This window comes from Procambarus clarkii, chromosome 46 (assembly GCF_040958095.1).
Source record: "Procambarus clarkii isolate CNS0578487 chromosome 46, FALCON_Pclarkii_2.0, whole genome shotgun sequence".
Classification (NCBI taxonomy): Eukaryota; Metazoa; Arthropoda; class Malacostraca; order Decapoda; family Cambaridae; genus Procambarus; species Procambarus clarkii.
In genome coordinates this window covers 26,615,393-27,123,880 of record NC_091195.1, presented here as the reverse complement: position 1 = coordinate 27,123,880, position 508,488 = coordinate 26,615,393, and the positions used below count along the sequence as shown (strand labels likewise).

The 508,488-nt window shown below is 47.9% G+C and overlaps 8 protein-coding genes and 1 pseudogene across 18 annotated transcripts; 4 read left to right on the top strand and 5 right to left on the bottom strand.

Annotated features, from left to right (window-relative positions):
• The first annotated feature begins 22,539 nt into the window (after window positions 1-22,539).
• On the top strand, window positions 22,540-53,119 carry LOC123770551 (mitoferrin-1). The gene is made up of 4 exons (XM_045762563.2): window positions 22,540-22,999; window positions 41,213-41,435; window positions 43,393-43,449; window positions 49,772-53,119. The coding sequence occupies exons 1-4, from the start codon at window positions 22,883-22,885 to the stop codon at window positions 50,512-50,514; spliced, it is 1,140 nt and encodes a 379-aa protein (XP_045618519.2). The 5' UTR covers window positions 22,540-22,882; the 3' UTR covers window positions 50,515-53,119.
• Window positions 53,120-53,624: 505 nt separating this feature from the next.
• LOC123770616 (17S U2 SnRNP complex component HTATSF1-like) lies at window positions 53,625-81,129 on the bottom strand. The gene is made up of 3 exons (XM_069301603.1): window positions 81,049-81,129; window positions 80,643-80,964; window positions 53,625-53,860 (listed from the first exon to the last, which is right to left on the bottom strand). The coding sequence occupies exons 1-3, from the start codon at window positions 81,127-81,129 to the stop codon at window positions 53,625-53,627; spliced, it is 639 nt and encodes a 212-aa protein (XP_069157704.1).
• Window positions 65,629-185,775, top strand: LOC123770553 (zinc finger protein 76). Of its 6 annotated transcripts, none has more exons than XM_045762565.2 (11): window positions 65,629-65,772; window positions 82,569-82,664; window positions 86,516-86,614; window positions 96,173-96,351; window positions 108,783-108,978; window positions 129,251-129,334; window positions 130,161-130,279; window positions 135,282-135,413; window positions 148,156-148,347; window positions 164,024-164,242; window positions 182,614-184,195. In XM_045762565.2, the coding sequence occupies exons 2-11, from the start codon at window positions 82,583-82,585 to the stop codon at window positions 182,833-182,835; spliced, it is 1,524 nt and encodes a 507-aa protein (XP_045618521.2). In that variant the 5' UTR covers window positions 65,629-65,772; window positions 82,569-82,582; the 3' UTR covers window positions 182,836-184,195. The 6 variants fall into 6 exon arrangements, with proteins under 6 accessions (XP_045618521.2, XP_045618525.2, XP_069157956.1 ...); XM_045762569.2 differs by lacking the exon at window positions 65,629-65,772 and adding an exon at window positions 65,808-66,080 and having other exon boundaries at window positions 182,617-185,775; XM_069301855.1 differs by lacking the exon at window positions 65,629-65,772 and adding an exon at window positions 65,828-65,971 and having other exon boundaries at window positions 182,617-185,775.
• Window positions 185,776-196,995: 11,220 nt separating this feature from the next.
• On the bottom strand, window positions 196,996-373,805 carry nes (lysophosphatidylcholine acyltransferase 3 protein nessy). 3 transcript variants are annotated; one of them, XR_011222190.1, is made up of 12 exons: window positions 373,473-373,805; window positions 360,565-360,672; window positions 359,981-360,103; window positions 355,902-356,017; window positions 332,029-332,169; window positions 310,090-310,230; window positions 297,811-297,919; window positions 244,800-244,944; window positions 230,207-230,354; window positions 222,334-222,482; window positions 203,672-209,107; window positions 196,996-203,617 (listed from the first exon to the last, which is right to left on the bottom strand). XR_011222190.1 is itself a non-coding variant. In XM_045762571.2 (11 exons), the coding sequence occupies exons 1-11, from the start codon at window positions 373,573-373,575 to the stop codon at window positions 208,966-208,968; spliced, it is 1,425 nt and encodes a 474-aa protein (XP_045618527.2). In that variant the 5' UTR covers window positions 373,576-373,805; the 3' UTR covers window positions 196,996-208,965. The 3 variants fall into 3 exon arrangements, 2 of the variants coding, with proteins under 2 accessions (XP_045618527.2, XP_045618526.2); XM_045762571.2 differs by having other exon boundaries at window positions 196,996-209,107; XM_045762570.2 differs by lacking the exon at window positions 244,800-244,944 and adding an exon at window positions 267,030-267,174 and having other exon boundaries at window positions 196,996-209,107; window positions 373,473-373,636.
• Window positions 305,268-305,386, top strand: LOC123770639 (5S ribosomal RNA; annotated as a pseudogene).
• Window positions 373,806-375,183: 1,378 nt separating the features above from the next.
• Window positions 375,184-375,927, bottom strand: LOC123770617 (serine-aspartate repeat-containing protein C-like). The gene has a single exon (XM_045762656.1). It carries the CDS (start codon window positions 375,925-375,927, stop codon window positions 375,184-375,186), a length of 744 nt encoding a protein of 247 aa, XP_045618612.1.
• Window positions 375,928-378,174: 2,247 nt separating this feature from the next.
• Window positions 378,175-380,335, top strand: LOC123770635 (uncharacterized). Of its 2 annotated transcripts, none has more exons than XR_011222150.1 (2): window positions 378,175-379,111; window positions 379,303-380,335. XR_011222150.1 is itself a non-coding variant. In XM_045762677.2 (2 exons), exon 1 carries the CDS (start codon window positions 378,204-378,206, stop codon window positions 378,963-378,965), a length of 762 nt encoding a protein of 253 aa, XP_045618633.1. In that variant the 5' UTR covers window positions 378,175-378,203; the 3' UTR covers window positions 378,966-378,967; window positions 379,022-379,223. The 2 variants fall into 2 exon arrangements, 1 of the variants encoding a protein (XP_045618633.1); XM_045762677.2 differs by lacking the exon at window positions 379,303-380,335 and having other exon boundaries at window positions 378,175-378,967; window positions 379,022-379,223.
• Window positions 380,336-382,531: 2,196 nt separating this feature from the next.
• On the bottom strand, window positions 382,532-387,672 carry LOC123770618 (trophinin-like). Its single transcript, XM_069301602.1, has 2 exons — window positions 387,603-387,672; window positions 382,532-384,078 (listed from the first exon to the last, which is right to left on the bottom strand). Exons 1-2 carry the CDS (start codon window positions 387,670-387,672, stop codon window positions 382,532-382,534), a joined length of 1,617 nt encoding a protein of 538 aa, XP_069157703.1.
• Window positions 387,673-398,211: 10,539 nt separating this feature from the next.
• LOC123770555 (uncharacterized) lies at window positions 398,212-420,610 on the bottom strand. 3 transcript variants are annotated; one of them, XM_069301852.1, is made up of 4 exons: window positions 420,421-420,610; window positions 404,526-404,820; window positions 401,769-401,987; window positions 398,212-399,540 (listed from the first exon to the last, which is right to left on the bottom strand). In XM_069301852.1, exons 1-4 carry the CDS (start codon window positions 420,588-420,590, stop codon window positions 398,848-398,850), a joined length of 1,377 nt encoding a protein of 458 aa, XP_069157953.1. In that variant the 5' UTR covers window positions 420,591-420,610; the 3' UTR covers window positions 398,212-398,847. The 3 variants fall into 3 exon arrangements, with proteins under 3 accessions (XP_069157953.1, XP_069157954.1, XP_045618528.1); XM_069301853.1 differs by having other exon boundaries at window positions 420,439-420,610; XM_045762572.2 differs by lacking the exon at window positions 420,421-420,610 and adding an exon at window positions 409,968-410,090.
• Window positions 420,611-508,488: the final 87,878 nt, after the last annotated feature.

Here is a 508,488-nt window from a genome sequence, read left to right as displayed (position 1 = left end):
TACCCTAACCAACTTAACCTAACCTAACTTAACATACCCTAACCTAACCTGCCCTAACCTAACCTGCCCTAACCTAACCTGCCCTACCCTAACCTACCCTAACCAACTTAACCTAACCTAACTTAACATACCCTAACCTAACCTGCCCTAACCTAACCTGCCCTACCCTAACCTTCCCTAACCTAACCTATCCTAACCAACTTAACCTAACCTAACCTACCCTAACCTAACCTGCCCTAACCTAACCAACCGTTGCATAGAAAACTTGGCTTTTTTTAGCCTCTTCTTTTCATTGTACTTTGTAATGTGAACGTTCGGGACCACAGCGTACAAAATGCGACCCATTAGTCGAACTACTGACCCACACCAGGATGCTGCCCACAACAGTTAGCTAACTCCTGGGTACCTATTTACTGCTAGGTGAACAGGTGGATTAGGAGAAAGAAAATGCTCCCAACCACTTCTGTCCCTCCCAGGATCCCTGATTGTGAGTCCAGAATGAAGCCAACTGTACTACGAGACCCGTATGAACTGTAGTATAGAGGAACTTGCCGTTCCCATAGATGCCACTTGAGTACAGGAAAAGTTCCATTGGGTAGCAGCTATAGTTGGTTGCCCCGGGATCCTTCCCTATTAAGGCTGGCACAGTAGCGCTGTTGATACTCCCTTAGTCGGGTGTACCCCTGGCTTTGTCTGTGTCTCACAATGTTGATACTCCCTTACTGTGGGTGTACCCCTGGCTTTGTCTGTGTCTCACAATGTTGATACTGCCTTACTGTGGGTGTACCCCTGGCTTTGTCTGTGTCTCACAATGTTGATACTGCCTTACTGTGGGTGTACCCCTGGCTTTGTCTGTGTCTCACAATGTTGATACTCCCTTACTGTGGGTGTACCCCTGGCTTTGTCTGTGTCTCACAATGTTGATACTGCCTTACTCTGGTGTACCCCTGGCTTTGTCTGTGTCTCACAATGTTGATACTGCCTTACTCTGGGTGTACCCCTGGCTTTGTCTGTGTCTCACAATGTTGATACTGCCTTACTGTGGGTGTACCCCTGGCTTTGTCTGTGTCTCACAATGTTGATACTCCCTTATTCTGGGTGTACCCCTGGCTTTGTCTGTGTCTCACAATGTTGATACTCCCTTACTGTGGGTGTACCCCTGGCTTTGTCTGTGTCTCACAATGTTGATACTGCCTTACTCTGGGTGTACCCCTGGCTTTGTCTGTGTCTCACAATGTTGATACTGCCTTACTCTGGTGTACCCCTGGCTTTGTCTGTGTCTCACAATGTTGATACTGCCTTACTCTGGTGTACCCCTGGCTTTGTCTGTGTCTCACAATGTTGATACTGCCTTACTCTGGGTGTACCCCTGGCTTTGTCTGTGTCTCACAATGTTGATACTGCCTTACTGTGGGTGTACCCCTGGCTTTGTCTGTGTCTCACAATGTTGATACTGCCTTACTGTGGGTGTACCCCTGGCTTTGTCTGTGTCTCACAATGTTGATACTGCCTTACTGTGGGTGTACCCCTGGCTTTGTCTGTGTCTCACAATGTTGATACTGCCTTACTCTGGTGTACCCCTGGCTTTGTCTGTGTCTCACAATGTTGATACTGCCTTACTCTGGGTGTACCCCTGGCTTTGTCTGTGTCTCACAATGTTGATACTGCCTTACTGTGGGTGTACCCCTGGCTTTGTCTGTGTCTCACAATGTTGATACTGCCTTACTGTGGGTGTACCCCAGGCTTTGTCTGTGTCTCACAATGTTGATACTGCCTTACTGTGGGTGTACCCCTGGCTTTGTCTGTGTCTCACAATGTTGATACTGCCTTACTCTGGTGTACCCCTGGCTTTGTCTGTGTCTCACAATGTTGATACTGCCTTACTCTGGGTGTACCCCTGGCTTTGTCTGTGTCTCACAATGTTGATACTGCCTTACTGTGGGTGTACCCCTGGCTTTGTCTGTGTCTCACAATGTTGATACTGCCTTACTGTGGGTGTACCCCTGGCTTTGTCTGTGTCTCACAATGTTGATACTGCCTTACTCTGGTGTACCCCTGGCTTTGTCTGTGTCTCACAATGTTGATACTGCCTTACTCTGGGTGTACCCCTGGCTTTGTCTGTGTCTCAATGTTGATACTGCCTTACTGTGGGTGTACCCCTGGCTTTGTCTGTGTCTCACAATGTTGATACTGCCTTACTGTGGGTGTACCCCTGGCTTTGTCTGTCTCACAATGTTGATACTGCCTTACTGTGGGTGTACCCCTGGCTTTGTCTGTGTCTCACAATGTTGATACTGCCTTACTGTGGGTGTACCCCTGGCTTTGTCTGTGTCTCACAATGTTGATACTGCCTTACTCTGGTGTACCCCTGGCTTTGTCTGTGTCTCACAATGTTGATACTGCCTTACTCTGGTGTACCCCTGGCTTTGTCTGTGTCTCACAATGTTGATACTCCCTTACTGTGGGTGTACCCCTGGCTTTGTCTGTGTCTCACAATGTTGATACTGCCTTACTCTGGGTGTACCCCTGGCTTTGTCTGTGTCTCACAATGTTGATACTCCCTTACTGTGGGTGTACCCCTGGCTTTGTCTGTGTCTCACAATGTTGATACTGCCTTACTCTGGTGTACCCCTGGCTTAGTCTGTGTCTCACAATGTTGATACTGCCTTACTCTGGTGTACCCCTGGCTTTGTCTGTGTCTCTCAATGTTGATACTGCCTTACTGTGGGTGTACCCCTGGCTTTGTCTGTGTCTCACAATGTTGATACTGCCTTACTGTGGGTGTACCCCTGGCTTTGTCTGTGTCTCACAATGTTGATACTGCCTTACTGTGGGTGTACCCCTGGCTTTGTCTGTGTCTCACAATGTTGATACTGCCTTACTCTGGGTGTACCCCTGGCTTTGTCTGTGTCTCACAATGTTGATACTGCCTTACTCTGGGTGTACCCCTGGCTTTGTCTGTGTCTCACAATGTTGATACTCCCTTACTGTGGGTGTACCCCTGGCTTTGTCTGTGTCTCACAATGTTGATACTGCCTTACTGTGGGTGTACCCCTGGCTTTGTCTGTGTCTCACAATGTTGATACTGCCTTACTCTGGGTGTACCCCTGGCTTTGTCTGTGTCTCACAATGTTGATACTGCCTTACTCTGGGTGTACCCCTGGCTTTGTCTGTGTCTCACAATGTTGATACTGCCTTACTCTGGGTGTACCCCTGGCTTTGTCTGTGTCTCACAATGTTGATACTGCCTTACTGTGGGTGTACCCCTGGCTTTGTCTGTGTCTCACAATGTTGATACTGCCTTACTCTGGTGTACCCCTGGCTTTGTCTGTGTCTCACAATGTTGATACTCCCTTTCTCTGGTGTACCCCTGGCTTTGTCTGTGTCTCACAATGTTGATACTGCCTTACTCTGGTGTACCCCTGGCTTTGTCTGTGTCTCACAATGTTGATACTGCCTTACTCTGGGTGTACCCCTGGCTTGTCTGTGTCTCACAATGTTGATACTGCCTTACTCTGGTGTACCCCTGGCTTTGTCTGTGTCTCACAATGTTGATACTGCCTTACTCTGGGTGTACCCCTGGCTTTGTCTGTGTCTCACAATGTTGATACTGCCTTACTCTGGTGTACCCCTGGCTTTGTCTGTGTCTCACAATACAAGTTATAACTTTCAGTGTACCTGAGAGTAATTGTAAGCAATCTACCTCATTTTTTATTCGTTTCGTGTTTGTCTTCTATAGTCTTGTATGTATTTATATTTATTCCCCCTTTTATATCAAAATTTGTTTATTTTTGTAATTGCCTTTTTGCCTGTTTTCCTACAACCAGCCCTCTTGTGCAAACAAGTATAAACCCAGAATTAAATCTCTTATCCACTATCTATGACAATCATCACTTTAATATCAAAATTGCAGATATTTTACAGCACATGATGTAAACAATGTATTAACACATAATCACAATATCTCTGTAATTAACATGAATGTAAGATCTCTTAGCAAACACTTTGATGATGTTAGTGCCTTTATTCAGACTGTTGACAACAAATTCTCTTTTGTTATACTTACTCAAACGTGGTTGAAAGAGGATACTACTCAACTCTTTAACATGCCTAACTACTCGGCAATTCACAACTGTCGACCAATTCAGAGAGGTGGTGGCACTGCTCTTTACTACCACCAAGAACTAACATGCTTAAAAGTAATTAGAACTAGAGACTGCCGTGGGGAGTATATCTTCGCCAGTTTCAGAGTCAAGGGTGCCGAGTCTGTCCTCACTGTGGGAGCAGTCTATATTCCTAACACTGATGTGTCCGAATTCAACTCTAATCTTAGAAATCTAATACTAGATAACAGACTGAACAAAAACCATCTAATTATCGCAGGGGACTTTAATATTGACCTCTGCGAGCCTGAACACCCTAACTGCTGTTAGCTTCCTCAACTGTATGAATCCTGCTTCCTCATACTACCTACCTCATACTAGTCTCCGTGGTGTAGTGGTAAGACACTCGCCTGGCGTTCCGCGAGCGCTTTGTCATGGGTTCGTATCCTGGCCGGGGAGGATTTACTGGGCGCAAATCCTTAACTGTAGCCTCTGTTTAACTCGACAGTAAAATGTGTACTTGGTTGTAACAAGGATTCTTCGCGGCGGGGATCGTATTCCAGGGACCATAGGATTAAGGACTTGCCCGAAACGCTACGCGTACTAGTGGCTCTACAAGAATGTAACAACTCTTCTATATATCTCAAAAATACCCTTAATCACTAGACCTACTAGAATCACTGATAGTACTGCCACGACTCTTGATCACATCTGGACCAACATAACCTCTCCGCTTACTTCAGGGATAATCACTGATAGCACTATGTGCTGTTTCTACCATGTTCCCCCTTTTTTTATCTTTTCTTTTTTTTCTTTCAGCGCAATTTATACTTTAAGCTCAATTACTATTAAGTTTTAGTCTAAGTGGGTTTTTCCCCACCTCACCTTGCCCGAACGCTATGCATACTAGTGGCTTTAGGTATTGTATGTACTACCTCTATCTTTAAATCGAACAGAATGTTTATACTGTAACTCTGCAACTATGTATGTACTTTGCTAAATAAATTATTATTATTATTACTATGGGGGGGATACCACCTCTGGTGTAATTATAGGGACCCAATAGCCTCAGAGAAGGGAACACAGAGCATTCAGAGAAAACTTGCCATTTAACTCTAAATACGTAAGAGTGTTCGCTTCTCCTACCACCCCCCTTTTTTATGGTGTACACTTTATTATGCAAGGTTATACAGTTACATATCTGATTTTATATAAAAAATGAACACTGAGAGGACACAAGAAAAAGTTCGCTTCCTAGAGGCTGTAGATTTCCTCGAACTCCTCCGACGCCGGGCAGGAACCGAGGATGCAGCGAGCATTCCCCCTCTGGATCGCGACACTGAGGTGCTGAAAGAGAAAACTTGCCTGCTCTATGGTCTCTTGTGGTGTCAATGAGCTTAGAACCAAGATCCTTAAGAAACCTTCTTGCACTCTCTCCCCATGGGCCTAGGGTCTCAGACCCTATTGGAACGAAGTTGTACCGATGATCTAATTGCCTGTACTTGGCTGACTTGTCTCTTTCTCTGTGTGTCGCCACGGCTCGTGCTTGGCCGGCAGAGAGGTTGATGTATGTGGTTGCCAGGGTGGATACGCAAGTATAGTCCCATGCCAACTGTCTGCCACCCTTCCACGGATGCAGTGTGATTCCGTCTGCTCGGCCGGCAAAGCTAACAGAGTCACGGTTCAGTAGGTTGCAGGGCTCTCTCTCCGCTGGACACTGAGCAGAGGCAAGGCTTCTTTTGATGATGTCATTGACTTCGTCGTGTCTAGTGTGCCAACCACCAGATTTTCCACAGTGCAGGCCATGCAGTCCATATTCGTCAGCATCTGCCTCACCGCAAATACACCTATGAACAGTGTGGATAGGGGCAGCAAGACGGAGAGTGACTGCAATACGGAGCTCCTGCGGATCAAGACGTGTGCCTGTCGCAGACATAGGGACTGCCAAAAGGAAGTCCCCTGCATGGGGAGCCTGCACAGCTGTGAGGCGTGCACGATCACTGGGGGTTGTTGCTGCCTCCAGCAAAGCTGTGGCTTCTTTGTCTACAATGGGGCTGTCCCAACTGGATTGTTTCTTGGCTTTCGGCATGGCTGGTCTGAGTGCTGGGTCTGTCATGGCACCCCATTTCGTGTCGCATTCCGTGTAGTGGGGGTCCTGTATCCCCGCTACATCACTCAGGGTGTCAGGTAGAATTTCCTTAACCAGGTCATCTGATGCTGAGGAGGAAGACAGGAAGGCTGGGACAGTAATTTGGGTGGCAGTGCGGACACCCAAGCCACCGAGCCTAACAGGAAGAGTGGCTTCTTTCCACTGGCATTCGTTGAAGGAGAGGTTAACAACTTTTTCCAGCATGGTCTTCAGTAAGAGATCATACTCTTCAAGCTTTCGGCTGTCGTAAGATGGGGCGCACCTCAGAAAGTAGGTTAGCCTCGGAAGGGATAGGCATTTGGTGAGGAGATAAAAAGCATCGTGGGCATCGATGTCACCTATTCTGTCTTCCATCCTCCTAAGGTCTGCGATTTTCTTGTCAAGGATCTCCTCAATGGCGTTAGACCCGAGGGGGGCTCCAAGGAGGGTGCTGTTCTCGGCCCTAATGACATGGGCTCCAGGCAAGGCAGACCTTATTCTAGCTACGATGTCTGGGTTGGAAGAGACTACTTTACACTTGGAAGGGTTCAGGACAAGACCCAGGCTTACTTCTTGCTCCCTTATTTTCCTGATATCTGACAAGAGGTGGTCTACGGTGCCAGCTATAGTGCCATCATCCAAAAACCAGATGTTGAACTCGCTGGACAAGCTTTCGGTGATTTCTTTTTAAGACTAAGCAGAAAAGAAGGGGAGCAAGAGGATCACCTTGCTGAACACCTTCACATGATCTGATTTCGTGTTCACCAAAGAGCAGTTTTGACTCACCACTGTAGCACGATAGTATGAACGGGTAGAGGGGCCGGAAATGGCGATGTACGGCACAAAGTACTGCATCTCTTCTGACCATGTTGAAGGCATTCTTAAAGTCCAGTTTGAGCAGGGCCTTTTCATCAGAAATGTTGGTGATGTATGCTCGTGCTGCATGGGCAGCCGCTTCACAGCCTTGGGGGATTCCAAATCCTAGCTGGATTGGTTTCAGCAATTCAGCCGCTTGCTGGCTGACAACCCTCGTAGCAGCCTTGGCAATCAGGCGTCGGAGAGTGTTGCCAACAGCAGTTGGCCTGATTTCCTCGTCCTTCTTTTTGAGAGCACAGAGGGAGGCACCAAAAAAGAGAGGCCTGATGACCTCAGGTATATCACCAGCCAGGCACGCGTTGACGAACCTTGTGAGTTCCATAAGAAGATCTTGTGCAGCATCACCAACCACAGGATTTAACATTTGCTTGATATGTTGAGGTTTTAATCCCGTAAAGCCGCCTGCTGACCCAGGTGGAAAAGAAAGGGCTGCTTTGTAGACCTCAGATTCACCAACAGTTAATGGGTCTGAAATGGTGTTGGCTGATGGAGGAACGATGTTGTCGCCTTGAGGGGCTCTGGGTGGGTGCTTGCTTTGCAGGGCCCGTGCTGTGGCTGAGTTTCGAGGAGCAATTTTCTCGTCACTGGTGAGGACTCTAATAGCACTTGCGGTATTTCCCTCTTCAATTTTCTTGGTGATTTGTGCTCTGATTTTGTACGTTTCCGGTATGTTGTTGTTACCATTTCTGCGGTGGATGTGTTTTGCTCGCAGAGGCAGGCGAACTAGGTTGTCCCCCCTTGGGTATTCATTTATCGCCCTTAGAACCGAGGAAGCAAGTGATTTGTCCCTCCTTGGAGGGATGGTGAGGCATACATTGCCAAACAGAAGGACATTATGCCACGCTTGAATGTTTTCCGGGGCATCATTGACCCTTTTCAGAAGATTACAGAGTTTGACTGCTGCATTAGGGCGGGCTGCTTTTGGGATGTGTGGTAATGTTCTAGCAGACGTCGCTATGATCGCTTGGGTGAGGTTTTCAGATGAGATTAGGTTAATGGGAGTCTCTTCTTTAACTGTCAATGGCAGCTGGCCATTGCTTCCCTTTGGAAGCTGGTGGGAACCACTGCATCTTTCCTCGTTGACGGTGTGAAAGCGGATAACACCACCGTTGGAGTTTATGGCGGTGTTTTTGTTGCATACTCGGCAAAAACCTCTTTTAGGAGCAGTTGTTGGCACCTCAAGGCTTGTGGAGTCCTGCCCGACCGCTGGGACTCCTGCCATTTCAACTCGGTTGGGAGAGTTAAACTGTGCATTGTTCTATAGAGGGTGACAAACACAATGGGTCATTATTATTAATAATGATGGGTCATTAATATTAATAATATTATTATTATTAAAAATAATTAATAATAAAAACACACAAACATTATTATTATTATTATTATTATTATTATTATTATACTACAGACCATTACCCCACATTTCTCCTAACCAACATTAACAAACCACCTCTAGAGACAAGGGAGATAAGCTTTAGGCTGCACAATAACACTGTTATAGGCAATTTTATAACTGCTGCTGATAATGTCAACTGGGAGTCCGAGTTAGGTAACATAGGGGACATCAACCTAGCAGTGCAATCTTTTCTTCAAAAAACTCTCAGCCTTTATAACACCCACTGTCCTTTGCTAACAAAACAAGTCACAACTAAAAGGCTAAACAATCCTTGGTTTATAAAGGGGATACTTAAATCTATTAATAAAAAACATGACCTTGAGAAGAAGTATAGGTTAGGAATCGTCTCCAAAGAATTTTTAAAGAATTACTCATCATTACTATCTAAAATAATTAAAAGAGCCAAAACTAAATACTACGAAGATAAATTTACCCAAATAAAGAGCAACATTAAGAAAACATGGAACACAATTTCACAAATATTGGGATCAAAGAAGATTTTAAATAACAAACCATCACTCCTGTCCAATAACGATGGTCAGCTTACAGCCACTGATACTGTTATTGAGTTCAATAGGTTCTTCTCTTCCATTGGGTCATCCCTTGCAAATGATATTCCATCTTCCAGTACTGATGTTAAGGACTATCTTACAGGTAACTATCCACAGTCTCTGTACCTAACGCCTGCAAATTCCACTGATGTTAATGAGATAATCCTTTCCTTTAAAACTAAGTCTAGTGTTCCTGAGGAGATACCAACTCTTATTTACAAAAAAGCCTCCAGATCTTTAGCCCCTGCATAGAATGCAGGGGCTAAAGCATTGCTTTAGCCCCTGCATTGCTAAAGCAATGCTAAAGCATTGCTTTAGCATTGCTTCTTGAAGAGCAATTTAGCATTGCTCTTCAAGAAGTCACTTGAACTCCAAACCTTTCCAGATATTCCAAAAAAAAGTGAGAGTAACCCCGATCCACAAATGTGGTGATCTCACTGATGTCAACAACTTCAGACCTATATCAATTCTGCCAAACTTGTCAAAAATATTTGAAAAACTAATCTACAAGCAGCTTTACTCTTATCTAGCCAAACACAATATATTTAGCTTTTGTCAATATGGCTTCAGACCCAAAAAAGCACTAACGATGCACTTATTTGTATGATTAACTTGATACATGCAGCTCTTGATAAAAATGAGTTCCCTGTTGATTTATTTGTGGACCTGCGTAAGGCTTTTGACACTGTCAACCACCAAAACCTTCTTAAAATACATCATTATGGAGTCAGAGGACACTCCCTGCAATACTTTAAGTCTTACCTTACTGACAGGTTCCAGTATGTTTCTGTGAATAATTCAATTTCTCCCACACTACCCATCAACATTGGTGTTCCCCAGGGCAGCATACTTGACCCTCTCCTCTTTTTCATCTTCATTAATGACCTTCCAAATGCCTCCCAACACCTCAAACCAATTCTATTTGCTGACGACACAACCTTCATTTACTCCAGTCCTGACCCCCTTGCTCTAAATGTCACAGTGAATACTGAGCTAAATAAAGTCCATCACTGGCTAACTGCCAAGAAACTCACCCTCAATATTGACAAAACATTCTATATTTTGTTTGGCAATAAATCCTCAAATCAAATAAATCTCAGCATAAACAATACCCAAATTTGTAACAAAGTAGATGGCAAATTCCTGGGCGTTCTCATTGACCACAAGCTGAATTTCCAGGGACACATTCTAAATATATCAAAAAAAGTTTCAAAAACTGTTGGCATTCTTTCTAAGATCAGATATTATGTACCTCGCCCTGCCCTGGTGACACTCTATTACTCTCTCATCTATCCTTATCTCAACTACGGTATTTGTGCTTGGAGTTCTACTACCCAAAATAATTTACGTCCTCTAATTACTCAACACAAAGCTGCTATTAGGACAATATCCAACTCTGGCCCCAGACAGCACTCGGTACCCCTACTCAAATCTCTGAATATGTTAGATATTAAGTCACTGCACATTCTCTCATGTGTATTATACATATATAAAACACAGAACTCTAATGTTAGTCATGACCTCAAAAGCTTCCTAGAAGGTTGTAACAGTTCCCATGAGCACCACACCAGAAACAAATACCTATTTGATATTCCAAGAGTACGAATGTCAACCCATGTCTACTATTTTAAACAATGCTGTTTGTTGACCAAATTGTATTTTTGCTTTTTTTCTGCCATGTTCCCCCCTTTTTTCATTTTTTCTCAACACAATTTATACTTTAATCTCAATTAGTATTAAGTTTTAATCTTGGTGTTTTTCCTTTTTCCTTTTTGAACGCTTTGCGTAATAGTGGCTTTAGGCATTGTAGTGAAAGTGTTGTTATATTATTGTACCTGGATGGATGCTCGCTTGACTGTTTCGTTTGGCTGCTCGCTTGAGTGTTTTGTTGTTGTAAGATCAGCTGTGTCGTACCTGTGTATAGGTTAGTTGAATGTAACTCCTAGTTTAATTTCTATTTGTTCTAGCGTTAGTCATGTGTAGTTTGCTTGTTATTATATATAGCTTAAGCACTGTTTATTCATTATAAGTATTGTATATTATATGGCTTGTGTTTATTGTAGGATGTAACTGTACTGTAATTATTTGTTCAATAAAGCCACATGTCTGGCAATGCTTCTCCTTTACCTCAATTTTTGGAGCAAATAATTCAGTCAGTGAACATGGAGCGGTTACTACGGCCCGAGCGGTTTGCTACTGACCCAAACGCCACCAACGCCGCTCAGGAATGGCGTCACTGGCTCAAGACGTTCCAAAACTTCACTCTAGCAGTAGAAGAAAATACTCCCACCGAGGACGAGCTGCGTCTCTTAATAAACTACGTTGCTCCACGTGTGTTCAACTACATACCTGACTGCACTATGCACTATGATGCTGCTGAAAAATCCCTAACAGAATTGTTTGTGAAGCCCAAGAATGAAGCATTCGCAAGGTATGTGCGTGCAACACGACGCCAAGAACCCGGTGAGTCGCTTAACCAGTTTCTTCAGGCATTAATGCATCTTTTGTGGTTACACTCGACATCCTCGCAGTCCATGTCCAGCTAGAGAAGCTCTGTGTATGAAGTGCAAGAAAAAGGGTCATTATGCTAAGGTCTGCCGATCTCTGAAACAGACTTAACAGCGCTACAAACACCCAACATTCCGCTGCTATGCTCGCTACTTTAGCTGGGACTTCGCCTTCATGCCTCAATAAATCAGTGTTTAGCTCTAAGATCAATGGTATTCCAGTCAGTGCCCTGATTGACACTGGTAGCTCTGAGAACTTTATTCATAAGAATATTGCCGAGCAGAGATGGTTACTCGTCTATCCTGACACTGGGGCAGTTCCTATGGCTACTGTATCGTTCTCTTCAAAATTCCTGGGGCAGTGTTCTGAAGACTTAGAATTGCAAGGAGAAACTTACCATGGTGTGAATCTCAAAGTGTTACCCGATTTGTGTGCTGATGTGATTTTAGGCCAAAACTTTTTACAAAATCATTCTGTGCTCGAGATGGCTTTTGGAGGAGACAGACCTCACCTTAGAATATGTGGATTAGCTGCCATCAAAGTTCCGGCTCCATCTCTCTTCAGTAATTTAGCACCAGACTGCAAGCCGATTGCTGTAAAATCCAGACGCTATTCTGAAGCTGACAAGTTGTTTATTGAATCTGAGACCGCTCGGATGCTACGTGAAGAGATAATTAGACCCAGTCATTCTCCATGGAGAGCCCAGATATTAGTAACTAAAGGAGAACATCACAAGAAAGGAATGGTTGCAGATTATTCACAAACAATCAACCGATTCACGGGGCTGGATGCCTACCCCTTACCACATATAGATGAGATTGTAAATAATGTTGCTAGATTTGAAGTATACAGCACGCTAGACTTGAGAAGTGCTTACCATCAAGTGGGTTTAACAGAGGAAGAGAAACCCTATACAGCCTTGGAAGCTTGTGGGAAGCTTTTTGAATTTAATCGTATCCCTTTTGGGGTCACTAATGGAGTGGCCAGTTTTCAAAGAGTAATTGATGGCATCCTCGAGAAAGAAGGAGTGGAGGGCACCTTCGCTTACGTAGATGATGTCTGTGTGTGTGGAGATTCTGAAGAAGACCCATAATAAAAATCTGAAACATTTTATGGACGTTGCAAGAAGGTATAACCTGACCCTGAATCTTGAAAAGTGTAGTTTTCGACTCCGGTCTATAAAGCTGTTGGGATATCTTATACAAGAAGGAGAAATTAGACCAGACCCGGAACGCCTCGAGCCACTGTTAAAACTTCCACTACCAAGTAACACAAGTTCTCTACGCAGAACAATGGGAATGCTTGCACATTACTCCCGTGGGGTGCTGGTGTTGTCTGAGAAGATCCGTCCTCTCTCTCATGCCAATGGTTTTCCCTTATCTGCTGCCGCTGCGAAAGCTTTTGAAGGATTGAAACAAGACATTGCTGAGGCAGTGGTTCGAGCAATCGACCCAACAGCTCCTTTCGCTGTGGAAACCGATGCTTCAGATCATGCTATTGCCGCTGCCCTAACCCAGAATGAACAACCAGTAGCGTTCTTCTCCCGAACACTTTCAAATAGTGAACAAAGGCACTCATCAGTGGAGAAGGAAGCGTATGCCATTGCGGAAGCCCTAAGGAAGTGGCGACACTATCTCCTTGGACGCCATTTTCGGCTTGTAACTGACCAGCGTAGTGTTGCTTTTATGTTTAACTCTAAATCAGCTGGTAAGATTAACAATGACAAAATTGCTAGATGGCGAGTCGAACTCTCCTGTTACCACTACGACACTGTATATCGCCCAGGTAAACAGAACATACCCGCTGATGCAGTCTCACGTGTATGTGGTGCCACCAGTGTGGATGAACTAAAGGAATTACATGACAATCTGTGTCACCCTGGAGTGTCTCGTATGGCTCATTTTGTCCGATGTCGAAATCTGCCTTATTCTGTGGAAGAAGTTCCATTTCTGATAGAAATGGATTCTGATTAATTCTGATAGAATTTACCTACTTAAAATTATCTGTTAGATTAAGGACCTGCCCGAAACGCTGCGTGTATTAGTGGCTTTACAAGAGTGCAATTACTGTACTATGCTATGTATTCTCACAAACCCATTGTACCTTCTTGTATGTAATAAATAAATAAATAAATAACTAAATAAATAAATAAGTGAAGAAGATGACTAATTCTTGCTCTGCATGCTCTGAACTTAAACCTCGGTTTTGCAAGTTTGATTCTGGGCATTTGATTAAAGCTACTCAGCCATTTGAAAGACTCAACATAGATTTTAAAGTACCACTTCCATCACATTCAAGGAATAAATATGTCCTTACTGTTGTAGATGAATTCTCTAGATTCCCTTTTGCATTCCCTTGTTCAGATATGACTACTGGTACAGTAATTCAGCGCCTGGTGGAGTTGTTTGCAATCTTTGGTATGCCTGCATATATACACTCTGATAGGGGAACTTCCTTTATGTCTGAGGAGTTGAAAGATTTTCTACTAAAAAAAGGGGGTAACAACTAGCCGTATGACTCCTTACAACCCTAGAGGAAATGGCCAGGCTGAGAAGTACAATGGGATTATTTGGAAGACAGTGCTGCTAGCTCTTAGGACGAGAGGCTTAGATGTATCCCAATGGGAAGTTGTTCTTCCTGATGCACTTCACTCTATTCGATCACTGTTGTGTACCTCTACCAATTGTATACCACATGAACGATTCTTCCAGCATACAAGAAGGTCTACTTCTGGGCGAACACCACCTACGTGGCTTGCTTGCAGAGGCCCTGTCCTCCTAAATCGTCAGGTGCGGCAAAGCAAAAATGTTCCTCTAGTTGATGAAGTTGAGGTCGTAGATGTGAATCCGGAACATGCCCATGTCAAGTTCCCGGATGGCAGGATTACCACTGTATCATTAAGACACCTCGCACCCATGGCCACGGAGGGCTGCGAGAGTTTGGACCCCAATCTCAACATTCAACAGCAACACCCACCGATTGCGAAAGCTGGGGTAAACCCCAACCCGCCTCATCCTGAACTACCTCATCCTGAACTACCTCGTTCCGAACCACCTAACCTAGAAACACCTAATAGGGAACCTATTAGGTGTTTCTAGGGAAACACTCGAGGGAGTGTTACGTCTCTGACGTAACACTCCCTCGAGAAGGTGGTATGCAGGAACCGACTGGAACACTAGAGGCTTCAACTTTGCAGGAGTCCCTTCGACGATCTGGAAGGACGCGCAGTACCCATACTCATCTTCGGGACTATGTTACTTAAAGCTAGATGGGGTGAATGTAGTAAAAGTGTTATTGTATTATTGTACCCGGATGGATGCTCGCTTGACTGTTTCATTTGGATGCTCGCTTGACGGTTTCGTTTGGATGCTCGCTTGACTGTTTTGTTGTTGTAAGATCAGCTGTGTCGTGCCTGTGTACAGGTTGCCCTACACTGGGACCAGGGCACAGCTGCCCCACACTGGGACCAGGGCACAGCTGCCCCACACTGGGACCAGGGCACAGCTGCCCCACACTGGGACCAGGGCATAGCTGCCCCACACTGGGACCAGGGCACAGCTGCCCCACACTGGGACCAGGGCACAGCTGCCCCACACTGGGACCAGGGCACAGCTGCCCCACACTGGGACCAGGGCACAGCTGCCCCACACTGGGACCAGGGCATAGCTGCCCCACACTGGGACCAGGGCACAGCTGCCACACACTGGGACCAGGGCACAGCTGCCCCACACTGGGACCAGGGCACAGCTGCCCCACACTGGGACCAGGGCACAGATGCCCCACACTGGGACCAGGGCACAGCTGCCCCACACTGGGACCAGGGCACAGCTGCCCCACACTGGGACCAGGGCACAGCTGCCCCACACTGGGACCAGGGCACAGCTGCCACACACTGGGACCAGAGCACAGCTGCCCCACACTGGGACCAGGGCACAGCTGCCCCACACTGGGACCAGGGCACAGCTGCCACACACTGGGACCAGGGCACAGCTGCCCCACACTGGGACCAGGGCACAGCTGCCACACACTGGGACCAGGGCACAGCTGCCCTACACTGGGACCAGGGCACAGCTGCCCCACACTGGGACCAGGGCACAGCTGCCCCACACTGGGACCAGGGCACAGCTGCCACACACTGGGACCAGGGCACAGCTGCCCTACACTGGGACCAGGGCACAGCTGCCCCACACTGGGACCAGGGTACAGCTGCCCCACACTGGGACCAGGGCACAGCTGCCCCACACTGGGACCAGGGCACAGCTGCCCCACACTGGGACCAGGGCACAGCTGCCCCACACTGGGACCAGGGCACAGCTGCCCCACACTGGGACCAGGGCATAGCTGCCACACACTGGGACCAGGGCACAGCTGCCCCACACTGGGACCAGGGCACAGCTGCCCCACACTGGGACCAGGGCACAGCTGCCCCACACTGGGACCAGGGCACAGCTGCCCCACACTGGGACCAGGGCATAGCTGCCCCACACTGGGACCAGGGCACAGCTGCCCCACACTGGGACCAGGGCACAGCTGCCCCACACTGGGACCAGGGCACAGCTGCCCCACACTGGGACCAGGGCACAGCTGCCCCACACTGGGACCAGGGCACAGCTGCCACACACTGGGACCAGGGCACAGCTGCCCCACACTGGGACCAGGGCACAGCTGCCCCACACTGGGACCAGGGCACAGCTGCCACACACTGGGACCAGGGCACAGCTGCCCCACACTGGGACCAGGGCACAGCTGCCACACACTGGGACCAGGGCACAGCTGCCACACACTGGGACCAGAGCACAGCTGCCCCACACTGGGACCAGGGCACAGCTGCCACACACTGGGACCAGGGCACAGCTGCCCCACACTGGGACCAGGGCACAGCTGCCACACACTGGGACCAGAGCACAGCTGCCCCACACTGGGACAGCTATGTGCCGGGGGGTGACCAACCACACCTGCCAGGGTGACCAACCACACCTGCCAGGGTGACCAACCACACCTGCCAGGATGACCAACCACACCTGCCAGGGTGACCAACCACACCTGCCAGGATGACCAACCACACCTGCCAGGGTGACCAACCACACCTGCCAGGGTGACTAACCACACCTGCCAGGGTGACCAACCACACCTGCCAGGGTGACCAACCACACCTGCCAGGGTGACCAACCACACCTGCCAGGGTGACCAACCACACCTGCCAGGGTGACCAACCACACCTGCCAGGGTGACCAACCACACCTGCCAGGGTGACCAACCACACCTGCCAGGGTGACCAACCACACCTGCCAGGGTGACCAACCACACCTGCCAGGGTGACCAACCACACCTGCCAGGGTGACCAACCACACTTAAAAATAAAGATATATTATTTACTCGAGTAAACAATTTTACAAAAATAAGGACATTAATTAGATGACAATTAATGAAGAAAGACATTTATAGTCAATAAAATTGAAGACTAGAGGTAAACACAAAAAAATTATTATTTCAGTTAGGAAATGTGAGTGAAATTTGACAAATAATATTACGTATATTCGTCTCTCATTTGACTGGAAGGGAGAATTACAACTCTGAATTACTTTTGGTGAGGTCTTTCCTCAATTTGGGATTTGATTTGTATAGCATTTCTGCTGTAGTTGAGTCTCACTCTAGGAATATCAGAGAGATATTTGTTTCTGGTGAGGTGAGTGTGAGATCTGTTACAACCCGCTGTAGGACAATCCACCATTCACTGAATGTTGCACAACAGGTAGGAGCGACAGCAGATAAAGCTAACAAACGCTAGGAATAATCAAGCGTACCTATGACTTTAAGGGTCATTTGCATATATCTCTGGTGCGGGGCTTAGATTATTGTTGTCAAGCATGGAGACGTCGTCTTGAGAAGGTCATAGCTGCTCTGGAGAAGGTGCAACACCGGGCAACAAAAATCATTCCAGAGCTAAGTCAACTCCCGTATCAGGACCCTGGATTCACGAAGCAGTTACGCAAGGACTTACGAACCTGTACATCTTTTCTCAATCTTTGGCGGCTTTGTTTACAATTACTGAACAGTTAATGAGCTCCGAAGCACCAGGAGGCTGTTTATAACAATAACAACAGTTGAATGGGAAGTTTTCATGCTTGTAAACAGTTTAATAAATGTAACCAAAGCCGTCAAAGATTGAGGAAAGATGTACACGTTCGTAAGTACTTGCGTAACTGCTTCGTGAATCTGGCCCCAGGAACGGTTGAGGGCCACAGGGCTAACTACACTACAAACCAGGCATGACAGGGCGGATCTCATTGAAACTTTTAAAACTGAACAGTTTGGATGATGTTGACCCAGACAACTTCTTCAGAAAGTGAGATGTAACACAAACAAGGCAGCAACGAGTTCAAACTCAACAAACCACAATTGTTGGACTGAGAACAAGAGATGCTTGTTCACCCACAGGGTTAGTAACTTATGGAACCGCCTACCCGCCGACGCCGTAAATGCCAAAACTCTGCTGAACGGTTAAAGTATAACTGGAAAAGATCATCAGGGCAAATGGAAGGACCTTCGACAAGCCGCCGGCTTCCTGTCCTCGTCGAGGCCACTAGAGTGTTATTGTGGCTATCAGGTAATATTCTGGTAAATAACATGTCCAAATGGCTCCCTTTTATTTATTTATTTATTTATTTATTTATTTATATACAAGAAGGTACATTGGGTTTACGAGAGTACATAGCATGATGTGTTTACATTCTTGTAAAGCCACTAGTCCGCGCAGCGTTACGGGCAGGTCCTTAATCTAACAGATAATATTAAGTTCGTAATTTCCAGCAAAATGTATGAAATGTTAACAGATACATTGTAAGAAAATTTGAGAGAGAGATTAGTAGGTATATTAAAGTACAATAGAGCACATTGAAAGCTTTGATTGAAAGCACTGATAGCTTGATTGATAATATGACAAAGATTAGTAGGCACGTTAAGCACACTGATAGCACATATGAGATGACAACAATGTTTAATGGTAAAGTTGTAACGCTTAGTTATATGTATTGAGGAGTTGCGTAGCACACAATATGTGCTCAATATAACAACCACGATAAAGATGATATCAGTGAATACAATGGTAAACTTATATGGCTCAGGTACACATTTTTTTTTTTTTTTTTTGAGATATATAGAAGAGTTGTTACATTCTTGTAGAGCCACTAGTACGCGTAGCGTTTCGGGCAGGTCCCTGGAATACGATCCCCGCCACGAAGAATCGTTGTTACAACCAAGTACACATTTTACTGTTGCGTTAAACAGAGGCTACAGTTAAGGATTTGCTCCCAGTAAATCCTCCCCGGCCAGGATACGAACCCCTGACAAAGCGCTCGCGGAACGCCAGGCGAGTGTCTTACCACTACACCACGGAGACTGTTTGTGCTACCCACTCCCCACATATTGGGGGAGTGGGTAGCACTAGATACAGATACAGCGGATACAGATTATAAACTCCCACTGGACAGCGAGCGAGTTTAAAGCACGAGGTAGGAAACTATGGAGATGAAATTAGGTACTTTTGGTTTTATTTTTGAATAAGGCAAAAGTTGGACAGCTTTTCAATTCGTTAGGGAGTGAATTCCATAGACTAGGTCCCTTTACTTGCATAGAGTGTTTACACAGATTAAGTTTGACTCTGGGGAAATCAAAGAGATATTTATGTGTGGTGATTATGTGTTCTATTACATCTGTCCAGGAAGTGCTTCAGAACAGGGTTTGCACTTAAGAATAGGATTTTATAAGTGTAATTGACACAAGAGAATGTGTGGAGTCAATTTATGGTTAGCATGTTTAGGGATTTAAACAGAGAAGCTGAGTGCTGTCTGAAAGCAGAGTTTGTTATTGTTTTGAGTGATGATGGGCTTGAAGTGGTTTGCAGTGGTTGAACCTCATGCACAGATACCGTATGTAAGATAGGGATAGATAAGTGCATAATATAGTGAGAGGAGAGCAGAGTAAGATACATAATTCTGATCTTAGAGAATATACCAACTGTTTTAGAGACTTTCTTAGTTATGTGTTGTATGTGGGTGCTGAAGTTGAGTCTCTTGTCCAAGTATAGGCCAAGGAACTTTCCATCATTTTTATTGTTGATGTTAACATTGTCTATCTACTTATTGCTCCTACACCAGCTTACATGGTGGGAGTACACAGTGAGTACACAGTGAGTACACAGTGTGAGTACAGTGTGAGTACACAGTGTTAGTTCACAGTGTGAGTACAGTGTGAGTACACAGTGTGAGTTCACAGTGTGAGTACAGTGTGAGTACACAGTGAGTTCACAGTGTGAGTACAGTGTGAGTACACAGTGTGAGTACAGTGTGAGTACACAGTGTGAGTTCACAGTGTGAGTACAGTGTGAGTACACAGTGTGAGTACAAGAATGTACACAGGACTCTCCAGTACACAGTGTGAGTACAAGAATGTACACAGGACTCTCCAGTACACATGTGAGTGTAAGAATGTACACAGGACTGACCAGTACACAGTGTGAGTACAAGAATGTACACAGGACTGTCCAGTACACAGTGAGTGTAAGAATGTACACAGGACTGGCCAGTACACAGTGTGAGTGTAAGAATGTACACAGGACTCTCCAGTACACAGTGTGAGTGTAAGAATGTACACAGGACTGTCCAGTACACAGTGTGAGTGTAAGAATGTACACAGGACTCTCCAGTACACAGTGTGAGTACAAGAATGTACACAGGACTCTCCAGTACACAGTGTGAGTACAAGAATGTACACAGGACTCTCCAGTACACAGTGTGAGTACAAGAATGTACACAGGACTCTCCAGTACACAGTGTGAGTACAAGAATGTACACAGGACTGGCCAGTACACAGTGTGAGTGTAAGAATGTACACAGGACTCTCCAGTACACAGTGTGAGTGTAAGAATGTACACAGGACTGACCAGTACACAGTGTGAGTGTAAGAATGTACACAGGACTGACCAGTACACAGTGTGAGTACAAGAATGTACACAGGACTGTCCAGTACACAGTGAGTATAAGAATGTACGCAGGACTCTCCAGTACACAGTGAGTGTAAGAATGTACACAGGACTCTCCAGTACACAGTGTGAGTGTAAGAATGTACACAGGACTGGCCAGTACACAGTGTGAGTGTAAGAATGTACACAGGACTCTCCAGTACACAGTGTGAGTGTAAGAATGTACACAGGACTGACCAGTACACAGTGTGAGTGTAAGAATGTACACAGGACTCTCCAGTACACAGTGTGAGTGTAAGAATGTACACAGGACTGACCAGTACACAGTGTGAGTGTAAGAATGTACACAGGACTGGCCAGTACACAGTGTGAGTACAAGAATGTACACAGGACTCTCCAGTACACAGTGTGAGTACAAGAATGTACACAGGACTGGCCAGTACACAGTGTGAGTGTAAGAATGTACACAGGACTCTCCAGTACACAGTGTGAGTACAAGAATGTACACAGGACTCTCCAGTACACATGTGAGTGTAAGAATGTACACAGGACTGACCAGTACACAGTGTGAGTACAAGAATGTACACAGGACTGTCCAGTACACAGTGAGTATAAGAATGTACACAGGACTCTCCAGTACACAGTGAGTGTAAGAATGTACACAGGACTCTCCAGTACACAGTGTGAGTGTAAGAATGTACACAGGACTGGCCAGTACACAGTGTGAGTGTAAGAATGTACACAGGACTCTCCAGTACACAGTGTGAGTGTAAGAATGTACACAGGACTGACCAGTACACAGTGAGTGTAAGAATGTACACAGGACTCTCCAGTACACAGTGTGAGTGTAAGAATGTACACAGGACTCTCCAGTACACAGTGTGAGTGTAAGAATGTACACAGGACTGTCCAGTACACAGTGTGAGTGTAAGAATGTACACAGGACTCTCCAGTACACAGTGTGAGTACAAGAATGTACACAGGACTCTCCAGTACACATGTGAGTGTAAGAATGTACACAGGACTGACCAGTACACAGTGTGAGTACAAGAATGTACACAGGACTGTCCAGTACACAGTGAGTGTAAGAATGTACACAGGACTGTCCAGTACACAGTGTGAGTGTAAGAATGTACACAGGACTGACCAGTACACAGTGTGAGTGTAAGAATGTACACAGGACTCTCCAGTACACAGTAAGTGTAAGAATGTACACAGGACTCTCCAGTACACAGTGTGAGTGTAAGAATGTACACAGGACTCTCCAGTACACAGTAAGTGTAAGAATGTACACAGGACTCTCCAGTACACAGTGTGAGTGTAAGAATGTACACAGGACTCTCCAGTACACAGTGTGAGTGTAAAGGAATGTACACAGGACTGTCCAGGGGCTTCCCAGAACCACATTTACTTAAAACATAAAAAAAACAGGAAAGATTTGCCAGAACCAATATGATCAATGCATCACAAGTTAACAACAACTAGGAATTGTGATTATATCTACATAATTAATTAATTATTATTAGGTAAAAGATTTATATAGTTAGTATTAATTGTTATTAATAGATAGTAATTAATTATATAATTCAAGAATTTGGAAACTCGAATGTGTTGTGATCGTATTGTTGATAAATACATATACAGTATAAATATATATATCGGTAAGTTTTATATTGCGGCTTATAGAAGAGTAAGAACACTGTGTCATTATTGTGATTTTGATGAAGTTTATTAAAGTTGAATACATGTAATATAATTGTTATATATTATAGAGGAGGTCCGTCTGGCAGCCCAGGGCAGGAGCTACGTATGTTTCTCTTGTAAACAAATATATTTTTTTTTAGTTTTATATCGGTATTTCTTATGTTTAGATATACACTTCTTTCTATATATTTTATATAAATGTTTATTGTTGAATCCAGTTATTAGAATGTATTAGGATAATGTAGATATGTAAATGAGTTGTGAAGAAAGAGACGAGGCGCCAACATTGGGGTGACAGTTGCCAGATGTATCTGCGGTGATGGCGAACTATGTACCTGGGGAATAACACCTCGATAACCTCTTCCTTGAGGCCAGGCCGCACCTCTCCCACACCTTACACCAGCAGTAGCACTCCGGGCGGGGTTACAGGGGACGTGAAGGGTTAGAGAGAGAGAGAGAGGTGCGGACGGCCGAGGTTCAATATGCAGGCGGCGGCGTAGTGGCAGCAGCGGCGACAGTGGCGGCGGCTCTCCCTCTCTCTCTCTCTCTCTCTCACTCACTCTCTGCCTCTCACTCTGACTCTCACAGTGGTGGAGGTGTGAGTGAGAGCGCCGCCAGCAGCAGCAGCAGTAGGGGATGGAGTTCGAGGACTACGAGAGCCTGCCGGTGGGCAGTGTCGGGGTGCACATGACGGCGGGCGCCCTGGCCGGGGTCATGGAGCACTGCCTCATGTTCCCCATCGACTCCGTCAAGGTGCGTCCCTCTAGCCTCCTGGGGGCCAGGGGTCGCCTGGGGGGCACAGACACCACCTCCAGGGGGCCCAGGACGCCGGGCCCAGGACGCCGGGCCCAGGACGCCTGGGGGCCCATAACCACCTCCTCTAGCCTCCTGGGGGCCCACAGCCACCACCTTCAGCCTCCTGGGGTCGCCTGGGGGCCACAGTCACCTCCTCCAGCCTCCTGGGGGCCACAGTCACCTCCTCCAGCCTCCAGGGGTCACCTGGGGGCCACAACCACCACCTCCAGCAGCAGCAGCAGCCTGGGGTTACCCGTGGGGGCCCTGGGGACCTTCTCCTCCAGCCTGGGGTCACTCTGGGCCCCTGGGGACGCCTCGCCACCACCCCTCGGAGGGCCCTCGCCAGGTCTCGCCTCCCCAGCAGGTTATGTCCTGCCTGGAGGCCCTCCAGGTGCCCCAAGTGTGTCATGTGAAGGCCCTCCAGGTGCCCCAAGTGTGTCGTGTGAAGGCCCTTCAGGTGCCCCAAGTGTGTCATGTGAAGGCCCTCCAGGTGCCCCAAGTGTGTCATGTGAAGGCCCTCCAGGTGCCCCAAGTGTGTCATGTGAAGGCCCTCCAGGTGCCCCAAGTGTGTCGTGCCTGGAGGCCCTCCAGATGCCCCAAGTGTGTCGTGGCTGGAGGCCCTCCAGATGCCCCAAGTGTGTCGTGGCTGGAGGCCCTCCAGATGCCCCAGGTGTGTCGTGGCTGGAGGCCCTCCAGATGCCCCAGGTGTGTCGTGTGAAGGCCCTCCAGGTGCCCCAAGTGTGTCTTGTGAAGGCCCTCCAGGTGCCCCAAGTGTGTCTTGTGAAGGCCCTCCAGGTGCCCCGAGTGTGTCGTGCCTGGAGGCCCTCCAGATGCCCCAGGTGTGTCGTGTGAAGGCCCTCCAGATGCCCCAGGTGTGTCGTGGCTGGAGGCCCTCCAGATGCCCCAGGTGTGTCGTGGCTGGAGGCCCTCCAGATGCCCCAAGTGTGTCGTGGCTGGAGGCCCTCCAGATGCCCCAAGTGTGTCGTGGCTGGAGGCCCTCCAGATGCCCCAGGTGTGTCGTGGCTGGAGGCCCTCCAGATGCCCCAGGTGTGTCGTGGCTGGAGGCCCTCCAGATGCCCCAAGTGTGTCGTGGCTGGAGGCCCTCCAGATGCCCCAGGTGTGTCGTGCCTGGAGGCCCTCCAGATGCCCCAAGTGTGTCGTGGCTGGAGGCCCTCCAGATGCCCCAGGTGTGTCGTGGCTGGAGGCCCTCCAGATGCCCCAGGTGTGTCGTGTGAAGGCCCTCCAGGTGCCCCAAGTGTGTCGTGTGAAGGCCCTCCAGGTGCCCCGAGTGTGTCGTGCCTGGAGGCCCTTCAGGTGCCCCGAGTGTGTCGTGGCTGGAGGCCCTCCAGATTCCCCAAGTGTGTCGTGGCTGGAGGCCCTCCAGATTCCCCAAGTGTGTCGTGGCTGGAGGCCCTCCAGATGCCCCAGGTGTGTCGTGGCTGGAGGCCCTCCAGATGCCCCAGGTGTGTCGTGGCTGGAGGCCCTCCAGATGCCCCAGGTGTGTCGTGTGAAGGCCCTCCAGGTGCCCCAAGTGTGTCGTGTGAAGGCCCTCCAGGTGCCCCAAGTGTGTCGTGTGAAGGCCCTCCAGGTGCCCCAAGTGTGTCGTGTGAAGGCCCTCCAGGTGCCCCGAGTGTGTCGTGCCTGGAGGCCCTCCAGATGCCCCAATTGTGTCGTGGCTGGAGGCCCTCCAGATGCCCCAGGTGTGTCGTGGCTGGAGGCCCTCCAGGTGCCCCAAGTGTGTCGTGGCTGGAGGCCCTCCAGATGCCCCAGGTGTGTCGTGTGAAGGCCCTCCAAGCCCCCCAAGTGTGTCCCACACCCGCATAGTAAAGGTGGCTTCCCCCACACCTGCAGTTGTATTCGGGAATTCAATATTGCAACATTAACTTCAGTGTGTTTTGGAAAGTTTGTTTTTGATCCAAATATGCGAAGTGATCTCTGACAGATTTTGACCACATAGGCCTATGGTTGTGGAGGCAGAGGAGCAGGCTTGCCTGGTGCTTGAGAGGTTGCTGCAGGCTTGCAGCCCCAGGTGTGTGTGGACATGTGTGTAACATATGGCTCTCGCTACCATACAGCAGGCTTGCAGCCCCAGGTGTGTGTGGACATGTGTGTAACATATGGCTCTCGCTACCATACAGCAGGCTTGCAGCCCCAGGTGTGTGTGGACATGTGTGTAACATATGGCTCTCGCTACCATACAGCAGGCTTGCAATCACAGGTGTGTGTGGACATGTGTGCAACATATGGCTCTCGCTACCATACAGCAGGCTTGCAATCCCAGGTGTGAGTGGACATGTGTGCAACATATGGCTCTCGCTACCATACAGCAGGCTTGCAGCCCCAGGTGTGTGTGGACATGTGTGTAACATATGGCTCTCGCTACCATACAGCAGGCTTGCAACCCCAGGTGTGTGTGGACATGTGTGCAACATATGGCTCTCGCTACCATACAGCAGGCTTGCAATCCCAGGTGTGTGTGGACATGTGTGCAACATATGGCTCTCGCTACCATACAGCAGGCTTGCAGCCCCAGGTGTGTGTGGACATGTGTGTAACATATGGCTCTCGCTACCATACAGCAGGCTTGCAGCCCCAGGTGTGTGTGGACATGTGTGCAACATACGGCTCTCGCTACCATACAGCAGGCTTGCAATCCCAGGTGTGTGTGGACATGTGTGCAACATATGGCTCTCGCTACCATACAGCAGGCTTGCAGCCCCAGGTGTGTGTGGACATGTGTGCAACATATGGCTCTCACTACCCTGCAGCTGTTGCATCCTGCAGCCTGGATTAGGCGGGATATGTTGCACAAAATGTTGTGTGTGTGTGCATGACAGGCTTGCAGGCGGGGACAGTGTCATGTCATGTCATGCTGGACACACGATGACGCGCTGATGGACTCTTACCCCTTCCCTGTCTTACCTAACATGACCCACCACCACCCCTACCCCCTACCCTTGCCTCCCACCACCTACCACCACCACCCCTACCCCATAACCCCACCCCTACCCCCCTCCCTACCCTCCACCACCCCTACCCATAACCCCACCCCTACCCACCTCCCTACCCTTCACCACCCCTACCCCCCTCCCTACCCTTCACCACCCCTACCCCCCTCCCTACCCCTCTCCCTACCCTCCACCACCCCTACCCTCACCCTTACCACCACCACCACCCTCACCCATTACACCACCCTTACCACCCCCCTACACCTCTACCATCACCCACACCCCTACCACCACCACTACCCTCACCCATTACACCACCCCTACCATCACCCCACACTCCTACCACCACCCCACACCCCTACCACCACCCCACACTCCTACCACCACCCCACACCCCTACCACCACCCCACACCCCTACCACCACCACCCCACACCCCTACCACAACAACCCACACCCCTACCACCACCACCCACACCCCTATCACCACCACCCACACCCCTATCACCATCACCCACACCCCTATCACCATCACCCACACCCCTATCACCATCACCCACACCCCTATCACCATCACCCACACCCCTATCACCATCACCCACACCCCTATCACCATCATCCCTACCCCTCTACCCTTACCACCACCCCTACCCACACCACCCCTACCACCACCACCCCTACCCACACCACCCCTACCCACACCACCCCTACCCACACCACCCCTACCCACACCACCCCTACCACCACCACCCCTACCACCACCACCCCTACCCACACCACCCCTACCCACACCACCCCTACCACCACCACCCCTACCCACACCCCCGAACTCCAAATGAGACCCGAGACAGCCTAAGACAACTCCTAAGCTAACCATATAAAGAATGCCTGGGAGGATCCACCACACAGGTTCGAACTGTCATCATGGCTCCAAGGGAGATTTTTCTAATACAGTATGAAGAATTTTAACAATTAGAGAATTAACTGTTGAATTGGCTTGTATGCCCCATAGTGAGGTGTGGTCAACAATGACCCCTATCCATGCTGGAGATTAAAGTGTGGCACGTCGACAGTTGTCAGCTGTAAATGTGTACTCGATAAGTCTGGCCGCTGTGTTTAGCTTTGTTACTGATATATTATCGGTAACTTTCCTATGATATCTGATATATTATCTCTCCAATCTGTGAATTGCCCCATGGGCTGTGTGTCCACCTGTGAAGTGCCCCATGCCTGTGTATGTGGGCTATGAAGTGCCCCATGCCTGTGTGTGTGTGTATGTGGGCTATGAAGTGCCCCATGCCTGTGTGTGTGTGTATGTGGGCTATGAAGTGCCCCATGCCTGTGTGTGTGTGTGTGTGTGTGGGCTATGAAGTGCCCCATGCCTGTGTGTGTGTGGGCTATGAAGTGCCCCATGCCTGTGTGTGTGTGGGCTATGAAGTGCCCCATGCCTGTGTGTGTGTGTATGTGGGCTATGAAGTGCCCCATGCCTGTGTGTGTGTGTGTATGTGGGCTATGAAGTGCCCCATGCCTGTGTGTGTGTGTGTGTGGGCTATGAAGTGCCCCATGCCTGTGTGTGTGTGTGTGTGGGCTATGAAGTGCCCCATGTACTCACCTAATTGTGCTTGTGAAGGTTGAGCTTTGTCTCTTTGGTCCCGGGTTGTGTCATGGTCATGGGCTGTGTAATTACCTAAGTAATTACCTAAGTGTAGTTACAGGATGAGAGCTACGCTCGTGGTGTCCCGTCTTCCCAGCACTCTTTGTCATATAATGCTTTGAAACTACTGACGGTCTTGGCCTCCACCACCTTCTCACTTAACTTGTTCCAACCGTCTACCACTCTATTTGCGAAGGTGAATTTTCTTATATTTCTTCGGCATCTGTGTTTAGCTAGTTTAAATCTATGACCTCTTGTTCTTGAAATTCCAGGTCTCAGGAAGTCTTCCCTGTCGATTTTATCAATTCCTGTAACTATTTTGTATGTAGTGATCATATCACCTCTTTTTCTTCTGTCTTCTAGTTTTGGCATATTTAATGCTTCTAACCTCTCCTCGTAGCTCTTGCCCTTCAGTTCTGGGAGCCACTTAGTAGCATGTCTTTGCACCTTTTCCAGTTTGTTGATGTGCTTCTTAAGATATGGGCACCACACAACAGCTGCATATTCTAGCTTTGGCCTAACAAAAGTCATGAACAATTTCTTTAGTATATCGCCATCCATGTATTTAAATGCAATTCTGAAGTTAGAAAGCATAGCATAGGCTCCTTGCACAATATTCTTTATGTGGTCCTCAGGTGATAGTTTTCTATCTAGAACCACTCCTAGATCTCTTTCTTTATCAGAATTCTTTAAAGATTTCTCACATAATATATAGGTTGTGTGGGGTCTATGTTCTCCTATTCCACATTCCATAACATGACATTTATTAACATTAAATTCCATTTGCCAAGTGGTGCTCCATATACTTATTTTGTCCAGGTCTTCTTGAAGGGCATGACAGTCATCTAAATTTCTTATCCTTCCTATTATCTTAGCATCATCAGCAAACATGTTCATATAATTCTGTATACCAACTGGTAGATCATTTATGTACACAATAAACATCACTGGTGCAAGAACTGAACCCTGTGGTACTCCACTTGTGACATTTCTCCATTCTGATACATTGCCTCTGATTACTGCCCTCATTTTTCTATCAGTCAGAAAATTTTTCATCCATGATAGAAGCTTACCTGTCACCCCTCCAATATTTTCCAGTTTCCAGAACAACCTCTTATGTGGAACTCTGTCGAAAGCCTTTTTTAGGTCCAGATAGATGCAGTCAACCCAACCATCTCTTTCCTGTAATATCTCTGTGGCTCGATCATAGAAACTGAGTAAATTCGATACACAGGATCTTCCAGATCGAAAACCATACTGTCTGTCTGATATTATATCATTTCTCTCTAGGTGTTCTACCCATTTAGTTTTGATTAGTTTTTCCAATACTTTCACTATTACACTTGTCAATGATACAGGTCTATAATTGAGGGGGTCTTCCCTGCTGCCACTTTTGTAGATTGGAACTATGTTAGCCTGTTTCCACCCGTCTGCTACGATTCCTGTACACAGGGATGCCTGAAAGATCAGGTGAAGTGGAATGCTGAGCTCAGATGCACATTCTCTCAGAACCCATGGTGAAACGCCATCTGGGCCAGCTGCTTTGTTCTTACCGAGCTCCTTGAGCATTTTTTCCACTTCGTCTCTAGACACCTCTATGTGTTCTATGTTGTTCTCTGGAATTCTTATTGTATCTGGTTCCCTAAAGATTTCATTTTGTACAAACACACTTTGGAACTTTTCGTTTAGTGTTTCACACATTTCCTTTGTGTGTGTGTGTCACCAATCTGTGAAGTGCCCCATGGGCTGTGTGTGTGTGTCCAAGCGGTGAAGTGCCCCATGGGCTGTGTGTGTGTGTGTCCAAGCGGTGAAGTGCCCCATGGGCTGTGTGTGTGTCCAAGCGGTGAAGTGCCCCATGGGCTGTGTGTGTGTGTGTCCAAGCGGTGAAGTGCCCCATGGGCTGTGTGTGTGTGTGTCCAAGCGGTGAAGTGCCCCATGGGCTGTGTGTGTGTGTGTCCAAGCGGTGAAGTGCCCCATGGGCTGTGTGTGTGTGTGTCCAAGCGGTGAAGTGCCCCATGGGCTGTGTGTGTGTGTGTCCAAGCGGTGAAGTGCCCCATGGGCTGTGAGTGTGTGTGTGTCCAAGCGGTGAAGTGCCCCATGGGCTGTGTGTGTGTGTGTGTGTCCAAGCGGTGAAGTGCCCCATGGGCTGTGTGTGTGTGTGTGTGTCCAAGCGGTGAAGTGCCCCATGGGCTGTGTGTGTGTGTGTCCAAGCGGTGAAGTGCCCCATGGGCTGTGTGTGTGTGTGTCCAAGCGGTGAAGTGCCCCATGGGCTGTGTGTGTGTGTGTCCAAGCAGTGAAGTGCCCCATGGGCTGTGTGTGTGGCCAAGTGGTGAAGTGCCCCATGGGCTGTGTGTGTGGCCAAGTGGTGAAGTGCCCCATGGGCTGTGTGTGTGTGTGTCCAAGCGGTGAAGTGCCCCATGGGCTGTGTGTGTGGCCAAGTGGTGAAGTGCCCCATGGGCTGTGTGTGTGTGTGTCCAAGTGGTGAAGTGCCCCATGGGCTAATGTGTGGCCAAGTGGTGAAGTGCCCCATGGGCTGTGTGTGTGGCCAAGTGGTAAAGTGCAGCATGGGCTGTGTGTGTGTCCAAGTGGTGAAGTGCCCCATGGGCTGTGTGTGTGGCCAAGTGGTGAAGTGCCCCATGGGCTGTGAGTGTGTCCAAGTGGTGAAGTGCCCCATGGGCTGTGTGTGTGGCCAAGTGGTGAAGTGCCCCATGGGCTGTGTGTGTGTCCAAGTGGTGAAGTGCCCCATGGGCTGTGTGTGTGGCCAAGTGGTAAAGTGCCCCATGGGCTGTGTGTGTGTCCAAGTGGTGAAGTGCCCCATGGGCTGTGTGTGTGGCCAAGTGGTGAAGTGCCCCATGGGCTGTGTGTGTGTCCAAGTGGTGAAGTGCCCCATGGGCTGTGTGTGTGGCCAAGTGGTAAAGTGCAGCATGGGCTGTGTGTGTGTCCAAGTGGTGAAGTGCCCTATGGGCTGTGTGTATGGCCAAGTGGTGAAGTGCCCCATGGGCTGTGTGTATGTACTCACATAATTGTGCTTGTGGGGGTCATGCTTCAGTTCTTTGGTCCTGCCTCTTTGCCGTCAATCTACTGGTGTACAGATTCCTGAGCCTGTCTTACCTGGATCTTACCTGAAGAGGATCTCTGGAAGTTCCTCTACTCCCTGAGCCTGGACTGAGGCAAGGCTCGACTTGTGATAATGTGGTCCAGCAGGCTGTATTGGGCTCTATCATATCTTCAATTGAAACAGTGTATGGAGTCTGCATCCACCACATCACTTCCCAATTCATTCCATTTGTTAATTACTTCCGACATTGAAAAAGTTCTTTATAATGTCTGTGGCACATTTGGTTACTCAATTTTCACCTGTATTCACCTAGTTATGCTTGCGGTGGGCTGAGCTCTGCTCTTTTGGCCCACCTATCAACTGTCAATCCACTGTTATTAACTACTAAATTTTGTTTTTTCTCCCACACACACATACACACCACCCAGGAAGCAGCCCATAACAGCTGTCTAACTCCCAGGTACCTGTTTACTGCTAGGTAACAGAGGCGTCATTTGAAACTGCCCATTTGTCTCTGCCTTGTCCGGGAATCAAACCCGGGCCACAGGATTACGAGTGCCGCACGCTGTTCACTCGGCTACCAGACCCCTGTACTGTGACCACTTGTGTTCCCTTGTACATTTACTCCCTGTGGTAAATAATGTCTTTATTCAACATGGAAGGGGGGGTACATAAGTTAAATGTACCTTATCAATTTCCTAGAGAATTTTATATGTGGTGATCATGTCTACCCGAACTCTTCTGTCTTTCACTGACATAATGTCCAATTCACGCAGCCTTTGTTTGTAACTCATTCTGCACAGTTTTGGGATTAGTCTAGTGGCATACCTTTTGAGTGTGTGTGCGCGCCCAAGCAGTAAAGTGTCCATGTGTGTATCATGGACATGAAGTGTCCCTGTGTGTATCCATGCAGTTGACACATGCCCATGGGGGACACAATGTTTATACAGTGTCAAAGTGCTCAGCGAAGTGTGTATGGGCCTCCCTACATGTAGAAACAGTGAAGTGCTTTTGGCCTGGTGTGTGTGTAATTACATAGGTGTAGTTACAGGATGAGCTGTGCTCGTGGTGTCCCGTCTTCACAGCACTGTCATGTAATTACCTAAGTGTAGTTACAGGATGAGAGCTACGCTCGTGGTGTCCCATCTTCCCAGCACTCTTTGCCATACAGCGCTTTGAAACCTACTAACGGTCTTGGCCTCCACCACCACCTCACTTAACTTGTTCCAACCGTCTACCTACTCTGTTTGCGAAAGTGAATTTTCGTATTTCTTCGGCATCTGTGTTTAGTTAGTTTAAATCTATGACCTCTTGTTCTTGAAGTTCCAGGTCTTGGGAAATCTTCCTTATCAATTTTAGCTATTCCTGTTACTATTTTGTACCTAGTGATCATATCACCTCTTTTTCTTCTGTCTTCTAGTTTTGTCATATTTAATGCCTCTTAACCTCTCCTCGTAGCTCTTGCCCTTCAGTTCTGGGAGCCACTTAGTAGCATGTCTTTGCACCTTTTCCAGTTTGTTGATGTGCTTCTTAAGATATGGGCACCACACAACCGCTGCATATTCTAGCTTTGGCCTAATAAAAGTCGTGAACAATTTCTTTAGTATTTCGCCATCCATGTATTTCAAAGCAATTCTGAAGTTAGAAAGCGTAGCATGTGTGTCCAAGCAGTGATGTACCCCCATGGGCTGTGTGTGTGTGTCCGTCCAAACAGTGAAGAGTCTCATGAGCCTGTGTGTAATTACCTAAGTGTAGTTGCAAGATGGGAGCTACATTCATGGTGTACCATCTTCCCATTTTCGTCTTGATTGTTCCAACCATCTACCATTGTTTGCAAAAGTGAATTTTCTAATTTTGGGGGGGGGGGGCAACTTTGTTTCCATAGCTTAATTTTGTGACCTCTTTTCTTGAAGTTCCAGGTTTCAATGAATCATCTCTAGATTTTGTCAATTCTCATTAATATTTTGTATGTAATGATCATATCACCTCTATTTCTTCTGTCTTCTTGTTTTGGCATATTTAACGCCTCTCTTCGTTGCTCTTGTCTTTCAGTTCCAGAAGCCTATTTTATTATATATCTTTGCACCTCTACAGTAAATGTGCTTCTTGAGATATGGACACCTTACAACTGCTGCATGTTTCATTTTTGGTCTCACAAAAGTCATGAATAGTTTCTTCAGGGTTTCACCATTTATGTATCATTAATTAATAACACTTTCGCGCTATCCTGGACGCGCCGGCGCGTCCGGTTTTGTCTAACGTAAACGCATAGTGGACATAAAGTTATGTCTTCTTTTAAAATATTTGTATAAAATTCAATTTTAATCCGATTTCATTGGGGTTTGTTTCAAACGACACGCCATGAAGTTCTCTTTCTCACCGCTAGGCCGCCTGGCGCGTCGGCCTACCCGGTCACGTGACGGGCCCATTGTTTTCGTGTCACGTGTCGTGAGTCGATCACGCTCCCCTCGCGCGCCAAACTCGAGCATTTTTACCCGTTTCCGTGTGGATTATACCCAATTACTTCATCAAAAATGGATCAAGGTCAAGGCCCAAGCACTTCTACGCCCAAGGAAGCCTCCAGGTCATCGAGAGTGGACAAAATAACCCAAATTTTTAAGAAGTGGAGCGGAGTGAAGCTCACACCAACGAAAATTCCAGGCCTTGTGGAGGATTTATCAGAAGCTGAAGGTGATGTAGAGGTATTGGAGGAAGATTTTGGAACCCACAACGATTATAGTGTACCTAGAGCTAGTTCCTGTTCTGGGGTTCCAGTTTTCCGGGTCGTTGACAAGGTCCTTTCTTTTAGTCTGTGGTCTTGTTTTTGTTAGGGCACATGGCATCCGCCTCCCGGATCCTTCCCTCTTTTCCTTATCTGTGGTGAGGTAGCTCCTGGGAGCCAATGGGGCTCCCCCCAGGAAACCAGCGTTGAATGTAATGAAACACCTTTTTCCGGGTGAGTCTAGGAGGCTCCTCAGCGTCCCTCCCTCCCTCCCGATCAGCGGTGTTTTCTCGCTTTTTTACATCCAGCCTAAGAACTGAAAGTTGGGTCGCCAGCAGGTGGGTCTAGGCTGGGGCTCCCCCTACCCCCCTCCCGGGGAGGGGGGGTTACGCAGACAGTGGCGCAGCAACATGATAATGTCATGCTAGTTTGGTAATTTTCGTTTGGGGGAGTTCTGTCCACTTGTTCGGCCTTCGGTAGGAATAGTTTTAGCAGAATAGGGGTTTGTTTTGGGAAGCTGACCTTTCTGTGTGCCTGTCCTGGTCGATGGCAGACATAGAATGCTCCCAACCACAGGGGGTCTCTGTAGGCCACTGTTCCTTATGCCTCTCTAGAGGGGGCCAGGTTCGGTTGTTCAACGTCCTCCCAGCGAGCATAAGAAATATTGCCGGAACAACCGTGGACATCTTCAAGAGAAAACTGGACGGTTTTCTAAGAGAAGTTCCGGATCAGCCGGGCTGTGGTGGGTACGTGGCCCTGCGGGCCGCTCCAAGCAACAGCCTGGTGGACCAAACTCTCACAAGTCGAGCCTGGCCTCGGGCTGGGCTTGGGGAGTAGAAGAACTCCCAGAACCCCATCAACCAGGTATCAACCAGGTTCTGGCTCGTGGTCCCCGGTAGGCAAGAACTCCATGCATTGACTGATGCCAGAAAGATATACATATCCATTCAACCTGGATAGCTCCAGGGAGCCTCGGGGACACGCCCAGAAAATGGCGTTTTATTACTTTAAATGTTTTTTTTTTTTTTTTTTTTTTTTTCAAAATGTTTTATTTATTTTATATTCTACAAAAACACGTCAATGGTTTGCAACACCTCAGCAGTCACCCCTTTACATCCCAACATCTTTAATTAAACAAAACAAAAAATTTATTTGCATCGTCGGAGGCGTCCTGAAAATGTGTGAGAAGCAGTGGGAACGCACCAGTGTGGTTTTCTCGTTATTGAAACGAGCGTTTGCCAATCGAGACAAATTGTTGGCAATCGTCGCGTTCATAATTCAAAATGCTCGTAAATTAAGGCGCTCGTCACTCGAGGTTCCACTGTATATACATGTTATATATAACTGTTTACACTTTTGTGCACCTTAATGAACCACAACGCTGGCTGGTGAGGGGTTATAATTTCATAACCATGATCCGAAGTCTGCCTAGCACCATATACATCTTGCACCAAGTTGTTGGTACACGCAATGAACCTATTTTATTTTTCTTCATATCTTTATTGATATTGCCTAGTTTTTTCAAATGCAATGCTGTACTGGACTGTCAATAGTGATATTTTCATCAAAGAACATGTACATGATAGGTATGCACAGATTTATTTGTCATTAATGTGTACACAATACTATATTCTTTGAAGAATTAAACAGTTTTTGTTGTAATTACGGTATATACATCTGTCATATATAGCTACTATATCTATATTTTCATAAACCATAACAAACCACACTGCTATTATCAGATTCCTGTCACTACGAATCATTTTCCACAAGATTATTTTCTAACGGAACATGACATATTGCATGATGCGTAGATGCACAGATCTGTGTGATCTGAATGTCTGCCTCCTGTTGTGAACATCATAGATGTCTGTTCACTTCATGCGGGACCAAAGAGCCAGAGCTCAACCCCCGCAAACACAACTAGGTGAGTACTTATATCTGAACCTTGTATATAGTTTTTATTACAGTCAGGGGGTCACTATCATCACAAAATAATTAGCAATTACTTATTTCATTCATCATTATTAGGTGGTGCTGTGATGTGAGCTGCTCCTACATGTGCCAGCCTTGGTGTCACTGGCAGTACTGAGGCTCTCTGTCTGGAGGGATGCAGACAGTTTTTCTCCAAGATGGCGTCTGTTTACTGGAGGCCTGTATAACAGGAGCCTCGTGTACCCGTGGGAGTTTTGAATCGTTTCATTAGACCTAAAAATAAGTTTTCTTGGTGGGCCCACCACCTGTTAAGAGATATCTCGCTATGCGCAGTTCAGGGGTTAATGAATTTAATGGGAAAGACTTGTTAGGCAAGGAAGTAAATGTGATGTATGGCTAGTTTTGTGAGATATATGATGGAGTCAGAAATTTTTATTCCAGAACAGAGATACAAAACTAGGAAACAGGATTGACTTAAACCCATTGGCAGTAATTGGGATTGGCAGTAATCAGAGGCAAGGTATCAGACTGAAGTGTTTTAAGAATTTTGATGAAAGAAAGATCTAGGGATGGTTCTAGATAAAAAAAAAAAATTGCATAAAGATGAGACAAAGATCAATGTGTGAGTAGCGTATGCTGTGGTTTCCAACTTCTAAATTGCTTTTAACCACTGTCCTGCCCAAACCTTCATATCACAGGCGAAGCTTGTTTGCTACCTATAATATGACGTTTGTTAGTATATCAGGTTCAAAATTCCCGCGGGTATATGGGGCTCGAATCCTGTTCCTCAGGATTCCAATAAACTGACACCATCTTGGAAAAAAAATTGTCTGCATCCCTCATGGCTGTGAGAGCCTCGGTACTGCCAGAGTGACTAAGGCATGTAGACCAAGTACCAGTTGTGCTGGTCGAGGCCTGGCTGTGAGAGCCTCGGTACTGCCAGAGTGACTAAGGCATGTAGACCAAGTACCAGTTGTGCTGGTCGAGGCCTGGCTGTGAGAGCCTCAGTACTGCCAGAGTGACTAAGGCATGTAGACCAAGTACCAGTTGTGCTGGTCGAGGCCTGGCTGTGAGAGCCTCGGTACTGCCAGAGTGACTAAGGCATGTAGACCAAGTACCAGTTGTGCTGGTCGAGGCCTGGCTGCGAGAGCCTCAGTACTGCCAGAGTGACTAAGGCATGTAGACCAAGTACAAGCTGTGCAAGTCGGGGCTATAGCACCACTTAATAATGTATAAAATAAGCAACTGCAATGATAGCTACATAGATGATCATAACTAATAACCACTATATATAAGGTTTAGATATCAGTGAACACACATCTATGTTATTCACAACGGGAGGCAGACATTCAGAGCACACGGCCGAGGTTTTGTGCATCTGTGCAACCTCTTGTTCCTTTAGGAAATATTTATGTGGAAAATGATTTGTATTCTTGATTTAGTGACAGGACTCTGATAGTAATAGCAATGTGTATAGTATATTTCTGGGTATTTTGCTGCATCAGGTGCCATCGTATGCTGAAGTCAGCTGGTAATAGAGTGTAGCTCTATGCTGTATTAAGATTTTTACCACGCCTACCAGAATTACTTGGCGGTTTGTTATTTCTAAACACACACACAGCTATATATGATGTGTGTACTGTATATATATAGTGTAATAACAAAAACACTTCTATTGTTCTAAGAATAGAATGTGTCACTAAATATGAGCACCCTATTTTTAAGCATGGCGATGTTCTACACAATTAACTATATAAATACCTCAAATTATAAAGTATTGAATAATATTACTACAAAAAACTAGATAAAAAGTCAACATTGAGAGTGATTGAAATCATTGTGTAAGGATATCTTTGCAGCACTTGCCGATACCGAGCAGCTGTGGTGATAAGCTGACCTTGGGTCGTGGTTGTCAGATCATAACTTGCCATACAGGCTTATTTCTTCATTATGGTGTAATATCTTGAGGTTATCTTGAGATGATTTCGGGGCTTTAGTGTCCCCGCGGCCCGGTCCTCGACCAGGCCTCCACCCCCAGGACGCAGCCCGTGACAGCTGACTAACACCCAGGTACCTATTTTACTGCTAGGTAACAGGGGCATAGGGTGAAAGAAACTCTGCCCATCGTTTCTCGCCGGCGCCTGGGATCGAACCCAGGACCACAGGATCACAAGTCCAGCGTGCTGTCCGCTCGGCCGACCGGCTCCCTGTACAAAAATGTTGTTGTATAAAATGTGTGTGTAGTGTAATAACAGCAAAAACTGTGTTTTATTCTTCTAAGACTTGAATGAGTCACTAAATATGAGCACCATATATTTAAGCGTAGCTGAGCTCCACACATTTAACCATAGATATTCCAAAAATTACATACTCTTTAATAATATTATTGCAAAAAGATAAACTAGATTAAAAAAGCATTCGGAAACAATGAAATAATTTTACAAATTATTTTTGCAGCAACTAACGCTCCACACTGGTGAAAGTGTGGCCGAGTGACTCACCATTCAGCACCCATAAATTGCTAAACTTCTCTGTTCCATCATGGCCAAAGTAAATCATGTGCATCCTGTACAATATATTTATTTTTTTGTTCCCATGATCAGATAATGCATTTTAACGACATTAGAAGATGAAAAATTGGAGGGAATAATTTTTTCCAACTACCATGAGAATCACATGTAACTAAGGAGCAATACATTGGTTGAATACTGTACCTGGATGGCCAAATATTAAAGAAATCATTCATAACCTATTGTGAGACTAAAGTTGGAATATGCAGCAGTTGTATGGTGCCCATATCTCAAGAAGCACAACATCAAACTAGAAAAGGTTCAAAGACATGCAACTAAATGGCTTGACGACAGCCAGGACACCACTGACCGGGGCAGTCACACATTCCTGGGGAGCCCGGACACCACTGACCGGGGCAGTGTAAACATTCCTGGGGAGCCCGGACACCACTGACCGGGGCAGTCACACATTCCTGGTGAGCCCGGACACCACTGACCGGGGCAGTCACACATTCCTGGGGAGCCCGGACACCACTGACCGGGGCGGTGTAAACATTCCTGGGGAGCCCGGACACTGCTGACCGGGGTGGTCAAACATTCCCGGGGAGCCCGGACACCACTGACCAGGGTGGTCAAACATTCCTGGGGAGCCCGGACACCACTGACCGGGGTGGTCAAACATTCCTGAGGAGCCTGGACACCACTGACCGGGGTGGTCAAACATTCCCGGGGAGCCCGGACACCGCTGACCGGGGTGGTCAAACATTCCTGGTGAGCCCGGACACCACTGACCGGGGCGGTCAAACATTCCTGGGGAGCCTGGACACCACTGACCGGGGTGGTCAAACATTCCTGTGGAGCCCGGACACCACTGACCGGGGTGGTCAAACATTCCTGGGGAGCCTGGACACCACTGACCGGGGTGGTCAAACATCCCTGGGGAGACGGACACCACTGACCGGGGCGGTCAAACATTCCTGGGGAGCCTGGACACCACTGACCGGGGCGGTGTAAACATTCCTGGGGAGCCCGGACACCACTGACCGGGGTGGTGTAAACATTCCTGGGGAGCCTGGACACCACTGACCGGGGCGGTGTAAACATTCCTGGGGAGCCTGGACACCACTGACCGGGGCGGTCAAACATTCCTGAGGAGCCCGGACACCACTGACCGGGGCGGTCAAACATTCCTGAGGAGCCCGGACACCACTGACCGGGGCGGTGTAAACATTCCTGGGGAGCCCGGACACCACTGACCGGGGCGGTGTAAACATTCCTGGGGAGCCTGGACACCACTGACCGGGGTGGTGTAAACATTCCTGGGGAGACGGACACCACTGACCGGGGTGGTCAAACATTCCTGGGGAGCCCGGACACCACTGACCGGGGTGGTCAAACATTCCTGGGGAGCCCGGACACCACTGACCGGGGTGGTCAAACATTCCTGGGGAGCCCGGACACCACTGACCGGGGCGGTGTAAACATTCCTGGGGAGCCCGGACACCACTGACCGGGGTGGTCAAACATTCCTGGGGAGCCCGGACACCACTGACCGGGGTGGTGTAAACATTCCTGGGGAGCCCGGACACCACTGACCGGGGCGATGTAAACATTCCTGGGGAGACGGACACCACTGACCGGGACGGTGTAAACATTCCTGGGGAGACGGACACCACTGACCGGGGTGGTCACACATTCCTGGGGAGCCTGGACACCACTGACCGGGGCGGTGTAAACATTCCTGGGGAGCGTGGACACCACTGACCGGGGTGGTCACACATTCCTGGGGAGCCCGGACACCACTGACCGGGGCGGTGTAAACATTCCTGGGGAGCCCGGACACCACTGACCGGGGCGGTGTAAACATTCCTGGGGAGACGGACACCACTGACCGGGGCGGTGTAAACATTCCTGGGCAGACGGACACCACTGACCGGGACGGTGTAAACATTCCTGGGGAGCCCGGACACCACTGACCGGGGCGGTGTAAACATTCCTGGGGAGCCCGGACACCACTGACCGGGGCGGTGTAAACATTCCTGGGGAGCCCGGACACCACTGACCGGGGCGGTGTAAACATTCCTGGGGAGCCCGGACACCACTGACCGGGGCGGTGTAAACATTCCTGGGGAGCCCGGACACCACTGACCGGGGCGGTCAAACATTCCTGGGGAGCCTGGACACCACTGACCGGGGCGGTGTAAACATTCCTGGGGAGCCCGGACACCACTGACCGGGGCGGTCAAACATTCCTGGGGAGCCTGGACACCACTGACCGGGGCGGTGTAAACATTCCTGGGGAGCCTGGAACTTGTACATTTGGGAGCGTGCAGAGAGGTTGGACCATCCAAGTGTTAACGTGTAAGAAAGCACAGGGTATTTGGTCTCTCTGTTTCAATCAAATGATAATAGTTCATGTTCATTATAACAATTACACGTAGTAAAACCTGCTTCCTGTTTGTTTAATTTGTTTGGATTTATCTTAGTCAGGACTGAAGCAGTTAGGGGTATTTCCTTTCATTTACTGCCTCTGTTCACTTGGCAGTAAATAGGTACCTGTGAGTTAAAGAACTGTTGTTGGGTTGTATTCTGAGGGGGTCGGTAGTTTGACTACCAACCTTGGGGAAGTGGGGCCTCGTTACAAGCCTAAAGTACATTTGTCCCTGACAAAATGAATTATTGAATTAAGGCATGGGAATTGGCTTCCAGTAAGGTCGTTGGCAAGGGTGGGAGAGCTTATGATGCGGTTGGTACATTTCCTGATTAATTGAAGCTCTTAGCCTCACCACCAGAAATGAGGTACATTTACTGCTTGAGTTATTGCCTCTTCTCCAGCATGGATATGCACTTTGTGGCATTGTCAGAGTTGGTGGTGGGTGATTGCACCCGGAACTTATCATCTCATAATTTGTTGCTACTGTATTTTTCCCTACCATCTCCCCCATTCAGGGCCATCTTAGCAGCATTGGGGAGCCCTGGACAAAGGAATGCACTGGGATGTACCTATCCACTTGATGTGTCCCATCCATAGTTGTGCGCAAATTATTTATATTATAAATATCATTTAAAAAAAAAAGATTGAATCCCAGGCCTTTCCAGCAGGAGGTCAGCTAATTATCCACTCTGCCAAGAGATCTCTCATAAACAATATGGTAGCATGTTGGGTCCCATAGAATCATGGGGCGCTGGCCAACCTCCCAGTGTGCCTATACGTTAAAGACGGCACTGCCCCATCTCCTTCCACCCACAGAAGTGAGACATGACGTAATACTGATAAATTTGTTAATATTTCTAAAATTAAAGCCTTTTTAAGGTCGGTTTGTCAGTTGCCTAAATGTTTTTCAGACTCGGATGCAGAGTTTGGCTCCATCTCCAGAGGCTACGTATCGATCGATTCGAGAGGGTTTGGTGAAGATGGTCAATTCGGAAGGATTGTTAAGACCGATGGGTGGCGTAAATGCTGTCATTCTTGGAGCTGGTCCTGCCCATGCATTTTATTTCTCGGCATATGAAGGAATTAAATCTACCTTTGGCTCCAATAATTCGCTCCACAACCATATTGTCAATGGTAAGTCATTTGTATGTATCCTATTTGTATGCTTCTCTAAGAATGGTTGACCATTAATCCTGTAGTCTGCCTACTTTTTCAAAACATTAAGATGGCCTATGTGTCTCTTTTTCTGTGGTGGCTCCTCAGTAGCTTCCCTGTGCTCAGCATAGGGAAACTACTTTCTGTGTTTCAGGAGAGTTTTATGGCTGTGAAGCTGGGTGGACAGCGCTTCGGATTCGTAGTCCTGAGGTTCCGGGTTCGATCACCGGTGAAGGCGGAGATAAGTGGGCAAAATGTTTCTTTCACCCTGATGCCCCTGTTACCTAGCAGTAAATAGGTACCTGGGAGTTAGACAGCTGCTACGAGCTGCTTCCTGGGGGTGGAGGCCTGGTCGAGGACCGGGCCGCGGGGACACAGCCCCGAAACCATCTCAAAATAACCTCGAGAATCCTTCCCCGTGTGCGTTTCCGGGTTCGAGTAGTTCCCAGCAGCATTGGATATACATCTTTAGTGACAAAAACTCCCACACAGGGAATAGCTCAACTAACAGCTGAAGCATAATATGAGATTTGCTTGATGCATGTGCCTGATGAGGAGGGTCAGAAAGGTTATCTCGAGATGATTTCGGGGCTTAGCGTCCCCGCGGCCCGGTCCTCGACCAGGCCTCCTTTGTTACACAGCCCCAGGAAGCAGCCCATAGCAGCTGTCTAATTCCCAGGTACCTATTTTTTTTTTTTTTTTTACTGCTAGGTAGTGGGCATCGGGATGGAAAAACTCTGCCCAATTTGTTTCCGCCTCCACCGGGAATCGAACTCCTAATCTCGGGACCACAAATCCGAAGCGCTGTCCACTCAGCTGTCAGGCCCCCTCAAGAAAGAGAACGCAGAGAACTGTGCAGGAGAAGGAAAAAATCACGAAAAGCTTAAACAGTCACAACTATCACAAGAAAGGAAAATAAATGTAAATAGGGAGATCAAAGAAAGAGCAAACGTTGAAGCGATCATACGAGTCTGAGGACATGGAATTGGAACAGAAGACTACAAAAGAGATAATAAAAAGCCACTCCAAGCAACAGCCTGGTGGCCCAAACACTCACAAGTCGAGCCTGGCCTCGGGCTGGGCTTGGGGAGTAGAAGAACTCCCAGAACCCCATCAAGCAGGTATCAACCAGGTATCCAAAATATTTGTTCATATGCAAAATCAAAATCAAAAACCTCCACCAGTATTGGACCTTTAATTACTGTACAAACTGAAAGTACATACACAGAGGACAACAAAGAAATTAGTGAAATTCTAAGAAGCCAGTATGAGGCTATGTTTAGCACACCAATAAACAACATGAAAGTTGATGATCCAGACAGCTTCTTTTTGAATGATATCCAAGCTGCAGAAAATATAATGGATATTAACACAAACTCCAAAGACTTCGAAAGAAATTGACAACGTGGCCATGCACTCAGCCCCTGGTCCTGACTCATTGAATTCAATATTCATAAAGAAGTGTAAAGTACCAGTAGCGCGGGTGCTTAGTGTAATATGGAGAAAGAGCCTGGATACGGGGAGATACAAGCAGCACTTAAATCTGCAGATACAGCTCCTCTGCACTAGGGAGGTAGTAAAGCTTTGGAAAAAATTATAGACTAGTTGCACTAACATCACACAATAAAAGTTTTTGTGGTGCAGACGACTGCAGCCCCCCCTCCCCCATGGAGCAGACGACTGAGCCCCCCCCCATGGAGCAGACGACTGCGCCCCCCCCCCCCCCCTCCCCTGTGGTGCAGACTCGTCTCTGAACCAGGCGGTTCGTTAACCAAGAATACAGTGCATTAATTGGTATCTTCTCCAAATTGTTGCATGCTCTCGTGTTTGGGGGGAAAGTTGTCATCTTTCACGTACTTACTTACTGTTTGTCTTAATTTTAGGAAGATAAATGTTGTTTATCATACGAGTTAATTCATCAATTTTGTTTTCACAGCTGGTGCTGGTTGTGGGGCAACACTCTTCCATGATGCTGTTATGGTACCTGCAGATGGTAGGAACAATTGTTGTATATTTGTGTATATGATATTGTATTTATAATGCAACTACTGTATTATTAAGATATTTCAATCTATCCTCTTTAGCAATGATGCTAAATTATTGAATGATTGTTGAAGTGCTGCGTTATGTGTTGGTAACCGAAGTGCTTCGGTTTGTGTTGACCAGCTTTGGAATGCTTGTCAATTTCGGTGATAGTTCAGAGCATTGAACTACTAAAAACATACTGGAATGAACGATATGAAAGAAAACGAGGAATAGAACCAGTGAAGAGCTGGGGTTACCTTACCTTTAGGTTACCTTGAGGTGCTTCCGGGGCTTAGCGTCCCCGCAGCTCGGTCGTCGACCAGGCCTCCTGGTTGCTGGACTGATCAACGAGGCTGCTTGCAACCTGACGTATGAGTCACAGCCTGGTTGATCGGGTATCCTTTGGAGGTGCTTATCCAGTTCTCTCTTGAACACTGAGGGGTCTGCCAATTATGTCCCTTTATGCCCCAGTGAAGTTGGGTGCCATAGGCACAATCAGAGAACACTGTATAAACATCAGAGGTCCACGGTTGTTTAACATCCTTCAAGCGACTACAAGAAATATTGCAAGAACAACCATGAACATCTTCAAGAGAAAACTATCTAGTTTTCTCTTCGAGTGCCGGACCAACCGGGTTGTGGTGAATATGTGGATCTGCAGGCCGCTCCAAGCAACAGCCTGTTGGACCAAACTCTCACATGTCAAGCTTGGCCTCGGGCTAGGCTTGGGGAGTAGAAGAGCTCCCAGAACCCCATCAACGAGGTAACCCTCCCCCAGGATCCCCTGGACTACGTCCGGGGGTCCTGGGGGTGCCTTCCCGAAGGGATTGTGCCAAGGCTCGGGGTTCCACTCGTAATTACCTAAGTGTAATTACCTAAGTGTAGTTACAGGATGAGAGCTACGCTCGTGGTGTCCCGTCTTCCCAGCACTCTTTGTCATATAACGCTTTGAAACTACTGACGGTCTTGGCCTCCACCACCTTCTCACTTAACTTGTTCCAACCGTCTACCACTCTATTTGCGAAGGTGAATTTTCTTATATTTCTTCGGCATCTGTGTTTAGCTAGTTTAAATCTATGACCTCTTGTTCTTGAAATTCCAGGTCTCAGGAAGTCTTCCCTGTCGATTTTATCAATTCCTGTTACTATTTTGTATGTAGTGATCATATCACCTCTTTTTCTTCTGTCTTCTAGTTTTGGCATATTTAATGCTTCTAACCTCTCCTCGTAGCTCTTGCCCTTCAGTTCTGGGAGCCACTTAGTAGCATGTCTTTGCACCTTTTTCAGTTTTTTGATGTGCTTCTTAAGATATGGGCACCACACAACAGCTGCATATTCTAGCTTTGGCCTAACAAAAGTCATGAACAATTTCTTTAGTATATCGCCATCCATGTATTTAAATGCAATTCTGAAGTTAGAAAGCATAGCATAGGCTCCTTGCACAATATTCTTTATGTGGTCCTCAGGTGATAGTTTTCTATCTAGAACCACTCCTAGATCTCTTTCTTTATCAGAATTCTTTAAAGATTTCTCACATAATATATAGGTTGTGTGGGGTCTATGTTCTCCTATTCCACATTCCATAACATGACATTTATTAACATTAAATTCCATTTGCCAAGTGGTGCTCCATATACTTATTTTGTCCAGGTCTTCTTGAAGGGCATGACAGTCATCTAAATTTCTTATCCTTCCTATTATCTTAGCATCATCAGCAAACATGTTCATATAATTCTGTATACCAACTGGTAGATCATTTATGTACACAATAAACATCACTGGTGCAAGAACTGAACCCTGTGGTACTCCACTTGTGACATTTCTCCATTCTGATACATTGCCTCTGATTACTGCCCTCATTTTTCTATCAGTCAGAAAATTTTTCATCCATGATAGAAGCTTACCTGTCACCCCTCCAATATTTTCCAGTTTCCAGAACAACCTCTTATGTGGAACTCTGTCGAAAGCCTTTTTTAGGTCCAGATAGATGCAGTCAACCCAACCATCTCTTTCCTGTAATATCTCTGTGGCTCGATCATAGAAACTGAGTAAATTCGATACACAGGATCTTCCAGATCGAAAACCATACTGTCTGTCTGATATTATATCATTTCTCTCTAGGTGTTCTACCCATTTAGTTTTGATTAGTTTTTCCAATACTTTCACTATTACACTTGTCAATGATACAGGTCTATAATTGAGGGGGTCTTCCCTGCTGCCACTTTTGTAGATTGGAACTATGTTAGCCTGTTTCCACCCGTCTGCTACGATTCCTGTACACAGGGATGCCTGAAAGATCAGGTGAAGTGGAATGCTGAGCTCAGATGCACATTCTCTCAGAACCCATGGTGAAACGCCATCTGGGCCAGCTGCTTTGTTCTTACCGAGCTCCTTGAGCATTTTTTCCACTTCGTCTCTAGACACCTTTATGTGTTCTATGTTGTTCTCTGGAATTCTTATTGTATCTGGTTCCCTAAAGATTTCATTTTGTACAAACACACTTTGGAACTTTTCGTTTAGTGTTTCACACATTTCCTTTTCATCTTCCGTGAATCTATTTCCCATTTTCAACCTCTGAATATTATCCTTTACCTGCAATTTGTTGTTTATGAATTTATAGAATAGACCTGGTTCTGTTTTACATTTGTCCGCAATCCCTTTTTCAAAATTTCTTTCTGCCTCTCTCCTCACTGCCGTGTAGTTGTTTCTCGCATCTTTGTATCGCTGGTATGTTTGGGGGTTCGGCCTCTTCCTGTATTGATTCCATTTTTGTGTCTTTCGGTCTCTAGCCCTCTCGCAATTTCTATTGAACCAATCCTGTTTCCTAGTTCTGCATCTCTGTTTTGGTATAAATTTTTTTGTGCCTTTATCATATATTTCACAAAACTTGCCATACATCTCATTCACTTCCTTGCCTAGCATCAAGTCTGTCCAATTATACTCACTAAAAAAATTTCTAAGGTCACCATAATGTCCTCTCCTGAAGTCTGGTTTTTCAACTGCTTCAACCTCCTTATTTTCTTCCAGCTTATAACGCATTGCATACTTTATTCCCAAAAAGACATGGTCACTTTTACCCAAGGGAGGAAGGTACTGAATGTCAAATATCTCTTCCTCCTTCCTGGTAAATATCAAATCTAGCATGGAGGGAACGTCCCCTTCCCTCATCCTCGTAGCTTGTTTAACATGTTGATACAAGAATGTTTCCAGGATGAGGTCTACAAATTTACAGGTCCAAAAATCTTCTGTTTTAGCTTCATATGCTTCCCAGTCTATGGATTTCAAGTTGAAGTCACCGACTATCAACAGTCGTGATCTATCGTTATCCGCTCTCGCTATAATCTCTCTCATTATTGTTATAAGACCTTCACGTTTACTATCTAGCTCCTCCTTTGACCATGTGCTGCTTGGCGGTGGACTATATGCATTTATCATCATTAGTTTATCATCCTCATAGCAGATCTCTAGTGCTATTATGTCAACTTCTTGTGGATTGGCAATCATTATTTCCTTCACCTTTAGGTGTTCTTTTACCAGCACAGCAACGCCACCGCCTTTCCTAATTTTTCTGTCCCGTCTCCAAATTGAGTAGCCCCTTGGGAATATGACCTCATTTAAAATTACATCTTCAAGTTTTGTCTCCGTGAGTGCAACAATGTCTGGTGTCTGCAGCTGTATTACATCACTTAACTCCAGTATCTTCGATCTCACTCCATCTATGTTGGTGTATGCAATCTTCAGGAACTTGTTCCCCCTCTCCTTATTCTTCACTCCCCCTCTCTCTATTGATTTTGTTCGTTTGCCTTTATGTACCACTTTACTGGTTTGCCTACCCCTATCACTTTGTAGAAAAAAGAATTTATTTCTTCTTCATTCCTGCTCTCATTTAAATGTTTTGCCTCGGCGAGGTTCAGTTTCAGCTTCTCTCTATCTTCTTTTGAAAGATCTCGTCTTAACGACCACCCTTTCCCATCCTCATCCCTTTGCAATTTTCTAGCATTCCTTAGTACTTCTTCCATCTGTTTGGCACCGTTTAGGGTGATCCTCAAAGGTCGATCTTTCCCTTTTACGTACCTGCCTATTCTCCTGTAGTCGCACACATTCTCTCTGTTTGTAAGACCTTCCACGAGGCCAACAATTTTATCTACTACTTTAGCTTCTTCTACAGCTCTTTCTGACCTAGATGTTATCGCCTTTTCTTTGCAGCCAAAAATGATCAGGGACTTACTCCGATCAACTGTGTTTTGCACCAACTTCGGGTTAGATGCCAATTCTTTCCTCACTTCTAGCCTAATGTTTGTTTTATCTTGGTTGCTGCAGTGTTTGACTTCCTTTACTGCTTCTTCTATTTTTTCCTTCTCCTTGGCCATTTGTGCATAAGTGAGTTGCATATCTTTCTTGCACTGTTCTATTCCCTGTGTAACTTCCTCCATCTGTGCTGACAAAAGCTGTTTCTCCTGTTGAATTTCCTTGCCTAACCTATTGTAGTCATTTATGTTTAAATTTACTTTAACTTCTTCCAAAGCTATTTTTAAGAGTTTATTTTCTTCTTCCATGGCTTTGCAATTTGTTTCCAATTGATTCTTATCCTTGCGCAAGTCTTTCACTAAACCCTCAAGACATAAAACTTTGCTATTCAAATGGTCATTACTTTCTTTCAATTTACTAATTATTTCTACATGAGAGTTCACTATAGTATCTAAATTTACCAACTTGTTATGTAGACTACTAATATCAATGCTTTCTTCATTGAATCCCTCAAAATCAAGCTCTGTTTTGTTTTTCCCCTTGCCAGTGGCCATCTTGAATGTTCTTCTCTGCACTGTAAACACTAGGGCAACTTTTTCTCATCCGATTTTTCACTTCCCTTAGCACTTTCCTGTTATCTCACCTATTTTTCAAGAGCACTATACCTTTATGTTCTCTGGGACACCACTCACTACCATCAACCCGTACTACAATACTTAGGATTGTTGAAATATGCTGGAGCTCCTCTCAGTGCAGGGGTTTCTGCTCTTTCGGTCTTTGTGATGGTTTTGTCCATCTGCAGCCATCTCCTTTTCTGGCGAAGAATGAGACTGCTGCTTTCTGAGGGGTCCCTGGGTTGTTGATGCTTGATTGGTTAGGCCAGGGGTGCATCATGTTTTGTGTCTGGTTGCGGCTCTTCGCCGTTATTTTCGCGCCACAGCTTCTGTGTCCAGGGACGTGCTTTAGGGTTGATTCGGTTTCCCTTCTTCCCTGTTCGCGGATGCGGGTCTTCCAGGTCGTCCACAGAGTTATTAAGGCTACCCAGCCTGCAGTTTATCCCCGTGCCCATGACGTTCGTAGGTTCGCTACTCTTGCTGCCGTCTTTGGCAACATGTCCTGGACTGACATTCGGGCGCGGGGATTTTAGCAGTCAATCAGGGTCCTGGCTGCCCGTTACCTCGTGAACGTTCCTGGGCCCAGTCTGGCTTGTATCACTTTGGGTCGGCGATTGCAGCCAATTTTCTTGACCTCGAGTTGAGGAGTGAGCAGCGACCGCCTCCCGGGTAAGTCCCTATTATACTTTTCCTCTGTTGGTAGTTAGCTCCGGGGAGCCAAAGGGGCTCCCCCCCAGAAAACCAGCGTTGAATGTAATGAAACGCTATTTTCTGGGCAATACTCGGAGGCTCCCCAGCATCCCTCCCTCCAGTCAGCGGGTTTTCGTGTGTTTTGACATCCAACCTCAGAACTGATGTGTGGATAGCTGGCGTGAGGGGTCTGGGGGTTCCTCCTTCCCCCTCCCGGGAAGGGGGGGGGGGTAGCTGCGCAGACAGCAGCGCGGTGACTTGTGACTGTCATGCTTGTTTCTTTTAGGGGAGTTCTATCACTTGTTCGACTTTTGGTAGCAATATTTTCACCAGAATAGGGGTTTGTTTTGGGATGCTTACCTTTCTGGGTGCCTGACCCGGTCAATGGCAGACATAAAATGTTTCCAACCACACGGGGGTATCTATAGGCCATTGCTCCCAATGCCTCTCTGAGGGGGGCCAGGTTTTGGCTTGTGGTCCCGGGTAGGCCCACAGAACTCCATGCACATGACTGATGCCAAAGTCTGACATTAGCATATGAGCCTAGTAAGCTCCGGGGAGCCTCCGGGTCTCACTCAGAAAATGGCGTTTCATTACATTCGACGCTTTTTTTTTTTTTCTTCAAATTTCTTTTGTCAGATAAGCATCTCTAGTATTTACTCGAGCAGATTCCTTGACCTTCAATATTCAATCTAGAAAATGTCATTTTAAAAGTTACAAATTATTATTTTCATTTCAGTTATCAAGCAAAGGATGCAGATGTACAATAGCCCATACAGATCGTGTTTTGACTGTTTGCGAAAGCTTTACCGAAGCGAGGGTGTGAAAGCATTCTACCGTTCATTTACAACGCAACTTCTGATGAATCTTCCCTTCCACGCTATTCACATTGTCACTTACGAAAAGTTCCAGAGCGTCATGAACCCGGAGAGGGAATACAACCCTAAAGCTCACATGGTAGCAGGAGCCGTGGCGGGAGCTGTGGCAGCGGCGGTCACAACACCGTTGGATATGTGTAAAACGGTTCTTAATACGCAGGAAACTTCTGCCCTGGTCCAGCTGCAGCAGTCACGAGTAATTGGCATTATGGGAGCCTTCCGAACCATCTACTTGATAAATGGGTTTCCGGGGTTCTTCAAGGGAATACATGCTCGTATTCTGTACCAGATGCCAGGAACGGCAATATCTTGGAGTGTGTATGAATTGTTTAAACACCATATGATGGTACAAACCAGAAATGACAGCCCATCACCACATTGGAACAGTGATCTAATTAAGGATAGTGTAATAAGAGACCTTGAAAGTGATGGAGAATCCTTAAGTAAAAGTCTTAGTGATAACGATGGGAAAGTTATTGTTCAAGAAAGGCTTTTAACGCTCGGCACAACGACCAATAAAACTGTTGAGCGTTTGAGAACTCTTCATATGCCTTCATTGACTGCAAATTGTGCAGCAGCGGACGATAACTGGTTGGGCAAGTAGTAATATTGTTGGCATTGGAAGTGAGAGAATATATTTCCATAGAATGTGCAGTTTGTGCCTTCCGTTTGAATATTATCTGGCAGGGAGAGGTGTGTGAAGCTGTTAATAAGTTAGCAAATGGAAGAGAGAGTGTAGCAAAACCTTGGTAAGCACGCATTGAGTCACGATAACATGGCCGAAGGGTTGATACCCGATCCACAACTGAAAATTAAGAAACGGCGGCATTTTGGTCTATCCTGGACCACTATTAAGTTGATTACACAACTTGATAATGGTTCAGGATGGACCGAAACATAGTCGTTTCTTCGTTTTCAGTCGTAGGTCGCGTTTCAAACTTTGGTAATGCATAGTTCTTTGGCCTCCATATATTAAGCTTAACAGCATAGGTAGCAAGTGGGTCCAGTTCTCATTAATAATATAAAACAAACGTTTAAATACAAAGTAATAAAATTTAAGGCTCGCCCTTGCTGGTGATATAACAAGTTATTATACAGTATTATCACTTACAAGTGCATAGCACAAATGGCTTAAAGTAATATGAAGTCTCACTGTGTGAAATGCTTTTTTTTTTCATTCACTTCACTTATAAAAGCATTTCACTTGCTGTTTTGAATGGAAGTATAGCGTAAATCTAGGCACAGATATGACACAAACTCGAGTAAAAGTCGTCGATGAGAATGGCATTAGACTTGAGTGGTGTACATTATATGCATGCTGTATCATCCAGCCTATCTGTACCTGGCTTGCAGTATGTAGTGTTGACCATACAGGACCATACCAGTATAATACTGTGCACTCAGTTTTGTATTATGCCGTATTCATTGCACAGGTCTTTTATTTTGGTCTTCATTTACTGTATTTGTAAAGTTTGCCAATTCTCTCTTTTTTTCTTCTCACTCGCTCTCTTTTTTTTTCCCCAAACTCACTGTGTATTGTTTAAATATAGACCTAATGTTATTTTGCTTACTGATGCAGATTACCAGGGTTTTGTTATATGGTAGTGAGCCGTCCTCTCAATGTGCAACCAACATACAAAGTCCATCAGCCTATTCTAACCAAAAATGCACGAACCCAAGCCACCTACTTAGCCTAACCAACTGATGCATAGAAAACGTAGATTTTTTTGTGAGCCGCTACTTTTTATAGTATATACATTGCGTTTGTTACGTTGGTTACCGTAATGTGCGGTGTACATTATGGTAAGATAACGTAACGCCGTACTGTATGGTAACCGTACATTGTTGTACTAGTTGAGAGGACGAGTTGTGATGGTTAAAATGAACTCCTTCATTTAATGTAGTCTAGTCAGAGTTTATGTGAGGACATAAATGTATTTGAGCTATTTGACGTCCAAGATTGTGGCGGTGATTTTAACCATTTTACGATTGAAGAGCGAGGCGTAAGAGACTGATAAAGTGTTACTCGTTGAAAACTATTGTGATCCAGTCTACCTAAGATATATATACAGGATTTCATACAAGCTTATAGAATGTAAATATTTTTATAGAAAGATGCGTTTGTGGGCAACACCCGTAGAATATTTCCAGGAGGTGCTTTATTCATGTGATAATTGCTAATTAAAAAGTTTTCGTGTAAAATTGGTTTAACTCGGTTGTGGAAACGTCAATACTTCTGCATCAAGTCTGGAAATGCCTGTTGTTTCACATGCGTGATATAATGATTTGTCTATGATTTTGTGTCATTGTCTTCTGTTGTCAACTTTGAATTGTTTAATACATGTATAAGTAAGTAATCTAGTACTAGGAAAAGGTTAAACCTCGTTTGGCATGATTATACCATAGGTAAGCTATCATTAGAAGCCAGATTAAAATGAAGAGTATAACAATCCGTTTTAGTCGACTTGGGAAATATGGGCTTATTTCTTTATCTCCTCCTCTTCTTCATATATAGGCTCTATGAAATAGTGTCTTATCATTTTTTGTGGTTTTATTTTTTTGGTTTGTAGGTTTAAGCGACCCTTCCATCCAGCTTTGTCATTGTTAACTTTGTTATGGGGATTTCTTTGTTGGAGCATGATGAGTGTAGTTGTAAGGTCAGATATAGAGGCGTCCCCAGAGTGTAATTGCATGTAGATCAGTAGGTTTTGGAACTGCCTCTAATTCAAAATGTAATTTGTACTGTATATTCTCTTAGATAATCCAAAGTGATTAGCAATTGCTAACTAGTGTAATTACAGCATTGTAGTGGATCACCTCTTGTCTTCACTCGGTCCTGTTGTTGTATAGTACACGTTTACAGCTGAAATCTTGCGGTACCTATGATCACCCCAGTAATTATAATAATTACTAATTTACCAACTCCTTTTAAACATAATATTCTACCCTTTTCTATTGCCATTAGGATCTTTGGTGTTCTTCCTTAGTTTGCCGTTTGTCAATTATGTTCCGATTGTGACGTCCAAACCTTTGTAGATTACATTATTGGTTTTGGGGCCTCCCTGAACCACCTATTGGGTAGAGTCACCAGTATCCTGCCAGCTAGTGTAAGTTAGTGGTGCTCAAAGCAGATTTAAAGTGTAGAACTACCGGGTAAATACCTTTTATGGAGTCACCAATGATGTGTATACATGCATGGCCCCCAAAAATAGATGTTTATCCATAAAATGGGAGAACAATGATGCCTGTAGTACCCTGCATGCTCAGTCACACCTGGCTGGCAAAGGACTGGCACTTTGATCTAGCCAGACATGGCCAATGGTCGATCATTCATTCCCTGGGAACCACCAAGCTCTAAGATCCGATATAGTGCTGCACTGGCGAGTCGGTGGTCATTTTTGGGGGGCCTATTCCACCTTATTGCCTTGGCTGATCCCCTTGTTCAGTGGCTCTCTACCTTTGAATTGTAGGCTGTTAAGGTCTAATGTTAACATGCTGTATAACATGGTGTGGTGTTGTGCCTTTTCAATTGATTTAGAGTTGGTGGCAGTGTACCATTGCTCATATTTTAAGTATATAACATATAAACTCTTCAATTTGACTTAAAAATGATAATTCTTTAGACTTGGGTCTTTGGTGAGGAATTGGTATTCATGGAAAATATAACATTCTAATTTTGATTCCAATGTATTCTTTTTTTTTTATATTGGTATGTTAATGGAGTATATTTGAAGAGTTGGTGGCAATTTTGTGGTTGTGTTGTGTCAAATGATGGAGCACTGTAGGTACTTCAGTAGGCCAATGGCTGGATACTGGAGACTTTGCCGTACTTTTCATGTACTCGGTGTCCCTTATCTGGCCTTCTCTGCCATCTTGTTCTTTCCATACATCCTCTACATTTATTTTATCATCTTCATTAAATCTTCGTTCCATGGGGTTATCTCCCATAACTTAAAGAAAGATGAGAGTATATTGCTTTGAAGTCTCTTATTTAGGAGCATTACATTTCTGCTTTTAATAATCCATCATAGGAAGGGAGTTGCCTGGGCTCTCAATGTGTTCAGTATTCTACTCCTGTCCCTACCTCCTGCCACACTCGAAGGGGCCTGACAGCCTGAGTGGACAGTGCTTCGGATTTGTAGTTCTGAGGTTCTGGGTTCGATCCCCGGTGGAGGAGGCAATAAATGGGCAGAGTTTCTTTTAATCTGATACCCCTGTTCACCTAGCAGTAAAACTAGGTACCTGGTAGTTAGACAGCTGCTTCCTGGGGGTGTGTAACAAAAAAAGGAGATCTGGTTGAGGACCGAGCCGCGGGGACGCTAAGCCCCCAAATCGTCTTGGGGGCTTATCTAAGCCCCCAAATCGTCTTGGGGGCTTATCTAAGCCCCCAAATCGTCTTGGGGGGGCTTATCTAAGCCCCCAAATCGTCTCAAGATAACCTAACATTTTCAAGGCAAGTCCAACTATGCCACCTTACTCATGCCTTCAGAAACTAACTCCCTAGTCTTTCTAACATTTTGTTTTTAATCTTTTGATGCCTGCTAGTTGTACTAGGAAGTACTGTAGTGGTAAGGCATGGCAATATGTACTGTGACTCCAATCCAGCTTTGCTCTAAACATCCATCTCTCTCTCTTAGCCATCACTTCCCATTGTACCTCTTGAGTCATATATTCATCTGTAAACACTTTGGTGAAGCTGCTTCATGTCTTCTGATTTTGGCATCCTTAATGATAATTACTAATTAATATATAATGATAATTATATATTATTAATAAGAGAATTAATAATAATAATAATAAGATAATTAATAAGAATGATAATTAATTGTTGAGCTATACGGCCTTCTGGCCTTGACATTTTCTTGTGAGAATTGCTAGTATCACAACATTGTTCCATCCATATTTATTTACAAATTGAGCAGGACATAACAAAGCCTTGCATTACACTATCACTCATTTCTTTGTAACTTCTATCTTAAACCATTTATTTGAATGTCCTCATAATACATTCCATACTACTTTGGTAAAGGTTTCAGCTCTGAATGTCACGTACAACCATTATGATTTTGTTACGTTGGGGGGGGGGGGGGAATAAGTGACTGGAAAGATGTATGCATCTTTTGCCTTGTCGGCAGCCTTCTGCCTCCCCGTAAAGTGCCACCACTGTATAGTCATACTGGCTTAGCACTTTCTCCTCGTAGTTACCCTACCTTATCCCCCCCCCTTCCCTTCCCCATTAATAAACATAGTTGGCACCATTATAATGTGAACACACAGGGTGATCCCCCCTCAATGCTGTATGCTAAGTAACCTTTCACATCTCCCCCTCCCCCACCCCCCACCCTCCCACCTTCCCCCCCCCCCCCCCCCAAGGTCCTGTGTTTACCCTGGGGCCTATACGTCCCATCATATCCCAGTGTTGTAATTTCTTCCCGAACGCTATTTACAGTTGTCATCTTAAGTGCATGAAATTTAGGATCCTGTTACCTGTAATTTTTTTTTTTTTCATTAGCTATGTATTTTTTGTTTTGAACGTGAAAAGGTAATGGTGTGGGATAATTATTTAGCAGTATAAAATGTAATTGTTGTGCTCATTACTTGTTGTAATGTGATCATTCTATGCATCCAGTGTTTATGATAAAGGGTAAGCCCGACCATGCTGCTGCTGTTGTCTCGCTCTCTATGATTGTATACTGTATCTGTTGTATCTTTTTGGCAACAGATGTACCATTTTTCATAGTGTGTGTATATATATATATATACATCGACTGTTTATGTACAGTATGTGTTATATATAATAACCATGCAGATATGCATATATATATATATATATATATATATATATATATATATATATATATATATATATATATATATAATATAAAATGCTGGTATACTGTATGTAATATATACCCTAGTAGGATTACAGTGTACAATAAGATTTATATATCATGCAATATGACCACGATGAATTGAGACGGTGAGAACTTTTGTGATTTACTAATCCCCATTTCCAGGGGGAACAGTTGAGGAAATAGTACCGTGATATTTATAGATATTATTGTTCATCTTGAATCGTATTTGATCAGGTACACAGGTCATTGAAAGAAATATAATAGGCCACATAAGGAATAGTCCGTTTTAATTAAAACTCGTGCTGAAGACTGGGTATGTTAAACAAATTAAACTGTTTAGTTTTATGCCATACTGAGTCTTGTTGTTTTGAAAATAAAAAGATCATTTAATGAACAGTGGCCTGATTAATCTTAAATGTGTAGGCCTGGTTTAAATACTTCTAATGCTCCTCAATTGTGATCAGTAAATCACTAAAGTGCTTCGAACACAATTTCCTTACAGTAAACGGCCATCTTTCGCGTACTGTATGTTTATTGCACTTTTATCGCATATAGTTTCTGTGTGTGTGTGTGTAGTGGAACATTACGTGTGATTCTAATGTGCACATCGACAAATGTATCATCATATTGGGATTTGAACTTGTATAAGGAGTTTTCCTTCACAACTTTCGTCCCGAGTGCATTCTCCTCCTGCTTTACTCTCCCTGAAGTGGTTTATCCTTGTATTGTGTTGAGCTGCATGTGCTCCCGCATGCTAGTTTGTTCTATCAAGCCATCTCTGTGGCCAGTCTTGCTTGTGTGTGTGGAATTAATATTGGTCAATTACCTGTATGTGTTGCAGGCGATGAGTCACAATAACTTGGCTAAAGTATGTTGACCAGACCACACACTAGAAGGTGAAGGGACGACGACGTTTCGGTCCGTCCTGGACCATTCTCAAGTCGACTTGAGAATGCTCCAGGATGGACCGGAACGTCGTCGTCCCTTCACCTTCTAGTGTGTGGTCTGGTCAACCTGTATGTGTTCCTTGAAGCTGGACAAGAGGCGAGGGTCATGGTGTGCCACCGGTGTATTTAATCTATCTTAAAACTCACTACCACTGAACTACTACCTGTGCTGTTTGTTCTATTTCATCTCAAGTATGTATCTGGCTTCTTATTGTGTTTATGGTTCAGTGACTCGGTCTGATTGTCTGTAATTTTATCTATTACATACATGATTGCTTCTATTTTTTTGTCTCGTTTCTCTCACTCGTGTAGCTACTATGTTCCACGTGTGTGTGCGCACGCACACACACACAAACACACACACACACACACACGTGTGCATTTGCACATTAATTTTCTATACAAAGCGCAGCATTTAATATCGGAGAGAGCAGGTAAATGTTGTACACCAGATAAGAGGTAACGTAGCAAACAGGTTATGTATACAGAGCCGGTTTTAATTTCTAGACTATATATTTTTTGTATGCTTTGGCATATTACGTATTGGTTCTTTTGTTTCTTTTATAAAGCATTAATGTTTAAAACTGCTTGAGCTTATATTGATTTACACTAAACTAATTTGTGTAGTGTATGTAAGTTTTCTTTAAGGTATTATATTTTTCATGTATTGGAGGCTATATTGGCTTGAGAAGAATGCCCATTTCAACCTGCATCACTGATTGCCGTCAGTTTACACAGGAAAAGAATGCAAATTTCAGCAAAACACGGCCCTACTCAAGCTTGGTGTTATTACCATTCTAAGCTATAACATTAGATCTTGTAGAGGCCATTTGAGAATTTGCTGTGTAGATACTGCCTCCTGTTATGTTAGCCACACAGTGTTGTGTGTTTTAGTTGGACGTGTGGATCTCCTCCTGCACTCGATAACAAACTGATATGTTGCTTCAGTATCTCGTGTGAGGTGGAAAGCTTTTGGTCATTCGGATTTGATCATATCTGCGTGCATTTGTATTACATTTCAATCTCAAATGTATTGAATAGTTGAACGTTTGGTATTATTATATCTGGGATAATTGGTAATGTGAATTGAGTGTTGCGAAAAACTGTTGAAAAGAGAGCGTAGGATTTGCAAGTCAGGAATAGGTTCAAGGAGATATTTTTAGAGGTTTTAAAATTCTAAGATTGTTGAACATTACAGAGCTTATGAACAGGGACAGTTTTAGCAAGCTGGTGCAATTAAATTCGTTTTAGGTTGGTGAATTAGGAAAATGTTTGATGTGTACCTTGGAAAACACTCATTCCTTGCATCTCAGGGAGCACTCATTCCTGTAGAGGTTGGTACCTTGTAGATTCTCCAGACATTCCAACTGTATTAGTGGCAAATGCTGTATGAAAATAGTCTTTGTATTGGTGTGTTTAAAAAACTATTATTGGGTTATACTACCATTACTCAATTGCCACTTGTGCGAACAAACTGGAATGCATAGACAGAATGAGGCACGTGAGAATTTTCAGGTGAAAGTAGGTAAAAAAAATATGCAAATTAAATTAAAACTTGTTTAGTGAGCAATCAATGTGGACAAGACAGCGCACTGAGCCACTTATATAGTTCTTGCAGCACTGCTTCACAGTTGGTAAACTGTCAGTCTACTGTTTGTATTTTTTTATGGTAAACTGTGGGTGGGTAAATAGCCATGAATTATCCGAGGAGGACCACTATCGGGATAGATTTTTGTCATATGTTTAGAACACGTGACAACGTTACGGAAGATTGAATCACTTGGTGCAGGATTGTGAGTGTGTGGAGTGTCAGTAATGACTGAAAGGGATCATCGGATGAAGGAAATCAAAGTACTGTAAAACATTTTCAGTAATATATAAATTGGGTTAATTCATGTACAGATAATTTTTCTTCGGTGTTTGAATTAACGTCATAAATGTTAATATTGATTGATTCATCTCTCTAACTTTCATAGCTCTAAAAGTTTCAAAAATAAAATGTTACACAATTATGTATGGTGATAGCAGTGTGTTATGTGGATAGAATGTTGAAGTGAAGCCACGCTAGACAGTGCCGTGTCGGCTATCAAAGATAGAATGTTGAAGTGAAGCCACGCTAGACAGTGCCGTGTCGGCTATCAAAGATAGAATGTTGAAGTGAAGCCACGCTAGACAGTGCCGTGTCGGCTATCAAAGATAGAATGTTGAAGTGAAGCCACGCTAGACAGTGCCGTGTCGGCTATCAAAGATAGAATGTTGAAGTGAAGCCACGCTAGACAGTGCCGTGTCGGCTATCAAAAACAAAGGCAGCATTTACATAAGATTCTTCAATACCTGTGGAGAAGCTTCAAGCCCAGGGAGGTTTAATCTTTTCCAGTATTGTTGTTAATCTCACATGTACAGAAATATTTAATGAGAAATATATTTACATTTTATAGAAATTGTTTTTTATTCCCTTTTGACGACATTCAGGCAAAATGTGAAACTTTGAGTGGTAAGGTTAATAAAATCAAAGGTATAAGTTGAGTCCGCTTCGAATTCGAATTGAATGCCTGCCACAGCTACTTGACCACTACGACATAATTCAAATTCGAAGTATTTATTCAGGTAAAGTACATATATACAAGGTGAGATACAAACTGATGCATTTATAGATAGAGCTAGTACATACAATGCCTAAAGCCACTATTACGCAAAGCGTTTCGGGCAGGAAAAACACTAAAACTAAAACTTAATACTAATTGAGATTAAAGTATAACAGAAGTGAGGGTTATCTTGAGATGATTTCGGGGCTTTAGTGTCCCCGCGGCCCGGTCCTCGACCAGGCCTCCACCCCCAGGAAGCAGCCCGTGACAGCTGACTAACACCCAGGTACCTATTTTACTGCTAGGTAACAGGGGCATAGGGTGGAAAAAAAACTCTGCCCATTGTTTCTCGCCGGCGCCTGGGATCGAACCCAGGACCACAGGATCACAAGTCCAGTGTGCTGTCCGCATGGCCGACCGGCTCCCTACAGGGTACAGAAGAGAAGGGTACAGGAGAGGAGGGTAAAGGAGGGAGGTCAGGGTACAGCAGGGTACACGAGTGAGGCAGGAGTGCGTCAGGGTACAGCAGGGTACACGAGTGAGGCAGGAGTGCGTCACGGTACAGCAGGGTACACGAGTGAGGCAGGAGTGCGTCAGGGTACAGCAGGGTACACGAGTGAGGCAGGAGTGCGTCACGGTACAGCAGGGTACACGAGTGAGGCAGGAGTGCGTCAGGGTACAGCAGGAGTGCGTCAGGGTACAGCAGGGTACACGAGTGAGGCAGGAGTGCGTCAGGGTACAGCAGGGTACACGAGTGAGGCAGGAGTGTGTCAGGGTACACGAGTGAGGCAGGAGTGCGTCAGGGTACAGCGCGGTACACGAGTGAGGCAGGAGTGCGCCAGGGTACAGCAGGGTACACGAGTGAGGCAGGAGTGCGTCAGGGTACAGCAGGGTACAGGAGTGAGGCCGGGGAGCGTCAGGGTACAGCAGTGTACAGGAGTGAGGCAGGAGTGCGTCAGGGTACAGCAGTGTACAGGAGTGAGGCCGGAGTGCGTCAGGGTACAGCAGGATACACGAGTGAGGCCTGGGAGCGCTAGGGTACAGGATCGAGGCCGGGGAGCGCCAGGGTACAGCAAGGTACAGGAGCGAGGCCGGGGAGCGCCAGGGTACAGCAAGGTACAGGAGCGAGGCCGGGGAGCGCCAGGGTACAGCAGGGTACACGAGTGAGGCCTGGGAGCGCCAGGGTACAGGATCGAGGCCGGGGAGCGCCAGGGTACAGCAAGGTACAGGAGCGAGGCCGGGGAGCGCCAGGGTACAGCAAGGTACAGGAGCGAGGCCGGGGAGCGCCAGGGTACAGCAGGGTACACGAGTGAGGCCGGAGTGCGCCAGGGTACAGCAGGGTACACGAGTGAGGCCTGGGAGCGCCAGGGTACAGGATCGAGGCCGGGGAGCGCCAGGGTACAGGAGCGAGGCCGGGGAGCGCCAGGGTACAGCAGGGTATACGAGTGAGGCCGGAGTGCGCCAGGGTACAGCAGGGTACACGAGTGAGGCAGAAGTGCGCCAGGGTACAGCAGGGTACACGAGTGAGGCCTGGGAGCGCCAGGGTACAGGATCGAGGCCGGGGAGCGCCAGGGTACAGGAGCGAGGCCGGGGAGCGCCAGGGTACAGGAGCGAGGCCGGGGAGCGCCAGGGTACAGCAAGGTACAGGAGCGAGGCCGGGGAGCGCCAGGGTACAGCAGGGTACACGAGTGAAGCCGGAGTGCGCCAGGGTACAGCAGGGTACACGAGTGAGGCAGGAGTGCGCCAGGGTACAGCAGGGTACACGAGTGAGGCCTGGGAGCGCCAGGGTACAGGATCGAGGCCGGGGAGCGCCAGGGTACAGCAAGGTACAGGATCGAGGCCGGTGAGCGCCAGGGTACAGCAAGGTACAGGAGCGAGGCCGAAGAGCGTCAGGGTACAGCAGGGTACACGAGTGAGGCCGGAGTGCGCCAGGGTACAGCAGGGTACACGAGTGAGGCAGGAGTGCGACAGGGTACAGCAGGGTACACGAGTGAGGCCTGGGAGCGCCAGGGTACAGGATCGAGGCCGGGGAGCGCCAGGGTACAGCAAGGTACAGGAGCGAGGCCTGGGAGCGCCAGGGTACAGCAAGGTACAGGAGCGAGGCCGGGGAGCGCCAGGGTACAGCAAGGTACAGGAGCGAGGCCGGGGAGCGTCAGGGTACAGCAGGGTACACGAGTGAGGCCGGAGTGCGCCAGGGTACAGCAGGGTACACGAGTGAGGCAGGAGTGCGACAGGGTACAGCAGGGTACAGGAGCGAGGCCTGGGAGCGCCAGGGTACAGCAAAGTACAGGAGCGAGGCCGGGGAGCGCCAGGGTACAGCAAGGTACAGGAGCGAGGCCGGGGAGCGCCAGGGTACAGCAAGGCACAGGAGCGAGGCCGGAGTGCGCCAGGGTACAGCAGGGTACAGGATCGAGGCCGGGGAGCGCCAGGGTACAGCAAGGTACAGGAGCGAGGCCTGGGAGCGCCAGGGTACAGCAAAGTACAGGAGCGAGGCCGGGGAGCGCCAGGGTACAGCAAGGTACAGGAGCGAGGCCGGGGAGCGCCAGGGTACAGCAAGGCACAGGAGCGAGGCCGGGGAGCGCCAGGGTACAGCAAGGTGCAGGAGCGAGGCCAGGGAACAACAAGGTACAGCAGGGTACAGGAGTGAGGCCGGGGAGCGCAAGGGTACAGCAAGGTGCAGCAGGGTACATGATTGAGGCCGGGATGCGCCAGGGTACAGGAGCGAGGCCGGGGTTGCGAGGGTACAGAAGCGAGGCCGGGGTGTGAGGGTACAGCAAGGTACAGGAACGAGGCCCGGGTGCGCCAAGGTACAGTAGGGTACAGGAGTGAAGTCGAGGAGCGCCAAGGTACAGCAGGGTACAGGAGCGAACCGGGGAGCGCCAGGGTACAGCAAGGTACAAGATCGAGACCGGGGAGCGCCAGGGTACAGCAAGGTACAGCAGGGTACATGAGGTGAGGCCGGTGAGCGCTAGGGTACAGCAAGGTACAGCAGGGTACAGGAGCGAGGCTGGGGATCGCCAGGCTACAGCAGGGTACATGAGCGAGGCTGGGGGTGCACCAGGGTACAGGAGCAAGGCTACGGGTGCGAGGGTACAGGAGCGAGGCCGGGGAGCGCCAAGGAACAGCAGGATACAGGAGCGTGGCCGGGGAGCGCCAGGGTACAGCAAGGTAGTGCAGGGTACAGGAGCGAGGCCGAGGTGCACCAAGATACAGCAGGGTACAGGAGTAGCGCCGGGGTGCGCCAAGGTACAGCAGGGTACAGGAGCGAGGCTGGGGAGCGCCAGGGTACAGCAAGGTACAGGAGCATGGCCGGGGAGCGCCAGGGTACAGCAAGGTACAAGAGCAAGGCCGGGGAGCGCCAGGGTACAGCAAGGTACAGGAGCGAGGCCGGGGAGCGTCAAGGTACAGGAGCATAGCCGGGGAGCGCCAGGGTACAGCAAAGTACAGGAGTGAGGCTCAGGAGCGCCAAGGTACAGCAAGGTACAGGAGTGAGGCCGAGGTGCGCCAAGGTACTGCAAGGTACAGGGGCATGGCCGGGGAGCGCCAGGGTACAGCAAGGTACAGGAGGAAGGCCGGGGAGCGCCAGGGTACAGCAAGGTACAGGAGCGAGGCCGAGGAGCGCAAAGGTACAGCAGGGTAAAGGAGCTAGGCCGGGGAGCGCCAGGGTACAGGAGCTAGGCCGGGGAGCGCCAGGGTACAGCAGGGTACAGGAGCGAGGCCGGAGAGCACCAGAGTACAGGAGAAAGGCCGAGGAGCGCCAGGGTACAGCAGGGTACACTAACAAGGCCGGGGTGCGCCAGGGTACAGCAAGATACAGGAGCGAGGCCGGGGAACAGCAAGGTATAGCAGGTTACAGGAGCGAGGCCGGGGAGTACCAGGGTACAGGAGCGAGGCCGGTTAGCGCCAGGGTACAGGAGCTAGGCCGGTTAGCACCAGGGTACAGCAAGGTACAGCAGGGTACATGAGCGAGGCCGGGGTGCGCCAAGGTTCAGGAGCGAGGCAGGGGGTACGAGGGTACAGGAGCGAGGCAGGGGTGCGAGGGTACAGCAAGGTACAGGAGCATGGCCGGGGAGCGCCAAGGTACAGCAGGGTACAGGAGCGAGGCCGTGGAACGCCAGGGTACAGTAAAGTACAGGATCGAGGCCGGGGAGCGCCAAGGTACAGCAGGGTACCGGAGCGAGGCCGGGGAGAGCCAGGGTACAGCAAGGTACAGCAGGGTACAGGAGCAAGGCCGGTGAGCGCCAAGGTACAGGAGCGAGGCTGGGGAGCGCCAAGGTACAGGAGCGAGGCCGGGGAGAGCCAGGGTACAGCAAGGTACAGCAGGGTACAGGAGCGAGGCCGGGGAGCGTCAAGGTACAGGAGCGAGGCCGGGGTGCGTCAAGGTACAGGAGCGAGGCCGGGGAGCGCCAGGGTACAGCAAAGTACAGGAGCGAGGCCGGTTAGCGCCAGGGTATAGGAGCGAGGCCGGTGAGCGCCAGGGTACAGGAGCGAGGCCGGTTAGCGCCAGGGTACAGGAGCGAGGCCGGTGTGCGCCAGGGTACAGCAAGGTACAGTAGGGTACAGGAGCGAGGCCGGGGAGCGCCAGGGTACAGTAGCAAGGCTTGGGAGCGTAAAGGTACAGCAGGGTACAGGAGCGACGCCGGGGGTGCGCCAAGGTACAGCAGGGTACAGGAGCGAGGCTGGGGGTGCCCCAAGGTACAGGAGGGTACAGGAACGAGGCCGGGGAGCGCCAAGGTACAGCAGGGTACAGGAGCAAGGCCGGGGAGCGCCAAGGTACAGCAGGGTACAGGAGCGAAGCCGGGGTGCGCCAAGGTACAGGACGGTACAGCAGGCTACAGGAGCGAGGCCAGAGTACAGGAGCAACACCAGGGGAGCGAGGCTACAGCAAGGTACAGTAGCGAGGCCAGGCTACAGGAGCAACACCAGGGGAGTGAGGCAGGCTACAGGAGCGAGGCCAGGGAGCTACAGGAGCAACACCAGGGAGCGAGGCAGGGTACAGGAGCTACAGCAGGGTACAGGAGCGAGGCCAGGGAGCTACAGCAGGGTACAGGAGCTACAGCAGGGTACAGGAGCTACAGCAGGGTACAGGAGCTACAGCAGGGTACAGGAGCTACAGCAGGGTACAGGAGCAACACCAGGGGAGCGAGGCTACAGGAGCGAGGCCAGGCTACAGCAGGGTACAGGAGCGAGGCCAGGCTACAGCAGGGTACAGGAGCGAGGCCAGGCAACAGCAGGGTACAGGAGCGAGGCCAGGCTACAGCAGGGTACAGGAGCGAGGCCAGGCTACAGCAGGGTACAGGAGCGAGGCCAGGCTACAGCAGGGTACAGGAGCGAGGCCAGGCTACAGCAGGGTACAGGAGCGAGGCCAGGCTACAGCAGGGTACAGGAGCGAGGCCAGGCTACAGCAGGGTACAGGAGCGAGGCCAGGCTACAGCAGGGTACAGGAGCGAGGCCAGGCTACAGCAGGGTACAGGAGCGAGGCCAGGGAGCTACAGGAGCAACACCAGGGGAGCGAGGCTACAGCAGGCTACAGGAGCGAGGCCAGGCTACAGGAGCAACACCAGGGGAGCGAGGCTACAGCAGGGTACAGGAGCGAGGCCAGGCTACAGGAGCAACACCAGGGGAGCGAGGCTACAGCAGGGTACAGGAGCGAGGCAGGGTACAAGAGCTACAGCAGGGTACAGGAGCGAGGCCAGGGGAGCGAGGCAGGGTACAGGAGCAACACCAGGGGAGCGAGGCTACAGCAGGGTACAGGAGCGAGGCAGGGTACAAGAGCTACAGCAGGGTACAGGAGCGAGGCCAGGGGAGCGAGGCTACAGCAGGGTACAGGAGCGAGGCAGGGTACAAGAGCTACAGCAGGGTACAGGAGCGAGGCCAGGGGAGCGAGGCTACAGCAGGGTACAGGAGCGAGGCTACAGCAGGGTACAGGAGCGAGGCAGGGTACAAGAGCTACAGCAGGGTACAGGAGCGAGGCCAGGGGAGCGAGGCTACAGCAGGGTACAGGAGCGAGGCAGGGTACAAGAGCTACAGCAGGGTACAGGAGCGAGGCAGGGTACAAGAGCTACAGCAGGGTACAGGAGCGAGGCCAGGGGAGCGAGGCCAGGGAGCTACAGGAGCAACACCAGGGGAGCGAGGCTACAGCAGGGTACAGGAGCGAGGCCAGGCTACAGGAGCAACACCAGGGGAGCGAGGCTACAGCAGGGTACAGGAGCGAGGCAGGGTACAAGAGCTACAGCAGGGTACAGGAGCGAGGCCAGGGGAGCGAGGCAGGGTACAGGAGCAACACCAGGGGAGCGAGGCTACAGCAGGCTACAGGAGCGAGGCCAGGCTACAGGAGCGAGCCAGGCTACAGGAGCGAGCCAGGCTACAGGAGCGAGGCCAGGCTACAGGAGCGAGGCCAGGCTACAGGAGCGAACCAGGCTACAGGAGCGAGGCCAGGCTACAGGAGCGAGGCCAGGCCACACCGGCCGGCCAGGTGAGTCATGGGTAATATTTCCCAAGATGCCCGGCCTGGCCGCCAATATTCCAATGTGGCCAGAGTGGAGGCGTGAGGAGAGGCCGGGAGGGCGGCCTAGGCCGGCCCCAGGCCACCCTAGGCCGCCCTAGGCCGCCCTAGGCCGCCCTGGCCAACACACTCCTCACTATCACACCAAAACTGGCCCAAAATGGCGGAGGTGTAGTGGTGTAGTGAGTTATGTTGGCGTGACCCGCTTCTCTTGGCCGCTCCTCCTGCTGTAGGCTACAGTGCTGTAGGCTACAGGCGCGGGCTACAGTGTGTGGCGGGTGTGTAGTGTTAGCAGTGTTGTAGGGGGGTGGCCAGGTGTGTGGCAGAGCGGGGCCAGTGTTGCTGCTTGGACGTCAGGTGTGGATGTGGCCGCATAGGCCTACAGCAGCCTATCGGCATGTGTCATGTGTTGGATACATGGTTACAGTAGCCTCACGGTACATGTGTCATGTGTTGGATACATGGTTACAGTAGCCTCACGGTACATGTGTCATGTGTTGGATACATGGCTACAGTAGCCTCCCAGTACATGTGTCATGTGTTGGATATATGGCTACAGTAGCCTCCCAGTACATGTGTCATGTGTTGGATACATGGCTACAGTAGCCTCCTAGCACATGTGTCAGTGTTGGATACATGGCTACAGTAGCCTCCTAGCACATGTGTCAGTGTTGGATACATGGCTACAGTAGCCTCCTAGCACATGTGTCAGTGTTGGATACATGGTTACAGTAGCCTCACGGTACATGTGTCATGTGTTGGATACATGGCTACAGTAGCCTCCCAGTACATGTGTCATGTGTTGGATATATGGCTACAGTAGCCTCCCAGTACATGTGTCATGTGTTGGATACATGGCTACAGTAGCCTCCCAGTACATGTGTCAGTGTTGGATACATGGCTACAGTAGCCTCCCAGTACATGTGTCATGTGTTGGATATATGGCTACAGTAGCCTCCCAGTACATGTGTCATGTGTTGGATACATGGCTACAGTAGCCTCCCAGTACATGTGTCATGTGTTGGATACATGGCTACAGTAGCCTCCCAGTACATGTGTCATGTGTTGGATACATGGCTACAGTAGCCTCCCAGTACATGTGTCATGTGTTGGATACATGGCTACAGTAGCCTCCCAGCACATGTCATGTGTTGGATACATGGCTACAGTAGCCTCCCAGTACATGTGTCGATATGTGGCAGTGTTGGCCACAGGCCTACAGTAGCCTCCCAGTACATGAGTGTTGACTACATAGGCCTACAGCAAGCTGACAGTGCATATGTTGTGCGAATGTTGACTACATAGGCCTACATCAACCTCACAGTTCAAGTGTTGTGTGTGTGTGTGTGTTGGCCACATAGGCCTACATGAGCCTCGGTGCATGTGACAGGCCTACATGAGCCCCGGTGCATGTGACAGGCCTACATGAGCCTCGGTGCATGTGACAGGCCTACATGAGCCTCGGTGCATGTGACAGGCCTACATGAGCCTCGGTGCATGTGACAGGCCTACATGAGCCTCGGTGCATGTGACAGGCCTACATGAGCCTCGGTGCATGTGACAGGCCTACCTGCAGATCACTTGCATCTCATATAACCTAACCCATGACGTGTGTGACCCATTAACGTATACAGCTAACCTAACTCAAGTTTAATGCTCTTAACTAGTTTATTGTAGTCTAATTACTTTATTGTAGTCTAATAACTATTGTAGTCCAAATACAGTACTTTATTGTAGTCTAATAACTATTGTAGTCCAAATACTGTACAGTACTTTATTGTAGTCTAATAACTATTGTGGTCTAAATACAGTACTTTATTGTAGTCTAATTACTTTATTATTCACAAATCTTAGAAATCTTTGAACATGTTAAATATCAAGTCTCTGCACCTACTCTCAGGTGTTCTCTATATCTATAAAAACTCTGAATTACAATGTCAGGTCTGACTTTAAGCACTTCCTAGAAGTCTGTAATAGGACTCGTGTTCACCACACAAGAAACCTTAATTTACCTGAATTTACCAAATATCTCTGATGTTCCTTGAGTAATTACCTAAGTGTAGTTACAGGATGAGAGCTACGCTCGTGGTGTCCCGTCTTCCCAGCACTCTTTGTCGTATAACGCTTTGAAACTACTGACGGTCTTGGCCTCCACCACCTTCTCCCCTAACTTGTTCCAACCGTCTACCACTCTATTTGCGAAAATGAATTTTCTTATATTTCTTCGGCATCTGTGTTTAGCTAGTTTAAATCTATGACCTCTTGTTCTTAAAGTTCCAGGTCTCAGGAAATCTTCCCTATCGATTTTATCAATTCCTGTTACTATTTTGTATGTAGTGATCATATCACCTCTTTTTCTTCTGTCTTCAAGTTTTGGCATATTTAATGCCTCTTAACCTCTCCTCGTAGCTCTTGCCCTTCAGTTCTGGGAGCCACTTAGTAGCGTGTCTTTGCACCTTTTCCAGTTTGTTGATGTGCTTCTTAAGATATGGGCACCACACAACCGTTGCATATTCTAGCTTTGGCCTAACAAAAGTCGTGAACAATTTCTTTAGTATATCGCCGATATACTAAAGAAAATGTTCACGAATCGAGTGAACAATTGTTTAGGTCGAGTGAAACTCGACCTAAGCAGAAATGCTATGCAGATCAAGGGTCCAAAATTGTGGAATGACCTTCCAAATGTTATTAAAAGCTGTATGTCTTCCAACTAGTGTTAAAAAAGAGAGACTGAGAAATATTTACTTAATATCATGTAATTAATATCCTTTAATCTATACCAATCCAATCCAATCCAAGAGCCAATCACACTCTCATCATTTATAGTAATATCTGTATGTTAGTTTTGTGTTATTCTGATCCTAAATTTGTATCTACAGTACTAAAAATTATGTCCTTTCTTCATTTAATGTCATCTAATTTCTTGCATTTCTTTGATCATGTTTTTATTCATATGCTTTATAATCCTTGTTTATTTTTTAAGTATTGACCCCATTAAACTTAAATTATACTGTATTACTCTGTTGTGTTATATTCAAAGAACATAACAGAACATAGAGTAATGTTCCGATAAAATATTATGAGACAGAGTCCAGCTGCTTTTCAAAATTACACTTTGTATTTCCATTATCATTAATGTAAATAAACTACAGTACACTGCAGTACTATACTATTGCTACAACTACTGACTCCATAATGTAATAGTCTATGCCTGTCATCCCTAATTACCTAAGTGTAGTTACAGGATGAGAGCTTTGCTCGTGGTGTCCCGTCTTCCCAGTACTCATTGTCGTATAACGCTTTGAAACTTCTGACGGTTTTGGCCTCCACCGCCTTCTCACTTAACTTCTTCCAACCGTTTGCCACACTGTTTGCAAAAGAATACTTTGAAATATTTTTTTGGTACCTTTGTTTCCATAGCTTGAATCTGTATCCTCTTGTTCTTGAAGTTGCTGGTTTCAGGAATGCCTCTTTGTCAATTTGGTCGATTCCTGTTATTATTTTGTAAGTGGTGATCATATCGCCTCTTTTTCTTCTACCTTCTAGTTTTGGCATATTTAATGCCTCTAGTCTTTCCTCATAATTCTTGTTTTTCAGTTCCAAAAGCTATTTTATAGCATGCCTTTGCACCTTTTCCAGTTTATTGAAGTGGTTTTTGAGATCCTCACTCCTCAAGTTTAAGTGTCACCTTTTTTATATTCATTTGTTATTTTCCATGAATGATTTAACTTTGTTAGCTTACTTCTCCTTTAATATTAAGTGTTTTACCTCCTCACACCTATAGTTAAATTTTTTCTGTATTTTTAAGTTTTGCCCGAATTGCTTTGAGTAATAATAGCTTCATTAGTTTGTGTAACTCCCGTCCTTACAATTGTACATTACTCTTATGTCCTCTGTACACACATTCTATAGAATAAGCATTATTATTATTATTGTAGTCTAGTTTATTGTAGTCGAATTACTTTATTGTACAGTAGTCTAGTTTATTGTAGTTGAATTACTTTATTGTAGTCTAGTTTATTGTAGTTGAATTACTTTATTGTACAGTAGTCTAGTTTATTGTAGTCGAATTACTTTATTGTACAGTAGTCTAGTTTATTGTAGTTGAATTACTTTATTGTACAGTAGTCTAGTTTATTGTAGTTGAATTACTTTATTGTAGTCTAGTTTATTGTAGTTAAATTATTTTATTGTAGTCTAGTTTATGGTAGTCTAATTTATTTATTTATTTATTTATGTATTTATTTAGTTATTTATTTAGAAGGTACATTGGGGGTTAAGAGAGTACATAGTAATAATGATGATTTGACATTCTTGTAAAGCCACGAGCACACACAGCTTTTCGGGCAAATCCTTAATTTAACAGATAATTTTAAGTAGATAATTTCCAGTAAAATTGACAAAAAATGTTTACAGGTACATTGTAAGAAATTTTGATACAATAAACAAAGATTAGATTAATACACAATAATAACAATACACTATAATGACAAGGATTACTAGGTACATTAGGGTAAAATTTCAGGGTTATCAATTGGTTCATTGTAGCACAATTTGAGGATCATTTCAAGGAATAATGCAGTAGAATATGTGCTCAATATAACAACCATGATATTTTTTTTTTTTTTTTTTTTTTTTTTTTTTAGATATATACAAGAGTTGTTACATTCTTGTAGAGCCACTAGTACGCGTAGCGTTTCGGGCAGGTCCCTGGAATACGATCCCCGCCGCGAAGAATCGTTGTTACAACCAAGACTGTTGTTACAACCATTTTACTGTTGCGTTAAACAGAGGCTACAGTTAAGGAATTGCGCTCAGTAAATCCTCCCCGGCCAGGATACGAACCCATGACATAGCGCTCGCGGAACGCCAGGCGAGTGTCTTACCACTACACCACGGAGACTGGTCAGATGATATCAAAGATTACAAGGGTAAAGTTATATGGCTTAGGTACATATATTGGGGGATTGGGTAGCACTAGATACAGTGCGATTTAAAGTACGAGGTAGGAAACTATGAAGATTAAATTAGGTACTTTTTGGTTTTATTTTTGAATAAGGCAAAAGTTGGACAGCTTTTCAATTCGTTAGGGAGTGAGTTCCATAGACTAGGTCCCTTTATTTACATTGTTTACGCAAATTCAATTTGACTCTTGGGGATATCAAAGAGAGATTTATGTCTGGTGTGGTGAGTATGGGTTCTATTACATCTGTCCAGGAAGAGTTTTAGAACAGGGTTTGCACCTAAGAAAAGGGTTTTGTAATAATGTAATTGGCACAAGAGAATGTGTAGAGTGAATTTATGTTTAGCATGTTTAGGGATTTAAACAGGGGGAGCTGTGTGTTGTCTGAAAGCAGAGTTTGTTATTTAATTACTGTACTTTACATTAATTACTGTATTGTATTCTACTTTGTGGTCAAGTCTTAGCACTTTTATAGCACTTTGCACTATATTGTATTATTACACACACAAAGACTTATTATACAGTACAGCCAATGTAGCCATGGAGAATCTTACACGTAAGAATTGGTGGGTAACCAGCTGGGGTTGTAACATACAGTATATGGCGTTCCTGGAGCCTCGCAGAAAACGTTAAGACACATATGGGTCCAGTAACACTGTGGGGTCTATGTCCTCGGCTCATAATTGTTAGACTCAGATTCAATTCTCAGGCACGTTTCCTTTCACCTGGTGCAACTGTTCACCTAGCAGTAACTACCACTAGGTACCTAGTTGTTAGGGAGCTGTTGTGGGGCAGTGTTATCCTAGGGTAGGGGGGGGCAGAAGACTTTAATATGAGCCTGAATACAAGCTTCGTATTTCCGATAACAGGGATTAAAATAGGCTTGCGTGTTTCAGTTTAAGCTCATTTTCTAACTTGAAAGTGCATAATCATACATTCTAGTCTGTGGACATAACACTAACAAGACCCAATATAACCTCCCCCCCCCCAAAAAAAAAAAAAAAAATGGATGAATTATTCAGTAATGTTGGCATACAAGAAAAGTAAAAATTTAATCCCCTATGAGAATTTATGGTTGAAAGAACCAGTATTTTGTCCAGCTGTGTATTAGGCCTATATTACCACCTCCTGAACAACATTTAATATGCAATCCCTTTGTCTTCAATATACTGTACAGTATTATGTTCTCGTGTATGTATATTTTATGAATATAATATTACGGTACTACATAAATTGCAACTAGCCAAAGATTGAGAATCTTTACATGAAATGACCTAGCAAGTACTCTCCCCCTGGTGTGATATATTAATAAAGGCCAATGAAATGCTACTTTTTTTTTTTTACATTTAAATAGCGATGTTTTCTCTAACATTTAGGTAATTGTCAATGCTGTGTTGCTGTATCTAATATACAGTAGGTCTGTGTCCTTGGCTCACATTTGAGGCACCTGGGCTCACTTCTCGTGCAGGACAAAGCTGTTGGGGACGTTTCCTCTCATCTGATGCCTCTGTTCACCTAGCAGTAAATAGGTACCAAGGAGTCCTGAGGATGGTCAGTAGTTGACCTAGGGTGACCTCAGTGAGCCTCGGGTACAGACTTCTTCCTGTCTCAGACAAACTGGAATTAAAAATATACAAAATACGTAAGATTCATTATTGTAAATGTAGCTGCAAATGTAACAATTATAATAATAATAAATTATAATATTGTACTGTAATTATTCATTTTGTCAGGACAGGAATCCTGTGTATATATACATTAGGCTTATATCAAGGTCCTCCCATGGTTGAACTACAACCCCACAATGACCTGACTAACTCCCAAGTGTCTATTTTTTGCTAGGTGAACAGAGGCATTAGGTGACAGGAAATGTTCCCAACCATTTCTATCCTACCTGGGATTAAAAATTATGAATTGAGAAGGAATCATAAAGTACTGTACTACCAAGACCACAGTACTCATTCTAGGTTACTGGAGGTTACCAGGATAAGGGTTCCTGGCTCCAGTCAATTAGGTTTGAAATATATCGCAGAAAATAGAACTTGGAACAATAGATATAAACGACAAGTTCAGAGTCTCATAATAGCCTGGGTAAATACTGGCTTGGAAGTACTGTACTGTACTGTGGTTCATCTATACAACAAATTACTGGGAAACATGATAGACTTGGGATCAATTGAGTATTTCATGCATAAGTTAGACACACATACAGTAGTATGTTATATATTTGGGTGGATGTAATAATAATAAATAATTGTGTCGGGGACAGGAAGCCAGAGTGTGTTCATACACATTAAGCTTATATCGATCCCCTACTTTCCCCCTCCCCCCCCAGGGTGGAATTACTGGCCCCGCCCAGGATGTAACCTCACAACAAGCTGACTAACTCCCGAGTGCCTATTTACTGCTAGGTGACCCGGGGCATTATGTGAGGGGAAAGGAACCAACCATTTCTGTCCTACCCGGGATTAACCCCTAAGCTGCTCGAGGCTATTTGGCCTTCAGTACCCACAGGTGCAAAACAAAAATAAAAATTAAAAATTATTTCGTCTTATAAAAATGTTCATTTGTGTTCCCTGATCACGGGAAAAGTGATAAAAAAATCGTAAGTGGCATATTTTGGCCGCAATATGGTGAGGAAGTCTGGCAAAAAAGATGTGTTGACAGAGCAGGCGCCAGATGAGGTCTGCTCCGCCCCAGCTGTCAGGCGGGAGTTGCCACAAAGATATTATTACCTAATTATTTCAATGTCTCTGATTGATTTTGTCTAAGTTTTTTGCAGTAATATTATTCAATAGTGTGTAGTGTGATATATTTATATAATAAAATGTGTGAATCATCGCTATACTCAAAATTATGTTGTGCATATAAGTGATTCAATTATTATGTTCATAAAACAATAAACAAATAGTTTTGCGGTTATTACACTATATACACATGTTATATATAAGTATCTGCATGTTTTGTTTACTATAACGAACCACTAAATTGGTACTGTATTGTGAGTCAAAAAGCAACAAGGAGTGGTCACCACACATTATTCTTATCAAGATAATCTTTCTTGATTATCTTTCTTGATAATCTTTCTTGGTTATCTTATCAAGATAAGATAACACACCTGCCAGCCAGCCACTCACCACCACTCCCTCCTTCGCAAACACCTTCCTCCCACCATACTGTTTTTACATTTATTCACTATATACAGACGTTTTATATATAAGTAATCTGCACATTTTGTTCACCATAGCAAACTACCAAGCTGGTATAGTCTGTGCAGACAGCAACAGGTGGCCACACAGATTCGGCAGACGAAGCTACAGCCCTCCCTCCCTCAACATTACTCCTCCCACAGCACAGCACAAATTATCATAACAATCCTGCTATTATCAGAATCCTGGTCATTTATATCAGTCAGGGGTCTTCTGTAATACTAGCATCACTAAATAATACCAGTTACATATATTTTTTACATGTTTAGGCGATGCTGTCGTCTCAAGCTGAACAGCAGTGCTGTGAGCTCATGCTGCGTGCACCAGCCTTGGTGGCTCACTCAATACAGAGGCTCTCACACCCGAGGATGTCGCCCACGATTTAAAAAAAAAAACGGCCTCTGTTTATAAGAGCCCTGAGGAAGGCGATGTAAACCCCATGTATCCGTGGGCCGTTTAAATCTTGAGTAGTACTCGAAAACTGCATATGCAGTGATGCACACTTTTGCGTCAGTTACTCAAAACTTCATTTGCAGTGTTGCGCAGTTTAAGGGTCAAAACCCGGAATTCTCGATTTTGAGTCGAGAACAAACCCGACTGTACTACTAGGACCCTTAAAATATAAATGAGAGGTGCTTTGTTTGGGCCCCTAGGCTTTTTCAGTTTCCTTTATTCTTATGTTATGTTCTCGTAAACAGTATGTTATTGATCTGCCAAATGCCATCCAACTTAAGCCAATACTATTTGCTGATGACTTTTTTTTGAGATATATACAAGAGTTGTTACATTCTTGTAGAGCCACTAGTACGCGTAGCGTTTCGGGCAGGTCCCTGGAATACGATCCCCGCCGCGAAGAATCGTTTTTTTCATCCAAGAACACATTTTACTGTTGCGTTAAACAGAGGCTACAGTTAAGGATTTGCGCCCAGTAAATCCTCCCTGGCCAGGATACGAACCCATGACATAGCGCTCGCGGAACGCCAGGCGAGTGTCTTACCACTACACCACGGAGACTCTATATCTGTCATCTTCTCAAACACAAGAATAAAACCAGAGTTGAATGTAATGAAACGCCATTTTATGGGCAAGCCCCGGAGGCTCCCTGAAGCTATCCAAACTGATATGTGCTGTATTAGTTTGGGGTCATCAGTTACAGGAATCCTTTTGCCTACCAGGAACCATGCGCCAGAACCTGGCCCCCCCTCAGAGAGGTGTAGATCAATGGCCTATGAGCACTTTACATTTAACAATGTCATAATAATTGCCATTGACCGGGGAAGGCACCCAGAAAAATTGGCGAAACAAAGCAGACCATAATCTGGTGAAAATTGTGACCTACGTCGGAAAAGAGCCAAAGAACTCCCCAAAAAAGAACACAAATTCCCAACAATTCATACAACTAGCACTCTTGTGCATTAACGCTACAACCTGAGACCTGGAACTTCAAGAACAAGAGGTCATAGATTTAAACTAACGAAACAAGGCTGCCGGAGAAATATACGAAAATTCATTTTTGTAAACAGAGTGGTAGACGGTTAGAACAAGTTAAGTGAGAAGGTGGTGGAGGCCAAAACCGTCAGTAATTTCAAAGCATTATATGACAAAGAGTGTTGGGGAGACGGGACACCACGAGCGTAGCTCTCATCCTGTAATTACACTTAGGTAATTACACTTAGGTAATTACACCTCACCCTCACAAAGGGATTAGAGGAAGCCAGCAGCCCACCACCCCAGTTCTTGAATGATGTAGACCGGAGGGAGGGTGTCAGGGAACCTCTGGGGCTTGCCCAAAAAATGCCGTTTCATTATATTCAAAGCTGTTTTTTTGTGGGGAGCCCCGTTGGTTCCCTGAAGCTACATACCCACATATAAGTAAAAAACAGGGACTTACCCAAGAGGCAGCAGCACCACAAATTTCAAGGCGAAATAGAGACTGTTGGCTGTGACAGGCTCCCCAATGCAACACAAGGCCATAGAGGGCCCAGGGTGTTCACGAGATATCTAGCGGCCAGGACCCTGTTTGACCTCCAAAACCCAGCGCTCGAATGTCGACCCATGACATATTACCAAAGACAACTGCAAGAACATCATACTTCCTCACATCATGGGCTCGAGGGTAGACTGCAGGCTGGCTAGACTTAATTACACCATGGACAACCTGAGACACTCCGAGTCCTGGAACAGGAAACCATGGAAACCGGAACCACTCAGAGCGTGTCCAACGTTACTGAACCAGTGGCCTACAGGTAGCGACCCAAAGCCACCACCGGACACAGCACATGAAGCACCTGCGGCCTAACCAACCAAGCCTCCACAACCAACGGACCCCTTCGGAACCCAGCCATCTCATTCTTTGCCAGAAATGGAAGAGAAGGCTGCAAACGAACAAAACGACCACAATGACCTAACGAACAGAACCCCTTCTCCCCAGCACTGGAGAAAAGCATGAAGCTCTCCGCCCTGACCCCCAGAGGCTAAAGGTAACAAAAATAAGGTTTCCCAAAGCATTCACAAACTGAAGGGGCCACAACAAACTGAAGAAAGAAATGAAAGAACCCAGTCCAAAGACCAAGACGGCTCAGGCAGCGCATGAGCAGGCCAGAGGTGAAAAAATGCATGAGAGAGCTTACGGAACGGAGCAGAAGTGACATCCACCCCGAACGCAAGCTGCAGTGGCTCTGTCAATGCCGCACAATGAGAACCGACAGTATTTAGCATAAGACGCCGATCCAGTAAAAGCCAAGAGAGAAAGGACAAGACAACCTTAACCGATAGATGAAATCGTATGAAGGGAAAGGAAATCGTGAAAAGACCGCGTAGAAACTTCATACTGTCGCTGAGATGAAAACCGTAGGTAGGACACCTGGTTGATACCTGGTTGATGGGGTTCTGGGAGTTCTTCTACTCCCTAAGCCCGGCCCGAGGCCAGGCTTGACTTGTGAAAGTTTGGTCCACTAGGCTGTTGCTTGGATCGGCCCGCAGGCCCACATACCAACCACAGCCCGGTTGGTCCGGCACTCCTTGGAGGAATAAATCTAGTTTCCTCTTGAAAATGTCCACGGTTGTTCCGGCAATATTTCTTATGCTTGCTGGGAGGGTGTTGAACAACCGTGGATCTCTGATGTTTATACAGTGTTCTCTGATTGTGCCTATGGCACCCCTGCTCTTCACTGGTTCTATTCTGCATTTTCTTCCATATCGTTCACTCCAGTACGTTGTTATTTTATTGTGTAGATTTGGTACTTGGCCCTCCAGTATCTTCCAGGTGTATATTATTTAGTCTCTCTCGTCTTCTTTCTAGTGAGTACATTTGGAGGGCTTTGAGATGATCCCAATAATTTAGGTGCTTTATCGCATCTATGCGTGCCGTATATGTTCTCTGTATTCCCTCTATTTCAGCAATCTCTCCTGCTCTGAAGGGGGAAGTGAGTACTGAGCAGTACTCAAGACGGGACAACACAAGTGACTTGAAGAGTACAACCATTGTGATGGGATCCCTGGATTTGAAAGTTCTCGTAATCCATCCTATCATTTTTCTGGCTGCTGCAATATTTGCTTGGTTATGCTCCCTAAACGTTAGGTCGTCAGACATTATTATTCCCAAATCCTTTACATGCTGTTTTCCTACTATGGGTACATTTGATTGTGTTTTATACCCTGTATTATGTTTAAGGTCCTCATTTTTACCATCTTGAGGTTATCTTTAGATGATTTCGGGGCTTTTTTTAGTGTCCCCGTGGCCCGGTCCTCGACCAGGCCTCCACCCCCAGGAAGCAGCCCGTGACAGCTGACTAACACCCAGGTACCTATTTTACTGCTAGGTAACAGGGGCATAGGGTGAAAGAAAGTCTGCCCATTGTTTCTCGCCGGCGCCTGGGATCGAACCCAGGACCACAGGATCACAAGTACAGCGTGCTGTCCGCTCAGCCGACCGGCTCCCAAGGAGCCTAGGAGCCCCTCCCTCCGAAGGAAGGGGTTTTCAACCCCTTCCTTCCCACTTCCACGCCCACCACCCAGAGCCCACTTCCACACCCACCACCCCTGAAGAAAAGGTGGAGTCCAGGGAAAAAGCTTCCAAGAAGGAAGTCTGCTGGGTCGACCCAGAAGCCTCGGCATGAAAATTGAGCTCAACTACCTCAGCGCCTGAATCGGAAAAGGCAGCCACCGAAGCCACCCGAGCCTCATCCCAAGCTAAATCCCGCCCCGACTCCAAAACCCTCAGACACTTGGGAGCCAGAAGCAGGGACAAACCACGCCCTCCTGGGAAGGAAGCAGAGAAGCAGACGGAACAAAGGTTGAAGTGACCAACACCTCCAAATCCTGGTCCCTAAAACCCATGCGGGTCAGCTCCGGGACCTCCAACTGGGCAAGCAACCAGGCCTGTTGCATTAAGGAGAATCGAGCATGCAACGCAGTTGCTGCATGATCCCTGATATCAACAGAAAAGGAATGAGTAAATTGCAGTACAAGCAGGGAACAAGTCCCACCAGACTCTGGGTCGTAAGTGTCCCCGATCCAACAGGCAGAATGACGGAAGCAGTATGGATGATCATCTCCCTGAGGCAGGGGCGATGAACAACCTTCAACTTCACACAAGGCGAGAGTGGACTCAAAAGAAGTATCCATGTTACCACCGAGCCCACATGAGTTTTCCAGGGCCTGTAGGGTAAATAAGCCCTATGGGCCAGCTTAGCCGGTAGAACCTTGTCAGATAGCAGGCAAACTGACCACCAGTAGCAGCTATGAAGTCTCGGGAGCAACAGAGGGGGACCAGCATCACAACCTAGGCTAGCCTAATAAGAAGCTAGGCAGACCTCCTCCATACACAAAAGGCAAAAATGTCAGAAAAGAAAACCAAAACCTCCGAAGACACACAACAAACAGACTGGCAGTCAGAGAGAAACATCGGCTGCAGCGTTAAAGTAAAGCTAGCTGTGCCAGCCGCAGTGCGCCCCTCCCATCCAACAACACTTTCCTACCCGGGGCAAGACTGAAAGCCCAAGACCCCCAACGTACCCCAAAGGCAAAGACAACATCATGTAACGGAAGTCCTCAAATGGGGAGTGATTCCCAAACACCCCAGGGAAGATACCCTGACACGTAAGGCCAGTACTCACGGAGCACCTAGGGAAGATCACCCTAGGCACATGCTGTTCCTGTACACTAAGACACCTGGCCACCACACCACACACAGCTGGAACAGCCACACAGGACAAAAATCCAGAACGGGAACTTGAGGCCAGAGGTGGTGGACTACTGGCTTCCCCTCTCCCCTATGGGATGGGATGGGAGGGGGGTGTAGCACCAACGAACAGGGGTGCTAGTTGGATGAAGTGTTGTTTGTTTTCTTTCTGGGGGGAGTTGTTTTGTTCTTATTGGAAATAGGTCACAATTTTCACCAGATTATGGTCTGTTTTGCTTCTCCTATCTTTCTGGATGCCTTTCCCGGTCGATGCCAATTATTAGGACATACTTTAAATGTAAAGTGCTCTCAGGCCATTGCTCCCTCTGAGGGGGCCAGGTTTTGGCTCGTGGTCCCTGGTAGGCAAAAGGACTCCTTTCTGTGATTGATGACCCCAAACTAATATAGCACTATATCAATTCGGATAGCTTCAGGGAGCCGAAGGGGCTCCCCACAGAAACGTGGGGCCGCCCCTACACTTTGTACAAAATTGTAATGGGATTCGACAAAATTGATACGGAAGAATTCCTGAGATCTGGTACTTCAAGAACAAGAGGTCATAGGTTTAAAATAACTAAAGATAGCTGCCGAAGAAATAATAGAAAGTTTTCTTTTGCAAACAGAGTGGTAGACGGTTTTAACAAGTTAAGTGAGAAGGTGGTGGAGGCCAAAACTGTCAGTAGTTTCAAAGCGTTATATGACAGAGTATTGGGAAGACGAGACATCATGAATATAGCTGTCATCTTGTAACTACACTTGGGTAATTACACTTACTGGGTAGGTAGGTATATACACATACACACACAAGCTGCCTGTTCCCAACAAAATTAATTATTGTAGCAGTTGTTATATGGGACAACAGTTATATTTTGTAGCTCTAGGGGTGTTTGGGTGTGGATCAGTGGAGGGTGGGCCAACTAATATTGGTATTCTTACAATTGCTGCATTAATGTTTTGTGGAAGATTCGTTATGAGGACAAAGTTACTGGGCTTGTCCCCCTCAATGCCAATGCTGACTTTGCGAGTACTGTATTTTGTAAAATTTTGAAACTCCTCTTCCAACGATTTGTAAGTGCTTGGCTGCAGGGATGGGCAGCATGATGGTTGTGCTTGTAGCCTGGAGGTGTTGGGGTCGGCCAGAGCAGCAAACTCTGCCTCAGAGGCTGGCTCTTCCTCTGAGGATGACTCTACCTCGGAGGCTGGCTCTGCCTCAGCAGAGGCGAATTAGTCAGAGTATAACACACTGGAGGAGGGTTATCTTGAGATGATTTCGGGGCTTTTTGGTGTCCCCGCGGCCGGTCCTCGACCAGGCCTCCACCCCCAGGAAGCAGCCCGTGACAGCTGACTAACACCCAGGTACCTATTTTACTGCTAGGTAAGAGGGGCATAGGGTGAAAGAAACTCTGCCCATTGTTTCTCGCCGGCGCCTGGGATCGAACCCAGGACCACAGGATCACAAGTCCAGCGTGCTGTCCGCTCGGCCGACAGGGTTGGTCGGGTTCTGCTTCGACCTTATCAGGAATGGGATCTTGGTTGGCCTTCTCCTCAGAGGGATCCTGGTCGGCCTCCTCCTTGGAGGGATCTTGGTCGGCCTCCTCCTCGGAGGGATCCTGGTCGGCCTCCTCCTCGGAGGGCTCCTGGTCGGCCTCCTCCTCCTCCTCCTTGTAGGGATCCTGGTCAGCTTCCTCCTCGGAGGGATCCTGGTCGGCTTCCTCCTCGGAGGGATCTGGGTCGGCCTCTTCCTCGAAGGGATCCTCGTCGGCCTCCTCCTCGGAAGGATCCTGGTCGACCTCCTCCTCAGAGGGCTCCTAGTCAGCCTCCTCGAAGGGATCTAGGTCGGCCTGCTCAGAAGGATCTGGGTCGGCCTCTCTAAAGGTGGGATGCAAGGTTACAGTACCAGGAATATAACAGAGAGGTGACTGATTTGCGATCTTATCTGGGTTCGAGCCCTGGTCAGGAGATTGTCTGTTCATCAATCCTTAACGGTTTGCCCCTGTTCACCCAGCCACAATTAGGGGGTTGGTTGGTTGTTAACTGTTTAATGGAGCATGTTCTTGGGAAAACTTGTAAGGTAATGCAGGCGATGAGTCACAATAACATGGCTAAAGTATGTTGACCAGACCACACACTAGAAGGTGAAGGGACGACGACGTTTCGGTCCGTCCTGGACCATTCTCAAGTCGATTGTGACTTGAGAATGGTCCAGGATGGACCGAAATGTCGTCGTCCCTTCACCTTCTAGTGTGTGGTCTGGTCAACATAATTGTAAGGTAATGCTTAGCATGAGCCATGGGAAGGAAAAGCTCTCAGCCTGCAACAGGAATTGCATAGCCCACTTGGGGTGGATGAGGGGAAGGAATGATACATTCTGTGGGAATAGCCTCAGGTTGGCAGGCTGCTAGTGTGTCTGTGGTTGAAGAGCTTGAATGGTCTCTAGAAAAAAGAACACTTCAGTTTTGTCGTATTGCAATATTACTACAGTACTTTATTTATGATAGTTCCCCTATGAGGCAGACATCTACTAATTAATGCATTTTTCATGTTATGACAGTTAAGTGTAAATATTAAGACATGTGAGAAAGTGCTAAAATAGTTATTTCGGTCTGTGGTAGTTAATTATCGTTCAGTATTATGGTGGCTGCTTTTGTACACAGGTAAAACAAACATTCTATACTATGGTGGCTGCATTTGTACTGAGGTATAACAAACAATCTATACTATGGTGGCTGCATTTGTACTGAGGTATAACAAACAATCTATACTATAGTGGCTGCTTTTGTACACAGAGGTAAAACAAACATTCTATACTATGGTGGCTGCATTTGTACTGAGGTATAACAAACAATCTATACTATGGTGGCTGCATTTGTACTGAGGTATAACAAACATTCTATACTATAGTGGCTGCATTTGTACTGAGGTATAACAAACAATCTATACTATGGTGGCTGCATTTGTACTGAGGTATAACAAACAATCTATACTATAGTGGCTGCATTTGTACTGAGGTATAACAAACAATCTATACTATGGTGGCTGCATTTGTACTGAGGTATAACAAACAATCTATACTATGGTGGCTGCATTTGTACTGAGGTATAACAAACAATCTATACTATGGTGGCTGCATTTGTACTGAGGTATAACAAACAATCTATACTATGGTGGCTGCATTTGTACTGAGGTATAACAAACAATCTATACTATAGTGGCTGCATTTGTACTGAGGTATAACAAACAATCTATACTATGGTGGCTGCATTTGTACTGAGGTATAACAAACAATCTATACTATGGTGGCTGCATTTGTACTGAGGTATAACAAACATTCTATACTATAGTGGCTGCTTTTGTACAGATAGGTAAAACAAAGTTCATTGACGTGTGTGTTATAATAATTATTTCTTTGCAGTTTGGAGAGGTGACATGAACAGATCCGTTGTAACCATGTCCCACCACATAAAAGAGGAGGTGGTGGAGTTTATGGATGACGGCTCCGAGCATGCGAGTAAGCCACATTCTTCTCATAACATACACTAAACCTTTCTGTTCATCTGGCAGAATGTCTGTATCTGAAAGAGATCTCATTCTCAGCTTTTCTGGCCATTTCCTTCTCCCTTTTACTCACAGATAATTATATTTTCTTTTAACTCTTGTATAAATAAATAAATAAATTAAATATGGTATACAGTATGTGTGTATGTACAGTATGTGTGTGTATATGTATATACAGTGTCTGTGTGTAATTACCTAAGTGTAGTTACAGGATGAGAGCTACGCTCGTGGTGTCTGTCTTCCCAGTACTCTTTGTCGTATAATGCTTTGAAATTACTGATGGTTTTGGCTTCCATCGCCTTCTCACTTAGTTTGTTCCAACTGGCTACCACTCTGTTTTCAATAGAAAATTTTCTAATGGTTTTTTGGCATCTGTTTCCTTAGCTTGAATCTGTGTCCTCTTGTTCGTGAAGTTGCTGGTTTCAGGAATTTATCTTTGTCAATATGGTCGGTTCCTGTTATTATTTTGTAAGTGGTGATCATATCACCTCTTTATCTTCTATCTTTTAGTTTTAGCATATTTAACACCTCTAGTCTCTCCTCGTGACTCATGTTTCTCAGTGCTGGAAGCCATTTTGTAGCATGTTGCACCTTTTCCAGTTTGTTTTTATGCTTCTTGAGATTTGGGCTCCACACAACTGCTGCATATTCCAATTTTGGTCTCACAAAAGTCATGAACAGTTTCTTTAGTATTTTACCATCCATATAATTAAAATCAAGTTTGAAGTTGGAAAGTGACGCATACGTTCCTCTCACAATGTTATTTGTGTGTTCTGGCTACAGCCTACTATCCAAAACCACCCCGAGGTCTCATTCTTTATTCGAGTTCTGTAATTCCTTTCCACATAATTTGTAAAGTGTGTGTGGTCTATTTTCTCCAATTCCACATTCCATAACATGGCATTTATTCACATTGAATTCCATTTGCCACTTGACACTCCAAGCACTTATTTTATCTACATACATCAATTTGAAGAGCATTACAATTGTCTGTGTCTCCTATCTTCCCCAGTATCTTGGCATCATCCACAAACATGTTCACATAATTTTGTATTCTTTCTGGTAGATCATTTATGTAGACGATGAACCTTACTGGTGCAAGAACTGAACCATGTGGTACTCCGCTAGTAACACTTCTCCAGTTAGATACGTTGTCTCTGATTACTGCCCTCATCTGTCTGTCAGGTTAGAAAATTTTTCATCCATGTCAGAAATCTCCCTGTCACCCCTCCAGCATGTTCCAGTTTCCAGAACAGCCTCTTGTGTGAGACTCTATATTAAAAGCTTTTTCTGGGAGGAGCCCCTTTGGCTCCCTGGAGCCATTCGGGCTGATATGAATGTATTGGACCTTGGCGTCAGTCAAGCGAATGGAGTTCTAGGCCTACTAGGACCTCGAGCATCCTGAGATGTTTCAGAGAGGACCACCTGGCCCTCTCAGAGAGGTACGAGGAGCAATGGCCTAGTGAAACCCCTGTGTGGTTGGAAGCATTCTATGCCATCGACCAGTTCAGGTACCCAGAAAGGTAAGCGCCCCAAAACAAACCCCTATTCTGGTTAAAAGATTGCTACTGAAAGTCAAACTGTTGGACAGGACTCCCCAAATGAAAGTGAGCAAACGAGCATGACGTCGCTACGTTATGCACGTACTACATGTCATGACAGCGGCATGACAGTCATTACATCATGCTGCTGTCTGCACAGCTTCCCCTTCTCCCTCCCGGGGATGGAGAGCCATAGACTGCTATGCCAGCTATCCACACCTCCGTTTTGTGTCTGATGTGATTCTTGGCGATCATGAGGCGCTGGAGGAGCTGCTGCAGCTTGCGTTCGGGGTAGATGTTACTTATGCTCTGGTCGTAGAATTCAACTAATCTTGTGAGGCATAACTTGCCATCCCTGAACCCGTGCTGATGTTGTGTTACAAAGTTCTTTCGCTCCAGATGTTCCACTAGCTTTTTTTGCACTATCTTCTCCATCAACTTGCATGGGATGCAAGTTAGGGACACTGGCCTGTAGTTTAGTGCCTCCCTGCCTATCCACCTTTTTGTATATTGGGACTCCATTAGCAGTCTTCCAAATTTTTGGTAGCTCCTGTTACCAGTGATTTGTTATACACTATGGAGAGTTAGAGGCTCAGTGCTTCTACACCTTCCTTTAGTATCCATGGTGAGATTTCTTCCGGGCCTATAGCCTTTGTCACGTCCAACTCTTGCAAAAGCTTCCTTGCCTCCCCACTGATAATCCTAAACTCCTCTAGCGGTGCCTGGTTATCTATTCCCTCTCTTATCTCTGGAACATCTCCTTGCTTTAATGTGAAGACCCCCTGGAATTTCTTATTGAGTACCTCACACACTTATCGTTTGTAGTGAATCTGTCTGCCCCTATCCTCAGTTTCATTACCTTATCCTTCACTGTTGTTTTCCTCCTGATGTGGCTGTGCAGGAAGGAGTCCTTGTCTTGCTTGCTTTGTCATTTTCATATTGCCTTTCTGCCTCTCTTCTCACCCTGATGTATTCATTCCTGGCACTCTGGTATTTTTCTCTGCTCTCTAGTGTCCTATTATTCGTATAGTTTCTCCATGCCCTTGTACTTAGTTGCTTTGCTAGCTTACATCTCTGATTAAACCATGGATTTCTTGTCTGCAATTCATTTTTTTCTTTTGGACTGGGACGAACTTGTCTGTTGCCACCTTACACTTCTGTGTGATGAAGTCCATCATGTCTTGGGGCCTTCTTTCCTCCAAGCTTTGCTTCCCAAGTTGTATATATTAGACCGTGGCAACAGTCAATCATGGAGTTCGAGGCCTACCCCGGGACCACTACACAGAACCTGGCCCCCTCCGAGGGGCACGAGGAGTAATGGCCTATAGATACTCCCATGTGGTTAGAAGCAGTCTGTCTGCCATCTACCAGGTCAGGTACCCAGAATTGTAGGAATTCCCAAACAAATTACAGCTGGTTAAAAATTGCAAACCGAAAGCCGAATGAGCAGGCAGAACTCCCCAATCAGAAAACAAGCATGATGTCACCACAGCCGCCATGCAGCTACCCCCCCCCCCCCACTCTTGGAGGGGGAAGGGGAAGCTCCAGACCTCCCGTGCCGGGAGGTTGGAAGGTTTATCATGGTGACTTGGACATGCCTGGCATCTTGCTTTTGTCTGGTGGTGCAGAGCCTGCAGCTTTCTCGACAGTCTCTTGGAAAAAAATGGAAATTCTCAAGGCTTGAAGGTTTGAAGACCTGGAAGAAAACTATGCTGTAATCTCGAAAAACTCTTCGAGTGCACTCTGCAGTAAATTGTTGATCATTCCTTGTACAGTTTCAGAGAAATTTGTTAGTCAGAGGTGTTATTCAGCTGAATACATTATTATTGTTATTCAATGAATACAGTTTGTATTCACTGACAAACAGGACAGATTAATTGGAAGTTATCTCATTTTGTGAATTTTTCCTTGGCTGCAGCAGGTGTGAATGGTGTTCTGCCTTGACTTCACATTGTTTATCTTGTTCACTTATTATCCTGCGTATGTATTCTATTTAATAATTTGCTGCTATCTTTCTAACCATTTATTACAGTCCACATTGTTTGCTGTTGCCCAGTACGCTTTTAGATATTATCTAAGGGCAGCATGTTTTATGGTATTTAGATAAAATTGTGCATAATTTGAATAAATTGATGAGAAATATTAATGTAGTATTTTTATCTTGAATGTTACAGGAGCTACCTCGTATTTAGAGGAGCTGCCTCGTATGGGACACTGGGCCTCCTGTGGTGTCCTTTATTCTCATGTTTATGTTTATGTGCAGGTGTGGTGGTTGTGGAGGAAGGCGGCGGAGCGGTGACTCTGGAGCTGCCAGACGGAACACAAGCCATTGTACATAATGCCATAACAGACGAAGCTCAAGGTATTGACTCATTGTGTATATTGTACCTTAAAGTTGTATATTCTGTACGTTCAATATATATAAATGTTGATGCTGTACTGTACAATATTGAGTCAAGGGCTAGTTATTATTGCTATGGGATTCAGGTTATTGATAGAGGTTATAGGTCGAGCCTGGCCCCAGACCGGGCTCGGGGAGTAGATGAACTCGCGAACACTTTCCACGTCCAGGTATAATTATTATAAAGTAATTTAGTCATTTTGTTCTATTATGTTCTAGTACTGTTCAGGGAGTCAGTACTGCATATTGTACAGCAAGAGAATAATGGCTTGTTACAAAGCTGTACTGGTGACAGGGACTTGTTTCCCCTGTCATGTATACCCAGTAGCAATATTAATCTGACCGTGCTTAACTATGTTGTCGGGGTTATACTGGGAGGGTGGGGGGGTGGCACAGGCTACCGAGTCACTTGTAATTTGTAAACCTCGTTCTGGAGACATTCTTGTATCAACACATTTTTGCACAATATACAGTATGATGAAGGCACACAAACATTCATACCAAAACAGACATGCAGACCTAGGAAACAGGGTTGGTTCAACAGAAATCACGAGAAGGCCAGAGATCAAAAGACACAAGCATGGAATCATTATAGAAAGAGGCCAAACCCCCAAACATACCAGCGATACAAAGATGCAAGAAACAACTGCACGTCAGTAAGGAGAGAGGCAAAGAGGGACTTTGAGAATGGTATAGCAGACAAATATAAATCAGATCCAGGCCTTTTCTATAAATTTGTTAAAAGTAAGCTGCAGGTAAAGGAATAATATTCAGAGGTTAAAAATGGGGGACAGATACATGGAAAATGAAAAGGAAATGTGTGAAACATTAAACGAAAAGTTCCAAAGTGTGTTTGTACAAAATGAGATCTTCAGAGAACCAGACACAATAAGAATTCCACAGAACAACATAGAGCGTATAGAGGTGTCTAGAGATGAAGTGGAAAATATGCTAAAGGAGCTAAGTAAGAATAAAGCAGTTGGCCCAGATGGAGTTTCACCATCGGTTCTGAGAGAATGTGCATCTGAGTTCAGCATTCCACTTCACCTGATCTTTCAGGCATCCCTGTGTACAGGAGTCGTAGCAGACGTGTGGAAACAGGCTAACATAGTTCCAATCTACAAAAGTGGCAGCAGGGAAGACCCCCTCAATTATAGACCTGTATCATTGACAAGTGTAATAGTGAAAGTATTGGAAAAACTAATCAAAACTAAATGGGTAGAACACCTGGAGAGAAATGATATAATATCAGACAGACAGTATGGTTTTCGATCTGGAAGATCCTGTGTATCGAATTTACTTAGTTTGTATGATCGAGCCACAGAGATTTTACAGGAAAGAGATGGTTGGGTTGACTGCATCTATCTGAACCTAAAAAAGGCTTTTGACAGAGTTCCACATAAGAGGTTGTTCTGGAAACTGGAAAATATTTGAGGGGTGACAGGTGAGCTTCTAACATGGATGAAAAATTTCCTGACTGATAGAAAAATGAGGGTAGTAATCGGAGGCAATGTATCGGACATAGTAGGAAAACAGCATGTCAAGGATTTGGGAATAATGATGTCCGACGACCTAACAGTTTAGGGAGCATAACCAAGCAAGTATTGCGTCAGCCAGAAAAATGATATGATGGATTACGAGAACCTTCAAGTCCAGAGATCCCATCACAATGGTTGTACTCTTCAAATCACTTGTGTTGTCCCTGTCTTGAGTACTGCTCAGTACTCACTTCCCCCTTCAAAGCAGGAGAGATTGCTGAAATTGAGGGAATACAGAGAACATATACTGGCACGCATAGACGAGATAAAGCACCTAAATTATTGGGATCGTCTCAAAGCTCTCCAAATGTACTCACTAGAAAGGAGACAGAGAGAGATACCAAATAATATACACATGGAAAATACTGGAGGGACAGGTCCCAAACCTGCACAGTAAAATAACAACGTACTGGAGTGAACGACATGGAAGAAAATGCAGAATAGAACCAGTGAAGAGCAGAGGTGCCATGGGCACAATCAGAGAACACTGTATGAACATTAGAGGTCCACGGTTGTTCAGCGTCCTACCAGCGAGCATCAGAAATATTACAGGAACAACTGTGGACATCTTCAAGAGGAAACTAGATTGTTTCCTTCAAGGAGTAGCCGGACCAACCGGGCAGTGGTGGGCATGTGGGCCTGCGGGCTGCTCCAAGCAACAGCCTGGTGGACCAAACTCTCACAAGTCAAGTCTGGCCTCGGGCCGGGCTTGGGGAGTAGAAGAACTCCCAGAACCCCATCAACCTGGTATCAACCAGGAGAAATGTCACAAGTGGGGTACCACAGGGTTTCAGTTCTTGCACCAGTGATGTTTATTGTCTACATAAATGATCTACCAGTTGGTATACAAAATTATATGAACATGTTTGCTCATGATGCTAAGATAATGGGAAGGATAAGAAACTTAGATGATTGTCATGCCCTTCAAGATGACCTGGACAAAATAAGTATATGGAGCACCATTTGACAAATGAATTTAATGTTAATAAATGCCATGTTATGGAATGTGGAATAGGAGACCATAGACCCCATGCAACCTATATATTATGTGAGAAATCTTTAAAGAATTCTGATAAAGAAAGAGATCTAGGGGTGGTTCTAGATAGAAAACTATCACCTGAGGACCACATAAAGAACGTTGTGCGAGGAGCCTATGCCGCGCTTTCTAACTTCAGAATTGCTTTTAAATACATGGATGGCGATATACTAAAGAAATTGTTCACGACTTTTGTTAGGCCAAAGCTAGAATATGCAGCGGTTGTGTGGTACCCATATCTTAAGAAGCACATCAACAAACTGGAAAAGGTGCAAAGAATATGCTACTAATAGGCTCCCAGAACTGAAGGGCAAGAGCTATGAGGAGAGGTTAGAGGCATTAAATATGCCAAAACTAGAAGACAAGAAAAAGAGGTGATATGATCACTACGTACAAAATAGTAACAGGAATTGATAAAATCGATAGGGAAGATTTCCTGAGACCTGGAACTTCAAGAACAAGAGGTCATAGATTTAAAACTAGCTAAACACAGGTGCCGAAGAAATATAAGAAAATTCACTTTCGCAAACAGAGTGGTAGACAGTTGGAACAAGTTAGGTGAGAAGGTGGTGGAGGCCAAGACCAGTCAGTAGTTTCAAAGCGTTATATGAAAAAAGAGGTGCTGGGAAGACGGGACACCACGAGCATAGCTCTCTTCCTGTAACTACTCTTATGTAATTACACTTAGGTAATTACATAAAGCAGGCCACAAGAATGAGGGAAGGAGATGTACCGTCATTACTGGATCTAGTATTCACCAGGAAAGTAGAAGAGATATTTGACATCCAGTACCTTCCTCCCTTGGGAAAGAGTGATTACGTCCTGTTAGACATTAAATATGCTTTAAGATATCATCTAGAAGAAAATGGGGACATTGAAAGAGTCGATAAACTCGATTTCAAGAGAGGACACTATGGGGAACTTCAAAAATTTCTAATGAGTGTAATTGGACAGACTTATTGCTAGGCAGGAAAGTAAATGAAATGTATGCTAAATTTTGCAAAATATACGATGAAGGCACATAAACATTCATACCTAAACAGAAATGCAGGGTCAGAAAACAGGATTGGGTCAACAGAAATTGCGAGAGGGCCAGAGACCAAAAGACACAAAAATGGTTTCAGTATAGGAAGAGGCCAAATCCCCAAACATACCAGCGATACAAAGATGCGAGAAACAACTACACGGCAGTAAAGGAGAGAGGCAAGAAGAAATTTTGAAAAAGGGATAGCAAACAAATGTAAAACAGAACCAGGCCTATTTTACAAATTCATAAACAACAAATTGCAGGTAAGGGATAATATCCGGAGGTTGAAAATGGGAAACAGATTCACGGAAAATGAAAAGGAAATGTGTGAAACATTAAATGAAAAGTTCCAAAGTGTGTTTGTACAAAATGAAATCTTCAGAGAACCAGACACAATTAGAATTCCAGAGAACAACATAGAGCGGATAGAGGTGTCTAGAGATGAAGTGGAAAATATGCTCAAGGAGCTAAGTAAGAATAAAGCAGTTGGCCCAGATGGAGTTTCACCATGGGTTCTGAGAGAATGTGCACCTGAGCTCAGCATTCCACTTCACCTGATCTTTCAGGCATCCCTGTGTACAGGAGTCGTAGCAGACATGTAGAAAAAGGCTAACATAGTTATGTTAGTAACATATTTACAAAAGTGGCAGCAGGGAAGACCCCTCACAATTATAGACCTGTATCATTGACAAGTGTAATAGTCAAAATATTGGAAAAAATAATTAAAATTAAATGGGTAGAACACCTGGAGAAAAACGATATAATATCAGACAGACAGTATGGTTTTCGATCTGGAAGATCCTGTGTAACGAATTTACTCAGTTTCTATGATTGAGCCACAGAGATTTTACAGGAAAGAGATGGTTGGGTTGACTGCATCTATCTGGACCTAACAAATGCTTTTTGACAGAATTCCACATAAGAGGTTGTTCTGGAAACTGGAACATATTGGAGGGGTGACAGGTAAGCTTCTAACATGGATGAAAAACTTTTTAACTGATAGAAAAATGAGGGCCGTAATCAGAGGCAATGTATCGGACTGAAGGAATGTCACAAGTGGAGTACCATAAAGTTCAGTTCTTGCACCGGTAATCTTTATTGTCTACATAAACAATCTACCTGATGAAATACAGAATTATATGAATATGTTTGCTGATGATGCTAAGATAATAGGGAAGATAAGACACCTAGAAGATTGTCATGCCCTTCAAGAAGACCTGGATAAAATAAGTATATGGACCACCACTTGGCAAATGGAATTTAATGTTAATAAATGCCATGTTATGGAATGTTGAATTGGAGAACATAGTCCCCACACAACCTATAAATTATGTGAGAAATCTTTAAATACTTGTGATAAAGAAAGAGATCTAGGGGTGGTTCTCGATAGAAAACTATCACCTGAGGACCACATAAAGAATGTTGTGCGAGGAGCCTATGCTACGCTTTTTAACTTCAGAATTGCTTCTAAATACATGGATGGCGAAATACTAAAGAAATTGTTCACAACATTTGTTAGGCCAAAGCTAGAATATGCAGCGGTTGTGTGGTGCCCATATCTTAAGAAGCACATCAACAAACTGGAAAAGGTGCAAAGACATGCCACAAAGTGGCTCCCAGAACTGAAGGGCAAGAGCCACGAGGAGAAGTTAGAGGCATTAAATATGCCAAAACTAGAAGACAGAAGAAAAAGAGGTGATATGATCACTACATACAAAATAGTAACAGCAATTGATAGGGAAGATTTCCTGAGACCTGGAACTTCAAGAACAAGAGGTCATAGATTTAAACTAACTAAACAAAGATGCCGAAGAAACATAAGAAAATTCACTTTCGCAAACAGAGTGGTAGACGGTTGGAACAAGTTAAGTTAGAAGGTGGTGGAGGCCAAAACCATCAGTAGTTTCAAGTGTTATACGACAAAGAGTGCTGGGGAGACGGGACACCACGAGCATAGCTCTCATCCTGTAACTACACTTAGGTAATTACTCGGCGGTTGCTCGAGCAGTTGTGCAGGAGTTTGAGCTTCGCAGTGCTGGTCTACCCGCTGGTTTGGGTTTGACTTCGGCGTCTCTTTTGGTTCCTTCGGGGATACCCATTCTGCTTCTCTCACGATCATACCCTAGAGTTCATACTCCGGGAGTCTTGCATCGGTTGCTACATCGCCAGCTTCCTCTTCTAGATTTTTTGGGTTCAGTGCCGTGGCACCTACCCGAGCCCTCACTTGATATGATTATGGACGCGTCGTCTCTCAGCTGGGGCTTTGTGACCAGTGCTCACCAGGCCGGCCAGGGGTGATGGGGTCCATCCTTCTGTCGGGCTCAGAGTACGGTGCGGGAGTTTGCTGGGGTTTGGCTCTGGAGAGTTCGGGTAGCTCAGGGTTCGACCATCCCGCTCCATTCGGACTGTTCTCTGGTGGTTCATTGCCTGAACTGCGGGGGTTCGATGTGGTCCTTGCCTCTTTGGGGCTGGTTGCTTCGAGTGGCTCGTCTGCTGGCTTCTCGGGGTTTAGTTTTCCATGTGGTTCATTTTTGGGGGTGTCCAACGTTGAGGCGGACGGTACGTTTCATTTCCCTGTCCACGGAATGGACGGTTAATACCGACTCCTTCTGTTGGCTCTGCCGGATGTACGGACTACCAGACGTGGACCTCTTTGCGTCAGTGTAGTTTTGGTGTCTCCCAATCTATGTGGCACCCTTCCCCAACTGTGAGGCTATCGCGGTGACACCTTTCAGGAGGACTAGTCGAGGTGGGGGTTCCTTGTACCTCTTTACCCCGGTCCACCTGTTGCTTTGGGTTCTGGTTTGGTTGGAGTCCTACCAAGGGAAAGTAGTTCTCATGGCCCCTTGGTGGCCAGCCCAGTCTTGGTTCCAGACGCTGCTTGCTCGGTGTGTGAATCTGGGATGCATTTGGGGTGGATGTCTCTTCTGCCCCATTCCGTAAGTTTTCTTATGCTTTGTTTCACCTCCGGCCTGCTCATGCGCCGCCTCTGTTTCTTGGGGGGGGGGGGGTTTCTGCTCCTTCGGTCCTGGTGGTTGGTTTGTTCGGTTGCAGCCTTCTCCTTCATTTTTGCAAAAGAACAAGACGGCCGCTTTCTGGAGGGGTCCTTGGGTCATTGATGCTTGGCTGGTCAGGTAGGGGGAGCATCATGTGTTGTATCCTGTTGTAGCTCTTTGCCATTATCTGCACACTTTGGCTTGGGATGCACTTTGGGTTGATCCGGTTTCCCATGTTCCCTGTTCCAAGGCTGGGGTCTCCCAGGTCGTCTACAGGGTTATTATACAGGGTGCGGGAATTTATGAGGTCGAACATGGTCCTGGCCGCCCGTTATTTGATTAATGTTTCTACCATGGGCGTTTCTGTTTTGCTTTGGGTCGCAGGTTGCAGCCAGTTGTCTTGACTTCACATTGAGGAGTATGTAGCGGCCACCTCCTGTTAAGACCCTATTTTCCTTGTCTTTGGGTATGCTGCTTCCTGGCAACCCTCCGTCCCTCTGGTCGGCGGATTTTCGCATTGTTTGATGCTTAGCTACCGAACTAGAGTGCTATGTAGCTGGCGCTGGGAGTTCTGGAGCACCACCTTTCCCCTCTCGGGGAGGAAGGGCTGCGTAAATGAGCAGCATGGCGATAGAGTGTGACGTTTACTTGTTTCCTTGGGATTGGAAGGTGTTCTGCCTCTCTTTTCGGTTTTTAGTTGTATTTTTCTTACACTGTGGGAGTTTGTTTTGTTATGCCTACCCTTCTGGGTGCCTAACCGGTCGATGGCAGATAAGGAACATCCCCCCCAACCACAGGGGGGTTCTCCAGGGCCATTGCTCCCTGAAACCTCTCTGAGGGGGGCCAGGTTCTGAACCATTCAGCCTACCGTCACCCCCCTGATAGGCTGAATGCCATAGACTAATTCCCCTGTCTAATAGGTGACTAACACCCCCAAGTCCGGGTCCCTATTACCAAAGTGGGGTAGCTACGAGGCATCCAGAAAGGCAACCAACTTCGCGCGTTGCAGCAACCTAAATCACACATGCAACGCTGAAGTTGCTTGCACCTGAATATCAATATCAGTGGACTTGGTGAATTGGAGTAGAAGCAAGGAACACCACTTGTAGTACTTCGAGTCAAAGGTGTCATTGACTCAACAGGCAGCATGGCGGAGGCAAAGTCAGTGAATGTCACTCTGAGACAAGGGGACAGAGCAGAGACTCAGAGGTCTCCTCCATTAGACCAATGAGCCCCAATGGGAGTTTCCAGGACCCTTAGGCTGACTGCTAAGGGAAGCGCAGGCAAGGTACTGCTAACCAGTTATCCCAGAGCCACCAAGCAAGCAAACTAAAAACTGAACCCCTGCTTCATGTGCAATCACGGGGACCTAGCGGAGAGCCACCAATATCGTACAAATGGTCCTACAGCCACACCAGGCAGACCCCTGCCAGGCAAAACAAAACAAAACAAACAAGAAAAACCCCGCAAAAGCACAAAGTCTCCAGGGGGAACAGAACCGGTCGCTCTGCATACATCAGACAGCTGCAGAGTACCTTGTGTCCCAGCCAGCAACAATACTACCTCCTACCCAAGGTCAAACAAGAGTAAGAGCAACCCCAGCTAAACCCCAAGGGCGGGCAATCACCGAGCAGCAAAAGAACTGAATGGAGGTAGTCTCCCGAAACCTTGTGTCCCAGCCAGCAACAATACTACCTCCTACCCAAGGTCAAACAAGAGTAAGAGCAACCCCAGCTAAACCCCAAGGGCGGGCAATCACCGAGCAGCAAAAGAACTGAATGGAGGTAGTCTCCCGAACGGCCTAAGGAAGATAACCTTAAACCCCAAGGGCAGTACAGTACTTACAGGGCACCTAGGGAAGGTAACCCAAGGCGCATGCAGCCCTAGTACTTTTGTGTTACTCCTGGCTCACGCACCACCACTCAGAAGAACAACACCGCTATGGACAACACTGCTCAAAAGAACGGAACCAGAGTCGATCGACCGCCACCAAGCACAACAGCCTGTGTACTGGGCTTGGGTAGCTGGTGCGGGAGGTCTGGGACCTCCCCTTCCCCCTCCCGGGGAGGGGGAAGTTGTGCAGACAGCGGTGCAGTGGCTGTGGTGACTTTATGCTTGTTTGCTTGTTTTTATTTGAGGAGTTCTGTTTGCTAGTTCGGCTTTTGGTTTGCAATTTTTAACCAGCTGTAGTTTTTTTTTTGGAATTCCTACCTTTCTGGGTACCTGACCTGGTGGATGGCAGACATAGAATGCTTCCAATTACAAGGGGGTGTCTATAGACCATTGCTCCTCGATCCTCTCTGATGGGGGCCAGGTTCTGGCTCTGGTTCCTGGTTAGGTTATCTTGAGGTTATCTTGAGATGATTTCGGGGCTTTAGTGTCCCCGCGGCCCGGTCCTCGACCAGGCCTCCACCCCCAGGAAGCAGCCCGTGACAGCTGACTAACACCCAGGTACCTATTTTACTGCTAGGTAACAGGGGCATAGGGTGAAAAAAACTCTGCCCATTGTTTCTCGCCGGCGCCCGGGATCAAACCCGGGACCACAGGATCACAAGTCCAGCGTGCTGTCCGCTCGGCCGACCGGCTCCTATAGGTAGGCCTATAACTCCATCAGTTGACTGTTGCCACGGACTAATATATGCACCTCAGCCCAGTATAGCTCCAGGGGCCGAAGGGGCTCTCCACAGAAAGTGCAAGATTTCACTTCCCTGTAGTCGGTGATATCACCCATCAATAATTATCTTGGGAATCGTAGTTTGATCGACACATCTAATCTAGTTTTAAGTTTGCCTCTGTGAACAATACCTAAACAAACTGCACATTTGACTTGAATCTCTTAACTTATCTCCATGTTCAAGTTCATTTTAATTACGAGATGGCACCTCATACATGAAATTTCAGCATATATTAAATCTCTTATAGATGATATGGAAGGAGTTGCCATTCAGTTGGATGACGGCAGAATTGGGTACCTGTACGGTGATACTTTGTTGCAAGCCGTGTCTGATGACCAGGACCAGCCTCTTCCCAACAACAGTGGCAAATTCCTCTGTTGCTTCCCAGACTGTGAGAAGTCCTATTCTTCTTTACATCACCTGAAGGTACGTGTGGCCTTGTATGACTTGGTCTTATTGTATAAGGATTTAGTACACACTATATGACTTACCTGGCATAAGTCATATAGTGGGTGTGCACATATACAGTGTGTGCATATAGTAATTACCTAAGTGTAGTTACAGGATGAGAGCTGCGCTCGTGGTGTTCCATGGTTTTGGCCTCCACCACCACCTCGCTTAACTTGTTCCAACTGTTTGCAACAGTGAACTTTCTAATTTTTTGGCATAGTTTCCTTAGTTTGAACCTATGCCCTTTTGTGCTTGAAGTTGCAATTTTGAAACATTATTCGATGTCAGTTTTGTCGAGTCTTGTTACTATTTTGTACGTAGTGATATCACCTCTTTTTCTTTTATCTTCTCACTTTGGTATATTTAATACCAGTAACCTCTCCTCTCAACTCTTGTTTTTAAATTTGGGAAGCCATTTAGTTGCATGTCTATCTTTTCCAGTTTACTGATGTACTTCTCGAGATATGAGCACCATGTAACTGCTGCAGATTTCAACTTTGGTCTTACAGAGGTCATGAACAATTTCTTCAATATTTCACCATCCAAGTACTGTATTTTGGAAGTGATTCTACAGTTGGCAAGTGTAGCATATGGTCCTTGCATAATGTTTTTACGTCCTCAGGTAACAGTTTTCTATCCAAAGCCACCTCTAGAAGGCTTTCTTCATCAGAATTCTTTAAAGCTTTTCTTATAATTTGTAGGTTGTGTGTTTGGCTTATTTTCTCCTATTCCACATTCCATAATATGGCATTTATTCACATTAAATTCTGTTTGCCAGGTGTTGCTTCATCCACTTATTTTGTCCGGGTCTTCTTGAGGGTCATAATAATCATCTAAGATTCTTATCTTAGCAGCTTAAACATTATCACCAAACACGTTCATAACCAGTAATTCTGTATTCCTTCTGGCAGATTGTTTATATGTACAATGAACATTACTGGTGCTAGAATTGAACCCTGTGGAACTTCACTTGTAACATTTCTCCAGTCTGATACATTGCCTCTGATTAATGCCCTCATTTTTGTGTCGGAAAATTTTCATCCATGTCATAGGTCTCGTCACCCCTCAAGTATGTTCCAGTCTCCAGAACAACTTCATATGTGGGACTGTTGAAAGCCTTTTTCAGGTTTAGATAACTGGAGTCAACCCACCCATCACCTTGTAAAATCTGTGACACTCTTATAGAAACTAACCAGATTTGTTACACAGGCTCTTTCTGTTCAAAAACAATACTGTCTGTGTTATTAAACAATTTCTCTCCAGGTGTTCTAAGCATTTGGGCTTAATAATTTTTTCTAATGTTTTTACTACTACACTTGTCAGTGATACATGTTTATAATTAAGATACTCTTCCCAGCTTCTGTTTTCGTTGATTGGAACTATGTTAGCCTTTTTCCATATGTTTGCCAAGAGTTCTGAACGCAAAAATGACTGAAAAATCAATTGAATTGGAATGTTGAGCCCAAATGCACATTCTCTCAGAGCCCAAGGTAAAACTCCGTTTGGGCATGCATCGGCTCCTGCATCGCCTCCTTCCTCCTTGGGCTTTTCAGGGTTTGGTCTCTTGGTGCCTTCCTCCACCTGTGCTCAATCCTTTTACAGATGCCTCAGCTCTCAGTTGGGGCTTTGTCACCTGTGATCATCAGACTGGTCAGGGGCATTGGCCTTCCCTCCTTCATTGGGTGCATGGTACTCTGCGGGAGTTTGCAGCCCTGTGGCATGCACTGTAGAGGTCTCGGATTTCTTGGGGCTCCGTTATCCGGTTCTACTTAGACGGTTCTCCTGTGATTCACTGTCTTTATTGGGGGTTTACTTTGCTCCCCGTCTCTTTGGAGCTGGATACTACGTATAACTCTTCTTCTGGTTTTTTGGAGTTTAGCTCTCCGTGTCATTCATGTCTAGGGTGTGTCCAACGTCCTTGCCATGGATTCCATCCTGTCTCCACAGTGTGGACCAGCTATGCTGCTTGCCTCCTTCGGCTCTGCAAGATGTTTGGATCCCCAGATGTGGACCTCTTCCCATCGGCATGGTCTTGGCGTCTTCCTTTGTATGTGGTGCCATTCATCGACTACGAGGCCCTTGCAGTGGACTCTTTTCAGCAGGACTGGTCAAGGTGGGGGATTCCTGTACCTATACCCACCGGTCCAGCTGTTGCTCCGGGTTTTAGCTTGGCTCAGATCCTATCGAGGGAGGGTGATTTTCCTGGCCCATTGGTGGCCGGGCCAGCTATGGTTTCAGGCGCTGCTTGCTCGGTGACTGAACATGGGCATTTCTGGCTCTCTGGCTCTTTCAGCAGGTTAGGCTGGTGAGGTACCTCGCTGGTTCGACTTTCTCCTCCGCAATATGCGTCTGGTCTTTCTGACGTGTGTATCACCATTCGTATGGTGATCAGGTGGCTTCTTTGATAGTATCCCACCTGCGGTCTTCTTCTCAGCAACTGTATATGGTTTCTTGGTGGGCTTTCCTCCATTTTCTTACTTTTGTGGGGTTTCAACTTGTGTCGGACAAAGTTGTTTTGTCCTTTCTTGGCTTTTTCTGAATTGGCAGCTCATGCCGAATACTGTTTCTTCTTATCGTGTGGCGTTGGCGGAGTCGCTGCAGCTTGCATTGGGGGTGGATGTCATTTCCGTCCTGTTTTGCAGCTTTCTCGTGCATTTCTGTGAAGAGCCCCGTCAGCTCATTAAAACTATCTGAACTTTTATGTGCTGTATAAGTTTGGGGTCATCAGTCACGGGAGTTCTTATGCCTACCGGGGACCACGAGCCAGAACCTGGTCCCCTTAGAGAGGCGCAGGAAGCAATGGCTTATGAGCACTTTACATTTAAAGTATATCATAATTGCCATCGACCAGGAAAGGACCCAGAAAGGTAGGCGAATCAAAAAAGACCACTGTCTGGTTAACCTGTGCAATCTACATCCCAAAAGACCAAAATAATTCCTCTAGAAAGAAACCAAAGAAGCAACGCTTCATGCGACTAACACTAGCTAAACACAGATGCCGAAGAAATATAAGAAAATTTACTTTCGCAAACAGAGTGGTAGACGGTTGGAACAAGTTAGGTGAGAAGGTGGTGGAGGCCAAGACCGTCAATAGTTTCAAAGCGTTATATGACAAAGAGTGTTGGGAAGACGGGACACCACGAGCGTAGCTCTCATCCTGTAACTACACTTCTGCTCGTTACAATACTCCCCTACAGGGAGGGGGGGGGGGGAACCGCAGCCCACCACTCCAGTTGCTGAACTGATGTGCTGGTGGTCACATCAATCATCTCTGGCCTCAAGTTCCTGTTCTGGAATTTTGCCCTGTGTGGCTGCTCCAGCTGTGTGTTGGTGTGGTGACCAGGTGTCTTAGTGTACAGGAGCAGCATGTGCCTAGGGAGATCTTCCCTAGGTGCTCTGTGAGTACTGCCCTTGTGTGTCAGGGTTATCTTCCCCTGGGGCGTTCAGGAATCACTCCCCCATTTGAAGACTTCGTTATATGATGATGTTTTCGCCCTTGGAGTACGTCAGAGGGTCTTGAGCTTTGTCTTGCCGCAGGTAGGGGAGTGTTATTGGCTGGGTGGTGCACACCGCGGCTGCCACAGCTAGCGGCCAATGTTTCTCTCTGACTGCCAGTTTGTTTGTGGTGTGTGTCTTTGAGGGGTTTTGCTTTCATTTTCTTTTCATTCACTGGCATTTTTGCGTTGTTTTTGACAGAGGTGGTCTGCTTAGCTTCTTATTAGGCAAGCCTAGGTTGTGTTGGTAGTGCTACTCTGTTTCCCCCGAGGTTTCATAACTGCTACGGGTGGTCAGTTTGCTTGCTACCTGACAGGGTTCTACCGGCTCAGCTTGCTCCGGTTCCTGGGCTTCCTGTAGCGTTAATTCATCCTATGGGCCCTGGAAAACCCCTGTCGGCTCGGTTGTACAATGGCTACCTTTTCGGAACCTGCTCTCACCTTGTGTAAAGTCGAAGGTTGTTCGTTGCCCCTGCTTCAGGGAAATGATCATCCTTACTGCCTCCGTCACGCTGCCTGTTGGGTCGGGACACCACTGACCCAGAGTCTTGCGGTCCTTGTTCCCTGCTTGTTCTTTACCTTATCTGTTGATCTCAAGGATCAAGCAGCAGCTGTGTTTCATGCTCGATTCTCCTTACTGCAATGAGCCAAGTAGGTTGCCCAGCTGGAGATCGCAGAGCTGCCCCACTTGGGTTTTAGGGACCAGGATTTGAGGGGGCATTGGTTACTTACCTTACCTTGAGGTTACCTTGAGGTTACCTTGAGGTGCTTCCGGGACTTAGCGTCCTCGCGTCCCGGTCGTCGACCAGGCCTCCTGGTTGCCGGACTGATCAACCAGGCTGTTGGACACGGCTGCTCGCAGCCTGACGTATGAGTCACAGCCTGGTTGATCAGGTATCGTTTGGAGGTGCTTATCCAGTTACTTCGAACTTGATTCCTTCTGCACCCTTGCTTCCTTCCCAGGTGGGTATGGTTCACCCGTACATCTAAGGCTTTTGAAGTTGGGATGGGGTTTAGCTCTGGATGAGGCTCGGGCTTCTTTGGGGGTGATTCGGGCACAGAGATAGTTGAGTCCGGCTTTTTCACCGAGGCTTCTGGGTCAACCCAGCAGATTTCCTTCTTGGAAGCTTTTTCTCTGGATGCTGCCTTTTTTCAGGGGTGGTGGGCGTGGAAGAGGACTCTGCCCTGGGGCCTGTGACGGGGGTTTCTAGGGCTCGAGGGGAGTCCTCTTGGAGTGTTTAGGCTCCTTTTGGCCCAGCTTGGCTCCTTGTGCCTTCTGGGCAGTGGATGGGGTTTTCGTTCCCTCCCCTTTCCTTTTTTGAATTAGTTTTACCATATTTGCCGTCGTGATTCATGCACCCTCACGTCTGGTGAATCCATCTTTTGCTTGGATGTTTTGTCCTGGGGGGAAAAAAACTATTAATATAACAACTTTTTCATTTGGTTCGTCATACAATTATTGTAAGTTATTTTCCGGTGCTTTTCGTAACCCTTCTTCCCTTCTTCTAACTTCCCGTAACTGCTCTTCCCTTCTTTCAGAGCAGCAGTTTCGTTGTTTATATTTTTGGCAAGAATTTTGCTCTATAGTTTGAGTTGCCACAACTGGCTGCTAGGGCGGTGCTCCGGATGTGATGTATCATCCCATAGCTGCAGTTTGTTGTTATCCACTCATTGCATGTGGCAGCCGGGCGGCTGAATGTTTATCATTTGTTTTCCTGCTTTTTTAGAGAGTTTTTCATTTAGTTAATGCGCTCATATTCTTACTGGTGACTGTTGTTCACTTTTGTGTGACATGTGTCATGTGTTTCTATGTTTGCAGCCTTCACCTCGTCACTGCCTCTGGCATTCCCTTTACTTACTGCCTTTGGACAAGTTCTTATTCATGTCTCTGTGGCTCCTTTGGATTCTCTGTTACCACCTGTCCCCCATTATGGGTGTACGAATCGTATTGATTCATCCATCCTCTCCTACCCTGTCCATTCCCATGGAGACTGGTGGGGTAGTGGTCATGCCTCTCAGTCTTGTGTTCCCGGGACAGTCTTGTGTTGTGTACGAGACTGTGGTACTTCTGTATATTATTACCTCAGTCTTGTGTTCCCGGGGCAGTCTTGTCTTGTGTACGAGACTGTGGTACTTCTGTATATTATTACCTCAGTCTTGTGTTCCCGGGGCAGTCTTGTGTTGTGTACGAGACTGTGGTACCTCTGTATATTATTACCTCAGTCTTGTGTTCCCGGGACAGTCTTGTCTTGTGTACGAGACTGTGGTACCTCTGTATATTATTACCTCAGTCTTGTGTTCCCGGGACAGTCTTGTCTTGTGTACGAGACTGTGGTACTTCTGTATATTATTACCTCAGTCTTGTCTTGTGTACGAGACTGTGGTACTTCTGTATATTATTACCTCAGTCTTGTGTTCCCGGGACAGTCTTGTCTTGTGTACGAGACTGTGGTACTTCTGTATATTATTACCTCAGTCTTGTCTTGTGTACGAGACTGTGGTACTTCTGTATATTATTACCTCAGTCTTGTGTTCCCGGGACAGTCTTGTCTTGTGTACGAGACTGTGGTACTTCTGTATATTATTACCACAGTCTTGTGTTCCCGGGACAGTCTTGTCTTGTGTACGAGACTGTGGTACTTCTGTATATTATTACCACAGTCTTGTGTTCCCGGGACAGTCTTGTCTTGTGTACGAGACTGTGGTACCTCTGTATTGTCTTACCTTAGTCTTGTGTTTCAGTCTGGGGTCATTGGCTTGTTTTTCTGGGGGGAGCCCCGTCGGCTCCCCGGAGCTTTACCGGCTGATATGCTAATGTCAGACTTTGGCATCAGTCATGTGTATGGAGTTCTAGGGCCTACCGGGGACCACGGCCAGAACCTGGCCCCCTCAGAGAGGCAAGGGGAGCAATGGCCTATAGAAACCCCCGTGTGGTTGGAAGCATTCTATGTCTGCCATCGACCGGGTCAAGCATCCAGAAAGGTAAGCATTCCAAAACAAACCCCTATTCTGGTGAAAATTGCTACCTAAGCCGAACTAGTGGATAGAACTCTTCAACAGAAAACAAGGAAACTAGTATGACGTCATACGTCACCGCGCCGCTGTCTGCGCAGCTCCCCCCTCCCCAGGAGGGGGAAGGGGGAGCCCCAGACCTCCCACGCCGGCTATCCACCCACCAGTTCTTCGGCTGATGCTATAGGCAATGGTTATGTGCTCCGGCTCCAGTGGTTGTTTCAGCACTGTACCTAGAGTGTGGTGTCTGTTTTCTAGGTGGTGCGTGAGCCGGGAGTGATTCTTCAGTACTCGGGCTGCATGCGCCTAGGGTTCCCTTCCCTAGGTGCCCTGTAAGTACTGCCCTTGGGGCTTGGGGCCACCTTCCACAAGTTCCTTGGGTCCTGCCCCTGCTTGGCCGTTTACTGCTTGGTTTTCGGCCGCTCTTTGTGTGCTCGGGGGTTCTGTCTCCCTTGTTCGCCTTAGAGTAAGGGGCAGTGTTTGCACTGGTGGGGCGCGGGGTACTGTGCAGCTTGTCTTTACCAATCATTGCGGCCGGCTCTGTTCCGCTTGGGTACGCTGTCCTCTTGCGGGGTTTTCTTTTTCTTTTGTTTATTTACCTGGTGGGGGGGTCTGCCTTCGTTCTTGCCCCTTGTGTCCCTTGTGTTCTGAGTATTTTCTGGTGGTGCCCCCTGCTAGGTCCCCGTGAGTGTACACGTCCCGGGGGTTCAGCTCTTAGAAAGTTGTTTGGTAGCTTTGGGTGCCGGTTAGCAGTACCCTGCCTGGGACTACCTGAGCGCGAGTCCTCTTAAAGTAAACGCTCGGGACCCTGGGAAACCCCTGGGGGCGCGCGGGTCCGATGGATGTGACCCCAGAGCCCCCCCCTCGCTTCCAGCGAGTTTGAGGGTTGCTCTCACCTTTTGTCTCTGGGTGACTCTCTGTTTTGCCTCCGTCTGCTGCCTGTGGGGTCGGTGACACCTTCGACCCGGAGTCCTGCGAGTTTGGTTGCTCGTTGTGGCTCGGTTACCCAGTTGTGCTAACACAGCGGGTGCGGGCAGCAGGGGCGTTGCACTTGAGCCTTGGTGGTGGCAACGTTCTCGTGGTTTCCTCCCCGGGAGCCCCGGGGCTGCCCCGTTGTAGTTCGTTTTGGGACTTGGGGGTGTTGGCTGCTTCGGTTCCATCCACGCCCCCTTGTCTTTTCCCCTGGTTCACCCTGCCTGCATCCGGTTCCTTACGGTCTGTTGGTTCGGGGCGGGGTTTTTGGTGGTGTTGAGACTCGGGCAGTCTCGGGGGAATTCCCCTTCCGGGGTAGTGACGGGGGCATTTGGGCCTGTTCCTCCAGCCGTGTTGTATGAGTCTGCCAGTGGGCTCCCTTCCTTAGTGTTTTCACGGCTGCCCCGGTTTTCTGGTACGGCCGGGGCTTTGGGGGCACGGCTCGGCCCCGGGGCCTGTCGTGTAGGTTCCCGGGGCTGGGGAGGGGCTGACTTGGGGGGGGCCTTGGCCCCGTTAGACCCCGTGGGGGTTTTTATCCCCCTCTAGGCGGGGCTTGTGGTTACGCGGAGTGGGGTCTTTCCTCCCCACTCGCCGTACGTGCTGTTGGACGTCGGCCCCTCCCCGGGCTCGGTTCCTTGGCCTTTGAGTCGGTTGGTTCCGTCCTGTGGGTGGATGTTTCCTCTCCCCCCCCTTTTTGGGACGGTGTTTTTGTCATGTTTCCCCGTTCGGTGGGGTTCTGCGTGACTTCTGATCTCGGGTGCGCCTGCGCCTTCGTGTGCCTTCGGGACTAGTGTTGGCTTCTGTGTTCTCGAGGGTACGGGAAGGTTTTTCGCTACTTCCCGCATTTTTGGAACGTCTGTCGGCTCCTCGTACTTGTCGCCCTGTTGGGCTACTTGTCGCCCTGTTGGGCTACTTGTCGCCCTGTTGGGCTACTTGTCGCCCGGTTGGGCTACTTGTCGCCCGGTTGGGCTACTTGTCGCCCGGTTGGGCTACTTGTCGCCCGGTTGGGCTACTTGTCGCCCGGTTGGGCTACTTGTCGCCCGGTTGGGCTACTTGTCGCCCGGTTGGGCTACTTGTCGCCCGGTTGGGCTACTTGTCGCCCGGTTGGGCTGCTTGTCGCCCGGTTGGGCTGCTTGTCGCCCGGTTGGGCTGCTTGTCGCCCGGTTGGGCTGCTTGTCGCCCGGTTGGGCTACTTGTTGCCCGGTTGGATTCCTTTTGGGGCTCTTTGCTTCTTTGGCCGGTTTTCTTGTTCCTGCTTCCTCTTTTGGCTTCTTTTTCTCGTGCAGTAGTCCTGGCTGGCGCCTTCCCGCAGGGAGGGTGTGCGGTTCGGCCAGCGTGTTATGCGCATGCGCCGTGGAGTTTGTTTTGGTCTGGGCGGTGTTTCAGTGCTGGGGTTTTGCGCCCTTTTTTGCTACAGTGCTTCGCCTCTCGTTCTTCTCCCTGGCTGCGGTATGTGCCCCTTCGCGCCGGGGGTGTCCTGGTTCCCTGTTGTGGGGAGGACACCGCGGTTTTCCCTGTCATGGGTGTGGACCGCCTCCTTCGCCTCTCCCTGTTCTCCTGCGGGTCCGGCAGGGTCCGGCTCTGGCGTCTTCACCTGGCGGTGCTCTCAAGTTCTTCTGGGCACGGTTGAGTCGTGTCAAGTTCGTGCCACCATTCGCCAGGTGCGTTACTGCAGTCTGGCGTCTTTTGGCCGGGCGCTGGATGCGGCGGTGTTTCTATACCTGTCTTTATTTAGGTATATTTTGTACGACTGAGACCGTTCGCACACCAGTGACTGTCCCTTATCACCCCTTCCTGTCCCCCCTCATGTGCATGTCCAACCCATGCTGGTGTCATTCAGGGGACCCTCCCTTTTTAATGTTGTGAGGTGTGGGGGTTGTAGGGTTGGTTCTGTACTCACCTGGTGAGGCTCCTGGCTGTGCTTGCAGGATTTGAGCTCTGGCTCTTGGGTCCTGCCTATCTGGTGGAACTTGCGGGATAGTACCAGTGGAGTGCAGTGGTGCTATTGGCACTTTTGGGGGATACTGTATTACCATCAGTGGTCTGTGCTTGTTACACGACCTACTTGCGAGCATAAGCCTTCTTGCTGGTTCGTCCGTGGATTTCCGGGGCGCACTGGCCTGTTTTCGTATGGCAGTTCCGGCCCGTCCTGGTTGTGGGGGTATGTGGGCCGGTAGACTGCTCCTAGCAGCTGCCTGGTGGGCCATCCTCTGGCCGGTCTGGCCTAGCCTTGGACCGGGCTTCAGGTGTAAAAGAGCTCCCTGTACCTCATCCAGCAGGTATCGAGCGGGGTTTCTCCGCCGTCGGTCGCCTGGTGCAGGTTTCTGGGCCTGCAAGGTTTTTGTAGTGTCTCCGTTGGCCCTGTCTGGGGTCTGCCTGCTCCGTTCTCTGCCTTTGCAGAGGGGAGTTGCTATTTACAAGTTGCTGCTGCTGCTGCACGTGTGCATTGGTACCGTGTTTCACGGTGGCGTGTCCTTGTTCCTGTGTCCGGTTGTGGAGTGGCACTTTGCTGCCGTTTTGTGCCTGGGGATTGCGTGCGGTTTTTGTCCCTGCTCTGATTGTCCACCCCTGGTTGTTCTCCTGGGGTTTTTTGTGCTTCTGCTCTTTCTTCCTGCCTCCTCTGCAGCAGGGATGTTCTGCGTGTCTTCTTAGGCGTTGGTCAGCCTGTGTCCTGTGATGTGCTTATTTGTCTCGGTCTATTGCAGTTGTTCGTACCCCTTGGTTCGGGTCCTGTTCTGGCGGCGACCCTTCCGCCTTCTTTGGTTTTCCTGCCCTGCCGGTTGTTGTTTTTTTTTTTTTTTTTTTTTTTTTGGGGGGGGGGGGGTTCTTGCGATGTCTCGCGTCGGACCCGTCGTTTCTGAACTCCAGGCAGGCTTGCATGCTTTGGGGAGTTTTTCTGTTCGGCAGACGTTCCATCTCCTTGTGCCGCCTGGGTTTCGGTGGTCGCGCCCGAGATCTTCTCGCGGCTCCGCCTTTTTCCTGGGCTCGGGGGGGCCTTGTCAGGGCTGCTTAAGTTCTGCCTTGTGGTCTTGCCTCCGGTTGGTGGTCGGGTGGCTTCGTGGTAGGTGTCCCACCTGCGTGCTTCTCTTGGCGGCAGTATGGGGTATTTTGGCGGTCCTTCCTTTTCCTGTCCCTTCTTAGGTGGTTACTCTTGTTGGCTTGGTTTACTCTCGGCTTGGTTTTCTAGTGGGGGTTGGGGGCCGTCGTCTTGCCACATACTGTCGCCTCTTTTCGTGCGGCGCAGGCGGAGCCGCTTCAGCTTGCTTTCGGTCTTGGTGTTGCTTCTGCACCGTTAGTCAGCTGTCTTGTGCGTCGTTTCACCTCCGGCCTGTTCGTGCGCCGCTTGCACCATCCTGGTCTCTGGTCAGCGTGCTCTGTCTTCTCCTCGGTTGGTAGTGCCCCTTCGGTTCCGGTGTGTTTTTTCGTCGGCTCTTTCCTTTGGGCCTTTGCCTCTGGGGGTCGGTTTGCTGAGTTTTCTTGCTCCTTCGGTTTTAGCGTTTTGGTTGTTTGATGGCAGCAGTCTCCATCTTTTCTGGCGCGGGGTGGGGCTGCTGCATTCTGGAGGGGTCCAGGGTTTGTTGGTGCTTCGTTGGTCGGGCCGGGGGTGTCGTTTGTGTGTTCAGTGGCGGCCCTCCGCTGTTGTTTGCGTGCCACGGCGTTTGGGTCCGGAGCGCGTTTTGCGTTGATCCGGTTCTGTTCTTCCCGGTTCGCGGGTGATGGTGTCCCAGGTGGTCAGCCGTGTTCTTGCGGCTAAGCTGCCTGTGTTCTTCCCTCCTGCCTGTGGCGTTCGTGGCTTCGCTGCTCTCGCTGCCATCTGGGCGACGTGGCCTTGCAGTCTTTCGGGCATGGATTTTTGGTGTTCGTGCAGGGGCCTTGCTGCTCGTGGTTCTCGTGTTGTTCCCAGGATTTTCGGGGCTGTGGCGCCTTGGGTTGGCATTTGCTGCCAGTTGTCTCGCCTCCTTGGGGGGTGCGTGGTGTCCGCCTCCCGGTTTTGTCCCTTTGACCTTCCTCTGTGGGTAGTTAGCTCCGGGGAGCCGACGGGGCTCCCCCCAGAAAACCAGCGTTGAATGTAATGAAACGCCATTTTCTGGGTGAGACCCGGAGGCTCCCCGGCAACCCTCCCTCCCTCCGGTCGGCGTTTTTCGCGTGTTTTGACATCCAGCCTCAGAACTGGTGGGTGGATAGCCGGCGTGGGAGGTCTGGGGCTCCCCCTTCCCCCTCCTGGGGAGGGGGGAGCTGCGCAGACAGCGGCGCGGTGACGTATGACGTCATACTAGTTTCCTTGTTTTCTGTTGAAGAGTTCTATCCACTAGTTCGGCTTAGGTAGCAATTTTCACCAGAATAGGGGTTTGTTTTGGAATGCTTACCTTTCTGGATGCTTGACCCGGTCGATGGCAGACATAGAATGCTTCCAACCACACGGGGGTTTCTATAGGCCATTGCTCCCCTTGCCTCTCTGAGGGGGCCAGGTTCTGGCTCGTGGTCCCCGGTAGGCCCTAGAACTCCATACACATGACTGATGCCAAAGTCTGACATTAGCATATCAGCCGGTAAAGCTCCGGGGAGCCTCCGGGTCTCACCCAGAAAATGGCGTTTCATTACATTCAACGCTGGTTTTTTTATTTTACTATGGCCACCGATTTTGTGCCTGGCGACCTTGCCCTGTAATCTGGCCCGGCTCCCAATCCTACGGCCCTCGGTATCCCCGGCTGTTGACAATGCCACCCAAAACAAGTACTATACAGTATTTCTTTACTCTCAATGCTTGACTATAGTGAAGGAACAACAGGGGAGAAATGATGAGGATTTCAGGATTTATACATATTTGATTTATAAAATATTTTACAAAAATGATAAATATGACTAACAAAGCCGCCATTAAATCATTCATTTTTCATTAATTAAAATTGAATTACATTTGCTAATTAGACTCACCAACGAAACCACACCGGTCAGCGGCCGCACGCTTGCGATGTGTGCAAAAAATGTTTTACAACTGGATATGCGCTCAAGTCTCATTTACGCACTCACACTGGAGAGAAACCCTACCAGTGTCCAGAAGAACAGTGTGGAAAATGTTTCAAAACCTCCGGTGATCTCCAGAAACACGTTCGAACACACACAGGTAAGGTTAGCTGTAATATAATTACAGTAATAGGATGTATTTATTTTCTCTGAGCAACAATATTATTTATTGATTTTGAACTTTCATCATGGAATTAAATAATGTATGCACATAGGCGGTACTCGCTCACTGCTAACAGGCATGTTCGGTAACATTAACCCTTGCACTGAGCATAACATCGTGTGATGTTGGACTGGAGGTACTCATTACATGTGATGTTTTAGACACTTTGCAACAATTGAAAGTCCTCTTGGTACACAGTGTTCCCAATTGGTATTTGAAGCCTCCAGTAAACATCTGTCATGTTACGTTATGTCAACATGTTACAAAAAATGTTAATTTTTCTTTTTAATATATTGTCATGTTAAAAAAGTGACCATTTTGGCACATTGTTCCTATGTTCAGTGTAAGGATTTAACAATAGAGGAATACAAAAACCTTACTTCGGATACTATTTTTCTGGGCACAATGATAACCCGTGTAACCCTTGTTTAATGCAAGGGTTAAGTGTTAAATTATGAAAAAAATGTAGTTTGACAATTCCTAGAGTTTTAGCTACATCACACTGTAGATTTACATGGTAGTGGTCAGAATTTCCCAAATTTAAAATTAATCTGTGCTTGATAGTGCTTAGCTCTTCTGGAAAGGGCCACCTTTCAGTAGCTCTTTGGTGCTTATAAATTTACACAGTAAAATAACAACATATTGTAGTTAACGATATGGAAGGAAATGCAGAATATAAACGTCAAAGAGCAGAGGTGCCATAGGCACAATCAGAGAACATTGTATGAACATCAGAGGTAGAAGTTCTCAAGGAAAAACTGAACACTTTTCTGCCAGAAGTGCTGGATCAACCAGGCTGTAGTAGATATGTGGGCCTGCAGGCTGTTCCAGGCAACAGCCTGTTGGACCAAGCTGTCTAACAGTAGTAGAACAACTCCCAAAACCCCATCCAGGTACAATACCTGCTTGATGGGGTTCTGGGAGTTGTTCTTCTCCGCAAGAGAGTTTGGTTCACCAGGCTGTTGCTTGGAGCGGCTCGCAGGCCCACATATCCACCACAGCCCGGTTGGTCCGACACTCCTTGAAGAAAACTATCTAATTTTCTCCAGATTTCCACGGGTGTTCCGGCAATATTTCTTATGCTTGCTGGGAGGATGTTGAACAACTGTGGACCTCTGATGTTTATGCAGTGTTCCCTGATTGTACCTATGGCACCTCTGCTCTTCACTGGTTCTATTCTGCATTTTCCTCGATATCATTCACTCCAGTGTGTTGTTATTTTACTGTGTAGATTTGGGACTTTGCCCTCCAGTATTTTCCGCGTATATAATATTTGATATCTCTCTCATCTCCTTTCTAGTGAGTACATTTGGAGAGCTTTGAGATGATCCCAATAATTTAGGTGCTTTATTGCATTTATGTATGCCGTATATGTTATCTGTATTCCCTTTATTTCAGCCATCTCTGCTGCTCTGAAGGGGGAAGTGAGTACTGGGCAGTATTCAATACGGGACAGCACAAGTGATTTGAAGAGTACAACCATTGTGTTGGGATCCCTTGATTTGAAAGTTCTTGTAATCCATCCTATCATTTTTCTAGCTGACGCAATATTTGCTTGGTTATGCTCCCTAAATGTTAGGTCGTCAGACATCATTACAGTATTCCCAAATCCTTTACATGCTGTTTTCATACTATGGGTAGATTTGACTGTGTTTTGTACCCTGTATTATGTTTAAGGTCCTCATTTTTACCGTACCTGAGTACCTGGACTTTATCACTGTTAAACATCATGTTATTGTCTGCTGCCCAGTTGAAACCTTTATTAATATCTGCTTGTAGTTTTTCAATGTCATCAACAGGGGTAATTTTTATACTGATTTTTGTGTCATCCGCAAAGGATGATATGAAGCTGTGACTTGTATTTGAGTCTATATCTGATATGAGAATAAGGAAAAGCAGTGGTTCAAGGACTGTACACTGAGGTACAGAGCTTTTAACTGCGCTTGGACTCCATTTTATATGGCAGACAGTTACTCTTTGTGTTCTGTTCGACAGAAAACCGAGTATCCAGCGTCCTACTTTACCAGTTATTCCCACTGACCTCATTTTGTGTGCTATCACTTCATAGTCACCTTTATCGAATACCTTTGCAAAGTCCGTGGATACCACATCTGCATTCTGTTTATCTTCTAATGCCTCAGGTGATTTTGTCGTAATGGTCAAGTAGCTGTGAGAGGCATGATCTTCCCGCTCTAAATTCATGTTGGCCTGGGTTGTGGGAGTCATTGGTTTCCATGAATCTAGTGACCTGACTACTGATCACTCTCTCAAATACTTTTATTATGTGGGACGTTAGTGCAACTGGTCTATAATTCTTTGCCAATGCTTTGCTCCCTCCCTTGTGTAGAGGGACTATGTCTGCTGCTTTAAGCACATCTGGTATCTGCCCCATGTCCAAGCTCTTTCTCCACACTATACTGAGTGCTTGCTCTACTGGCACCTTGCATTTCTATAAAAATTTAATTCCATGAGTCTGGCCCCGGGGACAGATTAGCTTGGAGCCAGGGCCTGGACCGGATTAGCTGGCAGCCATCCCAATGCAGGCTCTAAGATCCACACTGACCTGCCATGGGCCAGGACCATATTCTGGATATCTCTATGAAGTGAAGGAAGCTTGGGGATTAGGGATCCCCAAAGCTTAGGAAACCAGCCATGTAGTTAGGGGAGACAAACAAAACTTGATGGAAAGAAATGAACCTTGCAGAAAGCAAGGCAAACAATAGTTTGCCACTGGTGGACATTCTTCTCTCTGATGTGACCACCAGGTGACCAGTTTCTGTGAAGGTATCCTCATCATCTCCATGAGCTATCTACCTGGTATCTTCCACACTTCAGGTAACACACCATGCTCTAACGAATCATGAGCTCCCACCTGAGACTAAGGATGAGATTTTGCCTCCCTTAGTAGAAGCATAGGGAAGTTTGGGAATACAAGATCTGGGAATACCTGCCAGTAGGTGTAGGTAGACGAGCAACTGCTTGCACAACATTTGTCAAACATGAATACGAACTATGTACAGTACACACTTGTCTAGCACTAGTCCAGCAACTGGACGTTGATCAGTCCAGCAAGGTGGAGGTCTGGGCGATGACCGGGCCATGGGGATGCTCCCCTGAAACCAACACAAGGTAAACACTATCTGCTAGTTAGCACTATTACTCCTTCGACCACTAATAGTTAGCACTATTACGACCGGGAGCCGGTCGGCCGAGCGGACAGCACGCTGGACTTGTGATCCTGTGGTCCCGGGTTCGATCCCGGGCGCTGGCGAGAAACAATGGGCAGAGTTTCTTTCACCCTATGCCCCTGTTACCTAGCAGTAAAATAGGTACCTGGGTGTTAGTCATCTGTCATGGGCTGCGCTGGTCGAGGACCGGGTCACGGGGACACTAAAGCCCCGAAATCATCTCAAGATAACCTCAAGATAACGTCACCACCAGATGGCACCCTTGGTGACCTGAAGGTCCCTGCAAGCCATCCCAGTCATCCACACATCTTCTTAGCTAATTGTTGATTGTTCTTTGGACTCTATGCACCGCTGGGGCTCGTGCCTGGGTTTGTTCCCTTGCAACCTCATGTTAGTGTAATTTTTCATGCCAGACTGTTATGTGTGCCGGGTCACTTGTTTGGCTTGGCTGCTTTTTGCCAGAGTTACCTCTTTCTGAGGGGCGTCGCGGAGACTCCCTGAAGTTATTCGAACTAATATGTGCTATATTAGTTTGGGGTCATCTCTCACAGGAGTTCTTATGCCTACCAGGGGACCACGAGCCAGAACCTGGTCCCCTCAGAGAGGCGCAGGGAGCAATAACCTATGAGCACTTTACATTTAAAGTATATCATAATTGTCATTGATCAGGAAGGTAGGCGAATTAAACTGTTGGAGCAGCTCCCAGACTACTGGAGCAGCTCCCAGACTGCTGGAGCAGCTCCCAGACTGCTGGAGCAGCTCCCAGACTGCTGGAGCAGCTCCCAGACTGCTGGAGCAGCTCCCAGACTGCTGGAGCAGCTCCCAGACTGCTGGAGCAGCTCCCAGACTGCTGGAGCAGCTCCCAGACTGCTGGAGCAGCTCCCAGACTGCTGGAGCAGCTCCCAGACTGCTGGAGCAGCTCCCAGACTGCTGGAGCAGCTCCCAGACTGCTGGAGCAGCTCCCAGACTGCTGGAGCATTTAAAGTATATGATAATTGTCATTGATCAGGAAGGTAGGCGAATTAAAACAGACTACTGGTTACACTATGCAATCTACATCCCAAAAGATGACAATAACTCCCATAGAAAGAAACTAAACCAGCAACCCTTCATGCGACTAGCACTTCTGCTCGTTAGCGCAAAGCCGACATCCTACCACTCCAGTTCTTGAACGGATGTGCTGGTGGTCAGATCAGACACCTCTGGCCTCAAGTTCCTGTTCTAGATTTTTACACTGTGTGTGTGTGTGTGTGTTCCAGGTGTGTATGGTGTGGTGGCCAGGTGTCTTAGTGTACAGAAGCAGCATGCACCTAGAGTGACCAGCACCGTGTGTGTGTGTGTGTGTTCCAGGTGTGTATGGTGTGGTGGCCAGGTGTCTTAGTGTACAGAAGCAGCATGCACCTAGAGTGACCATCCCTAGGTGCTCCGTGAGTACTGCCCTTGCATGTCAGGGTTATCTTCCCTGGAGGCATTCAGAAATCACTCCTTGTTTGACTACTTCATCGCTTGTTATCTTCGCCCTTGAGGTACGACAGGGGGTCTAGGGCATTCTGTCTTACCCTGGGTACCTGCTTGATACCTGCTTGATGAGGTTCTGGAAGTTCTTCTTCTCCCGAAGCCTGGCCCAAGGCCGTGCTTGACTTGTGAGAACTTGGTCCAACAGGCTGTTGCTTGGAGCGTCCTGCAGGCCCACATATCCACCACAGCCCCGTTGGTCTGGTAATTCTTGAAGAAAACTATCTAGTTTTCTCTTGAAGATGTACACGGTTATTCCGGCAATATTTCTTACACTTGCTGGGAGTATGTTGAACAACCGTGGACCTCTGATGTTTATACAGTGGTCTCAAAGTGTGTGTATGGCACCCCTGCTCCTCACTGGTTCTATTCTGCATTTTCTTCCATTTTGTTCACTTCAGTATGTTGTTATTTTACTATGTAGATTTGGAACCTGGCCCTCCATAGCATAGGGAAGTAGGAGGTATGGAAGACATATCCAGAAGTTAGGAGACAATGACGTTTCTGTCCGTCCTGGGCTATTATCAAGTCGATTGTGATGGGAGTGAGGGAGGCACGGGCTTTTAATAAGGCAAGAGTGAGGTAAAGAGCAGTAAAGAGGAGGTAATTCCTAGAAGAAGGTCAAGAGCATGGCAAAAGGTAAGAACAAGAAGAAAGGTACTGGATGGGATGGGTGTAATAATCGTGTGACAGAAGAATGGAATGTAAGAATAAGAAGAGAAAGAAAAAGAGAGAGAAAATGGGGGTAAGCTTATGTTAGGTCACGTTTGTTAAAAAGGTTAGAGCACTTGAGTTTGTAGTGTGAAAAGGAAGAGTCAACAGCAACAAAGCCAGGACTTAGGTTGATGCTGGGTAGGCTGTGTATCACAGCCGAGTCAACAAGACGATGTCTATAAAGAGTAAAGGAAGGGAAGATTATTTTAGAAGACCAATCAGTAGGATGATTAAAATCCCTAACATGACAGAAGAGAGCATTGTGTGTGTCTGCAGGCTTAACATTTCCTTTGTGTTCCTTAAGTCTGGCATTTAGTGTATGGGCCAGTTATCCCAGTGTATTGGAGATGACAAGACGAACTGGTAATAGAGTAGACACCAGCAGCATTAGAAGCAGAAGGAGCAGTGTGAACCAGATTACTACGCAGTGTGTGTTAGTTTGTTGAAAGGCGAGCTTTATGTCAAGAGGCCAAAGGGTATTAGTGAGATTTTTGAGTTCAGATATGAAGGCAAGGCAGTGCACAGTGCTAATAGTGTTGGAAACAGGTTTGGGATGTAAGAAATTTTGTTGAGCTTGAGAAAAAGGCACAGTTAATAAAATGTAAGGGGTAACCAAGGCAAGAGAGAGATTTGAAAATTATGGAAATTACAGAATCAAGAAACTCAGGGCCACTGATGCATAGAGTGAGGAGGAAGAGATAGACAAGGACACTTTTCTTAACAGGAGGAGGATGGTAGGAAAAGAAGTGACTGTACATACCACTTTAAATGTACATTCATAGTGGTATGTTCATAGTAGGTTTGTGGTAGACAGTGAAAGAGAACTCGGACACAGCTGTGAACATGAACATCAAGAAAAGGGAGGAGGTAATTAGATTCCCATTCAACTTTGAAATGGATAGAAAAAGCCAGATTGTAAAGAGAGGAGAGGAAAGGTTGGAAAAGACTAAGGTCATGAGACCATAAAGCAAAAATGTCATCAACATAGCGAAGCCTGAATGAGGGACAAGTATCAATAGTGGGAAGAAGAACGGTTTTGAAGTATTCCATATAGAGATTGGTAAGAACAGGGGAGAGAGAGGAACCCATAGCGACACCAAAAGTTTGAGAGAGGGATTTTCTGTTGGAGAATGAGTTAAGAGTCAACACAGAATCTGATGAGTTCGAGGAAAATGTCATTGGTAAGTGGGAGAGGAAGAAGGCCCTCAGTTGCCTTCTGACTAAGGAAAGAGAGAACGTCATGAAGGGAAACATTAGTAAACAGAGTCGACATCAAGACTAAGCCTCTTACGGGAGGGCTGCAGGCGTAGGCTTTCTCTGAAGTCCTGAGAGTGATGAAGGTGAGCAGGAGAAAAAGTGCCAAGATAAAGAGTCAGAGTTTTAGCAAGCCCGGAGGTAAGAGGATAGCCAACAGAGCCCCTTGAAGAATGATAAGAAATTATGCTTGCTGACTTCCAGTATGCTACTGATGTTATCCTGTTTACATGAGCTTCTGGTGTTAGTGTTGAGATTATGTTTACTCCCAGGTCTTTTTCTCTTATTGTTTCTTATAATTGCCTTCCCCCTTATGGTACAGTTCAGTACAGGTCTCCTATCTTCATGTCCATTTTCATTGGACTGAATTCCAGAAGCTATTTATCTACCCACTCTTTGAAGTTTGAAGTTTGTACCTCCTTGCAGTACCAGGCTCGTTGCCAAGCCTGGCTCCGGGCCGGGTTTGGGGAGTAAAAGAACTCCCAGAATCTCTTCCAGGTACCTTACAACCTTCTTCAGTTCTTATTCTCATTAACTTTGTATCATCTGCAAACCTCAACATGTACGATGCCACTCCCTCTGCGAGGTCATTTACATAAATTAAAAACAGCAATGGTTCCAGGACACCCCACTGTGGAATACCACTTTCTATGCCTCTCCAGCCCAAGAAATCCTTTCTGCCTATGACCTTTTGTTTCCTGTCTGTAAATACCCATTCCAGGGCCTTTCCTGTTATTTCTGCTTGCCTCTAAATCTTGTATATTAGTCTTTGTGAAGAACTGTATCAAACGTTTTTAGGCAGTCTAGGAAGATGCAGTCTACCCATCCTTTCTTTTCTTGTGTTATTTTAGTTCTTTTGTTTATAGGGTGCATGACAGCTGGGTGGACAGGGCTTCGGATTCACAGTCCTGAGGTTCTGGGTTCGATCCCCGGTGGAGGCGGAGACAAATGGGCAAAATGTTTCTTTCACCCTGATGCCCATGTTACCTAGCAGTAAATAGGTACCTGGGAGTTAGACAGCTGCTACGGGCTGCTTCCTGGGGGTGTAAGCCTGGTCGAGGACCGGGCTGCGGGAACATTAAGCCCCGAAATCATCTCAAGACACCCTCAAGATATAGGGTGGTTGAGTTTAGTCTGCATGCTGTCTTTTCATGGGCTCCTTCTGTCTGGATATTTGCAGTGCTGTGTGTTTTCTTTGGCATTTTGTCCCTTGGCAAATATTTAGTCTCATGGTTTCTGGCACTCTACTCAAGGGCTTGCAGCTCGTTGTCTGCTCGTTGCTAAAGCAGCGCCGGATTTGGTGTGGTGTTGGGGCCATTAATCTAATAGTTTGTCTTTAGCTTCCCGCAGAGCTGTTCTTTTGTCCTCTTGTTTCCCCGTGGTCTGACCATCTTGTTTCCATGGTGAGATAGCTTTTTTTTTTTAACATACTGAGGTTTGGGGTGGGGTGGGGGGGGGGGGCCTTCCAGAAAGCACATTGAGTGTAATGACAGACCTCTTTTGGATGGGTGTTGGTATCATCCTGTTCTGTGGTACACTTCTTGTGTGCCTTGGTTAGGAGTGTTTTGTCCTGTTGCCAATCTATGCCTTAGTCAGCATTTTATGTGAGCTATGTCTTTGAGGTTGTGTGCTTGGGCTTGGGTGATTTGCCTTGGCTTTCCTGGTATTGGTCGTTAGGGATGGTGTCCTTGGCCAAGGGAGTTGTGTTAGTTTGATGCTTTCTGGATTGCAGTTTTTCACTCCAAGTTCATGCTCGGTATGTATATTCTTCTCTATGTATACATTATTTTGCATTTCTCTGGTGTCTGTCCCTGTGGGTCTCTCCTTTGGTATTTTGCTTGACTGTGTCACATTGCTTGTAGTTCCTGGAACTTGTTATTTTGGGCTCTGTGTGCTATTGGTTCTTGGGTGTTTCTGTGGGGAAGACCCGTCGGTTCCCTGGAGCTAATGGACTGATATTAGCTAATATTATTACAGGGTTTCAGTCATATGGAGTTGTCATGCCTACCAAGTGTCACTAGCCAGAACAAGGTCCCCTCATAGAGGCGAACGGAGCAATGGCCTATGAAATTCTCAAGTATGGAAGTATTCATGTCTGCCATCGACCGGGGTTGAGCACCCAGAAAGGGAGGCGCTTCAAAACAGTCTCCTCCTGGTAGAAAAATTGCAATTTGAGACCGAACAGAGGCTAGAAACTTCCCCAAAGAAAAACAAACTAACGAGTGACACATCATTACACCGCACATCACTTGTTCGCACTGACCCCCATCCAAAGGGGATGGGGGGGGGGGGTTCACAGCCCACCAAGCCTGCAGCCAAACCATTAGTTTATCAGCTTAAGCTAAGCGGGGTGGAAGTCTGCTCTGGTCTCGGTTGCCTGATTGGCCTCACCCTGCTGGTGTTCCTGCTGTGCATTAGTGGTGGCCAGGAGTTCTGTACCAAGGGCTGCATGCACTTAGGGCTCCATTCCCTAGGCACCCTGGGAGTACATCCTTTGGAGTTTAGAGTTAACTTCTCTGGGTCCTTTGGGACCCTATTCCCATAGAGGTAGCAGCTGCTGGGCTTTCTGCCTTGCCCTTGGGGTCAGCTTAAGTCTTGGTACAGGCATACCTCAGAATAAGAGTTTAATCCGTTCCTGGAGACGCCTCGTCTTCCGAAAACTCGCATTCCGAAGTTAATTTCCCCATAAGAAATAAAGGGAAATGAATTAATCCGTTCCTGACTACCCCAAAAACCCCACATCAAACTAAATTTTTATACCTAATTTACCTAATTCATCTAAATAAACCTACAAAACTGTGTTCCAGTTATTACTTACCTTGCTGTCGAGTGCTGTAGGCGTATGGAAGATGGTGAGGAGGGGGGAGGAGGAGAGGAGTTACTGTTTGGAAGGGGAGTCCCCTTCCATAATCACATCACATAACCCCATGCCTTGTAACACTATGGATACCACTTCTCTTTCTAAATTTTTCAAACCAGCCCCTGCTTGCCTTAAACTCTTTCTTATCTGCATCACTCGTTGCAGGGGTATTCTTTAGAAGGTCTTCGTGCAACACCCTGGCTTTCTCACAAATAATGGCCTCCGAAACACTATCACCCCTCAACTCCTTGTCGTGTATCCAAATTAATAACAACTTTTCCACTTCTTCAAGTATTTGTGGTCTTTGTGCCGTTAATGTTCTTACTCCTTTTGCCACTTTAGCACCCATAATCTTATTTTTCTTCTTAAGTATAGTGCATATTGTTGATGTGGCTTTGTTGTACTGCCTACAAAGTTCAACAACATGTGTACTGTTCTCATGCTTCCGAATGATCTCTTGTTTCTCCTCTATTGTCATCCTCACATGAGCTTTCTGGCCTTTATCCTTACCACTGGCTTTCTTGGGACCCATGGTGAGATAAATAATAACAAATTGTATAGACAAATCACCAAAAATCCAACAAAACACTGAAAATTTGCGAGAGGAATTGATGTGGGGGTAGTCACTGAGCGCGAGACAATAATAAACTGAGGGGCGGCAGGGCGGAGGGGCGACGATCGCCGAACCACCACGCGCTAGGTCGGCTGTACGCGTATCAACAAACTCGCGTCCAAACTCGCCTCCCGAAGTAACCATCGCCTTCCGAGACAAATTTTTGGAGTAAATACACCTCGCCTTCCGAAAACCTCGCATACAGGGACAATCGCATTCCGAGGTACCACTGTACTTTCATTTAGCCCTGGGTAGGGAGTGGTTGTTGCTAGTTGGGGCACACAGTGCTGCCCAGCTTGCATAATCGCTGAGGCCGTGCCTCTTCTCTCCTTGGGTTGTGGTGCTTCCTCAGGGTTCTCTTTCCTATTTTTAGTTTTCTTTTGCCCGTTGGGAGGCTGCTGGGGTGCCTATTAGATAATACCAAGATTAAGTAGGGCAGTCCTCTTCTGGGCCTCCGAGGTTGGTCGCTCCTTGTGTCCCTTATTGTTCAGTTGGTGGTACCTGTTCTCGGGGTGGCCAAGGGTGTGGGTTCGATATTTTTTGTGTGTGTCGTTGTGGTCTGCCTGTGTGATTGACTGTTGGGGTCCTCATGGTCCCTGTGTCAAACCCTGCAATTGTCCATAATGCCTTTTACCAAGTCGGGGTGTTTCAGTGGATGACATCAGTGGCTGTGATTCTTTCGGTCACTGGTTCGAGTCACGTCAGAGATCCAGTTGAATTTCTGGGGGGAGCCCCTACGGCTCCCCAGAGCTTACTAGGCTGATATGCTAATGTCAGACTTTGGCAGCAGTCATGTGTATGGAGTTCTTATGGGCCTACCGAGGACCACGAGCCAGAACCTGGCCCCCTCTAGAGAGGCAAGGGGAGCAATGGCCTATAGAAACCCACGTGTAATTGGAAGCATTCTATGTCTGCCATCGACCGGGTTAGGCACCCAGAAAGGTAGGCGTCTCAAAACAAACCCCTATTCTGGTGAAAATTGCAACCAAATGCTGAATGAATGGATAGAACTCCCCAAACAAAAAAATGAGCAAACTAGTATGATGTCATCCGTCATCGCGCCGCTGTCTGCGCAGCCCCCCCTCCCCGGGAGGGGGAAAGGGCAGCCCCAGACCTACCGCGCCGGCAATCCACACCCAAGTTCTTGAGGCTGATGCTATCGGCTTGGTTGTGTGCTCTGGCTCCAGTCTTTTTGCGGTGCTGTGCCTTGTGTGTGGCTGCTGTACTCCAGGGGTGCGAGAGCCAGGAGTTATTCCTCAGTACTCGGGCTGCATGCGCCTAGGGTTCCCTTCCCTAGGTGCCTTGTAAGTAATGCCCTTGGAGCTTGGGGTTACCTTCCACAAGTTCATCGGGGTCTGCCTGTGTATGTCCGTTTTACTGCTCGGTTTCTCGGCCGCTCTTTGGGTACTTGGGGGTTTTGTCTCCCCTAGTTAACTTTAGTTTACGAGGCAGTTTTCTCACTGGTAGGGGCGCAGGGTGCTAGTTGCTAGGGCAGCTAGTTGTCACCTATTACAGCGGCTGGCTCTGTTCCTTGGGGTACGTTGTCCTCTTGCGGGGTTTTGTTTTTCTTTTTCTTTTTGCCTGGTGGGGGGTTTTGCCCTATTTGCCCCTGATACTTGGCCTCCCCCCTGATACTTGGTGGTGCCCCCTGTTTGGTCCCCGTGAGTGTATACGTCCCTGGGGTTCAGCTTTAGACAGTTTGTTTGGTAGCTTTGGGCACCGGTTAGCAGTACCTTGGCTGGGTTTACCCGAGCAAGAGTCCTCTTCAAGTAAATGCTCAGGACCCTGGGAATTCCCTAGGGGGCGCGTGGGTCCGATGGATGTGACCCCGGGGTCCCCCCTCGCTTCGTGCGAGTTTGAGGGTTGTTCAATCCCCTTGTCTCAGGGCGACCCTCACTGTTTTTGCCTCCATCATGCAGCCTGTTGGGTCTGTGGCACTTTCGATCCTGAGTCCTGTGAGTATTGTTGCTTGCTGGTGACTCAATTTACCCAATCTATGGATGATCATCTTCGGGTACAGGCTGCACAGGCGTTGCATTCTAGGTTTTGGTTGTTGCAATGCACTAGGTTGGTTGCTCACCTGGATGCCCCGAGGCTGCCCTGTTTTATTTATAGGGACCCGGACTTGGGGGTGGGGGTTGCTTCGACCCTGGTTCAGTCCGCACCTCCTGATCCTTTCCCTCCTGTTGTTTGTTCTGGTCCCCCTCCCCTGCTTCCATCCCCGAAACGTCTGAGGGTTTCGGAGTCGGGGCAGGGGTTAGTTGGTCTCGAGACTCGGGCAGCCTTGGGGGATGCCCCTTCCGGTGTGGCGACGGAGGCATTCGAGTCTCCTCCCCCGGCTAAAGCCTCTGGGTCTGACCAGTGGGCCTCATTCTATCAGGCTTCTACTGCTGCGCCGGCCTTGTCTAGTGGGGTCGGTGCTTGGGGGGAGGACTCTACCCCGGGTCATGCGGAAGAGGACCCTGGGGCTGGGGAGGGGCAGACTTGGGAGCCTTGGGCCCCACTGGACCCCGCCTGGATTTTTCTACCCTCTGAGCAGGGCTTACTGTTACAAGGAGTGGGGTTTTCTTTTCCCCCTCTGCGTACGAGTTGGATTGGTGTCTGCCCCTCCCCTGGTTCGGTTCCGTGTTTCCCCGGGTGCTTCGGTTCCGTCTTTTCGGAGGTTTTCTGCTTATTGCATCTAACTTGCTGTAGTGCGGGCGGCCCTTGCGGCAAATCTCCTGCGTGACCCGGATTATGCCTCGGCAATGGATCCCTCGGCTTTCATGTTTGGGACTTCGTTCCCTTTCTGGCTCGGTTATGAAGTTCCAGAGTCGTCCTGGCTGGCAGACTGTCCTGTCTTTGCCTTGGAGGCTGGCACTCCTTCTGCCGTTCCCACACGCTTGAGTGGCGGGAGGCTTCGACGGTGCTTCAGGTTTTCCTGGGGGGGGCGACCTTGAGCACCTCAATGAGTGCTTGTGTGCTCCCGCCCTTTCCTGGGATGTTGGTGTCGTTCAGCTCCATGTGCAGGTTCCCTCCCTTTTGGCGGCGCAGGTGGAGGAGGACTTGCGCTCTCGGGGCCTTTTGGTTGCGGCCTTGCGCTTCTTTTCCCTCTTGGAGCTGTCTTCTGACTGGCTCACGGAGGATGTGGGGGCGCTTGGGGCTGTTCCTGGGGCTGTTCCTGGGTCTGGCGCCTTGGTGGCTCGCTCATCGGCTGCCTTGCTGAAGCTTTTCACGCCAATCTTACGGGATGCAGTGGCTCTGTTTTATGCCTCCCAGCTCGCGTGTCGGCAGACGGTGCTTGCCTCCTCTGTGGAATCCGCTTGTGCTTTGGCTCTTAGGAGGTCTTCCCCTTTTTGCCCTCTCTTGTTTGAGGCTTCAGCCGTTGCGCAGTATATTCAGGCGGCTTCGGCTTCTTGCCATTCTATGTCGGACTTGCTGGTTCTCCGGGGGTCCCATGGTGGGCCTTCCTGGAAGGGTGGTGCCAAGGCTTGGGGTTCCTCTCGTCGTGGTAGGCCACTAGTGTCGGGTTCGGGTTCGGCTCCTCCTTCGGACCCGCCTTTGTCTGGTTGCCATTGACGGGGCGATAAGGGGAAGGCTTGCATTGTTCGCTCACGCCTGGTCACATGATTTGTGGGCGTTTCGGGTCGTTTTGCACAGCCTCTGGTGGTGTTGGGTGGCCCCTCCCCCTGTGGGGGGTTCGGGGATGGCGGGGCAGGCTTCTTTCCCTGCGCTCTGTCAGGTCATCTTGGTGTGGGTTCGCTTGGGGGTGTGGTCGAAACGACGACATCCTCGGATCGGTTTCCCGTCTGTTTCCAGTCCCGAAACGGGACTGTGCGGACCTGCAGTTCATTCTGGACTTGTCCCATCTGAACCCCTGGGTTCATTGCCCCGCCTTTCGGATGACCACGCTGTTTCAGGTTCGGCTCCTGTTGGAGCCGGGCACTTGGATGGTGTTCCTGCACCTCCGGAACGCTTATTGGCACATCCCGATTCATCCGGGGTTCAGGGACTGGCTCGGTTTTGTTGTGGCGCTTCGTGCTTACCGCTTTCTTTGTCTTCCGTTCGGGTTGAACCTGGCATATCGCATTTTCACACGCCTCTCGCGGGTCGTGGTGACCCGTCTGCGTCTGTTAGGTGTTCGGGTGTTGGCCTACCTCGACGACTGGCTGGTCTGGGCTCCCAGCCAGTCCGCTTGTCTGCTAGCCAGGGATCTGGTTCTTTCTCAGCTCGCTGGGTTCGGGTTCTTGGTGAACTGGAGGAAGTCCTATCTGGTTCCCTTCCAGGTTCATACTCCAGGAGAGGTTGGGACTCTCGGACCGCTTCCTTGTCTCTTCCTCCGGAGTCTCTTCTGCGGCTGCGGTCCCGCTTGTGCCTGTTTCTGGGGGGCTTCCGGGTCACCCGGCAGTTGCTTGAGGGTCTGTGCAGGAGCCTGAACTTCACGATGCTGGTCTACCCGCCGGGTCGGATTTGGCTTCGTCGGCTGTTCTGGTTCCTTCGGGGACATCCCTTCTGCCTCTTCGTGATGGCTTGGTTCGGACCCCGAGTTGCTATGCGTCGGTTGCTGCCTCACCAGCTTCCTCTTCTGTTTTTTGGGGGTTCAGTGCCTTAGGTGCCTACCCGAGCCCTCGCTCGATGTGTTCACGGATGCGTCATCTCTCGGCTGGGGCTTTGTGACCAGTGCTCACCAGGCCAGCCAGGGTCGGTGGGGTCAGCCCTTCCGTCGAGCCCACAGCATTGTGTGGGAGTTCGCGGCGGTGTGGTTTGCTCTTTGGAGGATTCGAGTCGCCCACGGGACGACGATCCGGCTCCATTCGGACTGCTCCCCGGTGGTTCATTGTCTGAACCGGGGAGGTTCGATGCGGTCCTTGGCTCTTTGGCGCTGGTCACATCGGGTGACTCGTCTGCTGAGTTCTCGGGGGTTTGGCTCTCACGGCAGTTCACGTGCGGGGAGTGTCCAACGTCTTGGCCGACAGCGTGTCTCGTTTCATTCCCCTCTCCACGGAATGGACGGTCGACACTAATTCTTTCCATTGGCTTTGCCAGACGTTCGGACGCCTCGAGGTGGTCCTCTTCGTGTCGGCGTGGTCGCGGCGCCTTCCCCTGTTTGTGGCGCCCTTTCCCGACTGCGAGGCCGTCGGAGTCGACGCCTTCAGTTGGCAGAGCCGCTTCAGCTTGCTTTCGGTATTGATGTCACGTCTGCGCCGTTTTGCAAGCTGTCTCCGCCGTTGTTTCACCTCCGGCCTGCTCATGTGCCGCCTGAGCAGTCCTGGTCATTAGACAGAGTGCTCTCTTTTCTTTCTTCTCCTCATTTTGTTATGGCCCGTTTGGTTCCGGATTGTTTTTCGAAGGCTCTTTTTCCTGTTGGCATTGGCCTCTGGGGGTCGGGTGGGTGAGCTTCATGCTCTGCTCCGGCGCAGAGGTTTCTGCTCCTTCGGTCGGGGTGGTCGGCTTGTTCGACTGCACCCTTCTCCTTTTCTGGCGAAGAATGAGACTGCTGCGTTCTGGAGGGGTCCCTGGGTTGTTGATGCTTGGTTGGTTCGGCCGGGGTGCATCATGTTTTGTGTTCGGTTGCGGCTCTCCGCCGTTATTTGCGCGCCACAGCTTCTGTGTCTGTGGATGCGCTTTGGGTTGATCCGGTTTCCCTTCTTCCCTGTTTGAGGGTGTGGGTCTCTCAGGTCATCCGCAGGATTATTAAGGCTAGCCAGCCTGCGGTCTATCCCCGTGCCCTTGACGTCTGCAAGTTCGCGGCTCTTGCCGCTGTCTTTGGCAATATGTCCTGGGCTGACATTCGGGTGCGGGGATTTTGGCGGTCGAACAGGGTCCTGGCTGCTCGTTACCTTGTAAACATTCCTGGGCCCGGTCGGGTCTGGGTCGGCGGATGCAGCCAGTTGTCTCGACTTCGGGTTGAGGAGTGAGCAGCAACTGCCTCCCGGGTAAGTCCCTATTCATTTCCTCTGTGGGTAGTTAGCTCCCGGGAGCCATAGGGGTTTTCCCCAGAAAACCAGCGTTGAATGTGGTAAAATGCCATTTTCTGGGTGAGTTCCGGAGGCTCCCCGGAATCCCTCTCTCCCTCCGGTCGGCGTTTTTTTCGCATGTTTTAGATCCAGCCTCAGAATTGGGGGTGTGGATTGCTGACGTGGTAGGTCTGGGGCTGCCCCTCCCACCTCCCTGGGAGGGGGGGCTGCGCAGACAGCAGCACGATGACGGATGATGTCATACTAGTTTGCTCGTTTTTGTTTGGGGAGTTCTATCCACTCGTTCGGCTTTTGGTTGCAATTTTTACCATAATAGGGGTTTGTTTTGGAACGCCTACCTTTCTGGGTGCTTAACCCAGTCGATGGCAGACATAGAATGCTTCCAATTACACGGGGGTTTCTATAGGCCATTGCTCCCCTTGCCTCTCTAGAGAAGGCCAGGTTCTGGCTCGTGGTTTCCAGTAAGTCCATACACATGACTGAAGGCAAAGTCTGACATTAGCATATTAGCCTAGTAAGCTCCGGGGAGCCTCCGGGACTCACCCAGCAAATGCCGTTTCATTACATTCAACGCTGCTTTTTTGGTGAGGTTGTTATGGTACTGTGTACAACTGGGCGTGAGCCCTGCTAATGCAGGTTCAAACCCAGGTCGGATCATACAGTTCTTTTTAGTAATTTCAAAGCGTTATATGACAAAGATTGTTGGGAAGACGGGACACCACGAGAGTAGCTCTCATCCTGTAACTGCACTTAGGTAATTACACTTAGGTAATTACACTTAGGTAATTACACTTAGGTAATTACACTTAGGTAATTACACTTAGGTAATTACTTCACAGGGGCCAGTTTGCCCGGAAACTATTCGGAGATACAACTGGTTTTGGCAGCACCAGTGCCTGGGCTTACTGTAGGGACACATCCTCCTGCAGGCCCTGGAAATCCTTGTCAGGGGTTTAGTTGGTCAATGGACGTGTTCTCTGAGCTCCATCTCGCCTTGTGCAAGTTTGGGGGTAGTTCGTTGCCCCTGTCTCAGGATGATGATCACCTGTTCTGCCTCCGTCATGCTGTTTGTTGGGTCGCCGACACCTTCGACCCAGTGTGTTGCCACACTTGTGCGCCATTTATACAGTACTCCAATTTACTCATTCTGCTGTCGCTGAGGTTAGGGGTCAAGCAGCATGCGCGTTGCATGCTAGATTTAGGTTGGTTGCCCACTCGAATGCCCTGGGGCTGCGCCGTTTTGGTAATAGGGACCCAGACTTGGTGGCGTTGGTCACTTTGACCTTGGTTCAGTCCACGCCCCTTCATCCTTTCCTTGTTGGTGTTGTTCACCGTTCTCCTTTCTCCCCTGCTGCTGGCTCCCAAACATCTGAGGGTTTCGTGGTTGGGGCAGGGTTTAGCTGGGGATAAGACTCAGGTGGCTCCAGGAGGTTGCTCCATTCGGTGTAGGGACGGAGGTGCAGAAACCGCCAATTGCAGTAGACGCTTTTCCGTGATTGGTTGAGATGGGGTTACCTGTACCTCTTTTTCCTCCTGGTTCAACTGTTGCTTCGGGGTTCTGGCTCAGCTCGAGTCCTGTCGGGGGAGGGTTCTCCTTCTGGCTCTATGGTGGCCGGCCCAGCCTTGGTTTCAGGCGCTGCTTGCTCGGTGTCTGAACCTGGTGCATTTTCCTGCGGCTCCGCCTCTTTTAGCGAATTCTCTAATAGTGTCCCACCTGCGGTCTTCTTCTCGGTGGTAGTATGAAGTCTCTTGGCGGTCATTTCACCATTTCCATTTCCTTTCACGTAGGTTGTCTTCGGTCTTAGGTCATGTAGTGTTGACTTTTCTTTCTTGTCTCTTTCAGGACGGGCATCTTATACCAAATATTGTCACCTCGTATCGTGCGGCATTGGCGGAGCCACTCCACTTGCATTTGGGGTGGATGTCATTTCGGCTCTGTTTTGCAAGCTTTCTTGTGCCTTTTTCCACCTCTGGCCTGCTTGTGTCCCGCCTGAGCCGTCCTGGTTCTTGGACTGGGTGCTCTCCTTTCTCTCTTCCCCTCGGTTTGTGGTGGCCCCTTTGGTCCAAGGCTATTTCCAGAAAGCTGTGTTCTTGTTGGCTTTAGCTTCTGGAGGTCGGGTTGGAAAGTTTCATGCTCTCCTCCGGCGCTGAGGCTTTTGCTCTTTTGGTCCGGGTGAACGTTTTGTTCACTTACAGCTGTCTCCTTCTTTTCTGGCGAAGAACGAGACGACAGGGTTCCAGAGGGGTCCGTGGGTTATTGATGCTTGGTTGGTCTGTCACAATGGCGGCAGAAACTCAGAAACCGGGTGCAATTCTTGAAACTTAGAAACCGGGTGCAATTCTTGAAACTTAGAAACCGGGTGCAATTCTTGAAACTTGTCTACACCAGCAAGTATGCACTGGGAAGCTATTGTGGGCCCCTTTGAAATGAATATTTAATTACATTTTATACTTGATTTACCCCCTCTCACATTCCCCATAGCTCTATGACTTTACCTTTATTTTCTGGGGCCTAGGCAGGTGCAAGCCTCGGATCCTAGACAATTTCTGCCTGTACTGTAGTTAGTAGTAGTTTTGGGAAGATGTCTGGAAATTTTGGGAATGGGGTCTGATGAGTCATTTATTAGGACCAATTCAATTGTTCCTTTATATAAATGATCTCCCATAGAGAAAAGACTTTTCCATCAATATTTTCTGATGACACAAATTATGAGGATGGTCAGAGGAAGTTGCTAGAAACAGGAAGATTTTGGCAGAATGCAAGAATGATTTAACAAGTGGCAGCTAGACTTAAACTCCATTAGGTACACAGTAGCTAGAAGTGGAAAGTTACTTGGGGTTTTGATATATCAGAAACCTGAATGAGATGTCATTCAGAGCTCTGGATATCACATACGTCAGAAAATTTATGGGAAATGCACTGCCAGCGTGGAGACCATATCTCGTTCGCAAAGCAAGGCTCGAGAACATCCAGAGATATGTCATCAGACTTGTTCCAGAGCAATGATGTATAAGCTTAGTAGGATTGCTGGAAGATAGAAGAAATGAGAGACATGATCATTGTACACAAAATACTGAGTTGAATTTACAGGGAAAAAAAAGAAGAGATAATGATATGCTGTATTAAATTAAAAGGGGAGCACAAATGACGGGACATAGATGAAAGTTGAGTATCCAGATGAGCAAAAGACACATTAGGAAGAATGTTTTTAGTGTCAGAATAGAAAGAAATGAAATGAAGTGCTGTACTTACCTAGTTGTGCTTGTGAGGGTTGAGCTCTGGCTCTTGGACCTGCCTCTCAACTGTCAATCAATCAACAGTTTTTGTTTTTCTGTCTGCTGTGGCAGACTTCTTGTGTAGCTTCATATTTAAATTGCTACAGAACTGAAGGGTTTGGGAAGTTGTACACAAGTCATTTGAAACTTAATAGGTGGCATCCAAGAGCTGAAGCTCCAGACCCCTGCATGCATTGTTGTTAAGTACTCACCTAACAACAGTGAACAAATCCACAAGGGCCGTGACGAGGATTCGAACCTGCGTCCGGGAGCCATCCCAGACACTGCCTTAATCGACTGAGCTACGACAGGGTTAAAAGGGTTGAAACCGAAGTTCTACTGAACTTACTGGATCCCTGTAGCCTCTCCGAGGCACAAACCAGGCTTTTACACAACCCCCTTTCCCCCTGCACCCCGAGCTATGTCAATAGGCCGTTCGTATGCATAATATGTTCTCTGTGTCTAACAACAATGTTTGGAGAAATGGGATAAAATACCTTCCCATAGCATGTGCCATTTGTGCCACAGATTTAAAACAATGTCCAGGTGTGTATTGGTCACGTTTGTGTTCAAGTACTTACTGGTACTTAGTACTTAAGTACCAGTTTTCAGGTAATTGCAATTTCATAATTGTTGGTACAGGTACTTGATACAAGCCTATAATCAATACTATTGGTTAATTATTGGATTTCACAGCAGGATGGTTGGTGATATTGGAGTCCATTTGAGGGACACTATTAAGCGGGTGGTAGTCACCAAGTTAGGACTTTTAACACATGTCATATAATAAAAAAAAAAAAAAAGTATTACATGTCAACAATGTGTGTTGCAGGAGAACGCCCGTTCAAGTGCGGCATGTGTGACAAGTCCTTCACGACATCAAATATAAGGAAAGTGCATATGAGAGTTCACACTGGTGAGTATTCTCTCGTAAAACTTGCTTTCTTAATGTATCAGTATATCTAATAAATTTATTTATAAATAAATAAATACTTAGATAAATAAGTATTTATCAGTATGCCCCCTGCTTCATTTTGGGGCAGATTTTGATGATAGGTGTACGGGTAGAGTATACTGCTGGTATATTCTACATGTTTAACACTACGAGTTTCTTAATGAGAGCAATAACATGCAACAAGTATGAGTGTCTTAATGGATGGAATTGCTTTCATTAATTTGCATTGCTCTACTGTATCAAGCTGTGGAAACACTGGCATCACCTCCTTCCTCATCAACATTTGCCAATTGTGTTAGAAGATCGCTGTCTTCTAACACAAAAGTTGACATGACTTCGTATAATGTGCCGATAATATATCAATCGTGAGGTGGATTTATACTGGCTGGCAGGTAGGGCCAAAACTTGCCAAGAGGTAGAATGAGACTACTGCTCCCCTGGTGAGCCAGGCTGACATTGCTTCGGTCAGGTACGGTCGGTGGCACTGATTGTCTGTCCATTTCTGGAGATAAGGTGAGGGATGGAGAGGAGAGTGAATGGGGTGAGGGGAGGAGGAGAGGGGAGAGGATGGGGTGAGGGGAGGAGGAGAGGGGAGAGGGTGCAGCAAGAAAGGGGTCATTTACACTTGGATATGAAGTACAGTACAGTGTTCATAATAATAATAATATTGACATGTGCTGGCATAGGAGAATCACTTGCATTTATTTCAAACTCACACAAGTTTATTGTAAACAACTGTCTACAAATCACATACAATAATACATAACTGATGCATTGTTTTGAACAGGTGAGAAGCCATATGAATGCAAATATGATGGATGTGGAAGGAAATTTGCTTCAGCAACAAATTACAGGAATCATTGTAGAATTCATACTGGAGAGAAACCATACGTGTGCTCTGTTGAGGTGAGTATTATAACTACAGTACATATCCATGAGTGAGATACCTTATGAGTTTGCCATTTATAATTCTGTATATTGTGATGCAGGTCTTGACCCCCAACCAGTCAGCCCAACAAAATCGCTAATTACCACTCCGACATACCCTGCCTTAACACTTTCGAGCTCCCTGGAGTAAACTGTGTACTTTCTGGGTTTGCGCCGTTCATTTCGGGCGACCGCGTGGCGACACTAAAATGTTTATCATCTTTTCGGTCTGCTCACCTTAACACTTTCGCGCGCCCGGCGAAGGTAAAAAAAAAAGCGGTATGTGCGCCGTGGCGTTTTTGTCGCTTAAGAGTAAAAACAAAAATGTGTATACTCTTTACTCTCCTGACCTTAGTTCTCGAGCTATGTATTTCATTTTGGTACCAACGTGTTCGCAATCAAATTCTCTAGAAGGACATCAGTAAAAAAAGTCACGAAACGTATAGGGATACCAGCACCAAATAAATAACTACGAAGATGACTCGCCGTGAGCGCCCAACAGCAACAAAATGTTTTTACTCTTGGGATTGTTATCACCTCCACACTTGTCCTACAGCGTTAATTTTGGTATCAATGGACTCGCAATGAAATTCCCAACACGGTGATATGAATATAAATGTAGAATAATGATCGCGGCCCACCCGCAAGAGTGTGGGAAGTGGTGAAATTGTTACCCGGTATTCGGTGACGGGACGACACATGTGCGATACGGCGCTTTGAAAGTTTATACTTATTTACCTGGTTGATACCTGGTTGATGGGGTTCTGGGAGTTCTTCTACTCCCCAAGCCCGGCCCGAGGCCAGGCTCGACTTATGAGAGTTTGGTCCACCAGGCTGTTGCTTGGAGCGGCCCGCAGGCCCACATACCCACCACAGCCCGGTTGGTCCGGCACTCCTTGGAGGAATAAATCTAGTTTCCTCTTGAAAATGTCCACGGTTGTTCCGGCAATATTTCTTATGCTTGCTGGGAGGACGTTGAACAACCGCGGACCTCTGATGTTTATACAGTGTTCTCTGATTGTGCCTATGGCACCTCTGCTCTTCACTGGTTCTATTCTACATTTTCTTCCATGTCGTTCACTCCAGTACGTTGTTATTTTACTGTGTAGATTTGGTACTTGGCCCTCCAGTATCTTCCAGGTGTATATTATTTGATATCTCTCTCGTCTTCTTTCTAGTGAGTACATTTGAAGGGCTTTGAGACGATCCCAATAATTTAGGTGCTTTATTGCGTCTATGCGTGCCGTATATGTTCTATGCCATCGTATATGCCAATTTCACTGTCCTGACATTATTATTCTATGTACGTCATTCATTTTTGTGTCAATGTGTTCGCAATAGAATGTTCTATGAGCCCGTAGGTAAAAAAGATCAACAAAGCGTAAGATAGAATAGCGCCAAATATAAAACAACGCTGGAACATATCAGTGAGCGTCAAACACACACGAAATGTTTTTACTTTTGTTATGTTTGTCAAGTTTATACTTGTTGCACACAGTTATTTTTGGTTGTACATTGATCGGAATAAAATTCCCTAAACAGACATATGCATATAATACATGATATGGGGGAAGCATTACCAGTATAAACGGCTAAAGTCACCCACCTGCAACCCGTTTGGGACACTCATGCAGACACACGCTACACCCAAAAAAAAATCCCATTTGGGACACTCATGCAGACACACGCTACACCCAAAAAAAATCAATGAAGGTTCGAGTCTACTTATGGCAGTTTATGTGATACAGTGTTCATTCTGGTATCAAAATACTCGTTTCAGTTTGTAGTTCATGCGATTTTCAGAATCAACTGAATCGCTGGAGGTTCAACATTTGAGTCAGTCATCTGACAAAACCGTCTCGTCAAATGGCAGTGTGCCAGACATCTCGGGTTCTGATTCGGTTGCTGCTTCAGCTTGAGGTGTTGAAGTGAACAAGGGCCGCCTCACACCAGATGGTCCAGGAGTTTGCATGGCATCAGCATAGGCAGGACCTGTGTCATCATTTATGTCTGGAGCGTGCCGCAAGTGTTGAGATACTGTTGCTGTTTGAGGCCAATCTTCCGTGTCCCAGCACAATAGGGCCCAATTTGCCACCTCGTGGAACTGTATCAATGTTAGCTTTTTTTGATCAGTTGTGTTGTATTTGTACAAAACAAAGGCATTATGCAAAGCCATTTGCAGGAAATAAAACGTTATCTTTTAGGTCCACTTGTGAGTTTTCCGGGTAAAATGGTAATACCATTTGATCGATGTGGTCCACACCTTTCATGAACTTATTGTACCATGCAGCCTAGTGGTGAGAAAGAGAGCCTCATGGCGCGCAGTTTGAAACAAACCCAAAGTAAATCGGATTAAAATTGAATTTTATACAAATATTTTTTTCAGGACATCATTTTATGTCCACATCGCGGAAGTGGGTAGGCGGATCAGGACTCCGGGCGGAGTCCTGATCCACACAAAGTGTTAATATTCCATGTATGTATTTAAATTTGGTATCAATTTGCTCGCAAGAGAATGCTCTAGAGGAATGTATATGTAAAATTTTACCAAACCCGACATAAGACCCGCACCAAATAAAAAACTATGGCAATCGTTAGCTGTGAGCATTAAACCGCGCTGAAATGTTTATGATCTTTTCATGTTTGTCAACCCTAGAATTGTTCTGTGTCATTAATTTTGGTATCACTGTGACCGCAATAAAATTCCCTACACGGACATATGCATATAAATGTAGAATCATGATCGCGGCCCACCCGCAAGAGTGTGGGAAGTGGCTGAAGTGTTACCTCTTATGGCACACCTGACGGCAGATAGGTGAAACACCTATTGAAATGTGTATACTCTTTCACTGTCCTGACCTTAATTTTCGATGTGCGTACTTAATTTTTGTACCAATGTGTTCGCAATAGAATGTTCTAGAAGAACATAAGTATAAAATGTCACACAAGGACACGTTAGACTGGCACCAAATAAAAAACTACGTCGATTACACTCGTCGTGTCAACAATACAATGGTCTTACCACCATGATGCCGTTCTCCTAAATAGGCTATGTGGCTATTAGAGAAAACAAAAATTTAATGGCAAACATGTTTATACTATCCCCAAGTCGATCGGATAAGAATTGGATTTTATAGAAATATTTTTTTCAAATGCTACTTGAGGTGCATTCAAGAGAAAAAAAATATGTCCTGCTCAAGCGACATATGGGTGTGAAAGTGCTAAATTGTGAGCAATCTAAAGACGCTCATTTTGAAACCACTACCATATTGATCGGATAAAATTTTAATTTTTAACAAATATTTTAATGAACGACTCGGGACTTCGTCGCTAGAGTAGAATCAAGAGAAAAATGAACGACGAGAAATTTAGTCGCTAGAGCTCGAAAGTGAGTTGTAATGAGTTGTCACTGTTTCTCTAGAGACTGATGGGGCCTTGCTCCCCTTCCCTTGGTGTTAATGTTCCTGTTTGATACCTGCTGGATGGGATTCTGGGAGTTCTTCTACTCCCCAAGCCCAGCCCGCGGCCAGGTTTGTCTTGTGAGAGCTTGGTCCAACAAGCTGTTGCTTGGGGCAGCCTGCAGGCCCATATATCCATTACAACACGGTTGGTCTGGCACTCCTTGAAGAAAACTACTAGTATCTAGTTTTCTCTTACAGATGTCCACGGTTGTTCTGGCAATATTTCTTGTACTCGCTGGGAGGATGTTGAACAACCGTGGACCTCTGATGTTTATACAGTGTTCTAGTGTTCTCTGATTGTGCCTATGGCACCTCTGCTCTTCACTGGTTCTATTCTGCATTTTCTTCCATATTCACTCCAGTATGTTATTATTTTAGTATGTAAATTTCGGACCTGTCTACAGTATTTTCCACGTGTATATTATTTAATATCTCTCTCGTCTCCTTTCTAGTGAGAACATTTGGCGAGCTTTGAGACGATCCCAATAATTTAAGTGCTGTATCACTGTCTATGTATGTCGTATATGTTCTCTGTACTCCCTCTATTTCAGCAATCTCTCCTGCTCTGAAGTGGAAAGTGAGTATTGAGCAGTACCCAAGACGGGACAGTACAAGTGATTTGAAGAGTACAACCATTGTGATGGGATTCCTGGATTTGAACGTTCTTGTAATCCATCCTATCATTTTTCTAGCTGACACAATATATGCTTGGTTATGCTCCCTTTGCATAACCAAGTTGATTTGTTACACAGGATTTTCCTGTTCAAAAACCATACTGTCTGTCCTTTATTATGTCATTACTCTCCAGGTGTTCTAGCCATTTGGCTTTTAAATGTTTTTCTAATATTTTGACTACCACGCTTTGTAATGATACGAGCTTATAATTTAGAGTATCTTCTTTGTGACCATTCTTGTAGATTGGAACAATGTTTACCATTTTACAAATATCTGCTAAGATTTGTGTGGACAAAGATGTCTGGAATATCAGTTGAAGTTGAATGCCTAGTTCAGTTGCACATTCTCTCAGCACCCAGAGTGAAACTTCATCTGTCCCAACAGCTTTATTTCTTCCTAGCCCCTTGAGTAAATTTTCCACTTCGTCTTGAGACACCTCTATGAACTGAATGAGCTCACGCTAGTCTTGTGAGACTTGTTCATTTGTTTGCATCGTTTGTGGAGTTCGTTTGGCAGTTTTGAGGCTTCAGTTCTGTTCAACCAGAGGAGGACCCCCCAAACGCCCCCCCCCCCAAAAAAAAAATGTTGTGGTGTATACAGTATAGACATTGCATATTGCATAATTATAACCCAATAAAACAACAACAGTACTAAGGTGTGGAGAATGGGCACTACACAACAGAACAACACTTTTGTGTTGTTTTGGCCTTGGTTGATGTTGATCATCCTTAGTCTATGCTTCCTGTCCCTGTCAACAGGAATTAAATATTGATTTATTTATATTGTGATTTATTGACTTATTATACAGCATTTGCAAATAATAATAAGAGATCTTTGGCCTGCAGAACTGTGGTAAAAGGTTCACGGAGTACTCGTCCCTATACAAGCACCACATGGTTCACAACCAGCAGAAGAAGTACTTCTGCACGCAGTGCGGCAGGTTTTATCGACAGCTCTCAACTTTTGCGGTTCATAAGGTAAGATTTCGCCAGTGTATGATGTGTCACAATACCTGTGGAGGGCTGTAAAATATATTTACTTAGCACTGTAGTTGTTCGTGTAAAAGGTATGCAAACTCATTATAATCAGCACATGCTGTGAGTGTTCCTGTTCTCTCTACAGTACTGACCGAGTGTGTACTCGTGCCGAGAGTTCGGTAGTTTCTGTGTTTGCTGGAATTGTTTAACAGTAGAACTTGGCAATTTACTGAGGTCTCATTTTGCGCTGGGTTACCACTGGTTGTTTGTTCCCGTTGCATCTCGTCAATGGCGAGAGGTTTGCTGTGGAGCCCTCGTCCGAGGCTGCTGCCATGATGTGTGTGGCTTTCCTGGGCATTCCTCGGTCTTGGTTCACATCGGTGGACACCTTTTGTTTTTGACACTCCACTTGTTGGCTTGGTGGTTATTTTCTTCCCCCCTTTTGTGAGGTCTGTTGTACATGGCCCTCGCTATTGGGTGAGGCCCCTTGATGGGTGGCAGTTAATCAGGCAGATGCCGCACGACGCTACACACCATCTCGTTTTCATGTTCTGTAGCCATGATCCAACTGGGATTGAAACCCATGCCGTGGGTTTGAAGCCTTTACTGATTTATGAGGAGGAAGAATGCTTGGTGATGTATACTTGTTCTTATTTTTACTAGCTCTCTACACTGTACTTTCCTCTACTTTTCCCAAAGAGGGGAAATCTTGGCTTAGTAAGTTTCTGCAGCGACAGTGTAAATCAGCTCAGTTTTTTAACTTTTGATGCTGGCTTGGGTTCCATCTTTTTGGCAGGCCGGTGTATATGTTTCTCGGCCTCTAGACCAAAGAAAGAGTTCTGGTGCACCGTTTACTCAGGTGCCTACGGTTCTCCCATTGTGTTTATCAGCTCGGCTGCAATGACTTTCTCGCAGCTTGCCCCAGTAACAGTGTACCCCTTCCCCCAGTAACAGTGTACCCCCTTCCCCCAGTAACAGTGTACCCCCTTCCCCCAGTAACAGTGTACCACCTTCCCCCAGTAACATGTACCACCTTCCCCCAGTAACAGTGTACCCCCTTCCCCAAGTAACAGTGTAAACCCCCTTCCCCCAGTAACAGTGTACCCCCTTCCCCCAGTAACAGTGTACCCCCTTCCCCCAGTAACAGTGGACCCCTTCCCCCAGTAAGTGTACCCCCCTTCCCCAGTAACAGTGTACCCCCCCTTCCCCCCAGTAACAGTGTACCCCCCTTCCCCCAGTAACAGTGTACCCCCCCTTCCCTCAGTAAACAGTGTACCCCCTTCCCCCAGTAAACAGTGTACCCCCTTCCCCCAGTAACAGTGTACCCCCTTCCCCCAGTAACATGTACCGCCCATTCCCCCAGTAACAGTGTACCCCCTTCCCCCAGTAACAGTGTACCCCCTTCCCCAGTAACAGTGTACCCCCTTCCCCCAGTAACAGTGTACCCCCTTCCCCCAGTAACAGTGTACCCCCCCTTCCCCCAGTAACAGTGTACCCCCCTTCCCCCAGTAAAAGTGTACCCCCTTCCCCCAGTAACAGTGGTAACCCCCCTTCCCTCAGTAACAGTGTACCCCCTTCCCCCAGTAACAGTGTACCCCCTTCCCCCAGTAACAGTGTACCCCCTTCCCCCAGTAACAGTGTACCCCCTTCCCCCAGTAACAGTGTACCCCCTTCCCCCAGTAACAGTGTACCCCCTTCCCCCAGTAACAGTGTACCCCCTTCCCCCAGTAACAGTGTACCCCCTTCCCCCAGTAACAGTGTACCCCCTTCCCCCAGTAACAGTGTACCCCCTTCCCCCAGTAACAGTGTACCCCCTTCCCCCAGTAACAGTGTACCCCCCTTCCCCCAGTAACAGTGTACCCCCTTCCCCCAGTAACAGTGTACCCCCTTCCCCCAGTAACAGTGTACCCCCTTCCCCCAGTAACAGTGTACCCCCTTCCCCCAGTAACAGTGTACCCCCTTCCCCAGTAACAGTGTACCCCCTTCCCCCAGTAACAGTGTACCACCTTCCCCAGTAACAGTGTACCCCCCTTCCCCCAGTAACAGTGTACCCCCCTTCCCCCAGTAACAGTGTACCCCCTTCCCCCAGTAACAGTGTACCCCCCTTCCCCCAGTAACAGTGTACCCCCTTCCCCCAGTAACAGTGTACCCCCTTCCCCCAGTAACAGTGTACCCCCCTTCCCCCAGTAACAGTGTACCCCCTTCCCCCAGTAACAGTGTACCCCCCTTCCCCCAGTAACAGTGTACCCCCTTCCCCCAGTAACAGTGTACCCCCTTCCCCCAGTAACAGTGTACCCCCTTCCCCCAGTAACAGTGTACCCCCTTCCCCCAGTAACAGTGTACCACCTTCCCCCAGTAACAGTGTACCCCCTTCCCCCAGTAACAGTGTACCCCCTTCCCCCAGTAACAGTGTACCCCCTTCCCCCAGTAACAGTGTACCCCCTTCCCCCAGTAACAGTGTACCCCCTTCCCCCAGTAACAGTGTACCCCCTTCCCCCAGTAACAGTGTACCCCCTTCCCCCAGTAACAGTGTACCCCCTTCCCCAGTAACAGTGTACCCCCTTCCCCCAGTAACAGTGTACCACCCTTCCCCCAGTAACAGTGTACCCCCCTTCCCCCAGTAACAGTGTACCCCCTTCCCCAGTAACAGTGTACCCCCTTCCCCCAGTAACAGTGTACCCCCTTCCCCCAGTAACAGTGTACCCCCTTCCCCAGTAACAGTGTACCACCCTTCCCCCAGTAACAGTGTACCCCCCTTCCCCCAGTAACAGTGTACCCCCCTTCCCCCAGTAACAGTGTACCCCCTTCCCCCAGTAACAGTGTACCCCCTTCCCCCAGTAACAGTGTACCCCCCTTCCCCCAGTAACAGTGTACCCCCCTTCCCCCAGTAACAGTGTACCACCTTCCCCCAGTAACAGTGTACCCCCTTCCCCCAGTAACAGTGTACCACCCTTCCCCCAGTAACAGTGTACCCCCTTCCCCCAGTAACAGTGTACCCCCTTCCCCCAGTAACAGTGTACCCCCTTCCCCCAGTAACAGTGTACCCCCTTCCCCCAGTAACAGTGTACCCCCTTCCCCCAGTAACAGTGTACCCCCTTCCCCCAGTAACAGTGTACCCCCTTCCCCCAGTAACAGTGTACCCCCTTCCCCCAGTAACAGTGTACCCCCTTCCCCCAGTAACAGTGTACCACCCTTCCCCCAGTAACAGTGTACCCCCCTTCCCCCAGTAACAGTGTACCCCCTTTCCCCAGTAACAGTGTACCCCCTTCCCCCAGTAACAGTGTACCACCTTCCCCCAGTAACAGTGTACCCCCTTCCCCCAGTAACAGTGTACCACCCTTCCCCCAGTAACAGTGTACCACCCTTCCCCCAGTAACAGTGTACCCCCCTTCCCCCAGTAACAGTGTACCCCCTTCCCCCAGTAACAGTGTACCCCCCTTCCCCCAGTAACAGTGTACCCCCTTCCCCCAGTAACAGTGTACCCCCCTTCCCCCAGTAACAGTGTACCACCCTTCCCCCAGTAACAGTGTACCCCCCTTCCCCCAGTAACAGTGTACCACCCTTCCCCCAGTAACAGTGTACCCCCTTCCCCAGTAACAGTGTACCACCTTCCCCCAGTAACAGTGTACCCCCTTCCCCCAGTAACAGTGTACCACCCTTCCCCCAGTAACAGTGTACCCCCTTCCCCCAGTAACAGTGTACCCCCTTCCCCCAGTAACAGTGTACCCCCTTCCCCCAGTAACAGTGTACCCCCTTCCCCCAGTAACAGTGTACCACCCTTCCCCCAGTAACAGTGTACCCCCTTCCCCCAGTAACAGTGTACCCCCTTCCCCCAGTAACAGTGTACCCCCTTCCCCCAGTAACAGTGTACCCCCTTCCCCCAGTAACAGTGTACCCCCCTTCCCCCAGTAACAGTGTACCCCCTTCCCCCAGTAACAGTGTACCCCCTTCCCCCAGTAACAGTGTACCCCCTTCCCCCAGTAACAGTGTACCCCCTTCCCCCAGTAACAGTGTACCCCCTTCCCCCAGTAACAGTGTACCCCCCTTCCCCCAGTAACAGTGTACCCCCTTCCCCCAGTAACAGTGTACCCCCCTTCCCCCAGTAACAGTGTACCCCCTTCCCCCAGTAACAGTGTACCCCCTTCCCCCAGTAACAGTGTACCCCCTTCCCCCAGTAACAGTGTACCCCCCTTCCCCCAGTAACAGTGTACCCCCCTTCCCCCAGTAACAGTGTACCCCCTTCCCCCAGTAACAGTGTACCCCCTTCCCCCAGTAACAGTGTACCCCCTTCCCCCAGTAACAGTGTACCCCCCTTCCCCCAGTAACAGTGTACCCCCCTTCCCCCAGTAACAGTGTACCCCCTTCCCCCAGTAACAGTGTACCCCCCTTCCCCAGTAACAGTGTACCCCCTTCCCCCAGTAACAGTGTACCCCCTTCCCCCAGTAACAGTGTACCCCCCTTCCCCCAGTAACAGTGTACCCCCTTCCCCCAGTAACAGTGTACCCCCTTCCCCCAGTAACAGTGTACCCCCTTCCCCCAGTAACAGTGTACCCCCTTCCCCCAGTAACAGTGTACCCCCCTTCCCCCAGTAACAGTGTACCCCCTTCCCCCAGTAACAGTGTACCCCCCTTCCCCCAGTAACAGTGTACCCCCCTTCCCCCAGTAACAGTGTACCCCCTTCCCCCAGTAACAGTGTACCCCCTTCCCCCAGTAACAGTGTACCCCCTTCCCCCAGTAACAGTGTACCCCCTTCCCCCAGTAACAGTGTACCCCCTTCCCCCAGTAACAGTGTACCCCCTTCCCCCAGTAACAGTGTACCCCCCTTCCCCCAGTAACAGTGTACCCCCCTTCCCCCAGTAACAGTGTACCCCCTTCCCCCAGTAACAGTGTACCCCCTTCCCCCAGTAACAGTGTACCCCCTTCCCCCAGTAACAGTGTACCCCCTTCCCCCAGTAACAGTGTACCCCCTTCCCCCAGTAACAGTGTACCCCCCTTCCCCCAGTAACAGTGTACCCCCTTCCCCCAGTAACAGTGTACCCCCCTTCCCCCAGTAACAGTGTACCCCCCTTCCCCCAGTAACAGTGTACCCCCTTCCCCCAGTAACAGTGTACCACCTTCCCCCAGTAACAGTGTACCCCCTTCCCCCAGTAACAGTGTACCCCCTTCCCCTAGTAACAGTGTACCCCCTTCCCCCAGTAACAGTGTACTCCCCTTCCCCCAGTAACAGTGTACCCCCCTTCCCCCAGTAACAGTGTACCCCCTTCCCCCAGTAACAGTGTACCACCTTCCCCCAGTAACAGTGTACCCCCTTCCCCCAGTAACAGTGTACCCCCCTTCCCCCAGTAACAGTGTACCCCCCTTCCCCCAGTAACAGTGTACCCCCTTCCCCCAGTAACAGTGTACCACCTTGCCCCAGTAACAGTGTACCCCCTTCCCCCAGTAACAGTGTACCCCCCTTCCCCTAGTAACAGTGTACCCCCTTCCCCCAGTAACAGTGTACCCCCCTTCCCCCAGTAACAGTGTACCACCTTCCCCCAGTAACAGTGTACCCCCTTCCCCCAGTAACAGTGTACCCCCTTCCCCCAGTAACAGTGTACCACCTTCCCCCAGTAACAGTGTACCACCTTCCCCCAGTAACAGTGTACCCCCCTTCCCCCAGTAACAGTGTACCCCCTTCCCCCAGTAACAGTGTACCCCCCTTCCCCCAGTAACAGTGTACCCCCTTCCCCCAGTAACAGTGTACCCCCTTCCCCCAGTAACAGTGTACCCCCCTTCCCCCAGTAACAGTGTACCACCTTCCCCCAGTAACAGTGTACCACCCTTCCCCCAGTAACAGTGTACCCCCCTTCCCCCAGTAACAGTGTACCCCCTTCCCCCAGTAACAGTGTACCCCCTTCCCCCAGTAACAGTGTACCCCCCTTCCCCCAGTAACAGTGTACCCCCCTTCCCCCAGTAACAGTGTACCCCCCTTCCCCCAGTAACAGTGTACCCCCTTCCCCCAGTAACAGTGTACCCCCCTTCCCCCAGTAACAGTGTACCCCCTTCCCCCAGTAACAGTGTACCCCCCTTCCCCCAGTAACAGTGTACCCCCTTCCCCCAGTAACAGTGTACCCCCTTCCCCCAGTAACAGTGTACCCCCCTTCCCCCAGTAACAGTGTACCCCCTTCCCCCAGTAACAGTGTACCCCCCTTCCCCCAGTAACAGTGTACCCCCTTCCCCCAGTAACAGTGTACCCCCCTTCCCCCAGTAACAGTGTACCCCCTTCCCCCAGTAACAGTGTACCCCCTTCCCCCAGTAACAGTGTACCCCCTTCCCCCAGTAACAGTGTACCCCCTTCCCCCAGTAACAGTGTACCACCCTTCCCCCAGTAACAGTGTACCACCCTTCCCCCAGTAACAGTGTACCCCCCTTCCCCCAGTAACAGTGTACCCCCCTTCCCCCAGTAACAGTGTACCCCCTTCCCCCAGTAACAGTGTACCCCCCTTCCCCCAGTAACATCATGGGGGGGGGTTATCTCATGATTCCTTCATGTTTATTGTCTTGCTCACTCCCCCCTCCCCCCCCCTTCCCCCCCCCCTCCCCCCCCTCTCCCCCCCTCCTTTCTGGTGTTTCAGGGACCTGTTCAATTATTTGCTACTCTACTCTGTAACATCATTTGTAATTTGCTGGCCAATGTTCTCATGGCTATCTTGTCCATTTGAAGGGTGGCCCACTCTTTTCCTGTTCCCGAGATACTCTCAACCCTCGCGTCATCCTGGACCATGTCACGTGCTGTATATGCATAGTATCCATTTGTGTATCTGCAGGTATCCATTTGAGTATCTACAAGTATCCATTTGAGTATCTGCAAGTATCCATTTGAGTATCTACAAGTATCCATTTGTGTATCTGCAAGTGGATCTCTGCTAGTTGCTCCTGTATGTAACTCCATTTCCATATTGCAGTTATTTTATGATTGACATATTTTGTTGAGATTGGATCCTATGAGATTTCTTTTAGCTTTTCCTTCTGTCCCAGATGCCCTTTCCTGTATTCTGCAGTCTGGAGATCTTTGTTTACAGTTTTCTCCTCTTAGCCTCCGTGTGGCTGCTTCATTCCATGTTTCAGGCCCTCTTCTCTCATTTTCCTTGCACATTTCCCTTCCAGTGGCTTCTTCCCTGAGGGAAAGAACCCTCTTCCAGAGGATCTGCTTTAGGTTTCACTGGCAGTGTGGTTGGCACTTGGTGGACATTTTAGTGTTGTATTTGTATCATAGCTGAAGGCAGCAATATAAGGTTGTTTGGGATGCCTGCTGGCACTTTGTCTTGTCTCCAGTATCAATGGTAAGGTCTTTTCTCACTTGACTCTTCTGGGTTCACAACTTAATGCCTAATTTTATGGCCTTAATTACAATTTGGAGCCACTCTTACTTGCTTTTGGGCATGGATTTCTACTCGGCTTTCTTTCTTAAGTTGATTTAGGTCATCTTTCATATCTCTAACTAATGCATCACCAAATCTTTTCTTGATTATTGGATTAGGTCTTTTCACTGTTCTCCTTACCTTGGTTCTGGGTGTCTTTGTCTCTCGAGAACTGTTTCTGCTAGGAGGCCTTATTAGCAATGACTTTGGGAAGATGGATCTGGGGGCTTCATGCTCATCATTGGCACCAAAAGCTTTGTGATTTTGGTTCCAGGCACGAAGAATAAGGCACCACATTATTCCTCTCCGGCATTTTTTGTTTCTTGCCGAGAATGGGATGCCTGCCTTTAGGAGGGTGCCGCTGTTGGTTGCCTTTTGGTTTGTCTGTTCAGGGGGTTCTTATACTCTTTGTTATATAGCAACGGTGTATCATTATTTGCACGAAGCACACGAGTGTGCCTTGTTCTTCATTGTGGAGTCAATATGTCTGGTGTTCTCAGCCAGCTGTCTTGGGTAATCTGGAGGGTTACATTTTCCTGCCAGATGTTTGTATCTGTCCTGCATGATGTACGTACGTGGGCTGCATTGGTGGCTTTATTTTTATAACATGCTCATAGTTAATATCAGGGCTCAGGGATCACCTGTATACTTGTCGATGATTCTGATGATCGACGTCCCCGTGGCCCCGGTCTCTGACCAGGCCTCCTGGTTGGTGGTCTGGTCAACTAGGCTGTTTAGTTCGGCTGCCTGCAGCCTGACTTATAAGTCACAGCCCGGTTGATCAGGTATTTTTTGGAGGTATTTGTCAAGTTCTCTTCTGAACACTCCAAGAAGTTGGTCAGTAATGCCCCTTATGTGTAGGGGAAGAGTGCTGAAAAGTCTTGGGCCCTTGATGTTGATTGAGTTCTCTCTGTGTGTCTGTTTGATACCTATTGCACCTCTGCTTTTCAATGGGGCTATTTTACACATCTTGCCATGCTTTCTGGTCACATGTGGTGTTATTACTGTGTGCAAATTTGGAACCAGTCCTTCTAATATTTTCTATTTATATTATTATGCATCTCTCCTTCCTGTGCTTTAGGGAATACAGATTTAAAATGTTTAACTGTCCCAGTAATTTAGATACTTTATTGAGTGGAATTTTAGTAGTAAAAGATCTTTGTATGCTCTTCAGGTCAGCAATTTTTCCAACTTAGAATGGGGGCTGTTCCTGTGCAATTATATTCAACTCTAGAGAGCACTAATGTCTTAAAAAATATCATCATTTGGGTAATGCCCCCAAATACGAGTCCCTAAAACCCAGCAGGGCAGCTCCGGGGCCTCCAATCGGGCAGCCAACCTGGCCCGTTGCAAGAAAGAGAAGCGATCATGCAACGTGGCCGCCGCTTGATCCCTAAGATCATCAGATAAGGGATGAGTAAATTTGAGCACAAGCGGGGAACAATTCCCGCAAGACTCCGGGTCTTGCGGATTGTCTCCCTATAGTAGGGGCGACGAACAACCTTCAACTTTGCACAAGGCGAGAGTGGACTTGTAAGAAGTATCCATTGAACGATTGAGCCCACAGTTGTTTCCCAGGTCCCGTAGAGTGAATAAGCCCTACCAGAAGCCCAGGAACTTGGGGTCAGCTATGCCTGTAAACCTCGGTTTACTGGTAAACCGGTAAACAGGCACCTAGCAGGTGCCTGTTAAAGCAGGCACCTCGGGGGGTAACAGAGGACCACCACCACACAACTTAGGCCAAGCCTAATAAGGAGGTAGGCAGGCCTCCACTGCAACAACTTTTACCTTGCCTCTACCTTGTGATGGTTTCGGGGCTCAGCATTCCTGCGGCCCGGTCATCGTCCAGGCCTCCTGGCTGCTGGACTGGTCAACCAGGCTGTTGGACGTGGCTGCTCGCAGCCTGACGTATGAGTCACAGCCTGGTTAATCAGGTGCAACAGGCGAAATGCCAGAATGAAAACCAAAGAAAAAAACTCTCACAAGTAAACAAGCAGCCAGAGAGCAGCATTGGCTGCCACGTGATAGTAATGCATGCTGTGCCAGCCGCAGTGAACCCCACCAGCAACACACATCCCCCAACCCGGGGCAAGACGGTCACCCCATGACCCCTGGCCCACCCCATAGGCAAGGACAACCCCAAGTGAGGAAGCTCTCTACGGGGATGTGATTCCCGAACGCCCAGGGAAGATGACCTTGATCACGCAAGGGCAGTACTCTCAGAGAGCTGATCCTGTGGTCCCGGGTTCGATCCCGGGCGCCGGCGAGAAACAATGGGCAGAGTTTCTTTCACCCTATGCCCCTGTTACCTAGCAGTAAAATAGGTACCTGGGTGTTAGTCAGCTGTCACGAGCTGCTTCCTGGGGGTGGAGGCCTGGTCGAGGACCGGGCCGCGGGGACACTAAAGCCCCGAAATCATCTCAAGATAACCTATTCTCAAGATTCTCAAGAGCCTAGAAGAGGTGTCTCTAGATGTATGCAGCTCCAGTACCCTGCATAACTCTAGGCCAGACTCACTATCACAAATAAGTGCAATAACAAAAACTACAAAGACTTAACTAAGAACACGTCCTGCTAGATCAAACACACCTCGGCTACTGTTGCTGCTGCGCTCTCCTCCTCACACAGGCGCTTGTCTCACTCAGAATAGCCAGACATGTCTGACAAAAATTCTTAACACACACTACATATGGAATTAATCACCCCCAAACAGGTTTGAACAAAATGTAATACCTTGTACAATCAAGAAGAAAACTCAGTAATAATGGATTTCATAAAGAGAAAATAATACATTATATAATATAATGCAAAATTGGCGAGAGTGACATGCACCACCAGACTCATCTCCTCACATGTCCTGCACAGGTCCACTTATCAGGCACGCACCTGACCACTCCCATACAGTATACAATAAGATACATTATACTATAATTTTTAATATGCTTTTAAGGCAATGTTATAATATAACATAAGACGTATTCAAAGAAAAACACAGTATGCACATTCCACTATAAAGTGGCACCTCAACTTACTACTGCCCCTATTTACGAATTTTTCAAGTAACAACGTAAATATCGTCGGAAAATGCGACTTGACTTACAACCTTTGCCTCGACTAGCGACTTTGCTGATACGCGTATGGGTCGACCGATCGTGAGGTTCCTGGTGGCACCGCTGACCCCGCCTCAATTTACCAGAGCCGCCCACTTAGTGACGATCGTGCTTGTAAAGAATTTCATTATTTTTGTCCTTTTTTTGTTTTTTGAACATAAAAGTAATTATAATGTATCACGCCATGGGTCCCAAGAAAGTCAGTGGTAAGGTTCAACCTAAGAAAACACATATGAGGATCTTCTTCTTGAGGTTATCTTGAGATGATTTCGGGGCTTTTTAGTGTCCCCGCGGCCCGGTCCTCGACCAGGCCTCCACCCCCAGGAAGCAGCCCGTGACAGCTGACTAACACCCAGGTACCTATTTACTGCTAGGTAACAGGGGCATTCAGGGTGAAAGAAACTCTGCCCAATGTTTCTTGCCGGCGCCTGGGATCGAACCCAGGACCACAGGATCACAAGTCTAGCGTGCTGTCCGCTCGGCCGACCGGCTCCCGGTTGACCACATGATGACCACAGGATGACCACAGAGGAAAAACAAGAGATCATTCATAAACATGAAAATGGTATGAAGGTTGTTGATGTAGAGTAGAGTATGTCCCTTCCTCACTTATTAAGAAAATGTGTGCAATATGGGAGCAATTGCAAAGTTTTGCTGAAAGGTATCACCCAAATCAAGCTGTAGCAGGCCGTTGTGTTATACTTTATAGACGGTGAGGAGGAGGGGAGGTGTTAGTCTTTGGAATGGACTTCCCCTTCCATTATATCATCAGGCAGTGATGACTTTTCTGGTGTACTCTCTCTCCTACGTTTTGCCTGCATACCACTAGGACCTGGTTGTGGCTCACTGCTTGTTTTTCTCACTAAAAACCTGTCTAGCGACACTTGTTTTCCCCATTTTGTAACACATGTCTGAGGTGTGTTACAAAATGGGGAAAACAAGTGTCGCTAGACAGGTTTTTAGTGAGACAAACAAGCAGTGAGCCACAACCAGGTCCTAGTGGTATGCAGGCAAAACGTAGGAGAGAGAGTACACCAGAAAAGTCATCACTGCCTGATGATATAATGGAAGGGGAAGTCCATTCCAAAGACTAACACCTCCCCTCCTCCTCACCGTCTTCCATATGCCAACAAGAGTCCTCTTTCAAGGTAAGATATACATACAGTACTGTATTGTAGCTAGTACAAAATGAGCATTATTCGGTATGAAATGTATTTTTAAGTTAATATTTTTGGAGGTGTGGAACTGATTAATTCAATTTACATTATTTCTTATGGGAAAATCCATTTCGACTCGCGACCCGTCTTGGGGAACAGAATAAATTCGTAAGTCGAGGCCCCACTGTATATGACAACTGAGGTGGGATGATTATAATATTCTGCATATATAATTATCAGTGAGAATCAGGTAGTTACCTGGTCTATAACTACCGGTTTGCAGCTCTTTCCGTGGTGTTTTTTAATATGTCTCTGACACTTTGGGGCTTGGAATTTTTGGTGCCCCATCTGAGTGCTAGCGGCCCGGTCCACCTGAGTGCCTGCGGGCCGGTCCGCACCAGGCTTGTGTGTTTTTGAGGCGGGGTTATTCGTCACTGTTTCTCTCGTTCCTGTGTAGTGGAGGCCAGGTTTGTGCTTCTGGTCTCCAGTAGGCTGACAATGACTTGCAAGAGCCTGGCAGGGACTGAATTGTGTGGAGCTCACCAGGCAGCAATCACCATGGAGCCACCAGAAAGAAACATTTCATTACAATCAATGATGTTTCTGTGTTTTTGTAAGATAAGATAAGCAGTCTCCGTGGTGTAGTGGTAAGACACTCGCCTGGCGTTCCGCGAGCGCTATGTCATGGGTTCGTATCCTGGCCGGGGGAGGATTTACTGGGCGCAATTCCTTAACTGTAGCCTCTGTTTAACGCAACAGTAAAATGTGTACTTGGATGAAAAAACGATTCTTCGCGGCAGGGGATCGTATTCCAGGGACCATAGGATTAAGGACTTGCCCGAAACGCTACGCGTACTAGTGGCTGTACAAGAATGTAACAACTCTTGTATATATCACACACAAAAAAAAAAAAAAAAAAAAAAATTAAGTAATGTTTTGCTGCAAAATGTGAACATGCAAAATGTTCACAAAGATTTCTCTCTACCTGCTGTTTTTCTACATCATTTTCAGCTCTGTGTTCTATTTAATAAAGTAATTTACAGTTGTTGTATAATGGCATCATCTCTTCCACCAGCGTACTGTGCACAACATTATAGAGAATGATGATGGTCAAGTGTTGTGGATGGGCGGAGGACTAGAAATGGACTTGTTAGCGGAGGATCAAGATGGCACCGTTGTAAATTCTCACATAGCTTCAGCAAGTACGTCGGCGAACACGAGAACTGTGCACATTTCACCTGGAATGGTGATCAAAAAGGAGGAGCAGGTTAGAATAAGGACATTGTGTTAAAAATATTTTGGATATGAGTGTTTCCTTCAGATCTGTTAAGTTCTAATAAAAAAGGGTATCCATGGTAAAGATACTTTATATAGAATCCTGCCATAGTAGGCCAGCAAGAGGATTAGGGCCTTTGCCAGAATATCCTTGCAAAAAAAGAAAAAAAAACAGCGTTGAATGTAATGAAATGCCATTTTCTGGGCGAGTCCCGGAGGCTCCGTGGAGCTATCCAGGTTGATAGGGATAGTCCTAACTTTTGGCATCAGTCGATGTGGGTGGAGTTCTAAGCCTACCGGGGACCACGGCCAGAACCTGGCCCCCCCCTCAGAGAGGCACGAGGAGCAATGGCCCATAGAAATACACATCTGATTTTGGAGCATTCTATGTCTGCCATTGAACAGGACAGGCACGCAGAAAGGTAAGTACCTCAAAACAAACCCCTATTCTGGTAAAACCAACAAAAATAACGAAACAAGTGGACAGAACTCCCCCAAGGGAAAACGAGCAAACAAGCATGACATCACACGAGCCATGCCGCATATTTGCGCAGTTCTCCCTCCCCGGAAGGGGGAAGGGGGAGCCTCAGAACCCTCGCGCTAGCGATCCACACTGCCAATTCCGAGGCTGGATATCAAAATACGTGAAAACCACCAACCGGAGGGAGGGAGGGTTGCCGGGGAGCCTCCGGGACTCACCCAGAAAATGGCGTTTCATTACGTTCAACGCTGGTTTTTTGGGGGAGCCCCCGTCGGCTCCCCAAAGCTACTTCACCAATGACTAAGGAAGAAAGGGGACTTACCCGGGAGGCAGTCGGTGCTCCTCACTTCAACTCAAAGTCGAAACAGGCTGCAGCCGCTGACCCAAAGCAACACAGGCCCGACTAGGCCCAGGAACGTTCACGATGTAGCGTGCAGCCAGGACCTTGTTCAACCTCTAAAAATGTCCCGACTCGAAAAAAATGCCCGAATGTCAGCCCAGGACATGTTCCCAAAAATGGCAGCAAGAGCAGCGAACTTACGAACGTCATGGGCGCGGGGATAGACCACAGGCTGGCTAGACTTAATAACCCTGCGGACGACCTGAGAGACCTGTACCCTCAAACAAGGACGAAGGGAAACAGGATCAACACAAAGTGCGTCCACGGACACAGAAGCCGTGGTGCGCAAATAACGGCGGAGGGCCGCAACCGGACACAAAACATGATGCAACCACAGCCTGACAAACCCAGCATCAACAACCCAAGGACCCCTCCGGAAAGCAGCAATCTCATTCTTCGCCAGAAAAGAAGAAGACGGCTGCAGACAAACAAACCCTATCTACATGACTGAAAGAGCAGAAACCCCCTGTGCCGGAGGAGAGCATGAAGCTCCCCGACCCGACCCCCAGAGACCAATGCCAACAAGAAAGAGCCTTCAGCAACAATACTGAACTGAAGGGGCTACAACAAACCGAGGAGAAGAGAGATAAGAGAGCACTCTGTCCTCATCCGGAGATGAAACAACGCCCGAGACAGCTTGCGAAACGGCGCAGAAGTAACATCTATACCGAAAGCAAGCTGAAGCGGCTCCACCAGCACCACATGATACTGTCGCCTAGTATTCGGCGTAATATGACGGTCCTGGAACAACCACGAGATAAAGGACAACAGCACCCGAACCAAAAGCGAAGTACGACAACAAAGAGTCAAAAAGAAACGGAAGAACCGCCAGGAAACTTCATACTGTCGTCAAGACGAAGCCCGCAAGTGGGACACCATCAACAAAGCCACCTGATCACCATACAACTGGTGATAAACTCGAGTTAAAAATACCAAATGCAAAGACTCTAGGAGAGGAGCTAACCAGTCTCGTAACGAACCGGGCCGATCTTAAGAGGCGGAGCCATAGAAAAACCTCCGGGTTCGGACACTGGGCAAACAGCGCCTGAAACCACGGCTGGGCCGGCCATCATGGGGCCAAGAGGACAACTCGCCCCTGGTTAGTCTCCAAGTGAGCCAGGACCTTGAGTAACAGCTGAACGGGAGGAAAAAGGTACAGGAACCTCCAGCTCGACCAGTCCTGCTGAAAGTCGCTGATCCCGACAGCCTCGCGGTCGGAGATGGGTGCCACATATACCAGAAGATGCCTCGACCACGCCAACGCAAAGAGGTCCACCTCCAGATGCCCGAACGTCTGGCAGAGCCAACTGAATGAGTCGGCGGCGACCGTACATTCCGTGGACAGGGGAACGAACCGGGACAGGCCGTCCGCTAAAACGTTTGACACCCCCCAGACGTGAACCACCAGGAGAGCCAAACCCCGAGAATTCAGCAGACGAGTCACCCAAAGCGACCAGCCCCAAAGAGCCAAGGACTGCATCGAACTCCCTCGATTCAGGCAATGAACCACTGGGGTGCAGTCCGAATGGAGCTGGATCGTCGATCCCCGGGTGACTCGAACCCTCCAAAGCGCAAACCACATCGCCGCGAACTCTGTGGGCACCGTGCCGTGGGCCCAACAGAAGGACGGACCCCCACCGCTCCTGGCCGGCCTTTTGAGCCCTGGTCACAAAGCCCTAGCCGAGAAACGACACGTCTGTGAACACATCGAGCGAGGGCTCGGGTAGGCTCCAAGGCACTGAACCCCGATAAATCCAAAGAGGAAGCCGGCGACGCAACAGCCGACTTAAGGCCCCTGGGGGTTGAACCCAGAAATCGCGAGAGAGGCGGAAGGGACGTCCCCGAAGGAACCAGAACAGCCGATGAAGCCAAACCCGACCGGGTGGGTAGACTATCATCGCAAAGTTCAGGCTCCCGCACAAACCCTCGAGTAACCGCCGGGTAATCCGGGAGCCCCTCAGAAACAGGCGCATACGGCACCGCAACTGAAGGAGAGACTCCGGGAGGAAGAGAAAAGGAAATGGTCCGAGACCCCCACACAAGGCCCAGCCAGGTCTGAAACTGGGAGGGAACCAGATGGGACTTCCGCCAGTTCACCAGGAACCCGAACCCGGCTAGCTGGGAAAGCACCACACCCCTGGGGAGCAGACACGTGGACCGATTTGGAGCCCAAACCAGCCAGTCGTTGAGGTAAGCCAACATCCAAACACCTACCAGATGCAGACGGGCCACAACGACCCGGGTAAGGCGTGTGATTACACGAGGTGCCAGGTTCAACCCGAAAGGGAGACAACGAAAGCGGTAACTCTGAAGCTCCACAACAAAACTGAGCCAGTCACTGAACCTTAGATGAATCAGGACGTGCCAATACATGTCCTCGATGTCCAGGGACACCATCCAAGAGCCCGGCTCCAAAAGAAACCGGACCTGGGACAGAGTGGTCATCCGAAAGGAGGGGCAAAAAACCCAGGGATTCAGATGGGACAAGTCCAGAATGAACCGAAGGTACGCACTGCCCCGGGGAAACCTACCCGAGGGACGTTGTCGTTTCGACCACTACCAAGCGTACCCACTCCAAGATGACTTGACAGAGCGTAGGAGAAGAGGCCTGCCCCCACCAGCCCCGAACCCCCCAAAGGAGGAGGAGGAGCCACCCAACACCACCGAAGGCCGTAAGAAACGACCCGAAAAGCCCACAAATCGTGGGACCAGGCGTGAGCGAACAGAGCAAGCTTCCCCCTCCCCCCCCATCGCCCCATCAATGGGGTGAACCGCAAAAGGGCCGATGCCCCTTATGAGAACGCGACTTGCACACAGAGTAAGCACCGCGTCGACCAGACACAGCCGGAACCGAAGGCTGCACTGGCTCCGAAACTGGTACCTGTGGCCCACATCGACGGGCGGGCCCTGGCACGACCCCTCCGGGAGGAACCCACCGTGGACCCCCGGAGAACTAAAAGGTCAGACATCGGGTGGCAGCTGGAAGAAGCCGCCTGCATATACTGTTCGACCGCAGAAGCAGCAAACAGCAAAGGACAACAGGGCGAAGACAATCTAAGAGCCAGGGCCTAAGCGGATTCCATGGAGGAGGCGAGTACCACCTGCTGACACACGAGGCGCACAACAAAAAACCACAACAGCGCATCCCGCAGGATCAGAGCAAACACCTTCAAAGGGGCAGACGACGCATGAGCAGCCGAGGCCAAGGCGCTACACCCAGGAATGGCCCCAAGCGCCTCAACATCCTTCGTAAGCCAATCTGAAGACAGCTCAAGGAGGGAAAAGAAGCGCAGGACCAAAGCCAACGAGCCCCGTGCGCGCAAGTCCGCAGTTACAAGCGCTCCCGACAAGGAGGGAACCTGCACGTGAAGCATAACCACACCAACATCCCACAGAAGAGCCGGAACGAAAAGGCACTCGTTAAGGTGCGCAAAGTCGCCCCCAGGTAAACCTGGACCACAGTCAACACCTCACGTCACTCCGGCATGTGGGTACAACAGAAGGTGTCCCACACATCCAACAAAAACAAAGGGCAGTCCGCTAGCCAGGACGACTCCGAAACCTCATAACGAACCCAGTATGGAAACGAAGACCCAAACCTGAAGGAAGTCGGATTCATTATAGAGGCATAATCCAGGTCGTGCAGGAGGTAAGCTGCAATAGCCGCCCGCACTTCTGGCGGAGAGATGTGGGAAGCCGAAAACCTCCAGAAAGATGGAACCGATGGACCTACAGGGACTTGGAAACGAACCCGGTGAGGAACTGAATCCAAATCCAAGTCGTATACAGAGGGGGGGGGGGGGGAAATGAAAGCCCCACTCCTTGTAATAGCAAGCCCCGCTCGGAAGGTCGGAAAACCCAGGAGGAGTCCAATGGGGCCCAAGGCCACAAGTCAGCTCCTCCCCAACCCTGGGAACCTCCACGTCAGGCCTCGGGGACAAGTCATCTTCCAAAGGCCCGGCCTCACAAGAAAAAGCCGGGTCAGCTGGAATAGCAGGAAGAGGATGGATCCACTGGTCAGACCCCGGAACTACGGCAGGAGGAACTGACTCGAATGCCTCCGCAGCCACCCCGGAAGGGGCAACCCCCGAAACCGTCCGAGTCTCGGAAACCTCTAAACCCTGCCCTGATCCCAAAGTCCTCAGACGCTTAGGAGCCGGAAGCAAGGGGAGGGGGGGGGGAAAGACCGAATGAATCACAGCAGTGGAAGAACGAAAGAGCACGTACGAAACCAAGGCTGAAGTGACCAACACCCCCAAATCCAGGTCCCTATAAACAAAACAGGGCAGCCTCGGCGCATCCGGCGAAGCAACCAACCTAGCGCGCTGCAGCAACCTAAACCTATCTTGCAATGTGCGAGCTGCCTGCACCCGAATAATATCATCATCAGATTTTGTGCACTGAGTCACATACAAGCAACAAAACTTGCAGGAATCTGGGTCGAATGTGTTACCAACCGCATAAACAATGAGCGTCGCCCTGAGAGAAGGGAACAGAGCAACCCTCAAATTTGCAAAAAGCAAGAGGAGACTCGGGGTCACATCCATTGGATCCGAACGCCCCACGGGGTTTTCCAGGGGGCCCCTAGACTGGGTCTGCTAAGGGTTATCCCAGGCAGGGTACTGCTAACCAGCGCCCAAGCTACCAACCAACGCTGCTAAAGCTGAACCCACGGGATGTGTCCACTCACGAGGGCGAAGCAAGGGGTACCACCAAATAAACAACCCCAATATAAAAGGGGAGGGACACCAAGGCAGATAACCCCACCAGGCAAAAACAAAAAGAATAGAAAAACCTCGCAAGAGGACAGCGTATCCAGAGGGAACAGAGCCGGCCGCTGTTATAGGTGAAAACTAGCTGAGCAGTACCCTGCACCCCACCAGTGCAAAAACTACCACTTACCTTAAGGTAAACAAGGGAAGAATTCCCCAAACTCTCAGGGTGGTCAATCGCCAAGCAGCGAAAGACCAACAGAGGTAGACCCAAGGTTAATTGTGGAAGGTAACCCCAAGTGTGGTACTTATAGGGCACTTAGGGAAGTTAGCGCTAAGCGCATGCAGCCCGAGAACCCTGGAATACGCTTCCCAGCTCGCACACCACCGAAGAGAAGTACTGAACCCAGGCACAGCACAAAGATAATCTGGAGCTGGAGCCACAACGATTTAGCCTTATCCCATCAGCCGAGGAACTGGAAGTGTGGATCGCCGACGCAAGGGTCTGGGGCTCCCCCTTCCCAGTAGGGAAGAGTAGGCTTGTTTTTCCTTAGGGAGTTCTGTCCATTTGTTTTGTTATTTTCGTTTGTTTTACCAGAATAGGGGTTTGTTTTGAGGCACTTGCCTTTCTGGGTGCCTGTCCCGGTTGATGGTAGATATAGAATGCTCCAAAATCACATGTGCATTTCTATGGGCCATTGCTCCTCGTGCCTCTCTGAGGGGGGCCAGGCTCTGACCGTGGTCCACGGTAGGCCTAGAACTCCACCCACATCAACCGATGCCAAAGTTAGGGATATCCATATTAGCCTGGATAGCTCTGGGGAGTTGAAGGGGCTCCGGGGAGCCGTAGGGGCTCCCCCCCAGAAATGTAGTTTAACTTATTCTAAATTTATTGGGTATAGTATCCTGGGTCAGAACATTTGAAATAGAACCCTACTGTAACTTCCTTTGTATTTTATTCTGGGGAAAGCCCTTATGACTCCCCGGAGCCATCCAGGCTGATATGTATATCCCTAAACTTTGGCATCAGTGTGAATGGAGTTCTAGCCCTACTGGGGACCACGGCCAGAACCTGGCCCCCCTCAAAGAGGCATGAGGAGCAATGGCCCATAGAAATGCATATGGGATTTTGAGCATTCTATATCTGCCATCGACCGGGACAGGCACCCCGAAAGGTAAACGCCCCAAAACAAACCCCTATTCTGGTTAAAACGACTAAAATAGACAAACTAGTGGACAGAACTCCCCAAATGAAAAGCAAACGAGCATGACGTCACGCGTGCTGCGCCGCATGTCTGTGCAGCTCCCCCCCTCCCTGGGAGAGGGAAGGGGGAAGCCCCAGACCCTCACGCCAGCAATCCACCCACCAGTTCTTAGTCTGATGTGATAGTGGCATGGTCGTGTGGCTCCAGCTCCAGACTCTGTGTTGTGCTGTACCTTGGGTCCAGTACTGCTCTTACGGTGGCATGCAAGCTGGGAGTAATATTCACAGGTACTCTGGCTGCAGGTGCTTAGGGTTCCCTTCCCTGAGTGCACTGGTGCCTACCCGAGCCCTTGCTTGATGTATTTGCGTATGTGTTGTGTCTCGGCTGGGGCTTTGCGCCCAGTGCTCACCATGCTGGCCAGGGGCAATGGGGTCCGCCCTTTTGTCAGGCTCACAGCACAGTGCGAAAGTTCGCAGCGGTTTTGGCTGTCACTACGGAAGGTTCGGGTCACTCGGGGTTCGACCATCCGGTTCCATTCAAACTGTTCTCTGGTGATTCATTGCCTGAACAGCATGGGTTCCCTTCGGTCCTTACCTCTTTGGGGCTGGTCGCTTTGAGTGGCTCTGGGTTTGGCTCTCCGTACGGTTCATATCCGGGAAGTATCCAACGTCCTAGCGGACGGCTTGTCTCAGTTCATTCCCCTGTCCACGGAATGGATGGTTGACTCCGACTCCTTTGGTTGGCTCTGCCAGGTGTATGTACTCTGGGAAGTGAACCTCTTTGCGTCGGCATGGTCTCGGCATCTCCCAGTCTGTGTAACGCCATTTCCCAACTGCAAGGTAGTCGCAGTAGATGCATTTTGGCAGGACTTGACAAGGTGGGGTTTCCTGTACCTCTTCCCTTCGGTCCAGCAGTTGCTTCGGGTTCTGGCTCGGTTGGAGTCCTACCAAAGGAGAGTAGTCTTCATGGCCCCTTGGTGGTTGGCTCAGCCTTGGTTCCAGGCTCTGCTTGCTGGGTGTGCGAACCCGGGGCATTTTCCTCGGCTCCGCCTCTTCCAGCAGGTCGGAGCGGTCAGGTACATGGCTGGTTCGGTCCTTTCCTCTGCTCTTCGCATCTGGTCTTTTTGACACGGGGTTTATCACTATTTATATGGTGATCAGGTGGCTTTGTTGATGGTGCCCCACCTACGAGCTTCATCTCGGCGACAGTATGACAGTAGTTTCCTGGCATTCTTTCTGCCATTTTCTCTCTCTCCGTAGGTTGTCTTCAATTTCTGATCGTGTTGTTTTGTCCTTTCTTTTTCTGGGGGGGAGAAAAAGAAAGGACAAAACATTCGGCTTCGGCTTCCCGGAGCTTATCCAGGCTGATATGCTAATGTTAGCTTTAGGCATCAGTCATGTGTATGGAGTTCTGTGGGCCTACCGGGGACCACGAGCCAGAACCTGGCCCCCTCAGAGAGGCATGGGGAGCAATGGCCTATAGAAACCCCCGTGTGGTTGGAAGCATTCTATGTCTGCCATCGACCGGGTCAGGCACCCAGAAAAGTAAGCGTCCCAAAACAAACCCCTGTTCTGGTAAAAATTGCTACCAAAACCCGAACAAGTGGATAGAACTACCCAAAAAAGAAACAAGCAAACGAGCATAACATCACACATTGCCGCGCCGCTGTCTGTGCAGCCCCCAGACTCTCTCACTGGCTAACCACCCTTCAGTTCTAAGGCTGATGCTAGAGGCAGAGGTCGTGTGCTCTGGCTCCAGTGATTTTTCAGCACTGTGCTTAAGAGTGTGGTGGCCCTTCCCCGGGAGGTTGGCGTGGTGCAGCTCCATGTGCAGGTTCCCTCCCTTTCGGTTGCGCAGGTGGCTGAAGACTTACGTGCCCGTGGCCTTTTGGCTTCGGCCTTGTGTTTCTTTTCTCTCCTGGAGCTGTGCTCGGCTGCTCGATCATCGGCTGCTCGATCATCGGCTGCCTTGTTGAAGTTCTTTGCGCCGGTCTTGCGGGATGTGGTTTCCCTGTTTTATGCTTCCCGGCTCGCATGTCGGCAGTAGGTGCTTGCCTTCTCTCTGGAATTGGCCTGGGCCCTGGCTCTTCGGATGTCTTCGCCATTTTGTCCTCTGCTTTTTGAGGATTCTGCCATGGCGCAGTACTGTAACCCCGCGATTATCTGGGATTCAAACATCCGGAAAACGCCCTTATACGGCCAAAATCGCGATCGGATAAAGTTATCACAATATCCGGCCAAAATAGCCACAGGGACCGGATTAAAGCAGGTTTAGTCGGATAAAATGTTGGGGCCCGGTTAATTTTCTGCAGAAATTACACTATCCGGTCAGTCGCCCGGATAATCGTGCCTTTGTCCGTATATGAAAACATGAGGCGGGCCATACGGTACAGTATTAATCCCGTCTGCCCGAGACTCGAGGCGCATGGTGTAGGTGGGGGTGGGGTGAGTGGGTGGTGTCGGGAGAGAGGGGAGCGTTGGGAGGGACCACCTGGGGGGATTAGGGGGGGGGATGGGGAGTGGCCTATACACTACAGTACAGTAATTACTATCAATTTTAGAACAATTCATCATAGCCAAAATCAAAAGAAATACTAGTAATTATGTAATAAAAAATTCCATACAAGTTTCCTAAAAACAATTTGCACAGGCTGAAGTTTCCTTCAAAAATATATATATTTTTTTCCTCCTGGCGGCCTACGTAACGTGCCTCCTCCCTGCCCCGACTGGACCCGCCCAGGCCTGGTCAAGCCATGTGCTCTCTAGCCTCGTGTTACACCACAGTGCCGCGCCATTAGTGAAATATTTTTTTAAATAACTTTTTTATTTTCATAGTAACTTTGAACATTTTTGGCCAAGACTATGTCTGGTAGCAGCATGAATCATTCTGGAGGTGGTAAGAGGAAGAAGGTTGTCCTAACACTTAAGGACAAGCTACGTGTTATACAACTTTGTGAACATGGCCGGTCGACCTCAAGTGTTGCCAAGGAATATAATATAGGCACTAGTACTGTTTCTGATATAAGGAAACAAAAAGAGAAACTTATGCAATTCATTTCAACCTGTGAAAGTGAAGGTGCAAGCACTAGCAGAGGGTGTGGTAGAAAAACTATGAAAACTTCGACGCATGTGCAGTTGGATGAGGCTGTGTACAAGTGGTTTGCTCAGCACCGCACAGCTGGCGTGACAATTCGCGGCCCAGAAATACAAAATGCTGCAAGCAGATTTGCTGAAAGCCTTGGAATAAAGAATTTCGAAGCGAGTGAAGGGTGGGTTGCAAGGTTCAAGGGTAGGCACAATATTGTGAAGAGGAAAATTGTCGGTGAAAAACTGAGTGCAGATGAAAGCAGTGTAGAACCATTTAAACATAAATTACGAGAATATATTGTGGCAAATAATATTTATTCGTATCAAATTTATAATGCAGATGAAACTGGGTTGTATTGGAGGAGTTTACCAGAAAAAACTCTAGCAATGAGGAGTGAGGGTTGTGTGCCAGGACGTAAGGTTTGCAAGGACAGGCTCTCAGCCATGATGTGTGCGAATGCCGACGGCACAGACAGAATCACGTGTGCAATTGTTGGCAAATCTAAGAAACCAAGAGCCTTGCAACATTGCATGGACAGACTGCCAGTGAAATATTATAATTCAAAAAATGCATGGTTTACACAGGAGATCTTTCTTTCCTGGTTTCATGACGTGTTCTGCAGGGAAGTTCGTGCCTATCAAATTAAGAAACTCAAAATAAGGCCAAGCGAAGTTCGGGCTTTACTGTTGCTTGATAATGCGCCTGCCCACCCCAGAATTGACACGTTAACCTCACATGATGGCAAGATAACGTGTATGGCACTTCCTCCTAACACAACCTCTCTCATTCAGCCTATGGATCAGGGAGTTATCTGTGCTACGAAGAGGTTGTACACCAAAAAAATGCTAAACGAAGTTTTGGTGGTTTTGCCTCTTCCGGAAGATATTGAACTCGGTGTGGATAACAGGGCTAAAAAAAACCTTCAGAATTTAAAGAACTATACAATCAAGGAAGCCATCTATAACTGGGCCAAGGTATGGAGTGAATTAAAGGAATCGACTTTGAAAAATTCCTGGAAAAAACTCCTCACGTCTACGGTCAGAAATAAGGAGGATGAAGAAATGGATTTTGAAGGATTTACAGATGAAATCCATGGAATGTTTAGAAATGCCGGCGAAAACTTAGAAAGACAGGATGTGGTTGATTGGCTTGAACAAGATGCCAATGATCCAGGATATGGTGTGATGAGTGAAGACGAGATTCTACAGTCTGTTACTGGTGAGGTGGACGAAGAGGATGAAGAAGGCAGTGAAGAACCAACACCAATGACCACGAAATACAGTGTACTCATGACGTATGTTGACGGATTAATAAATTTTTCATCAAATTGTGCTCATCCAGAGGTTGGAAACATGTATCCGTACCTTAGGCGAACAAAAGAGCTGATCATACAACTGGCCAGTGAACACAGAAGGCAAGCAACACTTGATTCATATATGGTACGAAAATCAAACTAAGCGCCTTCAACAAGTGAGGCGGCACGCGCAACCCAAGCGCCTTCAACAAGTGAGGCTGCACGCGCAACCCAAGTGCCTTCAACCAGTGAGGCGGCACACGCAACCCAAGTGCCTTCAACCAGTGAGGCGGCACACGCAACCCAAGTGCCTTCAACCAGTGAGGCGGCACACGCAACCCAAGTGCCTTCAACCAGTGAGGCGGCACACGCAACCCAAGTGCCTTCAACCAGTGAGGCATCCTCAGCAGACAGTGAGAACTAACTTTGCCTAATGAATTGTACAGTAATTTTAAGTGTTAATTTTAGTGTTGTGTTACTATAAGTTACGTAAATTGTCAAGAATTTTTAACTTCAAGATGAGTCATCAATCAAGAAGACGAACAACAAAAAGGTAAGTTGAGGTTTCTAGTTGAATATTTAATAATTATATGTGACATGTCTATTCAAATTATGTTATTTGTAGTATAAAAATAGTTGGAAATGGTTAGTTTTGGACTCATAGGTGAAAAAGTACCATTATCCGAAAAACGTGCTAATCCGGCTGGGGGTCCTTCCCATATAGTCCGGATGATCGAGTGGAGACAGTATATACAGACTGCTTCGGCTTCTTGTCGCCCTATGTCTGACTTGTTGGTTCTCCGGGGGTCCAGAGGAAGGACCTTCCCGGAGGGGTTGTGCCAGGGCTCGGGGTTCCTTGTGTCAGGGGTAGACCACGGGTGCCAGTTTCAGGTCAGTGCGGTGTTCACTCTGTGTGGGGTTCTGGGTCTCGTAAGGGGCGCCTGAACCTTTCGCGGTTCGCTCCATTGACGGGGCGATGGGGGGGGGGGGGAGGCTTGCGCTGTTCGCTCACGCCTGGTCCCACGTTTCGGGTCGTTTCCTTCGGCCTGCAATGGCGTTGGATGGCCCCTCCTCCTTCGGGGGGTTCGGGGCTGGCGGGGCAGGCCTCTTTCCCTTGTGCTCTATCAGGTCATCTTGAGGTGGGTTCGCTTGAGTGTGGTCAAAACAACGACATCCCTCAGATGGGTTTCCCATCTGTTCCCAGTACCGAAACGGGACTGTGTTGACCTGCGGTTCATTCTGGACTTGTCCCGTCTGAACCCCTGGGTTCATTGCCCCCTCCTTTCGGATGACAGGTTCAGCTTCTTTTGGCCCCGGGATCTTTGATGGTGTCCCTGGACCTCCAGGATACTTATTGGCACTGTCCCGATTCATCCGGGGTTCGGGGACTGGCACAGTTTTGTTGTGGGACGTCAAGGTTACAGTTTTCGTTGTCTCCCGTTCGGGCTGAACCTGACACCTCGCGTGTTCACACGCTTTGCGCGGGTCGTCTTGGCCCGTCTGCCTCTGTTAGGTGTTCGGGTGTTGGCTTACTCGACGACTGGCTGGTTTGGGCTTCCCAGCCAGTCCTCGTGTCTGCTAGCCAGGGAATTGGTTCCACCTCGGTCGCGATCACTAGGCATTGCGTCGGCTGCTGTGTCGCTGGCTTCCTCTTCGGGTTTTTCAGGGTTCATTGCTTTGGCGCCTGCCTGAGCCCTTGCTTGATGTGTTCATGGATGTGTCATCTCTAGGCTGGGGTTTTGTGACCAGTGCTCACCCAGCCAGCCAGGGACGGTGGGGTCCATCCTTCCGTCAGGCCCACAGCATGATGCTGGAGTTCGCGGCGGTGTGGTTTGCTCTTCAGAGGGTTCGGGTTGCCCGCGAAACAACAATCCGGCTCCATTCGGACTGCTCAGCAGTGGTTCATTGCCTGAACGGGGGGGGGGGGGGGTCGATGTGGTCCTTGGCTCTTTGGAGCCGGTCGCTTCGGGTGACTCATCTGCTGAGTTCTCGGGGTTAGGCTCTCCTGGCTGTTCACGTGCGGGGAGTGTCCAATGGCCTGTCTCATTTCGTTCCTGCTGTCCACGGAATGGATGGTCGACCCCGACTCCTTCCGTTGGCTTTGCCAGACGTTCAGGCGCCCCGAGGTGGACCTCTTCGAGTCGGTGTCATCCCCTTTCCCGATTGCGAGGCCGTTGGGGTCGATGCCTTTCGGCACGACTGGTCGAGGTGGGGGTGCCTGTATCTCTTTCCCCGGTTCAGCTGTTGCTCCAGGTCCTGACTCGCTTGGAGACCTACCAGGGAAGAGTAGTCCTCTTGGCCTCGTGGTGGCCGGCCCAGCGGTGGTTTCAGGCACTGCATGCTCGGTGTCCAAACCCGGAAGTTTTTCCGTGGCTCCGCCTTTTCCAACAAATCGGACCGGAGCGTCATGTGGCTGGTTCGATCTTCTCCTCGAGTCTTCGCGTATGGTCTTTTTGACTCGGGTTTATCATCATCTCTATGGTGATCGGGTGGCTTCCTTGTTAGTGTCCCACCTGCGAGCTTCGTCTCGGCGGCAGTATGAAGTTTCCTGGCGGTCCTTCAGGTTCTTTTTGCGTCTTCGTCATTGTACTTTGCTGTCTGTTAGGGTGTTGTCCTTTCTCTCTTGGTTGTTCCAGGACCGTCAATCTTATGCCTAACACTGTCACCTCGTATCGTGTAGCGCTGGCAGAGCCGCTTCAGCTTGCTTTTGGTATTGATGTTACGTCTGTGCCATTTTGCAAGTTGTCTCGTGCGTTGTTTCACCTCCGGCCTGCTCATGCGCCGCCTGAGCCGTCAATGGTCATTAGACAGAGTGCTCTCTTTTCTCTGGTCGGTTTGTTGTGACTCCTTTGGTTCAAGATTGTTTTTCCAAGGCTCTGTTTCTGTTGGCATTGGCCTCTGGGGTTCGGGTTGGTGAGCTTCATGCTCTTCTCTGGCACAGATGTTTCTGGTTTATTGCTTCTATTGGTTGGTTTGTGCAGTTGCAGCCTTCTCCTTCTTTTCTGGCAAAGACTGAGATGGCTGCTTTCCGGAGGGGCCCTTGGGTCACTGATGCTTTGCTGGTCAGGAGGGTGAGTGCATCATATTGTGTCCAGTTGCAGGCTCTTCGTCGTTACTTGCTCACTTCTGTGGCTGGGGATGCGCTTTGGGTTGATCCGGTTTCCCTCTTTTCCTGTTCCAGGGCTCGGGTCTTTGAGGTCGTCCACAGGGTTATTAAGTCTAGACAGCCTGCGGTCTATCTTCCTGCCAATAACGTTAGGAAGTTTTCTGCGTTGGCTGCCTGTATTTGGCAACATGTCTTGGGCTGATATTCGGGTGCAGGGATTTTGAAGGTCGAGCAGGGTCCTGGCCGCCTGTTACTTGGTTAATGTTCCTGCTCCTGCACGTTCATGTGTTACTTTGGGTAACAGGTTACAGCCAGTTGTCTTTACCTCGTGTTGTGTGTGTGGCGGCTGTCTCTAGAGTAAGTCCCTCTTTTCTTTATCTTTGGTTATGTAGCTCCAGGGGCTCCAGGGTGCCATAGGGACTCCAGGGTGCCATAAGGACTCCAGGGAGCCATAGGGGCTCCCCACAGAAAACCAGCATTGAATGTAATGAAATGAAATTTTCTGGGTGAGTCCTGGAGGCTCCCTGGCAACCCTGCCTCCCTCCGGTAGGTGGTTTTTCTCTTTGTTCAATGCTTTGCTTCCAAACTTCCAGCACCGGCTAGGTAGCCGGTGCTGGGAGGTCCGGGGTTTCCTCCTCCTCCTCTTGGGGAGGGAGGACTGCACGGACGAGCAGCGATGGTAGTGGAGTGTGATGTTTGCTTGTTTTCTTATTTCCATGGGATTGGATGGAGTTCTGCCTCTCTTTTTGGTTTTTAGTAGTAATTTTCTAACCATTTGGGGTTTGTTTTGTTATGCCTACCTTTCTGGGTGCCTAACGCCTGACGATGGCAAATAGGAAACCCCCAACTACAGAGGGGTTTCCCAGGGCCATTGCTCCCTGCACCTCTCTGAGGGGACCAGGTTCTGGTTCGTGGTCCCTGGTAGGCTAAACTCCATAAACTAATGACCCGGTCTGATTGTATCCACATATTAGCCTGATTGCTCCAGAGAGCCTCCGGGGCTCATCCAGAAAATGGCATTTCATTACATTCAACACTAGGATTTACTTTTTTCAAGATTGCATCTTTTTATTGGAGTCCTCAAGAGTAGGATGTAAATCCAGTGCATCTGCAAGAGTTTTAAATCTTTCAATACTGTAATCCTTAAAACAACCCTGGTTGCAGTGTGCATTTGAAGGGCTAAGTGGATGCTGCTAACACAGCCGCATCCCAATACTCGTCTTAGGCAGCGGCTTGGGTGCAGAATCCTCACTTAATCTAATTTTGTATGTTCCAATGAACAATTTACACAACACAAACTGTTCAGACCATCAGGAGTCTGTTCAGAGCAAAGTCCCACTGTATATCTGTTTTCATTAGCAAATGTCATTTTTTTCTCTGCAGATCATCTCTGATAATATACTAGATACACAGTTGACTATAGAAGAAGAGTGTATTAGAATGCCAAGTGTAGAAGTTAGCAATCTTATAGCGGAAGATCCACCAAGTGACAGTTTTATACAAGATGATCGTGGATCAACTCTAACCAACCTGGAGCTAGATGGAAATGAAAGTGGATCTATCTTTGTGTTCACAGATCCATCACAACTTGCAGCACTTCAGGTAAGCATCCTTAGCATTTTTTCTCCAAATTGTAAATTGTCAGTTTTATCAATTTTACTATTGCCGTATTTTCCTATTTTTTCTGGGGGGAGCCCCGTCAGCTCCTGGGAGCTATCCAGGCTGATATGCTAATGTCAGACTTTGGCATGTCATGTGTATGGAGTTCTGTGGGCCTACCGAGGACCACGAGCCAGAACCTGGCCCCCCTCAGAGAGGCACGGGGGAGCAATGGCCTATAGAAACCCCTGTGTGGTTGGAAGCATTCTATGTCTGCCATTGACCGGGTCAGGCACCCAGAAAGGTAAGCGTCCCAAAACAAACCCCTATTCTGGTGAAAAATTGCTACCAAAAGCTGAACAAGTGGATAGAACTTCCCAAAAAGACACGAGCATGATGTCACACGTCGCCGCGTCGCTGTCTATGCAGCTTCCCCCTCCCCGGGAGGGTGAAAGGGGAGCCCCAGACCCCCAAGCCGGCTATCCACCCCTCAGTTATGAGGCTGATGCTATAGGCAATGGTCGTGTGCTCTGGCTTCTGTGGCTGTTTCAGTACTGTGCCATGTGTGTGGTGTGTGTCTTTTAGGTGGTGCCTGAGCTGGGAGTGATTATCCGTTACTCGAGCTGCATGCGCCCAGGGCTTCCTTCCCTAGGTGACCAGTAAGTACTGCCCTTGGGGCCACCTTCTACAAGTTCCTTGTGTTCTGCCTCCGCTAGGCTGTTTACTGCTTGGTTTTCAGCCGCCCTTTGAGTGCTAGTGTGTTCTGTCTCCCTTGTTCGCCTTAGGGTTGGGGGCAGTTTGCACTGGTAGGGGCGCAGGGTGCTACGCAGCTTGTTTTCACCAGTCATAGCGGCCGACTCTGTTCCATCTGGGCACGCTGTCCTCTTGTGGGGTTTTCTTTTTCTTTTTGTTTGCGTGCCTGGTGGGGGTCTGCCTTCGTTCTTGCCCCCTGTGTACTGAGTTCTCTTCCTTCTTCCGGTGGTTCCCCTGCTAGGTCCCCATGAGTGTACACATCCCGGGGGTTCAGTTCTTAAAAAGATGTTTGGTAGACTTGGAGGCCGCCTAGCAGTACCATGCCTGGGCTTCCCAGAACGTGAGTTCCATCTCAGGACCCTGGGAATCCCCACGGGGACGTGTGGGTCTGATGAATGTGACCCCGGAGTTCCCCTCTCGCTTAGTGCGAGTTCGAGGGTTGCTCTGTCCCCTTGTCTCGGGGTGACTTTCGCTGTTTTTGCCTCTGTCTGCTGCCTGTGGGGTCGGTGGTACCTTTGGCCCGGAGTCCTGCGAGTTTTGTTGCTTGTTTGTGACTCAGTTACCTAGTCTTTATGTTGCCTAAGCGGGTGCAGGCAGCACGGGCGTTGCACGTTGAATTCAGATGGTGGCAATGCGCTAGGTTGTTTGCTCACCGGAAGTCCCGAGGCTGCCCTGTTTTTGGTTGTGACGAGGCTTTGGGGTGTTGGATGCTTCTGTTTTGTTTCCATCCGCGCCCCCTTGTCTTTCCCCTGTTGTGGTCTAGTCTGGTCCCCCTTCCCCCTCTGCCTCCTTGCATCCGGATCCTCAGCGTCTGTGGGTTCGGGGTCGGGGTGGGGCTTCGATGGTCTTGAGAGTCTGGCGGTCTCAGGGAATTCCCCTTCCGGGATAGTGACGAAGGCATTCGAGTCTGTTCCTCCAGTCATGTTGTATGAGTCTGCCAGTGGACTCCCTCCCTTAGTACTTTTCCAACTGCCCCAGCTTTTTCTTGTGAGGCTTTGGGGGGACGGCTCGGTCCCGGGGCCAGCCGTGTGGGTTCCCGGGGCCAGCCGTGTGGGTTCCCGGGGCTGGAGAGGGGCTGACTTGGGGGGCCTCAGGCCCCGTTGGACCCCCCCCCCCCAGGGGTTTTTCTACCCTCTGAGCAGGGCTTGCGTTACAGGGAGTGGGGTTTTTTCCTATCCCTCCTCTCCGTATGAGTTGTTGGGTGGCGGCCCCTCCCCGTGTTCGGTTCCTTGTCCCTTGGGTCCGTCGGTTCCGTCTTGTCAGTGGGTGCACCCTTCTTCTCTGGGACGGGACTTCTCCGTCATGTCGGGGTCATGTTCCTCTTTTCTTGGGGTTCTACATGATTTTTGGTCTTGGGCGCGATTGTGTCTTTATGAGCCTTCGTGTTTTGTGCTTGCTTCTATGTGTTCTCAAAGGTTCGGGAAGGTTTTCACTTCTTCCCGTATTATTGGAACGTCTGTCGTCTTTCAGTGTGGCTTACCTCCAGTCCTTTCTAGGGCTCGTTGGTCCTCTTCTGAGCTTCTTCTTGGTTTTCGGTCCTGTCTCGTTCTTTTGTAATTGTATCTTCTCTCCGTGCTCTGTCTCAGCACTGCTCATTTTCTTTCAATACTCCTAGTTGGCGGGTTGTGTGGTTCAGACCTCATCCGTCCTGTGCATGCGCTGTGGGAGTTTTTGTTACGGACGGTGTACGCAAGTGCTGATGTTTCGCGTCCTTATTTCTCTCGGGTGCTTTGCTTCTCGCTCCTCTCATCTCTCCAGTCCGTGCCCTGTAGATACTGGGGGTGTTCTGGATTGCCACTATGGGGAGGACGCCTGGTTTTCCCTGCGTACGGGTGTGGGGTGCCGCATTCACCTCTACCCTAGGGAGCCGGTCGGCCGAGCGGACAGCACGCTGGACTTGTGATCCTGTGGTCCTGGGTTCGATCCCAGGCGCCGGCGAGAAACAATGGGCAGAGTTTCTTTCACCCTATGCCCCTGTTACCTAGCAGTAAAATAGGTACCTGGGTGTTAGTCAGCTGTCATGGGCTGCTTCCTGGGGGTGGAGGCCTGGTCGAGGACCGGGCCGCGGGGACACTTAAAGCCCCGAAATCATCTCAAGATAACCTCAAGAAGATAACCCTACTCTTCTCCTGCATGTGCGACTCTGATTTTATTCCACTAGCGTTGCTCCCGGACTCTTCTCAGCTACGATGTGTCATGACACACTCGTGTCTACGCTCTGCAGGTGAGTTTATGCGGTCTGGCATCTCTTTTGGCCAGGCACTGGTTCGTGGTTTTTGGATACGAACATAAAGACAAAGGTGACTGCAGAGGGCCTATTGACCCATACGAGGCAGCTCCTATTTATACCCACCCAGTCCCACTCATATACATGTCCAACCCATGCTTGAGTCCATCAAGGGACCCCACTTCCACTATATTTCGAGGTACACAATGGTGGTGGTACATGTTAGGAGGTATATGTTACACTGTATCGGGATGTTACGAGGTGACATTTTGCTGTAGTTTTGATACTGAGGATGCGTGTTGGGGATTGGTTGTGGCGTTTCGTTTGGCCCTTGCGTGCTTCTTCCTGGGGCCTTCCTTGTTATTTGTTACACGGTGGGTCACGGCCCCATTTTTCATGGTCTTGATCACTCATTCCTTGCCCGCCTTGCGGTGCCTGTGTAACGGGGGGTGGGGGAAATAAGAATAGCGAGTAAGTAGGAAGTGAGTAGGAGAAGTAGAAGAGGTAGAAGGGTAGAAGTAGAAATGCTGCCACCATCCATTCATGATCATTACATACAAGACAAGGAATGGAACTTGTTTGTATTACAATATTCTCAAAAGATGTTATTACCATGTATCAACTCCAAACATGTACTCATTAATATCATGAAACCAGTAATCACAGAGGCTTTCTCACCTTAACTCAAAGCTCTAGGGAACAAAGTTAAAGACAATTTAAAATAATAAATTCATAATTATATTTCATATGAAGTATCATACTTTAAGCAATTCAAATGTTCAAGAAATATTCAAAGTGAGTCATCATCCAAGAATTTGAGAACCCTACAACTGTCTGCCCCTGATCATCACACAACATATGTAAACACAACCAAGTCACCTTAATGTTCAACTCACCAAGTGTCTGCCTATAGCTGGATAGAGGGGGGGGGGGGGGAGTCTGCAGCTGTCAGGCAGCGTCACCCCCGTCCGACCGACAGCCTGTCTCTGCTGTTGTCCTCCTCTGTTCAGCTGCGTGGTCTTCTGTCTTCTTAATGCCTCCCCTATGCTCTGCTCTCCGAGTATATATTGGGGAACTTAGTAACTAACTTCGCCCACAAGTAGATAGCCTCAGGCACTCTACCAAGCCACTCCTTAAACGTCGGCATGTTTGAAGGCTACCAGGCTCCAATTATAAGATTAGCAGAAGCAAGGTGAAATTCGCATGATCTGACCTCCCGTCACTTGAGGTCATTAACGCTTAGAGGTGTGAGTCTCAGGCCGACCAAACTGGCGCCTTCTCAAATCCTTGTCTCTGACTCATATACTATATATATTTTAAATAAACTAAACCAAACACTTTTACAGTGTTACACCTGACTTAGTCTTTCCATATACATTGGATTCTCTGTACTCACCTAGTTGTCCTTATCTAATTGTGCTGGCGGGGGTTGAGCTTTGGCTCTTTAGTCCCGCCTCTCAATTGTCAATCTCCTGACATCTACTTGGCCTCTGTGCTTACCTAGTTGTGCTTGTTGAGCCTAATTGACCTCTGGCTCTTTGGTCCCGCCTCTTGCCTGTCAATCAACTAATGTCCTGGTTCCTGAGCCTACTGGGCTCTTATCATATCTACACTTGTAGCTGTGTATGGGAATCTTGTATATGATGATCATGTCCCCCTCTACCTCTTGTCTCCCAGAAGTTGTCTTCTGGGAGTGGAAGACTTCTGAGAAGGAGTCAAGAAGAAAAAGAGAAGGAGTTCTCTTCTGTCTTCTGTGTGTTGGTCATGTCCCTTTTGTTCCCGTTTGCTGCCTGTCTTCCTCGTTCCTTGTCTTCCTTCTACTCTTTTGTCCCTAGCCGCCGGGGCTGTTTTTCTGGTCTTTTTCTTGCGTTTTTCCGATTTTTCTCATTTTATTCTACACATTGTTGTGTGTTTTGTATGTGTCTTTTGGCTCTCCTACTGCTAGGTTGGGCTTTGTCCATGTTCAGTTCCCTGCTTTTGCACCGCCCCTGTATTTGGTTCTTTCCCAGCTTGCCGGGTTTGGGTTCCTGGTTTACCCTGCCTGTTGCATTTTCATGGTCTTGCGGTGTCCCTTCTCTCGAGTCTCGCATCAGATCCATAGTCTCCGCTCTCCAGGCGAGCTCGCTGACATTGGAGAGTTTTCTGTTCGGTAGACGTTCCATCTCCTTCCTTGCCGGCTGGGGTTTTCGGCTCTGCTTGCTCGGTAATTGCATTCGAGATTTTCCCTCGGCTCCGCCTCTTTCTATGCTCGATCGGTCCGTAGCGGGGCTGGTTCGGTTCTGCCTCGAGTCTCTCGCCATCTGTTGGTAGTCAGGTGACTTTGTTGCTAGTGTCCCACCTGCGTGCTTCTTCTTGGCGGCGGTGTGGGTTTTTTTGGCGGTCCTTCCTTTTTCTTTCTGTCCCTTCTTAGGTTCTCTGTGTTTTGTTGGCGTGGTCTTGTCCTTCTCTTGTGGAGGTTCAGGGCCGTCATCTTGCAACATACTGTTGCCTTGTCTCGTGCGGTGCCAGCGGAGCCATTCCGGGTTGCTTCGGTTTTGGAGTTGCCTCTGCACCGCTTCGCGGGCCGTCTCTGGTGTGATTCACCTCCGGCCTGTTCTTGTGCTGCTTGAGCCGTCCTGGTTCTTGGATTGGGTGCTCTTTTCTCTTCTCCTCGGTTTGTTGTGGCCCTTTTGGTTCTGGATGTTTTTTCGGGGCTCTTTCTGGGGAGCGCCCCTACGGCTCCCTGGAGCTATCCATGGCTAATATGGATATCCTAACTATTTTGCATCAGTCGATGTGGGTGGAGTTCTAGGCCTATCGGGAACCACGAGCCAGAACCTGGCCCTCTCACAGAGGCACAAGGAGCAATGGCCCATAGAAATACACATGTGATTTGGAGCATTCTACACCTGCCATCGACCAGGACAGGCACCCAGAAAGGTAAGCGCCACAAAACAAACCCCTCTTCTGGTTAACAACGAAAATCGTCAAGCGAGTGGACAGAACTCCCCAAAAGAATTAGAGCAAACCAGCATGACGTCACACGAGCCGTGCCGCATGCCTGCGCATCTCCCTCCCTTCCCGGGAGGGTGAAGGGGGAGCCCCAGACCCTCGCAGCGGTGATCCACACCATAGTTCCTTGGCTGACGGTATCGTGCATAGTCATATGGCTCCAGCTGCAGTCTTCTCTCAGTGCTGCTACATATTAGTTTTCAGTACTGCTCTTACGGTGTTCGTGTAAGCTGGGAGTAATATTCTTAGGTACTTGGGCTATATGTGCTTAGGGTCACTTTCCCTGAGTGCCCTGTAAGTACCGCCCTTGGGGCTTGGGGTTACCTTCCACAAGTCGCCTTGGGTCTACCTCTGTTGGCCTCTCGCTGCTTGGCGATTGGCCGCCTTGAGTGTTGGTGGGTTTTCCACTCTTGTTTGCCTTGGGGTAAGTGGTAGTTATTGCACTGGTTGGGCACTGGGTACTGCATAACTAGTTTTCACCTTAACAGCGGCCTGCTCTGTTCTCTTCGGGTACGTTGTCTTCTTGCGAGGTTTTTCTTTTCTTTTTCTTTTTGCCTGGTGGGGGGTGTTTGCCTTGTGTTCACCCTTCCCCTTATATTAGGGTCGTTTATGTGGTGGCACTCCCTGCTTCGCCCTCGTGAGTGGACACGTCCAGTGAGTTCAGCTTTTAGCATTTTGCTTGGTAGTTTGGGGCGCCGGTTAGCAGTACCCTGCCCGGGATAACCTTTAGCAGACCCAGTCTATGGGCCCGAGGGGAACTCGGGTTCACTGGGTGAGACCCCTGCGCCCCCTCTCGCTTTGTGCGAGTTTGAGGGTTGCTCTGTCCCCTTGTCTTAGGGCAACACTCATTGTTTTTGCCTCCGTCATGCTGTCTGTTGGGTTGGTGACACATTCGACCTTGAGTCCTGCAAGCCTTGTTGCTTGTTTATGGCTCCGGTCACCCTATCTGTTGATGACATTCTTCGGGTCTAGGCAGCTCGCGTGTTGCAATGCGCTAGTTGGTTGCGCTAGTTGGTTGCCATCAGTTAGGAAGAGATTCAGGTATTCTTCAAAAATATATATGGAAAACACCACCATGGAAGCCGCTAACACTGTTCATCTATGCTACTTGTATCAGATGCATCATCACTGAACGCAGAAAACGATTCATCTATGTATCATCTAAATAAATTGGAGATAGCATAGGATTGCAAGGGTGACGCTCAGAGCTACAACTGGATACGCTCGCTGTATTGTCCTCCAACCTGTCCTCTTAAAAAGAACTTCACTTTCGGCCGTTTGCCCATATGGCCGAATTTGGACGTAATTTGAAAATGAAAAAAAAATTAAAATAAATTTGGGATTTTTTTTTTCAACAACAGTAAGTTAAATGTCCTCTGATAGGTTAGGTGGGCAGGAAATTCTCATAAAGTTTCAAAATGTTATGAAAAACTTTAATTTTAAGTGTCCTCTTATAACCTCTGCGCGTACGCTGGACGATTCAAATAGAAAACGGAACAGAACGTCACTTTTGTGAGTCGATTTCATTTCAAATTTCATCCAAATTTGGCCATAGCGCGCATACGAGCGAAAAGTGACGTTATTTTTAAGAGGACGGGTTGCGTCCTCATAGGTGCTGTATCACTTGCATCCTACCTTTGTGTTAGGTCCTTATTGCGCCTAGCTTCACCAATATTATGACCCTTATGTTCTTCAAACAATAAGGTTTGAATTTCACCGACAGAGCTTTATCTTTCAACACCGCGTCGGACAGGTGTTTGGGAGCCAGAGGCGCGTACGCCACCCATGGTTGCTCACTCAGTACTAACCCAGCCAGCAGCCCTAGGGCATTCTGGGATTTTTTTCCAAGATGGCTGCCTCTCACTGGAGGTCCTAAGAGTCCATTTCATACACAACCAACCTCGTACACATTTAGAATTGGTACCAAAAAATCAAAAAGAGTTTTCTCGGTTGGCGCAGTTTCCTGTCGATCGAGAATACTCGGTTGGCGCAGTTAAGTGGTTAAAGATTGATAACCCAAATGAATTTTTCATGGATGTGATGTCAACATCAAACCATATATCACCCTAAGGGCGCCTGACAGCTGGGTGGACAGCTCTTCAGATTCGTAGTCCTGAGTTCGATCCCCAGTGAAGGCGGAGACAAATTGGCAAATTGTTTTTTCACCCTGATGCCCCTCTTACCTAGCAGTAAATAGGTACCTGGGAGTTAGACAGCTGCTATGGGCTGCCTCCTGGGGCTGTATAACAAAAAAGGAGGCCTGGTCGAGGACCGGGCCGCGGGGATGCTAAGCCCCGAAATCATCTCAAGATAACCTCTAGATAACCTATCCCTACTGGACTTTGAAGAAGCCATAGACAGTATGCCTATGCACTCTACACTGGGCCCAGATTCCTGGAGCTCCACATTCATCAAGAACTGTAAAAAACCACTATCGCAAGCCCTTCACATTCTTTTGAGGCGTTATCCCTGACATACTAAAAACAGCAGACATAGCACTACTCCATAAAGGAGGAAATAAGGCAGAGGCAAAATATTACAGATCAATAGCACTAACACCACACATCATAAAAATCTTTGAGAGAGTGCTTAGAAATAAGATCACAAAACACATGGAATCACAGCATCTCCATAACCCTGGACAACATGGGTTCAGAAAAGGGTGCTCTTGCCTATCACAGTTGCTGGACCACTATATACTGGGCTCTACTGGGATAGAGCCCAGCAGGCTCAGGAATCTGTACACCAGTTGATTGACAGTTGATAGGCGGGAGCTCAACCCCCGCAAGCACAACTAGGTGAGTACTGTGACATGGCCTTAGATGCCACGGAAGACAAGCAAAACGCTGAGGTAATTTACACAGATTTCGTAAAAGCCTTCGACAAATGTGACCATGGTGTTATTGCACACAAAATGCGTGCAAAAGAAATTACCGGAAAAATAGGCAGATGGATCTACAGTTTCCTGACTAATAGAACCCAGTGTGTAATAGTCAACAAAATAAAATCTGGACCATCAACCGTGAAGAGCTCAGTCCCCCAGGGTACTGTGCTTGCTCCAGTACTTTTTCTCATCCTCATATCAGACAACATAGAGTCCAATCAGATGTAAATCAGGTCTTTCAGTGGGCTACAGAAAATAATATGGTTTTTAATGAAGATAAGTTCCACCTCTTGCACTATGGAAAAAATGAAAATATAAATGCAGAAACCATGTACAAAATGCAGTCAAATCATAACAGAACAAAAAAGGCAATGTAAAGGATCTGGGTGTACTCATGTCGGAAGACCTTACCTTTAAGAACACAATAAAGTTGCCGTCACAGCTGCAAGAAAAATGACAGGTTGGATAACAAGAACTTTTCACACTAGAGATGCTATACCGATGATGATACTCTTCAAGACGCTAGCGCTCTCTAGAGTGGAGTACTGCTGCACAATGACAGTCTCTTTCAAAGCTGGAGAAATTGCTGACCTGGAGAACATGCAGAGATCCTTTCCTGCTAGAATCCACTCGGTAAAATGTCTAAACTGTTGGAACCGACTAAAATGCTTAAATCTGTATTCTCTTGAGCGCAGGCGGGAGAGATACATAATAATTTACACGAGGAAAATAGTAGAGGGGCTGGTCCCAAACCTGCACACAGAAATAAACTTCACACGCGACCAGAAGGCATAGCAGGATGTGCAGAATACCCCCGTTGAAAAGCAGAGGTGCAACAGGTACTCTGAGAGAGAACTCTATCAACATCAGAAGCCCGAGACTGTTCAACACGCTTCCACTACACTTAAGGGGCATATCTGGCCGACCCCTCACAGTGTTCAAGAGAGAACTGGATAAGCACCTCCAAAGGATACCTGATCAACCAGGCTGTGATTCATACGTCAGGCTGCGAGCAGCTGCATTCAACAGCCTGGTTGACCAGTCCAGCAAAGAGGAGGCCTGGTCGACGACTGGGCCGCAGGGACGCTAAGCCCCTAAAACACCTCAAGGTAACCTCAAGACCTCTCTTGAGGTCAACAGTGGAACCTTACCCCAGTTCCACTGTTGCTCCCGGTCCTAGCCTGCTTGGAGACTTACCAAGGGAGAGTAGTCTTCTTGGCCCCTTGGTGGCCGGCCCAGCCTTAGTTTCAAGTGCTGCTTGCTCGGTGTCCAAACATGAGGGGTCTAGGTAAGCAGGTGTCTTCATTAGCGGTGTCCCACCTGTGTGTCTCGTCTCAACAGCAGCATGAAGTTTCCTGGAGGCCATTTCTTTATTTCTTGTCTCTTCATAAGTTTTCTTCTGTTTCGGATTGGGTTGTCTTGTCCTTCCTATCTTGGTTGTTTCAGGACTGTCATCTTATGCCGAATACTGTCACCTCGTATCATGCGGCACTGACAGCTGGGAGCCGGTCGGCCGAGCGGACAGCACGTTGGACTTGTGATCCTGTGGTTCTGGGTTCGATCCCAGGCGCCGGCGAGAAACAATGGGCAGAGTTTCTTTCACCCTATGCCCCCTGTTACCTAGCAGTAAAATAGGTACCTGGATGTTAGTCAGCTGTCACGGGCTGCTTCCTTGGGGTGGAGGCCTGGTCGAGGACCGGGCCACGGGGACACTAAAAAGCCCCGAAATCATCTCAAGATAACCTCAAGATAAGACAGAGCTGCTTCAGCTTGTGTTTGGGGTAGATGTTACTTCTGTGCCATTTTGCAAGCTGTCTCATGCAGTGTTTCACCTCCAGCCTGCTCATGTGTGGCCTGAGCCGTCCTGGTCATTGGATCAGGTGTTCTCTTTTCTCCCTTCTCTCTTCTCCTTGGTTTGTTGTGGCCCCTTTGGTTCAAGATTGTTTTGCAAAGGCTCTTTTCCTGTTGGCATTGGCCTCTTTGGGTCGGGTTGGGGAGCTTCATGCTCTCTTCTGGTGCAGCAGTTTCAGCTCCTTTGGGCCTGGTGGTAGGATTGTTTGGTTGCAGCCGTCTCCTTCTCTTCTGGCGAAAAATGAGACTGCTACTTTCTACAGGTGTCCTTGGGTTGTTCATGCTTGATTGGTTTGGCCGCGGGTGCATCATGTGTTGTGTCCGGTTGTGGCTCTTTGCTGTTACCTGCGTGCCACAGCCTCGGTGACCGGCATGCGCATTGAGTTGACCCCCTTTTCTGGGGGGAGCCCCTACGGCTCCCTGGAGCTTATCGGGCTAATGTGTGTTATGTTAGACCGGGACATTAGCTATGGAGTTCAGACCTACCAGGGACCAGCGCCAGAACCTGGCCCCTTCAGAGAGGTTTCAGGGAGCAATGGCCCTGGAAAACCCCATATGGTTGGGGGTTTTCCTTATCTGCCATCGACCGGGGTTAGGCACCCAGAAAGGTAGGCGTAACAAAACAAACCCCACATGGTAAAAAACTACAACAAAAACCGAACAGAGAGGTAGAAAACTCCCTACAATCCCAAGGAAAACAATCAAACAATCAATTTACTGCCGCGCCGGTCGTCCGCGCAGCCCTCCCCTCCCCGGGAGGGGGAGGGGGGGGGCCCCCGGACCTCACCGCGCCGGCTGCCGTCAGTTCGCAAGCTAGTGTCAACCGGGATAGACGCTTCTCTGGCCTCAAATTCCTTGGCGGTGTTTGCCTCGTGTGGCGTTCTCTGCTGTTGTTGTGGTGTGCGGTGGCCAGGAGTACCTCATCAGTGCCGGGGCTGCATGCGTCTAGGGCTTCCTTCCCTAGGCGCCCTGTGAGTACTGCCCTTGCGTGTCAGGGTTATCTTCTCTGGGGCGTTCGGGAACCGCTCCCGTAGAGGTTTTTGCTGCTCGGCATTTGCCTCGCCCTTGGGGCCAGCTGGGGCTTGGGGCCCTTGTTTGGCCTTGGGTAGGGAGTGGTTTTGTGCTGGTTAGGGCGTCAAGGTGTTGCGCGGCCTGCCACCTAAGCGGCGACCGGTTCCTGTTGCTCTGGGGACGGTGTACTTTTGCGGGGTTTTTCTTTTGTTTTGTTTTTGGTTGCCTGGTGGAGGTGCTGCCTCGTGGGCCCATAGTTCCCCTGGTATTGTTTTGGTGGTCCTCTGCTAGGCCCCCGTGCTTGTACACGTCCCAGGGGCTTTCAGTATTATCATTTACCCGTGTTTTGTTTGGGTTTCTTAACCGGTTAGCAACACCTTGCCCGGGCTTCCCGTAGTTGCTACCCTACGGGCCCTGGAAACCCCTGTCGGGGCTCGGGGACCCATGGAGGCGTCTCCCGAGTTCCAGCCTGCCTTGTGCGGGTTTGAAGGTTGCAGTGTGCCCTTGTCTCAGGGTGACAGTCACCTGTTTTGCCTCCGTCATGCTGCCTGTTGGGTCAATGACACCTTTGACCCGGAGTCTTGCGAGTCCTGTTCTCTGCTTGTGCTCAGGTTTTACTCTGAGGATGTTCCTATTAGAGTACAGGCAGCATCAGCGTTGCATGTTAGATTTAGGTTATTGCAACGCGCTAGATTGGTTTCCCACCTGGATGCCCCGAGGCTGCCCCGTTTTGGCTTTAGGGACCCTGACCTGGGGGCGTTGATTGCTATGGCTTTGACTCCTACGCCCTCTGGTCCTTCCCCTGTGGTTCTTCCTGCACCACCCCCCCTGTGTCCGGCTCCGAAACGTATGCGGCTTTCGGCTTTGGCACAGGATTTAGTTGGTGGAGAGACTCGGGCTGCTTCGGGGGCTGCCCCATCCGGGTCGGGGACGGAGGCATTTGAGCCGGTTCCTCCTGCCGAGGCTTCTGGGTCCCACCAGCAGGCCCCCTTGTCTGCCTTTCCCTTGGACTCTACCTTTTCTTCAGGGGTAGAGGGTTTGGAGGACGGCTCTGCCCCGGGTCCCGACGTAAGGGATCCTGGGGCTGGGGAGGAGTCGGCCTGGGGGCCTTGGGCCCCCTGTGACCCCGCTTGGGTGCTTTTGCCTTCCCCACGGGGTTTATTGTTGCAGGGGGAGGGGTTTTCTTATCCTCCCTCCCTGTATGAGTATGATTTGGGTTCGGCTCCTCCCCGTGTTCGGTTCCGGGCGCCTTTGGGTACCTCGGCTCCGTCTTTACAGGGGTTTGCTACTTCCCGTCTCTCTGCGAAGGTGGCTCGGGAAGCTCTTGCTGCATACCTCTTGCGAGACCCGGGTTATGCCTCCCCAATGGATCCGTCCTCGTTTGAGTTCGGTTCTTCTTCCCGTTTTTGGGTACGTTTGGAGGTTCCGGGGTCTTCCTGGCTAGCAGACTGCCCTTTCTTTTCGTTGGGGGCGTGGCATGGGTTCTGTCGGACCCGCACGCTTGATTGGCGCGAGACTGCTACTTTTATGCAGGTTTACCTGGGGGGCGAGTTTGAGCACCTTAATGCGTGCTTATTCGCTCCTGTGCTTTCTCGGGATGTTGGCCTTTTCCAGCTTCACGTGCAGGTTCCTCAGCTTTCGGCTTCATTGGTTGCGGAGGAGTTGCGCTCCCGTGGGCATTTGGCTTCGGTCTTGCGTTTCTTTTCCCTTCTCGAGCTCTCTTCTACTTGGCTCGAGGAGGATGTGGGAGCGTTGGCTGAAGGGCCTTCGTCCGGGGCGCTTTCTTCGGCAGCTAGGGCGTCGGCTGCACTGTTGAAGCTCTTTGCGCCCATCCTGAAGGAAGCGGTGTCTCTGTTTTTTGCTTCTCGCCTCGCGTGCCGTCAGGCTGTGCTCGCCCTCTCTTTGGATTCCGCTTGGGCCCTGGCTCTTAGGTTTTCGTCTCCTTTTTGTCCGTTGCTGTTTGCAGAGTCTGCGGTTGTCCCAGTTTCTGCATGCGGCTTCGGCTAGTTGTCGTCCTATGGCGGACTTGTTGATTCTCCGGAGCAGTCGTTCTCGGCAGTTTCGGAGGGGTCGTGCCAGGGTTTCGGTTTCCGCTGGTCGAGGTGGGCCTTTGGTGCCGGTTTCTGAGCCGTTGTTCCCTTTGGGGCCAGCGTCGTCTGGGCGGCGCAGTGTTCGCCCTGTTCGACGGTTGGGTTCTCGTGCGGGGCGTCGGCCCTTTCGCAGTTTGCCCCGTTGACGGGGCGATGGGGGGGAGGCTCGCTCTGTTTGCCCACGCTTGGTCCCACGATTTGTGGGCCTTTTCGGTCGTGTCATCCGGCCTGCGGTGGCGTTGGGCGACTCGTCCTCCTTTGGGGGGTTCGGGGCTAACAGGGCAGGTCTCTTCTCCTGCGCTTCGTCAAGTCATCTTGGAGTGGGTGCGCTTGGGCGTGGTCGAACCGACTACGTCCCTCAGGTGGGTTTCCCGCCTGTTTCCAGTGCCGAAACGGGACTGTGCGGATCTGAGGTTCATTCTGGACTTGTCCCGTCTGAACCCCTGGATTCCTTGCCCCTCCTTTCGGATGACTACTCTGTCTCAGGTCCGGCTTCTGTTGGAGCCGGGTGCCTGGATGGTGTCCCTGGACCTAAAGGACGCGTATTGGCACGTTCCTATTCATCCGGGGTTCAGGGACTGGTTAGGCTTCGTGGTAGGGCGTCACGCTTACCGTTTTCGATGCCTACCTTTTGGCCTGAATCTGGCACCTCGCGTTTTCACGCGTCTGACCCGAGTTGTGGTGACCCGTCTGCGTCTTCTCGGGATTCGGGTTTTGGCCTACCTCGACGACTGGCTGGTGTGGGCTCCCAGTCGGTCAGCTTGTCTGCTCGCCAGGGATTTGGTTCTTTCCCAGCTCGCCAGGTTCGGGTTCCTGGTGAACTGGAGGAAGTCCCATCTGGTTCCGTCCCAGGTTCGGACCTGGCTGGGTCTTGTTTGGGATTCTCGGACCGCTTCCTTGTCTCTACCTCCGGTGGCGTTGCGACGGCTGCGGGACCGCCGTTTGCTGTTTCTGAGAGGGTCCCGGGTCACTCGGCGGTTGCTCGAGCGGTTGTGCGGGAGTCTGAACTTCGCCATGCTAGTCTACCCGCCGGGTCGGGTTTGGCTTCGGCGTCTGTTTTGGTTCCTTCGGGGACGTCCTTTCCGCCTCTCTCGCGATCGTTGGGTTCGCCCTCCGGGGGTCTTATGTCGGTTGCTGCGTCACCGTCTTCCTCTTCGGATTTTTCGGGGTTCGGTGCCTTGGCGCCTTCCCGAGCCCTCGCTCGATGTGTTCACGGACGCGTCGTCTCTCGGCTGGGGCTTTGTGACCAGTGCTCACCAGGCAGGCCAGGGTCGGTGGGGTCCGTCCTTCCATCGGGCTCACAGCACGGTTCGGGAGTTCGCGGCTGTCTGGTTCGCGCTTCGGAGGGTTCGGGTCGCTCGGGGATCGACCATTCGCCTCCATTCGGACTGTTCTCCGGTGGTTCATTGCCTGAACCGCGGGGGTTCTCTTCGGTCCTTGGCTCTTTGGGGTTGGTCCCTTCGAGTGGTTCGTCTGCTGGATTCTCGGGGTTTGGCTCTCCGTGCGGTTCACGTCCGGGGAGTGTCCAACGTTCTGGCGGACGGTCTGTCTCGCTTCCTTCCCCTGTCCACGGAATGGACGGTCGACGACGACTCGTTTCGTTGGATCTGCCAGACGTACGGTCTCCCAGATGTGGACCTCTTCGCGTCGGCGTGGTCCCGGCGTCTCCCTCTATATGTGACGCCCTTCCCCGACTGCGAGGCGTTCGCGGTGGATGCTTTTCGGCAGGACTGGTCGAGGTGGGGTTACCTGTACCTTTTTCCTCCGGTCCAGCTGTTGCTTCGGGTTCTGGTTCGGTTAGAGACATTCCCGGGGAGAGTAGTCCTCGTGGCCCCTTGGTGGCCGGCCCAGCCTTGGTTTCCGGTGCTTCTGGCTCGGTGCCCGAACCCGGGACGTTTCCCGCGGCTCCGCCTCTTTCAGCAGGTCGGTCCGATCCGGTACGGGGCTGGTTCGACCTTCTCCTCTGCTCTTCGCGTCTGGTCTTTTTGACGCGGGTGTATCACCATTTCTATGGTGATCAGGTGGCTTCTTTGATGGTGTCCCACCTGAGAGCTTCGTCTAGGCGACAGTATGAAGTTTCCTGGCGTTCCTTTCGCCATTTTCTGGCTCTTCGTAGGTTGTCTTTTCTCTCGGATCGGGTTGTTTTGTCCTTCCTTACTTGGCTTTTTCAGGACCGTCATTTGATGCCTAATACTGTCGCCTCGTATCGTGCGGCGCTGGCGGAGCCGCTCCAGCTCGCTTTCGGGGTGGACGTCACATCCGCCCCGTTTCGTAAGCTTTCCCGTGCTATGTTTCACCTCCGGCCTGCTCATGCGCCGCCTGAGCCGTCCTGGTCCTTGGACAGGGTGCTCTCCTATCTTTCCTCTCCTCGGTTTGTGGTGGCCCCTTCGGTTCCTGATTGTTTTTCCAAGGCTTTGTTTTTGTTGGCATTGGCCTCTGGGGGCCGGGTAGGGGAGCTTCATGCTCTCCTCCGGCGCAGGGGTTACTGCTCTTTTGGTCCTGGGGGTAGGTTTGTCCGTTTGCAGCCTTCTCCGTCCTTTCTGGCAAAGAACGAGACGGCTGCTTTCCGGAGGGGTCCGTGGGTCATTGATGCTTGGTTGGTTCGGCCGGGGGTGCATCATGTGTTGTGTCCTGTTGCTGCACTTCGCCGTTACCTGCGCGCTTCGGCCGGAGTGGCTGGGGATGCGCTTTGGGTTGATCCGGTTTCCCTCGTTCCCTGTTCCAGGGCTCGGGTCTCCCAGGTTGTCCGCAGGGTTATTAAATCTAGCCAGCCTGCGGTCTATCCTCGCGCCCATGATGTTAGGAAGTTTGCGGCTTTGGCTGCCGTGTTTGGTAATATGTCTTGGGCTCATATTCGGGCGCGTGGATTTTGGAAGTCGAACAGGGTCCTGGCCGCCCGTTATTTGGTGAATGTCCCTGCTCCTCGTCGTTCTTGTGTTGCTTTGGGTCGCAGGTTGCAGCCAGTTGTCTCGACTTCGAGTTGAGGAGTTTGTGGCCACCGCCTCCCGGGTAAGTCCCATTTTTCCTTCTCTTTGGGTATGTAGCTCCAGGGAGCCGTAGGGGCTCCCCCCAGAAAACCAGCGTTGAATGTAATGAAACGCCATTTTCTGGGTGAGCCCCGGAGGCTCCCTGGTTACCCTCCCTCCCATCCGGTCGGCGGGGTTTTTTCGCGTTGGTTGAAGCCTAGTTTCCGAACTGACGGCAGCCGGCGCGGTGAGGTCCGGGGCCCCCCCCCCTCCACCTCCCGGGGAGGGGAGGGCTGCGCGGACGACCGGCGCGGCAGTAAATTGATTGTTTGATTGTTTTCCTTGGGATTGTAGGGAGTTTTCTACCTCTCTGTTCGGTTTTTGTTGTAGTTTTTTACCATGTGGGGTTTGTTTTGTTACGCCTACCTTTCTGGGTGCCTAACCCCGGTCGATGGCAGATAAGGAAAACCCCCAACCATATGGGGTTTTCCAGGGCCATTGCTCCCTGAAACCTCTCTGAAGGGGCCAGGTTCTGGCGCTGGTCCCTGGTAGGTCTGAACTCCATAGCTAATGTCCCGGTCTAACATAACACACATTAGCCCGATAAGCTCCAGGGAGCCTCCGGGGCTCACCCAGAAAATGGCGTTTCATTACATTCAACGCTGGTTTTTTTCTAATTTCCCTTCTTCCCTATTCCATGGTTCAGGTCTCCCAGATCGTCTGCAGGGTTATTCAGTCCAACCAGTCTGCAGTCTATCCTCATGCCCATGACGTTCGTAAGTTTGCTACTTTGGCTGCCATCTTCGGTAACATGTCTTGGGCTGACATTCAGGCACGGGGTTTTTGGAGGTCGAAAGGATCCTGGCCACTTGCTACCTAGTCAATGTTCCTGGCCCTAGTCAGGCATGTGGCGCACTGGGTTGGCGGTTGCAGCCAGTTGTCTCAACTTCGAATTGAGGAGCGAGTGGCGACCGCCTCCCAGGTAAGTCCCTCTTGTTTTGTCTTTGGGTAAGTAGCTCTGGGGAGCCAACGGAGCTTTCCCCAGAAAACCAGCTTTGAATGTGATGAAACAGCATTTTCTGGGTGAGACCCGAGGTTTCCCAGCAACCCTCCCTCTCTCCGGTCGGCGTTTTTTTTTGTGTGTGTGTGTTTTGACATCCAGCCTCAGAACAAGGGGTTTGGATAGCCGGCGCGGGGGTCTGGGGCTCCCCACTTCCCCCTCCCTGGGAGTGGGAAGGTGCGCAGATGGCGGTGTGGTGACGGTTGACATCAGGCTCGCTTTTCGTTGGGGAAGTTCTGTCCAACAGTTCGGCTGTCAGTAGCAATATTTTAACCAGGTTTGTTTTGGGGCATCTACCTTTCTAGGTGCTTGACCCGGTTGATGGCAGACATAGAATGCTTCCAACCACACTGGGGTTTCTATAGGCCATTGCTCCTCATGCCTGTCTAAGGGGGGCCTGGTTCTGGTGCCAGGCTATGGCATTTCATTACTGTACATTCAAGCTGGGTTTTTTTTCATAAGTTTGCGGCTCCTCAATCAGGGCAACGCATACTTATGATGAGTACTGTATGTACTGTAACTATAATTTGCTTCTTTTCAGCAGTTGGCAGTAGCAAGTGGTGCAGCAGGAGGTGGGGACGAGAACGTTGGTGACACAGTGGAAGTTATTAGGCTAGACGACTTTACTTCAGTGGCAGAGTCCACCATCACAGAAGGCTTGCTAGACACTGTAAATACCAAACAAAATATATGTGAAAGTAATGGAAAAATTATTGTGATAGAAGAAGTTAATATTAAAGAGGAAAAAATGTGTAATCATTGAAAGGTGAACAAAAGTTGCATTGAAAATATGGTAATTGACATTGTTCTGGGCCGACTAGCCTAATAAGGGAGAACATGAACTCTCAGTAGAGCATTTGTGATGTGGTAACAGTACAGTGACAAGTAATTGTTTACCCTGGAAGCTGTATTGGGTGTAAAGGCCTATTGAATTTGTATGTGACTTCATTATATGGATGCTGGCATGATTATATGCATGGTTACATAATTATACACATGGTTGTGTGATTATACACATGGTTGTGTGATTATATGCATGGTTGCGTGTTTATATGCATGGTTGTGTGATTATATGCATGGTTGCATGATGATACGCATGGTTATGTGATTATATGAGTGGTGGTGTTAGACAATTTCCTACCGGCATACCTTTAAGGCTTTTATTTGTAATTAAACTTATACACATGTTTGACACTAACATTGGAAGGGTTCAGAGCTGATTTTTGCTTTGGCTCATTTTCAAAACTAATTACAGTAATGAATATTATTTTGTCCTTGAAACATGATCTGCCAATCAGCTTACATGCAGGCCATCAGCTTCTGCTTGGGGTGTTGATGATGGGGGTAATGGAGCTTAGTGTGGTGATGGAGGAGGAAAGGTGCTTGATGCGACAGTCTCGGTATAAAGGAGCTGGGTGTGATGATGACGAAGTAGAGGAGCTTGGTAACACAGAGTAAGGGAGTTTTGTCCAAACAATTTCACCCTGTCTTGAGATTAGAACTGCAGCATATACTCTACATGCTTTTGCTTCGTTGCACCTTTAAATAGTCTTCGATTAAGATGCCTTCCATACTTGCACAAATCTTAAGAAATGAGTAGATATAAATTTATAAAAACTTAGCAACCTCCAAGCAATTAGTCATATGTGACTCCATGTGGGTGGGAGGGAGGCATGCAAGAAATTAATCTCCATCCAGAATTAATTTCTTTATAATCAGCATTATCACTAGGGGATAAAAGGCAGTGTTGTTAGTAGCTTTGGCAACCTGCATACATTCCTTTCCCTTCTATAATTGATTAAGATTGGCAGTAGAATTCATTGTTAATTTTGGAAGTAATGTCCTGAAGTTGAATGTTGCAGTATCACATGGTTGACTAAGCTGTATAGCTTGTCAGCTCGCGTTCTCGCCTCCCTCTCACGCTTGCGACAGTCACCTGTCAAGTCTATTATGTATGGTTTAATACAAGTAGCTTGGTTTTGGGATAATTGTTATTCATAGTTTAATTTGATCTTATTCAGCTAGTCATACAACTCTCTATACTGTGTGTGGGTTTGAACTAGAGGACAACTTTTAAAATTTATGTGAATTTGAAAAACAATAAAGTTAATAAAATTCTTAATGTCTGTTTCAAAATATTATTTATTTGTCTACTTTCCTCGCTGTATGGAATGGCACTATGAGGCTGCTGTGATAGTGCGTGTGGACAGTCCCTCACTGTGAGTTCCTGCCGTCAGAGAGGCGGGGAAATGATACGTGTGCGTATTGAGTAGTTGCCTCTTGTCTCTTTCATTATTAGAGAATAAAATGGTTCTTGGTATACCCTCTCAGGTATACAGCAATAATTAAGTTTGCATGTATGGTGCTGTACTGAGCTGTGAAAGGTGTTACCCAATGCAGAGCACACTCAGACAAAGCTTCAGTGGTAGATATACAAGTGTTTTAGCAGTATAAAACATAACTTGGAGAAACTGTGCATCAGAGGTTATCCTAACTTGGAGAAACTGTGCATCAGAGGTTATCCTAACTTGGAGAAACTGTGCATCAGAGGTTATCCTAACTTGGAGAAACTGTACATCAGAGGTTATCCTAACTTGGAGAAACTGTGCATCAGAGGTTATCCTAACTTGGAGAAACTGTACATCAGAGGTTATCCTAACTTGGAGAAACTGTGCATCAGAGGTTATCCTAACTTGGAGAAACTGTACATCAGAGGTTATCCTAACTTGGAGAAACTGTGCATCAGAGGTTATCCTAACTTGGAGAAACTGTACATCAGAGGTTATCCTAACTTGGAGAAACTGTACATCAGAGGTTATCCACACACTTTGTTGCGGGTGTTTTATTTGAGTCGCAGTTGAGGCATTGTCATCATGATATTGGCATCTCATTTGTCTATTAATATTGTGATTCAAGAGCAGATAAGATCGTTATGGTCTGATGTTCCGTCAGTTGCCCCTGCTGATTATCATTGATAGTGTGTATGCATGCATGCATGCATGCACATATATATTGATATATTGCTGCAAATAGAATGATAAATTGATTTTGAATGCACTTATGTCAAGGGGATTTAATAGAGTTTAGACAGCCTTATCCCATTCATTGTTAAGGTATCATGTTAAAGTGCCTTTAAGATTATTTTTGACACATGATTGATAGATGTTCTATGATTGACATCATTATTCCTGGGTTATAATTTTAGCCACTAATAGCCATTTAAGTTTTGTATTTGCATTTTGGAGTGTGTGTGTGTGTATGTGTGTACTCAAATCACACTATATACGGGAAAAATGTAGAGATAATGGAATTGTTGTCTTGAATCCTTCCACTCATTTATAACCTTACCTGTGTGTGTTAAGTGTGTTAACACACACAGAATACATTTGTGTCTATGTCTTGCTAAGATCATTATTATTGTTTTGACAAGTTTGTTGTATTTTGACACCTAGTGGTCAAAATAAATAAAGAGTGTTTAATACTTCATTAATATAACTGCGGAACATTATAATCCCTGGAAGGGTGGATTTCTTAAAGTAATTAAAGTCAATTATTTGGGGTCAATCTAAGCCAACAAATTCATTGTGTGTATTAATGCATGGTATATGACTATTTAAATATTGAATTTGTACATTTTCTTGCAATATAGATTAAAATGTATGCCTATGGATGTGCATTAAATCAAATAAAGCTGGGAAATATATATGGTGATATTAATATTTGAGACAATTGATACAAATGCTTGTAAGATTTTTTTGCTTCTCAAGATGCAATAAAAGACTTGTGCATGGTACAAAGCTTTCGAGAATGGTTTCGATACGTTAATCTACACAAGTATCAACACGTCAGTATTATGTATTGTAGTTGCATTCGCAGACGACGAGTCATAACAACATGACTGAAGATATGATGACCAAACCACACGACACAAGATGGAGAAACTGCGACGTTTCGATCCCTCCTGGGAGGAGCCGGTCGGCCGAGCGGACAGCACGCTGGACTTGTGATCCTGTGGTCCCGAGTTCAATCCCCGGGCGTTCGGCGAGAAACAATGGGCAGAGTTTCTTTCACCCTATGCCCCTGTTACCTAGCAGTAAAATAGGTACCTGGGTGTTAGTCAGCTGTCACGGGCTGCTTCCTGGGGGTGGAGGCCTGGTCGAGGACCGGGCCACGGAGACACTAAAGCCCCGAAATCATCTCAAGATAACCTCAAGAGAACTAGATATCCCAAGATATAACCTGGACCATTCTCTCTCACACGACATGATAATGGTCCAGGACAGACCGAAACATTTTATTTTTCCATCGTCTGGTGTGTGGTTTGGTCATCATGCAGAAGCATTTTTGACTCGTGTGTCATGTAGATAAACAAGACACAGACAGATGGGAGAGTGTGTGACCAAGGTTGACATTTATAGATTATTGCAATGAATTAAATTGATTTTAAACAAATTGCTGCTTGGTCATTATGCATCTTGTTTATAAAAGGAAATATTAGGTGAAATTATCTTCTTCACCTTTTGTTGTAGGTGGGTAATAGAGGCTACTAAAGGTTTTGCCTTTGACCCGCCCATCAATGTGTGTTAATATGAATACTGTACTTCTCAATTGCTTATATTTGAGAAATTAAAATGAAGTTTTTACTAATCACAAGTATTCCCTTGAAATTCAGCTAATTGTGTCAGATATGTGATGGGATACCACATGTAACCCACATATGTACAGTAGCTTCAGCACTTGTAAATTGCCTCTGCATTATTATATTGTAATCCAAACTATCTGTAAATTTCTCTAAATTTATACTGGGTTGTTAAGAATTTAATAAAAATTTAGTAAAAGTTTATCATTTTAACTGACTCTAGTGTAATGCGGCAAGTGTTAAATTAACTTCAAAGTTATTCTTTTATCCATAGAGCTTTGTATCATTTCTGTCTGTATATACTAACTGCAGTAAAAGCATTAGTATCTGGTACCTACTAGGCATAGGGCCAGTGCTTCGTGGAATGTTGACCCCCTACCCCTAGCATTGTCAAGCTACGGCAAGATTACTCTCATGAAAATTTTGAAGGGCAAAGAGGAGGCAAACATAACTATTAATTGTTATATTTTGAAGTTGACAATGCAAGTTATAAAGATAAAAATAGATTATTTCATCCCGGGATACTTTTAAACTCTTCTCCTTTTGTTATATGAACTCTAAAAGAGTTCACATTACAAAAGAGTTATATGAACTTTTGTAAGTGTGAGATTACATGTTCCAACTAGCGCATCATAGATCGAATAAAAGATATTTTGCCTGATATCCATATAACCAAATCTGAAGACGGCACACTCCAAGGTGGCCTGGGATTCAAGGCCATCGATGAGATCCTTGATAAGAAAATTGCTGACCTTGAAGATGATGGATGGGAGTATTGAGGGTATTGATGCTCACAACACACTTTACCTCATCACCAGCTGTCTGTCCTTCCCCAGGTTAGTCTACTTACTGAAGTGTTTACCATGCCTATGGCAGTCAAAAGCTTAGGCAAATATGACTTTACTGAAATCGCTGTTAGAAAAAGCCCTCAATTTTTCTCTCTATGACCTACAGTGGAAACGAGCCTTTTTCTGTGTGGAGCCTCGATGACTCCCTGAAGCTATCTGAACTGATGTGCTATATTAGTTTGGGGTCATCAGTCACAGTAGCTCCTTGGGCCAGATTCACGCAGCAGTTACGCAAGCTCTTACTGAACCTGTCCATCTTTTCTCAATCTTTGGTGGCTTTGTTTACAATTATTAAACAGTAAATGAGCTCCGAAACACCAGGAGGCTGTTTATAACAATAACAACAGTTGATTGGGAAGTTTTCATGCTTGTAAACTGTTTAATAAATGTAACCAAAGCCGTCAAAGATTGAGGAAAGGTGTACATATTTGTAAGTACTTGCGTAACTGCTTCGTGAATCTGGCCCCTTATGCCTACCTGGGGACCCCGAGCCAGAACCTGGCCCCCTCAGAGAGGCACATGGAGCAATGACCTATGAGCACTTTAAATTTAAAGTATGTTGTAATTGCCATCGACTGGGGAGTCACCCAGAAAAATAGGCGAAACAAAACGGACCACAATCTGGTGAAAAGTGCGACCTATGTCTGAACATGGCAGAACTCCCCCAGAAAGAAAAACAAGCGACACATCCAACTAGTACTCTCGTTCATTAGTGCTGCTGCCCCCCCCCCATCCTTCCAGGGGGGGGGGGGCAGTAGCCTCCCCCCCTCTTGGGATTCTCCTTCCCTTCTGCCCTTCCCATCCCTTCTCTTCCCTCCTCCTTTTGTCTCCTCCCCTTCCCTACTTCTCAAGAACTGGAGCTGCCAGCAGCCCACCACTCCAGTTCTTGAACTGATGTGCTGGGGTCAGCTTGGTCACTTCTGGCATCAAGTTCCTGTTCTGGATTTTGCCCTGTGTGGCTGTACCAGCTGTGTGTGGTGTGGTGGCCAGGTGTCTTAGTGTAAAAGAGCAGCATGCGGCTAGGGTGATCTTCCCTAGGTGCTCCGTAAGTACTACCCTTGCGTTTCAAGGTTATCTTCCCTGGGTGCATTCGGAACATGCTCCTGTTTGAGGACTTCGTTGCTTGGCTTATCTTTGCCTATGGGGGTATGTTGGGGGTCTTGGGCTTTGTCTTGTCCCGGGTAGGGGTGTGTTATTGATACTGCGGCCTGTGCAGCTTGTACTCGCAGCAGCAGACAATTCTCTCTGTCTGCCAGTTTGTTGCGTGTCTTTGGGGTCTTCTTTTTCTTTTCTAGCATTTTGCCTTTTCTTAGCTTAGGTCTGCCTAGCTTCTTATTAGGCAAACCTAGTTTGTGTTCTCCTTTGTTGCCTCGAGATTTAACGGCTGCTACTGGTGGTCAGTTTGCCTGCTGACCGACAGGGTTCTACCAGTTTAGCTGGCCCCAGTGCCTGTGCTTCCCATATCGGCTTACGCATCCTATGGGCCCTGGAAAACCCCAGTGGGCTTACAGGTACTATGCATACACCTTCCGAGCCCCCTCTCACCTTGTGCAAAGTTGAAGGTTGTTCATTGCCCCTGCCTCAGGGAGACAATCATTCGTATTGCTTCCATCATGCTGCCTGTTGGGTTGGTAACACCTACGACTCGGAGTTTTACGAGACTTGTTCCTTGCTTGTACTTCACCTTACTCATTCCTTGTCTGTTGATCTGAAGGGTCAGGTGGTGGCTGTGTTGCATGCTCGATTCTTCTTATTATGCAACCCTAGGTTGTGTTGGTAGTCCTTCTCTGTTGCCCCCCCCCCCCCCCCCCCCCCCCCCCGAGGTTTTGCGGTTGCTACTGGTGAAACAGTAGTTTGTTTCTGGGAAGAACTCCCAGAACCCCATCAAGCAGGTATCAACAGGCCAGGTTGTTTGCCCAGTTGAAGGCCCCGGAGCTGCCCTGCTTGGGTTTCAGGACCAGGATTTGGGGACATTAGACGATTCGACCTTTGTGCCGTTCGCACCCGCTTCCTTCCCAGATGGACGTGGTTTGCCCTGCTCCTCCATCCCTGCTTCTGGCTTCCAAACGTCTGAGGGTTTGGGGGTCAGGAGGGGGTTTAGTTCGGGATGAGGCTCGGATGCCTTCTGGGGCTGCCTCTTCCAATTCAGACATGGAGGTAGTTGGCCCGATTTTCCCGCCGAGGCTTCTGAGTCAACCCAGCAGACTCCCTTCTTAGAAGCTTTTCCCCTGGATGTCATCTTTTCTTCAAAGCTGGATGAGGGTTCTGTCCCAGGGCTTTTGAGGAAAGGGGGTTCCTGGGGCTCAGGGGGGAGAGTCCACTTGGAGCTCTTGGGGCCCCTTTTGAGCCTGCTTGGGGCCCTTGTGTACTCTGGGCAGGTGTTCATGCTGCAGGGAAGGTGGTTTTTGTCTCCTTCCCTTTCTGAATTAGTATTCCCATATTTACTGGCGTGGTTATACACCCTCATGTCGGACGCATCCATCTTTTGCTTGGATGTTTTGTACGAGAAAAAATTAATACAAAATTACAGTACATAATAAAACAACATATTTGTGTGGTTCATTATACATTTATTGCACATTATTTTATGGTACTTTTGGTATTCCTGCTCTTACCTCCTCTCTGATCAGCAGTTTTGTTGGTTATATTTTTGGGCAAGTGTTTTGCTACACAGATTGTGATGTTTGGGATCTGAGTGTGATGTTTTGTGTTGTCCATGACTGGCCTGGCAGGGCGGCATACTGGTCATGGCACACCATTCCACAGGTGTAGTTTGTTGTCATTCCATTCCTTGCATATGGCTGCTGAATGGTTGAAAGTTTATCATTCCTTTACGGCTTTTCGGGACATTTTTAATTTCATTAATGCGCCATTGTTCTTACCGATAACTCAGTCAGTTAATTTTTGTATACTCACCTAATTGTGCTTGTGGGGGTTGAGCTCTGGCTCTTTGGTCCCACCTCTCAACTGTCAATCAACTGATGTACAGATTCGATTCCTGAGCCTACTGGGCTCATATCTACATTTGAAACTGTGTATGGAGTCAGCCTCCACCACATCACTGCCTAATGCATTCCACCTGTTAACTACTCCCACACTGAAAAAGTTCTTTCGAACGTCCCTGTGGCTCATGTGCGTACTCAGTTTCTACCTGTGTCCCCTTGTTCGTGTACTACCTGTGTTAAACAGTTTATCTTTATCTACCCTGTCAATTCCTCTGAGAATTTTGTAGGTAGTGATCATGTCTCCCCTTACTCTTCTGTCTTCTAGTGTCGTGAGGTGCATTTCTCGCAGCCTTTCTACATAACACATGTCTCTTAGTTCTGGGACTAGCCTAGTAGCATATCTCTGAACTTTTTCAAGCTTCGCCTTGTGCTTGACAAGGTACGGGCTCCATGCTGGGGCCGCATACTCCAAGATTGGTCTTACATATGTGGTATACAAGGTTCTGAATGATTCCTTACACAGGTTCGTGAAGGCAGTTCTGATGTTAGCCAGCCTCGCATACGCCGCAGATGTTATTCTTTTGATGTGGGCTTCAGGAGACAGGTTTGGTGTGATATCAACTCCTAGATCCTTCTCTCTGTCCGTTTCATGAAGGACTTCATCTCCCATTCTGTATCCTGTGTCTGGCCTCCTGTTTCCACTGCCTAGTTTCATTACCTTACATTTACTCGGATTGAACTTTAGTAGCCATTTGTTGGACCACTCATGCAGTCTGTCTAGGTCATCTTGTAGTCTCATACTGTCTTCCTCCATCTTAATCCTCCTCATAATTTTTGCATCATCAGCAAACAATGAGAGGAATGATTCTATACCATCTGAAAGATCATTTACATATACAGTATAAGAAACAGTATGGGTCCAAGCCCATACCACCTCTCCTCTTCTCAATTTGGCTTTCGCAAGTGTCGCAGCACGACTGATGTCTTGGTGAACTTGGAGGTTTATATTCGAAGGTATAGTACAGAAGGGAAGGAGGTAAGGATGCCATGTCGTCCTGGGCCACCGATCAAGTTCTATACAGCCAAGACTTGTGCTATGAACTTTACTCTGAAGCAGGTCATTGATCGACCCCCTCTGTCACTTTAATGGTAATCCTCTTTTGTGTAAGGATTCTACTAAACTTCTGAGGATAATCTTTGACACTTTTTTGCCCCATATCTCTTACCTCTGAGTTGAATGCTCTAAGGCCTTTAACTTACTGAGGTTCTATATTTCCATACTTCCTGGGGAGCTGATAGGCGCACGCTCCTCTCTTTACATTCCTCTCTCGTACTGTTTAAACTTGATTATGGTTGCCCGGCTTCTCCCTCAACTCTTTGTCGTCTTGACGCTCTGCCCTACACTGGGTTACGCCTCAGCTCTGGTGCCTTTCCTTTGACTCCTACCCCTGAGCCTGTATGTTGAACCCGGCATCCTCTCTCTACAGGATCACTACCTTGCGCGGTCCCTACAACACCCTCACTCTCGCTTTCGTACCCTTCCTGTGGGCCCTGTTCTCTCTCACCACCTATTGGTGTCCTTAAATGTGCATGCGGACGCTGCCGCGAAGGAAATTATCCGCACTTCTCCCATCTCCCGTAAAGTTGTTCCTTATTCCGACTTCTACCCAGTTATTCATTCCTCAATCCTTGCCTGTTAGCAGGGTCGTTGGTTTTCTGTTGTTGGTAACAAACTGTGTGTTCTTATGGGTAGTGTCTCCCAAATGACCTTTCTCCTACCACCGTAACTGGCTCTGGCGAGATTACGTATTGGCCATACACGTTTAACTCACAGGCACTTAATGGAGTGCCGCCCTGATTCTTTTTGTCCCTCTTACTGTTGTTCATAACCTTGTTGAATGTCCGGACTTAAGAATGTACATGCGTCTTGCTTCCTGACCATCCCTCGCGGTCAATTGTCCCTCGAAAGAATCCTTGGTGAATCGGATACCTTTGATGTTGTTCGCCTTATGTGGTTTTGTTCTCGTACTGGCATCCTTAGTGACATTTAGCACCGTTTGAATATCCCGTGCATTGGCGGTGCTACATTAGCCTTCCCGGCTTGGTGCCTTTTTTTGATAATTACTTACTTGCAAGCGAGACAACTGTACAGAAAGAGGTAGGTAGTGAAAGGGAACAGAGACCACATGAGGGGGTAAAGGTCAAAGTAAGATATAAGCGAGAGTGAGGGCATTGTAGGGACCGCGCAAAGTAGCGAAGACAGTAGCGATCACGGCGATGCTATAGAGACAGGATGCCAGTCTCATCATACAGCCTCTGGGTATGGGACAAGTGAAAGGCACCAGAGCTGAGGCGTATCCCAGTATGGTGCAGCGCATCAAGATGACGACGAGGGAGGGGCAAAGGAGTAAGCAGGACAGCCATAATAGAGTTTGGAGAGCAAGAGAGAGGAACTATACAGAGAGGAGCGTGCGCCTATCAGCTCCCTAGGAAGTACGGGACAAGACCTTAAGTTAGTTAAGGGCCTAGTTATCTTAAGGTTATCTTGAGATGATTTCGGGGCTTAGCGTCCCTGCGGCCTGGTCCTCGACCAGGCATCCTTTTTGTTACACACACCCCCAGGAAGCAGCCCGTAGCAGCTGTCTAACTCCCAGGTACCTATTTACTGCTAGGTAACAGGGGCATCAGTGTGAAAGACTCTGCCCATTTGTTTCCGCCTCCACCAGGGATCGAACCCGGAACCTCAGGACAACAAATCCGAAGCGCTGTCCATTCAGCAGTCTGGCCAGTCTTTTATTCAGTTCAGTCATTCATTTATTATATCATTCATTCATTCATTCATTCATTCATTTATTTATTTTATCATTCAACTCGGATGTAAGATATATGGGGCGACCAAGACAAACGAATGTCAGAGATTAACCCCAAAGGTTTAGCAGAATCTTTGTACAAAAGGGGATTACCACAGAGCGACAAAGGAAGATGAAGAACGGCCTCCTTCCGAGTAAAAGTCACTGCTCAAGTCTTGGCTACAGAGAACTTGAAGCCATGATTGGTGGCCCAGGACATGACATGACATCAATCGCAAGTTGGAGGAAAGGCGAGTCATCACCTTGAGAGCAAAGGGTAAGGTCATCAACATAGAGAGCGGATAAGATGCCAGAGGGAAGGGAGAAAAGAACACCATTGAGGGCAACTAGGAAAAAAATAGGGGTGCTCAGAACACTACCTTGAGGTTCACCTTCGTATTGCTGAAAAGAAAGAAAGAGAGAGAGAGAGAGAGAGAGAGATAGATAGATATATAGGTACCAAGCCTCACTCTAAAGGAATGATTAGAGGAAACTTTGGAGGAAGAGAGGGAGATTACCACGAAGGCCAAAAGAACGGAGTTGGGACAGAATATTGCATCTCCAGGTGGTGTCATACACCTTTTCCAGATCAAAAAGGACAGCAAAAACAGTACGAATATAGGCGTCCAAGTTCACCAAGACATCAGTCACTCTGCGGCACTTGTGAAAGCCAAATTGAGAAGGCGAGAGATGGTGATAAGTGTTCCAAGAACCATATCAGACGGACGTTAACGAAAAGTTAAAAAAGTTTGCAGACGCAACTTGCTACACCAATGGGGCAGAAGTCCTTGGGGAATATTCCTAGAGAACCAGATTTCCGAAGAGGAAGGACAACCGCCTTAAGTCAGTCCTCGGGGACTGGCGACGACTCCCAGATATGGTTATACATGTTCAGTAAATACTGAAACATGCATGGAGGAAGATGGATAAATATCTCATATTATGAAAGTCATTTGAGCAACCCATTCTCCTGTTTAGATAGTAGTTTTTGTAACTATATGCACCATAGTACAAAGATTGTTTCTAAATGCTTCTTGCCACAGCAAGAAGCATTTAGAGTGTAGAACTTTGTACTATTCACCTTCTAGTCGGAAACAAAATTAAGCTAAAAACAAATTAAAAATACTATTCCTAGGCCTAGTATAGCACACACATGTACTATATTAGGCCCAGAAAGGTTAGGTTAGTTTGTCTTTGCAGCTTAATTAGAAAATAGTTTTCAGGTTTGTCCATCTCAGTAGTGCCGATTTCTACTTGCTAATTTCGCTGTACGTCGGTATATATACTAATGTCCTCATCGTTACTGTAAGTATTACCAAAACGGGATAATGGACTGCATCTGAGCCTGCCACCGTAGAACAGCAGAGGGTCTGGGCAGTGATGAGTTCTGAGAGAGAGAGAGAGAGAGAGGATCGTCATAGGGAAGCTTGAGATGAGTGTGAAAATCTAAGGGACAAGATTCAAGAAGGGGCTTACGAGTAAGGAAAGATGGAAGATGAGAACCGAAGCCAACAGTCGAAAAGTGGGAACGATCCAGTTCGGTCGCGACCAACACTGGATCTGCCACAATAGAACCACGGAGGTGAAGGACTGGTGGTGGGTATGTTTGTTCCAGTTGTCTCATCTGGAACAAATTTACCCACTATCTTACAGATTTTCTTCCAGATCTGGGGCAGAGGAGTGTCAGTCGTAATGGTGGAGAGATAAGATTTCTAACTCCCACGTTTAACTGTACGGATGGCCCTACATGCCACCGCTCTCGCCTTCTGAAACAAAAGAAAAGAATCTTCCTGTTTCTTCCAGGCTTGCACGCTTACAGCGGACAGCCCGAGCACAGTCTGTATTCCACCAGGAAATGTACTTCCACATGCCCCAGGAGGTAGAACGAGGAACACAGTGGAGGGCAGCGTCTAATATGGTGTCAAGAAAAATGAAGGCTGGCTCGAGGGAGAGGCAGATCAGAGGTCAAAAAGAGTAGCACGGAGGGATGAATAGATTCCAGTCAGCCTTGACAAACTGCCACCTAGGAAAGGAGAGGGGAGGGTGAAAAGAGAAGGTGACAAGGATGGTTAAATGGTCACTTATGGAGGTCATCAAGAACCTGCCATGTGAATCTTAATAAAGAAAAAAACAAAGACAGAGACCAAGACAGGAGAGGGTGTGAGTGCATGCGTCAACATGGGTTATTTAACCAGAATTAAGAAGACACACAAAAGGAGAGGATAAATGGTTCAAGGCAGTGGTCCCGGGTGTTTGTCTGAACATCACCCCAGAGGGTGATACTGACAGTTAAAATCACCCACAAGGTGCACAGGCTTTGGTAAGGAGTCCAACAGGTGCTTGAGATCAGGAAGAGAAAGTAGGACATTTGGGGGAAGATAAATAGAACAGACTGTATACCATTTACTCACAAAGATACGGGCCGCAGAACACTGAATGTGCGACGGAAAAAGTAGGGGATGAAAGGAATATCAAGACGGATCAAGAGAGCAGTAGAGTTATGTGCCACAGCAAAAGCTGGTTAAGGGGGGCGGGGGAAGTAAAAGGAATAACCACGGAAGTGACCAGGACGAGCGCCAAGCATCAGCTTCTAGAGACAAACACAAATCAGTGAAAACTGTGTGATCAGAAGTTGGAGTTCATGGAAGTTGGTATAAATACCAAGAATATTCCATTGATGACAAGACATTGTCAAAATTAGAGAACAGAAACTAGGGAGAAACAAACTTTTGGCTCACCCAGCCACAGTGGCGGGAAGGAAGCAGAGGGGTGGTTGGGAGAATCAGAGAAGCAGCTTGGTCTGGGCCCAATGTAGTTGGGGCTTCAGCACCCGGGCTTCCATCACAGTCCGACTCGGGAGCCTGGTCACCCACCCCACGAGTCTGAGAAGTTAAATGAGGGTCAGGTGTTGACCAAACCACACAGTAGAAAGTAGAGAGATGATGATGTTTCGGTCCGTCCTGGACCATTATCAAGTCGATTGTCACAATCATCACATTATCAAAATTATCATTATCACAATCGACTTGATAATGGTCCAGGACGGACCGAAATGTCATCGTCTCTTCACTTTATGGTGTGTGGTTTGGTCAACATTTTTCAACCACGTTATTGTGACTCGTCATCTGTACGACGGTCAGGTATCAGCATAGAAACGAACAGAAATAGAATTTCATCCGCGAATAAGCCCCCATACCCACCATGGAGCGACAATTAAGAGTATAGGACACCTGACAAGACGAGGTCCCTAGGGCTGCATCGTGGATATTCACCCTGCAATTATCACATTAATTGTTAGTCCGTCGAGATTGGGTTTACCAATGAGGACAAAGTTTGACAATAAAAGCGTTCCCCCTCTCGACAACGTCGGGTACCACAGTTCTACGGGTGAGAGTGTGTGGTGCGCCTCCCCAAACACCCGGTGTCAAAACAGAAGATATTGGAAAGAATATTTAAGAATGGCAAAAAGTCGGCAGGAGGGGAACAATAAGAAAGGAGAAGAGGTAGAGAGGAAATATGAAACATGAGGAAGAGGAAAGAGCAACCAGTAAATTTAGTGAAGACAGTAGCAGGAGCATTAGGCTTCAAAAGGCCCGAGGACAAGCTGCAATAAGGATAATAAAGGACAAAGAAAACAATAAATCATTTTTGTAAGTGAAGGGTATTTTATTGAACATTTAAATAATCTCTAACAATGGAAAACAATATTTATGTGGAAAAATGTCCTTACAAAATCACGTATGGTTTATGTTGGTAATTCCCTCATGCCGTAAAGAGAGGTGTTCAAGTATATCCACTTCAATAATAAGTGGTAACTAGTGTGCACATTCAGCTACTGTATTGCCGCAGCAGCTATCATTACGACGGCACACAATCGTACGTTCTAAACTACACTAATGTGTCACAAAAACTACCGCGGTTCATACTTTCAAGTTGGAATACTAAACAAAAGCAAAAAATTACTTTCTATTAATTGAATAACTTTGAAAGAAAACTTAAAAATTATATACATGGTAATAATTATTTCTTGTCTTTCCGTTTCATAGAGGAAACGTCTCCATCACCGGTGAACCGTAGAGGTCACCATGAATGTCTCCATCACTGGTGAACCGTAGAGGTCACCAAGAATGTCTCCATCACTGGTGAACCGTAGAGGTCACCATGAATGTCTCCATCACTGGTGAACCGTAGAGGTCACCAAGAATGTCTCCATCACTGGTGAACCGTAGAGGTCACCATGAATGTCTCCATCACTGGTGAACCATACAGGTCACCATGAATGTCTCCATCACTGGTGAACCATACAGGTCACCATGAATGTCTCCATCACTGGTGAACCATACAGGTCACCAAGAATGTCTCCATCACTGGTGAACCGCACAGGTCACCAAGAATGTCTCCATCACTGGTGAACCATACAGGTCACCGTGAATGTCTCCATCACTGGTGAACCATACAGGTCACCATGAATGTCTCCATCACTGGTGAACCGCACAGGTCACCATGAATGTCTCCATCACTGGTGAACCGCACAGGTCACCATGAATGTCTCCATCACCGGTGAACCGTAGAGGTCACCATGAATGTCTCCATCACTGGTGAACCGTACAGGTCACCATGAATGTCTCCATCACTGGTGAACCATACAGGTCACCATGAATGTTTCCATCACTGGTGAACCATACAGGTCACCGTGAATGTCTCCATCACTGGTGAACCATACAGGTCACCGTGAATGTCTCCATCACTGGTGAACCATACAGGTCACCATGAATGTCTCCACTGGTGAACCATACAGGTCACCCTGAATGTCTCCATCACTGGTGAACCGTACAGGTCACCGTGAACTGTCTCCATCACTGGTGAACCGTAGAGGTCACCAAGAATGTCTCCATCACTGGTGAACCGTACAGGTCACCATGAATGTCTCCATCACCGGTGAACTGCACAGGTGCCCATGGTTATCATAAACCTCAGGCTGGGTTTGGGGAGTAGAAGAACCTCTGAAACCCTCTCCAGGTATGCTGCTCCGGGAAAATGGTGCGCGCTACAAGACACACTTGCTAAACATGCAGCACATTCTGTTTGGAGCAAGTTGGTGCATGCAGGACACTTTAAAACCCAAATATCACTATTCGTCTCCATAGTTTCAAGAGCCTGTAACAATATTCTACGCATTCATCAATCTGTTAATGTTTTTTATTTCTTACAGGAAAGGTACTAAATGCTAGCACCAAGAAATTATTTTATTACCTGTTAAAGATATTGGGATGTTTCAGAACAGACAGTATTTCTAAGGAAAAGAAAATGTACACAAGACAGATATTGAGAACAGTAATGTTGAAGATGAGGGAAAATTATGACCAGAAGATGAAAGTAGCATACAATTTGTACACAAAACTTCCCGTTGTGTGTGCTGCATCACTATTATTATGTTCCAGCATATAACACACTCCTCCGTGTAAGACATTCCCACTTAAAAAAAGGGGGTAGCAGGTACTCACCAAGTTGTGCTTGCAGGGGGTTGAGCTCTGGCTCTTTGGTCCCGCCTCTCAACTGTCAATCAACTGGTGAGCTTTGGTATAAGACATACTGTGCCCTATCTGCCAGTAATTACGTTATGTGCAAAATAATTATGCAAATTCATGTTCAATAATATAATGTACATTAATTAAATTGCTGGCCATATGAAGGCTTATACCTCATTTACATATACGTATGTATACAGTTTCCCGTTCTGAGAGGGGAAGCCTGTTAGACTCATCGAGGTCCCTGTAGCCCAATGTCTGCCCCAGGATACAACCCACAACAATCGACTAAGTCTCAGGGACCTATTTACTGCTAGTGTCCTGTGGCACAGTGGGCTACGTTCTCAACCCACAATTGGATATCCTGGCTTTGATCCCTGTTCGGGACAGAAATGGCAGGGCACATTTCCTTTCATTTAATGCCTCATTCACCTAGCAGTAAATAGGTAACCGAGAGTTAGGAAAGTGTTAGGTGGTTACATCCTGAGGAAGGTCAATAGTTCAATCTTGAGGGACCTCAATACACGCTTCAAGTATACATATACACGGTCTTTCTGTCCCCAACAACAGGAATTAAGTAAATAAGCTCAAGTTGCCTCATGCTCGGGAACTGAAGCCTCGAGTCAATTACTCTGGTAAATGCTGTACAGGACCGTGCATGCTGTTCAGGACCGTGCATGCTGTTCAGGACCGTGCATGCTGTTCAGGACCGTGCATGCTGTACAGGACCGTGCATGCTGTACAGGACCGTGCATGCTGTACAGGACCGTGCATGCTGTACAGGACCGTACATGCTGTACAGGACCGTGGCATGCTGTTCAGGACCGTGCATGCTGTTCAGGACCGTGGCATGCTGTTCAGGACCGTGCATGCTGTTCAGGACCGTGGCATGCTGTTCAGGACCGTGCATGCTGTTCAGGACCGTACATGCTGTACAGGACCGTGCATGCTGTTCAGGACTGTGGCATGCTGTTCAGGACCGTGCATGCTGTTCAGGACCGTGCATGCTGTACAGGACCGTGCATGCTGTACAGGACCGTGCATGCTGTACAGGACCGTGCATGCTGTACAGGACCGTGCATGCTGTACTGATGTAGCCACAACCATACTACTAAACCTACCACACAAACTGAGCTTTTGTTCATTTTCTTATTTCTCTGCAAACAACAGTTAGATATCAATGAAATAATTTAAACCATTACTAATTTATTTACATTTAGTTTTACCAATATGTTTGAGAGTTTTGTAGCAAGAATATTTTGGCAAGGTCAGATTCCTCAGTTTCACCCAAATTAAAAAAAGCTCTCTTGGATTGAATCTAATGAAGCTTCCTGGCGCTGACAAGTCACCAGATGAGACTGGTATGAACAGCTTCTCTAGTAGAGGCATCTGCCAATTGACTCGAGACAACAGCAATATGGCTTCAAACCTAGGCTACACTTGAATGTCTTATCTGAGAAAGATGAGAGAGAGAAGGGCACTGCGAGGGTGCAGTGCCCTTGTATAATAACAAATGTATAATAACAGTGTATAATAACAAATGAAAATTGTACATAAAGTAATAAATTTAAAGAGCGTGCAAATTTGGCATAAGGATCCCAAGTGAAAATGCTCGCTCATAAAGGCTCATAACCCCCTCCACTCCACAACTGTTATGAAATGCCTTTTTCTTGCGCATTTTCATTGTGATTTACATGCTACTGCTCTGTTCACATGTGGGTCTTGGTCTGCCGACAGTGTTGGTTACGTCAGTTTTCCCCGATTGAACATGTATGTCTTATGTCATATATAGGTTTGATCAGGAAAAACGAAATAGCCAACAACATTTCATGACAATAGAGGGATGGAGAGGCAGAGGTTTTAAGCCTTCACTGTGCAGGGTCAAGGCTTCGTAACATTTTCCAAGGAAGGTCTTCCACGAGGCCAAAGTGGGAACACTACAAGGGGGGACACTGAATGGCAACCAAGAGAATCCTGCAGACAGGCCATGCATCCTTACATCTAAAGACAGGAATAGAGATTAGAGCCAAGAAAATGGGCAGTAGTCAAGGTACAACATGAGCTGGAACTGGGATGGTGGAAAGATCATGCAACATGTCCAAAGTAATAACGATTGTGCTGATCTTGTCATCGTTATTACTTTATTACGTTACTTTTTGTAATTAAAAAAAGCAGCATCCACGTATCTCTCCCCTAGGAAGTATGGGATAAAATTTTGAGCAGAGGAGGGGCCTTGGAGCATTCAATTAGGAGACAAGTGACGTGGGACGACCAAAATAAATGGGCGTCAAAGATCAATTCCAAGCGGTTAGCACTATCCTTATAACACAAGTTGATTACCATAGAGTGACAAGAATGGATGGGGAAATGGTATGTTTCCTAATAAAAGTCATAGCACCAGTCTTCATCTTAAGAGAACTTTCAGCCACGACTGGTAGTCCAGGATGACACTATACAAGCTGAAAGCAGCACTGGATTAGGGTAAGAGTATCACTGCAGCAGTAGATCGTGAGATTGTCCACATAATGCCCCGAGAATAATACTCCAGGGGAAAGAGAAGAGGAGAGATCATTAAAGGCAATTAGGAATAGAGCAGTGCTTAAGCAGCTCAATACCAGGGTTAAAAACACTTCTTGGGGAACAGCCTCATATTGTAGTGGCAGAGAAAGATGTTCCGAGTTGTACCTCAAACGCATCACCGTAGCTTTGAAGTAAAAGTCGTAAACTGCCTTGAACGCCAAAAGAATGCAAATGGACTAAAATATTATACCCGTGTTCTTCAAGGCAACTAACACACAGTGAACACAATTTTAACTCAATGGAATGAATGTCCTCACTGTGTGGGAGGCATAGTGAGGGACAAAGTAAAGGACGACATTCAGTAGCTCGGGTGAAAATGAATAATGGTGCAAAAACAGGAAGATTGGACATGTGGGGAATAGCAGCATGGAGTGAAGAGGTTCCAGTCAGCCACCAGTGTGAGGGGAGAGAGGATGGGAAAATGGTCACTTATACAGGATGACAAAGACCTGCACATCCAGGTATGGAAGAGGATCAGTGTGAATGATCTACACTAGAAGATGGAGACGCGACGACGATTCGTCGCTTCCACATGACTTGATAATGGTACAGGACAGGACCGAAACGTATTTCGCTTTTCCATCTTTGGAGTTGTGGTTTGGTCATCATTTCTTCAGCCACATTATTGTGACTCATTGTCTGCATCTATACCAGAAGGAGAGCAAGTGTACAAGCTGACAAGTCAACTTGCCCAAATTCACAAGAGATGAGGATAAGGAGAGGACAAAGTGCTCTAAAAAAAACAAACAAAAAAAACTTAGGTACTTGTAAGAGTTTCGTCCTCAAAGGGCATGTCAACACTTAGAAATCGCCCAAAATGAACGAGGGGCTCCAGTAAAAGGAACAACAGGGGCTCAAGATGAAATAGAAATAAAAAATGCAGAGGAAGATCAAGAGGCAGCATATGATTTACCCATGAATATATGAGCAGCAGTGGTAATTATTAGCAGCTAAGCCTTTATCATTAAATACAACCAATCAAGTCACCAGTAAAAAGTATATTATGTATACTATGTATACTATTATGTATATTAACAAAGATGCCATTATGAGAGCAGGACAAACCTGTATGAATTAAGAGAAATCTGAGTCACTATTTAAGGAGAGTGATGCAATACAAATATGAAAACCAAGGTACCAAATGATCAGGGGTATAAATGACTGAAACAAAATAAGATACCAAATGATCAGGGGTATAAATGACTGAAACAAAATAAGATACCAAATGATCAGGGGTATAAATGACTGAAACAAAATAAGATACCAAATGATCAGGGGTATAAATGACTGAAACAAAATAATTTTTGACAACAAAATGCAAATTTTTGTTAATTCAATGGCCATGAACAAGCCTAGTATGACTAATACTAAGCTAAGACAGTTTCCAATCTTCTGTTCCGATGATGCAAAGGACAATGGGAAGAATAACGAGTCAATTAAATAAGATAAAGTTCAAGTGCAGTGAAAAGCTCTGTACCCCAGGGCACAGTCCTTGCAACACTGCTCTGTACCCCAGGGCACAGTCCTTGCAACACTGCTTTGTACCCCAGGGCACAGTCCTTGCAACACTGCTCTGTACCCCAGGGCACAGTCCTTGCAACACTGCTCTGTACCCCAGGGCACAGTCCTTGCAACACTGCTTTGTACCCCAGGGCACAGTCCTTGCAACACTGCTCTGTACCCCAGGGCACAGTCCTTGCAACACTGCTCTGTACCCCAGGGCACAGTCCTTGCAACACTGCTTTGTACCCCAGGGCACAGTCCTTGCAACACTGCTCTGTACCCCAGGGCACAGTCCTTGCAACACTGATCAGTACCCCAGGGTACAGTCCTTGCAACACTGCTCAGTACCCCAGGGTACAGTCCTTGCAACACTGCTCAGTACCCCAGGGTACAGTCCTTGCAACACTGCTCAGTACCCCAGGGCACAGTCCTTGCAACACTGATCAGTACCCCAGGGTACAGTCCTTGCAACACTGCTCAGTACCCCAGGGTACAGTCCTTGCAACACTGCTCTGTACCCCAGGGTACAGTCCTTGCAACTCTGCTCTTTCTCATTCTTATCTCGGATATAGAGAAAAATACTGTCACAGTTGTGTGTTAACCTTTGTAAGTGACACAACAATCAGCATGAAAATTTCCTCTGTGGAAGATGCCTCTGTAACCCTTCACACCACCGCCCACGGCATGAGTATGGGGTGCATAATGGCCTCTGTAACCCTTTACACCACCGCCCACGGGATGAGTATGGGGTGCATAATGAAGAACTTGAAATTGGAAGATGCTGAGACATTACAAGATGATTTTAATAAACTCTTTAAATGGGCAATGGAAAATAACATGATGTTTAAGAGTGGTAAGCTCCAGTTTCGCCCTCAAAGGGCATGTCAACACTTGGAAATCGCCCACTTAAATGAATGAGGGGCTCCAGTAAAAGGAACAACAGGGGCTCAAGATGAAATAGAAATAAACTGGTGAAAATGAGCAACTTAAAATCAAATACAGGGTATATCTTGAGAGGTTATCTTGAGAGGTTATCTTGAGATGATGTCGGGGCTTAGCATCCCCGCGGCTCGGTCCTCGACCAGGCCTCCTTTTTGTTACACTCCCTCAGGAAGCAGCCCGTAGCAGCTGTCTAACTCCCAGGTACCTATTTACTGCTAGGTAACAGGGGCATAAGGGTGAAAGAAACACTTTGCCCATATGTCTCCGCCTCCACCGGGGATCGAACCCGGAACCTCAGGACTACGAATCCAAAGCGCTATTCACCCAGCTGTCAGGCGCCTGACAGGTACAGGACACAGACTTACATAGAAGGATTGCAACATGTAAAAGATCTGGGAATAATGATATCAACCTGAACTTTAGTAAATATAACTGAGCAAACAAATCGGCAGAGAGGAAAATGATGGGATGGGAACGTTCAAATCCATAGCTATTACAGCAATGCTTATACTATTTAAACACTGCTGTTGTTCCATCTTGAGTACTACTCAGTACTCACTTTCTCTTTCAAAGCAGGAGCAATTGCTGAAACAGAGGAAATACAGAGAACATATATGGCACGCATAGCCACGATAAGATGTCTAAATGATTGGGACCATCTCAAAGTTCTCAAAATGTACTCTCAAGAAAGGAGATGAGAGATATTAAATAATATATACATGGATGATACTGAAAGGGTAGGTCCCAAATTTACACAGTAGAATAACAACATGCTGGAGCGAAAGATATGGAAGGAAATGCACAACAGAACCAGTGAGGAGCACGATCAGAAAACACACTGAACATCGGAGGTCCACGGTTGCTCATTACCCTCTCAGCAAGCATTAGAAATATTGCTGGAACAAAGGTGGATGTATTCGAGAAGCATTTAGATATGTTCCTGCAAGAAGTGCCAGATCAACCAGGTTGTAATGGATATGTGGGCCTGTGGGCCGTTTCAAGCAACAGCCTGTTGGACCAAGTTATCACAAGTCGAGCCTGGCCTCAGGCCGGGCTCGGGGAGTAGAACTTCTGAAACTCTCTCTAGATATGCTCTAGGGAAGCTTCATGTTTGACAGCATGTAGTGTGTTATTGAACATCACCCATCTTACTCAGCATTATGTAAATAAGGCTCAATAACTCAGCATTATGTAAATAAGGCTCAATGTATAATTGGATAGTAATCTGTGAAAGAAATAGGCTTTGAGAAAAGGAGGCATGTCTAAACAGCATATTTCCCTGTAATATTGGCCATGTCAATGGAGTCTATCAATATGACTACGTACCCAGCAGACCTCTACATGTTTGTGTTCGTTAAAAATAAAATGCAGGCAAAAAGCTACAATAATGTGGTTGAAAGTTAGACACCCAACCTATAAATCTGATGACCAGACCACACACTAGAAGGTGAAGGGACGACGACGTTTTGGTCCGCCCTGGACCAATCTCAAGTCGATTGAGTAGTCGACAATTGACTTGAGAATGGTCCAAGACGGACCGCAACGTCGTCGTCCCTTCACCTTCTAGTGTGTGGTCTGGTCAACATACTTTGGCCACGTTATTGTGACTCATCGCCTGCCTATAAATCTGAATGCAGTATAAAGAACTGATAACATTTCGGTCCATCCTGAACCATTATCAAGTCGTGTAATTACTCCTCTACACAGTATTCTGATTTGTGGGTTACGTGTGTAAAATAAAACATGCCAATAATCCATTCAATTAAAAACATAAATGTAATAATTTGCAGACAGTTTAGTTTTATTATGTATATCAATTCCTTTAAGCCTCCATGATAATGACAAATTACATATAAAAGACTGGAAACAAAGAGACATAAATAAAATAAAAGGTGCACAATGATTACCAACAATTAATTAAAGTATCATCATAAATTATATAAATGCAAAGGTGAGGAAAATCTCATGTTGTTGTGGAGAAAATATTTGTAGAGCCTTCAAGTACATGGATGAAATAAAGCAAAATAAATTATTCCCAACGTGCGGGTTAGACATGAACGGAACACACAGCTGTACTATAGTATCTGCATCAAGAAAAATACATTGAGGAAAGAAGAACTGACTCCTGAAGACATTAAAACAAAAATGAATTCCAGAAAGGGGGAAAAGTAATTTTCCAATGTGGACCGTACGAGCGGCACACGATGACGGTACAATGTGTTCCGAGGATCTCTCTCAATTTCCTCCGGATTGAAGGCACTAGAAATGCCCACATTGGAAGCAGGAAGAAACTGGGAGACATGCTCGGAACAAATCATACCACAGTACTGTGTCATCATGTGATGCGCGTACAGTCCACAATGGAAAATTACTTTAAAAGCAGCATAGAATAGACCACAGTAAGTTGTTTTTTCCCTGAGTGGCAAATAGTTAATATAAGCTCTAGGACAAGCTTAAGAAAAAAAAAAAAAATCCTTTGAAACTTTACAAATATTTAGGAGAAAAAAAAAAAAAACTAGCAACAACACAGTGCTTCATATCAGTATACTAACTGCTTCTCTGTTGCCTTTTATAAATAACAATTATGTATACAATTCAATATATTATTTGACATGCATTGACATTTTTGTAGCAGTTCTATGCCTTTGTAAAAATAATGAATGAGTGCGGCCGGTATACTAGTACTGTACGCGTAGCAATTTGTAATGCTGCACGACAGCATTACAAATAACGTTGAGCTCCCCGCCTCATGCAAATTCTAATACGCCAATTTCCCTCAAGTCTCTGCATATATTTAACCAAAACGAAGCAGCAAGTCAAATGTTCGTCACCACTAGCCATTCAAAAGGCAACATACGGAGCATGTCAGTCAGGCGTGGACACCATGTTGGTATTACTGGATATGGAAATTATAAAACGCAACAAAAACGCAGTTTCTTCAACGCGAGTCTCCAACAATATAGCAGTAAACCAAACAGTGGAAAACATGAAAGGAACGATCACCTGATACTTGCTCTTAAACCAAGAGCAGCCTGGTGAATAAATCACTGTGTTGTCAACAAGAATCCAAAGATATAGTTACAAAAAGTAACAAAATAAATTATTAGCAACAAAAAATGCTTTGCACAAACACTTGAAGATGGCACCGTTCACCCTTGGTTCTTGAGGTGACAATATGACAGATGGTATGTAATCACTGTGTATTACGGCCCACCAATCCCCTCCTCTCCATAGGTATTATCAAGCTTGGCTGCCATATACTGTACTGCATTACAAATGTAGTTTTAATGCAATACAATGGCAACCAACATTGTAAAATGCAAAGAAATATGTATAAAACTCCACATAAAAGATCCATATTGTCCCGTGCCATTCACTGTCTTCGCCTCAACTACTGAGCCTTGAAGAAACTGTGACAAATCCACACTTTATTTTGGTTTTTTTCCATCATCTAAATGACATGCTTATAAGTAGTGAAGGAAAAGGAGAATTATAATGGTTGAGACTCTAACTTTAGAGGAAGAGCCTGAAGAGATAGAAGACGACAGCATGCAACTGTAGGTGGCAGTCAAATGATTGCTTTGGTGGTCACTTGTAATGTTTCTCTAAAGTGTGACAACAAGACAAACTTGTAATGTTTCTCTAAAGTGTGACAACAAGACAAACTTGTAATGTTTCTCTAAAGTGTGACAACAAGAGCAACCACAAACTTGTAATGTTTCTCTAAAGTGTGACAACAAGAGCAACCACAAACTTGTAATGTTTCTCTAAAGTGTGACAACAAGAGCAACCACAAACTTGTAATGTTTCTCTAAAGTGTGACAACAAAAGTAACCACAAACTTGTAATGTTTCTCTAAAGTGTGACAACAAGAGCAACCACAAACTTGTAATGTTTCTCTAAAGTGTGACAACAAGAGCAACCACAAACTTGTAATGTTTCTCTAAAGTGTGACAACAAGACAAACTTGTAATGTTTCTCTAAAGTGTGACAACAAAAGCAACCACAAACTTGTAATGTTTCTCTAAAGTGTGACAACAAAAGCAACCACAAACTTGTAATGTTTCTCTAAAGTGTGACAACAAGACAAACTTGTAATGTTTCTCTAAAGTGTGACAACAAGAGCAACCACAAACTCCACTAATACTCACAACTTGACTTAAAGTGCTAGCCAGACATGTAAGTACTCTTGCCTCTTTACGCTTTACTTTACTTCTTCTTCTGTCTACTTATATGCACTTTTATATTGCCAATATTTTGAGATGCAGACAATCAAGAGTGACAACAGATGGAGTGGACAGGTTAAAGTCAGTAAATGTTGTATGGTAACCGTATCAAATTTCCCCAAAAAAATCATCTTTAAATAAAAGCAAATATCAAACATTTTAATCCATGGTTATTCAAGAAAGTAATGAAATTTGTCTGCAATTATCCCCCCCCCTATTACGTAGTGTGTCAGGAATGATTTACACAGCACAAAACCTATAGGAAAATTTCCTGCTAAACACCTCGTTAACTATGGAGACTATAAAAATGTGTCGCACAGGGAGGATACCCAGCGGGCAAACGTGCTCGACTAACAGTTGATCAACACAGGATCAAAATTATCAATGTTGATTTGCCCGAGGGTATTGAGAACAACACAGGCTGGAGGATCAATCAATCCCTCAACCTGGTCATCAATCTAGTACAGTTATCCGGACACTTGTGCGGACTGCACGCTGGCTAACGTGCCTCTGGAGTGAAATAACGCACATTTATCACATGCATTCATTAATGAAATTTGTATTAAAACTGCCTCAATGTATATATAAACTGTTTACATTGGGTCAAAACAATAAAGAGGTGGTAAAAGGAGTGCTCCTGGCACCACTTGTGCAGGGGACTGCTGGGAGGTAGATTAATTCTCACATCTCCACACACAGCTTTAAAAATATTTTCTTCCAATACTTTGACTGCCTGCAAGACGCATGGTAATTCCCATACTAAGAAAGCGTAACTATCCATGCATAGGGTTTCTTCCACGGATTGTCCTGTTTTCTGTGTTCTCATTTGTTTTCTATTCCTTTTTACCTTTATCGATTTTCAATCTCTCACCACCAATGGTTTTTATTATTGCTTTAACTGCAGGGGCGTAGAGCGGCCAGCCAGCGAACACCACGTGTCCGGAGAAGTAGAGAGAAGTGTAGAAACTCCACCACCTGAAATCATTTCCAAATGCAATAAGTAACACGTACGAGGCTCAAATAGTATATACCGTAATTTATTAACATTGTTTTGTAATGATGATATACGCATTCAAATCAAACACACATCGTGCCAAAAACTGTAAGCACATTCAATACGGTTTCGAAAACTGACAACACTTGAGCTCGGCGTATGGATAAACACTTTAGAATTAAGAATAAAAGTGGAGTTTACGTCAGATACGTTACTGCTTTCCATTTTCATGGGATTGGAAAGCATTCAGTCTTTATTGAGACAATATTTTTTAATAGTTCATTATGCACACATAAGTATAGTATTGCACTCTATACCACATCATACACACTAGTAAGTAATTCATATAAACTAACACTGAATACAATGAAACACAAATTTGTAGGTGAACTGTTTGTCTCCCCTACGTGCTGAGATGGTACCATCTACTAGGTCGCACCAGCCATCGAGTTCTATAGGCACACTAGATACCCGCGCCAGAGACTGGCACACTCACAGAGGCACATTGAGCGGTGACATATATGTTCACCCCCATCCTTTCCATCCTCACCGGGGAATGCAACCAGAAAATCAGCAACAAACCACCGCTGGTCTCAAGAAACACCGAAGCTTTGAAACCCACCTAAAGAACTCTCCAACTATGTAAACAAATGATCAAATTCTCTTGGAATTAGCATGAGCTCATTCGTCACACCTGCCCCACTTGTTTGGCGGTTGTGGAAAAAATATATCTAACCATGTCCCTTTATAGGCAACAGAAACAAATGGCAGAACATCTTAAATGCTCCACTCTATCTCAAGTATGACAAAGATGGCTATGCAGAGAAATAGAAATGACTGCGTTAAAGATGCAAGAATCATATAAAATCCAGGAGAGACAAAGAGTAAAAGGACCACAAGTGAAATAGAGGGGAGGATCCAAATTTTTTTTTTTCCTAAGCAAAATTTAGAAGAAAATCTACATCCTGCATTGGATGGAACATTCACAGATGACAACAAAGAAATGAGTGAAATACTGAGGTTACAGTACGATCCAGTTTTCAGTTAATGCCTTAACGCGTTGCAGATCAATGATTCAAACGAATTCTTAATGAACGTGACACTACCATCGATCCATATGTCAGATGCTACCCTAACCCTACAGAACTCTGAAGTAGCCATAGACATGCACTCTGCACCAGGCCCAGATTCCTGAAATTCTATATTCAAGAACTGCAAAAACATCACAGGACCTAAACATCCTTTGGAGATGGAGCCTATATAATCTTCTTGAGGTTATCTTGAGATGATTTCGGGGTTTTTTAGTGTCCCCGCGGCCCGGTCCTTGACCAGGCCTCCACCCCCAAGAAGCAGCCCGTGACAGCTGACTAACACCCAGGTACTTATTTTACTGCTAGTTAACAGGGGCATAGGGTGAAAGAAACTCTGCCCCTTGTTTCTCGCCGGCGCCTGGGATCGATCCCAGGACCACAGGATCACAATTCCAGCGTGCTGTCCGCTCGGCCGACCGGCTCCCTAGAATGGAGTTATCCCTGACATACTTCAAGCAGCAGAGATCATGCCACTTCACAAATGAGGTAGTAAAGCAGATGCAAAAAATTATACACCTATAGAAAAATTATAGCTCCCCTCTAATAGAGGGGAGCTGATCGGCCGAGCGGACAGCACACTGGACTTGTGATCCTATGGTCCCGGGTTCGATCCCGGGCGCCAGCGAGAAACGATGGGCAGAGTTTCTTTCACCTTATGCCCCTGTTACCTAGCAGTAAATAGGTATCTGGGAGTTAGTCAGCTGTCACGGGCTGCTTCCTGGGGGGTGGAGGCCTGGTCGAGGACCGGGCCGCGGGGACACTAAAAAAGCCCCGAAATCAACTCAATATAACATTGCATATTATAAAAATGTTTGAAAAAGAGTACCAAGAAGTAAGATCACAAAAACACATGAATCAGTGTGTACAAAACCCTGGACAATGCTGGTGCAGAACAGGGCGCTCCTGCCTCTCACAGTTGCTAGACCACTATGGCATAGTCTTAGATATCGTGGAAGACAAACAAAATGTTAATGTAATATACAGTACAGGACATATATTTCTCAAATCTTTCGACAAATGTGACCATGGAGGTGACCATTATCCCTGGTGGAAATAAATGGTAAGAGTTTCTTTCATCCTGATGCCCCTTTTCACCTAGTAGTAAATAAGTACCTGGGAGTTAGACAGCTGCTACGGGCTGCTTCCTGGGGATGTGTAACTAAAAGGAGGCCTGGTTGAGGACTGGGCCATGAGGACGCTAAGCCCCGAAATCATCTCAAGATAACCTCAAGAAGAAGGTGTTATTGCACACACAAAAGGAACTATTGTTCAAGCAGGGAGAAGGATCTTTAAGTTCCTAACAAACAGAACCCAGAGTGTAATAGTCAACAAAGTCAAATCTGAATCAACCACTGTGAAAAGCTCAAGTCCCCCAGGGTACTGAACTATCAACCACTGTGAAAAGCTCAAGTCCCCCAGGGTACTGAACTATCAACCACTGTGAAAAGCTCAAGTCCCCCAGGGTACTGAACTATCAACCACTGTGAAAAGCTCAAGTCCCCCAGGGTACTGAACTATCAACCACTGTGAAAAGCTCAAGTCCCCCAGGTACTGAACTTGCTTCGGTACCTCATCCTCATATCAAACATAGAGAAGAGTACAAACTGGAGTTCGTTATCAACCTTTGCTAGGATTTTTATGAGTATCTTGAGGTTATCTTGAGATGATTTCGGGGCTTTAGTGTCCCCGCGGTCCGGTCCTCGACCAGGCCTCCACCCCTAGGAAGCAGCCCGTGACAGCTGACTAACACCCAGGTACCTATTTTACTGCTAGGTAACAGGGGCATATGGTGAAAGAAACTCTGCCCATTGTTTCTCGCCGGCGCCTGGGATCGAACCCAGGACCACAGGATCACAAGTCCAGTGTGCTGTCCGCTCGGCCGACCGGCTCCCGGAGTAGACAATATAGAGGACACAGCAAACTTCCAATCACATCTTTTAATGGGCCACAGAAAATTCCATGATGTTTAATGAGGATAAGTTCCAATTACTGTACTGCACTATGGAAAAAAACAAAAACATCGGAACAGAAACCACTTATGAAACACAGTCAAACCTCACTATTGAAAGAAAAAGCCATGTCAAAAATTTAGAAGCAATGCTGTTGGAAGACCTTTTTTTTTTAAAGAACACAACAAAATAGACAAACTTTCAAAGAACACAACACTGTGCCAGAGGTGCCATAGTCACAATCAAAGAACACTATAAACATCAGAGGTCCAGTGAAGAACAGATGTGCCATAGTCACAATCAGAGAACACTGTATAAACCTCAGAGGTCCAGTGAAGAGCAGAGGTGCCATAGTCACAATCAGAGAACACTGTATAAACATCAGAGGTCTAAGGTTGTTCAACACCCTCCCAGCGAGCATAAGAAATATTGCCGGAACAACCATGGACATCTTCAAGATAAAACTAGATCATTTTCTCCAAGGACCAACTGGGCTGTGGTGGATATGTGAGCCTGCAGGCTGCTGCAAGCAACAGCCTGGTGGACCAAAGTCTCACAAGTCAAGCCTGACCTCGGGCCGGGCTTGGGGAGTAAAAGACCTCCCAGAACCCCATCAAGCAGGCATCAATTTGCAGCACCCTATGTCACGACAACATCCATGAAAGGCTCTCAAACTCCAAGCAACAGCCTGGTGTACCAAACTCTCACAAGTCAAGCTTGGTCTTGGGCCGGGCATGGGGAGTAGAAGAACTCCCAGAACCCCATCAACCAGGTATCAACCAGGTATTAAAGTAGCCGTCACAACTGGAAAGCCTGTAAAATGATACATAAAAACAGGGGTTGTAGTGCCAATTTTATAAGTGCCAAAGTTCTGGTGGGCCTGACAAAAGCCTGTCATTTCCTATCCTGTTTCAATGTATGTCACACGATTATGTATTTCTCGTTTGTTCTTGCTAACTATCATAAAACTAGTGTTGAATGTAATGAAACGCCATTTTCTGGGTGAGACTCAGAGGCTCCCCGGAGCTATCCAGGCTGATTTGGATATATTAGCTTTCTGGCATCAGTCAATGTGCATGGAGTTCTTGTGTACCGGGGAACACGAGCCAGACCCTGGCCCCCTCAGAGAGGCATGAGGAGCAATGGTCTATAGAATTCCCCATGTGGTTTGGAGCATTCTGTCTGCCATCAACCAGGTCTGGCACCCAGAGAGATAAGCTCCCCAAAACAGACCCCTATTCTGGTGAAAATATTGCTACCAAAAGCCGAACGGGTGGACAAAACTCCCTAAACGAAAATTAGCAAACGAGCATAGCGTCATCACGTTGCCATACCTGTGTCTGCGCAGCTCTCCTTCCCTCCCCGGGAGAGTGGGAGCCTCAGACCTTCGCACCAGCAATCCACCCTTCAGTTCTTAGCCTGGATGTCAAAATACGCGAAAAACACCGCCGACTGGAGGGAGAGAAGGTGCCTGGAAGCCTCCGGGTTACATCCAGAAAAATTGTGTTTCATTACATTCAGCACTGGTTTTCTGGGGAAAGCGCCATCGGCTCCTCGGAGCTAACTAATCAAAGACAAGGAAAAACAGGGACATACCCGGGCGGCAGCCAATCCTCACTCCTCAACGTGAGGTCGAGACAACTGGCTGCAACTGCCGACCCAATGCGACACAGGCTCTAGTAGGTCCAGCGACACTGACAAGGTAGCGAGTGGCCAGGACCTTGTTCGACCTCCAAAAACTCAATGCCCAAATGTCAACCCAAGACATGTTGCCAAAGACGGCAGCCAAAGCAGCAAACGTACGAACGTCATAAGCACGAGGATAGACCACAGGCTGGCTAGACTTAATAACCCTGCGGACGACCCGGGAGACCCGAGCAACTGGACACAAATAACGGCGGAGAGCCGCAACCGGACACAACACACGACGCACCCTCTGACCAACCAAGCAACAACCACCCAAGGACCACTCCAGAAAGCAGCAGTCTCATTCTTCGCCAGAAAAGAAGGAGACGGCTGGAAGTGTACAAACCTACCACCAGGACCACAAGAACAGGAAACCCCTGCGCCAGAGGGGAGCATAAAGCTCCCCGACCCGACCCCCCGAGGCCAATACCAACAGGAAAAAGCCTTAAAAAAACAATCCTGAACTGAAGGGGCCACAGAAACCGAGGAGAAGAGAGAAAAGAGAGAACCGGTCCAAAGATCAGGATGACTCAGGGGGTGCATGAGCACGCCTGAGGTGAAACAAAGCACGAGACAGCTTGCAGAATGGAGCAGACATCGATAACGAACACAAGCTGGAGCGACTCCACCAGCGCCGCACGATACAAGGCAACAGTATTCGGCGTAAGATGACGGTCCTGAAAAACCACGAAAGGAAGAACAAAACAACCTTCGGTATCAGTGTCTGAAGTAAATCCACTAAGTGATAGGCAAAACCAGAAGAACGCCAGGAAACTTCATACTGCCGCCGAGACGAAGCACGCAGGTGGGAGACCAACAACAAAGCCACCTGCACACCATACACGCCATGATAGACTCGAGTCAGAAACTCCAGATGCGGAGACTTGAGGAGAACGAACGAACCAACCTCAACACCTATAGAAACAGACCATGCCACAAGGCACAGAAACTGACACCAAAACAGGAGCCAGAGGCACATGACCTGCCAGTATCACATCAGCCAAGAACTGAAGGGTGGATCGCCTGCACGAGGGTCTGGGGCTCCCCCCTACCCCTCCCAGGGATTTAGGGGGGGGGGGTTGCACAGACTGCGGCGCAGCAATGTGATGACGTCAAGCGCGTTTGTTAATTTTCATTTGGGAAGTTCTATCCACTCGTTCGGCTTTTGGTAGCAATATTTTCCCCAGAATAGAGGTTTGTTTTGGGGTGCCTATGTTTCTGGCTGCCAGACCCAATCAATGGCAGATATAGAATGCTCCCAACCACACGGGGGTTTCTATAGGCCATTGCTCCCCGTGCATCACTGAGGGGGCCAGGTTCTAGATCGTGGTCCCCGGTAGGTCTAGAACTCCATGCACATTGACTGATGTCAGAAAGCTAATATATCCATATCAGCCAGGATAGCTCCAGAGAAGCCTATGCCCCCCCCCCCCCAGATAATATAATTATCAAACGGCTAAAGAAAAAACATCAATCATGTACTTATCAATTCAAGAAGTTAAGACACTTAGTGCTCACAAAATGCAACCAGTGATAAGTTTCACAATAGTTTCCACAAAGGGTCAGATGTAAGATATTTTGTAGGGTGTAAAGCAACTTTTGTCTGCCGATCTGTTGTACCGCAGCCATCATATGTCATATGGCTCAGGATTCCACTGAACTAGAGGAGGTCCATGTAGTTTAACAAACAAAAGTGCTGATACTGTACATGATTTGTGAGAGTTCTTGAGCGTGTTGTTGTTGTTATCAGGTTCATGTGACTGAATTCCCTCTCACACTCACCAGTACTATCTTGAGGTTATCTTGAGATGATTTCGAGGCTTTAGTGTCCCCGGGGTCCGGTCCTCGACCAGGCCTCCACCCCCAGGAAGCAGCCCGTGACAGCTGACTAACTCCCAGGTACCTATTTACTGCTAGGTAACATGGGCATTCAGGGTGAAAGAAACTTTGCCCATTTGTTTCTGCCTCGTGCGGGAATTGAACCCGCGCCACAGAATTACGAGTCCTGCGCGCTATCCACCAGGCTACGAGGCCCCTAAATAGCAGGAATAACTTATAAACAGCTCGGTAATGGGAGTAAATCTTGGGGGACGCAGCATCCATGATTCTCCACATAGTCTCTAAAGGCATTTAGTGCAGAGTTAGAAGAAAGCTTAAGCCTCTTACAGCGATAATATTTCAGCTTCTTCGTAATTAGGAGGTATTTCATCAGGCCAGTAGTCTTTTTCAAGGACACATATTTCACCAAGCAGTGATTTATACATACTTTGAGGTCCAGAAGTTTGGGAGCCTTTCATGGATGTTGTCGTGACATAGGGTGCTGCAAATTGATGCCCGCTTGATGGGGTTCTGGGAGGTCTTCTACTCCCCAAGCCCGGCCCGAGGCCAGGCTTGACTTGTGAGAGTTTGGTCCACCAGGCTGTTGCTTGGAGCGGCCCGCAGGCCCACATATCTACCACAACCTGGTTGGTCCGGAACTTCTTGGAGAAAATGATCTAGTTGTCTCTTGAAGATGTCCACGGTTGTTCCGGCAATATTTCTTATGGACCCTGTGTTCTGAACACGGAATAGGCCGTGTTCTGAGCACGGAATGCAGTCCCATTGCAATGTCAACACCACTTTGCTTTTGTAGTTCCAGTAAGCCTGGTTGACCAGTCCAGCAACGAGGAGGCCTGGTCGATGACTGGGCCACGGGGACGCTAAGCCCCGGAACAACTCCAAGGTAACTCCAAAGTAAGCCTAAGTGATCCGAGTATGGTCTGTCATTCTGAGCTAAATAATATGCAGAACACATATATGAACAAGTTGTCTTTAGATGTGAAGCAAAAATGGCATCACACAATTTTCCAAGAGCATCTTCACTAGCTACATTTTCAACACACTTTGTTTAGTTACCTTAAATCTATAACTTCTTGTTCTTGAAGTTCCAGGACTCAGGAATTCTTCCCTCTCAATTTGAGCAATTCCCATTACTATTTTGTATGTAATGATCATATCGCCTCTTTTTCTTCTTATAGTTTTGGCATATTTAATGCCTCTAACCTCTCCTCGTAGCTCTTGTCCTTCAGTTCTGGGAGCCACTTAGTAGCATGTCTTTGCATCTTTTCCAGTTTGTTGATGTCCTTCTTAAGATATGGGCACCACACAACAGCTGCATATTCCAGCTTGGGTCTAACAAAGTTCGTGAACAATTTCTTTATTATTTCTCCATCTATGTATTTAAAAGCAATTCTGAAGTTAGAAAGTGTAGCATAGGCTCCTCGCACAATGTTCTTAATATGGTCCTCAGGTGACCGTTTTTTTTTTTATCTAGAACCACCCCAGATCTCTTTCTTTGTCAGAATTCTTTAAAGATTCCTCAATGTTCTCCAGTTCCACATTCCATAACATGGTATTTATTCACATTAAATTCCATTTGTCAAGTAGTGCTCCATATACTTATTTCGTCCAGGTCTTCTTGAAGAGCATAACAATCATCTACATTTTCTATCTTCCCCAGTATCTTAGCATCAGCAAACATGTTCATATAATTCTGTATTCCATCTGGTAGATCGTTAATGTAGACAATGAACATTACCGGTGCAAGAACTGAGCCCTGTGGTACTCCACTTGTGACATTTCTCCAGTCCGATACATTGCCTCTGATTACGGCCCTCATTTTTCTGTCAATTAAAACATTTTTCATCCATGGTAGCTGTAGCTGTGGGTGCTACCCACAGCTGATTGTAATTAGCTAAGTGTAGTTACAGGAGTTGAGCTATGCTCGTGGTGTCCCGTCTTCCCAGCACTCTTTGTTGTATAATGCTTTGAAACTATTGACGGTTTTGGCCTCCACCACCACCTCACTTAGCTTGCTCCAACCATCTACCACTCTATTTGCAAAAGAAAACTTTTTAATATTTTATCAGCACCTTTATTTCCTTACCTTGAATCTGTGTCCTCTTGTTCGTGCAGTTACCAGTTTCAGGAATTCCTCTTTTTTTCAATTTGGTTGATTCCTGTTAGTATTTTTTAAGTGATGATCATATCATCTTTTCCATTCACCTGGGCTGTAGAAGGCTTGAATCATGGACCCCATCTGTGTGAGGCCGAAGCTGTATCATTTGAGCTATTGAGTAGTTTTAATAAGAAAAGTCTCCAGAAGCAGCATCCTGCTGCCAAAGTGAATATTTTGACTTTCCTGGACTACTACTGAAGCTCAGAGGAATTACTTATCCACACCCACGTCATGTATAAGTTGTCCTTGTTAACACTACTCAATAGCTGGGTTGATAGGGCTACGGCCTCACACGTGAGGCCCGCAGTGACAGTCTCCTAGACCTCAAGTGAATGCATTGTTTATTTCCATGGAAGTGTGGATGAGAATTTATATCACCTCTTTTTCTTCTCTCTTCTAGTTTTGGCATGTTTAACGCCTCTAGCCTCTGCTCGTAATTATGTTTTTCAGTTCAAGAAGCCCTGTTGTAGTGTGTCGTTGCACCTTTTCCAGTTTATTTATTTGCTTCTTGACATTTGGGCATCATACAAGTGCTGCATATTCCAATTTTGGTCTCACAAAAGTCATTAACAGTTTCTTTAGGATTTTACCTGTGAAATACTCAATATAATTAAAAGCAAGTCAGAAGTTGGAAAGTGATGCATACGTTCCTCTCACAATGATGTGTGTGTGTTCCTCTGGTGACAGCTTACTATTCAAAACCACCCCCAGGTCTTGTTCTTTATTAGAGTTCTGTAATTCCATTCCACATAATTTGTAAGTTGTGTGTGGTCTATTTTCTCTGATTCTACATTCAATAACATGACATTTTTTCACACTGAATTCCATTTGTCACCTGATGCTCCAAGCACTTATTTTATCTAAATCAATTTGAACGGCATTACAAACGTCTGCATCTCTTATCTTCCCCCAGTATCTTACCATCATCTGCAAACATGTTCATATAATTCTGTATTCCTTCTGATAGATGGTTTATGTAGATGATAAACATTACTGGCGCAAGAACCTAACCCTGTGGTACTTTACTAGTAACACTCCTTCATTCAGATACATTGTGTCTGATTACTGCCCTCATCTGTCAGTTAGAAAACTTCTCATCCATATCAAAGGTCTCCCAGTCACCTCTTCAGCATGTTCTAGTTTCCAGAATGGCCTCTTGTGTGGGACCATTATCAAAAGCCTTTTTTAGGCCCAGATAGACACAGTCAACCAAACCATCTCTTTCATGTAGCATCTCTGTGGCTCTCACAAAAGCTAAGTAGATTTGTTACACAGAATCTTCCTGTTCGAAAACCATAAAGTCTGTCCGTTATTATGTCATTACTCTCCAGGTGTTCAACCCATTTGGCTTTAACTGTTTTTTCTAGTGTTTTGACTACCACGCTTGTTAATGACACGGCTCTATAATTTAGAGCTTCCTCTCGACTACCATTATTATAAACTGGCTCTATGTTTGCCATTTTCCATTTATCTGCTAAGATTCCTGTGCATAAGGATGTCTGGAATATTAATTGGAGCAAGGGGTCCATATTACTTGGAGAAGAAATAAAGTGGTTGTATAAACAACCACTTTGTTTCTTCCTAGCCACACAAGCAATTTTTCAACTTCGTCTTGAGATACCTCTATGTATACCTCGGGGAGCTGGTCGGCCGAGCGGACAGCATGCTGGACGTGTGATCCTGTGGTCCTGGGTTTGATCTCAGGCGCCGGCGAGAAACAATGGGCAGAGTTTCTTTCACCCTATGCCCCTGTTACCTAGCAGTAAAATAGGTACCTGGGTGTTAGTCAGCTGTCACGGGCTGCTTCCTGGGGGTGGAGGCCTGGTCAAGGACCGGGCCGCGGGGACACTAAAAAGCCCCGAAATCATCTCAAGATATGTATTACATGGAGTGTTCTATAATTGGTATTTGGTCCGGCTCTCTGAAATCCTCATTTAGTACAAACACGCTTTGGAACTGTCTATTTAGCATTTCACATATTTCTTTCTCATTCTCAGTAGACTTGTTCCCCATTCTCAATCTCTGGATTTTATCTTTATGTTAAGTGAGAAAGTTGTGGAGGCCAAATCATCAGTAGTTTCAAAGGATTACGCGACAAAGAGTGCTGGAAAGACGGGACACCACAAGCATAGCTCTCATCCTGTAACTATAACTTAGGTAACTACACCCACCCACACATGCACGCTCTTGCCGGCCGGCTGCTTACATACATACAATCACAGGTACACTAGTTACAAGTATTTATAATGCATGAACATGCAATAAAATTACTTGAGAATTATTTGGATCCATAATATATTGGGATTAAATATGCAATCACAACTTAAAGGCAACAATGAGCACAATGTTTGGCACTCAAACTTAGGGCCAAGAGTATACAGTACTTATAGAACATAACACTGGGTATATATATTGCAATATACACTGGAATGGGTATACATTGGTGGTCATAACAGCTGCCATTCCCACTGAGCTGGTGAAAATATATATCACCAGTCACTGTGCCTCTGTGAGTGGGCCAGTCACTGTGCCTCTGTGAGTGGGCCAGTCACTGTGCCTCTGTGAGTGGGCCAGTCACTGTGCCTCTGTGAGTGGGCCAGTCACTGTGCCTCTGTGAGTGGGCCAGTCACTGTGCCTCTGTGAGTGGGCCGGTTACTGGGCCTCTGTGAGTGGGCCGGTTACTGGGCCTCTGTGAGTGGGCCAGTCACTGTGCCTCTGTGAGTGGGCCGGTTACTGGGCCTCTGTGAGTGGGCCGGTTACTGGGCCTCTGTGAGTGGGCCAGTCACTGGGCCTCTGTGAGTGGGCCAGTCACTGTGCCTCTGTGAGTGGGCCGGTTACTGGGCCTCTGTGAGTGGGCCGGTCACTGGGCCTCTGTGAGTGGGCCAGTCACTGTGCCTCTGTGAGTGGGCCGGTTACTGGGCCTCTGTGAGTGGGCCGGTTACTGGGCCTCTGTGAGTGGGCCAGTCACTGGGCCTCTGTGAGTGGGCCAGTCACTGGGCCTCTGTGAGTGGGCCGGTCACTGGGCCTCTGTGAGTGGGCCAGTCACTGTGCCTCTGTGAGTGGGCCGGTTACTGGGCCTCTGTGAGTGGGCCAGTCACTGTGCCTCTGTGAGTGGGCCGGTTACTGGGCCTCTGTGAGTGGGCCGGTCACTGGGCCTCTGTGAGTGGGCCAGTCACTGTGCCTCTGTGAGTGGGCCGGTTACTGTGCCTCTGTGAGTGGGCCGGTTACTGGGCCTCTGTGAGTGGGCTAGTCACTGGGCCTCTGTGAGTGGGCCAGTCACTGGGCCTCTGTGAGTGGGCCAGTCACTGGGCCTCTGTGAGTGGGCCAGTCACTGGGCCTCTGTGAGTGGGCCAGTCACTGGGCCTCTGTGAGTGGGCCAGTCACTGGGCCTCTGTGAGTGGGCCAGTCACTGGGCCTCTGTGAGTGGGCCAGTCACTGGGCCTCTGTGAGTGGGCCAGTCACTGGGCCTCTGTGAGTGGGCCGGTCACTGGGCCTCTGTGAGTGGGCCGGTCACTGGGCCTCTGTGAGTGGGCCAATCACTGGGCCTCTGTGAGTGGGCCGGTCACTGGGCCTCTGTGAGTGGGCCGGTCACTGGGCCTCTGTGAGTGGGCCAGTCACTGGGCCTCTGTGAGTGGGCTGGTCACTGGGCCTCTGTGAGTGGGCCGGTCACTGGGCCTCTGTGAGTGGGCTGGTCACTGGGCCTCTGTGAGTGGGCTGGTCACTGGGCCTCTGTGAGTGGGCCGGTCACTGGGCCTCTGTGAGTGGGCTGGTCACTGGGCCTCTGTGAGTGGGCCAGTCACTGGGCCTCTGTGAGTGGGCCGGTCACTGTGCCTCTGTGAGTGGGCTGGTCACTGGGCCTCTATGAGTGGGCCAGTCACTGGGCCTCTGTGAGTGGGCCGGTCACTGGGCCTCTGTGAGTGGGCCGGTCACTGGGCCTCTGTGAGTGGGCCAGTCACTGAGCCTCTGTGAGTGGGCCAGTCACTGTGCCTCTGTGAGTTGGCCGGTCACTGGGCCTCTGTGAGTGGGCCGGTCACTGGGCCTCTGTGAGTGGGCCAGTCACTGGGCCTCTGTGAGTGGGCCAGTCACTGGGCCTCTGTGAGTGGGCCAGTCACTGGGCCTCTGTGAGTGGGCCAGTCACTGGGCCTCTGTGAGTGGGCCAGTCACTGGGCCTCTGTGAGTTGGCCAGTCACTGGGCCTCTGTGAGTGGGCCGGTCACTGGGCCTCTGTGAGTGGGCCAGTCACTGTGCCTCTGTGAGTGGGCCAGCTACTCGTTATTTGTGCTGGTCCCCGGTAGGCCTATAGATCTCCAAGGCTGACATGACCCAATAGATGTACCACCTCAACATATAGTACCTTAACAAAGCCACAAGGGCCTTCCCCCCCCCCCCCAAGAACATACCTTAAACTATTTAAAAATTAACTACAAGCTGAATCAGACACGAAAGTTTAAGCAGCCACGCGTGCACTCGTGACGACCTCCTTACCTGTGGAGCTTGAGCAGAGCAAATGGTCCTAAACAGTAGCCCATGAAAATGACCACGTACAACTTTAACACAACGAACTTGATGTACTTGAGGGGACCGGCGTTGAGTACGGCAAGAAGTCGTGGATACTGGTGCACGTAATTGCCAAGCTGAAAAATATACAATATTTTGAGACAAAAGTGAATGTACTGAATTCTATCTTACCATTAAAATAAATACAAATATCCCAATATCTTTTCCTATAGATAGAAAATTCAAGCAGTCATGTTTAATCAAATTAAACAAAGCAATTTGTTGGCTAATAGTATTTCTATACACACTGCCACAGCAATTCAATCTTCTATAGTTCTTTTGTTCAATGTAAACATAAAGTTAAAACACACCAAATGCTATATGCACTTGAGTAATTCATATACTGTATTATCATACACACAGATGTAAACAATATTCTTGCTAAATTACAGTCAATATACTAGTGTATGAAGGTACATGCTATCCAACACTCCACGAGGGGGTTACACGTACGGGGCTTGTGACCCCCACTAATATCCAACACTCCACGAGGGGGTTACACGTACGGGGCTTGTGACCCCCACTAATATCCAACACTCCACGAGGGGGTCACACGTATGGGGCTTGTGACCCCCACTAATATCCAACACTCCACGAGGGGGTCACATGTACGGGGGCTTGTGACCCCCACTAATATCCAACACTCCACGAGGGGGTCACATGTACGGGGGCTTGTGACCCCCACTAATATCCAACACTCCACGAGGGGGTCACATGTACGGGGGCTTGTGACCCCCACTAATATCCAACACTCCACGAGGGGGTCACATGTACAGGGGCTTGTGACCCCCACTAATTCTACAAAAAAAAAAGTGTTGAATGTAATGAAATGCCATTTTCTGGGTGAGCCTCGGAGGCTCCCTGAAGCTATCCGAACTGATGTGTGTTATATTAGTTTGGGGTCGTCAGTCACAGGAGTCCTTATGCCTACCGTGGACCATGACCCAGAACCTGGCCCCCTCAGAGAGGCACAGGGAGCAATGGCCTATGAACACTTTACATTTAAAGTACATTGGTACAGGGGTACCTCAGTTTAAGAGTTTAATTCGTTCCTGGAGACGGCTCGTATTCCGAAAACTTGTATTCCGAAGCTAATTTCCCCATAAGAAATAAAGGGAAATGAATTAATCCGTTCCTGACTACCCCAAAAACCCCACATCAAACTAAATTTTTATACCTAATTATCTAAATAAACCTACAAAACTATGTTCAAGTTATTACTTACCCTTGTTGAGGACTGCTGTTGGTGTATGGAAGATGTGAGGAGAAGGGAGGAGAAGAGGTGTTACTGTTTGGAAGGGAAGTCTCCTTCCATTATAACATCAGGCAGTGAGGACTTCACTGGTGTGCACACTCTGGCACATTTTGCCTGCATACCACTAGGACTTGCTTGTTTTACTAAGAATCTGTCTAAAGACACTTGTTTTTCCCTACATTTTAACACTTGTCTGTAGTAAGACATCACATTGTCATTTAAAGGGTCAATGCAATGGCCTGCTACAGCTTTATCTGGGTGAGTTTTTTCAACAAAACTTTGCAGTTCTTCCCATACTTCACACATTTTCTTAATCAAGAAGGGACATCCTCTACTGCCTCTACTCACAGCTATTTTCTTAGGTTGAACCTTACCAATGGCGAGATATATAATGACAACTTTTATGCTCAAATTGCCAAAAAACCGACAAAAAACTGTAAATCCTTGAGAAGAATTCAGGTGGGATAGTCACTGGGTGCGAGAAACTGGTAAACTAAGGCGCGATCGACGTGCCACCATGTGCTAGTCGGCCTGTACATGTATCAACAAACTCGTGTTCCGAGGTAACCCTCGCCTTCCGAGACACATTTTCCGAGGAAATCCAGCTCGTATTCCGAAAAACTCGCATACAGGGACACTTGTATTCCGAAGTACCACTGTACCTCGGTTTAAGAGTTTAATCCGTTCCTGGAGACAGCTCATAACCCGAAAACTCGTAACCCGAAGCTAATTTCTCCATAAGAAATAATGAGAAATGAATTAATCCATTCTTGACTACCCAAAAACCTCACTTCAAACTAAATTTTATACCTAATTCATCAAAATCTGCACTACAAAACTATGTTCAAGTTATTACTTACCCTTATTGATGACTGCTGTTGGCGTATGGAAGATGGTGAGGAGGAAGGGGGAGGAGGAGAGGTGTTACTGTTTGGAAGGGGAGTCCCCTTCCATTATAACATCAGGCTGTGAGGACCTCTCTGGCACGTTTTGCCTGCATACCACTAGGTCCTGGTTGTGGCTCACTGCTCGATGTTCTCACAACAAATCTGTCCATGGAAGATTGTTTTTTCCCTTCTACGCAAGATGTGTCTGTAGTGAGGCATCACATTGTCATTGAAAAGATTAAGACAATGGCCTACTACAGCTTTCTCTGGGTGAGTCTTTTCAATAAAAGTTTGCATCTCTTCCCACATCTGACACCACTAATTAATGGTTGCGGAAGGGACATTCCGCTGCTGCCTCATCCTCCTCCACTGAAGAAACATCCTCAGCTGGGTCTTCTTGCTGTTCCTTTTGAAGGGCTTGGAGTTCTTTAGTGGTCAGTTTTTCGTTGTGTTCTTCCACCAACTCCTCCACATCATCACCATCCAATTCCAAGCCCATTTGCTGGCCGAGTAGCAATTTCCTCAACAATAGGCGCATCATTTACAGGCTCAAACCCCTCAAAGTCTAGTTCTGTCACACATTAAGGCCACAATTTTCTCCAGCCAGAGATCAAGGTTCTTTGAGTCACTTCTTGCCAGGCTTTGTCAACGAGTTTTAAAGAACAACAAATGTTAAAATGGTGTATCCAGAACTCTTTGAGAGTGAGGTTTGTGGCTTCAGTCACTTCAAAACATTTCCAGAAAAGTGCCCTTTCATCAAGTTTCTTAAAATTCGCTATGATTTTCTGGTCCATAGGCTGAATTAGATGAGTGGTGTTAGGAAGAAGGAACTTTACTGTGAGAAAATTACTGTATCTGTGCAACAATTCCTCTTCCAAGCCTGGAGGATGAGCAGGAGCATTGTCGAGGAGAAGCACGGCCTTGAGTGCCAAATATTTCTCCTGCAGATATTTTTCTATGGCAGGGCACACCACTTCATTCACCCACTCCGAAAAAAAATCCAAGTCACCCATGCCTTATTATTAGCCCTCCACATCACACACCATTTATTTTTTCTGCACTTTATACTGTTTGAAAACCATTGGATTTTCAGAATGATACACAAGCAATGGTTTAATTTTCAAATCGCCACTCGCATTTGAACACAGCACAAGCGTAAACCTATCTTTCATAGGCTTTTTGCTTCTCTTGGATTTTATACAAGTTCTTACAGCTTGAGCTCGATCATTTCTATTTCTCTACATAGCCTTCCACGTCATTGTTGGGACAGAGTGGAGCATTTGTGATGTTCTGCTATTTGTTTTCTTTGCCTATAGAGGGAGCTCTGTTCTTGTTCCAGTTTGCATTTTTTATTCTTAGTAGTAGGTACCATCTACATATTTCTAGTGCTACTGAGCCTATTTTCTCGAAGCAGTGGTTTAGGTTTGCATCATTTATAGAGATTGTTCTTCCCGGCATATTTCTGTGAGGTCTTGGTTTATTCTTTTCCAGTTAATCAGTTTGTTATTAAAATTGAATTTGATGAATTATTCTCCTCTTGGATTTGAGATTAACTGCACAAGTCTATTGCCCATGCTCATCTGAACTTCAATTAGGTTGTGATCCGAGTAACAAGGATTTGTAATTATTATATCCCTAATAAGCTTTTTGTTTTTTGTAAAATTAAGGTCTGTCTAATGTGTTTTCTTAGTCGGATCTGCTATGCTGGTTTAAAGCAAATCTGTCACACATCTGCAAGAGGTCATATGTGTGTGTGTGTCTGTTATCTTGAGGTTATCTTCGAGATGATTTCGGGGCTTTAGTATCCCCGCGGACCCGGTCCTCGACCAGGCCTCCACCCCCATGAAGCAGCCCGTGACAGCTGACTAACACCCAGGTACCTATTTACTGCTAGGTAACAGGGGCATAGGGTGAAAGAAACTCTGCCCATTGTTTCTCGCCGGTGCCTGGGATCGAACCCAGGACCACAAGTCCAGCGTGCTGTTCGCTCGGCCGACCGACTCCCTATTCATTCAGACCATAACAAAGAGACCCACAGGGGATTCCCAGGGCCTGAAGGACTATACCCAAACAGATATCCCAAGCACCGAGGCTGCTCACCAGAAGCGCACACACGCCAACTGCAGCCTAAACCACCAGGCTACAGGAGACAACCGCACCATGCAGTGAAACAAGCACACAAACCCCAATGCATCCCAACACAACCAAAGAGTGTCCCCAGCCAAGGGCCCAAACCGAGGATTAAATAATTATAGTCCAAGGCATAGCTCTCACCCCAATGGTCAAACCTCTTAGGGACGAACTCCCAAACACACTAGAGAATGGAAGCTCCGGCTGTGCATAGGCCAGGGTTAGCAAGCACACAGGGAAAAGAGAGTCCCGAGTACACACAGGGAAAAGAGAGTCCCGAGTACACACAGGGAAAAGAACCCCGAGTACATGCTGCCCGACACACCAAACGAGGCAAGTTCACTCAACAAGCTGGAATCAAAACACACATGAAGCTTACACTAAAGCAGGAAACAATACACAGAGCAAATGGCCCCCCAAAACAACCAAGTCTAAAGATGGCTGAGACTTATCTTGAAGCTTCAAGGGTTGCCTGCAAGCTGACATTACCAGAAATTTTTGAGAGAGTGCTAAGAAGTACGATCACAAAATACATGGAATCACAGCATCTCCACAACCCCGAACAACATGGTTTCAGAACAGGGCGCTCTTGCCTGTCACAGTTGCTGGACCACTATGATATGGCATTAGATGCTATGGAAGACAAACAAAACGCTGATGTAATTTACACAGATTTCGCAAAAGCTTTTGATAAATGTGACCATGGTGTTATTGCACATAAAATGCGTTCAAAAGGAATTACCGGGAAAATAGGCAGATGGATCTACAATTTCCTGACTAACAGAACCCAATGTGTAATAGTCAACAAAATAAAATCCAGCCCATCAACCGTGAAGAGCTCAGTTCCCCAGGGTACTGTGCTTGCTCCAGTACTTTTTCTCATCCTCATATCGGACATAGACCAGAACACAACCTATAGCACTGTATCATCCTTTGCAGATGACACTAGGATTTTCATGAGAGTTGGCAACATAGAGGACACGGCAAACCTCCAATCAGATGTAGATCAGGTCTTTCTATGGGCTACAGAAAATAATATGGTGTTTAACGAGGATAAGTTCCAGCTCATGCGCTACGGAAAAATTGAAAATATAAAAACAGAAACCACGTACAAAACTCAGGCAAATCATAACATAGAACGAAAAGGCAATGTAAAGGATCTGGGTGTACTCATGTCGGAAGACCTTACCTTTAAAGAACACAATAAAGTAGCCGTCACAACTGCAAGAAAAATGACAGGTTGGATAACAAGAACTTTTCACACTAGAGATGCTATACCGATGATACTTTTCAAAACGCTTGTGCTCTCTAGAGTGGAGTACTGCTGCACAATGACAGCCCCTTTCAAAGCTGGAGAAATTGCTGACCTGGAGAGCGTGCAGAGATCCTTTACTGCTAGAATCCACTCAGTAAAACATCTAAATTACTGGGACCGACTAAAGAGCCTAAATCTGTACTCCCTTGAGCGCAGGCGGGAGAGATACATAATAATTTACACGTGGAAAATAATTGAGGGGCTGGTCCCAAACCTGCACACAGAAATAACATCACATGAGACCAGAAGACATGGCAGGATGTGGAGAATACCCCTGTTGAAAAGCAGAGGTGCAACAGGTACTCTGAGAGAGAACTCTATCAACATCAGAGGCCCGAGACTGTTCAACACGCTTCCACTACACATAAGGGGCATAAACTGGCCGACCCTTCACAGTGTTCAAGAGAGAACTGGATAAGCACCTCCAAAGGATACCTGATCAACCAGGCTGTGACTCATACGTCAGGCTGCGAGCAGCCGCGTCTAACAGCCTGGTTGATCAGTCCAGCAACCAGGCGGCCTGGTCGACGACTGGGCCGCAGGGGACACTAAGCCCCGGAAGCACCTCAAGGTAAGGTAACCTCAAGGTAAGGTAGCACTGCTAGCAGGTGTGAAGACAGTAGCATCATGAACAAAACTGACCTGGTGAGCCAGATGGTAGCCTGGGCAGGACCACTTGCTGATGGCAATCGGTTCTAATGAGTATAAAGCGAGTCTGATTCATGAGTTTAGAGCTCCTGAATCTCTTTTTTCTGTATGAATCATCTGCAGAGTTGTTTGGTGGTTTCAAGATACTTACTGTAAACCCTCCAGTTGTCTCTAAAGCTGCACTTTTCTGGTGGGGTGGGAGAATGTCACCCGCTCCTTGGGCCTATGAGAGGGGGACAGGTTCCAGCATTGATCCCTGGAAGTCCAAACACAACTTCTGCGACTGTTGTGACACTTCAATATGAAGCAATCTCAGGAAGATAGTTTTAGGGAGCTACCAGGAGACTTCCTCTAGAAATTCAGTGTGACAATACTAGTATATCAACCAGATTATGGATGCTCACTATAAGGAAGAACCTCTCGGGCATCAAGAGTACGAGACCGTTGTCCTATCAACCAGGCCATGGCTGCGCACTATAAGGAAGGAACTCTCGGGCATCAACAGTACGAGACCGTTGTCCTATCAACCAGGCCATGGCTGCTCACTATAAGGAAGAACCTCTCGGGCATCAAGAGTACGAGACCGTTGTCCTATCAACCAGGCCATGGCTGCTCACAATGAGGAAGGCTCTCAGAAGCTCTCACTGGTAACCAAGTGAGACTATTGGGTAGACCTTTTCTGGGGTATATCTTGGTTATCTTGAGATGATTTCGGGGCTTAGTGTCCCCGCGGCCCGGTCCTCGACCAGGCCTCCACCCCCAGGAAGCAACCCGTGACAGCTGACTAACACCCAGGTACCTATTTTACTGCTAGGTGACAGGGGCATAGGGTGAAAGAAACTCTGTCCATTGCTTCTCGCCGGCGCCCGGGATCGAACCCGGGATCACAGGATCACAAGTCCAGTGTGCTGTCCGCTCGGCCGACCAGCTCCCATAATATATGGGGGTACCATTAATATATCTGGAAGTATTTCACCCCTTCACCCTTGTCATATAAGATACAATCCACAATCGCAAGGGTAATACCATTTTTAAAGGTATTCAAGTTATTAAACTACTTGTGAGTTATCGTGTCTGTACACAATAACTCATGAGGAGCACTTTACACTTTGTTCTGTGAAGCAGTAGTGTACTGTTCAAGATGATTTCTGGGTTCAACCGCACAATTACCCGAGCAATAATACGTACAACCAAGCACTAAATCTTTAACCACTGCACTGCGCAAAGCGCCTTTAGGCGCTCAGAGAGTTGTGCTTTTTGTTTTTTAATTTGGCTATATTTTAATGTTTTTTAATGTTTTCATTACTATTTGTGTTTTGAAATGGAAATAGTTGACTTTGGAAACATTTTGACATTAAATTTACCTGAACATTTGTAAAAATAACAAAAATATGTCCTTGACAATTGCACCAAGACGTTTTTGCCGAAAATAGGTGAGCAGTGCAAGGGTTAAAGTTACATACCAAAACAAGGTTCATTCTTAAAATATGGCATCAAAATGCCACACAAGCATTAACAAAAATAATAATTGGAAAGAAAATATAAAGAACAACTAGAAATACTTACATCCCGTTCAAAGTTCATTACTGCAAACTCCATGAAGAAGCAGGCATAATATCCAGAATGGAGACCGTGCCACACTGCGAGGAATACCAGTGCCATAACTTGAGAGACGTAGCGATTATTTAGGAACCGCAATCTCTTATAGACGTATCTTAAGAAAAGGAGTGAGGAAAGTGGTTATTTCAAATAATCAATCAATCTCTCTCTAAAAGTTTACACACATCAACTAATATTCTTCAAGAACTGAATGTGTAAAGTGCAATTAGCCATCTTATAATTCAACTTTTGACATTACTGGTATATGCAAATGTTTGATATAAAGGAAAATCATCTACTGATATAGAATCACCAACCCACAGCCCAACATATCAATGTGCCTAGTCTATCTCAACACACTCGCCAGGCAATTTCCAATACCAGACAACAAATTACTTTGGTTGTTTGACAACGTCTCCTGGTGGATGGTCACCCCAGCCTTTGGCTTGACTTTTCTGGAATTTATGACCTCTGGATACCACTTTCATGTATTTATCAATTTAAATTTTGTAGGGGAGCAGCTTGTGGCTCTCTGAAGTTATCTTGCTGACATGGCTCCCAACTACTAGGTCACATCAGCCATGGAGTTCTGTTTGCCTTTCAAGGGACCAGAATCTAGCCCCTTCACAGAGGTGTAGAGAGCAGCTGACACTCCGCCATCCCACCATCAAAGCATCCAGATGCATCCAGATACATCCAGATAATCAGCAAACCAATACAGACACCCCCACAGTGGGGGAGGGCTGGGAAGCAGAGCTCTAGGTTTCCCCCAGTCCTCCAAGCCAGTTCTACTGCTGATAGGAACCCCTCTGGCTGTCCATTGTAGGCTTCCGGCTCGCTGGCAAGCCATGCAGGGCTCCCGCTGCTGCTGCTGCTTCTTCTTCTTCTTCTTCTTCGATGTCCAAAGGGCTTTCAGAAGGTGGGGGAGAAGGAAGAAGGATGAAGAGTTGAAATTCTTGAAGAGGATGTGGATGGGAAAGGAGGAGGCTAAAAAGTTCGGTGGCTGATCCACTGTGGGTTGGCGTCCAGTGTTAATCTTGGCTCATGGTCTTGTTTCTTGTTCTTGGGTGGCAGAAAGGTGCATGGTAGGCTTCGTGGGCTTGGTCGGTCTGCACATGGGCTGTGAGTGAGCTGGAGAGTAGCATGGTGTGTGTAGGTGCTTGGTGGTGGTGACCCCTCAATCTTGGGTCTTCAGCTGACTGCTTTCTTCAGGTGCAGGTGTTGTTCATGTGTTCTCGGTCTTCTCGGTCTTTTGCTTCTGCTTCTTCTTCTTCTTCTTCTTTGTCCAAGTCTCGCTTCATGTTGACATGGCTGTGCTGTCATTTGGGCTTGGTGATGTGGCCCCCAGGAGAAAGTCTTGAACATTGTAGGTAATTACCTAAGTGTAGTTACAGGATGAAAGCTATGCTCGTGGTGTCCTGTCTTCCCAGCACTCTGTCATATAACGCTTTGACACTACTGATGGTTTTGACCACCACCAACTCACCTAACTTGTTCCAACCGTCTACCACTATGTTTACAAAAGTGACTTTTCTTATATTTCTCCGGCAGCTTTGTTTCGTTAGTTAAAATCTATGACCTCTTGTTCTTGAAGTTCCAGGTCTCAGGAAATCTTCCCTATCAATTTTATCGATTCCTGTTACTATTTTGTACGTAGTGATCATATCTCCTTTTTCTTCTATCTTCTAGTTTTGCATATTTAACACCTCTAACCTCTCCTCATAGCTCTTGCCCTTCAGTTCAAGGAGCCACATAGTAAAAGCAATCCTGAAGTTAGAAAGTGTAGCATAGGCTCCTCGCACAATGTTCTTAATGTGGTCCTCAGGTGACAGTTTATTATCTAGAACCATCCCTAGACCTTTTTCTTTTTCAGAATTCTTTAAAAGATTTCTCACATAATTTATTAGTTGTGTGGGGTCTATGTTCTCCAATTCCACATTCCATAACATGGCATTTATTAACATTAAATTCCATTTCCCAAGTGGTGTTCTATATACTTATTTTGTCCAGGTCTTCTTGAAGGGCATGACAATCATCAAAGTTTCTTATCTTCCCTATTATCTTAGCATCATCAGCAAACATGTTCATGTAATTCTGTATTCCAACTGGTAGATCATTTATGTAGACAATGAACCGCCCTCATTTTTCTATCAGTTAGGAAATTTTTCATCCATGTTAGAAGCTTACCTGTCACTCCTCCAATATGTTCCAATTTCTAGAACAACCTCATATGCGGAACTCTGTCAAAAGCCTTTTTTTTTTAGATCCAAATAGATGCAGTCAACCCAACCATCTCTTTCCTGTAAAATCTCTGTGGCTCGATCATAGAAACTGAGCATATTCGTAACACAGGATCTTCCAGATCGAAAACCATACTGATATTATATCGTTTTTCTCCAGCTGTTCTACCTATTTAGTTTTAATTACTTTTTCCAATATTTTGACTATTACACTTATCAATGATACAGGTCTATAATGGAGGGGGTCTTCCCTGCGGCCACTTTTGTAGATTGGAACTATGTTAGCATTTTTCCACACATCTGCAACAACTCCTGTACACAGGGATGCCTGAAAAATCAGGTGAAGTGGAATGCTGAGCTCAGATGCACATTCTCTCAGAACCCATGGTGAAACTCCATCTGGACCAACTGCTTTGTTCTTACTTAGCTCCTTGAGCATTTTTTCCACTTCGTCTCTAGACACCTCTATGTGCTCTATATTGTTCTCTGGAATTCTTATTGTATCTGGTTGATACCTGGTTGATGGGGTTCTGGGAGTTCTTCTACTCCCCAAGCCCGGCCCAGGGCCAGACTTGACTTGTGAGAGTTTGGTCCACCAGGCTGTTGCTTGGAGCAGCCCGCAGGCCCACATACCCACCACAGCCCGGTTGGTCCCGCACTCCTTGGAGGAAACAATCTAGTTTCCTCTTGAAGATGTCCACGGTTGTTCCTGTAATATTTCTGATGCTCGCTGGTAGGACATTAAACAACCGTGGACCTCTGATGTTCATACAGTGTTCTCTGATTGTGCCCATGGCACCTCTGCTCTTCACTGGTTCTATTCTGCATTTTCTTCCATGTCGTTCACTCCAGTACGTTGTTATTTTACTGTGCAGATTTGGGACCTGTCCCCTCCAGTATTTTCCATGTGTATATTATTTGGTATCTCTCTTGTCTCCTTTCTAGTGAGTACATTTGGAGAGCTTTGAGAGCTTATTGTGTCTGGTTCCCTGAAGATTTCATTTTGTACAAACATACTTTGGAACTTTTCGTTTAATGTTTCACACATTTCCTTTTCATTTTCCCATTTTCAAGCTCTGAATATTATCCTTTACCAGCAATTTGTTGTTTATGAATTTATAGAATAGGCCTGGTTCTGTTTTACATTTGTCTGCAATCCTTTTTTCATAATTTCTTTCTGCCTCTCTCCTCACTACCGTGTAGTTGTTTCTCGCATCTTTGTATCGCTGGTATGTTTGGGGGTTCGGCCTCTTCCTGTATTGATTCCATTTTTGTGTCTTTCGGTCCCTGGCCCTCTCACAATTTCTATTGAACCAATCCTGTTGCCTAGCTCTGCATCTCTGTTTTGGTATAAATTTTGTTGTGCCTTTATCATATATTTCACCAAACTTAACATACATATCATTTACTTCATGTCTTAACAGCAAGTCTTTCCAGTCAAATTCCTTAAAGAAATGTCTGAGTTCCCCATAATGACCTCTCCTGAAATCAGGTTTTTCAACTGCTTCAACCTCCTTTTCTTCCAGATAATAACGCATTGCATACTGTATTCCCAAAAAGATATGGTTACTTTTACCCAAGGGAGGAAGGTACTGAATGTCAAATATCTCTTCCTTTTTCATGTTAAATATCAAATCCAGCATGGAGGGAACATCTCTTTCCCTCATCCTCGTAGCTTGTTTAACATGTTGAAACATGAATGTTTCCAGGATGAGGTTTACAAATCTACAAGTCCAAAAATCCTCTGTTCTAGCTTCATATGACTGTGATTGGGATTCACAGAATCCCAGTCTATGGTTTTCAAGTTGAAGTTGCCGACTGCCAACAATCGTGATATATCTTTATCAGCTCTTGCTATAATCTCTCTCATTATTGTTGTAAGACCCTCACGTTTATTATCCAGCTCCTCCTTTGGCCATGTGTTGCATGTGAAGGTGGTGAATTTGTCAGGTTGGAGACGCTGCTCCTACTGATATTTCATCATCTGACGAGTCCAAAGAGTCAATCTACACAGTTTAAAATGGAGAAGAGTAAACAATAACATTATAATAGTAAATCAACCTGGAAATAACCAACCACAGGTCAGAGAACTACTGAGATTCTACGACAAATTCTCGCTCACTCAGCAGATTACAGAACCAGCTAAGAACGAAAACATGCTGGACCTGATATTCACAAACAATGATGAGTTAATAATTGACATTACAAACTCAAATACTACATACTCAGACCACATGCTCATTGAAGTGCAAACTAACATTAATAACAATAGTAGGTCCAAGAGACCCAACCAGCGAGAAGGGGTATTCAATCAATTCAATTTCAACAATAAGAGGATTGACTGGGAAAAAATAAATATAGGCCTTGCAAACATTCAATGGGAGACCGTCTTAAGCAACAACACTCCCACACACGGGAGTTGTGGTGAGTGAGCGAGCTGGAGGAGGCAGGAGTCACACCGCAGCAAGCTCCTGGAATATTCGAGTTACCTAAGTATTGGGAACAGGTTGAGGGGCTACAGTGGTGTCCCAGGTTACATAAAGGTTCAGGGAAGTGTAAAAGCAAATAAAATACAATAAACAAGTAAAAGTGAGTGAAAATAGCTGAGTTGGAAAAGTTTGTTTTCTAGATCAAACTATTGTTAATAACAAAGATGGCCGCCATCACCACCACGGGGAATGTAAACACGCCAACAGATGATCGTTTTAAAGGATTCTCACCACAAGATATAAGGAAAGGAGGTGTTTTTGGCAGGTTAGAGATAACTGAAGACATGCAAAAGTAGTATGAAGAAAAAGTGCTTAAATTGGAAGAGGACAATGGAGCTCTTAGGAGCGAGCTTTGCACTCTAAAAGGAAGTATTCTTCAGCAAGGTAAGATTATTACTGCATTAATGGAGAAGGTAACAAATCAGGAGGAACAAATCAAGCAACTAGTGAAAGAAAATGAGGTGTGGAAAGTGAAGTGACGTGACGTTGAAGAAATAAACAAGAAAATACTCATATAGTGAACAACTCCAAGAGAGCCTGAAGGCTTACATAGAGGTAGGCAAGGATCTGCAACTGGAAACTTTATTGATAACAGTCTCTTTTTTTTCTTCTTTATACTTTTCTAGTTCTTTATTAACCTCCCATGCGTAATTACCTTTTAGGTAATTACACATGGGAGGTTAATAAAGAAATAGAAAAGTATAAAGAAGAAATAAAAGAGACGTATGCCCAAGTTGTTAAAGAGAAAGACACGATTAAGGAAGTTTGTTTGGAAGTCAAAACCAGAAATGACAAACAAGAAGCGGATCTTAGGCAAGCAATTAGGAAAGAACTGGTAACCAACAGTAAACTAGTTCAAAACACTGCAGATAGAAGTAAGTCCATAATAATTTTTGGATGTTTAGAGAAGGAAATTTCATCTAGGGTGGACCGAGCAGCATGAAGAGATGAAAATCATAGAGAAAATAGTAGAAGGAGAAGACCTAAATTCAAAGGAGCCTGTTAGTGATTTTAGGAGGATAGGAAAATATGAGAAAGACAAGAACCGCCCCTTAAGGGTGACATCTAATGGAGTGAAGTATATGACAGAAGTGCTTCGGAATGCCAGAAAATTGCAATGTGACGAAGATGGCAAACGGTGGTCAATAAGACAAGACCTCTCACAGGAGGACAGAGAAAAGCTGAAAATGAACCTCATTGAAGCGAAACATCTAAATGGGGATAGAAATGAAGAGGAAAGGAACACTTTTTTCTACAAAGTGTCAGGGACTGGAAAGCTTGTGAAATGGTACATAAAGACAAAGCAACAAAATCATTAAAGGAAGATGGTGTAAAGAACAAAGGGAAGGGGAACATGTTCCTGAAAAAAGTATACTCAAACATAGATGGAGCAAGATCGAAAATATTGGAGTTGAAGAATATAATTCAGCTCAAAGTCCCAGATATTGTCACATTAACAGAGACGAAACTTGAAGAAAGTATTTTAAATGAGATCGTATTCACAAGGGGCTACTCAGTTTGGAGACGTGACAGGAAAACTCTTTAAGAGGGGAAGAGTGGCTGTGCTGGTGAAAGAACACCTGAAGGTAAGAGTTAATATTTGATAACCCTTGAAATATTGACATAATGGCATTGCAGGTCTGGAATCAAGATGACAAGCTGATAATTTTAAATGCTTACAGCCCACAGCAAGCAACACATGGACAAAGGAAGAACTGGATGACAAACGAGAGGGCCTCATAATGGTCATGAGAGAGATTATGGTAAGAGCTGACAAAGATAAATCCCGATTGTTGGTACTGCGGGACTTCAACTTTAAGGCAATAGACTGGGAGGCCTACAAAGCAAGAACAGAAGACATTTGGACAGGCAGATTTGTAAACCTCATCTTGGAGACATTTATGTATCAACACGTCAAGCAGGCCACAAGAACGAGGGAAGGGGATGTTCCATCAGTACTGGATGTAATATTCACCATGAGAGAAGAAGAGGTATTTGACATCCAGTCCCTTCCTCCTTCGGGAAAGAGTGATCACGTCCTCTTGGACATTAAATACGCTTTGCGATATAATCTAGTAGAGAATGGGGACATTGAAACAGTTGTTAAAGTCAATTTCAAGAGGACATGCTATGGGGAACTTAGAATTTTTTTTAATGGGAATAATTGGACAGACTTGTTGCTAGGCAAGGAAGTAAATGAGATGTATGCCATATTTTGCAAAATATACGATGAAGGCACACAAACATTCATACCAAAACAGAGATGCAGACACAGGAAACAGGGTTGGTTCAACAAAAATGGCAAGAGGGCCAGAGATCAAAGACACAAGCATGGAATCATTATAGAAAGAGGCCAAACCCCCAAACATATCAGCAATACAAAGATGTGAGAAACAACTACATGTCAGTAAGGAGAGAGGCCGAGAGGAACTCTGAGAATGGTATAGCAGACAAATGTAAATCAGATCCAGGCCTTTTCTATAAATTCATTAAAAGCAAGCTGCAGGTATAGGATAATATTCAGAGGTTGAAAATGGGGAACAGATACACAGAAAATGAAAAGAAAATTTGTGAAACATTAAACGAAAAGTTCCAAAGTGTGTTTGTACAAAATGAGATCATCTGGGAATCAGACACTAAGAATTCCAGAGACAACATAGAGCACATAGAGGTGTCTAGAGACAAAGTGAAACAAATGCTCTTGGAGATAAGTAAGAACAAAGCAGTTGGCCCAGATGGAGTTCCACCATGGGTTCTGAGAGAATGTGCACCTGAGCTCAGCATACCACTTCAGCTAATTTTTCAGACATCCCCGTGTACAGATTGTCGTAGCAGATGTGGAAAAACACTAACATAGTTTTAATCTACAAAAGTGGCAGCAGGGAGACCCCCCTCAATTATAGACCTGTATAAAATAATTAAAACTAAATGGGTAGAACACCTGGAGAGAATCGATATAATATCAGACAGACAGTATGTTTTTTGATCTGGAAGATCCTGTGTATCGAATTTACTCAGTTTCTATGATCGAGCCAGAGATTTTACAGGAAAGGGATGGTTGGGTTGACTGCATCTATCTGGATCTAAGAAAGGATTTCAACAGAGTTCCACATAAGAGGTTGTTCTGGAAACTGTAACACACTAGAGGGGAGACAGGTAAGCTGCTAACTTGGATGAAAATTTTTCTGACTGATAGAAAAATGAGAGGTAGTAATAAGAGGAAGTGCATCGGACCAGAGAAATGTCACAAGTGGAGTACCACAGGGTTCAGTTCTTGCACCAGTAATGTTCATTATCTACATAAACGATCTACCAGATGGAATACTGAATTATATGAACATGTTTGCTGATGATGCTAAGATAATAGGAAGGATAAGTAACTTAGTTGATTGTAATGCACTTCATGAAGACCTGAACAAAATAAGTATATGGAACACCAGTTGGCAAATGGAATATAATGTAAGTAAATACTTATTTACTTTGACGACTTTTGTTAGGCCAAAGCTAGAATATGCAGCTGTTGTATGGTGCCCATATCTTAAGAAGCACATCAACAAACTGGAAACGGTGCAAAGACATGCTACTAAGTGGCTCCCAGAACTGAAGGGCAAGAGCTACCAGGAGAGGTTAGAGGCATTAAATATGCAAAAACTAGAAGATAGAAGAAAAAGAGGAGATATGATCACTACATACAAAATAGTAACAGGAATTGATAAAACTGATAGGGATGATTTCCTGAGACCTGGAACTTCAAGAACAAGAGTCATAGATTTAAACTAACTAAACAAAGATGCCGAAGATATATAAGAAAATTCACTTATGCAAACAGAGTGGTAGACGGTTGGAACAAGTTAGGCGAGAAGGTGGTGGAGGCCAAGACCGTCAGTAGTTTCAAAACGATATATGACAAAGAGTGGTGGGAAGACGGGACACCACGAGCGTAGCTCTCATCCTGTAACTACACTTAGGTAATTAAAACACGGGGGCCTGATAGCCGAGTGGACAGCGTTCGGGACTCGTAATTCTAGGGTCCGGGTTCGATCCCGGTGATGGCAAAAACAAAATGAGCAGAGTTTCTTTCAACCTAATGCTCCTGTTACCTAGCAGTAAATAGGTACCTGGGAGTTAGACAGCTGTTACATGCAGCAAAAAAATTAGTTAGTATTTAATAACAGTTGATTCATTGACAGTTGAGAGGCGGGCCAAAAGAGCAGAGCTAAACCCCCGCAAACACAACTAGGTGAATACAAATAAGTGAATTCAGGGGATAGCTCAACTGACAGCCGAAGCATACAAGATCTGCTTGAAGCATGTGCCTGGGAGGTAGGTCAGAAAGAGGGCCACTCTAGAAAGAGATCACAGACTATACAGGAGAATGAAAAAATCACAGAAATACTTAAACAGACACGACTATCACAAGTAAGGAAAACAATTTAAACAAGGAGATTGAAGAAATAGAGCAGATGCCGAAGCAATCATACGAGTCTGAGGAAATGGAATTGGAACAGAAAGCTATACAAGAGATAATGAAAAATCCAAAATATTTTTTCATGTATGAAACATCAAAATCAAAAACCTCCAACAGTATAGGACCTTTACTTACAACTGAAGGTTCATAACACAGAGGACAACAAAGAAATTAGTGAAATTCTAAAAGGTCAGTATGAGGCTATGTTTAGCACGCCAATAAACCACATGAAAGTTGAGGATCCACAGTTTATTTATGAATGACATCCAAGTACCAGATAATATAATTGATATTAACACGAACTCAGAAGACGTTGAAAGAGAAATTGACAACATGCCCATGCACTCAGCCCCTGGTCTTGACTCTTGGAATTCAATATTCATAAAGAAATGTAAAGTACCAGTAGCGAGAGTGCTCAGAGTAATATGGAGAAAGAGCCTGGATACAGGGAAGATACCAGCAGCATTTTAATCAGTAGATTTAAGTACAAGGATTCAACTGCTTTGGCATCAAGATCCCACCCTACTGAGTGAAGAAGGAATGATTCTACGATTTCCAACAGTGCTTCAAGTGCTATGAATACACCGCTGCTTCACAGCTAAGTGCCTGAACATCCTTGGACTTTGTCATGTGGGATCCATTTGCTCGGAGTTGTTCCATATTTTAGTTACTCTCACAAGCATGTTTTCTGTCCAGTTTGTATTGTGTGAACTGGGCTTACATGGACCTTGAAGATGACTGTACTCAGGGCTACCTTCCCTGTGTGCCCCCTAGCACTGGTAAGAGTTCTCCTTTCTAGTGTGTTCGGATGTTCATTTTTCAGAGGTCAGACTATCGGGCTGGGTGCCTTACCTCGGGTGTGTTGGGTATTTTGACTGTTGTGGGTAAACATTGTGGCACACTTGGGTTTGCATGCTTGTTTTACGTGGCATGTGAAGGTCAGTCTTCACAGCCACATTACCTAGGGTGTGATGGTCTACTTTTATAATTCGCAGTGAGCATCCCTAGTGCTTGAGTGTCCTGTTTGGTCAGTCTTTGGGTCTTGGTAATTCCCTGTGGGTTTTGGAGAGGTCTACAGATATCTCCTCCAAACCTGCTCTCGTCTTTCGCTAGTTTGAAGGCTGTTTGTTATCCATGCAACAGGGTGACGATCATTCTTTCTGCCTCTGCCGTGTTGCCTGTTGGGTTGGTGATACTTATGACCCTGAGTCCTGAGAGGTTCGCTCACCCCATGTGGCTCTTCTCTGACCCTCCAAGTGAAGAGCAAACTGCAGTCAAGAGCAGTCAGCTGCCATCTTGGGGATTCGTTTTATCCGCCTTAAGTGTTTGTGGCTGTGTGCTTGGTTGGATGCCCTGGAGTTAGCTTGTTTTGATTTTAAGGAACTGGAATTTGAGGTATTGTTGAATTCAACCTTGGTTCCATCTGCACCTCCTCTTCCTTACCCTTTACATGTGGTGCACCTAGTGCACCTGGCTTTTGTTCTTCCTCCTCCCTCCCTGCTTCCAGCTCTGAAATCTCTGAGGGTTTCTGTACTGGTGTACAGATTCCGAGCCTACTGGGCTTTATCATATATACCTGAAATTGTGTATGGAGTCTGACTCCACCACATCATTCCACTCTGTTAATTCCTCTGAGAATTTTGTAGGTGGTGATCATGTCTCGCATTACTCTTCTGTCTTCCAGGGACGTGAGATTTAGTTTCCGTAGCTTTTCCTCGTAATTCATACCTCTCAGTTCTGGGACTTGTCTGGTGGCATACCTCTGAATCTTTTTTAACTTTGTCTTGTGCTTAACTAGGTATGGATTCCAAGCTGGTGCTGCATACTTCAGAATTGGTCTGACATAAGTAGTATACAAGTTTCTGAATGAGTCCTTACACAAGTTTCTAAAGGCAGTCCTTATGTTGGCCTATCTAGCATATGCCACTGATGATATTCTATTGATGTGGGCCTCTGGGGACAGGTTCGGTGTGATATCAACCCCAAGATCTTTCTCTCTATTTGACTCCTGCAGGATTTCACCTCCCAGATGGTACCTTGTGTTCAGCCTTCTGCTCCCTTCACCTAATATCATTACTTTACACTTACCTAAGTTAAACTTTAGTAGCCATTTTCTAGACCATTCCTCCAGTTTGTCCAGGTCATCCTGTAGTCTGTCTATATTCATTCGTCTTTATTCTTCTTCTTATAATTTTTTCATCAGCAGCAAACATTGAGAGGAATAAGTCTATACCCTCTGGAAGATCATTTACATATATCAGAAACAGGATGGGTCCTAGTACAGAGCCCTGTGGGACTTCGCTGGTGACAGATCGGCACTCTGATGTCTTCCCCCTCACAGTTACTCGCTGTTTCCTGTTGCTTAGATATTCCCTTATCCACTGAAGCACCTTACCTTTTATTCCTGCCTGTTTCTCCAACTTTTGTAAGAGCCTCTTATGGGGTACTTTGTTAAATGTGTAGGCCAGTCTGGAGTCGTACTCGGGGGAGGATGATCCTTCTGGCTTCTTGATGGGTGGCCCAGCCTTGGTTTTCCGTGCTTCTAACCCAGTGTATAACCAGGAGTTTTTCTGTGGTTCTGCCTCATTCAGTAGATCGGCTCAGTGGTTACCTTACCTTGAAGTGCTTCCGGGGCTTAGCGTCCCCGTGGTGCACTTTACTAGACTGAATCTCACTGCTCTTTGTATTTAGAGTTTCTGATGCACCTCTATCTCCATTTATATGATGTGCAGGTGGCACATTTGTTGGCCTCTCACCTGCATCTTTCTTCACAGCAACAGTATGAGGTAGCCTAGTGCTCCTTTTGCCAATATTTTGTCTATCTGTGGCTTGTCTTTGGTTTTGGTTCACTCTGGTCTCTCCATTTTTTCTTGCTTGTTTCTCAATTGGGATCATTTTCAAAATAATGTTGCCACTTATTGCCGAGCTTTGGAGAAACTGCTGTTGCTCGTACTCGGTGTTGACACCTTCGCTACACCGTTAGCCAAGTTGTCTCACGTATTTTTCCACCTCCAGCCTGCTCATGCTCCTCCTCAGCAGTCCTGGTCTCTTCACTGTGTTTTGCCTTTTGTTTCCTCCCCCCTCCGTTTACGGTTTCCCCCATCAGTGCATAGTGTTTTGCTTCAGGCTCTTCTCTGGAGGCAGGGGTTCTCTGGGGGCAGGGGTTCTCTGGAGGCAGGGGTTCTCTGGAGGCAGGGGTTCTCTGGAGGCAGGGGTTCTCTGGAGGCAGGGGTTCTCTGGGGGCAGGGGTTCTCTGGGGGCAGGGGTTCTCTGGGGGCAGGGGTTCTCTGGAGGCAGGGGTTCTCTGGAGGCAGGGGTTCTCTGGAGGCAGGGGTTCTCTGGAGGCAGGGGTTCTCTGGAGGCAGGGGTTCTCTGGAGGCAGGGGTTCTCTGGAGGCAGGGGTTCTCTGGAGGCAGGGGTTCTCTGGAGGCAGGGGTTCTCTGGAGGCAGGGGTTCTCTGGGGGCAGGGGTTCTCTGGAAGCAGGGGTTCTCTGGGGGCAGGGGTTCTCTGGAGGCAGGGGTTCTCTGGAGGCAGGGGTTCTCTGGAGGCAGGGGTTCTCTGGAGGCAGGGGTTCTCTGGAGGCAGGGGTTCTCTGTTCTTTTGGCCATGGTGGCCAGTTTGTTTGCAGCTGTTTCCTCCTTTTCTGGCAAATAATGAGTCGGCAGCCTTCCAGAGGAGCCCCTTGGTCATCAGTGCTTGGTTGGTTCAGCCAGTTGTTCATCATTTATTGTGTCCTGTGGCGGCTCTTTGCTGCTACATGCATGACACCCATTCTGTCTTGGTGGATGCCTTATTGATTGATCCTGTTTCCTGGGTTCCCTCTTCCTGGGCTCGCATTTCCCAAGTTGTCCAAAGTGTCATCAAATCTAGTCAGCCTGTGGTCTACCCTTGGGCCCATGATGTTCGTAAATACGTGGCTTTGGCTGCTGTTTTTTCTAACATGTAGTGGGCTGATATTCGTGTTCAGGGGTTTTGGCATTTTAACAGGGTGTTGGCAGCCCGGCATTTGGCCAATGTTCCTGCACTCAGTCTGTTGTGTGTGGCTTATCTTGTGATGTTTTCGGGGCTTTTTAGTGTCCCCGCGGCCCGGTCCTCGACCAGGCCTCCACCCCCAGGAAGCAGCCCGTGACAGCTGACTAACACCCAGGTACCTATTTACTGCTAGGTAACAGGGGCATAGGGTGAAAGAAACTCTGCCCATTGTTTCTCGCCGGCGCCTGGGATCGAACCCAGGACCACAGGATCACAAGTCCAACGTGCTGTCCGCTCGGCCGACCGGCTCCCTCCAACTGGCTGTGAGTAGTGTCACCCACCTGGTTTCTCCTCTTTGTCCTGAGTGCCTGCCACTTCCTGGTAAGTCCTTTGCTTGTTTTCAGTGGTTAGTTTAGTTACAAGGGACCACAAGGGGCTCCCTCCAGAACCCCAGCATTGAATGTAATGAAACACTAATTTCTGGTAGACGGCTGGAACAAGCTAAGTGAGAAGGTGGTGGAGGCCAAAATCGTCAGTGATTTCAAAGCGTTATACCACAAAGTGTACTGTACCCTACTGGGAAAACGGGACACTGCGAGCTTAGTTCTCATCCTGTAACTACACTTAGGTAACTACTAACGTCCAAATAATGGAGTGCTAGCTCCTGACATTGTCCAAGCCGTGTCATGGAAATATTACTGTTTGTAATAACCTAAGTAGTTACACTTGGGTAATTCCATTATTATTTTCATTTTCTACATCCTGTATTGTCAAAATTTTTGTTTATTTTACCATATTAAAAATATGGTAAAGTGGGGGAATCTAACTGTGGGTTGGTGACTATAAACACAAAGTAAGTATGCATAACTTGATAAATATACACAAAAATTGTATGATATACAGTACATTAAAATTGTATGATACTGTATATATATATATATATACAGTGGCACCTCGATTAACGAGTTTAATTCCGTTCCGGCACCGAGCTCGTCACGTGGAAAACTCGTCCTGTGAAACAACAACAAAACTGTGGTAAAAGGTGTCCAAAAACCAGTGGAAGTGCTCATTAATTGAGGAAAAGCTTGTTAGTAGAGACAAATTTTCTGCGAGTGGCTCGCTCGTTACTCGAAGTGCTTGTAGATAGAGACGCTCGTTAATCGAGGTTCCATTGTATATACACACTAAAATCACCTTATTAAAATACAATTGTTATGCCCATGTAAAGCATTTGTAAATCAAAACCATGCTGACCAAGTTATTCCATCACCAGAGAAAATACATTAGACAATCCAGGATCATTTTGATTAACATGCAATATACATTTCCCTGACAAAAGTTGAGAGGGGTGCATGGGGGGCAAGCAAGCTAAGAGTAAGCACCTACTTACTGGGCTACCCAAGCATTGGTATTAGTGTTGAAGGAAGCAATCATGTGGCCAAAAGTGGTGGCTCCCTCATACAGTCCAATCTTGACGTTGGCACAGCCGCTCCACAGGCAGTTGCCATTGGCATCCTTACCCGAGTATGAAAGGCCTACAAAGGGTGCACAGGAAGGTGGACTGTTACTTAGGGGGCACACAAAACAGGCATATGGAATGGAATCGTTCGACGCAAATGGGTTACCGTCATTCCTTGTTAGGGACACACCTTGGAAAAACATAAACGAAATAGTGCAAAATTGTCATAGAAGAAATCACAAAGAATTTGACCAATGCCCTCGTTGCATAAATTAAATGAATATGAACAGCAGATGTCACTGGATATGATAAGGCTATGAGCAGCATACTTCACTGGAAATGATAAGGCTATGTGCAGCATACTTCACTGGATATGATAAGGCTATGAGCAGCATACTTCACTGGAAATGATAAGGCTATGAGCAGCATACTTCACTGGAAATGATAAGGCTATGTGCAGCATACTTCACTGGATATGATCAGGCTATGAGCAGCATACTTCACTGGAAATGATAAGGCTATGAGCAGCATACTTCACTGGAAATGATAAGGCTATGTGCAGCATACTTCACTGGATATGATAAGGCTATGAGCAGCATACTTCACTGGATATGATAAGGCTATGAGCAGCATACTTCACTGGATATGATAAGGCTATGTGCAGCATACTTCACTGGATATGATAAGGCTATGAGCAGCATACTTCACTGGATATGATAAGGCTATGAGCAGCATACTTCACTGGAAATGATAAGGCTAAGAGCAGCATACTTCACTGGAAATGATAAGGCTATGTGCAGCATACTTCACTGGATATGATAAGGCTATGAGCAGCATACTTCACTGGAAATGATAAGGCTATGTGCAGCATACTTCACTGGATATGATAAGGCTATGAGCAGCATACTTCACTGGATATGATCAGGCTATGTGCAGCATACTTCACTGGATATGATCAGGCTATGAGCAGCATACTTCACTGGAAATGATAAGGCTATGAGCAGCATACTTCACTGGAAATGATAAGCCTATGAGCAGCATACTTCACTGGAAATGATAAGGCTATGTGCAGCATACTTCACTGGAAATGATAAGCCTATGAGCAGCATACTTCACTGGAAATGATAAGGCTATGTGCAGCATACTTCACTGGAAATGATAAGCCTATGAGCAGCATACTTCACTGGAAATGATAAGGCTATGTGCAGCATACTTCACTGGAAATGATAAGCCTATGAGCAGCATACTTCACTGGAAATGATAAGCCTATGAGCAGCATACTTCACTGGAAATGATAAGGCTATGTGCAGCATACTTCACTGTTGAAATTATAAAGCTAAGAGCAGCATACTTCACTGTGGAAGTCACAAGGAACATGACCACTGTGGCCACTGTGGAAGTCACAAGAAACATGACCACTGTGGAAGTCACAAGGAACATGACCACTGTGGAAGTCACAAGGAACATGGCCACTGTGGCCACTGTGGAAGTCACAAGAAACATGACCACTGTGGCCACTGTGGAAGTCACAAGAAACATGACCACTGTGGCCACTGTGGAAGTCACAAGGAACATGACCACTGTGGCCACTGTGGAAGTCACAAGGAACATGACCACTGTGGCCACTGTGGAAGTCACAAGGAACATGACCACTGTGGCCACTGTGGAAGTCACAAGAAACATGACCACTGTGGCCACTGTGGAAGTCACAAGGAACATGACCACTGTGGCCACTGTGGAAGTCACAAGGAACATGGCCACTGTGGCCACTGTGGAAGTCACAAGGAACATGACCACTGTGGCCACTGTGGAAGTCACAAGAAACATGACCACTGTGGCCACTGTGGAAGTCACAAGGAACATGACCACTGTGGAAGTCACAAGGAACATGACCACTGTGGCCACTGTGGAAGTCACAAGAAACATGACCACTGTGGCCACTGTGGAAGTCACAAGGAACATGGCCACTGTGGCCACTGTGGAAGTCACAAGGAACATGACCACTGTGGCCACTGTGGAAGTCACAAGAAACATGACCACTGTGGCCACTGTGGAAGTCACAAGGAACATGACCACTGTGGAAGTCACAAGGAACATGACCACTGTGGCCACTGTGGAAGTCACAAGGAACATGGCCACTGTGGCCACTGTGGAAGTCACAAGGAACATGACCACTGTGGCCACTGTGGAAGTCACAAGGAACATGACCACTGTGGAAGTCACAAGGAACATGACCACTGTGGCCACTGTGGAAGTCACAAGGAACATGACCACTGTGGCCACTGTGGAAGTCACAAGGAACATGGCCACTGTGGCCACTGTGGAAGTCACAAGGAACATGACCACTGTGGCCACTGTGGAAGTCACAAGAAACATGACCACTGTGACCACTGTGGAAGTCACAAGAAACATGACCACTGTGGCCACTGTGGAAGTCACAAGAAACATGACCACTGTGGAAGTCACAAGGAACATGACCACTGTGACCACTGTGGCCACTGTGGAAGTCACAAGGAACATGGCCACTGTGGCCACTGTGGAAGTCACAAGAAACATGACCACTGTGGCCACTGTGGAAGTCACAAGGAACATGACCACTGTGGCCACTGTGGAAGTCACAAGAAACATGACCACTGTGGAAGTCACAAGAAACATGACCACTGTGGAAGTCACAAGGAACATGGCCACTGTGGCCACTGTGGAAGTCACAAGAAACATGACCACTGTGGAAGTCACAAGGAACATGACCACTGTGGCCACTGTGGAAGTCACAAGAAACATGACCACTGTGGAAGTCACAAGGAACATGGCCACTGTGGCCACTGTGGAAGTCACAAGAAACATGACCACTGTGGCCACTGTGGAAGTCACAAGGAACATGACCACTGTGGAAGTCACAAGAAACATGACCACTGTGGAAGTCACAAGGAACATGGCCACTGTGGCCACTGTGGAAGTCACAAGAAACATGACCACTGTGGAAGTCACAAGGAACATGACCACTGTGGCCACTGTGGAAGTCACAAGAAACATGACCACTGTGGAAGTCACAAGGAACATGGCCACTGTGGCCACTGTGGAAGTCACAAGGAACATGACCACTGCGGAAGTCACAAGGAACATGACCACTGTGGAAGTCACAAGGAACATGACCACTGTGGAAGTCACAAGAAACATGACCACTGTGGAAGTCACAAGGAACATGACCACTGTGGCCACTGTGGAAGTCACAAGAAACATGACCACTGTGGAAGTCACAAGGAACATGACCACTGTGGCCACTGTGGAAGTCACAAAGAACATGACCACTGTAGAAGTCACAAGGAACATGACCACTGTGGCCACTGTGGAAGTCACAAGGAACATGACCACTGTGGCCACTGTGGAAGTCACAAGGAACATGGCCACTGTGGAAGTCACAAGGAACATGGCCACTGTGGCCACTGTGGAAGTCACAAGGAACATGACCACTGTGGAAGTCACAAGGAACATGACCACTGTGGCCACTGTGGAAGTCACAAGAAACATGACCACTGTGGAAGTCACAAGGAACATGACCACTGTGGCCACTGTGGAAGTCACAAGAAACATGACCACTGTGGCCACTGTGGAAGTCACAAGGAACATGACCACTGTGGAAGTCACAAGGAACATGACCACTGTGGCCACTGTGGAAGTCACAAGGAACATGACCACTGTGGAAGTCACAAGGAACATGACCACTGTGGAAGTCACAAGAAACATGACCACTGTGGAAGTCACAAGAAACATGACCACTGTGGAAGTCACAAGGAACATGACCACTGTGGCCACTGCCAAAGTCAAAAGGAACATGATCAGTATCTTAACAGTCAAATTTTGGTGAATAAGTCTTATTTTGCTCAACATTAGGCCTCTTTAGTTTCATGTGCCTAGACTATGTAGTTACTCAGATATTTACATCACAAATTATATAAAATTTGTTGAAACACTGTCACATAATTCCCCTACATAGGTGGAAAAACTGCCTCTTCACTCTCACCTTCGTCGTTCAAAACTTACTCACGCCACTACTCCGCCTCAACAGAATTATAGTCGTTCATTCTGAAGCTAAAGCAAAATCCAGATGCCAGTCTTATACATCCAGGGTCCCCAACGCCCGTCAGCCCATGCAAGGTGCACCAATCAGTGGGTGATTATGACCGACAAACTGCTAGTTATATCACTGGCGACTAGTTTCAGTCAACGGTGACAAAGAATGTGATGTCACCATCAGGGGTATAAGTACCCTCTGCCCCGGCTGTCTTGTCAGTCTCTCTTCAGGTGCTCAGGGATTACAACATTATTTAACTGTCGCAACGCTTGCCTGCTCCATCAGACGCTGGAACATACATACGCTGCTTCGTGTACAGGTTGTAGTGTTTCGTGAAGTTCTTCTCAGTCACCAGTATTTGTATTAACGTAAGCTTTTCATATGTTATTCTTGCCTTCGTGTCTTAGCCAAGTGTTTCAAGTAAGGGGGTTTTGAATACTCCAGACGTTATTTGTTTATCTTGATGAGAGTAAATTGTAATATTTTTTGTCTGAATATTCCTTCCACTCCTGCTCAATTCTCACACTGCAGAGGCCCATGCTTTTTTTTTTTAATGTTACGTGTGTGCACCTTTCCCTCTGCACAGGTATGACCGCAGTACCGTATCTCATCACACACCTTTACAAGGCCTACCTCGCTTTGATTCCGGGCGTCATGGTCCCTGCGGCCCGGTCTCTGACCAGGCTTCCTGGTTGGTGAGTGCTGTGCCACAAACTAGGTATGACAAAATAATAAGCATCACTAATAACTTTTGAGTGGAAGATATTTAATCTTTTTCATCTACCAAAACAAAAATTTTCCCTGGGAGGGCTCACCTCCACTACAGCAATCACACCTGCCCAGAAGACACAAGGGGCCCAAGCAGGATCAATAGGAGCCTAAGAGTTCCAAGTGGACTCCCCCTGAGCCCCGGGAACTCGCAACAAAGACCCCTGGGCCGAGCCCTCATCCCTGCCCAAATGCTTGATGGGGTTCTTCTGCTCCCCAAGCCCGGCCTGAGGCCAGGCTTGACTTGTAGTGGACCTGAGAGCTTGGTCCACCAGGCTATTGCTTGGAGCAGCCCACAGGCCCACACATCTATCACATCCCAATTGGTCCTGCACTCCATGAAGAAAACTATCTAGATATTTCTTGAAGATGTCCACTGTTGTTCCTGCAATATTTTATTAAACATGCTGGGAGGACGTTGAACAACCGTGGACCTCTGATGTTTATACAGTGTTCTCTGATAGTGCCTTTGGTACCCCTGCTCTTCACTGGTTCTATTCTGCATTTTCTTCCATATCGTTCACTCCAATATGTTGTTATTTTACTGTGTAGATTTGGGACTTGGCCTTCCAGTATTTTCCACATCTATATTATTTGATGTCTCTTTCATCTCCTGTCTATTGAGTACATTTGGAGAGGTTTGAGACGATCCCAATAATTTAGGCGATTTATTGCATCTATGTATGCCGCATATGTTCTCTGTACTCCCTCTACTTCAGTAATCTCTACTGCTCTGATGGGGGAAAGTGAGTACTGAGCAGTACTCAAGATGGGACAGCACAAGTGATTTGAAGAGTACAGTACAACCACTGTGATGGGATCCCTGGATTTGAAAGTTCTCGTAATCCATCCTATCATTTTTCTTACTGACACAATATTTGCTTGATAATGCTCCCGAAACTTTAGGTTGTCAGACATCATTATTTCCAAATCTTTTACATGCTGTGTTCCTACTATGGGCAGATTTTACTGTGTTTTGTAACCTGTATTAAGGTCTTCATTTTTACCCTACCTGAGTACCTGGAATTCATCACTGTTAAACATCAGGTCATTTTTGTCTGCCCAGTCGAAAACTTTATTAATATCTGCTTGTAGTTTTTCAATGTCTTCAACAGAGGTCATTTTCACGCTGACTTTTGTTATCTGCAAAGGATGATACAAAGCTGTGACTTGTATTTGAGTCTATATCTGATATGAGAATAAGAAAAAGCAGTGGTGCAAGGACTCTACCCAGAGGTACAGAGCTTTTAACTGCACTTGGACTCGATTTTATATGGTTGACTGTTACTCTTTGTGTTCTGTTCGACAGAAAACTGAGTATCCAGCGTCCTTCTTCTCTACCAGTTATTCCCAATGACCACATTGTGTGTGTTATGGTCACATTTATTGCATGCCTTTGCAAAGTCAGTGAATACCACATCTGCATTCGTTTTTTCTTTTAATGCCTCAGTGATTTTATTGTAGTAGTGAAGTAGCTATGAGAGGCATGATCTTCCTGCTCTAAATTCATGTTGGCCTGGGTTGTGGAGGTCATTGGTTTCCATGAAATAAGTGACCTGACTCCTAATCACTCTCTCAAATACTGTACTGGGTGCTGTTATTATGTGGGATGTTAGTACAACTGGTCAATAATTCTTTGCCAATGCTTTGCTCCCTTCCTTAAATCAGGGCTATATCCACTGATTTAAGCGCATCTGGCATCTCCGTGTCCAAGCTCTTCCTCCATACTATACCGAGTGCCTGCGCTACTGGCACTTCGCATTTTTTTATAAATATTGAATTCCACGGCCCCGGGGCTGAGTGCAAGGGCAAGTTGTCAATTTCCCTTTCAAAATCTGCCACGCTCGTGTTGATATCTGTTATATTTACAGCAGTTTGGATATTACGCATAAAGAAGTTGTCCGGATCTTCCACTTTCGTACAGTTTATTGGAGTGCTAAACATGTCATGCTGCATTTTTGAGATTTGACTAATTTCTTTGTCATCTTCCATGTATGAGCCTTCACTTGTACAAATAGGTCCAATACTGGTGGTGGTTTTTGCTTTTGATTTCACACATGTGACGAAATATTTTGGGTTTTTCTTTATTTCTTGAATTGCTTTCTGTTCTAGTTGCTTTTTTCAAATCTGATATGAATGCTTCAGTCTCTGTTCAATTTGTTCAATCTCCTTGTTTAAATTAATCCTTCTTTGTACGAAAAGTCGTGTATTGCGTGTAGACCGGTCAATACATATATAGATGATGTAAGTAACATTACCGATACCGCGGAATACATTAATAGCTGTTTTCGTGTCTAGCGCTATAATTTAAACACCCCGCGTGGGATAGGGGTAGTCATCGGCGAGCCGCATCCGACCATAAACAAACGCCAACTGGGAAAAAAAGTCTAGCGTAGGACGCCATTGTGTACAGGCCTCAGTTATCCGGCGGACACCATGGCGAGCGCATCACTTCCACCGACCGACCCCGCTCAACGAAGTGTTCATTGCGACCTCTGACTGAGTGTGAAATTAATAAGAATTTGTTCCCAGATGGTGATGAATCTGATATTGATAACTCCGACATTGATCATGCCTATACACAGCCCTCAGATGTGGAATCGACTGACGATGAATGTGAACATGCTGGTTCCACGAGGGCTAGGCCTAGCATCTCGCCCATGCCTCCCCGTCCTCACTTCATGCCAGACCACACACTTCATGTGCTACCTTGCAAGATATTGATGTTTTGGTGGACAAGTCTGAGGAAGGTGAATCATTTCCGGTTTTAGTGACTTAGAATCAGAAAATAGTTTCGGTGCCGCTAGTGCCAGTGGAGTGTGTGGTGTTGCCATGTGACATTTTGTCGCATCAGCAGCATCTAGCCCAGCCATGCGGCACTGCATGGGACCACATGGAAACGCTGATGAACAAAGACCCTCAACATCAAGTAATTTTCCATCACCATCCCTGCCCGCCCCTACTGTTCCTAGACCTGCTTCAGCTCATGGTCCACAGTTTCCTCGCAGTGGTGCCGCTATTGCCTCTCGAAAAACACCAGATGTTTTTGTGTCGAGTGATGAGACAGATTTTATTTCACAAATTCTTGTCTTTGTTAATTCAGATGTTTGGATTATAGACCTTTTTCCTGATACAGGTCCCCGATATGTGTGAAATGGACTACTTTACCGCATATTTTGATGGGCCGCTCTTGGAATATATTGTTCCGGAAACGGACAAATATGCAGCTGAGCTCATTGATGAGGAGGAGTTATCCGATTTTTTACGTTTACAGTGATGGAAAGATACGACTGTAGGTGAAATGTATGTGTTTTTTGGCACTGTGTATGTTGATGAAACATTGTGTCAAACATTACTCGACCATTATTGGAGCATACTGTTCCAACACCCTATGTTCGGCAAATATGTCTCGAGACCGATTTCCGATAATCCTCAGGTGTCTTCATTTTGCAAATGATGAAGACCAGACTGATGATGATAGACTTTGGAAGGTAAGGCACATCCTGAATGAACTTATTGGAAAGTACAGGGATTTCTACATACCAGCTCAGAAGTTGGTAATTGACGAATCCCTTGTGCTTTCCAAAGGACGTCTTGCCTTCAAGCAGTATATTCCCTCCAACCGCCACCGATTTAGATTGAAATTCTTTGTACTCTGTGACTGTGAAACACGAATTGTGTTACACATGATAATGTATACGGGTACAAATGTAGACATTCCTGCTAATGACTAACATGGCTTCTCAGGTAGTGTTGTGAAGGCACTGCTTGCACCATATCTGAACAAGGGCCACATATTATACACAGATAACTATTATACCAGTCCCTTGCTAACCAGGTTCTTGATTGATAATAGAACTGGAGTGTGTGGCACAGTGAAGGCAAAACGAAGGGAAATGCCAGTGTTTCACACTGCTATGCAGGTTGGTGATTGTGAGCTCAGAAAAACTGGTGCAATGCTTTCAGTGCGGTGGAAAGACAGGCGTGACGTGACCACCATATTGACTACCATTCACGATGGTACAATACTGGACTATGGCAAGGTGAACAGAACAACAAAACAAATAATCTATAAGCCAGATTGTGTCTTGGACTATAACATCAACATCCGTTTGGTGGATAAATGTGATATGATGGTGGGGGCAGTGGAGTGTGTACGGAAAACAGTGAGGTGGACCAAGAAAATATTTTTCCACTGTGTTGACGTAACAATGCTGAACAGTTACATTATGCATCTTGTCAAAACAGGTGGTAAACAAAATTTCCGCGCGTTCAGTTTTACTGTAGTGACATAATTACTAGAAAAGTTAGGCAAAGCAATTCCTGGCATACAGAGGCCCATTCTGAACCCAGTATTGCACCATGCTCCCGCACCCAGGCTCGCTTTCAAGGATACCTTTGTCACACACACACACTAAAGTATTTACCACCAACTGGAAAGCGTGCAGTAGGCCAGCGTGAGTGCATTGTATGCAAGACAACAACAAAGAGGGAACAGAAACGAAAAATGGTGATGACTTGGTGCACAGCGTGTCAGGTCCCTCTGTGCCATGTCAAATGTTTTGACGAGTATCACAGTCTTGATGACTTCTAAATGTCCAAGACTGGTGCAAAGACATGTAAATACAGAATAAGCAGGTGTAAATAGTGAAAATAAATCATAATAATATGTAAATTTTACTGAAAAATAAGACATTTTTGTGCAAATACTTGTGACACTAATATGTGGAAACAACATACTGTACTGTACATTGACAACAGTTGTATGATAATAAATCATCAAGTGAGAACATATTGAACCACACCAGGGAAAAAAATGGGTGTAAAATACGCCATAGATACTGTAAATAATACGGCAAAAATAAATTCGCGCAATTCAGGCTGCTTCTCTGCCGCGTCTGACTCGGCCCCGGCGCACCACGCTTCAGCGACATTGAATCGTGATGTCATCAGGCAACTTCTTGGCTCATTTATGTCATTGGTAAGAACAATTAAATTTTTTTTCCCCGTGCTCAGGGAACACAAACAAACAGATTAATAAGACCAAATTTTTTTTTTTGTGCCTGTGGGTGTTGAAGCCAAAATGGCCCTTAGCGGCCCAAGGGTTAAGTATTTCCGTTATTTTTTTCTTCTTTTGTAGTATCGTCTGCGTTCTCTTTCTAGGTTGGACCTCTTTTTGGCTTTCCTCAAAGGAACATGTTTCAGACAGACTTTATATGCTTTACTAGTCAGTTTTTCTATTCCTTATGTAGGATTTTATTACTTAGAACAGTTTCCCATTGAATGTTTGTAAGGTCCCTGTTTATTTTCTCCCCGTCTATTCTTTTATTATTAAAATTGAATTCACTGAATAACCTATTAGGTGCATTTACAGAAACTCTCACGAAAGACTACATGTATAGTGAAATATGGATCCCAAATTATAATCTATATAGATGTGACAGAGTAATTAGGTCAAGTTGAGGAGTAGGTCTGTATACTAAAAAGGAATTGACATGCACAGAGCTCCTAAATTCGACCAATGAGGTGGTAGAGGTACTTGGAATCAAGGTAGAAAATATAAATCTAATTAATTATTATTCTAATATACAAACTGCCAGATGAAACAGTTGAGGAATTCACTGAGCAGATACACAAAATAGTCTATTCTAGATAACCTAGCAAACCCAGTACCAGATATTATCTTTCTTGGAGACTTTAAACTACCCAGTTTAAAATGAAGAATAGTAAACAATAACATTATAGCAGGGAACCAACCTGGAAATAACCAGCAACAGGTCAGAGAACTACTGAGATTCTGTGACAAATTCTCTCTCAACCAGCAGATTACAGAACCAACTAGGAATGAAAACATGCTAGACCTGATATTCATGAATAATGATGAGCTAATCAGAGACATTACCATCTCAGACACTACATACTTGGACCACAAGCTCATCGAAGTGTAAACTAACATTAATAACGGTAGTAGGCCCAAGAGAAAAAACAAGCGAGAAATTGAGTTTGATTCTATTAGAAGGCCATTTATAAATTTAATTTTATTTCTTGATTTTTGACTTCAGGCCTTGTATGTTTGCAAATATGAATGATTTCCCATACGGGCACTGAAGATTGTAACTTTTTTCATTAATTGAAAATTTACATAGTTTAGGGTGGAAGTATCTGCACACTGTTAGAAAATGGCACGTACCTCTCGCTAAAATGTTCCTGCATTTTTTAGGATACAGAAAAGTGCATTTTGCTCCATTTTTCCCATATTTGTAGATTCCTTGTGCATAGAATTTATAAATATTCTCAGTTTTTATTTTCTCCAGGTTATTTATACCTGTGTTTGTCTTGGCCACCTCTTTATTGGAGTCATCTCCATTTTTCGTCTCAATTCCTTTGTTTATGCACCCTTTCCCACTGTTGCTCTCATTGTTTATATTACTTGGCTCTGCAATACTGCTGTTGTTTTGTACCACAATAGCCTCTCCCTCCACACTTTTGCTGTGGTTCTCTAAACTACCTGTTCCTGAGTTTTGGTAGTTGTTCAGTGCTGTTTTTTCAGTCTACATATATCGCTGGTAACTTTTCTGTGAATGTTAATAAGTAAGTAAGTAATTATCAAAAGAAGGCACCAAACCGGGAAGGCTATGTAGCACCATCAAATACGCAAAATAATCAGAGGGCGCTAAATATCACCAAGGATGCCAATACGAGAACAAAAACGCATAAGGCGAACGATATCAAAAGTATCCGAGTCACCAAGAATTCTATCGAGGGACAGGTGACCGCGAGGGGCGGTCGGAAAGCAAGACACACGCTCGTCCTGGAAGTCAGGACATTCAAGAAGGACATGCACGACCGTAAGAGGGACAATGCAACTAGGACAATAAGGAGCAGGGCGGCGCTCCATCAAGTGACCATGGGTTAAGCGAGTATGGCCAATACGCAACCTCGCCAGAGCTGTTTCCCACCGCCGGTTACGGTGGAAGGAGGACTGCCACGAGGAAACACAACATTTAAGAGTACGTAGCTTGTTACCAGTAACAGACAACCAAGAAGCCTGCCAACGGGTAAGGACTGAGGAATGGATAACCGGGTAAAAGTCGGAATACGGAATGCCCTTACGAGAGATGGGACAAGAGCGGACAGCTTCCTTGGCGGCAGCATCCGCACGCTCATTTAAAGACACACCAATATGGCTGGGAACCCAACAAAACTCAACCGACTTAAATTTACTATGAACGAGAAACAGCCAATGCTGGATCTCGACAACCACTGGATGAACTGGATTAAAGGACCCGAGAGCCATGAGGGCACTACGAGAGTCAACAACAACTACAAAGGAAGACTGACAACGAGAAAGTAGGAGACGAAGAGCATAGAGAATAGCATAAAGTTCCGCCGTAAAGATGCTAGTCTCCGGAGGCAAGCGACACATATAAGTGCGATCAGGAAAAACAACAGAGTAGCCAACACCGTCCGCTGACTTAGACCCATCGGTGAAGACAGAAACGGAGCGGGAGTGAGAAGAAAAGTGCTCGAGGAAAAGGCGTTTTAGAACCGTAGGAGGGGTAAAAGCTTTAGTGATACGGGTCAAGGAAGTACAAAACCGCGGAAGAGGGACCCTCCACGGGGGCAAAGAAGGAACAACACGAGGAGAAACATCAGAAATACGAACGGAAAGAGAATCCTGCAGGCGAGATAACCGGACAGAAAGAGGGAGGTGGTGAAGAGGAACAGGAACCGCAGGAGGGGTAAAAGTTAAAGCACGACAGAGGCGAGAGGAAGGATGTTGCAAGGACCGCGCAAGATAGCGAAGACAGTAGCGATCACGGCGGTCCTGTGAATGTTAATAATGCGTGCCTCAGGTATGACATTCATCAGTTGGGTTACGTTTTCCCCATATTAACCTGTCATTGTTACAAATCCTGTATATTCCTTGTCTGTTTGTGCATACTGTAGTTATTTCTGCACAACTCGGGTGAAATCTCGTGTTACAGATGCAACACTTGATGCCTACAATACGTCTTCCAAATGCTTTAGAACACTTGCCACACACCTCCATTGTCTTATATATTGTATTGTATTTGTGCTTCACCATATGTATCCCTTGTTGACTTTTTCAATCAAAACATTGAAACACCACCCCTGATAAAAAGGTGGAGTCCAGACGAAAGGCTTCCAAGAAGTGATACTGCTGGGTTGACTCAAAAACCCTGACGAAAAAATCAGGCCAACCACCTCTGTGCCTAAATTGGAAGGGGTTGCCCCCAAAGCCACCCAAGCCTCATCCCGAGCTAAACCCTGCCCCAACTCCAAAACCCTCAGGCGTGCAGGAGCTGAGCAGGAGGGGAGGGGCAGAAGAAGCAGGGCATAGGAGCATGCAATGCAGCCACTGCCTGATTCTTGAGATCAACAGACAAGGAATGAGTAAAGTGAAGTACAAGTGGGACACAAGACCCACAAGACTCCGGGTTGGTGGTGTCCCCGACCCAACAAGCAGCGTGGCGGAGGCAGTACGGATGATTGTTTCCCTGAGGCAGTTGCAACGAACAACCTTCGACTTTGCACAAGGCGAGAGTGGGCTCGGAAGACATTGCCATTGTACAAACAGAGCCCAAAGCGGGGGTTTTCCATGGCCCATAGGGTGAATTAGTCCTACCAGAAGGCCAAGCACTGGGGCCAGCTAAGCCAGTAGAACCCTGTCAGGTAGCAGGCAAACTCACCACCAGTCTTGGGAATTTCTGCCATCATTTATTAACTTTTAACATAACATGCAAGGAATGGGTTGCTGTTTTGTTAATATTAAATATAATTATCATAAAATATCTTAGTTAACCCAGCTAAGAAAATTGTGTATGTGGCATCTACTAGAAAATGAGTGTTACATTGCCACATCACCAATGACATCACACTTTCACCCACAAATAATATTAATAACTAATCTTTAAAACAACAGTCTTTGGACTATAATGAACATAAATGTGTTTCCCAAGACTGAACTTAATTATCAACTAACACTTTCTTGCACCCGGTGCGCATGCCCCAATCCACCCCAAGGTGGGCCTGGCGTTTCTTGGGAGCACGCACCCACACTAACATATGTATTTTTTTCCAGTGTTCTGACCTCAATTTTCGAGCTACGTCGTTCATTTTGGTATCAAGTTGTTCACAATCTAAAGGCGCGCATTTTAAAACTAATCCCATAATAATCGAATAAATGGAAGTGAAACAAATATTTTTAATTTTGGACGCTCATCACCACAAAGTATTTATAATCTTTCCAGTGTTGTGACCTCAATTGTTGTGCTACGTCGTTCATTTTGGTATCAAATTATTCGCAATCTAAAGGCGCGCATCATAAAACTAGTCCCATAGTAATCAAACAATAAATGCAACGTTAACAAATATTTTAAATTTTGACGCAACATGCATCACTTGCAGACATCCGTCAATTTATTTATTGATGGAGACTGCGTTGCCGCTGGACGAAAGTGTTAAATACAATAAATTCCTCCTTCCAATTGTTGATAAAAAACATAATAGAACCGTTCAAGCGAGGCGTCTCTGGACAGGGAGGGAGGAAGGAGTCCATATTGAATATTGAATACCAGTTGTGTGACGTGTTGATTCATCATTTTTAGGGAGCAGGTCGGTCGAGTGGACAGCACACTGGACTTGTGATCCTGTGGTCCCAGGTTCAATCCCGGGCGCAGGCGAGAAGAAATAGACAGTTTCTTTCACCCTATGCCCCTGTTACCTAGCAGTAAGTAAGTAAGTAATTATCAAAAGAAGGCACCAAACCGGGAAGGCTATGTAGCACCATCAAATATGCAAAATAATCAGAGGGCGCTAAATATCACCAAGGATGCCAATACGAGAACAAAAACGCATAAGGCGAACGATATCAAAAGTATCCGAGTCACCAAGAATTCTATCGAGGGACAGGTGACCGCGAGGGGCGGTCGGAAAGCAAGACACACGCTCGTCCTGGAAGTCAGGACATTTAAGAAGGACATGCACGACCGTAAGAGGGACAATGCAACTAGGACAATAAGGAGCAGGGCGGCGCTCCATCAAGTGACCATGGGTTAAGCGAGTATGGCCAATACGCAACCTCGCCAGAGCTGTTTCCCACCGCCGGTTACGGTGGAAGGAGGACGGCCACGAGGAAACACAACATTTAAGAGTACGTAGCTTGTTACCAGTAACAGACAACCAAGAAGCCTGCCAACGGGAAAGGACTGAGGAATGGATAACCGGGTAAAAGTCGGAATATGGAATGCCTTTGCGAGAGATGGGACAAGAGCGGACAGCTTCCTTGGCAGCAGCATCCGCACGCTCATTTAAAGACACACCAATATGGCTGGGAACCCAACAAAACTCAACCGACTTAAATTTACTGTGAACGAGAAACAGCCAATGCTGGATCTCGACAACTACTGGATGAACCGGATTAAAGGACCCGAGAGCCATGAGGGCACTACGAGAGTCAACAACAACCACAAAGGAAGACTGACAACGAGAAAGCAGGAGACGAAGAGCATAGAGAATAGCATAAAGTTCCGCTGTAAAGATGCTAGTCTCCGGAGGCAAGCGACACATATAAGTGCGATCAGGAAAAACAACAGAGTAGCCAACACCGTCCGCTGACTTAGACCCATCGGTGAAGACAGAAACGGAGCGGGAGTGAGAAGAAAAGTGCTCGAGGAAAAGGCGTTTTAGAACCGTAGGAGGGGTAAAAGCTTTAGTGATACGGGTCAAGGTTGTACAAAACCGCGGAAGAGGGACCCTCCACGGGGGCAAAGAAGGAACAACACGAGGAGAAACATCAGAAATACGAACGGAAAGAGAATCCTGTAGGCAAGATAACCGAACAGAAAGAGGGAGGTGGTGAAGAGGAACAGGAACCGCAGGAGGGGTAAAAGTTAAAGCACGACAGAGGCGAGAGGAAGGATGTTGCAAGGACCGTGCAAGATAGCGAAGACAGTAGCGATCACGGCGGTCCTGGAGAGACAGGAAGCCAGTGTCAACATACATGCTAAGGATGGGAGTCGAACGAAAGGCACCAGAACTGAGGCGCAACCCAGTATGGTGCAAAGCATCAAGACGGCGAAGAGTAGAAGGAGAAGCAGACGAGTAAGCAGGGCAACCATAATCGAGCTTAGACAGGACGAGAGAGGAATGTAAAGCAAGGAGAGTGCGCCTATCTGCCCCCCAAGAAGTATGGGACAAGACCCGAAGGAGGGTAAGGGCCTTAGAGCACTCAACACGGAGGTAAGAGATATGGGGAGACCAAGACAAACGAGTGTCAAGGAATAACCCCAAAAGCTTCGCGGAATCTTTGTATTCAAGGGGATGACCATAAAGTGACAAAGAGGGACGAAGAACAACCCGTTTCCGCGTAAAAGTCATGGCACAAGTCTTAGAAGTAGAGAACTTGAAGCCATGACCTGTGGCCCAAGACGACACGGCATCAATTGCAAGTTGAAGCCGGCGTTGAAGGAGAGGCGAATCATCACCCTGACAACAAAGGGTAAGATCATCGACATAGAGAGCGGAGAAGACACCAGAAGGAAGAGAGGAAAGAAGACCATTGAGGGCAACCAGAAAAAGAGTAGTGCTCAGAACACTACCCTGGGGCACACCTTCGTATTGCTGAAAAGAGGGAGAGAGAGCGGTACCAAGGCGCACCCGAAAGGAACGACGAGAGAGGAAGCTGCGGAGAAAGAGAGGGAGATGACCACGAAGGCCAAAAGAATGAAGTTGAGATAGGATATGATAACGCCAAGTGGTGTCGTAAGCCTTTTCTAGGTCAAAAAGGACGGCAACAACGGAGGTCTTCGCAGCAAAAGCAGTACGAATATAGACCTCCAAGTTCACCAGGACATCTGTCGTGCTGCGGCACTTGCGGAAACCAAATTGAGAAGGGGAGAGGAGGTGATGGTGTTCCAGGAACCACATCAGACGAACGTTAACCATACGTTCAAAGAGTTTGCAGACACAACTGGTGAGAGCAATAGGGCGAAAGTCCTTAGGGGAAGTACCCAGAGACCCCGGTTTGCGAACAGGGAGGACAACGGCATCGAGCCAGTCCTCAGGGACTGACGACGACTCCCAGATCCGATTATACAGACTCAGTAAATACTGAGACGTGCTCGGAGGGAGATGGCGAAGCATCTCATAATGAATACCATCGGAGCCGGCCGCCGTAGAACCGCAGAGGGCCAGGGCAGAACGAAGTTCAGAGAGAGAGAAGGGATCATTATAGGGAAGCTGAAGATGAGTGCAGAAATCTAAAGGACGAGACTCAAGGACAGGTTTACGAAGAAGGAAAGATTGGGGAAGATGAAGACCAGAGCTAACAGAAGAAAAGTGGGAACCCAGTTCGGAAGCGACCTGCAACGGGTCCGCCACAAGAGTATCATGGAGGTGAAGGACCGGGGAAACATCGGGAACGAACTTACCCGCTATCTTGCGGATACGCTTCCAGATCTGGGCCAGAGGGGTTTCGGACGTAATTGTTGAGACATAAGATGCCCAACATTCACGTTTAGCCGTACGGATGGCCCGTAGGGCCACCGCACTCGCTTTCCGAAAGAAAAGAAAAGAATCGGTCGTCTGCCTACGGCGGTGCCTCTTCCAGGCTGCACGCTTACAGCGGACAGCCCGAGCACAGTCCGCATTCCACCAGGGAACGCACTTCCGTGGACCCCGAGAGGAAGAGCGAGGAATAGAGCGGAGGGCAGCGTTGAAGACAGTGTCATGAAAAAGGAGGAGAGCGCGAGAGAGGGGCAGAAGGGAGAGGTCAGAGAGAGTAGCACTGAGGGAAAATAGGGTCCAGTCCGCCTTAGCAAACTGCCACCTAGGGAAAGAGAGGGAAGGGCGAAAAGGGCGACAACGACGAGAAGAGAAAGGACAAAAACAGAGAACAAGGAAGAAACAAAGGCGAAAGAGCAACAGAGCACGTTAAAGAATATCAGGGTCGGGATCAGGGTCAGCAAAGTCAGGGTTAGGGGGCATGGGTAAACTGAGCAAAGACGGAGGGAAGGAAACGGGAGAACAGATCAGAGGTGGGCGGGCAGGGTCCGGAGGAGGAGGAGGAGGAAGAGGAGGAGACAACGGAGAGGAGCAGTCAAGGACAGCAGCAGGAAGAGGGGGAGTAGAAAGAGGGGAGCGCACCCCAGCAAGAGCAGCAACCGAAAGGGAAGCAGGGGCCAAAGAAACCTCCATAGCAGGAACAGGGGGCGCAAGCACTGAAACGGGAGGGGAAGGAGCAACAGAGCCAGGAGGAGGAGCTGAGGAAGAAAGTGAAGCCTTCTTACCCGCCGGGGAAGAGGAAGGAGAGGAGCCAGGCTTACGCTTCTGACTTAAAGAGACCGGTGTCCCAGCAACTACGTACCGGGCAACGGATTCCAGTGTCTCAACAGGAGAAGCCGAACGAGAGCACACACGACGGCCGGTAGGAGAGCGATGGACATCCGCCCGCACCGACAGGCGGTGGGGAGAGCCGATAGATGGAGGAAGAGGATGGGAAGGAGGATCGGAGGGGGACGAGGAAGAAGACACAGAAGACACGACAGACCGGGTAGAAGGAAGGGGAACCCCAGACAGAGGACCAGGAGGAGGATCCTTCGGGAGAGAACCCAAAGGGACAGAGGAGGGGGCAGTGGGCGCATCAGGGTCCAAGGCCCGGAAACGGTTGTGAGTCTGAGGAAGGCGGGAAGGACGAGGAGAGGAAGAGCGCAACACGCGAGCATAAGAGATATTAGCATAAGGGGGGAGCCGGCGAACCTGGCGCCTCGCCTCAGGAAAAGATAAACGCTCCCGGTGCTTCAAGTTGAGGACGGCTGCCTCAAGCTTGTAATGGACACACGCACGGGAGAAGGTAGGATGGGCCTCACCGCAGTTGAGGCAACGAGCCTGGGGAGAAGCGCACTCCGACTTAGAGTGACCTTCGCCACCACACAAAGGACAGAGAGACACAGTCCCGGAGCAGCGGAGGGCACCATGCCCAAACCTCCAGCACTTGTTGCAGAGCCGAGGAGAAGGAATGTACTCCTGGACAGAGCACCTGGCACCAGCAAGAATGACAGAGGGTGGAAGGGTCCTACCATCAAAGGTAATCTTCACAACCCGGAGGGGTTGACGGCGACTACCACGAGGGGGACGAGTAAACGTGTCCACCTGGAGAATAGAATGGCCCTGGGCAGCGAGGATATGTCGAATATCGTCGTGGCAGTCGCGCAGGTCCCGAACACCGGTCGCAACATGGGGCGGGAGCAAAATAGTGCCAACACTGGCATTCAACTGAGCGTTCTTCGAGACCCGAACGGGGGTCTCGCCAAGGCAGGATAAGGCAGCCAAGCGGGAAGCAGCATCCTGAGAAGGAGCAGCAACGACACGTGTACCGAGACGAGTGGGGTTGAAAGTAATGGAGGCATCCACGGAATCAATGAGATTTCAATGGAGGGAGAAATCGTCAGGAGGCGCAGAATCAAGAGGGAGGAGATCAAAATATTTGGCCCACGAAGCGGGACCAAACAAGGCTTGATAGGTAGCAGAACTGGAAGGAATCGAGCGAGGGCGGCCGTGACGAGGACGGCGGTGAGAACCCCCTGAGAGAGAGGGGTTAAAAGGCGCAGTAGTTACAACTAGAGAAGGAGCCGCGCCAGGGGACGAGGTAGTCACCACTGGGGGCTTCGGGCTCGACCCAACCACAGAGGAGGGAGGGGAGCCAGAGGAAGGAGTCAGAGAGGCCAAAGGAGGAGCAAGGTCGGGGCCCAATGCAGCTGAGGCTACAGAGCCCGGTCTTCCAATACGGACCGACTCGGGGGCTTGGTCGCCCACCCCACGAGCCTGAGAAGGTAAACCAGAAGAAGCCGAAACAGGGGTTATCATCTTGACGAAAAGAAGAATTCACTCACGAATGTGCCCCCACACCCACCATGGAGCCACAATTAGAGGCAGGACACCCAACAAGAAGCTATCGCCGATCTTGTCGGGGCCTCCTAGGGGTGCGTCGTGAGTATACGCCCCACAAACGCCACCTTAAGAAACCGACAGTCCGTCGAGATCGGGTTCAGTGACGAAGTGGGGATTGACAATAAAAGGTTCCCCTCGCTCTCGACGTCGGGTACTGCAGTTCTACGGGTGCAAGAGTATGCCTCCTCAAGCACCCGGGCGTCAAAATAGAAGAAGTCCAAGGGAAGAACCAGAACGAGCAAAAGGTCGGCAGGAAACGGCAAGCAGATAGGAGAAGAGGGGGGAGAAAAACGAAACAGAAGGAAAAGGAAAAGATGCCCAGCAGAATTGGAGAGGACGGCAGCAGGAGCACAAGGCTAGAAAAGGGCAGAGGACTGTCCCAAGGAGCATCACACTCCGGCAGCCGCCCACTAAGCCCCCACACGGCGACAACGAGCTGAGCGGGGAGGGGGTACCTAGCAGTAAAATAGGTACCTGGGTGTTAGTCAGCTGTCACGGGCTGCCTCCTGGGGGTGGAGGCCTGGTCGAGGACCGGGCCGCGGGGGGACTAAAAAAAAAAAAGCCCCGAAATCATCTCAAGATAACCTCAAGATCATCTTGAACATTGTGAAATTACAAGTTGTCCTCATGGAGTTGAATGGCCACGATTAACACCACCAGATTTTGGGAAGTCCTAATTATCCATTCAGCCTTTAATGTTTGAGCTCTTTCATTATATATGTACTGTAATGGTTATGTTGCAAGCCCAATAACACCCAAGGGTGAGCTGATTATAAATTGTAATTTAATTTATAATTCCATACAGTTTATAATTCCTTCATATGACAAGTTGGATCACACAAGTGGACCACACAACAAGTGAAGCATATGAACCAAACAGCAGCCAGTGGGGTCCCCATAAGTGAACGACTGTGTTTCCATGATTTTCGTTCACTGATTTGTGGCACATGTCTCTTTGTAAATAAATATAAAGGCTGAAGCGTGATTAGCTAACTACATGTGGTGAAATCTCCTTATAGACATTTTCTGTGATGAAACAAGATGAGTGAGGGTGGACACATAAGGGAATACTGTACTGTAAACCTCACTTTACAGTAAGGTTTCACTCACATTCGTCTGTGTCGTCATAGTTCAGTGACCCATGACTTTGAAAGTTTCTGATTAATTCATCATTTCTAAAACCAGTGTTTTAATAGCTCTTTATTATCCTAACTAAACTAAATAAAACCCAAAATATACTGTAATATGATAGACATCTGTTATTTTAAAAATTATTTATGTTATTAGCACAACTACTCCAGCGCGAGTTGACAGGTCTGATCTTTGTACACACAGCACCATGCGTGTTTCGTTCGATTTCGTCGCCACAGTTCAGTGACCTACAACCTCGAAACAATAAAATTATTAAATCAGTTCTAAAATAAGTTTTTATAGCCCTTATTATCCTAATAATGTTACTAAACTAAATATATATAACCCAAAAATATATAATTTGATGTAAATCCAATATTTGAGAGAAATTTATGCTACTGGATCTGGCTTAAACACCAGCCTACTGTAGGGTGTATAGACCTAGTCTGCGTTCATACAGTAGGCACCCAGTGCCGTTAGCTTTGTGAGTGATGTGTTTGTCCGCCGGTGGAAGAATACTAGTGGAATTTAATTCACTGAAGCAAAATCGAAGAGCAGATACTGGATTAGTGTACACAATGCAAAATGCATTATATACAGCTCTGTACTAATAATAAGCAAGCAAACTGAAGTCAAATTGAGCTTAAATCTAAAGTAGTGTATCTCATTGTTTTCAGCACCAAAAGTAGTTGAATCGGTGATTTTTGTAAATACAGCAAATACACCTTCAGAAATAAATCCAATTTCACCAGTTTCCCTACAAAAGTGTTAAATACACAAGCAAGCAATTTACAAAAACTTAAAGGTCATGCAAAAAGCCATTCGTGTAAATTGTTTAAGACATACTGTAAAACATTCTCAGGACCCAACGGCACAACACCAAAACCAAGATGGAGCTAGTCCTCGTTCAACTTTTTCCCTCCTCTTGTACCACAAAGAAATGTGAAATTCAGTGTTACAAGAAAGTATGACTGTTCACAATCATTATCAAATGAAACAAATTTATTCAAGCCCAAAAACAAAGGACCTTATTGCTAATTAGCGTGACAAATGTAACATTCAACTTAAAAATAATGTTGAAGAAACCGTCCCTGCTGAGGATTCTATGATATAGTATATAGTACTCGCCCATCTCAACAGGACGATTGAGCGTTACATTCAAACCACCACCACCACCGAGACACCCACGATGGGAGAGCAGTTTTCTCGTGACTTACTGCGCCACCCAGGCATTGGTGTTCGTATTGAAGGACCGAATGAGATGGCCAAATTGGGTAGACCCTTCCCAGAGGAGGATATTGACGTTTCTACAGCCATCCCACAGCATATCTCCAGCCGAGTTTCGGCCATTGAAAGCCAGTCCTGGGGCCGGTAAGACTGTTTTAGAGTGCAACTGAGAGCATAATGTAAACAAAATTTAGAAATAAAAAATAAACTAGATATGGTTTGATTGCTTGAAGGTGGTGCCCTCATCTCCTATGCTGGCATACTTCCTAAAATGTTGTGCGTGATAAGTGTTTTTTTAAGAAAGGACAATAATCATAGTAAATAATGAACCAAACTGCATTACTGTACGTAAATTTCAATTAATAACAATATTATCATTGAGAAAATCCGTAGGAGCCGTGATGAAAATTCGAACCTATGCAATGGGTATTCCCACACACATACCTGGTTGAGGTATGTGTGGGGGAATACCCATTGCCCACATGCCCTCTGAATATTATCATCAACATCATATCTTACAATACAAAAAAATAAATAAAACCAAGTGTTGAATGTAATGAAATGCCTCTATCTGGAAGAGCCCAAGTGGGTCCCTGAAACTTTCATGGTGAGATTGACCAAAAGGTCTCATTAGTCCTAGTAGTTTTGTCTGGTCTAACAAGGACCCGTGCCAGAACCTGGCCCCCCACTTACAGAGGCACAGGAGGGGGGGGGGGTGCAGGTGGGGGGGGGGGGGGGGAGTGACAATTCACCACCCTACTGGGAATGCATCCAAAAAATTCACAGGGGAAGCCACAAAACAGCTAAATGCCTGCAAACAATTTTCACAGAACAAGAGATTCACTCAAACTAGCTCAAAACTCATTAATACCAGCTGCCACCCCTGGCTCACAGCTGGTTCCTACAACCAGCCACCACCACCACCAGGCATGCCACCCCTGGCTCACATCTGGCTCCTACAACCAGCCACCACCACCACCACCAGGCATGCCACCCCTGGCTCACATCTGGCTCCTACAACCAGCCACCACCACCACCACCAGGCATGCCACCCCTGGCTCACATCTGGCTCCTACAACCAGCCACCACCACCACCACCACCACCAGGCATGCCACCCCTGGCTCACATCTGGCTCCTACAACCAGCCACCACCACCACCACCAGGCATGCCACTCCTGGCTCACATCTGGCTCCTACAACCAGCCATCACCACCACCACCACCACCAGGCATGCCACCCCTGGCTCACATCTGGCTCCTACAACCAGCCACCACCACCACCACCAGGCATGCCACTCCTGGCTCACATCTGGCTCCTACAACCAGCCACCACCACCACCACCAGGCATGCCACTCCTGGCTCACATCTGGCTCCTACAACCAGCCATCACCACCACCACCACCACCAGGCATGCCATCCCTGGCTCACAGCTGGCTCCTCTAACCAGCCGCCACCCCTGGCTCACAGCTGGCTCCTCTAATCAGCCATTTCTGTAGCTGATGAACAGCCCACTGATGAACCAACATCCTGGAGGAAGGGATGGGAATCAGAGAGCCACCTGGGCCCTACTAGAAAGAAGTTTCATTACATTTAACACTGGGTTTCTGCAAGAGCTACCCAGTGGCTCCGTGAAGCTAACCAACCACAGAAAACAAAGAGTGATTTACCAAGGAGGATGAGAGGCAGCAGGCACTAGGACAAAGAACAAAACCCATGCCAGGAGACATGGCTCAATGACTGACTGAGACTAGGAACATTGGCTAAATACCAGAATGGGAAGGATGAGGCAACAAAGATTTTGTCTAGGTGGAGCTCACAACACCTCCAACTGTGCGTTCCTAAACTTCATCGTTGCCAACTCCAGGGCAAATGCCTAACCTGAGCAAACTTAGCTTGCCAAGCAGCAACTGCTTGAAAAGCTGTCAAACTCAAACTCAAAATTGAATCAGTAAGGGCAGACACACAGTGAGAGTGCACCTTAAAGGATTTAGGATCGTAGGTGTTACCAACCCAGTAGGCAGCATGGCAAAGGTAGAAAGAATGATCATTAGGTAGCAAAGGCAAACACCCTTCAAGCTCTCACTTGGTGAGTGTGGGCTTGACGGGGCCGATCCACAGCGAACCACACCAGAGACCCATAAAGGGATTACCAAGGCTTGAAGGCAGCTAGCCATGCAGAAACCTGACTGTTCACTGGAAGAACAGTCACCAAATTCAGCCAAAACCACCATGATATGAATGGTGACTGCAGCATGCAAACCCCAGTGTGCTCCAGCACAACCAAAAGAACACACCAAGCCAAGGGCCAAAGTCGAAGATCAAAGTCCAGGACGAGTCGAGTATAGCCCAGGATGAGGCTCTCCACCCCAGTGGCCTGGCCTCTCAGAAGCAAGCTCCCAGACACACAAGAGAAGTTAACACTGACTCTACAAGAGCAGCATTAAAAGGCACTCAAGGAATAAAATCCTGAGTGCATGCAGCCTGAAATACAACACAAGCCAAGCCCAGACAACAAGCAGGACAGAAAACATGCATGCCAGGTTAACAGTAAAGTAACACAACAAGAAAATGGATCCTGCAGGACAAACAAAGTCCAAGAATGGCCAGCACTTAGTCAACTTAGCCAGTTGAGCCAGGTCGGACTTAGGGCGTAGAAGCACTCCCGAAACCCTCTTTGCAGGTTTGTCTCGCTGCTTCAAGCCCCTCAACTTGAAGCAGCGGGGCTTGCCCATGACAGAGGACCTAAGCACTAACGGCAACAGTAGCTACCATAACACCTGCAGCAGAACTAGCTGGTTAGGGAAGCCTGCTGCAGACTAGGGCAGGGCCACCTGGTGGTGGCGAGTGTTAACGATGGCTTCTGAGCTAATCTGAGCGAGTCCCTTGTTCTGTGTTAATTGCTTGAGGATGGATTCATTCGACTCTTTCGATGCTTCATTTTCTGTGAACATTCTAGTTGTCTATAAAAGTTTCGCTGACTTTCTGGATACGCTCCTGGTGGGATGGTGAAGTGTCACTCACTCCCCGAGCCTCTATGAGGGGCAGGTCCCAGATTTTGACACGTTCCCTGTAGGCCAAAAAGAACTTCCGCAACTGATGTGACTTTTTATTACGGAGCAACATCAGTAAGATAGCTTCATGGAGCCACCAGGGGCTCCCCCAGAAAATAATACTATACAATGCTTAAAATTACACCATAAACTAGATTTATAGAAACCAAAATCTAAAATTTAAAAAGTTGCAACCGAGAAAGGCATCCCCGGACTGCCATACCTTGGCACAAGGATGAGGTTTTGTAAGGAATACAGTATTGTACAGTACTGTAGTGTGTGTGAAAATGATTGAACGATACTATAATGAGTACAAGTACAGTAGACTAATGAATGTGAGGATAATGAGTACATGGTGTATGGGTATGAGGATAGTGAGTACAGTGTGTATGAATATGAAGATAATGAGTATAGGGTGTATGAGTTGGAGGATAATGAGTAGAAGAAGAATAATGAGTACAGGGTGTATAATGAATCTGAGGCTAATAAGAACAAGGTGTGTAAAGAGTATTTGTAGTTGTTCCCAAGCCTACTTCTCAGGGTTTGTCTGGTGATAACTGGATCAGTTATCACCAGACTGCTCTGTTGCTCAGAGCAGTCCGCAGGCCGACACATCCATTACACAACCTGGTTGATCCGGCACTTCCTGCTAGACCCAACCAGGGGCCAGATTCACGAAGCAGTTACGCAAGCACTTACGAACCTGTACATCGTTTCTCAATCTTTGGCGGCTTTGTTTACAATTATTAAATAGTTAATGAGCTCCAAAGCACCTGGAGGCTGTTTATAACAATAACAGTTGATTGGCAAGTTTTTATTTTTGTAAACTGTTGAATAAATGTAACCAAAGCCGCCAAAGATCGAGGAAAGATGTACACGTTCGTAAGTACTCGTGTAACTGCTTCGTGAATCTGGCCCTGGGTTGTAACGAGAACTTGTCCAAGTGTGTCTTGCAGACCTCCCCTCGTGTTCTAGTATTATTTCTTATACGTGGTGGGAGGAGGTTGAAGAGTCACCATAGACTTCTGATATTCATATAGTGTTCAGTGAGCGGCACCTCCATTTCTCACTGCGCATTTTACATTTTCCCGCCATATCTTTCGCTTGAGTAAATTTCTATTTTGGTGTGCACATTTGAAACCTGGCCTTCCCATATCACACATGAAAATATTATGAGATGCTTTTTTCATCTCCTTTTCAGAGAGTATATATACTGTATTTTGAGTCCTTTGAGATGGTTCCAATAACTTAGGTACTTTACCATGTCTACACATGCTGTAAGTATCTTTGAATTCCTTCGATTTCAGAAATCATTCTTGCTTTGAAGGAGAGAGTGAATACCGAACTGTATTCAGAACGTGAAAATATAAATGGTTGGAAAAGTAGGAGCAGTGTGGTGCAAATCCTTGTATTTGAAGGTTCTCATAATCCACCCTCTATCAGTTTCCTGGCTGTTGATATATTAGCTCTGTTATGCTCACTATGTTAAGTCGTCTGACATAATCTTCTCCAGATCCCTAACGTGTGGTTACCCTTCCACAAAGAGATCTGATTGTGTCTTGTATCTAATATTTTATTAAGCTTCAGCATATTTACCTTATCTATGTACAATATCAACCATTTATCACTATTCAAAATGTTATTTTCTGTTAACCAGTGGAAGACCTTATCGATATCAAGTTGCAGTTCTTAAGCATCTATTGAGGTAATTTTCGTACTCATTCTGGCATCGTCAGCAAAGAATGACATCCCCCCACACCGGACACCCCCCCCCCAGCTGTACCCTCCCAGCCACATTTGGAGAGTATTAATACAGAAGGTTTCCTTGCTACCAGCTGGTGGATCAGGAGGCAGACTGCCCGAGATTAAACTCTGCTGTTTACTGACTGTGAAAGCCTGATTGACTGTAAATTCCTGACTGACTGTAAATGCCTAACTGGTTGTACCACAACTGTAAATGCTTGACTACCTTTGGTTATACAGTAACTGCCTGTGACTGGTCTCGAGTGTGAATGCTTGACTACCTTTGGTTATAACTGCCTGTGACTGGTCTCGAGTGTGAATGCTTGACTACCTTTGGTTATAACTGCCTGTGACTGGTCTCGAGTGTGAATGCTTGAAAACCTTTGGTTATAACTGCCTGTGACTGGTCTCGAGTGTGAATGCTTGACTACCTTTGGTTATAACTGCCTGTGACTGGTCTCGAGTGTAAATGCTTGACTACCTTTGGTTATAACTGCCTGTGACTGGTCTCGAGTGTGAATGCTTGACTACCTTTGGTTATAACTGCCTGTGACTGGTCTCGAGTGTGAATGCTTGACTACCTTTGGTTATAACTGCCTGTGACTGGTCTCGAGTGTGAATGCTTGACTACCTTTGGTTATAACTGCCTGTGACTGGTCTCGAGTGTGAATGCTTGACTACCTTTGGTTATAACTGCCTGTGACTGGTCTCGAGTGTGAATGCTTGACTAACTTGTGACTAAGTGACTGGTTCTGACTGGCTGCCACATAACAGAGGCATTGAAATGTTTGAAAAGAAAATATGGAACCAGTGATGCAGATACAAGTGTTTAAGGTGAGCAGAGGATGTTCCTTCTAAACAACACCCCCCCTCCTCCTCACCCTCCCCATACATCAACACCGCTCCTCCCTCCTTCTCACCCTCCCCATACACCAACACTGCTCCTCCCTCCCTTCTCACCCTCCCCATACACCAACACTGCTCCTCCCTCCCTTCTCACCCTCCCCATACACCAACACCGCTCCGCCCTCCCTCCTCACTGTCTCCCATACACCAACACCGCTCCTCCCTCCTTCCTCACCCTCCCCATGCACCAACACCGCTCCTTCCTCCCTTCTCACCCTCCCCATACACCAACACCGCTCCTCCCTCCCTTCTCACCCTCCCCCTACACCAACACCGCTCCTCCCTCCTTCCTCAACCTCCCCATACACCAACACCACTCCTCACTCCTTCCTCACCCTCCCCATACACCAACACCACTTCTCCCTCCCTTCTCACCCTCCCCATACACCAACACCGCTCCTCCCTCCCTTCTCACCCTCCCCATACACCAACACCGCTCCTCCCTCCCTTCTCACCCTCCCCATACACCAACACCGCTCCTCCCTCCTTCCTCACCCTCCCCATACACCAACACCACTTCTCCCTCCCTTCTCACCCTCCCCATACACCAACACCGCTCCTCCCTCCCTTCTCACCCTCCCCATACACCAACACCGCTCCTCCCTCCCTTCTCACCCTCCCCATACACCAACACCGCTCCTCCCTCCCTTCTCACCCTCCCCATACACCAACACCGCTCCTCCCTCCCTTCTCACCCTCCCCATACACCAACGCCGCTCCTCCCTCCCTTCTCACCCTCCCCATACACCAACACCGCTCCTTCCTCCTTCCTCACCCTCCCCATACACCAACACCGCTCCTCCCTCCTTCCTCACCCTCCCCATACACCAACACCACTTCTCCCTCCCTTCTCACCCTCCCCATACACCAACACCGCTCCTCCCTCCCTTCTCACCCTCCCATACACCAACACCGCTCCTCCCTCCTTCCTCACCCTCCCCATACACCAACACCACTTCTCCCTCCCTTCTCACCCTCCCCATACACCAACACCGCTCCTCCCTCCCTTCTCACCCTCCCCATACACCAACACCGCTCCTCCCTCCCTTCTCACCCTCCCCATACACCAACACCGCTCCTCCCTCCCTTCTCACCCTCCCCATACACCAACACCGCTCTTCCCTCCCTTCTCACCCTCCCCATACACCAACACCGCTCCTCCCTCCCTTCTCACCCTCCCCATACACCAACACCGCTCCTCCCTCCCTCCTCACCCTCCCCATACACCAACACCGCTCCTCCCTCCCTTCTCACCCTCCCCATACACCAACACTGCTCCTCCCTCCCTTCTCACCATCTCCCATACACCAACACCACTCCTCCCTCCCTTCTCACCCTCCCCATACACCAACACCGCTCCTCCCTCCCTTCTCACCCTCCCCATACACCAACACCGCTCCTCCCTCCCTTCTCACCCTCCCCATACACCAACACCGCTCCTCCCACCTTCCTCACCCTCCCCATACACCAACACCGCTCCTCCCTCCCTTCTCACCCTCCCCATACACCAACACCGCTCCTCCCTCCCTTCTCACCCTCCCCATACACCAACACCGCTCCTCCCTCCCTTCTCACCCTCCCCATACACCAACACTGCTCCTCCCTCCCTTCTCACCATCTCCCATACACCAACACCACTCCTCCCACCTTCCTCACCCTCCCCATACACCAACACCACTCCTCCCTCCCTTCTCACCCTCCCCATACACCAACGCCGCTCCTCCCTCCCTTCTCACCCTCCCCATACACCAACACCGCTCCTCCCACCTTCCTCACCCTCCCCATACACCAACACCGCTCCTCCCACCTTCCTCACCCTCCCCATACACCAACACCGCTCCTCCCACCTTCCTCACCCTCCCCATACACCAACACCGCTCCTCCCACCTTCCTCACCCTCCCCATACACCAACACCGCTCCTCCCACCTTCCTCACCCTCCCCATACACCAACACCGCTCCTCCCACCTTCCTCACCCTCCCCATACACCAACACCGCTCCCCCCACCTTCCTCACCCTCCCCATACACCAACACCGCTCCTCCCACCTTCCTCACCCTCCCCATACACCAACACCGCTCCTCCCTCCCTCCCTTCTCACCCTCCCCATACACCAACACCGCTCCTCCCTCCCTCCTCACCCTCCCCATACACCAACACCGCTCCTCCCACCTTCCTCACCCTCCCCATACACCAACACTGCTCCTCCCACCTTCCTCACCCTCCCCATACACCAACACCGCTCCTCCCACCTTCCTCACCCTCCCCATACACCAACACTGCTCCTCCCACCTTCCTCACCCTCCCCATACACCAACACCGCTCCTCCCACCTTCCTCACCCTCCCCATACACCAACACCGCTCCTCCCACCTTCCTCACCCTCCCCATACACCAACACCGCTCCTCCCACCTTCCTCACCCTCCCCATACACCAACACCGCTCCCCCCACCTTCCTCACCCTCCCCATACACTAACACCGCTCCTCCCACCTTCCTCACCCTCCCCATACACCAACACCGCTCCTCCCTCCCTCCCTTCCTCACCCTCCCCATACACCAACACCGCTCCTCCCTACCTCCTCACCCTCCCCATACACCAACACCGCTCCTCCCACCTTCCTCACCCTCCCCATACACCAACACTGCTCCTCCCACCTTCCTCACCCTCCCCATACACCAACACCGCTCCTCCCACCTTCCTCACCCTCCCCATACACCAACACTGCTCCTCCCACCTTCCTCACCCTCCCCATACACCAACACCGCTCCTCCCACCTTCCTCACCCTCCCCATACACCAACACCGCTCCTCCTCCCTCCCTTCCTCACCCTCCCCATACACCAACACCGCTCCTCCCTACCTTCCTCACCCTCCCCATACACCAACACCGCTCCTCCCACCTTCCTCACCCTCCCCATACACCAACACTGCTCCTCCCACCTTCCTCACCCTCCCCATACACCAACACCGCTCCTCCCACCTTCCTCACCCTCCCCATACACCAACACCTGCTCCTCCCACCTTCCTCACCCTCCCCATACACCAACACCGCTCCTCCCACCTTCCTCACCCTCCCCATACACCAACACTGCTCCTCCCACCTTCCTCACCCTCCCCATACACCAACACCGCTCCTCCCACCTTCTCACCCTCCCCATACACCAACACCGCTCCTCCCACCTTCCTCACCCTCCCCATACACCAACACCGCTCCTCCCACCTTCCTCACCCTCCCCATACACCAACACCGCTCCTCCCTCCCTCCTCACCCTCCCCATACACCAACACCGCTCTTCCCACCTTCCTCACCCTTCCCATACACCAACACCGCTCCTCCCACCTTCCTCACCCTCCCCATACACCAACACCGCTCCTCCCACCTTCCTCACCCTCCCCATACACCAACACCGCTCCTCCCACCTTCCTCACCCTCCCCATACACCAACACCGCTCCTCCCTCCCTCCTCACCCTCCCCATACACCAACACCGCTCCTCCCACCTTCCTCACCCTCCCCATACAGCCAACACCTGCTCCTCCCACCTTCCTCACCCTCCCCATACACCAACACCGCTCCTCCCTCCCTCCTCACCCTCCCCATACACCAACACCGCTCCTCCCACCTTCCTCACCCTCCCCATATGCCAACACTGCTCCTCCCACCTTCCTCACCCTCCCCATACACCAACACCGCTCCTCCCACCTTCCTCACCCTCCCCATACACCAACACCGCTCCTCCCACCTTCCTCACCCTCCCCATACACCAACACCGCTCCTCCCACCTTCCTCACCCTCCCCATACACCAACACCGCTCCTCCCACCTTCCTCACCCTCCCCATACACCAACACCGCTCCTCCCACCTTCCTCACCCTCCCCATACACCAACACCTGCTCCTCCCTCCTTCCTCACCCTCCCCATACACCAACACCGCTCCTCCCACCTTCCTCACCCTCCCCATACACCAACACCGCTCCTCCCACCCTCCTCACCCTCCCCATACACCAACACCGCTCCTCCCACCTTCCTCACCCTCCCCATACACCAACACCGCTCCTCCCACCTTGCTCACCCTCCCCATACACCAACACCGCTCCTCCCACCCTCCTCACCCTCCCCATACACCAACACCGCTCCTCCCACCTTCCTCACCCTCCCCATACACCAACACCGCTCCTCCCACCTTCCTCACCCTCCCCATACACCAACACCGCTCCTCCCACCTTCCTCACCCTCCCCATACACCAACACCGCTCCTCCCACCTTCCTCACCCTCCCCATACACCAACACCGCTCCTCCCACCTTCCTCACCCTCCCCATACACCAACACTGCTCCTCCCTCCTTCCTCACCCTCCCCATACACCAACACCGCTCCTCCCACCTTCCTCACCCTCCCCATACACCAACACCGCTCCTCCCACCCTCCTCACCCTCCCCATACACCAACACCGCTCCTCCCACCTTCCTCACCCTCCCCATACACCAACACCGCTCCTCCCACCTTGCTCACCCTCCCCATACACCAACACCGCTCCTCCCACCCTCCTCACCCTCCCCATACACCAACACCGCTCCTCCCACCTTCCTCACCCTCCCCATACACCAACACCGCTCCTCCCACCTTGCTCACCCTCCCCATACACCAACACCGCTCCTCCCACCCTCCTCACCCTCCCCATACACCAACACCGCTCCTCCCACCTTCCTCACCCTCCCCATACACCAACACCGCTCCTCCCACCTTCCTCACCCTCCCCATACACCAACACCGCTCCTCCCACCTTCCTCACCCTCCCCATACACCAACACCGCTCCTCCCACCTTCCTCACCCTCCCCATACACCAACACCGCTCCTCCCACCCTTCCTCACCCTCCCCATACACCAACACCGCTCCTCCCACCTTCCTCACCCTCCCCATACACCAACACCGCTCCTCCCACCTCCTCACCCTCCCCATACACCAACACCGCTCCTCCCACCTTCCTCACCCTCCCCATACACCAACACCGCTCCTCCCACCTTCCTCACCCTCCCCATACACCAACACCGCTCCTCCCACCTTCCTCACCCTCCCCATACACCAACACCGCTCCTCCCACCTTCCTCACCCTCCCCATACACCAACACCGCTCCTCCCACCTTCCTCACCCTCCCCATACACCAACACCGCTCCTCCCACCTTCCTCACCCTCCCCATACACCAACACCGCTCCTCCCACCTTCCTCACCCTCCCCATACACCAACACCGCTCCTCCCACCCTCCTCACCCTCCCCATACACCAACACTGCTCCTCCCACCTTCCTCACCCTCCCCATACACCAACACCGCTCCTCCCACCCTCCTCACCCTCCCCATACACCAACACCGCTCCTCCCACCTTCCTCACCCTCCCCATACACCAACACCGCTCCTCCCACCCTCCTCACCCTCCCCATACACCAACACCGCTCCTCCCACCCTCCTCACCCTCCCCATACACCAACACCGCTCCTCCCACCCTCCTCACCCTCCCCATACACCAACACCGCTCCTCCCACCTTCCTCACCCTCCCCATACACCAACACCGCTCCTCCCACCCTCCTCACCCTCCCCATACACCAACACTGCTCCTCCCACCTTCCTCACCCTCCCCATATGCCAACAAGAGTCCACAGTAAAGGTAAAGTGCAGTTAAATGTTCACTATTTTATTTATGGTTTATATTAATACCCGATTGTTTTGTGTATGAAAAGTATGAGCAGTATTCTGTATAAAATGTATTTTTAAGTTAATATTTTTGGGGGTGTGGAACGGATTAATTCAATTTACATTATTTCTGACGGGGAGAATTTGGTTTTGGTTTACATTTTTTTGGTGTACGACGCGTCTCTTGGAATGGATTAGAATCGTAAACAAAGGTACAGTACAACTGTATGTAATAAGACACTGGAAATTGGTAAACTACCAGAATGTTAGATGACAGGAAATATAGAAAACATATGACAGACAAGGCAAACTAAATTACAGATTAGTGTCCCTTTTCATGCATGTTATCTTGAGGTTATCTTGAGATGATTTCGGGGCTTTAGTGTCCCCGCGGCCCGGTCCTCGACCAGGCCTCCACCCCCAGGAAGCAGCCCGTGACAGCTGACTAACTCCCAGGTACCTATTTACTGCTAGGTAACAGGGGCATTCAGGGTGAAAGAAACTTTGCCCATTTGTTTCTGCCTCATGCGGGAATCGAACCCGCGCCACAGAATTACGAGTCCTGCGCGCTATCCACCAGGCTACGAGGCCCCTTACGCTGTTACTCAAGTGTTGGACAAGATCCTACTTAGCTGGAGTATAGAGCACCAATAACACACCACCAGCATGGGTTTAGAGACAGAAAATCTTGCCTCACAAACTTGAGTAGAATTCTATGACCGAGGAACATACTGCATTGTACATCTCACAAGAGACTGGTGATGCCTTTTTTTTGGATTGTCAATAAAGCCTTGAACACAGAACCCATCTGTATATAATGCAACAAGTTGAAGAAATAAGCAGGAATGAAAGGAGAAGTGCTTTAGTGGGAAAGAGGGCGTGTAAACCAGAGAGTGATAGTGAGAGAAGCGACTTCTGAGCAGTGAGATGTTATCAGCAGTATCCGACAGTGGTCAGTACTCGATTCTACTGTATTCCTGATTTGCCTGAAAGGATTGGCTTTTTCCTCTCAATGTTTGTCGATGATGCAAAAACTCTGAGAAGACTTGTGTAGAAGACTGCAAGAAACTACAGGATAATCTAGACAAACTCAAAGCACCTGATCTGAAACATAATACAGGGTACAAAACACAATCGAATCTTCCCATAGTAGAAAAACAGCATGTCAAGGATTTGGGAATAATGATGTCCGACAATCTAACGTTTAGGGAGCATACCCAAGCAAATATCGCTTCAGCCAGAAAAATGATCGGATGGATTACGAGAGCTTTCAAATCCAGGGATCCCATCACAATGGTTGTACTCTTCAAGTCACTTGTGTTGTCCCGTCTCGAGTACTGCTCAGTACTCACTTCCCCCTTCAGAGCAGGAGAGATTGCTGAAATAGAGGGAATACAGAGAACATATACGGCACGCATAGACGAGATAAAACACCTAAATTATTGGGATCGTCTCAAAGCCCTCCAAATGTACACTCTAGAAAGGAGACGAGAGAGATACCAAATAATATACACATGGAAAATACTGGAGGGCCAGGTCCCAAATCTACACAGTCAAATAACAATGTACTGGAGTGAACGATATGGAAGAAAATGCAAGATTGAACCAGTGAAGAGCAGAGGTGCCATAGGCACAATCAGAGAACACTGTATAAACATCAGAGGTCCGCAGTTGTTCAACGTCCTCCCAGCGACTATAAGAAATATTGCCGGAACAACCGTGGACATCTTCAAGAGAAAACTGGACTGTTTTCTAAGAGAAGTTCCGGATCAGTTGGGCTGTCGAGCCTGGCCTCGAGCCAGGCTTGGGCAGTAGAAGAACTCCCAGAACCCCATCAAGCAGGTAAAACATGGTTCAAAAAATAGCTACTAGTGTTAAACTCAAACAAGCACAACAGAAAGCCTAATGCAAAGTACCAAACGGTTGCGGAAACGGTGCTAGAATCAGGCCTGGAGACTGATATCTCCTGAGGCTTAGAACCAACAGCTATCATCAATTACATACTGCAGGATTGGCCAAGATGAGAATTGCCATTAGAAACCTGAATTAATGGTCAATTAGGACCATGTATAACACATGTAAGACCAATTATGGAATATGCAGTTCCAGCATTGAAATCTTTTCTCAGTAAACACAGAATTAAGTGGGAGAGTTTTGGAGGTATGAACTAGAATAGTTCAAGATATGAGAGGAATGAGTTATGACTAAATGAACTGAACTTCATACCTCTTTAAGACTCAAATGTTAGAAGAGACATAATAAGAAAATGTAACATTCTCAAGAGAATTCACAGGGCAGAGGAAGACAGATTATATGGAACAAGAGGCACATGAACATGGAAACAGATAGAATCTAATCAACAAAATAAGCCACAGAGATATTAGAAAGATTATTTCAGTCATATTGTGAATAAGTGGAATACGCTATAAAGTAAAGGGTTGCGGTTGTACGTAGACTATACACAGCTTCATATGTAGAATATGACAGCCCAATAGGCCTGGCACCAGCAAAATATGGTTGAGAAGTCTGACTCGAGAGCTGAAGCTTAACTCCTGCAACCATAATTTGATGAGCACTCCTACCCGAACCCAACCATATCACCACCCAACCTACTTCAGACCTCCAACCATTTCTATCCCACGCATCATTGCTATCCAACCCACCTACAGCTGCTTGACATTCACTTAATTGAGCTTCTTAGTGTTGAACTTCAGCTCCCCTAGTCTGGCTTCTTAACCTTCGTTTCGAGTAGGATACCTTATGCTTTGCAAGGGAAGGGTATCCAATTCTTCTCAAACACTTTCATGGTTCTATTGAGTTTCAAACTCAACATGTCGGTGATATAAGACATCTTAACATTAAAAAAAATAGCGTTGAATATAATGAAATGCCATTTTCTGGGTGAGACCCGGAGGCTCCCTGGAGCTATCCAGGCTGATATGCTAATGTCAGACTTTGGCATCAGTCATGTGTATGGAGTTCTGTGGGCCTACTGGGGACAGCGAGCCAGAACCTGGCCCCCCTTCACAGAGGCATAGGGAGCAATGGCCTATAGAAACCCCCGTGTGGTTGGAAGCATTCTATGTCTGCCATCGACCAGGTCAGGCACCCAGAAAGGTAAGTGTCCCAAAACAAACCCCTATTCTGGTGAAAATTGCTACCAGAAGCCGAAAAACTGGATAGAACTCCCCCAAAAAGAAACAAGCAAATGAGCATGATGTCGCAAGACATCACACGTCGCCGTGCTGCTGTCTGTGCAGCTTCCCCCTCCCTGGGAGGGGAAAGGGGGAGCCCCCAGACACTTGTGCCAGCTATCCACCCTTCAGTTCTGAGGCTGGATGTTAAAAGACACGAAAAAAAAACACCGACCGGGGAAAGGGAGGATGCCAGGGAGCCTCTGGGTCTCACCCAGAAAATGGCATTTCATTACATTCAATGCTGGTTTTCTGGGGGGAGCCCCGTCGGCTCCCCAGAGCTACCTACCCAAAGATGAAAACAAGAGCGACCTAATCCGGGAGGCGGAAGATGCACACCCCTAACGCGAAGCGGAGACAAAAACTGCAACCGCCAACCTAAGGTCACACAGGTCCGACATGGCCCAGGAACATCAAGGAAGGAACGCAGAGCCAATCAACGAACGACATGGACACGGAGGACAGACAGCAGGTTGGCAGGATCGAGCCACCCCGCGGACGACCTGAAAGAGCCACACCCTGGAACAGGAAAGGGGGGAACTCTGAACAACCCAAAGTGCGCCCCAGTCACGGCAGCCGTGGCACGCCAAGCACGGCACAGTGCCGCAACCGAACACAAAACAAGATGCACCCTCAGCTAGACCAACCAAGCATCAAACAACCCAAGGACTCCTCCATAAAGCCGCCGTGCCAATCTTCGCCAGAAAAGAAGAAGTACTGCCTCCGTACTGCCTCTGGCCAATCTTCGCCAGAAAAGAAGAAGTACTGCCTCCGTACTGCCTCTGGCCAATCTTCGCCAGAAAAGAAGAAGTACTGCCTCCGTACTGCCTCTGGCCAATCTTCGCCAGAAAAGAAGAAGTACTGCCTCCGTACTGCCTCTGGCCAATCTTCGCCAGAAAAGAAGAAGTACTGCCTCCGTACTGCCTCTGGCCAATCTTCGCCAGAAAAGACGCAAGCGAACAAACCTATCAGGAGAACCAAAAGAGCCGAAACCCAGGCGCCGGAGGAGGGCATGAAACACTCTGACCCGACCCCCCGAGGCCAACTCCAACAAGAAAAGAGCATTGGAAAACAACTCGAAACTGAAGGGGCCACCACAAACTGAGAAGAGAAAAGAGCACACAATCCAAGAACCAGGACGGCTCAAGCGGCGCAAGAGCAGGCCGGAGGTGAACCATGCCAGAGACGGCTCGCGAAGAAGTGCCGAGGCAACTTCCAAAACCAAAGCAACCCGGAACGGCTTTGCCAGCACCCCACGAGACACAGCGACAGTATGTGGCAAGATGACGGCCCCAAACCTCCACAAGAGAAGGACCAGACCATGCCAAGAAAACATAGCAAACCGACGAAGGGACAGAAAGAAAAAGGAAAGATCACCAAAGAAAACCCATGCCGCCGCCAAGACGAGGCACGCAGGTGGGACACCATCAACGAAGCCACCTGACCACCAACAGATGGTGAGATACTCGAGGCAGAACCGAACCAGCCCTGCCATGGACCAATCGAGCATAGGAAGAGCCAGAGCTGCAGGAAAACCTCGGGTGCGACCACCGAGCAAGCAGAGCTGGAACCCAAGCCGGCAAGGAATGAGAAGGAATGTCTGCCGTACAGAAAACTTCCCAATGCCAGTGAGCTTGCTAGATCGAAGACACTGTGGTCTTGATGCGAGACTCATGAGAAGTGACACCGTAAGATCCGGAAAATGCCAACTGGCAGGGTAAGCCAGGAAACCATGAACTCAAACCTGGCAAGCCGGAAATTAACAAAACATATGGGCGGTGCAAAAGCAGGGAACTGAACATGGACAAAGTCCAACCCAGCCCCCTACTCCCAGAACCCCAGCAACTTCAGAGGCCCGAGACTGTTCAACACGCCCCAATGACACATAAGGGGCAAAACAGGCCGACCCCTCATAGTGACCAAGAGAGAACTCAATCAACACCTCCAAAGGATACCTGAACAACCAGGCTGTAAGTAATACGTCAGGCTGCGCGCAGCCGTGTCAAACAGCCTGGGTGACCACCCCAGCAATGAGGAGGCCTGGTCGACGACCGGGCCGTGGGGACGCCAAGACCCAGAAACACCGCAAGGTAACTGCAAGGCAGCAGTAGGTGTCAAGAAGCACATACTAAATCACACTACAAGGAGTAACAAGAGGGGGGTGAGGTAAAATCAGAACTATTACATCCCCGGACACTTAGGCAGCACAACACAAACAAGCGTAAACTAACCTGTACAGGGATTCTCGCAGATGTCGAGCCCTGATGAGGAACCGACACACAAAACAATCCAACTACCCTTCACATATATACCTGCTAGTCAATCGACCTGAAGCAAATACAGGAGAACAAGCCATACGGACTAGAAAAACAGCCCCAGCACCAACAGCGAAGGACACGCGTATAGAAGGAAGATGACTTACGAGGAAGACAGGCAGCAACGGGAACGAGAGGGACAGGACCAACAACACAGAGGCCATGTCTATGTCAGGCAAATAACAGCTGAGAAGCAGGACCAAAGAGCCAGAGCTCAACCCCTGCAAGCACAGCTAGGTAAGGACAACTAAATGAGCACAGAGAATCCAATGTATATGGAAGGGCTAAGCCAGGCATTGCAAGACGGGCAAGGAAAGAGTGACCCAGATAATACCACGAAAAACGGAGCCGTGATCCACTGCGTAACAAACAACACAGACGAACAAGGAAGGCCCCAGGAAGAAGCACGCCAGGGGTCAAACAAAACACCACAACCAAACTCCAACATGGATCCACAGTATCAAGCCAAAGCCAAATGCAACCTCATAACATCCTGACCCAGTGTAACATTTACCCCATAACATTTACCTCCACCATTGTACCTCATAACATGGCGAAGGTGGGGCCCCTTGATTGACTCAAGCATGTGTTGGACATGTATATGAGTGGGACCGGATGGGTATAAATAGGAACTGCCTCATATGGGCCAATAGGCCCTCTGCATTCCTTTTTTGTTCTTATGTTCGTAAATTCATAGCCACAAACCAGCGCCTGGCCGAAAGAGACGCCAGACCGCCATTCCCGCAGAATGTAGGCAGGAATGTGTCATGACACAACGTAGCCGAGAAGTCCGGGAGCACCATCAGAGGAAGAAGGCCAGAGCTGCGGGGTCCCCGGCGGGGGTCCCCGGCGGGGGTCCAACGGCTCTGGCCGTTTGAAAACCCCGGTGGGGTCCAACACGACCCAAGGCCCCCCCCAAGACAGCCCCTCCCCAACCCTGGGAACCTCCACGGCAGGCCCCGGGGCTGAGCCGTCCCCCCAAAGCCCCAGCCTCACAAGAAAAGGCCAGGGCAGCCGGAAAATTATTAAGGAAGGGAGCCCACTGGCAGACTCATACAACCCGGCTGGAGGAACAGGCTCGAATACCTCTGTTGCTAACCTGAAAAGGGAAACCCCCAAGACCACCTGAGTCTCAAAACCATCGAATCCCCGCCCCGACCCCAAACCACAGACAGAAAGGATCCGGATGCAGGGAGGAAGGAGGGGGGGGGGAGACCAGACTAAACCACAAAAGGGGAAAGACAAGGGGGCGAGGAAGGAACAAAACCGAAGCAACCAACACCCCCAAGCCCCGTCACAACAACCAAAACGGGGCAGCCTCGGGGCTTCCGGGGAGCAAACAACCAAACTCGTTGCAACCACCTGAACCCAACGTGTAACCCCTGTGCTCCCTGCACCCACATAGTCAGCATAAGACCGGGTCACCGAGTCACAAACAAGCAACGAAACTCGCAGGATTCTCGGTCGAAGGTGCCACCGACCCCACAAGCACCAGAGGCAAAAACAATGAAAGTCTCCCTTGAGACAAGGGGACAGAGCAACCCTCGAACTCGCACAAAGCGAGGGGGGGATTCAGGGGTTACATCCATCGAACCCACGTGCCCCCATGGGGATTCCCAGGGTCCTGAGACGGAACTCACGCTCAGGGAAGCCCAGGCAGGGTACTGTTAACCGGCACCCAAGCCTACCAAACAACCTTCTAAAAACTGAATCCCCGGAACGTGAACTCTCACGGGGACTAAGCAGGGGGCACCACCAGAAGAAAACCATATTAGGTCAGATACCAAGGGGGAAGCAAGGCAGACCCCCCCACAAGGCACAAACAAAAAGAAAAACAAAACCCTACAAGAGGATAACGTACCCAAAGGAACAGAGCCGGCCGCCAAGAATGGTGAAAACAAGCTGTGCAGGACCTGCGCCCCGCACCAGTGTAAATTGCCTCTAACCCTAAGGTAAACAAGGGAGACAAAACACCCAAGCACCCAAAGGGCTGCCAAAAACACCAGCAGTGTGTTTTTGTGCAGAAAAATCCGAAATATTTTTTCACATACGCAAAATCAAAATCCAAAACCTCGACCAGTATTGGACCGTTAATTACAAATGAAGGTACGTACACAGAGGACAACAAAGAGATTAGTGAAATTCTAAGAAGCCAGTATGAGGCTATGTTTAGCACACCAATAAACAACATGAAAGTTGATGACCCAGACAGCTTCTTTATGAATGACATTCAAGCTGCAGATAATATAACGGATATTACCACAAACTCGGAAGACTTTGAAAGAGAAATTGACAATATGCCTATGCACTCAGCTCCTGGGCCTGACTCATGGAATTCAATATTCATAAAGAAATGTAAAGTACCAGTAGCGAGAGCACTCAGCGTAATATGGAGAAAGAGCCTGGATACAGGGGAGATACCAGCAGCACTTAAATCTGCAGATATAGCTCCGTTGCACAAGGGGGGGAGTAAAGCCTTGGCAAAAAATTATAGGCCAGTTGCACTAACATCACACATAATAAAAGTGTTTGAAAGAGTGATTAGGAATCAAATTTCTAGTTTTATGGAAAACAATGAATTGCACAATCCAGGACAACATGGATTTAGAGCGGGAAGATCCTGTCTGTCACAGTTACTCAACCACTATGACAAAATCACAGAAGCCCTAGAAGAAAAGCAAAATGCAGATGTTGTATACACAGACTTTGCAAAGGCGTTCGACAAATGTGACCATGGGGTGATAGCTCACAAAATGAGGTCAATGGGAATAACTGGAAAAGTAGGACGCTGGATACTCAATTTCCTGTCGAACAGAACACAAAGAGTAACAGTCAATCAGATAAAATCGAGTCCAAGCGATGTTAAAAGCTCTGTACCTCAAGGTACAGTCCTTGCACCGCTACTGTTCCTTATTCTCATATCTGATATAGACAAAAATACACGCCACAGCTTCGTGTCGTCCTTTGCAGATGACACAAAAATCAGCATGAAAATTACCTCTGCTGAAGACATTGAAAAACTACAAGCAGATGTCAACAAAGTTTTTGATTGGGCAGCAGAAAATAACATGATGTTTAACAGTGATAAATTTCAGGTACTCAGGTACGGCAAAAATGAGGATCTGAAACATAATACAGGGTACAAAACACAATCGAATCTTCCCATAGTAGGAAAACAGCATGTCAAGGATTTGGGAATAATGATGTCCGACGATCTAACGTTTAGGGAGCATAACCAAGCAAATATCGCGTCAGCCAGAAAAATGATCGGATGGATTACGAGAACTTTCAAATCCAGGGATCCCATCACAATGGTTGTACTCTTCAAGTCACTTGTGCTGTCCCGTCTCGAGTACTGCTCAGTACTCACTTCCCCCTTCAGAGCAGGAGAGATTGCTGAAATAGAGGGAATACAGAGAACATATACGGCACGCATAGACGAGATAAAACACCTAAATTATTGGGATCGTCTCAAAGTTCTCCAAATGTACTCTCTAGAAAGGAGACGAGAGAGATACCAAATAATATACACCTGGAAAATACTGGAGGGTCAGGTCCCAAATCTACACAGTAAAATAACAACGTACTGGAGTGAACGATATGGAAGAAAATGCAAGATTGAACCTGTGAAGAGCAGAGGTGCCATAGGCACAATCAGAGAGCACTGTATAAACATCAGGGGTCCGCGGTTGTTCAACGTCCTCCCAGCGAGCATAAGAAATATTGCCGGAACAACCATGGACATCTTCAAGAGAAAACTGGACGGTTTTCTAAGAGAAGTTCCGGATCAGCCGGGCTGTGGTGGGTACGTGGCCCTGCGGGCCGCTCCAAGCAACAGCCTGGTGGACCAAACTCTCACAAGTCGAGCCTGGCCTCGGGCCGGGCTTGGGGAGTAGAAGAACTCCCAGAACCCCATCAACCAGGTATCAACCAGGTATCAACCAGTGAAACAGCCCAGCAGAGGCAGGACCCAGGGAACTTGTGGAAGGTAACCCCAAGCCCCAAGGGCAGTACTTACAGGGCACCTAGGGAAGGTAACCTCAGACGCATGCAGTCCGAGTACTGTAGAATAACTTCTGGCTCTCGCACCCTTAGAAGACAGCCACCACACTCTAAGCTCAGTGCTGAAAAATCACTGGAGCCAGAGCACACGACCTCTGCCTCTAGCATCAGCCTTAGAACTGATGCTTTCAGTTCTAAGGGTGGATAGCCGGCGCGAGGGTCTGGGGCTTCCCCTTTCCCCTCCCAGGGAGGAGGGAGCTGCTCAGACAGCGGCGTGGCGACATATGACGCCATGCGATGTCATGCTCGTTTGCTTGTTTCTTTTTGGGGAGTTCTATCCACTTATATGGCTTTTGGTAGCAATTTTCACCAGAATAGGGGTTTGTTTTGGGACGCTTACCGTTCTGGGTGCTTGACCGTAGGTCAGAGAAGATCGGAGGAGAAGATCGAACCAGCCATGTACTGGACCGAACCGATCTGCTGAAAGAGGTGGAGCCGTAAGAAAAATCCTTTGGGTTCGAACACCGAGCCAGCAGCGCTTGAAACCAAGGCTGGGCTGGCCACCAAGGGGCCAATAAGACTGCTCTCCCCTGCTAAGGCTCCAAGCAAGCCAGGACCTGGAGCAACAACCAAACTGGGGGAAAGAGGTACAGGTAACCCCACCTTGACCAGTCCAGTTAAAAGGCATCAACCCCGACGGCCTCACAGTCGGGGAAGGGCGCCGCATATATACCGGAAGACGCCTCGACCAAGCCAACGCAAAGAGGTCCACCTCCGGGCACTCGAACGTCTGGCAGAGCCAATGGAACGAGTCAGCGTCGACTGTCCATTTTGTGGATGGGAATACACCAGGACAAGCTGTCTGCCAGGACGTTGGACACCCCCTGGATATGAACCGTCAGGAGAGCCAAACCCCAAGAACTCAGCAGACGAGTCACCCAAAGCAGTCACTCAGCAGACCAGCCCCAAAGAGGTAAGGACAGCATTGAACCCCCCTTGATTCAAGCAATGAACCACACAGGAGCAGGCCGAATGGAGCTGAATCGTCGCTCTGCAAGTGACATGAACCTTCCAAAGCGAAAACCACACCACTGTGAACTTCTGCATCATGCTGTGAGCCCGACGGAAGGACACACCCCACTGACCCTGGCTGACCTGATGAGCACTGGTCACGAAGCCTCAGCCGAGAGACGACGCGTCCATGAACACATTGAGCAAGGGTTCACGTAGGCGCCACGGCAATGAACCCTCAAAAGCCAGAAGCTGGCAATACAAGGCCCTCAGGGTCTGAGCACAGCAATCGCAAGAGCGGCGGAAGGGACGTCCCCGAAGTAACCAGAACAGCCACCGAAGTCAGATCCGACCTGACGAGTAGGCCAGCATGGTGAAGTGTAGACTCCCACACAGCCGCTTGAACAACTTACAAGTGACCCGGGTGACCTCCAAAAACAGCCAAAGGCGGGACTGCAGCCGCAGCAATGCTGCTGGAGGGAGAGACACGGAAGCGGTTCGAGAGTCCCACACAAGACCCAGCCCAGTCCGAACCCGAGAGGGAACCAAATGGGATTTCCTGCAGTTCACCAGGAACCCGAGCACAGTGAGCTGGGAAAGAACCAGATCCCTGGCGAGCAGACATGCAGACCGGCTGGAAGCCCAGACCAGCCAGTCATCAAGGCAAGCTACAAACCGAACCCCAAAAGATGCAAATCGGTCACCATGACCCGGATAAGGCAAGTAAAAACGTGTGGTGCCAGATTCAAGCCGAATGAAAGGGAACGAAAGTGGCAAGCTTGCCGCCCCACAACAAAACCAAGCCATTCCTTGAACCCTGGATGAATCGGGACGTGTCAGTACGAGTCCCGAAGGTCCAGGGACACCATCCAAGCGCCTGGCTCCAAGAGCAGCCGGACCTGGGACAGAGTTGTCATCTGAAAGGAGGGGCAAAAAAGACCCAGGGGGTTCAGATGGGACACGTCCAGAATGAACCACAGATCTACACAGCCCCGTTTCGGAACTGGAAACAGGCAGGAAATCCACCTGAAGGACACCGTTGTTTCGCTCATACCCAACCGTACTCACTTCAGGATGACCTGACAGAGCGCAGGGGAAGATTTCTGCCCTGCCAGCCCCGAACCCCACCCCCAGGAGGAGACGCCCAACACCACTGAAGGCCCGAGGAAACAACCCAAAACGCCCACGAATCGTGGGACTAGGCGAGAACAGACAGCACGAGCCTCCCCACCCATTGCCCTGTGAACTGCCAAAGGGCTGACGACCCTTACGACAACCCGACCGACGCTCAGAGCGATCACTGCGCCGACTAGACTACGACAATTCCACAGGAGGGGCCGGCCCCGAATCTGGCACTACTGTCTTACGACCACCGAAGGAACCTCGAGCCCTGGCACGACCCTTCCAGGTAGAACCCCTCCCTCCGGAGAACCAACAAATCCGACATAAGCCAAAGCCACCTGCAGAAAGTGCACCACCGCAGACTCTGCAAATAAGAACGGACAAAAAGGGGACGAAAATCTAGGAGCCAGAGCCCAAACAGATTCCAAAGAGTGGATGAGCACTGCCTGTCAGCACGCGAGGCGAGAAGCAAAGAACAGACACGCCGATTCTGAGTGAAGCAATGCTAACAACTTTAACAAGGCAGCCAACGCCCCAGCCAAATGCACTGGATGCTGGCCTGGAACCCAGCTCCCCCACATCCTCCTTGAGCCAGTCCAAAGACAGATCCAGCAGGAAAAAGAAGCTCATGACCAAAGCTAAATGCCCACCAGCATGCAAATCCTCAGCTACCAGGGACCCAGAAAGGGAGGGAACCTGCACGTTAAGTTGCACCTGGCCAACATCGCAAGGAAGCACAGGGGCAAACAAGCACGCATTGAGGTACTCCAACTAGCCTCCCAGGTAAACCTGAACGATGGTAGTCAACTCCCACCACTCAAGCGTGTGGGCCCAACAGAATGCATGCCACACCCCCAACGAAAAGTGCAGTGTACCAGCCAGGAAGACTCCGGCACCTCGTAACAAACCAAGTAAGGAAAAAGAGGAGCCAAACTCAAAAGAAAAAGGATCTATAATCGAGGCATAATCTGTGTCTCGCAGGAGGTAAGCCAGCAATGGCCTTCCGCACCTCCCTAGGCGGTATGTGGGAAGCCTCCGGAAAGAGGGAACCGAGGAACCTAAGGGAACCCAGGGAGGAACTGAGCTCATATCAAAGTCGCACAGGGAGGGGGATAGGAAAACCCCTCCCCCCCTGTAACAAGCCCCACACCGAGGATGCCAACACCCAAGCTGGGTGAAACAGGGCCCAAGCCCCCCCAAGTCAACTCCTCCCCAGCCCTGGGATCCTCCACATCAGGACACGGATCAGAGCCGTCCTTCAAGCCCTCTGCCTCTGGAAATAAAGGCAGAGTCCATCGGAAAAGCAGGGAAGAAGGGGGGGGGGGGTTTGCTGGCATGACCCGGAAGCCCCAGCAGGAGGAACAGACTTGAATGTCCCTGCTGCTGATCTGGAAGGGGCAGTCCCTGATGTTGTCCAAGTCTTAACACCAAGAAAGCCCTGCCCTAACTCTGAAACCCTCAGATGTTTAGGAGCCAGGAGCAGGGGGGGGGGAAGGGGAGAGGGCGGGATGAACTACAGCAGGGAAGGACCTGGGGTGCGGACAAATCCGGAGTTGAGGCAACTAACACCCCCAAGTCCGGGTCCCAATAACCAAAGTGGGGCAGCCTCGGGGCATCCGGAAAGGCAACCAACCTAGCTCGTTGCAGCAACCTGAACTGCGCATGCAACACTGAAGCTGTCTGCACCCGAATATTAACATCAATGTACTGGGTGAACTGGAGTACAAGCAAGAACACCACTGCAGGACTCTGGGTCAAAGGTGTCAATGACCCAACAGGCAGCATAGCGGAGGCAAAGATGGTGAGTGTCACCCTGAGACAAGGGGACAGAGCAACCTTTAAACTCACACGAAGCGAGATGAGACTCAGAGGATGCATCTATTGGACTAATGGGGGTTTCCAGGGCACTCAGGCTGACTGCTAAAGTAAACCCAGGCAAGGCACTGCTAACCGGTTATCCCAGAACTACCAAACAAAATGCTGAACCTCTGTGATGTGTGCAATCACAGGGACCTAGCAGAGGGCCACCCAATTAATACAAGTGGTCCTACAGCCACACCAGGCAGACCCCCACCTGGCAAAAAAAAAAAAATAAACACCCCCCCCCCCCCCCCCCGCAAAAGCACAATGTCTCCAGGAGGAACAGAACCTGGCGCTATGTGTATTAGAAGACAGCTGCACAGCTGTGCCCTTGCCAACGACAATACTATCTCCTACCCAAGGCCAAACAGTGGTAAGAAAATCCCCAGCTGACCCTCAAGGGTGGGCAATCACCAAGCAGCAAAAGAACCCTGGAGCTATTTAACTCAAGCCCCTGCAATTACAATGCCTAATATGTGAACATGTTTGCTGATAATGCTAAGATACTAGGGAAGATAAGAGAGGCAGATGATAGTCACGCTCTTCAAATTGACCTAGATAAAATAAGTGCTTGGAGCAACATGTGGCAAATGAAATTCAATATGAATAAATGCCATGTTATGGAATGAGGAATAATAGAAAATAGACCACACACAACCTACAAATTATATGAAAAGTACTTAACTCTAACAAAGGAAGAGATCTAGAGGTAGTTCTGAACAGTAGACTGTCACCAGAGGAACACATAAAGGACATTGTGCAAGGAGCATATGCTGTGCTTTCTAACATCTCAATTGCTTTTCATTACATGAATGGTGAAATGCTAAAGAAACAGTTAAGGACGGTTCTAAGATTAAACTCTGAATATGCAGCAGTTGTATCAAGGCCAAATCTCAAGCAGCACACCTATGTACTTGGCCCATATCTTAAGAAGCACATCAACAAACTGGAAAAGGTGCAAAGACATGCTACTAAGTGGCTCCCAGAACTGAAGGGCAAGAGCTACAAAGAGAGGTTAGAGGCATTAAATATGCCAAAACTAGAAGACAGAAGAAAAAGAGGTGATATGATCACTACATACAAAATAGTAACAGGAATTGATAAAATCGATAGGGAAGATTTCCTGAGACCTGGAACTTTAAGAACAAGAGGTCATAGATTTAAACTAGCTAAACACAGATGCCGAAGAAATATAAGAAAATTCACTTTCGCAGAGTGGTAGACGGTTGGAACAAGTTAGGGGAGAAGGTGGTGGAGGCCAAGACCGTCAGTAGTTTCAAAGCGTTATATGACAAAGAGTGCTGGGAAGACAGGACACCACGAGCGTAGCTCTCATCTTGTAACTACACTTAGGTAATTACACACTTAGGTAATTACCTATCCTGTTTATGATACAAATGAATGATCTTCCAGAAGGTATATATCCTCTCAATGTTTGCTGATGATGCTAAAATTATGAGAAGGATTAAGACACAGGAGGACAGCAAGAGGCTACAGGATGACCTGGACAGACTGAAGGAATGGTCCAACAAATGGCTACTAGAGTTTATCTCGAGCAAGTGCAAGGTGAAGAAAATAGGCGTAGGGAGCAGGAGGCCAAACACAAGGTACCAGCTGGGAGAGGAAAACCTTCAGGAGTCAGGATGAGAGAAAGATCAGGAGGTTTATATCATACCAGACCTGTCCCCTGAAGCCCACATCAAAAGGATAACATCAGCGCTATATGCAAGGCTGGTGAACATACGAACTGTCTTTAGAAACTTGTGTAAGGAATCACTCAGAACCCTGTATACCTCATATGTCAGACCAATACTGGAATATGCGGCTGCTGACGTGGAGTCCACGTCTAGTCAAACGCAAAACGAAGTTAGAAAGAGTTGAGAGGTATGCCACCAGATTAGTCCCCAAGCAGAAAAGAATAAACCATGAAGAAAGTTTACTGGAACTGAACCTCTTAATACTGGAAGACAGAAGAGTTAGGGGAGACGTGATCACTACCTACAAACTGTTCAAGAGGAATTGACAGGGTAGATAAAGATAAACAGTTTAACATGGGTGGTATGTAAACAAGGGGACACAGGCGGAAGCTGAGTACCCAAATAAGCCACAGGGGACACTAGAAAGAACTCTTTCAATGTCAGAGAAGTTAACAATTGGAATGCATTAGGCAGTGATGTGGCGGAGGCTGACTCCTTACACAGTTTCAAATTTAGAAATGATAAGAGCCCAGTAGGCCCAGAAATCTGTACACCAGTTGATTGACAGTTGGGAGGCAGGACTATAGAGCCAGAGCTCAACCCTCGCAAGCACAACTAGGCAAATACAACTAGGTGAGTACACAAAACTTGTGGAGTTAAGTCGTTATGTAACCTGAATACACTGAATACATTCTGAAATTTATTTGTTCAAGCTATAACAAAATAATACTGTACAGTGTATGAACTATCACGTATTAAATTTGACCCACTGCACACAATTTAAGATAAATATGGCAAAACTATCCAAGTGAAGCTTCGTGCTCAAAATTTAATACCCGCTAAATGATTCCTCTGAAAACAGGCCCAGTGACTTTCAAATGCCCAAAACTAACTTCTTTTTATATTACGATTTTGTATGAACTTAGAATTTCAATCAATAAAACAAATATCGAATACAAGGAAATAATGCACGATATAAATTCTGGCATAACAAAACTCAACAATCTCAAAATAAAAACCAACCAAATGATAATTCGTTAACCCTTATCCAGCGGTTATCATCAACTGGTTATTCATAGGATAACGCGGATATCTGGGGGGGTAGAAATAGCCTAAGCTACTCTATCCCTTTGAGATCTATTTCTTTCTTGTCTCAATAAACACACTTGAACGCGGATATCGCCATGTGAAGATTTAAACAAATATTGTCTGGGGTTTACACGTAGCAAACATGGATGATGCAAATATGGATACAATAGGTCTATGTGGATGTAACGTAATTTACCCCTGACCCGTGAAAAAATCCTACCACCATTTCAGGGTACAAATGTGCTTATCATCATAAATCTAACTAGGGAAATGTGCTTATCATCATAAATCTAACTAGGGAAACGTGGTTATCATCGTACGATGATTTAAACAATTATTGTGTGGGATTTACATGTATGATGTAAATATGGATATAAAAAGCTCTCTGCGGATGTAAATAAAGTAAAACAAGTGAGAAAACAATCGGTGAAACATCGCAAGATAAAACAGGAAGCGTCCGCTTGGTACCAATGGTCTCTATAATTGTTGTTGTATGGTACCAATGGTCTCTATAATTGTTGTTGTATGGTACCAATGGTCTCTATAATTGTTGTTGTATGGTATCAATGGTCTCTATAACTGTTGTTATATGGTACCAATGGTCTCTATAATTGTTGTTATATGGTATCAATGGTCTCTATAATTGTTGTTGTATGGTACCAATGGTCTCTATAATTGTTGTTATATGGTATCAATGGTCTCTATAACTGTTGTTGTATGGTATCAATGGTCTCTATAACTGTTGTTGTATGGTATCAATGGTCTCTATAACTGTTGTTGTATGGTACCAATGGTCTCTATAATTGTTGTTGTATGGTACCAATGGTCTCTTATAATTGTTGTTATATGGTATCAATGGTCTCTATAATTGTTGTTGTATGGTACCAATGGTCTCTATAATTGTTGTTGTATGGTACCAATGGTCTCTATAATTGTTGTTGTATGGTATCAATGGTCTCTATAACTGTTGTTGTATGGTACCAATGGTCTCTATAATTGTTGTTGTATGGTACCAATGGTCTCTATAATTGTTGTTGTATGGTACCAATGGTCTCTATAATTGTTGTTGTATGGTATCAATGGTCTCTATAACTGTTGTTATATGGTACCAATGGTCTCTATAATTGTTGTTATATGGTATCAATGGTCTCTATAATTGTTGTTGTATGGTACCAATGGTCTCTATAATTGTTGTTATATGGTATCAATGGTCTCTATAACTGTTGTTGTATGGTACCAATGGTCTCTATAATTGTTGTTATATGGTATCAATGGTCTCTATAATTGTTGTTATATGGTACCAATGGTCTCTATAATTGTTGTTGTATGGTACCAATGGTCTCTATAATTGTTGTTATATGGTACCAATGGTCTCTATAATTGTTGTTGTATGGTACCAATGGTCTCTATAATTGTTGTTATATGGTACCAATGGTCTCTATAATTGTTGTTGTATGGTATCAATGATCTCTATAACTGTTGTTGTATGGTACCAATGGTCTCTATAACTGTTATATGGTACCAATGGTCTCTATAATTGTTGTTGTATGGTACCAATGGTCTCTATAATTGTTGTTGTATGGTACCAATGGTCTCTATAATTGTTGTTATATGGTACCAATGGTCTCTATAATTGTTGTTATATGGTATCAATGGTCTCTATAATTGTTGTTGTATGGTACCAATGGTCTCTATAATTGTTGTTATATGGTATCAATGGTCTCTATAATTGTTGTTATATGGTACCAATGGTCTCTATAATTGTTGTTATATGGTACCAATGGTCTCTAACTGTTGTTGTATGGTATCAATGGTCTCTATAACTGTTGTTGTATGGTACCAATGGTCTCTATAACTGTTGTTATACAGTACCAATGGTCTCTATAACTGTTGTTATACAGTACCAATGGTCTCTATAACTGTTGTTATATGGTACCAATGGTCTCTATAATTGTTGTTATATGGTATCAATGGTCTCTATAACTGTTGTTGTATGGTACCAATGGTCTCTATAACTGTTGTTATACAGTACCAATGGTCTCTATAATTGTTGTTATATGGTATCAATGGTCTCTATAATTGTTGTTGTATGGTACCAATGGTCTCTATAACTGTTGTTGTATGGTACCAATGGTCTCTATAATTGTTGTTATATGGTACCAATGGTCTCTATAATTGTTGTTATATGGTACCAATGGTCTCTAACTGTTGTTGTATGGTATCAATGGTCTCTATAACTGTTGTTGTATGGTACCAATGGTCTCTATAACTGTTGTTATACAGTACCAATGGTCTCTATAACTGTTGTTATACAGTACCAATGGTCTCTATAACTGTTATATGGTACCAATGGTCTCTACAACTGTTATATGGTACCAATGGTCTCTATAATTGTTATACGGCACCAATGGTCACCATAAGTGTTGTGTTATACAGTACCAATGGTCACTATAATTGTGTTATATGGTACCAATGGTCACTATAATTGTGTTATATGGTACCAATGGTCACCATAAGTGTTGTGTTATATGGTACCAATGGTCACCATAAGTGTTGTGTTATATGGTACCAATGGTCACCATAAGTGTTGTGTTATATGGTACCAATGGTCACTATAATTGTGTTATATGGTACCAATGGTCACCATAAGTGTTGTGTTATATGGTACCAATGGTCACCATAAGTGTTGTGTTATATGGTACCAATGGTCACCATAAGTGTTGTGTTATATGGTACCAATGGTCACCATAAGTGTTGTGTTATATGGCACCAATGGTCACTATAATTGTGTTATATGGTACCAATGGTCACTATAATTGTGTTATATGGCACCAATGGTCACCATAAGTGTTGTGTTATACAGCACCAATGGTCACCATAATTAAAGATTCGAATGCAACAAAAAATATTGATGACATACTGAAGCAAAATTGATCACAAGGGTAATGATATCTGAGTGAATATATAGGGTTATGCAGTGGATTCCAGTATATATTCCAACATAATATATCAGGAAAAACTAGAATATATTGTAAACATGTGTGTTCTGTTTAACGTATGCTACCGAGACTGAATATAATACACTCACCTGACATGATGCAAACCCCTTCAGCAATTAACCAGCACGAAATGTATTTGTACAGAGTAATCTTGGCCCATATTCCCACGACCACGTGCCGCCACCACAATGACATATCCTAAAAATAATAGAACTATTGACATATCCCAATAATAGAACTATTATTCAAAATTATGAAATGTGAAATGACATAGGTGTACGTCTAAGCAAAAAGGCGAGTACATATCCCGACACACTGAAGTCCACGGGATTTAGGATAGAGCGCATTATATGATAAAAAATGTGGTCCCTTCATTAACATGACGATAATGTTTAAAGGGACCACACAAGTCCATTGGGAGTAAGAAATAATCAGATTTAGGATAAATCAAATGATTCTATTCAGACGTATTGACTAGTTATGGCATTTTCACTGCTTGCCACAATGTGATGCCGAGTCGCACGTCACTCTGCTCGAGGGGGACGATGAGGCATGTGGTTCAGGGGTCCATGTTCAGGCATTTCTCCTGACAAAATGCCACAATTGGCCTGCAACTGCTCCCACATTATAGTAAACAAAGAAGAGAGGTTAGTTTGTAATGGAAGATTTCATAGAGGGAAGGTTTGGTATCTAAAGATTATGCAAGACAAAGTTGAGGAGAAATGAGGAGAACTTTAACTGCATGAAAAATGATACTGGGCAACCTTTCCATGCGATGATTTCGGGGCACAACATCCCCGCGGCCCGGTCCCCAACCAGGCCAGGCGACAATGAATAACTTCTTGTGCAGTTCATAGTGCTGCTGTGATTTTGCATAAGCAGTGACCAGCACAAGTGGTTCACAACCTCACGAGTTGGGATAGATTTCTGCGCCGGACACTGTTGTCTTGTTTTCTGTACTTCACGAGTTCAACAAGGACACGGACATTAGTTGTAGGATGTATCGTGGGAAAGGTCAGTTCGCTGCCCTAGGGAGACTTGCAGTCTCCCTAGGGCAGCGTTGCAGTCTGCCCTAGGGAGACTCTCAGGATTCCTATTTCTAATAATGGGAATCCATGTGTTGCGCGATATGCCTTAGTGCTACAGTCCAGCACATCATCTCCTCGCCAAAGTTGAGAGTCATTCCGAATCATACCCAACTTATACGACTGCCCCAGACTATATTTACTCAATTAGAATATAAATGGTAAGGTAGTGATCACCTAATAGAATATTTACTGCTTGTTGTACTAGATTGTTCTAGAAACAAGATAGCGCTCGACTTAGCAGTGATGTTGCAGTACACGTTGCTTGCACAAGTGACATGACACCACGGAGGGATGTGGGTGGCAGAGCAGGAGGGAGGGGTTATAACAGGGCCATGATGGTGTGAGGGAGGACGGCAGTGGCTTGGGTGTGTGTGTGGGAGGATCCCACCACCACAGTGCCATTGGCGGCCATGGTGTGAGGGAGGACGGCAGTGGCTTGGGTGTGTGTGTGGGAGGATCCCACCACCACAGTGCCATCGGCGGCCATGGTGTGAGGGAGGACGGCAGTGGCTTGGGTGTGTGTGTGGGAGGATCCCACCACCACAGTGCCATCGGCAGCCATGGTGTGAGGGAGGACGGCAGTGGCTTGGGTGTGTGTGTGGGAGGATCCCACCACCACAGTGCCATCGGCGGCCATGGTGTGAGGGAGGACGGCAGTGGCTTGGGTGTGTGTGTGGGAGGATCCCACCCACCACAGTGCCATCGGCGGCCTTAACTTTCTAATTTATATCTATACAAACACCAAGAGAGAATATGGTAGTAAATTCAGTAAATACTTAGACAAGTAGTAAGACACCAGGTAGTCTGTCAAGCCAGTCACATCAGTTGTCTTTCAAGCCTGTCACATCAGTAGCCTGTCAAGGGAGTAATGAGGTAGCCTGTCAAGTAGTCACATCAGTAACCAGTTAAGGCAATCACATCAGTAGGCTGTCAAGCCAGTCACATCAGTAGGCTGTCAAGCCAGTCACATCAGTAGCCTGTCGAGCCAGTCACATCAGTAGCCTGTCAAGCCAGTCACATCAGTAGCCTGTCAAGCCAGTCACATCAGTAGCCTGTCGAGACAGTCACATCAGTAGCCTGTCAAGCCAGTCACATCAGTAGCCTGTCAAGCCAGTCACATCAGTAGTCTGTCAAGCCAGTCACATCAATAGTCTGTCAAGGGAGTAATGAGGTAGCCTGTCAAGCAGTCACACATCAGTAGCCAGTTAAGACAGTCACATCAGTAGTCTGTCAAGCCAGTCATCAGCTGTTTGCAAAGCCAGTCTCTAAAATCAAAGTCAATGAAAATCCAATCTGAAGGGAGTCAATCAGAGGTCCATTCAGTGTTTTGATCAATACAGTAATGGCTTATAAATGTAATGGGCTGAAACATACTATACAGAAATGTACAGTACTGCCACAGAGAAAGCCATAAGTGTGCACGCAGGTCCCTAACCAGTGGTTATCTTGAGGTTATCTTGAGATGATTTCGGGGCTTTTAGTGTCCCCGCGGCCCGGTCCTCGACCAGGCCTCCACCCCCAGGAAGCAGCTGTCGCTGACTAACACCCAGGTACCTATTTTACTGCTAGGTAACAGGGGCATAGGGTGAAAGAAACTTTGCCCAATGTTTCTCGCCGGCGCCTAGGATCGAACCCAGGACCACAGGATCACAAGTCCCGCGTGCTGTCCGCTCGGCCGACCGGCTCCAGTGTGTCGGTGGGTCCGTCCTAGACTTGTGCCGCTCACAGATAAACATTGGGGCTCTATGCCGCCAGAACTGACTTCAAAATTTGTATTAACATTTCAGATTTTCGGCTAGAAATAAAAACTCTCAATACATCATTTTAGTACTGAAATGTTTACACTTGCTTCCCCTAATATGTAAATTGTCTGAAATACATAACTTCACACACTAGTTCAGACATTTACATTTTATTACATATGTATGCCACTGTTCACTGATGGAACACATTACAGTACTAAGTGACAGCTTTACATTTGAGATTGTTCACATTCCTATACGGATTTACTACATGTGACATAACTGACACTTCGACAACAAACCGACAGTATGCAAACTTTTGAGAATGTGGCAACTGGAAAACGACACTGTCAAATCTGGGCAACTGGAAAACGACACTGTCAAATCTGGGCAACTGGAAAACGACACTGTCAAATCTGGGCAACTGGAAAACGACACTGTCAAATCTGGGCAACTGGAAAACGACACTGTCAAATCTGGGCAACTGGAAAACGACACTGTCAAATCTGGGCAACTGGAAAACGACACTGTCAAATCTGGGCAACTGGAAAACGACACTGTCAAATCTGGGCAACTGGAAAACGACACTGTCAAATCTGTCAAAAAAATAATAACACTGACAAACAACATTATACCTAATAAATTACTCATCCTACAAACATGAAATTAAATGAAAGTGATGACATTACATGTCACGACTCGAATAAACTTTTGGACTCAATGGACTTTTGTCCATCCTGGACTCGTTTTGTCCAGGATGGACAAAACGTCACTTTCATTTAATTTCGTGTGTGGTTGAAGATATTTGTTTTCAGTCACGTTATTGTAACTTGTTCTCTGCATAATGCCCTAAAACCTATAACCCTTGGTGCCTTTTACACACAGAAATCACAATAGCGTGATGCATCAAATGAATGTCGTAGCTCAGTCGATTAAGGCAGCATCTGGGATCCTTTCGGACGTAGGTTCGAACCCTCGTCACGGCCCTTGTGGATTTGTTCCTTGGTGCATTTTACAAACACAGTACGGTAACAGAATTATGCCACAGGAGACGACTACTCGAAACCAGTGCTATAAAACAGATGATCAGTGTGAGAATAAATACGAGGTGACGTGGTGTGCCACATGTAGTTCTGTATCAGTACATGATAAGTTTGCCACACTTCAGTCATCCTGCTATGCCTTACAGGCAATATCACCAGGTTTCAGATGAAGATCATGATAGGAGTAATTACTCGATATGAAGCTGGAGCCAGATTCATGAAGCAGTTTCGCAAGTACAGTGGTGCCTCGATTAACGAGTTTATTCCGTTCCGGCACCGAGCTCGTCATGTGGAAAACTCGTCTTGTGAAACAACAACAAAACTATCATCGGAGGTGTCCGAGAACAAGCGGGAACACTCGTTAACCCTTAAACTGCGCAAATCATATATATATATATATATATGATATCAGTGACAAAACCGAAACCGCGCACATCATATATATATGATTTCATGTCTAGCGTTATAATTTAAAAGCCCCGCCTGGGATAGGGGCAGCTATAGTACAGCCATGACCGATAGTTGCCAGATGCCACCTAGAAAAAATATCCAGGCCAACATTCTTGGGTATTAGAGCGTCAGTATTGAGCAAGCCACCAAGGCTGGCGCACACAGCATGAGCTCACAGCACCGCTGTCCAGCTTGTAACCACAGCATCGCCTACAAATGCCACAATATACATGATACTGCTATTATTTAGCAGTGATAGTATTACTGAAGCCCCCTGACTGTGATAAAACTGACCAGGATTCTGATAATAACAGGATTGTGGTGATATTTAGCGCTGTGCTCCATGGAGGAAGGAGTAAGGCTGTGGAAGGGAGGGTTGTGGCGTTGTCTTCTGACTGTGTGTGGCCACCATTTATTGACTGCACTCACCATACCAGCTTAGTGGTTCACTATGGTGAACACAAATGTAGATACTTATATATAACGTGTGTATAGTGTGAGATAACAGCAAGAGGAGTAGGTTGGGAGCCGCCATTTTGGTGAGGGAGGAGCGTCGTCTGCACGACTTGTCATGTTTACTGATGGCCACTATGGTCTTTGGGCACCATACCAGCTTATTTGTACAGGTATGGTGAATAAAGCAGGTAGATACTTATATATAATGTGTGTATATATAATAACACCACAAACAATATTGTTGGAGGAGAAATATTAGTGCGTCTGGCCATGAGGGCGGCTGCCGATCAGCTGACTGTGAGAGTAGCTACGACTTTGTGCCTTGCTCACCATACAAGCTTAGATGTACAGTTATGGTGAACAAAACATGTAAATACGTATATATAACATCTGTGTATAGTGAATAAATGCAAAAACAGTATTGTGGGAGGAGAATGAGGGTGAGTGAGGTGGTGTTGAGGGAGGGAGTGGCAGTGAGTGGCTCGCTGGTGTTTGGCGGTCACTCCTCGCTGCTGTTTGACTCACAAGACCAACTTAGTAGTTCGTTATGGTGAACAAAACATGCAGATACTTATATATAACCTGTGTATATAGTGTAACAACAGCAAAACTATTTGTTTGTTTTATGAACATAATACTGTAATTGAATCACTAATATGCACACCATAATTTTGAGTACAGCGATGGTTCACACATTTTATTATATAAATATACCACAATTCACTGTATGGAATAATATTACTGTAAAAAAACTAAGAAAAATCAGAGACATCGAAATAATTAGGTAATAATATATTTGTGGCAACTGCTGTCTGACAGCTTGGGCGGAGTAGACCTCGTTTGGCGAAGGCTCTGCCAACGCCCCTTTTTTGCCAGACTTCTCTACCCTATTGCGGCTAAAATATGCCACCTACGATTTTTTTGTTATTTTTCCCATGATCAGGGAACAAAAATGAACACTTCTATAAGACGAAAGAATTTTTTGGATTTTTTTTTTGTTGCGCCCTTGGGTGTGAATTCCATTTGGGCCCCTAGCGGTTTGAGGGTTAATGGAGGGAAAGCTCGTCAGTCGAGACATATTTTCTACGAGCGGCTTGCTCGTTACTCAAAATGCTTGTAACTGGAGCCGCTCGTCACTCGAGGTTCCACTGTACTTAGGAAAGTGTACATCTTTCCTCAATCTTTGGCGGCTTTGGTTCTATTTATTAAACAGTTTACAAGCATGAAAAAATTTCAATCAACTGTTGTTATTGTTATAAACAGCCTCCTGGTGTTTCACAGCTCATTAACTGTTTAATACTTGTAAACAAAGCTGCCAAAGATTGAGAAAAGATGTACAGGTTCGTAAGTGCTTGCGTAACTGCTTCGTGAATCTGTGACCCGGAGAGGATTTTCTGAACACTGTTGCCAAGCTAAGATTCCAAAGAACCACAGCCGATGAATAACGTGGCTAAAGTATTTTGACCAGACCACACACTAGAAGGTGAAGGGACGAAGACGTTTCGGTCCGTCCTGGACCATTCTCTGGTCAACAAATATACAAATTTGTGGAGACAGAAGGATGACTTAGCTGACATGGAGGAACAGGATGATCATGTAAGCTGGTCAATGGTGACAAACTTTTTAACGGTGCTTGTTCAAGCTACACTAATGACCACCATTACAGAGCTCAACAACACACACTGGCAACCCCACACAGTTGCCTAACTCCCAGATACCTATTTACCATCAGGTGAACAGAAGGATTAGGCGAACGGAAATATGCCCAACCATTTCGGTCCCGCCTGAGAATTGAACCTGGGATCCATGAGAACAAAGCATGACTGTACTTTGATGCCCTAAAGTGTACATGTACTAAAGTGGTCGTACACTTTCTCAAGCAGCAGGGACAACAAAAAATGGACATGGGTTTGTCCGAAGGTGAATGAAATTCAAAATACACTAAAATGTCTACAGCCTACATAGTTTGTTTGAGCGACGTTAAGCAATTTATTAGGAGCACACAACTTTCATTTATTTCACAGATTTTTCAAGCAAGTCATTATCAATTATTCTTGGGGCACCATTCATACCTAACACATCAAGCTTAGTACCTACTTTTATTCTGACACTGGAAAATATCATTCACAAATATCATATTTTTTAATTCTTTGTCATGAAATTCTTTAAACTGACCCCCCCAAAAATCTGAAAAATTAGTTTCAGTGTTATCTTGAGTTATCTTGAGATGATTTCGGGGCTTTTTAGTGTCCCCGCGGCCCGGTCCTTGACCAGGCCTCCACCCCCAGGAAGCAGCCCGTGACAGCTGACTAACACCCAGGTACCTATTTTTACTGCTAGGTAACAGGGGCATAGGGTGAAAGAAACTCTGCCCAATGTTTCTCGCCGGCGCCTGGGATCGAACCCAGGACCACAAGTCCAGCGTGCTGTCCGCTCGGCCGACCGGCTCCCTAACTGTCACCAGTGTCACTGGTAACATCACACAGACATGACACAGAGGTGAAGATAGTGGTAGCAGTGATTTATAATCCCCCACTAATCAGCAGAAGACCTAGGCACAAATACGACAGCTGCAATGAGAATTGCCTGAAGGTGATGGAAAAAGCAGCCACAGTAACAAGGGAAACAAGAGCTAAAATACTAATACTGGGGAAATTCAACCACAGGTAAATAGACTGGATAAATAAGGATCCCCCACGGGGGTGAGGAGACATGGAGAGCAAAACTGGTAGACATGGCAGACAAAAAATTTTTGAAGAATCATGTCACCAACGGCCATACCACGTTGAGAACACCGCTTCTCGTCCGATCAGCGAAGTTAAGCAACGTTGGGTTTGCTTAGTACTTGGATGGGTGACAGCCTGGGAACACCAAATGCTGTTTGCAATAATGTTTTCTCACAAATCGAGCCTGGCCTCGGGCCGGGCTTGGGCAGTAGAACAACTCCCAGAACCCCATCAAGCAGCAGGTATCACAGAACAAACAACAGTAAGAGGAGACCATCTACCAGCATCACTAGACCTGGAGTTTCCCCAAAAATGAAGCAGATGCTGAAAAAATAGAGCATGAGATGGCTCTAGAACACTGCTTCACAAACTGGGAGCCTTTTTGCAATATGAAGGGGCCCATAAGTTGAGGTAGTGTATATGTTATGATACCAGAGGGTTACCTTGAGGTGCTTCCGGGGCTTAGCGTCCCCGCGGCCCGGTCGTCGACCAGGCCTCCTGGTTGCTGGACTGATCAACCAGGCAGTTGGACGCGGCTGCTCGCAGCCTGACGGTAAGGGGGAAAGGGGGAAGGTAGGGGAAGGTAAGGGGGAAAATAACCAGCTAGTGGATATATTGCTCAAAATTTGTAATACAGGTGTAGGGGGCCAGTAATAAAGATGCTATATGAAAAAAGGGATAATGACCGTAAAGAGTTCGAAAGCAGTGTTTTGGAAGCCAGTGATCACTGCATTGCCATGCTTGAATACATAGTGGAGCTGAAGGAATTGGCTACACAAAGAAACCCATTGAAGGAGGAGAGATTACAGACGCAGGGACAACAACAAGATGAGGGACTTTCTGCGGGAAATCCAATGGGAAAGAGAAATGGAAGACAGCAAACAAGATGGAAGTCATTGCTGGGAAATGTGCCACTGCAACGGGGCAGTTCATACTGCTCAAGGAGGAGGTGGCTGAAAAAAAATAAAATTAACCCATGGTTCAATAAGCCAAGCAGGAAAGCTAAAGGTACAAAAAAAAAAAAAAAATGCCAGGAAAAAGTAGAGAAATCAGAAGAGAGAACAATCGAGAGGCACTAAAGAGAACAAGGAATGAATACACCCAAATCAAGAAATAAGCTGAGAGGCAGTTTGAAAATGACATTGGTGCAAAAGCTAATGAACAACCAAAGCAGTTTTATACTCGTATAAGAAGGAAAACAAGTGTGGAACCATGTACTCAGATTGAGGAAACAAGCGGGAGCTCTCACAGAGAATGATAAAGAGGTATGCGAGGAAGTCTATGAAAGATTTCAGGAGATCTTAGCACCAGCGTGGAGACCAAGGTTGCAAAATGAAAGGCCAGAGAAAATACCGGATGGCATTGTAGTCACAGTGGAAAAGGTAGAACAAATCCTGAGGGAACTAGGGAGCTGTTCAGCCGAGCGGACAGCATGCTGGACTTGTGATCCTGTGGTCCCGGGTTCGATCCATGGCACCGGCGAGAAACAATGGGCAGAGTTTCTTTCACCCTATGCCCCTGTTACCTAGCAGTAAAATAGGTACCTGGGTGTTAGTCAGCTGTCACGGGCTGCTTCCTGGGGGTGGAGGCCTGGTCGAGGACCGGGCCACAGGGACACTAAAAAGCCCCGAAATCATCTCAAGATAACCTCCCAGATGTCTGAAAAATGGCAAACGTGGTCCCAATATTCTAAAAGGGGAGAGAAAGGAGGCTCTAAACTACAGACATGCCTAAATATCCAGCCATGTAAAGTGCTGGATAAAGTAATCAGATCGAGAAATGAGGAGCATCTTGAGAGGATCGACTTTGTGACAAAAAATCAAGATGTATTTAGAATTGGACAATCTTGCCTGACAAACTTGATTGAGTTTTATGATAAGGATACTAAGACAGGAAAATGAAGGCTGGATAGACTATTTTCTAGACTGTCAACAGGCATTTGACACTGTTCCCCATGAAAGACTGTTGCATAAGATGGAGAACTAGGCTGGGATAAATGGGAAAAAACACTAAGCTGGGTCAGGGAGTACCTGAAGGAAGGACAGAATTCAGTCCCAGTCAGAGAGGTCTCAAGCTGGAGGAGTGTGACAAGTGAGGTCCTACAAGGTTCTGTCCTAGGGCTGCTGCTGTTTGTAATTTATGTGAAGGACCTGCCCGAGGGAAAGAGCTCAGAGATATCAATGTTTGCAGATGATGCAAAGCTGATGAGGAACATGAAAACAGACAAGGACTACAGAAAGTTACAGGAAGACCTTGACAAACTCCAGGAGTGGTCAAACAAATGGTTACTGGAATTCAATCCCAAGAAGTGTAAGGTAATGAAGATGGGAAATGGAGAGAGGAGACCAGAAGGCCTCTACACCATATGGGAAAGGCAGCTAAAGGAATCAGAAAGATAAAAGTATCTGGGGAGTGAATATAATTCCGACACTCACACCAGAGGCACACACAAATAGGATAACATTGGCACCATATGGTATGCCGACAAATAAAAGAACACTGTTTAGGAACCTGAATCAGGACTCCTTCAATCTATACAACATGTGTTCGACCAATACTGGAATACACATCTTGTGAAATGTAAGGCCAAAACTGAAAAACCAGCGTTGAATGTAATGAAATGCCGTTTTCTGGGCGAGTCCCGGAGGCTCCCTGGAGCTATCCTGGTGGACATGCTAATGTCAGACTTTGGCAACAGTCATGTGTAAGGAGTTCTGTGGGCCTACCGGGGACCACGAGCCAGAACCTGGCCCCCCTCACAGAGGCACGAGGCACAATCCAGTGCATTTTCACCACCTGAACTCAACATGCAACGCCCGTGCTGCCTGCACCTGCATAGTCAGCATAAGACTGGGTAACCGAGTCACAAACAAGAAACAAAAATCGCAGGACTTGGGGTCGAAAGCACCACAGACCCCACAGGTAGCAGACGGAGGCAAAAACAGTGAGTCACCATGAGACAAGGGGGCAGAACAACCTTCAAACTCGCACAAAACGAGGGGGGGGGGACTCCGGGGTCACATCCATTGGACCCACGCACCCCCGTGGGAATTCCCAGGGTCCTGAGACAGAACTCACCCTCAGGAAAGTCCAGGCAGGGTACTGCTTACCGGCGCCCAAGTCTATCAAAAAACCTTCTAAGAACTGAACCCCCGGGACGTGTACACTCACGGGGACCTAGCAGGGGAAACCACCAGAAGAAGGAAGGGTACTCAGTACACAGGAGGCAAGAACCAAGGCAGATCCCCCACCAGGAAGACAAACAAAAAGAAAAAGAAAACCCTGCAAGAGGACAGCGTACCCAGGAAGAACAGAGCTGGCCGTTATGATTGGTGAAATCAAGCTGCGCAGTACCAGTGCAAAGTTTGCTTGTACCAGTTTGCCCCTACCAGTGTAAACTGCCCCAACCCTAAGGCGAACAAGGGAGACAGAACACCCTAGCACACAAAGGGAGGCCGAAAACCAAGCAGGAAACGGCCTAGCAGAGGCAGAACCCAAGGAACTTGTGGAAGGTGGCCCCAAGGGCAGTACTTACAGGGCACCTAGGGAAGGAAACCCTAGGCGCATGCAGCCCGAGTAGTTGAGAATCACTCCTGGCTCACACACCTAGAGGACAGTCACCACACAATAGGCACAGTGCTGAAACAACCACTGGAGTCAGAGCACACAACCGTTGCCTATAGCATCAGCCTCAGAACTAGGGTGTGGATAGCCGGCGCAAGGGTCTGGAGCTCCCCCTTCCCCCTCCCGGGGAGGGTGGGGGGTGCTGCGCAGACGGCGGTGCAGCAACGTGTGACGTCATACGCGTTTGCTCATTTCTGTTTGGGGAGTTCTATTCACTTGTTCGGCCTTTTGTAGTAATTTTCACCAGAATAGAGGTTTGTTTTGGGACGCCTACCTTTCTGGGTGCCTAACCCGGTCGAGGCCAGTCATAGAATGCTTCCAACCACACGGGGGTTTCTATAGGCCATTGCTCCCCCATGCCTCTCTGAGGGGGCCAGGTTCTGTCTCGTGGTCCCCGGTAGGCTCACAGAACTCCATACACATGACTAAAAAAGTCATGCCAAAGTCTGACATTAGCATATCAGCCTGGATAGCTCCGGGGAGCTGACGGGGCTCCCCTCAGAAATGCACAAAGGTTTCCAACAAAATTGGTGTCACAGCTAAGAGGTCTAAGCTACAAACCTAAGCTAATGGAACTAAATCTCTCAACCCTAGAGGATAGAAGGAACAGTTCCATGGAACATTATGAATGTTCTGCTGTATACATATTGTAAAGGACACAAATATGCATCATATATGACAAAAAACAAATAAAACCGCATTGGAAATACATAGAACAAATAATTGAAAATAAATTCGTGACAACTCGTATTGCTTGAATGGTGCGCACGACCGCCTCTGGGAGCTTCATGCACGGGCGACCAACCCGTGATGCTCCTTCTTCATGTCCCACAGCCAAAGTTAGTGAATTATTTAGTTTTTTTTTTTTTTTTTACTTGTTACATTACATGTTCAGGGAAGGGAATTTATAATTTTACAATGATCAAAAGAAATTTTGCAAACACCTGATTTTATGCGCACAGGGGGAATGTCACAATAAACTCGCCGCATTACAGTGGTTAAACTATAAACTATATAACACTATATCAGTTACTGTCCCTATAACATAACTCATTAATACACATAATCAATCCTAACTCCTCTCATTTTCATTCATGCCACCTCTTCTAATATTTACTCCATTTCACTCTTCATTCTCCCCTTTTACTCGGCTTCCTCTCATACACATCAAACACTCTTCTTCTTCCTCGTCTATTCAAGTACGTTACTCTCCACATAATGGGGATTAACAATTCTTACGTAATATTCTTCCGACGTGAGGAATTCATCGGGCAACCAGCTGATTCCCACTTGATAGATGGCCAGGTAGAGAAGTCCTGATCCGCCACGGAGGAGGCCCGGAACCAAGCACGGCGGCAGTTCACATCCCACTAACGTTCCCTGTGTAAACAATAAATATTTAGTAAATGGGCATCCTGTATGTCAAAAGAAATAGCATAATTTTCCCTTATCTCAATCTTAATGACTATCAGACATATAAGGGAGATCTTTTATTTATGAAAGTGGAGGAAACACAACACGTTGACCAAACCACACGTCAGAAAATGAAGAAACAACGACGTTTTGGTCTGGTCTGGATTATCATCACACGACTTGATAATGGTCCAGGACAGACCGAAACATCGCCGTTTCTTCATTTTCTGATGTGTGGTTTGATTTATTTGAATTATCATGTCATGTTACTTCAGTCTTCAGTCATGTTACTGTGATTCATCATCTGCAAACACAACATTATCATGTGTTACAGTATATCTATGACAGTGGAACAAACACATCATCACTATTTGTGATGACACAATCAGAACATCTTTGGACCTCTAGAACTGGGAAACCCTAAAATATCTGTATTTCATACTCCTTCACAAAAAATCACCTCACCCTTTTCCTTGATTCCTCGCTACCCAATTTTGAATATTTCTGCCACAGCAATGATCGCACTAATGATATAGTTAGTTGACTTCATTTATTATGCACCTCATACCCATCCTGTGGGAGGGGTAGTGGAAAGGGCTACAGAGGCACATAATGGGCTCAGGGACTGAACCCCACAATTCATTCAGCTAAGTTACAGTCTTGATGAGTTAGTTACAAAATGATTTTGGACAAGTGCATCATGTAAACTTACAGGTAATACTTTACTTAGACTTTAATGCAAGAGTTTAACGCAACATAGGGATAGGTTATCTTGAGGTTATCTTCAGGTTATCTTGAGGTTATCTTGAGGTTATCTTGAGATGATTTCGGGGCTTTTTTAGTGTCCCCGCGGCCCGGTCCTCGACCAGGCCTCCACCCCCAGGAAGCAGCCCGTGACAGCTGACTAACACCCAGGTACCTATTTTACTGCTAGGTAACAGGTGGTAATAACACAGGGATAGGTCGTAATAACATTGGGATAGGTCGTAATAACATTGGGATAGGTGGTAATAACATTGGGATAAGTGGTAATAACATTGGGATAGGTTGTAATAACACAGGGATAGGTTGTAATAACATTGGAATAGGTTGTAATAACACAGGGATAGGTCATAATAACATTGGGATAGGTTGTAATAACATTGGGATAGGTTGTAATAACACAGGGATAGGTCATAACATTGGGATAGGTTGTAATAACAGGGATAAGTTGTAATAACATTGGGATAGGTTGTAATAACACAGGGATAGGTTGTAATAACATTGGGATAGGTTGTAATAACACAGGGATAGGTTGTAATAACATTGGGATAGGTTGTAATAACACAGGGATAGGTAGTAATAACATTGGGATAGGTTGTAATAACATTGGGATAGGTTGTAATAACATTGGGATAAGTTGTAATAACACAGGGATAGGTTGTAATAACATTGGGATAGGTCGTAATAACACGGGGATAGGTCGTAATAACACAGGGATAGGTCGTAATAACATTGGGATAGGTTGTAATAACACAGGGATAGGTCGTAATAACACAGGGATAGGTCGTAATAACATTGAGATAGGTCGTAATAACACAGGGATAGGTCGTAATAACATTGAGATAGGTCGTAATAACACAGGGATAGGTCGTAATAACACGGGGATAGGTCGTAATAACACAGGGATAGGTCGTAATAACATTGGGATAGGTCGTAATAACACAGGGATAGGTCGTAATAACACAGGGATAGGTCGTAATAACATTGAGATAGGTCGTAATAACATAGGGATAGGTCGTAATAACACAGGGATAGGTCGTAATAACATTGGGATAGGTCGTAATAACATAGGGATAGGTCGTAATAACACAGGGATAGGTTGTAACAACACAGGGATAGGTCGTAATAACACAGGGATAGGTCGTAATAACATTGGGATAGGTCGTAATAACATAGGGATAGGTCGTAATAACACAGGGATAGGTCGTAACAACACAGGGATAGGTCGTAATAACACAGGGATAGGTTGTAATAACATAGGGATAGGTCGTAATAACACAGGGATAGGTCATAATAACACAGGGATAGGTCGTAATAACATAGGGATAGGTCGTAATAACATTGGGATAGGTCGTAATAACACAGGGATAGGTCGTAATAAAATAGGGATAGGTCGTAATAACATTGGGATAGGTCGTAATAACATAGGGATAGGTCATAATAACATTGGATAGGAGGTAATAACACAAGGATAGGTCGTAATAACACAGGGATAGGTTACCTTGAGGTGTTTCCGGGGCTTAGCGTCCCCGCGGCCCGGTCGTCGACCAGGCCTCCTGGTTGCCGGACTGATCAACCAGGCTGTTGGACGCGACTGCTCGCAGCCTGACGTATGAGTCACAGCCTGGTTGATCAGGTATCCTTTGGAGGTGCTTATCCAGTTCTCTCTTGAACACTGTGAGGGGTCGGCCAGTTATGTCCCTTATGTGTAGTGGAAGCGTGTTGAACAGTCTCGGACCTCTGATGTTGATAGTTCTCTCTTGAACACTGTGAGGGGTCGGCCAGTTATGCCCCTTATGTGTAGTGGAAGCGTGTTGAACAGTCTCGGACCTCTGATGTTGATAGAGTTCTCTCTCAGAGTACCAGTTGCACCTCTGTTTTTCAACAGGGGTATTCTGCACATCCTGCCATGTCTTCTGGTCTCATGTGATGTTATTTCTGTGTGCAGGTTTGGGACCAGCCCCTCTAATCTTTTCCACGTGTAAATTATTATGTACCTCTCCCACCTGCGCTCAAGGGAGTACAGTTTTAGGCTCTTTAGTCGGTCCCAATAGTTTAGATGTTTTACTGAGTGGATTCTAGCAGTAAAGGATCTCTGCACGCTCTCCAGGTCAGCAATTTCTCCAGCTTTGAAAGGTGCTGTCATTGTGCAGCAGTACTCCACTCTAGAGAGCACAAGCGTTTTGAAAAGTATCATCATCGGTATAGCATCTCTAGTGTGAAAAGTTCTTGTTATCCAACCTGTCATTTTTCTTGCAGTTGTGACGGCTACTTTATTGTGTTCTTTAAAGGTAAGGTCTTCCGACATGAGTACACCCAGATCCTTTACATTGCCTTTACGTTCTATGTTATGATTTGCCTGAGTTTTGTACGTGGTTTCAGTTTTTATATTTTCATTTTTTCCATAGCGCATGAGCTGGAACTTATCTTCATTAAACACCATATTATTTTCTGTAGCCCATAGAAAAACCTGATCTACATCTGACTGGAGGTTTGCCGTGTCCTCTATGTTGCCTACTCTCATGAAGATCCTAGTGTCATCTGCAAAGGATGATACAGTGCTATAGGTTGTATTCTTGTCTATGTCCGATATGAGGATGAGAAAAAGTACTGGAGCAAGCACAGTACCCTGGGGGACTGAGCTCTTCACGGTTGATGGGCTGGATTTTATTTTGTTGACTATTACACATTGGGTTCTGTTGGTCAGGAAATTGTAGATCCATCTGCCTATTATTCCGGTAATTCCTTTTGAACGCATTTTATGTGCAATAACACCATGGTCACATTTATCAAAAACTTTTGCGAAATCTGTGTAAATTACATCCGCGTTATATTTGTCTTCCATAGCATCTAATGCCATATCATAGTGGTCCAGCAACTGCGACAGGCAAGAGCGCCCTGTTCTGAAACCATGTTGTTCAGGGTTATGGAGTTGCTGTGATTCCATGTATTTTGTGATCTTACTTCTTAGCACTCTCTCAAAAATTTTTATGATGTGCGATGTTAGTGCTATCGGTCTGTAATTTTTTGCCTCTGCCTTATTTCCTCCTTTATGAAGTGGTGCTATCTCTGCTGTTTTTAGTATATCAGGAATAACGCCAGTATCTAAGCTTTGTCTCCACAGAATGCGGAGGGCCTGCGATAGTGTTTTTTTACAGTTCTTTATGAATATGGAGTTCCAAGAATCCGGGCCTGGTGCAGAGTGCATAGGCATTCTGTTTATGGCTTCTTCAAAATCCAGTGGGGATAGGGTGACGTCTGATATATGATTTGATGTTGGTATCGTATCCATGAAAAATTCATTTGGGTTATCAATCTTTAGTGTGTTTAATGGCTCGCTGAAAACAGAGTCGTACTGCGTCCTCAGTAGCTCGCTCATTTCTTTGTTGTCATCGGTGAAAGTTCCATCTCCCTTTCGCAGGGGCCCGATACTAGATGTGGTTTTTGATCTTGATTTTGCATAGGAGAAAAAATATTTCGGATTTCTGTCTATTTCACTGATGGCCTTTTGCTCTCTTTGCCTCTCCTGGGTTTTGTATGATTCTTGTAGCTTCCGTTCAATTGTTTCTATTTCTCTACCTAACCTTCTTCGCCGTTCTTGAGATAGGGTGCGACTCTCAAGTTGTTCCACGATTCGTTTTCTTCGCCTATATAGGGAACGACGTTCCCGTTCCAATCTGCATCTCTTCCTCTTTTTTCTTAGAGGTATGCGGTTTTAACATATTTCTAGTGCTACTGAGCTTATTTTTTCCAAGCACTGGTTCAGGTTTGCATTTTCTAGCTGTTCTTCCCAGTTTATTTCTGTGAAGTCCTGGTTTATTTGCTCCCAGTTTATCTCTTTATTATTGAAGTTGAATTTGCTGAAATCTCCTCCACCGGGAATCTGGACTGGTTTTGAAGGTCTACTCCCCATGGTTGTCATAACTTCAATTAAGTTGTGATCTGAGTAACAGGTATTTGAAATCATTATGTTCCTGATCAATTCATCCTTATTAGTGAAAATGAGGTCCAGCGTGTTCTCCTTCCTAGTTGGTTCTACTATTTGCTGGTTTAAGGCAAACCTGTCGCACATCCGTAGCAGGTCATTTGCATGTGCCTGTTCATTTAGGCTACTTCCTGGTATTCTTTCTGATATTACTGTATTAGCCAGGTGCTTCCATTTCAGGTGCCGTAGGTTGAAGTCCGCCAAGCAGGATGATGTTCGGAGCTGGATTTGTGAGGTTTTCCAAGTAGTGTTCTATTTTCATTAGTTGGTCTTTAAACTGCTGAGGGTTTGCCTCCGGTGACTTATATACAAGGACAATAACTACATTTAAAATCTCTATTTTGATTATCTTGAGGTGGTAATAACATTGGGATAGGTCGTAATAACACAGGGATAGGTCGTAATAACATAGGGATAGGTCGTAATAACATTGGGATAGGTTGTAATAACACAGGGATAGGTCGTAATAACACAGGAATACGTCGTAATAAAATAGGGATAGGTCGTAATAACATTGGGATAGGTCGTAATAACATAGGGATAAGTCGTAATAACACAGGGATAGGTGGTAATAACACAGGGATAGGTGGTAATAACACAGGGATAGGTGGTAATAACACAGGGATAGGTGGTAATAACACAGGGATAGGTGGTAATAACATAGGGATAGGTGGTAATAACATTGGGATACCAAGCGAAGACAGGCTCTTCCTGGGTACTCTCAGAAGCCTGGCTGCTGCTTCAGGCAGGTCAGACGGAGTGGTACAGTGATAATGAACTCATTAGAGCATATATCTGTGTCTGTACCATAGCAGACAGACAGACAGACAGACATTTAAGTAAAATAAAATGAAAATTTCCTTACATTACTGCCAATCTTTATCTTTCAAACACTTTTTTTTTGTAACTCGTTTTGAATTACCTTAAGTGAAAACCTGTAACATCCAACACACAGAAATCAAAACTACTCTGTCTGTCCAATGTAATTGGACAAATTACATTGTAACTTCAAATTCCTATGAAATTGGAATTTGGAGTGGTTGGTACAACAACATCAGTCTCCCTTCTTGTAGGTCAATGATCGTCCTCAATGGTCCAAGTGGTCGTCCACCATTTCTTCCCTCCATCCTATCCCAACTCTCCCTCCATCCTACCCCAGCACTCCCTTCATCCTACCCCAGCACTCCCTTCATCCTACCCCAGCACTCCCTTCATCCTATCCCAACACTCCCTCCATCCTACCCCAGCACTCCCTTCATCCTACCCCAGCACTCCCTCCATCCTATCCCAGCACTCCCTTCATCCTACCCCAGCACTCCCTCCATCCTACCCCAGCACTCCCTTCATCCTACCCCAGCACTCCCTTCATCCTATCCCAGCACTCCCTTCATCCTATCCCAACACTCCCTTCATCCTACCCCAGCACTCCCTCCATCCTACCCCAGCACTCCCTCCATCCTATCCCAACACCCCCCCCCTCCACCCTATCCCAACACCTCCCCCCCCCCCTCTCCATTCTATCCCAACTCTCCCTCCATCCTACCCCCCCCCCAATCCATCCTATCCCAACCTTCCCTCCATTCTATCCCAACACTCCCTCCATCATATCCCAACACCCCTCCATCCTATCCCAAACCCCCCCCCCCCCTCTCCATCCTATCCCAACACTCCCTTCATCTCCCTTCAAGGAGCCGGTCGGCTGAGCGGACAGCACGCTGGACCTGTGATCCTGTGGTCCTGGGTTCGATCCCAGGCACCGGCAAGAAACAATGGGCAGAGTTTCTTTCACCCTATGCCCCTGTTACCTAGCAGTAAAATAGGTACCTGGGTGTTAGTCAGCTGTCACGGGCTGCTTCCTGGGGGTGGAGGCCTGGTCGAGGACCGGGCCGCAGGGACACTAAAAAGCCCCGAAATCATCTCAAGATAACCTCAAGAAGATCCTATCCCAACACTCCCTCCATCCTATCCCAACTCTCCCTCCATCCTATCCCAACTCTCCCTCCATCCTATCCCAACTCTTTGTCCTCGTGTCCCTTCTAAGTGCTATATAGTCGTATTGTTTAGTGCTTTCTCCTCGAAATGACCAAACCTGAGAGCTCGATACTAAGAAAACCACCTTGCCATGCATGGGGTTTAAGGCTCAATAAGCGTGTTTGCTATCCAGGGCATCACAAGATGCAAATACATCTATTCACCAGTTTCTACATTTTGTACTGATGAGGCAGAGCTTGTATGTGCTGAGTTTGTCTTGACTTTGATCTTGACTTGGGATCTATAATGTATAGAACATTATCTGATGCAGGTGTGGGTTCCGTCGTTATATCTCAGTTTCCTGAGTTACTAGGTACTTCAATTGCAATGTATTTATAAAACTTTTCTGTTCAGTTTGACTACAGTCTAAAAACAAGATTAGTGAATTGGGAACAGCCCTAATGGGCAACTGATATTATTTTATTTCTTTATTTTCAGTCTCCTCTTTTGTTTTTAAGAACAGGAATTTCTATAGTTGATGATATGCTATGCCAAATTAATCTACTGTTGCAGGAGAACCTGAAATTAGGGCCAAAGTAAATAAAGAAACAAGACACACTCAAGATACCCAGCAAACATGCTGGTGAAACATTATAGTAACTACGAGGGAGTGTAATCTAGCTCTTTGCGTCCCACCACCTGTTTGTTCCCGACATTCTGGTTACATCAACATTAACGTTTTAATATTTTGTTCTTAAAGTTATGGCTGGAATTGGCTTCAACAACCTCTTCCTTCACTTGCTGATGACCCAACTGCATATTCAGCTTTCACTGATATCCCCTTGTCATCTACATCTTTCTAATTTAAACATACTTCTTTGTCTACTAAATCTATTTTTCTCTTGTATGTAGTGATTATCTCCCCCTTCTGTTTCTTCTCTCCTCTAAGGTTGTGAGGGTGAAAGCCTCCTTTGTTTAGACTCTTAAATGCTGTTCCTAAGTTTGCCAACTTCCCATATGCTGTAGACGTTATCATGTTCACATGAACTCTGGGGTTAATGTTGGGAGTAGGTTTACTCTCAGGTCTTCTTCTGTTAATGCTTCTTGTAATTGTCTTCCTCTTTATGGTGTAGTTTAACACTTTGCCGCGCCCAGTTGTTGCCCAGTGTGCTACCTCTCAGGTCAGGTTGGCCCAGCGCGCGCACCGCCTGGTGTGCTACCTCTCAGGTCAGGTTGGCCCAGTGTGCTACCTCTCAGGTCAGGTTGGCCCAGCGCGCGCACCGCCTGGTGTGCTACCTCTCAGGTGAGGTTGGCCCAGCGCGCGCACCGCCTGGTGTGCTACCTCTCAGGTGAGGTTGGCCCAGCGCGCACACCACCCGGTGCGCTACCTTTCAGGTCAGGTTGGCCCAGCGCGCGCACCACCTGGTGTGCTACCTCTCAGGTCAGGTTGGATCAGCGCGCGCACCGCCTGGTGTGCTACCTCTCAGGTCAGGTTGGCCCAGCGCCCACTGCCTGGTGTGCTACCTCTCAGGTCAGGTTGGCCCAGCACGCACACTGCCCGGTGTGCTACCTCTCAGGTCAGGTTGGCCCAGCGCACGCACCGCCTGGTGTGCTACCTCTCAGGTCAGGTTGGCCCAGCGCACGCACCGCCTGGTGTGCTACCTCTCAGGTCAGGTTGGCCCGGTGTGCTACCTCTCAGGTCAGGTTGGTCCAGCGCGCACTGCCTGGTGTGCTACCTCTCAGGTCAGGTTGGCCCAGCGCGCACTGCCTGGTGTGCTACCTCTCAGGTCAGGTTGGCCCAGCGCACGCACCGCCTGGTGTGCTACCTCTCAGGTCAGGTTGGCCCGGTGTGCTACCTCTCAGGTCAGGTTGGCCCAGCGCGCACTGCCTGGTGTGCTACCTCTCAGGTCAGGTTGGCCCAGCACGCACCACCTGGTGTGCTACCTCTCAGGTCAGGTTGGCCCAGCACGCACCACCTGGTGTGCTACCTCTCAGGTCAGGTTGGCCCAGCACGCACCACCTGGTGTGCTACCTCTCAGGTGAGGTTGGCCCTGCGCGCACTGCCCGGTGTGCTACCTCTCAGGTCAGGTTGGCCCAGCACGCACCTCCTGGTGTGCTACCTCTCAGGTCAGGTTGGCCCAGCACGCACCACCTGGTGTGCTACCTCTCAGGTCAGGTTGGCCCAGCACGCACCACCTGGTGTGCTACCTCTCAGGTCAGGTTGGCCCAGCACGCACACCACCTGGTGTGCTACCTCTCAGGTCAGGTTGGCCCAGCGCGCACCACCCAGCAAACGTCAAAGTCGGCTGGGCTTTGCTCGTGAGCACTCCATCTCACACTTCAATATTTATACTCTTTCCAGTTTTCTGGCCTTATTTTCGTGCTACATCGTTCATTTTAGTATCAAATTTTGGCAATAGAATAGTGCGCATTTTAAAACAAGACCCACAATAATCAGACAATAAATGGATTTTTAGCAATTTTTTATTTTTATAACGGCGGTAATATTTTCGCCAATACCGCCACACTCACATTTTTACACTCTTTCCAGTTTTCTGACCTTATGTTTTGTGCTACGTCGTTCATTTTAGAATCAAATTGTTGGCAATAGAATAGCGCGCATTTTAAAACAAATGCCATAAAATCAGACAATGAATGGATTTTTGGCAAATATTTTATTTCAATGACAGCATTAATGTCATGGGCCCTAAATACAGTACTGTATGTGTATTTTTTAAGGGGGGGCAGGTGCTCAAAAATATTTGAGTGAATAATATTAAGTATAGTGAAAAATGTTAAGCAAATCTCACATTATTTGGCATCAGCATCATGAAAATTTCATCCCAATATGTTAAGAATTGGATTTTATTCAAAGTTATTAAAAAGAAAAAAACTCTGCAATCGGTACTGGTGATAAGAATAACACCACCTAGTTAGTGGAACTCATGGTTAATGCAGTGATAGAGAGATGCAAGCACCTGTCCAACGCACAAAGACGAAGAGTGCAGTACAGTAGTAGTAAGAAGGGTCCACAAAGTGGATATGCAGCTGGTGCCTTCTAGGATTGCTGATTGCCATCTGGGGGAAGAGTGGGGATTTTTTTTTCCCCCTTAGTTTCTCAGTCCAGAGTCTAGCTTCGCCTGGTTGATCAGTCCAGCAACCAGGAGGCCTGGTCGACGACCGGGCCGCAGGGACGCTAAGCCCCGGAAGCACCTCAAGGTAACCTCATCTGATTTTGTTGTGGCTTCTACATCTTGGAGAATGCAAACCCATCACTAAGTATGTGAAGTTGGAACGAAACGTGTAAATCAGCCACAGATGGCAGACTTTTTTTGAGGCAGATTTACTTGCAGACTTCAAACTCTATTTTCTTTTGTCTCTTTAGGCTTTGCTGAATGGGGACCAGATAAGTGCTTTATCACTTATATAAAGTGTACTTATAGACCCTAAAACATTATGCTTATCCCTATATTTTGTTTTTTGGAAGGATATTTTTTCTTGACTTCATTTCAACACATATTGACCTACAACTTTCACATATTCGAGTATGAATGCCAAGCAATATTTAATAAAACTTACAAGATATGTCATAAACTCGAATGCCTATGTTCATTGTTGAGAACTTTAACTTCATTTTAATGTATGAACAGGATTTTCAATTCTGAGACAACATACACAATTCATATAAATTGTCATCCACACTTCCATGGAAATGAACATTCCATTCTCCTGGGGCCAGATTCATGAAGCAGTTATACAAGCACTTACGAACCTGTACATCTTTTCTCAATCTTTGGCGGCTTTGTTTACAATTATTAAACAGTGAATGAGCTCCAAAGCACCAGGAGGCTGTTTATAACAACAACAACAGTTGATTGGGACATTTACATGCTTGTAAACTGTTTAATAAATGTAATCAAAGCCATCAAAGATTGAGGGGGAAAACGTACATGTTCGTAAATACTTGTGTAACTGCTTCGTGAATCTGGGCCCTGGGCTGTATGGGTCTCGAACCATGGACCCCCCCACACATTTGAGGCCAACAATTCAGTTTCTGAGCGATTCTCACCTTTTTTTACGTAATATGTGCAGTTCTTAGTTCTAAGGTGTCATTTATGTCGTTTTATTCATAAACCCATAACTTTGGGGGTTATAAATTTTTGCGTCTAAATTTTGCACATGTTTTGAAGGCCACATTAGCTTTTTTTTCTTACAGTAAACCATACTCTTAAACAATACTTTACATAAATGAAAATGAACGCTATATGCCATTCTGAGCCCATAATGAATAAAATAAAAATTGGTGAAATTTTAAATTTAAGTTAATTTGAAATTGTCAAATTATAACATTTTGTTTTTCCTGTTCATGTTATGATACTGATCCATTAGGAAAAGTTGGAGCATTTACCACGTAGATTATGCACAAAAAATTTGAGTGTTTGAGGAAAGTTGAGAAAATAGAGGACACGCCCCCTTAATCATTATGCTGCTCAGGGCCTTAACCACTACACTGCACAACGCGTGTTTGGGCGCTAGATTGGTGGTGCGCAAGGCACCTCAGGGTGCTCATAGGTATAGCATAGAATTCAAAACTTCCGTGACTACATAGAGTTCGCATCAGCTTCCTCAGGGCTCTCGTAAACAGGTGCTATTTAAAAAACCAGCGTTGAATGTAATGAAACGCCATTTTCTGGGTGAGTCCCGTCGACTCCCCGGAGCTATCCAGGCTGAATGGATATGTACAGTGGTACCTCGGAATGCGATTGTCCCTGTATGCGAGGTTTTCGGAAGGCGAGGTGTATTTACTCCAAAAATTTGTCTCGGAAGGCGATGGTTACTTCGGGAGGCGAGTTTGGACGCGAGTTTGTTGATACGCGTACAGCCGACCTAGCGCGCGGTGGTTCGGCGATCGTCGCCCCTCCGCCCCTCAGTTTATTATTGTCTCGCGCTCAGTGACTACCCCCACATCAATTCTTCTCGCGGATTTTCAGTGTTTTGTTGGATTTTTGGTGATTTGTCTATACAATTTGTTATTATATATCTCACCATGGGTCCCAAGAAAGCCAGTGGTAAGGATAAAGGCCAGAAAGCTCATGTGAGGATGACAATAGAGGAGAAACAAGAGATCATTCGGAAGCATGAGAACGGTACACGTGTTGTTGAACTTTGTAGGCAGTACAACAAAGCCACATCAACAATATGCACTATACTTAAGAAGAAAAATAAGATTGTGGGTGCTAAAGTGGCAAAAGGAGTAAGAACATTAACGGCACAAAGACCACAAATACTTGAAGAAGTGGAAAAGTTGTTATTAATTTGGATACACGACAAGGAGTTGAGGGGTGATAGTGTTTCGGAGGCCATTATTTGTGAGAAAGCCAGGGTGTTGCACGAAGACCTTCTAAAGAATACCCCTGCAACGAGTGATGCAGATAAGAAAGAGTTTAAGGCAAGCAGGGGCTGGTTTGAAAAATTTAGAAAGAGAAGTGGTATCCATAGTGTTACAAGGCATGGGGTTATGTGATGTGATTATGGAAGGGGACTCCCCTTCCAAACAGTAACTCCTCTCCTCCTCCCCCCTCCTCACCATCTTCCATACGCCTACAGCACTCGACAGCAAGGTAAGTAATAACTGGAACACAGTTTTGTAGGTTTATTTAGATGAATTAGGTAAATTAGGTATAAAAATTTAGTTTGATGTGGGGTTTTTGGGGTAGTCAGGAACGGATTAATTCATTTCCCTTTATTTCTTATGGGGAAATTAACTTCGGAATGCGAGTTTTCGGAAGGCGAGGCGTCTCCAGGAACGGATTAAACTCTTATTCTGAGGTATGCCTGTATAACTTTCTGGCATCAAAGTGCTAGGAGTTCTTGCCTACCGGGGACCACGAGCCAGAACCTGGCCCCCTCAGAGAGGCACGAGGAGCAATGGCCTATAGAAACCCCCTTGTGATTGGGAGCATTCTATGTCTGCCATCGACCGGGACAGGCACCCAGAAAGGTAGGCGCCCCAAAACAAATCTCTATTCTGGTGAAATTATTGCTACCGAAAGCCGAACGAGTGGACAGAACTCCCCAAACAAAATTATCAAACTAGCATGACGTCATCACGTCGCCGCGCCACCGTCTGCACAACCCCCCCTCCCCGAGAGGGGGAAGGGGGAGCCCCAGACCCTCCACGCCGGCGATCCAACTGGCAGTTCTTAGGCTGGATGTCAAAATACGTGAAAACTCCGCCGACCGGAGGGAGGGAGGGATGCCGGGGAGCCTCCGGGACTCACCCAGAAAATGGTGTTTCATTACATTCAACGCTGGTTTTCTGGGGGGAGCCCCGTCGGCTCCCCGGAGCTACCTTACCAAAAGATAAGTAAAACAGGGAAGAAACCGGGAGGCGGATACCACACGTCCTAACTGAACAACCAAAACCAGAGACAAAACAACGACCAAAACGAGAAGAAAAAGACCACCCAGGCCAACGACCAGGACGGCCCCAAAACTCAAGAGCAGGCCAGAGGGAAACAACGCCCAGGACAGGAAGTGGAATGGAGCAGAAGGAACCGCAACACTGAACGTAAGCAGGAGCAGCTCTGCCAGCACCACCCAACATGAGGTGACAGGACAATCCCAGACGACGGTCCCAGAACAACCCCGAAGGGAAGACAAACCAACCCTATCAAAGACCGAAGGACCCTTCGCAGCGATAGGAAAACCAAACACCGCCCCCGAGACGAAACGTGCAGGTGGGAGACCAATAACGAACCCACCTGTGCCGACACAAACGACGAGAAACGAACACCACGATCGAAAGCGCAAAACGTGAATCTAAAAACAGTGACCCCGCAACCCAAAAGAGCAACAGAACCAGCTCCAGCAGGGAAGAATAATACACGCATCCCCGAGGCATCCAAGAGGAGAACTACCGAGGACGAGAACCGCAGGAAAACAAACACACCCAGTTCCAAGAAAAGGAACCAGGAAGGCAGGAGCGGCAGACCGAAAAGTCCACACACCCCCCCCCCCCCACAGACAGCGCAACCCGAAGCCTGCAGAAAACCACACAGAAATCGCAGGAATTCGGTACCAAAATGGAACACCGGAGAAGTCCAAAAGCAGGACGTGGAACATGGACAGAGGTCCACCGAAGCACCAAACAGGATAATCAAGAAGCACTGACTCAGATACACAAAAAGAGTAGCATGGGGGAGGAAAAACTGCATTAGGTAAGGAAAACCACGAATACGGCCCAAAGAGCGGCCGGGAAGTAACGCACACGACCAACCCCAAAATGTGTAGAGGAGCGCGTACATACCTGAGGGACCTTACGGACAGCAGGGTTATCTTGAGGTTCTTGAGAAGAACTCTCCCTCGGCTATGTGAGGGTGCAGTCAGGCACCGAAGATAGGCAAGGAAAGTGTCCAGACAGGGAAAAGACCCAGGGGGCTACAATGAAAACAAAAGCACCAAAATGCGGGGCAGAGCCCCACAGGACAACAAAGAACAAAAGATGGACAAAAGGCACTAAAGACACATGCAAGGTGACCAAACACCACACCAAACACCCCAGTCAGGAGCCATCGACGCAACCCCGCCAAGCGGGGAAGAGTAAACAAGGATGGAACAGTGAACAAGGGTGGCGGAGGGAGTAGAGTATCCCAAGAAGATACTCGTACCAACTGCATGAGCCTAACTACAGAAGCAAAGCTCTACAAAGTACCAACGACGGAACTCAAACCGTTCCGTACGTCCAACAAAAAGTCCTGCCAACCTGTGGAGAACTGAGGCGGCGCCCAAGCATATAACCAGCAGAGTAGCGAATAATAACTAGTCTACCGGCAAGTGTGGTCTAGAACAGACATTCGAGACACCGTACCGGCACTCAGTGCGCTCAACCCGCACCAATGCCCGCCAATGATCACCCACAACTACTGTATATACAACAAAATATAAGTAGTTCCTTATTGTTTGTGTTAATTAACCAATCTCCACGAAAAAATAGAAACTGGGATAGTGGCACATGCCACCCGTGCGGCACATTGTGGGCACGAAACAATGGGCATAAAAGGGATAAGCTCAGAATCAGGAAAGACCGGAGGAATGACCGGCACGGTAACAGGCCCGGTGATGCGCAGAACCAATTACCACGCAACGTGGTGGTGGGTCCCCACTATTGGTGCAAGGGCGGGTTGGACATGTATGTGAGTGGGAATGGATGGTAAGAAACAGTAGCTGCCTCGCACGGGCCAAGAGGCCCTCCGCAGGTCCACTGTACTTATGTCCGTATGCAGGGACGCACAAGGAGACACAGGAGGTAGTGAGCACCCAAAGGCGCCACAGACACTAAAAAGAACCTGATCAATGGCAGAGGGAAAGGAAGCGAAAAGCACCAAAATGCCATGTGAAGGAGGCAGAAGCCACCTACAGGAGCAAACGTGAAGACAGAGCCCAGAAGGCTCAGGAAACTGCACAATCGTCAACTGACAGGAGAGGCGGGGTCCAAGAGCCAGAGCACAACCCCCGCAAGCACTACTAGGCAAGCACCCCACCAAAAGTGAGAACCAGCACTAGGCCGACAGAAGCGCCAGACAAGACAACCTCACCTGCAGACACATGACCGAGCCACAACACAGGCGAGCCAAGTAACACACCAGGAGCAGCGCTAAAGGTGTGCCCGAAAGCCATGCATACTCGAGGCAGTAGGCACAGTATGTACCCTTACCTGAACAAAATGCGAGGTCAAAGAAGAAAGACGGCCAGAGGTGCGCGCCCTGCAGAAGACGAAACAGTACAGAGGAAGAACAAAGTGACACCCCCAGATATAAATCCAAAACACCCTCGGCATCCAGAGGGCCACGACTGGAGGGAGAAACGAGCAAGCCGTAGAAAACCACGAGAAACGGTGCGAACACACGAGCATACCGCCCGTAAACAAAACGCACACCGCGGCCCCAAGCACACGAGGTACAAAACGCACCACCCGTCCACCGGGAGGCGTGGCTCGTACACCAGGCGGACACACAAATCGTACAAACACCAGGAAGGTGTGCGGAACGAAGACAAAGAACGCCGAAACTGGAAGTAGAGACGACGCGAAAACAAAACAAGGCGAAAACGAAGCGAAAGAAAACAGATGATGGAAGGGAACCAACAAGGCCGACAAAAGACCCGATGGAAACCACATCGAAAATCAACAGACGTTCCAATAATATTGGAAGGTACGAAGAGACTCACGAACCAACGAGAACCATGACAAGCACCCCTGACCAAGGAACATGCAGGGCCAACGATACGAAGCGGTTTAGGCACTATGTACTAAGGCAATATAGAAATCCATCAATGTTTGTTTCACACCTTGTATGGATGTACCTTACCTGAACACTTTTTTTTTTTTGTGTGTGAACAGCATCGCGACATAAGAGCGAAAAGGGTAAGGAAAAAGGGGGTGAAACACCCCCATGAACGACGGGACCGACGAACCCGAAGGAACACGGAACCGAACCCAGGGAGGAGTATACCCGAAAACAACGGGAACACAGATGGAAGGAACAACCCCACTGAGGAACTGCCAGCCTCCACACCAAAGGTACAAGGACCCAAGAGGGGCAAACGGGGCCGAGGCCCCCCAGGTAACCCCTCCCTAGCCCCGGGAACCTCTACGGCATGACCCAGGGCCAAGCCGCACCCCCAAAGCCCCAGCTTAACAAGGAAAAGCCGGGGCAGCCGTGCAAACACTAATGAAGGGAGCCCACTGGTCAGACCCATACGGCACGGCTGGAGGAACCGACTCGAATGCCTCCGCTGCCACCCCGGAAGAGGAAAACCCCCGAGACCGCCCGAGTCTCAACCCAACCAGACCCCGCCCCAACCCCGAAAACCTCCTATGGTTCGGAGCAGGAAGCAAGGGAGGAAGTGAGTAGAACAGAACGGGAGGAACAAGAAGCGGAAGGAGCCAGAGCCGAAGCGACCCCCACCCCCAAGTCAGCGTCGTGGGTGGGGGTCGTAACCTAACCTAACCTAACCTAACCTAACCTAACCCAACCCAACCACCAAAACGGGGCAGCCTCGGGGCATCTGGGGCCGCAAACCAAGAGCGTTGCAGCAACACACACCCAGCAAGCAACACTGCAGCCGCCTGCACCCGATTATCAAGACCAGTGGCCTGGGTGAAGGAGAGCGCGTACCGACAACAATCATCGGACGACTCCGGGTCACAAGAACAAGGACCCAACAGGCAGCATGACGGAGGCACAACAGGTGAGTGTCACCCTGAGACAAGGGGGACAGATCAACCGTCAAACTCGCAAGATGCGAGGGGGACTCCGGGGACACATCTAGGGGACCACGGAGCCCCCCGTGGGGTTTCCCAGGGCCCTTAGCCTTTGGTACACGCTAAGGGAAGCCCAGGCAGGGTACCGCGAACCGGCGCCCAAATCTACCAACAAACTGCTAAAGCTGAACCCCTGGGACGTGTCCACTCACGGGAGCCAAGCGGGGAGTACCGCCAACAGAAGAATTCGAAAGAAATTCACCTATTACAGGAAAGGGAGACCATAGTAAAGGCAGACCCCCCACCAGGCAAAAACAAAAACAAAAGAAAAACCCAGCAAGAGGACAACGTACCCAGGCGGAACAGAGCCGGCCGCTGTTAATGGTGAAAACTAGCTGTGCAGTACCCCGCGCCCCTACCAGTGACGAAAACTACCACCTACCCAGAGACAAACCAGGGCAACAAAACCCCAGCCGACTCCAAGGACAGCCCAGTACCGAGCAGTAAAGGACACAGCGGAGGCAGAACCCAAGGTGACTTGTGGAAGGTGGCCCCAAGCCCCAAGGGCAGTACTTGCAGGGCACCTAGGGAAGATAGCCCTAGGCACATGCAGCCCGAGTACGTACTGTGGAATCTTACTCCTGGCTCACACCCCACCGGTAGAGACAGTCCACACCACAAGGCACAGAACTGAAACAAAAACCGGAGCCAGAGGCACTCGGCCAGCCAGTAAGACCATCAGCCAAGAACTGCCAGTTGGATCGCCGGCGTGGAGGGTCTGGGGCTCCCCCTTCCCGCTCTCGGGGAGGGGGGGGTTGCGCAGACGGTGGCGCGGCGACGTGATGACGTCATGCTAGTTTGATAATTTTGTTTGGGGAGTTCTGTCCACTCGTTCGGCTTTCGGTAGCAATAATTTCACCAGAATAGGGGTTTGTTTTGGGGCGCTTACCTTTCTGGGTGCCTGTCCCGGTCGATGGCAGATATAGAATGCTCCCAATCACAAGGGGGTTTCTATAGGCCATTGCTCCTCGTGCCTCTCTGAGGTGGCCAGGTTCTGGCTCGTGGTCCCCAGTAGGCAAGAACTCCTAGCACTTTGACTGATGCCAGAAAGTTATACATATCCATTCAGCCTGGATAGCTCCGGGGAGCCGACGGGGCTCCCCCCAGAAAAAATCATGGGCAACATTCCCAGGCGTGAGAGCCTCAGTACTGAATGAGCCAGCCACCAAGGCTGGTGCACGCAGCATGATATATATGTAACTGGTATTATTTAGCCATGATAGTATTACAGAAGAGCCTGACTGTGATAAAGACTGTGTACAAATGCTGTTCAAGATGTTCACAGTGCTAGCCACAGCACACTGCCATTATTTCTTCCATCTAGGAATCTTCAAACGACTTCTCGTGTTCCTTTACAAAACAAACTTGTGGAAAATTATTCATTTACAGGATTTAGTTACCAGGATTCTGATAATAGCAGGATTGTGGTGATAATTAGTGCTGTGCATAGTATGGTGGGAGGAGTAATCTTGGTGAGGGAGGGGGAGGTGGCGTCGTCTGCTGACCATGTGAGGCTACCTCGTATTGACTGCACTCACCATACCAGCTTAGTGGTTCACTATGGTGAACACAAATGTAGATACTTATATATAACGTATGTATAGAGTATGGTCCCCGATAGGCCTAGAACTCCATTCACACTGAATGATGCCAAAGTCTAAGGATATACATATCAGCCTGGATAGCTCCGGGAAGCCATTCTCCCTCCAGAAAATATTGTTGCTGTTATTACAGTACATTGAACATAAGAACATAAGAACAAAGGCAACTGCAGAAGGCCTATTGGCCCATACGAGGCAGCTCCTATTTATAACCACCCAATCCGTATACACACACATTACATATAAGTATCTGCATGGTTTGATCACTATAACGAACCACTACGCTGGTATGGTGCATTGAAACAGCATAGTGGCCACCAACACAACAGTCAAGTGACGACATTACCTCACTGCCAAGATTCCTCCTCCCAGCAAACTATTTTTGCTGCTATAAGTATTACACTATACAAACATTATATGCAAGTATCTACATGTTTTGTTCCCCATAACTTGACAACTAAGCAGATATGGTGTCCAAACAGCATGGTGACCACCATACACAGCATGACAAGTCACACACCAGCGAGCAGATGACACCACCTCCCTCACCAAAATGGCTCCTCCCTGCATACTCTTTTTGCTGCTATTACACTCTATACACACGTTATATATAAGTATCTACATTTGTGTTCAACATTTGAGACCCACTAAGCTGGTATGAGGAGTCCAGACAATAACAGGTCGCCACACACAGTCAGCACACGATGCTACTTCCCTCCCTCCCTCACCAAGATTACTCCTGGTTGATACCTGGTTGATGGGGTTCTGGGAGTTCTTCTACTCCCCAAGCCTAGCCCAAGACCAGGCTTGATTTGTGAGGGCTTGGTCCGCTAGGCTGTTGCTTGGAGCGGCCAGCAGGCCCACATATCCACCACAAACCCAGTTGGTCTGGCACTCCTTGGAGAAAATGATCTAGTTTTCTCTTGAAGATGTCCACGGTTGTTCTGGCAATATTCTTATACTCCTCCCACCATACTACGAACATCACTAATTATCACCACAATCCTACTATTATCGGAATCCTGGCCATTTTTATCAGTCAGAGTCTTCTGTAATACTATCATCACTAAATAATAGCAGTTACATATATATTTTGACTTTTTAGGCGATGCTGTGGTCACAAGCTGAACAGCAGTGCTGTTAACTCACACTGCATGCACTAGCCTTGGTTGCTCACTCAGTACTGAGGCTCTCGCAACCGAGAATATAACTCATGTTTTTTTTTTAAATGACATTTATTTACTAGAGCCCTGAGGAAGCTGATCTGAATCCTGTGTAGCCGCGGTACAGTACTTTAAATCATATACAGTATGTATAAGATGTGCGCCGTTCAATGCACTTATACCAAAATCACACATACAGAGGAACTGCTCGGGTGACGAGCAGCCCCCATCAATGAGCATTTCAGGTAACGAGCGAGCCACTCGCAGAAAATTTGTCTCGACTGACGAGCTTCTGCTCGGTTAACGTGAAAACCATGTTGTGCTGCCAAGTGTTCCCGCTGGTTCTCGGACGCCTTCGACGACAGTGTTGTTGTCATTTCACAAGACGGGTGTTTCACATGACGAGCTCGGTGCCGGAACGGATTAATTTCATTGACCGAGGTGTAACAAACTAGGCTGGTTGTAAGAATTATTCCAGAAGGTTCCAGAAGTTTCGTGTAGGGACCTGACCTCAACAACGCACATTCCTCTGGGGATTAGCAGGTCTGAGTCACAAATGGCGGGCGTCTCTGTTCATAGTTGCGTATAATGAATCATCCTATAGTATTCAGTAATTTAGAGAAATTAGCCTTTATTCATTTTGTATTAAAATTGTATTGTATAATATTCCTGGTTATAGTACCAAGAGTATTCCAATTATTAGGAGATTTGAGTTAAGTCACCATCAGTGACGTCACGAATCAGATCTAAGTTGTAAGGCGCGAGTGACCGGCGGTCATAGGTCATCAGAGTTGACATGTCCACTATTTCTCAAAGTTCAAATAACCATTTTGGTGATCGGGAACAGCTCTGCCGTTAGATGCTTGTGTAATTTAACTTCAGTAAAATAATTCAACCAGTCTGGATCAATTAAGTACAACAGAGGTTAATTGTTATAACTTAAACCTTGCTAGTAACTTGGTAAAACTTAGACTATGCGGAAGGATACAATGCTCTAGTCTGGGGAAGACCAGACGAGGAGAGATTAGTGTGGACGCGAGATCAACTGGGAGAGGTCAACCACCTTACCTTCCCCAAGACCAGCCCCCAACATCTTTAGCTGGTCGCCCAAGGTAGAGTTGCTGTATGAGTTTTTATAGGGATAGTCAACTCATAGCCGTTCAGGTCAAGTAGGGAGTGAACATCTTTAGATTTTGTTTTAGTTTTTCTTTTGATAAATTAATTAGTTAATAATTTGCATTTTTATTATTTCCATGTGTATGTATATGTATGTGAACTTGTCCTGGTCACGTGGTCCACACGAGGCAGAGTTGGATTGGGCGCCGATTCTAACATCAAATCGGAAGTCATCAGTCCCGTTTAATTAATTCCACACTTAAGATCTTTAAGGGCATCGGTTATAGTGGGGATCAAGCCCCAAGGTTGATTAATTAGCATGATCGATCCAGACCTCGATCATTGCTCAGTGTTACTGGTCTGGTGGTGGCGGCGGAGGCGACTCTAGGGTTTTGCTCAAAGCCTATGTCACGTCATACGGGTTGTAGAATCCTAAGTCGGTCAATCGTCTTAGGACCACGTGGCGTGGAGTCGGCTTTAGTAAAAGTTTTGGAGTCCCTTGTAGAGAATAAAAAGTAAGAATACGGGTAGAGGGTGAAAAGAAGAAGGAAAGATAAGACGAGAACACCCTCCCCGTGTTACAGAGGCACCACTGTACATGTATTGTGCCCTTTAAGGGTTAAACAAATATCTTAAAAACATTTTATGAGAGTAGAGATATTACATTAACATTCTTTCCTACAAGCCACGAAACACATTTGAGAACTGAACGAACCTTTATCCAACTTGTGGGCATATTCAAGGACAGATATTAATGTGACAAAGGCCATGAAGTGACAAAGGCTCTGAAGTCATGTCAACTCTGAAGGCCTTGTGTGTAACGTCATATAAGCTTAGAATTACCTTCACAAAATCGAGGTACCGTCGCATTGAGAACTGTGGGCCGACCATGAAAGACGCTGGAAAGTACGTGTGAGCTGCAATTTCCACTAATGTTGGAGTATAGGGTAAGGCTGTTTTTTGTTGGTCATTTGATAATTTCTCCTGAAAAATAAAAAATTAATAAGACTTAAAAAAAAAAAAACAGGAACAGGCAGCAGCATATATATAATTCCATAAATTGTTTTTAAGATTTCATTTCCTAAATTACAGGTATTGTTTGTATTTACAAATGAAATTAAATCAATTAATTTTGAAACAAGAATTATTATCTAACATCTACTTTGTGAATAATTATTGGGCATTACACAATCAATAAATTTGTTTATCATTAATACTTCTGGACAAGAAATATTGAAAAATAAGCAAAATATGTCAATAGAGAAAGAGAGATATACATAATCATTTACACTTGGAAAACATTGTAGGGACTGGATCCTAATATGCACACAGAAATAACACCACATGAGACCAGGGCAGGATGTGCAAAATAGCCCCCACTGTTGCACCAAGCAGAGGTGAAACAGGTAAGCTGAGAGAGAATGCTATCAACATCAAGGGAAGAGATAAAGACGCAACACACAAGGGGCGTAACTGGCCAACCTGTCATGTAACACGATAAACACCTCAAAAAGTCACCTAATCAAACTGGTTGTGATTCAAATGTCAGGTTGCAACCAGCTGCGTTCAAACAGCCTGGTTGATACCTACTTGATACCTGGTTGATGGGGTTCTGGGAGTTCTTCTACTGCCCAAGCCCGGCCCGAGGCCAGGCTTGACTTGTGAGAGTTTGGTCCACCAGGCTGTTGCTTGGAGTGGCCCGCAGGCCCACATATACCTGGTTGATGGGGTTCTGGGAGTTGTTCTACTGCCCAAGCCCGGCCCGAGGCCAGGCTTGACTTGTGAGAGTTTGGTCCACCAGGCTGTTGCTTGGAGCGGCCCGCAGGCCCACATACGCACCACAGCCCGGTTGGTCCAGAACTTCTCTTAGAAAACAGACCACCAACCAGGAGGTGTGGTCAGAAATCGGGCTGCAGGAATGTTGATCCGCACAACCCACAACATGTAGACAAAAGTCGGTGATAATTTATATTGTCATAACTCTACTCCCCTTACAGGTAATGGTAAAAGTTCAATGCCACCCTTTATTCCAGTGATGAGTACCATCCCCTTATCCCACTGATGAGTACCATCCCCTTATCCCATTGATGAGTACCATCCCCTTATCCCATTGATGAGTACCATCCCCTTATCCCACTGATGAGTACCATCCCCTTATCTCACTGATGAGTACCATCCCCTTATCTCACTGATGAGTACCATCCCCTTATCCCACTGATGAGTACCATCCCCTTATCCCATTGATGAGTACCATCCCCTTATCCCACTGATGAGTACCATCCCCTTATCCCACTGATGAGTACCATCCCCTTATCCCACTGATAAGTACCATCCCCTTATCCCACTGATGAGTACCATCCCCTTATCCCACTGATGAGTACCATCCCCTTATCCCACTGATGAGTACCATCCCCTTATCCCATTGATGAGTACCATCCCCTTATCCCACTGATGAGTACCATCACATTATCCCACTGATAAGTACCATCCCCTTATCCCACTGATGAGTACCATCCCCTTATCCCACTGATGAGTACCATCCCCTTATCCCACTGATGAGTACCATCCCCTTATCCCACTGATGAGTACCATCCCCTTATCCCACTGATGAGTACCATCCCCTTATCCCACTGATAAGTACCATCCCCTTATCCCATTGATGAGTACCATCCCCTTATCCCACTGATGAGTACCATCCCCTTATCCCATTGATGAGTACCATCCCCTTATCCCACTGATGAGTACCATCCCCTTATCCCATTGATGAGTACCATCCCCTTATCCCACTGATGAGTACCATCCCCTTATCCCATTGATGAGTACCATCCCCCTTATCTCACTGATGAGTACCATCCACTTATCCCACTGATGAGTACCATCCCCTTATCCCACTGATGAGTACCATCCCCTTATCCCACTGATGAGTACCATCCCCTTATCCCACTGATGAGTACCATCCCCTTATCCCACTGATGAGTACCATCCCCTTATCCCACTGATGAGTACCATCCCCTTATCCCACTGATGAGTACCATCCCCTTATCCCACTGATGAGTACCATCCCCTTATCCCACTGATGAGTACCATCCCCTTATCCCATTGATGAGAACCATCCCCTTATCCCACTGATGAGTACCATCCACTTATCCCACTGATGAGTACCATCCCCTTATCCCATTGATGAGTACCATCCCCTTATCCCACTGATGAGTACCATCCCCTTATCTCACTGATGAGTACCATCCCCTTATCCCACTGATGAGTACCATCCCCTTATCTCACTGATGAGTACCATCCCCTTATCCCATTGATGAGTACCATCCCCTTATCCCATTGATGAGTACCATCCCCTTATTCCATGGATGTCTCCCCACCATCACAATGTCTCACCATACCCTGCCAGTCCAAGGTACCTTGAGGTTACCTTGAGGTGCTTCCGGGGCTTAGCGTCCCCGCGGCCCTGTCGTCGACCAGGCCTCCTGGTTGCCGGACTGATCAACCAGGCTGTTGGACGCGGCTGCTCGCAGCCTGACGTATGAGTCACAGCCTGGTTGATCAGGTATCCTTTGGAGGTGCTTATCCAGTTCTCTCTTGAATACTGTGAGGGGTCGGCCAGTTATGCCCCTTATGTGAAGCGGAAGCGTGTTGAACAGTCTCGGGCCTCTGCTGTTGATAGTTCTCTCTTGAACACTGTGAGGGGTCGGCCAGTTATGTCCCTTATGTGTAGTGGAAACGTGTTGAAGTCTCGGGCCTCTGATGTTGATAGTTCTCTCTTGAACACTGTGAGGGGTCGGCCAGTTATGCCCCTTATGTGTAGCGGAAGCGTGTTGAACAGTCTCGGGCCTCTGATGTTGATAGAGTTCTCTCTCAGAGTACCTGTTGCACCTCTGCTTTTCAACGGGGGTATTCTGCTCATCCTGCCATGTCTTCTGGTCTCATGTGATGTTATTTCTGTGTGCAGGTTTGGGACCAGCCCCTCTAATATTTTCCACGTGTAAATTATTATGTATCTCTCCCACCTGCGCTCAAGGGAGTACAGATTTAGGCTCTTTAGTCGGTCCCAATAGTTTAGGTGTTTTACTGAGTGGATTCTAGCAGTAAAGGATCTCTGCACACTCTACAGGTCAGCAATTTCTCCAGCTTTGAAAGGGGCTGTCATTGTGCAGCAGTACTCCACTCTAGAGAGCACAAGCGTTTTGAAAAGTGTCATCATCGGTATAGCATCTCTAGTGTGAAAAGTTCTTGTTATCCAACCTGTCATTTTTCTTGCAGTTGTGACAGATACTTTATTGTGTTCTTTAAAGGTAAGGTCTTCCGACATGAGTACACCCAGATCCTTTACATTGCCTTTACGTTCTATGTTATGATTTGCCTGAGTTTTGTACGTGGTTTCAGTTTTTATATTTTCATATTTTCCATAGCGCATGAGCTGGAACTTATCTTCGTTAAACACCATATTATTTTCTGTAACCCATAGAAAGACCTGATCTACATCTGACTGGAGGTTTGCCGTGTCCTCTATGTTGCCTACTCTCATGAAGATCCTAGTGTCATCTGCAAAGGATGATACAGTGCTATAGGTTGTGTTCTTGTCTATGTCCGATATGAGGATGAGAAAAAGTACTGGAGCAAGCACAGTACCCTGGGGGACTGAGCTCTTCACGGTTGATGGGCTGGATTTTATTTTGTTGACTATTACACATTGGGTTCTGTTGGTCAGGAAATTGTAGATCCATCTGCCTATTTTTCCGGTAATTCCTTTTGAACGCATTTTATGTGCAATAACGCCATGGTCACATTTATCAAAAGCTTCTGCGAAATCTGTGTAAATTACATCAGCGTTTTGTTTGTCTTCCATAGCATCTAATGCCATATCATAGTGGTCCAGCAACTGCGACAGGCAAGAGCGCCCTGTTCTGAAACCATGTTGTCCGGGGTTATGGAGATGCTGTGATTCCATGTATTTTGTGATCTTACTTCTTAGCACTCTCTCAAAATTTTGTATAATGTGCGATGTTAGTGCTATTGGTCTGTAATTTTTTGAAGTGGTGCTATCTCTGCTGTTTTTAGTATATCAGGAATAATGCCAGTATCTAGGCTTTGTCTCCACAGAATGTGGTGGGCCTGCAATAATGGTTTTTTACAGTTCTTGATGCATATGGAGTTCCAAGAATCCGGGCCTGGTGCAGAGTGCATAGGCATACTGTTTATGGCTTCTTCAAAATCCAGTGGGGATAGGGTGACGTCTTATATATGATTAGATGTTGGTATCATATCCATGAAAAATTCATTTGGGTTATCAATCTTTAGTGCGTTTAATGGCTCACTGAAAACAGAGTCGTACTGCTTCCTCAGTAGCTCGCTCATTTCTTTGTTGTCATCGGTGAAAGTTCCATCTCCGTTTCGCAGGGGCCCGATACTAGATGTGGTTTTTGATCTTGATTTTGCATAGGAGAAAAAATATTTCGGATTTCTCTCTATTCCACTGATGGCCTTTTGCTCTCTTTGCCTCTCCTGGGTTTTGTATGATTCTTGTAGCTTGCGTTCAATTGTTTCTATTTCTTTATCTAACCTTCTTCGCCGTTCTTGAGATAGGGTGCGACTCTCAAGTTGTTCCGCGATTCCTTTTCTTCGCCTATATAGGGAACGACGTTCCCGTTCCAATCTGCATCTCTTCCTCTTTTTTTTCTTAGGGGTATGCGGTTTGAACATATTTCTAGTGCTACTGAGCTTATTTTTTCCAGGCACTGGTTCAGGTTTGCAGTTTCTAGCTGTTCTTCCCAGTTTATTTCTGTGAAGTCCTGGTTTATTTGCTCCCAGTTTATCTGTTTATTATTGAAGTTGAATTTGCTGAAATCTCCTCCACCGGGAATCGGGACTGGTTTTGAAGGTCTACTCCCCATGGTTGTCATAACTTCAATTAAGTTGTGATCTGAGTAACAGGTATTTGTAATCATTATGTTCCTGATCAATTCATCATTATTAGTGAAAATGAGGTCCAGCGTGTTCTCCTTCCTAGTTGGTTCTACTATTTGCTGGTTTAAGGCAAACCTGTCGCACATCCGTAGCAGGCCATTTGCATGTGCCTGTGCCATCCCACAATATTTTCCCCACCGTCACAATGTCTCACCATCCCACAATATTTCCCCACCGTCACAATGTCTCACCATCCCACAATATTTCCCCACCATCACAATGTCTCCCCATCCCACAATATTTCCCCACCGTCACAATGTCTCACCATCCCACAATATTTCCCCACCGTCACAATGTCTCCCCATCCCACAATATTTCCCCACCGTCACAATGTCTCACCATCCCACAATATTTCCCCACCGTCACAATGTCTCACCATCCCACAATATTTCCCAACTGTCATAATGTCTCACCATCCCACAATATTTCCCCACCATCACAATGTCTCCCCATCCCACAATATTTCCCCACCGTCACAATGTCTCACCATCCCACAATATTTCCCCACCGTCACAATATCTCACCATCCCACAATATTTCCCCACCGTCACAATGTCTCACCATCCCACAATATTTCCCCACCGTCACAATGTCTCACCATCCCACAATATTTCCCACCTGTCATAATGTCAAACGTGAAAGAAGAAAACCAGCGTTGAATGTAATGAAACGCCATTTTCTGGGTGAGTCCCGGAGGCTCCCCGGAGCTATCCCAGGCTGATATGCTAATTTCAGACTTTGGCATCAGTCATGTGTATGGAGTTCTTAGGCCTACCGGGGACCACGGCCAGAACCGGGCCCCCTCAGAGAGGCAAGGGGAGCAATGGCCTATAGAAGCCCCCGTGTAGTTGGAAGCATTCTATGTCTGCCATCGACCGGAACAGGCACCCAGAAAGGTAAGCGCCCCAAAACAAACCCCTATTCTGGTTAAAATTGCTACCAAAAACCGAACTAGTGGATAGAACTCCCCAACCGAAAACAAGCAAACTAGTGTGACGTCACACACTGCCGCGCCGCTGTCTGCGCAGCTCCCCCCTCCCCGGGAGGGGGAAGGGGGAGCCCCAGACCCCCGCGCCGGCTACCCACACCTCAGTTCTTGAGGCTGGATGTCAAAAACGCGAAAAACAGCCGACCGGAGCGAGGGAGGGATGCCGGGGAGCCTCCGGGACTCACCCAGAAAATGGTGTTTCATTACATTCAACGCTGGTTTTCTGGGGGGAGCCCCGTCGCCTCCCCGGAGCTAACTACCCACAGACAGAAAAAGAGGGACTTGCCCGGGAGGCGGTCGTCGCTCACCCCTCAACTCGAAGCCGAGACAACTGGCTGCAACCGCCGACCCAAAGCAACACAGGCCCGACGAGGCCCAGGGACATTCACAAGGTAACGAGCAGCCAGGACCCTGTTCGACCGCCAAAATCCCCGCGCCCGAATATCAGACCAAGACGGCAGCAAGAGCCGCGAACTTACGAACGTCATAGGCACGGGGATAGACCGCAGGCTGGCTGGACCTAATAACCCTGCGGACGACCTGAGAGACCCGAACCCGCAAACAGGGAAGAAGGGAAACCGGATCAACCCACAGTGCATCCCCGGACACAGAAGCTGTGGCGCGCAAATAACGGCGAAGCGCCACAACCGGACACAAAACATGATGCACCCCCGGCCTGACCAACCAAGCATCAACCACCCATGGACTCCTCCGGAACGCAGCAGTCTCATTCTTCGCCAGAAAAGAAGGAGACGGCTGCAAACAAACAAAACTATCACCACGACCAAAAGAGCAGAAACCCCTGCACCGGAGGAGAGCATGAAGCTCCCCTACCCGACCCCCAGAGGCCAAAGCCAACAAGAAAAGTGCCTTGGAAAAACAATCCTGGACCGAAGGGGCCACAACGAAACGAGGAGATGAAAGGAAAGCGAGCACTCTGTCCAAAGACCAGGACGGCTCAGGCGACGCATGAGCAGGCCGGAGGTGAAACAATGCACGAGACAGCTTGCGAAACGGCGCAGACGTAACATCGATACCGAAAGCAAGCTGAAGCGGCTCCGCCAGCGCCGCACGATACGAAGCGACAGTGTTAGGCATAAGATGACGGTCCTGAAACAACCACGAGAGGAAGGACAAGACCACCCGAACAGACAAGGAGCTAACACGACGAAGACGCAAAAAGAAACGGAAGGACCGCCAGGAAACTTCATACTACCGCCGAGAAGAAGCCCTCAGGTGGGACACCAACAAGGAGGCCACCTGATCACCATAGAGATGATGATAGACTCGAGTCAAAAAAACCATACGCGAAGACTCGAGGAGAAGATCGAACCAGCTACGTGATGTACCGGTCCGATCTGCTGAAAGAGGCGGAGCCGCGGGAAAACCCTCGGGTTCGGACACCGAGCAACCAGCGCCTGAAACCAAGGCTGGGCCGGCCACCAAGGGGCCAGAAGGACAACTCTCCCCCGGTATGTCTCTAAGCGAGTCAGGACCTGGAGCAACAGCCGAACCGGGGGAAAGAGGTACAGGAACCCCCACCTCGACCAGTCTAGCCGAAAGGCATCGACCCCGACGGCCTCGCAATCGGGGAAGGGCGCCGCATAAACGGGAAGACGCCGCAACCACGCCGACGCGAAGAGGTCCACTTCGGGGCGCCCGAACGTCTGGCAAAGCCAACGGAAGGACTCGTTGTCGACCGTCCACTCCGTGGAGAGGGAAACGAAGCGAGACAGGGCGTCGGCCAAGACGTTGGAAACGCCCCGTACGTGAACCGCCAGGAGAGCCAAAACCCGAGAACTCAGCAGACGAGTCACCCGAAGCGACCAACCCCAAAGAGACAAGGACCGCATCGAACCCCCGCGGTTCAGGCAATGAACCACCGGAGAGCAGTCCGAATGGAGCCGAATCGTCGATCCGCGGGCCACCCGAATCCTCCCCAGAGCAAACCACACTGCCGCGAACTCCCGCACCGTACTGTGAGCTCGACGGAAGGACGGATCCCAACGCCCCTGGCCGGCCTGGTGAGCACTGGTCACAAGACCCCAGCCGAGAGACGACGCATCCGTGTACACATCGAGCGAGGGCTCGGGTAGGCGCCAAGGCACCGAACCCCGAAAAACCCGAAGAGGAAGCCGGTGACGCAGCAACCGACGCAAGGCCCCCGGGGGTCGAACTCTGCGATCGCGAGAGAGGCGGAAGGGGGAACCCCGAAGGAACCAGAACAGCCGTCGAAGCCAAACCCGACCCGGCGGGTAGACCACCATCGCGAAGTTCAGGCTCCCGCACAGCCCCTCGAGCAACCGCCGGGTGACCCGAGGGCCCTCCAGAAACAGACGAAGGCGGGACCGCAGCCGCAGGAGAGACTCCGGAGGGAGAGACAAGGAGGTGGTTCGAGAGTCCCACACGAGACCCAGCCAAGTCCGAACCTGAGAGGGAACCAGATGGGACTTCCTCCAGTTCACCAAGAACCCGAACTCGGCGAGCTGGGAAAGAACCAAATCCCTGGCTAGCAAGCAAGCTGACTGGCTGGGAGCCTAAACCAGCCAGTCGTCGAGGTAGGCCAACACCCGAACACCTAGGAGACGCAAACGAGCCGCCACAACCCGTGTAAGGCGTGTGAACACGCGAGGTGCCAGGTTCAACCCGAACGGGAGACAACGAAAGCGGTAACTCAGACGCTCCACAACAAAACCGAGCCAGTCCCTGAACCGCGGATGAATCGGGACATGCCAATAAGCGTCCCGGAGGTCCAGGGACACCATCCAAGCTCCCGGCTCCAAGAGGAGCCGAACCTGAGACAGCGTAGTCATCCGAAAGGAGGGGCAATGAAGCCAGGGGTTCAGACGGGACAAGTCCAGAATGAACCGCAGGTCCGCGCAGTCCCATTTCGGAACCGGAAACAGACGGGAAACCCATCTGAGGGACGACGTCGTTTCGACGACGCCCAAGCGTACTCACTCCAAGACGACTCGACAGAGCGCAGGGGAAGAAACATGCCCTGCCAGCCCCGACCCCCCAAAGGGGGGAGGGGCCACCCAACGCCACCGCAGGCCGCGAGACACGACCCGAAAGGCCCACGAATCGTGGGACCAGGCGCGGGCGAACAGCGCAAGCCGCCCCCCCATCGCCCCGTCAAGGGGGCAAACCGCGAAAGGGCCGGCGACCCTTACGAGACCCAGAACCCCGCACAGCGCGAACACCGCGCCGACCAGACGAGGGAGGGTCCGCAGGAGGAGCCAACCCCAAACCTGACACCAGAGGCCTACCACGACGAGAGGAACCCCGAGCTCTGGCACGACCTTTCCGGGAAGACCCACCCCGGGACCCCCGGAAAACCAACAAGTCCGACATCGGACGACAAGCCGCCGACGCAGCCTGAATAAACTGCGCCACGGCCGACTCCCCAAACAGGAGAGGACAAAAAGGTGAAGAACGCCTAAGAGCCAGAGCCCAAGCAGATTCCACGGAGGAACCCAGCACCGCCTGCCGACACGCGAGACGGGAAGCATAGAACAGGGAAACCGCATCCCGCAAAATCGGCGTGAACAGCTTCAACAAGGCAGCCGACGAACGCGCAGCCAAGGACAAGGTGCCGGACCCCGGGACGGACCCAAGCGTCCCCACATCCTCCACGAGCCAATCCGAAGACAGCTCCAGGAGGGAAAAGAACCGCAAGGCCGAACACAAAAGGCCCCGGGCGCGCAAGTCCTCCGCCACGAGCGCCGCCGAAAGGGAGGGAACCTGCACATGGAGCTGAATAACGCCCACATCGCAGGGAAGGGCAGGGGCAAACAAGCACTCATTCAGGTACTCAAGTTCACCTCCCAGGAAAACCTGAAGCACTGGGGAAGCTTCCCGCCACTCCAGCGTGCGGGAACGACAGAAGGAATGCCAGGAATCCAGACCAAACAAGGGGCAGTCTGCTAGCCAGGACGACTCCGGAACCTCGTAACGGAGCCAGAAAGGGAACGAAGTCCCAAACCTGAACGTGGACGGATCCATTTCCGAGGCATAATCCGGGTCACGCAGGAGGTAAGCTGCAAAGGCCGCTCGCACCACACCAGGTTGGATGCGATAAGCCGAAAACCTCCTGAAGGACGGAACCGACGTACCCGGGGGAACACGGAACCGAACCCGGGGAGGGGCCGACACCAAATCCAACTCGTACGCAGAGGGGGGAAAAGAAAACCCCACTCCTTGTAACAATAAGCCCCGCTCAGTGGGAAGAAAAACCCAGGCAGGGTCCAGCGGGGCCCAAGGCCCCCAAGTCAGCCCCTCCCCAGCCTCAAGGTCCGTCACCACAGGACCCGAGGCCGAGTCCTCTCCCCAAGCCCTGACCCCACAAGACAAGGACGGAGCAGCCGGAAAAGCTGGAGGAAGGGGGGCCCACTGGTCAGACCCTGAAGCTTCGGCCGGGAGACAAGACTCGAATGCCTCTGCCGCCCCCCCGGAAGGGGCAACCCTCGAAGCTGCCCGAGTCTCGAGATCAAGTAACCCCTGCTCCGACCCCGAAACCCTCAGACGCTTCGGGGCCGGAAGCAGGGGCGGGGGACTAGAACGAACAGAAGGGGAAGGACGAGGAGGTGCGGACTGAACCAGGATCGAAGCGACCCCCACCCCCAAGTCCGGGTCTCCAAAAAGCAAAGCGGGGCAGCCCCGGGGCATCCGGGGAAGCAACCAACCGAGCGCGTTGCAACAGACGAAACCTAGACTGCAACGCACGTGCCGCCTGTACCCGAACAGAATCATCAGAGGATTGGGTAAATTGAGTCACAAGCAAGCAGCAACACTCACAGGACTCAGGGTCGAAAGTATCACCGACCCAACAGGCAGCGTGGCAGAGGCAAAAACAATGAGGGTCACCCTGAGACAAGGGGACCGAGCAACCCTCAAACTCGCACACAGCGAGTGGGGACTCCGGGGTCACATCCATCGGACCCACGCGCCCCCTAGGGGATTCCCAGGGTCCTGAGCGTTTACTTTAAGAGGACTCGCGCTCAGGTAGTCCCAGGCAGGGTGCTGCAAACCGGCGCCCAAAACTACCAAGCAAACTTCTAAAGCTGAACCCCAGGGACGTGTACACTCACGGGGACCTAGCAGGGGGCGCCACCGAGGAGAACAGTGGAAGGGCAAAAACAAACTGAATAAAACGACAGAACCCCCCACTGTAACAAGAGAGCAGTACATAGTACATGAACATCATAACAGCATGAACAGGCCACGTGGAGGATGAACAACCCACAGGCGCCAGACAGGCGGCAGCAGACAATGTAAAAGTTACACCTCTGTACAAGTTAGCCATGGAGTCAGGTCAACAGTCATCGAATCACAAAGAGGTCAGAGTTGATGCCGCCATGGTAATCTTCAGGGATTAACCCCTAAACATCAAATGCAAAACCCTCATGTTCAGCTGAGGAGCAACAGATCAGGGCAGAGTCAGTTGAGTGGGCACAGCCCAGTAGGGAGGTGTGTGTGGACTCTGGGAAGGAACATCATCTCCAGGAAAACTGTGGAACAACATACGAGTAAGTACGGCTCTCTTGTACTAAAGCACCTCATTCAGTACCCTTGGCCTCTAGTAGGGAATATAGTTAGGGAGTCTCTTATTTAATTATTTCTAATAAAGTCAGAGATTAAGTGTTATTCAATGTGTATTAATGGTTCCTTACTTTAGTGATATTGGGCCTACCGTCCCCTTTGCCCTAGTGACCTAGTGCTCTTAATTATTCAGTACTCCTCCCCCCGTTCGTCTTCCGTGTTGAGGTGTTAGTATTGGTGTGTCCCGCCTTATTCTTGTGTACACTATAGTTCCCAAGTGGTCAGGATTATTCGAGTGTCAGGCCAGGATCCTTGTACCGTTCAATTGTCCCCTACACCTGTCCTGGTAGGTTATTCCATCTGCAAGACCTACGACTCTCACTCCGGTCCCCTGTCCGGTAACTCAGGGTGGTGGCAGCGTCACTCGGTAACTCATACGATAGGTTGTGACTACGATTATCTCTATCTTTCTGTCTCACTCTCCCTCACCAGTGTCTCACTCTCCCTCGCCCTCACTCGCTCTCGTTCTCGCTCTCCTCTCTCTCTCCTCTCGCTCTGCCTCCCTCTTCCTCTCCCTCTCTCTCCTTCCTCTGTGTACTGGTTTACGTCTTCGTATGACGGCCCGAGTGTTAACATCTTATATGATCGGTATAGCATCTGTTATTACCATAGAAAGAGCGGAGATTGCACGGTTAGCTCAGTGGTAGTAGCGGAGTGCGCGGTCGAGATAGATACAAGGCGAGGTATTACAATCAGGGTCATTACAATGGTGGCTTAGCGGTGGTGAACATTGTTTTACAGTGTTCAGTCTCACGCGTCTTGTGCCGTTCGGTGTAGCTATTAAGTAGTTTTAAGCGGTGTTTCTGTTCAAATTATCGCGATTGACTGATTTACTCCAATTGAACGCGATAATCTGAGGTGTACTGGTATTGTACAGCATGCTAGTGTGGACTAGTGTGTCAGTTGACTCACGTCTAGGGACGCCTAGCGTTTGAAGTCTGGTCACAGGAGTGGCAACAGTTTGGAGTTGTTGACCGGCGTAGATGCTAGGGAAACACTCTGGGTCACGTGATGTGGCTGTAGGTTTAAGGAGTTAGAGTAACTATTAGTTAAGCTCATACGAGCAGTAATTACAGTTTCCCGATAGGAAGTACAAATAGTTTCTATCAGTGAATTATTGTTAATGAATAGTGCGTGGGAAATTGTGTATTGGTATCGCGTAGGAGAAGTTGTCTCAACGCGGTGAAAGTAATATTGATTATTATCTGTCATAAGAGCAGGCAGATTGAGAAGTAATTACGTTTTTTTTTTGTTTTAGAAGTGACATTGAAATTACCATCCTTGTTAAGTAAAGGGGCTAGTTATAACGACGTTGTGAGTTTTTGTCTTGTTCTCAGTGAATCATTGTTAGTTCCAAAGATTTTTTTTTTAATTTTTTTTGTTTCAACATTTTTGGGTCAGCGCTAGTCCGGTGAACTAGTCGTTCAGACGTAGTTTATTGGCATCATGAGTTCAGATAGGGCTTTAAGGAGTCAGGGAGGGCTTAGCCAACAGAACCTTCTAGCAATACAGCCGAGACAGGCTATCCAAGTGGATAGCACGGTTCAAGAGTCAGGTGACGATCCACAAGGTGCAGGTGATGGGGTCACATCAGGTCACATGCTGGGTAGCCGTCCTTTGTCCACCCCTGATACTCAGCAGCCTAATGACATCACCCCTCCCCCACTTCCTCCCAGACCGACCTCCCAACCCAACACCCCAGGGGCGCGGCGGCCTGCACCTTCCCCACATACTCCTCCCCAACCACCCCCCCTCCCACCTTACCCATCCTCAGAAATTAGGAAGCGCCTCTCTGAACCCCTATATGTGAACCTTACGGCAGGGCGCTTACATACGCCTACCCAGGGGTCCACCCAGGGGTCCGGTCAGGTGACTGTCCCCACCAATACCACCCCACCTCTCCCCCCTCGCAACCCCAACCTTGGTCAGATGACCAAACCCTCTTCTACCATCTCATGCCTTGCCCAGAACCAACCCCTAGAATCCCCTACCTCACACCATCACCCCACCCAACCCTCCCCCCCACCGGACCATCACTATAACCCTACCTTACACCAACCCTTCCCTCCCCATTACCAACCCTTCCCTAACCATTGCCAACATCTACACTCCATGCCCCCTGCGTCTCATGGTATGCGTCAGCCCCCATTTTCATCATTCTCATTGCCTAGACCAGTGTTACCCAAACTAATTTGCAAAGAATTACCAACAAATATAGTGGAACGTAACCGGAAAATAGACGACTGGCTAGGGCAAGTAGGTTCATGTTTGTCAGCTGCCCAGGATGACTGGGTGAAAATTAATTTAGCAGCAGGAGCGTGTATAGACCCTAATGGTTCAATAATGCAGGACCAGGAGTTTCAATATTTGCAAACATGGCCAGAGTTTGTGTCAGCAATTAAGAGACGATATAAAGAGAAAATAACAGAGGAAACAGCTAATAGGTATTTAGCTAGTTTAAAACGAGGCTCAAACGAAACTCTCAAAGACTTTGGAACTGGCATATTGCGTAGAGTGCGTGACTTGAGGCATGAATTGGGATACGATGACCTGAGAATTAGTCAGAAGGCTAAACAACTGTTGTGTATGTCAATCCCCGGGACACTTGGAGCTCACGTTTCGGCTGCAAGTGTAACGATGGATTTCTATAGTTTAATAGAGTACGCTACGGACTTACAAAACATTCAGGGGCAGTGTAAGGATACAACTGAAACTAGACAATCCTCTTATGTCCAAGCGGTAAATACGAACAATTCGCATCATGTTAAGGAGAGTGTAGGTAACTCTTCTAGTAACCAGAGGGGAGGGCACCATAGAGCTGGCCCGCCTCCTCACTGGTACTACACTTATGACCCCAGGTGTTGGAGTTGTGGCGGACGAGGCCACAAACGAGAGGACTGCCCCAATAGTAAGGAGGAATTATGAGATAAGGCCCCTAAGGAGGAAGGGCGGCCCACTTTTGAAGTGAGGGTGTGCGGGAAGAGGTTGACTGCATTCCTGGACACTGGTAGTCAGGTAACCATCATTAAGATGGACTCATTTAGGACCTTCAGTCAGGTGCGCCTTAAGGAAGGGGGTGCACAATTAACAGCTGTCAATGGTCAACACTTTGACGTTCTGGGAAAATGTATTTTAACTTTTAACATTGAAAAAGATAAACCTTGTATCCATGAGTGTACTGTGGTGGATAATGTAACATTCCCTGGTGATATATTGTTAGGTATGGATTTTTTGAAACGATTTACATATTCTTTGACATCGGAGAAGGGAGCAAGACACAGTAGGCTACAGTTGGGATCTGTGTCTTTCCCAGTAAAGTTAACTGATCACCCTCCCATAATTGCTTCAATTCAACGAGCACCTAAATATGTAAACCTTCCTAAACAATTGTTCAAGTCTCTTCAAGACCCTGACAAGAAAACATGTAGACTACATGCTGTACACAGACAAGTATGTCCACCACGGTCATTTAAGTTTATTAAAGTCGCCGTAGGAAGAAACATTCAACCCGGAAGTACCCTTCAGGTAGCTGGCAGAATTGATAAGTTGATGATACCATATACTCTGGTATCTGTACATGACAAAGGTGCGATAATACCAGTGGTCAACCTCTCTCACAAACCTTATCGCTTTAGGGTAGGCGATAGTCTGACACAGGGAATTGTGGTAAATTTAAAAGAAATAATAGAGTCAGATACCACACAAACATCGACTGTAACAGCGCAATGTAGCGCATTGAACTTAAGAGGAGTCGCACAGTAAGATCGGTAAAGAAACCCCGTTATCTCCTCAAGATAAGGAAATGGTGGACAAATTAATAACTGCTCTAGATTTGACTCATATGTCACCTGCTGAACGTAAACAGGTACGGGAAGTCCTCCGTAAATTTCCTAGGTTATTTGCGACTGAGGATGAGGAAATAGGCTACCTGCCTCAAGTCGAACACACCATTCCAACAGGTGATAATCCTCCGGTCCAAACACGTCAATGGAGACTCCCAGAACAGGCGAAACAACTTATTAGAGATGAGTGTAGAAAGATGGTGAGACAGGGCGTTATAGAAGAAAGCACGTCACCGTAGCTTTCCCCAGTAGTGCTAGTACGCAAACCTGATGGTAGTTACAGGTTCTGTGTAGATTACCGTAAAGTGAACGAAGTGACAACAGCGGACGCTTATCCTCTGCCTCTCATTCAAGAAATCATAGACCAGTTTGGCACAGCTAAGTACTTCTCGACACTTGACGCAAAGTCAGCGTATTGGGCCATACCAGTTGCAAAGCAAGACAGAGAAAAAACAGCATTTTCGGATGGTGTGCGGACTTACCATTTCAAGCGTATGCCATTTGGATTAAAAACAGCTCCTTCATCTTTTCAGAGGGCGATAAATTATATTCTGAGCCCTGTTCTTGGTAGGCACTCATTGGCGTACCTTGATGATGTTGTAGTGTACTCTAGAACTTTTGATGAACACCTCCATGATTTGACAGAGACCTTGTCGTTGTTGAACAAGGCGGGGTTCAAATTGAACGCCCAAAAGTGTACCCTGGCGGCTCAGAAATTCAAGTTTCTGGGTTTTCAGGTAAGCACAGATGGAATACGCCCTGACCCGGACTCTTGTCGCGCTATTGCTGAAATGCCAACACCAAAGACAGCAAAGGACGTGAGAAGATTTCTGGGTGCAGCTGGGTATTTCCGTCGACACATAGAAGGTTTTGCGAGAACGTCAGCTTCACTGACGAATCTCACTAAGAAAAATGTTAAGTTTGTATGGACCCGAGAGCATGATGAGGCTTTTGAGAAGTTAAAATCACAATTGAGTACTACTCCAGTTTTAGCAATTCCTAACTTTGAGAAAGATTGGGAAGTCCACACTGATGCAAGCGGCATTGCCATAGGTGGCTGTTTAATACAGCGTGACTCGGAGAACAACCCGCACCCGGTAGCTTACTTTAGTAGGAAAGTGAAAGGACCGGAAGTAAGGTACTCAGCCACTGACAAGGAAGCTTTAGCTGTAGTAGAGAGTGTAAGGTATTTTGAGCCTTATTTGTTTCAGCGCCACTTCGTAATTTATACTGATCATCGAGCATTGACCCACATTTTTAAGAAAAAGACACGTTGCCCGAGAATGACAAGGTGGGGTCACGAACTGTCAGCACACTCGTTTCAGATATTGTATAAGCCTGGTCCATCTCATGTTGTTCCTGATGCGTTAAGTAGGAACATTGCCACCGTCAATATGAATGTAAACATTGAAACGATTGCGAGCGATAAAATGAGAGAACTTCAGATGAAGGAACAGCGATGGAAGGAAATTATTGAACATCTGGAAGGTGGGAAATATCCTTCGAGAAAACAAAGTACCTCTTTAAATGACTTTGCACTCAAAGAAGGAGTGTTGTATCATGTAAATGCCCAGAAAGACAGGGCGTTGTTTCAGCTAGTTATCCCTGACGCATTAAAGCCTTCAGCATTAAAACTTGCGCATGCGTCAAAGATTGCAGGTCACCCGGGAGTGTACAAAACTTACACAAAGGCCAAGTCATTATTTTATTTCCCAGGGTTATTATCACATGTAATTAAGTACGTCAGGTCATGTGGGAACTGTCAATGACGCAAAGGTACTCCTAAAGTACAAGCCCCACTCCAGGAATTCTCAGAGATAGCAGAACCCTTGGATCGGGTGGGGGCTGATTTAATTGATTTACATAGTAGCAATTCAGGCAACAGATATGCGCTAGTTCTAGTGGACCATCTGTCCAGGTATACCACTCTAGTAGCCCTTACCAGGAAAGACCCCCAAACAGTGGCAGATGCATTTTTAGCTAGGTTTGTTACTGTGTTCGGTCCGCCTAAAGTTCTAGTATCTGACAGGGGACAGGAGTTTATTGGTAGCTTATTTCAGGAAGTATGTAAACTCTTAGAAACAACAACTGCGCTAACAACAGCATACCATCCCCAGACGAACGGCATGGTGGAACGAACTAATAGAACGGTGAAGGATATGCTTGCCATTTTAGCAGAGAATGACCCGGCCACTTGGGATGAACAGTTGCCCTTTGTTCAGTTTGCACTAAACACCGCAGTGCACCAGTCAATAAATACTCAACCACTCTTGCTGTTTACTGGACACTCGTGTAATTTTGCGTCAGGTCTGCTTAACAGACATACTATTAGTTATGGAGAGGATTATCCTTCAGAAATCCTCACCAAGATGAAGAATGCATGGAGGATAGCAGCTGAAGCATCAAAGAAAGCAAGGACACGGTATGCCCATTATTATGATAAGCAGGTACAACCATTAAGAGTGAAAGAGGGAAGCCTAGTGATGCGGTTGAATGAGTCAGCGCCCGCCAATCAGAGTAGGAAGTTAGCAGCTAGATGGCGAGGCCCTTATAGAGTTATTAAGAAACTAGGCCCAGTAAATTTCATAATCAAGGGTATATTTGAAGACCAGGTTGAAAGAACCATCCATATAAATAAATTGAAACTTTATGTAGCAAGGGAAGAACTGGAATTACCTTCAGCAATTCCAATTCCCGAGAGAGTGGAGGGAATGGTTATTCCTGATGCTCAATCGGAGGAGGATGATGACATCCTATCATCCTTACTTAGTAGCCAAGTTAGGCCTGGTCACCCTATGGTAACCAGATCTCGCGCGCACATGAGCGCACAGTAACTGAGTTAAGCTGTCATCTGAGTTATAGGTAGAGGCAAAGAATTGTACTGTAGGTGCTTAGTCAAGAGTGACGTACCTTTACCTACCCTGGAGGAGTTATCTTTCTTAAAACCTCCAGGGCAGATCCAGGTCTCCACCAGATATGAGTTATGAATGTTTCTTTTCCCAGGTCTGCTCACATTTCCACACTGTCGGCCATATCCCATCTCTACAACTGAGGCCAGAGTAGCATGTCACCGCTATTGTCTGGTGGGAACCAGGTTTAGTTCCCGAGGGACAGGACGGGTCACACTACATCACCCCCTCCATCCCTCTCCCCCCACCCTTGTTAGTGGTACCTGCCATGGTGGGGGCGGCTACAAGTCAAGGTCACAGCCAACACCTCATCACTTAATGAGGTTATGGAACTGCCAACACTAGCTGTCATCTGGAGGACTGATTCAACATATCAGACGAGACATTAATGAGGTCACCTGCCTTGCTATAAAGAACACCGGTGACCGGAAATGAACAGCCAAGAACAACGGAGTGGATTGGGCAACGGTTGCGGGATTACACAAGGTCTTGCCCACTCCTGAGGTTTCTGATGCGCCGAGCAACAAGATGTGAAACTTGGTGGCTACGTAAGAACAGCACGTTCCCTCTAGAGTGTGCATGATACGCCAACGCGGATGCACGATTTGCATCTTGGGCCTACAATCATGTGCATGATGGGATAACGAAGAAAGTCGTAAAGGCCTAGTACGACGTAGCAGAAGAAACGCCTGTAAGTGGATGGAACCCAAGAGCTGGAGCCGGGACCCGAGGGTTCTGCCGCCACGCCCACCCCGCCTCAACGAACTGGAGCTGTTCACTCATCAAGCAAGACCTTGTCTGGTGTCAACGTCTCAGTACTCCCAGGAAGTCAACATGTATGCGGCAGGCAGAACATCGCCAGCAGACGTTCAGCAGGCGACAACATCTTACAAGAGGATGGAACCCAGGTACGCCAGAGTTCCCCCTGTGACCGGACAGCAAGTCAATCATCGCTGTCAACACCGACGTCATCGCCTCATCGACGACCCGGAAGGATGGACCAGCAGCGCGGATGTACTGCGGATTGTGGACTAGTTCAGTGGAAGACTCTAGTCAAGAGGGGAGTGGATCTCTTCTCACAACAACTGAGGCCAGCTGAAGAACTTCGTTGGTGAAGAACACGACGCATCGTTGCAGAACTACAGCAAGAATACAGCAATGGGCGAGTCAACAACATCGGGACAACGGACTCGTCGGGAATAAAGACTTTGTTAATTTGTATATACAATATATATGTAATTTTTTTTAAGTTCAGAAAACTTGGAGTTCACCGTTACAGAGAAAATGTTATGAATGACAATTTTTGTGTAGACTCTGGTGAACTGGGGAACCAGCGGAAAGATGGTTCCAGTATAAATTTAATTGTTTGTCATAAATTGTGTTAATTTTTGTTTCTCAAATTAATGTTGATTTGTCATCTAAGAGGTTAGATGGGCTGCCATGCAGGTATGGTCAGCCTGGATTTTGAGTTACCATGGTAACTGTTATTGTTGAGAGTTTTTATAAATATTTCTCGACTGTGAGATGTATATATTTAGATAGGGTAGCTATTTTTTTTCGAGGCATGTGCTAGTTCCTTTGTGGTCTGGGATAAGAAAAGCCATGTTCGAGTTCCTCGCCCACGGTTTTTCTTAAACCGGGACATTGGGGGATATGTAACAAGAGAGCAGTACATAGTACATGAACATCATAACAGCATGAACAGGCCACGTGGAGGATGAACAACCCACAGGCGCCAGACAGGCGGCGGCAGACAATGTAAAAGTTACACCTCTGTACAAGTTAGCCATGGAGTCAGGTCAACGGTCATCGAATCACAAAGAGGTCAGAGTTGATGCCGCCATGGTAATCTTCAGGGATTAACCCCTAAACATCAAATGCAAAACCCTCATGTTCAGCTGAGGAGCAACAGATCAGGGCAGAGTCAGTTGAGTGGGCACAGCCCAGTAGGGAGGTGTGTGTGGACTCTGGGAAGGAACATCATCTCCAGGAAAACTGTGGAACAACATACGAGTAAGTACGGCTCTCTTGTACTAAAGCACCTCATTCAGTACCCTTGGCCTCTAGTAGGGAATATAGTTAGGGAGTCTCTTATTTAATTATTTCTAATAAAGTCAGAGATTAAGTGTTATTCAATGTGTATTAATGGTTCCTTACTTTAGTGATATTGGGCCTACCGTCCCCTTTGCCCTAGTGACCTAGTGCTCTTAATTATTCAGTACTCCTCCCCCCGTTCGTCTTCCGTGTTGAGGTGTTAGTATTGGTGTGTCCCGCCTTATTCTTGTGTACACTATAGTTCCCAAGTGGTCAGGATTATTCGAGTGTCAGGCCAGGATCCTTGTACCGTTCAATTGTCCCCTACACCTGTCCTGGTAGGTTATTCCATCTGCAAGACCTACGACTCTCACTCCGGTCCCCTGTCCGGTAACTCAGGGTGGTGGCAGCGTCACTCGGTAACTCATACGATAGGTTGTGACTACGATTATCTCTATCTTTCTGTCTCACTCTCCCTCACCAGTGTCTCACTCTCCCTCGCCCTCACTCGCTCTCGTTCTCGCTCTCCTCTCTCTCTCCTCTCGCTCTGCCTCCCTCTTCCTCTCCCTCTCTCTCCTTCCTCTGTGTACTGGTTTACGTCTTCGTATGACGGCCCGAGTGTTAACATCTTATATGATCGGTATAGCATCTGTTATTACCATAGAAAGAGCGGAGATTGCACGGTTAGCTCAGTGGTAGTAGCGGAGTGCGCGGTCGAGATAGATACAAGGCGAGGTATTACAATCAGGGTCATTACACCACCAGGCAAAAACAAAAAGAAAAACAAAACCCCGCAAGAGGACAGCGAACCCCAAGGAACAGAGCCGGCCGCGATGTCGGGAATTACAAGCTGAGCAGCACCCTGCGCCCCTACCAGTGCAAACTGCCTCTTACCCGCCGGTAACAAGGGAGAACAGAACACCCAAGAGCCCAACAGGCGGCCGAAAAACCGAAAGGTAAAACGGACCAGCAGAGGCAGACCCCGAGGAGCCTGTGGAAGGTGGCCCCAAGCCCCAAGGGCAGTACTTACAGGGCACCTAGGGAAGGCAGCCCTAGGCGCATGCAGCCCGAGTACTGAAGATAACTCCTGGCTCTCGCACCCACAAAACTAACACCACACGCAAAGCACAGTGCAGTAGCGACACCGGAGCCAGAGCACACGACCATCGCCTATAGCATCAGCCTCAAGAACTGAGGTGTGGGTAGCCGGCGCGGGGGGTCTGGGGCTCCCCCTTCCCCCTCCCGGGGAGGGGGGAGCTGCGCAGACAGCGGCGCGGCAGTGTGTGACGTCACACTAGTTTGCTTGTTTTCGGTTGGGGAGTTCTATCCACTAGTTCGGTTTTTGGTAGCAATTTTAACCAGAATAGGGGTTTGTTTTGGGGCGCTTACCTTTCTGGGTGCCTGTTCCGGTCGATGGCAGACATAGAATGCTTCCAACTACACGGGGGCTTCTATAGGCCATTGCTCCCCTTGCCTCTCTGAGGGGGCCCGGTTCTGGCCGTGGTCCCCGGTAGGCCTAAGAACTCCATACACATGACTGATGCCAAAGTCTGACATTAGCATATCAGCCTGGGATAGCTCCGGGGAGCCGACGGGGCTCCCCCCCAGAAATGGGGTAATGATCATCTATGTTTGACAATTTTTTTTTTCTTTCCATAACTTTTCAGAACGGCAATTGAACGTGTATTCTTATTAGCACTATCGTGTTCCCCACAGGCACGCCGCCAACTTAGAGGTCATGGGCCTAACGTGCGGGCAAGTGTGCGGGCAAGTGTGAGGCGATGCCTAAATGTGTATCCTCGTTTCAGTTTTCTCACCTTAATTCTTGTGCTACGTCGTTCGTTTTGGTATCATTGTGTTCGCAATTAAATTCCCTACAGGTGTGTATGAATATAATGTCCAAAAGCCTGCCGTGACTCCCAATAGCATAGCCTAAAGTCGGCAAAAGTTACCCGTGAGCGCACAAAATCAGTAAAATGTGTATACTCGTTCAATTTTTTTCACCTTAATTCTCGTGCTACGTCGCTCGTTTTGGTATCATTGTGTTTGCAATTAAATTCCCTACAGATGTGTATGAATATAATGTACAAAAGCCTGACGTGCCTCCCCACAGAAAAGCCTAAAGTTACCCGTGAACGAGCACCAATTTGTACACCGCAACCTAATGTGTATACTCATTCAGTTTGATAACATCAACTTTCGTGTTACATCTCTCATTTTTATATCAAATTGTTCGCAATAAAAAGGCGCGTATTTTAAAACTAGTCCCATAATAATAGAGCAATAACTGGAATTTTAACAAATATTTTAATTCTGGAAGCTCATCATCACAAAATTATTTATATCTTTCCAGTGTTCCGACATAAATTTTTGTATTACATCTTTCATTTTGGTATCAAATTGTTCGCAGCATAAAGGCGCGCATTTTAAAACTAGTCCCAACATAATAGCACAATAAATAGAATTTTACCAAATATTTTAATATTTTGACCAAAAACCTATTTATAATCTTTCAAGTGTTCGGACATCCAGTTTCATGTTATATCTTTCATTTTGGTATCAAATTGTGCGCATTCTAAAGGCACTTATTTTGATACTATCCTGAGGTTGATCGGATAAAAAATGAATTTTATACAAATATTTTTGTAGTGGATGCAAGTCCTGTCCACGGCTAGGACTCAGGAGAAAAAAAATGGACGGGATTGATATCCAAAGAGAGCGATAGTGTTAAGATCTGGTATGAACGCTTGTTCTCTCTGACACACCTTTCGCAAACAGAGTCGTAAAGGGTTGGAACAAGTTAGGTGAGGTGGTGGTGGAGGTCAAAACCGTCAGTAATTTCAAAGTGTTATGTCAAAGTGTGCTGGAAAGACGGGACACCACGAGCGTAGCTCTCATCCTGTAACTACACTTAGGTAATTACCATACACTCCCTCCATGACCCGTACAAAATGCTGTATATCCCCGTGTATAACATGCTCCTCATTTACAATCACCTTTTGTGGAATTTTTTTTCTATCTACTGCACTGTATTTTTCAATACATTTTTTTTGACAAACTGGGCAAGAATAACTTGAGCTACCTTATTCCATTGTGTGTATTTATACCTCCATAAACATATTTGAATTTATTGACAATGATTTTCAAGTGGTTTTGTCGGGAAAACACATGATTTTGTGCATGCAAATGCAATACAGAATATATATAATTGGTGCTGAAACAAAATATGCATTCAATTTACGGGGAAAACAGTAAGTATTTATATGCATTTGCATATAATTGGAGCCAACACTTAAGAGCATAAATATTAAAAAGAAAAACTTGGTAAAATTAGTCAAACACACAAGAGTAACTAAATTATCTTACATAGTCTTTTGTTCCGTCATATACATCATACGTGAGTGCAATTAGCCGCAGGGTTAACACGCAATGGGGCATACTCCACTTGATATCGTAAGTGTCTGTTCCTGTCATGTAGTAACCTGTAATATTAAACTTCATTAATGTTGGCGACAGTGTAGTAAGATTTAATAATAATAAAACAAGGGTTGTTTTATTAAATAAATAATATAAATAAATGTAAATAAATAAATAAATACTGTAAATAAATGTCACTTACTGTGCTGCACCTGGGTAGCTTCCCAGCGCTCCTGTGACAGCGAAGGGCTCTTCCCAAACATCTGGTAACCGAGACTTTTTTGCATCAACTGGGACCCAGGACCAGGAGCCAGATTCACGAAGCAGTTACGCAAGTACAACACTTACGGACGTGTACATCTTACCTTAATCTTTGACGGCTTTCGTTACATTTATTAAACAGTTTACAAGCATGAAAACTTCCCAATCAACTGTTTTCATTGTTATACAGCTTCCTGGTGCTTCGAAGTTCATTAACTGTTTAATAATTGTAAGGCCGCCAAAGATTGAAAAAAGACGCACAGGTTTGTAAGTGCTTGCGTAACTACATCTTGAATCAGGTCCCCTCAAGGAAGTGAGGGGGAAAGCATACGAGGATCAGAAATTGACCCACAACCTAACCAAACACTCACAAGTCATGGGCATCACAAACAACCGCTCTAAGAATCGGATAGTTTGAACACAAGTCTAGGGTTCACATAAACAAGTAGAGCCTACCAATGATGCCTCACCACCCTGAGTGCAACATGCGCTTGTTAAGGGTGCGGGGGACACCTAAAAGGCACAGGCAGCCAATACCTTGATAAGCCGCCACACTTCTCAAGCCCTTATACTTGCCATGGCCCTACACTAGACACTTACTAATTCAGTCTTCTTGTACCCGAATATCCGGGTAACTGGCAAAATGATGACCAAGTTGCATTAATTGTCCTTGAATATAATCCTGATTGCAGAGCTTAGTGAGATAATTACTTATTATTTCCTTACAAATACATTCATAAAACATTAAAACAATTTACAGTAATATTAACAAGTAATTTGTTCGTATAGAAGCATACAATGTGTGTGAAAATGTACGACTCCGGCCAGCAGGGAAGCCCAACAATGGAAAGTTCTATATTATACCAAGCAGTCATCAAGGTCCACCAGAACACGGATCCGAGAGTCAAGCAGCACACAAACAATAACATTGGTAAGCCTGATAAATGTCTAGGAAGCCAGGTGGGGCCTCAGTGGGAAAGCATAGAAGTGATAAGGTGTGTGCCAGCCCACAACCCCTCAACCTCAGATGGCTATAAGAAACCAGAACAGTATGCCAATCTCTTGTACACAAGTGATAGTACTTATAGCAACTACTGCTGGAATGTATAAAATTGGACTGTTGTAAAAGGAGCCGGTCGGCCGAGCGGACAGCACTCTGGACTTGTGATCCTGTGGTCCCGGGTTCGATCCTGGGCGCCGGCGAGAAACAATGGGCAGAGTTTCTTTCACCCTATGCTCCTGTTACCTAGCAGTAAAATAGGTACCTGGGTGTTAGTCAGCTGCCACGGGCTGCTTCCTGGGGGTGGAGGCCTGGTCGAGGACCGGGCCACGGGGACACTAAAACCCCGAAATCGTCTCAAGATAACCTCAAGATATACCCAAAGAAACCACATTTTGTACTATACATTTTGTGGATGTCATGAGAAAGAAAGCAACAAAGATGTAAACTTTCCCCACAGTGAAAAACCGAGAGACAGAGGTGGGAGAGAAAACAAGAAACCAGTATCAAGGAGTGAGCCAAGCCTAATCCAAAACATGGGCTAAGGTGGCTCGCTGTCGCACTAACTAAGCCAAAGAGGGAACCATCACTGCCTCCCGAAGGAGGGGGGGTTATCTTGAAGTTATCTTGAGATGATTTCGGGGCTTTAGTGTCCCCGCGGCCCGGTCCTCAACAACTCAACAACTACTACACTCTCAAGTGGAAGATGGCTGCCATACATTCACCCTAATAAGACTACATATGAGAATCTTAAGTATATGCAAACAAGACAGAGTTCCTATTCAGGAGTCAGACTACATTAAATATGGCCAAACAACCCATGAAACAGTAAACTCTAGTGGCCACTGGTCCACAATAATCAGTGACAGGAGAGATAACTCTGGAACTAAGTTGAAGCAGATAACTAGTCAGCCATACAAAGTGACTGGGTACCATGTCATTGGGACTGGGTGGGAGTTAGACAGCTGCTACAGGCTGCTTCCTGGGGGTGTGTAACAAAAATCAGGCCTGGTCGAGGACCGGGCCACGGGGACACTAAGCCCCGAAATCATCTCAAGATAACCATACTGTGACACAATACCACAGAATGGAAACCCTCTTTACAAAGACAAGGTTTCAAAGTATAACCAGTCAACTAACCTGAATTGACCCAGGAGACCTGGGTGCTTAGCCAGTGGACACTTTGCTCCCCCAACCCTATTGTACTAGCTCGTGCTAACACCTGGTGGTAGTTGGTTTAGTAGGCAGTTGACTCGTTATCTCAAGTGATCCCGAGTGAATGTTTGAAGGGGAAAGATGAGTAGATTTATTTGTTTTGGTGTTAAAGCAAGCAGTCTATCTTGGTGGTGGACTGGTATATACTCTCCACTGTCTCCCTGACCCAAAACAAGTAACAATCCCATAAGACAAGTTCTTTGTCACAACATAGCTTTAAATCAAATAGCCATGGGCCCGCCTAGAGAAACTACCCAGGAAGACATGCTCTGAAAATTGATATTTTTAGTCTCTCGGATCTTATCTATTTTCAGATGCAAGTCCTGAAGTAAGTGGTCTGCTTGATACCTGATTGATAGGGTTCTGGGAGTTTCTCTACTCCCCAAGCCCGGCCCGAGACCAGGCTTGACTTGTGAGAGCTTGGTTCAACATGCTGTTGCTTGGAGTGGCCCACAGGCCACATATCCACCACAGCCTGGTTGGCCTGGCACTTCTTGAAGAAAACTACAGTATCTAGTTTTATCTTCAAGATGTCCAAGGTTGTTCTGGCAATATTTCTTATACTCGCTGGGAGGATGTTGAACAACCGTGGACCTCTAATGTTTATTCAGCGTTCTCCGATTGTGTCTATGGCACCCCTGCTCTTCACTGGTCTACGTCCTTTGCTTACAACCGAGGATCCAGAGTTCAAACCCTGGGTGGGGAACAAACTGTTGAGCATGTTTCCTTACACATGATGCAATGCATCTGTTCACAGAGTACAGTAGTTAAAAGTACCCAGGAGCTAGGAAATTGTTGTAGGCTGCATCCTGGGAAAGGATGCATTGGGGGGAACCTTGATAAGCCTAAGTACAGGCTTCCAATACCTGACAATGCAGATTAAATTTAATTAAGGTTAAGTTCACTCTGTGCAACATGCTCAAGGAATGTAATTGTTGATTGAGGATGAACTAACAAAAAGTTCCTGGCTTATGCGTTCTTTATATGACTGTGAAATGTTGTAATTATTTATTTTAGAAATTTGGCCAATTATATTATTAATTAGTGCCGTGCCTCACCAAGTTTACATGTCGGGTGGGGTATACCTGGAGCATACCTGGAGAGGGTTTCGGGAGTTCTATTCCCCAAGCCCGGCCTGGGGGCCAGCCTCGACCATCAATTTTCTTGCTGCAGTGTCTTCTTGGCTATTCAATTGCAATAATTATGTTCTGTATACATTACTACTTAAAATACATAAAATATAGTGGATTACATCCAAAAGGAAAAGAAATGAAAACAGAATCAATATAATCCATGAACTATTGCTAGCTTCCCACAACAGAATGTGCTCACATTATGCAATAAGAAACAACAATTCTGAATGCAATTTGACATAACATAAGACGACTAATCTTCCAGCGTAGGCATTCTGTTGCATGAAACACACAACGACAGACTTTGCAACAGGTAAAGTCCACAACTATAACCCCCTACAACAAAACTGATACATAAATAATTCCATCCTAATATTCAGAGCGGAGGAGTGTAAGAACAAAAGAAAGTCGCAGCGTACCGACGAGAAGATACGTCATCTGGAAGACAAAGGATATGATAACCGATTTGAGAGTCCCGCCTATAGACAGTAGAAGCAGCCATGCCACCATCACGCACACAGCCGAGTGCACCACATTCTGACCTGAGGAAAATGAATTTTATTTTTAAACATCTTTAATGAGCATATGTATGTATGTATGTATGTATAATTACCGTATGTAATTATGTTTACTGTCCAGGCTAAAATAAGAATACTGAAGATATAAAAATTGGAGTGAATCTTTAATACTTTTAAATACAGATTAATTTCATAAGAAAAACAATTAGAATTATGATATTTTTAATTGCACATCGTCAGAATGACAATTTGAGGTGATCACCACACTTTAGAAGGTAACAAAAATCTACCTTTACAGATATTAAATGAGAGGTTACCAGCCGAGGCGCTGCCTCTCACCAGCCGAGGCGCTGCCTCTCACCAGCCGAGGCGCTGCCTCTCACCAGCCGAGGCGCTGCCTCTCACCCGCTGAGACAGTGCCTCTCACCAGCAGAGACACTGCCTCTCCAGCTGAGACACTGCCTCTCACCAGCCGAGACACTTACCATAGTTAAAAAGAGCAATGCTGACACCAGAGGTGATGAAGTAGAGGTGTTGCATCCAAGGACTCTTACAGTACAAGGTGTAGCGATGTATCAGCACTAATGGGTAACCTAAAACAACAAAAACACACATATTATACATTTTATATATATATAACAATAATTCAATTTATAATAGCTGCTATCAGGAGACAGGAAGTCTGTACTTGAAGTCTTATCACAGTCCCATTGGAAAACTTGTACCGTTCCCCAGGATGCATCTTACACTTAAAAATAACTCCCCCGGGCACCTGTTAGTGCCTGGGGAGGTGACAGGAAATGTGCCCGACCACTTCCATCCCACCAAAGGAATCGAACCCGGGATCCCCAATTGAAAGTCAAGGACGTAGACCACCCCTTGCCAACGCAACTTTATGGCTAATTATAAAACCTGAATAAAAGGGCGAGAATAAAAACAGGATGGGAGGTGGACTACAAAAACAGGATGGGGGTTATCGTGAGGTTATCTCGAGATGATTTCGGGGCTTTAGTGTCCCCGTGTCCCGGTCCTCGACCAGGCCTCCACCCCCAGGAAGCAGCCCGTAGCAGCTGTCTAACTCCCAGGTACCTATTTACTTCTAGGTAACAGGGGCATCAGGGTGAAAGAAACATTTTGCCCATTTGTCTCCGCCTCCACGGGGGATCGAATCCGGAACCTCAGGACTACGAATCTAAAGCGCTGTCCACCCAGCTCTCAGGCGCCTGACACTAAAGGGGAGTGGAATACAAAAACAGGAGGGGGGTGGAATACAAAAACAGGATGGGGGTGGAATACAAAAACAGGATGGGGGTGGAATACAAAAACAGGATGGGGGTGGAATACAAAAACAGGATGGGGGTGGAATACAAAAACAGGATGGGGGTGGAATACAAAAACAGGATGGGGGTGGAATACAAAAACAGGATGGGGGTGGAATACAAAAACAGGAGGGGGGTGGAATACAAAAACAGGATGGGGGTGGAATACAAAAACAGGATGGGGGTGGAATACAAAAACAGGAGGGGGGGTGGAATACAAAAACAGGAGGGGGGTGGAATACAAAAACAGGAGGGGGGTGGAATACAAAAACAGGAGGGGGGTGGAATACAAAAACAGGATGGGGGTGGAATACAAAAACAGGATGGGGGTGGAATACAAAAACAGGATGGGGGTGGAATACAAAAACAGGATGGGGGTGGAATACAAAAACAGGAGGGGGGTGGAATACAAAAACAGGAGGGGGGTGGAATACAAAAACAGGATGGGGGTGGAATACAAAAACAAGAGAGGAGGTGGAATACAAAGCATGGGAAGGTTTACAAGACAAAGAGAGAGCAGCACTATCCCAAACACCCAACAAGTGCCAATACCAGTACAAGCTGGGACAAATTCTCATTTACGGAAACCACTTTTCGATGCCTCTACACAAATTACAACTACAAAGATACAAGCAAGCTGCCATGATGAGCAAGCTAAGCTCACAATATTGATAATCAATAAACAAAAGGACAAACAAAAACCGGAAATTAGTCACTGCTGATCACCATCCTAGCGACTAATGATATTAAAGAGATCCAAGGTACAGTGTGACATAAAATAACCCACTAAGTGATTGAGTCTACCAAGTCAAACATGTCACAGGCATCACTGAAGAGGGGCATTCATTAGAAGCTTAGACAAAATGGACTCCCTATTCACCGAGCCACAACACTGAGGCACATCCACCGCCTGACCGGGATTGGATCCGAGGCAACTTCATCCTATAGAAAAATGGATGCAAAACAAAATCAGTGTAATGAGATGTATCTAGGAGAAAATAATACGATTATGTAATGGGATAAAATTCACATCCCTTGGACTTCCCCTCAAAGACACGTACTGTACTACCAACTGAACCATGACGAGCTTAAAATGACCTCGGTCACAATCTTCTCAGAAGATTACGTACCAAACACACTCCAGTCTACCAAAAGTAAATGATCTGTCCATTTCTCAACATCATGCACAGGAAATCAAACATTGCAAATACATACAATCTCATTACAAAAGCAAGTGCACCTCAGATACACTTACCTGAACCTAAACATAAAAATGCCAAAATGACCAAAAGTAAAATCGTGATTATTCCGTCTTACCTAACAGCAAAACCTACATGCAAGAGCTTTCCTCAGACAACATTCAGCACACAATGTCAGGGAGAGAAACCTCGTACTCGTGATTACATGTCGAGGTCTCCCTCAGTTCAAACTACAGATCATCCTCATGAGCAAACCCACAACAACTGCCTAATTCCAGATACTTATTTACAGCTAGGTGAACAGCAGCATCAGGTGAAAGTAAACATGCTGAACCATTACCATCCCGCCCACGAATCCAACCCAACATAGCCACCCGCCACACAAGGAAAATAGGGCCAGTTACAATTTGTGTCTGCAGGGCAATTGTGAGTTGAGAACATATACCATTGTACCACAGGGGGGTCACTTCAATTGTCGTTCCATTGCCTTTTCTATGCGAGCTACACATGTGGGAATGAGGGCTGCGCTAGAGACAGTTGGCGGAATGTTATGTTTGCTTCGATTCATGGGTGTCTGGCTTATGAGATGGTGGGCTATGAGGCAACAAGTTGTAGAGGCAGTTATTGTGAGTAGGAGTTAGCTGCTTAATGTGATGGGTGAAATTTAGCTCCCCTAAATGTCACTCCCAACAGTATACACACAACAGAACCCTCCACATACCGTATGTCCCCCTCAACCAACCACCCATCCAGTAAGAACTTTGTTCTTACTGGACAGGGCCAGGGAGTACTGCAAGGCCAGAGTAAGAACTTTGTTCTTACTCTCCTATGTAAGAACAAAGTAGATGGCCCAGATGGAGTTTCACCATGGGTTCTGAAAGAATGTGCATCTGAGCTCAGCATTCCCCTTCAGCTGATTATTCAGACATCCCTGTGTACAAGAGTCGTAGCAGATGTGTGGAAAAAGGCTAACATAGTTCCAATCTACTAAAGTGGCAGCAGGGAAGACCCCCTCAATTATAGACCTGTATCAATGACAAATGTAATAGTCAAAATATTGGAAAAATAATTAAAACTAAATGGGTGGAACACCTGGAGAGAAACAATATAATATCAGATAGACAGTATGGTTTTTGATCTGGAAGATCCTGTGTATCGAATTTACTCAGTTTTTATGATCGATCCACAGAGATTTTACAGGAAAGAGATGGTCGAGTTGACTGCATCTATCTGGACCTAAAAAAGGCTTTCGACAGAGTTCCACATAAGAGGTTGTTCTGGAAACTGAAACATATTGGAGAGGTGACAGGTAAGCTTCTAACATGGATGAAAAATTTTCCGATAGAAAAATGAGGGCAATAATCAGAGGCAATGTATCGGACTGGAGAAATGTCACAAGTGGAGTACCACAGGATTCAGTTCTTGCACCGGTGATGTTCATTATTTACATAAATGATCTGCAAGATGGAATACAGAATTATATGAACATGTTTGCTGATGGTGCTAAGATAATAGGCAGAATAAGAAACTTAGATGATTGTCAGGCCCTTCAAGATGACCTGGACAAAATAAGTATATGGAGCACCTCATGGCAAATGGAATTTAATGTGCATAAATGCCATGTTATGGAATTTGGAATAGGAGAACATAGACCCTGGTTGATTATACCTGGTTGGTGGGGTTCTGGGAGTTCTTCTACTCCCCAAGCCCTGCCCGAGGCCAGGCTCGACTTGTGAGAGTTTGGTCCACCAGGCTGTTGCTTGGAGCGGCCCGCAGGCCCACATACCCACCACAGCCCGGTTGGTCTGGTACTCCTTGTAGGAAACAATCTAGTTTCCTCTTGAAGATGCCCACAGTTGTTCCGGCAATATTTCTTATGCTCGCTGGGAGGGTGTTAAACAACCATGGACCTCTGATGTTTATACAGTGTTCTCTGACTGTGCCTATGGCACCCCTGCTCTTCACTGGTTCTATTCTGCATTTTCTTCCTTATTGTTCACTCCAGAACGTTATTATTTTACTGTGTAGATTTGGTACTTGGCCCTCCAGTATCTTCCACGTGTATATTATTTGATATCTCTCTCGTCTCCTTTCTAGTGAGTACATTTGGAGGACTTTAAGACGATCCCAATAATTTAGGTGCTTTATCGCGACTATGCGTGCCGTATATGTTTTCTGTATTCCCTCTATTTCAGCAATCTCTCCCTCTCCGTTCTCCCTCTTCGCCCTTACATCATTACACACAGATGTAATGATGTAAGGGCGCTTTATCACTTGGGAGATGAAATACTTCAAGAGTCTGAGAGAGAGAAAGACCTGGGGGTTGATATCACGCCAGACCTGTCCCCTGATGCTCACATCAAGAGGATAACAGCAGCAGCATATGCCAGGTTGGCTAACATAAGAACGGCCTTTAGAAACTTGTGTAAGGAATCTTTCAGAACATTATATACCACATATGTCAGACCAATCCTGGAGTATGCGGCACCAGCATGGAGTCCATATCTAGTCAAGCATAAGACTAAAATGGAAAAGGATCAAAGGTTTGCCACCAGACTAGTACCCGAGCTGAGAGGTATTAGCTACGAGATGAGACTACGGGAATTAAACCTCACTTCGTTGGAAGACAGAAGAGTTAGGGGGGACATGATCACCACATTCAAGATCCTCAAGGGAATTGACAGGGTTGATAAAGACAGGCTGTTTAACACAAGGGGACACAGGTGGAAACTGAGTGCCCAAATGAGCCACAGAGATATTAGAAAGAACTTTTTTAGTGTCAGAGTGGTTGACAAATGGAATGCATTAGGAAGTGATGTGGTGGAGGCTGACTCCATACACAGTTTCAAGTGTAGATATGATAGAGCCCAATAGGCTCAGGAACCTGTACACCTGTTGATTGACAGTTGAGAGGCGGGACCAAAGAGCCAGAGCTCAACCCCCGCAAGCACAACTAGGTGAGTACAGAGATCACACTAACGTGATGCATCAAATGAACAAATTCACAAGGGCCGTGTAAAATTTGTGTAAAGGGGTTGTGTAAAATCCTGGTGTGTGCCTTGGAGAGGCTACGGGATCCAGTAAGTTCAGTAGAACTTCGGTTTCAACTCTTTTAACCCTGCCGTAGCTCAGTTGATTAAGGCAGTGTCTGGGATGTTCCCGGACGCAGGTTTGAATCCTTGTCACGGCCCTTGTGGATTTGTTCACCTTCCAGAGGGTATAGACTCATTTCACTCAATGTTTGCTGACGATGCAAAAATTATGAGAAGAATCAAAACAGATGAAGATAGACAGAGACTACAGGACTACCTGGACAAACTGGAGGAATGGTCTACAAAATGGCTGTTAAAGTTCAACTCAGGAAAGTGTAAAGTAATGAAATTAGGCAAAGGGAGCAGAAGGCTAAACACAAGGTACCATCTGGGAAGTGAAATCCTACAGGAGTCAAATAGAGAGAAAGATCTGGGGTCGATATCACACAAAACCTGTCCCCAGAGGCCCACATCAAAACGATATCATCAGCGACATATGCTAGACTGGCCAATATAAGAACTGCCTTTAGAAACTTGTGTAAAGAATCGTTCAGGACCCTGTACACCACTTATGTAAGACCAATCCACGAGTATGCAGCTCCAGCCTGGAGTCCATACCTAGTTAAACACAAGACAAAGTTAGAGAAGATACAAAGGTATGCCACCAGACTGGTCCCGGAACTGAGAGGAATGAGCTACGAGGAAAGGCTAAGGGAGCTGAACCTCACATCCCTGGAAAACAGAAGAGTAAGGGGAGACATGACAACCACCTACAAAATTCTCAGGGGAATTGACAGGGTAGACAACGACGAACTCTTTAGCACTGGTGGGACACGAACAAAGGGACACAAGTGAAAACCGAGTACCCAGATGAGCCACAGATACGTTAGAAAGAATTTTTCAGTGTGGGAGTAGTTAACAGGTGAAATGCATTAGGCAGTGATGTGGTGGAGGCTGACTCCATACACAGTTTCAAGTGTAGATATGATAGAGCCCAATAGGCTCAGGAACCTGTACACCAGTTGATTGACAGTTGAGAGGCGGGACCAAAGAGCCAGAGCTCAACCCCCGCAAACACAACTTGGCGAGTACACCTGGCAGCCAACACTGGCCACACATGCGGCACCATGGACGCACATGCGGCCCCGTGGCCGCACATGCACCACCGTGGCCACACATATCAATATAAGTCAATAAGGTGGTCAATAAGACAAGACCTCTCCAAGGAAGACAGAGAAAAGCTGAAAATGAACCTAATTGAGGCAAAACGTCTAAATGGGGATAGAAATGAAGAAGACAGAAATTCTTTTTTTTACAAAGTGACAGGGACTGGAAAGCTTGTGAAATGGTACATAAAAACAAAGCAACAAGATCAGTAGTGGAAAGGGGAGTAAAGAGCAAAGGAAAAGGGAACATGTTCCTGAAAATTGTATATACCAACATAGATGGAGTGAGGTCAAAAACTTTGGAGTTGCAAGATATAATCCAGCTTAGGGTCCCAGATATTGTTGCATTATCAGAGACGAAACTTGAAGGAAATATAATAAATGAAGTCATATTCCCAAGAGGCTACTCTGTTTGGAGACGTGACAGGAAAACTAGGAAGGGAGGAGGAGTGGCTGTACTGGTGAAAAAACACCTGAAGGTAAAAGAGTTAATATTTGAAAACCCTCGAGATATTGACATAATGGCATTGCAGGTCTGGAATCAGGATGATAAGCTGATAATTGTAAATACCTACAGCCCACCAGCAAGCAACACGTGGACAAAGGAAGAACTGGATGACAAACGAGAGGGCCTCATAATGGTCATGAGAGACATTATTGTACAAGCAGATAAAGATAAATCACGACTGTTGATACTGGGGGACTTCAACTTTAGAGCAATAGACTGGGAGGCCTATGAAGCAAGAACGGAGGACTTTTGGACATGCAGATTTGTGAACCTCATTCTGGAGACATTCTTGTATCAACACATAAAGCAAGCCACAAGAATGAGGGAAGGAGATGTACCGTCAGTACTGGATCTAGTATTCACCAGGAAAGAAGAAGAGATTTTTGACATCCAGTACCTTCCTTCCTTGGGAAAGAGTGATCACGTCCTGTTAGACATTAAATATGCTTTAAGATATCATCTAGAAGAAAATGGGGACATTGAAACAGTTGATAAACTCGATTTAAGGAGAGGCAACTATGGGGAACTTCGAAATTTTTTTAATGAGTGTAATTGGACAGAATTGTTGCTAGGTAGGGAAGTAAATGAAATGTATGCCAAATTTTTAAAACTATACGAGGAAGGCACACAAACATTCATACCAAAACAGAGATGCAGGGCCAGAAAACAGGATTGGTTCGACAGAAATTGTGAGAGGGCAAGAGACCAAAAGACACAAAAATGGAATCAGTATAGGAAGAGGCCAAACCCCCAAACATACCAGCGATACAAAGATGCGAGAAACAACTATACAGCAGTAAGGAGAGAGGCAGAAAGAAATTTTGAAAAAGGGATAGCAGATAAATGTAAAACAGAACCGGGCCTATTCTTCAAATTCATAAACAACAAATTGCAGGTAAAGGATAATATCCAGAGGTTGAAAATGGGAAACAGATTCACGGAAAATGAAAAGGAAATGTGTGAAACATTAAATGAAAAGTTCCAAAGTGTGTTTGTACAAAATGAAATCTTCAGAGAACCAGACACAATAAGAATTCCAGAGAACAACATAGAGCGGATAGAGGTGTCTAGAGATGAAGTGGAAAATATGCTAAAGGAGCTCGGGAGGAACAAAGCAGCTGGCCCAGATGGCGTTTCAACATGGGTTCTGAGAGAATGTGCATCTGAGCTCAGCATTCCACTTCACCTGATCTTTCAGGCATTCCTGTGTACAGGAATCGTAGCAGACATGTGGAAACAGGCTAACATAGTTCCAATCTACAAAAGTGGCAGCAGGGAAGACCCCCTCAATTATAGACCTGTATCATTGACAAGTGTAATAGTGAAAGTATTGGAAAAGCTAATCAAAACTAAATGGGTAGAACACCTGGAGAGAAATGATATAATATCAGACAGACAGTATGGTTTTCGATCAGGAAGATCCTGTGTATCGAATTTACTCAGTTTCTATGATCGGGCCACAGAGATATTACAGGAAAGAGATGGTTGGGTTGACTGCATCTATCTGGACCTAAAAAAGGCTTTCGACAGAGTTCCACATAAGAGGTTGTTCTGGAAACTGGAAAATATTGGAGGGGTGACAGGTAAGCTTCTATCATGGATGAAAAATTTTCTGACTGATAGAAAAATGAGGGCAGTAATCAGAGGCAATGTATCGGAATGGAGAAATGTCACAAGTGGAGTACCACAGGGTTCAGTTCTTGCACCAGTGATGTTTATTGTGTACATAAATGATCTACCAGTTGGTATACAGAATTATATGAACATGTTTGCTGATGATGCTAAGATAATAGGAAGGATAAGAAATTTAGATGATTGTCATGCCCTTCAAGAAGACCTGGACAAAATAAGTATATGGAGCACCACTTGGCAAATGGAATTTAATGTTAATAAATGTCATGTTATGGAATGTGGAATAGGAGAACATAGACCCCACACAACCCAACCCGTTCTCGCAAATTCGTAAAGTCAATATTGACTTATTAACTACGTGCACAGGTGATATACTAAACATAATAGATACCCTTAAAAAGATTCATAGAAAACACCGACCTTACCTAACCTTGTTAGTATCTTAAGATAAGCATCTTATTGCTTCGTATTTACAATTATTACTTAACCTATACCTATTATAGGTTAGGTAATAATTGTAATTACGAAGCAATAAGATGCTTATCTTAAGATACTAACAAGGTTAGGTAAGGTCGGTGTTTTCTATGAATCTTTTTAAGGGTATCTATTATGTTAAGTATGTCACCTATGCACATATTTAATAAGTCAATATTGACTTATTGAAATTGCGAGAACGGGTTGCACAACCTATATATTATGTGAGAAATCTTTAAAGAATTCTGATAAAGAAAGAGATCTAGGAGTGGTTCTAGATAGAAAACTATCACCTGAGGACCACATAAAGAATATTGTGCAAGGAGCCTATGCAATGCTTTCTAACTTCAGAATTGCATTTAAATACATGGATGGCGATATACTAAAGAAATTGTTCATGACTTTTGTTAGGCCAAAGCTAGAATATGCAGCTGTTGTGTGGTGCCCATATCTTAAGAAGCACATCAACAAACTAGAAAAGGTGCAAAGACATGCTACTAAGTGGCTCCCAGAACTGAAGGGCAAGAGCTACGAGGAGAGGTTAGAAGCATTAAATATGCCAAAACTAGTAGACAGAAGAAAAAGAGGTGATATGATCACTACGTACAAAATAGTAACAGGAATTGATAAAATCGACAGGGAAGACTTCCTGAGACCTGGAACTTCAAGAACAAGAGGTCATAGATTTAAACTAGCTAAACACAGATGCCGAAGAAATATAAGAAAATTCACCTTCGCAAATAGAGCGGTAGACGGTTGGAACAAGTTAAGTGAGAAGGTGGTGGAGGCCAAGACCGTCAGTAGTTTCAAAGCGTTATATGACAAAGAGTGCTGGGAAGACGGGACACCACGAGCGTAGCTCTCATCCTGTAACTACACTTAGGTAATTACACTTAGGTAATTACATAAAAGGCTGTTAAAAAAGTTGGAGCAACAGGCAGGAGTAAAAGGGAAGGTGCTCCAGTGGATAAGGGAGTACTTAAGCAACAGGAAACAGCGAGTAACGGTGAGGGGGGAGACATCAGAGTGGCGAGATGTCACCAGCGGAGTCCCACAGGGCTCAGTACTTGGACCCATCCTGTTTCTAATATATGTGAACGATCTTCCAGAGGGTATAGACTCATTCCTCTCGATGTTTGCTGATGATGCAAACATTATGAGAAGAATCAAGACGGATGAAGATAGACAGAGACTACAGGATGACCTGGATAAACTGGAGGAATGGTCTAGAAAATGGCTGCTGAAGTTCAACTCTGGAAAGTGTAAGGTGATGAAATTAGGCGAAGGGAGCAGGAGGCTGAACACAAGGTATCATCTGGGAGGGGAAATCCTGCAAGAATCAAATAGAGAGAAGGATCTGGGGGTTGATATCACACGAACCTGTCCCCAGAGGCCCACATCAAAAGAATATCATCAGCGGCATATGCTAGACTGACCAACATAAGAACTGCCTTCAGAAACTTGTGTAAGGAATCTTTCAGAACCCTGTATACCACTTATGTCAGACCAATCCTGGAGAATGCAGCTCCAGCCTGAAGTCCATACCTATCTTGAGGTTATCTTGAGATGATTTCGGGGCTTTAGTGTCCCCGCGGCCCGGTCCTCGACCAGGCCTCCACCCCCAGGAAGCCAGCTGACTAACTCCCAGGTACCTATTTACTGCTAGGTAACAGGGGCATTCAGGGTGAAAGAAACTTTTGCCCATTTGTTTCTGCCTCGTGCGGGAATCGAACCCGCAGCACAGAATTACGAATCCTGCGCGCTATCCACCAGGCTACGAGGCCCCCCACACACCTAGTTAAACACAAGACAAAGTTAGAGAAGATTCAGCGGTATGCCACCAGGCTCGTCCCGGAACTGAGAGGATTGAGCTACGAGGAAAGGCTAAAGGAGCTGAACCTCACATCCCTGGAAAACAGAAGAGTAAGGGGAGACATGATAACCACCTACAAAATTCTCAGGGGAATTGACAGGGTGGACAAAGACAAACTCTTCAGCACGGGTGGGACACGAACAAGGGGACACAGGTGGAAACTTAGTACCCAGATGAGCCACAGAGACGTTAGAAAGAATTTTTTCAGTGTCAGAGTAGTTAATAAATGGAATGCACTAGGAAGTGATGTGGTGGAGGCTGACTCCATACACAGTTTCAAGTGTAAATATGATAGAGCCCAATAGGCTCAGAAACCTGTACACCTGTTGATTGACAGTTGAGAGGCGGGACCAAAGAGCCAAAGCTCAACCCCCGCAAGCACAATTAGGTGAGTACATGCAGCCCCGTGGCCACACACGCACCACCGTGGCCACACACGCACCACCGTGGCCACACACGCACCACCGTGGCCACACATTATACGTGGCCCTCAATTATAGACCTGTATCATTGACAAGTGTAATAGTGAAAGTATTGGAAAAACTAATCAAAACTAAATGGGTAGAACACCTAGAGAGAAATGATATAATATCAGACAGACAGTATGGTTTTCGATCTGGAAGATCCTGTGTATCGAATTTACTCAGTTTCTATGATCGAGCCACAGAGATATTACAGGAAAGAGATGGTTGGGTTGACTGCATCTATCTGGACCTAAAAAAGGCTTTCGACAGAGTTCCACATAAGAGGTTGTTCTGGAAACTGGAAAATATTGGAGGGGTGACAGGTAAGCTTCTATCATGGATGAAAAATTTTCTGACTGATAGAAAAATGAGGGCAGTAATCAGAGGCAATGTATCAGAATGGAGAAATGTCACAAGTGGAGTACCACAGGGTTCAGTTCTTGCACCAGTGATGTTTATTGTGTACATAAATGATCTACCAGTTGGTATACAGAATTATATGAACATGTTTGCTGATGATGCTAAGATAATAGGAAGGATAAGAAATTTAGATGACTGTCATGCCCTTCAAGAAGACCTGGACAAAATAAGTATATGGAGCACCACTTGGCAAATGGAATTTAATGTTAATAAATGTCATGTTATGGAATGTGGAATAGGAGAACATAGACCCCACACAACCTATATATTATGTGAGAAATCTTTAAAGAATTCTGATAAAGAAAGAGATCTAGGAGTGGTTCTAGATAGAAAACTATCACCTGAGGACCACATAAAGAATATTGTGCAAGGAGCCTATGCTATGCTTTCTAACTTCAGAATTGCATTTAAATACATGGATGGCGATATACTAAAGAAATTGTTCATGACTTTTGTTAGGCCAAAGCTAGAATATGCAGCTGTTGTGTGGTGCCCATATCTTAAGAAGCACATCAACAAACTGGAAAAGGTGCAAAGACATGCTACTAAGTGGCTCCCAGAACTGAAGGGCAAGAGCTACGAGGAGAGGTTAGAAGCATTAAATATGCCAAAACTAGAAGACAGAAGAAAAAGAGGTGATATGATCACTACATACAAAATAGTTACAGGAATTGATAAAATCGACAGGGAAGACTTCCTGAGACCTGGAATTTCAAGAACAAGAGGCCATAGATTTAAACTAGCTAAACACAGATGCCGAAGAAATATAAGAAAATTCACCTTCGCAAATAGAGTGGTAGACGGTTGGAACAAGTTAAGTGAGAAGGTGGTGGAGGCCAAGACCGTCAGTAGTTTCAAAGCGTTATATGACAAAGAGTGCTGGGAAGACGGGACACCACGAGCGTAGCTCTCATCCTGTAACTACACTTAGGTAATTACTTAGGTAATTACACGCACCACCGTGGCCACACACGCACCACCGTGGCCACACACGCACCACCGTGGCCACACACGCACCACCGTGGCCACACACGCACCACCGTGGCCACACACGCACCACCGTGGCCACACACGCACCACCGTGGCCACACACGCACCACCGTGGCCACACACGCACCACCGTGGCCACACATGCACCACCGTGGCCACACACGCGGCCCCGTGACAGGAAAAAAAAAAGAGTTGGAACCGTAGTGAGGTGCGGGCTCCCACACCTCATCCCGGCCTCACTTGGAGCGCCCAAACCTCACTTTGCGGGCCTCAGCGGGCGGCCTCACCCTCACCACCCTCACGCCCGCCTCATTACCTATGAGTATGGATATGAGGAGCCGCAGTGCCGGCTCCGGCGCCCCGAGGAAGTTGGCAAAAGGTTGAAGAAACGTTCCGTGATCTGGCGCCGCCTCAGCCATGTTTGTTGTTGTGGAGCGATCAGCTGATGGGCCGGGTCTGGCGGGCCCGGGCTGGCGCAGGTTGGCGCGCACCCTCCTGCTGCTGCTGCCTCTCCCTGCTGCTGCTGCTGCCTCTCCCTGCTGCTGCTGCTGCTGCCTCTCCCTGCTGCCGCTGCTGCTGCCTCTCCCTGCTGCTGCTGCTGCCTCTCCCTGCTGCTGCTGCTGCTGCCTCTCCCTGCTGCTGCTGCTGCTGCTGCCTCTCCCTGCTGCTGCTGCTGCTGCTGCCTCTCCCTGCTGCTGCTGCTGCCTCTCCCTGCTGCTGCTGCTGCCTCTCCCTGCTGCTGTTGCCTCTCCCTGCGGCTGCTGCTGCCTCTCCCTGCTGCTGCTGCTGCCTCTCCCTGCTGCTGCTGCTGCCTCTCCCTGCTGCTGCTGCTGCCTCTCCCTGCTGCTACTGCTGCCTCTCCCTGCTGCTACTGCTGCCTCTCCCTGCTGCTACTGCTGCCTCTCCCTGCTGCTACTGCTGCCTCTCCCTGCTGCTGCTGCCTCTCCCTGCTGCTGCTGCTGCCTCACCCTGCTGCTGCTGCCTCACCCTGCTGCTGCTGCCTCACCCTGCTGCTGCTGCTGCCTCACCCTGCTGCTGCCTCACCCTGCTGCTGCTGCCTCACCCTGCTGCTGTTGCTGCCTCTCCCTGCTGCTGGCTCACCCTGCTGCTGCTGCTGCCTCACCCTGCTGCTGCTGGCTCACCCTGCTGCTGCTGCTGGCTCACCCTGCTGCTGCTGCTGGCTCACCCTGCTGCTGCTGCCTCACCCTGCTGCTGCTGCTGGCTCACCCTGCTGCTGCTGCCTCACCCTGCTGCTGCTGCTGCCTCACCCTGCTGCTGCTGCTGCCTCACCCTGCTGCTGCTGCTGCCTCACCCTGCTGCTGCTGCTGCCTCACCCTGCTGCTGCTGCTGCCTCACCCTGCTGCTGCTGCTGCCTCACCCTGTTGCTGCTGCCTCACCCTGCTGCTGCTGCTGCTGCTGCCTCACCCTGCTGCTGCTGCTGCCTCACCCTGCTGCTGCTGCTGCTGCTGCCTCACCCTGCTGCTGCTGCTGCCTCACCCTGCTGCTGCTGCTGCCTCACCCTGCTGCTGCTGCTGCCTCACCCTGCTGCTGCTGCTGCCTCACCCTGCTGCTGCTGCTGCCTCACCCTGCTGCTGCTGCTGCCTCACCCTGCTGCTGCTGCTGCCTCACCCTGCTGCTGCTGCTGCCTCACCCTGCTGCTGCTGCTGCCTCACCCTGCTGCTGCTGCTGCCTCACCCTGCTGCTGCTGCTGCCTCACCCTGCTGCTGCTGCTGCCTCACCCTGCTGCTGCTGCTGCCTCACCCTGCTGCTGCTGCTGCCTCACCCTGCTGCTGCTGCTGCCTCACCCTGCTGCTGCTGCTGCCTCACCCTGCTGCTGCTGCTGCCTCACCCTGCTGCTGCTGCTGCCTCACCCTGCTGCTGCTGCTGCCTCACCCTGCTGCTGCTGCTGCCTCACCCTGCTGCTGCTGCTGCCTCACCCTGCTGCTGCTGCTGCCTCACCCTGCTGCTGCTGCTGCCTCACCCTGCTGCTGCTGCTGCCTCACCCTGCTGCTGCTGCTGCTGCTGCCTCACGCTGTTGTAACACGGTGGGGAAGAGGGTATAGCGAATGAGACTCTGCTGATGAATGAGACTCTGCTGATGAATGAGACTCTGCTGATGAATGAGACTCTGCTGATGAATGAGACTCGGCTGATGAATGAGACTCTGCTGATGAATGAGACTCTGCTGATGAATGAGACTCTGCTGATGAATGAGACTCTGCTGATGAATGAGACTCTGCTGATGAATGAGACTCGGCTGATGAATGAGACTCGGCTGATGAATGAGACTCTGCTGATGAATGAGACTCGGCTGATGAATGAGACTCTACTGATGAATGAGACTCTGCTGATGAATGAGACTCGGCTGATGAATGAGACTCTGCTGATGAATGAGACTCTGCTGATGAATGAGACTCTGCTGATGAATGAGACTCTACTGATGAATGAGACTCTACTGATGAATGAGACTCGGCTGATGAATGAGACTCTGCTGATGAATGAGACTCTGCTGATGAATGAGACTCTGCTGATGAATGAGACTCTGCTGATGAATGAGACTCGGCTGATGAATGAGACTCGGCTGATGAATGAGACAGCTGATGAATGAGACTCGGCTGATGAATGAGACAGCTGATGAATGAGACTCGGCTGATGAATGAGACAGCAGGGGGTGGGGGTGAGTGAGGGTCAGTAACCTTCACAAGAGCAACTCGCGCCAGGCAGGTGTTGGGAGAGCTGAGTGTTGTGGGATTACCACCGCGAGATAACATGTACCGCAAGATAACTCACACGGCAAGATAACATACACCGGGAGATTATGATCAGAACGTTACCTGTTATCTCTGGAGATGCCCAGTGGTGCCAAGGACAGTGTTTGTACCACAGCTTGGAACACTCTCTCCTTATAGTCTACATGAATGGGATAAAATAGTTTACCTTAGTGGCTCTCTATAATGTTTCTATTAAGAACTGGAAGGAGAAACTAAATTATTTCTCTCCCTGGCTTTATAGAATGTCAATTTCTTGCCTACGAAGTCTCCACTGTATCATATATTTACTTACCTGAGGGCCACTAGCACCCTATAGTGACCTAGACGAGGACAGGAAGCCGACAGCTTGTCAAAGCTCCCCCCTATGTGTCCTAGGGATTTTTTTCCAGCTGGATTTTAAAGTTCAGTAGAGTTTTGGCATTTACAGCTTCGGCGGGTAGGCGGTTCCACGGGTTAATAACCCCTGTGGATGAACAATTTCATGTTCTCAGTCCATGTTGTTCCTTGTTTGTGTTACATCTGAACATCTGAAGACACTATCTGGGTTAACATTCTCCAAATTGTTCACAACTCGTCCTCTTAATACAAATTAGTCGCATTTTAACGCATATACTCTACCTACGGCCACAAATTGTCGTACTAGTATAATAATATCATAATTTATTCAGGTAAAAGTACATGCATACGAAATGAGTTCCAAGCAGAATGGTGGATTTCTAGATAGAGTAAGTATGTACTATGCCTAGAGCCACTAATACGCACAGCGTTTCCGGCAAGATGGGGGGAAAAGACTAGAAAATTGATGCGGCTCACGAAATTCACATACTGTCCCGTTTTCTGTTTTGGGTCCTCTGGTTGGTTAGGATAAGGGGGGGCACTTTAGTTCGACAGTTTATTGACGTTGGAGAGGCTTAGGAGGACGGGCTGGGTTCCTAGTGTGACAGTCGTGGTTCCCGGGGCCCACCAGAGACTTATATGCAGTATAATGACTACCTAAAATATGGAATTTTATTGCAATCTTACCTTACTGACAGGCTCTAGTATGTTTCTGTGAATAATTCAATTTTCCTACACTACCCATAAACATTGGTGTTCCACAGGGCAGCATACTTGGCCCTCTCCTCTTTCTCATTTCAAGAGATGCCTCATTTCAAGAGGCATTTGGAAGGTCATTAAGACCTTCCAAATGCCTCTCAACACCTCAAACCAATCTTATTTGCTGATGACACAACTTTCATTTTCTGCAGTCCTGACCCGCTTGCTCTAAATGTCACTGTGAATACTGAACTAAATAAAGTCCATCTTTGGCTAACTACTAACAAACTCACCCTTAACACTGACAAAACTTTCTATATTTTGTTTGGTAATAAATCCTTAAATACAATTAATCTAAGAATAAACAATATATAAATCAGTAGAAAAGTTGATTGTAAATTCCTTGGTGTCCTCATCGATAACAAACTGAATTTCCAGGGACACATTCTAAATATAGCAAAAAAGTTTCTAAAACTGTTGGCATTCTTTCTAAGATCAGATATTATGTTCCTCGCCCTGCCCTGGTAACTCTCTATTACTCTCTCATCTATCCTTATCTCAACTATGGTATTTGTGCTTGAGGTTCTACTACCCAAAATCACTTACGTCCTCTAATTACTCAACACAAAGCTGCTATTAGGACAATATCCAACTCTGGCCCCAGACATCACTCGGTACCCCTACTCAAATCTCTGAATATGTTGGATTTTAAGTCACTGTTCATCCTCTCTTGTGTACTCTATATATTTAAAACTCTGAACTGTAATGCCAATCCTGACCTTAAAAGCTTCCTAGAAGGTTGTAACAGAACCCATGAGCACCACACCAGAAACAAATACCTATTTGATATTCCAAGAGTACGACTTAATCAAACTAGAAATGCTCTACAAATCAAGGGACCCAGAATGTGGAATGACCTTCCCAACCATGTCAAAGACTGTACCTCTCTCTTAACCAGTTTAAGAGTAAAACTAAGTACTACCTAATTAACTCCCTGTAACCTACCTCACCCCTAAATTCAAGTACCTACGGGCTCACTATAGCCCGTGCTACTTGGAACTGCTTGTTCCAAGTAGCGAATCTTTAACCACAACCCTAAATTCAGGGCAGAAGAGTTTCCAATAGTAACACATGTTGTTATTGACTTACAGCTGACTTACTCTCTAGTACAAGGGGAATATCCACAAAATTTTTATGACACAATAAAACAAACACAAAGTTAATATTATCAACCAGGTATTATGATTCTCAACGACACTCCCTTGGTGGACGACCCCCTCGTAGACGACAGCGTCGACCCCGTGTTGGACGTGGCCTTGTGGGGCGACAAGGCCGTCACGCCCTTCGTGGCTTCGGTCCACGTGTGGCCACGGAGCCTGGCCGTGGCCACCCTGGCCCTGGCCGGCGGCGGGAAGATGTTGCTTGTCACCTATATGGTGGACGGCGAGGGTCTGAAGCGCCTGCTGGTGCTGGCCAGTCTTGTTGTGATCCTCCTGACGGTGCTGCTGGTGGCCAGGGTCCTGCGGGGCCGTGACCAGGGCCGTGACCGTGGCCGTGGCCGTGACCAGGGCCGTGACCAGGGCCGTGACCGTGGCAGCCGTGACGAGAGCTGGGAAGACATGACAAAGAGGAAGACAAAGAGGAGGAGAAGAACGGTGGCGGTAAAGACGACGGCCATCAGCCGTGTCTTCTCCGGAAGAGGCAAGAGGTGGAGGAGGAAGAGGAGACAGGGAGGAGCTTGTGCCAGCACCGGATGGTGCCTTGTCTCCTGGCTCCGTCTCCTCCCCTCCCGTGTCTCCTCTACCCTCACCTCACTCACCTCCCTTCTCCTCTTTCTCGAGTCCTTCCTCAGTTCAGTAGCAACCCAGCTGCTGTTGATCACTTCCGCTTGCAACAATGTCTCCGCGGCGCTGTCAACTGTGTTGTCAGCGGCAGCCACTCTCTCCTCCACTCTTGGCCGCGAGTTCTCCTCCTACACGCAACAATCCTTCACTCGCGTGTGAAGGTCGCGGGCCTTCACTCGCGTGTGAAGGTCGCGGGCCTTCACTCGCGTGTGAAGGTCGCGGGCCTTGACCAGCGACTCCAGGCACTTGACCAGCGACTCCAGGCACTTGACCAGCGACTCCAGGCACTTGACCAGCGACTCCAGGCACTTGACCAGCGACACACCTGCCAGGCTGGTCAACCACACCTGATCACTCCCGCGGCCCTACCACTGGTAGGGGCCGATGGAGTCACTCCCGCGGCCCTACCACTGGTAGGGGCCGATGGAGTCACTCCCGCGGCCCTACCACAGGTAGGGGCTGGGGGAGTGGCAGGTGTGGTTGGCCAGCCTGGCAGGTATGTCGCTGGTCAAGGAGTCAACACTGTACACTCTTATCTAACGGCTATTATTTCTTTGAATAATCATCACTGTTCCTTCTACTTGGTGGTGAGGGAGGCCGGCCTCGGGTGAGGGGCTGTGACGACCTCTGTCTGGGACCCGCAGGTGCGGGACCGGGTCGTCCACCTCCCGGGGGTCGTGCGGCCCCCCAGGCTCTGCTTCAGGAGGCTGGGGTCGTTCACTTGATGGGGTGGTTCTTCTCCGGCCACGACCACGGCGGTCTCCGGGGTTGGAGGTCCCTGTGGCCTTCGAGGTCATCTCCGGAACTCACAGTTCCTGCGACGGCGCTGGAACCAATCGTATTGGCGTGTGCCTTTCCATTAGAGACTTTCAGCGCCGTGGAGAGGGGGGACCTGCTGCATGGGTAACAGCTTCTCCCCCGAATCAACCTACCCAGGCTTTGCGCCCTGGTGAGGCCACTCCAGACCAGGCCGACACCAAAGTGCAAGTCCATAGTCTCCTGAGACTGATGGATGCCTACTACTACTACTAGTTTTACTCTTAAACTGGTTGGGAGAGGTACAGTCTTTAACATGGTTGGGAAGGTCATTCCACATTCTGGGTCCCTTGATTTGTAGAGCATTTCTAGTTTGATTAAGTCGTACTCTTGGAATATCAAATAGGTATTTGTTTCTGGTGTGGTGCTCATGGGTTCTGTTACAACCTTCTAGGAAGCTTTTAAGGTCAGGATTGACATTACAGTTCAGAGTTTTAAATATATAGAGTACACAAGAGAGGATGAACAGTGACTTAAAATCCAACATATTCAGAGATTTGAGTAGGGGTACCGAGTGATGTCTGGGGCCAGAGTTAGATATTGTCCTAATAGCAGCTTTGTGTTGAGTAATTAGAGGACGTAAATGATTTTGGGTAGTAGAACCCCAAGCACAAATACCATAGTTGAGATAAGGATAGATGAGGGAGTAATAGAGCGTCACCAGGGCAGGGCGAGGTACATAATATCTGATCTTAGAAAGAATGCCAACAGTTTTAGAATTTTTTTTTTTCCTATATTTAGAATGTGTCCCTGGAAATTCCGCTTGTTATCGATGAGAAACTATTACTAATTTGGATATTGTTTATTCTTAGATTAATTTGATTTGAGGATTTATTACCAAACAAAATATAGAAAGTTTTGTCAATGTTAAGAGTGAGTTTGTTAGCAGTTAGCCAAAAATGGATTTTATTTAGTTCAGTATTCATTGTGACATTTAGAGCAAGCGGGTCAGGACTGCAGAAAACGAAGGTTGTGTCTTCATAAAGTAGAATTGGTTTGAGGTATTGTGAGGCATGTGGAAGGTCATTAATGTATATGAGAAAGAGGAGAGGACCAAGTATGCTGCCCTGAGGAACACAAATGTTTATGGGTTGTGTAGGAGATATGGAATTATTCACAGAAACATACTGGAGCCTGTCAGTAAGGTAAGACTGAAGGTATTGCAGGGAGTGACCTCTGACTCCATAATGATGTAATTTAAGAAGAAGGTTTAGGTGGTTGACAGTGTCAAAAGCTTTACGCAGGTCCACAAATAACCCAACAGGGAACTCATTTTTATCAAGAGCTGCATGTAGCAAGTTAATCATACTAATAAGTGCATCGTTAGTACTTTTATTGGGTCTGAAGCCATATTGGCAAGAGCTCAGTATATTGAGTTTGGCTAAATATGAGTAAAGCTGCTTGTAGATTAGCTTTTCAAATTTTTTTGACAAGGTTGGCAGGATTGAGATAGGTCTGTAATTGTTGACATCAGTGAGATCACCACATTTGTGGACTGGGGATACTCTCGCTTTCTTTTTATAATATCCGGAAAGGTTTGGAGTTCAAGTGACTTGTTGAAGAGCAATGCAATGGCAGGAGCTAGAAATCTGGAGGCTTTTTTGTAACTTAGAGATGGTATCTCCTCAAGGGCGCTTGACTTAGTTTTAAGGGAAAGGATTACCTCATTAACATCAGAGGAAGTAGCAGGAGCGAGGTACAGAGACTCTGGATAGTTACCTGTAAGGTAGTCTTTAATATTAGTGAGTGAGGATGGAATATCATGAGCAAGGGATGTCCCAATGGATGAAAAGAACCTATTGAATTCAATAGCAGTGTTTGAGGCCGAAAGCACGGCATCATCATTGGCTAAGAGAATTGGTTTTTTATTCAAAATCTTTTTTGAAGCTAATATCTGGGAGATAGTGCTCCATGTTTTCTTAATGTTGCCCTTAATTTAGGTAAATTTATTTTCGTAGTATTTTATTTTGGCTCTTCTAATTATTTTAGACAGCATTGATGAGTAAATCTTTGAAAATTCTTTGGAGACGACTCCAAACCTATACTTCTTCTTAAGGTCATGTTTTTTATTAATAGATTTAAGTACCCCCTTTGTAAGCCATGGAGTGTTTAGCCATTTATTTGTGACTTGTTTCGTTATCATTGGACAGTGGGAGTTATAAAGGTTCAGAGTTTTCTGAAGAAATGTTAATCTACGTAAAATTAATAGTTACTCTACGTTACTCTCTGCCACATTCTACGTTAATAAATGTTAATAATGTTAATCTACGTATACCATAGATATGATATAATATCATTAATAAATCATAAATAAATTAGAGCATGGGTTAGTTCGCTAACTACTAAATTTGAATATTTGGAAGGTTAGCTGCCACAGACGAATGGAGAATACGTAATATATAAAACTTTGAACTGTAATGCCAATCCTGACCTTAAACGCTTCCTAGAAGGTTGTAACAGAACCCATGAGCACCACACCAGAAATAAATACCTATTTGATATACCAAGAGTACGACTTAATCAAACTAGAAATGCTCTACAAATCAAGGGACCCAGAATGTGGAATGACCTTCCCAATTATGTTAAAGACTGTAGATTTCTATAAAAAAAAACTATCAAAAAGCCCCTTCGCTTGTTAACGGGGAGCCCCTAAGCAACTATTCCTTTGTGTTGGAGGTACTTCAGCCATCTACTTTGGTCTTGGAGGCACTACAGCCACCTAACCTTGGTCTTGGAGGCACTACAGCCACCTACCTTGGTCCTTGGTTGTAGTGCCTCCAAGACCAAGGAAGGTGACTGTAGTGCCTCCAAGACCAAGGTAGGTGACTGCAGTGCCTCCAAGACCAAGGTAGGTGATTGTAGTGCCTCCAAGACCAAGGTAGGTGACTGTAGTGCCTCCAAGACCAAGGTTAGGTGGCTGTAGTACCTCCAAGACCAAGGTAGGTGACAGTAGCACCTCCAAGACCAAGGTAGGTGGCAGTAGCACCTCCAAGACCAAGGAAGGTGACTGTAGTGCCTCCACGACCAAGGTAGTTGACTGTAGCACCTCCAAGACCAAGGTAGGTGACAGTAGCACCTCCAAGACCAAGGTAGGTGACAGTAGCACCTCCAAGACCAAGGTAGGTGACTGTAGCACCTCCAAGACCAAGGTAGTTGACTGTAGCACCTCCAAGACCAAGGTAGGTGACTGTAGCACCTCCAAGACCAAGGTAGGTGACTGTAGCACCTCCAAGACCAAGGTAGGTGACAGTAGCACCTCCAAGACCAAGGTAGGTGACAGTAGCACCTCCAAGACCAAGGTAGGTAACAGTAGCACCTCCAAGACCAAGGTAGGTGACTGTAGCACCTCCAAGACCAAGGTAGTTGACTGTAGCACCTCCAAGACCAAGGTAGGTGACTGTAGCACCTCCAAGACCAAGGTAGTTGACTGTAGCACCTCCAAGACCAAGGTAGGTGACAGTAGCACCTCCAAGACCAAGGTAGGTGACAGTAGCACCTCCAAGACCAAGGTAGGTGACAGTAGCACCTCCAAGACCAAGGTAGGTGACTGTAGCACCTCCAAGACCAAGGTAGGTGACTGTAGCACCTCCAAGACCAAGGTAGGTGACTGTAGCACCTCCAAGACCAAGGTAGGTGACAGTAGCAACTCCAAGACCAAGGTAGGTGACAGTAGCACCTCCAAGACCAAGGTAGGTGACAGTAGCACCTCCAAGACCAAGGTACGTGACTGTAGCACCTCCAAGACCAAGGTAGATGACTGTAGCACCTCCAAGACCAAGGTAGTTGACTGTAGCACCTCCAAGACCAAGGTAGTTGACTGTAGCACCTCCAAGACCAAGGTAGGTGACAGTAGCACCTCCAAGACCAAGGTAGGTGACTGTAGCACCTCCAAGACCAAGGTAGGTGACAGTAGCACCTCCAAGACCAAGGTAGGTGACTGTAGCACCTCCAAGACCAAGGTAGGTGACTGTAGCACCTCCAAGACCAAGGTAGGTGACTGTAGCACCTCCAAGACCAAGGTAGGTGACTGTAGCACCTCCAAGACCAAGGTAGGTGACAGTAGCACCTCCAAGACCAAGGTAGGTGACAGTAGCACCTCCAAGACCAAGGTAGGTGACAGTAGCACCTCCAAGACCAAGGTAGGTGACTGTAGCACCTCCAAGACCAAGGTAGTTGACTGTAGCACCTCCAAGACCAAGGTAGGTGACAGTAGCACCTCCAAGACCAAGGTAGTTGACTGTAGCACCTCCAAGACCAAGGTAGGTGACAGTAGCACCTCCAAGACCAAGGTAGGTGACTGTAGCACCTCCAAGACCAAGGTAGGTGACAGTAGCACCTCCAAGACCAAGGTAGGTGACTGTAGCACCTCCAAGACCAAGGTAGGTGACAGTAGCACCTCCAAGACCAAGGTAGGTGACTGTAGCACCTCCAAGACCAAGGTAGGTGACTGTAGCACCTCCAAGACCAAGGTAGGTGACTGTAGTACACCTAAAGCTTGTCCTGCTTCCACCTGGTCTTAGAGGTACTGAAGTACCTCCAAGTAGTACCTACCTCCAAGAAGTACCTACACCCACCTACCTGCTTCCACAGGTGGGAGCAAGACAAGAGGACACAGGTGGAAGCAAGACAAGAGGACACAGATGGAAGCAAGACAAGAGGACACAGGTGGAAGCAGGACAAGAGGACACAGGTGGAAGCAAGACAAGAGGACACAGGTGGAAGCAGGACAAGAGGACACAGGTGGAAGCAGGACAAGAGGACACAGGTGGAGCAGGACAAGAGGACACAGGTGGAAGCAGGACAAGAGGACACAGGTGGAAGCAAGACAAGCGGACACAGGTGGAAGCAGGACAAGAGGACACAGGTGGAAGCAAGACAAGAGGACACAGGTGGAAGCAAGACAAGAGGACACAGGTGGAAGCAGGACAAGAGGACACAGGTGGAAGCAGGACAAGAGGACACAGGTGGAAGCAAGACAAGAGGACACAGGTGGAAGCAAGACAAGAGGACACAGGTGGAAGCAGGACAAGAGGACACAGGTGGAAGCAAGACAAGAGGACACAGGTGGAAGCAAGACAAGAGGACACAGGTGGAAGCAGGACAAGAGGACACAGGTGGAAGCAAGACAAGAGGACACAGGTGGAAGCAAGACAAGAGGACACAGGTGGAAGCAGGACAAGAGGACACAGGTGGAAGCAGGACAAACAGACACAGGTGGAAGCAAGACAAGCGGACACAGGTGGAGCAGGACAAGAGGACACAGGTGGAAGCAGGACAAGCGGACACAGGTGGAAGCAAGACAAGAGGACACAGGTGGAAGCAGGACAAGAGGACACAGGTGGAAGCAAGACAAGAGGACACAGGTGGAAGCAAGACAAGCGGACACAGGTGGAGCAGGACAAGAGGACACAGGTGGAAGCAAGACAAGAGGACACAGGTGGAAGCAGGAAACCTAAATGAGACAAAGGAATGTAAGAAATACTCGCACCTTATACGATTGGGCAGCAAAAGGAATGCCCTAAAAGAAGGAGTTATGGAAGCCGCCTTCATCCACAAATTTAGGGTCAGATTTGACAACAAATTTGAACGTGTAAATAGTTCATATGTAATACATCAGTTACAAACACGAGTAGTAGGCGGGGCATAAAGAGCTAGACCTCACTTCCATATAGACACTGTCAGGTAAGCACAAAGCTGCTTTGGAGAAAGTGCAACTATGGGCAACAAAAATCATTCCAGAGCTAAGTCGACTCTCACACTGGGAACGGTTGAGGGCCTCAGGGCTCAGCGTAACTTGATATAGTAAACAGCTGGTGGATATTAACCTCCGACAGAAACTTCTTCAAAAGTTCAGATGTAACACAAACAAGGAGCAACGGGTTCAAGCTCAACACGCCTCAATGTTGGACTGAGAACAGAGATGCTTGTTCACCCACAGGGTTAGTAACCTTTGGAGCCGCTTACCCTCCGAAGCCGTAAATGCTAAAACTCTGTTAAATTGCAAAATCCTGCTTGAGAAAATCATCAGGGCAAATGGAGTACCTTTGACAAGCTGCTGGCTTCCTGTCCTCGTCGAAGTCATTAGTAGCCTAATCCACAAAAATCATAATTTTGTGATTTGACATCCTTGATGGTGTTTGTGCATAGCATGACATGATCACTAATTACCTTTTGCCTTAATGATCTGTAGACAGCATTGTTTAAGAGACCAGGAGCTGGGATTGTGTGCTCGGCCACCAGGGCGAGTAGACGTGTTGGCTGCTCTCTCCAGTCGTGGGTGTGTCCAACTAGCGGCTGGTCCTTGGTTGGCTTGTGCCCGGCGTGCCCGGCGTGCCCGGCGTGCCCGGCGTGCCCGGCGTGCCTGGCGTGCCTGGCGTGATGGGGGGACCCTTGACCTCCATACCAAGGGCTCAGTCAGTTAGCTTGGAGTATTCCGGCATTGTGGATTACCTCACAGTGGAACAGATGTTATTTATGTGCTGGGTATTGACGTGGGTGCCGTGTGTGGTGTGGAACTCTTGACGAGGCATAAGGCGGTGGTGAAGCTCTCCACTGGCGAGGACTACCAGGTGTTTCTGCGCCGATTTGAAGGGCGTAGTTTCCAGGTGCCGGCTGCTGCTGGGTCGGTTGTTATCTCCTACCGCAGTGGCACTTCTACCTAAGTCAGTGTACATGGTGCCCCTATCGAATTACCGGAGGACTTGATGAGGCGATACTTTGGGCAGTTTAGAAAGATAGTGAATGTGAGGGTGAATGTTATCTCCTCCAGTCACTTGAAGGCCAACCTCAACGGCATCCGGACGCTGGAGATGTGGCTACGATCTGACATCCCTTCTTCCGTCAGGCTGATGTGGTACTACGTCCATGTTAATTACACCCGACAGCCGCGGACTTGTTTCCGTTGTGGGTTGTCAGGCCACATGGCTGCAGGGTGCTCTGCTGGCGCCGTCCTCCACGTTAATCTATTCTGCGAGGACTTCCCCCCTTCCATTGATTATTGAAGAGGCTCCGGAGGGTGTGGGTGTGCCTTTGGATATGCGCACCATATAGACGCACATGTCGTCATATGCGTCTTCTATGGCTGGCGTGAGTGCTGTCGGTGTAAATACAGTTCAGCGGGTCACCCTTCCCATGGCCTCCCACTTCTGCAGCTGTTGTGCCTTTGTTCTCCCGTGGATCACGCCACGGCTCCCTCACCACTCCTGCCTGCTGTGTCAGTGGGGTCGCGGCCTCCTGTCGTGTTTTGCCCCCCCCCCTCACCCGGGCCGTAGCCGCCACTGAGGTTTTGCACGCCCGTGCCAGGTCGCAGACTCCCTGCGTCACTCGGGTGTCTGATTCCGTGACAGTGGGGAGCTCAGATGACCTGCGCCCTGACCGTAAGTGCTTGCGGCGCTCTTCGTGACGGGTGCTGTTCCTTCCTCTGTGGAAGATGATGCGGCCTGTGAATTCCTGGTAACTCTTAACAAAGATGGTCGACGAGGGGGCTCTGCGCCTGTGGCCAGCGACCCATTACGAGTTTGGGCCCTGTGATGTCTCCCCTTTCTGGAGAAGGGGGTGGTTGCCTCATCAGGGGGTATCGGGTATCGGTTGCTGATGAGTAGTCTGGACCCAGTCTGGGGGTCCGAGTGCGGCCGGTTCCCTGGTGCTCGTCCACCGTGTGGGTGCCCACCATGAAGGCTTTCATCTCTGATGTTCATGATTTTATGAAGCGCCGTCAGGGGAAGTCTGGCGAGCGTATTCAGGAAGATGAGTGGTTCGTTTGAGAGAAGTATTGTTTGCGGTTTCCGGAGAAGGATTAGTAGGCATCCATCAGTCTCAGGAGACTATGGAGTTGCACTCTGATGTCGGCCTGGTCTGGAGTGGCCTCACCAGGGCGCAAAGCCTGGGTAGGTTGATACAGGGGAGAAGCTGTTACCCATGCAGCAGGTCCCCCCTCTCCACGGCGCTGAAAGTCTCCAATGGAATGGCATACGCCAATACGATTGGTTCCAGCGCCGTCGCAGGAACTGCGAGTTCCGGAGATGACCTCGAAGTTGGTGAAGAAGTCCATTATAAGGATTATCCACATATATATATGTAGGCGTTGCCTTCTCACATGTCCCCGGCCTTTGGCATATTGATGTGTTTCGATGGCTGGTTTCGTTGTAAGCCCTTCAGGCTTTTTGATTGTTCATGTGTATTGTTTGTAACGTGTGTTGCTTTTGTGTCCATTTTGGGCTGATTTATGTGCTTGTCTCTTTTTGTTTACTATGCTATGTACTTCTATATGCGCTGGCGTTCCGCGAGCGCTATGTCATGGGTTCGTATCCTGGCCGGGGAGGATTTACTGGGCGCAAATCCTTAACTGTAGCCTCTGTTTAACGCAACAGTAAAATGTGTACTTGGATGTAACAACGATTCTTCGCGGCGGGGATCGTATTCCAGGGACCATAGGATTAAGGACTTGCCCGAAACGCTACGCGTACTAGTGGCTGTACAAGAATGTAACAACTCTTCTATATATCTCAAAAAAAAAATATGTGTTTTCCTGTATTTGTGTGGGTATGGGTTGGGGGATTATTGTTTTGTTCCGTTGTAACTTGTACTTTTGTTGTTGGCTTCTTTTGTATTGGTTTTATGGCATTTATGTAGCACGCTTTTGCATGTAAATAAGATAAACAAAAAAATGAGTTTTTACATTTTGAAGTCTTCCACCTGAAAAGTGGCTGGTGTCACATGGGTCAACTTCTAGACACTGTTCTTGTTCTGTGTCACTGTTCTTACACGGTGTCACTGTTCTTGCTCTGTGTCACTGTTCTTACACGGTGTTACACTGTTCTTACACGGTGTCACACTGTTCTTACACGGTGTTACACTGCTCTTACACGGTGTTACACTGTTCTTACACGGTGTTACACTGCTCTTACACGGTGTTACACTGTTCTTACACGGTGTTACACTGCTCTTACACGGTGTTACACTGTTCTTACACGGTGTTACACTGTTCTTACACGGTGTTACACTGCTCTTACACGGTGTTACACTGTTCTTACACGGTGTTACACTGTTCTTACACGGTGTTACACTGTTCTTACACGGTGTCACACTGTCCTTACACGGTGTTACACTGTTCTTACACGGTGTTACACTGTTCTTACACGGTGTCACAGTGTTCTTACACGGTGTTACACTGCTCTTACACGGTGTTACACTGTTCTTACACGGTGTTACATTGTTCTTACACGGTGTCACACTGTTCTTACACGGTGTTACACTGCTCTTACACGGTGTTACACTGTTCTTACACGGTGTTACACTGCTCTTACACGGTGTTACACTGTTCTTACACGGTGTTACACTGCTCTTACACGGTGTTACACTGTTCTTACACGGTGTTACACTGTTCTTACACGGTGTCACACTGTTCTTACACGGTGTCACACTGTTCTTACACGGTGTTACACTGTTCTTACACGGTGTCACACTGTTCTTACACGGTGTTACACTGTTCTTGCTTTGTGTCACTGTTCTTGCTCTGTGTCACTGTTCTTACACGGTGTTACACTGTTCTTACACGGTGTTACACTGCTCTTACACGGTGTTACACTGTTCTTACACGGTGTTACACTGTTCTTACACGGTGTCACACTGTTCTTACACGGTGTTACACTGTTCTTACACGGTGTCACACTTCTTACACGGTGTCACACTGTTCTTACACGGTGTCACACTGTTCTTACACGGTGTTACACTGTTCTTGCTCTGTGTCACTGTTCTTGCTCTGTGTCACTGTTCTTACACGGTGTTACACTGTTCTTACACGGTGTTACACTGCTCTTACACGGTGTTACACTGTTCTTACACGGTGTCACACTGTTCTTACACGGTGTCACACTGTTCTTACACGGTGTTACACTGTTCTTACACGGTGTCACACTGTTCTTACACGGTGTCACACTGTTCTTACACGGTGTCACACTGTTCTTACACGGTGTTACACTGTTCTTGCTCTGTGTCACTGTTCTTGCTCTGTGTCACTGTTCTTACACGGTGTTACACTGTTCTTACACGGTGTTACACTGCTCTTACACGGTGTTACACTGTTCTTACACGGTGTCACACTGTTCTTACACGGTGTCACACTGTTCTTACACGGTGTCACACTGTTCTTACACGGTGTTACACTGTTCTTGCTCTGTTACACTGTTCTTGCTCTGTGTCACTGTTCTTACACGGTGTTACACTGTTCTTACACGGTGTTACACTGCTCTTACACGGTGTCACACTGTTCTTACACGGTGTCACACTGTTCTTACACGGTGTCACACTGTTCTTACACGGTATTACACTGTTCTTACACGGTGTTACACTGTTCTTACACGGTGTTACACTGTTCTTACACGGTGTTACACTGTTCTTACACGGTGTCACACTGTTCTTACACGGTGTTACACTGTTCTTACACGGTGTTACACTGTTCTTACACGGTGTCACACTGTTCTTACACGGTGTCACACTGTTCTTACACGGTGTTACACTGTTCTTACACGGTGTTACACTGTTCTTACACGGTGTCACACTGTTCTTACACGGTGTCACACTGTTCTTACACGGTGTTACACTGTTCTTACACGGTGTTACACTGTTCTTACACGGTGTCATGCCCAGGCTTGGTCTTGTAAGGAAACAAGTGTTATTTACAAATAACCAAAGTGGAGGTACTGAAGCTAGAGAATGGCGTGCCTGCCTTGGTACGATACATTAATAACATGTAAGTTACTGGCTGGTTTTGAGAGATCTAAGGTAGTGAATTAGTTATGTATTAAATTTCCAGTAGATTATACCATTTATAATATGTCTTTGTAAAGAGTGGTGGTGGAAACACTGTTGTAAACTTGATAGTTACTGTACGACATTTTGCCCCGGCGTTGCCTGCGCGAAACAGTTGAAATTCCGGCCAGATTCACGAAGCAGTTACACAAGTCCTTACGAACGTGTACATCTTTCCGAAATTTTTGACGGCTTGATTACATTTATTAAAGTTTACAAGCATGAAAACTTGCCAATCAACTGTTGGTATTGTTATAAACAGCCTCCTGGTGCTTCGGAACTCATTAACTGTTTAATAATTGTAAACAAAGCCGCCAAAGATTGAGAAAAGATGTACAGTACAAGTTTGTAAGTGCTTGCGTAACTGCTTCGTGAATATGGCCCCAGCGGATGTCCTGTGTGTTCTGCAGGAATTCCTTAGCAGATAAGTCCTGTTTATAATTAGTTACCGGCCACCTCTCAGATATATATTGTATGTTTACCAAATGCAACTTCAAGGATACTCCAAAGTGTTTGTGTAGAGTTAGGGAGCCGGTCGGCCGAGCGGACAGCACGCTGTACTTGTGATCCTGTGGTCCCGGGTTCAATCCCGGGCGCCGACGAGAAACAATGGACAGAGTTTCTTTCACCCTATGCCCCTGTTACCTAGCAGTAAAATAGGTACCTGGGTGTTAGTCAGCTGTCACGGGCTGCTTCCTGGGGGTGGAGGCCTGGTCGAGGACCGGGCCGCGGGGACACTAAAAGCCCCAAAATCATCTCAAGATAATTAACTTGGAGAGGTTCTTGTATGACTTTGGGTGTATGAGGGTAAACCCACCATGTGTTTCCGTCAGAAACTGTTTGGGCTTAGAATGTCTTGGTTGTAAACTGTTATCTCTATCAAAGGGGAATTCTGATATTAGAGTAAATGTCAACAAGACATACCCAGTGTTTTGTTACGGGGGAGTAACCGTTGTGTAAATATAAATAAATAACTACACCCACTTATCCATATCCCGTGTACCATGTATCGAGGACTCATCATACACTCATTGAACGGAAAGTGAAAATTAATTAGTAAGTTTATTGAGGTATAAATACACACATAGGGATGAGATAGCTCATAGATATATTTAGACAGGTTAATCTTGAACAGTGTCCCTGGGGGTTGCGTTTAGTATCTCTGTTAGTATTGGTCGCGCCTTGGTGAAACTCTAATTGTTGTGCCTTCAAGAGGAAGGAAGTAAGCAGGAGTTTCTCTTGTTGAGCCTGCCAGGCGACGTTGTGAACTCGAGTCGTGGACTGGAGGAAGCCTTGCGAGGCAGTCCTGAAGCATTTTTGTAGCGGCCTGTGTGGGCGCCATATTTGAGCTCCAGTGAGTGAGCGTCCTCACATCAGAGATTTCGACAGTAAGCCTGATTAATCAGTTGTTAATTTAGTCACTAGTGTTTGATCGTGTGCCCAGCAATCATAATGAAAATGTGTGAACACCGCTATGTGTGTGGAATAGATATTTTATTAAGACAGTGCGTTAAAATAAGTAGTTAAAGTTGGCAGGACATGCTAGAGGGAGCGGTGATACGTCTGCTCTTGCCGAAGGTCAGTGGATGACTGAGGGAGGAAGCCCCCAGCGTCGTGACAGGAGCGGTGACGCGCCAGGACGTGTTCCCAGGTGGACCCGCCCAGGATGGGGGAGGACCCACCCAGGATGGGGGAGGACCCACCCAGGATGGGGGAGGACCCACCCAGGATGGGGTAGGCCTGCCCAGGATGGGAGAGGACCCACCTAGGATAGGGTAGACCCGCCCAGGATGGGGTAGGACCCGCCCAGGATGGGGTAGACCCGCCCAGGATGGGGGAGGACCCACCCAGGATGGGGTAGACCTGCCCAGGATGGGGGAGGACCCACCCAGGATGGGGGTAGACCCGCCCAGGATGGGGGACGACCCACCCAGGATGGGGTAGACCTGCCCAGGATGGGGGAGGACCCACCCAGGATGGGGTAGACCCGCCCAGGATGGGGGAGGACCCACATCAGCGGAGCCATAGTGCCGGCATAAGGCTGTCGGATGGAGGAGTATATTTTCTGTGAATACATTTAATTATGTTTTGTTAAGAAAACATTTTTATTGGCATGGTAATAGAGTTGCAGGTTTGTTTGGGAAGGAGTTAGTGGAGAAACTTCGAAGTTAGAGAAGAAGTTGATGGAGGAACTTCGTGGCTGGAGAAGAAGTGTATGGTGAACTCTGCGGTAGAGCAGAACCCCATAGTGAGGAGTTGACCTCAAGCAGTGTAGAGGAGCTACACGTGTCTCTGTGGCATCAGTGGTGAAGCATCACTGAAGAGGAAAAGACGTTCAATAGCCTGTGAACGTGAACAAGAACAACTCCGGCTCCAAGAACACGAAGCTGCACTCCAACGTGAACAAGAACAATTCCGGATCTTCGACCAAACAGCTGAATTAGAACGTGCGCGTGAACAATAGCGACTCCAGATTCAAGAACAACAAACTGTGTATTAAAATGATGCCGCCTTTTGTAGAGACAGAAGTGGATTCATTTTGTGTTTCTTTCGAGGCCTTGGCCATTCCCTCTGGCCTAGGCACCAATGGTCAGATCCCAGATCACACCTTACAGGAAGATCAGCCTTGACCCCTCACTACTCTTGCCACCGTGACTGACTATGGAGTACTCAAGCAAGAAGTCCTTGATGCATAGCTACTTTCCACTGAGAGTAATCGCCGACGTTTCGGGGTCTATGTCAAGACTCAGACACAAAATTACTTGGAGTATGTGCAGACCAAAACCAGGTACTTCAAGAGATGGCTAGAATCAGTACAGGTCACCACCTATAGGGAATTAATGAACCTTGTATTGATGGAGGAATTAATGCGACGTAAACCTAACCCCCCATATGCCTATATCTTGCAGATAAGGAAGAGATAAACCTTGATAAATGTGCCTAGTCTAATCCATAAACCTTTTGACTCCTCTTCCAGTAAACCATATTGGTCCAGTCATGCTTCATCTAAAGTAAGTCATAAAGACATTAACTATGCACTTTACTGCAGCTACCGTAAAGCTTATGGACACCTTATTGATCAATGTCCAAATCCTCGATGCAAATCGACAATTAGCTGACTCACTAAGCCTCAACTTCCTAAGCCTACTAAGCATGTATTACATGTAAATGTTCCAATTACTGATCTTGCTTTATTAGACAGACAGGTGTATCCAGGAACTGTCTCTGCCAACGGTTAAGATTCTGATGGAATGAGCCCAATATGCATCTTGAGGGGACACAGCTTCGCCGTAGAGTATTCTATTAAAAACCGCTGCACCTCAAGTTACCTACACTGGAGAAACTACACTTGAGGTTCAACAGTCTCCGTGGTGTAGTGGTAAGACACTCGCCTGGCGTTCCGCGAGCGCTATGTCATGGGTTCGTATCCTGGCCGGGGAGGATTTACTGCGCCCAAATCCTTAACTGTAGCCTCTGTTTAACGCAACAGTAAAATGTGTACTTGGTTGTAACAAGGATTCTTCGCGGCGGGGATCGTATTCCAGGGACCATAGGATTAAGGACCTGCCCGAAACGCTACGCGTACTAGTGGCTCTACAAGAATGTAACAACTCTTCTATATATCTCAAAAAAGAAAAAAAAAAAGAAAACCGTCCTGATCACCGACCTGACAGCTACCACACCTTACTCGCTCGCCACAGTCCACCTGGAGTGTCCATTCATTAGTGGAGAAGTCAAAGTCGCCATTTGAGAAAAGCATTTCTCCGTGCCAGGAATTCAACTTCTCCTGAGCAACGACTTGGCCAACCAGCAAGACTTCACCAATTTTTTTTTTTTTTTTTGAGATATATAGAAGAGTTGTTACATTCTTGTAGAGCCACTAGTACGCGTAGCGTTTCGGGCAGGTCCCTGGAATACGATCCCCGCCGCGAAGAATCGTTGTTACAACCAAGTACACATTTTACTGTTGAGTTAAACAGAGGCTACAGTTAAGGAATTGCGCCCAGTAAATCCTCCCCGGCCAGGATACGAACCCCTGACAAAGCGCTCGCGGAACACCAGGCGAGTGTCTTACCACTACACCACGGAGACTGTTGAATTTGATCATCTGAGACAAACAACAGGTGTGTGACTCAGCCACGAGAGAAGACCATGTCATGACGTATGCAGCAGCAGACGAGGTAACCGTGACAGAAGAATCAGCAGACATCTCCCAGCCTGTGCTAGTGACTACCCGTGCTCAAGCCGCTCAACCACCACAAGTAGCAGCAGCAGCTGTCCCTCAAGACGTGCGAGGTCTCCCTCCTAATCTCAACCAGTTGGAGTTCCGTAAGTTGCAACAAGCTTACAATTCTTTAACTCCTGTGTTTTTCCAAGACCAATTTATGACCGATGCCATCCTAGGGTTTTACATTGGGGATCAACTCACTATTGTACCGTAAATTCAGACTCAATAAACTCAAGGAAGAGGATGATTGGGCTAATGTGGATCAGTTGGTAGTTCCAGAAAAGAGATTATATCTCTAGCTCTTCTCCCGATGTCTCATTATGGCATCATTATATAATGCTCAAATACAAGATTACTTTTGGCCAGGCATGGCACGAGATATAAAGACCTTTGTTTGTACTTGTCATACATGTCAAATGGCAGGTAAACCTAATGTTCCTATTCCAAAGGCACCACTTATCCCTATTCTTGTGCCTTCAGAACCATTTTCCAAGCTCATCATAGACTGCGTGGGGCCCTTACCAAGAACCCACGCAGGCAACATGTGCTTCATCACCATTATGTGTCCAACCACCAGGTTCCCAATAGCAGTTCCCCGTCACGACCATCACGGCTGCTACAGTTGTCAAGCATCTGTTGAAGCTCTTCACTCAGAATAGATTCTCGGAGATCCAAAGTGACTGTGAAACTAATTTCACCAGTCAGTTGTTTAAGGAAACCCTTCAGGGATTTAACATTATCCAAGTCTTGTATAGTCCTCGTAGGAGTCCACCAGGGCTACGAGTGGCCTCGTAGCCTGGTGGATAGCGCGCAGGACTCGTAATTCTGTGGCGCGGGTTCGATTCCCGCACGAGGCAGAAACAAATGGGCAAAGTTTCTTTCACCCTGAATGCCCCTGTTACCTAGCAGTAAATAGGTACCTGGGAGTTAGTCAGCTGTCACGGGCTGCTTCCTGGGGGTGGAGGCCTGGTCGAGGACCGGGCCGCGGGGACACTAAAGCCCCAAAATCATCTCAAGATAACCTCAAGTCCATATCATCTTGCTTCACAGGGATCTCTTGAACGTAGCCATCAAACCATCAAGTCAATGTTAAACAAATTTGTATAGTACTGATCAAGATTGGGATAATCAATTAGATCTCCTTGTGTGTATTTTCAGAAGTCTTCCTAATGAGTCCCTTGGAGTATCTCCTTATGAGATGCTCTACAGTCGTAAGTGTTGTGGTCCTCTTAATGCCTTTAAAGATTCCTTAACGTCAAACCCCTTTAGTGATTCTCTTAATGTATCTCAGTTTCTTAAAAACTTGAGACATAAACTTGAACAAGTGCTTAAGTTTGCTAGTGCTAATTTACTGACCTCCCAACATAAGACGAAAACACACTTTGACAAGAACACTAAAGTAAGAAAGTTTAACATAGGAGACTTCGTCCTGGCATATTTTCCTATCCCAACCTCTCCATTACTAAATTTTCAGGACCATATTGCATCAAAGAATGCAAGAACAACAACAATTACATTCTAGAGACTCCGGATCGGCGTCTCAAGACACAACTCTGCCACGTCAACCTGCTTAAAACCTATCAAGGTAATCCACCTCCAGATGTAGACGATCTGGAAACTTGATACAATCGACTTGAGAATGGTCCAGGACGGACCGAAACGTCGTCGTCCCTTCGCTTTCTAGTGTGTGGTCTGGTCAACAATCCATCTCCAGTATTGTTGTCGGTATCCACTTTTACAGAGAGGTATTCCAACAGTGACACATACCCTGCTACCTCTCCGTCTGAGTGTAACGATAATCCAAATACAGTGACCTCTAATCTGGAAATATTAAATGATCTCACCAAATACCTACAACATTCTGATGATAGTGCTCTGATGATCAAACTAACCTCTACCCATAAACAGCTATTTAAAGATACTCCTGAGGAATGTACCGTAGTGCAACGTGACATCCAGCTGCTCCCTGAAACGCTGCCCATCTGTCAGCCTCACTACCGCATCAGTCTACAGAAGAGAGAAGCCATGTTCCCCGAAGTACAGTACCGCCTCAGTAATGGATTAGCTACACCATGTGAGTCTCCCTGGCCTTCACCATGCATACTGGTCCCAAAACCACTTGGCAAGGTAAGATTGTACACAGATTACCGACAAGTAAAGTCGAGAAGTAGGCTTAATTAGTTGTGTACTAATCCCATTCTGGCCTCGTCAGATGTGAAACAACCCTTCATCCTTAATGTTGATGCCAGTAGCACCGGTATTGGGGAGTGTCCTGATGCAGCAGCGAGAGGGAGAAGTCCTACCAGTCAGCTACAAGCTGAAGCTTCACCAACAAACAACAGTAAAAGCAAACACCAACCAGGAGGCCTGGTCGACGACCGGGCCGCGGGGACACTAAGCCCCGGAAGCACCTCAAGGTAGCCTCAAGGTAAGGTAGCACTGTAGAGAAGGAGCCACATCCTGTCCTTGCAGTGATATGAACTTATCCTCAAGGACACCAACCCATCTCAATTTATTCTATTCCTCTTCGTTTTCTGCAAGAAGCCCAATTCTCCAACCAGCATATACTCCGTTGGGCCTTGTTCCTACAGAATTATAACTTCAAGATCTTCAACATCAAAGGCTCGGACAACATAGTTGCAGATGCACTATCCTGTGTCCATGAAGTGGAACCTCTCGCTTCCAATATCGACATCTCAGGTAATAGGAAGAGGCTTCAGGGAGGAACAGTCACGTAAATCCCCTGCATAGCAGTGCAGCTGCCCCCCTTCCTCCCACATGTGCCATCACACTGGTTGTTGACCAGACCACACACTAGAAGGTGAAGGGACGACGACGTTTCGGTCCGTCCTGGACCATTCTCACAGTCGACTTGAGAATGGTCCAGGACGGACCGAAACGTGGTGGTCCCGTCACCTTCTAGTGTGTGGTGTGGTCAACATACTTTAGCCACGTTATTGTGACTCACCCTGTTACCTGGCAGTAAAATAGGTACCTGGGTGTTAGTCAGCTGTCACGGGCTGCTTCCTGGGGGTGGAGGCCTGGTCGAGGACCGGGCCGCGGGGACACTAAAAAGCCCCGAAATCATCTCAAGATAACCTCAAGATAACCATCGCCTGCAACACACTGGATGTCCATCTCTATGACAGCAAACACCAGACATACGATGGATACTCCACCTGCCTCTCTAAATGTTCTCTAGTGTCATTTTCCTTATTAATCTTATAGTAAATTGTGTTTAAATTACTTTTGTGGTGTTTTTTATCTGTTCCTGCAACGTCCACACTGTAAGGGCCTCAGCAGTACTTTTGTATTATGTGAGTGAGAACCACCACACCTGCCCGGTATACCTGCGACACTCACTCCTTCACCTCACAATATAGAGTAGTAGTAGTCATCCATCAGTCTCAGGAGACTATGGAGTTGCGCTCTGGTTGTCGGTCTGGAGTGGCCTCTCCAGGGCACAAAGCCAGGGTAGGTTGATACGGGGGAGAAGCTGTTACCCAGGCAGCAGGTCCCCCGAAATATAGGGATATAGAAAAATATCATAACTGATTTAAATGGTATTTTATTTTATATAAAAATAACGTTTGGAATTTAATACACAATGTACATGTATGTGTTAATGGGCAAATTAGCAATTTACAATGTTTCCCACTCAATTGTTTTGTACAAATATGTTGAAAGCGTACCGTATATGGATATAATCTTTGCAGAACTGTAAGACATTTCAAAATGCATCAAATAAATAAAATTAGTGTTGTAGTTTTGGAGTGAGAGACAGTCAGCTGTGAACTTGGTCAGCGTGAGTCAGCAGCCGCACTCTACGCCCTAGTCTGGTCCTGCTGACGCCCTGCTAGAGTGCCACGGACTCTAGCATATGTATCATGGACGCTACACATGTATTTATCCAGTTCTCTACGTGTCCAGGCTGGCTTGCTGGCAAGGCCTTGGGGTCGTTCGTGTATGTATCCAGTTCTCTACGTGTCTAGGCCGGCTCACTCACAAGGCCTTGGGGTCGTTCGTGTATGTATCCAGTTCTCTACGTGTTTAGGCCGGCTCACTCACAAGGCCTTGGGGTCGTTCGTGTATGTATCCAGTTCTCTACGTGTCTAGGCCGGCTCACTCACAAGGCCTTGGGGTCGTTCGTGTATGTATCCAGTTCTCTACGTGTCCAGGCCGGCTCACTCACAAGGCCTTGGGGTCGCTGGTGTTGAAGCTGTACACCTTGCGGGTCTCATAGTTTTTAGTGAAGGTTCGCTTTTTGGTGCCGTCGGGGAGAACCTGCTCGTTGGAGCCCTCGGCGTGACTCTCCTGCTCCGAGCGCTTCTTGCTACCCACAACAGACCCATCAGCGCCCTTCAACTCGGTGTTCTCGTTCAGGATGCGGTTGGTACGGGTGACGCCGGGCGCAGGTTTGTCCTCCCAGCGCTGCTCCTTGCGCTCCGTCACGTTCTTTCCCGCGGTGATCACGTCATGACTCGTGGACACTCCCGCAGGGGGTCGAACCAGGGCGCTAGATGGCTTAGAAACGTCTAGACTGGTGGAGACTGACGCCGTCGGCTCCACACTGGATTTCAGCGAGTGGCGACGCATCATGTCTTCCATTTCCCGCTGAGATTTCTCCACCATGTCGTTGAAGGAGGTCCAGTGGTCGCGCGAGGAGTGCTCGACGACTTCAGTGTGGAGGGGCGTGTGGGCGGCGCCCTTGGCAGCATTCTCGTGCAGGGGAGTGTGGGAGAGGTAGCGCTTGTCTGACCCGGTGTGCTGGTCCGAGGTGCTCGGAGTGAAGCCGCTCGGCCTGCTGGTGAAGGTGGTTGAGCCGTTCTTGGCGCCGGAGGTGATGGGAACATTTCGCTGACGACTGGTCACGTGGCTCGCCTGACACATACACACATGCTCAACATAAACAAAGGAAGCTCTACTGCGCATGACGGGTTAGCACAACTAATGCGAACACAGTCAACAGCTTAATAGTCATCTAAATACTAAATACCAAAACAAAAATTCACGTTAATTCTGATGTCTACTTCTACAGAGGAAAGAACAAAAAATACAATTAATTATGAAGAACTAAATTGAATTACTGTCAATAATATTAAAATATTTTATATTGAATATTTTGAATATTCAGGTGAATATTTTGCTCAGTTTAAGGTGAAAATAATTTACTATTTTAAGAAGCTTTAAAGTGAAAATAATTTACTATTTTAAGAAGCTTTAAGGTGAAAATAATTTACTATTTTAAGAAGGTTTAAGGTGCAAACAATCTGCTATTTAAAGAAACTGAACATCAAATACTTGACATTATATTACATTCAGAAATCACAATAACATAATATATCAAATGAACAAATCCACAAGGGCATTGATGAGGGTTCGAACCTACACACAGGATGTTCCCAGACGGGCGCTAGTCAACTGTACCCGCGACATGGTCAAAGAATTGTACCCCTGTAGTGTTAGTGCCTCCACGAGGACCTACTTCAAGGGTACTGACGGAGCGGCAGCAGAGGCAAGCCCGGGTGCAGGGGGGAGATTGTGTGACTCTCCGGTTAGGCTTCAGTAGAAGCTTCGGGACCCTCGTAGGGGGGGGGGGCCAGTAGCACTCACTAGTTGGTACAGTTGACTAAGGCGCGTCTGGGAACATCCTGTACGTAGGTTCGAACTCTCATCACAGGCTTTGTGGATTTGTTCATTATTATTATTATTATTATTTAAAGAAATTGCAAAAAATATATATAATTTGTACAAACGTTTACCAAAGTTCACTGGAACCAGAGGCACTCACCATCCTGGAACCAGAGGCACTCACCATCCAGGCACCAGAGGCACTCACCATCCTGGAACCAGAGGCACTCACCATCCAGGAACCAGAGGCACTCACCATCCTGGAACCAGAGGCACTCACCATCCAGGCACCAGAGGCACTCACCATCCTGGAACCAGAGGCACTCACCATCCAGGAACCAGAGGCACTCACCATCCTGGAACCAGAGGCACTCACCATCCAGGCACCAGAGGCACTCACCATCCTGGAACCAGAGGCACTCACCATCCAGGAACCAGGGGCACTCACCATCCTGGAACCAGAGGCACTCACCATCCTGGAACCAGAGGCACTCACCATCCTGGAACCAGAGGCACTCACCATCCAGGAACCAGAGGCACTCACCATCCTGGAACCAGAGGCACTCACCATCCTGGAACCAGAGGCACTCACAATCCTGGAACCTGAGGCACTCACCATCCAGGAACCAGAGGCACTCACCATCCTGGAACCAGAGGCACTCACAATCCTGGAACCAGAGGCACTCACCATGCAGGAACCAGAGGCACTCACCATCCAGGAACCAGAGGCACTCACCATCCTGGAACCAGAGGCACTCACCATCCAGGAACCAGGGGCACTCACCATCCAGGCACCAGAGGCACCCACCATCCAGGAACCAGAGGCACTCACCATCCAGGAACCAGAGGCACTCACCATCCAGGAACCAGAGGCACTCACCATCCTGGAACCAGAGGCACTCACAATCCTGGAACCAGAGGCACTCACCATCCTGGAACCAGAGGCACTCACCATCCTGGAACCAGAGGCACTCACAATCCTGGAACCAGAGGCACTCACCATCCAGGAACCAGAGGCACTCACCATCCTGGAACCAGAGGCACTCACAATCCTGGAACCAGAGGCACTCACCATCCAGGAACCAGGGGCACTCACCATCCAGGCACCAGAGGCACCCACCATCCAGGAACCAGAGGCACTCACCATCCTGGAACCAGAGGCACTCACCATCCTGGAACCAGAGGCACTCACAATCCTGGAACCAGAGGCACTCACTATCCTGGAACCAGAGGCACTCACCATCCTGGAACCAGAGGCACTCACCATCCAGGAACCACCATCCAGGAACCACCAGAGCCACTCACCATCCAGGCACCAGAGGCACTCACCATCTTGGGGGCGTTGATGGTGAGGACCAAGAGCCACTCACCAGCCAGGAACCACCAGAGCCACTCACCATCCAGGAACCACCAGAGCCACTCACCATCCAGGAACCACCAGAGCCACTCACCATCCAGGAACCACCAGAGCCACTCACCAGCTTGGGGGCGTTGATGGTGAGGACACCGTCGCGAGAGAGGGCCGAAGACACACCGTTGAGGTTAATGGAAGGCGGGAGAATGAATCTCCGAGTAAACATCTGCGTCGACACGGCGTTCCCTTCTTTCTTCTCTATCTTGCCCTCCACCACCACCGTGTCGTCCACGATCTTCACGTTGATGTCCTCAGGCTTGAAGTCCTTGACGTCGACCATCATCTGTGACGTCAAGTAGGTTGTTTAGCAGGCACTCGTAGTTCGTGGACGGGGCGGACCACTCTTTGTGTATTGGGAGGGGACACCGCTATTGTTAGCGAGAATTATTGCTGCTCCTGTAGTGGGCAGGGGGGAGTGTCCCTGTAGTGGTCAGGGGGGAGTGTCCCTGTAGTGGGCAGGGGGGAGTGTCCCTGTAGTGGGCAGGGGGGAGTGTCCCTGTAGTGGGCAGGGGGGAGTGTCCCTGTAGTGGGCAGGGAACGCCCCTGTAGTGGGCAGGGAACGCCCCTGTAGTGGGCAGGGAACGCCCCCCTGTAGTGGGCAGGGAACGCCCCTGTAGTGGGCAGGGAACGCCCCTGTAGTGGGCAGGGAACGCCCCTGTAGTGGGCAGGGAACGCCCCTGTAGTGGGCAGGGAACGCCCCTGTAGTGGGCAGGGAACGCCCCTGTAGTGGGCAGGGAACGCCCCCTGTAGTGGGCAGGGAACGCCCCTGTAGTGGGCAGGGAACGCCCCTGTAGTGGGCAGGGAACGCCCCTGTAGTGGGCAGGGAACGCCCCTGTAGTGGGCAGGGAACGCCCCTGTAGTGGGCAGGGAACGCCCCTGTAGTGGGCAGGGAACGCCCCTGTAGTGGGCAGGGAACGCCCCTGTAGTGGGCAGGGAACGCCCCCTGTAGAGGGCAGGGAACGCCCCTGTAGTGGGCAGGGAACGCCCCCTGTAGTGGGCAGGGAACGCCCCTGTAGTGGGCAGGGAACGCCCCTGTAGTGGGCAGGGAACGCCCCTGTAGTGGGCAGGGAACGCCCCTGTAGTGGGCAGGGAACGCCCCTGTAGTGGGCAGGGAACGCCCCCTGTAGTGGGCAGGGAACGCCCCTGTAGTGGGCAGGGAACGCCCCCTGTAGTGGGCAGGGAACGCCCCTGTAGTGGGCAGGGCACGCCCCTGTAGTGGGCAGGGAACGCCCCTGTAGTGGGCAGGGAACGCCCCTGTAGTGGGCAGGGAACGCCCCTGTAATGGGCAGGGAACGCCCCCTGTAGTGGGCAGGGAACGCCCCCTGTAGTGGGCAGGGAACGCCCCTGTAGTGGGCAGGGAACGCCCCTGTAGTGGGCAGGGAACGCCCCCTGTAGTGGGCAGGGAACGCCCCTGTAGTGGGCAGGGAACGCCCCTGTAGTGGGCAGGGAACGCCCCCTGTAGTGGGCAGGGAACGCCCCCTGTAGTGGGCAGGGAACGCCCCCTGTAGTGGGCAGGGAACACCCCCTACCACTACAGGAACTTAACAAGTAACAGTAACTTAGACTGTGTTCATCAGGAGGTCCTCACACTGATGACAGAGTAACACACTGTTACTTTCCTCATTAATACACAACTTATGTTTTAGAAGTTACATTAGGGACCAGGGGCAGGGACCAGGGGCAGGGACCAGGGGAAGGGACCAGGGGCAGGGACCAGGGGAAGGGACCAGGGGCAGGGACCAGGGACCAGTGTAAGGGACCAGGGGCAGGGACCAGGGACCAGTGTAAGGGACAAGGGGCAGGGACCAGGGACCAGTGTAAGGGACCAGGGGCAGGGACCAGGGGCAGGGACCAGGGACCAGTGTAAGGGACAAGGGGCAGGGACCAGGGACCAGTGTAAGGGACAAGGGGCAGGGACCAGGGACCAGTGTAAGGGACAAGGGGCAGGGACCAGGGACCAGTGTAAGGGACCAGGGGCAGGGACCAGAGACCAGGCTAAGGGACAAGGGGCAGGGACCAGTGTAAGGGACCAGGGGCAGGGACCAGGGACCAGGCTAAGGGACCAGGGGCAGGGACCAGGGACCAGTGTAAGGGACAAGGGGCAGGGACCAGGGACCAGTGTAAGGGACAAGGGGCAGGGACCAGGGACCAGTGTAAGGGACCAGGGGCAGGGACCAGGGGCAGGGACCAGGGACCAGTGTAAGGGACAAGGGGCAGGGACCAGGGACCAGTGTAAGGGACAAGGGGCAGGGACCAGGGACCAGTGTAAGGGACAAGGGGCAGGGACCAGGGACCAGGGGCAGGGACCAGTGTAAGGGACCAGGGGCAGGGACCAGGGACCAGTGTAAGGGACAAGGGGCAGGGACCAGGGACCAGTGTAAGGGACCAGGGGCAGGGACCAGGGACCAGGGACCAGTGTAAGGGACAAGGGGCAGGGACCAGGGACCAGTGTAAGGGACAAGGGGCAGGGACCAGGGACCAGTGTAAGGGACAAGGGGCAGGGACCAGGGACCAGTGTAAGTGACAAGGGGCAGGGACCAGGGACCAGTGTAAGGGACAAGGGGCAGGGACCAGGGACCAGGCTAAGGGACCAGGGGCAGGGACCAGGGACCAGTGTAAGGGACCAGGGACAGGGACCAGGGACCAGTGTAAGGGACAAGGGGCAGGGACCAGGGACCAGTGTAAGGGACCAGGGGCAGGGACCAGGGACCAGGGGCAGGGACCAGGGACCAGTGTAAGGGACAAGGGGCAGGGACCAGGGACCAGTGTAAGGGACAAGGGGCAGGGACCAGGGACCAGGCTAGGGGACAGCGTGCCTCACCTTGTACTTATCATCCTCCTCGGTGCAGGAGACAGCCTGGGTGTCGTCAGAAGTAACATTCGAGGAGCGGATCTGGCGGTATACAGTGCGTGTCTCGGGCTTGGTGGTGGTGGTGGTGGTAGTGGTTGTGCCCGCGTCGTCCCACCGGTCCACCACCTTCTTCATGGCCTCCTCCCACTCCTGCAACGAGTCCTTGAAGAAGGGGTCGTCGCCGAAGGTGCCGCGCCTCTGTACCGTCACCGTCTTGGTCGTCTTGGTGCCCACCATCTTGGCGCTCTTGTCCCGTCTGCCTCCTCTGGAACACCTTACTTATTAACAACAACATCTTACACCTTAACATGTAACCAAATTATTATTATATATATATATATATATATATATATATATATATATATATATATATATATATATATATATATATATATATATATATATATATATATATATATATATATATATATATATATAAGTATGGGCTTATAGCATGGAGACGAGTTCTCCCACATTAACAGTGGCTTGATGAAAAACGTATAGTAACCCCTCACTAGTCTGGTGCCCTTGGGAAGTGGGGATATTTGAGGTGTATAAATACCTCAAAATCTCTACTTCTTTTAAGGGTCTGAGTGGTGTAGTGGGTTAAGGCGTACTAGTTATGGCAGCTACTGGAAGGTAGCTGTGCTTTCTGGGTTCGAGGCCCACTGGTGGGTGTTGTCCAAAGATTATATATATATATATATATATATATATATATATATATATATATATATATATATATATATATATATTGGTAGCAGTCTTCCTTGTAAACATATGTTGTTGAATACGACCGAAAGAGTAAGATTTATGATTCTAACACGAGTCTTCTCAATATATCTTATGTTTTTCTTCACTTTCGAGGGTAGTTGAAAAATTAACTCTACAAAGTTCATTTTCACATTTTATTTTTGGTCTGACGACTAGAAGCGTTTCGCAAGACACTTCTTACATTTTCAAAGACAATTTCACATATGTTGTTTTTTAGATTCAGCTACTCGGAACAAAAATGTTCCAAGTAGCACGGGCTATGGTGAGCCCGTAAATGGAGGTTCTTTGGAGCTATTATCTATGTCAATAGATGGTAGTAGAGATCTGGGTATGAATGGGTTTCTTAATGATGGTTTTCAGCCCTGGAGGGCTGGCTATACCAGTTATATATATATATAAAACGGAGAAAAGTGTCTTGAAAGATATTATTAATAGGAACGTTATCCCTTCAGACACAAATCAGAAGATACAATTAATAATTTACTACAAACAACACAGCCAACCTACCCATGAAAAACTCTCCAGACACCAAACAGAACGCCTTGAAGGAGACCAACGTCGTCTATGCCTTCAAATGCCCACTTGGGGACTGTAAGTCCAAAAGATCTCAGTATATAGGCAAGACAACAACGTCTCTTTCCAGGCGATTAACAATGCACAAACAACAGGGCTCCATCAAGGAGCATATAATCTCCTCACACAACCAGACCATCACCAGAGACATCTTAACAAGCAACACAGAAATTATCGACAGATACAGCGACAACAGGAGACTCGACATCAGCGAGGCACTACACAGTAAAAAGTTAAAACCAACAATCAACAGCCAATTTTACACCTAAATACATTCTACCCACTTCAAGACCCCGGACCAACAGAGAAGGAAGAAGATAGAACAAGCAATGGTGTTCCCACTGATCAACTTGTTCATCTCTATCATGTCCTGTATCGCCTCGCCTCAAGCAAATATAAGCATTAGCAATGTAAAATTGTCTTTGGAAATGTAAGAAGTGTCTTGTGAAACGCTTCTAGGCGTCAGATCATAAATAAAATGTGAAAATGAACTTTGGTGAGTTAATTTTTCAACTATCCCCGACAGTGAAGAAAATATGATAAATATTGAGAAGATTCGTGTTAGAATTATTAATCTTACTCTTTCGGTCATATTCAACAACACACACACACACACACACATATCACACCAAACCTGTCTCCTGAAGCCCACATAAAGAGAATAACATCTGCGGCATATGCGAGGCTGGCTAACATCAGAACGGCGTTCAGGAACCTGTGTAAGGAATCATTCAGAATCTTGTACACCACATATGTAAGACCAATCCTGGAGTATGCGGCCCCAGCATGGAGCCCGTACCTTGTCAAGCACAAGACGAAGCTGGAAAAAGTCCAAAGGTATGCTACTAGACTAGTCCCAGAACTAAGAGGCATGAGTTATGAGGAAAGGCTGCGGGAAATGCACCTTACGACACTGGAAGACAGAAGAGTAAGGGGGGACATGATCACAACCTACAAAATCCTCAGGGGAATCGACCGGGTAAACAAGGATGAACTATTCAGCACTGGTGGGACGCTAACAAGGGGACACAGGTGGAAACTGAGTACCCAAATGAGCCACAGAGACGTTAGAAGGAACTTTTTCAGTGTCAGAGTAGTTAGTAAATGGAATGCATTAGGAAGTGATGTGGTGGAGGCTGACTCCATACACAGTTTCAAATGTAGATATGATAGAGCCCAATAGGCTCAGGAATCTGTACACCAGTTGATTGACGGTTGAGAGGCGGGACCAAAGAGCCAGAGCTCAACACCCGCAAGCACAATTAGGTGAGTACAATTAGGTGAGCACACACACACACACACACACACACACACACACACACACACACACACACACACACACACACACACACACACACACACACACACACACACACACGAGGTGAAGGTGAAGCAGCTCACTAATATGTATAAGTGTATATGTCTTTGAGTGCACTGCACCTTATCAGTCTCCTGTTTCCATGATGGCTGGGGCAGTATATTGTTGGTTTTGTCGCGTTCTCCAAGATGCATTGTACACACGTGGTGTACACAAGTGGTGTACACAAGTGGTGTACACACACGTAATGTACATGCGCGATGTACACATGAAGATCTTCAGTTCATTCACAGAGTTGAAGTGTTGGGCACTTACCCGTCAGTGATTACTGTGGAGAGAGATCTACCTCCACATGCCTCGCCAACCAGCCTTGTTGTACCTGTTCCCTTATACCTTAACTATTCTCACGTTCAGATTCATTGTTGAATCTGGCTTTAAAGTTGTTGCTGGAGGTGGCTTCAAGAACTTCTTATAGTCGTCCAACTTTCTCTCAATAAATAGAGGCCATATTCACCTTGTCTATCCCCCTCAGTATCTTGTATGTTGTGGTCATGTCTGTGATTCTTCAGTCCTCCATAATTGTGAGGCCCAGTTTCTACACCCTCACAGGTAACTCACAAAGCTCTGGCACTAATCTAGTCGCAAATCTCTGCATTTTTTCAGTTTTAATTTTATGCTTCGTATATGTGGGTTTCAGGCCGGTGCTGCATAGTTCAGTATTGGTCTAACACAAGTGGTTATCTTGAAGTTATCTTGAGATGATTTCGGGGCTTTTTAAAGTCCCCGCGGCCCGGTCCTCGACCAGGCCTCCACCCCTCAGGAAGCAGCCCTTGACAGCTGACTAACACCCAGGTACCTATTTTACTGCTAGGTAACAGGGGCCATAGGGTGAAAGGCACTCTGCCCATTGTTTCTCGCCGGCGCCAGGGATCGAACCCAGGACCACAGGATCACAAGTCCAGCGTGCTGTCCGCTCGGCCGACCGACTCCCAGCAAAGGAGACATTGTCCTTTGAAGTCGTGGTGTAGAATGCTATATATATATATATATATATATATATATATATATATATATATATATATATATATATATATATATATATATATATATATATATATATATATATATATATATATATAGAATGGTATAGAGTGGTATATAGAATGCTATGCTGACTATAAACGAAGGTTCTAATGTTCGCCAGCAGGTCGTATGCCGCTGATGGCACCCTGTCTGTGTGTGTACCACTGGTGGTAGTGATGATGGAATTATATCCCAAACCTCACATGTAGTGGCCTTTCACTTATGGTGTAGACACCTTCCGCTTTCCGCTCTTCCTTCCTCCGGTCGGCCGAGAGGACCGCACGCTGGACTTGTGATCCTGTGGTTCCGGGTTCGATCCCGGGCGCCGGCGAGAAACAATGGGCAGAGTTTCTTTCACCCTATGCCCCTGTTACCTAGCAGTAAAATAGGTACCTGGGTGTTAGCCAGCTGTCACGGGCTGCTTCCTGGGGGTGGAGGCCTGGTCGAGGACCGGGCCGCGGGGACACTAAAGCCCCGAAATCATCTCAAGATAACCTCAAAATACCCTCAAGATAACCTCAAGATAACCTCAAGATATCCTCAAGATAACCCCATTGTTACATCCCTCCAGCCGGCCACCTGCCCTCTGACTATGGGTCTTGACCTTCTATCCGGCTCCCTGGCCCCCTTCCAGGGCCACCAAAGGCGTCCCACAGGTAAATTCAGGCAAAAAATGACAAAAAGGGACACATTAAGACAACACTGGACGTCAGATGCCTTGATATCTGTCGTCAGAGGCCTTGATATCTGACGTCAGAGGCCTTGATATCTGTCGTCAGAGGCCTTGCTATCTGACGTCAGAGGCCTTGCTATCTGACGTCAGAGGCCTTGATATCTGACGTCAGAGGCCTTGATATCTGACGTCAGAGGCCTTGATATCTGACGTCAGAGGCCTTGAGATCTGACGTCAGAGGCCTTGATATCTGTCGTCAGAGGCCTTGATATCTGACGTCAAAAGCCTTGCTATCTAACGTCAGAGGCCTTGATATCTGACGTCAGAGGCCTTGATATCTGACGTCAGAGGCCTTGATATCTGACGTCAAAAGCCTTGCTATCTAACGTCAGAGGCCTTGATATCTGACGTCAGAGGCCTTGATATCTGACGTCAGAGGCCTTGATATCTGTCGTCAGAGGCCTTGATATCTGACGTCAAAAGCCTTGCTATCTAACGTCAGAGGCCTTGATATCTGACGTCAAAGGCCTTGATATCTGACGTCAGAGGCCTTGATATCTGACGTCAGAGGCCTTGATATCTGACGTCAGGGCCTTGATATCTGACGTCAGAGGCCTTGATATCTGACATCAGAGGCCTTGCTATCTGACGCCAGAGGCCTTGATATCTGACGTCAGAGGCCTTGATATCTGACATCAGGGCCTTGATATCTGACATCAGAGGCATTGATATCTGACATCAGGGCCTTGATATCTGACATCAGAGGCCTTGATATCTGACATCAGGGCCTTGATATCTGACATCAGAGGCCTTGATATCTGACGCCCAGTCACTCACTGCCTCCTCTCCACCACTCCGTCACTCAGACACTTGGAAAACATCTCTGCAACTCATATCGTCCTCCAGAAAGCCAGATCCTGTCAATGTGGTGTCAAGGACGTCGAATGACAGTTGACAGGTCGCCACCGACTGTCAACCGCGCTGTACTCACCAATGTAAATACACAAAACAAGTCCAACACTACGCAGTAGGTGTAGCGAATGTCACTCTCTCTTCCTCTCACTTGCGAGCACTATGAAGGGCAGCGGGACGCGGGCGTCCTTATATACCCCACCTGTGCCCCCATACCCCACCCTCCGCCACCACACACACACCTCTACCCCCGCCCACAGCCCACGCCCACACCTCTATGCCCGCATATCACCACTATTTTCACATGGAATTCGTGCGATTTCGCGAGGCGTTGACGGGTGGTGTGGGGGGGGCTCTCTAGTACACAGCCAGATGTAACAGTTCAGTACACAGCCAGATGTAACAGTTCAGTACACAGCCAGATGTAACAGTTCAGTACACAGCCAGATGTAACAGTTCAGTACACAGCCAGATGTAACAATTCAGTCCACAGCCAGATGTAACAGTCCAGTACACAGTCAGATGTAACAGTTCAGTACACAGTCAGATGTAACAGTTCAGTCCACAGCCAGATGTAACAGTTCAGTACACAGCCAGATGTAACAGTTCAGTAGACAGCCTGATGTAACAGTCCAGTACACAGTCAGATGTAACAGTTCAGTACACAGTCAGATGTAACAGTTCAGTCCACAGCCAGATGTAACAGTTCAGTACACAGCCAGATGTAACAGTTCAGTAGACAGCCTGATGTAACAGTCCAGTACACAGTCAGATGTAACAGTTCAGTACACAGTCAGATGTAACAGTTCAGTCCACAGCCAGATGTAACAGTTCAGTACACAGCCAGATGTAACAGTTCAGTCCACAGCCAGATGTAACAATTCAGTACACAGCCAGATGTAACAGTTCAGTAGACAGCTTGATGTAACAGTCCAGTACACAGCCAGATGTAACAGTTCAGTACACAGCCAGATGTAACAGTCTAGTACACAGCCTGATGTAACAGTCCAGTACACAGCCAGATGTAACAGTTCAGTACACAGCCAGATGTAACAGTCTAGTACACAGCCTGATGTAACAGTCCAGTACACAGCCAGATGTAACAGTTCAGTACACAGCCAGATGTAACAGTCTAGTACACAGCCAGATGTTACAGTTCAGTACACAGCCAGATGTAACAGTTCAGTACACAGCCAGATTAACAGTCCAGTACACAACCAGATGTAAACAGTCCAGTACACAGCCAGATGTAAACAGTCCAGTACACAGCCAGATGTAACAGTCTAGTACACAACCAGATGTAAACAGTCCAGTACACAGCCAGATGTAAACAGTCCAGTACACAGCCAGATGTAACAGTCCAGTACACAACCTGATGTAACAGTTCAGTACACAGCCAGATGTAACAGTCCAGTACACAACCAGATGTAAACAGTCCAGTACACAGCCAGATGTAAACAGTCCAGTACACAGCCAGATGTAAACAGTCCAGTACACAGCCAGATGTAACAGTTCAGTACACAGCCAGATGTAACAGTCTAGTACACAGCCAGATGTAACAGTCCAGTACACAGCCAGATGTAAACAGTTCAGTACACAACCAGATGTAAACAGTCCAGTACACAGCCAGATGTAAACAGTTCAGTCCACAGCCAGATGTAAACAGTTCAGTACACAACCAGATGTAAACAGTCCAGTACACAGCCAGATGTAAACAGTTCAGTCCACAGCCAGATGTAAACAGTTCAGTACACAACCAGATGTAAACAGTCCAGTACACAGCCAGATGTAACAGTCCAGTACACAGCCAGATGTAACAGTTCTAAGTTCACACAATGTAAGCATTTCTTAACGTGTGTACTCACCTAGTTGTACTCACCAAATTGTGTTTGCGGGGGTTGAGCTCTGGCTCTTTGGTCCCGCCTCTCAACCGTCAATCAACTGGTGTACAGGTTCCTGAGCCTATTGGGCTCTATCATATCTACACTTGAAACTGTGTATGGAGTCAGCCTCCACCACATCACTGCCTAATGCATTCCACCTGTTAACTACTCTGACACTGAAAAAGTTCTTTCTAACGTCTCTGTGGCTCATGTAGGTACTAAGTTTCCACCTGTGTCCCCTTGTTCGTGTCCCACCCGCGCTGAAGAGTTTGTCTTTGTCCAGCCTGTCAATTCCCCTGAGAATTTTGTAGGTGGTTATCATGTCTCCCCTTACTCTTCTGTTTTTATATTGGCCAGTCTAGCATATGCCGCTGATGATATCCTTTTGATGTGGGCCTCTGGGGATAGGTTCGGTGTGATATCGACCCCCAGATCTTTCTCTCTATTTGACTCTTGCAGGTTATCACCTCCCAGATGGTACCTTGTGTTCAGCCTCCTGCTCCCTTCGCCTAATTTCATTACTTTACACTTTCCCGAGTTGAACTTTAGCAGCCATTTTCTAGACCATTCCACCAGTTTGTCCAGGTCATCCTGTAGTCTCTGTCTATCTTCATCCGTCTTGATTCTTCTCATAATGTTTGCATCATCAGCAAACATTGAGAAGAATGAGTCTATACCCTCTGGAAGATCGTTTACATATCTTAGAAACAGGATGGGTCCGAGTTCAGAGCGGCCCGCCTCTCAACTGTCAATCAACCAACTGTTGCTAACTATTTTTTTTCACAAACACACACACACACACACTCACAGAGGGGACATGATCACCACATACAAGATTCTCAGAGGAATTGATAGGGTAGATAAAGACAGACTTTTTAACACAAGGGGCACACGAACAAGGGGACACAGGTGGAAATTGAGTGCCCACATGAGCCACAGAGACGTTAGAAAGAACTTTTTCAGTGTGGGAGTAGTTAACAGGTGGAATGCATTAGGCAGTGATGTGGTGGAGGCTGACTCCATACACAGTTTCAAGTGTAGATATGATAGAGCCCAATAGGCTCAGGAACCTGTACACCAGTTGATTGACAGTTGAGAGGCGGGACCAAAGAGCCAGAGCTCAACCCCCGCAAGCACAAATAGGTGAATACAAATAGGTGAGTACACCTGTGTGTGTGTGCTTTAACTCATGGGCCCCGCCTCGATACATGTAGATCGCCTAACGCAAATGCTCCCAATCCATTACCAATATCTCTATGGCTCATCTGTTTCTCAAGCCTGCCTCCACATGCACTCTTGCTCTGTTGTGCGAACATTTTCACCTTCTCCAATTTCAGTACCTCTGTATATGTAAGTATTATGTATGTCTCTATCATGTCCCCTCACTTTCCTTTCTGGCGACGTTAGGCCCAACTCTTTCTTCATACCTCATGCCTCTCTGTGGAGGGAGGAGCCGCGTTGCTAACCTCTGAATCTTTTCATGTTTCCTTTTGTGGTGTTTGGGACGGGGGCCGGGCTGCATACTCTAGAACTGGTCTCACGTAGGCGGTGTACAGTGATCTGAAGGCCGCCTTATTTAGGTTCACGAATGATGTGCTGACGCTTGTCCAAGTGGAGTGTTCTGCTGTTGTTATAGATGTACATGTATAGTTAGACTTGGCTTTATACTTGTCCAGGGGCCAGATTCACGAAAGCACTTACGCAAACACTTACGAACGTGTACATCTTTCCTCAATCTTTGACGGCTTTGGTTACATTTATTAAACAGTTTACAAGCATGAAAACTTCCCATTCAACTGTTATTATTGTTATAAACAGCCTCCTGGTGTTTCGGAGCTCATTAACTGTTTAATAATTGGAAACAAAGCCGCCAAAGATTGAGAAAAGATGGACAGGTTCGTAAGTGTTTGCGTAAGTGCTTTCGTGAATCTGGCCCCTGCAGACTCTTTATAGTTGACTTTATATTCACTCATAACTGTTGTTGTCAAGTTGCTACAGATGAGGAGTGTCCCTTCACTGTGTACCACCCTTCATACCTCTGGTCGCCCTCTCCTAGCTCCACCACCTTACACTTGCTGGGGTTGAATTCCAGTAGCCATTTCCCGGACCAGTACCGCAGTAATGTTAAGTTATCTTGGGATATCTTTCAGTCTTTCTTCTGTCTTAAATATTCTCATTAGTTTTGTGTCGTCTGCCAACATATAGGACTCCTGTGGTCAGGTCAATCATGGGTATATAGGACTGCCCTCCTGTGGGCAGGTCAAACATGGGTATATAGGACTGCCCTCCTGTGGGCAGGTCAAACATGGGTATATAGGACTACACTCCTGTGGGCAGGTCAAACATGGGTATATAGGACTGCCCTCCTGTGGGCAGGTCAAACATGGGTATATAGGACTGCCCTCCTGTGATCAGGTCAAACATGGGTATATAGGACTGCCCTCCTGTGATCAGGTCAAACATGGGTATATAGGACTGCCCTCATGTGATCAGGTCAAACATGGGTATATAGGACTGCCCTCCTGTGATCAGGTCAAACATGGGTATATAGGACTACACTCCTGTGGGCAAGTCAAACATGGGTATATAGGACTGCCCTCCTGTGATCAGGTCAAACATGGGTATATAGGACTGCCCTCATGTGATCAGGTCAAACATGGGTATATAGGACTGCCCTCCTGTGATCAGGTCAAACATGGGTATATAGGACTGCCCTCCTGTGGTCAGGTCAAACATGGGTATATAGGACTGCCCTCCTGTAGTCAGGTCAAACAGGGGACAGGTGTGTGGTGCTGAGTGCTTCAGGGGACAGGTGTGGTGCTGTGTGCTTCAGGAGACAGTTGTGTGGTGCTGTGTGCTTCAGGAGACAGTTGTGTGGTGCTGTGTGCTTCAGGAGACAGGTGTGTGGTGTGTGCTTCAGGGGACAGGTGTGTGGTGCTGAGTGCTTCAGGGGACAGGTGTGGTGCTGTGTGCTTCAGGAGACAGTTGTGTGGTGCTGTGTGCTTCAGGAGACAGTTGTGTGGTGCTGTGTGCTTCAGGAGACAGTTGTGTGGTGCTGAGTGCTTCAGGGGACAGGTGTGGTGCTGTGTGCTTCAGGAGACAGTTGTGTGGTGCTGTGTGCTTCAGGAGACAGTTGTGTGGTGCTGTGTGCTTCAGGAGACAGGTGTGTGGTGTGTGCTTCAGGGGACAGGTGTGGTGGTGTGTGCTTCAGGGGACAGGTGTGGTGCTGTGTGCTTCAGGGGACAGGTGTGGTGCTGTGTGCTTCAGGGGACAGGTGTAGTGCCGTGTGCTTCAGGGGACAGGTGTGGTGCTGTGTGCTTCAGGACACAGGTGTGGTGGTGTGTGCTTCAGGAGACAGTTGTGTGGTGCTGTGTGCTTCAGGAGACAGGTGTGGTGCTGTGTGCTTCAGGGGACAGGTGTAGTGCCGTGTGCTTCAGGGGACAGGTGTGGTGCTGTGTGCTTCAGGACACAGGTGTGGTGCTGTGTGCTTCAGGAGACAGTTGTGTGGTGCTGTGTGCTTCAGGAGACAGGTGTGTGGTGTGTGCTTCAGGGGACAGGTGTGGTGCTGTGTGCTTCAGGGGACAGGTGTGGTGCTGTGTGCTTCAGGAGACAGGTGTGGTGCTGTGTGCTTCAGGAGACAGGTGTGTGCTTCAGGGGACAGGTGTAGTGCCGTGTGCTTCAGGGGACAGGTGTGGTGCTGTGTGCTTCAGGGGACAGGTGTGGTGCTGTGTGCTTCAGGAGACAGGTGTGGTGCTGTGTGCTTCAGGAGACAGGTGTGGTGGTGTGTGCTTCAGGAGACAGGTGTGTGGTGCTGTGTGCTTCAGGAGACAGGTGTGGTGCTGTGTGCTTCAGGGGACAGGTGTGGTGCTGTGTGCTTCAGGGGACAGGTGTGGTGCTGTGTGCTTCAGGGGACAGTTGTGTGGTGCTGTGTGCTTCAGGGGAGAGGTGTGTGGTGCTGTGTGCTTCAGGGGACAGGTGTGGTGCTGTGTGCTTCAGGAGATAGTTGTGTGGTGCTGTGTGCTTCAGGGGACAGGTGTGGTGCTGTGTGCTTCAGGAGATAGTTGTGTGGTGCTGTGTGCTTCAGGGGACAGGTGTGGTGCTGTGTGCTTCAGGAGACAGTTGTGTGGTGCTGTGTGCTTCAGGGGACAGTTGTGTGGTGCTGTGTGCTTCAGGGGACAGGTGTGTGGTGCTGTGTGCTTCAGGAGACAGGTGTAGTGCCGTGTGCTTCAGGGGACAGGTGTAGTGCCGTGTGCTTCAGGGGACAGGTGTAGTGCCGTGTGCTTCAGGGGACAGGTGTGATGTTGAGTGCTTCAGGAGACAGGTGTGTGATGCTGTGTGCTTCAGGGGACAGGTGTGGTGCAATGTGCTTCAGGGGACAGGTGTGGTGCTATGTGCTTCAGGGGACAGGTGTGGTGCTATGTGCTTCAGGGGACAGGTGTGGTGCTATGTGCTTCAGGGGACAGGTGTGGTGCTATGTGCTTCAGGGGACAGGTGTGGTGCTATGTGCTTCAGGGGACAGGTGTGGTGCTATGTGCTTCAGGGGACAGGTGTGGTGGTGTGTGCTTAAGGAGACAGGTGTGTGATGCTGTGTGCTTCAGGGGACAGGTGTGGTGCTATGTGCTTCAGGGGACAGGTGTGGTGCTATGTGCTTCAGGGGACAGGTGTGGTGCTATGTGCTTCAGGGGACAGGTGTGGTGCTATGTGCTTCAGAGGACAGGTGTGGTGCTATGTGCTTCAGGGGACAGGTGTGGTGGTGTGTGCTTCAGGGGACAGGTGTAGTGCCGTGTGCTTCAGGGGACAGGTGTGGTGCTGTGTGCTTCAGGGGACAGGTGTAGTGCCGTGTGCTTCAGGGGACAGGTGTGATGTTGAGGGCTTCAGGAGACAGGTGTGGTGCTGTGTGCTTCAGGGGACAGGTGTGTGGTGCTATGTGCTTCAGGGGACAGGTGTGGTGCTATGTGCTTCAGGGGACAGGTGTGGTGTTATGTGCTTCAGGGGACAGGTGTGGTGGTGTGTGCTTCAGGGGACAGGTGTGGTGCTATGTGCTTCAGGGGACAGGTGTGGTGCTATGTGCTTCAGGGGACAGGTGTGGTGCTATGTGCTTCAGGGGACAGGTGTGGTGGTGTGTGCTTCAGGAGACAGGTGTGTGATGCTGTGTGCTTCAGGGGACAGGTGTGGTGCTATGTGCTTCAGGGGACAGGTGTAGTGCCGTGTGCTTCAGGGGACAGGTGTAGTGCCGTGTGCTTCAGGGGACAGGTGTGGTGGTGTGTGCTTCAGGGGACAGGTGTGGTGCTATGTGCTTCAGGGGACAGGTGTGGTGTTATGTGCTTCAGGGGACAGGTGTGGTGCTATGTGCTTCAGGGGACAGGTGTGGTGGTGTGTGCTTCAGGGGACAGGTGTGGTGCTATGTGCTTCAGGGGACAGGTGTGGTGGTGTGTGCTTCAGGGGACAGGTGTGGTGCTATGTGCTTCAGGGGACAGGTGTGGTGCTATGTGCTTCAGGGGACAGGTGTGGTGCTATGTGCTTCAGGGGACAGGTGTGGTGCTATGTGATTCAGTGGACAGGTGTGGTGCTATGTGCTTCAGGGGACAGGTGTGGTGCCGTGTGCTTCAGGGGACAGGTGTGGTGCCGTGTGCTTCAGGGGACAGGTGTAGTGCCGTGTGCTTCAGGGGACAGGTGTAGTGCCGTGTGCTTCAGGGGACAGGTGTGGTGGTGTGTGCTTCAGGGGACAGGTGTAGTGCCGTGTGCTTCAGGAGACAGGTGTAGTGCCGTGTGCTTCAGGGGACAGGTGTGGTGCCGTGTGCTTCAGGGGACAGGTGTGGTGCCGTGTGCTTCAGGGGACAGGTGTAGTGCCGTGTGCTTCAGGGGACAGGTGTAGTGCCGTGTGCTTCAGGGGACAGGTGTAGTGCCGTGTGCTTCAGGGGACAGGTGTAGTGCCGTGTGCTTCAGGGGACAGGTGTAGTGCCGTGTGCTTCAGGGGACAGGTGTAGTGCCGTGTGCTTCAGGGGACAGGTGTAGTGCCGTGTGCTTCAGGGGACAGGTGTAGTGCCGTGTGCTTCAGGGGACAGGTGTAGTGCCGTGTGCTTCAGGGGACAGGTGTAGTGCCGTGTGCTTCAGGGGACAGGTGTAGTGCCGTGTGCTTCAGGGGACAGGTGTAGTGCCGTGTGCTTCAGGGGACAGGTGTGGTGCTATGTGCTTCAGGGGACAGGTGTGGTGCTATGTGATTCAGGGGACAGGTGTGGTGCTATGTGCTTCAGGGGACAGGTGTAGTGCCGTGTGCTTCAGGGGACAGGTGTGGTGGTGTGTGCTTCAGGGGACAGGTGTGGTGCCGTGTGCTTCAGGGGACAGGTGTGGTGGTGTGTGCTTCAGGGGACAGGTGTGGTGCCGTGTGCTTCAGGGGACAGGTGTGGTGCTATGTGCTTCAGGGGACAGGTGTGGTGCCGTGTGCTTCAGGGGACAGGTGTGGTGCTATGTGCTTCAGGGGACAGGTGTGGTGGTGTGTGCTTCAGGGGACAGGTGTGGTGCTATGTGCTTCAGGGGACAGGTGTGGTGGTGTGTGCTTCAGGGGACAGGTGTGGTGGTGTGTGCTTCAGGGGACAGGTGTGGTGCTATGTGCTTCAGGGGACAGGTGTGGTGGTGTGTGCTTCAGGGGACAGGTGTAGTGCTATGTGCTTCAGGGGACAGGTGTGGTGCTATGTGCTTCAGGGGACAGGTGTGGTGGTGTGTGCTTCAGGGGACAGGTGTGGTGGTGTGTGCTTCAGGGGACAGGTGTGGTGCTATGTGCTTCAGGGGACAGGTGTGGTGGTGTGTGCTTCAGGGGACAGGTGTGGTGGTGTGTGCTTCAGGGGACAGGTGTGGTGCTATGTGCTTCAGGGGACAGGTGTGGTGGTGTGTGCTTCAGGGGACAGGTGTAGTGCTATGTGCTTCAGGGGACAGGTGTGGTGCTATGTGCTTCAGGGGACAGGTGTGGTGGTGTGTGCTTCAGGGGACAGGTGTGGTGTAATATTCCTAGATACTCCTTTTCCACCAGGCTTTATTACTTTACATTTACTTGAGTTAAACTCTAGCAGCCATTTGTTGGATCATTACTTCCGCTTCTCTAGGTCATCTTGTAGCCTCTTGCTATCTTCCTCGGTCGTAATCCTCCTCATAATTGTTGCATCATCAGCAAACACTGAGAGGAACGAGTATTTCTGGGAGATCATTTACGTATATCAGAAACAGTATAGGTCCAAGGACTGAACCCTGTGGGACTCCACTGGTGACGTCTTCCAGTCTGAGACCTCACCCCTCACAGTGACTCGGTGTGTCCTGTTGCTTAGGTACTCTCTTATCCAGTGGAGTACCTTCCCTTTCACTCCTGCCTGCATCTCCAGTTTGTGCACTAGTCTCTTATGTGGTACTGTGTCAAAGGCTTTCTCACATTATACAAAAAATGAAGTCTGCTTTTCCTATTCCTTCTTGGCAAATTATTGTCGGCTGGTCATAGAATTCTATTAAACCTGTGAGGCACGATTTACTCTCTATGAACCCATGCTGGTGGTGTGTAACAAAGCTGTTTCCCTCCAGATGCTCTACGAGCCTTTTCCTCACGATCTTCTCCATCACCTTGCATGGTATACAAGTTAGGGAAAGTGGCCTGTAGTTCAGTGCCTCTTGCCTGTCACCCTTTTTGTATATTGGGACCACATTAGCCGTCTTCAAGGTTTCCGGTAGGTCTCCTGTTTCCAGTGACCTGTTATACACCATACCGTTAGTTGTGTTTGCGGGGGTTGAGCTCTGGCTCTTTGGTCCCGCCTCTCAACTGTCAATCAACTGGTGTACAGGTTCCAGAGCCTATTGGGCTCTATTTTTTTTTGAGATATATACAAGAGTTGTTACATTCTTGTACAGCCACTAGTACGCGTAGCGTTTCGGGCAAGTCCTTAATCCTATGGTCCCTGGAATACGATCCCCTGCCGCGAAGAATCGTTTTTTCATCCAAGTACACATTTTACTGTTGCGTTAAACAGAGGCTACAGTTAAGGAATTGCGCCCAGTAAATCCTCCCCGGCCAGGATACGAACCCATGACATAGCGCTCGCGGAACGCCAGGCGAGTGTCTTACCACTACACCACGGAGACTGCTAATATCATATTTACACTTGAAACTGTGTATGGAGTCAGCCTCCACCACATCACTGCCTAATGCATTCCACCTGTTAACTACTCCCACACTGAAAAAGTTCTTTCTAACGTCTCTGTGGCTCATGTGGGTACTCAGTTTCCACCTGTGTCCCCTTGTTCGTGTACCACCAGTGTTGAATAGTTTATCGTGTGTGTGTGTGTACGTGTGTGTGTACGTGTGTGTGTGTGTGTGTGTGTGTGTGTGTGTGTGTGTGTGTGTGTGTGTGTGTGTGTGTGTGTGTGTGTGTGTGTGTGTGTGTGTGTGTGTGTGTGTGTGTATGTGTATGTGTGTGTGTGTGTGTGTGTGTGTGTGTGTGTGTGTGTGTGTGTGTGTGTGTGTGTGTGTGTGTGTGTGTGTGTGTGTGTGTGTGTGTGTGTGTGTGAGAGTGGGTGTCCTCGCGTGTGACGTCACCCACACTTGGGGCGGGTGAGTCAGGCCGCCCACGGCGCCGCCACAGCCGCCCACACACGCGCCCCAGTACTCACAAACACTGCAGCACACACCCGCGGGCTCCAACAAGCAAGAAGGTGATGTTTGTTCCAGCGAGGACCCGACGGGGGCGGGCACAGCGTCGGGCGAGGGCGGACTTCCGCCCTGCCTCAGTTACCAGTGACAGCCGCTCTAAATGGCCTCCACCACAGACGGGCGCCAACATGCCCAAAAATAGACCATAAAATCCAGGTGAGGAGGGGCTAGGAGGGACGAGGAGGGGCTGCCCAGCCTCCCACACTCACACACACACACGACCCCTGCAGCAGGGGGGAGGGGGGGAGGGAGGGGTACAAGGTTCAGCGTGGCGCTGTGGCTGGGCAGGTTAGTGGGGCACCGCCCTTAGTGTGGGCATGACAACATCTGGGCACCAGAGGCCGCCTGCCCACATTACTGGCAGTATTAACACATGCCCCACGGTCATGGGAGACTGGCCTGGGCACCTGGGCACCAGTCTAGCTGTTGTTGTTATAGATTCAGCTGCTGGGAACCGTTCCGGGCAGCACGGGCTATAATGAACCCGCAGGCCCGTCTAGCCACGCTGGTAGGGGGCCTCGCGGCTCAGTGGATAGCGATCGGGGTCCTAGTCCTAAGAACCTGGGTTCGATTCCCGGTCGAGGCGGAAGCAAATGGGCTGAGCTTCTTTCACCCTGATGTTCACCTAGCAGTAAATAAGTACCTGGGAGTTAGACAGCTGCCACGGGCAAGTGTGTGTGTGTTAGAGAGAAGTATGTGTAGTATTTTTGTTTTTTTGTATATATACAAGAGTTGACCAGACCACACACTAGAAGGTGAAGGGACGACGACGTTTCGGTCCGTCCTGGACCATTCTCAAGTCGATTGTGAATGGTCCAGGACGGACCGAAACGTCGTCGTCCCTTCACCTTCTAGTGTGTGGTCTGGTCAACATACTTTAGCCACGTTATTGTGACTCATCGCCTGCATATACACTAGTTGTTACAGTCTTGTACAGTCACAAGAGGCCTCGTAGCCTGGTGGATAGCGCGCAGGACTCGTAATTCTGTGGCGCGGGTTCGATTCCCGCACGAGGCAGAAACAAATGGGCAAAGTTTCTTTCACCCTGAATGCCCCTGTTACCTAGCAGTAAATAGGTACCTGGGTGTTAGCCAGCTGTCACGGGCTGCTTCCTGGGGGTGGAGGCCTGGTCGAGGACCGGGCCGCGGGGCCACTAAAGCCCCGAAATCATCTCAAGATAACCTCAAGATAACCAAACAAGTATGCATAGCGTTTCGGGCAGGTCCTTAATCCTAATGTTCCCTGGAATACGACCCGCCAAATCGTTTAACAACCAGGTACCTATTCACTGCTGGGTGAACAGATGCAACAGTTAAGGATTGGCGCCCAGTCAATCCTCCCCGGCCAGGATACGAACTTAGGCCAAAGTGCTCGCGAAGCACTAGGCTAGTGTCTTACCACTGCGCCACGGGGACTGTACAACTAATAGAGGAAAATAGATTGAATTGAAAGGCGAAGTCCAAGCGCTAATAACTCGATTCTGCAGCTTCAAATAGTAAATACACACAACGAACCACACACACACTCACACAGAGTAGTTAACTGTGTCAGAGTAGTTAACAGATGGGATGCATTAGGCAGTGATATGGTGGAGGCTGACTCCATACACAGTTTCAAGTGTAGATATGATAGAGCCCAATAGGCTCAGGGACCTGTACACCAGTTGATTGACAGTTGAGAGGCGGGACCAAGGAGCCAAAGGTCAACTCCCGCAAGCACAACTATATGAGTATACATTGTCAGGGTATTCGACCAGGAGCCTGGGGCCAGATTCACGAAACAGTTACACACGTACAGTACTTAGGAAAGTTTTCCTTCTTAGCATCTTCGTAGCGGCTACGTCGGTATTCAGGTAGGCATTTAAGTATGAGAATCTTCTTAAGTAAACACCGTCGGGCTAAGAGCGGTCTCGACCACTCGTAGCTTTACACAAACTGGATATAGCTAGATTTTTCTCTACTACACAAACTGGATATAACTAAATTTTTCTCTACTACACAAACTGGATATAACAAAATTTTTCTCTACTACACAAACTGGAGGATCGATTTTATTATAATAAAAATTCTTGCTATCAAGTTTCATGAAAAGAGTCCTTCATGTTAGCTATATATGCTTTCTCTGCTTGAAACTTATAGTAAATATGTCTTTTTTTCTATTATATTTAGATTTATAATAGCAAGATATTATTCTAGTAGTTATTACATAAATAAACACTGGTGAACTTGAGATATGAGAGTAGGTGATGACAGGAATGCTTGGATGCATTTACTATCTCCTCATGCCTCTGTTCACCTAGCAGTAAGTATAGCTATTCAGGAGTTATAGTCAGCTTGTTGTCAGGCTACATCCTGTGGGGGGGGGGGGGGAAGAGGGGATCTCGATACAGGTCTAACATGTATATAATTAGTAATAATAATAATTCATTGTGTCGGGGACAGGCAGCCAGAGTGTATGAGTGTACATGTTAGGCTTATATCGAGGTCCTTCCCTCCCAAAGGTCAAATTACTGACACTCCCACGGATGGAACTCCAGAAGAAGCTGACTAATCCTTGGGTACCCACTTACTGCTAGGTGAATATAAGCATTAGGTGATATGAAATGTGCCCAACCATTTCTGTCCCGCTCAGGTCTCGAACCCGGAATTTTCGATTGTGAGTCAAGAACGAACCCGACTCAATGTCATGCTACCTAACCTAGCCCAACCCAACCCATCCCAGCCTAACCTAGCCCAACCCAACCCATCCCAGCCTAACCTTGCCCAACCCATCCCAGCCTAACCTTACCCAACCCATCCTTACCTAAGCCAACCGAGCCCAATATGGCCAAACCTAAGCTACTGCAGCCTAGCATAACAATATAAAAATACAATTTTTACAAACATAAAATAATCTTTGTCAAATCATCTTGTGTATGAAACGTCCCAGTCAGGCACCTTACAATTTATATGCCTTTATACTCCATTAATTACTAAAGTTTTTTTCAGTTATTATTAACTGAATTATTAATAATTACTAGTTACCTCAACGTGAAGACTGCAGTCTAACTTTTTTTCCTTTTTTTTTGCTTTTTATTTGTTTTATGTGACTGGCATTCCATCTGCCATAGAGAGACTGAACTAACAGCTATTTTCCCGTCACCTAAATTGGGGGCCTGTCCGGGAGCCTAGCTCAGGTAATGCTTCTAGACTCTTCACTTAAAGTTGTGGTAACTGTACTTGGCTTTATTGCAAGTTTAACTTTTCAGAACTCTTATTTTTGAGTAATTTTAATGGTGCTTCATACTGGTTGCTTTCCAGATGTAACATTATATGACTGTTGGATGACTTTGGATTATGTGGTGTCTTGTGGTCACAGTCGTACTGGTGATTGGTTGTTCCATAACCTTTGCTATAGCCTATGATTTCCCCTTATTCTCGTCTCTACAGGAGAGTTCTCATTCAGACAGATCACCCCCTTTGGTACCCTGGTACTTTGGTCTGTCTCCTGGTCAAGTACACCCACATCTTTGCTACCCGAACGTAGGAGGATATAGAGGGCCAAAGTTCCTCTCGCACGGACTACGCTGTAAGGTTGGGACCCCTACAAGCAGTTCTCGTCATTAATTGACACTTCGCATCCCTACCCGTCGGTCTGAGATATGGTACTTACTGTTGGAAATAACCAACAGTTTTATACATCTCTTGTATTTCTATACAACATTTGTATTAACCACAAGTAGTTACTAAAATTACTAACTTGTAGAATTAATCATCATCATGATTTATAATAGCCATATTGCCAGATTCTTCCTAGTCAGAGTGACGCCGTGAGGAACGACAGGCGGAAACATGAATTCTTTCCACATTTTTTTTTTTTTTGAGATATATACAAGAGTTGTTACATTCTTGTAGAGCCACTAGTACGCGTAGCGTTTCGGGCAAGTCCTTAATCCTATGGTCCCTGGAATACGATCCCCTGCCGCGAAGAATCGTTTTTTCATCCAAGTACACATTTTACTGTTGCGTTAAACAGAGGCTACAGTTAAGGAATTGCGCCCAGTAAATCCTCCCCGGCCAGGATACGAACCCATGACATAGCGCTCGCGGAACGCCAGGCGAGTGTCTTACCACTACACCACGGAGACTGCCTAAATTTAGTTGGATTTATAACAGAGTCCAGTTTATCATTTCCTTTACTGAGGATAATTACTTACTAATAAGTTTATTTCGTAGCACACTACTGCTTACTGGAACTCCGTTATTTAGTTGATATTAAACATTCCAGTTGAAATTATTTAAATTTTTTTTTTTTTTTTTTTTTTTTGAGATATATACAAGAGTTGTTACATGGTTGTAGAGCCACTAGTACGCGTAGCGTTTCGGGCAGGTCCCTGGAATACGATCCCCGCCGCGAAGAATCGTTGTTACAACCAAGTACACATTTTACTGTTGCGTTAAACAGGGGCTACAGTTAAGGAATTGCGCCCAGTAAATCCTCCCCGGCCAGGATACGAACCCATGACATAGCGCTCGCGGAACGCCAGGCGAGTGTCTTACCACTACACCACGGAGACTGCAATGTAAGATAATTCCACTTTATGTTCCTCATTTAGCTACGTAGCTTTAATAAACCGACTTACGCTATGAGGAGTTATATTTTAACATGAAAGAATTAAACATGACATAAATACTCGTCACAATCTCTTCTTTCTGTAGTTAATTCCGATATATATAAATCCATTTACGCTCGAGATGCCTATCGAGAGCCGCGCATGCGCAATCGGGAGGAGGAAGAAGATGGGAGAGTGTCGCTAGTCACCACGCGAGAGAGACGCCATTAACAACGTGCCTCTACACGAGAGAGATGTCATTAAGAGCGTGCCTCTACACGAGAGAGACGCCATTAACAACGTGCCTCTACACGAGAGAGATGTCATTAACAATGTGCCTCAACACGAGAGAGATGTCATTAAGAGCGTGCCTCTACACGAGAGAGACGTCATTAACAACGTGCCTCTACACGAGAGAGATGTCATTAACAATGTGCCTCAACACGAGAGAGATGTCATTAACAACGTGCCTCTACACGAGAGAGACGCCATTAACAACGTGCCTCTACACGAGAGAGATGTCATTAACAACGTGCCTCAACACGAGAGAGATGTCATTAACAACGTGCCTCTACACGAGAGAGATGTCATTAACAACGTGCCTGTACACGAGAGAGACGCCATTAACAACGTGCCTCTACACGAGAGAGACGCCATTAACAACGTGCCTCTACACGAGAGAGATGTCATTAACAACGTGCCTCAACACGAGAGAGACGCCATTAAGAGCGTACCACAGAACGCATCAACACTTGCCTCTCCGACGCCATTACACGGAAGCGTGGGCGACTATTTGCCAAGTTACTGTGTTGCAGAACTCTTACTTAACGACACCTAGTTACCTCATCCTTGCATCAGCGGCTGCCAGAGTTCGTGGAGATCTTCATCTGCCTACAACACAATTCCGGGCGAGCATAACTCCAGGTCCTACTGATGTTTGGTATATAAGTGCACTTAGTAACATTTTTCATATGTAGGTTGCTCGTTCGTTATGCCCCGCATCAACCAATAAACCAAAGTTAGTTGAACAGAATCTAGACTCACTTCTCAAAAAAAAAAAATAGTAATATTAACGATAGACAACATTTACATCTAATTTGCCTTTCAGCTTGACTGGGAGCGGAGTGAAGGAGAAGAATTAATTTTATCCCATGTGCTTGCTTGACACCGCGTTGCCACGAGTGTGCTGTCACACACAGAGATCACACTAACGTGATGCATCAAATGAACAAATCCACAAGGGCCGTGACGAGGATTCGAACCTTCGTCTGGGAACATCCCAGACACTGCCTTAATCGACTGAGCTACGACAGGGTAAAAGAGTTTAAATCGAACTTCGGTTTCAACTCTTTTTACCTTGTCGTAGCTCAGTCGATTAAGGTAGTGTCTGGGATGCTCCCGGATGCAGGTTCGAATCCTCGTGACGGCCCTTGTGGATTTGTTCGAGTGTGCTGTTGTTATCGCCCCACACGTTTCCAACTAATTCAGTCGAACAGCTAAGCTGACCTGATTTTCTAGTAGTGTAGTATTAGATAAACTAACCTCTAGTTACATGAATGATTTCCTTCCAAATTGCCATTTACTTGTCATTTATGAAAGTTATACTATTTACTAACTACATTTATTTTATTTATATATGAAACCATGATTTGAATTTGCATACATATTTCTTTCTGACGATTGAACCAGCGTCGGATTATTGGTGTTAGAACTTAATTGTCTCCTAGTGCTCGTAGCCCCCAATTTGTGAAAGGTAATTTGAGATATATACAAGAGTTGTTACATTCTTGTAGAGCCACTAGTACGCGTAGCGTTTCGGGCAAGTCCTTAATCCTATGGTCCCTGGAATACGATCCCCTGCCGCGAAGAATCGTTGTTACATCCAAGTACACATTTTACTGTTGCGTTAAACAGAGGCTACAGTTAAGGAATTGCGCCCAGTAAATCCTCCCCGGCCAGGATACGAACCCATGACATAGCGCTCGCGGAACGCCAGGCGAGTGTCTTACCACTACACCACGGAGACTGCTTTGACTCTTATTTCATGATAAATACAGTTTTACTGAGATCCATAGGACACTAGTTCTTGGTATCAATCTAATCCACTTGCTCATTTTTGTTTTCCACTTTTTCTCAAAAAGTGGAGGTCCTTCGTAGCTATTGAAGTCTCTTAATTTTAATTACAAATATTGGAGTCAGATTTCCCCACACTTACTAAGGTAGGGAGTTAGCATTCTTTTCCAGAGCACAAAGAGTGTTAATTCTGTAAGTGCTATCTAGTTTAGTAGGAAACCTCTTAACTTTGTTCTCGTCATTTAGAGACAAGGTAAGAAATCCGTACATTTTTTGGACTACCTTGGAGACAATTGTCTGACAATTAAAGTAAGATCCCTCTTGCCCTTATCCTCGTCATATAGAGTACCGGCTACAAGATTCCCTACGTCCTTGAAACACTTAGTTTCACTTTTGATCTTAGTATCAGTTCCAAATCACTTACCAAACTTAATTGTTGTAACCTTAACTATTAAGTTTAAACAGGATAGTTTACCGTTGTCACGTCATCCCGTCAAGCTGACATGTCATATTTTGGTACATCCACTCGGGTATTCTCTTGCATATATTTGCTATCATTCTTCTCCCTATGTTTAGACTTGCTATCTTCCAGCTACAGGCTCACCATAGCCCGTGCTACTTGGAACTTTTTGTTCCAGGTAGCGAATCTTAAACAACAACATATCTTCCAGTCCAGTCCAGAGGAAGAGCTCGGTACCCTTATTCGTGCTACCGGAGCAGAGTTACTTACACTCATCACGGAATACCGCATTTCTTCCCCTCATGGTTATCTTATCTTGAGGTTATCTTGAGATGATTTCGGGGCTTTAGTGTCCCCGCGGCCCGGTCCTCGACCAGGCCTCCACCCCCAGGAAGCAGCCCGTGACAGCTGACTAACACCCAGGTACCTATTTTACTGCTAGGTAACAGGTGCATAGGGTGAAAGAAACTCTGCCCATTGTTTCTCGCCGGCGCCTGGGATCGAACCCAGGACCACAGGATCACAAGTCCAGCGTGCTGTCCGCTCGGCCGACCGGCTCCCCACTAAATCTAAAGTGGCACTAAATGGTGCCACTAAATCTGAACTTCATAATTTGATTCTAGAGTACCTGTTAGAAAACAACACAACAACTCCTAAGATGCATGAACAACATCAGCTTGCAGATAAGAACGTCCTGGCAGCCATGAAGTTGATAATAGAGCTCGCCCAACTTCAGCGTGAGAGAGAATAACTTCATTTCCTGGAACAACAAGCCGCCATCACTCTAGAGCTCCGACAGAAACAGCTTGAACTTCCTGGAAGAACAAGCCGCCATCACTCTAGAGCTCCGACAGAAACAGCTTGAACTTCCTGGAACAACAAGCCGCCATCACTCTAGAGCTCCGACAGAAACAGCTTGAACTTCCTGGAAGAACAAGCCGCCATCACTCTAGAGCTCCGACAGAAACAGCTTGAACTTCCTGGAAGAACAAGCCGCCATCACTCTAGAGCTCCGACAGAAACAGCTTGAACTTCCTGGAACAACAAGCCGCCATCACTCTAGAGCTCCGACAGAAACAGCTTGAACTTCCTGGAAGAACAAGCCGCCATCACTCTAGAGCTCCGACAGAAACAGCTTGAACTTCCTGGAAGAACAAGCCGCCATCACTCTAGAGCTCCGACAGAAACAGCTTGAACTTCCTGGAACAACAAGCCGCCATCACTCTAGAGCTCCGACAGAAACAGCTTGAACTTCCTGGAAGAACAAGCCGCCATCACTCTAGAGCTCCGACAGAAACAGCTTGAACTTCCTGGAAGAACAAGCCGCCATCACTCTAGAGCTCCGACAGAAACAGCTTGAACTTGAAACCTCCCACATCATTCAGCGCCAGGAAGCCGAAGCCAAACTTCCGGTACGTTTTAATATTTATCACGCAAATAAGTTTGTGCCGTCTTTTGACGAGACGGAAATAGATGCATTCTTCATTTGAGACTCTAGCTAACCAACTCAGCTGGCCCTCAAGATATGTGGTCTGTACTTCTCAGGTCTCATTTGACGGGTAGAGCCGCCTTAACCCTCAGTACCATGCCTACAGAAACTGACTACAAAGTGTTGAAACAGGCAGTGCTTGATACATACATCTTACCCGTTGAGAGATATAGACGTAAGTTCAGAGAATATGTAAAATCCAGTACTACCACCTACCTAGAATTCGCTTACAATAAGAAGAGATATTTAATGAAGTGGATGGAAGAAGCAACACAAGTCAACACCTTTGCAGATCTCGTCAACATCATCTTGGTAGAGGAATTCCTTTGTCGTATTCCTATTCCAATTAATCTTTACCTTTCAGACAAGGAAGAGGCAAACTTTAATAGGTGTGCCCAGCTGGCTGACTCCTACAGTCTCCATCACAGAGTGCCATCCGTGTGCCCAGCTGGCTGACTCCTACAGTCTCCATCACAGAGTGCCATCCGTGTGCCCAGCTGGCTGACTCCTACAGTCTCCATCACAGAGTGCCATCCGTGTGCCCAGCTGGCTGACTCCTACAGTCTCCATCACAGAGTGCCATCCGTGTGCCCAGCTGGCTGACTCCTACAGTCTCCATCACAGAGTGCCATCCGTGTGCCCAGCTGGCTGACTCCTACAGTCTCCATCACAGAGTGCCATCCGTGTGCCCAGCTGGCTGACTCCTACAGTCTCCATCACAGAGTGCCATCCGTGTGCCCAGCTGGCTGACTCCTACAGTCTCCATCACAGAGTGCCATCCGTGTGCCCAGCTGGCTGACTCCTTCAGTCTCCATCACAGAGTGCCATCCGTGTGCCCAGCTGGCTGACTCCTACAGTCTCCATCACAGAGTGCCATCCGTGTGCCCAGCTGGCTGACTCCTACAGTCTCCATCACAGAGTGCCATCCGTGTGCCCAGCTGGCTGACTCCTTCAGTCTCCATCACAGAGTGCCATCCGTGTGCCCAGCTGGCTGACTCCTACAGTCTCCATCACAGAGTGCCATCCGTGTGCCCAGCTGGCTGACTCCTACAGTCTCCATCACAGAGTGCCATCCGTGTGCCCAGCTGGCTGACTCCTACAGTCTCCATCACAGAGTGCCATCCGTGTGCCCAGCTGGCTGACTCCTACAGTCTCCATCACAGAGTGCCATCCGTGTGCCCAGCTGGCTGACTCCTACAGTCTCCATCACAGAGTGCCATCCGTGTGCCCAGCTGGCTGACTCCTACAGTCTCCATCACAGAGTGCCATCCGTGTGCCCAGCTGGCTGACTCCTACAGTCTCCATCACAGAGTGCCATCCGTGTGCCCAGCTGGCTGACTCCTACAGTCTCCATCACAGAGTGCCATCCGTGTGCCCAGCTGGCTGACTCCTACAGTCTCCATCACAGAGTGCCATCCGTGTGCCCAGCTGGCTGACTCCTACAGTCTCCATCACAGAGTGCCATCCGTGTGCCCAGCTGGCTGACTCCTACAGTCTCCATCACAGAGTGCCATCCGTGTGCCCAGCTGGCTGACTCCTACAGTCTCCATCACAGAGTGCCATCCGAGTGCCCAGCTGGCTGACTCCTACAGTCTCCATCACAGAGTGCCATCCGTGTGCCCAGCTGGCTGACTCCTACAGTCTCCATCACAGAGTGCCATCCGTGTGCCCAGCTGGCTGACTCCTACAGTCTCCATCACAGAGTGCCATCCGTGTGCCCAGCTGGCTGACTCCTACAGTCTCCATCACAGAGTGCCATCCGTGTGCCCAGCTGGCTGACTCCTACAGTCTCCATCACAGAGTGCCATCCGTGTGCCCAGCTGGCTGACTCCTACAGTCTCCATCACAGAGTGCCATCCGTGTGCCCAGCTGGCTGACTCCTACAGTCTCCATCACAGAGTGCCATCCGTGTGCCCAGCTGGCTGACTCCTACAGTCTCCATCACAGAGTGCCATCCGTGTGCCCAGCTGGCTGACTCCTACAGTCTCCATCACAGAGTGCCATCCGTGTGCCCAGCTGGCTGACTCCTTCAGTCTCCATCACAGAGTGCCATCCGTGTGCCCAGCTGGCTGACTCCTACAGTCTCCATCACAGAGTGCCATCCGTGTGCCCAGCTGGCTGACTCCTACAGTCTCCATCACAGAGTGCCATCCGTGTGCACAGCTGGCTGACTCCTACAGTCTCCATCACAGAGTGCCATCCGTGTGCACAGCTGGCTGACTCCTACAGTCTCCATCACAGAGTGCCATCCGTGTGCCCAGCTGGCTGACTCCTACAGTCTCCATCACAGAGTGCCATCCGTGTGCCCAGCTGGCTGACTCCTACAGTCTCCATCACAGAGTGCCATCCGTGTGCCCAGCTGGCTGACTCCTACAGTCTCCATCACAGAGTGCCATCCGTGTGCCCAGCTGGCTGACTCCTACAGTCTCCATCACAGAGTGCCATCCGTGTGCCCAGCTGGCTGACTCCTACAGTCTCCATCACAGAGTGCCATCCGTGTGCCCAGCTGGCTGACTCCTACAGTCTCCATCACAGAGTGCCATCCGTGTGCCCAGCTGGCTGACTCCTACAGTCTCCATCACAGAGTGCCATCCGTGTGCCCAGCTGGCTGACTCCTACAGTCTCCATCACAGAGTGCCATCCGTGTGCCCAGCTGGCTGACTCCTACAGTCTCCATCACAGAGTGCCATCCGTGTGCCCAGCTGGCTGACTCCTACAGTCTCCATCACAGAGTGCCATCCGTGTGCCCAGCTGGCTGACTCCTACAGTCTCCATCACAGAGTGCCATCCGTGTGCCCAGCTGGCTGACTCCTACAGTCTCCATCACAGAGTGCCATCCGACACACCTCATGGTACATCACCTCGGTCCAGTCCTGCCAAAGTGAGTATTGGTGATAAAGACTACTCACTTTTCTGCCGATACCATCAAGAATATAGGCATACCTTAGAAAAGCTACCAGTCCTCCATGTAAGATCAGCAGTGAGACCAAGCCCAAATTACCTCCTAAAATTCCTAAGCCTGTGATGAATATTTTTTGTTTGTTTGTTTGAGATATATACAAGAGTTGTTACATTCTTGTAGAGCCACTAGTACGCGTAGCGTTTCAGGCAGGTCCCTGGAATACGATCCCCGCCGCGAAGAATCGTTTTTTCATCCAAGTACACATTTTACTGTTGCGTTAAACAGAGGCTAAAGTTAAGGTTTCAATTTTGAAGTTTCTACAGTTTTGTTTCATCCACTGATCTCTCTCTTCAACAGACACTTGTACTCCGGAACAGTCTCTGTCAGCCGTAGAGATTCGGAGGAAAGATTCAAAGTGAAGATCTTGAGGGACACAGCTGCTCTACAATCTGTTCTTCTGAAGTCAGCTGTACCCAACTGTCATGTTCACAGAAAATTGTACCATCCGTTTTCTATGTGCGGCGGCTGAGACGCCAGAGAGAGAGAAGGTAAACAAGAGAGCGTACAGGACGCCCGCCAAGCTTGGTAGCTACTAGTCATGTAATCATATTAAGTATTAAAGTCAGTAACCAAGTCATGACTTTACATCAACCCTACAACCAAGACTTCCTCAGTAACACACAAACACCACACCAACGTCACCCACACTGGAGAAACTGTTTTCATCACGGACCTAACTGCTACTACTCCATATCCAATTGCCCGAGTCCGCCTGGATTGTCCCGTTATACGAAGTGAAGTCCAAGTCGCCATCCGGGCAAAGCCTTTTTCCATGTCAGGAGTTCAACTTCTCCTGGGCAATGATTTGGCCGAAGGTCAGCAATCAACGAATCTAATTATCATCGACAAACCCCAGGTATATGACTCCGCAGTGGGAATCCTCTTTTGCAGTTTGTTAGAGACCCATGCAACAGATGATACTGAAGACGTCTTCCTTCCTGTTATGGTGACGAAGCGGGCCGCTGCTACTTGCCCGAAACCAGCTGCTGCAGCTGTTCCTCAAGATTCACGGAGCCTCACACCGAATCTCACTATGCTGGAGTTCCGTAAGTTGCAGAGAGAGGATCCCTCCTTAACATCTTCATTCTTACAGGCTGAGACATAACCTAACTCTGTCCCTGATTTCTTTGTCGAAAATAAAGTGTTATACCAGCATTATAGAACCAGGAAATTGAAGGAGGACGACGATCGGGCCAACATCAACCAGCTGGTAGTTCCCAACAGCCTACGATCAGATATCTTGCATCTGGTCCGGGGATCTCGCTCACACTACGTGTTTTACAAGACCTACAAAGCCCTAAAACAGGACTACTACTGGCCAGGACCTAGATTCAGGAAGTTCTGTGTATTTCTTCGTAAGTTGGTTTGCTACGAAGGTTCCTAAGTGCGCCCTAAGAAGATGCTTAGGTGCAATTCAATAAGGTCCACTTAGGAAGAAAATTGTTGGTTCACCTGCGTGCCGATAGAGGTCACTACTGTGTTTCGTTTGGCCAATCAGAGAGCAGCAACATTCTTCATATTGAAGATTTAGCGCTGGCTTATCGGAGCTCTACTGCCTCCTATTTACGTCGAATTTTCTTATAAAATTAGTATATTTCGAAGTAAAACAATGTTTTTTCAACTTCTACAGCCAGCACGGACATTGTAGTAAACAAATATGTTACATTTGTTGTTTACCTACGTAATTCTAAGAGATACTGTGTAGCTGTCCTTGTTGCTCGGAAGATGCGCTGACAATTATTGTATATATTTACTGAATTTACCCAAGGGCCACTAACTATCTAGTGACCTCGACGAGGACAGAAAGCCGGCGGCTTGTTAAAGGGCCCGTCAATGGCCTTAATGATATTTTTTAGCTGGAATTTGGCATTTACGGCATCAGCGGGTAGGCGGTTCCATGGGTTTATAGCCCTCTTGGTGGAAAAAAAACATCTGTTTTCAGTCCTACTTGAGAGAACATACTCTCCAACACTATATCTGTGATTGTCCTGTTATCAGTGACTTCATACCAAATGGTATGAGGTACTATGAGCTCTGTAATTACTTCATACACTCAGGAATATTGGAAGATATTCTTGTGCTGAACCCAGATTTTGCCAGTGGGGGCTAATAGATCAGCATTAAGTATTTTGTTCTCTCCTAATTCCATGTATGACTGGCCATCCTGTGAGGTGATGATGTTGGGTGAGCTTGTAGCTGGTTTTTGATCTACACTGTGTGGTCCTTTATACAGAATAGGGAAGCAGCACATTGCTGTGTATACCTAAACATGTTTAAAAATACATTGTTTGAGAGGAGTTTTGTAGAAACTGGTAAGAGTAATTATAATATAATGTTTCCATGATTCAGTGCTTACCTCTTGTGAAAATTGCTTAGAGTTGTTTAGTCAGAGTTGATTTGTTTTTTGTATTGAGGCTGGTATTTTCTAAATTGATTCCCTGTACAGTATGTCTAACCATCCTGTGAGATGAGAGTATTAGATAAACTTATAGCTAGTTTTTTATCTACACTGTGTAATATTCCATATAGAATAGTGTAGCAGCACATTGCTGTGTATACCTAATCTTCTTAATAAAAAAAATAAGTAATAAAGATTTTAAATTATAGTTTGTATTATTACAAATACAGTACTGTATTATCCTTATTAAATCATGTTGACCATGGATCATTAAGATCTCATGTTGATATGTAATAGTCATATTTCTTTTGAACTGCTAATCCATGCTAATCATTCATTAAATTGTGCATTATGTCTCAATTTTTCACTTCCTTGGATATACTGTACAGTACAAAAAGATAGGATAAAAATAAACCAGTAATATTTCTTTCATTATATTTTTCATTTAAATAACTGCATCAATATTTTTACAGCTGACAGGATTTGTTTTACCATACAGGTGCATTATTTGTTAAAAAAATTTGGTTTATTGTTACACACAATGGTGCTACATAGCCTTCCCAGCTTGGTGCCTTCTTTTAATACTTACTGATTAAAAAATAAATAATAAATACATTTTATTCAGGAAAAGTATATACAGTTGATTTACAAACATAATGTTGGATTTATAGACAGAGCTAGTACATACAATACCTAAAGCCACTAATACTCATAGCATTTCGGGCAAGGTGTGGGGGAAAAAAAACACAGACTAAAACTTAATAGCAATCGAGATTAGGTATAAATTGTGTTGAAAGAAGGAATAAAAAATACAAAAAGGGGGGGTTAACATAGCATAAATCAGCAATTGCACATGTTGGTGAACAGCGTTGTTTAAAAAATAGCAAGACATGGGTTGACATTTAGGAGGTAAGTTAGGCTACATGGAGTTAATTAGGCAGTACTTGGTTTAACTCTTAAACTGGTTGAGAGAGGTACAGCCTTTGACATGATTCGGGAGGTCATTCCACATTCTGGGTCCCTTGATTTGTAGAGCATTTCTAGTTAGGTTACACACAGCCAAATTATGTAACAGGAAGAGGTCTTGGACACAAATTTGTTCCATGCTAAATGTAGAGGAATCAGCTGAGTATTCCTCAAATAAAATAAGTTACCTCAGCTTATAAGGTAAATAAAATAAGCATTTCTCAAATAAGTAGCTGCCTCACCTCACTGCCTTACTGCTACATAGCCTTCCCGGCATGGTGCCTTCTTTTGATAATTACTTGTTCCACACCCAAATTGTATAACAGGAAGAGGTCTTGGACCCCTACTTCCCTCTCTCTTTTTTAATAATCTATATAGTCATAATTATAGCTTTAAGTATTCAATGAATAAAGTTTGTGACATTTTTACCCTTTTCCTTACCTAACATCATTTGTGCAGCATATTTTTATTTTATGTCTCACCCAGATTTAATTTCAAAATAAAACCAAACTAAATAAATTAGAAATGGGTATGTATAGCTAAGGTACACCCTTACTACTAGGTGAACAGGGGCATTTGGTGATAGTAAATGCTCCCACCAGCCTGGGCTCATCACCTTCTCTCATATTTCATGTTCACCAGTGTTTATTTACTTAATAACTACTGGTATAATATCTTGCTATTATAAAACTAATTCTACTATCATCAAACACATATTTACTTCAAGTTTCAAGCAGAGAATGCATATATAACTAACACGAAGGATTACTCTTCACTAGATTCACCAGCTATAAAATAAAATAAAATAAATAAAATAAAATAAAATAAAATGTTTATTTAGGTAAGGTACATACATACAATAAATTTTTACAAAGAATGGTTGACTTATAGGTAGAGCTAGTACATACAAATATTACTATATTTGTACTATATACTAGTACTAGTACTATAGTATGCTAGTACTATAATATTTTGGTCATGTTCCAATATCATAAATCGATCCCAGTGTTATGTAGTAGAGAAAAAATGACTTATATCCAGTTTACGTAAAGCTACGAGTGGTCGAAACCACACTTAAATCCCGGAATGAACTTACGAAGGTTTTTCCACTTAGGGTAGCTCTTTGAATACGGACGTAGCCGCCACGAAGGCGCTAAGACGGAAAACGCTCTTAGCTAAGAGGAAAAACCTTCGTAAGTACCTTCCTGAATCCGGCCCAAGGGTACGAGACGTGGTGTGAGGATCGAGTGACACACTCATCAACAGTTGAGTGTGCTACCACCGTGGCCATGGCTACGCCGCTCATGTCAATCGAGCCGTTAAACACTGCCAAGATCTCGTTGGACCTGTGGCTCAGCCTGCTGGAAGCAAACTTTCAGTACCGGGAGATTAAGGAGGACGCCACCAAGAAAGCGGTACTCTTAGTTTCACTGGGTTCTGAAGCGTATAGTGTTCTCGGAAATTTGTGTGCACCTGAGCTACCCTACACGAAGACCTATGTAGACCTGATTGCTTTGCTTAAACGTCAGTATGTGGTGAAACCTTCATATCACAGGAGTTTGATGGATTTCCAGAAGAGGACGAAAAAGCAGCCGGAATCTATACAGGATTTATAAGCGGAATTGAGGGCTTTGGCTAACCACTGCAACTTCGGAGCACAGTTGGATGGCATGGTGAGGGACCAGTTGTTCATGGCAGTGGAAAAGGAGAATTATTTTCCTAGCCTGGTGGCAGAAAACTTGGATCTACGATCGTTGACATCATGGACGGTGCTCGAGGAGATATTGAACCTGGAAAGGGCTTTTAGAAGTAAGACTTCTACTCAGGAAATTATGGTCGTACAGGGCTGGACCAGATGTAAACACTGTGGATGCAATCACATAAGTAACAAGTGCCCATATATGCAACTTTTTGTAACACGGAGGGACACTTGCAGAGTGTGTGTAGGAAATATCTGAACAGGAACAGCAAAGCCTGGGAGAGGAGACGACCAGGGAGTGCAGGAAGAAGAGGTAGTGGTACTGTGGTCAAGGCAGTAGAGGAAGGTAACCCATCTGAAGAAGCTGCAGGTGAGGAAAACCGACTATATTCAGTGAAAGAAAAGGTATGTTCAGTGAAGTCACAAGTGGTGAATTTTGTAATTAATGGGAAGTTAGTTCCCTTGGAACTGGACACTGGTGCTGCAGTGTCAACATTGTCTAGAGATTGGGCAGATACCTTGCAATTGAATGTAAAACCAGGTAAAAAATCATTAAGTGCTTATGATAATGTACCGATTAAGGTCTATGGCAAGGTGTCGGCAAAAGTAGGTTATAATGGAAAATAAAATAGACCAGGATGTTGCCGAGGTAGCAAAATAGTTTCATATTTGCTATAAGAATTATCAGAAACCCCAGGCCCCAGTACTTTCTTGGCCATGCACTGGAAAACCCTGGTCTAGACTTCATGTAGATTATGCGGGACCTATGGATAACAAATATTACCTAGTGGTGGTGGATTCATACACCAAATTTCTGGATGTGCATGTGTGTAATTCCACCACATCATCTGTAACTTGTGAATTACTAAGGAAAACATTTTGTAATTTTGGATTGCCAGACATAATTGTCTCAGACAATGCTCCTTATTTTGTTTCTGTGGAAATGGAGAATTTTTTTCCTCGAAAAAATGGCATTAAATATGTAGCACCTGCCCCCTATAATCCTTCTTCAAATGGTCTAGCAGAGAGAGCAGTGAGATCCTTGAAAGAAGGGTTAAAGCGGTTTACGGAAGGTACTATTATTACAAGGCTTTGTAGACTTTTATATAATCAAAGGAAAACTGTTCATTCTACTACTGGTAAATCTCCTTCTGAATTACTGTTTAATAGACACTTGAAAGTGCACATGGAAGCAGTAAAGACAGATCCCGATAAAGAGAAATCGGTAACTAGCTTGGGCAGTCAGTTGGCTCAGGGAGAGGAATTGTTGTTTAATGAGGGGGATGCAGTATATGCAAGGAATTTTGGAAGTGGAAAGCCCTGGGTGGAAGGGAAAATTAGGGAGGTCCTGGGCCGCAGGAACTTCACTGTGCAAGTGCAAAGTTTTGGGAACATTAATTGGGAAAGGCATGCCGATCAGCTCATGCCAAGGTTCACAGGGAATGTTGAAGACCCTTCAGGTGGGGGTGGGGCAACTTGTGATATCCATCCTTATAATCAAGGGATAGCAGGACCTGCAGGAGACCGGGAGGCAGAGCAAGGGGTAGCAGAGGGTAATGGGGATACAGTTAACCCTATGGACTCTACAAGGAGTAATTCAGAAGAATGTTTCCCAGAAGTAACAGGTCAGGACTCCCAGTTGAGACACTCAGGAAGAGTCATACGACCGCCTGATAGACTTAACCTGTAGGGATATAGTTTATTTACAAGGGGAGGAATGTTGGGATTGAGTACTACAGATGTTGGAGGTAGCATGTTTGGAGCAGATGCTCTTTTGTTTATGATCTTGTTAATAATATTTCATGTACCTGATAAATGTTTTGTTGTTGTTACTGGCGGAGAATAAAACCATGTGCACGAAGATTGTTTCTCTTCAGCCTTCAACCATAACAATGTCAATATTGCAAGACAGGGTGGATTTACGAAGCAGTTACACAAGTACTTACGAACGTGTACATCTTTGCTCAAACTTTGACTTCTTTGGTTACATTTATTAAACAGTTTACAAGCATGAAAACTTGCCAATCAACTGTTGTTACTGTTATAAACAGCCTCCTGGTGCTTCGGAGCTCATTAACTGTTTAATAATTGTAAACAAAGCCGCCAGAGATTGAGAAAAGGTGTACAGGTTTGTAAGTGCTTGCGTAACTGCTTCGTGAATCTGGCCCCAGGAATATTGAACAAAGATCCAGGTAGGTTAAGCACGGGACAGCTAGCTTTACATCCTAACCAACTTTCCTATGAATATGTGGTATTTAATAACCAAACCACAATTAAAATGATGGAGAAGAGACGACGTTTCTCCTCTTCTTAATGGTCCAGGACGGACCGAAACGTCGTCGTCCCTTCAATTTCTAGTGTGTGGTCTGTTCAACGTCGTCGTCTTCTCATCTTCTGGTGAGTGGTTTGGTTATCTGGAGATGATTTCGGGGCTTATAGTGTCCCTGCGGCCCGGTCTTCGACCAGGCCTCCTTTTTGTTACACATCCCCCAGGAAGCAGCCCGTAGCAGCTGTCTAACTCCCAGCTACCTATTTACTGCTACGTAACAAGGCCATCAGAGTGAAAGAAACTCTGCCTATTTGTTTCCGCCTTCGCCGGGGATCGAACCCGGAACCTTAGAAATATGAATCCCGAGCACTGTCCACTGAGCCGTCAGGCCCCCTCATCATATCTTCATTGATCATCATATCTTCAGCCTCATTATTGGGACTCATAGTCTGCTTCACGTATATGAGGAGGTCAAGCAGCTATATATCTCGTACTATAAAATATAGATGATTTGTGAATGTATATATATTGAACAAATATCTAATCTGGTCGAGATGAATTAATGTTACTATGTTGTGTTGAAATTTTTTGGGAGTTACTGAAGTGTTGTGGGATTACCAGTAAGTGTGTTTATAGTCTCCGTGGTGTAGTGGTAAGACACTCGCCTGGCGTTCCGCGAGCGCTATGTCAGGGGTTCGTATCCTGGCCGGGGAGGATTTACTGGGCGCAATTCCTTAACTGTAGCCTCTGTTTAACTCAACAGTAAAATGTGTACTTGGTTGTAACAACGATTCTTCGCGGCGGGGGATCGTATTCCAGGGACCTGCCCGAAACGCTACGCGTACTACTGGCTCTACAACCATGTAACAACTCTTCTATATATCTCAAAAAAAAAAAAAATTATAATTTTACATGCAAAACACGTGAATAAGTAACTTAAAATAAACACAGAAAATAAATACAGAGAGAAAACAAAAGCACACAGCCACATTCTTGAAGGGCCTTACAACAAAACACACAAACACAGAACATGTCAGTTAAGACAGACACAAATCCAATAGAAAACACAGAAAAACCACACATAGAATTTAGTGAAAATACATTAAAATACAAAAGTACAGTACCACCCCAAACACGGGTACAGAACCCACAGGCCTGAAGGGGCCACAGCAAAACAATGACGTATATATAAAGCACAAACATTCAAGCACCAAATTTTAAGAGAACACCTGCCCGAAACGCCTGCCCGAAACGCCTGCCCGAAACGCCTGCCCGAAACGCCTGGCCGAAACGCCTGCCCGAAACGCCTGCCCGAAACGCCTGCCCGAAACGCCTGCCCGAAACGCCTGCCCGAAACGCCTGGCCGAAACGCCTGCCCGAAACACTTGCCCGAAACGCCTGCCCGAAACGCCTGCCCGAAACACCTGCCCGAAACGCCTGCCCGAAACGCCTGCCCGAAACACCTGCCCGAAACGCCTGCCCGAAACGCCTGCCCGAAACACCTGCCCGAAACGCCTGCCCGAAACGCCTGCCCGAAACGCCTGCCCGAAACGCCTGCCCGAAACGCCTGCCCGAAACGCCTGCCCGAAACGCCTGCCCGAAACGCCTGCCCGAAACGCCTGCCCGAAACACCTGCCCGAAACGCCTGCCCGAAACGCCTGCCCGAAACGCCTGCCCGAAACGCCTGCCCGAAACACCTGCCCGAAACACCTGCCCGAAACGCCTGCCCGAAACGCCTGCCCGAAACGCCTGCCCGAAACGCCTGCCCGAAACACCTGCCCGAAACGCCTGCCCGAAACGCCTGCCCGAAACACCTGCCCGAAACGCCTGCCCGAAACGCCTGCCCGAAACGCCTGCCCGAAACGCCTGCCCGAAACGCCTGCCCGAAACGCCTGCCCGAAACGCCTGCCCGAAACGCCTGCCCGAAACACCTGCCCGAAACGCCTGCCCGAAACGCCTGCCCGAAACGCTTTGCGTAATAGTGGCTTTAGTCACTATTACGGCTTGACAACAATCATATGCCTGATGGGCCTACAGCAGACACAACAATCATATGCCTGATGGGCCTACAGCAGACACAACAATCATATGCCTGATGGGCCTACAGCAGACACAACAATCATATGCCTGATGGGCCTACAGCAGACACAACAATCATATGCCTGATGGGCCTACAGCAGACACAACAATCATATGCCTGATGGGCCTACAGCAGACACAACAATCATATGCCTGATGGGCCTACAGCAGACACAACAATCATATGCCTGATGGGCCTACAGCAGACACAACAATCATATGCCTGATGGGCCTACAGCAGACACAACAATCATATGCCTGATGGGCCTACAGCAGACACAACAATCATATGCCTGATGGGCCTACAGCAGACAACAATCATATGCCTGATGGGCCTACAGCAGACACAACAAACATATGCCTGATGGGCCTACAGCAGACACAACAATCATATGCCTGATGGGCCTACAGCAGACACAACAATCATATGCCTGATGGGCCTACAGCAGACACAACAATCATATGCCTGATGGGCCTACAGCAGACACAACAATCATATGCCTGATGGGCCTACAGCAGACACAACAATCATATGCCTGATGGGCCTACAGCAGACACAACAATCATATGCCTGATGGGCCTACAGCAGACACAACAATCATATGCCTGATGGGCCTACAGCAGACACAACAATCATATGCCTGATGGGCCTACAGCAGACACAACAATCATATGCCTGATGGGCCTACAGCAGACACAACAATCATATGCCTGATGGGCCTACAGCAGACACAACAATCATATGCCTGATGGGCCTACAGCAGACACAACAATCATATGCCTGATGGGCCTACAGCAGACACAACAATCATATGCCTGATGGGCCTACAGCAGACACAACAATCATATGCCTGATGGGCCTACAGCAGACACAACAATCATATGCCTGATGGGCCTACAGCAGACAACAATCATATGCCTGATGGGCCTACAGCAGACACAACAATCATATGCCTGATGGGCCTACAGCAGACAACAATCATATGCCTGATGGGCCTACAGCAGACACAACAATCATATGCCTGATGGGCCTACAGCAGACACAACAATCATATGCCTGATGGGCCTACAGCAGACACAACAATCATATGCCTGATGGGCCTACAGCAGACACAACAATCATATGCCTGATGGGCCTACAGCAGACACAACAATCATATGCCTGATGGGCCTACAGCAGACACAACAATCATATGCCTGATGGGCCTACAGCAGACACAACAATCATATGCCTGATGGGCCTACAGCAGACACAACAATCATATGCCTGATGGGCCTACAGCAGACACAACAATCATATGCCTGATGGGCCTACAGCAGACACAACAATCATATGCCTGATGGGCCTACAGCAGACACAACAATCATATGCCTGATGGGCCTACAGCAGACACAACAATCATATGCCTGATGGGCCTACAGCAGACACAACAATCATATGCCTGATTGGGCCTACAGCAGACACAACAATCATATGCCTGATGGGCCTACAGCAGACACAACAATCATATGCCTGATGGGCCTACAGCAGACACAACAATCATATGCCTGATGGGCCTACAGCAGACACAACAATCATATGCCTGATGGGCCTACAGCAGACACAACAATCATATGCCTGATGGGCCTACAGCAGACACAACAATCATATGCCTGATGGGCCTACAGCAGACACAACAATCATATGCCTGATGGGCCTACAGCAGACACAACAATCATATGCCTGATGGGCCTACAGCAGACACAACAATCATATGCCTGATGGGCCTACAGCAGACACAACAATCATATGCCTGATGGGCCTACAGCAGACACAACAATCATATGCCTGATGGGCCTACAGCAGACACAACAATCATATGCCTGATGGGCCTACAGCAGACACAACAATCATATGCCTGATGGGCCTACAGCAGACACAACAATCATATGCCTGATGGGCCTACAGCAGACACAACAATCATATGCCTGATGGGCCTACAGCAGACACAACAATCATATGCCTGATGGGCCTACAGCAGACACAACAATCATATGCCTGATGGGCCTACAGCAGACACAACAATCATATGCCTGATGGGCCTACAGCAGACACAACAATCATATGCCTGATGGGCCTACAGCAGACACAACAATCATATGCCTGATGGGCCTACAGCAGACACAACAATCATATGCCTGATGGGCCTACAGCAGACACAACAATCATATGCCTGATGGGCCTACAGCAGACACAACAATCATATGCCTGATGGGCCTACAGCAGACACAACAATCATATGCCTGATGGGCCTACAGCAGACACAACAATCATATGCCTGATGGGCCTACAGCAGACACAACAATCATATGCCTGATGGGCCTACAGCAGACACAACAATCATATGCCTGATGGGCCTACAGCAGACACAACAATCATATGCCTGATGGGCCTACAGCAGGACACAACAATCATATGCCTGATGGGCCTACAGCAGACACAACAATCATATGCCTGATGGGCCTACAGCAGACACAACAATCATATGCCTGATGGGCCTACAGCAGACACAACAATCATATGCCTGATGGGCCTACAGCAGACACAACAATCATATGCCTGATGGGCCTACAGCAGACACAACAATCATATGCCTGATGGGCCTACAGCAGACACAACAATCATATGCCTGATGGGCCTACAGCAGACACAACAATCATATGCCTGATGGGCCTACAGCAGACACAACAATCATATGCCTGATGGGCCTACAGCAGACACAACAATCATATGCCTGATGGGCCTACAGCAGACACAACAATCATATGCCTGATGGGCCTACAGCAGACACAACAATCATATGCCTGATGGGCCTACAGCAGACACAACAATCATATGCCTGATGGGCCTACAGCAGACACAACAATCATATGCCTGATGGGCCTACAGCAGACACAACAATCATATGCCTGATGGGCCTACAGCAGACACAACAATCATATGCCTGATGGGCCTACAGCAGACACAACAATCATATGCCTGATGGGCCTACAGCAGACACAACAATCATATGCCTGATGGGCCTACAGCAGACACAACAATCATATGCCTGATGGGCCTACAGCAGACACAACAATCATATGCCTGATGGGCCTACAGCAGACACAACAATCATATGCCTGATGGGCCTACAGCAGACACAACAATCATATGCCTGATGGGCCTACAGCAGACACAACAATCATATGCCTGATGGGCCTACAGCAGACACAACAATCATATGCCTGATGGGCCTACAGCAGACACAACAATCATATGCCTGATGGGCCTACAGCAGACACAACAATCATATGCCTGATGGGCCTACAGCAGACACAACAATCATATGCCTGATGGGCCTACAGCAGACACAACAATCATATGCCTGATGGGCCTACAGCAGACACAACAATCATATGCCTGATGGGCCTACAGCAGACACAACAATCATATGCCTGATGGGCCTACAGCAGACACAACAATCATATGCCTGATGGGCCTACAGCAGACACAACAATCATATGCCTGATGGGCCTACAGCAGACACAACAATCATATGCCTGATGGGCCTACAGCAGACACAACAATCATATGCCTGATGGGCCTACAGCAGACACAACAATCATATGCCTGATGGGCCTACAGCAGACACAACAATCATATGCCTGATGGGCCTACAGCAGACACAACAATCATATGCCTGATGGGCCTACAGCAGACACAACAATCATATGCCTGATGGGCCTACAGCAGACACAACAATCATATGCCTGATGGGCCTACAGCAGACACAACAATCATATGCCTGATGGGCCTACAGCAGACACAACAATCATATGCCTGATGGGCCTACAGCAGACACAACAATCATATGCCTGATGGGCCTACAGCAGACACAACAATCATATGCCTGATGGGCCTACAGCAGACACAACAATCATATGCCTGATGGGCCTACAGCAGACACAACAATCATATGCCTGATGGGCCTACAGCAGACACAACAATCATATGCCTGATGGGCCTACAGCAGACACAACAATCATTATGCCTGATGGGCCTACAGCAGACACAACAATCATATGCCTGATGGGCCTACAGCAGACACAACAATCATATGCCTGATGGGCCTACAGCAGACACAACAATCATATGCCTGATGGGCCCTACAGCAGACACAACAATCATATGCCTGATGGGCCTACAGCAGACACAACAATCATATGCCTGATGGGCCTACAGCAGACACAACAATCATATGCCTGATGGGCCTACAGCAGACACAACAATCATATGCCTGATGGGCCTACAGCAGACACAACAATCGATATGCCTGATGGGCCTACAGCAGACACAACAATCATATGCCTGATGGGCCTACAGCAGACACAACAATCATATGCCTGATGGGCCTACAGCAGACACAACAATCATATGCCTGATGGGCCTACAGCAGACACAACAATCAGATGCCTGATGGGCCTACAGCAGACACAACAATCATATGCCTGATGGGCCTACAGCAGACACAACAATCATATGCCTGATGGGCCTACAGCAGACACAACAATCATATGCCTGATGGGCCTACAGCAGACACAACAATCAGGTCTGATGGGCCTACAGCAGACACAACAATCATATGCCTGATGGGCCTACAGCAGACACAACAATCATATGCCTGATGGGCCTACAGCAGACACAACAATGATATGCCTGATGGGCCTACAGCAGACACAACAATGATATGCCTGATGGGCCTACAGCAGACACAACAATGATATGCCTGATGGGCCTACAGCAGACACAACAATGATATGCCTGATGGGCCTACAGCAGACACAACAATGATATGCCTGATGGGCCTACAGCAGACACAACAATCATATGCCTGATGGGCCTACAGCAGACACAACAATCATATGCCTGATGGGCCTACAGCAGACACAACAATCATATGCCTGATGGGCCTACAGCAGACACAACAATCATATGCCTGATGGGCCTACAGCAGACACAACAATGATATGCCTGATGGGCCTACAGCAGACACAACAATCATATGCCTGATGGGCCTACAGCAGACACAATAATCATATGCCTGATGGGCCTACAGCAGACACAACAATCATATGCCTGATGGGCCTACAGCAGACACAACAATCAGGTCTGATGGGCCTTCAGCAGACACAACAATGATATGCCTGATGGGCCTACAGCAGACACAACAATGATATGCCTGATGGGCCTACAGCAGACACAACAATCAGGTCTGATGGGCCTTCAGCAGACACAACAATGATATGCCTGATGGGCCTACAGCAGACACAACAATGATATGCCTGATGGGCCTACAGCAGACACAACAATCATATGCCTGATGGGCCTACAGCAGACACAACAATCATATGCCTGATGGGCCTACAGCAGACACAACAATCATATGCCTGATGGGCCTACAGCAGACACAACAATCAGGTCTGATGGGCCTACAGCAGACACAACAATCATATGCCTGATGGGCCTACAGCAGACACAACAATCATATGCCTGATGGGCCTACAGCAGACACAACAATCATATGCCTGATGGGCCTACAGCAGACACAACAATCATATGCCTGATGGGCCTACAGCAGACACAACAATCATATGCCTGATGGGCCTACAGCAGACACAACAATCATATGCCTGATGGGCCTACACCAGACACAACAATGATATGCCTGATGGGCCTACAGCAGACACAACAATGATATGCCTGATGGGCCTACAGCAGACACAACAATCATATGCCTGATGGGCCTACAGCAGACACAACAATCATATGCCTGATGGGCCTACAGCAGACACAACAATCATATGCCTGATGGGCCTACAGCAGACACAACAATCAGGTCTGATGGGCCTACAGCAGACACAACAATCATATGCCTGATGGGCCTACAGCAGACACAACAATCATATGCCTGATGGGCCTACAGCAGACACAACAATCATATGCCTGATGGGCCTACAGCAGACACAACAATCATATGCCTGATGGGCCTACAGCAGACACAACAATGATATGCCTGATGGGCCTACAGCAGACACAACAATCATATGCCTGATGGGCCTACAGCAGACACAACAATCATATGCCTGATGGGCCTACAGCAGACAACAATCATATGCCTGATGGACCTACAGCAGACACAACAATCAGGTCTGATGGGCCTACAGCAGACACAACAATCATATGCCTGATGGGCCTACAGCAGACACAACAATCATATGCCTGATGGGCCTACAGCAGACACAACAATCATATGCCTGATGGGCCTACAGCAGACACAACAATCATATGCCTGATGGGCCTACAGCAGACACAACAATCATATGCCTGATGGGCCTACAGCAGACACAACAATCAGGTCTGATGGGCCTACAGCAGACACAACAATCATATGCCTGATGGGCCTACAGCAGACACAACAATCATATGCCTGATGGGCCTACAGCAGACACAACAATCATATGCCTGATGGGCCTACAGCAGACACAACAATCATATGCCTGATGGGCCTACAGCAGACACAACAATCATATGCCTGATGGGCCTACAGCAGACACAACAATGATATGCCTGATGGGCCTACAGCAGACACAACAATGATATGCCTGATGGGCCTACAGCAGACACAACAATGATATGCCTGATGGGCCTACAGCAGACACAACAATCATATGCCTGATGGGCCTACAGCAGACACAACAATCATATGCCTGATGGGCCTACAGCAGACACAACAATCATATGCCTGATGGGCCTACAGCAGACACAACAATCAGGTCTGATGGGCCTACAGCAGACACAACAATCATATGCCTGATGGGCCTACAGCAGACACAACAATGATATGCCTGATGGGCCTACAGCAGACACAACAATGATATGCCTGATGGGCCTACAGCAGACACAACAATCATATGCCTGATGGGCCTACAGCAGACACAACAATCAAGAGGCAACGCCACACCTACTCACAATCCTCCGGAAAGTCCGGAAACCGGAGACAGTTTGCCTCCCAAAGAAGGGCCATATCAGGATGAACCTACGCACGAGGACGTTATCTTGAGGTTATCTTGAGATGATTTCGGGGCTTTTTTTAGTGTCCCCGCGGCCCGGTCCTCGACCAGGCCTTTACCCCCAGGAAGCAGCCCGTGACAGCTGACTAACTCCCAGGTACCTATTTACTGCTAGGTAACAGGGGCATTCAGGGTGAAAGAAACTTTGCCCATTTGTTTTACCTCGTGCGGGAATCGAACCCGCGCCACAGAATTACGAGTCCTGCGCGCTATCCACCAGGCTACGAGGCCCCTGCCATCAATTCCAGAACCCTGGAGATAAAAACATATGCACTAGGTATCCAAATAATGGATGGGTCCAGAGGGATCGGCAACACCCGATCCCACTGTAAGGGCGTCACGCTAGGACATATTTCGTCGAAAACATCAGCGCCAACAGCCCAGGGGCCAGATTCACGAAAGTACTTACGCAAGTACTTACGAACGTGTACACCTTTCCTCAATCTTTGACGGCTTTGGTTACAGTTATTAAACAGTTTACAAGCATGAAAATTTCCCATTCAATTGTTGTTATTGTTATAAACAGCCTCCTGGTGCTTCGGAGCTCATTAACTGTTTAATAATTGTAAACAAAGCCGCCAAAGATTGAGAAAAGATGTACAGGTTCGTAAGTGTTTACGTAAGTGCTTTCGGGAATCTGGCCCCAGATATCGTGGCCAACATCGCCAGACACGGCCGCAGCGGGCCGCACCACTGGAGGAGGTACGACACAAGGGGCAACACCACCGGGGCCACATCCGGAACGGCAGCTACAGGTTCGGGCACCGGCACAGAATCCCCACGTCGGACATCCTTCCTCAGGACCACCACAAGGCCCCGGCCCACATCACCATCCACCACAGGAGGAGGGACCACCCCCTACTGCGGAGAACCACCTGCAGGAGAAGAAACAGAGGTTAACTGAGAGACATATTCACCGGCGGCAACAACAGGCACGTGAACCTTCGCCACCACCGCCCAAGGCAACCCGTTCTTGCAAATTCGTAAAGTCAATATTGACTTATTAACTACGTGCATAGGTGATATACTTAACATAATAGATACCCTTAAAAAGATTCATAGAAAACACCGACCTTACCTAACCTTGTTAGTATCTTAAGATAAGCATCTTATTGCTTCGTAATTACAATTATTACTTAACCTATACCTATTATAGGTTAGGTAATAATTGTAATTACGAAGCAATAAGATGCTTATCTTAAGATACTAACAAGGTTAGGTAAGGTCGGTGTTTTCTATGAATCTTTTTAAGGGTATCTATTATGTTAAGTATGTCACCTATGCACATATTTAATAAGTCAATATTGACTTATTTAATTTGCGAGAACGGGTTGCCCAAGGAACCACCTCGCCGACACCTGCAGACTCGCAAGCATCAGAGTCATCCACATCGGCTCAGGCAGGAGTGAAACGCCGCGAGTGTTTGGGACCCGGCTGTACATTGTCAGAACCGGAGGCGGAATGTGAAGCACGGGAAGCGCAGCGTGGGTGCACTTTCTCACGGCGCAAGACTTCCGCAGCCTCGACGACAGGAAGGACCAGACCCAACACAGCAGGAGGCCCAGTGTTACGGCCACTTTGGGCCAGTAACCTGGTTCTTGTGGTTAATGTATCTTAAAACCTCTTCATCTTTGTCCAGTCCCAAGTCGGTGGTAAGTTTTCAAGAGCCTGCTGGGGTCGGGAGTAGTGCAAAGAATAAAAGGAAGGATACACAATACACACTTACACTTTCACCAATATATTGACACCTTCACCACTATATATATATCATATTAAAGTATTACTACACATATTTACAATAGTGTCTCTCACTCAGGACACAATTCATCGGCAGTGTTCATCAAATCCCGGTGAATACACTTTCCAGGTTCATGTCGTCCACACGTAATGGTAAACACCGGCGAGTTCACCTTCCTCAACACGGGCCACTCCACACACACCGTATCACCACGATGTATCAATACCTCACCTCCGCTCTCCAGATACACACTGGCAGAAGGTTTCAGCCACATGCTGACAGGGGTTTCCAATAATCACACACAGGGGTAGCTAGCACCCTGGCAGAAGTCTCTAGTCGCTCACTAGCAGCACTACTCAACAGACGCACCACTGTCGTCTCGTAACGCTTCCTGGCCAATCCCGGGTTCGTCAGCCCGTACCACACTCCCACCAGAGGTCATCCTCATGGACCTCACCTTCTAACTGAGGCAGGAAACCAGGGGCCAGATTCACGAAACAACTTACGCAAACACTTACGAACCTGTACATCTTTTCTCAATCTTTGGCGGCTTTGTTTACAATTATTAAATAGTTAATGAGCTCCGAAGCACCAGGAGGCTGTTTATAACAATAACAACAGTTGAATGGGAAGTTTTCATGCTTGTAAATGGTTTAATAAATGTAACCAAAGCCGTCAAAGATTGAGGAAAGATGTACACGTTCGTAAGAGGTTGCGTAAGTGCTTTCGTGAATCTGGCCCCTGGGCCTTTCACCAATGCCACCCCACCACCAACAGATGGCGTTGTCTGCATCGCACCTAATACCTGAGAGTTGGAGTACAGGTCCATAGATGGCGCCGATATCGCCACTTCCCACCCCGACAATGGTGTCGGTACCATAACACCCCGCCTCCACACCACCTCCCAGCACAGCCGGGACTAGCAGCGAGGATGGAGAGACAGGAGCTGCAGGAGAAGGCAGAAAGTCAGGCCTAGGAGACGGAGAAGGAGCAACCGGGAGATCTACAGCAGCACCATGAATGCACCATGAAATGACGGCACCATGAAATGCCATGAAATGAAAGCACCATGAAATGCCACCAGCAGCAGTACACCAAACTTGCCAATCAACTGTTGTTATTGTTATAAACATCATCCTGGTGCTGCAAAGCTCCTTAACTGTTTAATAATTGTAAACAAAGCCGCCAAAGATTGAGAAAAGATGTACAGGTTCGTAAGTATTTACGAAACTGCTTTGGGAATCTGGCCCCAGTTCCACTGAATGAGCCCGCAGACCAGGGTGGGGGGGGGGGGGGGGGAGCCACGTCAACAAACGATGAGGGTCCCCAACTACACCAGACAAGCGACGACTGAACAGACAGGTGAAGTGAACCACTCGCCACGTCACCCAACCTGCAACTCCTCCAGGGATTACCAGTAAGTAGTGTGGAGGGATTACCAGTAAGTGGTGTGGAGGGATTACCGGTAAGTGTTGTGGAGGGATTACCAGTAGGTGTTGTGGAGGGATTACCAGTAAGTGGTGTGGTGGGATTACCAGTAAGTGGTGTGTAGGGATTACCAGTAGGTGTTGTGGAGAGATTACCAGTAAGTGGTGTGGAGGGATTACCAGTAAGTGGTGTGGAGGGATTACCAGTAAGTGGTGTGGAGGGATTACCAGTAAGTGGTGTGGAGGGATTACCAGTAAGTGGTGTGGAGGGATTACCAGTAAGTGGTGTGGAGGGATTACCAGTAAGTGGTGTGGAGGGATTACCAGTAAGTGGTGTGGAGGGATTACCAGTAAGTGGTGTGGAGGGATTACCAGTAAGTGGTGTGGAGGGATTACCAGTAAGTGGTGTGGAGGGATTACCAGTAAGTGGTGTGGAGGGATTACCAGTAAGTGGTGTGGAGGGATTACCAGTAAGTGGTGTGGAGGGATTACCAGTAAGTGGTGTGGAGGGATTACCAGTAAGTGGTGTGGAGGGATTACCAGTAAGTGGTGTGGAGGGATTACCAGTAAGTGGTGTGGAGGGATTACCGGTAAGTGGTGTGGAGGGATTACCGGTAAGTGGTGTGGAGGGATTACCGGTAAGTGGTGTGGAGGGATTACCGGTAAGTGGTGTGGAGGGATTACCGGTAAGTGGTGTGGAGGGATTACCGTAAGTGGTGTGGAGGGATTACCGGTAAGTGGTGTGGAGGGATTACCGGTAAGTGGTGTGGAGGGATTACCGGTAAGTGGTGTGGAGGGATTACCGGTAAGTGGTGTGGAGGGATTACCGGTAAGTGGTGTGGAGGGATTACCGGTAAGTGGTGTGGAGGGATTACCGGTAAGTGGTGTGGAGGGATTACCGGTAAGTGGTGTGGAGGGATTACCGGTAAGTGGTGTGGAGGGATTACCGGTAAGTGGTGTGGAGGGATTACCGGTAAGTGGTGTGGAGGGATTACCGGTAAGTGGTGTGGAGGGATTACCGGTAAGTGGTGTGGAGGGATTACCGGTAAGTGGTGTGGAGGGATTACCGGTAAGTGGTGTGGAGGGATTACCGGTAAGTGGTGTGGAGGGATTACCGGTAAGTGGTGTGGAGGGATTACCGGTAAGTGGTGTGGAGGGATTACCGGTAAGTGGTGTGGAGGGATTACCGGTAAGTGGTGTGGAGGGATTACCGGTAAGTGGTGTGGAGGGATTACCGGTAAGTGGTGTGGAGGGATTACCGGTAAGTGGTGTGGAGGGATTACCGGTAAGTGGCGTGGAGGGATTACCGGTAGGTGGCGTGGAGGGATTACCGGTAGGTGGCGTGGAGGGATTACCGGTAGGTGGTGTGGAGGGATTACCAGTGGTGTGGAGGGATTACCAGTGGTGTGGAGGGATTACCAGTAGGTGGTGTGGAGGGATTACCAGTAAGTGGTGTGGAGGGATTACCGGTAGGTGTTGTGGAGGGATTACCGGTAGGTGTTGTGGAGGGATTACCGGTAGGTGTTGTGGAGGGATTACCAGTAGGTGGTGTGGAGGGATTACCAGTAGGTGGTGTGGAGGGATTACCAGTAGGTGGTGTGGAGGGATTACCAGTAGGTGGTGTGGAGGGATTACCAGTAGGTGGTGTGGAGGGATTACCAGTAGGTGGTGTGGAGGGATTACCAGTAGGTGGTGTGGAGGGATTACCAGTAGGTGGTGTGGAGGGATTACCAGTAGGTGGTGTGGAGGGATTACCAGTAGGTGGTGTGGAGGGATTACCAGTAGGTGGTGTGAAGGGATTACCAGTAGGTGGTGTGGAGGGATTACCAGTAGGTGGTGTGGAGGGATTACCAGTAGGTGGTGTGGAGGGATTACCAGTAGGTGGTGTGGAGGGATTACCAGTAGGTGGTGTGGAGGGATTACCAGTAAGTGGTGCAGGGTGTGGTGGACTAAGACTAGCCAGGGTGTGGGTGTGGTGGACTAGTGCTAGCCAGGGTGTGGGTGTGGTGGACTAGTGCTGGCCAGGGTGTGGGTGTGGTGGACTAAGACTAGCCAGGGTGTGGGTGTGGTAGACTAGTGCTGGCCAGGGTGTGGGTGTGGTGGACTAGTGCTAGCCAGGGTGTGGGTGTGGTAGACTAGTGCTATCTAGGGTGTGGGTGTGGTAGACTAGTGCTGGCCAGGGTGTGGGTGTGGTAGACTAGTGCTGGCCAGGGTGTGGGTGTGGTGGACTAGTGCTGGCCAGGGTGTGGGTGTGGTGGACTAAGACTAGCCAGGGTGTGGGTGTGTTGGACTAGTGCTAGCCAGGGTGTGGGTGTGGTGGACTAGTGCTAGCCAGGGTGTGGGTGTGGTGGACTAGTGCTAGCCAGGGTGTGGGTGAGGTAGACTAAGACTAGCCAGGGTGTGGGTGTGGTGGACTAGTGCTAGCTAGGGTGTGGGTGTGGTGGACTAGTGCTAGCCAGGGTGTGGGTGTGGTGGACTAGTGCTAGCCAGGGTGTGGGTGTGGTGGACTAAGACTAGCCAGGGTTGGGTGTGGTGGACTAGACTAGCCAGGGTGTGGGTGTGGTGGACTAGTGCTAGCCAGGGTGTGGGTGTGGTGGACTAAGACTAGCCAGGGTGTGGGTGTGGTGGACTAAGACTAGCCAGGGTGTGGGTGTGGTGGACTAAGACTAGCCAGGGTGTGGGTGTGGTGGACTAAGACTAGCCAGGGTGTGGGTGTGGTGGACTAAGACTAGCCAGGGTGTGGGTGTGGTGGACTAGACTAGCCAGGGTGTGGGTGTGGTGGACTAAGACTAGCCAGGGTGTGGGTGTGGTGGACTAAGACTAGCCAGGGTGTGGGTGTGGTGGACTAAGGACTAGCCAGGGTGTGGGTGTGGTAGACTAGTGCTAGCCAGGGTGTGGGTGTGGTAGACTAGTGCTAGGCCAGGGTGTGGGTGTGGTAGACTAGTGCTGGCCAGGGTGTGGGTGTGGTGGACTAGGCTGGCCAGGGTGTGGGTGTGGTGGACTAAGGACTAGCCAGGGTGTGGGTGTGGTGGACTAAGTACTAGCCAGGGTGTGGGTGTGGTGGACTAGTGCTAGCCAGGGTGTGGGTGTGGTGGACTAAGTGCTAGCCAGGGTGTGGGTGTGGTAGACTAAGACTAGCCAGGGTGTGGGTGTGGTGGACTAAGGACTAGCCAGGGTGTGGGTGTGGTGGACTAGTGCTAGCCAGGGTGTGGGTGTGGTGGACTAGAGACTAGCCAGGGTTGTGGGTGTTTGTGGTGGACTAAGACTAGCCAGGGTGTGGGTGTGGTGGACTAAGACTAGCCAGGGTGTGGGTGTGGTGGACTAGTGCTGGCCAGGGTGTGGTGGACTAGTGCTGGCCAGGTGTGGTGGACTAGTGCTGGCCAGGGTGTGGTGGACTAGTGCTGGCCAGGGTGTGGTGGACTAGTGCTGGCCAGGGTGTGGTGGACTAGTGCTGGCCAGGGTGTGGTGGACTAGTGCTGGCCAGGGTGTGGTGGACTAGTGCTGGCCAGGGTGTGGTGGACTAGTGCTGGCCAGGGTGTGGGTGTGGTGGACTAGTGCTGGCCAGGGTGTGGGTGTGGTGGACTAGTGCTAGCCAGGGTGTGGGTGTGGTGGACTGAGACTAGCCAGGGTGTGGGTGTGGTGGACTAAGACTAGCCAGGGTGTGGGTGTGGTAGACTAGTGCTAGCCAGGGTGTGGGTGTGGTGGACTAAGACTAGCCAGGGTGTGGGTGTGGGTGGACTAAGACTAGCCAGGGTGTGGGTGTGGTGGACTAGTGCTAGCCAGGGTGTGGGTGTGGTGGACTAGTGCTGCCAGTGTGCTGTGGGTGGACTAGTTTGGATAAGACTAGCCAGGGTGTGGGTGTGGTGGACTAAGACTAGCCAGGGTGTGGGTGTGGTGGACTAAGACTAGCCAGGGTGTGGGTGTGGTGGACTAGGCTAGCCAGGGTGTGGGTGTGGTAGGACTAGCGCTAGCCAGGGTGTGGGTGTGGTGGACTAAGACTAGCCAGGGTTTGGGTGTGGTAGACTAGTGACTAGCCAGGGTGTGGGTGTGGTAGACTAGTGCTAGCAGGGTGTGGGTGTGGTGGACTAGTGCTAGCCAGGTGTGGGTGTGGTGGACTAGTGCTAGCCAGGGTGTGGGTGTGGTGGACTAGTGCTAGCCAGGGTGTGGGTGTGGTGGACTAAGACTAGCCAGGGTGTGGGTGTGGTGGACTAAGACTAGCCAGAGTGTGTGGTGTGGTGGACTAGTGCTAGCAGGGTGGTGGGTGTGGTGGACTAAGACTAGCCAGGGTGTGGGTGTGGTGGGACTAAGGACTAGCCAGGGTGTGGGTGTGGTGGACTAAGACTAGCCAGGGTGTGGGTGTGTGGACTCAGAGCTAGCCAGGGTGTGGGTTGGTGGTGGACTAAGACTAGCCAGGGTGTGGGTGTGGTGGACTAAGAACTAGCAGGGTGTGGGGTGTGGTGGACTAAGACTAGCCAGGGTGTGGGTGTGGTGGACTAAGACTAGCCAAGGGTGTGGGTGTGGTGGACTAGAGCTAGGCCAGGGTGTGGGTGGGTGGACTAAGGACTAGCAGGTGGGGTGGGTGGTGGACGAATAGGCTAGGCCAGGGTGTGGGTGTGGTAGGACTAGACTAGCAGGGTGGTGGGTGTTGGGGGACTAAGGACTAGCCAGGGTGTGGGTGTGGTGGACTAAGTACTAGCAGGGTGTGTGGTGTGGGGACTAAGACTAGCCAGGGTGTGGGTGTGGTGGACTAGTGCTAGGCCAGGGTGTGGGTGTGGTGGACTAAGACTAGCCAGGGTGTGGGTGTGGTGGACTAGTGCTAGCCAGGGTGTGGGTGTGGTGGACTAAGTGACTAGCCAGGGTGTGGGTGTGGTGGACTAAGACATAGCCAGGGTGTGGGTGTGGTGGACTAGTGCTAGCCAGGGTGTGGGTGTGTGGACTAGTGCTAGCCAGGGTGTGGGTGTGGTGGACTAGTGCTAGCCAGGGTGTGGGTGTGGTGGACTAAGACTAGCCAGGGTGTGGGTGTGGTGGACTAAGACTAGCCAGGGTGTGGGTGTGGTGGACTAGTGCTAGCCAGGGTGTGGGTGTGGTGGACTAGTGCTAGCCAGGGTGTGGGTGTGGTGGACTAGTGACTAGCCAGGGTGTGGGTGTGGTGGACTAGTAGCTAGCCAGGGTGTGGGTGTGGTGGACTAGTGCTAGCCAGGGTGTGGGTGTGGTGGACTAAGACTAGCCAGGGTGTGGGTGTGGTGGACTAAGACTAGCCAGGGTGTGGGTGTGGTGGACTAAGTGACTAGCCAGGGTGTGGGTGTGGTGGACTAAGACTAGCCAGGGTGTGGGTGTGGTGGACTAAGACTAGCCAGGGTGTGGGTGTGGTGGACTAAGACTAGCCAGGGGGTGTGGGTGTGGTGGACTAAGACTAGCCAGGGTGTGGGTTGTGGTGGACTAAGGACTAGCCAGGGTGTGGGTGTGGTGGACTAAGACTAGCCAGGGTGGTGGTGTGGTAGACTAGTGACTAGCCAGGGTGTGGGTGTGGTAGACTAGTGCTAGCCAGGGTGTGGGTGTGGTGGACTAGTGCTGGCCAAGGGTGTGGGTGTGGTAGACTAGTGCTAGCCAGGGTGTGGGTGAGGTGGACTAAGACTAGCCAGGGTGTGGGTGTGGTAGACTAGTGCTAGGCCAGGGTGTGGGTGTGGTAGACTAATGACTAGCCAGGGTGTGGGTGTGGTGGACTAAGTGACTAGCCAGGGTGTGGGTGTGGTGGACTAGTGCTAGCCAGGGTGTCGGGTGTGGTGGACTAGTGCTAGGCCAGGGTGTGGGTGTGTGGACTAAGTGACTAGCCAGGGTGTGGGTGTGGTGGACTAGTGCTAGCCAGGGTGTGGGTGTGGTGGACTAAGACTAGCCAGGGTGTGGGTGTGGTGGACTAGTGCTAGCCAGGGTGTGGGTGTGGTGGACTAAGACTAGCCAGGGTGTGGGTGTGGTGGACTAGTGCTAGCCAGGGTGTGGGTGTGGTGGACTAAGGACTAGCCAGGGTGTGGGTGTGGTGGACTAAGACTAGCCAGGGTGTGGGTGTGGTGGACTAGTGCTAGCCAGGTGTGGGTGTGGTGGACTAAGTGACTAGCCAGGGTGTGGGTGTGGTGGACTAGTGCTAGCCAGGGTGTGGGTGTGGTGGACTAAGTACTAGCCAGGGTGTGGGTGATGTGGACTAGTGCTGGCCAGGGTGTGGGTGTGGTGGGACTAAGTGCTAGCCAGGGTGTTGGGTGTGGTGGACTAAGACTAGCCAGGGTGTGGGTGTGGTGGACTAGTGCTAGCCAGGGTGTGGGTGTGGTGGACTAAGACTAGCCAGGGTGTGGGTGTGGTGGACTAGTGCTAGCCAGGTGTGGGTGTGGTGGACTAAGACTAGCCAGGGTGTGGGTGTGGTGGACTAAGACTAGCCGGGTGTGGGTGTGGTGGACTAAGACTAGCAGGGTGGGTGTGTGGTGGTACTAAGACTAGCCAGGGTGTGGGTGTGGTGGACTAGTGCTGGCCAGGGTGGTGGGTGAGGTGGGCACTAAGCACTAGCCAGGTGTGGTGTGTGGTAGACTAGTGCTGGCCAGGGTGTGGGGTTGTGGTAGACTGAAGACTAAGCCAGGTGTGGGTGTGGTGGACTCAGCTAGCCAGGTGGTGGGTGTGGTGGACTAAGACTAGCCAGGGTGTGGGTGTGGTGGACTAAGACTAGCCAGGGTGTGGGGTGTGTGGACTAGTGCTGGCCAGGGTGTGGGTGTGGTGGACTAGTGCTGGCCAGGGTGTGGTGGACTAAGACTAGCCAGGGGTGTGGGTGTGGTGGGACTAGTGCTAGCCAGGTGTGGGTGTGGTGGACTAAGACTAGCCAGGGTTGGGATGTGGTGGACTAGTGCTGGCCAGGGTGTGGTGGACTAGTGCTAGCCAGGGTGTGGGTGTGGTGGACTAAGACTAGCCAGGGTGTGGGTTGTGGTGGACTAAGACTAGCCAGGGTGTGGGTGTGGTGGACTAAGACTAGCCAAGGGTGTGGGTGTGGTGGACTAAGACTAGCCAGGGTGTGGGTGTGGTGGACTAGTGCTAGCCAGGGTGTGGGTGTGGTGGACTAGTGCTAGCCAGGGTGTGGGTGTGGTGGACTAGTGCTAGCCAGGGTGTGGGTGTGGTGGACTAGTGCTAGCCAGGGTGTGGGTGTGGTGGACTAAGACTAGCCAGGGTGTGTGGGTGTGGTGGACTAAGACTAGCCAGGGTGTGGGTGTGGTGGACTAAGACTAGCCAGGTGTGGGTGTGGTGGACTAAGACTAGCACAGGGTGTGGGTGAGGTGGACTAGTGCTAGCCAGGGTGTGGGTGTGGTGGACTAAGACTAGCCAGGGTGTGGGTGGTGGGGACTAAGACTAGCCAGGGTGTGGGTGTGGTGGACTAGTGCTAGCCAGGGTGTGGGTGTGGTGGACTGAGACTAGCCAGGGTGTGGGTGTGGTAGACTAGTGCTGGCCAGGGTGTGGGTGTGGTAGACTAGTGCTAGCCAGGGTGTGGGTGTGGTGGACTAAGACTAGCCAGGGTGTGGGTGTTGAAGACTAGTGCTAGCCAGGGTGTGGGTGTGGTGGACTAGTGCTAGCCAGGGTGTGGGTGTGGTGGACTAGTGCTAGCCAGGGTGTGGGTGTGGTGGACTAGTGCTAGCCAGGGTGTGGGTGTGGTGGACTAGTGCTAGCCAGGGTGTGGGTGTGGTGGACTAGTGCTAGCCAGGGTGTGGGTGTGGTGGACTAGTGCTAGCCAGGGTGTGGGTGTGGTGGACTAGTGCTAGCCAGGGTGTGGGTGTGGTGGACTAAGACTAGCCAGGGTGTGGGTGTGGTGGACTAAGACTAGCCAGGGTGTGGGTGTGGTGGACTAAGACTAGCCAGGGTGTGGGTGTGGTGGACTAAGACTAGCCAGGGTGTGGGTGTGGTGGACTAGTGCTAGCCAGGGTGTGGGTGTGGTGGACTAAGACTAGCCAGGGTGTGGGTGAGGTGGACTAGTGCTGGCCAGGGTGTGGGTGTGGTGGACTAAGACTAGCTAGGGTGTGGGTGTGGTGGACTAGTGCTAGCCAGGGTGTGGGTGTGGTGGACTAAGACTAGCCAGGGTGTGGGTGAGGTGGACTAGTGCTGGCCAGGGTGTGGGTGTGGTGGACTAAGACTAGCCAGGGTGTGGGTGTTGAAGACTAGTGCTCGCCAGGGTGTGGGTGTGGTGGACTAGTGCTAGCCAGGGTGTGGGTGTGGTGGACTAGTGCTAGCCAGGGTGTGGGTGTGGTGGACTAGTGCTAGCCAGGGTGTGGGTGTGGTGGACTAGTGCTAGCCAGGGTGTGGGTGAGGTGGACTAGTGCTGGCCAGGGTGTGGGTGTGGTGGACTAACACTAGCCAGGGTGTGGGTGTGGTGGACTAAGACTAGCCAGGGTGTGGGTGTGGTGGACTAGTGCTAGCCAGGGTGTGGGTGTGGTGGACTAAGACTAGCCAGGGTGTGGGTGTGGTGGACTAGTGCTAGCCAGGGTGTGGGTGTGGTGGACTAAGACTAGCCAGGGTGTGGGTGAGGTGGACTAGTGCTGGCCAGGGTGTGGGTGTGGTGGACTAACACTAGCCAGGGTGTGGGTGTGGTGGACTAAGACTAGCCAGGGTGTGGGTGTGGTGGACTAGTGCTAGCCAGGGTGTGGGTGTGGTGGACTAAGACTAGCCAGGGTGTGGGTGTGGTGGACTAAGACTAGCCAGGGTGTGGGTGTGGTGGACTAGTGCTAGCCAGGGTGTGGGTGTGGTGGACTAAGACTAGCCAGGGTGTGGGTGTGGTGGACTAGTGCTAGCCAGGGTGTGGGTGTGGTGGACTAGTGCTAGCCAGGGTGTGGGTGTGGTGGACTAGTGCTGGCCAGGGTGTGGGTGTGGTGGACTAGTGCTGGCCAGGGTGTGGGTGTGGTGGACTAAGACTAGCCAGGGTGTGGGTGAGGTGGACTAGTGCTAGCCAGGGTGTGGGTGTGGTGGACTAAGACTAGCCAGGGTGTGGGTGTGGTGGACTAAGACTAGCCAGGGTGTGGGTGTGGTGGACTAGTGCTGGCCAGGGTGTGGGTGTGGTAGACTAAGACTAGCCAGGGTGTGGGTGTGGTGGACTAGTGCTGGCCAGGGTGTGGGTGTGGTAGACTAAGACTAACCAGGGTGTGGGTGTGGTGGTCTAGTGCTGGCCAGGATGTGGGTGTGGTGGACTAAGACTAGCCAGGGTGTGGGTGTGGTGGACTAAGACTAGCCAGGGTGTGGGTGTGGTGGACTAGTGCTGGCCAGGGTGTGGGTGTGGTGGACTAAGACTAGCCAGGGTGTGGGTGTGGTGGACTAAGACTAGCCAGGGTGTGGGTGTGGTGGACTAAGACTAGCCAGGGTGTGGGTGTGGTGGACTAAGACTAGCCAGGGTGTGGGTGTGGTGGACTAAGACTAGCCAATGTGTGGGTGTGGTGGACTAAGACTAGCCAGGGTGTGGGTGTGGTGGACTAAGACTAGCCAGGGTGTGGGTGTGGTGGACTAAGACTAGCCAGGGTGTGGGTGTGGTGGACTAAGACTAGCCAGGGTGTGGGTGTGGTGGACTAGTGCTAGCCAGGGTGTGGGTGTGGTAGACTAAGACTAGCCAGGGTGTGGGTGTGGTGGACTAGTGCTAGCCAGGGTGTGGGTGTGGTAGACTAAGACTAGCCAGGGTGTGGGTGTGGTGGACTAGTGCTAGCCAGGGTGTGGGTGTGGTGGACTAAGACTAGCCAGGGTGTGGGTGTGGTGGACTAAGACTAGCCAGGGTGTGGGTGTGGTGGACTAAGACTAGCCAGGGTGTGGGTGTGGTGGACTAGTGCTAGCCAGGGTGTGGGTGTGGTGGACTAAGACTAGCCAGGGTGTGGGTGTGGTGGACTAAGACTACCCAGGGTGTGGGTGTGGTAGACTAGTGCTAGCCAGGGTGTGGGTGTGGTAGACTAAGACTAGCCAGGGTGTGGGCGGCCCATGACACAACAATCCCCCGACAAGCCCCCGCGTGGGTCGGGACTGGTGGGCGGGTGTAGGTAGCTAATATATTCTCTTGCTTAACCACTTGTCAAACCTTTTGGGCGCGACGACACTATTCCATTACCGTTAAGCGCGGCCGGAATGACTCCATCTCCTCCCCCCCTCCCTGTGTGACCCCACGATGACCTGACCTGGTGCAGGGCGCTGGGACGCTCTCCTTGCTCCTGCTAGGAAGTCGAGAAGTTGCTATGTGTATGGGTGGCTTCCTGGGGTGTAGGTCGACACAGCCATGGCCCCTCCCTCGCTCGATGCCTGTCAGTGACGTATTGACGTGTCCTTGCTTCTCCATTTATCACATGCACGACGTTGGAAGTCGGTCCGTGGGTTTAGAGATATGCATCTGCAGTGCCGGCGCGGACCCCCTGGGAGAGCAGTAAGGACCCCCCTGGGAGAGCAGTAAGGACCCCCTGGGAGAGCAGTAAGGACCCCCCTGGGAGAGCAGTAAGGACCCCCCTGGGAGAGCAGTAAGGACCCCCCTGGGAGAGCAGGAAGGACCCCCCTGGGAGAGCAGGAAGGACCCCCCTGAGAGAGCAGGAAGGACCCCCCTGAGAGAGCAGGAAGGACCCCCCTGGGAGAGCAGGAAGGACCCCCCTGGGAGAGCAGGAAGGACCCCCCTGGGAGAGCAGGAAGGACCCCCCTGGGAGAGCAGGAAGGACCCCCCCTGGGAGAGCAGGAAGGACCCCCCTGGGAGAGCAGGAAGGACCCCCCTGGGAGAGCAGGAAGGACCCCCCTGGGAGAGCAGGAAGGACCCCCCTGGGAGAGCAGGAAGGACCCCCCTGGGAGAGCAGGAAGGACCCCCCTGGGAGAGCAGGAAGGACCCCCCTGGGAGAGCAGGAAGGACCCCCCTGGGAGAGCAGGAAGGACCCCCCTGGGAGAGCAGGAAGGACCCCCCTGGGAGAGCAGGAAGGACCCCCCTGGGAGAGCAGGAAGGACCCCCCTGGGAGAGCAGGAAGGACCCCCCTGGGAGAGCAGGAAGGACCCCCCTGGGAGAGCAGGAAGGACCCCCCTGGGAGAGCAGGAAGGACCCCCCTGGGAGAGTAGGAAGGACCCCCCTGGGAGAGCAGGAAGGACCCCCCTGGGAGAGCAGGAAGGGCCCCCCTGGGAGAGCAGGAAGGACCCCCCTGGGAGAGCAGGAAGGACCCCCCTGGGAGAGCAGGAAGGACCCCCCCTGGGAGAGCAGGAAGGACCCCCCCTGGGAGAGCAGGAAGGACCCCCCCTGGGAGAGCAGGAAGGACCCCCCTGGGAGAGCAGGAAGGACCCCCCTGGGAGAGCAGGAAGGACCCCCCTGGGAGAGCAGGAAGGACCCCCCTGGGAGAGCAGGAAGGACCCCCCTGGGAGAGCAGGAAGGACCCCCCTGGGAGAGCAGGAAGGACCCCCCCCCCCCTGGGAGAGCAGGAAGGACCCCCCCCCCTGGGAGAGCAGGAAGGACCCCCCCCTGGGAGAGCAGGAAGGACCCCCCCCCTGGGAGAGCAGGAAGGACCCCCCCTGGGAGAGCAGGAAGGACCCCCCCCCCTGGGAGAGCAGGAAGGACCCCCCCCTGGGAGAGCAGGAAGGACCCCCCCCTGGGAGAGCAGGAAGGACCCCCCTGGGAGAGCAGGAAGGACCCCCCTGGGAGAGCAGGAAGGACCCCCCCTGAGAGAGCAGGAAGGACCCCCCCTGGGAGAGCAGGAAGGACCCCCCCTGAGAGAGCAGGAAGGACCCCCCCTGGGAGAGCAGGAAGGACCCCCCCTGGGAGAGCAGGAAGGACCCCCCCTGGGAGAGCAGGAAGGACCCCCCCTGGGAGAGCAGGAAGGACCCCCCCTGGGAGAGCAGGAAGGACCCCCCCTGGGAGAGCAGGAAGGACCCCCCCTGGGAGAGCAGGAAGGACCCCCCCTGGGAGAGCAGGAAGGACCCCCCCCCTGGGAGAGCAGGAAGGACCCCCCCCTGGGAAAGCAGGAAGGACCCCCCCCTGGGAGAGCAGGAAGAACCCCCCTGGGAGAGCAGGAAGAACCCCCCTGGGAGAGCAGGAAGGACCCCCCCTGGGAGAGCAGGAAGGACCCCCCCCCCTGGGAGAGCAGGTAGGACCCCCCTGAAAGAGCAGGAAGGACCCCCCCCCCTGGGAGAGCAGGAAGGACCCCCCCCCTGGGAGAGCAGGAAGGACCCCCCCCTGGGAGAGCAGGAAGGACCCCCCCCCTGGGAGAGCAGGAAGGACCCCCCCCTGGGAGAGCAGGAAGGACCCCCCCCTGGGAGAGCAGGAAGGACCCCCCCCCTGGGAGAGCAGGAAGGACCCCCCCCTGGGAGAGCAGGAAGGACCCCCCCCTGGGAGAGCAGGAAGGACCCCCCCCCTGGGAGAGCAGGAAGGACCCCCCCCTGGGAGAGCAGGAAGGACTCCCCCTGGGAGAGCAGGAAGGACCCCCCCCCCTGGGAGAGCAGGAAGGACCCCCCCCTGGGAGAGCAGGAAGGACCCCCCCCCTGGGAGAGCAGGAAGGACTCCCCCTGGGAGAGCAGGAAGGACTCCCCCTGGGAGAGCAGGAAGGACTCCCCCTGGGAGAGCAGGAAGGACTCCCCCTGGGAGAGCAGGAAGGACTCCCCCTGGGAGAGCAGGAAGGACTCCCCCTGGGAGAGCAGGAAGGACTCCCCCTGGGAGAGCAGGAAGGACTCCCCCTGGGAGAGCAGGAAGGACCCCCCCTGGGAGAGCAGGAAGGACCCCCCTGGGAGAGCAGGAAGGACCCCCCCTGGGAGAGCAGGAAGGACCCCCCCTGGGAGAGCAGGAAGGACCCCCCCTGGGAGAGCAGGAAGGACCCCCCCTGGGAGAGCAGGAAGGACCCCCCCTGGGAGAGCAGGAAGGACCCCCCCTGGGAGAGCAGGAAGGACCCCCCCTGGGAGAGCAGGAAGGACCCCCCCCCCCCTGGGAGAGCAGGAAGGACCCCCCCCCCTGGGAGAGCAGGAAGGACCCCCCCCCTGGGAGAGCAGGAAGGACCCCCCCCTGGGAGAGCAGGAAGGACCCCACCCCCCCCCTGGAAGAGCAGGAAGGACCCCACCCCCCCCCCTGGAAGAGCAGGAAGGACCCCCCTTGGGAGAGCAGGAAGGACCCCCTTGGGAGAGCAGGAAGGATCCCCCCCTGGGAGAGCAGGAAGGATCCCCCCCTGGGAGAGCAGGAAGGATCCCCCCCTGGGAGAGCAGGAAGGATCCCCCCCTGGGAGAGCAGGAAGGATCCCCCCCTGGGAGAGCAGGAAGGATCCCCCCCTGGGAGAGCAGGAAGGATCCCCCCCTGGGAGAGCAGGAAGGATCCCCCCCTGGGAGAGCAGGAAGGATCCCCCCCTGGGAGAGCAGGAAGGATCCCCCCCCTGGGAGAGCAGGAAGGATCCCCCCCTGGGAGAGCAGGAAGGATCCCCCCCTGGGAGAGCAGGAAGGATCCCCCCCTGGGAGAGCAGGAAGGATCCCCCCCTGGGAGAGCAGGAAGGATCCCCCCCTGGGAGAGCAGGAAGGATCCCCCCCTGGGAGAGCAGGAAGGATCCCCCCCTGGGAGAGCAGGAAGGATCCCCCCCTGGGAGAGCAGGAAGGATCCCCCCCTGGGAGAGCAGGAAGGATCCCCCCCTGGGAGAGCAGGAAGGATCCCCCCCTGGGAGAGCAGGAAGGATCCCCCCCTGGGAGAGCAGGAAGGATCCCCCCCTGGGAGAGCAGGAAGGATCCCCCCCTGGGAGAGCAGGAAGGATCCCCCCCTGGGAGAGCAGGAAGGATCCCCCCCTGGGAGAGCAGGAAGGATCCCCCCCTGGGAGAGCAGGAAGGATCCCCCCCTGGGAGAGCAGGAAGGATCCCCCCCCCCCTGGGAGAGCAGGAAGGATCCCCCCCCCCCTGGGAGAGCAGGAAGGATCCCCCCCCCCCTGGGAGAGCAGGAAGGATCCCCCCCCCCTGGGAGAGCAGGAAGGATCCCCCCCCCCTGGGAGAGCAGGAAGGACCCCCCCCTGGGAGAGCAGGAAGGACCCCCCCCTGGGAGAGCAGGAAGGACCCCCCCGGGAGAGCAGGAAGGACCCCCCCCCTGGGAGAGCAGGAAGGACCCCCCCCCTGGGAGAGCAGGAAGGACCCCCCCCCCCCTGGGAGAGCAGGAAGGACCCCCCCCTGGGAGAGCAGGAAGGACCCCCCCTGGGAGAGCAGGAAGGACCCCCCCTGGTAGAGCAGGAAGGACCCCCCCCCTGGGAGAGCAGGAAGGACCCCCCCCTGGGAGAGCAGGAAGGACCCCCCCTGGGAGAGTTCTGGCCCAGTATCCAGTACACATGCTGGCCCAGTATCCAGAACACATGCTGGCCCCAGTATTCAGTACACATGCTGGCCCAGTATCCAGTACACATGCTGGCCCCAGTATCCAGTACACATGCTGGCCCCAGTATCCAGTACACATGCTGGCCCCAGTATCCAGTACACATGCTGGCCCCAGTATCCAGTACACATGCTGGCCCCAGTATCCAGTACACATGCTGGCCCAGTATCCAGTACACATGCTGGCCCAGTATCCAGTACACATGCTGGCCCCAGTATCCAGTACACATGCTGGCCCCAGTATCCAGTACACATGCTGGCCCCAGTATCCAGTACACATGCTGGCCCCAGTATCCAGTACACATGCTGGCCCAGTATCCAGTACACATGCTGGCCCACAAATTTAAAATAGATAAAAACACGGCAAAAAGCCCAAATTAATATCTCCATTAATACAGAAACTGAACATAAATGGAACACAAGGAACAGGCCGAACACCCCCCCCCCCATGTTCACCTCGAGTGTTGTTCACTGCTGAACAACACTCGAGGTTCACCAGCGAGAGTGTTCAGGTGAACGGGTCCCGTGTGGTGGTGTCAGAGGGCGCCCTGCATGACCTTAATAGGGAAGGTTGTTTACGTATTTTGATGTGTGATATTAGATCACAAGATGGCGTCGGGGGGGGGGGGGGTGAGGAATGTCCTGGTGGATGAGGAATGGCCTGGTGGATGAGAGTTGAGGAATGATACACACCTGTACATACCCTAACCCTAATGTTACACATAAGGACAAAGGTAACTGCAGAAGGCCTATTGGCCCATACGAGGCAGCTCCTATCTATAACCAGCCAATCCCACTCGTATACTTGTCCAACCCGCGCTTGAAACAATCGAGGGACCCCACCTCCACCACGTTACGCGGTAATTGGTTCCACAAATCAACAACCCTGTTACTGAACCAGTATTTATCCAGGACTTTCCTAAATCTACACTGCTATAGCCAGGTGTGAAGGGACTAGACTACTATAGTCAGGTGTGGGGGAGGGACTAGGGCCAGGCGTCACTGGGCTATGGACCAGCTGGCAGATTGCTCAGTGATCATGACTCGTGAACGTCAACAAAAAATGGAATGAGACTCACTTCACCTGTTGTGGATTATCACACGCTGATGAATATAGAAGCTAACTTGGTATCTCACAGCTTCACAGTTTCTCAGTTTCACACTGTCACACCTTCACAGTTTCACACCGTCACACCTTCAGTTTCACAGCATCATGGATGGTTCAGCAGACCAGCAGAGTGAAGCAGGTGGAGTAGAGACAGTTAGGCTTCAATGCTTGCTCAGTTCTATATATTATCTTGAGGTTATCTTCAGATGATTTAGGGGCTTAGTGTCCCCGCGGCCCGGTCCTCGACCAGGCCTCCATTTTGTTACACATCCCCAGGAAGCAGCCCGTAGCAGCTGTCTAACTCCCAGGTACCTATTTACTAGGTAACAGGGGCATCAGCGTGAAAGAAACATTTTGCTCATTTGTCTCCGCCTTCACCGGGGATCGAACCCGGGACCTCAGGACTACGAATCCGAAGCGCCGTCTGCAAAGCTGTCAGGGCCCCCTATTAGCTATACAAATCTTTCTTCTCAAATCCACCCACTCGCTTTCTGGGTGGTTGGCGCCGTGAAGGGGCTTGGTGCTCGGCTGCCGGAGTGTGATGCTCCACGGGTCAGTCCTCTGTCCTTTTGTGGCCTTATGCTCCTGCTGCTGTCTTTACCAGTTGTGCCAGAACTCTTTTCCTTTTCCTTATGTTTTGTTTTTCTCGCCCCCCCCCCCCCTCTTCTCCTTTCTAATTGTCATTTCCTGCCGACCTTTTGCCTGTTTTGTTTATTCTCTTGGACTTCTTCTATTTTGACGCCTGCGTGTTTGACGAGGCATGCTCTTGCACCCGTAGAACTGTAGTACCCAACGTCGAGAGCGAGGGGATGCTTTTATTGGCAATCCTCCTTTCGTCACTGAACCCGCTCTCGACGGACTCACGGTTCTTAAGGTTGCGTTTGTGAGGCGTATACTCACGACGCACCCCTTGGAGGCCCCGGCAAGATCGGCGATAGTTTCTTGTTGGGTGTCCTGCCTCTAATTGTGGCTCCATGGTGGGTGTGGGGGCACATTCGTGAATGAAAGTGCTTTCCTCGTTTTCATGGTTGATAATGTTTCCCTTGTTCCTTCTCAGGCTCGTGGGGTGGGCGACCAAGCCCCCGAGTCGGACTGTGTTGGAAGACCAGGCTCTGTAGCCCCCGCTGCACTGGGCCCCGACGACCTGACTACTCCCCTCAGCTTCCCTCCCTCCTCTGCGGTAAGGTAGAGTCCCCAGCCCCCAGTGGTGACCACCTCGTCCCCATGCACGGCTCAGTCTCTCATTGTGACTACTGCGCCTTTTACCCCCCTCTCTCTCTCTCTGGGGGTTCTCAACGCCGGCCCCTCCACGGCCGCACTCGCACGATCCCTTCCCGTAATAATACTTATTACGCCTTGTTTGGTCCCGGTACATGGACTAAATACTTTGATCTCCACCATCTGGATTCTACTCCTCCTGACGATTTCTCCCTCCATAAACACCTTGTTGATTCAGTAGATGCCTCTGTTACTTTTTATTAACTTCACCAGTTACGGTACGCGTGTCGTCGCTGCTCCTTCTCAGGATGCAGCTACATGCTTAGCCGCATTGTCCTGCATTGGAGAGACCCCTGTTCGGGTCTTTAAAAACGCTCGGTTAAATGCCAGTGTTGGCACTGTTCTCCTCCCACACCATGTTGCAACTGGTGTTCGGGACCTCAAAGATTGCCATGAGGATATTAAACATATCCTCGAAGCCCAAGGCCATTCTGTCCTCCAGGTGGACACGTTTACTCGACCCCCTCGTGGTCGTCGCCGTCAGCCCCTTCGAGTTGTAAAAAATCACCTTTGATAGTAGGGCCCTTCCACTCTTTATTATTCTTGCTGGTGCCAGATGCTCCGTTCAGGAGTACATTCCCTCTCCTAGACTTTGCAATAAGTGTTGGGAGTTTGGGCACGGTGTCCTCAAATGCATCAGTACTGTGTATCTGTGCCCCTTGTGTGGGGACGATAGTCATTCTAAGTCCGAGTGCACTTCCCCCCAGGCTCGCTGCCTCAATTGCGGTGAGGCCCACCCTACTTTCTCACGCTCGTGTATACACTACAAACTCGAGGAAGCCGTCCTCAACTTGAAGCACCGTGATCGTCTGTCTTTTCCTGAAGCGAGACGCCAAGTTCGTCGTCTCGCCCCTTTCGTGGGCGAATCCTACGCTCGCTTGTAGGATTCGACCTCTCCTCGTCCTTCCCACCTTCCTCAGTCTCACAACCGTTTCCAGGCCTTAAACCCGACCACACCCACCACCTCCTCCCCTATTCCTTTGCCTCCTGTCCCGGATGGTCTCCCTCCCGGTTCTCCGTCAGGGGTTTGCCCCCTTCCTACCCAGTCCACCATATCTCCTATGTCTTCTTCCCCATCTCCCCCCCCCTCTTTCTTCCCGACCCTTTTCCCAGTCTCTTGACCCTTCACACCACCTGTCTGTCCAGGCTGATATCCATCATCCTTCCAGCAATCTTACTGTTATTCGCTCCCGCTCCTCTTCTGCTGCTGAGACCATCGAGTCTGTCGTCCGGTACGTTGTTACTGGCACGCCTGTCTCTTCGAGTCAGAAATGTAAGCCTGGCTACTCTCCTTCTTCCTCTCCAGCGGGTAAGAAGGCTTCACTTTCTTCCTCGCCCCCTCCCTCTGACTCTGTGTTACGGCCACTAAGGGTCGCAACTGGGTTTTTTGCTGGAGGAACCAAAGTACTAGTATCTGACCCCAAGTCTGTAGTGGCTTTCAAGGAGTAGGCTTGGTAATGCAAGTAAAACACAAGGGAGGAGTTGAAAGGAATACGACACTTCATCAATTATCAATATATATTCACATATTATCACTTTCCCATCACCTTAATTAGAATCATAAACGAAGTATTACTACACTGATATATACACATGAGTCGCCCTCATAGGGCACTAAGCACTCTTCGATGCTAATGCAATGCAGCCTTGTCAACTTCCGTGTTTCCTCAACACACAGTACCGTCCTCAACCAGTACTGGGAAACACCGAGTCTACCCTAGCCATTGGCCAGCATATCTACAGTATCACTAGGTGCTCCTTGTGAACGCCCACAATCACTCTCACTCTCCAGCCTGGTGCTGGCAGAGAACATCAGCCTCGCGCTGCTGGGCCTCTTCACGAACAAATACAAGGGAAGCGAACCCTTGGCAGGAGCTTCTTGCAACTAGCTCCCCCTCCCCGCTCAGCTCGTTGTCGCCGTGTGGGGGCTTAGTGGGCGGCTGCCGGAGTGTGATGCTCCTTGGGACAGTCCTCTGTCCTTTTCTAGCCTTGTGCTCCTGCTGCCGTCCTCTCCAATTCTGCTGGGCATCTTTTCCTTTTCCTTCTGTTTCGTTTTTCTCCCCCCTCTTCTCCTATCTGCTTGCCGTTTCCTGCCGACCTTTTGCTCGTTCTGGTTCTTCCCTTGGACTTCTTCTATTTTGACGCCCGGGTGCTTGAGGAGGCATACTCATGCACCCGTAGAACTGCAGTACCCGACGTCGAGAGCGAGGGGAACCTTTTATTGTCAATCCCCACTTCGTCACTGAACCCGATCTCGACGGACTGTCGGTTTCTTAAGGTGGCGTTTGTGGGGCGTATACTCGCGACGCACCCCTAGGAGGCCCCGACAAGATCGGCGATAGCTTCTTGTTGGGTGTCCTGCCTCTAATTGTGGCTCCATGGTGGGTGTGGAGGCACATTCGTGAGTGAATTCTTCTTTTCGTCAAGATGATTACCCCTGCTTCGGCTTCTTCTGGTTTACCTTCTCAGGCTCGTGGGGTGGGCGACCAAGCCCCCGAGTCGGTCCGTATTGGAAGACCGGGCTCTGTAGCCTCCGCTGCATTGGGCCCCGACCTTGCTCCTCCTTTGGCCTCTCTGACTCCTTCCCCTGGCTCCCCTCCCTCCTCTGTGGTTGGGTCGAGCCCCAAGCCCCCAGTGGTGACTACCTCGACCCCTGGCGCGGCTCCTTCTCTAGTTGTAACTACTGCGCCTTTTAACCCCTATCTCTCTGGGGGTTCTCACCGCCGTCCTCGTCACGGCCGCCCTCGCTCGATTCCTTCCAGTTCTGCTACCTATCAAGCCTTGTTTGGTCCCGCTTCGTGGGCCAAATATTTTGATCTCCTCCCTCTTGATTCTGCGCCTCCTGACGATTTCTCCCTTCATCGACATCTCATTGATTCCGTGGATGCCTCCATTACTTTCAACCCCACTCGTCTCGGTACACGTGTCGTTGCTGCTCCTTCTCAGGATGCTGCTTCCCGCTTGGCTGCCTTATCCTGCCTTGGCGAGACCCCCGTTCCGGTCTCGAAGAACGCTCAGTTGAATGCCAGTGTTGGCACTATTTTGCTCCCGCCCCATGTTGCAACCGGTGTTCGGGACCTGCGCGACTGCCACGACGATGTTCGCCATATCCTCGCTGCCCAGGGCCATTCTATTCTCCAGGTGGACACGTTTACTCGTCCCCCTCGTGGTAGTCGCCGTCAACCCCTCTGGGTTGTGAAGATTACCTTTGATGGTAGGACCCTTCCACCCTCTGTCATTCTTGCTGGTGCCAGGTGCTCTGTCCAGGAGTACATTCCTTCTCCTCGGCTCTGCAACAAGTGCTGGAGGTTTGGGCATGGTGACCTCCGCTGCTCCGGGTCTGTCTCTCTCTGTCCTTTGTGTGGTGGCGAAGGTCACTCTAAGTCGGAGTGCACTTCTCCCCAGGCTCGTTGCCTCAACTGCGGTGAGGCTCATCCTACCTTCTCCCGTGCGTGTGTCCATTACAAGCTTGAGGCAGCCGTCCTCAACCTGAAGCACCGGGAGCGTTTATCTTTTCCTGAGGCGAGGCGCCAGGTTCGCCGGCTCCCGCCTTATGCTAATATCTCTTATGCTCGCGTGTTGCGCTCTTCCTCTCGTCCTTCCCGCCTTCCTCAGACTCACAACCGTTTCCGGGCCTTGGACCCTGATGCGCCCACTGCCCCCTCCTCTGTTCCTTTGGGTTCTCTCCCGAAGGATCCTCCTCCTGGTCCTCTGTCTGGGGTTCCCCTTCCTTCTACCCGGTCTGTCGTGTCTTCTGTGTCTTCTTCCTCGTCCCCCTCCGATCCTCCTTCCCATCCTCTTCCTCCATCTATTGGCTCTCCCCACCGCCTGTCGGTGCGGGCGGATGTCCATCGCTCTCCTAACGGCCGTCGTGTGTGCTCTCGTTCGGCTTCTCCTGTTGAGACACTGGAATCCGTTGCCCGGTACGTAGTTGCTGGGACACCGGTCTCTTTAAGTCAGAAGCGTAAGCCTGGCTCCTCTCCTTCCTCTTCCCCGGCGGGTAAGAAGGCTTCGCTTTCTTCCTCAGCTCCTCCTCCTGGCTCTGTTGCTCCTTCCCCTCCCGTTTCAGTGCTTGCGCCCCCTGTTCCTGCTATGGAGGTTTCTTTGGCCCCTGCTTCCCTTTCGGTTGCTGCTCTTGCTGGGGTGCGCTCCCCTCTTTCTACTCCCCCTCCTCCTGCTGCTGTCCTTGACGGCTCCTCTCCGTTGTCTCCTCCTCTTCCTCCTCCTCCTCCTCCTTCTCCTCCTCCAGACCCTGCCCGCCCACCTCTTCTCTGTTCTCCCGTTTCCTTCCCTCCGTCTTTGCTCAGTTTACCCATGCCCCCTAACCCTGACTTTGCTGACCCTGATCCCGACCCTGATATTCTTTAACGTGCTCTGTTGCTCTTTCGCCTTTGTTTCTTCCTTGTTCTCTGTTTTTGTCCTTTCTCTTCTCGTCGTTGTCCATTCTTCAATGGAACGTTTGAGGTTATTACGCCAATTTCCTCGAACTCCAACTTCTGATTTCGCGGTTTTCGCCCCTTTGTGTCTGTCTCCAGGAGCCAATGCTTGGTGCTCGTCCTGGTCGTTTTCGTGGCTATTCCTTTCTCTCCCCCCCCCCCCCCAGCCATTGCTGGGGCTTCTAATTCTTCTGCTCTTTTGATTCGTGCTGATGTTCCCTTTGTTCCTTTACTTTTTCCTTCGCCTCTCCATTGTTCTGCTGCTCGTATCTTTGTGGGGAAATGGTACACGGTTTGTTCCATTTATCTCCCCCCGAGTGTCCCGCTCTCTCTTCCTGATTTGAAACACCTCCTGGACTCCTTGCCGGAGCCTGTGCTCCTGCTGGGTGACTTCAATTGTCGTCATTCTCTTTGTGGTGACGTTCTGACGAATACCCGGGGTCGCCTCCTTGAGCCGTTTCTCCTCTCTTCTTCCCTGTCTCTTCTGAATTCTGGTGAGCCCACTCATTTGGACTCTCGGACTCGCACCCTTTCTTGTCTTGATCTTTCTCTCTGCTCTTCTTCTCTTTACTTAGATTTCACGTGGCAGGTTCTTGATGACCTCCATGGAAGTGATCATTTCCCCATCCTTGTTTCCTTTTTCTCTTTTCGCCCTTCCCTCTCTTTCCCTAGGTGGCAGTTTGCTAAGGCAGACTGGACCCTATTTACCCTCAGTGCTGCTCTCCCTGACCTCTCCCTTCTGCCTCTCTCTCGCGCTCTCCTCCTTTTTCATGACACTGTCTTCAACGCTGCCCTCCGCTCTATTCCTCGCTCTTCCTCTCGGGGTCCACGGAAGTGCGTTCCCTGGTGGAATGCGGACTGTGCTCGGGCTGTCCGCTGTAAGCGTGCAGCCTGGAAGAGGCACCGCCGTAGGCAGACGACCGATTCTTTTCTTTTCTTTCGGAAAGCGAGTGCGGTAGCCCGTAGGGCCATCCGTACGGCTAAACGTGAATGTTGGGCATCTTATGTCTCAACAATTACGTCCGAGACCCCTCTGGCCCAGATCTGGAAGCGTATCCGCAAGATAGCGGGTAAGTTCGTTCCCGATGTTTCACCGGTCCTTCACCTCCATGATACTCTTGTGGCGGACCCGTTGCAGGTCGCTTCCGAACTGGGTTCCCACTTTTCTTCTGTTAGCTCTGGTCTTCATCTTCCCCAATCTTTCCTTCTTCGTAAACCTGTCCTTGAGTCTCGTCCTTTAGATTTCTGCACTCATCTTCAGCTTCCCTATAATGATCCCTTCTCTCTCTCTGAACTTCGTTCTGCCCTGGCCCTCTGCGGTTCTACGGCGGCGGGCTCCGATGGTATTCATTATGAGATGCTTCGCCATCTCCCTCCGAGCACGTCTCAGTATTTACTGAGTCTGTATAATCGGATCTGGGAGTCGTCGTCAGTCCCTGAGGACTGGCTCGATGCCGTTGTCCTCCCTGTTCGCAAACCGGGGTCTCTGGGTACTTCCCCTAAGGACTTTCGCCCTATTGCTCTCACAAGTTGTGTCTGCAAACTCTTTGAACGTATGGTTAACGTTCGTCTGATGTGGTTCCTGGAACACCATCACCACCTCTCCCCTTCTCAATTTGGTTTCCGCAAGTGCCGCAGCACGACAGATGTCCTGGTGAACTTGGAGGTCTATATTCGTACTGCTTTTGCTGTGAAGACCTCCGTTGTTGCCGTCCTTTTTGACCTAGAAAAGGCTTACGACACCACTTGGCGTTATCATATCCTATCTCAACTTCATTCTTTTGGCCTTCGTGGTCATCTCCCTCTCTTTCTCCGCAGCTTCCTCTCTCGTCGTTCCTTTCGGGTGCGCCTTGGTACCGCTCTCTCTCCCTCTTTTCAGCAATACGAAGGTGTGCCCCAGGGTAGTGTTCTGAGCACTACTCTTTTTCTTGTTGCCCTCAATGGTCTTCTTTCCTCTCTTCCTTCTGGTGTCTTCTCCGCTCTCTATGTCGATGATCTTACCCTTTGTTGTCAGGGTGATGATTCGCCTCTCCTTCAACGCCGGCTTCAACTTGCAATTGATGCCGTGTCGTCTTGGGCCACAGGTCATGGCTTCAAGTTCTCTACTTCTAAGACTTGTGCCATGACTTTTACGCGGAAACGGGTTGTTCTTCGTCCCTCTTTGTCACTTTATGGTCATCCCCTTCAATGCAAAGATTCCGCGAAGCTTTTGGGGTTATTCCTTGACACTCGTTTGTCTTGGTCTCCCCATATCTCTTACCTCCGTGTTGAGTGCTCTAAGGCCCTTACCCTCCTTCGGGTCTTGTCCCATACTTCTTGGGGGGCAGATAGGCGCACTCTCCTTGCTTTACATTCCTCTCTCGTCCTGTCTAAGCTCGATTATGGTTGCCCTGCTTACTCGTCTGCTTCTCCTTCTACTCTTCGCCGTCTTGATGCTTTGCACCATACTGGGTTGCGCCTCAGTTCTGGTGCCTTTCGTTCGACTCCCATCCTTAGCTTGTATGTTGACACTGGCTTCCTGTCTCTCCAGGACCGCCGTGATCGCTACTGTCTTCGCTATCTTGCGCGGTCCTTGCAACATCCTTCCTCTCGCCTCTGTCGTGCTTTAACTTTTACCCCTCCTACGGTTCCTGTTCCTCTTCACCACCTCCCTCTTTCTGTCCGGTTATCTCGCCTACAGGATTCTCTCTCCGTTCGTATTTCTGATGTTTCTCCTCGTGTTGTTCCTTCTTTGCCCCCGTGGAGGGTCCCTCTTCCGCGGTTTTGTACTTCCTTGACCCGTATCACTAAAGCTTTTACCCCTCCTACGGTTCTAAAACGCCTTTTCCTCGAGCACTTTTCTTCTCACTCCCGCTCCGTTTCTGTCTTCACCGATGGGTCGAAGTCAGCGGACGGTGTTGGCTACTCTGTTGTTTTTCCTGATCGCACTTATATGTGTCGCTTGCCTCCGGAGACTAGCATCTTTACAGCAGAACTTTATGCTATTCTCTATGCTCTTCGTCTCCTGCTTTCTCGTTGTCAGTCTTCCTTTGTGGTTGTTGTTGACTCTCGTAGTGCCCTCATGGCTCTCGGGTCCTTTAATCCGGTTCATCCAGTAGTTGTTGAGATCCAGCATTGGCTGTTTCTCGTTCACAGTAAATTTAAGTCGGTTGAGTTTTGTTGGGTTCCCAGCCATATTGGTGTGTCTTTAAATGAGCGTGCGGATGCTGCCGCTAAGGAAGCTGTCCGCTCTTGTCCCATCTCTCGTAAAGGCATTCCGTATTCCGATTTTTACCCAGTTATCCATTCCTCAGTCCTTACCCGTTGGCAGGCTTCTTGGTTGTCTGTTACTGGTAACAAGCTACGTACTCTTAAATGTTGTGTTTCCTCGTGGCCGTCCTCCTTCCACCGTAACCGGCGGTGGGAAACAGCTCTGGCGAGGTTGCGTATTGGCCATACTCGCTTAACCCATGGTCACTTGATGGAGCGCCGCCCTGCTCCTTATTGTCCTAGTTGCATTGTCCCTCTTACGGTCGTGCATGTCCTTCTTGAATGTCCTGACTTCCAGGACGAGCGTGTGTCTTGCTTTCCGACCGCCCCTCGCGGTCACCTGTCCCTCGATAGAATTCTTGGTGACTCGGATACTTTTGATATCGTTCGCCTTATGCGTTTTTGTTCTCGTATTGGCATCCTTGGTGATATTTAGCGCCCTCTGATTATTTTGCGTATTTGATGGTGCTACATAGCCTTCCCGGTTTGGTGCCTTCTTTTGATAATTACTTACTTACTTGCAACTAGCTAGTTACACTCGTCCATAGCACCTAACTGTCGGTCGTCTCTTCCTCTAGCCAGTCCCGGGATACGCCGAATTCTGTCACTGCCACTTCACAGGCAGAAAACAGATACTACTCGGTTCCTCTTCGGCGGCGGCTCACTGCTCACGTAAAGCAGAATGGAGTAGAGAGATAATAGGCTGCCCTGGGTAGACTGACTGTCTTCGTACCACTGCAGCCCTATGTTGCCCCTGTTGTTGACATGCAACTTCTATCATGATATCCCTCCATGGTGCCTCCTTGCCGTGGTGAGGGGCTCGCGTACACCTCCCTGGGACAGGTGTGGGTTGCCTGTGCCCCCTCTCCTGTCCCCTCTTTGGGTGGTGTACGTGCTGAAGGGCACCATGTAGGGGCCTTGTGAGCCATCGAACCACCCGCTGGAGGGGTCGCCTGTGAGAGGCCGCCCTGAGTGGATGGTTGGGTGTCCAGGCTGGGGCGATAGGGGGACTGGGGTCTTAGCACCAGTGTGGGAGAATGAACGAAGTAGTAGGACTCCCCTGTTGAAAAGGGGGAGCACCGCTGGGGACGACACACCCTTCCTGCACTGGCCCGCGCTCGGCCTCCCTGGCTGCCCTGGTAGGTGGTATCCCTTGGTTCCGGGTCCCATCCCTTATATACTGGTTTGCTATATGGATGACGACTTGACTACTCCTAACCAGGCTCATGAAGTGGGCGACCAGGCCCCTGAGTCGGACCATCCTGGAAGACTGGGATCTGTAGCCTCCGCTACAGAGCCCGGTTTAGGCCCAGACCGGACTCTTCCTCCCTGCTCCCCTCCCTCTGTGGTTGGGTCGAGCCCCAAGCCTGCTGTGGTGACCGTCTCGTCCCCTTGCACGGCTCCATCTCTTCTTGCGACTACTGCACCTTTCGACCTGTCTCTCTCTAAGGGTTCTCATCGCCGTACCTGCCACGGCCGCTCTCGTATGCTCCCTTCCCATCCTACTTCTTTCCATGCTTTGTTTGGTCCTGCTACATGGACTAAATACTTTGACCTCCTACCTTTGGATTCAACTCCTTCTGACGATTTTTCCCTTCATAGGCATCTTGTCGATTCCGTGGATGCCTCTGTCACCTTCAACCCCACTCGTCTTGGTAGCCGTGTCGTTGCTGCTCCTTCTCGGGATGCGGCCACTCGCTTGGCCGCCTTATCCTGCCTTGGCGCAACCCCTGTTCAGGTCTCTATGAACGCTTGGTTGAATGCCATTGTGAGCACTGTTCTCCTCCCGCACCATGTTGCAACTGGTGTTAGGGATCTCAGGGACTGCCACGAGGATATCAAGCATGTCCTCGAGGCCCAGGGTCATTCTGTCGTCCAGGTGGATACATTTACTCGTCCCCCTCGTGGTCATCGCCGTCTGCCTCTTCGAGTTGTGAAGGTTATCTTTGATGGTAGGACCCTTCCATCCTCTGTCATTCTTGCTGGTGCCAGGTGCTCCGTTCAGGAGTATGTTCCATCTCCTCGGCTCTGCAGTAAGTGCTGGAAGTTTGGGCATGGTACCCTCAACTGCTCTAGTCCTGTCTCTCTCTGTCCCATGTGTGGAAGCGAGGGTCACTCTAAGTTGTAGTTCACTTCTCCCCAGGCCCGCTGCTTCAATTGCGGTGAGGCCCACCCTACCTTCTCCTGTGCGTGTATTCGTTACAAACTTGAGGCGGCTGTCCTCAACTTGAAGCACCGGGACCGTTTGTCTTTTCCTGAGGCTCGGCGCTAAGTTCATCGTCTCCCCTCTTTCGCCAGTGTCTCCTATGCTCGCGTGTTGCGCTCTTCCTCTCCTCATCCTTCCCGCCTTCCTCAGTCTCACAACCGTTTTGGAGCCTTAGACCCGGACACGCCCACCACCACCTCCCCTGTTTCCCGCCGTTCTGTCCCGAAGGGTCCCCCTCCTGGTTCTCTGTCTAGGGCTCCCCTTCTTTCTACCCAGTCTGTCACATCTCCTGTGTCTTCTATTTCCTCTCCTTCTAGTCCTCCTTCCCGTCCTTCTCCTCTGTCTCTTGGCTCTCCACGCCGCCTGACTGTGCGGGCCGACGTCCATCGCTCTCCTGATGGTTGTGTTGTTCGCTCTCGCTCCTCTTCTCCTATCGAGACACTAGAGTCTGTTGCCCAATACGTTGCTGCTGGGACGCCTGTATCTTTGAGTCAGAAGCGGAAACCTGGCTCATCTCCTTGCTCCTCCCCTGTCGGTAAGAAAGCTTCGCTTTCTTCTTCACCCCCTATCTCTGATTCTATCGTTCCTTCCCCTCCCGCTTCGGTGGTGGTGCCCCCTGTTCCTACTGTGGGGGTTTCTTTAGCCCCCGGTTCCATCTCGGTTACTGCCCTTGCTGAGGTGCGCTCCCCTCTTTCTGCCCTCCCTCCTCCCCTTCCTTCTCCTCCAGACCCTACTCGTCCATCTCTGGTCCGTACTCCCGCTTCTTGCCCTCCTTCTTTACTCAGTTTACCCATGCCCCCTAACCCTGACTTCGCTGACCCTGATCCTGACTCTGTGCTTTTTTAGCATGCTGTCCTTCTTCACCTTTGTTTCTCCTTTGCTCTCTGTTGCTCTCCTCTCTCTCTCTTTTTGCTGATGTCTTTTCTTTAGTGGAACATCCGTGGATTTTACGCCAATTTCCTTGACCTCCAACTTCTCATTTCACAGTTTTCGCCCCTTTGTGTCTGTCTCCAGGAGCCGATGCTTGGTTCTCGTCCTGGTCGCTTCCGTGGCTATTCTTTTCTCTCCCCTTCCCCCAGCTGTCGCTGGGGTCCATAATTCTTCTGCTCTCTTGATTCGTTCCGATGTTGCCTTTGTCCCCTTACTTTTTTCCTCGCCTCTCTACTGTTCTGCCGCCCGTGTCTTTGTGCGTAGATGGTACACGGTTTGTTCCATTTATCTCCCCCCCCCCCACTGTCCCACTTTCTCTTCCCGATCTTAAATACCTCCTAGACTCCTTGCCGGAGCCCTTTGGGGTGATGTGCTGACAAACACCCGGGGTCGCCTCCTTGAGCCTTTCAACCTCTCTTCTTCCCTGTCCCTTCTTAATTCTGGTGAGCCCACTCATTTGGACTCTCGGACTCGCTCCCTTTCTTGTCTCGATCTTTCTCTGTGCTCGTCATCCCTTTCCTTAGATTTCGGGTGGCGAGTCCTTGATGACCTTCATGTCAGTGACCATTTTCCCATCCTTGTCACTTTTTTCTCCTTTCGCCCTCCTCTCTCCTTCCCTAGGTGGCGGTTTGCTGAGGCTGACTAGCACCTCTTTACTCTTCGTGCTACTATTTCCGACCTCTCCGTTTTACCTCTACCTCGTGCCCCCCTTCTTTTTCATGACACTGTCTTTGACGCTGCCCTCCACTCTATTCCTCGCTCTTCCTCTCTGGGAAAGCGGAAGTGCGTTCCCTGGTGGAGTTTGGACTGTGCTCGGGCTGTCCGCTGTAAGCGTGCAGCCTGGAAGAGACATCGCCGCCGGCAGACGGTTGAGTCTTTTCTTTTGTTTTGGAAGGCGAGTGCGGTGGCCTGTAGGACCATCCGTGCAGCTAAACGTGCTTGCTGGGCGTCTTATGTCTCCACCGTTATTTCCGAAACTCCTCTTCCACTGGTCTAGAAGCGTATCCACAAGATGGCGGGTAAGTTCGTTCCCGATGTCTCACTGGTCCTTCGCCTCCATGGTGCTCTTGTGGCGGACCCGTTGCAGGTTGCGACCGAACTGGGTTCCCATTTCTCCTCTGTTAGTTCTGGTTCTCATCTCCCCCAATCCTTCCTTATTCGTAAGCCTCTCCTTGAATCTCGTCCTTTATATTTCTGTACTTATCTTCACCTTCCCTATAATGATCCCTTCTCTCTCTCTGAACTTCAATCTGCCCTGACCCTTTGTGGTTCTACGGCAGCGGGCTCCGATGGCATTCATTATGAAATGCTTCGCCATCTCCCTCCGAGCACGTCTCGGTATTTACCGAGTCTGTACAATCGGGTCTGGAAGTCATCGTCAGTCCCTGAAGACTGGCTCGATGCTGTTGTCCTCCCTGTTCGGAAACCAGGGTCTATCGGGTCATCCCCCAATGACTTTCGCCCTATTGCCCTCAGAAGTTGTGTCTGCAAGCTCTTTGAACGTATGGTTAACGTTCGTTTGATGTGGTTCTTAGAACACTATCACCACCTCTCCCCTTCTCAATTTGGTTTTTGCAAGTGCCGCAGCACAACAGATGTCCTGGTGAACTTGGAGGTCTATATTCGTACTGCTTTTGCTGCGAAGACCTCCGTTGTTGCCGTCCTTTTTGACCTGGAAAAGGCTTACGACACTACCTGGCGGTATCATATTCTATCTCAACTTCATTCTTTTGGCCTTCGTGGGAACCTCCCTCTCTTCCTCCGGAGCTTCCTCTCTCGTCGTTCCTTTCGTGTGAGGCTTGGTACTGCTCTCTATGCCCCTTTTCAGCAGTATGAGGGTGTACCCCAGGGTAGTGTTCTGAGCACTACTCTTTTTCTGGTTGCCCTCAACGGTCTTCTTTCCTCTCTTCCTTCTGGCGTCTTCTCTGCTCTCTATGTTGATGATCTTGCCCTTTGCTGTCGGGGTGATGATTCCCCTCTCCTTCAACGGCGGCTTCAACTTAAGATTGATGCCGTGTCGTCTTGGGCCACCGATCATGGCTTCAAGTTCTCTGCGTCTAAGACTTGTGCTATGACTTTTACTCGGAAGCATGTCGTTCTTCGTCCCTCTTTGTAGCTTTATGGTCATCCCATTGTGTACAGGGATTCCGCTAAGCTTTTGGGGTTAGTCTTTGACACTCGTTTGTCTGGGTCAGCCCATATCTCTTACCTCCGAGTTGAATGCTCTAAGGCCCTTAACCTCCTTAAGGTTTTGTCCCATACTTCTTGGGGAGCGGATAGGCGCACGCTCCTCTATTTGCACTCCTCTCTCGTCCTGTCTAAACTCGATTATGGTTGCCCTGCATACTCTTCTGCTTCTCCTTCTACTCTTCGCCGTCTTGATGCTTTGCAGCATACTGGGTTGCGCCTCAGTTCTGGTGCCTTTCGTTCGACTCCCACCCTCAGCTTGTATGTTGACACTGGCTTTCTCTCTCTTCAGGACCGCCGTGATCGCTACTGTCTTCGCTATCTTGTGCGGTCCTTCCAACATCCTTCCTCTCGCCTCTGTTGTGCATTGACTTTTCCTCCTCCTGTGGTTCCTGTTCCTCTTCATTGTCTCCCACTTTCTGTCCGGTTATCTCGCTTACAGGATTCTCTTTCTGTTCATATTTCTAATGTTTCTCCTCGTATTGTTCCTTCCTTACCTCCGTGGAGAGTCCCCCTTCCCAAGTTTTGTACGTCCTTGACTTGTATTACTAAAGCCTTTACCCCTCCTACAATTCTGAAAAGCCTCTTCCTTGAGCACTTTCCTTCGCACTCCCACTCTATTTCCATCTTCACCGATGGGTCCAAGTCTGCGGACGGTGTGGGCTACTCTGTTGTTTTTCCTGATCATACTTATATGTGTCGCCTCCCTTCGGAGGCTAGCATCTTTACGGCAGAACTTTATGCTATTCTCTATGCTCTTCGTCTCTTGCTTTCTCATTCTTATTCCTCCTTTGTGATTGTAGTTGATTCTCGTAGTGCCCTCATGGCTCTAGGGTCCTTTAATCCTGTCCATCCGGTGGTCATCGAGATTCAACATTGGCTGTTTCTTATTTCTAGTAAATTTAAATCAGTAGAGTTTTGCTGGGTTCCCAGCCATATTGGTGTTTCAATGAGCGTGCGGATGCTGCCGCTAAGGAAGCTATCCGTTCTTGTCCCATCTCCTGTAAAGGTATTCCATATTCAGACTTTTATCCTGTTATTCATTCTTCCATTCTTGCCCGTTGGCAGGGTTGTTGGTCCTCTGTGGTTGGTAACAAGCTGCGTACTCTCAAACGTAGTGTGTCCCCTTGGCCTTCCTCCTGCCAGCGTAACCGGCGGTGGGAAACTGCTTTGGCACGGCTGCGGGTTGGTCATACTCGCTTAACCCACGGTCACTTAATGGAGCGCCGCCCTGCTCCTTATTGTCCGAATTGCGTTGTCCCTCTTACAGTTGTGCATATCCTTGTTGAATGTCCTGACTTCCAGGACGAGCGTGTCTTGCTTTCGGACCGTCCCTCGCGGTCACTTGTCCCTCGATAGAATTCTTGGTGAATCGGATACTTTTGATATCGTTCACCTTATGCGTTTTTGTTCTCGTATTGGCATTCTTGGTGATATTTAGCGCCCTCTGATTATTTCCCACTTTGATGGTGCTACATGGCCTTCCCGGTTTGGTGCCTTCTTTTGATAATTACCTTACCTTCTATCACGAAAGATGGCGCTGATTTCTAGGCGCCACCTCACTAGAGGTCAACTACAGCGACTCTTTGGGCTGACCAAGGCAGGAATCTAGCGTCTCTTGCAGTATCATACTGCCACCACCAGATGGCGTCGTCCATTTAGTTGGGGTTTAGGGAGCAGACTCACAGATGGCGTTGACTGTGCTATTCCATACTCAGACGATGGAGTTGGGTTCGTAACAGTCACTACGTCCCCTCCCATTTCAGTGGTCGGACCCCCCAGTTTCAGAGATGGAGGTTTCTTTCGCCTCTGATTCCCTCTCGGTTGCTGCCGTTGCTGAGGTGCACTCCCTGATTTCTGCCCCCCCCCTCCTCCAGCTGTCCTTGCCTGCCCCCTCTCAGTTGTCTCCTCCTCCTCTGGACCCCGTCAGTCCGCCTCTGGTCTGTCCTTCCGCTTCCTTCACTCCATCCTTACTCAGTTTACCCATGCCCCCTAACCCTGATTTTGCTGACCCTGATCCTGAGATTCTTTAATAAACTGTGTTCTTCTTTATCTTTGTTTCTTTCTTGTTCTCTGTTACTGTCCTTTCTCTTTGGCAATGTCTGTTCTTCAGTGGAATATTCGTGGATTTTATGCCAACTTCCATGAACTCCAACTTCTAATTACACAGTTTTCACTGCTTTGTGTTTGTCTCCAGGAACCAATGCTTGGTGCTCGTCCTGGTCACTTTCGTGGTTATTACTTTCTTTCTCCTCCCCCCCCCCCAGCTCTTGCTGGGGCCCATAACTACTGCTCTCTTAATTCATTCTGATGTTCCCTTCGTCCCCCTACTTCTTCCGTCCCCTATCCATTGTTCTGCTGCCCGTGTTTTTGTGGGTAAATGGTATACAATCTGTTCCATTTATCTCCCCCCAAATCCTTCCTGATCTTAAGCATCTCCTGGACTCCTTGCCAGAGCCGGTGCTCCTTTTAGGTGATTTCAACTGTTGACATTCCCTCTGGGGTGATGTTCTGACAAACACCCGAGGCCGTCTTCTCGAACCGTTCGTTCTCGCTTCTTCTCTATCTCTTCTGAATTCTGGTGAGCCCACTCATGTGGACTCTCGAACTCGCACCTTTTCCCGTCTTGATCTTTCTCTGCTCGTCGTCCCTTTACTTAGATTTCACGCGACAGGTTCTTGATGACCTCCACAACAGTGACCATTTCCCCATCCTCGTTTCCTTTTTCTCTTTCCACCCTCCCCTCTCCTTCCCTAGGTGGCAGTTTGCCAAGGCTGACTGGAGCCTTTTCACCCTCCGTGCTACTCTCTCTGACCTCTCCTCTCTGCCTCTTCCTCGCGCTTTCCTTTTTTTTTATGACACCGTCTTCGACGCTGCCGTCCGCTCTATTCCTCGCTCTTCCTCCCGGGGCACACGGAAGTGTGTTCCCTGGTGTAATGTGGACTGTGCTCGGGCTGTCCGCTGTAAGTGTGCAGCCTGGAAAAAAACACAGCCGCAGGCAGACGGTTGATTCTTTTATTTTGTTTCGGAAGGCAAGTGCGGTGGCCTGTAGGACCATCCGTACAGCTAAACGTGAGAGTTGAAAATCTTATGTTTCCACCATTACGTCCGATACTCCTCTGCCACAGATCTGGAAGAAGATCCACGAGATTGTGGGCAAGTTAATTCCAGATGTCTCGCCGGTTCTCCACCTCCGTGGTACTCTTGTAGTGGACCCAGTGACGGTCACGACCGAACTGGGTTCCCACTTTTCTTCTGTTATCTCTGATTCTCATCTTCCTCAATCCTTCCTTCTTCGTAAGCCTGTTCTTGAATCTTTTCCTTTAGATTTCCACACTCATCTCCGCCTTCCCTATAACGATCCTTTCTCTCTTTCTGAACTTCAGTCTGCCTGGCCTTCTGCGGATCTACAGCAGCGGGCTTGGATGACGCTCATTATGAGATGCTTCGCCATCTCCCTCCATTCAAGTCTCAGTATTTACTTAGTCTGTATAACCAGGTCTGGGAGTCGTCGTCCGTCCCTGAGGACTGGCTCGATGCCATTGTACTCCCTGTTCGCAAACCAGGGTCTCTGGGTACTTCCCCTAAGGACTTCCGCCCTATTGCTCTCACGAGTTGTGTCTGCAAGCTCTATGAGCGTATGGTAAATGTCTGCCTGATGTGGTTCTTGGAATACCATCACCACCTCTCTCCTTCTCAAATTGGTTTTCGCAAGTGCCGCAGCACGACTGATGTCCTGGTGAACTTGGAGGTCTATATTCGTACTGCTTTTGCTGCGAAGACCTCCGTTGTTGCCGTCCTTTTTGACCTGGAAAAGGCTTATGACACGACTTGGAGATATCATATTCTGTCCCAACTTCGTTCTTTTGGCCTTCGTGGTAATCTCCCTCTCTTCCTTCAAAGCTTTCTCTCTCGTCGTAGCTTTCGAGTCAGGCTTGGTGCCACGCTCTCTGCCTCTTTTTGGCAGTATGAAGGTGTGCCCCATGGCAGTGTTCTTAATATTACTCTTTTTCTGGTTGCCCTCAATGGTCTTCTTTCCTCTCTTCATTCTAGCATCTTCTTCGCTCTTTATGTTGACGATCTTACTCTTTGCTATCGAGGTGATGATTCGCCTCTCCTTCAACGGTGGCTTCAACTTGTGATTGATGCCGTGTCATCTTGGGCCACCGATCATGGCTTCAAGTTCTCTACTACTAAGACTTGTGCTATGACTTTTACCCGGAAGCGGGTAAAAGTCCCGTCTTCGTCCCTCTTTGTCCCTTTATGGTCGTCCCCTTGAATACAAAGATTCCGCAAAGCTTTTGGGGTTATTCTTTGACACTCGTTTGTCCTGGTCGCCCCATATCTCTTACCTCCGTGTTGAATGCTTTAAGGCCCTTAACCTACTTAAGGTTTTGTCCCATACTTCTTGGGGAGCGGATAGGCGCACGCTCCTCTATTTGCATTCCTCTCTCGTCCTGTCTAAACTCGATTATAGTTGCCCTGCCTACTCTTCTGCTTCTCCTTCTACTCTTCGCCGTCTTGATCCTTTGCACCATACTGGGATGCGCCTCAGCTCTGGTGCTTTTCGTTCAACTCCCGCCCTCAGCTTGTACGCTGACACTGGCTTCCTGTCTCTCTGGGACCGCCGTGATTGCTACAGTCTTCGATATCTTTCACGATCCTTCCAGCATCCTAACTCTCGCCTCTATCGTGCTTTAAATTTTACCCCTCCTGTAGTTCCTGTTCCTCATCACCACCTTCCTCTTTCTGTCCGTTTGTCTCGCTTACAAGATTCTCTTTCGGTTCATATTACCAATGTTTCTCCTTGTATTGTTCCATCCCTGCCCCCATGGAGGGTCCCCCTTCCCAAATTTTGTACTTTTCTGACCCGCATGACTAAAGCTTTTACCCCTCCTACAGTTCTGAAACGCCTCTTCTTTGAGCACTTTTCTTCTCACTCCCGCTCCGTTCCCATCTTCACCGATGGGTCAAAGTCTGCTGACGGTGTGGGCTACTCTGTTGTTTTTCCTGACCACACTTATATGTGTCACCTTCTTCCGGAGGCTAGCATCTTCACAGAAGAAAACTTTATGCTATTCTCTATGCTCTTCGTCTCCTGCTTTCCCGGTGTCAATCCTCCTTTGTGGTGGTAGTTGACTCTCGTAGTGCCCTCATGGCTTTAGTGTCCTTTAATCCGGTCCATCTGGTGGTCATTGAGATTCAACATTGGCTGTTTCTTATCTCCAGGAAATTTAAGTCGGTTGAGTTTTGCTGGGTTCCCAGCCATGTTGGTGTCTCTTTAAATGAGCGTGCGGATGCTGCCACTAAGGAAGCTGTCCGCACTTGTCCCATCTCCCGTAAAGGTATTCTTTATTCCGACTTTTACCCCGTTATTCATGCCTCCATCCTTGCCCGCTGGCAGTTGTTGGTCTTCTGTTACTGGTAACAAACTGCGTACTCTTAAGAGTCGTGTGTCCCTGTGGCCTTCCTCCTACCACCGTAACCAGAGGTGGGAAACGGCTCTGGCTAGGTTACATATTGGCCATACCCGTTTACCTCACGATCACTTAATGGAGCGCCGCCCTGCTCCTTATTGTCCAAATTGCATTGTCCCTCTTACGGTCGTGCATATCCTTGTTGAATGTCCTGACTTCCAGGACGAGCGTGTGACTTGTTTTCCGACTGTCCCTCGTGATCGCTTGTCCCTCGATAGAATTCTTGGCGACTCGGATACCTTTGATATCGTTCGCCTTAGGTAATTCTGTTCTCGTATTGGCATCCTTGGTGATATTTAGCGCCCTCTGATTTTCCCGCACGTTTGATGGTGCTACATAGCCTTCCAGGTTTGGTGCCTTCTTTTGATAATTACTTACTTCTCGAATCTATTTTGAGGTCAATGAAAGGTGGTGGTGGTGGTGATGGTGGTGACAGTGGTAGTGGTGGTGGTGGCTGTCACACAGGGCGGGTGAACCAGGAGAGAGATAGTCGGTCAAGGACTACCACCACACCACCACATGTAACCATCTTAGATAATCCCTCACCCTCTAACAACCCAATCACCCCTACAAATCCCACCCTATCTCACCAACCACTCAACCACCTCACATATAACCCCACAATTCGATCCCAACCACACGTAACACCAACCAATCATCCCCCAAGCTGTAGAACCACATAGCCAATCAAGACCCAGATCTCACCCTGGCCTCTGGGTAACCTGTGTGTTCCTAAGGTAAGACCGGTGAAGTGTGTCGGGTCACTGAGGCAGCGTATATGGTCGTCATCACGCCTCTCACTGAAGGTTGCTCGCACGATAACATCTTTAACCACCTTGTTTTGTCTGCTGGTAACTCTGAGGGCCTCGGGGTGGAGGTTAAGGGCCTCGGGGTGGAGGTTAAGGGCCTCGGGGTGGAGGTTAAGGGCCTCGGGGTGGAGGTTAAGGGCCTCGGGGTGGAGGTTAAGGGCCTCGGGGTGGAGGTTAAGGGCCTCGGGGTGGAGGTTAAGGGCCTCGGGGTGGAGGTTAAGGGCCTCGGTGTGGAGGATAAGGGCCTCGGGGTGGTACTCAAGTGCCTCGGGATGGACCTTAAGGGCATTTAACATTAATCTCTGGTACAATAGGATGTATTTCCTGTACTAGGCGTCATAATTATCTAACACTTAATTACTAACATTTAGTACTTTAAGAATCAATTCTTGTACTAACCATTGTTTTACTAATACTAATAATCAGTAAATATTAGTAATACTAATAATCAGCATTAATTCAGATCATATTGCGCAGTAGGTATGTTAAGTTTCCTAGAATCTATGGCGTGTTGCGTCAGCCAACTGGACTGGACAATAAAAATCTACATTAAAGGAGAATTTAATACAATTCTCTTAATTTCAGCATTCTTTAATAAGAATTATTAGGTGATAATATATTTACTATTGATCAAGCGATATAGTGTTATTTCCAGAGATCAATTTATGTAGTTATGAACTCTTATCAAAGGGATTCATGGAGGAAAGAATTTTCCCTATAACCTTTTCATCTATGTGAACTTCGTTTCATATTAATTGTCACATAGCGAGAATTTAATTAATATTAGCTCTCTTATGATAAACCTTGTCTCTCTTATCTCGCATAGTTGGGCAAATTATAGGAGTTATTTCCTCCGTTCCAACACTCCGTTGGGAGCCGGTCGGCCGAACGGACAGCACGCTGGACTTGTGATCCTGTGGTCCTGGGTTCGATCCCAGGCGCCGGCGAGAAACATTGGGCAGAGTTTCTTTCACCCTATGCCCCTGTTACCTAGCAGTAAAATGTTACCTGGGTGTTAGTCAGCTGTCACGGGCTGCTTCCTGGGGGTGGAGGCCTGGTCGAGGACCGGGCCGCGGGGACACTAAAAAGCCCCGAAATCATCTCAAGATAACCTCAAGATAACTCCGGACTATTGCACATGCGCGAGCGAGACAGGGAAGGAGAGGGAAGCAGCCATTGTCCTCAGAGAGACAGTGTGTCTGGAAGCTCGCTATATTTACCGCCTCGTAATTGTATCATCCTTGCTACTGCGGATGTCAGAGTGACGGAGCAGCTTCATCATTTCTCAGACACCAGTATCGGCAAACATAAGTTCCTATTAACGTTTATTGTTTTGTGATCACAGTATAATATCAGATAGGACATTTGTCGTCATACTGAACGATAACTAAAACTAACAAGTGAGTTTATTTCAGGGCGCGTTCACATTTCATTTAGAAATATGTGTGGTATAATATCATTTTTAGACAGTATATACATGCTACCCATATTTCAGCCTGTCTTATTGGCATGAAAGGAGGTAAGCCTCTGCCCCCATTACATGTTCCTAGGATATCCTGATTCAACAAGTTTCAGTGATGTTCCTTGCCAGATGCATGCTACTATTTCATCATACACCTTTACTGTTATTTCGTTCTTGTAGTTTACTAGAACATTAATTAATTTATTTGAAGATCTTCAATATAAGATTTAATATTCCATATATATATATTATTTACCATGTGATGTATATTAATATCGCATTATTGTAGTAGAAGTGCATTAACTTCTTATTTAAATTAACCCACCAAAGTTTGTAGTGTGAATCTGCTCAATATTTCATCTCATTCTGTAGAATGAAATGATATTTATTGCTTTATTATAATAACCATTTATTGCTTTAATATTTTCATGAGCAATTATTCAAGAGATCCATAGGCACTGGTTCACTAATTTAATTTCAATTTATTTCCTTATATTATTCTCCTTTATCTAAAGGGTGGTCCTTCAATATTATTGAAATTTATTAGTATTAGTCTGAGTTAGATTTTCCCACATCCCTTTTGGTCAACTTGATCCGGATGAACCAATTTAACATTAAATCAATAATTATTGATTTGTATAAACCAGTAAAATTTCATGAACATTTTAAGGTCCAATATATCAAACCAAATTACTGGTTCTATAATCTATTATGATTAACTAATCATTTACTAACCCTGATTATAGTGTGGTATCAATTACGTAATATTATCATTACTAGGCTATATATATATATATTCTATTATTTATGGCTGCCAGTAGACTGCCACATATTATAGCCTAAACCATATTAATCTCATTATTAATACCTTCAACAAACATTTAATGTATTAATTAGCCTTAGTGGGTCACAGCCAATTACCCACAACCCTTAGGCCTATACCTCATACAGAGGTAAGAATCTTTAGGTCACCAGGAGCAACAGCTCAGAATTTTTATAACAATCCTACACTAACACCTGCGTTAGAATGGCCTCACCATCTAACCATTATGTATCTCGGTGGTAATGGTATCCATCCAACTCATCACCCAGCTGAAATTATTAATCTTAAAAAATCAATTCCTTTAAGGAAATGAGCAACTCTGTCGTGTTTACATTAGTGGAACCTCGCCAACAGAGGAGGAAAAGTCGTCGGGGAGTGAATCATGACAGTCTCCGTGGTGTAGTGGCAAGACATTCGCCTGGCGTTCCGCGAGCGCTATGTCATGGGTTCGTATCCTGGCCGGGGAGGATTTACTGGGCGCAAATCCTTAACTGTAGCCTCTGTTTAACTCGACAGTAAAATGTGTACTTGGTTGTAACAAGGATTCTTCGCGGCGTGGATCGTATTCCAGGGACCTGCCCGAAACGCTACGCGTACTAGTGGCTCTACAAGAATGTAACAACTCTTGTATATATCTCAAAAAAAAAAAAAAAAAAAAAAAAAAAAAAAAAAAAAAAAAACTGAATACCCGATTTGCCCGGAACGCTATGCGTACTAGTGGCTTTAGGTATTGTACCCCCTCCCCGCTCAGCTCGTTGTCGCCGTGTGGGGGCTTCGTGGGCGGCTGCTGGAGTGTGATGCTCCTTAGGACAGTCCTCTGTCCTTTTCTAGCCTTGTGCTCCTGCTGCCGTCCTCTCCAATTCTGCTGGGCACCTTTTCCTTTTCCTTCTGTTTCGTTTTTCTCCCCCCTCTTCTCCTATCTGCTTGCCGTTTCCTGCCGACCTTTTGCTCGTTCTGGTTCTTCCATGGACTTCTTCTATTTTGACGCCCGGGTGCTTGAGGAGGCATACTCATGCACCCGTAGAACTGCAGTACCCGACGTCGAGAGCGAGGGGACCCTTTTATTGTCAATCCCCACTTCGTCACTGAACCCGATCTCGACGGACTGTCGGTTTCTTAAGGTGGCGTTTGTGGGGCGTATACTCACGACGCACCCCTAGGAGGCCCCGACAAGATCGGCGATAGCTTCTTGTTGGGTGTCCTGCCTCTAATTGTGGCTCCATGGTGGGTGTGGGGGCTCATTCGTGAGTGAATTCTTAATTTCGTCAAGATGATAACCCCTGTTTCGGCTGCTTCTGGCTTACCTTTTCAGGCTCGTGGGGTGGGCGACCAAGCCCCCGAGTCGGTCCGTATTGGAAGACCGGGCTCTGTAGCCTCCGCTGCATTGGGCCCCGACCTTGCTCCTCCTTTGGCCTCTCTGACTCCTTCCCCTGGCTCCCCTCCCTCCTCTGTGGTTGGGTCGAGCCCCAAGCCCCCAGTGGTGACTACCTCGTCCCCTGGCGCGGCTCCTTCTCTAGTTGTAACTACTGCGCCTTTTAACCCCTCTCTCTCTGGGGGTTCTCACCGCCGTTCTCGTCACGGCCGCCCTCGCTCGATTCCTTCCAGTTCTGCTACCTATCAAGCCTTGTTTGGTCCCGCTTCGTGGGCCAAATATTTTGATCTCCTCCCTCTTGATTCTGCGCCTCCTGACGATTTCTCCCTTCATCGACATCTCATTGATTCCGTGGATGCCTCCATTACTTTCAACCCCACTCGTCTCGGTACACGTGTCGTTGCTGCTCCTTCTCAGGATGCTGCTTCCCGCTTGGCTGCCTTATCCTGCCTTGGCGAGACCCCCGTTCGGGTCTCGAAGAACGCTCAATTGAATGCCAGTGTTGGCACTATTTTGCTCCCGCCCCATGTTGCAACCGGTGTTCGGGACCTGCGCGACTGCCACGACGATATTCGCCATATCCTCGCTGCCCAGGGCCATTCTATTCTCCAGGTGGACACGTTTACTCGTCCCCCTCGTGGTAGTCGCCGTCAACCCCTCCGGGTTGTGAAGATTACCTTTGATGGTAGGACCCTTCCACCCTCTGTCATTCTTGCTGGTGCCAGGTGCTCTGTCCAGGAGTACATTCCTTCTCCTCGGCTCTGCAAAAAGTGCTGGAGGTTTGGGCATGGTGCCCTCCGCTGCTCCGGGACTGTCTCTCTCTGTCCTTTGTGTGGTGGCGAAGGTCACTCTAAGTCGGAGTGCACTTCTCCCCAGGCTCGTTGCCTCAACTGCGGTGAGGCCCATCCTACCTTCTCCCGTGCGTGTATCCATTACAAGCTTGAGGCAGCCGTCCTCAACCTGAAGCACCGGGAGCGTTTATCTTTTCCTGAGGCGAGGCGCCAGGTTCGCCGGCTCCCGCCTTATGCTAATATCTCTTATGCTCGCGTGTTGCGCTCTTCCTCTCCTCGTCCTTCCCGCCTTCCTCAGACTCACAACCGTTTCCGGGCCTTGGACCCTGATGCGCCCACTGCCCCCTCCTCTGTTCCTTTGGGTTCTCTCCCGAAGAATCCTCCTCCTGGTCCTCTGTCTGGGGTTCCCCTTCCTTCTACCCGGTCTGTCGTGTCTTCTGTGTCTTCTTCCTCGTCCCCCTCCGATCCTCCTTCCCATCCTCTTCCTCCATCTATTGGCTCTCCCCACCGCCTGTCGGTGCGGGCGGATGTCCATCGCTCTCCTAACGGCCGTCGTGTGTGCTCTCGTTCGGCTTCTCCTGTTGAGACACTGGAATCCGTTGCCCGGTACGTAGTTGCTGGGACACCGGTCTCTTTAAGTCAGAAGCGTAAGCCTGGCTCCTCTCCTTCCTCTTCCCCGGCGGGTAAGAAGGCTTCGCTTTCTTCCTCAGCTCCTCCTCCTGGCTCCGTTGCTCCTTCCCCTCCCGTTTCAGTGCTTGCGCCCCCTGTTCCTGCTATGGAGGTTTCTTTGGCCCCTGCTTCCCTTTCGGTTGCTGCTCTTGCTGGGGTGCGCTCCCCTCTTTCTACTCCCCCTCCTCCTGCTGCTGTCCTTGACGGCTCCTCTCCGTTGTCTCCTCCTCTTCCTCCTCCTCCTCCAGACCCTGCCCGCCCACCTCTGCTCTGTTCTCCCGTTTCCTTCCCTCCGTCTTTGCTCAGTTTACCCATGCCCCCTAACCCTGACTTTGCTGACCCTGATCCCGACCCTGATATTCTTTAACGTGCTCTGTTGGTCTTTCGCCTTTGTTTCTTCCTTGTTCTCTGTTTTTGTCCTTTCTCTTCTCGTCGTTGTCCATTCTTCAATGGAACGTTCGAGGTTATTACGCCAATTTCCTCGAACTCCAACTTCTGATTTCGCGGTTTTCGCCCCTTTGTGTCTGTCTCCAGGAGCCAATGCTTGGTGCTCGTCCTGGTCGGTTTCGTGGCTATTCCTTTCTCTCCCCCCCCCCAGCCATTGCTGGGGCTTCTAATTCTTCTGCTCTTTTGATTCGGGCTGATGTTCCCTTTGTTCCTTTACTTTTTCCTTCGCCTCTCCATTGTTCTGCTGCTCGTATCTTTGTGGGGAAATGGTACACAGTTTGTTCCATTTATCTCCCCCCGAGTGTCCCGCTCTCTCTTCCTGATTTGAAACACCTCCTGGACTCCTTGCCGGAGCCTGTGCTCCTGCTGGGTGACTTCAATTGTCGTCATTCTCTTTGGGGGTGACGTTCTGACGAATACCCGGGGTCGCCTCCTTGAGCCGTTTCTCCTCTCTTCTTCCCTGTCTCTTCTGAATTCTGGTGAGCCCACTCATTTGGACTCTCGGACTCGCACCCTTTCTTGTCTTGATCTTTCTCTCTGCTCTTCTTCTCTTTACTTAGATTTCACGTGGCAGGTTCTTGATGACCTCCATGGAAGTGATCATTTCTCCATCCTTGTTTCCTTTTTCTCTTTTCGCCCTTCCCTCTCTTTCCCTAGGTGGCAGTTTGCTAAGGCAGACTGGACCCTATTTACCCTCAGTGCTGCTCTCCCTGACCTCTCCCTTCTGCCTCTCTCTCGCGCTCTCCTCCTTTTTCATGACACTGTCTTCAACGCTGCCCTCCGCTCTATTCCTCGCTCTTCCTCTCGGGGTCCACGGAAGTGCGTTCCCTGGTGGAATGCGGACTGTGCTCGGGCTGTCCGCTGTAAGCGTGCAGCCTGGAAGAGGCACCGCCGTAGGCAGACGACCGATTCTTTTCTTTTCTTTCGGAAAGCGAGTGCGGTGGCCCGTAGGGCCATCCGTACGGCTAAACGTGAATGTTGGGCATCTTATGTCTCATCAATTACGTCCGAGACCCCTCTGGCCCAGATCTGGAAGCGTATCCGCAAGATAGCGGGTAAGTTCGTTCCCGATGTTTCACCGGTCCTTCACCTCCATGATACTCTTGTGGCGGACCCGTTGCAGGTCGCTTCCGAACTGGGTTCCCATTTTTCTTCTGTTAGCTCTGGTCTTCATCTTCCCCAATCTTTCCTTCTTCGTAAACCTGTCCTTGAGTCTCGTCCTTTAGATTTCTGCACTCATCTTCAGCTTCCCTATAATGATCCCTTCTCTCTCTCTGAACTTCGTTCTGCCCTGGCCCTCTGCGGTTCTACGGCGGCGGGCTCCGATGGTATTCATTATGAGATGCTTCGCCATCTCCCTCCGGGCACGTCTCAGTATTTACTGAGTCTGTATAATCGGATCTGGGAGTCGTCGTCAGTCCCTGAGGACTGGCTCGATGCCGTTGTCCTCCCTGTTCGCAAACCGGGGTCTCTGGGTACTTCCCCTAAGGACTTTCGCCCTATTGCTCTCACAAGTTGTGTCTGCAAACTCTTTGAACGTATGGTTAACGTTCGTCTGATGTGGTTCCTGGAACACCATCACCTCCTCTCCCCTTCTCAATTTGGTTTCCGCAAGTGCCGCAGCACGACAGATGTCCTGGTGAACTTGGAGGTCTATATTCGTACTGCTTTTGCTGCGAAGACCTCCGTTGTTGCCATCCTTTTTGACCTAGAAAAGGCTTACGACACCACTTGGCGTTATCATATCCTCTCTCAACTTCATTCTTTTGGCCTTCGTGGTCATCTCCCTCTCTTTCTCCGCAGCTTCCTCTCTCGTCGTTCCTTTCGGGTGCGCCTTGGTACCGCTCTCTCTCCCTCTTTTCAGCAATACGAAGGTGTGCCCCAGGGTAGTGTTCTGAGCACTACTCTTTTTCTTGTTGCCCTCAATGGTCTTCTTTCCTCTCTTCCTTCTGGTGTCTTCTCCGCTCTCTATGTCGATGATCTTACCCTTTGTTGTCAGGGTGATGATTCGCCTCTCCTTCAACGCCGGCTTCAACTTGCAATTGATGCCGTGTCGTCTTGGGCCACAGGTCATGGCTTCAAGTTCTCTACTTCTAAGACTTGTGCCATGACTTTTACGCGGAAACGGGTTGTTCTTCGTCCCTCTTTGTCGCTTTATGGTCATCCCCTTGAATACAAAGATTCCGCGAAGCTTTTGGGGTTATTCCTTGACACTCGTTTGTCTTGGTCTCCCCATATCTCTTACCTCCGTGTTGAGTGCTCTAAGGCCCTTACCCTCCTTCGGGTCTTGTCCCATACTTCTTGGGGGGCAGATAGGCGCACTCTCCTTGCTTTGCATTCCTCTCTCGTCCTGTCTAAGCTCGATTATGGTTGCCCTGCTTACTCGTCTGCTTCTCCTTCTACTCTTCGCCGTCTTGATGCTTTGCACCATACTGGGTTGCGCCTCAGTTCTGGTGCCTTTCGTTCGACTCCCATCCTTAGCTTGTATGTTGACACTGGCTTCCTGTCTCTCCAGGACCGCCGTGATCGCTACTGTCTTCGCTATCTTGCGCGGTCCTTGCAACATCCTTCCTCTCGCCTCTGTCGTGCTTTAACTTTTACCCCTCCTGCGGTTCCTGTTCCTCTTCACCACCTCCCTCTTTCTGTCCGGTTATCTCGCCTACAGGATTCTCTCTCCGTTCATATTTCTGATGTTTCTCCTCGTGTTGTTCCTTCTTTGCCCCCGTGGAGGGTCCCTCTTCCGCGGTTTTGTACTTCCTTGACCCGTATCACTAAAGCTTTTACCCCTCCTACGGTTCTAAAACGCCTTTTCCTCGAGCACTTTTCTTCTCACTCCCGCTCCGTTTGTCTTCACCGATGGGTCTAAGTCAGCGGACGGTGTTGGCTACTCTGTTGTTTTTCCTGATCGCACTTATATGTGTCGCTTGCCTCCGGAGACTAGCATCTTTACAGCAGAACTTTATGCTATTCTCTATGCTCTTCGTCTCCTGCTTTCTCGTTGTCAGTCCTCCTTTGTGGTTGTTGTTGACTCTCGTAGTGCCCTCATGGCTCTCGGGTCCTTTAATCCGGTTCATCCAGTAGTTGTCGAGATCCAGCATTGGCTGTTTCTCGTTCACAGTAAATTTAAGTCGGTTGAGTTTTGTTGGGTTCCCAGCCATATTGGTGTGTCTTTAAATGAGCGTGCGGATGCTGCCGCTAAGGAAGCTGTCCGCTCTTGTCCCATCTCTCGTAAAGGCATTCCGTATTCCGACTTTTACCCAGTTATCCATTCCTCGGTTCTTACCCGTTGGCAGGCTTCTTGGTTGTCTGTTACTGGTAACAAGCTACGTACTCTTAAATGTTGTGTTTCCTCGTGGCCGTCCTCCTTCCACCGTAACCGGCGGTGGGAAACAGCTCTGGCGAGGTTGCGTATTGGCCATACTCGCTTAACCCATGGTCACTTGATGGAGCGCCGCCCTGCTCCTTATTGTCCTAGTTGCATTGTCCCTCTTACGGTCGTGCATGTCCTTCTTGAATGTCCTGACTTCCAGGACGAGCGTGTGTCTTGCTTTCCGACCGCCCCTCGCGGTCACCTGTCCCTCGATAGAATTCATGGTGACTCGGATACTTTTGATATCGTTCGCCTTATGCGTTTTTGTTCTCGTATTGGCATCCTTGGTGATATTTAGCGCCCTCTGATTATTTTGCGTATTTGATGGTGCTACATAGCCTTCCCGGTTTGGTGCCTTCTTTTGATAATTACTTACTTACTTTAGGTATTGTATGTACTACCTCTTTCTTTAAATCGAACAGAATGTTTATACTGTAACTCTGCAACTATGTATGTACTTTAACTAAATAAATTATTATATTATACCATCAGCGTTCTGCTAAATATATTAATTTTCGGCTGAGAAAAAGAGTGAGGCTAGATGCCACTTATATCCACTTTACAGCCAGACCATATCGCCAGAGCTTGGCCCCAGATGGCGTACACCTGTCAGGAGTGTCCAGGACACATGTGGTCAATTACTTAACACTATCAACCACCATAGAAGGTTGTGGCTAGCAAGCCAAATTTAACTGTATATTTATAATTTTCACACTTGTATTTTTATCAGTATACACATATACACATCAAATTACAAGAAATCCCCGAAACACAACACTGATATATCCACATTATTGCGCCATTTCTTGTATTTATGCTAACCCTATCTTGAGGTTATCTTGAGGTTATCTTGAGGTTATCTTGAGGTTATCTTGAGGTTATCTTGAGGTTATCTTGAGGTTATCTTGAGGTTATCTTGAGGTTATCTTGAGGTTATCTTGAGGTTATCTTGAGGTTATCTTGAGGTTATCTTGAGGTTATCTTGAGGTTATCTTGAGGTTATCTTGAGGTTATCTTGAGGTTATCTTGAGGTTATCTTGAGATGATTTCGGGGCTTAAGTGTCCCCGCGGCCCGGTCCTCGACCAGGCCTCCACCCCCAGGAAGCAGCCCGTGACAGCTGACTAACTCCCAGGTACCTATTTTACTGCTAGGTAACAGGGGCATAGGGTGAAAGAAACTCTGCCCATTGTTTCTTGCCGGCGCCTGGGATCGAACCCAGGATCACAAGTCCAGCGTGCTGTCCGCTCGGCCGACCGGCTCCCTAAGGGGTAGTCTACCCACACATTAGTCTACCCACACATTAGTCTACCCACACATTAGTCTACCCACATTCTCTGGTAGTGAAAATAACAGACGTTTTCTGGAATAAATTTGTGGATGCTGTAAACTCTGAAACTAATATTCCTAAAACTACTAAGTTCACCTATTTACAAGATCAATAACGAGATGAAGCCTTCTTATCTTGAGATGATTTCGGGGCTTTAGTGTCCCCGCGGCCCGGTCCTCGACCAGGCCTCCACCCCCAGGAAGCAGCCCATGACAGCTGACTAACTCCCAGGTACCTATTTACTGCTAGGTAACAGGGGCATTCAGGGTGAAAGAAACTTTTGCCCATTTGTTTCTGCCTCGTGCGGGAATCGAACCCGCGCCTCAGAATTACGAGTCCTGCGCGCTATCCACCAGGCTACGAGGCCCCCCAGGACGGCCTTGAACGTAATCTCAAATTTAAACCTGACCAGTGACGGCTATGAACGAGCTGTTTAATTGCTCAAGAGCAACTAAATAATGAGAGGACTGTTACTATTTTAGTCCAAAAATTGCTAGATCTACCAGCCACTAATAATTCTACTGATTCTCTTCAAGCCTTTAAGTTAGAACTAGAAACTAGAATTCTTATGCAAGGCCTTAAGCCTCAAAGTCGATCTTCAGACTGCTGAATAGATGACATGAGATGGACATCTTACTTACATGTAAGATGTAAGTTACCAGCTGAAACACTGGATAAACTGTGTACTTTGTACAGTAAAACCTCTCTGACAGAAATCACAGAAGGTTACGCTCCATAGTCGAAAGACAAAGAGCCAATTAACTTAAGACGAGAAAAGTGTTTCAACCCATTCTACTAATTCTCATCGTAAAACCCAAGGTACTGCAACTACTACAGTAAACCCAAACCTAACTAAATCATCTCCTAAGTGGAAAACCAGTAATGTGGGTACTTATTGTTCCGTCCCGGACTTCCTGAGGGGGTTGGGGGCTAATGGAGGTTAAACCTCCAAAGCTCTCTGGCTACTGCGCCAGACCGTTCCTTGCGTACAGGTAAACAACGTTCCCAACCCCCAACCACTCTGCCAGAACAGACAAATGACCTCGGCAGCCACACACTACCGCCGGTCGACCAACCAAAAAACTGTAGAGTGCTTATATTTTGACCAGGAAATCACCCTTGTACGCTTTTTGATCTTGGAGAGGGGCTCAGCGTCACACATTTAGGGTGTGTAGTTCCAACACTGGCCTCGTTGTCCTGTGCACAAACCCAACTTGAGCCGCTGTGACTCGCCATTCTCCATTTGGTTGGTTTGATCTCCTCAATCCCCCTTTTCTGAATTATTATTCCTTATCACCCTGTCCACAGCTGTGGTTCTTTCTCTCCCCCTCTCTTCTGCTTTCTGGGAAGCCTCACTAGGACAAGGGCAAACACCTGTTAATTATAAACATTTAATAAAACGGAAAACATATACAATGCACTAACATACAATACATAGGAATATAAACTTCAACATTTTATGATACTATAACCAGGTTGCAATCCAATACCATCATGGCTCTATCAGGCGTCTACATCAAGTGGGAGCCCAACTCCTGGCTCGCCACTTATTTAATCACCCTCATCAAGTGGGTTAAATCCGGTAATCACAATATGGCACAATCAGCCCTAGAGTGTATATAAATATATACAGGTAACTCAGCCTATGGCTGTAACACTATAAGCATCAGTATATATATTCCTTGATACAAAAATGATCAGTCACCCACTTTCCACTGCGTCTTGCATGCCAATGACACTCAAGCGCTCTACCAACTCTCTATGAGTAACCAATATGAACCTCCTCCCTGTAGCTAGTCTTACTACCCTGTACATCTTCAGGTTCTCCCAGAACTGTCCACCAGGGTCTTCTGCAGCTCTTCCAGGCTGCTACACCATGAAGTTTTCCTTGAACAAGCGATGCTCCACCACTTTTTTTTTTTTTGAGATATATACAAGAGTTGTTACATTCTTGTAGAGCCACTAGTACGCGTAGCGTTTCGGGCAGGTCCCTGGAATACGATCCCCGCCGCGAAGAATCGTTGTTACAACCAAGTACGCATTTTACTGTTGCGTTAAACAGAGGCTACAGTTAAGGATTTGCACCCAGTAAATCCTCCCCGGCCAGGATACGAACCCATGAAAAAGTGCTCGCGGAACGCCAGGCGAGTGTCTTACCACTACACCACGGAGACCACTGAATCCACAGAAGCATGTGAAACTTTACTTCACTGCTCTTCTTCACACAGCTTGAGGTCCAACTTCTCACTATGGGGCTGCTCTTCTACAGAGTTCAGTACCCCTTCCACAGCCTTGGAGATTCATCCACTACTCCTCCTCTGACCTCGAAGTTCTCTCAGCAACTCTTTCCCCAGACAAACCTGCAACCCATTGACACGCTGATAAAGTTGTTTCGCTACAAACATATAACTAAAATATACTCATCTATATATAAATAAAAATGGAAATGTTCGTTTGTGCATAACGCTAATCTCCGAAAGTTCTTCACCGATTGCTTTAAAATTTTCACACAACGTTCCATTAGCATCCGAGTAGATTTTTATATACATACTATATAGATGTCACGTCGGTGATGGTAAACATGTTATTTCTGAAAAACTTTTTCATGTGAGGGAAATCTTCGAAACCTCTTTACCGATTGCTTTGAAATTTCGACACAACGTTGCACTGGAATAGGCGCGTCTTTTTATATACCTACTATATAGATGCCACACCTGTGACAGGTAAAAACATGCGTTTTTGGAAAACGGCACCGTCTGTTGCACATAATAGCAACATGCACGCTATACTAAATATGTCACGAATTCCATTTCAATATTTCTGATTGCATTGATAAATATTATTTTCATAGATTTCAATTTATATTATTTTTTATTGAATTTTTTTGTGTGACATTGTGTTGGAATTGAGCTGTGTTGTTTACCATACCATTCATTTCGTAAGTATAAGTATAGATGCCCAACCCGTTCTCGCAAATTTAATAAGTCAATATTGACTTATTAAATAAGTGCATAGGTGATATACTAAACATAATAGATACCCCTAAAAAGATTCATAGAAAACACCGACCTTACCTAACCTTGTTAGTATGTTAAGATAAGCATCTTATTGCTTCGTAATTACAATTATTACTTAACCTATAATAGGTATAGGTTAAGTAATAATTGTAATTACGAAGCAATAAGATGCTTATCTTAAGATACTAACAAGGTTAGGTAAGGTCGGTGTTTTCTATGAATCTTTTTAAGGGTATCTATTATGTTTAGTATATCACCTATGCACGTAGTTAATAAGTCAATATTGACTTTACGAATTTGCGAGAACGGGTTGAGATGCCACACCTGTGACAAGCAAAACTATGCTTTTCTTGAAAAACAGCGCCATCTGGTGCATGTAGGAGCAAAACACGTGCTATACTAAATGTTACAATTCAATTTCAATGTTTCTGATTGCATTGATAAATTTAATTTTCATAGCTTTTAATTTATTTTCATTTTGATTTAATTTTGTGTGAATTGTGTTGGAATTGAGCTGTGTTGTTTACCACACCGATCATTTCGTGAGTATAGTTTATTTTTTATTTTTTCATATTTTCATTTAATTTTTTAACTGTTTTTCTTATATTTCAGTGATGGGAACATCAGATCACTTGATGGTCCCAATTTTCTGATGGGAACATAAGACCATTTGGTAAGGCATCGGACGAGGGAGTGGGGAATGGTGCGGAAGGACGAGGGGACGGGGGAGTTTGGGATGGTGGAGTGGACGAGGGGACAGTGGAGTGGGGAATGAGGGAGGGGACAGAGAAGGTTGCTGTGGCTCAGTAACGCACATGCGTTGCTGAGCCACAGCACCGCGTGGCCGGGTACTGCTAGTACACAATAAATGTCTTCACCCGACATCTGACTCCTGCATGCTATGAGGGAACTCCCCCACATTCGGACGAGTCCATTCTCTGCTTCCCCTTGGTAGTCTTTCTGCCCTGGAGGCTGCCGCCCTCGCCAGTTGTCCTCATGCCCTCGGCGAGAGAGGATGTGCCGCTCATCTCTCCAGCTGGCTCCCTCATCTCTATTCTCTTATTTAGGCTTTCTGCCTTAATAAAATATGCCTAATGCATTCATGAACACTTGCCACAGTCGCTGGGCACACGACCAACTACAGGCAATCACTGTCAACTGGTTAAAAATGGGCTTACCACATAGTTTGTTGTACACAGGGAGCGTCTTGGCCCCAGCGTCTGACGTTGGCGCACTCCTTTGCCCACAAAATTGCTATTTAAACTGCTCCACAAGGCTCCTCTCCTTCTTGACTCGAGCACTAAGTCGTCCCCAGGCTTCATACAAGAACATCTAATTCTCCTCTTGACGGAGCACGTAACTAGAGATTCTTCCTCTGATACCCAGGAGCTTAAAGATGCTGCATCTTGCTCCCACGATTTCCACTACTCGAGTAAGGTCAAGACTCCTGCCATGAGCCTTATACCTTCCTTACAAAATTTCGACTTCTCATGTCAAGTCATTTATGTACACATTTATCCACTGCCCATGCTTTGAACTATTCGTTAACATTAGCCAAGTGTTTAATGTATATTTTCTCATGTCAATATTTTCTTTGACCTCTCAGTTTGGTCAGGTTTGGCTGAATAACTCTCAGGGGGTAGACTCGTTTTTTTAGCTACCTGGGATCATAACATTATACAGTAAATCCCTCAAAACCAGTAGTGAGGGTACCTCCTAAAACTCCTTCTACAATGATGAAATGTTTGTTCTGTCAAGCAGAACACAACACCTATAAATGCCATAATTACTTATCTCGCAGTACGAGAATCAAACGTCTCAAAGAACTGCACAGATGCACTAAATACATAGGATCTCATGACCCCAACAACTGTACTGCTGTCCTTCGTGTGTGCAACAAATGCCATAAAAGTTAGCATCATTCTACACTGTGTGGAGACACCCACCAGAGGTTATCAAATCCTAATGTAGATTCAAATAATTCCACCTCTACAATATTGCAAGGTACATCAGAAAGTAAATGTACTTGCTACAGAGTCAGGTAATACTACCACATTACCTACAGCTCAAATGAAATTAATCAACAAGAAGTCTAGGATCTCTACTCGTGGTCTTTTCGGCCAAGGTTCTCAAAAGACCTTCATTACTCAACAGTTGATTGATCAGTTAAAACTGAAAACTTTAAATCGCGTGAAATTGAATATTTCAAGATTCTTGATAATAGTGAACCTCGCGAATTCCAAGTTGTAAGAATCTTGGTACGTCTCGGAGGCTATACTAGCCCAATACAAGCCATCGTCGTTGACAAGATCCCATCTGATCTACATGTATCAGGTCTTGGGAATACAGTTAAGCTTTTTAAACGCAGTGGCATGAGGCTAGCTGAGTATAAGATAAATTCTGACCACCTCACCAATGTGGGCATGCTTGTAGCTGCTGATTATTATCATAGATATATTACTGGAAGCACCAAGCAACGTGGAATGAATTTGTTGCTGTCAGCTGGAGGAAAAAATGACTTACAGGACCGATGCTACCCCAGCAAAAATCTACACCCACAATTAACATAATTGTTAGCAGTCTCCTTGGTGTAGTGGTAAGACACTCGCCTGGCGTTCCGCGAGCGCTATGTCATGGGTTCGTATCCTGGCCGGGGAGGATTTACTGGGCGCAAATCCTTAACTGTAGCCTCTGTTTAACTCAACAGTAAAATGTGTACTTGGTTGTAACAACGATTCTTCGCGGCGGGGATCGTATTCCAGGGACCTGCCCGAAACGCTACGCGTACTAGTGGCTCTACAAGAATGTAGCAACTCTTGTATATATCTCAAAAAATAATAATTCAATCATAGTGGCGTGACTAGGCTTGGACCAGTCACCACTACAACTCGGAGACAGCTGAGGATGATTCTGATCCCCCTGTGTAAATTATGGGATTTAGACACCTTAGGTCTCGTCCCTGAACAACCAAGTCCAGATGACACATTGACTTACCAACAGTATCTCAACCCAGTTATCTATCAAGATAACCAATATTGGGTTAAATTGCCATGGAAGCTGAACCACCCACAGCTCCCTGTAAATTATTTCATGGCCTTCACCCAATTAAAATCACAAATAGTTACGCAAACAACCTGACAAATTACGACTGTATCACGAATTGATACAGCAACAACTTGCAAACAAGTTTATAGAAGTTGTTGAACAAGACAATAATAAACTAGGGCATTATTTGCCTCGATCACCACTCTATCTTGAAAGACTCAGTTACGGCACCTCATAGAATTGTCTTTAACTGTAGCGGCAAAGTAAAGGCAGATAGTATGCCCCTTAATGATTACCAACAAACTGGGCCGAGTCTAAGTAAACGTCTAAGATGTACTATTGCGGTTTCGCTCAGGAATTTATGCTTATACGGCTGATATCAAGAAAGACTTTTTGAGTGCAGGTTTGCAAGAGGTTGAACGTGATTTTACAAAATTTCTCTGGGTAAAGGGTCCTAGTGATCCTAATAATGAAATCAGCACGTATAGGTTCGCGTCATTTCTATTCGGAGCAACATCTTCAACATTTTTACTCCAAGCTACCTTGGATACTCATTTGAAGAAATCTGATAGCCCATACAAGGCTGAAATTAGTAACAACCTGTATGTCGATAACTTCCAGAGAACCACTAATGATGAAAACAAATTAGTAGAAATTTATCATGAGGCTAACCACGAGTTGCTGGGAGCCAATATGCCTTTACAGTCGTGGGCCTCTAATAATCAACATCTAAATCAAATAATCGAGGATGAATTTCCTGAGTATCAAGTATCACATCAATTGAAAGTTCTGGGCATGGAATGAAATATTTCCACTGACGAATTAAACATTAAGTCTGAGGAAACTAATCATTCTCCCTTAACCATGGGAAAGTTACTTTAGTATGTCAGTGAACCATTTGATTCCTTAGGCTTACTTAGTCCTATTTTAATTAAGGGTAAACTCCACATACAGGAGTGCTGGTAGACTAACATGGGTTGGGATAATCCATTACCTAATGATCTGCAACATAAATGGCAGCAACTAACTACAGATTTAAATAAACTTAGTATTCTAAAATTTCCTCGTAATGCTTTAGGACTAAATTTACCCACAAATTTTGCATGTGTTTTGCGATGCCTCAGGCAAAGCATATGGCGCAGTAGGCTATTTAGTCAACACTCGGTAATCATTTTTACTTACTTCTAAGGCAAGAGTGGCCCCAGTTAAGAAAAGGTCACTACCCTAAATGGAGTTAACTGCTTTATTAGTAGTGTAAGGCTGGCTTCTTGTCTGATTAAGACATTCAGCAATATTCACTTTGGTGAGATAGTAGTGTAGTCAGACAATGAGGCAGTCTTACAATGGGTAAAAAACAATAACAACAAAACTCCCTACGTCAATAACAGAGTTAGGGAAATACGAAAACTGTCATTTTTTTATATGAGATATATAGAAGAGTTGTTACATTCTTGTAGAGCCACTAGTACGCGTAGCGTTTCGGGCAGGTCCCTGGAATACGATCCCCGCCGCGAAGAATCGTTGTTACAACCAAGTACACATTTTACTGTTGCGTTAAACAGAGGCTACAGTTAAGGAATTGCGCCCAGTAAATCCTCCCCGGCCAGGATACGAACCCATGACAAAGTGCTCGCGGAACGCCAGGCGAGTGTCTTACCACTACACCACGGAGACTACTAACTATAACACGGAGACTACTAACTATAACACGGAGACTATCTGACTATAAACCGAGACATGTCCCTACCAAAGACAGTCCAGTTGACTACTTATCAAGAGGTTTAACCTTAAAATAACTAGTTAAAACCGAGATGTGGTTTACAGGACCCCAATGGTTGGTCGGTGGTCAGTGGCCCAAACAGAAGCCACAAGTCATAGTGACCAATATTACTGTCCCCACTTTGGATCCAGAACCCCTTCGATATTTAGCTATTAATCCTAACCATTATTCTAGCTTAAGTAAATTGCTAGGAGTTACTGAAGTTGTATTTGATTTCTTTAGTAAGATGGGAATTAAATATCACTTTCCTAGTCCCCCTTAAATACTGGGTCAAACAAGCTCAAATGGAGACTTATGGAAGAAATTATGAACATCTTCCAGAGAAATTAACCAAGTTTGGTTTGATTCTGATAATTACAACATCTTAAGGTGTGAAGAACGTCTGCTTCATCCAGAAATTGACTTAGATGCAGAGAACCCGACGCTTCTGCCTCGTCACCACATCATAACTAAACTTATAGTCTTACATCACCATGAACACGGTACATTACACGGTGGTGTGTTAAACACACTCACTGATATACGACAGAAATTCTGGCTTCCCCCAAGGTCACCAAACTGTCAAATCTCTTATTAGATCTTGTGTGATCTGCCAGAGGTATGATGCTCGAGTGTGTCCTTACTCGGGACCTCCACCACTTCCTAAAGAACGAGTCCACTTTCGTCCTTTTGAGACCACAGGTGTAGATTACACAGGAGCACTATTTTAACAGGCACTCCAGATAAAATTCTGGTGAAAGCCTACATATTAGTTGAACACACTACATATTGGGGAGCCGGTCGGCCGAGCGGACAGCACGCGGGACTTATGATCCTGTGGTTCGATCCCAGGCGCCGGCGAGAAACAATGAGCAGAGTTTTTCACCCTATGCCCCTGTTACCTAGCAGTTAAATAGGTACCTGGGTGTTAGTCAGCTGTCACGGGCTGCTTCCTGGGGGTGGAGGCCTGGTCGAGGACCGAGCCGCGGGGACACTAAAAGCCCCGAAATCATCTCAAGATAACCTACTTATGCCTCTTCACGTGTGCAACAACACGAGGCGTATACTTGGAAGTAACTTCTGACATGAGTGAAGAAGCGTTCCTACAAGCCTTTCGTAGGTCTGCAGCACGTCGATCCTGTCCCAAACTGATGATCTCTGATAATGGATATAATTTTGTGGCTGGAGAAGCTTGAAGGATTTGGGATGGGACGGGGGAAAGGAATGGTGGCCAACCACTTGGACGATCGGGGATTGAACTCTGACCTGCATGAAAGATTACCGGAGAGTGAGAGAGTGCCTGGCCAATGCAAGGAAGAACTTACTAAACAGTCCCAGACACGATGAGTCAGAACACACGGATTTGCACACAGGCTCAAGATTTGCACACAGGCTTTGCACACTTACCAATAATATGGCCCAAACGTTTTAGGTAATACACCACCTCATGGTTCAGTGGGCAACGCGTGAGACTAACTCGAAAAGCAGGAGGAAGTTGACAAAATACCGAGGACAAAAGCAGGTGGTGACAAAATACCGAGGATAAAAGCAGGTGTGGACAAAATACCGAGGACAAAAGCAGGTGTGGACAAAGTACCGAGGACAAAAGCAGGTGTGGACAAAATACCGAGGACAAAAGCAGGTGTGGACAAAATACCGAGGACAAAAGCAGGTGTGGACAAAATACCGAGGACAAAAGCAGGTGTGGACAAAATACCGAGGACAAAAGCAGGTGTGGACAAAATACCGAGGACAAAAGCAGGTGTGGACAAAATACCGAGGACAAAAGCAGGTGTGGACAAAATACCGAGGACAAAAGCAGGTGTGGACAAAATACCGAGGACAAAAGCAGGTGTGGACAAAATACCGAGGACAAAAGCAGGTGTGGACAAAATACCGAGGACAAAAGCAGGTGTGGACAAAATACCGAGGATAAAAGCAGGTGTGGACAAAATACCGAGGACAAAAGCAGGTGTGGACATAATACCGAGGACAAAAGCAGGTGTGGACAAAATACCGAGGACAAAAGCAGGTGTGGACAAAATACCGAGGACAAAAGCAGGTGTGGACAAAATACCGAGGACAAAAGCAGGTGTGGACAAAATACCGAGGACAAAAGCAGGTGTGGACAAAATACCGAGGACAAAAGCAGGTGTGGACAAAATACCGAGGACAAAAGCAGGTGTGGACAAAATACCGAGGACAAAAGCAGGTGTGGACAAAATACCGAGGACAAAAGCAGGTGTGGACAAAATACCGAGGACAAAAGCAGGTGTGGACAAAATACCGAGGACAAAAGCAGGTGTGGACAAAATACCGAGGACAAAAGCAGGTGTGGACAAAATACCGAGGACAAAAGCAGGTGTGGACAAAATACCGAGGACAAAAGCAGGTGTGGACAAAATACCGAGGACAAAAGCAGGTGTGGACAAAATACCGAGGACAAAAGCAGGTGTGGACAAAATACCGAGGACAAAAGCAGGTGTGGACAAAATACCGAGGACAAAAGCAGGTGTGGACAAAATACCGAGGACAAAAGCAGGTGTGGACAAAATACCGAGGACAAAAGCAGGTGTGGACAAAATACCGAGGACAAAAGCAGGTGTGGACAAAATACCGAGGACAAAAGCA

What these genes read in the sequence shown, in the direction of transcription:
- nes (XM_045762571.2), bottom strand. Translation starts at nt 373,575, where the DNA reads ATGGCTGAGGCGGCGCCAGATCACGGAACGTTTCTTCAACCTTTTGCC. An exon ending in CCTCATATCCATACTCATAG is followed by an intron (nt 360,673 to 373,472) that starts GTAATGAGGCGG and finishes TTGTTGTTTTAG; the next exon opens with GTTACCCATTAGTGCTGATA. An exon ending in TAATGAACTTTGAACGGGAT is followed by an intron (nt 222,483 to 230,206) that starts GTAAGTATTTCT and finishes TATATTTTTCAG; the next exon opens with CTTGGCAATTACGTGCACCA.
- LOC123770618 (XM_069301602.1), bottom strand. Translation starts at nt 387,672, where the DNA reads ATGGACTTCTTCACCAACTTCGAGGTCATCTCCGGAACTCGCAGTTCC. An exon ending in CGACGGCGCTGGAACCAATC is followed by an intron (nt 384,079 to 387,602) that starts GTATTGGCGTAT and finishes TTGGTCTTGGAG; the next exon opens with GTGCTACAGTCACCTACCTT.
- LOC123770617 (XM_045762656.1), bottom strand. Translation starts at nt 375,927, where the DNA reads ATGTTATCTCGCGGTGGTAATCCCACAACACTCAGCTCTCCCAACACC.
- LOC123770555 (XM_069301852.1), bottom strand. Translation starts at nt 420,590, where the DNA reads ATGTTGGCGCCCGTCTGTGGTGGAGGCCATTTAGAGCGGCTGTCACTG. An exon ending in AGGAGGATGATAAGTACAAG is followed by an intron (nt 401,988 to 404,525) that starts GTGAGGCACGCT and finishes TTGACGTCACAG; the next exon opens with ATGATGGTCGACGTCAAGGA. An exon ending in CCATCAACGCCCCCAAGCTG is followed by an intron (nt 399,541 to 401,768) that starts GTGAGTGGCTCT and finishes TGTATGTGTCAG; the next exon opens with GCGAGCCACGTGACCAGTCG.
- LOC123770551 (XM_045762563.2), top strand. Translation starts at nt 22,883, where the DNA reads ATGGAGTTCGAGGACTACGAGAGCCTGCCGGTGGGCAGTGTCGGGGTG. An exon ending in CCACAACCATATTGTCAATG is followed by an intron (nt 41,436 to 43,392) that starts GTAAGTCATTTG and finishes TTGTTTTCACAG; the next exon opens with CTGGTGCTGGTTGTGGGGCA. An exon ending in TGTTATGGTACCTGCAGATG is followed by an intron (nt 43,450 to 49,771) that starts GTAGGAACAATT and finishes TTTTCATTTCAG; the next exon opens with TTATCAAGCAAAGGATGCAG.
- LOC123770635 (XM_045762677.2), top strand. Translation starts at nt 378,204, where the DNA reads ATGATTCTCAACGACACTCCCTTGGTGGACGACCCCCTCGTAGACGAC.
- LOC123770553 (XM_045762565.2), top strand. Translation starts at nt 82,583, where the DNA reads ATGAACAGATCCGTTGTAACCATGTCCCACCACATAAAAGAGGAGGTG. An exon ending in ACACGTTCGAACACACACAG is followed by an intron (nt 108,979 to 129,250) that starts GTAAGGTTAGCT and finishes TGTGTGTTGCAG; the next exon opens with GAGAACGCCCGTTCAAGTGC. An exon ending in TGATCAAAAAGGAGGAGCAG is followed by an intron (nt 148,348 to 164,023) that starts GTTAGAATAAGG and finishes TTTTCTCTGCAG; the next exon opens with ATCATCTCTGATAATATACT.
- LOC123770616 (XM_069301603.1), bottom strand. Translation starts at nt 81,129, where the DNA reads ATGAACAGACAATCTCCTGACCAGGGCTCGAACCCAGATAAGATCGCA. An exon ending in TCTGTTATATTCCTGGTACT is followed by an intron (nt 80,965 to 81,048) that starts GTAACCTTGCAT and finishes GAGGCTGACTAG; the next exon opens with GAGCCCTCTGAGGAGGAGGT. An exon ending in AGCAGAACCCGACCAACCCT is followed by an intron (nt 53,861 to 80,642) that starts GTCGGCCGAGCG and finishes TCTTTCTTTAAG; the next exon opens with TTATGGGAGATAACCCCATG.